We start from the raw sequence: 576716 nt of genomic DNA, 5'->3' as shown, positions 1-576716 counted from the left end.
AGGGACAGGAAGAATAATTTATAGGCTCTACATCTCTTTAATAAAGGAGGAGATTTTCAATATTTCAGCTATACTAGTGTTAATTAGAAATATATTGGTAGTGGAGAATTGAAACAGCTTTGTAGCTAACCAGTCAATGGAGGCATCATAGCATGAAATCACACTACAAGTCCAAAAATGTGTTTTCCTAACCATCCATTAAATCTTAATCGCAAGTTTTGCAAGCCATTAAAATTGTAGAGAAACTTTCCACTACAGCCAAGTGAACCGGGGGCAACACAGCTACTCCTGTTGGAGCAAAACATCTCAGAGAAGCAATCAGCTCAGAAATGTATATATGCTTCTCCCCCTTCTTCAAGCATATATACATTTTTGTGTTATTTCTATTTTAAGATGAATGTAATTCTTTTAAAAAATGTTGGACTAGCAGAGCCAGAAACAAAGCACAGAAATAATAAAATGCTGGTTTCAGCTTGCAGTTATATTAACCCCTGTCAACATGCCTTTGATCTGACTTGGAGTAACAACTTCTCTTACTGCAGTAACTCAATTTTCCAGCTTTCTTAAATCTCATCCTCACTTCTGAGATTACTGAAGTTACTTTAATGCATGCAAACGGACCAGAGTACTGTAAAAAGTCAGGGGGTGCCGATGTTCTGCTCTAAGGCCAATTCCCACTGCTCTCAAAGCAGAGAGAAGCGTTTTGGCCTTTGGATAAAAGTGCAGCCATGGACATACTGAGCAATATCTGCTTTTGCTTTTGGAGAGAACCAGCAGAGCTGAGCACTGCTAGTTTGCAAGTGGCGCTAGATGAGTCAGTCTCAGGGAATAAGTTTTTTGTTTTTAATAGACACCTAATGCCTATGTCTGGATGTGAGTGAGTGGCTGAATTTTTCCAAGTTCTGAACATCCTGCAGCTTCTGCAGTGCTGGGAGTCGAACTTTTTAGACACCCATTTTTGAAAGCCTTTCCCAAGGGACTACTTCACACCCACCTCCATCGCCTTCAGTTAGCAAAGTGTGAGAACCTGACACGTAAATGACAACAGAGCCAAGCTACGGCTGAAGTCGTTCCTTTAAATCACTGACATTTCTGGGACAGGGAAACTAAAAATGTCTGAACATTCAGAAGAAGAGCTTTTGTTTCATACACTAATAGTTCTCCTTATTCTGATTATGCAATTGTCATCATTTATTCTGATTTGCAGCCCAGCAGTTTGGGGTGCCAAGCAGACGCTAGGGATGGTGAGGCTCGCGATAGCTGCACTTTCCCCTGCTCCTAAAATAAAAAGGACTGTTCGGGGTGGTTGCAGCCCCAGCAGTGCTTGCCTCTCCAAGACCAAGCATTCATTTTTGGCGATGGCACGCTGGCAAGGCCACCAGCCTTTTGTTGGTGAGTACATCAGCGTAGAGAGGAAGCTAAGAACGGGACACGTGGGCAGCCCCCCTCTGGCAGCCGCCTCTGCTCCTTGGATGCAGCAGGCACAGGTCTTGCTGCAGCGATTCGTCTGAGTCGTCTGTCGCTGCATCCACGGCTGCACACGAAGAGGAGCTGACCTCTCTCTGAGGTTCAGCCCTTGTGATCCTGCAAAGTTAGCTGAAGAAGCAATATCTGTATTAAAATAAAAAGTGCAAACTCCAAATCACAGCTGTGAACATTTCTAGTCCAGCTGCGTATAAATGGACACGAGTTCCAAGACTTCCATGCCAAATGAGAATATTGAGGGAAATGCTTCTAGAAATATAATTTGCTTAGAAGAAAAGGAAAAAAAAAAACTCTCCCATGAATGTAATTTATGTTAGATTTTAAATCTTGCTTATGCTACAAGCATAACGAAATAGGTGGGAAAATTGTAATAGGAGATACTATTTTGGGGAGATAAGGCAAGGAGATATATTTACCTTCCCATAAAGGCCAATCATGAGGTTATAGGTGTTATGTGGGAATATTTTATCCCTCCTTTGCATTCATCCTAGAGATGCTAATCGGAGAAACTGTTCGTTCTCTTTACTTAAAGCTGGTCTCACTTTCTACTAACACTCTGCAGTTAACGGCCTGGACTTCTTGCTTAGCAGAGCCTCTCAGCTCCTCCTATTCCCTGTGCTGGACCCTGGGTGAGGAGCGGGATGGGAGCTCATGGCAAGCACCACACACCGTGGCCACTGAGCTGGTGTCCCTACACGAGCTGGACATGCTAATACTACCTTGCTTGTGAGCAGTGCAAGCTATAGACCCACCATACATGTGAAGGCAAGACTCTACGTTTCGGGAAGTCAGGCTGACCCACAACACAAACCCCCTGAGGTTACACAGGATCTTCTTACTGAGCACACTTTACTGTGGCTTTAACTTGAAACACATGGTTTAAAATAAGAGATAATTCAAAACTTCTGCCTTTGTCCCGTTCACTTTAACATGAGCGATGTGGAAACTAAAAATATTCCCAGATGTGCTTCCAGCCCAGAGTAACATCCGAGGAAGGCTAGACTGCGGGCACGGCTGGCTCAGCACAAGCTCTGCCTCCCATGGAGCCCCCCCAGGACCTCACACCTTTCCACCAGATGTGAAGCAGCTGCAGAAGCATCTCTGTGCTTTCATACAGCCCATTTAATCTTTAGTTTTTCATAACTGTTTCAGTGAGTATTAACTGAGGGAATTCCATTTGGGTGAACTTTGATCGTGTTCGGTGAATCAGCTGTTCACTGGGCATTGGATGCACCTTTTAGCCCGTGTTCGCAAGTACTGCTAGTAACTTAACACCTACTCCTGTTCCCAGTGAGTCTGGCAGGCAAAAAAAGTCCTGTAGACTTACTAGTAGTTTGGGATCCTTTTCAAAATGGATCAGAAATGCCGAGCTCAATCCATATGAGAGAGATGTAGTAGAAGCATGAAGATCTTAAGGCAGTACACATGTGATGCCACAAGTAGTAATAAATATAACTGAATTTAAATTGAAGAAGTCGTGATACTTCTTTCAGTAAACCACATCACATTATCACATGCACAACCAGCAGCTCTGAAGACCTGCAGAGAAAGATTTTATGAAGCCTGGGAGGCTGGGTAGGGAATTAGAGGCAGTAAAGGGAGTAGGATATGGCTTCTGGGTTAGGAGTCTGCAGGGAGGTAGAGAGCTCTGAAGCAAACTTTTATTTATATTACTGAAGCACGTAGCCCTTATTGCTGCATTTCGCAGGGTGAGGGTGCAGCTTGCAGACAAACTCCAGTGAATGCACATGAGAATAGTGGGGGGGAGTGTGTATATTTAGAAAGTGACCTGGAAAAACATAATTCATGGTTTCAGTTGTGCCGAGAGCACGCTGACCCACTGTGAGTGGCTGTCCTCTCTTCCTCAGTGCAGATCAAGTGCATGCCCGGCTGAGAGGGGCTGTTTGCAGGCCCATATAGTTGCACAATTCCCATTAAAAGTTCCCATAGAAAGACTTTCTACCAGCTTGGAAAACCACTTGAACATTCCTGTGACAAGAAGCTTTTCTTTGTGGGCATCATGTCATTTCATACCCATCACATGTTTTTACCCAAGCAGTACAAGCTACAGCCTCCTGCCTGGCTCCCAGCATCAGTCAGCACCTTGGCCATAGCAGAAGGGTGTCAAAGATGTGTCCCACTCCGGAGAGTGGTGCCAGCCTGCACCAGGCTGCTCCAGGAGGCTGCCAGGTGACACCATTTGATCAGCCAGTACCTAAGGAATGGAGTACGTTGAGATTACACACATGACGCTTTGTTTTCAAATGATGTTCAAAGATGCAAGATAACTGCATGCAATTATTCTGCCCAGGGAAAATGTTAAACAATTACTTCGAATACTGGAAACAGTTACTAAAGAATAAAAAAAGCACAAGAAGAAAAAATGGATAAGGAAATAAAAGAATCCTGCAGGATATGCCATTGAAAACTGGCCACTTTGAGCTACATCTTTGTCTTCCTCTTGCAAAAGGTGTCCGCTCTATTTTCAGGATAAGGGGAGTTAGGCAGCAGATACAGACCCAAGGGCTCCGATTCCCTTTTCTCTCTCTTCGCAAGTTGGATTATCCTGACCTATTTATCCTTTCCTTACGAGTGTTTGCTTCCTTATTCCCTCCTGTTGAGCACAAGAGCACTGCACAGTAATGGGCGATCAGATTCCTGCCCGGTAGAAATTCAGCTTTCCTTCAGACCTCCTATTTGACGTGCGTTCCTGTTTGCTTGGTTTTTCCTGTTGCAGCCTTTGGAAGGCCCTGTGCTAAACCTTCCAAATCAAACAGCTTGAGAAACAAGACACTTACCGTCATTTTAGCAGACTCAAAATATTATTTCTGGAAGCTTTGTTGACCATGGCAGTGTCTGGTGCATACATGCATACAAAGTATAGATGTTTCTAATTTGAAAAGTTTTTAGTTAACAGCAGTTAGCAGTGAAGGAAATTCAGAAGTTAGGATTAAGATCTGTATTTCAAGTTTAACGCACAGGTAGCTATATTGAAGTGAATGGGATCTGTGATAAAAAAAATCTATTGAATTTATACAGAATAAATCATGTCAGAAATCTGACTTGTGCTTGATGGAATTAGGGAAATTAATGGAAAAAAGGAATATGGTGGATGGGTTATCTTGATTTTGCAAAGCATGTGAACTAGTTGCATGAAATCTAAAATAAGATTACATCAGAATGGACTGGAAGATGCACAAATGGTTTGGAAAGAGATTAAAGAACTGTAACAAGGGTTAAGAAATAGGTTTCATGATAAAATGTCAGAATATGTGTGATGGGATAAGGAAAAATTACTGTTAGTATGACAACATTGCCAAAAAAACCCCGAGTGCTTTAAAAGTCTGGATTTTTTAGGATTTTAGGATCCTTTTTAAGGATCAAAATCTCAGGACGCACCTTTGAATCTTTAGGCTTAATACTCACATTTCAAATCTGATGCCAAGAGGGCTGGTGTTGAGAAAGAAATTGTAGGGACTTAAAACTTAATCAGAAAGTCAGTTTAAGTTCCTAGGTCACTTAGACACCTTTGCAAATATCTCATCTGCCTTGTGAAGAATTTTCACTGAGGAGCTAGAAAAAACGTTACTTGTGTATAGGAAGCGCTGAGATGGAAAAGACCATGCATATGCTTTGCAAATACTCTGACTGAAAAAACATGCAATGCTGATATGATAGTATAATAAGAACCAGAGAGATAAGAACATAGTTATTAAGAAAATGAAGCCTAGCCAGGAATAAATGTAAGCTATCTAAAGCAGACAAGATGAAAAATCTAAACCGCACACAGAGTTAAAAGAACTTGTGTGAGCTGGGGCCAGGCACGCAGCTACACACTGCCCAGCTCAGGATTTCAGTGTCTGAAAGGTGTTAACAAGCACGATGAAGTCCTGGAAAGAACAAACTAATTAAGAATTTGGAGAGATTGAATAAAAAATATGTAAAAGGAACCATAACCATTGCCAGAATCCGCTGAATATAAAGGCTCTCTGCATCCATCAGCTGACGGCCTAACCCAGTTTACACCTTCAAGGAACAAGCTCCCTTTATCCATTGCTCATTACTACTTTTTTGTCCAGGTTGCAAGTACTGCCATGATATCACTTGAGAAGTGTTTTAATGCTTTTGCTTGCATTTCTTGCCTATAACCAGAGCATTCAGAAAAAAACAAAATAGTAGAGGAGAAAAAACTTACTGAATTTTCCCAAAATTTTAGACAAGCTTGATTTGAGAGGAGTGCAAGGTTCTTGCTCTATTTTTATTTCAGTCAGAGACATCTGCTCATCCATAATTGTGATAGTGATGAAAACAGACAAGCACGACCTGTTGAACACAATTGCCCTTATAGTACTTTCCAGGTCCTGCAATTAATACTACGTCAAACAATGGTTTATTGGTGGAGGAGATGCAAACAGTACCTCCACAAGGTAGGTGACTGCCTACAGGGTGATTTGATTTACTGAACTGAGAGGATGATATCTGTCAAAACTTGTTCACCATTAGTGTGACTTCTACCTAGATCATCAGAAAAATGACCTATTTCAGACAAATAATGCCCCTAGGGTATAGATATAAAAATAAGGGCTATCATCCATGGGGCTAGAAGATAACCTAGGACCTCAGCAGTATTAGTGAGGAATATTCAGTTTTCAGAGAGGCAGCCTTGTGTTTCATCTTCATAACCGCACGAATTTGAGGAAAAGAGAGTGGAGACTTGCAGCGGGAGCAGAATAGAGGAAGAACATTTAATAAAAATAAACCTTGGGGAATATACTTACACTTGGAACTTCAGGATATGCTTATGCCACCAAACAGAGTGTGCCTGGACCATTCTCCAGTCCTTGATGCCCTCTGGAATGGCATGACCTCAGTCTATGCTCTTACCTCCAAACTAGAGTGGCTGCATCCAACCTGCCTCTTGGGAATGATCCCTGGACTATGCTGATTCCCCAGACATTAGAGAAAGATATTATCCAGGAATTATCTGAAGCAAAATAATCCTTTGATAATTTTTCAGATTATATCAAATGCAATTATCAGCAAGAAAGTTAAACTACACGAATTCCTCATATTTCTGTGCTAAAGCACTGCATGATTCCTTTATTCTTTCCAAGTCTTTGTAAATTTATTATAAGTCAAACAGTTCCTAACATTATTGAGAAAGACTTTCATATACAAATCACTGCTTCTACTACTAATATATAGGAGTTCAATAAATAAATTATCTATAGGATGATTCATATGAACCAAGCATCTGTAAATCTCACTCTTAATGACAATATTTATAACAAGATCTTATTAGTTTTATGCAGATATAGAGCTACAGACATATATATAGATATGATGGCAGCATTCACAAAAAGATAGAGAACCTAAGACTAATATTTTATAGATCCAAGGGACACATTAAAAAATCTTGGCTTATTTCTCAAACAGCTGTTAGCAAGAAGTACTTAATTTGTTGATTAAAAATTTGCCACTAATTACAACTGAAGCTTCCTACCCACCATGACTGAAATTGCAACCGATAATTAATTATCTGAATGTGAAAACAACTGCCATGGCCATTCTGGAACACAGAACAGTGCAATGCCACTATTGCTACATTTCCGCGGCTCGCCTTGGTGAAAAGGTGAATGACTCTGCTTCTTGGCAAATTCATTCCCATCTGGCAACCCACACAAGGCTCTTGATAACAGCAATTCCAATTACTGCTGCTATCTCCTCTGCCCAGGCACTCTCCTCATCTCCTGCAACCGCCTGGGCAACTAAGGAAGCTATTTAAAATATGTAATAGCACTAGCCACTTTTTAAGCAAAGGACAACATAAGAAAAAGTTATCTTCTTGCTCGGTTTAAAGAAATTGTGTATAGGTAATTCCTCTACTAATTTATTGCCTACTAAAGAAAAGGAGCACTCTTCAGGCTCCCACCAAGTGATAAGTGACAAGAGGCCACTCACAAGGACAGAAGTGACTGACAAATAGATATCAGGCAGTAATCAAAATATCACGTACTTCACACGTGATCTCATTCTCACCTATGAAGTCTGCCACATGGCCAGGGGGGTTTAGTAAGGGAGAAGACCCAACAACCAAATCTACTGCCAGCCTTTTACATGATATCAAAGATGGGAGGGTTGGGGGGAAAGCCTTGTAGGGGATAAAGAGAAATGGTCAAGAGGCATGGAAGCTGCTGTTATTCATGTTATTTATGACTGATTCTGTTTCTTTGAAGAAGAAGCAAGACAAATATGCACAAAAGAAAAGAGGAAAGAACGGCATCAAAGAGAGAAAACAACTCTCCACACTGAGTGCTTTCTCCTACTGGAGAAAGTCTCATGGCTGGAGAAAAGTAAGTCATGAACACAGCCTTGTCGCCCCTTATGAGCCCAGGCAAATTTGTGTCAGCATGGGGACACATAAGAAGACATTGTTTTTAACCACTGTCCTAATCATAAGGTTCACTGCAGTGTAATAAAAGAATTGAATAGGCCAGATACACCAAGCTGTTTTGAAGCAGACGCCAAAAGCAAAGAAAGAGGGAACACGTAAGGGAGGAGAGGGTAAGGGATAAAAAAGGTTTGGGGGTTGGATAGCAAAAGAAACTGGAATCTCGTTTGCAAAACTGTCTTGAAGATTTCCAAAACTGGTGACAGTCACCTCACTCCTTCTCTGGTTCAGGATCTTCTCTTAGACGGGCTCTAAGCAGGGAGAAGACACCCCATGACACGGTGGACCAAGCAGCCATGCAGGGAATTAACCCTCCTCTTGGAGTCCGTGGTCGGAGTTTCCTTTTGTTTGAGCCATTTGGTATCACCACGTCTATTCATTTCTGGCCCCTCACTCATGTTTATCAGACATGATTTCAGCATGGATTCCAAGTTCAGTGAAAGGGTCCTTCTTGTATGGATTAATTGGTTCTTACTTAACTTCTTCTGAAATGTCTAAATTTTTATTAAACGTGCAGAGTTACCTTGGACAAGTCAAGCAAGTGCAGGTCTCCAGCCAGCCAGTGCCCAAACTGGTACTCTCAAGAGAGCAGATGTTACCTGGAAATCTGCTTGAGGCTTAGATGATTGCTACTTAGCAAAGAAATATGATTATGGGGAACCACAAAATCTCACTTTTTATTTCTTTGTACCTGGATCAATGGCTTTTGCTTGTTCTTTTTTCTGGCCAGTTCTTTATTCTCTCTCTCTTCCTTTCCTCTGGCACCTGACAACCCTCCTGAAATCCAGAGGTAAGAAATTTGCTGGGTAAAAGGGATCATATAAAAGTTCAGCCTCTTTTATGATTTTTTTGGTTTTCACATGAGCTTACTAGATTGTCAGTGCTGACGAGAAAATAACTGTAGAGTGATTATTAAATAAACCTTAGCTCACACACTCTGAGATGGCACATTTATTACTGAGTACCTTATATTGCAGCGTAACTGGCCAGATGGGAACCATTTCTAAAAGTCCAGCTCTCAAGAGGCAAGTACGGGCCATAAGATGAGCCCTCTTACAAGCAGGGTCTTGTATGCCCCCCCAGAAATTACTTTTGGAGAAATGTCATTTCATCACTGAGTGGCTATTTTGCCCAGTGCTGCTCATTTTAATTGGCTGAAGCTATGACTTTAGTACTGCTACGGGAATTTTTGTTTTAAAAAGGCTTTGATGAGTCACCTGGTCGATTTACCACGAGTGGGAATTCACTGGAGGCCTCCTGAATGTGTAATGTCTTCCTAAACTCAGAGCTCAATTAAGCAACTAAAGAGTGATTTCCTAAAGGAGAGCTTAGGCACAGCTGGAAGGTAAGAAGCACCGTTTGGTAGGAAGTTTCAGCCCAGAAATTGTATTGCCGATCTGGAGTTTAACAGCGGTCTTGTTTTCTCAGGTGGGAGTCGTTTGTTTTTATATGCTAAAAACGAGAAGGAAGGAAGTTTCAACACAGCCGTCAGAGGTGAGACCCGCGGGCACCTCCTGCGGCCCAGGGCTGGGCACGCCGCTTCCTCTGCTGCGGCTCAACCACCATTTCAGATAACTCCCCTCGAAGATCCACCAAAATACTTGCCTGCCTCTATATCTCATTTCCTCAATTTCGAGCCTCTCGCTTTTCACTAGCCGCTGGCAAAGGACAAAACTAGTGTCACACCGAGTTAGATCTTCATTCACCGCCACCGACCACCTCCCGGCGCGGTGGCCGTGGCTCGCAGGCTCTCTGCTGCCGCGCACCGATCACCTGAGAGCCACCCGGCTGAGCTCCTGCTCTGTCGCAGGCCCGTTTGGGCACCTCGGAGCAGGGAAAATGAGGCGAAAAATGTTGTGGCCTCAGGAATAACAAACCTGGAGCCGTGGGAGAGCTCTCTCTTCTACTGAGCAAAATATTTTTTAAACGTTTTATTGTAAGCCTGGGATTTTGTCTTCTAAATTGACTTAATTATGGGTGTGGATGTCTATGTGAAAAGTTAAAAGAAAGCCAGATTTTAATCACAGTTTGAAACAGATATTTATGCAATATTCTCTCACCAGTGTTTGGAAGCTGCATGGAACTTGTTGGTCTACATGTAAAATGAACTTTATTTTCCTTTATATTTCATTCATTTCTGTTGCTTAGATGGAATCATACCATTTTTAAAAGGTACTGACTGCCATTATCTCCAAACAGGGCATAGAGAATTATTAGAATTAAAAGAAAAGAATTAGCAGTTGGTTTACTAGATTAGCAGAAAAATGACCTTGCAGCCGAGATCCAACCTTAGAAAGCAGTCCTTTCTCAGTTGAAAGGTAGGTGGAACATCAAAAGAGACAAAGACCAAGAATGAAAAAGCAATTAATCTTTGACAGTCAGCTTTCAGGAATAACTTATTCCCTGATATCACTACATTCTGCACACAGGTTGGTTTGTAAAAGATTCGGTATTATTATCATGCATTATCACTCTTGGAAAATGCTAAAATACAGGTTCACAAGGGCTGTAGAACAGGTGGCTGGTTCCATTTTGAAGAAGGGGATAGAGTAGCCACAGTACAAATCTTAGACTAAGGAATAACTTTGATTTCACTAACCTCACGGAAAAAACGCATTCCCACAGCGTTCGTTAGGTGTAATTGAAATGGAAACTAGTTAGAAAGAATGAAGATCCTGAAATAGCATGGGAGAATATGGGGGTTATTTTTACACTTCGGTGCACATGGAGTGCCCATTAATTTTAATAGGATCTTTGCACTGCAATTATTAATGGAAGAAAGTATCCCTTTGTATTATTTTATGGGACTCTGGCCATATTCAGTGACTTTGCAAAGGAAAGCTAAAAGTACCATTGGCTTACGTGGAATGAGAAAAAGCCAGAATGATGTCTCGTGTGGCTCTAGTAGAATAAGAGGCACCTGCAATTTAAACCACAGATAATTAAGAAGTGGGATTAGTGTAGAAGTTAGGTATGAGTAAGCCTCCAACAAGACATTGAACCTAGGGTGAGAGAAGCGCAAGGATGGGGACTCTGTAGCTGCAAGACATTGCGGAAAGGCCTAGCAGCTCCTCGAGATGCAGCAGGCTAATACATCAAAAGAGACCAGGCAGATACAGAAACACTTCAACTATTCAGACAACCATCAACCTAACTACCTGGTTGTGTTTGCTTGACTTTAAGGCTGCTGGAAACCTGTAGATGTTGGATGACTGGGTGCACCAAAACACTTCATTTTATGATGGATACTACATGGTAAAAAAACAGGTTTCTCTAAGGTCTTCAGGAAGTTCAGCAGGTCTCAGAAGGCCAGACTCCCCGCTCTTCTGAAGCTAGGAGCCACTCTCTGTTGTCACTTCGGGCACCTCTCTCACTCTACCTTTGTTACCTGCCCTGAATATTACTAATTCAGCTAATATCCCTGCAGCATCATAGTGCCATGGTCATGAACTAGGAGTTTATAGACTGCTACCTGCGAAAGACTGTCTTTAAAAGCCAAAGATATTAAACAAATATAGACAAGATAATATGAAACACAACAAGTGAGATGATTTTGGCTTTCAATTTCAATTCTCTTTCATACTAGTCATGAAACCTCAACACTTACATAATGTTAGAATCTTGTGTGACTTTATGGAGGTAATTTTCATTAAATTAAATGCTTACAAGCATCAGTTTCATCTTTCTTCATAACCTTCCTATAAAAAAAACCTAAAGAAACATAAAAAGTAAATTATTTTTAAAATCCTGCCCCTTTTATGCCTGTTAACATTTGCTTTTTTGATTCAGAGAGTGGAAGTTGAGATTTATTGAGTGACATCTGGTTAATTAAATGTCTATTTCCTATGGCGTGTTAAAGGAATCATAATGCAGAAAGTCAACATTGAGAGAGTAATTAAAGTGCACCTAAAGAGCAGAACTAACCTTGTAGTTCACTGTAATTAGAAACAAAATGGGAACAATATGTTTGGAGAATTACCTCCTTTATTAGGTTGCCATCGACAGAAACCTGTTTATGTATTTGAAATCTCATTTTGCACATCTCCATTTTGCTTTTGCCCATCTGTGCAACTTAATACCTCAGCATGGATGGCTCTTTCAGGAGTAAGCAGAGCTCATTTCTGTCTTCCAGATATACTAGTTTGGGGGCACTGGAATTATTTTGGAGAACAGGACCTCTTTGCAGGGCTTCAGTGTGTTTTCTTTGCCAGCAGTGGCTGCAGAAGTTTTGAGAAGTTATACTGCATCTCTGTTAGAAAGAAGAGAGCTGATCAGTGTAGGCGATCGGGCTTCGCCCCATTTAGTTGGCAGGCATGGAGGTTGCCATCCAACCCTTTCATGTGAGGCTTCGTCACTCGTCTGAGCCTCTCGCTCAGAGCACTGTCCCCGCTCCCCTCACCCCGCAGAAGGACGAGGAGCCCGGAACAGCAAAGAGGCTGCATCCTGGAGCCAAGCAGGGGACCTGGACCCTCCTTTTCAGTGCTACTGACCCTAGGGAATACAGCGCAAATCTGCAATCGAGATCCACCAAAGTACGAGGAGTGGCCAGAACAAGCAGAGCTGGTCCAGGCACTCCAAGCTGTAGACAGCTCGTAATGTGCAAGGAGTGACTGATAGTTAAATCAAGTTTCAAAACTATGTGTTTAGAGAACTACACTTCAAAATAGGAAAATATCATCTAAAAGCTGGAATCTATGAGCCAGCTTGCAAAAAAATTCAGTTTGGAAATACCATGAGCTTTTCTTTTCTTTCTTTCTTTTTTTTTTCTTTTTTTTTCTTTTTTTTTTTGGTCACTGAAAATAAATTTATTAAAGATGTTTACTTTTAGCCTTCTATTTAGGCTACCTAATGTCATAATTCTCTTTAGCTCATCACACTGGTTACAAGAGGAACAATTACAATGTGTAATATTATTATGTTAAGGAATGAAGAGCAGGAGCAAGTAAACATTTATACATACAAACTGCATTTTTATGCCAATGAGTGAAAAGAATTGTCTTTTATTTCTAAAGACATGATTACAACAGGAGGATACAAGGTAGATTTTACTTAGGCACTTAGTGTACAGCAACCGAGAAAAGTGACTGTGATGAGGATGGGCACAGGATTGCTGGCAAGAGCTCCCCTCTGCTGTGATACTGCTGGCATGACAACGATTGTAGAGTAGAAATACCCAGAGCATCAACTTCTGAGCCCTAAGCTGCATCTAGAAGCTAAGAAATGAGGCAAATACAAACCTCCCATTAACCACAACTCACTAATTCCAGAGACTACTTGATTAAAGGGAAACTTTCAAGCGGTGACCAGGCAACGTAGAGGCATTTTCCACATACCAGCTGATGCCACTGTGTTCATCTGTCTGCTCACTCCTGCAGGAGTCCAAAGCATTCAGATACCAATTTTTGCTTCTGGAGGATGTCCATGCCTTTCTCTTTGATCCCTTTTCAAAATGGTTCATTCCCTCTCCAAGGAGATTTTTAGAAGTCTTGGTGACAATTCCTCAGACACTCCCCACCCAGCTTCCTGAGTCAGCCTGCCTAGAACCTGAACAGGTCTGAAGAAAATGCTTTTTGATATAAAATAACACCAGTAATTTTATATTTCTAGCCTCAGATCGTTTTTTAGTGTTGGCTCTCTCCTTGATATGAACCATCTCAGGTTTTCCATGGTCTCTCTTTCCTACTGCAGATGTTTCCACACATGAGACACTCCTTATTCTTAACAACTATTACGGTCCAATTAGAAAAAACAATATTTTGTCTCAGAATAGAAGTGTCATGAGTTTGATCACAACTGACATTACAACTCGCAGGGGTCCATATGCAAAGGCTGTTATGGTCTCTTGCAGCTGTTGTGGCTCTTTTAGCCACACACACATTAACTTTTCCATTTTAATCTTGTGGAGCTCCTCTGTTTCCTTGATTTGGAGGCAATTGTTTTAGTAGTTCACCCTAAATCAAGCTCCAAATGGGCCCACACTGCTAGTTTCAAAGAGCTCTTTTAAATAAATTAGTCTTACAATAACTCTCTTTGTAAATCGTTAGCAGTTCCTTTTCAGGTAGAAGATAATATATGCAACACATTAGCACTTTTTACAAAACCTTTGTGTTTCTTTTTAAATTGAACAGAGCTTAGCATATGTTTAGCATTTCTCCAACTCTTGCATTCTAATAACTTATTTAGCACTCTATTACCATATTGTACATTACTTTTATATTACCTTTTTTTGCAATTTTTGGAAACAAAATTGCCATTCTGATCTTTTCTCATTTCTCAGAAATGTTTGCACTCTGCTAGGAATTTTTTCAAGTACACATTAAGTCTGATCCAAGTACCTCTTTTTCTTCTTTGGCAAGTATAAGAAAATATGCGTGAAACCAATAAGGTTTACTCTCTCTCTTTCATATCTTTCCAAGCATAACACATTTCCTCACCATTTCATGGCTCCTCACAAAACAAAGAGCTTATAGGTTTCTCTGGCCCTGAACCCTGTCCTGTCCCAGTGCTGCACTAGTCCTCATTTACTTGCCAAATTTTACGTCTTCTGCAAAGTTGTTAAGAGATGTGTACATGATATGAAAGATCTCAGGAGGCTCTTAACAATTCCTTCATATCTAATCTCTTTCAGAATATCACTCCCATCAACAGCACTGTGTATCTGCTCTTTTCCTCATCATAGCAATATGAAGAAACAGGAACCCAGTCACCAGGCCTAAGAATGTACAAATAGCTGAGGATGATCTTATGCAGTGTAAAACACAGTGAGCATCAGCAAGAGAGCTCAAAGGCAAAAGGAGTGTGGCAAAGTCCTTAGACACCTCAATTGTACTAATTCCTAAAGTAAAACAGTTCCAAATCTCTGGTCAGCTTGTGCTTCCATGACACAGGGATCTGAAGCAGCAGGAGAACTCAGAGGATTCCCCTGTGTACAGAGTGTTTCTCTGCACAGGGTGCAGCCACCACACAGAAGAGTCCCTGCCTGCTCTCACCAGCTTTCCCACCCCCAGAACATACATGGGCCAGAAAACAAGAGGAACATATATTAACGAGCTTTCAGGTCTGAAGGAAATTTGGTATAATATTCCAGTCTGACCTCTAGATGCCAGAGACAAGAGAAATTGGCCATGAGGTTTATTCAGCAAGCCATAACTTCTGGTTGAGCAGATGTTTAGGAAGATATATAGTCCCAGCTTAAAGACTCTGAATTGCAGAAAATCCACCACATAACTAAGGATGTTTGAATGATTAACTACATTGCCACACCTCATTTTTAGTCTGAAGGCATTTAGATGCTTCTACCCATTCCATGCCTTTGCCTGCTAAACTGGAGAGCTATAAGTCTTCTCAAGCAATGAGGACCCAAGTTACACTGTGCTGGGTGACCACAACATGCCATCACTATTGCTCCCTGGGTCATGACTTTCTTCAAATGCCCAGTGATGCTTGTAGTACATAAGTACTTCTCACTTCTTGCTTGTCTCATAGTCAAACAGATCTAGATTTCAAAGACATCAGATTAAGTCCTTAACCAGGAGAGTCCAGCACATCCTGGCTCAGTCTGTTTTCTCAGTCAGCCAGGAAGGCAGATTCACCACTGCCTCCTTTCTGATAAGAAGGAGGGAGAATTTTTATGGTCTAATGTAAATGTTTTCCCCTTTCCCCTCCTTGCTACCTGCCTACCTTAACCACTAGGCTAAAAGTCATAGCTGCTCACACCTGCTTCTTCCAAACTGTCCCTTGACTGCTGCATCTCCAGGTGCATGGTGGTCTAGATGCTACCAGAGATTGGAAAAGTGCTTTGCTCTGGATACCCAGGGACATGCTGATGAGAGCTTCTGCATGAAGATAGAGGTTAAGTGTTCCAGCATCACAAGTCTTCTTAAGCTCTTCAGCTGCTTTGATATTTTGCAAAAAATAGAGAGTGATCATGCCATAATTTTATCTGCTAAAGTAACACATGTGAGTTTTAAACAAAGTCCCAAATTAAGGGTGACTTAGGTGGCTTCAATTCCATAATATTCATGAGATGTTTTCAGCAATAGTATTTAGAATTTAGAACATTTAGAAGTATTTAGTATTTAGAACAGAACAAACATTTCCATTTCATTTAACTTCATGGTTATGTTTTCATTCAATACTAGGTACTGAAAACTAAACAAGAAGTTTTACAAGCTTGTGTTATTCTTATTTTTCTTTCCCTATGTTCTTTCTGTATCACTGAATGCAAGAGAATGCATGAATTCTAATTTTGCTTACTTTTTTCAGGTTCTGTGAATTTCTAAAAGCTTTCCTGTGCTTGAGTACTGTTTTTAAACAGTGTCAGAATAATGACTAATCCCAGCTTTAATTTTTTTCTTTGTTCCTCTAAAACATTGCATTGTAGAAATACTGAAAAGTTATGAAGTGAAAAAAAAAAGGAAACTAAAAAAGAGTAAGAAAATAGAGGAAAATCTCTCTGCATATAATTCATTTTATTGCATTAGATGAAAAAAATGTGTACCTGGAGCTGGGGATTGTGTAGGGTGAGATTGAGAGAAATAAAAATGAATTTGATTTTAAGAGATTTGGAGAAAATCATCACCTGGAAATCATTCACATGATAGAAACTATTCCAAAGTTGTTCAGAAAGTTATGTTTCCCTTTTTGAATGGGCTTCCAGTGCTCTAGGAGAGCCTCATCCCAATAGAAGGTATAATCAGAAAGAAATACTCTAAAGTCATCTTTCCGTTCTTAATTTTAATCTGGATTTGGGGAAAGGAAGTCCCACAAAAAGGAACAAACAAGTCAAAACAATATTGATTTGAATGAAATCTAGGGCCTGCCAGTCAGTAGCTGGAGCAAAATGGCTTTTTTTGTGTTTCATAGTAGAAGGGCAATTCCCTCTACATAGAGCACAAGGTGCAGCATTTCAGTCAATGACTCTTGGGTCAAGTCAGTAAACATCATTACACATCCTGCTGCAAAATTGAGAGTGTCTGCTCAGTACAACTGACAGATACTTGAGGAAGGAATTAATTAAATTGTGTTGATTTAAACCGAAGTGGAGGGAAAAAGTCATTGTAACGCTGTAAATAAAGGATGTGCTAGTTACAGAGTCACAGTGAGTCAGCTTTCCAGGAAGGGATTACTCGAATCAAGAGGTATTATGAAAGAAATACACTGCTCGGAGGATAACAATGAGTTAAACTGAAAACCCTTTAATGAGGAGAGTGAGCAGACTGCATGATAGATTGTTGCTCCAACGTAAGAGAGAATGAGCTAGAAGCAAAGCAAATAAATCCAGGAGGAGCTCGGTGTGTTTTGTATATTAAATACTTGCAAGCTGGAGCAGATCTTGTATGCTCTAAAAACCTTTTGTAACCTATGAAACACTTCCATTCAATACAATTTATCCTGAAAGATATCTATCCATATATGTATTGCCCATTGTAGTAGTCACAGAGCTAGATGGAAACCTTGATTTTCAGCACCGTGCATATAGAGATGGCATATGGTGGCAGCATCTTGCTTTATTTATTTGTAATTGTGGATACATGATTTGCACTCTGAGTTTAAGGAGCTGTATACCAGCAGGCTTCTCTGGCTAATCTCATGCCAGCAAAATTCCTACTGAATGCAGCTGTGGCCATGAGAAATCTGTACGGCTGGTCACCAGGAAAGGAGCGCCTCTTCCGCGTTCCTGGGGCCTTATGCATTGCCCCTTGCACTCAGTGACAGTCTTTCATTTAACTTCGGTGGACTCTGGATAACAAAGTACAATAAAAATGGTTTTATATTCACACCACCACGCACTAAGGGCAATAGTAATTAACACCAGTTGATAGGTTACTGTTTCTCACTAGACTATAAGCCTTTCTCTCTCAATCTCTCTCTCTCCCCCCTTCCTTCCCATTCTCAGAATATAGGAATATCGCTATAATTTATCTAAATCTAATTAAGTGAACAAATAAGTTAGTTAATTGATATATTTTAAGACCAGAAAGGAAGTTTGTGATTACATATTCTGTTCTTCATAATCTTGATTCCATAATATGGAATACGATCCAGTTATTTGGGGGTCAAAATTACCGACATCATGAGGCTACACCAGCACCTGTCTTCTAGAGGGACACATAGTTTTGATTAAAGACTTCAGGTCAGGGCAACGCACAGCACCAACAATGTCTCATGCCCGTGGCTCACTACAGCAAGTTAAAAACAAGCATCTTATTTACACTTGGAATTTGTGCTGATTCAGCTCCAGGCACTTGTGAAATCTTTCACTGCCAAAATGAAAGGATACCAAAACCCTTTCTCTCAGTGTACGTCATTTTGGAGGTGGCCTCCTAAATTAAAAGAACAAATTAAGACCTATTTCCTGAAGAATTAACACATACCAACTCTAAATTACTGAAGGGAAAAATTAGCACAAACATTACAATAGCTTGCAAGAACCCAAACCAGAATTCACTGCTGTGTCTTAAGGGGAAAAATCATTTCTTCTGCTATTTCATAAGTATGACTATTTGTTGAATATTAAAATATTTAGATGTTAAATTCCAGTTTCCTCCACGGGGCATTATACAGTAATATCTATGCAAAAGATGAAAACGAAAATAGATTTGCCAACACATCAGCATTCCAAGCCCTCATTAATGCCAAGACAAACAAAACACCGTGTTCCACCGTGTTTGTCTCTACATCGTCTGTCATTCGTACAGGCTGAATATAATGAGGCAGAACCTTAGAGCTTGAGGCAGGGGGGGAGGAAGTTCAGTTTTTATCTTTCATTTACAATGAATGAAATAAAAAAGCCCACATGAGGGTTAGAAAGTAAGAAAGGCCCTAGCAGACAGCCCTAGTCCTTGACAATGCCCCTAAAAAGGTCCTTCTTAAAAATACTCACCAGCACTTTCTGGTGCTTTCACTGCTCTTAGACCATCTCCTTACTATATGATGCTGCTCACCTTGGCGTCAGACCAAGAGACTATGGGCAGTATCGTGCCCAAAGGACACATCTGCACATGTTTGTGTAGGTGCTCCTGGGCTAGAAAAAAATCATTTGCCTCTGTTGGTGTCTTTCAACGCTTCCGAATGCATTGGTGCACTTCAGTGCATTCGTGTTTTCATCCACTGTATCCACGGGGGTATAGACCAAGGCCAGTGGAGAATCATGAACCAACGGTGAGATGCAGTCAGTGTGCATTGTAAGGGCACCAGAGACCTGCCAAACAGCTTTTTCTTTATGCAGTATCAGGATGTACAGCATTATTAGACAAAGATGCACACTATGCAATAGCCAGCACAGACTGCATTTCAAGGATGGGAATGCCCCTGCAGAGGATAGGCATCTTGGTTTTGCGCATGTAGAAGTAGCTATGCATTTTTCCTAGAAATTAAGCGGGTTTGGTTCTTTCAAGGACACAGAGTAATTATTAATTTTAGTCAATAATTTATTTTAATTAATTTAACCAATTACTATAATTACTTTGCTCGGTATAAGGAAGATAGAATAAGCATGTTTATAAAAAGAAGAACTCACCAGGCACTTCATTTCTCAAGTGTCTTAAGTATTTATGACCAATGGCAGGTGGAAAAAGTTAAAAAGCAATAACAATGTGTGCTTACATTATTTCAGGTTACTGTTTATGAGGAAGTTTCTGATGGAATGAGACAGGATTGGATGATAAAATATTCCAGAAACCTTCATTCTCACCTAAACTATATATTCTGCGAGGCTAGGCTTCTTGCCAAATAATCAATTCACTGCTGTTCTCATATTTTCCAAAGTAATTCCCAAAAGACATTTGTTATGACGAAGCACTCTGTTGGAAAGGTGTGACATTTTCCATTTATTTTGTGTTAGAATAACTACGCAAAGAAACAAAGGAAGTATGAAACATCACAAAAAATTGAGGAATTGGGTTTTTTGAGAAAAAAATGAACAACATAAGTTTCCATCTGCAAAAGCAACCAACTGAAGGGAACCGTTTGCAGAATGTTATGGTAATTCACAGTAAATTAGTTTTAAAATGTGTAATCAAATCATGTTTTCCTGCTTTGCAGGGATACATGGAGTACTTATATAAGTGAAATACCCTTTATTTATTGGATTCTTCATTGTGTTGTAAGAGTGAAAATTTTAATGCTGCCCCTTGATATCAGGAAAAAAGTAGAACAGAATAATTAGCCTTATAAAAATTTCAGGACACTAATAAATGCTTTGGAAAGTTTTATAATCTTTCTTTTCTTTCTTTACCAAGAGCTTGAGCACCTTTGCATCCTTCTCCTGTAGTTTCCCCTGTTTTTTCTCATCTAACCTACTTAAGAGATGGAATCTGTTTGAAATTTGAATGTCAAATGAAAGGTTCAGCAACATATTACCAGTTTTCAAAATATACGTGTGCTACCGAGGCATCCCCCCACGTGATGCCAGGCAGATGTGTATAAAACTGCCACCTCCGGCAGCAGCAGCAGCAAGGGAGGCTGAGGTCATTGGTCCTCATCAACTCCTAAAGAATAGAGAGTCACAGCCTCCAAACCATGCACCATCAAAAATGAAATAAAACCCAACTCCTTCACATTCCAGGTGTTTTCTAGGGTTTGTTGAAATAAGAAGTCTAAATTTCTCAAGGCATTGTCTTTCCCCGGGACCATTTTCTTTTCTGCCACATTAGTCTCCATGTACACAACACAACTTATGCTGGTTGAACTTGGCTTGACAAAACCTGGACTGCCTCTTGGATAGAAATTCCCTCTTTTTTTTTCTTTGCCCCTCCTACCCTGCTTGCTCAGAGTATTATCTCTGCTATTCATTGATTTTCTCTGATTCAGAAAATACACCTTCTGAAAGAGTATAGGCTAGGTAGGGAGGACTTCAGCCATTAAATCCTGCCAGGTCTACCGAATAAGTTAGTTGTGATCGTATTTTTCATATTCTCTTTATGCTGAATTGTTACAGTTAGAAAAATCCACCAGTAAAAGAGTTCTCACTAACAAATCTACTTATCAATCTGCATTCCCAATATTTTTGATAAAAGCCAAAAGAGTCTTACAGATGAGCATTAGCAGATCCTGATGGTTATTTTTAGTTTTTGCTGTTGTCCAAGGTTCAGTAGGGAAATGTTTGTGGTGTGTGGTAGATACTTCTGCTGCCTGCCTCTACCACAGTAGGAGTTGTGTGAATGCATCTCTCAATGGTCAGGAAAGGCTTAAACTTTGCTGGTCATCATTTTAGAAAGCATGAAGACATACCTATTTGTACTGATCCTTCCCCAGAGAAACACCCAGCAGAGACAGGCCCATGCTCCAGGTGATTTGCACACCGGTCGCCTTAGGCTGGGAGTGATTAAAGGAGTCTCTTTTCTCATTAAGTGCCCCTACAGCCATGGGCAGAAATGAGGAGGGAAGAGGGCGGCTTGTTGCTATTGCCAATAACAGCGGCGAGCAGAGAAAGCGAGGGTACAGGCAAGGAGTTTTACCACTCCACAGGGTTGACTCAACTCAGCCACCTAAGAATAGGAAATCACAAGGGAAAATATTAACTTGCGAGTGCCTCTTAGTTTAGCCAGTGCCTGAAAAGACAGCGAGCCTTGTGCTTGCAGCACCTTCGGGTGTTTAAGCTTTGGAGAAGAGAAGTTCTTAGATCTGGACGTACTCTTTGGACAGTGCTCCTTGGACAGCTTTCGCCAAAAAGGAGCCATTTGCACCACACAGCCCCTTCTCACAGAAGCCTCAGCAACCAGAAATAAATATAGTTAGTACAGAAAACAAACATCTGATTAGTATACTGAGGCCACTGAAATATTTAGGGCTATTTAGTACAAATTCTAGATGGCAATAATGCTGTCTGATAGTAAGGAAAAGCACCCTTGTTTAAAGTAAATTGTTTTTCCTTTTTTGAGCTCTAAAAGCGACATGATTCTGTGAAAACTTTGACTTGCTCTTAGGAAAAAATGGGTCATAACACATTTTATTTTTTCTGGAAACTCCAAATATAATTTCTTTTTCTTTTTCTCCATATGCTCCTCCATGGGATTAATGAACCTTAATGTGAACACGATCAGGCCCTTGGTTCAGTGTCTCAGTATCTGTATGGAAGGCTTGGTTATAATATTGGTTTGGGATGTGATAACGGAACTGAGACTAGCAGTTTAAGGCTAACTAGTTTACTGCAAAATTACAGAATAAGGGTAAAGGCAAGCAAATATTATCACAATTCCAGTCAAAACAAAAATGAACTTAGCTCTCCAATAATATCAAGCTAGCGTGAATATGTAAGCATGCAAGTACTTACAGAAGGACAGATACCAGGCAAACTTGCAGGAACCAGAGCATGGTTTTAGTGGGCAAGTGTCTCAGACCAGTCAGTGGGTTCAGTAAAGTCCAAATTTCCCATTCAGACTTGTCCCTTTTATTTGTTGAGTCTTGGAAGCACTATCCAGACCCATCTGCCCATCGTCATCTTGTTACAAGTTTTGGTGTGGTTTCCCCGTTTGGGGTTTTGCAGCTCTTTGTGCCTCCAGTCCTTTGTCACATTTTGGTTATCAGTGACTCACATATTTAGGTTTTTGCAGGGAAGTGCTTGACACCAGATTACAGCATGAGGCAATATTAGCCTAGAGTTGTGTTACAATATCCCTCTTGTAAAGTCAGGTAGAACTGACTCACTTTTAATATTCTGGTGCACAAGTTAAGTGATCACTTTGTTCAGTGACTTTTACATTGATACAGTTTGAGGTCAGAGATCCAATATAGCTTAAATCTGCAATTTTAAAATCTGTTTTTAATAGAATAAGAGCTCTTATTCCAGCCATTTAAGGCTACATCCATGAAAACTTGCCTCCCATAATTAGAATTTGTTCTCCAGGAACTTCAAACGTAACAGGCTGAGTCAAGCAAAGGGCAAATTGTGGTCTGTTTGGGATAAAGCTGAACACGAACTTGTTTATGGCAGGCTGCAGATGAATGCAATACAATATGACAAAACAACGATGCTGTCCTCACTTGGCAAGAACCAGACGACAAAGTTATTGCAGAGCTTGCGACAGTGGAGTTGGCCATATAATTCATTTTAATAAATTGTGTTATATTGGCTATTTAATCTGTGTAGACTGAGTCAGGACTCATCCTCATCCTCATTCTCATATCCTTCTAAGTCCCAAGAAAGGGCAGTAAAAAGCATTACCTACGTATGTATGCAGACACACACACATATACCTCCGGGCTTTGTAGACTCAGATAGCTGGAATGCCGCTGGCATAAGCGGATGCTTTCCCTCCCATCCTCCTACTTGCTCGGCATTCCAGCTTCCCGTCAAGTGCTACTTCGCTATCATTTATTTAAGTACGTAAACTATGTTTTGTATATAAATATATTTGGATGCCTTAATCCTTAGGATTCCAGCTCTCTCTCAACTGCTGCTTCCACTGCTAAATGCCCACAAATGCCTGTGTTCAAGGCTGTTGTTTGCTCAGGATCATCAATATCAAATATTCAGAACAACTTCTGGCTCAAACCAGGTATTCGTTAATATATAACCCTTGTGGGAATGTGCTAGTTAGCAACTGTACCCTGCCTTGGGGATCCTATTTCTCCATTCACAGATATAATTAAATGTGAGAAAAAAACATTCATTTTATTCTATTTTGGAAAAAAATGGGGAGAGGGAGGAAAAAGATTGGATGTGAGGCTTCCATCCAAGTCAAAAATTGAAAAAAATGCATCACTCATCACTTCACAACTTTTTTCCTTCTGATTAGGAAGCAGACATTTAAGATGAGCATATACACAAACTGAATTTGCCAGTTAACTGACTTCTGCCAGGAGAGTTGTAATACTTGAGAAATGAAAGCAAAAATACTATTATAATGAATGTGAGTTAGTAGCCCCCTTGCTAGAAGAGAGAACCCCTTTGGCAAACAGGGAGAAAGATGTTAGCTGTGAGAAAGATACGCACTTTAAATTGAGGAGAAGGAGGAATAGTAAATGCAGATGGAGGGATTAGAGTTTTGTGATGCTTCATATGAACCTAGTTTAAATACAGACTGCTGCTAGTACTCACTGTTTCTGGTGGTGTCTAGTTAAAATCTAAGCAGCTGAGATGAGCTTTGGCAGAAACACTGGAATTACTTGCCATGATTTCTCAGAGATAAACCTGTGACACTATATTTTGGAAGAAATAGAATAAGAAGAGATACGTTCAGACTTAATGCATTTTAAAAGCCCAGTATCATGTTGCATTTTTTCTTGAAATGCTCTAGCTGGATTTCTGGCAGCAGCAGAAGATAGGTAGGCATTTGTGTGTTTCCTAAGGAAGACAACTGCAAAAAAACTCCCTCAAGGAGAAGAAAAGCCTGGTCAAACACGTTAGCCTTAAGAGAGGGAAATTTGCTGCAAGAGAATATTGTAATCACAAGCCAAAAAGTGCTATTGATTAGGCAAAGTAACTTCTGTCAGTCATGAAACAAAATTTAGGTTAGTAAAAGCTTGTCACCGAGGGACTATCTTTGAGCACTGCTTGCTTGCTAGGCAGTACCTGCAGATGAGCGTAGGCATTTCCAGCCTGAGATCACCTCCCTTCACCATCCGCTCTTACACGTGCGGTGACGATAAAGGAGGGGGGAGCTGGGAGCCAAAGCACCAAGCTTAGACGGCAGATGCAAGAAGCCCTGCTCGCCCCGTCCTTCTTGGGTGGTTCCTGCCAACCGCTGCGGCGTCCCCTGCGTTGGCACGGGGCAGGCTCGTGCCACCTCCGCCGCGGGCACGGGGCACAAGCACATCTGTCTGCATGACATCGTTTTTAACTTTCTTTTGTTCAATAGAGTGGCTATTCAAAACAATGTTTTGTACCCCACTGAAAGCTCCAACGCTGCACTTGAGTTCCAGCTCGGTTTTCTGCTCAATTAGGTCTATTAAAGTCATCTTGACATTTGAGAAGTTAAAATGATTTAGAGAATATGTAAGTTTGAGCTCAGTGGATAAAAGAAGCTGTTTTTCTTTGTGAGTCTTATAGATTTGATACTAAAAAAAGGCAGTGTGTCCTACTCAACTGCTCCCCGTTACAATGCCAGATTCCCATCTGGCACTAGAAACTGGAACTGGCAATAGGCAGGAGCCCTGATTTGTGATGTGAAAGGCTAAATGATACTCAGAAATAACTGTCAATCCAGATAGAGATGGAACCATTTCAGTAAAATGAAGTCTAAGTAGCACATCTGAATAATTTATTGTGGCAGCATAATCTGCAGATTTCAGCTGTGATTACAATATAAGACTCTATTAAAGACTAAAAAATACAGAGAATAAAGCTCAGAATAAATCAGAACCATAAAGCCTCTGTTAGCAAGAGGAAAGGAAAGTCCTCAGAAGAAACCAGCTAGAGCTTCATGTTATAGAAGTCACTTCTGCAGGTGCCAGGAATTTGGTCTATGGAGCTGCATGATTGACTTGAAGCACCTAACTAGTGTCCTGCTTTTTTCAAATGATGCTGAATTTCTTGTGAAGCTAATGCAAATTGTGGGCATCAACATTTTTGAAAATCGGCCATTTAGGAATATAGTCTTCAATTTTGGTTCTCCAGAATTCGAGACATATTTATTGCTGCCAAAACACCTGGATACTTCTAAGGAAAGTCATGATCTCTACAAACTTTTTGTATATATATATATACCAGAGTAACAGAGTAAGTCCTACTCCTCACTTCTTGCTCTGAGAACTATTCTGTTACCAACATCAACTCAAGTTAGATACTAAATAAAATACAGAGAAGATCAGCTTTATAAATGCAACACAGTGGCTCCTTTTGTCTTTACCCCTTTTCCAGTAATGTGATACCAGAGTTCTGCATTTTTACCTCAGGAACTACTTTATGGGATAAGCCCTAATTTATCCTGGAATGCTTTTTTTAAGAATCGGACAGCTGTATACAGCTATTGTTTTTTTTTTTTCCTTAGGGTTTTGAAGGTACAACTGCTTTTAAACCCACCCCAAGAATATAACTTTGGAGAGTGCAGCTGTCTCTCGCCTCTCACACGATGGGATCTCAGTCAATGGCTGTGGCTTCTGGGCAGTTTATAATGGGTATAAATAAAGAAATCAGAGCTTGCTGCACAAGCTCTGAGAAGCATAACACAAAGGGAAAAATGAAAAAAGTAAGGGTGCAGATTAAAACCTGATGGATAGAAACGCAAGAGCGATGTTTGCACAGATGTCTCCCAGGGGAACCTGTCCTCAGTCTCTCCCTGTTAAGGCTGTGATGAATGACATGGAAAGAATAGAGACTGCATTTTAGATTCAACAAGAAGAGGATAGAAATTGCGCTTAAAATAAAGGCAAAACCTAAAAACGTGCTTTCCTCAGCAGAAAGTGATAACTAAATTAAATCTTCCACTGGGAAGAGCTCTCAGCAGAGGGAAGGGAGCTGTAAACAAAGTGGTTTCTTGTAATTGTATTTGTATCTTCTAGTTATTGCTAAAACTCCAAAGACTTCTGGAGAAGAGAAGAGAAAGAAACAGATCCCAATATAGAATAAGGCAGCTGTAAAACAACACAGGCAAATATAGGCACCACAATTCAAACCGCCTCACTGGATTTCTTAACTAGCTGTTTTCACCAAACATGTGAAGCTTTGGACAAAATGAAAAAGAATTTAAGAAAAGTATAACTCACATCAATAAAAACATCTGTGTATAAAATAATGCATACCAGTAAACAGTCAAGCTTCAGAATAATACCCTTCCTAATCTGGAAGTATGCTTTTCTACAATTTGTACTTCCTTTTTTTTTTAAAAAAAAAAAAAAAAAAACTCAGTGCTAATGTCAGTTGTCCTAATGTCCTAATTCCCTCATCCTGCCCTCCATGATGGCATAGCAAAGCTTTCTGTGTGGGCAGCTAGGGCAGAAGTAGCACTTTGTATTTTCCATATTTAAGAGCATGCCATGCTGCTGGCTTAGATCAGTGGTCCAGTCAGCCCAGTAGTCTGTCCAATGGTGGCAATAGAAGAGGCTATTTATGGGCACGCATGGGCCTCACCACATTCTCAGGCTGTCGTTATATTAGATCCCTGTCTATTCCTTTTAGTGTCTGTTTATATACTTGTTGGCCATAAATGTGGCTTATATAGTTGTTGGCCATAAATGTGTCTAATTCCTTGCTCAACCTGCTGACGCTGCCTCAACAAAGTCCAGCGGCAACATGTTCCAGGCATTTGCTACCTGTTTTCACAACGCTTTTTCTTATACCTTTTTTTGACTGCCCTGCTTGTTTCAGTCAATGCCTCTGTTTGGGGTATTTGATAACTAAAAATACCACCTATATACCACCTCTATGGCACTGCAAAGCTTGGGGAAATGTCCCTTCAGCCTTCTCCCCCACCCCAGACAGAGGTGAGAACTGCCCGGGATGTTTGATAGCTTAAAAAATACAGCCTGCATTAGTCAAATAGCATTTGGCAAATAGGCAGCGGTTACACGGCAGTGAGAGTCCTTGGGAAGCACAGCAGTTCCCTTTATGAAGTGGCATTTACCAACAAGAATTACCATACTTTTATCCTTGTGCTTAGGAAAAGAAAATAGCTGTGATAATAGCTAGCAAACCAAGTCGTTCTGACATACTTCATTGCACCAGTGACTGGGTGCTTTCGGGGGTTAGTTCCCTTGCCTTTCACTGCACAGAACATGTAAAACCTGCTCTAGTGCATAGCAGTTTGTAATTTGTCTATCAAAAAGATATTTATAGAGTACTAGTCACCCAAGCACTGAGGATCTAGCCCTACTGACGCATTAGGAGAAAGAGAATAAGTCTCATTACAACAGACTGATGAAGCATTTTTCTCTAGCAAAGGGCTTGGAGAAGCTGCTTTTATATAGCTTCCTTTGAAAAGCTAAAGGTTTTAGAAAAATATTGTGAAAGGAAAAGTTAAAGCAGAGATGCAGAAAAGGTGATTTCTGTAGAAAAGATAAAGAGGAGGATATCCTAAGCTGTATAATATTCTTTTTGAAGTAGAAAAGTAAATGAGCTTCAGAAAGCAAAAGAAAGGTTCTAATATGGTGAAAAGGTTACTTCATATTACTTCCGTTATTTCAGGACTATTTCAGACCGTTCCACCCCTGACCAAAGTACAAAGATCCCAAGCAACTTGGAATAAGCATACTTACTAAAAAATCGTCCTGATCAATGAAGACCATGTTTTCACTGGCAACACTGACTGCAAGGCAGACTATCCTACAACCATCACGCAGGAAAATGCTAAGGGAATTGAAAGCTAATTGGAAACACGAAGAATCTTAAGGCTTTTCCCTTTTAAAAGTGCCTTTTGCCTATTGTTCATTGGAACATTCATCTCCTTAGAGAGAGCTGGAAAAGACAGATGAGTGTTTCAAAGCATTCAGGACTGGAAAAACTCTGCTTTTATAGTTGTTATCTCCAGAATCAACAAGACAAGGGAAGAAATGGGTGGCTCAGTAACTTATGCCTTGATTTATGCCCCATAAAACACTGCTGCAGAGTTCAAATTGACATTAGCAAAAATGGCTCAAGAGGAGTGTACGTCTAACCCAGGCATGAGGTTAATGCTATACATCAGCTCAGCTAACACAGAGAACCATTACGTGCACGAAGGGCATGTGAGATCTGTTAGCTGGACAGCAAGGGCTGTGTCTACACAACAGTGTCTGTAACTGGGTGAGTTTAAGTCATGTCTTGGTATGGGATAAAGTTCTCCAACCTGCCAGCCCTGCTTTGCTTCTGGTTGCATGTCAAGCCCAAACAAGCCCCACGCAAACAGCTGGGGACATTGCAGGCAGCTCCCTTCCCTCTCCCAGCCTCCAAAGGAAGCTGCCGAGAAGTCTTCCTCGCGGCATTTAAAAACAAGTGAGATCCAATATGCATTTAATTAACCATAAATATATTTAAAATAACTAGTCCTTTAAAATTAAATTGTATTTGTGGCTGCAGAACACAAATCCTAATGCAGTTCAAGGGCACTTTAATGCACCGCTCATGAGAAAAAAGAAGATAAAGATAAATTCTTCTCCCCGAATTAGAAGATCCTTTTCCAGGAGGGAGGCCCTTGCTGCCGGCGTCCTCAGTGAGGGCTGCAGGTATCGGCAGACACTGAAACTCCAGGATTTGCTGCTGGCTGCTCTTCTTGGGGCTGGCAAGCTCCCACCACCGCCGAAGGCTGGCGCTGGTCAACGGCCGCTTATGAGCTCGATCCAATGCCAAGTCCTTCCAGAAGAGAACAAGCAAAAGGAATAGCGATTTAACAACTTGTATCTCAGCTATGTATAAATGCATTTTCATAGGCAGAGGTGGAGAGGGAAAAGCATTATCTACCCCAAGCACTTTTCTTCAGCTGAAAGTCGCAAAAGCCTAATACAAACAACAGAGGTATTAGACTTTCTTATAAAAAGGCTCCAAGAGTTTTTATAATAGCACATAATACTCAACCTAAATATAGGTTTAGTACTGGCTTTCCTACAAAAAGACAAGCACCACACAACTGAGATTTGATCTGAAAATTTTGAATATTTAAATGAGGTATTCAGAAGTTTCCTCCCCTGTGATCTTCCAATTTAGTTAAGAGAAAGCAAAAGAGCAATAGATATTATCCTGGACATTATCTTTGGTCAAACTACTTCCTATGATTTCTTATTTTTCCTTGCAAGGGTTTTACCAAAAAAAAAAAAAAAAACTTTAAAAAAAAAACCCACAAAAACGCTGCAAGCGCAGCGCTTGAAAAAATTTGGAAAGGATCAAGAAGAACAGCACTAATCCTAAGTTTAAAAGAAATGAGTTATGAGAACAAGTTGGAAAACTATGTTTGTAAGTAGGGATTTAATAGAAGTGACCAAAATCATAAATAACCAAGATAACAGAAGCTTCTTTTTTAGCTTCAGTCTTGGATTGGATAAGGGGAACACAAACGGAAGCTAAAGAAAAATAAATTGAAAGTAAGCATTAAAAAATCTCTTTTCATCTCTGATAGCAGTAAGCAGGTTAAATGACCTACTGCTCAAAGTTGTGATGTGATGACCTTGGGAATACCAAGCAAGGAGACTGGACTAGAGAGTATTGTGAAAATAAGCAAACTGCACTGAGTGAAACAGCTGTTACGTGTGGGTTCCCATGTGCCCTACTTTTTTAAATATTGCCACTTGTGGGCCAGGTTTAGCTCAGTTGGTTAGAGCGTGGTGACACTAACGCCAAGGTCACGTGTTCAGTCCCCGTACGGGCTATGCTGAGGGTTGGACTAGATGACCTCCAGAGGTCCCTTCCAACCTCACCATTCTATGATTCTATGAAATACCATCTATCAGTGCTTGTAAATCCACCATCCTGCACTGTGCTTTATCAAACTTGCAGAAATACAAGACATTTATTAGCTCAAGAAAGAGCTAAGCTTCTGCAAGACCTGAGTAAGTAACTTGACATTTAGGACTTGCCATCCAGGCACCGTTTTGATGAGTTTGGTGCGTGAGGAAGCAAATGCTGGCATATGAACATGTCACAAGTGTAATTATGTGTATGAACATGTCACAAGTGTAATTATGCTGAATGAACAGGAATCATAATCTAATGTGAACACTGCGAAATAAACCCATTTGTTATCTTCTATTACATTAGTGCTAAAAAGGAAGCTTTCTTCAGGCTGAAATCACTGTATGGCAAGCCCTTCTGCACCATCAGCCTTACATACAGGTCGGGAAAAAATCATCGTGCATGAGCGTGTATATCTGGCTCACGAGGAATCTCCCACAAGGCATATAAGGGGTAGGTCCTGCTGCAGGCATCGTTCACGCAGGTGTCCTGGAGAGCTCTTCTTTGTGGCAGCTATGAAGGACTGAACGCACCGCAGACTTTCTTTAGCCTTTCCACTTTCTCGCTTGCTGTATTGGTGTAAACTTGGGTCCGGTGAGCTGCTCTGGCTTATGAGCTCTGTGAGACACACAGAAAGGTCTGTTTGCAATCCTGTTAAACTGAGGGCTGAGCCACTGGTACAGAGCCCAGTAAAATCAGTGCCTTCCTCAGGTTAGGAATCAGATCTATTTCTCCAGCAAAGGTGTTTTTTTTTTGTTTTGTTTTTTTTTTTCCTCTCCTGTTACGTTGACAGTAATCCATGGCCTGGAATTTGAGAAGGACCAGAAGGATCTGAGTGACTGGGGAAGAAGTAGACCAGAACGGATTCAGAAATCCAGAAGTAAGGCCAGAGCTGAATTCCCATCTCCAGCACCCAAGCTGAGGTTACATGTTACAGCTCACCCACTCTGGTCTTTGAGCACAGAAGAGGCCCTTGATGCCACGAACGGGAGTCAACGTACACAAACATCTGGGAGAAGGAGATTCCCTGGTATGAAGGAACAGGAGTAGCATGCTGCAAATTATGAAGTGTTGTAAAAGGAGGCAAAAGCTAATCTTCATGCAGTCTGGTGTGACAGCTGTGGAAGATACTTCACACGTAAGTGGGAATGGAAAGTACATAGCTGAATCCTAATTATATGAATTCTCTCATTGCAATAGGGCTTTGGGTCATGGCTTCCTGAAAGATAATTCTACTTGCACAAGCTCCTATTTTCCATATATTCACACAGTTTGAAGTCTGGAATGATGGCAAAGGTCTTTAGCATATGAACATCGGGAATTACTAAAAATAGCATTAGTGAGTACTGACATGCCATAGCCATGGTTTAAAAGTCCGTGATGAAGAGTTTGTACATACATAAAAGAAACATTATTTATTTATTATTATTTATCTTAATAAAACTGAAAAGATTGCTTTTCTAATCTTTTTACCATCCACAAAACACCTTCTCCAGGTATGAATGAGAATTGTGTGACTAGGGGAAATATTTCTAGCAGTTATTCCACCAGCAAAGTCTCATTTGCCCTTCTCTTGCCTCCTGTCTCTCCAGCTCTGTCTAAGCATCTTGATGCCCTTCACAAATATTAGGCAAGTCACATTCCCTTATAAGTTATGTCCAGATGTTGCTGAAACTGAAATTTGAGAGCTCACATACAATAGAGGGATTAAAGTATGTCAATTATTTGATAGCATGCGTCCACATGAACCATGCTTCAAAACAGAAAGTGAAAAAATACTTCCTGAGTAGTAAAATGTGGCTGTTCTAATGCAATTCTTCAAGCACAGTAATGTTAAGTGTGGAAAGTTCTTAAGATCTGCCTGGTGTTTGCTTTGTTCAGGTGGGGGGAGGAGGTTGCATATGTCTTCTAGCGGAGATGATTTTACTGAAACTAGTTTCCTCTCTCTGGCATTACTGCAGTAGTACATAAAAACAGGTAGGAGGGTAAGTAGAAAATACAGGTGATGGTGGAGCAACTTAGGTTGTGGATGTTTGCAAATACAATCTAAGCTCTATTTTTTTTTTTTTTTTTTTTTTTTTTTACAGTGACCTTAACAAGGCTTGAAATACATTTAGTCAAGGACATCAGACTGACCTAGGAATAAGCAAGACTTTTAATGTAGGATTTAATCAGCCACCTCCCAAACAGAAGAAAGATTAGTACTTAGGTTTGTGGTTATTTTACAATTCTTTCTAATTGCATATTCAAAGATAATGCCTTTTTTAATAAACTTCTATCCACATCCTTGATTTAATTATGCAGATAACAGATGGGTGTGAGGCCGACACATTATTATTCCATTCATCCTTTGATGCTTTTCTAGAAGTGTCTTTATTTATGGTACTTTAATCATAGATGTGAAATTCAGGCCACACAGCATCAAAAAATGATAGGTCCACCTCAGTTTCTTGAAACAGTCTAGATATCGTCTAGTAAATTTTTTCTGCCTATAAAAACTTCATAAGACCCAGTTATTTAAAGTAACATGGACAGTCATTGCAGCTCCTGTCAAGCAGAGGTAAAGGTATCGAGACCAAGGTGCTGGCTCAGCACACGCTCAGGAGTCAGGCCCTTTGCGTGACTCCTCAGAGGGGAGTGACGATTTCGCGCTGCTCCTGCCTGTCCTCATCCACCTCTTGGAGCGGTGCGCGGAGCAGGGAAAGCGCTGGCCCACGGGCACGGCGCCGTGCAGGAGGGCAGCGCGGCTGGGCGACGTCGCCCTCGCTGGTCTGCCTTCCCCACCAGCTCACCCTGCTGACGCTGTGTTTAAAGGGGAGATCGGCTGGCAGAGGCAGGCGAGACTGTGGTCCACTCTGTGCCTATCCTGGTCCTCGGCTCTGCCGAGAAAGGCCTCCTGTCCTGGAGAGCTGACATCCTCCTATGTTACACAGGGAGACTTTTGCCTGAAGAATGATACACAAGCAGTCCTTGATACATTTACAATCCGTTGTTTTTCACAATTTTCTAAAGAAAGAATTATTGGTCTGTAAGTGCCAAATCCATTAGCATTGTTTTTATTTGGACCATTTTTTTTAGTGAGTATGTATGTGACATTTGTGACTCCCCTGGGGAGCAGCATTACAGACTCTGCAAGCTTATTGAAACCTTGCAGTAGCACAGCCAGGAAAACTGGCAGCTTTTCTGTATGTTGAATTCAATGGCTTGAGAAACACATCTTCTTCTGACATCTTTAAACTCTAGCAGTGAGTCAGCTCTGCTTTCTGTAAGGAGCAAGAGCGAGCAAGCCTCTCTCCAGCATCCTCCGGTGAAAACAGAGGTGAGGAAGTCACCCAGCTTCTTTCTTTGCTGTATTCAGCTTGCCTTTCAGTGCTCCACTGACTCCCAGATGCTCTGGTAAACTTGCCGTTCTTTGATTCCTGCTTCTGACTTTCAAAAGAGCTCGTCCGCCAAGGTGAGTAGGAGACACTGTAGCAAATTATGCACCGCTTAAGACTTGTAGGTTTTGCAAGTGTTAAAAAAAGAAACACTTTCTCCACAGAGGATAGAGAATGCATTACTGCATGCAAGCTATTTAAGAGAAAAGTAAACACATTTTACATTATGCTTTGACTGGTAAGACTTCCAAAAATACGCGTGTCCATGTTGACCATTTCCTGAATTGCCCTCACAGAAGCAATAGCCAAAGGCTTCTCTTTCAGTTGAATTTTGCATATGTGCAAATGTGTATTTCTGGAAGCTCAATCTTTAAACAGCCAATGGGCTAAAGGTACTTCTTGTTAGCCAAAAGAATATGTTACCGGACAGCCCTGCTCGCTCTGCGTCCGTGCCGGCTGCGCTCTGGTGCCCCTACGCAGTGGCTTGGCAGCTGCAGCCGCTTCCCATCAACCCCGATGGGTGCAGAGGGCACGTCCAGCCTTCGTCATTTCCCTCCCCTTTCATATTCGCCGAGCCGGTTTTCATCATCAAACGAGGCCGGAGCGGCTCGGACGTGCACTGCTTTGCCGTTGCACGGGCCGACTCGGTTTCAAATTCCCAATTGCTCGGGTGCCCTGCTCTCGGACACCCGGCGCTGGTGCACACGCTGGCTTTTCTCGACCCTGGATGCCTTGGGAATGCTTCTTGCTGTTCCTCTCCATGCCTAGGGCTGCAGACAGGCAGAAACTGGAGATCTGGACCGGATTCCTTCAGCACTTGCCATTAGACCGGCTCCAGAAGAGCAGGAGCCTAGATTTATTTCAAAAAAACGAGGCTTAGGAATGGGAGGGAAAGCAATGCTCTCCCTGATGCCCTCTTCACCCGCCCCCAAACCTATCCAGATTTCATTAAAACCTCTCCTCAAACAGCGGTGAAGAAGGTCTGTGTGTCCTAAGGGTCATCTGTGCCCTTAGCACTTTCATTACCTTTCATTACACTGAAACGGCAGCAGGAGTAAAACGAACACCAGGTCATACCAGCACTGTTCCACCTTTGGCAACCTGCATATTTTTAAATTACAAGTTTAAATAATAATATATCAAATATAACTCTTGAGAGATGCTTACTAAAGTTGTTTTAGTCCTCTGCATGAAAGTATTACAAACACTTTTCTCTGATGCCTTTTTTCTCTTTTTTCACTAAAAAATGAACAGTACCCATCTGGTTTATTTGCAGCAATAAAGAAATTATATATATATATAATTAACAGTGATTTAAATATAGAGGAGCATGGATACATGAAGGAAAATATTCCCATTACATGCCTATTTCTGTATTTCAGTGGGTGTTTAGGTTACGTTAGTCACATTACTTTAAAAAGAGATAGAACATATACAGAATTTTGTCAATTCTTTTGCAGTTATTTGACTTGTATAACTGTATATAATTATGCAGTTGGGGTAAATACACCCAGTATTTGCAATATGTAAATATCTGGCATAATGCTGTTCAGAAATGGTAAAACACCATGGCAGCATATACAGGCTAATTAACGCAATCAAAAAAATAGCATTTTATTCCATTTCATATATGCAATTTATATTTACTTATTGTAATAGAGCCTCACTATCACTTTTGCTGGCTTTCTTATATTCATGTTTGTGCTTCTTTCATGCCCGTCCACACCTTTTAAAAGTTTCACTGCTTATTCTTTTCTTCTATTATAAAGCAAGACCTCAGCAATTTGCAAGCATCTCTGACCTTATCTAACCGCACCTTCCTTCTCAGGAAGCATTTTCATTTTCCAAGAGTTTCCATTTATTTTCCAGTCACCTGCTTCGGTTTGTATCTCCCACACCAAAGGCCCTTTCCATCAAATCCAAAATTTCAGAAACTAGACTCAAGCCCTGCCTGACCTCTGTCCTCTTCTTACCTCTTAGACATGTTTTAGTTTTAACTTGGTTGTTATTAAGAAAAAAATCTGCAGAATTTGGGTGTTGGTGATTAGAAGCTAAAACATTGATTCAGTTTTCTCTCCTCTAGTTGCTGGAAGGCCTCAGAGTGCCCCATGTTACTCTTACCTAGCTTTTTCCCACGGAGTACTAAATCAGCCCTTGTTCTGAGCTAACCTCCGGCCCACCCTGTCCCTGTACACTCCTTTCGAGCCAAACATTGCAAAAAAGTTCACAGTTACATAAGACAGATCCTCTTCTTTTCCCATCGTGCAGCATAATAGAACGTTTTGAAGAACTAAAAGTTTAAAGTCCAAAACCAGCCTGCATTTCAAATTCACATTGGAAATGCGTCTTCTATTTTCAAGTTAAAAGAAGGCATTGCAAAGAGGGAATAAGGGACAGGCTAGGCACCATAGGAGCTGCCCTGACAGACGTAATCTTGGCAATACGCTTTGAGATATTTGAGTTATGAGGACTTAATTGGCTCTCTGGGCATTCACAGAGGTTAATTGATCACTTCTGCTCCACACCCTAATTAGGCCCATATCAGGGGACACACGCAGATGAAATACAGGGCACCAGGAGGACCCCGTCCCCTCTCTCACTGTCCTCCCAGAGGAGCACATGGTATCTCTGACACGAGATGGAAGACAGGCACTTACACACACATACAAAGAAACAGTAAAAACCTACAGTGAGAACCTAATTAACCATTGAACAGCTGCTAATGGGAATCATTTATTGAAAGATTTAAGGCTTGTTGTCATGAGCACAAAACGCTATTGCTGAGCCTTCGGAGATTGCTGGCGTTCCCAGGGATCTGGACTCACAAATCTCTAATTTGGGGTCTTCAGTTCTGCAAAATTTCAGGATTTAAATCGAAACAGTACTCTGCAATTAATGAGGAATTTTGTTGAGGGAACCCAACAAGGTTTTGCTTTGCAATAAAATTACGACGTGACCACATCACGTAACAGGCAGTTGCTTCTAAAGGGAACAGGATCACGTCTGCTCTGAGACTCAGAAAGGTGCTCTTTAACCTTTCAAACATATGGAGATAGTTAAGATTTATGTTTCCTTTTCTGTTTCTGCTGCACCTAGAGAATGCTGCACCTGCAGATTTTGACAAAGTAATATATGAACATGCTCAGTATTTTCCCAACTCAGAAGCCCCCGGGTTCCTTAAGGTATGGAGATACTCTTGGAAAGACAGCTTAGTCCAGCAAGCATGCACTAGGTACTTTTTGATTATATGCATTGTAAATGTAACTTTGTCAAGTACAACTCATCACTGGGAAGAGGTACATGACACAAGAAAGTAACTGTCATTTTAAAGCAGCTTCATATTGTAGCTATAGATTTCTAATGTACTTTTAATTACAGTGATTACAAGTGCTTATAAATTATCAGCCAAGTCTTTGGGAATATCACTCCTTTTACTTAGCTCTGCTTTAATTTATTGTTCCTAAATAGAACACAATTATCATTTACAGCCAGCTGCTCCTGAAACACACTAGAGAAAAAGGATTTGGTTCTGAAGCTCTTTCTCAATTGTTCTTTCTTTTTTTCACAAACAGAAAGATATGCGCTTTCCCTTTTTTTGCCAAGGGACAGACCAGTCCTGTGGATTCCATTAATCCCAAGACTGGTCCTCACAAGCTTTTGATTTGAGAAGACAATTTGGTGGGTGCTAAAATAGGGGCATTTTTTCCCATTTGTGTCTCCTAGGAAGGTACCTGGACACTGCAACTCACAATCCACCAGGCCTGACAACAGGCTGTCCTAGCTCAACCCGCTTAGAGGAATTTCTTGAATGTGAGGAGGAGGAATGAGATGATTTAAGTCTTTCTGGGCTGCTCCAGAAAGATTCTTGGAAAAGGATTAGCAGACACAACTGATTAGCAACTGGTATTTGCCTGAGAAGAGCAAACAAAGCTGGTGTAATGTTACTCCACCATCATCCGCTGGGGCTTGCAGAAGAGGGGCCCAGTTGTGAAATGGTTCCTCCCCAGCTACCCAGTGCCACTGCAGCAGTGGGGGGGAGGTGTCACAGTTCGTTGTGAACTGTCAAATATACAGGATCCCAAACTCGTTAGGTTAAAAAAATAAACAAAAATAAAAAAGGGGGTTAATCCCTTCTCTGTAGACTAGCCTAAATTGTTACTTCTCTAGTTACTTAATTCGCTAGTTCGTTAACTTGATAATTTATGCTTCCTCCTCCGCCACGATGCAGGCGGTTTCTGAACTGCCCTAAGAACACAAGACCTCAGCCGCGAGGCTGCTGGTGGACTTGCTTCAGAGGTGGTTTGGGAGGGCTGGTGTATTCACACCTTCCTGCTCGGGCGTTTGGCCTGCAGCATCCCTGTTGCTTGTTTTGGTCACTGGGCAAAGATTTACTGATTTCCAAAGAGTTTTGGTCCTGTCAGGTGTTAACAAGCAGTTATTTATAAATCTGCAAGGACGGCAGACCAGATTCTTTTTTGTCCTTGAGTATCTGGTTTAGGTCTTGCTCTTGCTTTAGCCTAACAGCACTGCTCCCAGCTTGCACGAGGCTTTAGCACGAGCTGCATGTTCATCCCAAAGCCTAAGCAGGAGTCACGTGAACAGTCCCGAGGGCCAGGCAGGGCTGGAAAACAGCAAGAGGGATGCGGGAAGTAGTGCCTTTGATGACCCAGGAAGCCTCTCCTGGCCTCACCTCCATCCGGACAACTGAACCAAGCCCTATTCATGGTGGGAGAGGGAGCACGCCTCCGTGCTCCAGACACAGAGAGACCCCTGCATTCATCCAGCCAAGCAGAAGCAGGTCCTGCAAAAAAGAGAAATGGAATTTAATGGAAATGGCAACATGTCAGAGAAAACAAGAAAGAAGTTATTTATTTGTATATGTTGTTAATGAGTCTTCGTATTTAATCAAAAAAGAGTCATTTAGGCTCTAATCCCTGTAAGAAGCAAAACTGAAGTTCAAGACACTCCTATCCACCATTTAGGTGGCACAGGAGCATCACGGCCTCACCTGGGCCAAGAGCTGGGCACAGCACAAATGGGCTGAGCATGGCAAGCCACAGCCAACAGGGCAATGCACACAGTGACATGAGCCTTGCATGGGCCACGGACCACCAGCAGCCAAGAGAGCACACTGGAAACTGCCAAAAAGGCAGTTTCTCTCCCAGAGACTATCCCTCTCTTGGTCTGCTAAATTAAATTGAGCTTTGAAGAGCCACATGGTTTGTATTCCTTCACCCCTACTCCTTGCCATTAGGTAAAGCATATGAAAAACCTTGTCAAACTTGGGATATTCATTAGAAAAGACCAATGAATATTTTATATTTATCCTATCAGTAATCCTAACAGGCAAAGCTACTGAAAAGTTCTTACCGCAATTTTAAATCAGCATAAAGGAGCAGAAAGATAGCTGAATTAACTGTAGATAAAATCTGATTTAGAGAAACAGGGCTATTGTACAAGGAACATAGGTTTCCAGCTCCCTCAGGGTAAAAAGCAATGCTCTTCATCAGGTCTTGTTGACACAAACAGGACTGGTGTGAGTGAAATAAGGACAGCATCAACAAATCAAGCTTAATGTAGCATTATCTGTTTCAGGGCTCTGTAAGAATGACAGATAGATAAACAGACAGCAGGACTGTGACAAGTATCTGCACTGCACTGGCTAAAGACATTTTTGGTAGAGAAAAGATAAAACAAACTAGCAAAATACTGGACTTGGACAATGGATTGAAGTCCGTCATTGCTTTTGGAGAGAACAATGTTGCTTCCTTTTGCTTCCAGTTGACATCGGTCAGCTAACCAACAGACACTTGATTGAATTTATTCCTATGTTTATCACGTACAAAACTGCTCAGATAACCCAAACGGACGTTATTAGCACAGCCTTAATGATTTGGCTCTGTGGTACGGAGAAGAGAGGAAGGTAGAAGGCATCATTTTCTCACAAAGTTTTCTTCCTCTGACCTGAAGTCATAAAATATAATCGTGCAATGGAAAGCTGGTTTGATTCCTTCCACTTCAGCCTCTAATGCTTCCCTTTTGCAAGTGGATATCTGAAGGAATAGCTAGCAAAGCTACCACAAAGAGAAAAACCTAACCATTTGAAAACAGTTTTTAGTCTGAGGTTCATACCTCTGAGCCTATGGCTCTGTGATCATTAGTGCTTATCAATATACTATCAGGTTACTCAGTAGTTCATATATGATCCAGGGCAGGCAGAAAACAGATGGTCATATTTCTGCTGAACAGCCTCCATGTTCAACATGGAATTTATCTTAGGTTTATGGAATCAGGAGCGCTTTATATCAGCTACAGAGGACAGCTGAAACCTAATCTTGTGTAAAGCTTCTCAGTGCAAAATTAGCCCGTCCAAGTTTTCTGGAACAAGTCTGAAACCACAGGGTAAGTTCATGCCATGTCAGCTCACTGCATCGCTTTGGATCTGATATCAGGAGGCCCAAAGCTGAACTTACTGTACCATCTAACCACAGCTTTAGATATGAAGTCCCAGTAAATTCCTTCATAATCTCCGAGAGTTTAATTCACTCATGCCTGCAGTGTTTTAGATGGAGCTTTGTCCATTAATTATAACCTGTTTATATCAACACCAGCCAAGGCTTAGTTTAAAGTTTATGAGGTTTCTGGTATATTAACAGTAGAACAAGCAAGGTTTCTGGTCTACGTTATGTATTATCGGTATTGTATACAGCGTTGTCGCATGTAACCTGCAGCAACACAGGGACTTCCTGGCATGGACAGACACACGAGACACGATGTCTCCTGCAACCTCACAGCGTGGTCCCCAAGCTGGACACACTGAGCTATGCTGCTCACCTTGAGGTCTTGACAGTTTTCCTAGTGGTTTCCTTGCCCGCGTGCTTAAATCCGCTGTTACCTGCGGCAGTGTGCTGATGCGAGGCCTTGGCCACAGGGAACCCACTGCACCAGAGCCTGAATCGCAACAGTTTATGCTTAATTACAAGGTTTTAGGTAAAGCTCATTCCTGCTTCAGTGGCCTTTCATGGACTTCTGCTTTCAGATTGGCAGAACGTATTTAAACTTTCCTTGGCCTTCGCATTATTGGCTGACGTAAGTTGGCCTGAGGGGTATATTTCATTATAGTTGTACACATACAGGGTGAAATTCAGTTAGCACAACACCTCAGAATCTCACGCATTTCACTATATCCCGTATTTGCTCATTTTGAAGGCAAAGAAGAGACATAAGCAATACCCAAAGCCCATGCCAGTGTGACTTTCATCACTCTTCCCACAGATGACCTAAGCTCTCCAGCAAGTATTTCACAATTCTATTTAATGAAGAACACAAGTTAGTTCCTTACATTTTGCATTACTGTGCTTGTTGGTTTCTTTCAGTAGGTTTTCCTTGCTCCAGAGAGAGAACAGAGATCAATAACACAAACCCAATATTAGAAACATCTTCAGAGCAGCCACAGCCGCAGGTGAGCTCCTCACCTATGGCATCCCCTCACAGCAGCACGCGGTGGCACCTGGGGCACAGCACCGCTGACCCACGGGATGTTGTGCACGGGCGATGGGAACATCAGTGCTCCCTACCTTGTTGAAATAACTGTATTCTTTGCAAATAATTTGGAAGAAGCCGTGGTGTATGATGATGTTCATGTGATTTACTTTCAGCTGTCGCTATCGTAAAGGTAGATTAAAACTATCCTCAGAGTTGAGAATAATATTTATTTTCATGTTGTAAGGCCTAAGAAGCTACAGCAGTTTGAAGATAAGCTAGATATTACTTTTTCATGAGCACTAGGCTTGTCTGGTAAACAAGCTAGAAGATAAAAATCTGTAGTCTGCTACATGCACATGAAGTTGTATGGGTCTCACCGAAAGCATTTTGACCAATAACATTCCTAGGGTTTTTGTCTTATGTTAAATGGCCAGGTATACTTAAAATTTTATAGGTTTAGTATCCAGCCCAACAAATCACTAAGACGAGACCTCTATACAGGCATCTCGCTGTCACCAAGATCAAGAGTATCACATTGCCAAGTAAACTCATTCATTAATGAGATGTGGAAATGGGTAAAATTTTGTTTCTCTCACCTTTTGGATCACAGCAGGAAAGACAGCATACAGGTCTGCAGCAGCTACCTAATGCCATGACAAAACCAGGTGCTGCAAGGTTATTTTTGAATCTCTCAAGTTTTCTGCAAGACATTGTCTTCTATCAACACCCTTCTTAAATCCTTAGCAGCATAAAATTTTGTTTGCAGCTTATTCAGCTCTACTTGCAATGCTCAAATAATCTGAGTTACTCCTAAGAACAATATCTCTGGTTAGTGAAAGAATATTGTCTGAAAAGCCATTTTCTAGAAACAGACACTAGAATTAGTGGGGGACTCAGAAAGAGAACAGGGTAATGACAGTAGCCACCTCAGTGAAGGAGAGGCCAGACCTCCTCTTCTCATCCCCTGTTAATTCAAAGAAGACAAGAACGATAGACAGGTTCAAAGAGACCTAAAGGCCACTGAAACAGTCTCAGAGAAGACTCAACTCTCAATAAAACTGCTATCCCAGTGGCAGCATCCAGTACCAGACTGGAGGAGTAAAGAGGGAAAGGCCTGGTTTATTTTAAGCTTTCATAAGGCAAGAGGAGAAACCTTTATACGACTGAATTCTGTATCGCCATTATATCCACCCACATCTGCAAGGAATGGGTATATTCATCTCAATTTACTGCATTTTTCTATCAGATACACAGAGGGTAGAGCAAATGGTGCTTTCTTTTCATAAATCACTAGCAACCCACTAGTATATTCAGAGGCTTCATATGTAGTGGGATGCATTCAATTTCCAAAATCTCTATTGCAGTTACAATAAAATTACAGGAAGAAAAGGCAGAATGGTCTGTATGCAAATAAATGTCTAGTAAAATTTGAAGTTTTAAAAACATATTTCTAAAACGCAGAGCAATAAACCCATGCTCACATTATCATCACCGCTCAGGCATTTAAAAATTTTCTAGACACATTTGCCACGCCTGTATCCTTCTCCTTTTTTCCTCAGTACAATCTCATTAAATGAGCAGCAGCATAACATTTCTAAGATGCATGCATAACACCAACAAAATATGTTACTCCAGATTCTCAGACTGTTATTCCTGAGGTATATATTGGCCGTCTTTGGTTTCTCATGTAGATTGTCAAAAGGCTGCAGAGGAAGACAACATACACAAAGGATCTTCCTGAGTTTGTGCACCTAAAATATAAAATTAGAAGGACACAATATAAAACATCCACAGCTACTGGAAGGCAGTGACAAGAACAGATAGAGGCTGAGGGAATCTTCCACTGTAGTCAACTGCTAAGAAGCAAGAGCAGGGAAAGGCGAGGAGGATGCTGTCATTGCTAACAGCTCACTCCTGGCCTCCCGCTGTCCAGAGACCTGCCAGGCTGAGGGATCTGGTGGACGTTGGCTCAGCTTTGAGCATGGGCTTGGGGTGAATGGCCTCCAAGGGTGCTTTCTGACTTACGTGATCCTGTACGTCTGCGAATGATCCCTAACCACATGTTTTGTTTTGTCTCCTTGGATTTCAGAGAGGAAGGGGTAGGAAGGAGCTGCCAGCTAAGCTTTGTGCCCTGGAACAGATTTGCAGATAGTTGGAGGCAGAGAGGATCCCCCAAATCCTGCCGGTGAATTTGGGCAGGATTGCTCTCTTCATCCGAGCCCAGAGTGCATTTTTCACATGGTCATGCTGCCCATTAGGACACGCTGCCCTGTGTTTCTGGCCAGTGGGATCCAGGACAGATACCTCTCCCAAAGGTCCTGGCTTGCACTGACACAAGAAGAACCTCGGGTGCAGAAGGGCAGCGTTCACCACTTTCTCTGCATTGATGCTAATGCTCACGTAGCTTCAAGGAGCCCTCGCTGGGAAAGGGGCTCGCTCTCTGCTGTCTTTTCCGCAATGGGTCTGGAGCCCCATGTGGGGCTCCCCACCTGCCCTGCAACCGCACGCCTGACATACCGTGCTTTCTAACAGGAGATCAGAAAGCCTCACAGGAGACAAATAATACTTTCATTTTACAAACAGCAGGCAGAGGCATAGGAAAACAGCAGTCACAGAGCAGACCCCAGTTCTCTTGACATCCAGTTCAAGGTTGTATCCGGCTGATGTTCTTCAGCAAACTACTGCTAATAGTCTACATGCCCAGCACTGCTGCACAGCCACCAACTCCTGAAATCCCAGATCGCGGGCAGAAAACAATCTGCACCCCAGAGATGCCCTCAAGCCTTAAACCGTGGAAGCTGAGCTCACAACTCACCTGCTGGGAATGCTGGGCTCAAAAGAAAACCTGCCAGCAATTTACTTGCAACACTTAATTTTGCCAGGAAATTCACAGTCAGCTTGGGATATTACTGAATATCTAATGATATTTAAGAATTTATATTACTAGCCTTGTATTTTTTTTAAAAAAAATGTTTCTTTAACTTCCGGAAAAATGACTGCTGCTGGGAAGAACATCGCCGTAACTGTCACAGAAAGGGACACGAAGACGAGGATTTGCCAGCAGATAGCTTTTGCAGATAGTTTCTATGGAGGAACAGGGAGAGGAGACAGGGCCATTTTAATTCTAGAAGCAATTTGATTGCTGAAGCTTGTCTTCATTTACATCTAAGTGGTTATTGCATCCTGCTTATGTCTGTTGTTTAAACCTTAGAGTCACAGACAGCCCACAGAGGGTCTTTATGCTTTTTAATCAAAGACTTCTGGAATATTTTCCTCATATTCTCAGCCACATACTTTAAGCTTCAGTGTTGCACATCAGTTCAGGAGACATATTCTCTACTGACTGGATTTTTTTGAGTGTTTTTACTGTATTTTTTCTTCAGCTTCTCAAGGAAATGGCACCAACCGGCTAACTTTCTCTTTAGAGGGTTCTGAAATCCTCCAAAGGGGTCCAAAAAAGAGGGAGTTTCTTTCCTTTTTGCACTATACAAACGTTACACATTTTCTTCAGACTTCTCCAGGGCAAAGGTCCCGAAACAAAGTTATTTTCCTTAACAGACTTATAAGGCTAATATCAGCGCTTCTGATGGAACAGCTCTCTGTGGAATTGCTTTATATAATCCCTGGGCCTTGAAAAGATACCTGCAATTACTCTGAACCTTTTGTGAAAACTTAGGAAGTTTTAGTGCATCACTGAGCAGTTAACATCTGTGATTTCCTACTGAGTTCTGAGGTTTAAATCAATTAGCAGTAATTGGGGCTGTTTACAGTGCACTCCCATGTGGAACAAGCATATGCTGGTATTTTAAACTAAATATTCAGGTTCCTGCATCAAGTGACCACACTTCAATTTTTAAAAAATGCTTCAACCCTATGCTGCACTGCTAACTTGATTATTAACTCTTGCTCTTAACAAAAGCCTTTTAAACCAAACTGAAATCATCAGGTTTGGAGAAATGAGTGATTTTCTGTTTTATTTTTATGTTCTCCATTTCTCAACATCTAACTGCTTATGCTGCACTAAAATTACATGAACCTGAATTAATTAAATGTAACAAAACACCTAATTCTGCATGGAGTGGTCTGTAAAATTTTCTCCTGCCTATTAAGGTAATAAACCTACCACATCAAATTGCTCGCAGTAGTGCTATATGCAGTTTTTGCAAGGGCTCAAAGCCGCTGATAACAGTAGTTAGCTGTGAGGGAATAAAGTAGAATTATACTGCACAATTTTAAATACATCTGCTGATCTTTCAGTATCGAGAAAGTACCAAGCAGAGTTATCTCAAAGTTTGCTGGGGCATTTTCCTGAGCACCTGGAAGCAAATTTCCCCATTGCTTCCCAGCCAGGGCACCAGGAGAGGAGTAGAAAGGTGTCAGCTCTCCAGACCTTCAAAGAATGAAAACTGGGCTGATTTCTCAGAGTTTGGAACTTTTCAGTGTCTTTAGGTAGATTTACCAGTGTTAGCACTTCTGAAAACAGTCTTCAGAGGTTAAACTGAAAGTAGGGGCCAACCAGCAGGAGATGCCTCAGCACCTGCAGGAGAAAGTGCTACTGTTCATCCCAGTTTAGTCAATGGGAAAGGTGAAACATTGAGAAGCAGTGGCATCAGCACGTTGAGAGAAACCTCATCTGCACGAGTGATACTTAGGAGCTCTTTCACCTCTACGCTAACAACAAAGCTAGACAGCTGCTGTGGATATAAAAATGACTATTGCATATTATAGCTGAAGCAGAAAAGATTAGTGCAAATTCTTATTTCCATTTTGTTATGTTGCCAAGGAAATCTATAGCAAACACAATCATTGCTGCAGAAAGCCAGGTCAGCCAGAGAAACGCTTTTAAAAAATGAAAGTTGAAGGGAGACACAATTATATTTTGTTCAGGTCAATAAGGACTTTCACTCAAGAGGATAATTATCGACTAGCAAACGCAAAGATGCAAATCCATCATTACTCCATAACGAACCGAGCCTGGAGCTAATTTAGCAGCTATAACCTGAGGACAACACGACCTGCTGTGCATTGCTCGCTACCTGCACATGCCTGGCTTTGCACCCAGGGCCTCCTCCGATAGTACTACAGTGGGACTGTGAGAGCCCTTTGAGTAGTTTCCCCAAGGTAAATTGGGATTATTGAGGGGCAGAGCAAGAACCGTCCCTCTCGGTGCTCCTCAGCCCCAAGGTCATATCTCTGGGCTGTCTCAGAGCTTGGGAGCAATCATTTATTTTGCCCTGAAGAATGGACCCGGCAGAAGCTGTTTTCAGTTCTGCCGGCACGTTGCAGCGCACGCTTGAGCACCGCTCGCCTAATTGCCTTGCTGTAACCCAATTCCAACAGGAGCCTCATTTACATCCTGTGACATTGCAAAGAGGCATGGACACCTACATCCCCATCCCCAATCTTTGATCTAGCCAATACAGCAAAGCAGAGGAAAATGAAGAATGCAGTCATCCAGAGGCTTGACTATGTACGTTTTTGTTTAGTTCAGGCAATCATTCCAAATTCTTTCTTCATGAATGTTATTACATTCCTGATTTTTCTTCTAAACCTAGCTAATCTCATACTCCTCTCTATGAGGTTTCTGGATGTAACAGAGGCGATGTAAACTTAGAAACTGACCTTTCCTAGATTTGTCACAGTGTCACCGTCAAGTTTTTTTCATTATGTTTTCCGTTTTTAAAACCAAAAATATCTCTTATTTGAGGAACTGAGTAATCTGCAATTATTAGGGTAACTACATACTGGGACGACTGATGTATTTGTTTTATCCTAGCATCTTAGCTAGTTCTCATGAATGAAGAAAAAATGTTCCAATCACCTCTAAATACATAATTTCATATTGAGGCTTCACTGTCTTATGTTAATATGGTGATATTGCAATGTTTTACAATAATTCCTGGAATGTTTATGCTCCATCAAACAACCCAGGGCACATATTAAAGAGCTGCAAGTGTATTCGGGAGACTAAAGGTGACAGAACCGATAATTACCTTGTTTCTCATTAAAGATGACTTAGTACTCCAGGGATCCATATTAGAATAAATATTGTATCGCCTGTTTATTAACCTTTGTTCTTTAAAATGGTAAATGAGTGCTAATAAAGCTATTGCTGCTGTGACTGGCTCGAGAACTGATGACGTTTCCCCAGCTCCTAATATGATTTGGAGTCACCTTACCAAAAATAAACTTGACTCTGTTATGCTCCAGACTGTCTGTATTTCCAACACGTACATTAAATCTAAATATACTTTCGATATCAAGTGATGTCTTACCATCTAGTAGGAATGAAACCTACTATATATCTCATGCATAGTTTAATACATATGAAGTTTAGGGACACAAGTGCAGAAATACGCAGAGTCCTTAAGTTTCCTTGGCCCATGTTTATTTTGGAGTGTGAGCTCTTTTTAATAAGAAATGCATCCAGACTTTGTTATACTGCATGGGAACTGTCATCTCTCTTGTTTCCAACAGTGGCCAGAACCAGCAACTTCAAAAGGAAGTTCCCAAAATCCTAAATTTGGCTGTTATGGAGCAACTTGTTTGTCTATCCCCAAACTAAATGTCCTGAAGCAGGAGAGTTTATATAACTGATAATAACTTCAATACCTGATAATTTTAGATCTGGCAATTTCCCCTAAATGCCAATGCTAATGAAGTATTATTGTTTTGACTGCAGAACCTCAAAGGAAACAGAACAAACAATGAAGAAATGGCATCAGCACCAATTTCGTAACAAAACAGGATTGTGCCATGACGAAGAATAGGCAGCTGGGGTCAAGAACAAAGCGAAATATCTCAGTGCTACCTTGTCATATTGGACATACTTGGTGGGAGTAAGTCCAGTAAGTGTAAGAAACAAGGTGACTGGAATCAAGACAACTAAACTCTCAGTGGCTCGGTCACCATCTTCAGAGTGAATTAACATGGTAACACTGATTGCCCTTATGCAAATTAATACTTTTTTAGGCTCTGTGACTGGATAGCAAAAAGATGTTCTTTCTTAAGTCTATTACAATCGTGTTTGCATAAAACTTGAAAATAAAACATTTTTTGCAGTCAAGGAAAAGTGAGAAAGATCAGACTTCATGTAAAGATTTCAAGACTGCCAAAGGGAGCTAGAGCCAAGCTCCAATCACCTACTATGGGTGCCTTTCATGGACACTGAAATTATTTTACTCATTGTCATCTAATAAGCCAAGACCATGGACTACAGACAGTAGACACTCAGAAACTCATTAAGTTTCTCAATGGTGCACGTGGGGATGGACAGATTATGGTTCCCAGATGTTCCTACTAATGAGGCTGGAGAACAGTCAGTTTTCAGTGACACTGAAAAAATCTCGGTTGAAAAATTCCAGTGTTTATATACCCTCTTTATTTCTTGCTGTAAAGAATTCCAGGAATGATGACAACCATTTTTGATAGGAACTGGAAGACATACCTGAAAGTCAGCTACACTGATTGCTTTGTTACCTTTTAACTTCTCTGCCTGATGGCCACACTGACAGGATTGACATGTTATTTAGTGGAGATTGGTAGCAAAATCTTCTTGAATAGACATTTGACATCTACCTTGCCTTGTTATGTTTCTCCTCCCAGAGCTGAGTCATTTTAGTAGCATTTACGGCAAGCAGAACCCACTGGAACACAGTCGCAGCTATCGGGTATCTGGCTCCATGCTCATAAGCTACACAGGGAGTTATGCCAGGGGCAGGGAACTTGCTGAAGTTCCCGAAAGTTATATGCATTATTGGGTTTGGGAGGAAACACTCAGCTTTCCTAGCTTACTTATTAACTGAAGATTATATGCAGCAAATCAAATGAAACAAAAGCGAATCAACCTTCCATCTGAAGACCAGCTTGAGAAACCCAATCAATTCCCTGCTTCTCTTAAACTGCAGAAACCCAGTCTCACTGCGCATGGCATGAGTTAACTATGATTTCAAATGGAAAAGCATGACAGCGTGAAATATGTGACAAGAGAAGAGAGTCCATGGCTCGCCTTTCCTAGATGAGCATCTTAACTACTGGGCTAAACAGTCTTTCTCGATCCCAGGGAAATATTATATCGTCCCATGAGATGTGGAGTGGGATTAACAGGTGGGATGGTGCGTGGTACGGCAGAGGCAGTCAACGCACTCCTGCTGCACAAGGAAGGAGCTCCTGCTCTTCAGCCCCTTTTCTCCCCTTCCAGGAGAAACTTAACCCAACGAAACCGAGGTGAACGGCTTGCGCTCGGTGAACACAACACTCTTCTGTGCAGTCAGCGAGCCATCGAGGCTGGCACGAAGGAGAGGGCCGGGCCACAGCGCCGGCACGGTAAAACACAGCTGAGCCAGTCTGTGCCTCCTGCCTCCCAGTAAGTGCCCTGTCCACCGGGCCAGTATGTGAAAGTGGGACTGATACCTCTCCACTCTTGTTGGAAAGGAAGCCTAAGGTTGCCCTCCCCCCGTTTTTTTTTGTTTTTAGCTTTTCAAGAAAGTGGTCAAATACCTACCTCCAGGAAAGGGCTCGGAGTTGTTAAGATGCAGGAATGTGTCTCCTACACGCTTCCTGCTTGCTCACTCAGGCGGCAGCCGGGGTTATTTCCCTGCTGAGGAGAGACCAGGGTCTCGCTGTGCAGCCCATGGGCTCCATAATCCCACTAAGCTGCTCCGCCAGTCCTGAATGCTGCAGTGTCTCATGTCCATCTGTCACGCTGGCTTTCAGCATGCCCTTAGCCTTAAAACAGTTGCCAAGGAGGGTTTCTTTTGCTTCAGAAAACAAAGAGAGGAATGCGAAAAGAACTGCGTAAATGCTTGTGGATGTGCATTACTACCTCCGTGCCTTTGCGGGCTTGCCTAAGAGATGGCAGCGATAATTTCCTTTGCTGGTTTCTGATATCCACGTGGCAGTATGACACTAACAGTGTTCTGACATGACTGCTGCTAAGCTACCTGTATTCCCAGCAAGCCAATAGCCATTCGTGAAGAGAGAAAGAAACAGAGAAAGAGAACTTCACTCATTGCACTGAGGTTTACTCTTCCAGAGAGGAATAAAAACCCAGCATGACTCAAGTGTACTGATGGCAAATTCCCTCAGGACCACTGAGAGTCAAGTACGTACCTCACTATCCTGCTAAAGATCCCACCCAGTGATTCCCAACCAAGGGAAGAGACAACTCCTTGCCTCTGGGATACCACCTCCCAGGTACCTATCAGGGCTGCAGCAGCCTTTAGCAAGGAAAATCTTGTTTTTTAACCACTTACTTTAACTCAAGCTGAGCTAAGGTAAAATTCAAATAGGAGTACCTATTTACAGCGTCCAAAATAGACAACACAGAAACAAAAGTGTTTTCAGGCTTAAGAAAGAAGATGACACTCAGTCTGCTTACAAGAGGAGGTGTAAAGGTTCTTTTTATTCAGTATCCCACTCATTTGCTGCAGATGCTCTCCTGACACACCAGGGCTTCTGTCCCCTGGCAGATCCTGTGTTTCCCATTGCTCTTGTCTGAGAAAACCTTTCCTCCATGGAGCACACCAACTTCCATAACTAATTTCCTTTTCAGGGCCTCTGAGATTTAATTTTTCCTTCTGAAACTTACCTTCTTTCTGTCTGAAACTTCCTTACTTCTGACTTACTCAGAAGATGATCTTGACACTTCTCCAGTTAAATTAAGAGAGTCTCACTTACCTGGAGAGGTGTATGTCACTTTGTCAGACCAGCTGTCAGCCCCTCTACTTCATTAGCCAACAAGCAGCTTCTTGCCTCAGTGCGGTTTCACCTGCTAGATCTCTCCTTTGGTGACTCAATTGCTTTCTTCGTGAAGGTGTCCCTGTGCATTGAAGTTTGTATCTGATATCAGTCAGAGCCCTTGTAAACACCCTTGGCACAAATATCCAACGCAACAAGTGAGCACAGCTCATTACTGTCCCCTGGATGAGGCAGTAATACCAGGCTGAAGACACTTGAAGGAGACAGAGCTGAAAACCTTTCTTCCAAGTACACCTTGAAACTATCACGAAGCATTGACCACCAAACAGCCCTTGGCACTTCTGACACATATTTTCCCAAAAAATGCCATATTTTCAACTCACATATTGACTCTGTGTGAAACAAAAGCCTGTACAAACAACAGTGGGAGGGAAAAGTCCAAGCCATTTTGCATGTACATTTAAATAAGGGTCAATCTTATTTTAAGACTCTGCTCTTGGGATGATCCGTTTCCTTTCAAGGCTTTTAACGTGCTCCTGGATGGGCTGACAAGTGACTGGCAGCGGAGCTGACAGTTCTATTAGCTGCAGAGCGGACCGGCCAACGCCGCCTTATGTCACCTCCGGATAATGAGCCGCGTTTCCGAATGCAACCCGGATTCCTGCAGGACAAGCTGCAATGTGACAGGTTGCTGGTAGATGAAACAACGCATTCTGAGGACTCGTTTTATATCCAGGGCCTTTACTAACGTGCCTGCTATATATAGTGCAAAGAAAGAAGGAAAAGTCATGTCGAACGGCCCTGGGCTCAGCCTCATGAGGACAGATTTCGGCTACCTGCAAAAGTCTTCCCAGAGAAGCCGCTGGGGAAGATGCTTTGGGTGCCATCATCATTCTGCCCCAGCAGCGCTCTGCCCTGACGTCTCTGCAACTCAGGTTGTGATTCCTCGCCTGTCCCTTCCCGCTTGCACCACCACTCGCCGGTCCAGCGCCAGTGGCTTTCTAAAAAGGGCTGGAAAGAAGGTAGTTATCTGGGTTCCTGCTCCCGGGTCTCGCCGTTCCCCGATTGCAAACCAAAAAGGTGAGTCGACAGCCGCGGGGAGGAGGAGCCCGGTGGTCTCCGTAAGCCTAGGAAAGCTGCAGGGACGGGGACATGTCTGCAAACTTAGGGACTAGCACAGCACGATAAAACGCACTCGTGTCACCGCCTCCGAGCCAGCTGCAATGTTTGACGGGACCTGGGAAGCTCTCTGGGAATTACCGCTGTTCAGCGCACTCAGCCCAACTTTGTTACTCCCCTATTAAACCGCACGACTGAATCATAGCAAGCTGTGCAAGCCTGGGCTGTTACTAGGGTTGCCTAAAACATCAGCGGTTCGTCTTTTGTGCTTCGTCTTGCTCCGCTGGCTCTTGTGGAAGCTTGTTTCTTCCAAGTTTTTCCAGGAAAACATTTAACTATTGAGCATTTGTTCCCTTGTGCTCTCCTTTCCTTTCCTCGTGCTTCACCTGCTACAAAACTTGTAAGTAAATAGGATTCAACAGAAGGGAAAGGAAGAGAAAGTGTGAAAGTGTGATTTATTGAGAGAAAGTGAAAAAATATCCAAGACAATGAACATTTTCCAAGAAATATTTAGGCCATTTTCTTTGAGGAAAAGATATTTTTCACAGAAAGCATTTAAACTCCCTTTATTAGGTCTCCACTATATGGCAGAAGCCAAGGAAACAAATCAAAGCCTTCTGTTAGGGAGCTTCAGCCCATATTCCTAATATCCCTGAGATTTTTTGCCGTATTCCTAATTTGAATCCTTATCGGGGCTTGAAGAAAGTGAAAATCTTTGTGGGATCCTTTGCATCCTTTCATATTACCTGCTGAAAATCTCTCTCCGCGCCCACTGTCTCCCCACAGTAACAGAATTCACAACACACTGCGAAAAAGTTATTTCCGTTGTTCAGTTTATAACTTCAGTCTGCAAAAGATGCAGAAGGGCCTCACTATGAAATGGTGAAAATAAACTTAACTGGGAAGCAGAAGGTGCTACTGGTTATCTTTCAACGATTCTCTTACTAGAGGTACTAAATACACTTCTCAAAAATACATTTATACGGAGACTACTGGAATTACTGTGCCTCTGCTGAAAAAGAAGAGGGGAAAAATTGCTCCTTGACATGAGAAAAGAGGCTATGAAAGATGATACATGGACTAAAAAGCAAAAGAAATTTCAGAAACTGCAAGACATTAAGGAGATGTATTGATTTAATTAGGCAGCACGACATCAGTCATCATGCGAAGCACAAGAGACATGCCCAGAAAAACTAGTGTTTGAAGGTCCCAGTCATACGTAACACATTTCTGATGCTACACAGATGTCCAGCTGTATAGATCCATTTTACTTAGACTTGGAAATAAGTCGCATACTACTGAGACTTCTAAGTAAGCAGCTTTTGAAAGATAATTGTGAAAAGCCCCCACCTGAACTAGACAGGGCTATGCATTGCAATTGGATCCACTTATCCCGTTGATCTGGAATTTCTGTATTTCCAGTGTTTAGTGGATTTAAATGTCAGAGGTAAATAATAAAGACTTATTCAAATTGCAGTATCTCCGACAAAGTTGGACTTGTTAAAGTTACAGAAATATAATTATAATTGTAAGTTCAGGCCTGCTAGTCTTTTTCCCCTACTACCTCTGCCTGTTCATTATTCAGAGAAGAACTTAAATAATGATGAGGCTCTGAAAGAATTCTCAACAGCAAAAAGCTTCTTCAGGGCTCATTTATCATTTCAGCTACATTGGGGTAAGTCTCAAGTAGCCTGATGAAGTGCACAGAGTTCCTGGGGATACATGCGAGCATAAAGGAGAGCATAATTTGGCCCTAAATTAGAAGCTCTCTGTCAGCTGGGGGTTTAGATATCCTACAGCATTTGATGCTGCTCCTCTGACTCTGAGTATTTTTGCCTCTAATTGGAATTTCCTTACTTTTAGTAGGCAATTATGCATTTTCAAAATTAAGCTTTTAATGTCATTTCCTTTTTCATTTTCTAATTTATAAAGTGCTTGTGAAAAGTGCTTTGCAAGTGTTTATATTTGTTCCAGGTTTCAAGCAGAGCATGGGGAGTTGTTATGTTTTCCTGCACATGTATTTCTTTAATTGAAATTTCTCTTTTAAAAAGGCATAATAGGGTCCACGTTTACTAATTTCCTCACCCACCTTCCCATTAGAGTTAGAAAGGTCTCCTTCCCCCACCAGCAACACACAGTTTCCACCCCCTTGTTCATCGGATGAACCGGGGAAGCTTGGAGCAACCCAAAACACGGGTCAGCAGGAAGGTGTCCAACACTAACACCCACGCGAGTGACAGTCAGTGCGATTCTGGACGTGGCTGCGGCAACGTCTGTTTGCACACGTTTTGGATGCCTCAGAGTTGAACGGTGATGTTGGAAATTAGAGCCTGCTCACAACTTTTTTAGTAAGCCTATTTTCCTCTACTATATTTAAACTTCCTCTGCAATTGGTGCACACGCGATTCAGCCTGAAGGATGCTTTCTGCTGCAGAGAAGGGGGGCAATTTACGTTGTTTTTGCTTCATTATATGCAGAACACAAAGAGCTTAAGTCTTAATATAGTTCTTCTATTTCTTCTCTCTCTTCATCCCCTCTACCCTTGCTTCCTACTTTTTAAAGTTTCCTTTGGAGTAATTTAAAAATGTATTTTTTTAAAGTTAGCACAGTACCGAAGAACCATTTCTAGCACAAAATGGCCCAAATAATTGGCCACTGCAGCTGGTGCCATTTTCTGAGGTTATAGGGAGATTGAAAGCTATGATGTTCCTACTGACCTAAGAAATGCAGTGCAACAGGTTGCGCAGACATAAAGGCAGATACATAAGGTTATCTAATATGTAAGGTTATTATATATGTAAGGTACCCTGACGTATGTAAGGGTATTTGCAAGTTCATTGCTAGCACAAAGGGAAAATCCCTGGAGGGTAGGCCAGTAGCTTTCTGGGGAGAATCATTCATCAGGGCAGTCATTAGGTTTCACTACACGGTTCAGCCTTCAGCTTTCCAGGTGTTTAATGCAATAATTTGTTTTAGGACTGCACTCTAGCTTTTGTTTCTTTTGCAGGGTAGTCAGGAGCAAGGGAACATCTGAAATTTTGCCTCATCCTACCTATACATACAGGTCCAATGTAATGGACAGGGCATTTTTTTTCCTGCCTCTGTTAAACCTTCCTGTATTAAATGTCCCTCAGCACAGATAATATAGCATTACTCAGATTATACTAGAATAGTTTATACTTAAGTAGTCATCTCGTACCCACACAGAAAGGGGTAACAAGGGTGGCCTTAAGGAAAGACAACACATCTCCTAGGTCTTTGGAGCTGCCTTGAAAAGAAGGGACACTACTGACAGTTTAGCTGGGCATCTGCAGTGCAGCGATGAGGTTGCACTTCATCCACTCAGGCAAAGGTGCCTCCTAGGATCCCTTGCAAAGATACAGTTGTCTCCTTGCACAAAGCAAGCATTAGATTTGGAGATGAGAGAGGTAAAATTATATCTTTAATGCTAATCCTTGCTCCTTTATCTGAAGCAGGAACTTCCAGCCCTATCATCAAACCAACATGTGTAACACACAACTCATTTAACCTTTTTTTTAAAAAAAAAAAAAAAAAAATACAGATGAATTACAATGAAACAAGCAGTGCACATTTTAAAGGGACTGGATACTATATTAATGTCAACTCTGTGAGAATATAAATAAACTGCTGCAGTTTAATAGAAAGCAGAATTTCCTACACTAGCATAAACTAATGGCTCATTGGCTAAAACAGATCTGCAGTCTCCATTTGCTGTAGAAACCCAGCTACTCTGCTGATCTCAAAGAAAGAACAACTGTAACTATAACAAACACCCTGGGATCTTGAAAAATATGGGAAGACGTCAGCTGCTGTTAAACAATGTAGAAATAATAGAGTAGTGAAATTAATAAATAAATACAAACAGGTTTAAGGCATCCTCTTTGGAAACACTATTCTACGGGTTAAAGATGTGAAGATTTAGCTTTTTACAGTTGTGGCATACAAGAAACCCATCCTCTCCCCTGTGTAAGTGCTTCAGTTCTCCTTCCTAGCTACATAAATCACAGGCAGGTAAATGCATTACAAGTTAAGAAAAGGAAATGATATGATCTCCTAGCAGATACTGGGAACAACAGTTTTCCACATATGTGCCAAAATGCCACGTAATTATTAGTAGGGGATAAAACACACTGCCTTTTACAAACAGTCTACAGCAAATTAGTATTTTGTCTATGAAATCCTTGAGTGCTTACCCAAAATATCACAATTTGCAACATGTTCCTCTTCCCAACATCTTTTCTAAGGCTGGCCAGTGCTTTTCTCCCTTTCTGTAACTGCAGATTTGAGACACAGCCAGAAACAGGTTTAGCTCCACAAAAAGAACAGGGTGCCGGAACCACGAGTGCCACCCACAAAGCCTGTGTGTGACCACTCTGGTGCTCCAACTTTTCCCAAGCTCCTGAAGTTCTTCAGATGAGCACACCTCGAGTCATAACTTTCATAGAGTCCAGTACCGCAGCATTTAAAGGAGCTACGAGAGTCACAAATTTAACATCTAGGAGGCCTGCTCCTTCTGTGCTCAAAGCATGCCTAAAACGCACCCACAGCTCCACAGGAAGCAGCTCCACAAGTAATTTAAATAACAAAAAGACAAAGTTGCTAAAGGAGTTGCTGGAACCTCTTTTTGTCTAATAGTGCAATGTTGCAGTGCTGTGGGGAGGTGACAGTTTCAACACCTTCCCCAACCTAAAACACCATGTCCACAGATCTTGCCTCAGGTGCCCAGACCAGCAAACTGCAGACAAAGCTGGGGAGGCAGGAAAGAGCCACAACGTCGCTCACCAGCCTTCCCGCGGAGGCTGCGCCGCGGTGCAGAGTCATGGGGAGAAGTGCAGGAGTCAGGGAGAAAATGGACAAAACAGACCCTGGCTCCGCAGCTCAGCTACTGGGGCATGTTCCAGCACAATAGCTGGGGTTTTTAAATAACATAAGTTCTCCAGCCAAGACCCTGGAAACCTGCTCATCGGATTTTCTTTTTTCACAGTCACAGGAACAGTAAAAGATTGCAAAAATTCAGGTAAGTTTATTTGAAAGCACTTCTTAGCCCAAAGATATCCATTACAGCAGGTAAAAGCCACAGTGCTGAGAGACGGGAAAGGTCTCAGGTCTAATACAATTTGACAGGGGTCAAGAGCTGACAGAGTCTGTAGATGCTTCTGATGTGTAACAGCTCCCTCAGGATAGTGGATACACCTGAAAGTGAGTGACCAACAGATAGGAAAACTGTGACCACCTTGTCCACATTTTATGATTACAAATCAGTTTTCTGTTGACAAGGCTCATTTTTCACAGCAGCGTCTTTGTCTCCAAGCCTTTGCCAAACAGTTATAACTTCATCAGCGCATTCGGGAATTCATTTAACAAAATTGCCTTTTGCAGAAGTGAGATAGTACCAAAGCAATGCAACTCTGAAAAACAACAACACAGAGGGAAGGAGAAAAGCTATATGGAAAAACTAGTGAAGATGGCCTTCAATTTTCTAATAAAACACCCCAGTGCATTGTTGCATGCCTATTATTTTCTTTATGAATGACTGTAAAATGAAATTACTAGTGTTGTGCAATGTGTACAACATCATTTCATTAGAAGGATAGAAAGGCAAATTGGGTTTTATTATCAACAGGCTCACTAGGAAGACTGCTCATACATGACCTTTAATCTTGAATTCTTCAAGAAATCAGATGAACAAGATATCACTATTTGAAGGAGCAAGCCCAGTCCCTGAAGCTATATAAGAGACTGTGTATAAACACACGTGAAGCTCAGAACTGCTTGATATTTTCTTCCAAATATTCAAAAGCCTTTTCATACATGCCATCAAAAACTTAAAACCACACTTAGGTTATGTGACAGAACACCATAAGGCAGAAAATACCAAAAGTAAATCTGCACGTTTTGTTTTGTGCATTGCCATGTAATCTTTAATTATAGGATCAAATAAAATAAATTCTAAAAGCCTGGGTTATTTTCCACAGGTTGTTGCATATATGTGGTGTTCCTGTGCATTTGTTATGTGTGCATTAGGGTAAAGTCCATGAAATGTGTTAATCTACAAAATACAGTTAATCAAAATTTCTGCAGTAATTCTACTCCTTTCATCCATTCTTCACTTTGTAAAGCCATACCACTGTCATTAAGCTGCCTGATGTTCAAACAACACTAGCTTGACATGAATTGTTACTTGAAACTGAATTTAAGCAGGTCAAAGCAGTTGGAGTTTGTGGTAGCAAGCAGAGGAACGCAGAATCTGTCACCCTGGTGGCAGACTAACCATCTTTTGGCTGGCCACTGTAGTCTGCATTTTAAAAATACTACTGGTGATAAGGCTAAGATTACACAATCCACACTCAATGGATAGTTTTTAACACAGTTTATTGACAAGAAAATTCCTTCAAGCCTAATTTGAATAAAATACGCCTGTCAGTGACCTAGTGTCTGCTCTCCATGCAGCTCTCTCTTGGAGTTGTAAAATCAAGTCCAAGATCCTGAATGTCTCTCTTCAAGATATCTGAAAACCTCGGCCCAGGACAGCCATCAGACTGTCCAAACTTCTAGAATAAAAGCTATGTTAAACCATTCTCTGCTTAGGCACAGTGCAGAGTTATCCCCCACGCATAAGGCTGACGCACTCAAGGGGAAAAGCTTTCCACAGTGGACAAGGCAATTATGGAAGGATCTCGCATGGGGCCGTTGGACCACGACAATCCCAAGCACCTTCTCCTCCAAGACACAGCTCCGTCACCTGCCTCTTCTAACAGACGCACCAAGCAGGGCGCCCAGCACCCCCACCACGTCACAGCACGCGGGCATTCGCACCTCTCCTCTGAGGAGGAAAGGCAGCAGCTCTATCACACTTGGCAGGTGGCACCTGGGCTGTGCAAGGTGCAAAGCTGCTCAGACACTAGAGCAGTGACAAATCCACACCACAGAAAATAACACTTCTGAAGAGATCACAGTTTAAAATAAAAATAATTTTAAAAAAGCTTACCTAGGACATAACGCATTACCATTAGCCTGGGATATATATAATATTACATTCGGGAAAACTAAAGCACAGATCAGTTAGTGGTCTGTCAAACGTCTCTCTGAAAGTGTATACGCTGAGGCAGGAAAAGTACAAATCTCCCTGGTCCTGCTTATCAGCACAAAGCTATCAAGGCTAACACAAGTTTCTGAGCTCAGGAAAAGCAATGCTTTTCTTGCTCCCACTATTCTGCTTTGGTCTCAGTTCATAAACAGGCTGTGTTTAATATTCACTGCTGAAGGGAGGGAACAAAACACTGTGTTTTTACACGAGCATTTGCAATGACATTCAATTTGCACCAAAGATTAAAATAATAATAAAAAAACCCTCCAGAATGCATTTTCTATGGACTAACGGATCAGCAACAGAGCTAGATAGTAACAAAATGTAATTTTTATCTAATAGTAGATAAAAAGAGGTAATGCACCAACACACATCTACAGCAGACAAGGGGACACTATTTAGAGTCAGTATTTACATTCCTGATCGGGAACCGCCAGTGGGGTGTCAAGGGGAGCTAGGGGACTGATCCTGGATGTAGATCAGGAAGGACCCTGGGATGGAGATCACAGCACTGAGATCTCAGCTCCCACTGAGGTCTTAGTTGAATTCGCAAAGTAAAAACTCTCAGTGGAACCCCAAAAGAGAATTAACTGCCCAGAGGGAACAGTAATTCCATCTACAAACCAACTCTGTTGAATATTTTCACTAGTGACTCTGGCTCATATAGAGGGCATATTTTTAGAATATTTGCTGATGCCACAGTCAGAAGCATCGTTAGTAAAGACAAAATCAGGAGAACTAGCAAAAGCAAAAAACTTACTAAGCACTAAACAACGCACTTACGAAATAATGATATTTCCTGCCAGAGAACGATGCTATTCTCTGGTTCTCCACAGCTGGAAGTGGAAGAAAAGCTGGGTTATTAGCTGTGAACTATCAGTGTAATGCAAATATGCAAAAAAAAGAGATGTAATCTCTGATGCAAGTGAGGTATTTCCAAGAGGAATAAGGAAGTATAAATGCCACTGTGCTGGAATCCACACCTTGTTCGCAGTTTGGTCACACCTGCACAAGGAAGATTCATTCAAACTGGGAGAGACGCAGAGTGTAGTAGAACACAAAGGCTATCCTTTGGGAAGAAACTATTAATAAAATGAACACTGAGAGGAGACAGGATTGCTCTCTAAATGCAGAATGAGGTTTAAGAACCTAGCAAGAAAACTAACTACTGACATTAAAGAAGGCTGTTGGCACAACAACAAATGGGTATAGATTAGCCAGCAATACAGTTAGACCAGAAATCAGAAGACTCCTATCAGAGAATAAGGCTCTGGATCAATCAGGTTTCCAGTAAGAACTGCAGGATGGAAAAAAAAAAAAAAAAAAAAAAAAAACATTAGGGTGGATCAGGATATGAAATGAGTCATATAAGATAAAATCGTATGAAAAAGCACCGGAAGTAACAGGATTCAAGTGATAGAAAATCTTTCTCGTCCTGAATTGTAATTCTTTCGAAAATAACTTAAAATGATATTCTATATTCCAAAAGAAAATGATTAATACAAATAACGTAACAATTGTCTAGTAGAATAAGATAAAAAAATCAGCTCTAAAATGTGAAATGATAAATAACAAAACAAATAGCTCATTTAAGGTCTTTCATACTAGCATTCTGGCAGCAAGTAGCTCTAACAGCAAATTGTGCTTTGGCTGGTTTCTACTTCAAGCAAATATGCTCTGAATTTGGTGAAGGCTAATAGGCTCTTGTGTAAATTGCGACTCTTGCTGAGCAAGTGTCAAATCTAGCAGAGGATGAAGGTACAGATGGTAACACATACCCTAGTAAAGCCACAGCTAATTTGAAATGTTCGTAAAATAAATCAGAATTATTATATAAAAGACGTTCTTTTGAGTTCATGTGAACACTGAAAAAGCCTGACAGGCTAGGAGATATGTTTTCATTTACAAAATTATGATGCCAATTCCAAAATCCCCATCCCACTAAGATGTTTCTTCAAGATGCCTCCAGCAATCTAAAACACTACTTTTACAAATAGGAAATAATGTCCTTGAGGCAAGCGGTTAATATATTTTCCCTGTATGCCTTTTGCAGAGTGCTCTCCTGCACTGCGCTCCCTGTACGCTGCTGGGCTCTCATGCCGTATTTACCTACCTAAGTGGAGAGCTGCCAGCCCCGTCACAGCTGTGTTTGCTGGACTGGAACAGACACTGTTTTGTGGGCACTGAAGATAAGAGGTTGCAAGAGTCAAGCCGCATTTGCGCATCTCAAACCCAAAATACGATTTTAATAATTACTGTGAATCAGCTAAAACATCAGCTCATATCTTCTTTGCAATAGCCACTTATTTAAAAGGCACTCTTAATTTAGTGCATTTTCATTTTGCTTCATGTGTTTGAGAATATTTGTTCCACCAATTTTACAAAACCCTTTTCTCCTCTTCAGCAACAAAGCATAAGCTGTAAATTGTCCCATACCACAATTTTCTTTCAAAGCTCAAACAAAGGACTGTTCTTGCTCTTCTCTTATTAGGTCCACATAAATCAAAGCCTGGTAAAGGGCAAGTCTGGTAATCTGAGAAAACAGCCTACACTAGCTACACAATTGAATCATTGCATGTCATGCTTCCTATTAGTCACAGATAAGAGCAAAACTTTTGACAAAGTTTGCAAAGAAGTTCGGAGAAGAGCCTTGATGCATTGCATCATGAATAATCTCAATTAGCCTAGCAATCCAAGGCTGTATCATGCAGCTGTTGATGGAGTACTGCCTGATTTTCTTTCTCTCTTTTTCTTGTTTTACAGCTAATGTCCTCCTACTGCATTCGTACTCATGACCTCTGCTGAGCCTTCGCATTACAATAGCACAATGATGGTTACAGCTATCCCCATGTCTTCCCAGACATAGTCTCAGGCCTTTCTCAGACATGTCCACCTACACTTCTATATGCATGTCCATTTAATTCTGCATTTGCAAGTGAGGATGAAAGGGAGAACTGAAGACAAGAGATTGCACCTCCCTCCTGTCCACGCTGCATGTCCTTGGCTGAGGTCAATTGGCAATAGCGCTGTTAAAGTCAGGACAGCCGTGGCAGTTTTATCTTACCTAAAAATCTGCCCTCAGTGTGTGTAACTCAGCCTGTGCTCACATGGGGACTTCCCTTACGGTTGCACTGCTGAGTAATGACCTTGTTACTGATAGGAAAACGATGACCTTTGTGGCATGGTCACAGTCACATGTTGGCATAGTCACATGTTGGCAAAAGGCAAGGTATCCAGCCAATTAATGTGTAATTAATTGGGGTAATTAATTAAGGGGTAATATTTGTTTCACCACTATTAGCTGGTGGAGCTGCCAATGATGGAAACGGAATCCATCTGCTGCTCAGTCTTCTTGTGTGCACTACAGAAAACTCAGCTAGTGCAGAGAAATAATAAAACGCTTTGAAATCTCCAAGAAGTCATTAAAAAAATATGAATTAAAACGGTATTTTGTATTTTAAACTAAACACAGTTTCTGCAGTTTGCAATGATAAATTGATATGCCTTTATGTCAGCCTTGCATCCAAGTGGAGAGAAGGCGCATCTGTCATTCAGGACGCAGTACACGGACCTGCACAACCCATGTGTGCATTACCCGACGGGACGGGAATAGCGCGTATGCCACCAGACACAATACGGCAGCGAGACCATACGATCACTGTCATGTTTGGAAGTGCATCATGTGAACACACTGAACCACAATACCCTGGGACCTGAACACAGCAATTGCTGTGGACAACAAGCAAAATGCCATGCTTAAGTGTCACAGTCGGATACGGGAGGACACACAGGCTGTTACTGAGTAATTAGCATGTGGACTGAGTAATCAGCATACAGTACAGTTCCTGATATTTTAGGAAAACTGCCCAATACTGCACAGTTTCTGTCTCAAGGCAATTTATTCTGCTCCAAAAGAATAAACCCAAGAAGCCTAGTGAAGACAGAGCTGTTCAATATTTCCATTAATTTCTCCATGTACAGATTTTGCAGTGCTTCTATGGCAAGTGATACAATGCTAGCAAGCAAACAGGTGGGAAAAAACCTAAAAGAATCAGGCAAATAAACTGATGCAGTACTTCAAATAGGTTACTGCCATTCTTAAGGGAATAAAAATGGCTAGGAGAGAAATGAAAGAATGCGAAGTATAAAATCAAAACATGAAAGTGGTATTTTGAAGGAACAAAACTGAAGGCAGCAAAATATAAAAATCTACTGAAACACATTTGCACTTAAACTCAGAAAGCTAAAGTGCAAAAATACCTATTTTAAATCTTAATTAAAGTAGCTCTTTATATCTAAAAGGCTGTCTACACAGAAAAGTGATACAGAGTTAAGCTAGCATTTGCACTTCAACTAATAGAATAGTATCAGTAGAGCTCTGTGCATCAATCCCTTATCAGTATTCAGTTTATCCTGAAGTACTCTGGAGAAGAATTTAAAATAAATTAGAAAAAGTCACTCTAATTTTGGAATTAAAATAACTGCATTGGGAGTTAATTTGCTATGCCAGTCTAACTATCCCTGTTAATTATAATGGTCAAACTTAAAAAAAAGTAACAAGCCCTACAGTAATACAATCACCCTACAGTCCATTAATGCCAGAAGCAATAATGTTGTCTGTCTTTGTTTATGGGGGGGCAGTTCTGGTCTGATAGATAGACATGTTTTGCACACCACACCAATAGCCATCTTTATAACTTGATGGCATATTAGAATTAAAGCTGACATTTTTAATATCTTCTTGTTGCCTTACACTATTTGGAAACTGCACATTAGGAAGGGATGCACATCTATCTCAGTTAATGTGAGCTGGGGACTTCTTAATGTCATTGCTGATTTATTATTATTACTTTAAGACTAACACTGTGCTTGGCGATACAGAAAGCAAAAATTAAGACTCCTTCTGACATGAAGAATGTAACAGGCAGCTTAAAAGGTACAGGTGAGTTGGGGGAAGCAGTAAGTGGGATAAATAATTTTCTAAAAACTACAGCTTCTACAGCAATGCCTATTTTAGTGCATACTTTTCCATTTGCAAGGAGATACCAAATTTGCCTATACAGTTCAAAACTAAACATGCTTCCTGCTACACACATATCCAAACATGGCATTTAAACTGTACAATGTGCCACTGTGGATGCTAAGAGAAGAGCACAGTAACTAACTGTACTTTGTACTCACACGACTTTTCATCAGTCATTCTCAAAATGCAGATTTCAACAAGCAAACATTGTGACGCTGCTCCACAGACAGAAATCGAGGCAGGGAGCAGTGAGAGACCACGTTCAAGGAAGGAGCTGTGAGCAGAATTCAAGAGTTTTGCTTAATCCTTGTTGTTTATGGGGTAGTCCATGGTTCACTGTGAAGACAGCCCTGGAAAAACGGCCAAGTTTCTCTTCTTACAAAATGGCTAGAAAGCAAGAAAATGTCAAATTACGTTGTCAAGATTCAAATCCACTACTGCCTCTGCAGGAAAGATCATGGTGCTCTGGGGAGCTTGGGGGCTGGGGAGAGCTAAGAAATGTCTTCAGAAACAGTTCTTCACTGAATAATTGCCTGTTAACTTTTTAAAAATATATATTCAAAAACATTCCTTTTTTTTTCCGAACATGGCCACAGAAACCTACTTTCAGATGGAAACACTTCTGAGGCATTTATATATTGCCATATGTGGACAGTTATTTTTCAGGTAATGTAAAAGTTAACAGAAATCCCAGGACAAGAACCAAGGAAAGGGAAACATGTTTTCCACAAAGCAACTTAAACTGTCCTGCCCCATGCTTGGACACAGACTGGCAACTGGGGCTACTGGTAATCTGGAAAAGGAAAAAGTGTCCCCAAGTGAGAGGACAGCTGGAACAGAGCATTTTATTCTTTTACCTTTGGGCAATCCACAACTTTCATTTCCAGTGCATTGAGTAAAAAAGAACAATGGAAAATTTTAAGGTTGTGCAGGCAGTATCCTGGAGAGCTTAGTGGTACAAGTGTACATGCTGCGCTTAGGGCTCTCTCAGCATTTGCTTCTCCAGACCTTTTTGAGCCAACCGCAACACTGACACGCTAGAAGTATGACACGATGTCACTATCTCCTCCGAGTGAGTAATACCCAGGCAGAATAGGTAGATTTGTGGTTTTAGTACTTCATCTCTGGAATAACCTTGCCCCCTATCCTTCCCTGAAAAACTCTGTACTGCTGGTGAAACAATTTAAGTATCTGTCTGTACTTGCCATCCTGAAACAACATACATTATTGCTACGGGCAGATTAACTCTTTATGGCCACCACATCAGATAAGGTAGCACACAACAGAGACTTAAACTGAAAAGCATAAATATTGTTTGACATAAGATTGTTCCATCAATGCAAAATCCACAGGGGTTATTTAAACAGGCTGGAAAAGATTTTGAAGTTGGATTATTTATTTGTGATATAAATGTTTTTCCTCTGCAAATTGCTCAATCATATTCTGGAAAACCAAAACTGTCACAGAAATTTAGCAAAATAAACACAGTAAACTGATTCGGAAAACATATTTTATTCATAAAACGACTAAACTCTGGTGCACAGACAAAATACCTTGGAGCTATATAATCTAGTTCCTGAACATAAAATTCAGAATATTTTTTTCTTCCTTGAATACTGAAAACTAAAATAACAACAGAAAAATAAGATGCCCAGGATGGGGCTGAGAGGCCTCAGCTACTTGCTGTTGGATACCTAACAGCTCACAGGTGCCCAGAACTTTGCAGGGTCAGTTCCTGCATTATAATGATTTCATCATCAAGTGAGTAAATGGCATGTTAAGTTTCCATGAAATTCAGAAATTTTGGAAGAATTCCTCTACCAAGAATATTCTCCTCAAAATCAGTTCCTTCCATGCAGCTGTCTTCCAGCAAGGTAGTATCTTTTTGTTTTAAGAGATTAAAGATGGACTTTGAAAAAGTCAGCCTAGTTATTCTTTTTTCTTTTTTTTTTTCTTTCTTTCTTTTTAGAAATCTTTTTCTATACAATTTGAGAACACAGGAATGCCACATTATCCGACATAGGTCAGAAAAACTAGTTTAGTACCTGGTTATGATGTGTCAGCATCAGTCGCTTACAGAAAACTACAGACAGCCTAAGCAGATACGGGACAATCTGCCTCCTACATGAGATCTCTGAATTCTGTCTATAAAGCTGATTTAATCCCTGAAACATCAGCTTTATTGAGCCTTCCAAAATCTAGCAGAAAAACTATTACAACAGTGGTCACTCTTGTTGAACTGTGTAAAATTTACAACTGCTGTTTGAACCCTTCCACTTGTATGATCTGTACAACACTACAGACTTGTGGAAGCATCACAAGGAGCATCTCTGAAAGTTTCACAGTGGGAGCAAGATCCATGTGCATGTAAAAACAGAGCTCAACTAAACAGTAACAAGTATTTTCCTTATGGCTCAAGCCATAGACTTTGTCAAGACAGAGCAGGACACAACAGAGGACAGTTCAGGGAACCGGTACTGACTTGTTGCAAGTATCTTCTATCTCCATCAGTTTCTGCCATCTCTCAGCCATCCTTCACATACAGACTCTTTTTTTGAAGTTCTATGAAAATAATTCCAAGGAATCTTGAAAACTTGATTCTCCAAATCATTATAAATTTCACCAAATTCTGTAAGAGCAGGAATACGGAAACTGTCTTCCTTCTCTCTCAAGAAGGGGAGAGACCTTGATGTGGAAACAACATACATGATATATATATATATATAATTTTAACAAAACCCAGATTTTTTTAATTTAAAAACTGGACCTTTAACTTTACCAGATCAAAAAAGTAAAGAGTTTGTTTTAGCATTCACAAAACAAAATATTTCAGAACCTTTCCCTATTACCAGTTGTTCATCTTCCTTCGGACACATAAATGACTATCACAGCACCGTCCTATAAATGCGTCCCATTGGGTACATAGATAATTCTATGTATTCATTTGGCAATGAAGGCATCCAAACTTTCAGTCATCCCAACTTTCTAACATGTCAGATAAGCCACTCTCAGAATGATGGCTAGGCATATAGTCTCTGTCTTGGGTTTTATAATTTTGAAACACATCGAGACATGAAGAATATCCCCTGCACCTCCAAATTTTGTTCTGTATCATCAGCAGATTCTTTTCTGGAAAGCACACCATTAGAAGGTAGCTGTACATTTTTGCTGAAGACGAATTTGAGAATAGTTTTCAACATATATATCTGGATTCTTCACATCTTCAAAAAGGCAACCTGTAAAAGGAAGCAAAAACAAAAACATAGTCTCAGCACTGCAGGTAAATCAAAGATATTTCATTCAATTCACTGAAAGTATGTATTAGAATGATCTTTTCACTTAAAGAAAAATAGGATAATATATTAATGCAAAGTTGTTCAGTACTGTACTGAAAGAGCAGACACTATATTTGAAATCAGTGATACTTTCCTACTACTTTTCTACCTAAAAATATCTTCTAAAAGCTCCCAAACTCCCTCTTTTTCATCATGCACTGCACTTACTGCTGAACTTAGTGAAGAGTAGAAGTTTCCATAGTTTAGATAAAAAGGATTTAAAAAACTCTCTGGTATGTACTCCTCTGTAGGAAATTCAAGTACATGCATTTTTTCTGCTTGCATGTCAAAAACCTTCTTCTCTCGCAGAATAACAAAGCACAAAGTGTTCATCTCGTCTATCTTAAAAAGCTATCTGACAGTATTCTGAAACTAGCTGAGATTAAATCTCCAACACATTCCCTGTTTTGCCCAAAGCATTAGCATGTTTGAACAATATTGTTCCTAGTTGCTATGACTGAAATCCTGATTCTAAAGTCAATGAAAAAGGGCCTTCGATTTTGAAGTGACCAGGAATCAATCCAAAACTTTTACCTTTATATAGGAAAATATCTTACCCAAGGCAAGCATGGGGGAGAAGAAATGAACAACTGCATGTGATTTAGAAGATAGCAAATGATCTACCTTCTTCTCTCCAGTGCTCTAAGTGGGCTCTTAGAATTAACAGTTATTTAGACAGAAGATAACCTATCAAATATAAAAAGCCTAAAGATTTTTGGTGTCCTAGCACATTTGTTCTTTGTCACAAGCATGCAGCACCTTCCCCTCCACGTTTTGTGTTTGTTTAGCCTTCTTCAGAACTGGCAGTGACCTAACTCAGGAAGATAAGTTAAATGACTGGAAACACGGTCATGTGCCAAGATTCTCATATGCCAAGGAGATTGCTTCAGATACTGAATTGAGAGTAAGTATTACACTTTGCTGATTACAAAGACAGAATAAAAGATGGACAGATATCACCACAGAAGGACAAAAAAAGACTAGCAGACTACTTTAATAGTATGCTGAAAATGGAATCTGTTTCTCTTTCCCCATAAAAATGCACAAGAAAAAAAGAAAAATGATACAAACACTTTTTTTTTTCTCTCTATGCTCTTTTTCAATTGCAATGGATCGACCAGTTAAGTGAAGATTCCAATTACTACCAATATCACTTTGGATTTTCACAGAAGACCCTCAGTCACCAGTCTACTTGATACTGTAATTAAAGAATGCATGAAGCACAATCAACTCTGCAGCACAGAGTGCAAAAAGGAGTAAAAATAAAATCTATTTCGGATTCTATGGCCAAAGAATGTTTAAGAGAGAGTTGTATGTTCCTTCAGAGGATGCAAAGAATTAAACAAGCCTAAAATATCTAAAAGATTTCTCAGGAAATTATTCATACAAAGAATCCACATCTAAACCTGAATACAAGGCATGAATGGGACATGACTATAGCAATTCTTGGCCAAAAGGGAAAACAATCAAGTCATCTCACTTGCTTAAGGTCTCCTTCCCTATTCTAATAATAACAGCAGTAACCTATTAGAAAGCTACAATGTTACTACTCAGAAGAGCTTGTACAGATAACACAGCTGAGATCTATGAAAGTTTCTGCATTTCTGAATCATTCTGTTCCTGTTCCAAACTGAAGCTAAAATTCTGAAATAAGATTTGCAAACAGAACACAAATTCCCAGAAATGTCTGTAGATTAAGCTGTCAGCAAGTAGCCAGCTGACCAGCCTTAGAATCTGCCTAGTTTCCCTTAAAAATCACACACTGACAAATTACGACTGTGTGTTTTGATTCAGCTTAATCAGCATTTTTGAACAGAAATTTTCTACATCAAAAACATTTCTGTCAGCTCAACCAAGGAGTTCTGTAAAGGCTAGAAACTACTTAAGGTGTAGGAAAATTAATCCACTAGGCCAAAGACTCCCACTGTCAAAGACATAAAATGAGAGAAAAACCGATAATGCTTGTCATCTTTCTCATGACTTATTCACTCATATGAATAAAGATAGACACATAATCAATAACAAATGCAAAACCTTATTTATGCAGAAGAGTCCTAAGTAGCACAGGCAAGGGCTGAAATCCTGGCCTCAATTAAGTAATATATTTGTGTGTGTGTGTGTGTGTGTGTGTGTGTGTGTGTGTGTGTTCATATTGACACTAACAGTGCCACAAATTTTTTTCTGCCTTGCAATACTAGGACTAAAGACAAAAAAAAAAAAAAAAAACAATAATCATTTCAATACACCAGGTTTGAAACTTTGGGCAGCTTTTGCTAGCCTAATGATGCTGGCTCCTTTGATACACATTTTTGTGGTATCATTAGAGCAAATATCATTATATTTGTTTAATTTGTCCATTTCCTATATGTTATAATGCATGAACCATGTTCTTTTGCCCCTTCAAGGGGTTTATTTGCAATGTTATGTTCCTCTGGACTGCTAGGCTCCCCTACTGCTCAATAAAATGAAAAACATCAAAAGGAATCACTTGTCAGTGTCTATACTTGTAATTTCTACCAATGTGAATGAAAAAAAGCACATTGAATCATCCCTGCAGTTGATATAGCAAAAAAAAATGACATGCGGAAACTATAAGCTGCTTAATGCAGCAGCTTCCCCTCCATAAAAGATGCAACACATAAAAGATGGTCTAAAACAAAAACAATCCAAACTAAGCTACTTACAAAGTTCCACCTTTATTCCAAGTTCAATATGAAGTATATAAAATACTTATCATAACTGTTATTCTAGATGCACTCATTATCTCTAAATGGCAAAATTACATTCCCTAGATTATACATCCTGTAACTGTGCACCAGCTTCAAAATTACAAGCCTAGTAAAGTCGGAGAGAGTAGTTCTCCCCCAATTCTCAAACTGTTCGATTCCTTTCCCTGCAAGATAGACAACTACTGGCATCTTCAAGGTCTAGTAACAACTCTTTCAGCAAAGTCCACAAATCCTGTATCTCAATGCTAGTGGAACACTTTGGAAGAAAAGTAAAATCCAGACAGCTATCAGATCTACAAACTAAGGCTTATCGCTAAATTCACAACAAATGTCAGCCCTCTAATCAGTTTACACAAGGATTTTTTTTATTGCTTTTAGCTCAGCACACTGTACCCTTTTTAAGTAATGTAAGATAGCTAATACTAATCCCTTGTTAAGAATTGCTTTTTGTACCCTGCCACACTTACTTATATTACAGGAGACATCGCTTTTCATTTTCTCTCACTTATTTCTGAAGATGATAATCTTATTCTATCTCAGAGTATCAAGTGCATCTCAGCACTCCCTCTTGTTAGTCTTCACAAGGCCAGAAGTTGCTAAGAACTCTGGAGAATGAATGAACAAAAAATCTACATTTTGAAGCCTTCTAAGTATTTCTATATATAGCACAGTCGAACACAAGAGACATATGAACAACATACCTCACAAACTCACTTTTTTGTGAATGATAAAATAGCAACAACAGCATAAAAATTATCAGAAACAAAGTTAAGAAATGCAGGGTATGTTCACCCCTAGATTCAGTTCCAGAATCTGTGCTCTCTTAGATTTCCCAGAAAAACATGAAAATGCAAAACATTAACTTGTTAAATACAACCCAGACTATATGGAAATGATACTGAAAATTAGGAAAAGCATCTAGATAGAGAATGTGTTTATGTCAGTGCCACAGGCCAGACCTCTGCAGCGCAACCGGGGTTCTCATATCTGGGCTACCTGTTGTTGCCGCATGCTGACCCCTTTGATCAGTTGTGCCTTTCCACCTGAGACCCGCTGTCTGCAACTACTTCTCTTTAGCAACACCCACATCACCAGAATGAAGGTGACAGAGCAGATGCCCTCAGTTTTGTTTCCTCAACGCTCTCTGCTGGAACCTAGCACTGAGGAAATGCAGCATGCAGATTTCACAGCTATGTGCATGTGTGTGTGTGTGTGTATATATATATATATATATATATATGCTTACATATATACACATACATATATATACCTCCAAATACTTCCCAAATGTGATTCATCCACTGAAATGGCAGAGTACTCAGCAAAAAATGCAGGACATATGCTTCTTGACCAATTTTTCTGGCATAAATTGTTGAAGCTTTTTTTTGATTAAAGTATTCAAGACAATTATATCAGGGTAGTTAGTGGCCATTCAATGTTAAGAAAAGATCGTGGCAGATCTTATCTACACATATAAATACCTGATCGGAGGGAGTAAAGAACACAGAGATTGACTCTTCTGTGTAGCAGGTGACAGTGGCCCAGCGACAGGACAAAAGGTAACAGTCACAAATTGAAACACAGGAAATTCTATTAAAGATAAGAAAACACCTCTTCACTGTGTGAGTGGTTACACACTGCAGTAGGTTGCCTAGAGAGGCTGTGGAGTCTCCATTCTTGGAGATATTTTAAACCCAATTGGATACAGTTCTGAACAACCTGTTCTAGCTGACCCTGCTCTGAGCAAGGTGGTTAGGCTAGGTGATCTCCACAGGTCCCTTCAAACCTCAATGACTCTGTGGCTCTGTGACAGCTTAAAAAAAATAAAAATAAGATAAAAATAAAATAAAAATAAAACAAACAGCAGCAGCATGCCAACAGAACTCTTTTTGCTATAAACTCCAGAAACAGAGACTGGCAATATTCCTTCCTAGATAGGCAGAAGGTAGTGATGGGGTTATAGGTTCAGCTTCTCTGAAACCTTCTAATAACCTTTTATGTTATAGTGTTTCATCAAGCTGTATCTCAAAGCATTTTCCTTCTTGATACAATAAAACTCTCACAGAAATCAGGGTAAAAGCATTCCACAGTGAGTTAAGCATCCCAGTCACAGAGTCAAAAAATACTGAAGAGTAACAGGTGAAAGAAAAAAGTTGTAATTTTAGAAATATTTAAAAAGCAATGGAGACCTAATGAACTACAGAGATAAAAGAAGGCTGTTCCAGATGGCAGAAAGTGCAAAATGGGAACACAATGTGAACAGGCAAAGCAGATGACTGGTGTAAAATTAGAAGAGGTGAGAACCAGCTACACAAGGTATTTTAAAGAACTACTATCTGCAAGTCCAGTGCACACAATCTGTTTTGTGGGGCCGACAACAGACAGAGCAAACGTAGCACTAGGAGAAAATTATCTTCTCAGCTAAGTAAAGGAAAAAAGGTTCTTTCAATCAGCTGCAAGAAACAGAGAAGTCAGATTCTTATTTCATCAAAACAGGAAAACAACCCGTATGTCAAAAGATGCATTCTTATGCTCTAACATAAACATGTAAATTACTCTTACATTTCTGTTCTCTTCAAGAGGAGACCAAGAGAACAATGCACAAACATTGCGTGTATCTCTAAAAGCTGAGGATGCACGATCTCTAATACCTATGCCTCTCCTAGTAGTTAAATACAGGTAGGTAGAAGCTACACAACAGTATTCAGTATTATAAGGGGAATTGTAGTTCTGTTTACTCCTGCATAATTATAAAGGAAATAATGGGTTAAAAGTCTAGAGTGGGTTATATATGCTTCAGTTTCAGCACAAACTAACAAACCTGTTAAACCTAAGACTGCTTCCTGAAATATGACTGCTCTGGTTTTGCTTTTCCATCGCACACTGCAGAACAAACTTCTGCCACCAGGCTCAAAACTGAGGCTTAAATATGTAAAATAAATTTTACAGTCTTCCTGTTCTTTGAACATTAGACCAATTTTTAAACACTATCACATACACTCACTACACTGTACACAGCTTATAACATTACATAGTAGAACGTAACTTATATCGCTATCTTAAATCATATCTAAAGCAAGCAGACAGTCTGCACATAAACAGATACCTATGCTTTAATCCTGTACATGCACTATTGTGAAATCAAGCATGCTTGAATCATCTTGTAGGGGAAACATTGATCATACACCTTTGAAGTCACAGTGTATAATCAGTGTCAAATACTGTATTCATTAGCTCTCATAACTAACAAACCATCAAGCAGTACCATGTGGAGCATGGGTACAGGAAATGAACAACCTTCTGAGGAAGAAGTGGCCAGCTGTGGGCATACTGCTTCCAGATCCAGCTGTGCTGCTAGAAGAATTTAACTTCACAGGTTCAACAGCATCTTCTCTGCTGCAAGTTACTGTTCCTCTCTCCCCACAAAAGGTCATTTCAAGCTTTCTACATAGTTTCTGGTGAAATCGGACAGGTATGCTAAACTCTGTGCTACTCTGATTGATTTATCCTAGAAAAAGAAAGGAGGGGAGGGCTCACACAAACAATTCTGCTGGCAGATCATAGCGGAGAGACTAACTGTTGGGGGCAACAATTAAAAGCTGGGAATAGCATATTCTTCCAGAATTGGAAGATACCATACACTCCAAGCCTCAGACCAAGGTCTAATTCAATACAGATTTGTATTACCACAAACACCACAGCTAGGGCTAAGTTTTATGGTTTTACTCTTAATAGCTACAACTAAAACAACAATTTGGGTGCTTGCAATTAGACTGCCATCAAGATGCCATAGGCATAGAATATACTCATTCCTTGAAACAAGAATCAGGGTGGTATAAACACATTTTTGTGAGGCTGCATGGAAAAAAGCTTATTTAATAACACACTGGTACAACTACAGCAATAAATGCACAAACATGCAGACAAGGACTTAATTCTACCTGATACATTTTCCACTGCTGTAAAATGAAGACAGATCAAGGAGCGAGAGGATCAAAGCATCTGCACCACGTCCAGGTCACAGCTCTATAAATATCCATTTTCTGATAAACTCTACTCAAACTTTAGTGTTCCCGTGCCTGCTAAGGAGGGACAGAAGGAGTCAACAGAATTTGCCTCCTGTGAGGCACACATGCGTTACTTGGTTCCTGCACCACCAGTTAACTTGTGGATCAGCAGCTCTTGGCCATATTGGCAACTGACTCTAATAACCACAGTAAAACTTTGAGATCACCTGCCCATTCACACTGCACAGTTTACATACTGGTTTTCACCTCAAAGGTAGGGACCAAGTCCACTAAGATGAGATGCACAAACACCTGTTCCAGAAAGATGTTTTGACAACAGTGTGAATGAATAGTAGCAAAACAGATCGCGTTAGGTGAGCAGAGACTTGAAAGAACATTAACTGTTATACTTGTGCTTGCCCTCACTGAATCCTCAGACCCACAAAAAGTAGCTCTCTCTGCCAGACTGAATGCTACCAAGCAGTTATTTACTATCACTATACCTCTGAAGCTGTTCCTGGGGAGTGAAAAGGCATTTGTAGATTCAATTTTCAGAGGAAGAGAGCATATTCAATACTAGAAGAATGACAGCAACACAGCAGCCAGGTATGCTCCTACCTTAGCAATATGGGATTTACTTGGCTCAAGACAGTCTCCTGGCAGTCTGCAAACTCCACAGCTGGACTTCAGCTGTAGAACCACCCTCCAATACACTGATGTTTTATTCTCTTTTTCCTATGTTCCAGGTTCTTGAGATAACAGCTGGAAATTATGACACTGCATTCCTGTTTCCTTTATGCTACACAGGTCATATAAGTAGACTTGGGTGCTCTAAAATCCCGATCCATGTCAATCAATCAGTCAATAAATGGTAGCCACTTATCGTAACCTATCAAAAAGTATTATTCCAGTTCCCCTTTCAGATAGGGAAAGTTCTCCAGCAAGCTTTAAATGTCATGCAGTGAGAACTCTGGCTTTTATTATGCACTATAACGTGAGAAAGCTTTTTATATAATTACTCTTCCTTGGCATTCCTGGATTAAGCAAACTGCAAAAGGACCTCTCTGTGCTCATAGGAGCAGAAGTTCACACTACTAGGCTGTACGTTTTAGATACTTACCTACAAACATAATTTCAAACAAAAATATCACTAGAGCAATAAGACTCCTTGCAAAAGTTCACTAAAACAGTATTACAGATTGACTGAATGGATACAGTCAGACAAACCAAGTTTCAAATATTAGGTCAAACAAGAGGCCACAAAGTCTAGAGTCAGCATAAAAGCATTCATGACTATTTCTATTATGCTTGAATTCCAGTGGAGATAGAAACTAAAATATTTCCAGTAAACTCTCAGAGCCAAACACGGCAGCACTACGCTGCACAGACCTATGTGGTCACAGTGATAATAAAGTTAACAGAAACAGAAGTTGTCGAGTACGTTATCCCAATGAGTTAAAACCTTGCAAATTAGATTGAGTAGTAAGGGAATGTGGAATGGCAGCTTTACAGTCTGACCCACTAACCCCTATCAGGCTCAGATTTGGGGGTGGAGGAGAGGTGTGATAGACTCTTACCACACTAGCTCCACTAGAGTTGAGGATAACCTTCTCACATGTATTTGCAAGAAATTTCTCATCTTCAAGAGAACCATTTTCAAGCAGCTCTAAGGTCTTTCTCATAAAAATGAAGCTGGGTTTGAAATGTGACACAGACAAACGAGAAAAAGGAAGAGAGTCCTCCAAAGTCCCAGGCTGTGTACATGCACTTCAGGCTATCTTTTTGCTAACGTAACAGTTGTATGCTGAAGCTTGCCCAAGCTTGAGAGGGAAACCTGTAACAGCTGCAAGGACCGGAGAAAACAAATCTCTGGACATTTTTATTTTGTATGAAGACAATCAATTGTTGTTAAATTAAGGAGTTCTTGATGTGGAAGAAGAAAGATGGGGGGAGGGGTATTCTCCTTGGGTTGGAAAATGCTGTTAGTCTTTTGTTTCTTTAAAGCCAGATACAAGAAGCCTCAAAACTTCATGGTTTTATTTTGTTTTTTGCCAAGTCTTACTCATTAGCTTATAAAAGCTTTCTTTCCACTGCAGACATTATTTCTCGTGGTACACATCATGAAGACTGGCACAGAAACAGCAGTGTTATTTATCTTTGTTAGAATGAAATACAGTTTCTCTCTTGAATGCAAACCACAGTGCAGGATGGAAACTGATACCAATGTTGCACTATAATTACTGATCTGAATCCAGCTGTGATATGAATTAGGATTTTCTAACTCAACACCAGATGATATTTAGTTTACACTCTGATAATGACCATGATGAACTTCAGCCTTAGTTACCCAGGCATTCTTAGCAGCACATATTCTTCTGCATTGAGTAGTTTTACACTGCTATAGATAAGGTATTTGTCTGAGCATGTATGGGCAGTTAAGAGACAGATGTTAACCTAAAACAAACAAGACACTGTAACTGCTAAGTAAATTTACAGTGTGTTAGCTATCCTATAGCAACTGTCTGCTCTCATCACATACTAAATACAAGAAAGCTCATCACCTCAAAGAAGTCGAGATAAACCATTTACCAAGTCAGAACACTATGCGCTTACTCCAGAGTATCAGATGAACTGCAAACCCACATGCTGCTTCTTGAGAACTTATTCATGTAGTCACATCCTAAAGCTAGAGATACATGAAGAGATTAAACCTTGGCAAGTCAAACTGGAGCTTATGATGTAACTCTTAAAAATGTCTGAGCTCCACCAAAAGGTGTTGCCCAAGGCTGAATCAGAGGACTGTGTTTGCTGTCCTTTCATAGACCTGCACTCCAACACACAGCTTAGCCATTTCACACTTTCAATTGAGCAGCTTGCTGCCACAGCATGATTTGCTCCAGGTCAATTTACTACAAGTCATTTCAATTTAAGGCTCTGTTGTGTTTTCTCAGCTCCAATATAACTAGATTTCTTTGCACTCTTGAGAATCTGTTTCAGCTGACCAATATCATCAATACCAAAGCATAGCCTTATTTCCCATAGAAAGGTGAATGGAGTGGCATACCGCTTCTCCTGTAGGATCCAGAAATTGCAGCCTTGACAGCATTTAAGCAATGGGGAAAAGAACAAACTATGAACAAGGCACTGCACATAGTCTTACCTCCCTAGAAAGCCTAAGTAAAGGGAACCATGGATACATTTTGGTGAGTATGGACCAAATAAGTGGTATCTACTCCTAGAGGGACTAAACAGGGTCAAAAAAGAGCCAGTACTATTTCTATATTACCAGTTAGAAAATAATACTTTTCATGATAGATATTCCATATAATTTGAAATCACTATTTTCTTGGTTAGAATGTTAGTATTGCTATACTTTGAATCTACTAATGTTATTTTTGCTTAGAAGGCATCAGTTAAAATACAACTTGTAAAACATAAACCAATACTAGCAATCTATGAGCTCTAAAAACATCTTCAGTGTCTCAGTCACACAGGTTAGGAACATGGCATTGTGACTGGTGCCTCTGAGAAAGCCAAAATAAACTTAATGGTGTATACACATCAGGCATGGAAGCAGTATCTTTGAAGCACCTGTCTCAAAAGTAAGCTGATAGGATATGTACGGTGCATGTCAAGTGTGACTGAGATCAGGTGTGCAATCAGAGGAAACCAGCACAGAACGAATTTATCTTTTTCCTGATGAAACATATGTTTACAGAGATGTGTGCTGTTCTGTTCACGTGCATGGTTATTGCTCTAAACTAGATGCCATTTGGTCCTATCCTCTGCACATCATTTATGGAGTCTCTTAACAAAATACAGTTATTGTATTGCAATCCCATTATGTCTTAAAGACAGTGAAGCAATCACAAATATGAAAGAGAAGCACCAGTTATAGTTCTTTCCTACACAACACAATGCTCTGCTGGATTCTAGGCTGCCTTGTTCTTCTTCCTTCCTCTCCTTGTTCTCTCCCTTTCAGCCCTGAAGTATTGTAACAAACTTGTCTAAAAAAAGGAACGTGACTTTCAAGTGCTGCATCATCCAAACCAGAGAAATGAATAAGACAGTGTTCTTTTTCCTGTTCAAATCTTTTACCATAAGCTAACATTTGCTCCTTTATTTCCTTATATTGAATCATTCATCCATTAACTCAGGTTCTCCCTTTCTCCTCCCAAACCTCCTATTCTTAAATCCTGCCCCTAATGTTCTTCTCATCACACCAATTCAGTCCTCTCCCCTAGACCCACATAATTAATGCTCCTGTGGTCAGGATCTACCTCCAACCTCTGCTATGGCTCATATACTGTACTAGCTACAGTAGCAAACTCAGTCCCCAGGCAGACTTGAGCATACTGTTTTTCTGATTCATTGGGAAAAGAGAGATCACTAAGAAAAATTATTTAATTATTTGCAACCAGTGCCAGCAGGTAAGACCTGCAAGACAGAATCACATTCAGATTCTGGCTGAAGAAACCTGTTTCTTGTTGGTGTTTCCTGTCTTTCTTTTCTCCCTGTGCCATCCCCCCATTCCATCTTAAGTAGCAGAAGAACAGCAAGCTAAGATGAAGATCATTTTGACTTTGCTGAGGAGAACAAGGAACTGAACTAGAAACATAGAAAGAAAGGAAGAGAAAGTAGGATCTCTTGCTAAAAATGAAGTGTAGACAAATATTCACACTAAATAAAACAGACATGTGAGCAGTGCAGTGCATTATCAAGGTACCATACAAGTATCAACTAAAAATTTGATCTGGATTTCCTCATGCTCTCCATAGCCATCAGTATATTTTGCAATACAGTTGTCTGCAAGACACAGTATTAGCAAGAGAGCAGAAATATAGGTCAATGCATTTTTGTATTTTAATTTAATGAAAATCTTTCTAATTCTCTTCACCCAACTTTAGTAACCTGTTAAGATTCTGCTTGAGGACACTGGTAAGAAAATCTTCTCATCTCTTACCAAGATGTTATAGAAAACCCAGAGGACAGGTAACATAGATGCAATAGGTAATGGAGTAGCAGCATCAGAGATAATCTGTTCTGTCTTCAAACTGTCACTAAGGAAAAGTTCTAATAAAAAGTGTTGTGGTAAAGTCCTTTAAAAATGAAGAGGTAACAAAGAAACAAGCAACTGCTTCTGGTTGAAAGAAGTTTGAGTTTGTTTCTGCTTTAGCCTTCAAAATATGTTTCATTTATGTCCAAAACAAAAGTTTGCCAAGAAACAAAAGCAAAATAATGGTCTATTATCTTCCTCTCTTGCAATATTTTAGCCTTAGTGATGACAAAGAAACCAGTACACAGAGGCAAACAGAGTTTGTAAGAATATCACCAGCAAATGCTACATGAACACATTTTGAGGTAACAATGAAACTGCTTACCACCTGCACAGCACAGGCACGGGGTGAGGAACGGCTGTCTAGGGGCACATCTGCTTCTGAATACCCCAAAACTAAACGCCACTTGAAAGACCATTTGAAACACCCAAAGAAGCAGGGAGGGAATAGATGCATTAGCAGAAAAAGATTCCCAGGGATGGATATAAATAAGTGGTTTCTTTTAATGAGAAGTGTTTGGTTGAGTACTCACGTTTACATGGAATGAATAAGGTCCAAATAGTAAATCTACTGTGAGTCAAGAGAAAGGTAAGAGCAAACTAAAGGACAATGTGACGCTGTTAGCAAATACTTTGACACCAGACAATTTGAGTAAGTGTCTTCACTGGATTATCTTTTGAAAACTTTCCAGAAAAAGCAAGAATGGAAAAAAATAACTGCTTAAATTCTCTCTTTGCTTCCTGGCAGTTAAAACTGGAATGAGAATATGCACCTCCCTGCAGAGGTATGAAGATTCATTAGTTTGTGTACATAAAGGGGTATATGAGCATCAAGTACTATTTTATTTTTAACACCTTATTGGGACTACTGCACTCCTACCCTAGAGCTCAGCTTTTGGCAAGAGATTAGGATAGAGTTAAGATGGGAACAGGTGTCTGGAAGATGATATGGTAGCAATAAAAGCACTAACCAAGAAGAAGAAGGAAAAAATAATTTAAATATGGCATTTATTTTTACCCTGTGAAATACAGAGAGAGATCCAACAGAAAATACAAAATCATTTGTCAATTAACTAAGACATAATTCAGGAAAACGTCTGTGCCCACTGTGATTGACTCACATAAAGTCTGAGCAGCATTGTCCCTTGGTCAAAGGTGAAAAGGGTAGACATTTCACTGTTTAACAATGGCTGGGTAATAAAACATTTTCAAAACCTCAAAATGGAGGTATTTTGGCCACTATCAGTGAGATACGGGCTACTAAACTATAGCAGGTATTTTTATAGTATGGATCTCTGGCCACTAAGACTCCCTACAGCCATTACTGGGCCAAAATGATTTCTCTTTCTAGCAGAGATCTAGCACACACCCTTTCCAGCTGCAGTCGAAAGAAAAGCTGAAACTATCCATTTCAAGGATCAAACTCAGGAAAACAGATGCTTTCTTAGCAAACAGAGGAGTTAATTGACATTGAAGCTTCATAATAAAATACAATATTCGTCTTCTTCAGAATATTTTTCCCTCAATAATGACTAAGAGTAAGATAATTAAAAATAAAAGCTTTCAAGTGTTTTTAAACAGCAGACTATGCCCAAACCTCAATGCCACATGTTAAACTTGTTTTAATTAAGATGTACTAATAATTTCATCCAGTAGTAAGAGCAAGTTAAGCAACGGTTCTAAAAAGGCGAAGACTTATGGTGGGAAGGTGTTGCAGCATTACGGTGTTTATTATTATTTTGTTTATTGCCAAACCCCAGGACTGTTTTTGTGAGACCAGAATATAACATATATGAAAAATACAACTGAATTGAGGAGATTTAGGCAAGCCTTTCTATGTCTGCAGCATGGGTCCGCAGCTGTGGGAACTCGCATGCTTACTGACTCTCAAGTCAGAACTTTGAATGCAAGTATCAGAAGAATTTAAAATGATTGCCTAGACTACATTAAATTCCCTTGTGTCTCTCACTATTAAAAAGCTTTCCAGTAGCCTGCAGAACAACTAATTGAAGAACCTAGTAATATAATTTCTGGATGCTAGATGTTTATGTTGCTGGTATTAAATGATTTGTGTATTTTAAGCAGGTTTAACTAATCATCTCTGACTTCAGTATGTTTAAGGTGCACCCTTTCCAGGTATTTTTTGTTAGTAGTCACCCATGAGAGAACAAGTCTATTTTATTAGCAAGACAGTAAGGAAGATTTTAAAATGACAGACGACGTGCACTCTCTCTTTGAAGTAAAAACCAAAAAAAACCAATTTCAACCTGAGACAAACTCACAAGTCCTTTTGATTCTAATGATTTTAGCAACAATAACAGTTATTCTAAGGCTGAACTTAGCCTTTTATCATCGATCTTGCAAATACATTTGAACAGCTCTTAACATCTCCATTTAACTTAACTGGCCATAGAAGCCAATTATTCATGTGGCGAAGTGCTTATGGCACACATATCTAGATTCATAAACGGGTTGTGAACTCCTATATCTGACAGGCATCACACAACTGTAAGTACTTACTCTTTATCAGGATAGAATTAGAGAATTTTGATGAATGCATGCTTTTGACACTGTCTCCCATAACATCCTCCTAGAGAAGCTCAGCAAGTGTGGGATAGATGAGGGGACAGGGAGGTGGATTGAGAACTCGCTGAAAGGAAGAGCTCGGAGGGTCGTCATCAGTGGTGTGGAGTCCAGTTGGAGGCCCATGGCTATTGGCGTCCCCCAGGGCTCAGGACTGGGTCACATCCTGTTCAAATTCTTCATCAATGACCTGGATGAGGGGACAGAGTGCCTCCTCAGCAAGTTTGATGATGATACGAAGCTGGGAGGAGTGGGTGACACACCTGAGGGCTGTGCTGCCATTCAGAGAGACCTGGATAGGCTGGAGAGTTGGGCGGAGAGGAACCTCATGAAGCACAACAAAGGCAAGTGCAGAGTCCTGCACCTTGGGAACAACCCCATGCACCCGTAAAGGCTGGGGGCTGACCTGTTGGAGAGCAGCTCTGCAGAGAAGGACCTGGGAGTGTTGGTGGATGACAGATTGACCATGAGCCAGCAGTGCACCCTTGTGGCCAAGAAGGTCAATGGTATCCTGGGGTGCATTAGGAGGAGTGTTGCCAGCAGGTCGAGGGAGGTGATCCTGCCCCTCTCCTCAGCCCTGCGGAGGCCTCATCGTGAGAACTGTGTCCAGTTCTGGGCCCCCCAGCACAAGAGAGACACGGAGCTACTGCAGAGAGGCCAGCATAGGGCTACGGAGACGATCAGAGGGCGGGAGCATCTGCCCTAGGAGGAACGGCTGCAAGAGCTGGGCCTCTTCAGCCTGGGGAAGAGAAGACTGAGGGGGGATCTTATCAATGTGTACAAGTGCCTGAAGGGAGGGTGTCAAGGGGACGGGGACAAATTCTTTTCAGTTGTCCCATGTGACAGGACAAGAGGCAATGGACAGAAATTGAACCACAGGAAGTTCCGCCTGACCATGAGGAGGAATTTCTTTCCTGTGAGAGTGACAGAGCACTGGCACAGGTTGCCCAGAGAGGTTGTGGAGTCTCCTTCTCTGGAGATATTCCAAGCCCGCCTGGATGCAACCCTGTCTAACGTGCTGTAGGTGACCCTGCTTGAGCAGGCGGGTTGGACTAGATGATCTCCAGAGGTCCCTTCCAACCTTACCGATTCTATGATTCTAGAATTAATGATCATTTCTGAAGCCTTTGGAAGAACTTGGACTGGCCTTCCAAAAGCAGGGATTGAAGCAAGGAATCTAAGGGATTTTAAGATGGAGCTGGATTAATTTATGGTATTTGACATGTCGTCTGCACTACCACGGGACTGAACTTGATAACACACAAGTACTGCATGGTCCTAACTGCAGACCACACTGATTACTGCAAGCCTCTGGAATAAAAACTGTTCATAAAATCTCAGACATCTGAGAGCAGAGAATTCAGTGCAGGGGGCATGCTAAAGATCATTTCGAAAAAGTCTTTTCATCAGGTGCATGTGCCAGCCTAATAACATAGCAGCAACAGGGGGAAATGGTAATGCTCTGGAAACAGAGGTAAGAACCTCTCCCTCTGCCACAGGGACAGCAGCTTCCGCTGTAGGGGCAGGACTGACTCTTTGTGACAAGGATCTTTTTAAGTGCCCTGACATGAATCAGAACATTCTGAGTCTCAGAACCCTGACATCCTTCCTCTCAATAAATCACTGCTATCCAAAAGAGGAAGAGAAATGTAAAGGGGAAGAAAAAAGCTTAGGCATTTTATAGGTCAAAAACAGAACTCTCACTTCAAGCAGAGCCGTTCTTCTGAGTCCAGTAAAGGTGATTAAGACGATTAAAGCACTGGAGAATCTCTCCTGCGAGGAAAGGCTGAGAGAGCTGAGACTGTTCAGCCTGGAAGAGAGAAGGCTGAGGGTGGATCTTATCAATGTCTCTAAGTATCTGAAGGGATAGTGGAAAGAGTATAGGGCCAGGCTGTTTTCAGTGGTGCCCAGCAATAGGATGAGAGGCAAACTGAAACACAGGAAGTTCCATCTCAACATTAGGACAAACTTCTTTACTGTGAGGGGTGACTGAGCACTGGAACAGGCTGCTCAGAGAGGTTGGGGAGTCTCTGCCCTTGAAGATATTCAAGTATCATCTAGATAGGGTCCCAGGCAACATGCTGTAGATGACCCTGCTTGAGCAGAGGGGTTGGACTAAATGATCTCTAAAGGTCATTTCCAACCTTAACCATTCTGTGAAACTTTCCCAAAGGAAATGTCAAAGACCACAAAGACTATAACAGCCTTTGCTGATGTACTTGGTCCCACACGACGCAATGAGCGTATGCTCTTGCAAACTTCCTCCCTTGCCCTACTGGCACAAGTGTTTGTACAGCTGCATAGTGAACTGGATCATGCACAAGAAGGGAAAGGGAGAGACAAAGTGACATGAGCAAGAGGCCAGGGGAGATGGAAGGGCTACATTAAACCAGATGAAATACTTTGCTGCTGAATGTAAAACTACTGCCCCAGGTATAACAGCAATGGAGCTAGTGTAATGCCATTAAAATACTCAAAATAAAGCTACAGGCTATGTCATGTGAATGAACACTGAATGGACATAGTATTAAAACATCTGAAAATACGCTCTGAAGCAGCACGCCCTGTAGATCACTTTTCATGTCATTCAGCCTTATCCCAGTAAGCCACTTAAGCAACATGGAAGGCAGCTTTCTCTTATGTCATATTCTGCTACTTTTGGACATTATTTTTCATGTTTGATTTATCTTGGAAAATATAGGCAAATCATCCCATCTGGACCCCTTGATCTCCAAATAATGCTGCCTGAAACACCTTCAGGTGTTTGCTCTCTCCAAAGATCTTCAGCAGTTCTAAACTGTGAGGAAGGGTTCACATATTTTGAGATGTGAAGTGTAAGACGATAGATATTTGCATACATTTATTCAGTATCATCAAAATGTCCCAATGTCCCCCTAAAACCTTCCAAGAGAGCATCTGGAAAGAGTGTTTGGAATTATCAAGTTGAGCACAAGTTTATATAGCACACACACTCTATTCTGCTATAACTCTTATTTGACTAATTCATTTCAAGTAAGAAAGCTCTGAAACAAGGGGTTGTGTGTCCAACATTTACCAGAACAGGTATTTACTGAGGCCTCTATCACACTGCAAGTAAAAAAGAAATTATTGTTAGTAATAGACATCTCTCTCCACCAACAAATTATGTTGCTCCTAAGCAACCTATTCTACTAATATTTGTCTTCCACAGTCTCTTCTTCCTGTCCAACTTTTGCCATGCTTTGATTTAAATTAGAAAATAATCTCCCTGGATCACGTACCACACTTCTAATTTTTCACCCAAGTGTTACGCACAACTTTTGTCTATAATAATAACAGATTGCCCAAGGACACACAATGAGTCATGGAAAGAGTCAGGATTTCCTGGCTCTTAATCCTATGATCAGACTAGGCCTCTCATATTACTGATTCTGGGGGGGCCAGAGGGAAGTGGAAGAGAAGAGACAGAAAGGAAAAAGAGAGATTTTTTTAGACAAGCAAATTCATAAAATAGACAACTAGAAGAAAAACATAAGCTCTTTCTCTTTGGTTTCAGATGACTGATGTCACAATAATAGCAAAAACTGCTGAAGAGGTAAACTCTGTTTATAAAAAATGTAACATAAAGAACAGAGGAAAGATATTAATGACCTGCAAAAGACAGACAGATTTAAGGTTTCTCAAAGCAGAAACAAAATAACCAGTTTGCTCAACAAGCCTGGAAACAGAGAAGAAAGATTCTTTTGGGAACCTTGCTCCTCTGCAACAAGTGAGGAGAGGAGAGCAGAATTAGCACTTGCCCATCCCAGAACCAGGGAAAAATGTGGGGTGTATTAACATACATGTAGGCCATAATCAACTGTCTCATGCCTCATTTGAACACACTTCAAAAATATCCTGTGTGTTGCACTAATCTATTTAACTTAGGAAGCCAGCTCCCCTAAGATCACCTATAATTAGCAAGAGATGAGGAACATTCAGGAGACAAATACAGATCATGCAGAGGTGATGCATCAGTAGCCTGAAAATAATTAATACACATCCTAATAATGCCACCTACTTCGAAGGACTGTGCAACAGTTTACAAGACCCATATTGTCACTAAGGAACAGCAACATCATTTTTCATCCCCACAAAAGTAGGTCACCTATCACATTCTGTAAAGGAATCCAAGCAAAAAACAAATGGATTTTGGGACAAGTTGTACTCCTTTATCACAGCAAAGCACAGTTCACATGTGGGCTTTTGCAGCACTCTGGCTAACTGGTCAAAATGAGACCCACTTCAAAACATACACACACACACAGGATATTCAGGGGCTGCTTGTCTCAGTGGGATGGGATAATAGGATTATATAGAGATTATTGCCTCAGGATGCAAAAAATTCAAAGTCCCTGCACGTTATTAGTACCTGCACTATAGCAGCAGCAAAAAGTCCTGATGTATTTAGGAGGAATATTTGTAATCTCAACTTCACCTGTTCTGAAGAAATCTAGTCCAACATTCGTTAGATATTACAGGTACAGTCAACCCTACCTTGGGAGTATGGAGATGGCCTTTTGGGCCATCCCTATTCACCCTATTTAAATGTTTAATCACAATAACAGCCATCACCATAACAGTAAACTATTTTAGCTGAGCATGAGAACCAAGTAAGCTGGGAGGTGGCTCTTTCCAGGTTTTCATAAAAGCACAGGCAACAAACAGGTCAGTACAACGTTATTCTGAATGTACTTCTATTGCACTCATTTTTAAAGTGAACCAACCCATTGAAAAAGACTGATCATTAGGCACCTTTCAAAAAAAAAAAAAAAAAAAAGTTCTGGTAGCTTTGTAAAACTTCCATATCAGATTTATTCCATTTTCAGTCATGCTTTATGCTTTTTTTTTTTTTTTTTTTTAGGCGTTTAGGTATGTTGCACATTTCACTTTCCCTCTTCAGTTAGCTCTCTAAGCTTCCTTTGATATATCGATTTCTGTTATTCATTTGAAAGATACTTTATTCAAGCAATAGACAGGAAATACTTCTAAGTTAAACATTATCTTGAAGCATTGGTCAACTTGTCTTCCCCCCCATCACACTCTCTTTTCTTTATATTACAGTATAGTATGAATCTGTCCTTAGGCTCATAATTCCCTGCAGTTCATATTATTCTTTTTAAGCTTTTTTTCCCTCCTCTTTTTTATATTGCTGTTTTTCTACCCATTAAATTCTTTCCAGTTTCAAATGAAAATAACAATTAGATTTTACTATTATGAGACAATGTCCCGTACTGACAAAAATCTTTTCAAAACAAAGCTAGTATGATTTCTTTTAACAGTAAGATTTTCAAGTTCAGTTTTTGTTTTTCTTCTCAAAAACATTAATGACCTCAAGGATAATCAATTTTCGATCTTCTTTCTTTCCAGTCTCTTTTTTTAATTTAATATAGCCAATTTTACCATCAAGGACAAGTATATATGAACAAATTATACACTGGAGCCATATCTCCCTTGAGGTATCATTATGGATTATTGAAGTACAATTATTAGCACTTTGGTCTGCTCTAAGACTTCCAAAATACTGTTTAGAATTCCTTCTTTAAAGCAAGGCCACTAAAAAATGTTATTAACATCTAATTTACCTGCATTATGCAAATGAACAAACGGAGCATATAACAAAATTCAGTGAATGAAAGAGTGTACATCATGCAGACGTGATTATCAAGAATGTAGCTAGAAACATACAGGACCCAAAGTTAAAAATACTAGCATGATCTTAAACAGTCTGAATGAAATAACTGGAAGCTGCTCAAAATTTTATCTGCTTTGTGAGATAAACATCAAGAACTGGTAAAGACTGAAAATCTGAAAAAAACTCCGCATGAAAAACTTTAATTCAAGTGCACTGAATTAGCGAAAAAAATGAAAGAAAAGTTCACCTCAAACTGTAAAAATAATCATACTCTCGGACTTGCCAAATTCTTTATAATTAGTTCACAAACACTCAAGTCAAATTTCAGGAACTTTATTTTGTCCACTAGTTGCAGAGAGGCACAACCACTGACAGTATACTTCCTAGTATACAGAAAATATACATATATTGTTAGTGCACAGAACACAAAACAATATAAAGGAAGGACACCATCTGGCTCTTCAGCTGATATATTCTATGACCAGGGTAAATAAACTGTAGCTCTTGAAATTATTGTCCTTACTGCCAGCGCAGTTGGGGTCGTATCAAAGCCAACTATTCTAAATCCCAGCAAATGATGCATTACTCTACAGTGTAACTTAACTGCAAAAAGACCAGCAGAATAAGATCTTTAAATATTTTGCAGGCATCTGTTATGTTGCTGTCTGAACATCAATTATGCTTTCAAAACATCTGTATGCAGGTTCTATACATTTGGGTGTATAAATAGATGCAAATGCATTTGATTTAAGGTGCACTCTCTCGCTCTTTTTTATTTATTTATGTTAAAAACTGGTATTAAAATGGCCTGTTACCATAGTATCAGAGCATCTGAAAGTCTTTAATGGCTCTACTCTAACAAAGGCCACGTGAGTTAGAGAAATGCTGTTACCCTCATTTTGAAGGCAAGGAACAGACTTACATGCCTCAAGTTTCAAGTTGCTTCTACACCATCCTGCTGTGCTAGAGTACTGCAGCGAAGTAATATTCAAAGTTGGCCCCAAACTAGATCTACATTAATTTTTTACTTAGACACTACTAAACCTTTCGCCTCAGCAAGACCACACCAGAAGCCTTTTCTTGAGAGATTATTTGAACGGATATTCACTGAACGTTTGTCACATTTCACTCATCTTGAATCCCGATCTTAAGCACCTGTACAAAAGCCAGTTCTGCTGCATAAACATATAAACTCAAAAGAGAGTAATTACACAGTGATCCCCAAACCCCATACAGCTCTAAGTAGGCCAAATTAAATGAGCAGGGTTGCTGGTATGTGCAAGGTTTACTTTAAAATATTAAAAGTAGGTAGGATCGGTCACATTACAAAGACCATTCATTTCCTTTTAATTGACTTTTTCAAAACAGGTTTTTAGCCTTTCAGTCTCAGAAATCATTCTAAATACCTTTCTTCGACATTACATATATTTTACACATAATCATAGATTTATGTTCACCATGTGTTATAAAACCAAGCCTAAATACAGAAAACAACATCTTGTATCTTTCCTTTTGTTTTTTCTTTCTGGTTGAACTTCTCTTCCCCATGATAAGACCCAAAGAAACCCTGCTTGAAAGACAGACAGACAGAAAGACAGACAGAAAGAAAAGCCTGGACCCTGAACACCAGGAGTGAAATTAAATTAGTTAACTGCTAGAAGCATGAAACATTAATGAAACACAACTAGAGAATTTTCCCCTTATGAGGAACATTAATTCAGTGCTAATTACATTCTTTTATTCAAGATCTATACTCACCCAAGCGTAAAATATTACACCATACCAGTAACTGCAGAGTGTAAGCAATACTATAGTATAAGCACCTATTTTCCCTCCCAGCAGAGAGAAGCCTTTAAATCACTTATACTGTTTGAAGTATTCAAAGAAATGATAAAAAAAAAAAAAAGAAAAAAGAAAAACCACCTCTATATGAAGCAGCAATGACAGCTATTAATCCATGTCTAACGAATAGCTATCAGAGACTAGCTCCAAGCATTTGCCTGCAAAGTTCACATTCAATAGTGTTAATGAAGAACTTTCAGAGAGCCTGCAATAATTACTTCTCTATAATATATCCAACTGGCTGCTTTATTCATTTGCAATCTAGTTCTGCACCACTGAAGCCAAAGAGAGTTCTGACATTAACTTCAACAGGTTCAGGTCCTTGCCTACAATGTTGAGCTGTCATCACAAACTCCTCAGGTACACTTCTATATTATGACACAAACTAATTAAAACAAAGCTGAAACTATTAAGAGATCATCTCTAATATTTTAAACTTACAAGCTGGGAAAAGGCTTGTAAATCTTCAGGTTGATCCTCTAAATATATTACCTGATTATCAAAATGACTCAATAATTGTTCGCTTGAATAAGAACACTATGTGATCTGAAGTATCAGCAATTCTTATTTAGATGATCAAAAATAGTCAATGACAAATTAGTTTTACATAAACACGGCAGTATGTAAAACTAATATAATGCATTAAATTCTTGGGACTTACAGCTTCTTCAAGATGATATTTTTGTTAAAAAGAATTTATGCATTGCTTTAGGAATTATTTTGGAAGATTTCATTAGGCACTCAACTATTTTGTGTTATCCACCCAACCATAGGCTGGCAAAGGAATATAATCCAGCAGCTGCATCTTCAGGTGCCAGCATTTGGATTTTAATAAAAGAGTATCAGTATTGTAGTAAAAGAGACAAATTTAACTTCTGCATTGCTCTCTATTAAGAATGCATGCTTTGCCTTGACAGGAAAGGTTGACTATGAAATGACTAGTTAATAAGTTTCACCAGGGTTTTTCAGCTCTGAGCTACCTTTAAAAATATGTAAATAACATCTCACTTCTGGTAGTTCATATTAACTAAATCACAGGAACACTGCAATTTCCATGTGGAATCAGAACTGTTTCATCTAAATCTGGTGTGGTTACAGCACTGGTAACCCCAGTGCCCTCAGAAGATGGTCTCCTCCCAGTTTCCTCACATAGGAGTGTCTTTAAAAACTACAGAACAAGATTCAACAGCTTATCCAAAATCAGTATTAGCATCAAGCCATCTAGCACTGCATTTTTCACTTGCATATCCCAAATTCCATTTCACTCAAAATCTTCTCAAATTTTGGTGTCAACAATATCCTGCTTCCTCCTAGAAGAGCAGCAGTAGATGGCTGGAGTAGTGGAGTATTTTTCCAGTTCCAGTTCTTCAATTCTAATTCTCCAAAAGCAACAGCAACTGAGTAGAAAAATAATTTATCTGAAATTCCTATTTACTTATAAGGGCAAATTTCAGCTCCTGAGGATTCATTAGCTATGCTGGCTATAACACGGAGTTAAATTTATTTGCTGTTGAATTTCTTGTTAAGGAATTCTAGGTCAAAACCTTCAAACTGAAAAAGTTCCTATTTTATTCACTAGTTTAAGTCCAGGCTTTAGAAACACACTATCTGAGAGGGCAAGAACAGGTAGAAAATAAGAATAGAGAAGGAGAGTAAAAAATTACAGAACAGAACACAGACGTTCTATAAGTAATATTTAGTCACATTATAAATATCACCTTAAAATAGCAAAAGCAGTCACTAATGGAATATATCCCCAGGACACCCATGAGGAACAGACATTTTTGATTAATTTAAATAGTCACTAGCTACTGCTCTATAAAAATACAGCTGAAAATGCATTTCCTTTCTGTGGAAGCAAAGAATACAACCTGAAGGAAGTTTTCTGTGTGCTCAGCAGATCTCACTTTTTTTCTTCCTTAATAAGAAGAAATGTAGTTGATTCTACATTGTTATAAAGGAGATAAACCAGCTGTTTTCTTCTCAGCCTCAGTTTTCTACCTACCCGAAGAGAGGCAAATACAATTAGATACCACAGCTGCCAAAAGACAGGGTATACCGGTAAAAAGGGATAAGCGAATTACAAGGTTGCCTGCTCATAAAGTTGTGATGTAGCCAAATCAGTACACCTTTAAAATGTTAGAGATCACAGATCATGATCTCTCTCATAAATCTCACTAGTAAACTTCAAGGAAACAAAAGTAAAATGGTACGTAACAGAAACAAGAAAGCGACATTGAAGCCTATCACTGCAGAAAACCTAAGCGTGCAACAAAGAGGAAAACAAGGCAGTCCTAGAGTTTCATGAGGTCTGAGAAGCTGGCAGGTGATGAATGGAATGCATTTTGTATGAAAACATCAAACAAAGAGTAAGCAGCAGGCTCCTTGGTGAGCTAAAAGAAAACAAAAATTTGTTAGCTAGTCATCCCAGATTATACAATGATAATCATTTTTTTATTAGGGCATCTAAATTTCAAAAAAAAAGAAAGAAAATGTGTCAAAGATTGGAGCACCACCAACAAGCAGTATGTCTATCTAAAACTGAATTATTCAGACAAATAGTTACTGATAAGAAGGACTAGACTCAATGGTTGGTGTTAGTAGTCACTGAAAGTAAGAATGACTGAATGGTACAATGTAAAAAACATGGTAGCCCCATCATTTTCTGGATCGTGTTTCGGAACACCACGCATTCTGGCAGAGCTCCTGACAGGGACTGAGCAGCAACACAGTCAATAGGACTGAGATAACATTTTCAGTTGTGCAGGTTCACAGACAAGGCTCTTTTTCATGCAGCCAAAGTGCTTAAAACTCATTTTTTCTTCTATTTTCTTTTTCAAATTCAAATTTACTACAAACAACAGAAGGTATATAGCTCCCTGATTTGTTTCATCAATTCGCAATGCCACAGCTCAAACAGATAACGGAGACTGGAAATTGGCATGTTAAAAAACTCCCTCTATACGTAGACTATAAACATATGCATTTTAAATTTCAGTTAGAAATAATATGGAATAATGCTTTTATATTTGTTTTCTGTAAGGCAGAATCACTTCCTATTTCACTTGCCAAGCAGCTAGGAGACATATAAAGAAGTATTAAGCAGAATATGCCTGGCAGAAGTCCAAGTAGCAATCACATTTTGCCTACCCAACATTCCCCGTGACTGCACTTGGCTATGGGTTCCTTAGGTTCCTGAAAGTTTTTCTATACACTATTAAACGGTTGCCAGGTTTCATCTCAAGGCATAACAGCTTTCCAACGAAAGCTAGACGGCCTCTGTATTTCAGGAGGCTGCGTTAGTACCTAGGTGCCTTTTTGTCCTTCTTTTTTCCTGTAGGAGTATTCCAAATGTTATTTTCAGAGCATTAAAATGCATTCGCTGAGATATCTTCTCACACAGCAATGTGTAGAACAACTTCCTTCAATTCAGAAGTTCCCATGATTTATATTAGGTGCAGTTAAAGCACAAAAATATTTCCACAACTGATCTTTTTTACTAGTTAGATGAATGAGCAATTTAAAGAGGATGGAAATTAAGATCTCGTAAACTTGTTCTCTTTGTGGTCTGTCAGAATTTTGCTGGTTTATGTCAATAGAAACAGCAGTAGTCTATTGAAAAAGTAGCTGGTCCGTCTTCTATCTTCCACTTCAGGTGTTTCCTGGCCCCTTCACAGATAGCAATCTGACCTCCTCTTCCTGCCCCCAATGTTTCTTCCCATTCTAGCTTTTCTCAACTCTAAACCTAGAAGTTTTCTTCCTTAACAAGTAAGAGCTTTCAAGCACTATCATTTGTCACCAGCCATCAACTGTGGATTACAGACCTATGATTTAAAGACACAGATTTAGAGCACAGTGCTGTCTTTACTGACACTGCAACAGAATGATGGACTTCTATTTCTGAGAGCGGGCAAATCATTTATTTCTCACTGGAGGCATTACTGAATTCTTCACCAAAAGATCCATTCCAGACTCATTTTCAGCTGACAATAAAAAGAAGAAAGCTTAACAACTCCTTCCTTTTCGTCCACCATGTACTTTATCATAGTCAAGTCATGGATTCAATTATTATGCTTTGGCTTTGTAGACTTCTGTATATTTCTCCATTTGTCTCCTTGAAGACATCATTACTGTTTCCAGCTCTTTAACACATAACACTCTTGAACTCCTCTGAGTGCCTTGGCAAGCTGCCTTGTTTGCTAATACAATATACTATGGTTGACTAGCATCCTCTTTTCAGGGTCCCTAAAAACTTCTGTAATCTGTGAAATATCATACCTATTTCAGCCCACACCGGCAATCTGATAAGGCTGAATCCATCTATTTTCAAAGCACCTGTAAACATATTAAGCAGTACATTTATAAAACTCTTTCCTTTAGATCTTTCTAGACTTCATGAGTAGCTTCAAAACTTTCACCAGATTCCTAAAGCAAGTAACAGCATGTTATGGTTTTCTGTAACAATATCCATTTACAAAGCACACATAATAATAATACAGAACTTTAAGGAAAATCTTCCATTACAGAATCATTGCTATCCAATGACTTAGTAATCTGTTCAAATTAACAACAGACTACCTAGCTCTATTCAGCTGATACCAGATTTCTGCACAATGGTGGCTAGCAGACTGGAACTTACTCCTCATGTAAGTCGTTCCATTAATTAGGAACTGGACAGAGCAAGGACTAACGTAGAGAAATTAAGGTTCAGGGAGGAAGCAGTCCAAAAGAGAAATAAACTACCTACTGACCATGTGGTACATGTAGTGTAATTTGGTTTGCATGATGCTAAACACTTCATCTGAGCAGAGCCTGTTTCTCATAGTCACAAACGTGACAACTTCAGTTAACAAACAGAAATGGATGTTCTTGAGGTGTACCAATCCTCTCATATGAAGCCTCTGCATCATGCATGCACTCAAGTACATAAAATATGGTTATCTGATTGGTCTCTTTCATCATAACACATTCATGGTAAATATTTTTTGGGAGTTTGTTGTCTGTTGATAAAGAATGCCAACTCTCAGTTTGTGTCTAATAGCACACTATGGACACAAGTACTAGATAACTAGGACATTACAAAAAACAGCTTCTTTTTCAGATTTCAGAATGACTTCGGAAAAGCAGAACTCTCACAATAGAAGCAAACAGGAAGTAAAATGAATAATATCAATCAGACATTTCATTCCTCATTAGTTCTGCTTTCACCCTTTCTGTGTGGTTGATAACATGGGCCATACCAGACTGTCTAAACTGGAGCTCTACAATCCATCTTACACTCATGTCTAAATGGTGAATGACATAGCTGAGCGTGTTTTCTAAGAAAACTACTGCAAAATGTATAACCAGGTGCTGAAGTTACACTTCATCCCCTATGTCCTTCTCCTCAGTATACAGGCAACTACTTAGTTCTTAAGAAATCCAAGCAGGTGTTTGCTGTCTGATTCTAGCTGAAGAGAACTGCATGCAAGTGGAGTTGATTCCTCAGGCAGGTCTTTCCTCTCAAGCAGCACAGGACTCTTTTTCTAGAGGGGGCCATTGCCTGTGTGCTACATGTACACTACTTCTCATTGGGAGCTCTTTTAAAAAAAAATAAAAACTGCTTATGTTTAATATATGCCTAAATTCCATCTCTTGGAATTCTTCTGTACTGAAGAACTGTCTTGGAAAAAAATGCAAATATTTTGCTCTTCTCAGAAACAGATGACAAATTTTGAATCTCAGTTTAGGATCTCTGCTGTCAAGGTCCTAGCTCTCCATCACTGAGCCCCAAAATAATCATTAAATATTTCAGTTTCAGATCAAGACCCTGAGAGCTAACCTTAAAACAAAACAAAACAAAAACAAAAAAGTACGATAGTCTCAGGAGCTCAAATACCATAGAATATTTTAGAGATGCTATTAGAAGATAGCTTACAGTAAGCACAGGGTAATATATTCTGAGATGCTTAAAAAACATCAACTTAATAAAGGACAATTAAGTAACATATGCAAGAAAAACAGGACTATAATCTCTTAATTGAACCTAGAAATTTCTTATCATTCTGCAAAGCTATATTCTAATTAAGTCTTTGAAACACTAATTCTTTTAGTATTGCTTGCTTTTGTCAGCACTTGCTCAATATCATTTTATCACTTCTTTTCTACTTATTCTGCAGGATTTTAATAGAGTTGTTATGACTTTTCCATAAATGCAAACAAGCACGAACAAAAAAACTCTGTATACACATACTGTAACTTCTTTTATCTTAAGGTCAATGAAATATTTGTGTGTATTTAAAAAAAAAATGCGTCTGCTTGCCAAGCACTGTATAAGCCTTGGGTCCTTATTCCGTATTTATGGAAAATTGTCTGAAGTCAAATTTAAAAACATTTCCACAAAATTGTCTAAAATTTCATAATAAAAAACATATTTGCAGATGTAATGCAAAAAGAAACATAAACATTTGGGAGAGGGCTGGGTCTTTTAGATGACTTCCATAGGAAAAGGTTATTTTTTTTAAGGCACTACAAAAGCATCCTAAGCAAAATTAAGCCATCCTGTGTCATCCTAGCAATCTATCAGAGTTGGTCAAAACCAGAAAAAGCCCTATAGCAGGCTTTTTTATCCTAAACTGCACTAATCAAAACACTATTAGTTTAGGAGAAATAGGAACAGCTGATAGACACTGATACTAACTATATGTTTTCCTTGCTGTAGTTTTCATTTTGCAAAACTGGTAAGTTAAGGGAAACAAAAATGACTGTATCCCAGTAGAGACTGCAATATATTTGCAGTCATTTCTCCATATTACCATCAATGTTCATTCAGAAATTTCAGAGACATAAACAGTCTGGGAGCTTCAGGGAAAAATAAATGAAAAAGCCTAAATGTCAAAGAAGCCCTAAGGAACTTAGAATTTCATCTGTTGTCTGTAAAATATTATGGAATATACATATCCAAATCCACTTCATCTTGTGGGAGAGCCTCAGTAACCAATTAATAGAAAGCTTAATTAAAAAAAAATGTGTAAAAAGAAAATAACAGATTTTACTACATAAATGAGTTTTCTTTCCTGTCTGGGATAGATATACTAGAGACACACAATGCTTTTGAAAGCCCATTCCTTCCCTCTCCATATTTTCATTTGTTATATCACTATTTCCCAAAACATTTTGAACAAGTATAGCTGTTTCTCACAGTGCTCCAAATACACAAGAATCTGGGTCCATGTCACTTCTGCAGTTCCAAATGCTCAGAAGGGAACAGAATGAACTGACCTGAGCAGATTTTTCTAAATTTTACTCAGTTGTTTGCTTCAGAAAGGACTGTCAGGAGACAAAGGTGCATCTGCAATTGTCCTCAATTCCTGAAACACATCTTAAGCTAACTTCATTTTGAAAATTTTTGTTTTTAAATAAGTCTCAGCACTGAAAAAGCACTCAATGTCAAGGCATGTTTCAAAGCTCAGACAGGGCGCGTGCCTGACAGAAAGCAGTATTTCTTTATTTTGGTTTTCACGAGTTTTTTGAATCTAACAGCATGCTACTCACTAGAGCCATTAAATAGTAATGAACATTGCTTCTATTAATTCTTATATTCTCTGAGCAACATACTTTTTTACATTTCTATATCTGTCTATTTTAGACAGTTTTCTGTACTTGATTACAAAACTTCAAATGATTGAGAACTTGATAGGTTGTACTATGGGAAAGTTTTTTTCTCCTTTTTTTGGAAGTAAATCAATGATGAATGAGTTTTCTTTTAGAGACATCTCTATGAATGTATAGCGTAACAACAGAAAGAGTATCTTTTTGCGTCATTGGCTACATTTCTCTTAACCAAAGTGGACAGTGTGCCTGTAACTCCCAGTGGCACTGGGAACCACCAAAAAATATGAAGAGCTATTTCAAAAAAAGTTTTGAAATTGCTCTGCAATTCTTAAAACACAATCTTCTTTCAATTTCATGCAATTGTAAAAGTAAAAATAAAAATATGACCTATTTAACTCTGAGGGCTACTGTTACAGTCTGTGGCCTTATGAATACAGGCTCAATATTAGGAGTAAAATGCCTAGATTCCCACAGTAACAGCACTGGGAGAGAAATGTGCTGAACAGCCCCATATATTATCATAAGAATTCAATTTATTCAATTCAATTCAAGACATTTTCTGTTCACTATGCCTGAATTCAGAGAAAGACAAGACAAGGTTAGCAAAACACAGCAGAGATTACTTGTCACTTTAAAGCATCTCCCCGTGTTAACTGTTCTGCATTGGAAGTTCTTAAGTATCAACATGTTTGCCCAGACTCTTCACTGAGAAGTAGCAACTGAACAGTTCAGCGATAAAGTACACGATAACTCAAGTGGGTGCTAGCTACAAGTGCTCACAAGTAGCACGAATAATATACAAAGTCAAGTCCAACCATTCCTAAAGCAAAGAACTGTCAGCTCATGTGGGAGGAGAGCCAAATAGATCAAGAGTCTAACAAGGTTACATCGCTTTCTGCAGAATATAATGGAGCTGAACAGAGAGGGGCAAAACAATGACGAGAGCAGAAACAATCTAGGACACTTCTAAACCTTTGAATTAATTCTAGGAGCCAGGTTCTCTCTCCTGTTTGACTTCTTTTTGCATTGCTCCAAGGATAAAAGTCAAGTGCCCCAGTCAATCCTATTCCCTTGATCCTAGACATTCTTAGTATGGGAGACAGACTACAAGTGTGGGAAGGTGGAAGTCCGGGCTGTAAATCCAGGCTCTCTAGTAAGCCTGGGAGCAGCCACCAGCCATCGAGAATTCTTCTAAACCATTTTGGTGCTTTGAGAGTTTCCAGGCTCAAGCTTGCCAAGATTTGTCTCTCTACAATCTACCAAAAGAATGCAAGTGTCTCTGCATAGCCACAACATGAGAGATGAGCCAAAGACCATCTACTATCTCGAATCAACAAACTGTTGTAACAAGGAAAGGAAGCTTAAGAGTTAGCTGCAGTGAGCTGCTGCCTCCTAAGCTCAACAGAGAACCAGGTTACACAGTCTGCTGCTGCTCCTCTCTTCCCAGGCAGACCCAGTGAAGTAAACTACACTGAAAAATTTTCACAGAGTCAAATCATAATGAAAAGTCATTTCAAATATTATGTTACTAAGCAGTAGCACACCGCTGGAAAATGAAACGTAGTTTATGTCTCAGCACAGATATGCAGTCTGTTAAGCTCCTTCCAGAGAGCATTTCTAGAGTACAAGGCAGAACAAAGTTTATTACTGAGATGATTAGTAACTAAGCATGTTTTATCTGCGTGCTTTTTACATCCCAAATATAATGCAGTGCATATGTATACCAGCTAAAAACATCGGGGGTCTTCAGCACTGCTGTATTCTAATATAATAGGGAGAGACTGTAAATACAGTCTGAAAAATGTAGGTGTATGGGTGAGATCATTTCTGTCTTTCTAATTATAAAAAATGGGATATTTTAAAGGTTTATTAATATGGTATCAGGAGCTAAGCTGTAACTTTCAGGTTACTACATACACATACAGTAGCATTTACACAACGCAATTTAAAATTCAGTATCAGAACATAAAAAATGTGCTGGGAACCAGTGTTCTATCTAGCCCCATATTATGTCTCCAGCAGTTAACAATTCAGGAAAGCACACAACTCTGGCCACTTTCTTCAATCTTTTCCCTTTGAACTCCTGCAGCATTTAGAATCACTTGTTCAACTGCAGAGACCCTGTCTTTCTGCTGAAGATGACTGCCACTCGAAACATTGGAGATGGACATGAGAGCAAACACTACAGATCTTTTCAGTTCAAATATAAGTATTATTTTAATGTAAATTTAATACATTTTCTATACTACTGCAGATATACCACAGGAGAAAACAAAACTAATTTTTGCCATTGAATCCTTTAAAACATATGCTGCCCTTTTATTACCCACTGTTTGACTCAAAATATATTTCAGTATTTTGGATGTAGAGATCCTGCCAACTTTTTCCAAGAAAAACAGAGAACTAGGACATATTATTCTAGTATTTGCTGTACAAAAGGTGAGTATCAGTACAAAGAAGCAAGCTGGAAAAAAAAAACCCCTCCCGATAAGGCTGATTGCATATTGTAAAGAATTGGTGAAAAGCTCAGGCAAATTTTGTTTCTACTTCATGGCTTTCCTTGTTTGCAAACTTAGATCTAAAGAAGGTACACAAGAATAAAAGTAAGTCATCCTCTAGGACAAACACTCATGATATAGACTGTCTGGTAAAGAGACTGGAAGTTGGAGCCAGGAGATTATGAAAACAGCCAATTTTTCACATGTGGTAAAATGCAATACTACTTTATCAGAGTGGGTTTCAGAAACTTGCCTTTTCAAAAACTGAAACTCTCTCTTGCTTGTTGCTCTGAAAGCACACTAACTAGGAGTCATCTTAAAATTATGAATAGCATCTTCAGCATTAAATCATTTTCTTAATCAAGATTATAACAACTGGACATTGTCACATCATCTACTTTGCCCTACAGACAGGAAATTTAAGATCTGATCAGGTCACTACTGGAAAACTTTCTCTGCAGTACTTCAATCCAGCAAAGCACTTCTACATTTGCTTTAAATTAAACCCTCAATGGTTCCACTGAACTTTGAGTTTTAAATTAGAGACCAGAATGAGAATTCAGAAAATATCGTTTCTTAAACCCTAATCAGCATTATTAGTTTTTTGCTATCCCACATAGATACATTTGAGAACCAAAATTAAAAACTCCAATTGAAAGTATTTTATAGAAACTTCAGGAAAAACAACACAACACAACTTTCTCTGGCTCCCAGGGGCAGAAGAAGGCATACATAATGAGTGCAGGTAGGCAAGGATAACATACACCAGGGCAAGCGCTAGCAGATTCCCCAGCAGTAGTTGACATCAGTATGACTCAAGTTAAAGCACTGGATTCAGAAAGGCTCCACAGACTCCAGCGGCCACCCCAAGGCTGAGATAACATTACCACTGACTTGTGCTTGTGCCAGGCCAAGCACTACACACATCTGAGATGATGGTTGATTTCCAAAAGCTGTCTCATGTTGAGCTATGAAGCTAACATGATCCAGGAGCACTGACAGTCATAAGGATTCTTACATGGGGAAAAAAAATTGCTATGGTATTTTCTGTTCTCTGAGGTAAAGAAGCTTCTTAAATTTATTGATTCATAGCTGCACAAGCTCACAGGCATTTATCACCTCCTATCCCTGTCCAGATAAGAATCAAAAGAAATCCCGACTGTTTAACTTCAGGCTCACTATATGCAGAAACAATACAAGATGTGTAGCCCCAGCTATCTAACCTATCACAAACAGAAGTAGAAAGATTTTACCACAGATTATTAGCAATGTAATGGACAACAAATACATTCTCCTACATTAGATAACCAAAACGTTCACTTCTTAATAAGAAACACATATTATTCAACTGTAAGAATAGCCAGTTTTAAACAATCTTTGAAACTTGTAATTTTGTGATCTCACTCTGACAGCATGATTTTATTGTCTACAAATGTATAAATATGATAACAATTCTTATCTTGGATACTAAAATTTTATTTTGAAGTGATTAATACTTTCAGTTTACTCCAGAGTTCACAGTACACAGATCCCCTGTTTTCAAGCTCAGAAGATACAAAGGAAGCAAACAGTGCAGTTGCATATTTATTTGCTAATATCTAGGAGTGTTTTCAGCATTTGTAAAACAGTGTAACTATTAAAATCAATTATTTGATTTTGGTTTATGATCATGGTGTTTTTGGCCTCAAATTCTACAATAAGATTATTTTTCACTAAACATTGCTTAGCAATATAAACTAAATATTCTCTTGCCTTAATTACAAATTGGGAGTATACACAAATATAAGGCAGTTTATTGTAAAAATTTCCTGCTATAAACTGTTTTAATGACACTCAATTCTACCACAATGACAATTCTCATATAGCTGTCAAAACAAACACAGATTTAGATATGTTTTCTGTCCAATATCTGACTGCTTTAGATTTGTATCAATACATAATTGGCAGACTAGGTAATCATGGGGGAGACAAAAGAATTATAGAAAGGCTGAGCTCCTATGTTTTACGATGATGAATTAGAGATGTCTCTATATTTTGTCTGTAAAAATCAAAAGTGTTCAGAAACATGATAAAAACTTCACAAAACAATTTAACATTATGCCTGTAACAGTGTTCTATTAGGAATTTTAGGAAGAACAGTTTCTGTGATTGGTGAGAACTTCAGCAGTAACTTGCAGTAAAATACTTTAGACAAATTATGAATATTTCACTTCTAATTTTACACATTGGCTTCTACGTTTAGTCCTATTCCTCACAAAGGCTTTCACCACTATGAATCTTTAGTTTTAGTTAAGCTGAGGATACATGTTTTTTTTGAAGACAAGGTTTTTTATAATAGTGCATTTCAATTGAGTTGAATGATTCTAGCTACTCAGCCTTAAGTTTAGAAATTTGAGGATATCTATTTAAACATAATTTAAATTAAACACTGATACTCTGTTTAAAAATCCAATGATACCTCCTGCCTTGGTCCAAATTAAACACAACTGAAATAAATCGAGCACTAAAAGAAATTCTCCATTGCTATATTTAATATAAAGGAGAGTCATGCAACTCTAAAAGATAAACCTTTACTTCAAAAGTATTTATGAGTATCCAGAGATCTCTCTTTTTCCTAGAAATAATATTTTTATACTGAAAAATCAGCAGTTCCTTACCTGGAAGGAGTTCATGCAACGAAGTGAAGGTGGCAGAGAGGTGGTACTCAAACCCAGTATTATCAGTAATTCCAAACATGTTTCTGATGGAAATGTTAAAGGATGAACTCCAATATCATTTTCCCATGCATCAGCAAGGCTGTAAATTAAAAAAAAAAGGTTCTCCTAACATGCATCTAAAACCTAAGTTCCAAATAAATATTAGAATGTGGTGTGGTTTGTGATAAGAGTCTCTTTGCATTTTCTCTGTAAAAGTCACTGATAAGTGTGTTTTGCTGAAAATAAAAGCTGTGTTTAGAGTACTTCATTCTTACCATGAATTTTACAAAAGGATGCATCATGTGACAGGAAAATTCAGTATACATCAGAACAATCCACTCATGTTTCTAATTCCAAGCTAGAATAATATTTCTAAACAAAATCTCAACTGCCACTGGCAATTTCCCATCAGATAGTGCTCAGCAAGATCATTTCAAATCATACGCAAGTTCCCCTTCCTATTGTTCATCAGACTGGTTTCTTTCAGAAAGAAACAGACTGGTAACAAGTCAGATTGATCAGTGCTCCAGATCTGTACCTTAGTAGCTAATATCCCATACTCCAGAGCAAGTTTCTCCGATCAGGGAGCATCACTTTGGAAGATAATAACAATGTTTACTACTCCTTCATGTCCAAGATTTGGAGGTTTCAATACATAATTTTGGCAACAGTTTTCATTTTTAAATTCCTCCAGCTCTTCTGGAAACATATTACTCAAACTGACTGAACTGCTGCTCTTGAACTCACCAGCTTGTTTTAATATCTCATTTACAAACAGCTGAATTTTTATAAGCATCTAAAAGAGTTTTCATCATTCACCATGATGAAAACTGAGCAAATATTCTCACAATATCTGAATGGTTCTCATTCTCTCAAGCCTACCAAACCCATTCATTCTCTACAAATTCCTGCTTATCTAGATATACGCTTGTATACATGCTTTTTGTGCATATCCTCCTACTATTAATTGTTCCTAGCCCCTTCTTAGATCTTCTAGAAGATGCTTTACTTAGTATAGTTTTCATATCTTTTTTCAAAGAGGGAATGTATTTTCACTTTCTTGCATCCATTTGTCTTAATTTGGTCTCCAGAATGTTAATTGGCTTTTTCTTCTCCTTTCTTTTCCTTTTTTAACCATTATTTCCCTCCTCTTTCCTTGTTTATCTGTGGATAAGCAGGAATGCAGGTCTGCTTCAATACACAGAAGAAAGCCCAATTATGCAAACGAAGAGGTACCTCCACCTCCTTAAAAAAGCAGCACTTTCTCTTATGTGAGTGCTTATATGGAGTGTTTTTCTAAATCCACAATAAAAGACAGAGGGAATTCTATCACTTCTTAATTTCCAAACATACCATGTCTTCCTCAGCTCCTACCACAGCAAGTAGGTTCATAGGACATAAGGAGCTTTGAACTGTTTAGAGGGAGGGAGGTGGAGGGAGATAGCTTCTGGCATTCTTAATAGCAGTACATCATATAAGGTCTCCACAGATAGCTGATACCATATCAAAGAATAGAGGTCAAAACCTGCTGTGCAATAACAGCCTTCATAATGTGTAAGATGTGATTAGAAATGATTTTTAAGACACTTATACTGACTCAGATGGAGCTGGAAAAGCTGCTTAAAGCTACCACACACAAAGTATCTGGTAGGACAAGAAGGTTAGCAGTTCAGAAGACATCCTGGAACATTTTAACTACTGAATGGTAAAAGCCCTCAGTTAAGTGCTAAATATTCTTTCTATATTAAAAAGTATAGGAAATTTAAAGAGAATAGCTAGATGGCTGAGGCCAAGAGAGGCTGTGCTGACTGGCCCAAAGAGCCTGTGAATGCTCCAGGGGAAAATATCTGGCTCTAGATGACAAGTGCTGAGCAGCCAGTGACAAAGAAATCGTGTTAAGTGTAATCCAGAATTGAATTTAATGTTTAATTATCTTTTCATAACCTGATTTCCACACTTAAAATTAGTAACTTACCTTTATTTGTCCCTTACTAGGTCTTTGTTCTATATTTTTGATAAGCTTATCTGGTGATACAAGTAAATTCAGGTGAAGCTATCAAAATCAGGGCTTTCCATTTTTCCCAGGACAGCAAGTCTAAAAAAGGCACTGTGCAGGCACTACCAAACACAGAAAGAGAGCTGGAGACTGTAGGTGATGTGCTAAGCTTCTGGTGCCTGGGGAGGTATTTCCACAGACCAACATCCTTCTGCAAAGAAACTTTTCAGGACTCTAGACAATATTCAAACATAACAAACATTACAACTTAGCACTTACTTAGAATCAGGATCCTGATTCTGTTATCACATTTTGACAGGAGGATCTATTGGAGCTTCCACCTCATTTTAAAGTCCAACTTTTACAACATTGACACTGCCCTAGGGCCTTTTTTGGTGGCTGTTGGTTTATTTTGCGGGAGGACTGTTTCCATAAAGACATCTAATCTAATTATACTGTAATCCTTGTTTATTAATGGCTTAGTTATGAGTATTTCTTGAAACAATTCCAGTGTATTCCTTTATAGCAAACAAATCATGTGTGTTCTAGCGCTTACTGGTCCAAGAACACTCATGTTCAGAATTGGTCTTTAAATCTTGTCATTTTGCAGCATTTAACACAAGTTTTCGTTGGCAGTTAGTGTTTTATTAGACCATACGCCTCTTTGTTCTTCTTCACTCCTCTTATTCTCAGGAGTATTAAAATACTTTTTTCTATAATCTTCATTGTAGAAGAAAAAAAAGTATCTCTGCCTCAAAAAAATATTAGTTTTAAATCTTATTTTTATGCAGTTTGTCTGTACTCTGTGTAAGGAAAGCTGTCTCCCTTCCAGTACAGGAGAGAGGACTGCTTATTTCTATTTACTGAAAGAGAAAGACAGATGCTCCTCAGGAGAGTGAGCACTCATGGAGGACAACTCAGCCCAGCAGCATGGTGCCTCCTCCTAGAACTGCCCCGTATGCCAACATTCAGATCTGGCTGAAGGCTCCTCAGCCATGTAAACAAAACTGCATTTTACTGTCCTGGTCTCAACAAAAAAAAAGAAAGAAAAAAAGAAAGAAAGAAAAAAGAAACAAAACCAAAAAAACCTCAAACTGACTTTAAGATATGGCAATTGTGGGAAAACACTTTTGCGAGGTCTGAGGAAGAAGACTGGAAAGAAACCAGCAGGACTGAGATGTGTGGGTGGCAACTTTGGATGCAGGCTGGACTTTGCGTGCATGTGCTCTCTTCCCCCGCTTCCTAATACTTCTACTCGCTTAGAATCACTGCTTCTAAGTTTCCCATAAGAGAAAACAGTGCAGGCCAAGCCTGCTGCTTTTCCAAGTAAAGGCAGGAGGTCAGAGTATTCCCAGAGAATAGAGCTTGCTACACTGGCTGACAGGAATATAGGAGAGGTAAGAAGACTTACTAGCTGGAGGAAAGTCAGGGTTAGCAGAGATGAAGGAGACAGAGCTCTGCTCCAGAAATAATTTAATCATAGTGACACATGTTATTTAGTGTTCTTCCTTCAAAAAACATTCAATTTTTCTACACTGCAAAGAAGCCTTGAGCTTCTGGGACTTCCAGACCAACACAAAAACTTTTTGAGCTACACAGATTCCCTAAATCATCATAGGTGAAAGACTACGCATCTACTTTGGACTGACTTTGTGACAGATAAAAGCACACCACTAAATATTGACCTTGACATCTTGACAGTGTTTGAAAGACATGTGAGTCAGGTTCAGAAATCAAACTTTAAAATAATAAGATGTAATAAAATATAATAAACCAGTCCAAGCTAAGAACAGGCTCTGAGTTAAGATAAGGGCATATCAAAGAGATTTTTTTCTCAGGACATTAAATTCACCTCTATAAACTGTCATAATTCAGGTAAGCCTTCCAGCAATCTCATCATTAGGAAAACTCTAATCACTCTGATCATTGTACCTGTTCGTTCATCCTTCCCAGTTTCTCCCTCGTTTCTTTATCCCCCTCCCATCCTAGAACTTTTGAACCAATTAGCCTATTTCAACCAAATTTTCTTAAGATCTCACATATGTTAGGCTTTTGGAAGTTCCATGTTTTCCTGAAAATGGATGTCTCAGTAGTGAGAGACATCTATATAGTTAACACAGAAAAAAAGATAGCTGATGGTGATCATAACTCATATTGGACAAACAAGCAATGTTTACATAAGACAGACTTGAAACAATATTAACATAAACTCAGTAACACGACATTTCCTCCTAGCAAAATCAGCTACTATAAACAGAGTAGCTTTACAGCCTTTATACTTCCTAATGAGTGAGCCAGATTGAGAGACTTGGTTGAGGAGGATCAGGTTAGAGATCATTTAGGCAATCCTGACATCCACAAATCCATGGGCCCTGATGGGATGCACCCAAGAGTGCTGAGGGAGCTTGTGGATGTTATTGCTAGGCCGCCCTCCATCATCTTGGAAAGGTCCTGGAGAACTGGAGAGCTGCCTGAGGACTGAAGTCTTCAAAAAGGGCAAGGAGGAGGACCCACGAAACTACAGGCTGGTCAGTCTCACCTCCATCCCTGCAAAGATGATGGAACAGCTCATTCTGGATGTCATCTCTGAGCATGTGGAGGAAAAGAGGGTGATCAGGAGTAGCCAGCATGGATTCACCAAGGGGAAATCCTGCTTAATCAATCTGACAGCCTTCTATGATGGAATGACTGGCTGGGGAGATGAGGGGAGAGCAGTGGACGTTGTGCACCTTGACTTCAGCAAGGCTTTTGACACTGTCTCCCATAACATCCTCCTAGAGAAGCTCAACAAGTGTGGGATAGATGAGGGGACAGGGAGGTGGATTGAGAACTCGCTGAAAGGAAGAGCTCGGAGGGTCGTCATCGGTGGCGCGGAGTCCAGTTGGAGGCCTGTGGCTAGTGGCGTCCCCCAGGGCTCAGGACTGGGTCATATCCTGTTCAACTTCTTCATCAACAACCTGGATGAGGGGACAGAGTGCCTCCTCAGCAAGTTGGCTGATGATACCAAGCTGGGAGGAGTGGCTGACACACCTGAGGGCTGTGCTGCCATTCAGAGAGACCTGGATAGGCTGGAAAGTTGGGCGGAGAGGAACCTCATGAAGCACAACAAAGGCAAGTGCAGAGTCCTGCACCTAGGGAGGAATAACCCCATGCACCCGTAAAGGCTGGGGGCTGACCTGTTGGAGAGCAGCTCTGCAGAGAAGGACCTGGCAGTGCTGGTGGATCACAAGTTGACCATGAGCCAGCAATATGCTCTTGTGGCCAAAAAGATCAATGGTCTCCTGGGGTGCATTAGGAAGAATGTCATCAGCAGGTCAAAGGAGGTGATCCCGGCCCTTTACGCAGTCCTGGGGAGGCCTCATCTGGAGTACTATGTCCAATTCTGGGCTCCCCAGGAAAAGAGAGACACGGAACTACCGGAGAGACTCCAGTGTACGGTTACAAAGATGATTAGGGATGGGAGCATCTGCCCTATGAGGAAAGGCTGCAAGAGCTTGGCCTGGTTAGCCTGGAGAAGAGAAGACTGATCTTATCAATGTCTACAAATACCTTAAGGGAGGGTGTCAAGAGGATGAGGCTGGACTCTTTCAGTGGTGCCCAGCAACAGGACAAGAGGCAACAGGCACAAACTGAAACACAGCAACTTCCGTCTGAATATAAGAGAAGACTTCTCTACTGTGAGAGTGACAGAGCACTGGAACAGCACTTGCCCAGAGAGGTCTCCTTTTCTGGAGATATTCAAAGCCCGCCCTCACGCAACCCTGTCTAACATGCTCTAGGTGACCCTGTTTGAGCAGGGGGGTTGGACTAGATGATCTCCAGAGGTCTCTTCAACCTCAAACATTCTGTGATTCTGTGATTATCCAGATGACACTAAAGACAAAACTGCTCAAAACCTGCAGTAAAGTAATTGATCACAGTGCTTTCAGTAAGCACATTCAATTCACTTTCAGAGAGTATTTCCTCTCCATTGCTCATTAAGGAACTGATCTATGCCCCCTGAACTGCTACAGTGCCTGCATAAGCCAGAGTATGATTTGAAAGTCCTGTCCTTTAAAGTAAGGTTTCAGATACCAAAATCACAGAGCATTTATTTCATAGTTCCTTGTCTCTACGTACGAGCATACAAGTGGAGTCACCCACCAGGTCGTGAAGCTCACCCATAATGCCCTAAATCTTCATGAAAAATACACATTCATGGCATGTCAGAGAAGCAACAGAACTCTAACTTTCAAAGCCAGGAAAAATCATAAGGATTCTTACAAGACTTTGAAAGACTGCAGTACACTTTTCACCAGATAGCATTTCTTTCAAAAGAAGCTGAGTTCTTGCCTCTTCTGCTAATGCCAAGGCCTTTTTTCTGTGATAATCATCCTCCACCATGGAGGAGATTCCCTTCAGAATACAACTGTCTCAGTAACAGACAAAACAATCTGCTTTTGAAGAGTGTCAGGTAAGCCATTTTTTTCCTTTCCAGAGCATCCTCATTACCACCTCTGATTTACCAGGCTACTTCTCTAAATACATTAACCTAGGACAGGCTAAGTAGATCAAAACCAGAAAAAGAAAAAGCTCTTATCTGGAGCACTTCTCAATGTTACTACCAAGACACTGCATTAATCTGTCTTCAGTAGCTACACCCTAAGTAAATGTGGTCTGCATTTAAGCTCCAAATCCTGTGAAACACTTGAAGGAAATTACTGAAAGTTAGCTATGGCTTCAGTGTTTTGTTGAATCAAGGCCTTGCTGACAAATCCAATATAAAAGCTGACAGAGGCTCAGCCCTGACTCTCAGAGTTCACTGAATGTTAAAGCAGCTCCTTCCACAAGCTACAGCTCTGATATAAATGACAGATGACTTTAATGAACCAAAGGACAAACTTGCTAAATTAAATAACTATTCTTAAAAATGATTTAATCTAAAAACAATTATAAATTACCGTAGATGATATGTCTATGTACTTAGTATGCCAGAAGGCTAAGTTATTTATACTTTTAAAATTTAATTATCCTTGCAGTGATCTGAAAATGACATAAAAATCAATGCAGTCATTAACTACTAAACTCTTGCCAAAATTCAAATAATATGGAATACTAAGAAGTTCAGTGCTTCCACGGCCTACACCAAATTCCTTTAGAAGAACTTTCTTTACAGAATCAAAACACTGCTCCTCTTCAGAAACAGTCACCTCTAGTCTTTCTCTAATACAGTTTATTATTCATTTTTTAATAGCTGGGAGTGTCAACTGATTTTTCAAACTAAATCTTTCCCTGGGATCTTAAGAAGTCGCATGGTATCCCAAGTTGCATGGTATCCCAAATCAACATGTATTATATCTTTCTTAAGATAAAATGAAGGGAGGAATGGAAATGTGACCCACTGGTGTCCTTTGAAGGAGATGAGCAAGAGTAGCAGAACATACCAAGGGAAGGAGGAAGCCAGATAGCCATAACCCAGGAACCCACATGGCGAGCTGCAATTTTTGATTTCGTGCAATTGACCACAGTGGCCAACAACAGAAACACTCTGGACGCTCGCCATAAGTATGAAACCCTAAGTTTTTTCAGGGAATCACTGTGGAGACAGGATGAAGAATGCTTGTGTATCTGTGAATTTAGTCTTAAATATTCTCTCCTGTAAAGCATTCTTACAAAGCTACTGATACATACATTTTCTATACACACGTGTGCAGATGCACATACACACATATGTATATACTCAACCATTATTATGGGTTTGTCTTTTCTCTGGGTAATACCTATTTCAAATTGAGCCACTGTGTATTTCTGGAGTTTGGTCAAAAACAAGTTATCTGGAAATCCATTATAGAAACAATTCAGCAGATTTGAAACATCTTATCCTAGAAAATGTGAGTCCTGCTTGAACTTTCAGTGTGTCACCATTTGAAAAGGACGAGTTATTTAACACTAATAAGAAAGGCTTATGATGAAAATTCAAATTTAACCTCACTAGAGTACCATCTGCTCATTGCCATATCTTTCAGAACAGCTTACCTAAAAAATATCAAATGTTCTTGTAACATTTCAAAGGGCCCTTTCAGTAAAATTATGCTGTTTACTCCAATGAGTGCTTCTGTGATTTAAAACGGACATTCTACATGTAATTTTCTCATTTCTAACTGGAAAATAAATCAAATATGCTAAAAGATACTGGATTGTTATGTTTGCATTAGATGATTGCAGATGAATCTCAACTACATTCATTTTCTTTTATTTCTGTATCTTAAATTATTTTACTACTTCTCAACACAGTGTAATTATTTTAAATTATTTAAGGGTAATCAGAGAAATTAAAGCTGCCTATCTCAGCCTGCAAAGCACAGCTCAAGTTTCTTCTCTCTGTCTCTCTCTCTTTTTTCCTTTTTTTAATTTCATGCCCACCAATATTTTTATTAGGCTCAATCTTCCTATATCTACTTAAATACAGCAATGCTGGGTTTGGTGCAGTTTTTCAAAAATTTTATTAGCACAAATAAGACCTGTGTTCAGACCACGGAATTCTTCTCCTTAAAGTGGAAAAGTGGAAAAACAGAAGACCAAACAATTGCATTAGTATATGGTGTCAACACAGATATGGTTGTTAACAAGTGGATTATTCCTCTGAAGCACAGAAAGCTATCTTCACCTACTGTAACTTCTTACATAGAAGTTTAATCATCTCCAGAAGCAACTTTGTTTTGGAGCATATAATTTCAGAGTAATGCTCAACATACTCCTTTGGACCAAAGATTTTCTGTTCTGCACTAACTGCTTTTCCACAATGCTTTCCCTCCTCCAGCTGGCTGCTATGCAATTTCAAAAGCACTGATTTAAGTTGTAAACTCCATCACTCATAAAATATTTTCATCCTACTGCAAAAGAGTCCCAATTGTACAGTATCAGCAGAAGACAAAGCAGAAATTCATCTGCAAGAATCACTGTAATAAAGGTTAAACATTACAGGGCTGGATTAGCAGGTGTTCAGCTTGGCTGTAACCTTTATGCTGACAATTCATAATACTTAAAATAAATGTATGGAAAGATAAACCAGGCAAGAACATGTAAGGCAGACTTACGTTCAACGGGCAACCCAGATGTATGGGACCATACAAATATACTATACTCAAAATTCACGACAATACTCAAAAACATGCACAGAAGACACTCCAGATGGCCAATGGGTATAGCTAAGACATTATCATCTTTATTTAGGTTCAGCACCAGGTAAGCAAAAATAGACAGTCACAGAACGAAAAAAAAAAAAAAGAGAGGAATTTTAATTTTGAGGGAATTGACCTTGGATATAAAATTCCAAGTCTGCTTGGTACTTCCTAGGGACATGCTCTGCCAGCAACACCAGTGTAAAAAAAGGTATTGCAGGCAGCTATATGCAGAGAGCCAACCCATAATAGTAACTGCATATAGGGAGGAAAATTTTCTTCATTTATCTGCAAAATCAGTATTTTGTGGCAAAACCAGAAGCTATAAAAGTAAAAAAAAATTAGAAAATTTTTGTTAGTTACCATGAAGCTCTGCTTTAGAGCATCTGACCTTGAGGAACATAAGTCTATAGAGAATTCTGAGCTCTCTCTAGGCTTGTGACACCCAAGTACAGGTAGACAAAACAGAAATCCTGGAAGACAGAATTCAACAGATTTACACTGTGTTTCCTTGAATCTACTTTTAAAAATTTCCTGTATCATTTTTGCTTAGCTGGGTGCAAAAGCAGAACTCACGCTTTGTTTTAATTCAAGTTCTCAAAGACACAAAATCACAGAATCTTAGCTCCTGCTGGGCACTGGCTGAAGTCTGTTGTCACTGCTCTTGAACATCCACACCATGCGAAACTGCTGGCACAGCTCTGAAGTTCAGAGCAATTGCAGACCTCTCAGCAGCAAAGCAATGTGTTCTCACTAAAGGAGAAGCAAATTACTGTGTGGACAATGTTTTAGAATGTGTTGTTTCAGTTTAATGGCTATGCTAAGGTTTTAAGCTGAAACTTTTGAACTACTTACTGCACCCTAGGCAGAAAGAATTCCAGTAATTGACGGGGAGAGGAAGGGGAGAGGAAGGGGAGAGGAAGGGGAGAGGAAGGGGAGAGGAAGGGGAGAGGAAGGGGAGAGGAAGGGGAGAGGAAGGGGAGAGGAAGGGGAGGAAAGAAGGAAAAAAAAGGGGGAAAAAAAGTAGGAGGAGAAAAGAAAAGAAAGAAAAGAAAGAAAAGAAAGAAAAGAAAGAAAAGAAAGAAAAGAAAGAAAAGAAAGAAAAGAAAGAAAAGAAAGAAAAAAAGAAAAAAAAGAAAAAAAAGAAAAAAAAGAAAAAAAAGAAAAAAAAGAAAAAAAAGAAAAAAAAGAAAAAAAAGAAAAAAAAGAAAAAAAAGAAAAAAAAGAAAAAAAAGAAAAAAAAGAAAAAAAAGAAAAAAAAGAAAAAAAGAAAAAAGAAAAAAAAGAAAAAAAGAAAAAAAAGAAAAAAAAGAAAAAAAAGAAAAAAAAGAAAAAAAGAAAAAAAAGAAAAAAAAGAAAAAAAAGAAAAAAAAGAAAAAAAAGAAAAAAAAGAAAAAAAAGAAAAAAAAGAAAGCAGAGTGCTGTAGCCAGAGGAACAGTTCATCACAGTGAACCAAATTCCTTAAAATACTTTTCTTCCTCTTTACCACCTCTTGATTCTTTCCTGGATACATCTTATTCTAAATTAGAACAGCTGGCTCTTTACTTCCCCTAATGTATAGCAATAACTGTAGACTATGCTTGGGATAGATGGAAAGGCCACAGAGCAGCATGCTATTGGCATATTGCTAAAATTCAGACTGGGGCCATGTTACGTACTCAACAAATATAAGCCACAACACCACTGATTTAAAAAACTTCCCTTCCCAATATGTATTAACACAGTACTCAAATTCTGAGGTTCCATCTTTTTTTTCTTCCTTCTTATACTTTAGGCATGTAGAAAATACAGGACATAGCTTTGGGTAAATGGGAGTAAGTCTCCTCAAACAGTACCTATTTCATGAAGGCTAGAAGGGTATATACTATGGCTGTTAAGAAGTACTGTGTAATAGCTATTCCATAGTAACTGCTGATGAGAATATTGTTACTTCGTGGTAAATGAAAAGTAATTCGAGATAGATCACTGTTGAAGGGGTCATGTAATTTTAGGGAACTAGTTCCACATGCTCATGGGGCTAATGAAGTCTGGTTTCCTATGGACTGACTGTCTTCCTCAATGGATTCTCTAAGGTCTTATAAAAGTTGTTTTCAGGCTATTTCTCAGCAGGGATATTAACAAGGTTGCCCTTCTCTATGTAGCCATCTGTTTCACAGAAGTTATGGTAAAAATATCATTGAGACTTTTTACTTTCTGCTAAGCTTAACTAAGTTTTTTCAATGTGTTTAAAGTTAGCAGTGGAAGAAGGAAGGTGTGGGTAACCAGCAAGGCAGAGAGTACCATCATACTGTATATTTTACCACCCAGAGAAATAATACAAATTTGCATTCTTCTTTTTTTTTCTTTTTTATAAAGAAAGCTAAAGAATGAATTTTTTTTTTTTTTTTTTTTAAGAATTTACGGAACCTTTTTAGATTCAGATGCTACGACAGTGTGTTTAAAATGATGCCACCACGGACAAACAAGCGCTACCTTGTTATTAGTGGAGCTCCCCCCCAGAAAACAAGAAAAAAACCCTCAGACAACAGCTCTGCTGGCTCCCCTCTACTTACCCTCACTGCATTGGGAATCCTGTTATGATATTTCCATAGATGCAGTAGGTCTCCTTCTATCTGTGTGTGCAGATCAATAGATCATCTCTCAGCCTCTCTAGGTATTATGATGCTAGGCAGAAGCCCCAAAGGAAACATATGCAACATTTCTCTGATCTCCCCTGGGCTATGTTTCCACCAAACTCTCAGAGAGGACTGATTTCATGGACTCTCCCTCCTTTTTCTCCTGAGGGTTAGAATCTCCAATCAAAATACAGCAGGAAGATTCAGGATCAACATGTTTACTGTTGTCGGCATGTCCTGAGCTTTGAATGCCAATAACACTATTCTCCTGAGGTGCTTTTGCTACTCTTCATGGAACTACAGCATTAATTTAAAAAACATCAAAAAGAGATAGTCTATTAATAGCAGAACATAAAACACAAGTGTTGAGTATCTTGTTACAAACACAAATGCCCCTTACCAAATCTTCCTGGTTTGGCACAAATGCTACTGTCAATATCTGAGAACTATTCTGCACTATGTAAAATGTGAAAGGTTGAAAAACTGGCAACAAAGTCTCAATTCATAATTCAAAATGGTGACAAGGCAGCTCAGACACAAAAGCTAAATTCTTTAACTGGTTTAGTATGAACAGCTCTAAAAACATCACAAGCAGTCTATCCAGACTCCATGAGGGGCAGAGAGGACCTGTCTCATTTGAACTAACATCTAATTCACTTCAGTTTTCTGATCAATTCTCAGATGAAAAAAATATTCAAGGAATATTCAAAGACTCATTTCAAAAGTTTAAAGTCAGGGACAATAAAGAAACTTTAGCTTTTAAAGAGGAATAAAAGTTCCCACAAAAATGAAAATGGGTCAGCTGACCAAACTGCACAGCTCCTACCAAAAGAATTTTATGAATAAACATATTTCAAAATAAATTACTATATGATATCAAAGACAAAGACAATAAGTACACATACCTTCTGGATCTCCCATAATGAATCCAAACATCAAGAATGCAAGCTCAAAAATTAATTCAAGTTATTTCATTTCTAGTTTCCACTGTGATTGACTGATTTTTCAATTTCATCTGTTGCAAGCCCTTCTTTGCTCACTGACTTCAGTGAAGTCAGTTCAAGAATATCTCAGTTCACTCACCCAAAACAAATACCAGATGATTTCCAAGCTGGTAAATCTTATTAAAATATTTACAGAATATCAGCAACAAAACTGTTACATGTGCCTACTTTCAACATGTATTACTGATAGAATCTCAAATCTCACAGATGCTGCAGGGGAAAAGAATTCAATTCAAGAGATCAAATAAAATTGTTCAAGGCTTCATCAGATTTACAGATTGTCTTTACCATGGTTCTTAAAAAGTAGAATTTTGTATTCAGACTAAATCACTCTACATTAAGCAAGATTAACACAATTATGTTGAAATACAATGTTTCCATTACTTATCACGATGGAAAAGGGGATGGGAGAGATTAAGCACTCCTGTTGCTGCTATACAATGGAAAGATAGATGCTCATGCTGCTTAAAGGTTAGCAGGATTAGTTTAATAAATAATCTGAAACATCTATGCTTAAATATCCCATTTTTTGCAGCAGTGACACTGAATAGTCTGTGAAGGGAATATCTGCCCATTTTACAGGCTTCAGGCTTATATAAATGTAAGTGTAAATATTTACATAAATGTAAGCTTCAGGCTTGCATTTTTCTTCAATGCTTTTTGGGGTTGTACAGCTAACTTACCTGCAGGTTGCCCTGCGGACTAACCCTGTAAATGAATTTAACTTTTTTCAAAAGAAGTTCATTGTACACCTTTCCAGAACTAGTTATAAGAAAACCTTGATAAATGAGGTCCTTTGGAGGGAAGACAAAGTGTACTTTCCCAGTCACAGCTCTCAATAAGGTTTCTGCCACTTGCCATACAAAATCTACCTTTTCTTGAAAAGATACACCCTTAAGGAATCACAGCAAACAAACAGCATTAAGAATTTTTCTTGTGCTAGATAAAGTCTGAGATTCTAGAATGTCCTATATAATGAGATCTGGAAATGTCTGCAGAAGTGGTGAGCTCACTTTCAAGAGACTGCAGCATCAATTTCTCTTGATGCTTCAGTAACCCCTCTGAATGATCTACAGAATGGAATTCATGTATTAGCTCGGAAATGATGGCAGAGTAGTAGTCAGTTTTACAGACTTTTGGTAGACAGAGTAAGTCTTAATCAAGACTTAATTCAAAACAGCAAACATTGAGAATGAAAATGGTAGAAAGTTTCCCAAAGGAGGACTGAATGAAATAGTGCGGGAATTTATCAATGTATAACTCTTGAAACAAGCAGTGCCTAATTCCTTGAAGGAGAGAGGGTGTATTTAAGTTTAGAGTACAGACTTTCTACATACATAGATTGCCCAGTTTTTCCCAAAAGGAGGGGGAAAAAATGTAATCTTTTGTAACTTTTTACCAGTCACACTATGGCTTCTTGTAGATGCTTTCCCTAAAAACTCTAAACGCAGGTTTTATAATTTAATTGAATAATTTTATTTTAGACCAGATTTGTCATTTCCAAGCCTTCAGAAATTCTTTCATTTCCTGATTGCTGAAAGAAAACAAGAGGGAGTTGAATATATAGTATCCCGGTAAAATACATTCCATTTAATTCTCCTTCTATAGTTTCCCAGAAGTCAGTAGGAGGATGCTAAAATGAGGTCCCAACAGAAGTATGCATGAGCAAAAGTTACCTATAAAAGAGCAGAGAGTGTGATAAGATGCAAGGAGTATCAGAATCTCAGTGCTGAAGAACAAGGTTAGAAAATCATATTAATTGTACAGGAGAATTAATCCTTCTGGTAGGGAATGAGGCAGGCTACTTGTGACAGTGAAACAAAAAGCAGAAGATGAAAGAAGTTTCCTTCTAAAAATGGTAACAGTTTTCCACTGCTGGTTCCTAACAGAGTGAAATGGTCTTAACACTCAAGAGGTGCTGTCACCACATTTTTCTTTTTATACTAATTGTTAATAACATTAACCTTGACTTTGGGGGTAACAGAAAACAGAGGAAAGAATCTTCATACTTTTCTCCATTATTTCAGTTCTGCTTTTATCAAATTCTCTTCCTTTTTAAAGTGCACTGTACTGTCTGAAGAGAGGATTACTTCGCATGGTTAAACATAGAAAAGTTTTTGTCTTTAATAAGGGCTTAGATAAATAATCCCAAATCCCAGTGGGTCTTGTTAAAGCAACATCATAAAATTTTTACACTTCCTTCTGAGTGTGGAAAAAAAAAATGTCTACATATCAGCCTGAGCTCACGCTGACTAATGTGGCCTTAGGGAAGTGACTGTTGAAATTCATGCGTATAACCATTAGAAATGGATTTATAGATCCAATTATGATAAATCATTGCAGAGGTTTATTAATTAAGGATTGTAAAGAAGAAAAGAAATAGTACTTAAAGCTGAAAACAGAAAACATTTAAACACTACAAAGCTGATAATGTGTTGGTTCTGTGCATTGTGAGTACCCTGGGAAGTATTCACACCACACAGTTTTAGATACCCAATGACCTGATTGATGAGCAGGGATGGAATAGATGATGGAGACAGAGCCCCTCTACCGTCATCCATGCCTGGATTCAGAACTGCTCATCACTCATTTCCTAAACTGCCACAGGTGACAGTGCAATGTCTTAAAGCAATTCAAAACTACTAGCAATTCCGTTCAATTACATACTCTGAATTGCAGCAGTTGAGGAGTTGACTGGAAGGTGGCTCAGCTGTCTGTGCTGCCAAGACAGGGCAAGCAGCTGGGACAGTAACCTCAGGCGCCAAACCAAGCTAAGGCTGTGACTGAAAAGAAGAGTTGGCTTAAGTGAGACAATCTGCCTAAATTCCTTATCTATCCAGTGAAGGGGGAGGAGCAGAGAGGTGGTACATCCTATGGGCAGGCAGCAAACCCTGTAAGCAATGTGGTATCTCTTTACAGTGACATGTTACCAGTAGTTATACTAGTTGCACTGCAATTTCCAGAAAGGACTTTAGGCACAAAGCAGGAGACTGTGGCACTAGGTGCTATAAAGAAAATACAGCCCCTAACCCCCAGGGCACACACAGCTGAGCTATCACTTATGAGGGCAGAGCTGCACTTAAATAAGTTATCCTCAGTCAAGTCCAAGTGCTGGCTTCAGTCATGCACCCCTGTTGAATCCTCTAGGCAAATGGTATCAGCTGAATTCGTGTTAGATGTCAGTATCTTCCCAGCAGGTCTCTCAATCCGCTCCCTCCCCCTGCTCATCACCAGCACTGTCAGGTCAACCAGCAGCTTGAACACCAGCCACCAGCACCAGAGGGAAGGAGTCTTTAAAACCCTGTCCTAATGCTCCTGAAAGTGGTGTGCATTCAGGGCCCTAGACTAGCAACAGATAGTAAAACTTATTTCCTCAGAATAATCAACCAGGTAAGCTGCAAAGGAAAAAAAAATCAAAAAAAAAAAAAAAAAAATCAAATTAAATCGAAGTTGAATGAACTGATGTTCTGTGTGACCAATGGTGGCCTTCCTCTTGGCCTGTGGCTGAAACCCCGAATTTCCATGGCCACACCATTAGAGGACTTGTCTTGATGTTCCCATTCATACTAACTGTGCCACATGAAGATCTGCATATTCTCCATAAACCTTAATTCCCTTTTTAAGGTCTATTATACCAAGCATGAGCCCATTTCTGAAGTTGAAATGTGTTTTCAGAACCATATAAAGATGATAATGTTTTCAGGCCTCTAACTTTTAAACCTTTGGGTAAAACTAAATCATTTCCACAGTGCAGTTGATACTCAACACAGAAGTATGCACAAATACCAGACACTCTAGAACATTATGCCTGAATCCAAAGGGAAATGTTACTCCGCTGTACAAATAAAAGCTGTAACCACAGTCCACAAAAAAGTCTCAGCTTGCTACTCTGAAGTCAGTTGATGCCTTTTTTTTTTTTTTTTTTTTTATGTACTGGCTTTAAATTAGAAGGAAATTCAGTATTTCACAATTTAATTACAAGAACCTGGAACAAAGTAAGGAATACCACAAATCACAAAATCAACTGATCCTGGGAATTCGTAAACAACAAATACTCATTCAATCAAACTACTGCCAAACAAAAGCCCAAATACTAAAGCTTTTACACAAAGCCATATTTTCCTTCCCATTGACACTATATTTTTTCTAGAATAGTTTCTTTTTGCCACCATTTTCCTTATTCACTTATGTAGTTGTGAAAAAATTTGTACAGAGGTCCACCCCACAAATGTAGTACAGAACATCGGCATTAAAATATTAGGTGCAGCTAGCTACAAGTCTGATTTAAAGACTATCCGGATCTTAAAAAGATAAATAAAAACAGCAGCCAAGCACTCAACTTTCTTTCCTAAAAATTATCTTAAAGTTTATTTAAAACTGCACAGTAACATTTTTAATATTGGTCACAAGTGCCAAAACACACAATTTTATTAACATCCCATAGTCAATTTTGAAAACTCATAGCATCCTAATTGCAAATGTGGAAAGAACGGCTTCCTCTAGCTCCTTTTCTCCTTTTTCTTAGCCAGAATGTGATGCATCAGGCTTCCTCCATGCATGGAATATACCTCCATGAACAATCCTTCTGTTCTCCACAAAACTTAATGTAGTTAAAAAAATAATAATAATAATAATAATCCCTATCCTCAGAGCTAATTCTCAAGCTTTCCTTTTCAACTATCTTGACACAATCAGATCAGCAAATACAGATACTTAGTTTAGTATCTGTAGTTTTTTTTTTTTTTTTTTAGTTTTTTTTAGTTTTTGTGTGTGTGTGTGTGTGTGTGTGTGTGATTTCTTCTTAGAATTTTATGGATCAAGAAGGAAAATTCAATCTTAGCTTGAACACATGAGGAACAAAAAAAGGACATGTACAACAGGGCAGCCGAGTCCTGGGCATGAGCAAAAGGAGCACTGGCACAAAACAGAAAAAAGAAGGGGATTTAAAAGGAAGATTAAATCTGTGTTTAGATAGGTTTAGTCAATGTTAATCCAGAAGGTGATGCTACAAACAGACCAAAACATGGCTTTGATTAAAGTAAGTGAAGTAGGCATGGGAAGACTGATCCACAGGCACCAGCACAGTGAAAACAGAAGCCTTTGAGTTGGTAAGATCATTCAAAGAGGAGATGCAACAGCAGAAAGTAAAGCAGTTACAAAGTAGTAGGAATCCTTCGTAAAATAAGTTGATTAGAATAGACTTTAGATATTGGAAAACACATCAGAGGTAGAGAAACAATGCCACACCTGACAATTATTAAATTGTTGCATAAAGCCTGAACAAGAGCGCAGTGCCAATGTGGCTTTCTGGGCATACACAGACAGACTTATCGTTCCAAAGAGCTTCCAGAGAGCAAGCAAGACATGGCAGAGATGAAGTGGGAAGCCTTTCAGCAACTCAGTGACAGAGCTGGAAAACTCAACTAGAAGGCATCTCCTGGCCAGAAGCTCATTTCCCTGCTAGAACAGGAATTGTGGCAAACCATTCCCTTTACAATTTATCATGCTTCATTTTAAACACAACTACATTTCTTGACAATACTATTCCTATTGGAAGACTGTGCAGGAACCTTAATGCTCTGACACTGGAAACCTTCCAATTGCCAGTCTAAACTTCTTCATAAACAACTGTATCTGTATGTTCTCTCCAATTTTTCCTGAAGACAATTAAGATCTACAGTTATCTAGTATCCAATACTACACTATGCTCTTGAAGCAATTTGCCATGTTAGAGTCGCATCATATGTACTAATCTGGATAACCACGTTGAATTCAATGGTCCTACTCATAAAGGAAGCTGCAGAGGTGCTAAAAATGTCTTTAGAATTGCTATGTTGGGGGGCAAAAATTGCTTTACAATAGCTGATACATTCTTGCACAAGTCAGTGACAGTTTCAATGGTTACAGAAAAACAAAATAGTTTTCTATGAAACAATCTCTAATCATAAAACTTCTCCATACCAAAGTTTGCATTTTTTTATCATCATATGTTCAAAAAACTAGAGATCTTAATAATGTTAATGAAATGCAGCCACTTCTGTTTGAAATACATCAGCTGAACAGCAGTTCACAGCACTAACATGCAGACAGCTGAAAAGAGACAGTAGAGAATACCTATGGGCAGATTTTCAAGTATTATTACAACCAAAGTTGGCTCTTGGTAACGATACTAGATTCAAAATACATTGAATCCTTAAATATCTGAAGGTTATTCACATACCAACATTAATTCCAGTTGATCAAAACTATGCTGGATTTTTTTCTTTTTTTTTTTTTTAATAATTAAAAAATAACTTTCTGGAGGAAGTTTAAAATCTAGAAAAAAAATAAGGGTAAAAGATATTTAGAAATGCTTCCAGATGTCTTCTCTGTAGGCAATACTATTGTTCCCATCAAAAAACATCAACTCCACTTGTGAACAAAAAGTCCATATTGCTCAGCCATAGTGCTTCAGAGAGAGCCAGAATAGTTGGGAAGCCTGCTAATAAGGGAAAAGGAGTACTTACGAAAGTGAAACTACAAGGCCTGACATATCTTAAGGACATTTGCATACTGAAATAAAAGAACTCTGGAGGGTCCAGGAAAATTAACTCTTATGGGAGAAAGAAAAATTGTGCTTAGTTTAAAACCCAACTTCTAAGCAGCCCTGCTACCAATACTATGCTGCAGCCTTGATCAATATCGATTCAGCTGAAAAGCCCCAATTACAGCACTGGAGTCATGGCCAGCCAGGTAAAATAAATGCCTGCAGTCATTTCTCTGAAGACTGATAGTCTGATCAGAGACTACAGTCTTGCTTTCCTCAGAAAAGCCAGCAGGGCCTCAGGAGCACTCAAGTAATATCTGTATTCCAAAGCATGTATATTTGAAATTCCTGCCTCCAGGACTATGGAGAATTCCGTAACAATAGAATCTGTTCAGTTCCACTGTGAAAAAAAGAGAAAAAAAAAATGAAAGCTTAACAGGTATTCTGGGATTGCAAAGACTCTGGAAAGAACGAGTGGAGATGTTAAACATCCAAAGTGGAGATGAACATCCAAAGGTTGGTTTCTAAGTACTCCTGCTTTGAGCAGTTATTTGAATATAATAATAATAATAATAACTGAAATTCTGCAGTAGTTTTACTCCTTGGAACAGCACCTTCCACCTTCCAAGTCAGATCTCCTCCTCTTCTGTCTCAAACATTCATGTTCACAAAAACATCCATTACTATGCCTATTACTCATTCAAACTATTTCATTTATAGCTTAAGGCCAGTATTCAGAAGACTTGGTATGTGAATTGCTTGTTTCCCAAAAGACTTGGAATAAATATGCTTGAAAAATACCAATGCCTGATTTTCTTCTTTAAGATGTCCTTCAATCTTCTAGGGGAAATCAAAGATTTGTTTATCCTTGATGGTACAGCATTCAAAATAAGCAAACAGTAATGTTCTATTGTTACAACACAGAAATTCAGAAAACAAACGGAAATACCCCAAACAGTTTCAAAAATTAGTCTCCCTCAGACTCAAACCATGTGTTCCCAGTTTGCTTTTGTCTTACTGATATAAAAAGTATTACAAGTAAAATTAGCACCCTTAATCATTTTGTTAATCTAAGTACTGTTAGTTTATGTTGCCTGTCATGGAAAAATACAATAGAAACACAAATGCCAATTAATTTAAAACAGATTAAGATTACAAAATTCTACAAATCAAGATTTGAGGTGCAAGCACTTCTTGTCAGTAATCTGCCTAAGAGGCTTTTGTAAGTTTTAATTTTTCACTCTTGGCTCATTATAGTTGACTCATTATGTATTTTCTGCTTGCTCAAATGGATCCTGTCATTTGAAAGGCATTATAGGAGTTGAATATTTACAATTGCCAAATGAACCAAAGAGTCTTTATAATTCTGTAAGAAACAGACTGTAAGTATTTAAGTGAAAAGCTACTACGATTTGGCTTACAATCATAAAATTATGTTCTATGGATCACCACTATCACATTTAGGCTATCCAGCTCTCAAAAAAGCAGTGCTTAAGAAAAGCAAAATGAACGTAATACAGACACATGCAGATCTTACAGTAGGAATTGCATGTAGGTGACAGTGCTGTCCTTCCTCAGAAGTACTCCCCAGTTTACTCCACAGGCGTAAATTTAACTCCTAAATATAATCAGCAAGAGCAGAGCACTGCATGCTGTAGTACCAGTTTAAAGTTTAGGACCCCCATGTTCATTTTGCCTGTATGAACGCAGAACTGTTTTTCACTAAATCACCCAATACTGCATCTAGAGGGAACTCACTGAAAGAGCAGGAGATCAGTTTAAAACAGGTTAAAAAAAATAGTAGTTCTTAGTAGTTCTTTACAGCAATAGTGAACTTCTGGAACTTGCTGTTACAAGAGATTGTGGAGGCAAGCAGTACCAGTAAGGACAAAAGTGGTTATTCAAATAGATGGTCAACAGACGCATTAACAGATACTAAAGGAAACAGAATAGTTTGTACCCTCTAACATCATTATTAGAGCAACTAGAGAAGCTGGCCAGTACAAGAGAGAGATGAGGCTCACATGCTTCCCTAAATAACACTTCCTGATGTTGGACTGAAAATACTGGGCTGGATGGAACAGTGGTCTGGCCCAGTTTGGCATTTCTTCTGTTTTCAAGCTATTTTGGCAGTGGAATTAACTACCTGACAATGCAGTTGTTTCAGACTATGAATTGTTTCAGATAATGTTGCTTTTAATTCACAATTTTTTCGCATTTGATTTCTCACTGTAAACTATGATACTCCCAAAAGAGCTACAGCAGTATTAACTAAAGAGACAGGAGAAGTAGTAAAATTGTGCTTACCTGAATTTGTGCTTCACAAATAATTATCAAAAATTACAATAAAAATAATACCCAAGCCTGAACTGTGTTTTTGTTCTGCCATATTACAGAATCACAAAGTCTGCTTCAAAAGCATATTAAATGTGACAGGAAATCTCAATAACATATTTATTTTTTCTAATAAAATTAGGACATATGTAGTAACTCAGCAATATCGTTATCAGTTAGTTTCCTATTTTTACATTACCGGTTACTACATATATGTTATTTTACACTTCCAATGAACAGTGCAGCAATAGTGCAGTATAAGATGAGTAGTGACACATACACATTTTTTATTCTACACAATCAGAAAAGCAGACTATGGGTCAGATTTTTAAAAAACGGTTAAGCAAATTAGGATTGCAGATCTGCTTTTAACAAAGCAGCCAGAACCCTCCCTCCTTTGACTTTAATACTAAATTTCAAAGGAGGACTTCATTTGAGCAAAACCATCCACTTAAGTAACAAGTCCAACTGGAATTAAAAAATGGTTAGCCTGCTTTAAACAAAAATCCAAGAGATCTCTTTTGGTAGACACAGGCTTTATTCCAACATTTCTCCCTACCTCAGTTAGTGCTTCCAATACTACTTATATTTAGAAAGATTAGAACATGAACAGCTCTGAAGAGTTAGAAAGATGCATCATACCTGTGTTGAGAAATAGTAACGACAATCTTTAGTAATTACCACAAAAGGATGTTCCATGTGACAGGTCTACTTTCAATAAAAAGTAGAGCTGAAACGTCCCCCCTGAAAGGTATACTTGGAAACTGTATACATCTTCACCCAGTGATGGGGAATGATGGTACCAGGACATTCTGAAGAACAAATCTCAAGCTAAAAATGATAGTTCTCAGTTGGAGCTTTCATCTGTTCCTCCAAAGTTCAGCCCAAGCATTCAACATTCAGGCGGCCCATAGCTTCCTGAATGTCTTCCCCCCCGACATCCCAAATCTGGCCTCTGACTGGCTTTAGAGTGCTTCTCTGAACAAGCTTTGCTTGGCTGTTCAGTTAGCTCTTTTAAGGCAATTCATCTCATCTGTGGTATCAGTTCTCTCCTGTACTCACCTAGGCAAAAGAATGCAAGAAGGGAGCAGAAAAAAAGTGATCTGAAATAAAAAGATCCTTTGTACTTCATTTACAATCATATCTACTCAGTTAATCATCCTAGATACAGCACAACAAGCTTCTAGTATTAAACAGACTACAGAAGACTAAACCAATGGTCACTCCTAAGGCAATCAGCTCTTGATCTGCCTGCTCCTACGTATTTTCTGCAGACAAGAGTTACTGAAGCACTAGGAAAGAGCAGTTTATTTCAGACATACAAGAATCAATGAAATACTGTTTCACTGAACACATTTCAGACTGAATTAGCACAAAATTTGGAGCTTTTATGAGATGACTTACTGTACAGTCACATACAGAATGAAAGCCATTCTTGGGACAAATAAAAAACTTAACATCCTGGAATCCATCAGTTACACAGCTTCATAAGCAGCTCAGTATACATAGACCCTGATGTAATCGTAAAACTGTAACAAAGGCATTGCACTCACAAATTTCAGGTTTTCAGCCACAAACTCAATTTCCTAGCTTATTCTGTCTCTTTAAAGCTAATAAAAAACACACAAATTCTGGAAGTCACTTTTCAACTCTCAAGTGATAAGCAGCAAATTCTTAAATAGGAGATGGCTTCTGCAAAAGCCGCAAACCCCTTAGAGAGACTCTAGAGAAACAGAAAAAGATGAGAAAGAAAGAGTTATCAATGATTTTTTTAACAACAAAACTTTGCCCAACACATTGCTATAAAAGGAAAGGTATAATTTCTTCTCATGTACCCTCGCAAATCACTTTCTGAGGTTGAGTTGTGGTTGAAATGCCATGCAACTTTATTTTCTTCATGCATTTTTACAGCATTTTACAACAATTATCACTTCAGCAATATTTAAAATTATTACTTTAATTACTTTAACGGGCTTCAAGAATCCCAAGATCTTGAGACCAGAGCAGAAGTCTGGAGCAAGGAAGACTTACCCTCAGTGGAGGAGGATCAGTTTAAGGAACTTAAAAAAAAAAAAAAAAAACGGACATACACAAATCCATGGGTCCTGATGGGAGGCACCCATAAGTGCTGAGAGAGCTGGCTAGTATCACTGCAAAGTCATTCTCGATTATCTTTGAAAGCTCACAGTGATCATTAGAGGTTCCTAAGGACTGGAAGAAAGCAAATGCTAACTTTGTCTTCAAGAAAGGCAAGAAGGGGGATCTGGGGAATTACAGGCAGGTCAGCCTCACCTTGATCCCTGGGGAGGTGATGCAGCAACTAATCCTAGATACCATTTCCAGACACGTGAAGGAGAAGCAGCTGGTAAGTAGTCGGTATAGATTTATGAAGGAGAACTCACGCTTAACCAACCCGAGAGCTTTCTACAACGAGACAGTTGGCTTGGTGAACGCAGGGAGAGCAGTGCATGTTATTTATCTTGACTTTAGTAAGGCTTTTGACACCATCTCCCATTACACACATAAATAAGCTGATGAAGTAAGTAAGGGTAGATAACCGGACAGCTAAGCAGATTTTAAACCGGCCAAATTGTCTGCTTAGAGGGTTGTGATCAGCAGTGCAAACTCTATCTGGAGGCCAGTCACTAGTGGCGTACCCCAGGGGTCAATAATGTGGCCAATACTGTTTAACATCCTCGTTAACAACCTGGATGATGGGACCAAACGCACCCTCTGTAAGGTTGCCAACAATACAGAACTGTGAGGAGTGGTTAATACATCAGATAGGATGATGCCATTCAGGGGACCTTTACAGGCTGCAGAAAAGGGCAGAGAGGAACATCATGAAGTCAGAGGGAAATAAAAAGTCCTGGAGAGGAATAACTCCAGGCATCAATACAGGCTGGGGGCCAACTAGCTGGAGAACGGCTTTGCAGAGAAGGACCTAGGAGTCCTGGTACGCAACAGGTTGAGCAAGTATCAGCAATACGCCCTCAGGGCAAAGAATGTTAACATCACCCTGAGCTGCATTAGACAGAGCATTGCCAGCAGGTCAAGGGAGATGATCCTTCTCCTCTGTCTATTCAGCACTAGTGAGGCCACATCTGGAGTTCTGTGTCCAATTCTGGGCTCCTCAGTGCAAGAAAGACAGGGACGTACCTAAGGTCTGACAAAAGGACACAAAAACAATTAAAGGATTGGCGCATCTGATGTATGAGCAGAGGCTAAGAGTTGGGACAGTCTAGTCTGAAAAGAGAAGGCTCAGGCGATACTTGATCTGTGTTTATAAATATCTAAAGGGAGGGTGTACAGAAGATGGAGCCAGACTCCTCTCAGTGGGGCCCAGTGACAGGACAAGAGGCAAGGGCACAAATCAAAATACAGAAAACTCTACTTAAATGTAAGAAAAGTTTCTTCACTGTGAGGTTGGTCAAACACTGGAACAGGTTGCCAGAGGGGCTGTGCAAGTCTCCATCCTTGGAGACTTCAAACTGCCTGGACACAGCTATGAGCAACCTGCTTTAGCTGACCCCTCTTGAGCAAGCGGTCAGACCAGATGATCTCCAGAGGTCCATTCCAACCTCAACTATTAAGTTTTTCTGTGATGAATATCTCAATAACACGGGAGAATAAAATGCATGAGGCATCCTTCCCTAATAGGACTTAACTGCATTCATTACTAATACTCTTTCCAGAGCTGACAAGAAGAAATGATAGCACACTGTTCCTCTGTGTATAAATTCAATGGATTTCTTCTAAAATGGCTGTTCATAAAGCTCCCACAGGGGATGGAAGTCAGACCTACCCAAAACTCCTGCTATCACATACATGATACATGTGTAAGTGCTTCTAGCCCTGTTTTAACAGTCAGAGGAGTGAGATACAAAAGCTGTATCAATACACTGCTTAAAAAGCGATCCTCAGGAAGATCAGAAGAAAACAGCTCTGCAAGGACAAAAGCCCAGAGCTACATCAAAAAGAGCATATCTAGATATACCTAATCATATCTTAACATCATGATGCTTCATTAGCTACTGAAAGTTCTTGAGCAACATGGTCAAACATATCAACAACAACATATCCAGAGCATAGTTCTAAGTCCATACCAAAGTAAACAGTAAATATACAGAAAGAGGCTCTGCGCAACATGTTCTTAATTCTGTTCTCTTTGATATCTCAGTCAATATACTGGGTAATGAAGTAAAAGATGAGTCTTTCATTCACAGATAGCATGAAGCTGGGAAGAGCAATCAGTACGCCACACATCATGGCAATGACTAATCCGGAGATAAGATCTGAACAAAATTATGATGTAATTTGGCAGGGACAACTGCAAGGTGCAAGAATCACTAACTGCACAAAAATGAAAAGGAAAGCAGCTTATTAGACTGCCATCTACAGGAACGGATCTGATGGTTGTAAGAGATAACAAATTTAACATGAATCAACATTATCTTCCTGTTGTTAAAAAGGCTGGCACTGCCCAAGAAATAATCTCCTTTTTGGCAATGTTCAGACTAACTCAGAGCAGTTTCTTCTGCAACAGTCTTTGGATTCTGTCCATCCTCAACCAGCTATCACTCTACTTGAGTTAATTATCATTGTGTCTGGTATCACTCAGCAGCCAGCTATGAACTAGGAACACTCATCCTACTTAGGTGTTTGTCTTACTTGCTTTTTAACATACAGACTGATACTGAATGTAAGGTCCAGTGAAAGCTAAGCTAATGATTTATGGGAAGGAAGAGGGAAAAGTTCTGTCACCCACTGAAGCCAGGTGTTGTTCATAAGAGATAATTCCTGGTTTATGAAAACAAAACAAACAAGCAAACAAGTTTCCATATCCGAGGGAGTGAAATAAGCATCATGTTAATTAAGAGCAATGACCAATTGTGTTCTGAATAAAGAAGGCATAAAATATGGTTTGGGGTTCAAGAAAGTAAATCTCTCCTGACTTCCCGTAAGTCTTTAAAATGAAGCTTCCATGTATAACACCTGCTATGCTGGTTTTTATACAAGAGGGATTCAAGGACATCCCAAGGAATCTGAACCTAAGGGTTTCCTCAAAAAGAGGGTGCCTGAAGGTGAGTTATTAGAGAATTCCAGGTAGGGAACTCTCTCAAGCAGAAGCCAGGCGAGAGTTTCACAAAGCCTGAGACCTCAACTGCTACCATGAAAGTATTTATCCCAGAGTAAGCAGACTTACAGTTATGTAATAGACCAAGTCTTTCACTTCCTCATCCACATGTTTTATAAACATTCACGACTTCTTATATTTTGGATGTTACAAATAAATAATTTTATTTCTATTTTATCTTAATCTGTCTTAACCTAGGACCTAGCTATCCAGTACAGGTTTCACTGTGTCCACAGGTAGGATGGCTGTTTCCCTTATCTTTCAGATCTGATCCTGGCACTGCAGGAATTAGACAGGACCAAAGCACATTATAGTAGCTTGCAACAACTGAAAAAGCTCTCTGGCATGCAAATGCAATACTAGATAGTAGAGTACATGCATGTCCCTTGTGGCTATTAGGATCTACATCACAAGTGAACCTTTTGCTAACTCCTGCCTACACAGATATCCCTGCTTAATCTCCCACTAACAGGGAACAGAATGATGTTCTGGCCCCTAGAAACAGAAGAGGGTCTTTGAATCCTTCAGTCTCTCATGGCATGTGTGTTTGCAGAAACAATTATTATTGGAATGTGGGCAGCTAAAATATATTTGGAATCTGTACTATTCAAGAAATTGAATATTTTGTACAGAATTATTGAAATAAATAACATGAGACCTAAATGCAAACACATTGCATTAAATAGCTTACACTACTTTTGATTTTTTTTTCCTATGTATGTATTACTGTTCAGTACAGAAAGGCTTCAGTCTTACTGCACATATTCATGCACTACTTCAGGCCAGTTGGTAAATGAGTTAGTGGAAACAGACCCAGCTAAAGTCCTTTTTTATTGCACTTTCTAAGAAAGAGCAGGAGAACAATCCTTAAGCAACCACAACTTCAGTTTCGGAATTTTATAAAGAAAAGAATATGAGGTCATATATCAACAAAGATCAAACACTGTTCTCCTGCCCTAATAACATATATGCATAAGGGTTTTTCTAGATACTGTGAACAGACTAAACATATGCTCGTCATATTAGTTAAACAAGTAAGAGGAGGAATTTTGAATATCTTTGCTCTTCTATCTCAAAGTCCAAAATTGTATGTTTATTTCTGTAAGAGCACAATTGGGTGCTATGATTGTTTCACAGAAAGAAGATTAATAACAGCAGTAGAAAGTTGCCTGACAGAAGAATAACCAATCATTCCTCTGTTTCAACACTGAGCAAGTGAGTTCAATGGGTATCCTTGTTTTTGAATTCACCTAACCTCTGATATACATGACTGAAGTGAAAAATCTCCCTTCAATATGTATTTTGGATGATTATTTATTTTTATATTTCTGTTTTCATCAAGTATCACAAAAGCAACTCACCAGACAAAAAGGATTAATGAAATCTACAGGCACTAAGTCAATATTGTGCAAATAAAAATATACTGCAGCTAATGCCTGTGAATCAGTGCCATTCAATTCCGAACTTTTATCCAATCTGCAGTTAACTGTTCTTTTCAGTTCATGTTACAGGGACTGTAACAGTAGTTTTGATCATACTGTCTAATTTAGATATACTTGTGCACTATACTTAAATTTAATTTAACTACTGAAGTTGACTGGATCCAACAAAAGGATCCAATTTTTATTCCTTCATGCACTGGTTGTGTCACTGCGCACTAGTCACATCATCCTGCACTCCCTAAAACACTTTAAGATACCACATATATGAAATGTGCTACAGCCCAAAACGGTAGTTCCAGCTTCCTGCTCCTCCAGCAGGTAATCTTACATATAAGACTGAATCAGTATATTTCATAACAACATGCATACAGACTTGTATGGACATCTACAATTTTATTCTGTCTTTTAAAATACTTAAATGGAACAATTGTGACAAAAAAATGTCATTTATGTACAGGGAACCTGAAGTCTTCAGGCTTAGCTAAGAAAAACAAGAAAAAAAGTAACAATACAGGAACAGGAAAATATAAGGAAGGGAGTAGTTTGGCCAAGATTTTATTCTTTTGGTCTGGTTTACAAAGATTAGTATGCTTGTCATCAGACTGTGTCTCCAGACTACTCAGACCAGTTCTCCAGAGTTCAATTAAAGCTATGAGAAGAACATCAGTAAAAAAAAATGCAACATTGTACTTAAGTAATGAACAGCTCAGAAAGAAAGCAAGCAAGAAGATAGAGGCTCAGAGACATTCAGGTCTTATTTTCCTATATGGATTGTGCTGTTTAAATTTTTTATATAAAGAAATTAGAAAAAGCCTTTTTGTCTGAGTTTTTTGGCTGGCTGTTCTTTTTTTTTTTTTTTTTTTTTTTTTTGGGGGGGGGGGGGAGGGCTTGCAGAAACCAAATGTTTCCTTTATGAGGGCTTAAGCAGAATGAGAGAGCGCCACAAAAAACCTTCTACGGTATTCAACTCAACCCCCTTCCTTGCCTCTTCCCCCTTCCCTCAGAGCCTCAATTATTTTTGAAATAATGCAACCACTGGGCTGAAAGCAAGTTACAGGTGCACACAGAGGCTAATTTGGTAATTCAATGAACCTCCGTCTGCATCACATCTAAAACACACCCTCTTAGGGGAGACCCTTGTATTACTGCTATGGTATTATTCATATTCTTCTGCTAGGCTAAATGAAGTATCTTTTAACAGTGACATTTTAGATGTACTGTCCAGGTATACAGAGATGCTGCACCACGATCCTTCCAGCTTCTGTCAACACAGCCAGAAAAAGCACCATGCTCTAGAAGTGTACAGCTAGTTAGTATGTGCAGGGGAAAAAAGAAAAAAAGGGAGCACATTACTTTCCTATATAAGTGAAGACAGTTCCTACTTCTATCATTTACCTAAGTTATCTACGTGCGTGCCAGAATAACTCACCTACATTTTAATATTACTAGGCAAAAACATAACCATCAGATTCTCTCCAACTATAACAGAAACTAAACCACTACTTTTCTGACTTTTTGGTTAAAAAAAATGTAATTTCAAATAGATATACCTCTAGGATCAATGGACTGCCCCAGACAACATTAAAGCAATATTTTTGATCTGGACAGCAAAAAGAAACAAAGTTCAGAATCCGAGATCAGAAAAGGCAATACTCACTCCTTATTCCTGCTTTTAAGGCATGGCTGGTAAAGAACCTTGACAGCATTCCAAGTTCCCACTGGTCCAGAATCAGGTCTCAAAGTATCTCCAAACAGTGTAAAAACACTGTGGGAGGACGAACTTTCTAAGGATTCCACCAGCAGTGTGTCAGAATTTAAAAGCCATACCTATAAATGAAGAAATCATTTCTATTACTGAAGATAACATCAGTTTCAGTTTGTTTGGTTACTCTGATCCTAAACCTGATGTACTAAAAACAGCTGATACTAAAGCCACACCCACAGTGAAGTTTCTTTATATTTATTTGTACATCACAAAGCGTGAATTGACATTTTACTTTCACTATTATTCAGCACAGTTTGCATAGGCTCTACTGAGAAAAATGGGTTAATACAATAAACTGATGCCTGATCTATCACAATCATTATTAAGGTCATTACTTCCATGAAGCTGCCTCTTCTTGTGGCAGCAACAAATTCTCTTTGATAATAACAAAACAAACAAACAAACAAACAAACAAAAAACAGCCCTGAGTTTTGTTTCAGCACCAAATGGATGATTTTTCTGATTTGGGGTTTGGGGGTTTTTTTCCTCTTAGGAATGACTCAAGCAGATGGTGTTGAACAACTGAGTGCTAAAGACAGAAAGTGAATTGAAAGACTGCCCACTGGAAGAGCCAAAAACTAGAGGGTTTTAAGAAGAAGAGAGTTGAGACTGGACAGAGCCAAGACATGCAAGAAAAACAGATGGCAACTACTGTAGTCTAAAGTAAAGATGGGATTTACAAAAGGCTATAACAGAGCCTTACTTGAAGATACATCTAATTCAAATTTGGTAATCGGTTTGGTATTCTTTAGCATTAACCACTCCCACCATTTTTTTTGAGAAACTTGAACATTTTGCATCACATTATTGATCTCGCTTAGTCTTTGTGTGCTTATGTATCAGCATCCAAACTGAATTCAGGGCTTTCATGCTAAGCACTATTAAAAAAACCAAAACAAACAAACAAAAAAAAACAACAAAACAATTAGGGCTTTCCCTTACACACAGCCTAAAGGAGTGAAGTGATCTCAGTTACCAATGGAAATGAATTTCACAAGTCCTCAGCCTGTATGAAATGTTTATATCTGAAATATTTATCACAGAGAATAGAACTTAGGCAGTTCTGCTCATTAGAAACTAATCTTGCTTCTTATGACCTAATAAGCTCTAAGTAAAACAAGTTACACGACAATACAAAGCAAACCTGTAAGACCCCTGTGAAGTGAGCAAATCACTGCTAACAGGAGCCACAATTTACATCATGTCAGTTGAATGCGACAGTCACAGCTAATCAAGGCCCATGGCTCAGAACATTGTAGTGAGAGCTCTATAAAGGAATAATGAGATGTATGGATAAAGATGTCTTGGGAGAGGATGAGAAAGAGGAGAATTGCTCCAGCATATGCACATAAATGATAACAAGAACTGTACTACAGTAGCTTAGCAAGCTGCTGTTCATCAGTTCTGTTCTGGTAATTGACAGTGCATAATTATAGCCTCGACTGCAAAATATTCTGCATTAGCTTGGACCACTGCACATGGTGCTTTAACCTGAGTGTTGAAGAAATGCTGGAGAAAATGGAGAGAAAAAGAAGTGATCAATGCACACATGCCACTACCACTAAGCTTAGCTTTAACTAAAGAGAGTTCCTTACCTTTGCAAATACTAACACTCCCCATCAATTGCTCTTTGAAGGGGTCTCCTAAAATGTTTTTCAGAAGGTGCATATCCTTCAAACTACTCTAGGGAACAATGCAGTAGTACCTGTCTATTGCTTTCAGAAGTCTTTTGTAGTCTGCATTAGAGAAAGCAACTAATCCATTTCATTTACAAAGGGATCCATTTGAAAAGTGCTTCCATCACAAGTGTTGATCTGTGAATTCTGACAATAGCACTAAACCTCTTGGTCAGAGCACATCTTTGTCTATGTTCAAAAAATATCTGTTAATAATTTAGCACAATATGCATAGAAATAATTTAGCACAATATGCATAGAAATAATTTAGCACAATATGCATAGAAAGCAATCACTTTTAGGGGGGAAGAGACACTTGGTTATGAGAAAATTTGCATCTATTTTAGAACTATCAGATTCTGAAATAAATCTGTTTCTTTAGGCAGTATTTTCTGTTTTTTTTCCTCCTGTATGAATTATTTTTGGATCTTACTTTTTTTCTGGATGAATAATCATACACTAAGTCTCTAATTCAATGCATTTTGATATGTTATTTCTGGCTAATATAGTTTCAAATTTAAATCTATGCTTTAAACCATTTTGTTGACAACATACAACCTTTCCTTCCTCTCTACTACTTTGTACAGCAGAAGCTGTACTACCACCTTCCTTTGATGTTAACTCCAGTAAGGAAAGAACCTCTACAGAAGCTCATACATAAAGTTTAGAACTTATGCACTGTGCAGATTGTTGACCTAACATGAGAGCATCAGAAAAAGGTTTGGTGTTTATTTATTTATTTATTTTTAAAGAAAACACCAGCCTGTCAATACGCTCCAAGGATGCCACTAAAGGGAAACTCTGCAGCAAGCCTCAGCTCCAATTCATCTATTTGGATCAATTCCCACTAAAGGTAAGATCTACAGTCTGTGGATTAGTTCCCTCAAATCTCAACCTGTGTCTCCAGCATCACTTTGTGGACGATTAGGCATCAATTCAAATTTAACATGGCTTTAAAAAAGCCCTTGCTCTTTCTCATTAGTTCTTTCTCAGTTACTGCAGACATTACCATTACTTTTGTCATCACACAGGCTAGTAACATAATCTTCATTTTTTGTTACAGCTTCTGGTCTCACACTCAGATTGTACATATAAGATGTGGTCTTCCTTATCCTTTGCAAAATATAATTCTCAACAAGGTGCCCATCATGTCAGATCTTGATTGCTGCAACATCCCCTTCTCCAATCTTGACAAATACAAGCTTGTTCTGCTCATGCCCTCAAAAACATGGTTGAAGGATCAGTATCAACTGACAGCAAAGAGAGAAAGCAAGTGACACTTCTTTTAGAGAATGTAAACAGGGCAGAGAAAAAGTCATATCATTTTTCTGAGTCACAAAGACCTTTCTTTACTATGTCTTTAAAAAAATCCATAGCAAGTATATAGCTTTCAGAAATATATTTATCAACCAACTAAAGTAACCAAATGATAATCTCTGCAGATAAAGTAACTGGGAAATGTTCAGTGATATGTGCAGAGGAAATCAATAACATGAGCAAATGCAACACTTAAAAATTAAAAAGACTTGTGAAAGACTTTAACCTTCATTATGGAGTACACAGACAAAGCTCTGTGCATTCAGATCTCTAAGTATAAATACTGTGAACCAGAATTTTTGGCTCATCGTCAAAACAAGTGGTACAGCTGGTCCATGATGCATCAGTGATGACACCACTTGTCTAACTTCGCTATGTACTCACAGCCTCAAGCAGATAAGTTCTTTTTTATATACATATATATATATATATATATATATATATACATACACACACTGTTTAGCGACCTGCAATCATTAATATAAGCAATGCTTACATCACACTTGTGTCCACAGGACCTCCGAGACCTAAGACTTAACCCACTACCCCCAAACCCCTGTTGGTGTTTATTCAGTTCCTAGAATCTCATCCTGCACATAACTAAGGGCTTGCTGATGTTAAACAAAATATCGTTGCTGTTACAATAAAAATTAGTAATATTTCATTAATAAAAAGGAAGGGATGCCAATTAAAACCAGAAGCAAGTAAGCCCCTATGTTAATTTAGTCCATTCCAGAGATTAACTCATTGGCAAAAACGCAACAAAGAACTAAGAGTAATGGTAATCTGCTACATAAGGTGATTCTTTTGTTAGAAAATGAACCAATTCATTCTATACAAACTGTTGGACTTCAGTATCAGAATAATAGTTAGCTTGAAAGCATACAAGCTACAAGGGAAAACCACCACAATTTTCAATTACTTCAACTAGATTAGATATAACAGTGACTACGGGATGACTCATGAGACCTTATTTTGCCATTGCAGAAGATTTATTTCTCAGTAATTGCGTAAGTGCTATCCTGGCACTAAAATTTATTTAGTGGCAACAGGTATACACTCAGCATCTGGGTGTTTGATAATTATAGAACTTGTACAGTATTTAGACAATCTGAATAAACTGTTTTATATCTCACTAGAATACATCTACAAGTTTATCTGGGGGAGATAGCTACAGTCAGTTTATGAACAAGGAGATGTCGAAATACAAACTGTAAAATTCCATGTTCCATGTGTATATTTGGTCCATGAATAAAGTAAAATATACCTAGCTATACTAAGTGCTTAATGCTAAAATAATTCCAGAAGCAAATTCCAAAATAAAATTTCTATTCACCTTAAAAGTTTGAAAAATTCAGCAGCCATTATTTATGTATAAAGTTTAACCAAGTTTAACAGCATTAGAACATTAAGAATAATTGGCAATTTTGTTTTTGTTTGCACATCATTTTGCAGTGCAATGTATTGACTCTTATTAGCAAACTCCGCTGACTTAGGACAATATTTAAGACAACACAATTTGATGGACTTTAGTGATTACAGATAGGCAGCACTCAAACAAGAAGTACTGACCTATATTATACAAGCCAAAATCTTAATGTTTCAGTATTATCAGAGTAGAAAACACTGCTGTTTCTGTGCTGCTTATGGCACTTATGTAGTAATTTCATTACTGTATAAATAGAAAAGACTTCTGCATGTATGTCTACTTAAAAGACTTTAGATTATTAATTTTTTTATCTATACAATCAGACATAACATAAATAATATGTTTTAGGAGTTGGGATTAATAGGTTACATTTCTTCAAGATAAAAGCTTACCAAAACATAGACTTTTCCATCATCTCCTTTTATGCTGAACCTAAACGTGCTTTTAGCAGAGGAAAATTCCACAAGACATTGAGCTATCATGCTCTGTACAAACTGAGATCTGTTGAAGAATAAACCACATATTATATGTTTTGGTAACAACTACATGGGCAAAGTCATCCACACTAATCAAGCGTAAGTATCTGAGCAACACCATATTGTCAATTCTGTCATATACTACAATCATTTTTACAGAGATAAGAGGTTTTTTTCTCTGACCCCAAACCAAAACATTTCCCTTTCCTGCAACAGAACTCTGAATACATTAGCAGTCTAAACTGCCCCAAATCCCTTATTTTGATCAACACCAAATGTCAAATGTGGAAAAAAACAGCTTTTCCCTGTTGTATTTTATGTATATGAACACAGCAAGGTTCAGAACAATGGCACATATCTCAAATACAGCTTGCAAAAGGAATGAACTGTAACTAACGCATAGCACAGTACACAAGATAGCTGGAAAAATTGTAGTGGAGGAGCCTACGAGGAAGGGTGTCCTGCTGGACCTTATCCTTACCAACAGAGAGACACCGGTTAGAGATGTGAAGGTTGGGGGCAGCCTTGGCTGCAGTGACCATGAGATGGTGGAGGTCAGGATCCTGCAGGAAAGAAGTAAGGCAACAAGCAGGATTGCAACCCTGGACTTCAGCAGAGCAGACTTTGGGCTCTTCAGAGACCTACTTGGAGGAATCTCATGGGTTAACGCCCTACAAGGAAGGGGGGGTCCAGGACAGCTGGCTTGTATTCAAACATCACTTCCTCCAAGCTCAAGAGCAGTGCATCCCAATGCGAAAGAAGTCCAGCAAAGGGGGCAGGAGACATGCATGGGTGAGCAAGGAGCTCCTGGCAAAACTCAGACAGAAGAAGAAAGTACACAGAATGTGGAAGAGGGGACAGGCTGCTTGGGAGAATTATAGGAATGCAGTCAGAGTATGTAGAGATGCGGCGAGGAAGCAGCAAGAGGAGGACTCGGGAAAATGTGGGCCCGCTACTGAATGGGGCGAGGGCCCTGCTGACAAGGGATACAGAGGAGGCAGAGTTACTGAATGCCTTCTTTGCTTCAGTCTTCACTGCTAAGGGCAACCCTCAGGAATCCCATAGCCTGGATGTGAGGGAGAAGGTCTGGAGAAGGGAAGACTTTCCTTTGGTTGAGAAGGAAAGGATCAGAGACCTTCTGGGGAGGCAAGACATCCACAAATCCACGGGCCCGGATGGGATGCATCCACAGGTACAGAAGGGAGCTGGCGGATGTTGTTGCTAGGCTGCTCTCCATCATCTTGGAAAGGTCCTGGAGAACTGGAGAGCTGACTGAGGACTGGAAGAAAGCCAATGTCACTCCAGTCTTCAAAAAGGGCAAGGAGGACGACCCACAAAACTACAGGCTGGTCAGCCTCACCTCCATCCCTGCAAAGATGATGGAACAGCTCATTCTGGATGTCACCTCTGAGCATGTGGAGGAAAAGAAGGTGATCAGGAGTAGCCAGCATGGATTCACCAAGGGGAAATCCTGCTTAACCAACCTGACAGCCTTCTATGATGGAATGACTGGCTGGGGAGATGAGGGGAGAGCAGTGGACATTGTGAACCTTGACTTCAGCAAGGCTTTTGACACTGTCTCCCATAACATCTTCCTAGAGAAGCTCAACAAGTGTGGGATAGATGAGGGGACAGGGAGATTGAGAACTGGCTGAAAGGAAGAGCTCAGAGGGTTGTCATCAATGGTGTGGAGTCTGGTTGGAGGCCTATGGATAGTGACATCACCCAGGGCTCAGGACTGGCTCCCATCCTGTTCAACTTCTTCATCAGTGACCTGGATGAGGGGACAGAGTGCCTCCACAGCAAGTTTGTGGGTGATACCAAGCTGGGAGGAGTGGCTGACACACCTGAGGGCTGTGCTGCCATTTAGAGAGACCTGGATAGGCTGGAGAGCTGGGCAGAGAGGAACCTCAAGAGGTTCAATAAGGGCAAGTGTAGAGTCCTGCACCTAGGGAGAAATAACCCTAGGCACCAGTACAAGCTGGGGGCTGACCTGTTGGAGAACAGCTCTGCAGAGAAGGACCTGGCAGTGCTGGTGGATAACAGATTGACCATGAGCCAGCAATGCACCCTTGTGGTCAGGAAGGTCAATGGTATCCTGGGGTGCATTGGGAAGACTGTTGCCAGCAGGTTGAGGGAGGTGATCCTGCCCCTCTCCTCAGCCCTGCGGAGGCCTCATCTTGAGAATTGTGTCCAGTTCTGGGCTCCCCAGGAAAAGAGAGACATGGAGCTCCTGGAGAGAGTCCAGCATAGGGCTACAAAGATGATCAGAGGACTGGAGTACCTGCCCTAGGAGGATCGGCTGCAAGAGCTGGGCCTCTTTAGCCTTGAGGAAGAGAAGACTGAAGGGGGATCTTATCAATGTGTACGAGTACCTGAAGAGAGGGTGTCAGGGGTACAGGGACAAACTCTTTTCAGTTGTCCCGTGTGACAGGACAAGAGGCAATGGGCAGAAATTGAATCACAGGAAGTTCCGCCTGAACATGAGGGGGAATTTCTTCCCTGTGAGAGTGATGGAGCCCTGGCACAGGTTGCCCAGAGAAGCTGTGGAGTCTCCTCTGGAGATATTCCAAGCCCGCCTGGATGCAACCCTGTCTAACATGGTCTAGGTGACCCAGCTTGAGCATGGGGTTGAACTAGATGATTTCCAGAGGTCCCTTCCAACCTTACCCACTGTGTGATTCTGTGAAAAAATTGTTCTAGCTTAGTCACAACTTCAAACTAGATTACTTCAGAATTAAAAAATCAACTTTCAAGTAAAGCTAGAAACTTTTAATTAGTAGTGTAACCTTCCAATTGCACAATTAGTCACCAGACATGATTTAAATAACTCAAAATAAATGTTTTTGGTTTATTGTCTGAATACTGTGAATCTTTGTGTCTAGTGATTCGTAATCCGCATCCACATTATATTCACAAACACAAGTAAAATTGTACGAGTGAATTCAGACTACACTTGCACTCATAATTACATTCATAATTCTGTGATAACTACATAAAACATAATAGTCTTTGTTATTATACTTAATTATTCAAAAAAATGATTTTTATTGTACTCCTAGAATCCCTCTGAAATCTAAGCCTGAATCCTTTGTTTTGGTTTGGTTTTTTTACCTTGATATCGTGCTGAAATTTTCCTCAGATGGTCGAATAATCACTTCAGTAACATAATACTTAGTGGTCTCTAAAATGACATAGACATTAGATTTTTAAAACAGAGCAAGAGAACAGACTTAAAAAAAAGAGTACACTAAGTCACCATACCAATTAAACTTTTGTTTAGCATGCAGTTAAAGAGACGCAGCAGATGGTTAGAGTTTCTGTTTTGGTTTGTGGCAAGAGATCCTGGACAACTGACAACAGAAAGCATTCGTTGTCAGAAGAAAACTGCTCTGAGCTACTTACATGATCATCAATTTGTCATTTGTATTGATCCTTGTTTAACGCTAGGAACAATCGTCTTGAAACAAAATAAGCAAGATCCAAAACACTCAGATTGAAACATTTCATGTATTAAAATGTTTGCTGGTGCCAATTAACTCTTGTCCATTTGTGTTATTGTCAAGTCAAACTTGAAAGATGAATTGAAAGAACTTTCCTAGAGGACTGAAATCAGCATAGTTTACATAAGTATTTTTGTATCCTCTGCTGCTCAGTGATTCTGCAGTGAATCACAAGAGACAGCTTTAATAACAGCACACACAGAGGACTAATTTTCCTCTTTGCTCAGAGCAAAAGGGAACTTCTCCAAAAACTGCACTAACTCAACACTAATATACAAAGCATACATTACAAGTTTCAATGTAAATGTTCCCAAAAAGCTCTAGTAAGATGGCCTTTAAAAACTAAGTTTAAGTGCTTGAGTTCAGAATTTAATCCCTATCAATAAATTCAAGTCAAAGATGATCATACTGAAGCTCTGGGTCTATGCTACATATACAGCCTAACTAGAAAACAAGCAGAACAGGTTAAGTATATAGAATAATAAATTAATTCCATGAAGCCTTAACTAATGGAAAGATTAATTAATTTCATAAATTTTAAGGGTTGAAGGGATCATCTCATCTCATCTCTGTACACACACAAACTAGATGAAAGTAAGTTTTTCAGAAAACATCTAATACTGTTCTAAAGATTCCAAAGGTCCAGCAAACCCTTCCCCTCTCCAGGCAAATATTTCACTTTTTAATTATCCTCACTGCCAGGACATTATGTTTCATCTTAAATTTTAATTTTAGTCTGCTCCATGCTGTGCCTAGTCCCCAGGAGAAACAAGGAAAAGCAGCAGCTAGTTCACTCATGCTAGCTCTCCAGCTGTTACCTTAAGGAATAAGTGGTGCTGCTGCAAGGGCATCCGGAATTGAGGAGATGAATTGCTTGCAGAGGGATAGAAGGTGAAATTTCACACACACACACACACAAAAGAAAAGAAAAAAAAAGAGTGCTAGTATATGAAGATAGAGTTGAGGAATGTATAACCTACAAGAGAATTCCCAGAACCAAACCTGGCCTCCATAGCTACACCACCCCGATCCAGTGTCATCTTTCAGGCACCGATATTTTTGCTCATAAAAAACTACCAAAGCATTACAGCAAGTCTGCTCACTAGTCTTTTTTTCAGAAATGGTTCTGTCAAAACTCACACCACACATTTCCAGTTTGTGTCTGTTCTTTGAACTGTCTCTAATGGTCCCACACTAGTCATGAAATATGGTCAAAAGACCTGTACATGCTACCTAACTTTAGCTGTGCACAGGGTTCAGATCAAATCCCTGCTTCTATGCAGTATTTCCCTTTTTCCATATCCAGAGATCACATCAACTGCTCTTGCTATAACTGTGTGAAAGCTTACATTAAGGCATGTATTGCAAAGTTCTTTTCTAGCTACTGCCTTCCAAACACCTTATAAGAACTTTCAAAGGTCTTACCTTAAATCTTAAAAAAAAAAAAAAAAAAAAAAAAAAAAAAAAAAAAAAAAAAAAAAAAAAAAAAAAAAAAAAAAAAAAAAAAAAAAGGTCTGTATTGTTCAAACCCTTTTGCAGGACCATCAGAATCTTCTGTAACTGTATTCTGCCTCCTTATGGTTTATTTCTTAAACAGGTTTTGAATTTTCTGCAAGGATTTTGTATTCTCCAGATCTCTGAACTGAACTAGACCTCACACTGATGCAGCGGAGTAGAGGGAAAATGAAAGCAAGAACTCTGGTAATAAGCCTTAGCACTAGTACTAATCTGTTAATAACTGCATTTTAAAAACCATCAGACTCGTCTGATTCAGTATGACAGCTTCAGATTCAGTATGACAGCTTTTAAATTAATAATCTCAATCTCATCATTGCATTATAATGAGAGATAAGTTCTCTCATCAATAGGAGATGCTTCCTTGACAAGGCTTACTTTACAAGAAAACAGGCTGGTTGCTATTAATTGTATCTTTAGCCTCCAGTTCTTTGCTGATTAAGTCCTGTTTTAACCTGTTTAACCTTTCCATTATTCTGCTGGACTGACACCAAGCCAAACTACCTGTAATTTCTCAGATCACCTTTTACTGGAATTTCTAATAAACTGGAATGATGCTGTTGGATTTTCAAAGCTTTGGAAACAGCCAAACATGCCCCGAGAAACAAGGACGAAGAAAGTTCCTGCAGTAAAGTCACTTCAGTTCTGACAGTGCAAACAACAACCTCATCCATTCCAGAAGGGAATGAGACAAATACACAAATATCAGCTCTATATCTTACTCATAAATTACTTTCCTATAGAGTATTTTACCATCAGTGTTCAGTGGCTCAGGCAGTCAAGTCTAGTTTGGTTTGTATATCCCATACCTGATGATACTGTCTCTCCGAGCATTGTCTTGCAGCGCTTGCAAATTACTCTGGTATTTTCCTTTGATTTCTGTAGGACAGAGAAATGTCATTTAAATGTCGCTCAGCTACTCTGAACAAGAAATGTACAATTTTAACACAGTCTCCAGAGTATATATTGAACTTTGTACTTTATTCTGTTCTTTTTATGTTTACATATACAAAGATTTGCATTGAGTGTTTAAGCCCTCTACACTTCCGACTGCTTGCAAGTTTCACACTAGTTTTCAAATCTGGCAATATATACTGACCATGCAGCACAACCTGTAATAGGTAAGAGAATCTCAAAAATTTTATCTCGGTGATAAAATTACAGAAGAAAATCAGTTTTGATAAGGGCAAAATGATACACATAAGAAACATACCTAAGTATACAAATTATTACTACACTGTAGTGTAACTGCTATCACTCAAAGAAGAGTTAAGTCATAGTGGACAGGTTTTAAAAATACCAGATCAGTAGAGAAGATAAAAGGTTCATAAAGTATTTAGAACTATTAGCAAAGGGCTAAGGAACACAACATACTGCAACACTTCACAAAGACATCGTGGTTCATTTCTTGAAAAACCCCCACTCCCTCCATCCAAGCAGAAACAGAAAAAGCTATAGACAAATAATAAGAATAAATAAAGCGCTAACAGTTTCCTTATGTGGAAAAACTAAACATAAAAGGAAAAAAAATGAAATACAGAAAATTGAGTATCAGTGAGATGCACAAAATGACAAATGTTAAGAAAAATCTGAACAGAAAACAATTATTTACTCTCACAACTCACGCAATCAAACTATTAATTTGGTTTTAACAAAAAAAAAGCAGAATGTTTTCACACAATGCATAGCATAGTTTGGTACTCGCTGCAGGAAAATACTGCTCAAGGGGCGGGAGGAAAATGTTCACTAAAGACTCTAAACACAGTTCGTTCAAGAAGTCTCTACACTGGCAGAAACATCACAAAATGGTTGAGGTTGGAAGGGACCTCTGGAGATCATCTAGTCCAACCCCCCTGCTCAAGCTGGGTCACCTAGAGCATGTTAGACAGAGTTGCATGAGGGCGGGGTTTGAATATCCCCAGAGAAGGATACACAACCTCTCCCGGGCAACCTGTTCCAGTGCTCTGTCACTCTCACAGGAAACCTTATATTCAGGTAGAACTTCCCGTGTTTCACTCAATGCATGCCTTACTCCTATGGGCCATCCTAGGAGTACCCATTACTGCCCATTGAAAAAGGTTTAATTTGAGGCTGGATGAACTGTGATCTGACCTAACAAAGTGTATTAATTCCAATATTCAAATTTAAATTAAGTATTAGCATAAAGATATAAGCAAGCACAACCCTTACTTTAATCTAAAATATAACTGCAGAACTATACAATTATTATACATGAGATTGTTAACCTGGATGTAGCACATTACAGCTAATGTAGCTACATTACAGGTGTAGCTCTGGTCTGGAAGCAGTATGTGTACACAAATGCAATGATGCTCCAAGTTAGTAAAGTTTTCTGGAGCTGAAAATCCTGGAAATGCAATGAGTAGATACCTAAATTAGATCTCTATTTGTGATCTTTGCATAGTCAGCTTTAAAACTGTTCATTGGGATACAGTGCATAAAGTTACCTGCATGTAGTTAAAAAATATTGATAGATTTGGTAAAATCAAAGCAAGTCATGATCAAATCATAATGCAACACATGCCTAGAAAAATAATATCTAAATTTAGCATAAATTAAACTTGTTTGGGAGAGGAATTTTTTTTTGCATTTACCTTTTTCTGTAACCTTTGTGAAAGATGGCCACTGTTCCCACTGATTCCAACTGGAGTGAATATACATGTGCTCCTCAGGGAGCACAGTCTTTGTTCATCTCAGCCATCACAATCCTCAGTATTAAATTTTAAAATGCGTGATGGGAAACAATTACATGTGACTGATGTGCAGAACACAAAATGGTGTCCTGTTGCCTGCCACACTACTGAGGGAAAAAAAAAAAGAAAAGAAAAGCTATTTAAAAGACTTTTCTGAGCTACATGAAGTAAACACAATAGTCTCGATGAAAGAGTATAGCCAAGTCAAATATACAGGTTTGGCCAATTTTTTCAGTTATTCTATGGAGAAGTCCAAGTACTTACTGCCATGATAGAGGAATGGTAAACAAGGGAGACAGATGAGTCATACACACAAGTCCAGATCACTAGGTAATGTATGCTTAGTCTAACTGCATGCACAAAAATATAGTCAGATGCCAGATCATATATTCAGGAACAAAAAAACAGCCAGTGATGACAAAATAAAGGAATATATTGTGGAAGACAGGGAAAGCGAAAAGAATTGAGATGTTGGTAGCTAACCAAACTGTAGTTGCTAATAAGATCCTGTAGAATGAAAGGCAAATTCAATCTCTGAATGCACAAACTACTAAATAGTAGGCAAGGAAAACGGAGAATAAGACTTTTGCATCCAGAATCAGAGAGATGATTACTGCAAAACTGTATCTTTAAAGGACATTAAAAATTTGGAAAAAGTTTGGAAAATGGCTAAAAAATAGCATTGAGAAAATATTCCTTAGAGAAGAAAAGTGAGACAGAATTGCCATTCTTAATTTTTTAATCTAATAAGATGACAACAAAGATTCTTTCTTAAGCTATCAAAAAGTGATGTAGTAATATCGAATTGATGAATTCTGGGATGAATCAAACTCTGCCTGAAAGATAGACACATTTTTAAGAGTCAGAATGAACTGAAACAGCTTACCAAGAAACTTGATAAAGTTTCCATCATTTGAAGTATTAAATCAATACTGGATATATTTCTAAAAGACATGTTAGCTTAAACAGCATGATGGATTTGATGCTGGAAATACCTAACAAAGTTCTCTGATCTGTACCATGCAAGTAATAAAATGAATGCAAAGGAGCAGTATAGCTCAAAAAAAAAAAAAAAAAAAAAAAAAAAAAAAAAAAACAAACAACAAAACACCACACTAAGTGACCTAGGTGGAATCTCAACCTACGACCAGGAAGTCCTGACTCTAGGCTCCTTCTCTCAAGTTATAAAGACTGTGATGGTATCTTTCGCCTTCTTCACAAACAAGGAATCATCAACTAAAAGCTCCAGGGAGGGCCCAGAGCCTCTTCTGAAGCTTCAGAGAACGGACAAACTAAGTTGGAAGTCCAGCCCCCTTGTTTTGGGGATAAGGGCACAGACAAAAACATCTGTTCCAAGTATACATGGGTATCTTGTCTCCCAGCTCCCACTCTGCTACTCCCAAAGACATATACAGTAAAACTACTTGCTTAATGTGAAGTGCAAGGATATGGAGACTGGTCTTTGTGATGCTCAATATTTGAGATTGGTACAAATGCTGCACAATACAAATATACAGGACCTCTTTGAAAGCTACTACTTGAATGTTCTTTTCTGACTACAATTACAGGTGCTAGCTGAGAATCATGTAGTATGGTACCTGAAAACCACTGCAAACTCATTGTATCATGCTTCAACAAAGAAGATTATTTTTTTAGCTATACTAATTAAATCAATTTATCTATTTAACAGCTGCTGGCAATCTACAGATGGAAGTTGATCACCAACCTAATATTCTTCTGTTTCTACTCTTAAAGATCCTTGATATGGTGTCAGGGAAAATACTTTCCCCAAGAGATATTATTAGGACTGCAAGACCATGTGACATTTAAAAACTACGTTACATTGGAAGACTAACAGATGTGAGAAATGTTTGCAGTGGAAGGATGCTGCCTAGGTCCCACAGGAGGTTGGAAAATATTGTTTAAGCATCTCTCATACATTCCTTATTCTATTTTGGTCATAGGCAAACACTTTCCAAAGAGCTGTGACACAATTAAGAATGAACTTACATACTGAGGCAGATCGCAAGAATATCCTCTAAAATGAGAACATTTATGCCAATAGCAATCTGTCTTGTCTGTAACTTTTTATTACTCTCATACTACAGAAGAATCTTCCCTTTCAGTACAAGGTTCCCCCCTGCCATTAGTCCAGTTTCTGCTTGATTCTACCGTTTTGCTCATTTGCTTGGCAATTGAGTGATGCTGAAAATACGCAAAAACAGAAACTAGAATTCAGTGCAACCGTGAAAGATGCCGAAAAAAAGGATTTGACACAAACCTCAAACAGGAAAGAAATCTCAACTCCAAGGCAAGTTTTAGGAAACAAACATGAAAATTCATCATTCTGAACAACTTCTGTGGGCCTCTCACAGAGAATAGCCTCCTCTCTCATTCAAAAATTCAACTGTTATCCTGGCCTGATCCACATCTCCATAACATCTTTTTACCAAGTTTCTACCTCAAAAACAACCCTTCTCTGACAAACACTCTCTTTGATTGATTTACAAGTATGCTGGATAAACTGCTCCCCTCTCCTTGTACTGCAGTATGAATGTACCTCTTCCCATCTTTGTTCCCACTGTTCTATGATCTCTTCTGAGACTATGGAGATGTGAGACAATTCAGTTTTGGTACCAGTGCAAAAAACACTGTCCTCTCGAAAACTCAGTGGCTTCTGTTTAGCCTCTTTATTACGAAGACTTAGAAGAAACACCTTCAGATGTCATAATTAATCCAGATTAATTAATCCCACACTGATACTGCTTTGGAATATCTATTCTTCTTTTTCTCTCCCCACGTTCTGCTTTTCAAAGAACAATGGAACAGGAAACCAAAGACACCACAGCTGCAAGACTTGCAGCTATACACATTAGGACAGAACTGTTCCCCAAACAGATAAACCCCTGGTATGAACCACACAACCAGCAGCTGAAATGCTACAACCCTCGTCATTCAGTTTGGGATAATAAAAATGATCAACAATGATAAATTGCAGCAGTAGACAAAAATCAGGAACCTCTGGTGTTACTTGCCATCAGATTAAAAGTTTTGTGTTGGAAATCTGTGCATGACAAGTTATCATTTGTTACAGACATATATGTCTAAGATAGCAATTGTTCCCACAATTACTGAAGGACTTCAGCAAATAGGTTTTATACTGGTACTGGAAGAAAAGATAGTACCTGCAGGCCCAACTTTTGACAGCACAAATATAGACAAAAAGCACATTAACAGAAAATGCTTTATAGAAATGCAAGATTTGGTAAACTAAGATCAGTCCCTGGACCTTCTTTTGGTGGAAAACAAAAAGATTGTTGTCCAGATTTTTGTACCTGTGTTAGATTTCCAAGAAGGAAGAGCAGCGCACTTTCTCTCCTCTTGAGTTTTATCCCACCACCTATCAGTATCTCTACAACCACGTATTTCCCCTGTGCAGTAATAACAAACTCTGATGTTTCCAGGCTGAAAGACAGCCATCCTCCTAGAACTCTTCAGGAAAGACAACATGAAAAGTTTACAACCTGGGGTGCCAGGTCCCTCTCATCAGGAAGAGAGCAGTCAAACTGCTTACTCATCTCCTTTGTTTTATTCTAAGAGTTTAGGAGAGACACAATTGAACCTATATCACATTCTGATTTTTACGACTTTTTCTAAAGCTGAAAAGAGGAAAAGGAGAAAAAAAATCCACTGATTCTTTTGATTGTACTTATAGTTACATATCCAGTCATACTTTGAAATGAAACAGCACTGTTACTCCAGTTTCCCTTGTTCTTGGTTCCATTATCCTTTGACAAACACCTAACCCATTACAGTTACTATTTTAATTAACACTGTCCTTCATCAGGATTTTGGGTGGAGGAAACATCTGTTTTTAGAACTGTATGATTAAATGATTTCTAATTCTGTTTATAGGGAGAGGTTGTTCTTCCATAGGTAGGTCAGCATCAAGACCATGGTGCATTCTTTAGAAAAAATAAATCATAGTTTAGAATATTTTCTGGCTTCTACGCTACTGAAGACAGATATTGTCAGCAATTCCATATGACCTTTAAAACACCTCTGTAATACATGTAAATTAAATAAGCCAGTGACAAAGAAATGTTTTACATGAGGAAAAAAATCCAAATATATTTGCTTAAGAATTGTTAAAACAAAACACTTTACCGAGGTGGAGCCGCTCTGAGAAGTATGATGTCCAGTCTCTGAAGAGCACAAGGGAGACCCTGGCACATGTAACTCATTTCCTGAATTCAAGAGAAAAAAAGTGTCTCCAAGAAAACAGTCGTCTTTCTGAGGGTGCAACGTGCTTTTGATAAAGGGGTTAGGATGGCAACACCATTCATCAACTAAAGCACTCCAGCTTTCACTTGGTAGAGGAAGAACTCTGAGAAATTTCCTATAAGGAAAGAGAAAAAAATATTTAAATATATCACATGCTTTTCTAAGACACTAACAGAGGGCCTAGACTCCTTACAAGAGATTAAAAAAAAAAAAGGATACAGAGACACACACACACATATACACATACACATACATATGCACAAATGTAGCATTTTCTCTAAAGGAAGTGCTTGACTCTTTTCAGTCAAAAGCTGACTGAATGTCAACTTTCTTTGATTTAATTCTGACAAAGAAATGGCAGAGTGTTTCCTGCCAAGACTGTGATGAAGCATTTCCCAAGGGTGAATCTCCACCGATTATACAGCAGAACTTGGCATAACCACCCCATGAAGTGAATCACATGATAAAAATAAAACAGATTGACTCAGCCGTGAAAAGCAGAACAATGAAGCATTTGCAATTATTATTACTACTACTTGTAAAGTTTGCCTGCACCAAAAAGGTTTGTACGAACAAAAACAACAGAAACACGAACAGACTGCTGCCACTGCAAGGGAGAATGTCTTTTGAAGTCCGTCAAAATAAGATGATCAGACTTTGAAACAAAGTTAAATCCTGGCAAAAATACTACAGTACAGCTTCATTAAAAAACAAAACAAAAAAAAATACATACACACAACATTTGTTAATGAAATCTCAATTTAGATTCAAATTCAACTTTCAAAAGTCACATACAAAACCTCCCAAATCCCTTACTCCTATATGGAGTAAGGAAGCTGCTGTGGGAAATACCACACTTCACCATCTGTTTTTTTTTAGAAAAAAAAAACAACAAAAACAAGCACACAAAAAAAACCTTAACTTTGGTTACCACAGTGGGCTTTTTTTTTTTTTTTTTTTTTTTTTTTTTTTTTTTAATAAGCCAGGGGCTTGGAACTTTGGAACTGCTCGTTTAGATTTTAAAATACACTCTGGAAGCTAAAATATATACATATGGCTACATAACGAACAGAGTTTGTATTTATAATAAATCAATGGTCAGTACTTACCTGCCTGGAGTTCCTGTAACCATTCTGTGGTTCCAGGATCTTGTCCACATTCTTAGGTCTGTTTTAATGTATTTTCTAAAAAGCTACCGTCCTAAGAAGAATTTCTGCACCTTTACCAAAACAATAAACAAGGGCCTTAACTGTGCGCAATCCTCACATAATTTTCTAGACAAACTGATCATTAGAGTGTTGCTATCTCTCTACTCTCTTCCTAGTTTCCTTGAATTTTCCTATTGTTCCCTATTGTCCCCCTTCTGCTACTGCCTGAAACCTTTATATACAGTTTCTTGGTTACACACCTTATTTAAAGCTTACAAATGCAACCTTGCTTATGCTGCTACTTTGCAAATAATCACAAAACCTAGCCAGCAGCTAGACACTCTGCATTTCTTGCAGTTCACAGATGATTTTCTAAAAATGATAGCTCTGTACACTGTAGTTTCTTTTGTATTGTTGGGTGAAAATAAAATATTTTACAAAAACTTCCGTCTTTCTAGAGCCACTATACATTTTGAACTGTGCTTGCCCCATCTGCAGGTGAAAGTTGGAAGCAGTTAAAAATAACTGGTCTTCTCAACCAGCTTTTGTTACTAATAAGACCACCTCTTGGCACTACCTATTATTGTCTTCACTCTCTGCAGACTTACAGGTTCTCTGAGAAATTAGCACAATTCTGCTATGGTAGACCCTTAATTCTGGCATTGGTCTATAGACTGATTATTCTTCACAACTTTGTACAATTAGTTCCAATGTCTGGACTCAAACTGAAAAACAAGTCCCTTCCCATGCGCTGCTCTTAACATTACAGCAACAGAAAGCTGTTATTGTTTGGTAATATTTTTAAGTGTTACATACAGAACAACAACAACAAAAAGACAGTGATTATCTTAAGCTGAAGGCCAATAATGTCCAGTTTCTTTATGTTACCCTTCCTTTACCTTCAGAGCCTAGAGTACCTCTTTTGATTGCAGCAACATCTTGAATTTTTGCAGAACAAAGCAGTTGCTGCTTCCAAGTGGAATTTCCTAAATAGGCTCCTACATCTAAGCTATGCAGAAAACACTTTTAAATAGATAACCCTTTTTGCTCCATGAGAGAAAAGCAGGAAGAAAAAGAATCCAGCTGGATTCCTTTAGCAGTAGTCTTATTTATTTATTACTAGAACATGAAAAGCTTGGCCTGATAGGAATTATCACGTTTGACACTATTTCTGCATCGAAAGTGTAATTAGAAGAATTCCTCTGCAATCAGTTTTTCAACAGAACACTTGTGTAGTAACAAATCTGGAGTTTTGGACTGATGAAGAGGGTTACTTCTTAATAGTCAATTCATGAAAATTAATTTTTGACATTCAACCCTCCAAGAATTCTTCATGACAAAAATAAAGCCTTAAAGAAATATCTGATGTATAAGCTACCCCTAGGCAGCGTAACTGAAAAGAGTAAAAGAAAGTATCGCAAGTTCTTTGCAGCACTTAAATCATGAAGAGGAGGGAGGAGAAAAAAAAAAGCACAACAGCTTCTCTAGTGTGGATAATGTGGATGAAGCAGACAAGCATAATTCTAACTGCTTAAGAGCTATCAATGTCATGGAAGGAAACAGACTAAACCACTGAATCTCAGAAAACATATTAAGAATCACAGGGGAAAAAAAAATCATCTAGTCCATTTCCCTGCCCCAAGACAGGACCACTTACACTTAAACCATTCCTGATGTATTTCCCTAATCTATTCTTAAAAACCTGCAATGGTAGAGATTCCAGAGTCTTCCTAGGCATCTTCTAACAGTAAAACAAGTATCAGAATAATGCTGTTTTCTTTTTTAAGAAAATTCTTCTTGCTTGGATAGAAGACCATTATCACCATCTTTGTAACAACTTCTTACATACTGGAAGACTTTTATGTCTCCTCCACACCAGCTTCTTTTAAGTAAATTCCACTTGTTTCAGTCTTTACCTCAAAGGTATCATTTTCTAGCTCTTAGATTGTTCTTATAGACCCTCTGCAAGTAATTCACACTTTAGTAAGTCTTCCTCACACATTATACAACTTCCCTTCTATCCCATCACCTATGCTGTCACTAGCATAATCCCTATCTCTAAGGTCCTACCTGTGGACCAACATAACAATACTGTTGTCTCGAAAAAGTACTGACTATGCCACTGTCTTTCTTTTGAAAATACCAGTGATGGAATGGAAGGTGTTGGACACACTGGCAGCTACATTCTTCTATCTTTATCTCACCCAGTATTTTTTTCATGATAACACCCAAGGGGTTCAGAGATTCCCTGAAAGGAGAAATGCCAAGTAGAGAGCCACTAACATGCTTTCTCTTTCCTTACATGTAAATTCCAACTGTGCCATGCTGTGGACTACAGAACCAAAAGATGAAGCCTCTGTACACATGAATTTGGCGCATTGAAGTTTAGGAAAATGCCTGCTCAGAAAAATGTAAAGCCAAAGGGCCCAATATCTTTAGAAAGCAAATGTTATTTACTAGTATCAGAAATTTCATTTTTCTATAAATGTACCAAAATAAAACAGGAGTTACTGCAAGACATCTTGATGACATATTTCATAAAAGAGAGCTAGTAACCCATCATTCATATATGTTCAAGTGAGCCATAACTCTAAAAACTACACTACATTGGTATTACCATTTTAAGTATTAAGAGTGATGCAGATCATAAAATGCTGCAAGTGTATTTCTAAAAACTTGTACATATCTAGCTGAAGTGGTCAAAACAGTTCACCACAAGAGCTAGGAAATGTAGCAGTTTTGTATTAAAATTCTCATGCAATCTGTAAACTTAGTGAGGAACAGAGATAACGCTGAGTCACAGAGTTAAGATACAGCTCCTGTTCTTCCTATATCCAGTACCCACGAACTGTCCAGAAGTTGGCTTTGCTTAAGAGATAAAAGGTAGATTTTGCCAACACCCCCTTTCTGACCAGCCACTCTGTGTCTACAGTATGCTGACTGAGCAGAAATTATGTGCAACTGAGCAGACTTGAGAAGGATCTCTGAACTACAGAGGAGGAAAGTTAGGCTCAATTTTTCAGTTTTACTCCCTTCAACATAACAAAGATTATGTTAAAGATACTAATGGACTATGAGTCTTTTTAAAATCATAAAACCCCAAAATGTCCAATTTGAACATTTGCAGTATTTCCTGTCCAGCTTTTTGTTTATACAGCAAAAAAAGAAGCTAATACGATGAGCACAAAGAGCTGCTGTATTAATGAAAGCCAAGACTGCAAGGTAGAAATGAGCAAAAGAAACGTCATCTTGATTTTACACATGGGAAACCCAGCCACAAAAGGAAATGCCTCTCTCACTGCAGAGGCAGGAAAAAAAATCTAGATTTCCCAACTTCCACAGCAAGGTTCTAACCACTATACCAAACTCTTTGTAAGCTACTTCTACTTTCCAGCTGGAATGACATCAAGGGTAAATGAATAAATACCGAAAAACTGTTTCAAGTAGTTTTGATTTTAGCCATCTGTGTTCTTCAGAAGTGTTCTCATCTATTATTTTTAAAATAAATGTTTTAGCTGTCTAAGCACACAAAATATCATGAAGAGCAATGACTATGGCATTTATTGTTATATACACAAGACACTGCAATACTTACCCTTCTTTTATTATGTCACCACAGGACTGACAGTAAAAGACGTAACTCTTCTGGGGTTTCAGGCTTTCACTCAAAGCAGAAATCAATTCTACAGAGAGAAGAGGACATATTAAACTTTGCAGTTGTGCAAAGTTTTCTCCCATTTGTACATAAATACCCTTTCAAATACCTCAAACCAAAAAAGGCAAGACTCTAACAAACAAAGCAAAATGACAAGATTTTAAACACAGCCTTAATTTATTTACTTATAGAAACAAGCAGCTACATTCAGGAAAAACTTGCCACTTCCATCTCAGATGCAGCACTGCTGAATAGGAATGGTATATGTGAATAATTACTTTAATACTGTAAATTCTCTCAATTGAAGTGGCTACTGAAATCATCACAAGACTGCCTAAACTAAAATTCAGTACTAGTCTTTTGTAATTATAGTTCTGCTAATGAGCATCTCTGCACCATTATGGTATATCCCAATATAGAACATCAAATAGATGGGAAGGAGTGTGGGGAGAAAAAGAGCACTAGTCTTCTAATCTTAAATTTTCAGCCAGGTAGGCTAAGCAGCCACTGTGGTGCCACTCGAGGAAAAGAAAGCAAACAATACCCTCTACAGGCCATCAAAGTAAAAACAGTCTCACAAAAGCTAGTTAAAGACAACTTTTCTCAATTAAAAAAAAAAGGAAATGGAGAAACCTCTGCAAAACATTGATAAAAAATCTGGTGGAAGAAAAACAGAACTGTCAGCCTAGCTCTAAATATAAGCAGATTTGGTACTGTCCACTCTCTGAAACATAATAGCATATTCTCAGCATAAGCTTTCAGAATTTAAGATTTAGGTTGCACTCACAAATGAAAAGTACTTTAAAAGATTCCAGAATATAAAAGACAACTAGTTCTCCATACTTATATAAAATATTTAAGGTTAATATAAAAGGCTATCCAATGTTAAGGGTATATCAAACATGAAACAGGAGGGGGAAAAATTTGAAGTCCTGTAGAAAAGCACGAGAGAGCATCTAAAGCAGTTCTGAAACTCCTACACAGAACACTTTTATTCAGCAATAGCATTTCCCTTTTATGTCATTCTTTCAGCTTTGCTTGCTAAACCAGCCAAGCACTGAATTTGATTAGGAGCAGCATGAATCAGCTCCTGCTTAAATTTTCAACTCAAAGCTAAAGAGAGCCTTTTAGCAAAAGAATATCTAATGCACACCACGAACTCCATCTAGTTTTTCTTTTTCACTGTAGAATGTAAATTTTGAAGTCTCCTTTACCCCATACTGATGCTGACTGTCCTAACCAAAGTAGCCTTCCTTAAGTAACAGACTAGACTTTCTTTGCCTCAAAGGAGTCTACTAGATAGCGTTAAAACAAAACGCAGCACCAGCCCTGATTCAGCCTTACTCGTGTCCGAGCCCACCTGCACCTGCAGCCTCAGGTGCAGCCCATCGCCAGGAAGGCACCGCAGCCCGCGGCAGGAGGATGGGGCAACCCGGACCTCAGCCGGGAGCGTCACTGCCACGCAGGCCTCTCTGCTACGCACTTCTAGCGAGGCCGATGTTATTGAGATATCCACCGGCAAACTCCTGAGATTTACTTCCCTAGAAACAGAAAAACAGAGATTTACTTCTGAGAGGAACTGTCACTATGAGTTGTTATTTCATACATATAGCATGGGCCTAGTCATACAGGCCAAAATCACCAGAATAACTTTAGCTTTAAGATACATATTTAGCTCTAGGATACATAAGCTGTATTGCGGCTCATGCAGCACTGTGTTGTGCAAAGGAATACAGAAATTACAGATTTAAAAGAAATACAAACACATCATTCCCAGTACACCATTACTGGGGTCCAGATTTATGTACATATATACAGCAGAGATCACTTACTCCCTCAATGCAGCAACTCACTCAAATGTTTACGAGAGCAGGAGTTGATGCATTTTAAGGGAAGGGGGGGGGGGGAAGGTAGCGTACTGCTAGGCAGAGCTTCAAACCACTACGTTCCCAAACGGCCCGAGGTAAACGCACGTGGGGAAGAGGAAAAGGCAAAATGTGCAGGTGGCCGGGCCAGGGCCCCGCCGCGGGGAACAGCCCCCAGCGACTCAGGCTGCTCCGCGCCGCAGAAGAGCGAGCGATACGCAGGTATCGTATGGCCTGTTTTCCCCCCAATCTTGGAGGGGGAGGGGAGGAGTAAGAGGGGGCGCCGCCCGGCCCCGGCAGTACCGGATAACCAGCAGGGCGCTCCGCGTCCCCCGCCGGATCTCCAGCAGCGCCGCCGCCATGCCGCGGCGCTCAACGCCCCCAACGGCCGGCGCGCGCGCGCGGGGCAACGCCCCCAACGGCCGGCGCGCGCGCCGCGCAGGCGCGGCCGCCCTCCACAGCGCCGCCTGAGGGGAGCTGTGCGCTAGCGGCCGTCACCGCCGCCCGGCTTTGCTGGCGGCAGCGCCCTCGCCGTGCGTGGGAATCGGGGGGGGGGGGGGGGGGGTGTCTGGAGCGAGGAGAGAAGCGTCCGGTTTCGTAAGAGAGCACTGAAGAAGCAGATGGTACAAATTCAGATTTTTGTAGAAAAAACATGGCAGAAAACAGCCAGCTAGATTCTCAGCTGCGTAGTTTTCTCTTTAATTGTGCACAAGTTTATTCACATACTGTAAAATGCACACTATATTCCAAGTGTCTTTATTACACCTTGCAGTAGTTGTTGGGGCAGAAGGGTTTTGTTTTTTAAAAAGAAACAAAAATACTTAGTCTACATAATGGCTTTCATTTCCAACTACTTCGCCAAGCGATGTACATATCATAGGTTAATTTGTTCTGAGTGAGCAGATCACATATTAAATGCCATTAAAACACACCTGACTATTCTTAGGAGAACCTGCTCCCAGTATTTGCAAAATCAGGGCTTGAGGCCTTTTTGCTAAGACTTACACAAGAGTGCAAAGCTTTTAATGTCCTTTTTACTGCTTTCTGTTTGTATTTTCAAACTTTTCTCCAAAATGAAGAGGACTTTCCACTAAATATATAATGAAGAAGGAGATTCTCAAAAGATCCAGGGATCCCTTCCCAAGCTTCAAAATCACCTCTGTGTGCATTCACAAAATCATTTGTGCGTTCATAAAACTGAGGGTCACAAAATCAAATCTGTTTAAACACATATAAAGCTGCAGAGAATTTACGAGACCGCATCCCCTGATGCACCAGGGAATCTGTTAGTGTAATTCAATGACAAGACGTTGCCGGTCTGCTCATAGGCAGCTCACGATTACTGGAAAGGTCGCAACTGATTTATAAATATTAGAGACTTTCACTTGGCAACTACCTCAAAGCCTGAAAGATTTCTTATACATGCTGACTGCACATACTTTGGTTAGCATTTACTTAAGCCATTTATAATCAGAATTAATATTTGCTGTTATAAAGCAATGCTTTATATTAAATCGGCTTAAATCTGAGAACTGGAACGATGACTTTGAAGCTAACGGATTGCAACCTAAGAACTGCACTCCTGATCCTGAAAAGCTGGTAAACTGCAAAGGAAAACGCTCTTGCAGTGAAAAATTCCTTGCAGGGTTGTCTGTGAGGGCTCCATACACGGATCTTTCTGCGTGTGCATATCCATATATGTGTGTATATAGCTTGTTTTTATTATCAACACATATGTGTGTACTTTTCCCACCTGCAGCTTTAAGACCACGGTGAGGTTTAAGACCACAGTGAGACTTCAGTGAGGTTTAGGATCCCTCATGGAAACTCAAAAGCCACAAATACAGCACCACCAGCCCCTTGGGGCAACGTGCAGTTAGAAACCGGACAAACGCCAGTGTATCCAGAAACACAGCGCTTCGCACGTGGCAGCTCTGAGGCCTCAACCACCTCGAGCCACCCGCGAATTCCTCGTTCACGCCGCCCAAACCAGGCCGCAGCCAGCGCGCCCGCCCCGCGCCCCCCACCCCGCTCCCGCGCCGCTCCGCCGCACCTGGTGCAGCCGCGAGCCGCCAGGGGGCGCCGCGGCGCCGCGCGGGCAGGGCGGGGAGGCGCCGCGGCGGCGGCGGCGGCGGCGGCGCGGTGCATGCCGGGAGCTGTCAGGGGCGCCGGCGGCGGCGGGGCTCTTCCGGCGCCGGTCGCTCAGGTAACGCCGTGCGCCCCGGCCGCTCCGGCGCGGGGCCTCGCCGCGGCCCCTTCCCGCCGCCGCGGCCCCCGCCTCGCCCGGGCGGTGCTGGGAACGGGGCACCGTGGCCCGGCCGAGGTGCCGCTGCGCTGCCCGAGTGGGCCCGGGCACCGCCGCTGGGGGCGAGGGGAGCGAGGGCCGGGCCGGGCCGGGCGGTGCAGGCCGGGGTGCGGGTGGGCTTGGCGGCTGCGCAGCCCCTCTCGCCGCCGGGGAGCCGGCCGCGGCGCTGCTGCCCGGCCCTGCTGGGGGTCGGGGGCGGCTTCCGCAGGGGGCCTTTTCCAGGCGGGAGCAGGCTGGGTGTCAGGCTGGCAGAGCTCTCCCGCTCTGACCTTGAGCGTGTGCGGGCTGCGCGCCGCTTTTTGGCCAAATGCCTGCCTGCCTGGCCCTGCTTTTTGGGTGGTTGTGTGCGATGTATGGGAGGGTTTGTGGGGTGGACGGTTGCCTCCACTTTGTGTAGCGCAGGGTTAAATTTCATCTGTTGATGGTTGGTTACTCTTAAATCTTGTGATGCCCACTTGAAAAATGTAAGTGTATTGGTGTTAAATGCTTTCTGAAATATTTCCATACTTGTAATAAATTGATTGGGCTTTACTGATTATTATCTCCTTAAATACCTTAAAATATACTGAATATGAGGTGCAGTCTTTGAAGAGCTTGTTCTAGAGGACTCTGTAGCCCTTGAATTTTCATCGCTGACTTATTAGCATGAGCCCTTGCACACCTGCATTTTCTTTCTCTATGCAGTAATTCTTAGTGAATGCGTTATGTCTGTCAGATTAACTGGTAGCATGATACCTGATTTCCAGCTATGTGAGTGCAAAGTAATGGAAGACTCTATTTAAATAGGAATGTGCTTTGATATTTGGAGGTAATATGGGGCTTAACATTAGGTTGAATGCCATAGGTTTTAATTTTATTGCCAAATCTTAGTCTGTTTCTCTCTATGTTAAATAATTGTATTAGTCTGTCTGTCACATTTTTTTTAAGTATTGGTAAGCTTTCACAAAGCGAACAAATTAAGTTGTCCCTTTTATGTAAGTTTAATAATAGTGAGATGCCTAAATATTGTGATTATATGGATATTGTGATTATCCAAAGGGTATTTTTAATACCCTGGGATGGGTAAATATTCACCTTACTTTCAAAACTGAGAAGATGTCAACAGCATAGTTCCTATTTTTGTTTTAATTCAAATGAGAATAGGTGCTTTTGGAAACTAAATAGCCTGGAAGTGAGAGGTGGGGGAGAAGAGATTATATTCCTAAATCATACTTTGTGTCTTACTCTCCAAGTTTGCTGGTAGCATTAGTGACAGTAGATGTTTAAACAGCATCTTGCAAAGCCTAGAAGTTACTGTATGCTTTTCAGTGGTGCTGAAGCTGTGCTTTATAATACATAATTATGTTTATAGGTTAGACTGTGTTTACACTAATAGTTCTTTTCTTGTGTAAAAATACTGGCATGCTACACTGACCACCGGAAACACTGAGCACATGCACAACAAACTAAATTTAATAGAATGCAGTCTGTCTGGTGTAAGTGGGCTCAGACCATAGTCCTTTGCTATTGTACTCCATCCAGATAGGGAGAGGACACTTCTATATGTTCATTTCTAACTTAGCTGTCTTGGCCAAAGTTACTGCTGTAGGTCTGCCTGTAGTTTTCCTGTCTTCCTGCTTAGCCAGGCTATCTGGCTATATTTTTTTTTTTTTTTTTGGGGGGGGGTAACTGGTTGAACCATGTTAATAGTAAATATGGCATGCATAAAAGAAGTCCAAAAAAGGTTAAGAAGTAAGTTATTATAAACTGTTTTAAAAATGATTGAGAAAAACAGGAGATTATGAGGAGACAGGATGAATTAATATTAACTAAAGCATCTAAGGGAAAAATAGAACTAACTTATTTGTATTCATGTAAATTGTCTTTCAGATTAGTAATCATCTTCTGACTTGTATTTGAAAAGCAGTAAATAAAAAAGAGTAAGAGGCATGTGTTTCCCTATAAGAGCTTTGGGAAAGGGAGAAGAAATGGTGCAGGACCAATCATTTTCCCCTCTCGCTCAGTGACAGGAACCAGAAATGAGAAGACCCGAGCTATCCAGTAAATTATTTCACTCATTAACACAATGCTATTTTTATTATTTTTATTTTAATTCATTTATAAATAATCTATTAATTCCTTGTCCATGATATATGTTTCATTATTGTAGAGATTTCAGAATATCTTCATGGTTGACAGGACACAACTGTGGAAATACTGATGGATTATTCTCTTAGTAATGTCTTTCCCTTTAAACAGGGAAGATGTGTCAAACTGATACGTTTCACATACGTGAAATCAAATACATTGCAAAATACAGCAACAATTTGGATGTGTAGATGTACCCATGGCAAATGACGTTATTTCAGAATTAAAGTCACAATGAAATTGGTAAAATGAATTGGTGATATCTCAGGACTTCAGGGCATGTAAAAAAGGAAGCCGGACAAGCTGTTGCCCAGGTATTTGGGTAACCCACTAATACAATGTTTTGTGAACACTGAAACAGTGTTGTCGACTGTTATCAGCATTGTTTGGAGACAGAGTGTTGAATTCATCTGAAGTTATGTATTATTAAAATGATGAGTGTGGAAAAATAAAAGGTTCTTCTAAATCTTTCATTTTAAAATTACTATGAGCCAGGAATAAATGAATAAATTATCAAGCCACCAGATTTTTGATGTTAGTAGACTGTGGAGTGTATCACAGTATTTAAAAAGCTATCACCATGTGAACTCAGGCTGTTACCCCGGAAGCAAGGGTGCCTTTCTGTACATGACAATAATGTAAATATAATGGAAGGCAATGAAACTCATGTAGCCCTTTCTTGTTTACAAAGCAGAAATGCACCAGGAAGTAGACTGATTCTCCTTTAAACAAAGCGTAGTACAAATCTAGGGTTAAACATTGTCATACTGGTTTGAGCTTTTTTGTTGATACAATTGTTGTGATTTGGATTTTTGACTGTATTACTATATTAAATTGATTTACTAATTTACTACCACGAAAAAGTAAGCAACAAAGAGCAGCTCAAGATAAGTCCCAGTAAATGCTTGAAGAACATCAAGAGAAGAGGAGGGCTGGCTAGCTAAAAAGGAATTCTCTTCAGAGAGCGTAGATAGAGTGACCATTTGAAGGAATTAAGCTGAAATATTGTAAAAATAGCAATTTAGTAGAGGACAGCTGTCTTTGTACTGTGCTCAGGCTCCTGCAGAGAAGGTAGCTGTTTGAAAGCATTGAGGTTACTCGACAGAGAGTACAGTAGCCCAAAAGCTTGGTCTGTGTGTGTAAGAACTGGGCAGTTTCTTCGTGGGACAGAAGAAGCCCAAAGCTTACCATGGGGAGGGAGGTAAGGGAGCCACAGCGAGGCTGCGCTTGCATCCAGCCAGGTGTAAACTTAAGTTGTTTCAGCCTTACTGAGGTTCATTTTGGTTCACAGAACAATATATACTATATACAATGTTCTGCTAAAGGAACTTGAGTAAGAATTTGATGTGGCTGTGTGAACTGAAGTGAAATGAAGTACAAGGGGGAAAACCCAGTGCAAAAATGTCAAAACAGTGCAGGTTAAATTCTGGTGTTTGTTTTATTTTTATTTCCTTCAAATGTGTAATTGAGTAAAAAGACAATAGTGACCAGTTCTAGATCTAGGTTGAAATATTGGTTGCTTCAAACACAATGCCCATACTGTGGTCAACAGAGCAGAGAGGAGGGAAAGCATTTGTAAGAGGGCATTGAAGGATAAACACAGACTTGAGCAAGCATTTTTTCATTTTTCTCCGGGCTGTGTTATTCTGACTTGAAGATTGCCATCTGTTTTCTTAGTAAGACATGGCAGATATTTTTCATAATTTGATATAATAAATGTTGACATTTGAAGTTTTATTAATTTTATATCTAAAATGAATGATGGCAAAGTTTTAATAACTATACATGGATAACTCAAAACAAAATCATTTGTTAGCAGAAATGAGAAAAATAGGAAAATACTACTTTGAAAAGAAAATTACTTTCAGTTAGCGGTTGACCTGAGTCATAATGAAGAAGATACAAGCCATCATCTTTAATTTACTGAGCTGTAGATTGAGTTCTGGCAAACCTGAACATTTGATCTTGGTCTCAAGAAGAAGATGATATTTTTAAAGTAAAAACTTTAGCATAAGTAGAATGCTACCATTTTGTAGCATAAGAGGACTTAACTCTAGAAGAGATAACACCTGTTAGAGTGTGCGCGCTTTGTCACTTGAATTTGTCGTATGCTACTGCAGTGCTTTCATTGGCAAAGATGTATTTAGTTTGCCTAATTCCTTTTTTTTTTTTTTTTTTTTTTTTTTTTTGTTAGAGATGGTTAAAAATACTGATTTGGCATTGGATGAATGAGTGTTTTGGCAGAGAAAAATATTTAATTACTTTGTTACAGCAGTGCTTAAATGTCTCTATAAGTGAACAAAGCTGCTTTTTTTTTTCTGATACAGTGCTACAAATAAGGCTGTCTGAGAAACATGCAGAAACAGCGCACAAAGGGCAGAAGGAATCTGTACTATTGTTTTAGAGGATCTAGAATCAAAAGCAATTTTTCAGTTTAGTTTATTAAACTATTTCTTAGTTCACCTATGATATATTGAAAAGCTGTAATAAAGTACAAATGTGTAGCAGGATTTAAAAGTCATTCTAAACTCTATTTTAAAAAGGCAATTAGAAGAGACTCTTCACCGCTGGTGAGGGTGAGAAGTTTTTGGTCACTTACTTTTCCCCTCAAGTAAAGACAGATTTGATACTTTTTCACTTATAGATTATTATGTTCTAAAGCAAATACATTCACTTGCAGATTCTTAAATAATTACTTTAATTATTATTAATTAACAAATTAATCAATTTACTTTCTTAATCTATGAATACAGAAGTTGATTATTGAGAAGGTTTGCAGTATGTTTCTTGTGAGTTTTTAAGCTAGTTACTTATTATTCATGAACACTCATCTGTTGCAAGTCAAACTCTGGACTCCTATAAAATAGCGTTAGCACGAAGAACATTTTATATGCTTATGTAGTTCCACCTGTGTCCCAAACAGCAATTCTGCCTGGTGACAGACTGAGTCTTTACTCCGGTCATCTTTCTCATATTGACTTCTCGTATACCCCAAGAATCTGAAAGTTTACTTTGTTTCTGTTTATCATCAATTTATTTTTAATATAATATGCTAATAAATAAATAATAAAACGTTTTATAGGTGTTAAAGCCAGGAGGGAGTGCATCCTCGCAGGTGTCTAATATAACCTTTTTAGGTTTTCCTCTCAATTCTTGTTTGAATGAGAACCAATTTCTCAGAAAACATCTCATTGATTTAAAAGTTGCCAGTATAGATAATGTGCAGATTGTTGTACTGACTGAATTTGAATTCAAACTTCCAACTTTTTCTTTTCCTTTTAGTGGGAAAAATTTAAGAAAATGCTCCCATTTATATATTTTGACTGGTTAGAAAAGTGCACTATGAAGTGATTAAAAACAATATTAAATCTTACTAGGAAATGCTTTATACTACTCCAGGACACTGATGAGATAAGGTCTAATTACAGTTAAATACATAGTTTCTTTGTCGGTTCATTTGGGGAATATATCTTTTTGCGTTTTCCATTATTGTGAATAGCTATTAACCAAAATAACAAGCTCAAAATATTCTTATTCTTCAGAAATCATTAGAGATGCTGCTTTTAACAATTCTGAGTGTGGAAAAAACTCTGTAGAAAGTCATTTTATAAATTGAGTAATTAGCTGTAATTGGAAAATCCACATCTTTGTTGATAGAATATATGTACTCCCGACATTTGATTTTTATCTTAAGAGACCAAGCTGGGATCTGTGGTATTTATTTTGCTGTTCATGCTCTTAAATGTTTCTGAGAGGAAGCAAAATATAATGAATTGCAAGGCTTCTGTTTTCCATGTATTCAAATCTGTGTTTATATTATGTGTACTAAATGAAAATATGTTCTGCAATTACCAGCTTGGTGTGTGGGCACTGTATGAAACTTAAGTAGTTCAGTACTGCAGTTTTTTCATCTGCTTTTTGATTATCTGTTAGTCCTCTTCCTCTGTGTCCCATGGTCATGCTTTGATCAGTAAATAAATTTAGAAATAAACCTTGAAATATCACAAAGCTGAAGTTCTGAGGAATTCATAGGGAGCAAGTATCTGAGCCAAGGTTGTTAGGAGAGTTAGGACAAATCACGAGAACTCTTAAAGTGAAATAATGCAAGCAAAATTGTGCTCCACAGCGATGAGCCCCTTGACCTGTACCAGAAAGCAACCTTTCCAGTATTACAAATTGGTGTGAGGCAGCCAAATGTAACAATTCACTGAGAATTTAGGAATAGAATGGAAGTCATATAACCTGGTGAATAACTTGAGGTAAAAGCTAGGTGAAAGCTACGTATATTTCTTCTCAATCTAATTTCTTTTGCTTCAGTCAAAATCATTTAGAGCCGCTTAAGCAGGTCAATAGTTGGTATTGAAGTGAAACATAGGGCTGGAATTTGGAAAGGATGAACATTGGCCATAGAAAATGTAGCTGTGAAAGGATCATCTTAACAGGATTCAGAGGAAAGTCAAAATCGCTTTGGTGGTGAGGGGAATTGGAGGCTGCTCTGTGAACACATGACACCAGACCTGCAGCGAAAGGAGATCCACAGTCCCAGATAACTCTAGTTTTCTCATCAAAGTCATACTCAGAGACTCTACAGGCACGATATATCCAAAACTGCTGTGTATCTACTTTTGATCCCCTGGAGAAGATGAAGTAGAAGGTAGTAAGCATCAAGACCTATTTCAGCAATTACTTGTGATTTGAATGTGGATTTATGAAATAGTTTAAGGTTTATTGCATTTCTTAGGTAGTATAAATACTCCTCATTGATGATGGGTCTCCCTTTATCCCCCATTCCCTTTTTGTCATCCATAAAAAGAGACAAGGTCATCTAGAAGGGTGCTGATTGCCCATATCCTACCTCTCCATAAGATTGGCTTCTCATCTGAGAAGTTTGCCTCTTCCTTGTCATAAGATAGGCCAAAAGCGGGGAAAAACAACAAAAACAAAGAATGCCACTCTTCATCCTTCTGCTTTAAAAGAGAAATGACCCTAAAACGTTTCATGGAAAGTTGTCCCTGATACTAAGTGGTGATTGCAGAATGACAAGAAAAAACATTTATCCTCTTGGTTGTTTTGTGGTACAACAGAAACCGTTTTTAGTGCTTTTGGGCTATACATTTTATTCATCTGATTTTCAAAGTAGTCCATGAAACAATAAGGCAGGATGTGATATTTATAAGGAGATAAATAATATTAAACTTTAACATTGTATTGAGGTGTCAGTGCTGCAATACTGAATATTGTTAAATCTGCAATTTCATTCAAAAATAAGAGAACAGAAAAATAGCTATAAGAATATATGATAGAAATGAAAGAAGATTTGTTACATTTTGATGCAATATCTTCAGACTAACCAAAATGAAAACCTGGAAGGACAAGTATATTTTTGTGCATGAGAGCAAATAAAAATGACAATACCTGTAGCTTTCAGGATAGAAATGGTGCCAGGTTTATAAACAATTATTTGTATATAAGATTTACATAATATTTCTTCCACTTCCTTGGCCTGTTATGGCTACTGATATGACTTGGAAGATATGCTGTTTAATATAGAGACTCTTCATTGTGAAGAAAAATGCAAGAGATTCATTCTCTCTATATAACCTCACGTTATATAAAAATGATAATTGTTTTGAGAAAAATATGAGAGCACAGAGTAGTAAGAAAACATAGAATGTGTTTTTCTTCTCTGCACAAAACTTAATAACAATTAAATTAACTAATAATGTGGATTGTGTTCAGGTGTGAATGACTTTCACCTACAGAGTGATAGTGTAAAAAAGAGTAATAAGACGAGCAATAATGTGGATAAAGGAAAATTGCTTTCTGAGCAACAGAATAAAGAATGTCAGAAAGATTTCATAGTATTTTTAATAAACTGTAAACATAACCATCAGTAAATATAATCAATTACAGGAATAGAGTAACTTCATTACTTTTAGTTGGTGGGCAATAGACTTGTCTAAAAACATAGGTTATTCAAATTCGGGGGAGGAGTTTGCTTTAAGTTGGAAGAGAATACTCTGATCTGTTAGTAGGTCCTAAAAAACTACCTGTTTAACTCTGTATTTCTACTACTTTTTTCTAATGTTTAATAACCCTCGATCAGTCCAAATTGTTAGCTTTCAGATTTTTTTAAGCATTTGAAGAAGACAGAACTGTATTCTTAACCCAGCCATAGGTGGTCCTGTTGCAGTTATGCTTTAGCTGAATAAAAAAGGATGCTGATGCTTTCTTCACTCAAAAAGAATTATCCAATGTGTCAAGTTCTTATTCCATCCTTTGTGTCTGCAAAAATGAGAATTGTGCTGCTTTTGTGTGTTGGTCCTTTCTTCTTTTCTAGTGTTAGTATTTTATTTTACTTTTGGAGATCTGTTGTGCAGCTGTCTATTTGAGAAATCTATTGGTGCCCTATAGCTTCTTAAAGCAAAACCGATCTCATTCTGGCCTTAATCTAAAGCAAAAATGGTTATTATGACATGAAACTGCATGAAATAAACTTTTTACTTAACACTGATATATAAGCTCTTTATTCCACTGGGATATAACGAAATATATTGATTTGGCACTCTAAATATTCTTTTAACGAATACTTTCTATTTCTGTTCTGCCTTGAAGACGGTCTGTCATTTTGAGTCTGCCATCAGGATTACAGGTGCAAAAGATCTGTAATTTTGGCCTTTTATTAATTCCCACTGTCTTGGGTCTTTTTTTTTCTCTCTCATTTTTTAAAATGAGTATATGCTTATTTTCTTGTTTTTCTTCTCTGTGCCTTTCTTTTCTACTCTGAAAAAACAGAACAAGAGCAGTATAAGGAGCAAGATGGTAGCGTGGAGGATAAGGAAATGAATAATGAGAAACTTTGGTTGTTCTGTGGGACAGAAGATAAATATGACGAAGGCAGAAAAGAGCGGGCCTGTCTGGTACCTTACAGGCCCTGTTAGTCTGATAGCAGAGCTGGGCGCTGCAGCCTTTGGAGTTCTTGAAAGGTCCATGGTGAGCAGGGTCCCAGAGGCCCTTCACCGCTACCTGCTGTAGCCCTGTGGTCTCTCTGGCTGAAGCACCTCTTTTTTTTTTTTTTTTTTTTAATTCTACCAGTAGTGAAAACATGACAATTGGCAGCATTAGAGCTGAGTTGTATCACTTCATCTTCAGAAGCACCTGCTAATTGAAGGAATAAAAGGAGCAAAAATCTGCTAGCTCACTTTATCTGATACATTTGACCAGATTATTTAAAGCCTGGTTTACTGCTGTCTTTATTTGGATAGTAATGAGATGTTGAGTACAGCTTTCTTCCCTTTTAACTCTTACAGTGCACTAGCACTAAAAAGTGCTAGTGTTTTAGCACTACTAAAACAGTGCTAGTAGTGGTGATGATGGTTGGCTTTGGGGTTGATCTAAGAACGCAGCAAAGAGTTGGCCTTCAGGCAGCCAAAAATACCGGGTAACCAGTCCTAGGGCTTTGCGATGTTTCATCAGTGATAACTTCTGATGATAACTGCAGGTGAAGTTTGTATATAGCAGCTTCATAGCCATTTGGGGTAGAACTCTTTCAAGGGATGGATGGATACAATATAAATTAAGTAAACATAAAGACCTTTACATGCCATATAAAGCATTTACAATTGATGATGCATGATAGAAGGCAAAAAAGTGTTCATGTTTTCTGATGCGTCTTACAAACTGGAGTGTATTTGTTGTCTGCAATAATACAAGTTGAATTTTTAGTCTTTTCTGACTAGTCGAGAAACATTTAAATTTATTCCTTAGCATAGTTTGAAGATAAGTGTCTTTAATTCACCAACTATAAAACCACAAGAGCTGGGAATGTCACTTTCTATCTCTGTTAATTTTTCTGCTTTATTATTTCATAGACTGTTTTATCATATTGCTTCTCACTGGCAATAGGTGCCAATGAGGCATGTTCTCCAGTCGTTATAGAAGGTCTCGTTTAAGCTGCTGTGTTATAGTGTGATATTTATTTATCATGCCTAGTAGGCAGTCTGAGCACAGTTTCTCTATCGTTACACCTGTGGTTTGGTTTGGCTTGGTTGCTTCATCCTGCAATAGTGCACACAATTTTCTTCCCATTTTTCTTTATTGAAGACAGAAGACAACAGCATTTGTTGACCCCAGTTAAAGGGGTATAAAAGCTTCTGTTACAGTGGAGTTTCCCAATATGGGCTGTAATTATTTGGGATCGAAGTAGCATTAAAAACATTTCTTTAAAATGAGGGTTAAATTTCATGAAATAAATACTGTATGCCCTAAAAACCTATGAAGTCATGTTTCTGGAACTAGAATATCTTAATTACTTGGTGTAGACCACTATGGGATGAAAACACAGAATGAATTTCAAAAGCCTCTGATTACAGAGCACTATTAAACTTATACTTCTGTTATGTGTGGATAATATTATAGTATTTTTTTAAAAAGCAGACTTGTATTGCTGAATAGGAACACCAAGTCTTGTAAAAGCAAGTGTTGAGGCCTGAAGGTACTGATGAATACTCTGCAGCTGTCTTGTGTGTGTCCTTTTCTCCTTTCTTTCACCTGGAAGTGATTCAAAAAGATTGATCCCTTATTTTTCAGAAATGTTCGTTTGTGGACAGATAGGTTGTTTTGGTGATGACCTATAGGGGAAAAAGAAAACAAACAAAAACCTTCTAGCTGGATTTGTGTTTACTGATTTTTGTAGTGTGTTAGCTGTTGTATGTTAAGATAACTTCAGACTTACAGCGAGTAGAATAATCCAAGTTGGGAGGGGAGTATGTGTATGGTGGCTTTCCAACGTTTTTTACAGGACTTGATTATAAATACAGTCTCTTGGACATGTATTTAATATTTGTGTGCAATACAAATGCTTCTGTATAAGGTTTGCTGTAAATAGCCTGATTTTTAGTTTGATGTTTCTGTATTGCCCTTCATGAGGAAAATGTCTTGCCCTTTTATGAATTTGTTGTAATAATACACTTTCAGTACCTTTTTTTTTCTTCTTTTTTGAACAGGTAATGATTGTACATGAATAGCAAGCTAGTCTCTAGTGGGGACTCTGTGGGAGGATGAACACGGAGGAGCTGGAGCTACTGAGTGATTCCAAATATAGAAACTATGTAGCAGCAGTTGACAAAGCACTGAAGAACTTTGAATATTCCAGCGAATGGGCAGATTTAATATCGGCACTGGGAAAGCTAAACAAGGTATGCCTTTTGGGTGCTTTTGAAAAAAAAATCAGGAATTGGGAACATCACATTTAAAAACTGGAGTGCTGGTGTAATAATACAGAAACATGAAGTTCTAGCAGTCTAATATAGTTGGAAAGATAGTAGCAGTTTGAGCCATATGTCGGGTCTCTACAGGGAACTGAAAAATCAGAAAGAATGTCTTAAGCTTCCAGGAGAGCCCGTCGTAATCATAAGGGGGAAAAATTCTTTTAATTTTTAGTACAATTAAAAAAAAAGTTGCATTTTCTTCCAATTATTAACATTTACTTTTAATCTCGTTGTTTTAAAATATTCTTTTTTGAGATAATATGAAAAGAGGGAATCCGTATAAATGTTGGCAAGATTTTTAATGAAGCATGGATTATGCAGTGAGGCTCAAAACATTTGTTGACCAAATAATTTTAACATCCTGATTAATGTTACCAGAAAATAGATGAAATGTGTAATATCATTATGATCTTTAACAGCATTTTACAAATATAGATCCTGATATCCGTAAGAATCCTGTTCTCATCAGTTCTGTTTGTTTCTAGGAATCTCTAGTCAGGGTCATAATTTTATTTGCATTCAGATATTTTACCAGGGGGAAGCTCTACAGAAAGTGGCACAGAAAATGACAGGGCTGAAGCATTTGCATTTGCCATTTAAACTTGGTGGAAAATCCAGAGTGATGGTATTGTTGCCAGTGTTTCTGGGACAGTTTCTTTGTATAAACTGCCAGATTCTTTTTTTTTTTTCCTTTGACTGTGACAATTCTTACAGCATGTATTTATAAAGAAAAGAATGCATTATTAAGAAATAAAAACCTAAAGGTATAAATGCAATTCAGTGTTCCAGTTCTGAAGCATTTATGCAGTTTCAGACAGTTTTGTATGCTGTCTAGCAGTTTCTTAAGCTGCAGACGTGTTGTGTTAGGGAAAACTTTAAGTTCTCTGTGAGCTACTGGCTATTCATTTTAGCAACTGGAGATGGTAATATTTGTCCTGACTAAGCGTAGCGTGATTATGGCATAAAAGTACTAATAAAATGACAAACTGTTAAGTGAGAACCCCATTGCAAGTGCAGTTTTTAAATACCTTGGCAATTCCAGCTGTGTCAGGTGTACAAGTGAGAGGCATTGCAAACAAAAAGCTCCACAGTACACTTTAAAACTTTTTGTTGTGCTGTCTTTGTGACTTAGGTGTATGTTGCAACTTAGTAACCACATTTGGGAACACACTTATTCATTTAATATTTAACTCATTTGTGTTGTTTTTCTTAATGTGATTTTTTTTTTTCATTTTTTAACCAGGTACTACAAAACAATGCAAAGTACCAGGTAGTACCCAAAAAGCTGACCATAGGCAAGCGCTTGGCACAATGCCTGCATCCAGCTTTGCCGGGTGGAGTTCATCGGAAGGCACTTGAAACATATGAGATCATCTTCAAAATCATTGGGCCCAAGCGTCTGGCAAAAGATCTTTTTCTATACAGGTACAAGTAGTTTAAAAAACTCCATTCCAAATACATAGTTGGGGTGCTTTTGGGTTTCTGCCTTTTATAGTAATAATATTGCTTAGTTATACTGCAAGAATTGAGTGTTTTCTTTCCCTCGTGTTCCTCACTCTTGTATAATACTCTTCCTCTGAATATTGTATATCAGAAGATATGCAGACCACCAAACTTGTCTTAGAACAAATTGTTTATTGCTAAGAAACATGGAATTTATTATTTCTTCACTGAAATAGTTTTGTGCATGAATGCACAGTAATTGTACTGCTAACACTTACTTCAATATATTTGCATTACATTTTTCTGTTGTGATTTAAGTGTTATTCAAAAAGAGTTTGAGTATCATTTATCTCAAGAAACTTTCTCTTCCAAGCAATCTAAGCAACATAATAAAAAGCTTAAACATATGTTTGACTGGAAAGGTGGGCAAGTGCAATTTTTTTTTCTCTCTGTTAGTCTTTGGAATTGTTGGTCATGAAAAGGAAGGATAACCTAGAGAAGAAAGTATAGTGAAAATATTTTGATTCCTAAACCTCTAATAGGTTGCTAGATGAGTGGGGGAGGGGAATATGTTAGGCTAATGTACAAGACATAGAGGGATGTTTGTGTGTAGATTTTTACATATATGTATGTACACATGCAGACACACATACAGTTGCATATTGTTCATAATCTTTACTTAGATTAACATTTTGTCAGTTTAAGAAATAGTAGAATAAAACAGAATTCTCATCAGGTAGCTAAGGCTCATATTAATGCCTGGAAACAAACTGTATACCTTAACTTTAGCTATTCTACCTTGTATTGGCGAAACATTTGCAGTTAAATCCTTGGGAGTTTTTTCTTCCAGTTCATGTTTTTTGAGTATGCTTTAAAAGATTCTGTGAACTCATAGCTCAAGTTTTTTGCTTGTGTACCATTCAGTAGCTGCAGTATCTGGTTAACAAAAAGTTTGATCATAGTGAAAAATGCTACCTTGTGTAATATTACTGTAGGCATTGTTGTACATGATTGGGAGAAGACTAAGACATTCACCTAATGGCATTATCAAAGATTCCAGATTTTTAGTAAAGGCGGAATGAACATTTTCTAAACATCAGATCTTGAAGCATGAGTGGTAGCCTTACAAAGAAAGACTGTGGGGTAGTGTCTTAGTTATTGAACAAAAAGGCTTTTTTTCCACAGAGAAACGACTTAACAATGGCAACACAGTTTTTCTTCTGGATAGCTAAAAGAAAAAAATAATTTTTACTAATGCTTGAAAAGACTTTTTGGTGACTTGGATAACACCATATTAACAAAGTTTTATTTATTTATTTATTTTAATAATGGATATGTAGGTATATAGTTTAAGAACCTTGTTTCAAACTTACCTTTTTACTGTTCATGCATCTTCTCTGTGTGTCAGGAGTCTTCTAAGATGAGTCTTCAGTGAAAACAGCAGTTGTGTTCACATATCCTTGATTATTGATGCTATTTGTAAGAATTTATACTATTCAGTAGCAAAAGCAAAAATGTTTTTAGTATCTGGAACAGGTTGCCCGGAGAGGTTGTGGAGTCTCCTTCTCTGGAGATCTTCAAGGCCCACCTGGATGCAACCCTGTCTACCATGCTGTAGGTGCCCCTGCTGAGCAGGGAGGTTGGACTAGATGATCTCCAGAGGTCCCTTCCAACCTCACTGATTCTATGATCTAGGAAATCTTTACTTAGCGGATCACATTTGTAACTTTCATGAGTTTGCACTTAGTTTCATAGTAACCTCCAAAACATACTTCTGAGGCTTTTAATATTTTAAATGGTCCACAATAAACAATAAGTTTATTGCTGGGTTGAAAATATGTTTTCAGATAGAATTTCTGAAGTAGGTAGATACTTTGTTGCGCTTGGTTATAGAACATGGTGGTATGTGTCAATGTAAAATTCTAAGATATAATTCTGCTATTTTATAACTATGCTAAACATGTCTGTTAGTCGTTTATGATATAATTGAAACTATCTACCATGAGCAGCTTCCTAAAGAAAAAGTACACTTTATTGTTCACAGTTCTGGGCTATTTCCACTCCTTGCCAATGCTGCTATGTCTGTCAAGCCAACATTATTGAGTCTGTATGAGATTTATTATCTCCCTTTGGGGAAAACATTGAAACCAGGTCTGCAAGGACTGTTAACTGGGATACTGCCTGGTTTAGAGGAGGGATCAGAGTATTATGAAAGGTAAGAATAGATGTGTTTGTAAGTAAATATGACTGATTTTTTTTTTTGTTGCAACTTTTCATTAAACATTTTTGTGGATTTTTTTTTTCTTAAAGATGCATGGTATTCAATTGCATTTAGTCATGTTAATTGCAACTGAATGTTGTGATGGAAGATTTCTAACATTAATTATAATAAATTAACTATTAATTATTCCTAACATTCAAAGAGAATTGAAATTATGTAGACCAAAGACTGTGTTTATGATATAGATTCAGATATGTAATATGTCAGGAATCTGCTTGTTTCTCATCGGTGGGTATCCTGCTAAATGTTTGTGATGTTAGTCCTGATCTAAATAGATAAACAGATAATAAAAAATAGATATCTCTGTTGAATTCAAGATACACAAATCAGGGTTCCATCATTAAGATTTATTAACTAAAATATCTAAGCTATCATTAACCCACCTATGTAAGAGCCAGATAGCAATAATCTACCTAGCCTTGGTATCTTGACACATAAAAGAATGAAATTAGCTTTGAGTTTTTGGAGCTGTTTATGCACTTATATATCCTTGGTATTTCTTGATATTCCAAACTTTGAAAGTTAGATTTTTCACAACTGGTCTAAGCAATTTGATTCTCTCTCTCCCCATTTCTGTGTAGGTACATATACATACTGTAGCTGGCATGCCTACAACAGTGGACAAGCACTACTGCCTTGCTGTGTGCTTTCCATCCCTTCTCAAAAGCTGCTCAGGTTGCCTTCATGGGTTCGCTATAGTGTGCGGAGGTGCTGCCACATGAGTGTGGAGAAATTACAGTAGTGGTCAGACCATTGTCGTGCTACTGTTATGCCCTGCTATTGCCAGAAGTGCTCAGTGTAAAGAATGAGAAGCTGCCAGGCTGTCTGCTTCATTCTTTTCTTCAGTAGCAATGCTTCCAGGCTGTCTCTCTGCAACCTCTGTCTGCAGCAAAAGTTGACTTTCAGTAGCAGATGAGAAACTGTGCCTTGAACTGTGCTGAACATATAAGCAGAAGCTGTGGACAGGCAGAAGCATTTTGTGAGGCAGATTGGCCCACAGGATTGCTAGCTGGATCAGTTTGTTCAGGCTGCATTATAGTTTGGTATATAATCAGGACTTCTCTTAGCCTCTCAAAAGAAAGAGTCCTTTCTGTAATTTTTATTTTTAAGGTATTGGGAAGAGAGACTGTTTACAGTGCACAAACTAATTCAGTTGACTTGATTTTATTCTGCAGAACGAATACGCTGTTGGAGAAGGTTGCCTCGGCTGTGGATCAGTCGGCGTTCTACAGTGCTCTCTGGGGTAGTCTTCTCACCAGCCCTGCAGTTCGATTGCCTGGAATCACTTATGTCCTCTCCCATTTAAACAGGAAGCTTTCAATGGAAGATCAACTCTATATAATTGGCAGTGACATTGAATTAATGGTAATGTTTTAATGAAACAGTGAAGAGACATTGATGTTAGACTTACTTATGTAATTGCATAGTTCTAAGGGCTTTTAGATGTCTTCTGTATCTACCAATGTAGCCTTTGAAGAAATAGAAATACACATTGATTTATCATAACTCCAGTTAAACTGATACTTCTGTGCATGGTGAAAGTGTTGTAAAACTGAGCTAATGTTTCAGAACTACTTGGGTTTTGAATGAAATTTGCCCTCCATTTGACACACTTCAGTTAAAAATAGTTGAGTTTTATTGTACTTTTTGAAAAATATACAGTGAATTATTTTGTCTTTTAAATTAAATATATCCATTCATGTTATGAAGAGGTAAAAGCTTATGCTTGAGTAGCTCAGTCAGGGAAACGTTGATTTTAGTTTCCTTGCTGATGAAATAATTTAAATTTTCTTATTTTATCTTGTTCCATTATATAAAATTTAAAAACAACTTTGACTTCCTACACATCACTGTATTTGTAAGCAAATGTTCCTATTTTGTGAACATTTCAATTATAGCTACCAACTTAAAATAATACAGCAAATAAATCTTTTTGTGCCTGCTCTTACTTCAGGTGGAAGCAGTAAGTACATCAGTGCAAGATTCTAGTGTGTTAGTACAGAGGAGCACTTTGGACCTTATCCTTTTTTGTTTTCCTTTCCACATGAGTCAGGTAGGTTGCTAATATAAAAATACTAATTTGAAAACTCCTACATGTATTCCATTTCTTTTTAGTATTCTAGTATATCTTCTAGTATTTAGTCAGTCTTTGGTCATGTTTTTCTCCAAGTTTGAATAGAGCCATCTGTTAAGTTTCTCTCATAGGTCTGGCTATTCTCAGGTCATAACCTTTGCACATGTGCTTTTAACTTGATATTTCTGTATACACAGAACTAGTATAAAATGTGATGTTTAGGCAATATGTAAACTTTTAATTTGCTCTGATCTGATTAGAAAACAAATGATCTGTTCATATGCAAGTCCACACTTCTCAGTGTTCAAAAAACAGTGAAAGTTAATTCTCTTAGTAGAACGTAAATGATTCAGAGCATTAGAGAATTTTAAATGATCAGTGGTTTTGGGTGAGTAGTCAGCCACAGTCATAGTGGAAGCCAGACCTACAGATTCTAAGTCACTTTTCTCCTACTCCTGGAGGAAAATTATATACATACATTGTGATTCTCACATTTGTTAGAAATTATGGAAAAAATGGATTTTCCTGTAAAAAGAACTGTTGCTTTTGGGGTGGTTTGTTCACATCTAGCAGTAAGTATAGAGTTATTTGAAGTGTCTATTCAGGTGTTAAGATGCTGAAATTTTTGTTCTTTTTTTTGAGTATTAACACTTACACAAATCTTTAAATAAATTTCATCTGTTACTGTTTTAAAGTTTTTTCATCTGATTTTTTTTTAATTGCATTTTAATTGAATTTTCTTCCAAGGCTTCTGCTTAATAACAAAATGAAATACTTTCTAACAGAAATTAACTGTTAATTGAGTTAAGCATTTTTGCTGTTCATAAAGGAAACACACAATTGCAACATATCTGTTCCCAGTAATAAATGTGTTCTGGTTTCCTAAGAGCAAGATTATGTACCCTTGAACTATTCTGATTTTGGAAATGTTGGAACATTAAATTAACTACTACTTTTAGTGTACATTAAGCTGTTAGCATAAAATAAGAATTACTTTTTGTAGTTAAGTAATATCCCTAATTTCTTCAGGCAACACGTCCAGACATGATCAGAATTTTGTCAGCAGCCCTTCATGTAGTACTGCGCAGAGATATGTCACTCAACAGAAGGCTTTATGCATGGCTTCTAGGTAAGCCTGTTTTTGATGCTTTGGTCATTTGATGCTTTGGAAGACTTCTAAATTTATTGGCAGTGTTTTGCCATAATATGGGGAAAAGTTCTTGGAAAAATGAAATGCTTGATTTTTTTTTGTTTTTCTCTCATCATAAGGAAAAGAAAAATTGCCTACCTCTCTCTCTCTCTCTCTCTCTCTCTCTCTCTCTCTGGACATAACCAATTAAGAATGTCATGCTGGAACTTCTTCCTGTTATACAAATTATTTTTTCATTTTTCAATGACAGCGAGTATGGGCCACAGTGAAGGGTGGAGCCTGTTGCACGAGGCCTGCACAAACAGTCTTTGAAAGGCAATCTCTGTCTCTCTAGAAGTTAAAAATGGAAAATGCAGAGAAAAAGTGTTATAGAGTATAAATGACATTTGGAGCGTAATAGGACAGAAAGATTGAAAGTAAAACACTGTTGAAATATGTTGATACTGTATTGATGAAGGTTTGACTATGCAGGCCTTAAGTTTCAGTAAATATTTGTATGGTTGAATTAACAAATCTGTATTTGTGTGGTTGAATTAACAAATTAACAAACCTCAATCACTTTTTATGGCCCTCATGTTGTTAAAATGTTACTTAACCCCCTTTCTGGGGTGAAAAATGGATCTATGATAGGACACACTCTTGCTATTCTGCCATTTGGCTAGAAGTAAAATGTTTTAGAAGTAAAATAAAATACTCATTTAGTCTTTTATATTCGAACAGCTTCTACTCAGAAGGGAGTAGTAGAGAATAAAAGCTATTTAGAAGACTAAGTATCTACATAAATGATATGAGTAGTAATAGTTACTACTATTTTGGGGTGTGTGGGTTTTTTTTTTTTTTTTTTTTTTTTTAAGCTATGAAATCTGTGATTGTAGTCTGGTGGTCTGTTACTCTTCTGAATAACTTCCAGCCATGTCTGAGAGAGAAGGAGAGAGAAGTCAGAACCTCAGACATGGGAGTTCCTAACAGTGTTATAAAAGCACAAAGTGGTGTTTCTGTACTTGAGGGGAAGATTGTTTTAAGTTCAGCTATTATGTGTTTTGTTTGGCCTCCCAGCTCTCCAGCAAATACGTGTGCTTCTCGGGCGATCCAGAACCCTTTCCAGCAGGCATTGTCTCTTACCCAGCAGATAGTTAAAATATCAGAGGCAGGTAGCTGTGGGTGATGCGGGAGAGAGGAAGTGAGGAGAAGTCAGGGGATGTGAAAGAACAGAAAATACCGAGGGAGGGATAAAGTCAGTAACAATGTTTTAGATGAGAGAATTGGAGTTGTTGCTGTAGAAGTTGCAGGAATTTGATGAATAAATATGGAAAAAAAGATCAGGCTTGTTTAGTTATGCTGTTCTTGGAATTATATGGGAAGTTGTTTTTAAAACTGCATATTAAACTCACCTTACTTCTTACCAAATGAATATAATTCGTAAAATGGCTAAAAAAATCAACTTCAGCTAAAATCTTTCATGCCTTTATTGTTGTTCAATACATTGAATTGTAAATTACTTCATAGAATCACAGAATGGTTGAGGTTGGAAGGGACCTCTGGAGATCATCTAGTCCAGTACCTAGAGCATGTTAGGCAGGATCACATCCAGCAGGGTTTTGAATATCTCCAGAGAAGGAGACTCCACAACCTCTCTGGGCAACCTGTGCCAGTCCCCTGTCACAGGAAAGAAGATTTCCTCATATTCAAATGAAACTGCCTGTGTTTCAGTTTGTGTCCATTGCCTCTTGTCCTGTCACATGGCACAGTCCAGCCCCATCTTCTTGACAAGGGGTCTATAAATACCCTTAAGGCCGTTATACACATTGATAAGATCCCCTCTCAGTCTTCTCTTCCCCAGGCTGAAGAGGCCCAGCTCTCGCAGCCGTTCCTTGCAAGAGAGATGTTACAGTCCTCTAATCATTCTTCTTAGCCCTGTGCTGGACTCTCTCCAGTAGCTCCACGTCTCTCTTGTGCTGGGGAGCCCAGAACTGGACACAGTACTCGAGATGAGGCCTCCCCAGGGCTCAGTAGAGGGGCAGGATCGCCTCCCTTGACCTGCTGATGGCACTCTTCTAATGCACCCCAGGATACCATTGGCTTTCTTGGCCACAGGGGCACATTGCTGTCTCATAATTAACTTGTCCACCAGGACCCCAGGTCCTTCTCTGCTTATTTATCTTTTAAAGAAATACATTGGCATGCACTGTTGTGTTGCATACCTACATTTTTCAAATTAAGGCTATAATTTTCAGATTAAACATTACACTAAGATTTCATCTCAATATCTTTGCGAGTTTACATATATCTTTTACTGTCATTGAAACAGATATTTTATGTGATTAAAATATCATGTCACTTTTTTTAATTTCAGAAGCTTCTTTTACAGCTATTTTATGAGCATAGTCTCCACTTAAAGATAATGGAATTTCAGGAAGTAGTTTCACAGTGATTAATCCTGTTCCTATTTTGTGAAAAACTAATGCCTCTATTTTCTACTTAATTGGTCAGACCTTCTGGCTGTGTGTGTATGTTTATATATGTGTGTGTGTGTGTGTGCTCTGCTTTTACATTACTAGGATATTCTACTCTTAAATATCAAATATGGGAGAGTTAGTTATGTTGTAAGACTCTGACGTCTGATTTTATGTACAGTATTATTTAATTCTAGTGTTAACTATTCCTTCTTACCATTTTATAGTTGGGAACAGTCTTACTAAAATTATGTAGACAAAAAAAATAACACTACATCTGTTTGAATCCAAGTTAGCTTTTAACTGTTGTTAACAATGGTTGTTTTAAGTTGTAGCTAAATGGCCTGCATCTTCTCAGGTTTTCCTTCCATTTTTGTCACTTCAGGATAGAAAGTATGAAAAACACTTTGTTGGAACTATGTAGTAGTGTGACTAGCTTCTTGTTTTTCTAAGCTTTTCTAGAGTAAAAATTTTACTTGCTAAAAGAAAAGATACAAACAAAACAAAGGTCCATCTCCTTCATATAATTTTGAATAATAGACATGCTTCTTGAGGAACATGAGCACTTACTAAGCGACTGATATTCTTTCTGCTGAAGTGTTTTATGTTAGTAGTGTCAGTGCATTTTTCTGGTAATCATCTATATACATTTAAAAGACTGAACTTTTATGTTCTCATTTATACAAAAATATTGAACTTTTTTTGTGGAACATAGTTCTTTGAAGATACTCTAGGACTGTGTATTTCATACAGTGTTTTTGAAGACATTTCTTTTACAGAAAAGAATCTGGTTAGTAGTGTTGCATAAAAACTAAGCTATCTAATTCTATGTGCAAACTGCTTGCATGAAAATGATATCAGTTAGTTTCCTGTATTAAACTCTATAAAATCATCTTTCTCTTGCCAACATTACTTGGACTTCAACTTGGTAAGTTATCAGTGCTAGTGCGTTGATTTATGGTTTAAAGAAATTGGCAAATAAATCTATTAAGAGATTAATATTTATATGCCTTGTCTTTTGTTTGCTTGAAGGTTTTGATAACAATGGTGCCCTTATAGGACCTAGAAGTACAAGGCACAGCAATCCTGAGGAGCATGCCACTTACTATTTCAACACATTTTCTAAGGAAATGTTAGTGCAGGTAACTCAACAATGTTTTATTCTAGCATGTATCTTCATAAATAATATTGATCAAAGTTGCTTTTTCTTTATCTTTTAACTTGCAATTTTAATGTGACTATGTAATTTTTATCTTCTTGTGGTATTTGTCCTACTCTTCTAGTACTTTCTCAATGAGTCCAGCACACTGAAGGCTGTTCTTTCGCAAAACAGACTTGGAGAGGTTCTCTTCTATTTCTCTAGATAAGGAAAACTCCCTTGTGTCTTGGGAATCAAAAAACTTTGATTAGATAGCCTACCTAGAAGGCTTCAGTAAGAAAGGTCTTCCTCACCTCTGGGCAACGGGGAGGTCCTTTCTGCTGTCCATTACCTGGCATGGATAGTAGAGCAAATTGACTCTCATACTCTTTGACCCTTAACATAAAGACTTGCTAAGTGTGCTGGGATCACATAACCTCAAGAACTATGCTTCTTTCCTTATTATAGTGATTAAATTATACAGTTGTCTTTCAAGATGCTGTAAGCCTGATCTTGAAATCAGGAAGATATTTTCCCATAAAGGCAAACTGTTGAAAGTAGGAATTCCATAGTATAGCTGACACAAGAATATTTAGCCATCGCAATTTAAAGCGGATGTCCAGCATAGAGCTAGCACTTTCAGTTTTGTCTGCAGTTAATGAGATCTGATACTTTACTGATAAAGAAGAGAAACCAGAATTCCTTGTAAACCATGGAATTTCTTGGCACTGTCACTCACCGTTCTCTTTTCACCCTTCTTCCTCCTCCAAGGATGCTGGTTCACATGTTATCTAAGCTTAAAGACTTTAATAACATATAGCTTTGTGTATACCTCCTATACAAAAGATAGTGAGCTTTTAGTGTCCTCTAGAAATTTGTTAGTAAGTTGTGCTTTTCCTTTTAAATACAATCGTTTTTGTGTTTTAATGCCACTGAAGCCTTTCTGTCTGACAGAACTGTTAATAGTGCAGAGCTAATATCATCTATTTGCTTTCTTGTAGCAGGCACTATTGCTGCAGTAGAATAGAGGGCACTCATTTTTAACAATAGGAGGATTATTCTTATTCCTTGCTTTAAAGTGTTGTAAGGGCATTACAAGCATAGGTTTGCTCTGCTATAAATTACATACGCTTTCTAAAGCCATTTACTGTCTTTCGAAAGACTTCAAAGGTATTGCCCCTTTCTGCTTTTTTTCCCCTCTAACAGTCTCCTTATATGGAGTTATTTTGTGTGTTATTTTTCTCCCCTTTATCTTATTATATACTGAAAATTCTTCCATTCCAAAGGCATATTCAACTGTAGAAGGCGTTTCTGCCAGGATACTGTCTGATAATACCTTCTTCAAAGGAGATAACAAGGTCAAACCTGTTTTCCTGCCTCATTCCCTTGGTCTCCTCTTTCCCTTCTTTGTCCTCCTCTTTTTAGAAGCTGTGAAATAAATGAACTAGCTTCAACTCAGCAATGCATGCAGCAGACACAAAAATAAGCAGAATCTGTGACAGTTTAGTTTCTTTTTCTTTTTTTAATTCTGCAGCTAGTTTCCTTAACTAGCTGCAGTGTAGGAACTCAATTTTCCAGTTTATTTTAAAACTAGCATTGCTAAGTCTTCTATTCAGCTCAGCCAAAGCAGTTGTATGCCACATAGGTAGGTATATCCTGCATGGACAAATTATTGTTTCTTTAGCTCTTAATTTCTGTGTGTCTTACCTTCTCAAACAATTTCTTCATCACTTATCATGTCTTTTTTTATTCTCAAAAAATTTTGAGTTGGTATCTATTTACAGTATGTTACTGTGCATTCTCTACTTCCTTATGAAATTAGTATAATCAAGTTAGTATTTCTGTGGAACAGAATTTGATTCAAAAACAAAGTTGAGAGACTACTTAGGTATGGAGAAAATGATCTCCTATGCCTTAATAATATTCCCTTATATGCAGCCTTTTTTGTGTCTTTCTTTCAAAAACTGTTTTCTGGTTTTGTTTTTGTTTTCTTGATATGCTTTTGCTCTCTTTAGGCTATGGTTGGAATATTACAAGTTAATGGACAAGGAGAAGAAAATACATTAATGCAAGACTTGAAGCCTTTTCGAATTCTAATCAGTTTACTGGATAAGCCTGAACTAGGTACTTTTCATATTACTTTTCCAAGTCTTCACTTCATTTTACATGATTTTGTTGACAGAATTTTTTATTGTACAGATTGAAAAATCTGTATTAATGACAGTCTTAGTATTGGCAGGTTAGCTAGATTTCTAGATCTTCCAAGCTAATGATTTAATATTGTCATTAGCTTTACCTTCAACCAAATGCAACTTCTTATACTTGCAACACAGGCAACCTGAAGTTAAAGTCATAGGGAGAAGTAACTGCCTGTTGTAAGAAATTCCATTTGGATCTTTCACACTTCTTTAATGGACTTTAACTGCTGTAAATTTCAAAAATTGCTTTTGGGAATAATTTGAATATTCTCATTCATTGAATATACACATAGAGTTGAGAAATATTAACAACAAAATAATTACTTTTTTCAGAAGAATTTATTATTAACAAAGCAAATGTATTTTTGTTTTGATTTTCTTTTTAATTTTCCATTCCCTGTTTTTGAAGTATTTAGATTTAATTTTCAATAGATAAGTGCAAAGGACTATGGGACAGAAGTAGATGATTAAGGATTTTTAATCCTATTTACCTTTAATAGCTACTTACCTTTTTCTTTGGAATAACAAAGCTTCAGGATTACCAGAAATATCAAAATCATTTCCTAAGCCTGTCCTACAGTTTGAGGGAGAATAATAAAAGGATAAAACTGCAAGAATTTTAAGACTATGATTTGGGAAGTAAGTGATTTGCAAAGTGGAGTACAGCGATCAAAATTTTTGACAAGAACTTGACTTCCCAATAATTTGTGATTTCTGGGGGTCACATTTTCAGTCTCAATATCAAATCAAGATTTCATTAAGCAAGCAGATCTTTGAGGGTTCTTCTGGCAAATTGAGATGGAAGAAGGTAATAGGGATTTTACTTAAGCCAAGAACAGTACTCCAACTGAAGGCAGTTCTATGAGGCTAGGAAAAGCACTAGAAAGCAAAAGATATTTTAAGCAGAATCACATTGAACTCATTTCAAAGCAAGCTTTTTCTCCTTAAAATTTAGAATTTGCTCTAATCTGAAGGGGAGGGCACTATTTTCAAAGAGTGTCCTGCAAAGTTTGTCCGGCATTAAAGAACACTCACCTCAATTTAATGAGAATAAAGATGCTCAAAATATTTTACGTTGTAGTTTTTCATTTAAATATTTGAGTAAATTTTCTGTATGGTAATATCATGGGCTAGCTTTTGTGGCTGGATATTTGAAACTGGTCAATTGAAAATTCCATTTCATCAGGAAGCTATGTAGTCATGTTTACATGTTACAGAGCTGAGCCCCTTCCCATGAAGAGGAAGGGTATATTGGCTTGCACATGGATTAAATTAATGTGGCTACCTACTACCTAGATTTCGAATGGGATGTGTTTGTATCCAGTGTATCCAGGCATCATTGTACACATAAGGGCAAAGAAGCTTGTGCTTCAGTGTACTCTCAGTTTTACAATTACTCTGGAATGCAAGCAAAAAAAAAAAAAAAAAAAAAAAGAAAAAGAAAAAAAAGAAAAAAAGCTTCTGTAACTGAATAGTTTATTCATGGAGTTGAACAAAAGGAATTTTATCGTTTCAGGAACCAAAACCAGCTAATGATTTGGTTAGTGTTTAGATACGGACTTCTGCAGGGCCATAACACACAAGATTGTCATTGCTGGTATTTCTCTTTAGGCCCTGCCATCCTAGAGGATGTATTGATTGAAGTGTTTCGAACATTATACACACAGTGCAAAGCAGAACTGGAGCTTCAGGCAGAACCTTCTTTCAACAAAGACCACACACAGCTAAGCAGGTGGATAATGAGTATAATGTATTTTGTAAAAATAAGAAGTAAAATAGATAATTTTTTTTTTAAATGCACAAAGTATGCTGTATCTAAGCCACAACTGTGAAGCCTATGGGACTGTGACCATGGTTTTAAATGATGCAGGTTCCACTGATGTTAATTACAACCTTGCATTTGATGCAAAGGTCTGAAGGGCTATGCCTTTAATTTTTAAAAAATTTAGCATACTTTTTACTCTTTCCCCACAGCAGAAATGTTCAGCTGGTGCAGCTGAAGTCTGCATCTCAGTAGTATAGATCAGTTGTGGCATTCTTTACAACTCTGTCCTTAAAAAAAAAAAAAAAAAAAGGAATGCTACAGGACAGCATTAAAAGGGGAACGAAAAGAGCATTAAAGATTTGTGCTGAGTATCTTAAAACACAGGGAGAAGAAGGAAGTGCAAAGGGAGGAAAAATAAGGAATGTAAGAATGATCATGGGAAAACAGATCTAATAAAAATATGTGGTAAAAAGACAAACAATAAAGGGAAGATAGACAGGAAACCTGGCAACTGTGCAGAAACATTGGTATGTGGAGCCTGCATACTGAGCAGTAGAGCAGCAGCTACCAGAGAGATGAAGGGGAGATGATTCATCAGTGTCAAGTAGCTGTGGGTAAATTCAGGGTGATGTGTGGTTACATAACTCAGAAACAAAGTGTAACAATATAACATGTTCTTTTTATTTTCTTTTAGCAAACTGAGAGAAAATAAGAGAACAGCGGAACTGATTAAAACTGCCAATCTTCTCTTTAATTCTTTTGAGCCTTATTATATGTGGGATTATATTGCTCGTTGGTTTGAAGAATGTTGCAGGTAGGTTTTAACACTTAATTGCTGTATGTAAAATTGAAGTTAGCTTTTGTTCTATAAACTTTTTTTTAAAGAAATTAGTCTGATCTGATCGTTCTGGCTATAAGTCTTTTAATTCCCCATCTCTTTAATTTTGACCCTTTGGTTATTAGTCAAGTATGATTAGTGGTCGTAGCGTCATGATTACTCACAAAATCAGTGTGTGGGTGAAAACGAGCCGCCTGCTGAAGGGAAGACTCCAGAGTGACCTCAAAGCTTGTTTGTCTTGTTCTCTTTGCCCCATGCATGATTATTCCTTGTGTACCTACCCAACTGGTCCTCTTCACCAAGAGTCAGCTGTGGAGTATGTTGTCTCTTGTCCTGTTCTTTCAGGGAAGAAGTGGGGGAGGCCTGTAAGGGTTAAGGGAGGGAATGTAGTACGTAAAGGAGAACTAGAAATAATAAAGGGAGGGAGTTGAGGTCCGAGACACCCACAAGAGAGCAGAGGTGGTTGTGGTGGCAGTGAATATATGATGCAGAAATTTCAAATTAAATCAGTAATAAATGAAGCTTTTGTCTTTGCTTTAGAGAACAGCTAAATAATATATAAAGATATTTGGGCAGTAGGCTGACTATGAGCCGACACTGTTGTCGTCATTAATAAGCCAAACGATGTCCTGAGCTACATTAGAGGGAATATGGGCCACAGGTGAAGGGAAGTTTTTCCCTTCACTTGGTGTTACTAAGGCCGCATGTGGAATATAGTGTCCTGCTTGGGCATGCCAATTAAGGAAGAGTGTAGAGAAACTGAAGAGGCTCCAGTAAAGGCCAGAGGCCTAGGATACATGACCTAGAAGGAGCAGTTAAGAGAGCTGAGCTTATTCTGGTCTGACAAAGAGAAGACTAAGCAAGGGAAGGACTTTCATAGCACCCTGATTTCTTGAAGGACGTTCACAAAGGTCATGGAGAAACAAGGGGCAGCAAGGAGCAGTGATTAGGGAGGTTCAGACTGGACTTTCTGAAAAGCTTTGCTAGGAGGACAGTGCAGCACTCGAGCAGATTACCCAGAAAGGCTGTGAAACCTCCTTCAAAGTTTCCAGGACACCACTAGACAAAACTGCAGCTGACCTTATCTAGTGTTTTCAATAGTCCTGCTCAGTGTGGGAGAGTAGATGAACACCCTTCCAACTAACACTTCTATGATTTGTTTATGTTTTGGACCAACTCTGAATTCCAAAAATAAAGCAGTCTGTGACCAACTAACAAGGAAGTGAAAATTTGTCTATAAATAATTGGATGTTACTGTGAGCATAGATACCTGGTTGCCTTATTAGTAAACAAATGTACTTCTGGAATATGAGAATGTTTATCTACATAAGCTACTGTACTATATAAGTTGTTTCCTTCTTGAATAGGATATGCCTTTAAGTGAAAACTTACCTAATCATTTTTAAACTATGAATTTATAAATTATCTTTACAGCATCTAGTCTGATTGCCATATCAGAGTTGCTACTTTTTCACAACAGATTCTGATATCCATCTGAATTTGTCTTAGGCTTTTTGTTATCCTTTTTCCCTACTGAAAATTTAAAAAAAGAATTTCTTTTACCTGGTATTTTTCCCCATTTAAGTATCATTCACTGCAGCTGAGCCTTCTCTCAAAATTATTTTTGATGAACAGCTCAGCAAGTTTAATTTGAGTCTTTCTTTGTGAGGTATTACAGTTGAGCAAATGTATGAGTAATTTATGAAATAGATCTTCCTGAGTAGCAGCGCAGAATTCTAAAAAGAACTTAAGTGTTACATCACTTACACAGATGGGCCATTTCACTGAACTGTAAATAGGCTACTGGTTTTAGGAGAAAATGTGTCTGTTCTTAGAAAGGTACAGTAATTTGATGGGCTGTCAGTTAAGTAGAGTGCTTTTTTTTTTTTTTTTTTTTTTAATTTAGATTCCTAACAGGATACAGTTTGCACATCTTAAAAAAAATACTTGATAAATACTTTTAAATTGTTTTCTCCACATTTAGTAGGCAACAGTGCTAGTCATTCTTTAGTCAACACTGTCTTCCATCATATAATCAGTACATATGGTCTTGCTGTCGCTGTTTCAGGCTTGGTTTCTGCATTGCTTTTACTGTTTCAAGTAAATCCGCCCTGGAGATATATGTTCATGAGTTCTTCCAGAACAGCGAGAAAGGATTAGTATAATTAACTCTTGTTGAAAATGTGACAGGTACCTCTCCTCTCCCAACCACATACGCACAATGTGGAGAAAGAAAAATACTGTTTCTTTGTTCATATTTTTTGTTTTCAAAGTCTTCAGATAACAGCATGATTTCAGACTGTGTTTGCATTCCTCCTAAATTCACACAGCAGTGTAACTCCCCAGATTTTGAATTCTTGTCAGTATTAAAACAGTGGAGTCAATTGATGCTGAAGGAGGACATTTAGAAGAGCTTGTTTTGTTTTCATCTTGCTCAGCTTTAAAGCTTCATGGGCCTTTTATTTTGTTTTTCTTTGTCTCAGATGCTTAATGCTTTGGCTTTAGATCTCCTCCAAATGACTGTGCTTCCATTAAAATTATCCCTTTGGTGCCTGTGCTAATTCTAGAAGATACTGCTGTATATTGTGGAGTCACAAACACAATTTTCTGTAGCCTGATGTTGCTTATGTTATGAGTGAATATTATTGTATGGTAAAAGGTGTTACTGATGGCATGCCTTCAGAAGAAGGAGCAATGGGGCCAAATAAAACGCTTTAAAGTAAAAGGAGAGACCATTTATTTGTGTATAAGGATCAACTCTGATACGTGTAGCTTTGCATTAACTTACAGAAACATGGTGAGTGTAGAACAAACAAGCAAAGTTTTGAAACCCTATTTGAATTTTGCAGGAGGACATTACATGCCAGACTTCAAACTGGACCTGGAGGTGGTAGTGAGCAATCTGAGTTACCCCTGACAAATTTCTGCTTGTTAGTGGATTTTTTATTGGATATAGTTTCTTTGGTAAGAATTTCTTTACTCATTGCTTATACTGGAATCCTGTATATTGATAGTCTACAGAAATACTGTATCTGCTTTATTAAATTTTGTTCTCAAAAAGATATTGCCGTAAATTGGTAGGCGCAGGCACCTTTAGAAGAAGCATTGTTTTCATTGATAATTTTCAATAGACTGTTTGGATATAAACAGAAAAGTTTTTTATGATGTATTTACCTGATTTTTTTTTAATTTATCTTAATTTTTTTCCTCTAAAACCTATATTGTATTACAAGCATAGGCTTTTGTAGTTCTATATGCTAGTTTAGATGTGCAGCTTTCTTTTAAGGCTTTTTTAAATGTCATAGTAAATGCATCTTCTTTTTCTACTGGCATTGCTTAATATAGCAAAGACTGTTGGAACTGTTTTTTCTATACCTATCTTTCCTCAATTCTTTGCTTTCTCATTTCAAAGCCTACTAGAAGTATGAGAGTGCTGTGTCAGGTATGGTTATCAGCCTGTTTTCCCTTTAGTTATTAATGATTTTTTTTAATTATTTATTCTTAAGTTTGTATGTTAAGATTATTAAAATAATACTGGAGTAGCAGTCTTTAGCCTTATTGTTGCATTTTGTAATGTGTTTGTACTGTAATGAACAAGATTAAAAATTCTGAGAGAAGCTAGATACATTTTTATTTGTTGATTACACAGTGAAAAAGTTCCTCTTAACTATATGATTCCATAAAATTTTGGAAATAAAGCATGCAGTTCTTATTATCAGATTTGGGGATTTTTGTTTTCCTTTTTTCTATTTTTCCAATGTTTAGAATACAGTTAAGGAAAAGATGGTTACTACTGTTATAAAAAAAATAACTTTTAGGGTGGAATTTGCATTATAATTCATGAGCTTTACTGTTTCTTTATTAGGAGACTTATATTGAAATACAAACAGAACATTTGCCTCAGCTGTTGCTCAGAATGATTTCTGCGTTGACAAGTCATCTTCATACATTGCACTTGTCTGAGCTTACTGATTCTCTCAGACTTTGCTCCAAGATCCTTAGTAAGGTTCAACCTCCGTTACTGTCTGCGGGTACAGATGGTATCCTGCAGCTTCCTAGTGGACACAGCAGCTCTATCAAAGAATGGGAAAATAAAAAGGCAAGTGGTTATATCTCACAGCATCTTGGAAAAATACATTTTGTGTGTGATAGATTTGTTCTGTGGGAAAAAAAAAGTGGGCTTTCTGAATCAGTGTTGGACCACCAAGTCTTTCGTTAGATTTAGTTCAACTTACCCATCAGGACTCCTAGGTTCTTTATGCAGAGCTGCTCAGTCTGTACTGTTGCATAGGGATATTCTGTTCCAGATGCTGGATTTTATCCTTTTTGAACTTCATAAGGTTCCTTTTGGCCCATTTCTCCAGCTTGTCAAAATTGCTGTGTTTGGCAGCCTCACCTTCTACTGTATTGATTGTTCTCCCCAGTTTGGTGTCATCAGCAAACTTGCTGAAGATGCATTTAGTCTAGTTGTCTAGGGTGCTGATGAAGATGTTAAACAAGTAGCAGCCCCAGTATGTACCCCTGGCAAATGCCACTTGGCATTGACAGCAAGTGGCTGTCAGTGGGACATTCTGCTTTTGTCTGTGGCTTTTGATAGAAGGTAAAGTGAAATTAAGTCCCTCACATCTGGTATCTTGTATGTCATATTTTGTAAGATTTTTTTGCCTTGCCAAGCTGCTTTTTGGTACGCCTTAACATAGGAGACAGCAAAAGTTTTCTCAAACCAATTTTATTTCAGAGTCTTTCTACATCTCTGTTAAAGCAAGATGTAATGCACTATATATAATGATGACAATATTGGTTTTATTTAGTTATGAAAAAATTATTCAGATTTTCCTCTGGGAGAGGGAGACATGGATTACACTCAAACTCTGTGCTGAGGACTTGTATACGATGTTTGCCAGCAAGACAGAACTTACAGATCCTGTTCATAGTGGCAAATGTTGCCAGAGGTCTGTGATATGGCTAATTAAGAAGTATGTAGGGATGCTATTACCTCTATCTACTTAGTATATAGGGATGCTATTTACTTGCTTCCCCCTAATCCTTGCATTTCTGCCTAAGTTGCCTCCTTGTTCACCTCATGTTCTCACTGGCAAACAGAGACTGTACTATCAGTTACCAACAGGACTCTTAAGAGGTTAGAAAGGGGCAGAAAGCCTCTGTGGATTTATTTTGAGTAGATCAAATGGATCAAATATGTGTGTATTCTGACCTGATGTAAACTTGATGCAGATAATGCATCACAAAAACCATGATTGCTGGAACAACCCTTCCTTCTTGTTTACAGAAAATGTCTTTTGTTTGTTCTAGTTGCAAATCATTAGTATTTTAAAAATAAAGTTTATTTCTTGTTCTATAATTATAACCTTTTATCTGAAAGAAATCCCCAACTTCCATATCTTGGGGTTGGAAAGAGGCTAGTTACTTAATGTTATGCTATACATGTAAGAATAACTAAAATTTCATTCAAATATAAATTGTGTTGTGCAGTAATGAGAATAAATTTTATTAGTTTATTAATATAAGTATAGCTTATTAGTATAAGCAAGTATTAGCTTATTAGTATGACTTTATTAGTATAACTGTGGAGATGAGAAATTTTTTTTTAGCTTGTGAAATAATTTATTCTTCATTTACAGCTCTACAATTCACCTCTTTTTATAAGATATTTTGACAATTGTAATATTGAAAGACAATGATCCTGTCGTCTTATAGTTACATATCACTTTGAGCTGTGGTTCTTTTATCTCATATTTAGACAGGTTTTAGGTTAAAATTAAATTAATCACTAGTGTGATTGTTTACTTGTGCAGTAGAATCTTTAAAACTGTGATCGGGGAAGTGTGTACATCTACTCTTTCAGGTCGTCCCATTCTTCTTTCCTGAAATCTCCTTCACCCAGAGGCATCTTGCACTTCTTTATGACTGCAGTAGTTTTCCAATCAATGGACTGGAAGTCTTTTCCTTTGTAGAAAGAAGAACATGCCAAAATTAAAAGTACTAAATCTAAAATCTTCCTAGCTAAAATGACCACAAACCAACATAGTTTAGTGTTCTTCTTACTGCTGGAAGTGAGGACTTTTTTTATTTTTTATTTATGAGCACTATGATGGTTATCCTGGGTATTTGCACTTTGGGATTCTTTACGTATTATTGCTTTTAACTTTTTATTCATATCATAGTCATATCTTTTTTTTTAACTAAAGTATTTTGTTTGATAATTTGTATAGATAGATAGTTGGCTTGGTCGGGGTTCTTTAAGAGTGATTTAAGCTGTTACTGAAAGAGCTCCTTAAGAAAAAAATACCAAGCATTATTTTGTATAAAATATATTTATATGAATAGATATAAATTAAATCTTGAATAAAAATTTAGAACTCCTGTTGCATTCAAGCTGGCCAGCAAATAAATAATTTCTTACTAAACCCATTTTGAAGAACCACTGAACTTTTGTCTCGATTAGGTGCCCTCAATTTCGCTTGACAATCCTAATGATGTATTTGAAGACGGTGAAAATCCTCCAAGCAGTCGGTCATCAGAAAGTGGCTTCACTGAGTTTGTACAATACCAGGCGGATACATCTGATGATATTGATAGAGCATTGAATGAAGGTCATGGTGCACCCAGCATCCCTATTATTGGTAGCACATCCTCAGAGACTGAGACAGCGTCAACCGTGGGATCCGAGGAAACCGTTGTACAGCTTCCTTCCCTAATGACACAGGGGACAGCAACTCGAAGTGGGAAGACAATCCAAAAGACTGCAATGCAGTGCTGTTTGGAGTATGTCCAACAGTTTTTAACCAGATTTATCAACTTGTATATCATTCAGAGTAATTCCTTGTCTCAGCCATTAGGGACAGAGCTTCCAGTGGACCCCACTGGAGAGCAAGGGCAGACCACAAAATGGGATAGAGAATCACAAGGAGATGCTAAGGTGAAGAAAACAAACAAGAAGAAAACACCAAAAGAATACCTTCCTGCCTTTATTGCTGCTTGTCAGCTGTATCTTGAATGTTCGAGCTTTCCTGTTTACATTGCTGAGGGAAACCGTACTTCAGAATTACATGCTGGGAAACCTGAAGTTGGTATGTGGCACTCTTCTTTGTTCTTTGCTTTTAAAATATTTTCTTTCAAAAATATTTAAAATAACAGTAGTCAGTAATGTTGTTGCTTGTTATTCCTCTCAAACATATGTTTCCTTCTGTATTAATTGGTTTGCTTTTTTGGACTGAACTGTTTCTTAATAGATTTTAAGAACATTGCTGATTTTGCATGGAATTTGACACTAACCAATTTTGAGGTGAAAAATATAAATTATACTGAAGTCTGAGAGTGGAATCTAGATTTTCAGATGTTGCTCCTTGCTATATAGATGCAGGAATGTTTTCTTATGTCACAAAAAAATATTGTCAGCTTTGCCATATATATATATATATATATATATATATATGTTTAATAGTTACAAGCTGACATCAAATACGGTTTTAGCTTTATTTTAGCAATTTTGGATTGATTTGCACATTGATTACTTTGTGGAATGTATGGAAGTTATAAGCTTCTGTTGAATGAAATTCACACCAGCTAAGAATTTCAAAAGTTTGTTTGCTTCTGTTAAAAGTTAAAGCAATTATTTCCTTAAGAAACAACTGATGCAAACAATTCTTCTGGCTATGATTGTATCAGAAAAACAAACAAAAAATAGAGGTTTTATGAAGTGTGTATGTATGTGTTCTCAGGTAAGTGTCCTAATTGCAGTCCCACTTCTGGTCTGTGGCTTGAGAGTGATTGCCTTAAGATGGTATTATGGTGGAGGTACTAGACACATACAAGGAATTGTAATTACAATAACTTTGGCTAATCTCAGAGTCTTCTGTGGCTTTATTTTCCTTGAAAACTTGGAATTTGTTTTTATCCATAACTTTCAAAATGCCACTGCTTGGAGAGATGATAATTTTTTGTCATTCAATAACAAATGCATTGATTTAACAGATGACTGCTTCTTCTGTTCTTATAATATTTTAACTATATTATGTATGTCTTCATTACACAAGCAGGAGTAGAGTGTCTTTGACTTTGTGAGATCCAGATATGTCAAATATTTATATGCCAGTTAAAGGCAGCTTGGTGATAGTTGTGTATTAACTAAGGGTATTGCTTTCCTAAACTCTGCATTCTGTTAACCATTTTCTTGGGCTTGCTATGGGGCTCTCTGACAAAGTTGCATCATGACTTTCAGATTTCCATTTATTAAATAGGTATGCTACCTTTTGCAAAAGATCTGGCATAGAATATTTCTGCTTTTTCCATGATATGACCCTGAAAAATACATCATTTTCAAACACTAACAGCCTGCAAATGAGAGAGTCATGGCTGACGGTAGAGAGGTTTAAAAAGTCAACTGTTTGCTTATTATTATTCTGTGGGTATAACTCTTTCTATCATTGCTGCCTTCTAAAATTTAAAGCAGGAAGCCTGTAGAGCTTGAGTAGTAGTGGTGTCTCCCAGGAAGGCAATCATTCTAGGAATCGTGTTCACTTTGTTAAATGACTTGGTTTTGTGTTGCTCATTCACCACCTGAACTTCTCCATTTGTGATGTTGCATTTGCAGTCTGTGAAAGAGTGTAACTTTGGGGAATGAGCATAGGGTATAGGCGGTTGAAATCAGCTGGGCGGCTTTTATTTCAGACCCAGGTGTCTGGTGTACAGACTGGCAGGACAGCCCAGCGTAGCAATGGGAATGGGCCTGGCCACGCTGTCCAGGGAGTCCTGCTTCTCCTAACTGCCCCAAATGGGATAGCAAGTGGAGGGTAGGAGATGGTAGTTGCCCTAATTCACACGGCAGCCTCTTCTTCATCTACTGATACATTTTTCTACTGCGGAGGAGGCTGGTTTTATTGAAGGGCTCCTGACTGTGTTGTGTTTTTTGATGTTTTTTTCTTGGTGATATAACACTTGCCTTTAATTGATGATGAGAGTCATTGATCTGTTTATAGAAATGAGTCCAGTTATTCTGATACTGGTAGAACATAGTTGTACATAAACTTAGCTGTATGCTTAATTTCTGAAGAAAATGCCTGCTATTTTTAATTGAAGAAATTAAAAAGGGAATTGAGTCACACTCAGGAGAATGTTTATAGCTATAAACTCTAGGACATTAAATTGGAATTGTGTTAGATATATTTAGGTTCTAAATTATATTGCAAAATTATTGTGTATGTAAATTATAAATTTGCGTCTTCCTCCTTTTGATTCTAAATATATGCTGTATTTATGCATATTAAGTGACACTTTCATTTGTGTCTCATTATGGAGTCATTTACTTATTTTAGTAATGCAATCCATAGTCCTTTCATGATAGCATTAAAATAAAAGGGTGCATTATGCATGTGACGCACAAAGGGTGATTTGACTGTCAACTGCGGAGAGTCCTGAATTGGACCCTTGTATGGTAGTAAGTGAGGGGACAGTAAGAAGGGGAAAGTAACAGCCTACTGTGAAAGCGGAATGTTATCTAGTAGGGATAATTTTCTCGCCAAAACCATCAATTGCTGCAGATGCTTTTACTCATCTTGTATGTTTCAAGCAAATCAAAAATATTTTTGTCAGTTAACACTTTATTTACATATATAAGATACTGCAGAGTTATTTTAGGACAAACTGCAGTGTTAAGACTTGTTTGCTCTTCAAGAATTTCCTGAAGGAAAGAAACAAATAAAGGAATGTGCAGTTTACTAAATGTGTAGTTTTGTCTAAAAAATGAATTGAGTGAAAATGAGTTTAATAGAATCAGAAAAGTTGGAAGGGACCTCTGGAGATCATCTAGTCCAACCCGCCTGCTCAAGCAGGGTCACCTACATCACGTTAGACAGGGTTGCATCCAGGCAGACTTTGAAGAGCTCCAGAGAAGGAGACTCCACAACCTCTCTGGGCAACCTGTGCGAGTGCTCTGTCACTCTCACAGGGAAGAAATTCCCCCCCACGCTCAGGCGGAACTTCCTGTGCTTCAATTTGTCCATTGCCTCTTGTCCTGTCAGATGGAGCAACTGAAAAGAGTTTGTCCCCGTCCCCTTGACACCCTCCCTTTAGCTACTTATACACATTGATAAGATCCCCCCTCAGTCTTCTCTTCCCCAGGCTAAAGAGGCCCAGCTCTTGCAGCCTTTCCTCCTAGGGTAGATGCCCCAGCACTCTGATCATCTTCGTAACCACATGCTGGCTTCTCTCCCGTAGCGCCATGTCTCTCTTGTAATGGGGAGCCCAGAACTGGACACAGCACTCGAGATGAGGCCTCCCCAGGGCTGCGTAGAGGAGCAGGATCACCTCCCTCAAGCTGCTGGCAACAGTCTTCCCAATGCACCCCAGGATACCATTGACCTTCCTGACCACAAGGGTGCATTGCTGGCTCATGGTCAATCTGTCATCCACCAGCACTCCCAGATCTTTCTCTGCAGAGCTGCTCTCCAGCAGGTCAGCCCCAGCCTGTTCTGGTGCCTACGGTTATTTTTCCCTAGGTGCAGGACTCTGCACTTGCCCTTGTTGAACCTCTTGAGGTTCCTCTCCACTCAGCTCTCCAGCCTTTCCAGGTCTCTCTGAATGGCAGCACAGCCCTCAGGTGTGTCACCCACTCCTCCCTGCTTCGTATCATCTGCAGACTTGCTGAGGAAGCATTCTGTCTCTTCGTCCAGGTCATTGATGAAGAAGTTGAACAGGATGTGACCCAGTCCTGAGCCCTGGGAGACGCCACTAGCCACAGGCCTCCAGCTAGACTCCACACCACTGATGATGGCCCTCTGAACTCTTCCTTTCAGCCAGTTCTCAATCCACCTCCTTGTCCCCTCATCTATCCCACACTTGTTGAGCTTCTCTAGGAAGATGTTATGGGAGACAGTGTCAAAAGCCTTGCTGAAGTCAAGGTGCACAACATCCGCTGCTCTCCCCTCATCTCCCCAGCCAGTCATTGCATCATAGAAGGCTGTCAGGTTGGTTAAGCAGGATTTCCCCTTGGTGAATCCATGCTGGCTACTCCTGATCACCTTCTTTTCCTCCACATGCTCAGAGGTGACATCCAGAATGAGCTGTTCCATCATCTTTGCAGGGATGGAGGTGAGGCTGACCAGCCTGTAGTTTTGTGGGTCCTCCTCCTTGCCCTTTTTGAAGACTGGAGTGACATTGGCTTTCTTCCAGTCCTCAGTCAGCTCTCCAGTTCTCCAGGACCTTTCCAAGATGATGGAGAGTGGCCTGGCAACAACATCTGCCAGCTCCCTTCTGTACCTGTGGATGCATCCCATCCGGGCCCGTGGATTTGTGGATGTCTAGACTGCCCAGAAGGTCTCTGATCCTTTCCTTCTCAACCAGAGGAAAGTCTTCCCTTCTCCAGACCTTCTCCCTCACATCTAGGCTATGGGATTCCTGAGGGTTGCCCTTAGCAGTGAAGACTGAAGCAAAGAAGGCATTCAGTAACTCTGCCTCCTCTGTATCCCTTGTCAGCAGGGCCCTCGCCCCGTTCAGTAGTGGGCCCACATTTTCCTGAGTCCTCCTCTTGCTGCTGATGTATTTGAAGAAGCCCTTCCTGTTGTCCTTGACATTCCTTGCCAGACTCAATTCCGGCTGGGCCTTAGCCTTCCTCGCCGCATCTCTACATACTCTGACTGCATTCCTATAATTCTCCCAAGCAGCCTGTCCCCTCTTCCACATTCTGTGTACTTTCTTCTTCTGTCTGAATTTCGCCAGGAGCTCCTTGCTCACCCATGCAGGTCTCCTGCCCCCTTTGCTGGACTTCTTTCGCATTGGGATGCACTGCTCTTGAGCTTGGAGGAAGTGATGTTTGAATACAAGCCAGCTGTCCTGGACCCCCCCTTCCTTGTAGGGCGTTAACCCATGAGATTCCTCCAAGTAGGTCTCTGAAGAGCCCAAAGTCTGCTCTGCTGAAGTCCAGGGTTGCAATCCTGCTTGTTGCCTTACTTCTTTCCTGCAGGATCCTGACCTCCACCATCTCATGGTCACTGCAGCCAAGGCTGCCCCCAACCTTCACATCTCTAACCGGTGTCTCTCTGTTTGTAAGGATAAGGTCCAGCAGGACACCCTTCCTCGTAGGCTTCTCCACCACTTGTGACAAGAAGTTATCATCAATGCATTGCAGGAGCCTCCTGGGCTGCTTCTGCCTTGCTGTGTAGTCCCTCTAGCAGATGTCAGGGTGTTTGAAGTCCCCCGTGAGAACCAGGGCCTATGATCATGAGGCTACTTCCAGCTGTCTATAGAAGGCCTCATCAACTTTTTCTTCCTGGTTAGATGGCAAGTTGAATGACAATGAGTTGAGAATGAAAATGAAACCAAGAAAAATGAGTTCAATTGATTTTCATGGATGTAATTCCATAAAATGTATTTTTTCTCTTTCTTGTTTAAGTTTTGATATTTGCTTTTAGTTACTAAATATTTAAGGGATATAGTATTATATTCTTAAGTATATTATTCTAAAGGTAAAGATAAAAAGATACATCAGTATTTCTCTCCTGCATACATTTTTCTACACACACAGTGAGAGGGTTGAAGTATGAAAAGTAAAGAGCAATCATGGATGTGATTTTGAGATATAAGAAGAAAAATGAATAACATTTAAAACCATTGTTAAATGAAAATATTTTGTATTTACTTATTTATTTTTATTTCAGACTGTGAACAAGTGCAACCTCCACTGTGGCTTCAGACGTTAATGAATGCTTGCAAACAAGCAAGCGATTTCAGCATTCAAGGTGTTACTATTTCCCTTGTGATGGACTTGGTTGGATTGACTCAATCTGTTGCTCTTGTCACTGGAGAAAATCTGAACAGTGTGGAAACTGCTCAGCCTCTTAGCCCTAACCAGGGAAGAGTGGCTGTGGTCATTAGACCTCCCCTTACCCAAGGCAACCTGAGATACATGGCTGAAAAGACAGATTTCTTCAAGGTACTGTGCATTATGCATACTCATTAATATTTTCTTTAGATTATTTTTTCTGGCTGGTGAAGACTGACAGTCTTTGCCATTTTCTTGTTCTTGATATGGCAAGTCAAACAACTTTGCTGAGTGTTTTGACAACAGTTGTAGTCCAGGTTAGGCTCTAAATGAAAATATGTAATCAGCTTTCCAACTGTGAAGTGTTTACTGTTTGCTCAAGTGAAAACACTTGATTGGTTCAAGATTTTGAGAATATAAATGAAAACTGATTGAATAGCATCACTAACATCTGGCGGTAGCAAAGGTTTGAAACTGAGCTGTACAAAATATACATATTGTATAATACATAATCTGACAAACTACTCTTTCTGCATTTGTAATTTACATAAGAAATAATCTCTGAGAGGACTGGCCACAGAGCATATTAGGTAGTTAATTATAGTCTACTGGAAGGCTTCCTTCTGTTTCTAGAGATGACTGAGTTCTGGCTCTTAGCAGGAATGATTTATGTCGTGAGTTAATGCAGTGTTTTAAACAGTTGCTTACATTCATATAAATAGAAAAGAACAGTTTTGTAGATAGCTTGTTAGTCATACGGTATCATCAGATGGAGTGTCTTCCATCACTGCAAGTATCTCAAAATAGTTTAGAGGAGGACAAAAAACCAAAATATGATACTCATTCAGTTGTCTTTTTTGCAACATTTATTTTCATGTACAAAGCATATAGCTTTAACTCTCTGGGACCAGTTGGGTGATGGAACTCCTCAGCATCATCAGAAGAGTGTGGAGCTCTTCTATCAGCTACACAACCTTGTTCCATCTTCTAGCATTTGCGAAGATGTTATTAGTCAGCAGCTGACTCACAGAGACAAGGTAAGTTGTTCTCATGGTTACTAAAAGACAAGTTAAATGTATGCTTTCTTTTAGAGAAACATGTTTGGAAAAAGGACATGGTGCTTCACTGGAGGGCATAAATAACTCCAGTATTTTTTAAATGTTGCCTTTTATTTATATGACTGTTTCAAACATTAAAAATACTTGCCTTTTATGCAGAATGTCAGATTTGTCCACCCTCTGGCATTACCACTCTTTCCTGTGTTCCTACTCACAAGAACACCTAATCTTATCTCTGTAATTGATTCCTGTTTTCATGACATCTTGGTGTTTCACAAATATTGATTCCTTTTTCCTCATTCTGCTTCTCTGGAGAACAGGGAATAATTTGTACAAAGGAACATTATCAATAAAGATAAAGTCTTAATCAAAGCATGTAAAAAAGGCCTGGTAATGGTAGGAATTGGACCTAGATTTTCTGGATTCCAGCTCTTCTTTCACTGTGCAGCTTCTTCGGATTTAAGCATTTATTTTGCTTTATCCTAACCAACTGTAGTCCAGCCTTCCTAGGTGCACCCTCCTATTTCATCTAATTCTTGCATCTTGTCAAATTATTTATCTTAATATAGCATCTATGCCCTTCAGCTTTCTTTCCTCCATGGAACTTGGAGTAAAAACTAAGTTTTGTCATTACCACACCTGAGTCTTTTTTTTTTTTTTTTTTTTTTTTTTTTTTGATAGTGATGTTGGGTATTTTCTCTCTGAAGACAGTCATCAGTGGCACTCTTTATCTTTCTATTCTTTTGGGTCTCTCTATTCTTTTCCTCTGACATCAGTTGTCTTTACTGCCTTTGTTATTGTGCAACCACCTCTTTTACAGGTCTGTTTTTGGTTTCTTTCGCTTGCCTTGAGGAACATCCTTCTGAGTCTGCTGCATTTGATGTTACTGGTTTGCTGCTTCTGCCTTAATTTCTTTTTTCTCTGAGAGTGAATTTGTTTTCTTTGTCTTTCTGACCATTCATACATTATCTTGTTCTTTTTGTAACAGCTAATGTAAATATCAGACCAAAGAGCCACTTGTAATTAATAAGGTTTTACTTTATTTGCAGATCCCAAGAGCTATGCTTGATATTTCTGAGCTCCATCCTCTGCAACTTCTCTCAGTTAACTATTTCTCACTGGAGTGTTTCTGTAACAGTTTTTTTTCCTTCAAGTTGTCAGTTAAGAGGCTCCTGTACAATTCTTCCCAATTTCATGTGGCTCATTTTTTCTCTAGTTATTTGTCTTTGTCAGAAATGATCAAAATTTAAATCTCATATGCTTGCCACATCTAGAGGACAACTAATAAACTGCTCTACAGTAATTGCTAGATTTCTTTGCATCTGCATCTTTGTGGAAGTACTCTTGCTTTATCTGCTATAACTGACATGACAGCTGGGTTGCAAGTTTTCTGCACGTTCATTTTGAGTATGTTGCTGAAGCTACTCTTTTCTTGAAGGTCTTTTTTTCCATCTCTATCTCCTGTAAAAGCTGTGGACCATGATCAGAGAAGAACCTTTTGAATGATCTGAGAGCTGCTTCTCTGCCTGATAATATAATATTATCTGTCTGATAATAGTATTTGGTTTCTCGTTAGTACTTTGTAATTTGTCCTAACTCCTGTTATGGTACCACAGATCAAGATATTTGCTCATGATTTCACATGGTGTGTTTTTCCTCTCCCTTACTGCTGCACAAAGGACTCCTATATCACTGCTGGCTTTTTTTCGGAAGTGATCTTGGCTATCCTACTGAATACCTCTCCTTTGCCCTCATTTAGGTAGTGCAAGTACAGTAGTATTTTTCAAAATCTTTTGAAGCTACAAGATACTCAGGTTGATGACAAGCAAGGTCTATTTTATGTCTGTGATATGTCTACACTTTCCTACTAGATAAAGGGAGCTTTTCAGCATTCAGCAGCACAGACTGTTTTATGTAGGAGACTTTTCTCTTATCAAAAGAAATGCTCTACTTACCTATATATAAAGCACATGCTTAGCTCTTACACTGGTTAATAGGTGTTCCACTTATATTCACTGGTGCTCCATTTATTCTAAAAATTTGTTTCAGATAGAGGCAATCAGTTTGACATTTGAGTAGCGGCTTTTGTAGTGCCTTAAATTTTAGATGTACAAACTGTCTTCACAGCCCCTATGGAGTGGATGATATGAAGTTAGTTGTTTACAAGTGTTGGCAATTCATGCTTGAGTGATTTCACAAGCAGTTATCTTTTCTGCCTTTCTGCCAGAGATTAACAAGGTCAGCTGAACTGAATGTGAGTCTGCTTTTCAATCACTGCAGTTCACAGCTTGACATATTGATAATACTGCTGCTGATTTGGCATATTACGCTGGTCTGTGAACTACTGTGTCCAAAGAGGTGGCACACACTCATTTCTGCCAACCTTGCTGTGACTAATTCCTTAAATCTTCACAGCATGGATTGCAAAGGCTCACATGAAGTCTTCTCCACTTGTTTGAGGATTGTTTATTTTATCTCTCTAATCAGCAGATGCTACTGAATTATTTTGTGTAACCATGTATGTATTTGGCAGCAGTTTTTTCCTGTGATAAGCATATTTTTTTCTAAATATACTTTCTGTTTATTTTTCTTTGCAGAATGCTGCTGTTTCTCTAGTTTTTAGTCTGAGTCTATTATCTGTCTAGTGTTCTTTTTATAATTTGCATTTTTTTTTGTAGCTTTGACTTAAAATTTGCATTGTATTAGCGGCTACAGAACTTAAGCTGTATGTTGTCAGTGAAGTCTGGAAGTGTGGCAGATTCTCAGAGATACTAATAGTTTGTTATCGGGGTTCTTTTTGATTAAAGATAAAAATACCTACTGTTTACTTCCTATAAGCACACATTTTAAAAGAAACAAACAAAACCTGCATCTTCTCTTTGTCTCCCTGCTTATCTAGTAATTTAGTTTAAGCCTTCATTGTATTTGAAACTAATTTTACTTCATGTTTATTTGGTGTAGCTATCCTGATTTCTGTGCTTTCTTTGTTCAGTCCTACAGCTGCTTAGTGACTTCCTTGTTTCTTGGATAAAACTGTTGTTTACAGATATACCCGTATATTCCTATCATAGTATGGTATTTGTTATTGTTTTCAGCCTTGCTGGAATAACTCTTTGATAGCCACAGTGAACTGATAAAGGCATAAATTCTTAAAGCTATCTTTAGAATTAAATATTTTGCATATTATTAGCAATAAGCATGTATTTGTTACAAAACAAGCTGTAGTACTGGAGCAAAAATTAGCATCTTATCGATGAACTCCATCTATGCATTATCTAGCTGGAGAATCCTTACCTCTCTCTCTCTCTCTCTCTCTCTCTCTCTCTCTCTCTCTCTCTCTCTCTCTCTCTCTCTCTTCTCTCTCTCTCTCTCTCTCTCCCTCACCAATCTACTTTCATTCCCTTACTTCCTTGTATACTGTGTTTTGATACTGTCCCATGACTCCAGACGCTACCGCTTGGCTGTTTATATCTAAATATTTCTCTGATAGTCATCCTTCTCTCTACCTCTGTATCCTTGAGTTTTCCTCTTCAACAGCTTTCATGTTTCCTCGTGATCACTGTTCATGATGTCTTCAAAAGCTTTGATACTGATTATGTTAAAGTCACTGAAAGCAGAGCTGTACAATTGGCAAGAGTAAAATGAGTATCGTTCAAGCTATGGCATTATCTTTTCATGCCAAATTTGGAAACTGAGGGAGGAAAGATCAAGCTGGAAGGGAGGATTCTTTTCATGTTACTAAAATTGTTTGTAAAAAGCTATTGTTGTCTGTTAGTGTTTTTCAATATTAAAAGATAAGACCAGAACGCTTAGTCAAATACGTGATTTATAACAACTTCATGATATCTTGTAAGCTTCTGTATACCTCTTTTTTTTTTCCAGTACTTATGAGAGACTAGTGATATTCTGTTAGATCTAACATATAATTTGATCCACAGAAAGTAAGAATGGAAGCTCACGCAAAGTTTGCAGTGCTGTGGCATCTCACTCGTGACCTTCATATTAACAAGTCGTCTTCCTTTGGCCGTACCTTTGACAGGTTGGTGATTGCAGCCATGACTCAGATGAAATAATTTTGCTTCAAAATTTTAACTACATTACACTGACAGCATAGAATATTTAGAATTTAGAAAATCTCTGTGTAAACATGAGAGCCAGAAAGGAGGGGAAGAAGCGAATCTGAGTGTTAGACAAATTTATTTTCATGATGGTGATGTTGTCAGTTGTGGATTTTTCTGACAGCTATAAAATGTAGGGCAGGAAAGATCACCGGATACATTGAGCAGCAGTGCAATTAAAATATTTTTGTATATTGAGTATAGTATCTGGGTTGTTGCTGTGACTTGCTAAAAACAAAAGCAAGAGAGAGAAATCAACACAGAATTGCATTATATAAAAACAGAAAGTAAGGCTAGAGCTAAGAGAATTTAAGAAAACTCTACAAGTAAGCACTAAGACATAAAAACATACAGATTATACAAAATAATTTTTATGTGAAATGTCACCTACTGACAAGCAGCAGAGGACTTCTATTTTGCTTTCTGGTGTTAGGCCATCCTCTTAGAAAAAGTTGGATGTTCCAGACCCTGAACTAGCGTCATCATCCTTAGCTAGCAGATATGTCCTAGGAAGATGTTCTTTTAAATTTCCTCGTGTATACATAGCTGTGGGAGGCAGGGTAAAATGGTTATCATGTCTTTGACTTGCTGCTGTCACTCATGGAAATGATCATAATTCTATGTGTACAGCTAAGAGCTTATTATGAGCACATACCACTATAGGACATAAAATGGAAAAATTTAGAGTCCTATATGTATATTGTTTTCTCCCCAAATTTGAAAAAGATTCAAAAGGCTAAAACTGTAAAAAAGAAGAAAATAATGAGAGTCGAAAGAGTTTAATCTTCAAATACATTTCTCCACCCAGTTCTCCAAGATAAGATCTTTGAATAAGGTATCTCTTATTTTCCATGCAACTGCATGAATTGTCTTTATAAGTTTGTCTTTTTGTAGTACTCTAGTAGTCAAAGACAACTTGTTATACTAGTAGCTGTACAAATATTTTAACTGGTTATACTACTAGTACAGCTATCTTAACTGACGTTGTTACTAGCTCTTCCTGGTCATTTCTTCATTAAGCTGGACTAAAATATAAAATTTTGGCCTACAAATTTTAGATTCCAAATAAAATATTGTTTTATACATGGGAAACACTGGTGTATTTCCCAACATACTGAATTTATCATGTATCAGATTAAAATGGAATTACACCGGGTGTAGTATAAATATGTGCTAAATTCATTCTTCTTTCTGTTCTAGATCTTTATTTATTATGCTAGACAGTCTTAACAGCTTAGATGGTTCTACATGGTCAGTGGGACAAGCCTGGCTTAATCAAGTCCTTCAAAGACATGATATTGCAAGGGTTCTTGAACCTTTGCTCCTACTGCTTCTCCATCCAAAAACTCAGCGAGTTTCTGTTCAGCGAGTACAGGCTGAATGTTACTGGACTAAATCTCCCTGTCACCCTGAAGAAGAAAATGAAAAGCACTTTATGCAGAAATTTAGCTGTGCAGATGGTATGTACACTAGAGGACCTTAGGAAGTTTCTTATTTAATTTTGCTTATTTATTAATTACAAGTAACATTAAAATGTAGTAGAAATTTTTGATTCTAATTCTCCTAAGAAATTTCTGTAGTAACTACTGCTTATATGTACACCTGTTTATGCATACTTTTTTTTTTTTTTTTTTTTTTTTTTTTTTTTTTTTTTTTTTTGTCTAATTCAAGCCAGTAGGCTTGGTACCAAGTCCACCCATTATATCTAACCAAAGATACTCCAGTATCTTTGAAGTTTCATTGCTTCTAAATGAAGAAAATATACTCTACAATAAATATTTGAGTATTATTATGTCTTATTCACTTCAGTGGAATTAATGCATATGTCTTAAAGTTTCACCCAGAGCTGAAATATTTTTTTTTGAATTAGAAACACAATGATGTGAGGCTGACATACTCAGCTGACATACTGATATAGTTTGAAGGTGTAACATGTCTAGTGTAATTTTAGTAACATACTGTTTACTAATTTTTTTGAAAACACACACACATAAGCCTGCATAAGATTTCATGTGTGTGAATTATGCTGTTTTGCTAAAGTCTACTACTAAAATAATCTTGCTTTGATTAAGTGAACATGTGTGGTTTGCATATTAACGTTTTTTTTCCTGTTTGGAGTGAAAAGAAGCTAAGTACTGTACCTTCATCTTAGTCGACATATTAAAAATTCTTTAAATTCTTATTTTTAATTCTGAATATTACATATATGATTTACTGTTTTTCTCTTTAAGCGTTTTCTCATGTGCCTTTAAGCCAAGGACAACTTATACCTAAAGAGAGCAATGAAAAACAACTTGCTATGGACGAAATGGAGAACTTCAGCCTGACTGTCAACCCTTTGAGTGACAGGCTTTCCTTATTAAGTACCAGCAGTGAGACTATTCCAATGGTTGCATCTGATTTTGACCTTCCCGACCATCAAGTTGAAACATTGCAGAGTTCTGACTCTGGCTGTTCTCAGTCATCTGTTGGAGACAACGTCAGTTACGAGGTAGAGACAGAAAGCCTGAGTGCTCAGGATAGCTCTCAGACTCTGAGAGAGGACTCCCCTGATGAAATTGTGCAACAAGTGGTTACAGATCTAATATGCAAAGTTGTAAGTGGTCTTGGAGAAGAGACTGAATTAGGTGGACATAATCTGCACTCTGAGGATACTTCATGCAAATTCAGTCCGTTAGATAACTCTGAAGAGGTGACTAAAAGTGAAGATCAAAATATTCAGAGTAGCCAGAGTAGTTTGCTTAGTAATGACAGCTCCCAGTTATTATCAGCATCAACTGAGACTGGACTTGAGAGCTTACGAGATGAAATTTCAAGAAATAACTCTTCACCCTGTATTGCTGCAAGTCAGCAGTCTCTCTCTGATCTCACTTTTACTTCCATGGAATCAAAGTCTAGAAAGCGAAGCCACAGTAGTATTCAGTTCAGCTTCAAAGGAAAGCCACCTGAAAAAATGTCAGAAAAAGAAACAATTGTTAAAGAGTCTGTTAAGCAACCAGGTGCAAAACCTAAAGTGAAAATAGCCAAAAAGAAAGATGAAGAGAAGAAGAAAGCCCAAACAGAAAAGCTTAAGCAAACCAATGTCTTCTTTAGTGATGGTCTTGATTTAGAAAATTGGTACAGCTGTGGAGAAGGAGAGATTTCAGAAATAGAGAGTGATGTGGGGTCTCCAGGAATGCGAAGATCTCCCAACTTTAATATCCATCCATTGTATCAGCATGTGCTGCTCTATCTCCAGCTGTATGACTCTTCAAGGACACTGTATGCTTTTTCTGCAATTAAAGCAATTCTGAAAACAAATCCTTCAGCTTTTGTAAGTGCCATCTCTACCACCAGTGTCAACAATGCATACACTCCCCAGCTCTCATTGCTCCAGAATCTTCTAGCCAGACATCGAATATCTGTTATGGGCAAAGATTTCTATAGTCACATCCCAGTTGATTCAAATCATAACTTTCGGAGTTCTATGTATATAGAAATTCTTATCTCCTTGTGTTTGTATTATATGCGGAGCCACTATCCAACTCATGTTAAAGTAACCTCACAGGATCTAATAGGAAACCGTAATATGCAAATGATGAGTATAGAAATTTTGACGCTTCTTTTTGCTGAGTTGGCAAAAGTCATAGAAAGCTCTGCAAAGGGCTTTCCTAGTTTTATTTCGGACATGTTATCCAAGTGCAAGGTTCAGAAAGTGATCCTTCATTGTCTGCTATCTTCTATCTTTAGTGCACAGAAATGGCACAGTGAAAAGATAGCTGGAAAAAACATAGTGGCTGTAGAAGAAGGTTTCTCTGAAGACAGCCTTATAAACTTCTCTGAAGATGAATTTGATAATGGCAGTACGCTGCAGTCACAGCTTCTAAAAGTACTCCAGCGGCTGATTGTCTTGGAACACAGAGTAATGACTGTGCCTGAGGAAAATGAAACAGGCTTTGAATTTGTCGTAACGGACTTGGAGCACATTGGTCCTCAGCAGCCGATGACTTCCCTTCAGTATTTACACTCCCAGCCAATAACCTGTCAAGGCATGTTTCTCTGCGCGGTGATAAGAGCTCTGCATCAACACTGTGCCTGTAAAATGCATCCCCAGTGGATAGGCCTTATAACTTCTACTTTGCCTTACATGGGAAAAGTTCTTCAAAGGGTGGTTGTTTCGGTGACTCTTCAGCTTTGCAGGAATTTGGATAATTTAATTCAGCAGTATAAATATGAAACGGGATTATCTGATAATAGGTATGTGTATGTGGAGATAATTTTTTCAAAGAAATTTTATTCTATTGAATTAATTTGCCATCAGATGAACTACTTAAAAAATGAATCTTTTATTTTAGGCCTCTCTGGATGGCATCAGTCACTCCACCAGATATGATTCTCACTTTATTGGAAGGTATCACAACAATAATTCATTATTGCCTCCTAGATCCATCTACACAATATCATCAGGTAAGTCTGTCTGGGCATCTGAAAGATTCCTATACAGCACCCATCAAATTAAGGCATGTAATTGTGATAACAGTGTTTGTATGTAGGTACTTGGAGGCTTGTGTGGAAAAATACTAAATATGACTATCTTGGCTATAAATCTGTTTTTCATTGCTAATATACACAAATCAATTAAACAGAAGAACATTTTTCTAAAAATTAGATCTTTGAAAGAATATTCTTACACCTTTTTTTGTTTAGTTACCTTGTCAAGGAGCAAAAGTAGGAATTAATTAACTTTCAGACCTCTGAGATGCAAACTTTTAGAGATGGCTTCGTTTGTGGGACTTTACAGACTGATGCCTTTATTTTCTGGCTGCATTATCTAATCCATAATTTTCTGGCTGGTGGCTGATACACTAGAGGGCTGTGTTGCCATTCAGAAAGACCTGAACTGCAGAGTAGGGCAAAGAGAAACCTCATAAGGTTCAACAAGAGCAAGTGCAGGGTCCTGCACCTAGGGAAGAATAACCGTAGGCACCAGTACAAGCTGGGGGCTGACCTGCTGGAGAGCAGCTCTGCAGAGAAGGACCTGGGAGTGCTGGTGGACAACCATGAGCCATCAGTGCACCCTTGTGGCCAAGAAGGCCAATGGCCTCCCGGGATGCATTAGGAAGAGTGTTGGCAGCAGGTTGGGGGAGGTGATTCTGGCCCTCTACTCAGCCCTGGGGAGGCCTCATCTCGAGTACTGTGTCCAGTTCTGGGCTCCCCACTACAAGAGAGACATGGAGCTACTGCAGAGAGGCCAGCATGTGGCTACGAAGATGATTAGGGGACTGGACCATCTCTCTCATGAGGAACAGCTGCGAAAGCTGGGCCTCTTCAGCCTGGGGAAGAGAAGACTGAGGGGGGATCTTGTCAATGTGTATAAGTAGCTGAAGGGAGGGTGTCAAGGGCTGGACTCTTTTCAGTGCTGCCCAGTGACAGGACAAGAGGCAATGGGCAGAAACTGAAGCACAGGAAGTTCCGCCTGAGCGTGAGGGGGAATTTCTTCCCTGTGAGAGTGACGGAGCCCTGGCACAGGTTGCCCAGAGAGGTTGTGGAGTCTCCTTCTCTGGAGATCTTCAAGGCCCGCCTGGATGCAACCCTGTCTAACATGATGTAGGTGACCCTGCTTGAGCAGGGAGGTTGGACTAGATGATCTCCAGAGGTCCCTTCCAACCTCAACCATTCTGTGATTATTCATCTTGCAGTATGTCAAAATATTCTTTCTGTAGCTTCTGTATATTCACAATTTGTCTTTTTGTTCCTCTGATTCTATGAAATGGTATTTTTGTATCTGATACTCTGAGCATAGTCTATGTCAGGAATTTGGCCCAGATTCTGAAAAAAAATATTTGTCCTGCTACTTTTTCTTTTTTTTTTTTTTTTTTTTTGTTCTGATTTTGTTCATGTTTCCCTTTGTTTTCCATTCATTTAGAAATGACCCAAAAGTGTTTACTCTCTGTGCAAGTAAATAAATTTGCATAAAGTATTAGTTTCCCCTCAAATTCTGAAATAATTGAATTTTGCAAAGGTATTGGTAAATGATATAAAATTGATCACTATAGACATGAGGCTTCACATGTTCAGAATACATTCCATACTGTATGATTGTGAGTCAAAAGATTAATTATTATTATTTAATAGACTAAAAATTGCATATACTCTTATTATTAAAAATATTTTTAATAAGTCTTAAAGTTGCAGACTTTGTCCATTAAATTTCAATTAATACTGTTTTACTACTGCTGGAGATGTTTAATGCTTTTCCTCCCCTTCTCCTTTGAAATACACTAGCTTTTGGTTAATGTAGATCAGAAACACTTGATTGAAGCACGCAGTGGGATCTTATCTATCTTGCATATGATCATGTCTTCTGTGACTCTGCTATGGAACATCCTTCACCTTGCAGATTCTTCAGAGAAAACAACTGCTGCTGCTGCTTCCATTACCACTATTAATCTCGGATCGACAAAGGTCAGATTGTCAGGGATTATGTTAAGTTGTTCATGAGTACCTTTGTCAAACTAAATTCATCTACATTCTCTTAAGTGTGAGTTGTGTTTTAATACCTTTGTCTCCATCTATAACCATCTCCCCTAGAAACAAGGCTTTATGAACAAGCATTGAATCCGCTTTTAAATTTAAGTGTCTCAGCTGACAACAACGTGTCTCCCCTGGCAGCTTTCTACAAAGGAAATCACGTCCATCCTGAAGAACAGTTGAAGCCATTTAAGACTGCCCTTTTATATCTCAAAGGATATAAAATATTCATGTAAAATCTTATCAAAACAGAGCTCTACTTTTAAAACAGCTTGTACTCGGACATTTGTGAACTAATTTTTTATTCATTCAATTCTTGTACAGCAGTGTCATTATACACACGGAAATGTCATAGCAGGTTGTAACTGTAAAGAAGAGAAGCTGAGAAGGGGACAAGTAGGCGGCCTCTGAGAACTCTGCCTAGTCCTTTTATTGAAAACAGTTCAAACTTGTAGTACTTTGCATTCTTAAGTAAGAAATTACATTTAAATTTAAAGTATTTTAAAATATGATTTCCTCATAGTTAATTTGAATATATCAGATACTGCTTTGTGATGATGTTACAAACTTTTCAACCTTTGTCATTCAAACTGAAGAAGTAATAGAAAACTCTTTTTGTTGTTTTTGCACAGACTAATTCATGGTCATACTCGTGCTGCCAGGAAGGCTTTCCACTCACTGATGGGAAGTCTGTACTAGTGGATGGCCTATAAACATTATACTTCTGTGAAAATAAGATAAGCTTTTGTGCTCTGATCAGCATTAACTCTTTTGTAAATCCCAGATTTTTTTTTATTTTGCTTGAATTCACATTATTCAAAAGGATATTTAACATATGCCATATATGAAAAAATTCTGGTTGAATTCGGCTAGTCAGCTATTAGAACAGGGTTTTTGCTTTTTCACCTTATGCCTTTTTTGTACTGCTTTTATAGCTGCCTCAGAACTGGTTGTTGTGGTAAAAAACACATGGAGTTGTATAGAATTGTGTACCTTATATATGAGTGAGCTTTTTAAGCTTCAGTCCAACTGGGCTGCTTTGGCAACCGTTCTCTTGGCAGGTATATAAAAGGCAGAGTCAAGCTCAAGGATCCTATTTAGCAGTTTCCTGCAAGCTTAGAGAATTCCTACTGAAATACCTCAGATCAGATCAAAGCAGAAATGGCTTTCAGAAAATAGACAGGAAATAGATTTTTTCTTCTCTCTCTCTCCCTCTGGTTTTTCTGTCATAGAAAACAGGGCTAGAAGTCGTCTCAGGAAATATATGTTGTTTTTTCTGACCAAGTGCACCTTAAGTGCACTTTTAACATGCTTAAGAAACATATTATTGAGAGTTTCAACAATGAAAATTTCAGTCTTCCAGAGCAGCTTTTTGTACAACTTTCTTCCTACTTCTTAATCTTTATCTCACTTGCTATAAATTAAGCTCTCCACTGTTTGTAGTGGACATGAACATAATCTTCCTTTGTTCTTTGTAATTACTTCATACACATTTGAAAACTGTTATAACCCCACTATTTTCTCTAAACTATACAAATTAAATTCTATCCCTTATAAGTCATATTTTCTGTATCAGTAATTTTTCTTCTCTTTTTTATAGTTTGGGTTCTCTCAACTTGTGTACATTTCTTGAAGTAAGGTGTCCAAAACTGGACATGCTACATGGTATCCTCTTTCAGGGGAAATAATATTTAATGTCTTGCATGCAGCAGAGCTATTTATGGATGCTTTTTTCCTTTCCTTGTTGTTCTTGACTCAGTAAGTTTGTGATCCATTATAATCTCAAGATCTACTTTTTTTTTTCCCAGCAGCACTGCTATCTAAATAGTTATTCATCCTGAATTGCTAAAGTGGTTTATTTCTACCTTTGCATGCAAAGCCCGAGGACATTTTCCCAGTTTGTCAGGTCACTTTGAATTTTATACCTTTCTATATCAGCTGCTTTCCATTTCATTAACATTTGCAAATTTAAAAAGTGTATATTCTCTTCCATTGTTTTAGTCACTAATATAATGATTAAAGAGTACCAGATGTAGTGTAGAGCTTTATGAATGCACTCAGTGCATACTTACATTTTGACAAAAAAAATAGTGACAGTTGCCATTTGAGCATGGCATTTTGAACATAATGTTCTGCTTATTTAAAGGCATATATGTTCTGCTTCCATATTTCAGAATTTGAGGCAGCAGATTCTTGAACTGTTGGGCCCAATTTCAATGAATCATGGTGTTCACTTCATGGCTGCTATTGCATTTGTATGGAATGAAAGGAGGCAAAATAAAAATACTTCTAGGACAAAGGTATGTGTATACTACCATGGTCACTTTGAAGAGAGGTAGTACCTTCAAGTGATTTGAAAGTATTAAGGATAATGTCAGTGGTTCCAGTGAAAAATGCATGTTATGGAATATGGAAAATATTTCTATAAATTGTATTTCTTAATTAGCAAGTATATTGTCAGGAAGCTACCAATTGAATTTAGAACTGGGTTATCTTCCTGAATTCTTCAGGAACAGAGTAAAAAACTCCAAGCCCCCGGATGAACTATTAATTACTGGCATTTTAGCTGAAGTGGTGTGTCTCCTATTGTGACTGTGATTAAAAAAAAAATGCTTTCTTTAAAACCTGGTCTTCCTGTTCTGTACCTGTCTGGAATCTAGGGCAGTATGGATGCAATCTGTCACCAAGTTTGCTATGCAGTACAGTAAGATAATAATGATAATTTATGAACAGGCTTAAGGGTATGGATGTATACTATACCCCTTCATAAATAGAATATATGAGCACTTTTGCTCCTATATGAATACTTTTTCACTATTGGCATAACCTCTTAAAAGCATACTTTTTTTTGAGTGAATTATTTGGTTCAGTGTATTCATACTCAAATACCTGAATGTATTCACTATCCTTTTTAATCACCTAAATTTGCAGAAGTACAGAGCACTTGCAGCCCTTTTGTTTTTGAAGCCATGATTGTAAATTTAAGTGACCCCTTGGCATGTATATTTTGTTACAGGCTTTACTTATGTAATTATCTCACACAATGCAGGCAAATGTATGTTCTTCACCTCACCACCTCACCTCACCTACCCAATCACTATGCAGCTTTTTAAGACTGTACTGTAAGTTCAGTGATGACTATCAGGAGCTCTTGACTCCCATCATACCCTAGATGGAAATGATTTCTATAAATTTATCTGACATATCAAATATAGCATGTCCTATTTGAAGACAGTATGAATATTTTGTTAACAGAAAAATCTATTCTTGTGGGAAGGAATGTATTTCCAAATTAGAACCCAGATAGATTATAGTGGTCCAGCCTAAACCAATGCTTCCAACATTGTGTTTCATATTTCCAGGCTTTTGCATGCTTAGTTGCTTGATTGTTCATTGACTGTTTTTATTGCAGTATTCTGTATTAACTTGAAAACTACCACAAAAGTAGTTGAAGACAGAGTATTTTCTTGGAGGAAACTTTTAGAGTTTTTTACTGTGACACTCAGGAATTGTCAGAACACTGTTGTTCACTTGGGAAAAGTCTTCTCATTAAGAGCTTTCTTAAAAGCATCACTCACAATAAAGGCAACTTCATAGGATTCACTTTATTGTCTATAGTTAGCTCGTCTGGCAGGCAGTTCAGATCTGCAACCCAAGTGACCCATGTAGTAGCAGATCTTTTTTGTTTTACTTGATAAGAACTGTGTGAGGCAGACTGTCTTAATTTTAGTGCAGGCATTGTCTGTGATGAAAATCTATGACATACATTTGATGCTTTTAGGTTATTCCTGCAGCTGGTGAAGAACAACTTCTACTGGTAGAGCTAGTTCGCTCTATCAGCGTAATGAGAACTGAGACTGTTATACAAACAGTGAAGGAAGTGTTGAAGCAGCCTCCAGCCATAGCAAAGGACAAGGTATGAAAATTGTAAATGCACTATTCATTTATTTAATAGCTTTTTACAGAAGCTTAGACATTAAATGATGTGGATACTTCATTCACAAATTCAAACAATTCATGCTACCATTCACTACAATCTGAAGATTTTGAATATATAGTGGATGGATGAACCTTTGGCAGGGAAATAAAAAGAAGTCATACCTGCCTAAGTTACTGCTATTTATTAAAAAACTCCAGAATCTTATGTACTGTTTCTGTAAAAGATCATGTTGCATAGGGATACGATATTTACATGAGGGAAACAAACGTGTAGCGTGGAGTCAGGTTGACTTTTTAAAGGTGAGAAAGGGAGGTGGGAAAAGGAGGAAAGAGCAAAAGAAAAAAAAACTTTATATAAAGATGCTTGAATGGGAATTCGTAAGATACTGTTAATGAAATAAGTTGTCTTCAGTCACTGCTGTAACATTTCAGCATTGTCATTTTTGCAGTGACAAACAACAACAAAAAAAGTTAATTGCGTCTTTCTAATTGCACAAATTTCATATCTTCTTCCTAGAAGCATCTTTCACTGGAAGTTTGCATGTTGCAGTTTTTCTATGCCTATACTCAGAGGTAAGACAAGAAGTTGGATTTTATTTTTGTCATAAGAAGCGGATGGATGATCTGGTTGTTTTTATCTTTTATAATCCATAGGATAAAAAATTCCCTGTTAATCTAAAGTTTAAAAAAAAAAAAAAAAAAAAAAAAGAATGGTTTTGAACCGTAGGTATTATAATGAAGAAAGGTATTTTAAGATTTCCGCAGTTCTGCATCACCTTTCTTTCCCTACCTAAAAATCCTGCAGGAAATCTGCCCCTGAGCCACCGAAAGCTGAATTTAATTATACTGTAGCTCACTGGTATGACTCCAACCACTGGCTGAAAAGCATATCTTTTGAGTGCACTGTTCTGCCTTCTGCCTTTTCTAGAGTCTGTATACTACAAGCTTGATGTAGCCACCTAGTATTAAATCAGTTATTAAACAAGCTATATATGAATGTTGATTCACAATATCAGACTGGAGAACTGTGAAGTTTAAATTAAAAAAAAAAAAAAAAAAAAGGACACCTGAGAGATAAGATCCTGTTTTCATTGCTGTCATTACTTTCTCTTTTAGGATTCCGGTGACCAGCTTAGTAGATAGTTGGGCATCACTACTGCTTCTACTAAAGGACTCTATCCAGGTTGGTCTTCCAGCCCCAGGACAATTCCTCATACTTGGGTAAGCACTTGATACTTGTGATTTCTAAGGAAGTTCAATTATAAGTGTGTGAAATCATATGGAAGTGTTGGTCTTTCCAAATCATTAACTAAGAATAGAGAGGAATCCCTATTTCTTAGTCTGTCAAATTAGTTTTTTCTCTGAGGAATGGTTATATGTATTAAACTGTATACTGTAATATGATAAAAGCCAAGATTTTTATTACATTACTGATTATTTGAGCTGTTCAGACTCTTTAAACAGTAGATTTAAGCTTCTGGTTTTACTTAGCAAATAACTCCAATTACTGTTTGTTAAGTGTATATTTATAGCCTACTGAAAAAGATTAGGTTAATCCCCAGCATGTAAACTGCTTGTGGAATGTTAGAAATAAAATGTTGAATATGGTTTTCTGTATAAAGCATCAAGGCACCATTTTCTGGAATTTAATTTTGCTAAAAAATTGACCTTAAAGATATTTTTGTGTGTTCTAGTAAAACATGTACTTCATAAACTATTCTGGTTAAGAACACTTGGAAAATATTCTATTCTGGTTAAGAAACTTGGAAACATGTATTCTAGAATGTTAGTAAATTAAAGAGAAATAACTGAAGATTTCGTAAATAAGTGTTATACCTGTAAATTTCTTCAGAGTTGTTCTGAGTTTTGTTATAAGAATAAAACCTGTCTACTTGATTATTTTTGCAGTGTTCTTAATGAATTTATTATGAAAAATCCAAGTCTGGAGAATAAGAAAGATCAGAGAGATCTTCAGGTAAAACAAAACAAATTATATATGTATTTTTATATATATATATATTATATATATATATATACACACACACAGACACACACACACACACACATATATATATGCTTTGAAAATATTGAACAATAAATGCCTCATTTGAGGGAATCATGTGAATGACAATAGTGTATCCGAATGATTTTCCCTGGAAAAATGTTTCTAAGCAATTGATAACTGCTAAACAAATTTTTAAAATGTTTATTGTTTTGAAATTGACTGTTTTATTTAGTGTAGTTCCCTAAAGAAATGAGACCTCTGTGCTCTCCCTGTTTTGCCACCCCAAAAACTGTTGGTGAATTTTGAGCAAAATTTGAAAGACATCCTAAATGTTCCTACATGCTTTTGAAAATTGGCAATTAGGTAGAAAAAGGAGAAATTACTGCCCCCATTAAGGGAAAGAACAGATGAAATTCCCCTTTATCTTTCTCAAGAAGAAGCAGCTGGATAGCTACTAGCCAGGCACTGCCAGTTTTCCAGCCAATCACCTTGGGAAGTGAGAGAGAGCTGTAGGGAGAATATTGTGGAGAGCTAATGAATGGGCTGTATTAGAGAAATGGTCACAGGGCAAAAGTCCTGTAGGGTTAGAAAGCAACCTTTGTTAACCATGCTGTCCATGAAACAGTGTGGGTTTTTTGATGTTTAGATTAATATTTCTTTTCCTCTATTAAAAAAGAACTTATATATATCCTGTTCTTATTTAGCATTCTAGTCTCTGCAGTGATTTCTCCAAGCAGAAACTTCGCCTGTTTTATGTCACTATTTTTGATTGCCAGACTTTTCTGTTTTATGTTGTTGGGCTTCCTTACTTCTCTCTTTTTTTTTTTTTTCTTGGAATAATTGTTTAAAAAATTCTAATGGGGGCCCAAAAGCAGATTGGGCAACACCATTAGTTTTTTCATAAGAAGTCTGTTGGCTTCAGAAACATATCATTCTGTACAATTCATTCTGTTGCTGTCATATAATCTTGGTTATATGATACTACTTCATTTTTTGATATGAGGTAAGATGGGAATTTGCTGAAACATGATTTTTTTTTAACAAATATTGAAGATTTAAATGCTTAAAACTGAAGAAGGAGGTACATTGGAGCACCATGATAACATAGAACATTTTTCACTGCTGGCAGTTTTATATTCTGCACTAGAGGTTTAATTAAAGATATATGGGGATTTAGGGATGTACTCTGATTTAAATGAGAGTTAAGTACTTATATTTTGCATGAATCAGACTTAGGTGATTATAATTTGTAACATATTTGTTTAGGATGAAACATCAATTTTGTGAACTTTTCAGTATATATGCTTGCCATATACAAAGAGTTGATGGCACCTCTCATCAGTAGAAATCATACTGCAAAATGGTGCAATTTCTGTTACTTAAGTCTTGAGTGTAAATTCCTGATGTCTGTAAATGCTGAGCTGAAAGTTTTAGGTAGAGTTATTTATTCTCCACCCATGGGCATTAGAGAGACAGAGGAACCTTAAGGGAGTACAATTCATTTTGCTTTTCATAGAAGAGGATAAATTGTACTTTGGAAATTGCTGTCTCTCTGCACTGACTGCAGATACAAGCTAAATTAGATGTCTTATTTAGCTTTATTTTAAAAGCTGGTAAAAGCTGGTAAACCAGTAAAGATCTGATGAATCTATGTATATAATCTATGTATATGATATGATGTGCAAGTTGAATTAGTTTTTTTTTTTTTTTTTTTTTTCCCAAGTAGCTCAGGATTAAGAAAAAACAATTGAGATTCCCAGGGATGTAAATGTCAATGGAAACAAAAATGTGTTTCACATATGAGGTGATATTATAATGCCTTGTTGAAAAACATGACAGAGCCCTGCTTGAATTAAGCAGTCATGTTCATACACAGAATATAACTTCCTTACTCTTCTCCAAATACTAAAGGTGCCTGTACAGTAAATCTTAGATTTTTTTTAAATATATATTTTATTATATATTTTGGTGCATATTTTTAACAAGAAGCTTGTTGCCACAACCAGATGCACATTTATAACTGGATTAGATATATTTGGTAGAAAGGACTTCTGCAAAAAAAAAAAAAATAGTCTGTTTTTTCGTAGAAAGATACACTAAATATCTACAAATTTTTATTTTGTTGAATTAGAACCTTTTTGAATGAATTAGAATATTTTTACGTATCATTTATGTACTTTGAAATGAGTCTTTGGTATCTTCTGTTTAGTATATTTGTAATTTGATTTTATCTATGGAAAAATCTCACATTATCTTCTGGGGAGTTTTTCATCACTGATAATATTGAACAGAAGTGATTAAAAAAAAAGAATAATGAATTGTTCTATCCTATATAAACTTCCAACAAAAACTGTGTCAGGACAATGAACGTAGCCGTCTGCACAAAGTTCGTAAAAGGTTTAGTTGTTGTTTTTCCACCAGGATGTGACACACAAGATAGTGGATGCCATTGGGGCGATTGCTGGTTCTTCCTTGGAACAGACTACTTGGCTAAGACGAAACTTGGAGGTTAAGCCTTCCCCCAAGATTATGGTTGATGGAAACAACTTGGAATCTGATGTTGAAGGTGGTTTTGTTTTCATCTTTTATTTTAAATAAAACATTGTAATTCATTTAATTATCAGACCAAAATTAACAAAGCTTTAACTTAAATATGTATACGTATATATGTATATATAAAAGTGAAAATACTAGTTTAGTATTTTATATGTTAAATATTTATAAAAATGCTTCCATCTGGGCCTCTTCAGCCTGGGGAAGAGAAGACTGAGAGGGGATCTTATCAATGTGTATAAGTACCTGATGGGAGGGTGTCAAGGGGACGGGGACAAACTCTTTTGAGTTGTCCCATGTGACAGGACAAGAGGCAATGGGCAGAAACTGAAGCACAGGAAGTTCTGCCTGAGCGTGAGGGGGAATTTCTTCCCTGCGAGAGTGACGGAGCCCTGGCACAGGTTGCCCAGAGAGGTTGTGGAGTCTCCTTCTCTGGAGATCTTCAAGGCCCGCCTGGATGCAACCCTGTCTAACATGCTCTAGGTGACGGTGCTGAGCAGTGAGGTTGGACTAGATGATCTCCAGAGGTCCCTTCCAACCTCACTGATTCTGTGATTCTATGATTCTATGTTCAGGTATTGGTATCTTATGCAGTATATCTGACAGAGTCTGTGCAGCTTCAAAATACACGCTATTAAAATATGCTTGTAAAGTAAATAATGGCTTAAGAAAATTAATTTCAGACTTTTTTTTTTTGTTTAGATATGTTGTCTCCAGCAATGGAAACTTCAAACATAACTCCATCAGTCTATAGTGTCCATGCATTAACCTTACTTTCTGAGGTAAATGTCTCCTCAGCTGTACTAAATACTGATTTTTAATAATCTTTTATAATTGCAAAAAGCTTTGGGCTGGATGTTTGAGGAAAGATATTTGACTTGAAACATTGATGTGAAAAGATAGAGGTTCCTGTCATATAACAATGTATAGAACGAAACAGTTTAAAAAGATTTGGCGAGATGGATGCAAAGTAGGTTGTGCCTTTTCAGATGTATAGTATAGAGGATGTTTTTGGTGACAAACTTTGTGCTGTTTGTGGTATGTGTTATTTTCTGCTGATCATCACAGTCAGTCTTCGGTGTGGGTTTTTTTTTTTTTTTAGCTTATTCTGTAGAATGCTTTGACCAAGAGTTTATACTTTTGTGTTTTTACCTAAGTTCCCTTTAAAAATGAAGGTATGTTTTATGTTTATACTTTGGATTTTATATAGTACCTGGAATTTGACTGCGTCCATTGTGAACTTGAACATTCAGTGCAAAACACTATACAAAAAAAATTGCTTGTGGTAAGCATAAAGTAGCTTGGGAGTGAGCGAAAACGTTTTTTCCTCACTTTTTATAGGTTTTGGCTCATCTCTTGGATATGGTTTTCTACAGCGATGAAAAAGAGAGAGTTATTCCTTTGCTTGTAAATATTATGCACTATGTTGTTCCCTACCTCCGTAATCACAGGTATCTTTACAATTTATTCAATTTATGTAGATCTTTATAGTTGATTGAAATTTGGTGTATCTAACACTTCAGTTGAATCAGATAGGATAGGGATTGAATTATCTATTGAAACCTTCTTATAAAGCAACTGTTTAAAATTACCTTATGTTGACTTTATTTTGTTTAGTGCTCACAATGCATCCAGCTATCGAGCCTGTGTTCAGTTATTAAGCAGTCTTAGTGGGTATCAGTATACAAGGAGAGCATGGAAAAAGGAAGCATTTGATCTCTTCATGGATTCCAGTTTCTTCCAAATGGATGCTTCTTGTGTTAACCAGTAAGACTTTTCTTCTTGCTTGTGTTGGTGGCTGTTATGAGTTTTATGTATGTATACTCTTACACGTGAAGATATGTAATATGGAGCAAAATTTCCCAAGATATCTCTCTGTTGAGAGAAGAAAGGAGGGGTGTTTTGTATTTTAAATTACTGCACAAAGAATATTATATACACTTTTGTGTGTGTGTGTGTGTACATATATATATATATATATATATATATATAGTATACACCACACCTAATATTAATTTCTATGTACAAGTACATTTTTCAACTTCAGATCTATTTTAAAAATATATATTTTTAATAAGATGAACAAAATTCCTAAGCATTGCATAGGTACAAATCAGTCAAACTGTACTGATGAAATGATACCTATATAACAAAGAGATTAGGTAAGAAGTTTTAGCAAATTAAAGATAGTTTAGTTAAAAGAGCAGAAAGTCTCCTATAAGGATTTCTTCCTTTTCTAATTTGTGTACAATCTTCCTCTTTTAGTTGGAGAACTATTATGGATAATTTGATGACACATGACAAAACCACATTCAGAGATTTGATGAGTAAGTATTATTGATGTAGTGGTAACTTTTCTCCAAGGGAAACATAAAAAACAGAAAATGAAGATCTTAAACTTTTGTTCAACTCTGGATAATTCAGACAGAATGGATATGGTTTTTTTTTTTCAACTATTTTTTTTCTTGAGATTCATAAGTAAAATCATTTGAAGTGAGGGAATTTGAGACCATCCTGGCCCACAGGGATTTTTGTTTATACAACAGATTTTATTAACCAGAGGGTTTTTTTTTTTTTTTTTTTTTTTTTTTTTTTTAGATCTTTGACACTAACTCTGCTTAAGGAAAAATTGATTCTGCACAACCAAAGCTTCTGACCATCTGTGCATGCAAACTATATTTAAAACAAACAAACAAAAAGCCAGAGGGATTGTGCATATCTAAGAACTTTCTTTCAATATATATTTTTAAATCAATGTGGTTACAAATACAAATGGCAAGGGTATTTTCTTAGTGGATGTTTTTGAATTGCATTAATCCAACAAAAGTAAGAATTATTTATGCCTGAAGGTGAAACGGAAGAGAAATTTGAAGTTCCTCTCAGCGCTACTCATTTTCTCTTTCAGCACGAGTGGCCGTGGCTCAGAGCAGTTCCCTCAATCTCTTTGCTAATCGGGAGGCAGAGCTGGAGCAGCGTGCTCTGCTCCTGAAGAGACTGGCCTTCGCGATCTTCAGTAGTGAAATAGACCAGTACCAGAAATACCTTCCAGACATACAAGGTCGGTAAAAATGTGTCCCTTAATGGAATTCTTTCTCTTGAAACTGATTGTGGCTGAGGAATATTTTTATGACAAAGTTCTAGTGTTACGTGCCATCTGAGAGAGAAATTTCTGGATAACAACAGGTAAATCTGTCCTCTGAAATATTTGTGTGATTCAATTTCCATAACTGAATGCCAAGTTTCTGCTGATTTTAGTGGGAACATTTTGAATCTTAAATGGTTGCAAAATACCTGGATTTCCCAATTTCCAGTTGACATTTAGCTAGATTGTATCACTGATTTGTCATTTTGTACCTTGATCGGTGTTCTTGGGTGCTTTTTGACATAATAGGTACTTATATCTTCAGTGTTGAAATGGGGATAAATACAAAGGCTGACCTTGAAGAGGTTTTTAAATTCTTCTTACAATTTCTGCTCCTCTGTTTGTCTGTCCTAATTATCACTGAAGCACATCTCTTCCAGCTGACTCATTTCATTAAGTGATTGGGAATGAGATATGTTTGTTTCTTTCTTTTTTCTAAGATGCAGATGGTTAGGGCACTTTCTTCTAAGTGTATTGTCTCTTGGTGTTACCAAGATGGATGCTTTGGTCTCTTCCTTCATATAGAAGGTCAATTGCATTATCTTTCTTGTTTCATTTGTTGTAGGATTTATTCTTTGAGGTTCTTTTCCCAGTCAGTCAGTAGCTGAGTTTACAGTGTTCAAGATACCAGTTGGTTTTACTGGTCTGAACTGTGAAGTGCATGTGCTGGTTTGAATGAAAAATTGCTTTATATATCTGCCTCTGCGTTGAATGCTTAGTGATGGTTATGATTAACTAAGAGGATATTATCCCTGTGTGATATGCCATGTGATGCAGCCTTTCATATGCTGTGATGATGCAGCCTTTTAATAATATTAATGTTGGGTATGTGAGCTGTTATCATATTTTGAAATCTGCTAACATCCGCTTTCTGAAATGGAGTGAAATTCTCCATAAGATAAGGAAAACTCTCAGATGCAATATTTTATTAATATAGAGAACTTTGATCAAAATGTGTATTTGTTTTGTTTTGAGATTTTTGTTTTTGTTCATTGCTTAGTGAAAGTGGTTGTTTTGTGTGTTGACAGAATCAATAAACTGTAGCAAAGTACTGAAATATTAGCATGACAGATATTAAAGAAAAAAGTTTTGAGGATAAATGAAGGGAAAGAGAAGATCCTAGTTGGAATTATTTTGAACTGAGGAATTGTTGTTCACTTTTTTCTTTCAGAAAGGCTGGTAGAAAGTCTTCGTTTGCCACAGGTGCCCACTCTTCATTCCCAAGTGTTCCTGTTTTTCAGAGTATTGCTTTTAAGAATGTCTCCACAGCACCTTACCTCACTTTGGCCTACTATGATCACTGAACTGGTGAGTTGACATTAGTATTCCTGACTTGGAAGACTTTTGCAAATTTGAGACACAACTGCTGAATGCTTTTAAGAAAAACTGTTACTGATACAAAATTGGTTATAGATGCACTGTTTATGATTAAATGTACAGTGGACACAGTTTAAATTGAATGCTGATGTATTTTCAGTCCTGGTGTCTTTTTTTTTTCTTTTTTTTTTTTTTTTTAAACGATAGAAAAATTGTTGACTTACGCTGTTTAATCTATTCGGGTGTCTCCTGAATTGAGTTTGCATTTTGCCACAGTGTTCCCTACTTATTCCTACTTACCAATTCAATAGGGTCTACTTACCAATTCAATAGGGTACATGTACCCTTCCAGCTATTTGTGCTCCCTCACTGTTCTTGTTCACTTTCTCCTGTTGCTGCTTTCCTGGTTATTTAGCCCTCCTCCTCCAGCAATGAGGATGAGAACCTGCATAAAGAGGGAGACAGACTCCATGTTGCATTGGCAATTGGTCGTAATTCCCGCCACACTGTTGCTGAAATTTAGTAGTTAGATGTATAAAAGGCCCGATACCTGGCTTTGTTTTTAATTCTTAGGTCACTCTGTCGTAGCAAGACATGATAACACCTGTTTTCAGAACTGCTACATATGGAGTGTCTGGGGTTGGCTCTTTGCAACCATCTGGGTTTCAGTTGTGGTGTTGCTTTGGGAATGAGTATGGAGGGGAATGGCTGGTTCATCTTGTAGTCCGTTTAGCCTGTTAGCCAAGTAATTCCTAAGGGACTGGTTAACCTAAAATGCCAAGTAGAATCATTGCTGTGATTTTTTTATTATTATTTTATCTGCTGGAGGCTAAGTTAGGCCTTTGTTAACCATTAATCTAAGCAACAGAAGGAATGAAGCTACATAAAATATTTTAAAAACTGGCAATAGGCTTATTTAAACTTGAGCCTGTCAATGGCATAAATATTAGGAATCCCATTCTACTAAGATCTGCTCAGAGCTGAGAGCAGCATGGCACCCTGATTCTTCTGCTGTCTGCTGGCACTGATGCAAGTTACAGCAGTCTAGGAACTACTTTCAGTGGACAAGACTTTGTCATCTCCAGGGGCTCACGCTTGAACTTGACTGTTCCTTTATATTATTAGTTATCTAGTTTCCTTTTAGTGTTAGTGTTCTTTGGGTCCTCTTTCTGGGTAGTGGAAGGGATTGGCCTGTGAGAGCTTTTCTGGCCATCAAATAGCCAGCTTATGTGGCCCCTGCACTACTTGAGCTATATGTATGAGTTGAAGGAGTTCCAGGGTGTCAGGGACCATTCGTAGTTCAGTGAGTTGTTTCATCATCCATGAATGGAAAAAGCTCCAAAAAGCAGTTCTTCTAAGGCTTATTCCTCAGACTTTCCTACAGAATTTTACATCACAGTATGTAAAAAAATGGTATTAAAATACAGCATTTGATTTTTCAGGTACAAGTGTTTCTGTTGATGGAACAGGAGCTAACTGCGGATGAAGACATTTCCAGGTAAACTTAAACTGAATTTCCTGCCTGTTTAACTTGATAATGATCTGCAATCTTCTGACATGCTGATGGACAGCTGAATTATTTTTAAAATAGTTTGTCTTCAAAAAATTTTCAAGTTCAAAATAAAAGGAGAAGCAGAGTATTCCAGTCTGACCAAGGACATACTGTTCAGATTATTCTTCTTGAAAGGCAAAACAAACAAACAAAAAAAAATACTACTATCACCTTACTCAAAATCATGCAATAGAGGTACATTATTTTCTACAGTCCTAGTCTTGCTGACTAAAATGATACTACTTTTGTAACTAAAATGTGTGTAGTATGACCTTACAGCTTTTTTGTATCATATGAATATTTTAATAAGGTTGACGGAGTATTTACAAAAAAAATCTAATAAAAATTTTATTTCTTCCAGTGTTATAAAGGCATGAGGATGAGTTAAGGTTTTTTCTAGTTTCATTATCTGTTTCCGTCCCATCCACTCTTTACACAGTATGATTCAATTTCAGTCAATTCTAACAGAAGAAGCAGATTTTGCAAAAGAATGAGGAGTTGGATGCCCAAGTTCTGTCTGTCATTTTTACTTAGTTTCTCTTTATTCTTTTGGAGATTCTTTCCCTAAGATACAGTAAAATCCCCGTGACTTGCAAGGTAGGACTTGCTCTTAATTTTGATGGCTGATGGGGATCAGATGCAGCGTAATGCATTTAAACATAAACTGCAAGCATAGCAAAGATCTGCAATGTTCTATTTTGATTTATGGAATCAGATTTAAACTAGTTAATAAAGAGTTTTATGTTTATAAAGGCAAATGCAGAAAGAGGATCTTCCCAAAACAGCAGAAAGCCATTATGACTCACCTGCCCTCTATACTTTATTTTAGAACTTCTGGCCCATCTGTTGCTGGTCTGGAGACAACATACACAGGGGGCAATGGTTTCTCCACATCCTACAATAGCCAGAGATGGTTGAACCTGTACCTGTCTGCTTGCAAATTTCTGGATTTGGCCCTAGCATTACCATCTGAAAACCTTCCTCAATTTCAGATGTAAGTAAAAGAGGCTATAATTTAGGTTTTGGGATGCTTAACTGTTTTTTGGTAAAACTCTAGTGTTTAAAATCTTTGTTTTCCTTTCTCTTTCTGGCTTTCATCCCAAAGTAGCCCACAAGGTATTCCCTCCCTGTGTCAATGCAGTCCCCAGAGCAAATGATGCTAGGCTGCAGATGAGTTTTAAGCTGTTTTTGTTCAGCATGTGACTGGAGGTTCTCCACAGTTGTGAGCTAATCAGGAATAGTAATGATTTATTTTATTTTTAATGAATTTAGTTGCAGTAATGTCCAGGAACCCAAAATACACCCATGTATCTCAATGACTAAAGCATCAGATCAGAAGACTGTATAATCTCAATATGACTTCACTTAAAATATTCCTGCCTTATTTGACTGGAAGACGTGTCAACAAACCTGCTTGTGAAGGAGGCATAGATTATTCTTGGTCAGTAGTTGTTTCTGTCTGCAAGCTATTTTCCCTCAGCAGTCCTGTTCTGTTGCAAAAAATCAATGCAAAGCAACTGGCTTTGCATTTACTGGAGACCCCAGAAACAAGAGGCAGCACAGGACAGAACAACATATCTCATCTCTTCTGTTACATTGCACAGTAGTGACCAGCTAAGCGCTACTGCCCTGGCACAGATCTGTAGACGTTTGGTCAACTCTAATTTTCCTGTTACTCAGAAGATTCTCATGTAGGGAGGAGAGAGTTTGCACACACTGTGTCAGTTCGTGCCCTGTAGTACTCTGAAGTGCAAAACTAATCTTGAATGTTTTTTGATTTGGGGAGTTCATTCGCAATTCTCATTGAATTTTCCATGCTGTTCTGCTTCTCATTATTAGCCAAATTGGTTTTATTAAAATATTTCTCCATAGTCATTAGTGTGTATTTCTGCAAAGACTGTAGTCATGCGGAATCACTCTCTCTTTTTATGATGTTCTCACCGCAGCTTGGACTGAATCATTAAGGAAAGAAACTTTGATTCCCTTTATAGTGTATGATGCAACTAACCAATCTTTACAGTGTAGCGAGGGGAAGCAGAGGGGAAAGGTCCATCTGAGCCTACTGGCACTTGAATAGATAAAATAAATGAGCTTCTGTTATCAACAGAGTATATTGAGAACATTTGATGTGTTATAGTAAACACTGCACTTGTGCAGCAAAATGTTTTAGATAACTTGCATGTTTTACAATTCAGAACTACTTTCAGTTCCCTTGTACACAATAGAGATGTGAATGCTGCTACTTTTAGCTTCTCTGCCCCTTCTTGCTTTTGGTATACTTTAATATTTTAAGAAATTATAAAGGAGAAAGCAAATGCTCCTTTTTTCAACCATGTTATCTCTTCCTTTTCAGAATATGGCTTTCCTATTCTATCTTGACAAGGTTTCTTTTTCTTATTTCTTTAAAATTTAGTTCAACTACCTCATCCTGTCATACTCTTAGATCTAGCAGAAAAGTGTGCATGTTCAGTAAGGATAATGTCTGCTTATGCTATCTTGTGGCAGGTATCGTTGGGCTTTTATTCCAGAAGCATCAGATGATTCGGGCTTGGAGGTACGAAGACAGGGCACTCATCAAAGAGAATTTAAACCATATGTGGTACGTCTAGCAAAACTGCTGCGAAAAAGAGCGAAGGTTTGTCACTTTCTTCCAGTTTCCCTTTGCACTGAAAACTTTTGCGTTCAGTAACTTGCAGCACTTTTTTGTTTGTGTTTGGTTTTGTTTTGATGGAAAATGGAAAGGAGGTTATCTAGAGTGGGAGATTTCCACTGGAGCAGCCTCAGGTCAGCACTGGGCAAAAAACATACGCAGGTATGAAGAAGATGACTCTGCTCAGTGGCTTTGGAGTATCCAATTAAAAAACACTTATTTGAGTAAAGAGTAGAATGTACCTCAAAGTCTAATACATTTTGATGCAAAAATCATTTTCAGATGGTCAGATTTCAAATCATTTATGTAGCTACTAGTATAATTATCTTTTGGGGTAGAAAAACATTTTTGTTCCTATTAACCTCATTAAATTATTTAGAAAACAGTGTTGCCTTTCCATAAATGAGAGAACCACAGAATCCCAAGAGTTTTGAAACTGTGCAGAGCCAGGGAGGGCTGTTTCCTGCCCTGAGGCAGTGGGAATGAAAGGGAGAAGCAGGGAGCAGTAGAAACAGTTCTGGTGGGAAATGGGCTGTATAATTTGTAAACTAGGAGTGGAATTAGAGGCCTCATTATGTTGGTATGTGAGATATTGTAAAAACCCTTGTTTGGTTAGGGGTGGAGGCCTGATGAGCTGATGAAAGCTGACCAAACCCTGTCCCAGAGAGCACTTTTCTGCTGCCATAAAGAAAGAAAAATGAAAAGGGATACTTTGCTGCTCCTTCTGCGAGGACAGACTCTTCCAGGCAGGCACTTTGGCTCACTGGCAAAGGCTGCCTGGCTGGGCCAGGGAAAGAGGGACTCAGTCATATGGGAGAAATGTTTTCGTTAGATTAAAAAAAAAACACTACTGACATGCAAGTGGTACATAAAGTTTAGTGATAACTTAGCTGCAGATGGACCTAAACTAGTTAGCAAAGGCTTGCAGCTTTAGGGAATAAAACAAGTATTTGATGCATATCTACAGTTTTCATGTTACTGTCTTTGAAAATAAGATGAAAATGTTCTTCTCCTAACAACATGTAAAAGGAGTAACAAGTTTTAACAGGCTGCTAATCAGATGTAGCCTCTGACCCTGATGCTTTCTGTTGTGTTCTATACCTGTTAGAAAGTTATCACATTCCAAATAATGTCTCTGCATCAATTATAAAATATACATGCTGGTAAGTACTATATGCTGAGGTATAGGCGTGAAGGGAGGGTTTCCACAATATGCTTCAGGGAGATACAAAACTTCCAGAATTTCTGAAACCCTGTAGTCAAGGCAGCAGTTGCACGTTTTGAACCAAAACTGGGGATATGAGGATGAGATAAAAATGAGGTAATGAATACTGGTGTCCAGGCCATTTCCTTTTTGTGCAGAGGAGAATACTGTTGTATGTAGCTGTGTGCTTCTCTTAGAAAATACTATTTCTGAGCAAAATGTTTCAGTTGACCTTAATTGTACTTCAGGACACTCTGACTGTGACTAATACTCAGACACGCACAGTATGGTATTTGTTCTCTGAAAGAAATGTGCTTTAAACTTCCTTTGACACTGCTGGCAATAAACAGAAGAACAAACTGTCAGTGCTATTATTGTCTAATAGTGTCTTGGCCCCACTAGCTCCAGTGTGATGATTCTGGATAATGGATTCTTTGGGATGGATGATTTTTTTGCTGAAAAAATAGCACCCAACAAACTAACTGCACAGCCTTCATGGCAAAGTATTATTTTGATATATGAAATGCAGTCTGAAAGTTCTCCTCTTTCCTTCCACAGGACAAACAGGAGGACTTTAAGACGATGGTTTTGGAGGGATTGGAGATGGCCAAGCATCAGGTGAGGGTGGCCTTTGATGCTTGAGTTTTGAAATGAACTTACCATAATACCATCACCTTGCAGCCCTGGTAGTATCTAGCCTTCAGTGAGAAGTGACAGAGAGATGAGTCTTTTTAGGACAAAGTTGAGAGATTGTGAAGTGAAATAATCACAGGTTCCCATATTTTTAACTTAGTTTCCTACATCAAATAGATTACCAAAAAATAGTTCAAAAGGACTATCACCGTAAATTATTCTAGAATTATAACAAATTTTGCCACACACAATCCCTAATGTGGTCTCTGTTAAATTACCTGTTTAAGTATCTGACAGATCAGTTGTGTTTTCTAAGCTACTGCTGTGAGGAAATGGCTTGGATGGATTTGTATTTCATTGCTCACTTAGAGTGAGAGAATTGGTATTGGTACACAGACACCATCTAGCTGGCTTCTTGGTAGCACTAACACTTGGTGTATGCTGCCACTACTCTGTGTTCATCACTGGGTTATACAAAGTGGTGGAATGAGAATCAGTACTATAAATTCTTTCTTCTGTGAATCCAGTCCAAAGTGAGTTAATTTTGAAAGTTTTAAAGGAGAAAGTTTTAAAATTAAAAACCTTTTTTAAAGTAGGCATCAACTCTTTCTATCATGGAATGCAGTGTTTGTATTGTTCCAGTTTATTAGGTAGCCTTTTGTTTCTTGGAACTTTGTAGGGAATAAATGGTACAACTAGAATAGTCATCTCCCATGATGGGGAGCCAAACAGAACCAAAATAAAATACTAATCTAATCACTTTTTATGAAACAGATATCATGAGGGCTCCCGAATTGGAAAAGACAGTTTCTTTCACTTAAAGGGCAAAATGGTTTTTGTAAAAAAAAAAAAAGTGATTCCCTGAATAAACCTCTTTGCTCAAAGGCTGCACAGTCAAAAACCTTTCCTTTACACTCTCCTCCCATTGGTATTTTTTTCTTTCCGTTCATTCTCTTTTCCTTAAAACACCTGCTCTGCCTGCAACCACAGCCATGCAGTGTGGGGGATTCTCGGGAGCTCTCCTTGGCCCCTTCCCCAGCAGATGCATTGCAGGAGCAGTGGCGGGAGGCGCTGCACAGAGGCAGAGCAGGATGTGGCTCTCACTGGTGCTTCCCTTTTCTCTTTCCTCCTGGAATAAAAAAAAAACAGTATTGTTGGACCTCTACTTCATGGCATTTAACTCTCCTATACTAACCTAACATCAATCATAGTCCAAACAAGGAGTTTCTAGTTTAATGTTATCTTATTTTGTAGATTTGAATATGATTTTTGAGTTAAAAAAGGAAATAAAAAGTTGACTGTCGTGTAAGCAGCAGGGTATTAGTGCTCGGATGTTTTAGCGTACAGATATTTAAGTTAACTCTAAATATGGTTATACGAGCATACTGACAGACTCCCTGTAAGCACTCCCTCGTATGTGACTGCTGCCTTCACTGGTGGGGTTCCAGAAATCTCTCCCTTGAAATTCCCCCCATAGGTGGGAGGTGTGTAACCAAGGCTTGGAGGGAACCCATGATGACTACTTGAACTGCTTTCCTTTGTGAAAACCAATGTCTGCTCAGAGCCTTCGTGGGCGTTAATAGCCATGTCTTCGTCCTTCTGAAAACTCAACACTCTAGTTCAAAGTGAAGATATTCAGTCTCTATTCTAACTTCTTTTAGGTTTTATTTATCAGCACTGATGCTGGCAGTAGGGCGAAACATGAATGTTGCTATCAAAAATTGGCCTGCTTTAGAAAGCAACTTAGCCAGCACACGACTTTTCCAAGCAGCTGCAGTGCTGGGAGTAACATCAACTTTGGCTGTGTCTGCATTAGCCAGTGGGACGTGGCAGCAGGAGCAGCTGTGTCGAGCAGCACAGCAGTGCCAGGGCCTGACACATGCTGCGAGGCCTGGCTTGCTTTGGGCCAGCGCCAGGCTGAGGCGGCGGACTGCAGCATCTGCTGGCAGCTGGGCACAGCTTTCACTTTAGTCCAGCCTGTGTCATCCTGGCCACTGCCACCACACAACAAAGCATGGCAGGGGACAGGAGCAGGAGCTCTGCTGCAAAAGCTGTTTTCTAGTAGGTGCACGTTTTGTTAAGACTATTCTATGGACTATGGAAAAATACCTGCTGGGCATTACGGTCTGTTTTGTTTGTACCTGTACTTTTTATGTTCTGTCCTGTATTGTTTCATGTTTCTCTCTATTTACAGAAAAACCCAGAGGAGGAGAGCTCAGGGAAAATGTTAAGCTGGGAACCCGGTCACTTACTTCTAACCATCTACACTGTTCGCAGCATTGAGCAGCTTTTACCTTTCTTTAATGTACTGAGCCAAGTTTTTAACAGCAAAGTCACAAGCAGATGTGCTAGACACTCAGGGAGCCCTGTCCTTTACCCCAACTCTTTTCCCAATAAGGACATAAAAATGGAGAATCTCAAGACATTCTCCAGCAAAGCAAGGCAAAAAATTGAAGAGATGGTTGAGAAGGATTTTCTTGAAGGTGTCATAAAAACATGAGCTAAAATGGTACCATTCATCTTATATGTAACTATTTAAATGAAATACTGTATCTTTCCAAGTTGTATAGTATTCTTTTCTTACTTTGTATGTAATGAAATACTTACTTAATGTTGTATTTAATTTAAATATTTGTAAATAAGAGAAGAGTTCTGGATGTGGCCTGAATCAAGTTTAAATATTGGTGGCTCATATTGATTATGGTGCCTACTATTTACAGTACACTTGTTTTTGTTGTCTTGAGGTCTGTCTAAAAAAAAAAAAAAACTAAACAATACAAGGTGCACATTTTTTTTTTTCAATTTGTTTCCAGTTTATTTTTGTTGTCTGGGTTTTTTTGACTTACCGGAACTTACTTACACTTATTTGGCAATCTGGAAAATGCCATCATACCAGGAATTAATATAGAACTAAAATGAAAAAAAAAAAAACCTTTGCCAGAGGTAGATAGCCACAACTGAAACGTATGGATTTGTAATACGTATATATTTAAAATATTACAGCCTATTAGGCCAGCTCCTTCAAACTGGTGGGGAGGGGGGTATCACAAACTTGTCTCTGTCCCCCTCCATCTTAAAAACTGAGAAATGCTTTAATAGCATTGTCATGATTTCATGTATACATTTCACATACATAATTTCATAAAAACAATTTTTCTAATGAAGACATTGCAATAATATGCTGTTTGTTTTCAAATGGTGTTTTTTACTATAGTGTTCTCTGTGAACTAACCTATATTGCCGCTGAGTGATGATGATGTTTGCCCATAGGGGATGGCGTTGCTGTGGCAATACTGAAAGTGATGTTTCTGCAGTAGTAAAGCTGTGTTAAGCTACTGTAAGCACAGTTGCAACAGAGCTAGAGTTATGCACAGCTACTGCAAGTGTACTGCAGGCAGTACACTTGATAGCAGCAAGGCCTTAAGCATCAATGGAGCCTCTGCACTAGCCCAAACCCTAATCTGGGGTGGCTAATCTCCCTTGTAATGCGCTGTTAGGGGAAGGGTTAATAATAACCAGATTATTGCTAGTAGAAAAGATGAGTCTTCATGCTTAGAAGACTGGAGTTGTAGCCTCCCTTCTGGACAGGAACAGGCCACTGTCTGTCAAGAAGTGACACTCAAGGCACACATTTGCTTGCATCTAGCTCCATTCAACTTCAGAAGTTAGGTAAATGAGGAGGGGGAAGACCCAAGAGCAAGAGCATATTATTAAGTGGTAAGTTACCAACAAGGTAAGAAATAATAGGGAGAAAAATATTGTGCTCAGTCCTGATTAATCCCTTTTACAATCAGTCAAGAATGGTTTGATATGTACACACTAACAAATGGTAAAGTAATATTGAATAAGTCAAGTTAGGAATTTTAACTGCAGTTATATCTGTTGTTATACAGGCTCGGGTGGTGTTCCTACTCCGCCAGCAAGATGGTAAACAGCCAGGCTTACTTCATGGGCAAGGGCATCAGCATTCTCCTACAAGATATTTAAAAAGTTAGTTACATTTTGTTGCAAATACCTTCACAAATATAAATTTAGATGATATATGCAGTAGTAAGGCAAGAGCTTTCTTGTTAATGCATGTGTTCCCTATCTTGCTCTGTCGTCTTCAGGTATCTTCTGCCAGTGTCTTGCTGGCTAGAAGAAGGGGATAGTACAGTGTGACATGGGAAGAGCAGAACCACTGATTTTGGTGACAGCTTTAAGCTTACATATGGACTAACTCTTAATTCCAGACAAAGTTTATTTTTGATTCTGCCCTTAAGAAATCATGCAGTTACTGACTGCCTCAGTAACTTGCTTTCTTTTTTTTAAATCTTGAGTACTCAGAAGGTTGACTGTCTTTTCAAAATCCTTCAGTGTCAGATATGCCTTTATAAATAAGGCATATATATACAATATAAATAAATATAAAAAACTTTTACAGGCAAACATTAAAAATAGGATTTTGTTTATAAAATCCTAAGAGATTTTTTTGTGATCACTAACTTTAAGTAACTTTTTTCCAAATTTAGGAATGGTTACATTTGATTAAACAACTAATATATCAACATACTTCTCCCGCCTACATCCAATGCTAATCAGAAAAATTGCAGAACTTAACCACATTCCCCCTTATAGACCTGCTGTTCAGTTCTGACCTGTTTGTCTGCTTCAGCATATATTCTAACTGTATCTTCTGTTCCTGATGGACGGACAAATGCTCGTGACGACTTGTACTTCTTCACAAGGGCATCAATTTGCTCTTGTAGCCCTGGAGGTGTAACCACACGCCTTTCTGCATCTGTTGTGCCAATAACTTGCCGGTCTGCAACCTACAACATCAGAAATAGATTTAACTTACTGCTGTGCTATAGCTGTACAATGAGAGCAGAAGAAAACAACAGATGAGACAGACTGAACTGCTTCAGTTTTTGATGCACTGCATTATCTTGAGCAAGACCTCAGCTTGAGAGCTGCCTGCTTAACTCAAAAGATTTTGGGATCCTTAAGACTCCTGCAAAGCTACTGCTCATCATGTATTAAGCAAGTCTTGATAGGATTCAGCCACTTAATCTGGAACGAGGGTCAGCTCTGGGACCGGGGGGCTCAACTGCCAGGCTGACCATGCCTCCTTGGTTAGCCTCCAAACTTCTCCCAGTAGATCAGAATGCTTACATGCTTTGCTCTGGTTAATTTAGACCCAAGAGTTTCCCTACTGTGTCCTTAAATCTAACAGAATGCTACCACATGGCAGTCTCTCTCCTCAGACCTGCAGGTCTTTTGAATATTGGCAAATACAAGGAAAAAAACATGACAGCTTGAGTACTTAATTTATATTTAATTTGTAAGAAGTTGAATATCAAGAAAAATTCATCCAGCTTAGGAGTTAGGGGCCTCTGAAAAATAGAATAGTAGAGTTCAGACTTTAGCTAGAACAAAGAGACTTGAACCTATGTCAGTCAAACTAATACTCTGATCCTTTTAAACACAGGCAAAAGTGAAATGTAAGCACTTATATTTTTTCTCCATAGGAGTTTGTTTATCCATCTAGTGTGCATCTTCAAGAAACACATCCCAGTTGCAGGTCTGAAAGAAAAGTTGCAGCAATGCTGCAATCCTCTCCCTAGCATTTAGAGTTCTTCTCAGCCCACCAGGTTTTGAGACTATCAGAAAAAAAACCTTCCAATTTTTGTTTTCCATACCAAAAGGCACCTGCTGAGTTACAGAGTTCTGCGTCCCTGTTGTGGGCTTGAAGTCCTAATCATTCAATCTGCTTGTTCCTTTGTGTGAAAAGCATAAGTAAATTTAAGAAAATGTTTCAGAGGCAATGTTAACAAACCCCCTCATCACCAGAGAGAATGTGAGACAGAAGGTATCTATGAACAATAGCACTACTGTATATAACCACTGATGTTAATTTGCACTCACTGTAAATTCAAAATAACAAGCCACTTTCCCATCTCAATTTTTGTTAGGGCTTTTCCATTTAAAACACAGTTGTTATTTCATCATATGTTTGTCACATTTTTTTTACTCCAAGTGAAATTCCAATCTTTTCTCTTTGCATTGTGCAGCTTATTCCAATGGGGCCTCTTAAGCCCAAAAATAAAGTGGGTTTTTTTGTGGGTTTTTTTTTTTTTTTTGAAGACCAACAAACAGACCAGGAGAAAGAGGAGGGAGCAAGGGAGAGGGAGGGAGGGCTGTACGACACTGCCGTAACCTGAGCCAGCACCAAGTACTGACATGCACTAACCTGAACTGTGAGTAGCCGATTTGGAAGGTCGGAGTAGATGGCATCCCACTGTTGCACAGTAAGACCTTTCAAAGCCAGGATTGCTTCAATAACCAGCATGTCTGAGATAGCATCGCCAACTGTCTATTAATGGGGGCAGAGAGGAGAAATAAAATGGTGAAATCAACAGTGAAGAAATGTAGGCATGATCTCATCAGTAAGTTTCCACCTGAAGAGAGTGAAAATGAAGCCAGGCTGACTTGCTGCAGGCAGGGGGTTGTTCTCACTACAATACAGCAGAAGAGTCACATAACTGTTAGAACAAACAGCATAATTGTACAGTTCTGCCAAGGCAAGTGCTAGTCATCACCTTTTCTGATAAGGACCAGCACATCATCTTTGTTCAGGGGTCAGGCTGCTTGAAGCTGACCTGTGACATTTGATTTGGCACTACTCCTGAGGAATAATGTCTGTGCTAACACAGGGATTCCCACGCCGTGTGGACATGGCCACTGGAATATCTCCCCTCCTTCCTTCACAAAGGATAGTGAAAAGCATTAGTGGAAAGATTACTTTTTACTGAACTAAGTCACATATTATCACTATTTTAATGCCATCCAATTTCCTCTTTTATTTGTTCTGAACCCAAAAGGCTATACCAGATAAAGGTATTCTACATTCATTCATGTAGAAAGCATCTTTCTCAATAAAACTGGCACTGATGTGCCCTTTTTCCTCTTTCCCTTTCATTGCTTCCTACTCCAGTGGTCCCTGGCAGCAGCCTCACAGGTTCTACTAAACAGGGTTAGCCCATGCCTGTCAACATACTTCTCTCAGCTTTTACCTGATTAATCAGGTCAATCATGTTTTCAAGCATCTTTGCTGCTTCTCTTCTTTCATCATCTTTTTCCTCTTTTGCCAGTTGTCTTATTTTAGTTTCAGCAGCTTTACTAAATACTACCTAGAACAAAAAGGTCAGAGCTTGTCATCATCAACACATATCAAGAACTGAGACACATGCAACAATGAGGAGGAAAAAAAAAAACAAAAAACAAACACCACTCTGGGTAATTTGATTATATTTTTGTACATGTTGACTGCAATTCTTGCATGTTACACACACATACTTACTGTGCCATGTCCGTTTGCCTCAAAGTACACACCAACATCAAACTCCTGGGCCTTGTGATGTAGGTGTTTCACTCCTGTTTTGACACAGTGAACAGGTATCTACAACCCAAAGATATACACAGAAAATACACAATCAGTCACAGGTGGCTGGTAACTGCAGGTGAGGTAACAATTAAAAAACACAGTAATTCAGAAAGTGCCAGGAACTTAGCAACCCAAGTGGACAGTTACTAACCAATCTGCGTTTCACAACTACTGATTTCCCAGAGCTCAAATTATCCACTGCTTCTGCAGCTTGGATTTAAAAGAGGTTTTTCATTTCTTCAAATGGACATAAAGGCTGATTTAAAAAACAAAATAAATAAACAAAAACACACAGATGCACATACACACGCACTCCATGAAAACTCCCACTTATTCAATGGTTTCAGGGAACATAACAGTTTTCTAACCAAATTGAAATACCTCAGCTCAGTTTTTGCCAACAGCCAACCACATTTCAATAGCAAACAACATTCAGCCTGTTGCAAAAATGAAGTCTCAATGTATCAAAGAGCCTTTACTGACTCACTTCTTTGCAAAGCCCTAAACTTCTGCAATTCCAGAAGTAACAGAGAATTTTGTTTAACTTTTGCCTATTTTTTTTTAATCAGTAAAATCTGGCTAGAACTTTTTGAACTTTGCTCCTATGGGTCTCCTTTACCACCAAGAATTTAGTAACTAGTACAGATTTGAAAGAATCAATAATATAATTGGACTCAATTGGACTCCTAGTAATTGCACTGTAACAGCATTTATTAAAAAATGAAACACTCTTTACACTAAACAGCATTTGCAGAAAACTACCAGGAAGAGACTGGAATATACCTTAATTGTTTCCTCAAGAAAGCGTGTTGAACTCCCATTGGCATATGCTGTCTGTACCACTGCCATCTTTAAAGTCTGTTCCACCTGAACAAACCAAGAAGTGTGCTTTACTGTCTGACACACACAGAGGAGTGGGATACATAGAAAAATAAATCAGAATTATTCAGTGGTGTGTAAGACCAAACTACATTCTCCTACAGGCACAAAGTCCTGGGCATCAGAGGAAGGTACTAGCTCATAGACCAAACACTTATATATTTAGGATAACAAATTCCATCTACATGTTTGTATATCACATTTTTAGTGGCTGGCTTGAAGCAGCTCTCCATCCAGTCACCTTCTTAGGCTCTCCTCACCATTCTTCAGATTCAGCAAGCTCAGTGCATTGACTAGACACATGGAGCCATATTCATACATAGGGCCATATTCAAAAGCAACAAATTTGAAGCTTCTAGAACAAAGCAAGCAGAGGCTGGTGGTAAGCACATTCTCATTGGCCAGCATTTTCATCACTGTGTAAGAAACAAACCACTATCACAGAAACCAGAACCTGTATAACTTATTTAGGTTTAGTCTTACAGACACCAACAACATCTAGGAAGGCTTCTGAAAAAGAAAGGCTTTTTTCTATATCCCTGGAAGGGGGAGAGGGTGGTATGCTGCAAATAATTAGTTATAGAAGACGCCATGACAACATATAAACTACAGGATCATCACAAACAAGTTCTCAGACGAATGAATTGTTCCATGTTCATAAAGCTTCACAGAAAAGCTGAGTTAAGAACTTAAGTACTTAATGAAAGGTACCAAAACAAAGGAAATGGTATAACACTACACTGTACATGAAAACTGGAAAAAGTTCTCTTTCACTAAGAAAAGCTTCAAGGTTAAGATTTCACTGCTCAGATTTTTATTTAGAGCATGGAAGTTACTCCTTTATAAAAGCAACATTTTTGGCATACCAGTGAGGAACAGAAATGATCTCTTTCTAAACTTCAGGTTCACTTTAGTCAGATCTGAAAAGATCATATATACAGAAACACAGAGCTTCTCTAGAGTATGTTACACTTTGCCAAATTAAAATATCAACATTCATTTCATATGCTAAAGTTACCTTGACAAGAAGTTCTTTAAGGAATATACTAATTAAAGTAGCTATTTTATCTCCATCGATTAGGTGAAAATGGTCAGTTGGGTCCTTATAGTAATAAACAATTCTATCTCCATCTCCATCAAGTGAGCAGCATCTCTCATTAGGCTTCATGTCTAGCCCTAGTGCACAATTAATAAATGCAAATTAGAGACAGAAAAAGATACAAAATGTTTAATTCCAGTGTGGACCACATGCAGAAATTAGTTCTGTGCAGACGCATACAAAAGTAACGCTCAAAAGGCAAGACATCGCCTTGAGTGAAACAACAAGGAGGCTGTACAGAATGGCAAATGCAAAATACATACTCATTTCAAAAAAAATACAGTGAACTCAAAAATGCAAGTTCTCTGAAGCTTTGTTGTGCTACACCTTCTCATGAGGTGTATATGAAAATCAATCCCAGAACTACAGCATGTAGTAACATCTTAGTAAACTTTGGACAGAAATGCTGAACATCGGTTATGGCAGGAGAACAAAATCGTGAAAGAAAAACATCCACACCCCTCATAGTCACCATTGAGTTAACTGCAGGAGCCACATCACCTGTGGATGGCAGCCAATTGCCTTTCTCCACAATAGGGCAGAGCAAGTGGATGTTTGCACAGGGAGTCTGAGGCAGCAACTTGCTGACTTTAGCCCTTCCCTGCAGCACCTCTGAGCACAGGCTGCAGCTTCGGGCACGCCTCTGGGCACAGAGCAACAATCACCTGCATTTCCTGACAAGTGGTAAATCCACTGTATGCTCCTGGTGTCATCTCATCATCCATCTCACCCTCCAAAATACATGTCAATTAAGCATTTTTCTCTTGCATCAAGAACTTTTTCTTCAAAATATATTTTAGGCCTGTTTTAATTTTAACCCATTCCCACCTGCTAGCCTGTGCCTCCCATTTGCTTTTCACGCACAAGACTCGCTCTCTTAACAGACAAGCATGCATACCCACATCAGTGACATCATCATCAAAGTGGCAAGACATGGCAAAAAAATTCTACCATCACCACAATCTCCACTGTACAACAACCATCATCACAGTATCTCAGAGCTGTACAAAACATATACAAGTGGATCTGCTGATTATAATATAAACACCTCATGTTTAGTTTACTTGATATTTAATGTATGCAACCATGTATATAATGTGTGAGCCAGAACCTGCCTCAAAACGTCTTCTAGTACTATTCAAAACTGCTTCACACTAACACGGAAACAACTAGGAAGCAGTCACCATCTGACACAGCGGTGCCACACAAAAATGATCTGGTCTTTTCTTAAGGTAAATTTTGCTTTTCTCCAAAGTTGTGGCCAAGATTGTTCCTCGTGTTAACCTCACAGTTCCTTTCTCAGAAACTGTGCAGCTGACTACCTCCTGGGCTGATCTGAGAGGCCTTCAGGAACTCATCATGGAGTACCGAAGGATATACTTCACCCTGCAGCTGCTTGTTGGAGAAGCATGTTTTAGCACACAGCCAGGAGACAGGAAAAGGAAAACTGGGTAATGCCCACACTGCTGACATCTTCTGTCCTTCAGAGCATAGAAAATGCCCCAATATTTCCCTCTTCCTTCTCCTGCACATCCACAATGATACAGTTCAAATGCAATTAGGGAGGTATGGCTAACACGTCCTACTGCCTATGAGATATTCAAGCTGAAATGTGAGTTAATGACAATTACAAGTTTCAAGAGGTTAAGACTCACAATTTTAAATTTGGATTTTAAATTGGGAGCTGTCACCATACTTCAGAGAAGTCAGCTGATTTATTTCAGTGACTGATTATGAAACCATATTTTCTTTTCAGAACACAACCCTGTGCAGAAATGAGAAAGGAGTCTTCTGTCACTCCTCCTTCAAACCAGAATCTAGATACAATACATGAGCATCCATTCCCAGCAGGGATTGCCACTGTGCCATTTCTTTTTCAGCATTTTTCCAGTAAGCAAGCAGCATGGCAAAAGAGAAATGCAACTGTAGCTTGGTGTTCAACTTTAGCTAACAGTTACAGGGGGCATGCAGTTGTCCTAACAGAGAACCCAGTTTAGTAATGATCTAGTACTCAAACTAGCTCACTCTTCCAGTTCGGGGATTTTATTTTATGCATTTTCCAGGAATATGGTTCAAGTCATTTTTTCACTGACTTCTGTAAATTAGTCCGTTTGCTGGTACAAGGGTGCTATTTATCCCAGCTGTTCCTCAGGAGCCTGAAAAAGTGCATGCAAGGCCAGCCCAAAACTTAAATGTTTCTTGATAATACAAAGAGGTAAAAATTAGTTAGTCCTTGCCAATCTTTGGGCTCTGCCAAGAGCATTCAGACCAGACTGTCAAATATATTTCAGCCAGTTAGAGACACACTGTAGTCCTCCAAACAATGTAGACTAACATATTAGTCTATATATATATTTTTCTTTCTAAGGTTCTGCCAAAAACAGTTGTAGGATTCTCTTTTTCCATTTTGCAAGCAGAACCACTCATATAATCACTTAGTAAGACATCAGGGAATTCACCTAATCTGACAATGTTGTGCCATTGCTACACCCCGTACTTTCAGATCTGAAGAGGAGGTTAAAGATACAGAATTACTGACTACATACCCCTAGGTGGTTTCTGACGAACTTTTACATAATCTGCACCACATAAGTGATTGAGCTTCTCCTTGGTTCCATCATTATATAGGTGAATTAGTACTTCCTTTGGAAAGTAGCATGTCATCTCCATTAGTTTCTGGGCTCCTATTCCATTGGCACAATCAACCTTCAGATGCCTCTGACTATCTCCAGAGCTGGGAAAATTAGCCTAAGGGAAGAAGGCGGAAAGCGAACATATATTCTAGTGAAACCATAAATTCGCTCACCACACCTACAGACATGCTGAATTCAAAACTTTAGACCTGTTTTAGGCTAACAAACTGATAATAAACATTTTGTACATTTGCACAAAAACAACAATTAACAGTATTCACCTGTTTGATCAGTTCTACAAAAGCTTTGGATAGTTTCTGGTAATAACCTTCCAGCGTTGCTCTCCCATACTGTCCTTGGGTGTTTTGACAGCAGACCATGTAATGTAGTTGTGGTGTTGTCACCAGACCATAATCTAACACATAATAAAAGGCACAATATTCAGAAATATAGTTCTAAATTCATTCTTCCTTAGGGTCTTATAATATTTGCTACTCTACAGCAAACAGAAAAATGCAGCACAAGAAACCATATTAAAATTTTCAAGCTCTGTTATGGAAAGTACCACCACCCTGCATTAAACAATATAACTACTCTGAAAAAAAGACTGTTAAAAGCAAAACCAGAAATGGTATCTGGGCTACTGTGTTAGATCTACATAAGTAATTCATGTTTACACAAAAATATAAAATCAAACTGGAACTGAAAGCTCAACATACCATGGTATTGTCCACCTAGAATGGAGATACCATCTATTACTGACTGGGAAAGTTTCTTGCTGCTTGGTCTAGAAAAAAAAGAAAACACTTTATGGACTTTGGAAGGAAGTACATGTGGAGGATGACTGTCTTTATACTGTAGGGTCCTACTAAAAGAAAAGCTGAAAAACACTGCCTCAGAGAACTGCGAAGACAAGTAAACTTCTAAACACATTGATGTGACACCCACCCCCACCCACCCCCAAAAAAACTCCACTCGAGTATCTAGTTCAGAAGGCAGGCCAAAAGTTTTCATAATTATCAGGGAAGCTACTGTAGTAAGAACACTGGGAAAAAATGTTTTTATTGAAAAGAACATTTTCAGACTTGAATAATTACTTTAACAGGTACCAGACTAGGTGTAAAAATGTTCAATCTGGTTGTGGAGAGCTAAAATCCAATAACACCATGAACAAAACCCTGGCACCTCAATAAAAGCAACATGTATCTACAGTATTTTGCAATTACCTGGTGTCTCTACCAATAAAAACCAAAGCATCTTTGTGCAGGTTCACTGCTTCCTTTTGACAGATTTCAGTCATTACTTTCTGTAATTCTTGTTCCTCTGCATTTGCTAGCTGTGTAGCATATTCCTCCCACAAAGGATGCAACATTTCACCATGAGGATCGATCAGCTTTACACCATTATCTTCCTTAGAAGAAAACAGAATAAAATGTACTAAGCCTAAGACATGGACACTAAACTAAGTCTCTTTGAAGACAATCAAAACATATGGATTAACTAATTTCTTCAAACTTAGAGCACTTCTGGGAAGAAATGGCTTAGCTACCAAACCTGCATCAAACCCAAACAAGTAATGGGATCAGCGTATTAAGTCACCCGCCCCTCTCGTTATCATTTTGCTATGGAATTTATTTGACATTAAAATGAAATAATGGGAGATCCCATAACCTGTAATATCCCAACAGCAGCAGAAGCCTTATTGTCTTATTTTAACCACAATTTTTTTTTTTTTAATTAACAGATTTTGATAAAAGGTTCACCTTAAGGGTGCTTTTAGCTTGCCAACCTTACAAAAATCCCTACACTGCAGTGTTTACTTTTCCAAATGAGATAAAACGGCAGTACTGTATAGAAAGAAAAGCAACTTCAAAAATGCAAGCAATAGTATTTGCAGGGAGCAGTCTGCACACATGCCCGCACAAAGTGTATGAGCTTGCAAGATCTGGTCTCTGGGTACTTTCTGTTCCTACTGTTATGAAGAGCTTTGGCTCCACCAGACTGATCACAACTACTTCCTTATTTAAAATAATAAAGGTTGCTCTTACTTCAGGATTGTGAGATGCGGTGACCATGACGCCAATGGTGGAGCCGGTGGCTCTGGACCTGAGGACGGCCAGCAAGCCCATGCGGAACATGACATGATCGAGCCGCTCTGCCTTGGTGCGAAACCCGGCGGTGCCGTACTGAAGAGCGAGCCCAGCAGGCTTAGGGTGTAACGCGGAGGAGTTTTTAATCGCTGCGAAATCCATCTCTGAGAAGTGAAGGAGTACAGCTGCCAGGGAGCGGAGCGCCGCCAACGCAGCGCGTTTTGTGGTTACTTCACTGGGAAGCCCGCGGGTCTCTCAGCCCAGGGTCAGCGCAAACGCCGCTCATACCCCTCCAACGGACCGCGCCGCGATCCGGCCCGCGCGACCCTAACGGCCCCCTCCGCCCCGCCCCGCGCGCGCGGCCAGCGCGCACGCGCAGCCGCCACGTGGCGCGCGGCGCCAACCGCCAAAGCGGCGCCGTGGGGCGGGGCGAGCTCGGCGCCCGCCCGTCCCAACGGCCCGCGCGCGGCGGGGGCGGGGGGAGCTGCTGCGTCCGGCGGCGTTGCGGCAGGGACGCCTGCCGGTCTACGGAGAAATCAGGGCAATGTGTATGTGAGTATACGTGTGTGTGTGTGTGTGTGTGTACATATATATATATATATATATATGTACACACACACACACACACGCATATACATATGTATGTATGTATATAAATGCTTGGGATCGGCAGGACTGCCCACAACTCGGCATTATTTCTGCCCTTGGGCGCCAGCCGTGGCCAGGTGAGCATTAACGCTGGCTTTTCCTCCGCAAACGGCGCCTGCTGGGGTAAATGCCAGAGGGAGCCAGCCGTTACACTTGCGGGCTACGACGTAAGTAGCCTGTTGCTCCCCTCGAGGTGTGTGTTTGGGGGGAAAGGATGTATCGGACCTAACCTGGACTCTCCCCATCGCAGTCTTGCTTCATTTGAAGGGAGGCCGTGCTCCCTGCAGCGCAGCAGCCCCCGCAGCCCAGCACGTACCGGGCAGCGTTTGTTAAGGCTGCTGTCCTTGCTATCGCACGGTGATCAAACCATCGCCCTCCTCCTTTTGAATAAAAAAGCTCTAGCATTCATGACTGTAGAAGAGAAAAAGCCTTGGTATATGACTGAAGTGAAAATACTGTGCCAGAGTTTTACAACAGCCTGAAAGTAACTCCTGGCTGTTAACAACAGTGCTGGTTTTAACAGGGCTGCTGACTGACAGCACTGTTAAGAATCTCACAGTCCCGGGGAGTTCGGGGGCTTTAGACGTTTCCTAAGTAAGAGCCTGTCAGGAGGAGCTCCGCAACCTTTTACCGGCCGCTGAGGGGGGAACGCCGTCGGCGCTCCCGGGACGTCGCCGAGCGCGCATGCGCGGGGCGCGCCCCTCCCCGGCGTGACGTGGGGCTGCTGCCAGCGGCTGCTCTGTGGGAGCTGAGCGGACGGAGGTGGCGGCGCTGGCGCCGCTTCGCCGCCTCGCTGACCGCCCGCCGTGGAGAGGCGGCAGGGCAGGAGGAAGCGCCACCGCTCCGCGCCGGTTGGCGGCAGCCCTCTCGGGTGGCAGTCGGAGCCGTTGCCGGCCAGGTGAGGCTGCCGCGCGTGCCTTCGCAGGGCGCCCTGCCCTGCCTGCCAGGCATGCGCCCCGCCGAGGCACAGGCGCCGCCTCTAAGGGGCGGAATATTGTAGCGTTTTGCACTCAGGCGTGTTTTAATGCAAACTCTCTCCTAAAAAAAATCCGGGGTACTCTGCTGAGGCCGACTTACTCGCTAATACGGTGTGGTGCTTTGGCTGTTAAACCTTGCTGTGACTTAAAACGTGGGGTTTGACTCCAGGCTTCTCGTTCCAGGTGTGTATGGAGGGCAGTGTAATGGCTGCTACAATAAAAGAATGTCTGGAGCTCCAGCTCCTGGAAGTGGAAATGCTCTTTTCAATGTTTCCTAAAAAAGGTGAAATAAATCTGTGTGATGAGGATGCTGTGCCTGGCGTGCAGCGCTATCTGAGAAACTCTGAGGAAGCTCTGCCCCGGCAGCTTGAGTATTTGGTTGCTATCGATCTGGGGGAGTCAAAGGTGAGAACTAAAATTTAGATGTGTTCACGTGTATTGTCTTATTTACTGCTAGTGCAGATGCTTAAAAAACAAGATTTTTCACTCAACCCTACTCTAGAAAAGAAAAAAAAAAAGTATTTTCTATTTACCATTTCAAAAGCTAAGAGTAACATAAACATCTGCTGTATTTTAATTACTTATTTGAGTCTTAACTTTGGGCAAGAAAGGCTAATAGAATTGCTTCTAAGAATAGATAAGTGATGTCAGCTGTACACACACACAACATTCGCAAGAGCTTAGCTAGAGTTTTGTCCATATGAGGGTTGTTAGTTTACTGGCTTATAAAGAGTTGTGTATTGTAAATGTGAAGCTTTCTTTGTGTAAATGCATATGTTGCACTTCATACTAATAAACCACTAATAAAACCATCTTAATCTTTCTCTCCTCTGCCCTTTGCCATGCATACTTTCATTGATTTGTACTTGAAAAGAAGACTAATGTAAAAATAGTCAAAAACAGTGGAACACTGTTAAGAGTCCCATGAACATTAAAATCAGCCAAGGAACTGGGAAACAATATTTACTGTAGAATCATAGAATGGTAAGGTTGGAAGGGACCTCTGGAGATCATCTAGTCCAACCCTCAAATGCGTAGGCCGTACAAAGATTGAACCTGCAACCTTGGTATTAGCAGCACCACACACTAACCCACTGTGCTAAACCTAACCCCAGGAATGAGTTCCATTATCTTATCTTAGTTGTCATGCCTGTCCTCTTTTTTCAATAAGTGATGTAAGTACTTGCACAGAAAACAGCCATTAGAGCAAGTCTGGATATAAAATAGTACAGTGACTGAAAGTTGAAAGTAGACAGACTCAAACTAGAAGTAGATATGGTTTTCCTAGAAATAGCTGTAATTAAACATTGGAAGAAATCACAAGGTAAAAAGAGGTAAATACTGTTCTTTGGAAACTTAGCTACAAGATTAGGTATCCATCTAAAATGTACCCAGCCTTTTCAGAGAAGTTCAGTGAGCTGTATGTTGAGGGCTCATATTGTAAGATTTTTTTTTCCCCATGACAGATTCTTAAGAAACTTGGGAAAATGGTTAGTCACTTCATAGTTCGCTTCTCTCTGCAGGACTAATCATATGTTTGTATAATTTAGTGGAAGTCCCATAATGGTAAATAAGAGCCTCAGGCACTGAGGACACGTGAATCCTTTCCTGTTCTTCATACTGCAGGTAGAGTTTGGTTTCCGGAGAATTGCAGTGTTCCATTTTAAGACACTATAGGAATAATAAAGAGAAATGCAACAGCCCATGCAGGATCTAGTAGGAGATCAGGCTAGATAACTGAGAGGTTTCCATTTCCTCAAGTGCACTTAGGATCAGAATGATTTTACCCCATGTAATTCTGAGAGCACTTCCTCTGTGAGGGTGACTCCTTTTTTCAAATAATAACAATACACAATATGTACAGTCATAAACATTTTTTCCATCTAACTGTTGTCCCTGATTTCCCTCCTGGTATAGATGGTCATCCAGCGACTGTGATGAGTTGCTGATCATTGATCATACATGAATTTGGTAAGGGGCAAGATTCTCAAAAGCCACTTGTTCCTTTACTCTGACAGCCTTGTAATTTACCTTTGAAGCAACACTGAGTGCAGCATATAAAGCGTGCAGTAGAAATATCCCTAGAGAATATCTATCCAACTTCTGTCAAGTGACATCATTATCTCAGGAAATACAGCAGAAGGGATCAGCCTTGATAACATTAGAGATGTTGGGAAAGTCTCAGCAAGGTGCCACAAAAGAAGAGGAACAGGCAAAAGAATAGCTTCTTCAGGCGAAAGGAAAACAAGAAATTATTCCAGGCTTTAGGATATGGCAATCTATCTTAATTATATTATATATTAAGAAACTAGCATGTCTTTCAATAACTGCAGAATTCATTTTCTTTTTTTTTTGTGTGTGTGTGTGTATTCTGTTTTTAAGGCTAAAGTAGAATTGCAGGTACTGCTGCCTCACATGTATCCTCATGTAGCTCCTCAACTTTTTGCAAGATCAGATGCACTGAACAGACAGCAACAGTTGCAGCTCAACACTCACCTCACTTCTCACATCAGCTCTTTGGATTCAGGTGAACTGTGTATATGTGCAGCTGTCCAATGGGTGAAGGAAAACAGCCTGCCTTATTTGCAAAACAGTAAGATCACTTCTGAAGGTGCTTCAAAAGAAGAAGTATTTAAAGGAACATTTCATCGCATGTGGATCTATAGCCATCATATATATAGGCAGGAATTGAGAAGAAAGATTTTTGATTGTGCAAAGAAGTTAAATCTGACAGGCTTCTGCCTAACAGGAAAACCTGGTGTGATCTGTGTGGAGGGGATCAGAGAAAACTGTGAAGAGTTCTGGCATATTATTAGTTATCCCAGCTGGAAGCACATTTCATGCAAGCATGTGGAGAGTATAGAAACTGAGGGGAACGTTGATAGTCTTCGTCTCTTTCACACCTTTCAAGACCTACAGTTTGAGGCACATGGTGATTATGGCCTGAGGAATGACTATCACATGGATCTGGGCCAGTTCCTAGAATTCCTGAAACAACATCAAAGTGGACATATTTTTCAGATTTTATTTGGTGTTGAAGGCAAACCTTCAGACAAATAAGAGAAACTGTGAAAGGAGTTATAATTTTGAACAGCAGGTAACGAAGCAAACATTGAAATACTGTGCCTTACAGCTACTGTGAAAAGGGAAAATGTTTAACAGACAAGAAGGACAGTTCAAGGAGTTAATCTTTGCTTCTGTTCTGAATTGTTGCATGTATCTGAGAAGTATTTGCTTATTTTCTGAGATTCTAAAATCAGCATTCATCACGCTGAACCACATCTCAAAGTGGTTCCAACATGATAAAAATCCAACAGTGCAGCATGCTGAATTATACAGTTCTGCCTCATCATCTGTACTATGCTGTATGATACTAAACTGAGGTGCAGGCCTGTAATTAACAACTTACTTACACATAGAATTACAGAAGACTGAAGTAGATGTTATAACAGATCGATATAGTTTCCAATAAAAAAGCATATCCTGCTCAAAGAAATCTTACTGCTATATTCATGACTTACTTCATGCAATGTTTAGTACGGCTTTACAAAGCATGTGCTCTCACTTCATTCAGTGAAATGCAAAGCCTGTACCAAACCACAATATCAAGCTTTGTTTTTAAATAAAAGAGTGGGGAAAAAAAATTCCCACATTACCCTGTCATTTGAATGCTTTGGGTAGTACCCATACAATTATATTGCCATTAGTGACCATTATTTTCCAACTATTCTTCCTAACATCTCATTATGGTCTGGTTACGTTAAGAGTAATTTTTCAGCTGCTCAGCTCATGACATTTCATATGTATTTTGCTAGGCCAAGCAGCTTGGAAATGAAAGCATGTAAGAGGAGGTGTAATAAACAAAAGTTTAATGTCATCTCTTTTCCTTATATAGTAAATAAAAATGCATACAACTCAACCAGTCTCTCCTATGTCAGGTTAGTACTGAGAGAGAATTTTCCATGAACTTGTTAGAGAAATATTAATGCTTCAGTAGGTAGCTCTTTCCTTCTGGGCAGTGTACTGTGTTCAGATAGTGAATCTCAGTTAGAACTTCCAATTTATAATGGATCATTATAAATCATATTTCAAGATCATCAATATAATACACAAATGATGAGTGCTACTGAAAAGTCCAAGTAGCTGTGCCTTAAAGAATCACGAGCTTGCTGCTTTTGTTGCCTTCCACTTTGTCACTGGAGCACAATAATATGAAAATTGGTATGGAGCTGAAAAACAGACTTACCTGGTGAGCTGTAGAAGTTAGGGTTGTTCTAATCTAAAGGACTATTTGGACAGCAAATATTTAAAGACTATAGAATTAGTAACATATTTTATTTCAAATAAAATACAACAAAATGTTTTAATACTTTTTTTTCATAATATTAATATACTGAAATACAGGTGATGACAAAATTTCAGGTTGTTCAGAATGATGGTATACATTACTGTGGTAAGTATGAATATTGTTTACATGGCCATAATTTTGGCCAATATTATAAAAACCACAGTAAGACAAAAAAGTGTTGACAGTTTCCCATTATGTAATGAGGGAAAGGTATCTCTTCTTTGTGGGGTCAGTCTGTAGCCATGGCAGAACTGAGAGGCTGGACAAATAAAATTCTATTTTGTTTTTGTAGAGATACTGCTGAAGTATGATAATTAAAAAAAAAAGTGCAACTGCACTTTGTTTCCAGAACTGTACATTATACTTTTCATGGAGTGATAATTCTGTGGATTTTTTAGAACATCAGGTGACATGTCAGTGTGCCAGTGCACATTCCACATGATGCAAGTTTTATAGCCCTAATAAAATATTTTACTTTCAGTCTTGGTGAGAAGTAGCAAAACAGTTTTAGCAACAGGCCTTACCCATGAGACTTACAGCAGTCGGGAACGTGAAAGGCAACACCAACACAAAAGGCGAGAAAGGCTGCATAGAAGGGTATTCAGCTCAGAGGCAGAGCTGGCTGAAGCTTTATTCTGAGCAAAAGCTTTGTTGTTTGTACCCTTTTCCTGAAATGGGAAATGACTGATGACACAGTTTAGTTAGCTGATTCTAAGGAAGACCATGAGTCCATGATTTTTAATTCTGGATATGCTAATCATGAGTCATGAGTAGTTCCCCTGAATGCTTTAGTTGTGCTTTGCAGAGGAAATAAAATTTGTACCAGGATAAGGGAAACTGCCGGTTACAAAGTTTCATAACTGGTTGACAAATTAGAAGGGGTAAGAAAAGTACAAAGATACCTTAAGATGGAATTTAGTGTGTAGAAAAACATAACATTCAAAATTAGCAATGAAATTAAAAAACTAAGGTAGGAATAATAGAATAGAAAGAAATAAAATAGACAGAAATAGAATAGTATAAAATGGAATACTTAAAGAAATAATTGAGCTAAATAGATAATCTACATCCAGATAGCAGTAAGAGAGAAATGTTCAGTAAAAATCAAAGCTTTAATAGAATGTGTTTGATCCCTCCATAATGATGGGACTCTTTTCCCCGTAATTATTCAGCAGGCCTTGGCTGAGTGATTTGGAAGTTTGTTACATAGAATAATACTTTGATCACATACAATGTGTGTTTAAAAATATATTAGCTTGAAATATTCAAAGATTTCTATGCTGTTTATAAAAACAGTAAATGTACAAGGTTTAATACATAAAAGGCCTACTAAACAGATGGCTGATGTTTGTAATAAAATACTTGGAATACTTAAAAAAGAAGCCGCCTTTTTTTGTCAAGAATATGAAGTCCAAGTACTTTATGAAATATAAGCTAAACAACTGCTGAATATCAAAACAGCAGTTATCCTGCAGAGGGAATGAAATCTTCAAGCATTTACATGATACCAGTTTAGCTATTAAAATTAAAAATGTAAAATTATAATGATCTAATTATACATGAACAAAAGGCTCTACAGGTTTAGTTCTCACTATAAAATTTTTGGAATTATGCACCACAAGAGAGATAAATAAGGCTTTTCTTTGGAGGAAAGATATCCTAAACTTGTATTCTTTAAAGTTTTTTTGTTTGGTTGGTTGGTTTTTTTAATAATGATTGGACAATTTATGCAAATTACATTGTGACCTTTAATAGTTTAAACAGCGCTCATATGTATTTCTTAGATTATTTTCCATTGTAGTATTTGTCTGCTTAAGCTTAGTATTGTTCTCACTGATGTTTGTGACAAAACTGAACTTAAGTACAACCACATATTTTGATTACAAAGATCTATAAGACTTTAGTGTAGGATATGTGAGGATATAAAATAACCAAAAATGAACAACATAAATTCACTTCTCAGATTAATTTTTATTTTCTCATGTATAATTAATGACTTCTTAACCTGAGTTTCTAATGAAATATTACAATTTAGAAGAAGTTTCTGCATCTTAAAAAAACTATTCTTAGGTTTACTAGGCAGAAATGCTCTCAATATTTTAATGCTTTTAACTGCTGCTAGCTTGTTCATTCCCAATTAAATATTTACTGTTTGTACTTTCATGGCTTCTTCAGGCCAGGTATACGAGTCAGCCACAAAGCTGTTATAATCGGTGCTGTAAATCTGAGAGCGGATGAAGGCTTCCAGGTCTTCGGGCTGAGGATAGGAGGAGGCAGTATTATTCCTATAAGCTTCTTCTGCAACCTGGAAAGACACATTAAATTTCTAATCAGTGCTGATAAACTCTTTCAGTACATTTAACACAATTTAAGTAGGAATTAGTTTAAAATCAGTATAAAATCTCACCTTCTCTAATGCTGGCAGAGGATTCACCTAAATTTACACTGAATCTGGGCTAGTATATAGTGAATAAGATTAGGAAGAGGATGATGTTTGCATCCATTTAAGTTAGTCTTACTCATGCTACTTCTGAACTCTTACAAGATTATCTGTCTTTATTGTTACAAATACAGTGACTTGTTCAGTGTTCCTCCTCATCCAGTAATATCTTAGTTTTTATTGTGCAGCAGTGGTTAAAATATTCCACACACCCCAAGCACTAGGAGATACAATTTCTGCTGTTCTGTCATCAGGTTACCCAAATTTACTATCTTCAAAGCACGGTAAGGAAAATGTGATTTTTTTAGAGCTTCTGTGCTCCCTGTATATGAGAGAAGCTTATTAATATTTGCCATAGGTAAACTCACAAGAAAAAAAATGGTCCTACATAGTAAACAGGTTTGATTCCTGAGATGGTTGGAGGGAAAAAATACAGTGTGTGTGTGTGCGCGCGCGCGCATGTGTGTGGGGGTTTGCTTATTTGCTTGCTTTTTTCTCAATTAGGTCATATCTAAGTGAATCAATCATCGTATCACAAGTACAGCTAAAATAAAATGAAATTTTGAAGGACTTGGAGCCCACTCAGCACATCAAGGCAGCCTCTCATGCCTGAAGAACACCTACTTGAAAAGTACATAACTTTTGACTGGACATTCACCTATAAAACAATGTTTGATGCCCTGTTTTGAAGCAACAGCAATCTTTGACAAGATCTGCTTCAACAGCAAGTCTTTGAAATAAAGAAAGATGATCTTATTTGGGCTCTCCTCAGCCCTCACTTGAAAATAATTGTTTTAGCTTGGTGAGAAGCTAAGACCTCAAATGGAAGAGTCACTATATTTAGACTTCCTTTCTAGGATTAATCTGAAGCCCAACCTGATTTGCCTGGGAAGCATGTAAGGTGTTTTACTGTGTAAGAGTTCATCATCAGGTCTGTGCACATAATTATCACAGCTGAATGAGTTCTGAATTTATACCCCTGATTTGGTATTCCAAAAAATTTTCAAAGTATTCCTCCCCTTGAAAGAGCATAGACCACCACTAATGCTCTTGGGCTGTATAAGCCATAATTGGTATTTGCAGGAAGAAAGTTTCAATAGAGATCAGACAGAAAAAGAATTACTTCGTAACATTTTCCCTTTGTGTATTATACGTACACACACACAAATAACCTTGTCGGAGTCAACAGAGGTAGAGCTTCTGTTGCTGTCTTTCTGCCAAACACAGGTGGTTTGATTTAGCCTGAGGAATCCAGGTAATATTTTGATTTCTACAGAATAGAGTTATTACTTGTGCAAAAAAACTTTACCTGAAATAAGTTGTTTTTTTTTTAATATACAGAACAAATACAAATATTTTAATATACAGAACAGCTAAGGGAACTTTTTCATGCATGAGGGTTCTCCACTGTGCTTTCAAAAGAATTTCAATAAGTGGCATTATTTATATTCAGATGACTGAGAAGAGAGAAATCCAAGAATTACAGCCAAAAAAAAAAAAATCCTAGGAGATGAACAAATTAAGCCCATACAAATGCCAAAAAGACCACTGGAATGAGGGAGGACCTAGAGTTTTTTATTTTAAAGATTTTTTTTAATCTTAATTTTTTTTTAATTATTTAAAAATTTTAAAACATTATTTTAAAGCTTCCTCTTCTTACTAGAGTAGCCAAGTTTCTTGGGGGAAATTGTAGGTTTAGGTCAGTTACTTAAAATCTATCCACATAAATTCTGTATTTGCCAGTAAAAAGGGAAAAAAAAGAAAAAAAAGCTGTAGACAGAAAAGCATCCCCTGCAGTTAGTTTTCTGATAGGCCTGAACAAAATGAAGCAGTGTCAGGACGAACAGTGTCACTCATCCTCTTGACAACTGATAATCATGGAGGGACAAAACCTGCAAGCTTTCGTGACTGAGCTTGGGCACCAACTGGCCTAATGTCCCTAACCGGCAGGTAGTGCAGTGCAGGCTCTAGAGACATCATTCCACTTTAACATTGGTAAATAAGCAGTGAATCTGCTATACTTCCATTTCTTTCCTTCTTGCACTTGGAATAAATTTGGAGTTTTATCTATGAACTTGAATTTAATTTAGAAACTACTACTTGGCCAAGATTGATGTGAAACAACTTCAACATGTATGAAGACACATTAGTTCATCAAAGGAAATGTTAAATTATACAGAGAGCCTAAGAAGAAAAAAAGTCACAGAAGATAGGGGTGACTTACCTTCACAGCAATTTTCAGTGACACATCCTGAATAGTGACTAAAGGAGGGTACAGACGACCTTCTGCTAAATTCTCCTCTGAAACCTGCTGAGCTATTACCTAGAGATAAAGCAGATATGTTTAACTTCAAATGCCAACACAGCTGTAGCTTTACGAGTGATCTAGTCTTAACAAGGAAAGAAATGATTCCTCTTTGGCAAATTCTGCAGATACTGCTTAATCCACCTAGGCAGCATTTGTTAACAACCAACCTTACTACTAGGAACGTCTACAAAAGAGCTAGAAATTTAGAGAGTGCAAAATGCCATTTTCTCATTCAGATGACAAGATTATTTTGCTCTGATTGTATTAAATGTTTATTCATTTATATGCTTGTAGATGGGAGAGGAGAGAAAGGAACATTTTGTTAAGCATTTCCACTTAAGAGGAAATTCCCGAAGGAACAGGGTCTTGAATTAGTCCATGATACACTTAAGCTGGCAAGTGCTTCAGTATGAGATATAAATTGAGGAATCCCTCCAGCTGTCAATCTTAGTTTTAAAAATACTTTTAAAATTAAAGAAACACCTGTTATTCTGACACTTGTTAAGTCAGCCTATGCAGAGAATACTGCATAGTTTTTCAGTTCAAAAGTGCAAAACACTTTAGAAAAAATTACCAGTGGCTGGGCAGGCTTGTTGTACATCTAGCTCACAAATCTAACCTGTATGGGATCATAAAAATATGATGAACAACCACAGAACAAAGTTAAGTAAAAGCTGTTGATTCTCTAAAAATATTATCCAGCATCTTCTGAAGTCCTACAGATCACTGCAGTCAAATGTAGAAATAGAAAGTCTAATGCTGAATTCTGGCTTGTTGGAACAACAAACACATACCACTTAAAGGCAGCAACGGGTCCATCATCTCAGCCCTACCAGATAACTGAAGAAATTGTTTTGTCTTGGCTTGATTTTCCACCAGACTGACTAATGGAAACAAGGAAGGATTCAGAAGTTCCGATTCACATCTTCTGAAGCGAACATCTCCTGCATGGCCTGAATCTTTTTAGTAAGACTGAAAATGTTTGGTAATTATCTCTAGCAAAGAACAGGTCAGGAAAACACTACAAGCTGGAGAAGCTGTTTGTTCATGTTTCCTTGGTCACCTAAGAAATCCTTTATTACCCTGCGGTGTGAGGGAGTTCTCAGCAGAGTGAGGAGAGACACTGCATGCACATTTTGCTGTGGATTTACTTCATCAGCCTCATCTATTACTAGAGCAGACACTATTTAAGAACCAAAGGGTCATGGAGCTGCCTTTAGGTCTAATGATATACTTGTTATCGTTAGCTAGTATTTATGCTTGTCATTTTGGGATTTGAAATGGAAAATAGTATTTCGGGATAATCCTGATGGGCATTTGATGAGCCTGATAATCAGTTGGCTTCAGCCTGTTAACCTGTCTTCTACTTTGTAATCTCTCTGTTGGACTTGAAGGTTTCATTTTTTTAATTGCCTGTCTCTTTATGTTCTAGGGAGCTACTAGTTATAATCAAATCTAAGTATCTCATAAACTTATTAAGCACAAAATTCATATATTAAACACAGACTGGCTTTATATAGTTTTTAAGTTACTTCCACTATAATTATCTACTATAGTTCTCAGAACAAAATATTAAAAAAGTATTTTTAAGAAAGTTTTGCATCAGTAGAATCCAGAAGTACATTTCCATATGCTGCTTTGGGACAGAAAGGAAATTACTCTGCAGAGGAGGTCACTTGCCCTTTGAACAGTCAGAAACCTCTAACTCACAGTAAAAGGAGGTTCTTTACCCAAAGCAACTGCTCTTGCTTCTTAAATCTGTTACATTTTATAAACAGCTTCCATTGCATATTTAGTACATACTTACTGGGTACTTAGGATACTTAGTATCCTAAACTCCAGGACTATGCCTAATGACTGTATCCTTAGGTTCAGCATCATCCAAAAGGAAATGTGTCCCTTTCCTCTCCCAACACCATGCCACACTGTAAACCAAGGTACATTATGTAGGGACACTTCTGATCCATACTAAAGAGTGATGTAGATGCACCCTTCATGTTCCCGTGAGGAAAAATGTGAGAGCACTTAGATGCATCTTTGCATTAGATCACAGACAACAAAAGGTTAGAGCCAAAGCACTGACTAGTCCAAAAGTGATGAGATAACGCTGCGTGATGTGATCTGTAAGGTTATTCTATAGATAGAAGGCAAATGCTGATCTGGATAATGTTTGGTGGAGCTGTGCATGACCAATGAGAGGTTCTGAAAACATGAGAAGTCCTGGAACTTGCTACAATTCCTGTTGTATGCAGAAAACAAGACCTTGGGTGCGTTGCTTGTAAATAACCACTAGTACTGCCTCAAAAGAAATGCCTGACTATCAAGAATTTGTCCTCCTTGCAGAAGGTGGCAAAAAGTTTGAATGAAGAGAGCTAACACTATGGTAACTCCAGTTCAAAGAGAAATCTTGCTCTCTTCTGCAATTTACTCAGCAAACTGGTAGCTGTAGTAAGTAGTAAGTTCCTCCATTCAAAGAGAAAGTGTTAACAAGGGCAACAAGACATTATATCCAAGATATAATGCTTAAAGGGAAATTACTTGCTTACATTTTAATTTGATATTGAGAAATACAGCAGTCACAAAAAAAAAAAAAAAAAAAAAAAAAAAACAGTAGAGGGAGCTAAGACAACATAAGATCTCCTAGTTTTTGCTTTTTCCCATGAACAACAACTAGGTTATTTAACAATGGTACGCAGCCCTTTGATGAAATCAAACAGGATTTGCAATTGAATGTGTAAAAAGGAGCTTGCAACAGTGAATTTTGCTGTTAACAGTTTAACAGAGTTCTGTAGGAAACATGAAATCTGAAGAAATCAATAAAAAGTTGCTGTTAATGTAATGCAGCGCTGAAAAAAGGTAGGGAGTAGAATACTTCTGTTTTGTGATGGAGATGGTACAAAGCAAGTCAGATAACATTTGAGCAAGACTACTCAAACTGCAAGCAGTTGCAAATTTAGGCTATATAGATGTCATAACTATTTGTTCTGAAAAACTCCAATAAAAGCATTTAAAATTGCAAAAGCACAAACAGAAAGAAACATTTTCAAAGCGAATGATACATTTTTCAGGTGTTCTCTGAAAAATGTTCTTGCAGAACATCAGTCACTGGTAGAGGAAAAAAAAGATGGATCAATGTTGGAATTATTAAGAATAAGAGAGGTCAATACAGAAAGTTTAATTATGACACTGTATAAAACTGTAATGTATCATCACTTCGAATAGTGTGCATTTTTGCTCCACCTCAGTCAAACAAAAAAAGAATAAAATCAGAAATGGTATAAAGAGTAAAAAAGATGATGGGGAGGTTTTTGTACAAGAAGATTTACTAAATAGACTAGGGAAAGGACATGAAAAAGAGAAGACTGAAAGAAGGTCCAAAAGACAAATGAAGGTGAATATTTCTCATAACAATATCGGAAACCCAAATTATCAGCAGGAAATCACAAAAGGAATTAAGTGTTTTTTAGTCCAGAACTCATAGTTAAATTGTGACATTAATTGCCCATGGTCGTTCAATGGCTTAAAAAGCCATTAGGCTCATTTATGAAAGAGAAATCCACACAGGGATAGAAGTTCCAGCTCAGGAAGTCCTTAAAGCACAGGCTGCCAGAACCTGGGACGCCACCGCAACAGAAGCATCGGTCTATCCTTTCCCCTCCCTTGTCCTCTTTCCCTTAGCTTCTGCTACTAATTACATTCACAGAAGGATACTGGACTGCTTGGATCTTGAGTCTGACCCACTATGGCCATTTTCATGTTTTAAAGTAGAATTATTTGAAGCTTTTAATAAAGAAATGAGCTTATTCTATGATCTAAATGAACAGCAGCCAAGACTGGGCAGATGGTATAAAACAAGTAGGGGCATCTTGGCTTTTTCAGGACATACATACTTTCCATAATGAAAGGATTTAATGGGATTATCTCTGGACTAACGTAACTGCAGCTCACACTTGCCAAGAATATTTCATTAGTTCATAATTCTCTGGCCTTTTTGTTGTGTTTGATAGGACTCTGAAGAATAGGTAATGTCCCTTGTCATCACAGAGAAATTGCTTGCAATTAAGAGGTATTACAGCTTAGTACCTTAGATTTATCAACCAAAATCAAAGTTACATTCTATTTTACTTGGCATGAAGAAAAGAACACCTGAAAGCAGAATCTGTATACTTACAATAAGCTAACTGTGACTTTTATCAGATTTAATTTGAGAGGTGGCAGAGCGAGAATTCAGGAGATGCAGGCAAACAGCCTGAGCTGCTTATTTTTTATACTTGTATTTTTCAGATATGTTACCATTACAAAATGAGAAGGTCCCTTTATCTAACAAGCATATTTTTGGTGTTTTAAGTTTTGTAGCCTCTTGGGCACTTCCATTTCAGATGGAGAATACAGACAACTTTTCTAAGAACTATGTAAAATTACCTTCTTTTTACCTTCCCATTAAAAAATCCAGAAAACAAGAAAAGCAGTTTTGCCTTTGCTTTGTACTGTAATTTCAGCTAAGGGCATAAGCTTTCCTGGCTTTCACATTCTTGATACCTTTTCTAGCAAAGACTTCTTTGAAATCGATCAGTTTTCTGCTTGCTCATAATGGACCTTAGCTCACTCAAGATCCGGACACATGACTGACAACCTCTAACAGAGTTAGGGGAGACTACTTGTGAATGCGCTGAACGCCAGAAGTATTGTGAAGAGCTGTCCATTGACTTTGGAGCGAACAGAAAATCTCCATGCAAGAAAAAAAGTGTCAAACTTATTAGGGACTTTCATGCTTCAGATGAAATTTATGTAGCAAAATTTTTACTGAAAAAGAAAAGGCAGGAGAGAACCTCTATCTTGAGAGAATTTAGACACTTCTCTAAGATTTCTGATACCATTTTACTTCTCTGAGAGTTAAGCATCTTCGTTCACAATGGATTTTTGCTGACTTTGCATACTGCCATTTAAAAAATACTTTGATCGCCATATGTCACCTTTCATCCATCCATAAGCATCCCACAGCATTTTATATATAGGGCCCATTTCACTCAAACCAAAATGAAGCAACTTCTAGAACAAAATAAGACAACTGTTTAACACAGCAGTTCAGCCCAGTAAGTGAAGAACACCATATCCAACTGAAATTACAGGGGAAGATTTAGAACAGCAGGATATAATTACCCAAAGACTTACGAGATGGATCGTTGCCCTCTGAAGATGGTTAAAGCCAGTGGAGACAGTCTGGGCTTTTTACTAATTTTACAGATGGAAATTGCGAATGTCCTTCTTATAGAGGGCAAGCTGCCAGCAAACTTTTTTAAAGGTATCACAGCACACACCTTAAAAAAACTCTTAGAAATCCAGCTGGGGTAGTATGCAAGTGCCTGCCCTTTAAGAAAGCTTCATATCACATATACTGTCAGTCGTAAGATCATAGAATTAAAATTGCCTCAGAGTGATAGTAAAAGACCACTTTCTTCCCTTGTATCCCTCAAGAGGACACAAGGAGCAGGAGTCCTTGAATGCAATATTCATTAGAGAAAGCTGGAAGAGTTGAGTCAGGTATTCTCACTTTTGTTATCTTCTTTGAGCTTTCCATAGTGGCTGATACTTTCACTTGGTTTTAGGCTTCCTCTCTATGCTACCTACACTACCCATGTATTCTCAGGCACACTCATCGAGCTGCCTTGACGATTAGGACACTGCACTCTTGTGAAGCTTTGTGGATTGTAAATTGGTACAAGTTGTACTGGGGAGAAATCACCAGTGAAGTGAATGTAAGTTAATTAGAGTTAACTCAGTATACTGAAGCTAATCACCCTCATTGCCATCTCCCTTAAAAAGGCAAAAAGAATCCAGTTTTTAATGACCTTGCATGGGCACAGTCAAACCACCTCACACTGCTTAGGGCTTTCCAATGAGATCCACTGACGGTGCTGAACATGGGCCACCTCTGAGTGGGATGAGCTTGGGAATGTGGTGCTGAGAGCCGAGCAACAAGCAGCTGGAGCAGAGGTAACCCCTTCTGCTGTGGCTAGCTGAGTCCAGAGAGGCTCATTACCTTGATCTCAGTTTGAGCCAGAGGCAAAGGGAGAGGAACTGCAGGGCAGGGCAGGAGTGGGAAGGAGCAGGTCAGGAGGACAGAGTGGTAAGGGTGCAATGAGATGACAGCAGAAGGGAAGCAAAGATGTTGCACTCAGAAAAGCACAGATTATTACAATTTTCTTAAGTGATAAAAGGCCATAGAAAGATTGATTTATTGTTTTGGTGGATTTTTTTTTTAGCATTCAGTTTTAACCGAAGTTATTAATTTATTTTGCTTGAATATGGGATTCTGAACAATAAAGCCCACATTCTTCTCCAACAGGTGTTGAAGATATAATCCTGTGCACATGTGATGTCCTACTGGAAGGGGGCGGGTGTCAGATTCTGAAAAACCTCTGGAAGTGAGTGGTGAATGACTCCCCCAGACCAAATGTGCTTGCTTTCTGCTCACATCTCTGCCCACTGAGTAAGGATAAAGGAGGAGAAAGGAGGACAGAGCAAAGCTGGATAACATCAGAACACAGATCATGAAAAATTGCATTGAGAAAGAAAAGAATAGGAAATAAAATGGGAAGAATAGCATGGTAATTATATTAAATTGTGGTGCAAGGAACCACAGAGTAATACAGCACTTTTACCAGCTGTTAGCAAGGGAGGTCCACAAGAAACATGATGCTAACGCCCCTACTCAAAAATACCAAAAAGTTTAAAGAAATCCAAATAATATTTGTAAGCAAAACATGCACAAATGTTACCCCAAAGCTACCAACATCCGGATATAGTTTCTTTCAGTCCAGAATTAAATTTATATGCACATGTACACACACTGTATGCATCTGCATGTACCTGTCTCTATGCAGTACTGAAATCTTCCTTTCTCTTCTCTCCATTCCAGCAGAAGGTGATGTTTATATCATGTCATTTCAACCAAGTATTAACTATTTAAAAATAACTTGTTCAAAATAGAATTCTGAACATTCTATTCACAAATAAATAAATAGAATAGAAAATAGAATAGAAAAAATATACTTTGCAAATAAAACACTTAAACAGAGAAAACAATATTTTTTCCAATTTAAAAATGTTTGGCTAATTCTGTTTAATTATTACCAAGTTACTAAATTAAGGAATTTAAATAAATTTTAATACAGTACCTCAGCAGTTGTGAGGAACACCTCCTCACCAATATGTCTCAGTCCACATGAAACAACGCCAAGGGCAACTCCTGGGAACACATAGGAATTGTTGCCCTGTCCAGGATATAGAGTTTGTCCACTTGGAAGAGTGACGGGATCAAAAGGACTTCCACTGGCAAAAATGCCACGTCCCTAAATGGTAACAGTAGAGCAAAACAAAGGATGTTATTTGAGAGAAGTTGTTGAAATATTTTGTACACCCTTTTAAATATCTACCACTGGGGAAGCCGGGTTACATCTATTTATTTAATCACTTTTCTGAGAGGCTGTTAGAGCTATCTGACTGAACATATGTCAAGAGGAATTACTTGCCTTAACCAGGTAAGGTAGACACTAGTACAGCTGAAAAGAGAGAAAAGTGAAAGCCAGCATCAATTACTCATTTTGTACTCCCACACCAGAAAAACAGTACATAGGAAGAAGATATACAGAAAATACCAAAAATCGTAAAACTCAAAGTGGACAATACTGCTGCGATAACGACGCGCGATGCTATTGGAATTTTTCCCAGTGCAGTGGGAGATCTTCCACAAAAACGGTGCCAGCGCCACTGGTGTTGCCTGTTACGTTCGGATGAAGGGTCAGGGGATTTCTGAGGGGCTGCGAGGCAGGGGTCTCTGCCCCTCACCAGCTCCCCTCTCCAAGCCCCTGCACCCACTCTGCAGCTCAACACAATGCCGGAGGGGCAAGCTCTGTCCCTGGGACATCACCCCCTGGGGCGACCTGTAGCATAAGCTGGTAAGAGGACCAACTCTGTCCAGACCTTTTGGCTACATGTAACACATGGAGCAGGGCCAGGGCACTATCTCAGGCACTGGTGTGTGATCATCCCATACTGATAAACTGTCAGCACGCTCCTAGCAGATTTCTGTGTAGTGCCAACTAGCACAGTTTCTGATAGTGTCCAGGCACCATGCACAGACTGGTCCCAACAGACCATAAGGAAGCGCCAACCTGTTTTGGGGAGTTTCAGGGTTTAACAGTATGGATACAGTATCACTTGTGCTAAGGAAGGGCCAGGAAGGTGACTAGGTTGAAATATAAGAAAATACTTTTTTACTGTGAGGGTGACTGAACACTGGAGCAGGTTGCCCAAAGAAGTTGTGGAGTCTCCACCTTTGGAGATATTCATAACCAGACTGGACAGGGTTCTGGGCAACCAACTCCAGCTGAGCCTGCTGCAGCTGACCAAGGATCTCCTGAGGTCCCTTCAAACCCTAACTATTCTGCGATTCTGTGACCAGAGAACAAACTCTAACTCATTTTACATTGTTGTTCACATGGGGTCCCTAAATCTGTTCCCAGGACCCAAATACTCATGCAGCTCCACGCTGGCACTGTACTGGGGAGCAGGTGCAGCCCTACAGGCCAGAGCCTGGAAAAGCAAGTGCAGGTGGCTTCCAGGCATTCTCCTGCCCCTCTGCTGATGGGGAGAGGCCAGGCAGGGCCAGCTTTGGCACTGGCACCAGACAGTTGGGGAGGAGGGATGGGTTTGGGGCGGCCCAGAAATGGAGACAAGGCTCATGTTGCTGATAGCTTAACATTAGCAATATTAGGTCTGGTATCATTCAGTAGCACGCACACTTAGCGGTGTGATACTATCAGGGTGCTGAGAGACAGCACACAGCAGGGTTGTCAGTAAGTTTCAAGTCTGATGAATCTCACTTTTCACTTCAGGGTTGAGAAACACCCTGATCTGAACGGAGGCCAACACAACCCAGTGCCACTTAACAGTGACAGAAGCTGCAAGTGATTGCAAGCGATTCATCTGCAGCACGACCACTCATATTTTCTCTAGTTCATTTCTGACATCTAGGGAGAGGGAAGTAATTTCTAAACCAGAAAATGCAATTTTGGAATAATAAGATAAGTGACTTTTCAGAGGCCCAAAGGTCCTGAGCTTTTTATTTGCTGAGGAGGGAGTACCCTACAATTTAAGCAGTAAATTTAGCTGGGGAAGCTCATGAGAAGCCAGTCTCTCTCTATGCAAACACTGCTAAAGTGATAAATGTTGCCGTTAAAGACTTAAGAAGTGCTTTGTATCAGAAATATCTATGCCTATTTTAGGGAACTGAAAATGTGCATTTTAAATACACAACTGTTCCTATTCAGCTCTTCAAAGGGAATTCTGTTTAGTTTGGTGTCAGGCAGTACTATCATGGCCTGCTTATTATATACTTTGGTGACACATCAAATACTGCAGTGTATCTTTTGCTCCATTTACCAGATGTAGTATCTCATTATAACCAACCCTTTATGGAGTCCACTTCCCTGATTCTTGCATTGCACTATAATTGTGTACTTCTCAGTGGGGAATGGGCATGCTAAATTTGTCTTCTAAACACTGTGAAACTTCCATACTAACTGCCCTGTACTTGACAAAGACATCCACACGAATCCACTGTAAAACATATATAGTCAACTACTCGTATAGAGCAAACTCTAGACTGAATTGCAAGAGAATGTGCTTATTGGCACTTACCTGTATAATTACGAAACACTTCAAATAAGCAAATACAGTTCACTTAATTTGCACCCATGTTTCAGTAACAGAAATCTTTTTAAAAGGGGTCAATCATTACCCCTATTCTTAATAATTATTTTAAAGATTGTATTTCCCATACTGAGGCATGTTCTTATCCTACACAGTATTTATAAAATCCCTAAGGAAAAGCATGCCACTGTGTATTTTTATTACACAGAATGGTACAACTCAAAAATAGCCTTAAGGCTTTAATAATTGACAATTACTGATGCCTCAGTTACAATAAAGAACGGCAAATCTTGACTTACATCCTACAAAAGCTATTAAAAATTTTATGAGGGTTCAGGCATGTATTGACTTCAGTGAAACTGTGTCTTGATAGAATTACAAAATCCTGCTATTTAACTCATTTTTATACATATGCAGAAACATGATTACTATTTGCTATTCCAATCTTCATCTTTATCCCATATTAAATTTAGTTTACAATTTGCAATAAGCACTACATATACTGAACAGATGTTAAACTTTGGTTACCTCTGTATACTTGTAGCACTGCTCAGCAGTACACTCTGCTTTGCTGGTAGGATTGCTGAGAGCAAAAATAATAGGACGTTTGTTGAAAGCAGCCATATCCTGAAGAATTTGTTTGGTAAAAGCACCACCAATTGCAGCAACTCCTAAACAAGAAAAACACACATTTAACAAGCAAACAAATGCAATTTGTTCAAGGTAACTCATGCAGGTCACTTTTAAAAGAACCAGGTTTCTTCTGTTGCATACGTCCCCATCTAAAATGTAGTTCAACTTCTTTTCCAACAGTGTTAAAAAAAAACAAAAAAAAAAAAAAACAAAAAACGTTCTGCAAGAAAGATTTTGCTTCTTCAGGTGCTATAAATTAATGTTTTTTCATGTGCGTAACCTGCAGATTGTCTGTAAAAATAACCCCTGTGATTCAGCAATAGTGCATGTTATGACCTGCAACTAACACAGGGAAACCTTACTCGAGAGCCACTTCTTGAAGTTCTGTCTCCCCAGTTTCCACAGGCCTCCTTCCACAGCACATCTGACCAGCATCCTTCCTGCCTCAGCTTTTAATTTTGTATGACTTAATGGAAGATGTTATTTTCAAGTAGCAGGACTTCTAAAGCAGTGTGGATTACATGCATGCAATATGGTAACTAGTTAATTCATAAAATACTTTGTAAATGTGTAACAGTGAAGTACCATGTCATGTTCTTTCAAAAAGACCATCTTGCTACTACTATAAACTGAGCCCAGCACCCTCGGATTCCTCATGCACAAATTCGCACAAGGTCTACACAAAACTGATGGGTACCAACCAAAATGTAATTAGGCCGGAGGCCTGCAGAGAGGCCAAGTGTCGATATTCTGCAGCAGTCGGTGACCTTGGGACCAGCAGTGGTGCAGCCTGTTCTCCAGGAGAAAATGCAGGGACCTTAGCCCTGTGGTACCAGCAAGCACGAGAAGCTTCTGATGACACTGGCTCTTGCAACTCCAGCAGCAACAGTGACACTTAGGTGTCGTCCCTGGCAAAGGCAGAACCTCTACACCTCCGCGCAGTTTAGCAAATTTCTCACTCCACTTTTTTCAGGCCCCTTCTATAAAATAGGTATATATCATCCCACTCCCAGATAAATCCAATACGAGTAGATAAGTGCAATCCTGTCCCCTAAAGTCTCATACAATAGATTGGACCATTTCTCTCAAATGCAGTGTACTAGGTTTCAATTTTTCCTGATGTGAGGAGAAGAAAATGAAAAAAAGTCTGTCTTCCACAGCTCACTATCACTATCATCTCCAGCCACAATTGATGAATAATCCCAGAGAGATGTTCTGAGGTTGAGAGGCTTCCCTGAGAGCAACAATCTTTCTGAATAAACCCCATCCCACCAGAGATTAAAAAGGATGCTTTTCCATTCTCCATATTGTCCATGCTTATAAATGCTTTGCACAGGGATTAAATGCCAGTCTTGCAGAATGACTGCATCTAACTCAGGCTGGATGCTGCTGCTGCTTCAGTGTAGAGATATAGCCAGTACCACAGCTCCAACCTCAGATGCTCCACTAACCGCAAGGGGGCTTCCTGTTTTTGAGATGACAAATAAATCCACATCTTTGCCTAGCCTACAGGAGTTGGGAATCCAAGGATCCGGTCTTACTCCCCACACATTTAGAGAAGAACAGATAAATGCAAGGTTCTTTATTCCCAAGGGAGCCCCTCTCACTCGGCTCATTAAAAGGTGGCCTCCTCTTGCTCAGAGTCCCTGGTGCCTGAAACTCTCCTCTCTTCCTCACAGTGGATGTTGGGCTTCAACAGCAGGAAAAAGAGCTGTTCTTCCCTCTCTGGGAGAGCAGGAACAGACTCAAACCCTACTGAGAGCGGAAAGCCTGGAGCCCAGGTGTCTCTTGGGTCAGTTCTCAAACCTGCTGTCACTTGCACGCGAATGAGCATCTCAGCACAGCTTTACACGTGCTTAGTGCTCAGGTGCCTCATTCTAATTTGGAGGTTGTTTAATGTGAGCATTCACATTAAATCAGAAGCAATTTAGAAAAGTGATACGGTTCTCCATTAGATGCCTAAACCAACCTGGATTATTCCACCTGCGAAATGAATGCTTTGGAGTGAAAGCACTGTTCCATACCTGGACAGTCACTGCCTGCCAGTTGCTTAATAGGATTCACTACGTGCTTAGTGTTTTCTAAAATAACAAAGGTAAACTCTGTTTGGAGGAACTTGATCTTGCGTTCAGACAAAGCCACATCCCCATTTTTTTCAGAGAATAAGGTCACTGCTTTAAAATAAAAGAAATTACCTATTAGCACAGAGGGTTTTATGTCTCTAACGATATCTTCTAGAATTTTCATTTCATCATGTTCATGGGCAAAACGTTTTTTCTCAGATGTTAGTGAGGCACGCCCCTGAGTGAGGGAATAAGAAAAGTATTTGTTATAAGCATATTGGAACCATAATATCCTGGGATAATCAGTTACCAAGTATCTGGTTTAACATGTCGTACTTCATTTAACTTCTATCAACAAATGCCATATCAGTAAAAGTTACATCGCACAAAGCTACCATTTTTAGGACAGCTTAGGACAAATCTACTTTGCTAAGAAGTAGGTAAATCAAATTCATTCATTTAAAACTTGCAAAAGGTCTAGAACACAACTGTAATAACTGCATGAAAAAAAAATGTGTCTTCTTTGAAGCATTCTTAAAGTTGCCATACTTGTCGACATTTGGTCAAGTTTTTAAAGTTACTAGTGATAAAGTATAAATATATTCATATAACACACCACAGAAGCACTAGGTGGAAGGGAATTTCATAACTATTATCAAAAGAAATGTACTATTCTTGTATCTTTTTCACTTTTTTGCTAGTGTAAAAGTATAGAGACTAAAATAGACATCATGTGGCTCCCTACACTTCACATTTAATTCTTTCGTACTTAAGGATGAAGTAAACTAATTCTGACGTCCTGTTTATCGTTTCTGCACTATCCAAATTGGCTTACTGTGCAACAAGTTTCAACCTGATCAATACCAGCAAACTTCCAGCTGCCGCGGGTTCAGGCACGTTGCAGTGCAACGCGCTGCAGGCGGACAAGAGCCTCGACACTCCGATCTGCGTTCGGTCTGCAAGCAAGAGCTGAGCTGCGGGGAAGGCGGGTGGCAGAGAAGTGACCTTTGTGAAAGTGATGCCAGTTGATCAAATACGTTCAACATCCCTGTACAGAGGTATCCGAATATTTCAGCAGAACGGATTAAAATGGGTACACCACCGAGACTCACATTATCCTCATGCCTTAGAAAACCTCGTTCAAAAGTAGGCACTTCCAGTGATGCAGCGATGTGCTGCGGTGCAAATCATGTCACCAAACCCCTCTGCTGCTCCTCAGGCAGCAACCCCAAGAGCTGGCAAACAGAATATTTTGGTTTGGGGCCTTTTTCTTTTCTTTTTTTTCTTTTCTTTTCTTTTTTTTTCTTTTTTTCTTTTTTTTTTTTTTTTTAATCTTCGACTGCAAGAAAAGTTTCCAGAGGGCACCACAGGCAGCCATGTAGGTCTGGTACGTGGTCAGGACTCGCTGAGCTGCTCTGTCTCACAGGATGGCAGCTCCTCATGACTCACCCCTGCCTACAAGGAGTTTCCATAGGCTTCGCTTCCTCTAGAGATTTATTACGTGACCAAAGTGCAGAGATTTCAAATTAGGAGGGTTATTTCACCATGCACTTATGTGGATCTTAAGTGTTCTCTCACAGCTATTGCCACAGAAGTACTCTGACACAAGCACCTGGTTTCCTTCAGGGGTAAAATGTAAAATCCTCAGCCTCCGGAGGATGCCTCAACACTACCAATTTGTGGCACGTTCAGGCTGGAATCATGCCACTGTCAACACGACTTTGAAGACTGCTGTTTTCCAGTACTTCAGCAGATGGCACCACAGTCTACACACACATCTTGGATGCATCTCGGTTTAAAACAGGAATTTCCCTTAATATATTCGGGGGGGGAGGAATGAAGTTTTATTTGGTTTGGGGTTTTTTTTTTTAGTCACCAAAGGACAAATGCATTTGTTATTTTCAAACCAAAAGCTGGCAGCTAGAAACACTTGAAGATATTATAATAAAAACCACTTGCCCTTGCTAGAATTGGCCGGTTTGCTGAAACGGGCACGACGGTGGAGCCGGCCCCGGAGGAAGCTTTCGCATGGCTGCGGTGGAGACCTCGCTCCCCGCCTGCCTGAGTTGCCCGTTGGTGTCTCAATAGCCACCCAGGCAGAAAGCAGGCTGGACGTGAGCCGCGACAGCCCTTCAGGAGCCACCGGCTACAGAAACTAGTGAAGTAAGTTGTGCTAGGCAGATGGGTCAGCTTGAGCTCAGGTTCACTTCTTCCCTCTCTTAATATCACACAGGGCACTCTACCATTCTTAAAAAAAAATAAATAAAAAAAAATAAAGCTTTTTTCTTCATTCCAGCTTTGGTCTGAATTAGCTTGATCCCATTAGTCAGAATGAATCACGTCTCCAAGTAAATATTTTTCTAGTATATTAACTAAGAATGAAATATTCAGTTCTGTGGCTTAACAAAAATAACAACAGTTATATACATACAGATTTTTGCTTGGAAAACGACTGTAAAAGAAATCCTATAGTCTGGAGAAATTTTTTACTTTTTTAAATAGACTACTAAAAAAAATGATTTTAATCATTAATTCCGTGGTCCTAAAGGAGCTACATAAAACCCCCTTAAAACTGTGACTGAGATTTCAAGATCAGCTGACTGATTTGGTTATACAACTCCAAAAATTTAGAGGACAGCATTTTAGACAGTATTTTTTTCTCCTCAAGCTGGCAAACTTTTAAGTTCTGGTTTCCACAAAACAGAGATGCCATGGTAAGAGCCCTGCAAGCTGCCTTCAGCGCCCTGCCAGCCGGGGAAGAAGGAAGAGCTCAGCTCTGCGTGTGCTTAACCTCAAATGAGGGGGTTCCCGGTCCATCTAGTAAAAGCTCCCAAATGTCCTCCTCTCAAAGGTTATAGCCAAAATGAGAATTCACCAAGGTTTTATCAGTCACCACAGAAAAGAGGACAGATGGAGCCAGAACTCCAGGGTCTCAGTCCTGAATTGCTAAATTTCCCATATTCTCTCCTCCTGACACCAGAGAGATGTAACAGTGGGGGAGCTCTCAGTGTAGCATGTCTCTAACTAAAAAGATTTTCTAGTAGCATAGGATTGATCTTAAGACATTTGCTTTTCCAGCCCTGGCTTAGCTTGCTTTTGTACTCTGGTTATCTGCTGCTAGAAATGAGCTGTAGAGGATCATCCTAAAGCAACATAAATCCGGAGCTGCTCTGCTCTGCACTGCGTGTGTCTTCAGGACTCTAACACACTGACATGGCGTAAAGCTCATCGACACTTCCCTTCTTCTTCTAATGTGAAAAGGTAAAATTTAAAATATACTGAAGAAGAATTCTAATAATCCTTGTGTCCTGAGTATGTAGCACTGAGTCTTTTATGTGCAAACACCATCTTCAGTCACATTTGTAGCTGTCTTCTAAGTCCACTGTCTTGCTCTTTTAGCATTATTAAAACATTCACTCCTTCAGGAAAAGGGTTTGGAAAAACAGTGATCGGAAGATGCATCCCTTTCAGTATGCCAAGCCTAATGCATTCTCACTGTTCTGGGGAAGCACTTCAGTGCCCCCCACACAGCAGGGGAGTTTTTTCTTTCAGAAGTTCCTATCAGAGGATGTTATTCCTCTGTTCAAACAGCAATACGAAGATTCACCTAGGTCAGACCGCACTTGTCTTAAGTTGTCTTAACAGTATGATGTGATGCACAACAAGCAGCGTCCCTGCATCAGGTAGCACTCCCAAAACCCAAGCAGAAAGTCTTTTCCCTTTGAAATCAACAGATGAACTAACAGACTCTCACTCTCATACCTGTACAGCTACTCAGATGGAAGAACAAAACCATTCAGTAGAAGGAAGGCAAAGCTGGAAAAAGAGGTTATATACCCTTCCTACTCTAACTTTCCAATGTATTTTTTCAGGTCTGACAACTGCATTTGTGCTTGATGGACTCACTCTTCAGACTTGACAACAGCATGCCAAAGTTTCTGGTTTATTTTTTTTTTAAAAAGGGCAATATTTCATTGTATAATTTTTCTCATAACCATGCATTTTCATATCATTTTCTTAACTTTCACAGAATAGGCAATTTGCTAGATGTTTGAAAAAAAAAGACCAGTTAAAATACTAGGAAGGCAACCATAGCATCTTTAGTGATACTAGGGCTGCCTAGATAGCAAACTACAGAATGTACCTTCACAAGAATGTTGAAGGCAAAAAGTATCAAAAAAATTAATAAAATTTAAGTTTTCAAAGACAATGAAAATGTCACATATGACTTATCGGAGGGTAAAAAAAAAACATCTCCAGCATGGTATCATTTTGTACCAAGAAACCTACTGGAGATTTTGAATCTGAACAAAAGAGAACAAAGCAACCTGAAAACAGATATGTTGCTACATTAGTAGCCACAGTGGTATCTCAGATGTAAAGTAATATGAGCTAAATTCTTTATTAGCACATGAGTTACAATGTGGACTGTGTTAAGTCAGCAGATGAAGCACGGCGATACAGAGACAAAAGCAGCATTCTCCGATGGTGACATTATGCATGAAAGATCTTGGCAGTTCTGAAACATCTATACTCCCTAATGGATAAGAAAGGGTCACATTAATACCAAGACATAGATACTCAGATGCCAGGACATTTCAATTCAAGGGGCAAAAGTAGTGCAGGACTCAGTAGTTAATAGTTTTATGAAAAATTGTGCTTCTGATTTGAACTGATAACAGTTTTTAGATATTTCATTGACGATAAAGTGCGTAACACAGGAAAGAAATACTAGGATCAGGCTTTAAGTAAATGTACACCACAATTTCCACAGAAACTTATAGCATCATATTACAGAACCAAGTTGAAGGTCGGATAACAAAACAAAACTGACCCATCAATAAAACCCCAAGAAAACTCATAGAAAACAGCTGTAAAAACAGGAGTCCAGACTGCACAGCAGACCTCTATACAAGACATTAGAAAATAGGTGGCAGATCTTATAAATACTACAATTGGAAGTCAAAAGGCCTGGCCAGCGTGAGCTGGTTGCCCTGGGGTTGTGGCAGGTGCCCGTGCTGACCTGAGAGCACGGCCACAGGGCCATGGCTGGAGGCTCTCCAGGAGTAGCTCTTGCCACCACCTCGGAAGCATCTAATGCCTGCGCTGTCCTACATCAGACATAGCACTGGCGCTTGGCCCATCTCAGAACCACGGGGGCACAAATCTATTTATATAAATGTTTGCCTTCATTCAACTATGTCAACCGCGGCTTATTTAAACAAGAGACCAGAGATCAGTACTCAGATAAATTCATAAATACACCCAAGGTTCTTAAATACTGAAGAGATGAGAACCGCAAAAAATAAGAGCACTGTGGACCAAAGGCAAAGCAGTTCATTAGTAAGGAGGGTACTTCCAACTGCAAGTGTTTTTACTTTATTTGTTTCCTATGCGCTCCTTACTGCAGAGTTAAAAGCAACACAAACCGAAAAATAGAGTTGTCAAAGCATCACACAAAAAGGAAGAAAAAACACATGCAGGTAAAAGTCACGGAAGAACTGTTGTTGGAAAAACTCTGTGTTGGGAGATAATCTCTACAGGGCTGCCTTTTTATTTATTTTATTTATTTATTTATTTATTTATTGCTGCTCGCAAATCCATGGTCTAAAGGCATTGGTAAACTTCTGGGAGGACTGGAGGCAGCGGCTGGAGGCCCGACTGAGAGTTGAGGGATGCTTCTGGGTGCTCCCCAAGGAGCACCAACGGGAAGGGACAAGCCTGGCTCTGAGACACGCAGACAGCGTGCCGGAAGGACTGCCAGGCTGCCTTCTACAGCTTATGAGAAGTCACAAAATGTTAAAAAGAACAGGTGAAGAAATGAACTCACACGTTACTGAAGCCAAAGGGCTTGCAGGTGACAGGCACTCTTGTTCAGGAATTAAAAACCAAAAGCTAAAACCAAACCAAACCCTCCAGGCCCCCATAGCAGGGTCCTAATTCCCAGTCTTTCACTCAACACATGTATCTAAGGGTGAAGAGAGCAGATTCAGACCATATAAATGGACATGGGAACTTGGACACAGAGTTAATAAATATTTTGCTGCCAATTGTGTGAAAAAAACATAACATTTTGAGCAGATAATGTCATAATGATCAGTAGTAAAACATAAGATTTAGGTAATGTTTTTCCAGTGTCAACTTAAAAACACATTATTAGAAGATTATGGTTGTTATAGTTAAGTCCTGTCATGTGTTTAAAATACACTTCCCATGTATATAAGCAAACACAGATAACAAGCAGGAAAAAGTTTATAAATACAACTATTTCAACAAGATAAGATCGGAAAAACAGGGGAAGTTATGAAGCCACAGAACAGCAGGAACAAAATGGAGCAAAATGATCATTTATTTCAATAACAGAAAATGATACACCACTCAAATTAGGTCACCATCTCATCAGCACATCTAATGTATGTTGTGTCCAAGAGGAAGGAGTTACATGTTAACCGAATGAATTTAAAACCCAACTTTTGGCTGTGTCACTTTTAGAGAGGACAGCAGGGATGTGACCTGCCAATACCACACCAGTCACCTTTTTGCCCTATCCCATCATACCTGTCAACCGTTTTCTATACTATTCTTCCAGTCTAAGTAACACCATAAGCATTCAAAGACAGAGTATTTCTCTCTGCAAACTTTATATTTAATATAGAGCAAGATAAATGCAAGATGATACTGCACAGGATTAATTCAAGACCAGACACAGGATTAACTGACAAGCAAAAGAAAGGATTGCTTCACTGGCAAGGAACTTTGATGACTCTGAGATAGCCAAGACAACCTTTGCTAAGATAAAATGGAGGCTTTGGGCTCAAAAAGCCACAGACAGTTGCAGCTGGCCATAACCAACCTCACCAAGGTCAAAAGTAAAGAGTCAAAATAACTGACATCATTTTGACGTTGGAATAACGTGACATTAAGCAGTATATAAAGATTAAAACCCTTTATCAAATCAGTACCTAGAATGAAATCCAAGCATTATTTTAAAAGTGGTAATTCCTAAAATGGATTGGGAGCATATAAACACATTCAGCAACAATAAGGCAGCCAGGGTGGGATTCAGTTTGGCACTAAGATACCGGATACCGTGAGCAATATAAGCTTCTTCGTGCATTATAGAAGAGCTCTGTTGGCTGTAATGGGAGCACCCACATGCACATGACACTGACATTCTGGTATCATCTCAAATGTCCTCTCCGCTCTTCATAATTCTCTAAGCAAAGCCTGAACCTTGTATCCAACTTTGACCAGACTACGGACTTGAATCAGGGTCGTGTCCAAGGCCAGGTAATTGGTTAGGAGCAACTTTTCCAGATCAGACTGCCAGAGGACTTCCAGTGGGGGGAGGAGGAAGAGGAAGGTAGTTCACATTCCCATGAAAACATTTTAGAAAATAACATACAGGATTATCTGGGAATCTCCAATCTAACTAATCAGGACCATAAGAACTGGTAACCTCTTGCTGTCCAGTGCTCCTCCTGTTACAAAATTTCATACTCTGAGGCCTAAAACTATCTGACCTCAACTGGTATTTTTATTCAGTTTGGGTTTCACCCAAATGGTATTAAGTCTTACAGGGGAGAAGATCACACATCTAATGGATGTTTAAACACAAGGTATTTGATTAGACAAAGTAATGATTGTGCTGTGTTAGCAAACCTGGAGTACAAAGCCATCAGAAGTAACATTGTCCCAATTTGAAATACTCCTCAAAATTAAGCACGTAGGAATCCCATTAGAGTCTAAGAGTTTATGTGGTATACAAAAATCTTACATTTTCTTGCAGCTTCTGGGTAAACTTCACCAAGGATAAGCAAACTGACAGTCAAGGAACACTGTCGTCAGCTTACCATCCATCATCGGGGGACCAGGGGGTCTACTGAGCCTCTTTAAATATCAAAATGCTTTATTATTTGCATGATGTCTCTGAGCAGTTCAAGAGCTATCTTGCCCATCACCTTACCCTATTCTTGATAACTGCTGTTTAAAAAAACAAGGTTTTGCAATATATTACTAGAGTATGCCAACAATGGTAGAAGCTCGTTTCTCATTTTTTGGCAGGGTCAGCCTCTACTAATGAACATCCTAATACTGTTTCTCACTTTTTGCCTTGTCAGCTACTTGATACAAAGGAGTTTACTGTCTTTGGAGTCCATGGGTGAAGATCTGGCTACTAATATAGCTGCACATCACAATGACAGCTTTAAAAGAAGACACAAAAAGCATTCACCACACAGGGCACATTTAAGTATACTTGTGTGATTAACAGAAAAAATGCTAACAGTGGCAGCATGGGAAAGAGGAGGAATGTGGGAGACCTTAACCATTAGTGTATTCATACAGTCAAATGCATTCCTCAAGCAGTTCCTATGACAAAATTCAGAGTTAAAAACAGTCCCAACTGCTTACACACAGTTTCCAAGTATACAAGACTGCAAAAGCAAATTAAAAAGTGTAATTTAATCAAACATTAAAACTTCAGTGCAAAGGCACTGGTATACCTAAATAGATATTTCAAGAGGGGTGATATCTACTTCAAAGAGTAAATTCATATTGTTCAAGTGACAAAATTCTAATACTATTATGATCTGCATCTCTTCCCCATCCTGTTTGGGAAAAATGTAGTTTCAAAAGGTGTATAAAGCATAACGAACAGATTTTTAAAAAACTCTTAAATATAAACAACATTGTAAGGCCTACAGAACACAGAATTAAACTATAGACAGTGCAGTAAACATAATCTTCATCACAAGCCCTTTCACCACAACATAGCAGAAAAACTGGTCATCAAACTCAGTTTAATGAAGAAAAATGATTCCCAGGGCAAAAAAACCCTCCATTCCCCCCAGAAAATGAAAACACAGCTGCACTTGAAAAATTTAAAAGCCACAAAGGAAAAATCTGCCATAAAAGCCTGATAAGTGACTTCGTGGCAGCTTTGGGAGGGAGGGAGGGAGGGAGAAACTGCTCACGCTCAGGTCAACAGTGCTCCAAGGTCATTTTTCTTTCGTTCGCACTGGTTGAAAAACTATGTAGAGTAAATGAAAGGAGAAACAATGGTTAAATCTGTAAACATGCATTGCAACATTATTGATCAAAGAACAAAAGGGAATTAAAATGTTGTAAAAACTGGTTTATTTGGACAGAGGAATTGCTGCGTAGGAGTTGCAGAGATTCCATTTTTTCTCAGCCTGCCAAAGCAATAGATCCAAATATTTCTAGGACTGGAAGGATCTCCACACCTCAACTAAAACTGTTTTATCAGGTAGCTTTTGACAGGGCAAATTTTAATGGACTCTCATTGCCTGGGTTTCCTTTGATACACCTCCTTAGTAGCAAGAAATAAAAGCCAGGTTAGTTTATCCAAGAAAACTTTAACAGGGGAGCGAGGCTTTGGTTTGATGAATCTTTTCTTTGCAATGGAAAGACTTCTAATAAGAGAATTCTTCCTATCGTCCAGTTTTCTCTCAAATCTTATTCCTTGTGCTTATCTCATTTCTAAGAGTTTGTAACATCATGCCACTCTTGTAGCACATTCCCATGATCACCCAAACCCAAGTAATTTCTTAAGTACACCTACAAATGGCGTTGCCTCTCAGACAGGCTGGGGAAAGTAACCAGAGGTCCAGGAACAGTTTAACTATTTACATGTTGTAAGTATGACTTTCCAGCAGATATATTTCAAACTTCAAGAGGCTTAAGCTATACTTTTCTCTTTTTTTTTTTTTTTTGATTTTTTTTTGAACATTTACTACAGAAGAAAACCAAGAGAAGACTTACAAAGCCCTAGACCAAAGACTAGCTTCCTTATGTCCAGCTCTGGCCACACAGTGAAATATTACTACCTTCTCACTGCAGCTGGCTCTTCTGAAGGTCATGCAGTGCCATAAGCTGCAGGAGGACATGCCCACACATCTTCATGTGCCTCCGGGTGGCCAGACTTGGCGACTCGTGCTGCTAGATCTCCCAGGATAACCAGGCACAACTTGCAATGTACACTCAAGGCTCTGACTGTTCATGCCAACATCTGGACACAAATTTGCCAGCAAGCCAAGCTGTGGTCAACACTGATCTATCTCAGGCAGCTGTTATGTCTGGCCATCACTAACAGTTCACAAACACACTCCAGGCAGGACATGAATTTCACTGGACTGCTTTTTGGACAAAATACAAAAGAAAATCCCACCAAGAAGAATCTGCAACTGAACAGAAAGGAATTGCAGACTGTGGGAGACACTGATTGCTTTTGGCCCTGGACAACAGAAATACTTGAGCATGCCAAAGCTCAAAGGTGGTGAGGAAAGGATACAGTCACTGAAGCCACCACAGATTTCGAAACTGTACAAGAGAATGAGTTGCTGTGTACCAATAGCAACAACTTGCTTTCTCAGCTCGCTAGCAAATTAGCAGCAGCAGCAAGAGGTGTCAAATAAGCAGCCAGAGGAAATGAGTATTGGGGAAGAAAGGCTGCTCAACCACCTTAGCAGGCAGACATGCAACTGAGACCTGTTTTACAGCTTTAGAGCTGTTAAGTTCCTATACTTCCATCCTCCACGTCATTTGGTTTCTTTAACACCACCAGAAAGTGATTTTAATCCAATTATATTATTTTACAGTCATTTACCCAGTCTCTAAGGTGGAGGAAATTGTGTAACAAATCATTCTTTTCTGTCAACCTCTAGATTTCATCAACCGCTGAAGATACACAGGCCTTTGCTCATCCATGTTTGGACCCAAAGCACTTTGAGGTTGTTAGATGAAAAGCAAAATGCATTAAAAACATTCATTTAAAAACAACAAGGGGGGGGGGAAACGTGTATCTTACTTAAGTAGCAACTAGCAGCATTCTTCTGCACCTGATCAGACTATTTTTGTGCTCTCTGGCAAGGGATGTCCCCTTTATGACATCTCCCACCTCAGCGTCCATGATCTTACTACTTTCCCTGTAACAGCGGGAGTGAACAGTGCTGTGATGCAGTTTAATAAACCAACACAGATGACCTTGGAGGTTACACAGAATGCAATCAGCTCCTGACGCAAGGGTACACGAATTACAAAATATCCTAAATACTAGAAAGCTAAAGAAGAACATGGCACATGAGTCAGCCTAAGCCTTTCTTCACCAACAGAGGCGAGCAGAAACAATATCAACAAAATGCTAGGTAAAAATCCAAAGCCGACTGGGCTCTCATGCATTTCTTTCAAGTAGCTCACAAACTATTAAATGCATAACCACCTTTTAAAACACACCAGTTTCTTTATTTTGGCACTTGGAATACATATGTTTCTTTGTTTTGGCACATGGAAGGAATGAGGTAAGGGTGACTGATTAAGTCTCTCAGCAGCTTCAAATTCTGACCCGTGTTGATAGCACTGCAGACCACAGCATCTGCAACATGAGCTGTGTCACTGTTCATAGAAGCTATTTGATGCAATATATCTCTGTTCTCACAGAAGGATGACATTTTTGCAACACCAGGAAAATATTCTTTTCAAAAATATTCTTATTCCCTTTGAAAAACACCCTTGAATGTTATCCTAATAGCATATATACATCTTTACCCAAGACTGTGCTAACAAACAACAGTTATATTTACAGGGGACATACAAAATCCACAGGTTGAACATTTCTTTCCTTACGTATTTTTTAAATAAACTGTTAAAAAAAATCTCTTTATACGATCATCCCTAATAAAAATGGTGCAGGAACTCCCAGTATAATCGTGCTCCCACTGAAATAACTTTCAGTCTTTGATCTAATGCACTTAGAAAAGCAAAGCAGCTTGCTACATCAAGAGATAGAATTGCATTAATATAAGCAAACAAAAAATATGTTCTTGCCCCTGTATACAGTCTGCAAATAACTATCATAATATGTAGAGAAATGAGAAAATTGTATTACCTTTACTACTAATCCCTTGGAGTCAACCATCCATATCCTTTTGATAGCCACATCTTTAGATACCCCTTCTTTCTCCATAGCCATAACAATGAGGTTTGCTATCCCTAGTGCAGCCTGAAGGAAAAAAAAAAAAGAGAGAGAGAAGAAAAGTAACCTACAAAACTCAAAAATGAAAGCAATCTCCTCCTCATTGGATTCATTTACCCATTATTTTATACAAGTTTCTTAACTTTATTTAAAAATAAAACTAATTATTTTTTCATAAAGTAAATACTAGGGAACAAGAACTACCATTTAGTAGTTAAAAGCCAGAGAGAAATAACACATCCTAAGACGGCACGTATAATACAGACAGCATAAGAAACAAACTCTAACATAAATTGTTAAAATTAACACTTATTCTACATAATCATGTGAGAATAAGATAAGTATTTTTCTCCTTTGAAATTTAATTTTGTTCATCAGATTTTTTGGCAATTTAAACCAAAGGAAACTGCGCTCTGCATCCCAGAAAGTAAAAAACAGTCCTAAAATAAGTCTTGCTCTCAATCTTTCTTTAAAATATCCATCAAGGGCATAAGTGTCCTTTTACCTACTATTCATATGTTTTGTAACTCTAGATTGATTTGGCTGTGCTCCTGGTGAAAGCAGGGACAAGAAAAAATTCACTTACCAATATTTTGCTGAAATATGTATCATTCCTACCAGATTTTATAATATTTCAGCAAACAGATCGTGTCATACATGCATAGATTGAAAAACAGGCAACAGAGTGAGCCAACAGAGTACTGAGCAATTCTGATTCCTAATTCAATATAAATATTTACGAGTTGCTTCTGATTCTTGCTATTCATTATTCAGTTTCCCTGAAAATAAAATGAAATTCCCCCTTTCCTGCCTAACAGTTAAGAAATACATAGTTTTATTCAGCATAAGCTCCCATGACAGGGATGATACCTACCATTACCTCTTTGCAGTAACAAGTATATTGCCAATGTTAACAGAAAAAAAAAATATTAGACTACGGATTCATCTCTGTTGAACATGGAGAAAAACCAGGGAAACAAATTTCAGAGCAATGGACAGTCTTGATGTGAAAAGCTTTGACACATGCCAGACATGGATGCAGGTCTTTCTGCTGACTACAGACCTGATCTCAGTAGTATCATGTATAGAATCAAATTTAAAAAATCAGGACTACACAAAGCTAGGGCAGCATAGTGTACCCAGAAGGGGGCTTGGTGACCACGAACTTTTTCAGAAGCCCGCGGAGGGGAGCAGACCACATACAATAGGTAAAAGTTAATGGTACTGTAGATAGGTGTGACCTTCACTTCTATGAAGTTTAGAAACAGTAGCTCACAGTAACTTAGGTAATTTTGTACTGCAACAATGATATCAAAAATCATGTGCATAAAAATCTTCAGAAATGGAAGATCCTGAGAACTTGATCTTGAGAACTTGATCTTCAGGATACTGAAAAATTCTAGTAGTGATGAGAAATCAAAGGGGAACATCATCTTATTAAGTAACAACACAGACATTTGTAAGAATATTTTACTTAATCACTCTCTGGTGACCCAATATGTTTCTTCATCTTACCAAAAATGTTTGTGTGATTGTTTATATTGAGACTAGTTTGATCATTTACAGTTGAAAAGATTTGAAGTTTTAAAAAGAGAACAGACCTCCTCAAAATGTCTTCTGAAAAATATAAGCCTTGAGCAGATGATCTAGATTTTTTCCTAAGTTTACATTTGAATTAAGAACTAACTTTCAGCAGTTAATGATCATTGTACCACTTAATCTTCTTGTGAATGGGATACATACAGCTTGATTAAATATTAATAAAAGCTCAGGAAGTGTGGGTTAGACGAGTGGACAGGGAGGTGGTTTGAGAACTGGCTGAAAGGAAGAGCTCAGAGGGTTGTCATCATTGGTGTGGAGTCTAGTTGGAGGCCTGTGGCTAGTGGCATCTCCCAGGGCTCAGGACTGGGTCCCATCCTGTTCAACTTCTTCATCAACGACCTGGACGAAGGGACGGAGTGCCTCCTCAGCAAGTTTGCCAATGATCCCAAGCTGGGAGGAGTGGCTGACACACCTGAGGGCTGTGCTGCCATTCAGAGAGACCTGGACAGGCTGGAGAGTTGGGTGGAGAGGAACCTCCTGAGGTTCAACAAGGGCAAGTGCAGAGTCCTGCACCTACGGAAAAATAACCCCATGCACCAGTAGAAGCTTGGGGCTGACCTGCTGGAGAGCAGCTCTGCAGAGAAAGACCTGGCAGTGCTGGTGGATGACAAATTGACCATGAGCCAGCAATGTGCCCTTGTGGCCAAGAAGGTCAATGGTCTCCTGGGGTGCATTGGGAAGACTGTTGCCAGCAGGTCAAGGGAGGTGATCCTGCCCCCCTACGCAGCCCTGGGGAGGCCTCATCTCAAATCCTGTGTCCAGTTCTGGGCTCCCCACTACAACAGAGACATGGAGCTACTGGAGAGAGGCCAGCATAGGGCTACAAAGATGATCAGAGGGCTGGAGCATCTCCCCTATGAGGAAAGGCTGTGAGAGCTGGGCCTCTTCAGCCTGGGGAAGAGAAGACTGAGGGGGGATCTTATCAGTGTGTAGAAGTACTTGAAGGGAGGGTGTCAAGGGGACGGGGATAAGCTCTTTTCAGTTGTCCCATGTGACAGGACAAGAGGCAATGGGCAGAAATTGAAGCACAGGAAGTTCTGCCTGACCGTGAGGGGGAATTTCTTCCCTGTGAGAGTGACGGAGCCCTGGCACAGGTTGCCCAGAGAGCTTGTGGAGTCTCCTTCTCTGGAGATCTTCAAGGCCCGCCTGGATGCAACCCTGTCTACCATGGTCTAGGTGCCTCTGCTGAGCAGTGAGGTTGGACTAGATGATCTCCAGAGGTCCCTTCCAACCTTACTGATTCTATGATTCTATGAAAAGTCTTCTTGGGAAATTTTTTCCTTAAGTATAAAACACATACCTCTCCAGCTCCCTGAAATAACACTGTGTGATCCGATAACTTGTTCTTAGTGATACGCAGAGCTGCAAGAAGACCTGCAACAGCTACAGATGCAGTTCCTGAAATAAAGAATGAGTATCTTTGATTAGTCTTGAAATAATTAAAAAGCATTAGTTTAAAAGCATTAAATAATTTCATAATTTCACCAATAATTGTATCTTTAGCTAAAAGATACAAACACTTAGGCTAATAAAGAAACATTTGTTTCAACTAGAGTTTGCTTTACTTTGTTTTTTATGAAAAAATGTAAGTGGGAATACCTTCAGAGTAACATTAAATAAAATATGATTGATTGATTAATTCTATATGCACTGGCATAATGGCCAGTGCAATCAAACTATTACAAGTATTCAAGATAAGGTCTTTTGCAGAAGGAAAAAATGGGACAGCCCAGATAGATAGCAGTATTTTGAAGGACTCCAGGTATTGAAAACTAAGAATGGGCTTATTCTCCAAATAGATATCTGCACTGATCCTACTGAAGGTGACTGACAGCTCTTGGGAGCTCTTGAGAAAGCAAAATCTTGTAAGATCATAAATAAACAAATAAACACACAGTAGAATAGAGTAACAGTTTCAAAGAGAGGATCCACCATTTCTAGGAACCCCACATAAAACTTCATGTTAGAAAAGATACTACAGCTGTTAGAGCACAGAAGTCAGCCTTTAAGAAAGAAAACTAAAAAGCTACACATGATGAAATGTGTAACTGATCCTCAGTGCAGATGCAAATCCAAGCATGGATGAAATAGGAGAAAGGAAAAGGCAAATTCCAACACAAAAACTTGTTTTATTTTGGTTTCTTAGCATCTAAAACACTAGAAGTACCTTTTAAATTATCTTTGAGTTACTCCACAGGGGAAAAGCTTACATTTAGTTTTACGATTTAGCTTGCAGAGGTCGATCTTCTGCATATTAAGACCACAAAGAATGAGGTATCTGTCTGTCTTTGAATGGAAAGAATTTGGCTCTAATCATGAAAAAATCTTAGTAATAAAAAGTAGGGCAGTAAAGAGCCCTCAAGGAGTCATCTAACCCAAACTTGTGCATAAATGCAGAATCATCCATATCTTATTTCTGACAGATCGTTGTCTAACTCGTTCCTAGTATCTTGTTTAGAGTACTCCTGTGAGTACTCCTCCTCAGGCAACCTATTCCATTCTGTCTTTTTTTACTTGAAGACTACAGGTGTCCCAACCCCCTCTTCTTAAGTGCAGCAATTCCAACTCTTCCATGCCTTCAGAAGGTTGTGTTTTCCTAAAGCAATTACCATTAATTTCTCTCTTCCAGACTTTATTCACTCATTTCATCTTCTTTGAATTCATAGAATTCAAAGAATGGTAAGGTTGGAACAGCACCCACATCCATACACAACACTGCAGCTGAATCCTTACCACTGTTGAGCCCAGCTGTCACCTTCTGTCATGCTGAAGAAAGTTGTACTTAGTCCTAGCACCTGATAGCTGGCTGTTCAACCCAACTGTTCCTTCTTCCTGACAAAGCCTATTGGAAGAGCGAAGACCTTTCTTCCTGGACACCAACTTCAGGTAACAGGTTTACATTTTTCATAGATTATCATTGCTACTAAAGTCCAGGCACAGTGTGGGCAAAAACCCCTAAATTCCTTGTTCCTGCAAGGAATTTGGATCCATTAAATCCTGAAAAAACACCTGAGAAAGTGCTAGAGCTATCAGCAAGTTTACAGAACCTATAAAGGTGTCCTGTATCTGGAGGGGGTGTGGTAGTGAGGCAGACGATGCCAGCCTAAGTATTTTGCTATGTGTGTCTTCTTAGAAGAGATTCTGAAAAACTGATTTCATCAGTAGTGAAAAGAGGTATCAGCCACTGATGAAAAAGAACTGAAAGGGAAAAAATGGGTTTCAACAGTCCTTGAAGATTTAGGATGCCCACCTGATTCAGAGAGAGCTGATCTGCAGGGGGTGAACAAGGGCCCTGAAGTTTCCCTCTTACAAAGTTCTGGGAATGAGAACCAAATCCTTCCCTCCTTAGGCAGTGACAGCATTGACTAACTCAAGGATACCAAAGGTGATGCTATATATGACTTTGAGAAGCCAGAGATAGCTTACAAGGAAGAGATCTGCTGGATCTAGGACTCTGAGTGCCTCAGCACTAACTGAAATTGTCTATAAGTCAACTAGTTGCTTTTGAGGTGAAAAACCATACTGTTACTGATTTTTTCTTCAGAAAAAGTGTGAAATAGATAACCCTCAATGATGCACATTTGCTATTTACAGGCCAGCTTTTCCACAAGCCAAATAAATTTTAAAAGTCAGGTAGCAGTAACCTCTATATTGTGCTCAAAGAGACATTTAAAATAGACATTTATATTGCAGGCACACAGAGTACATGAGCTTCAAATACTTACAGCTAAGGAACTGAAAGAATACAAGTATTAAGAAATGCGTACTGGTTTGAACCCAGACCCTCTTTATACTCTTGGCACACAGAAATACACAAAGTAAAAGTACACTCTTAATATACTGACATCACTGACTAAAGCTGTCCCAGCCTCCTGAGGATCAGATGCTCAGCTATCAGAAATCCACACAGACAGAGAAAAAAATACGTAGAGAAGAGTCATCCAAATCCTTTAGAAGATACTGCTTTATGTATCGTCTCTTTAAAAGCAATCAACGAGGAGCTAATTTAGTGTGTCTGCAGAAAACTTTAGCAATTCTGTATCTTCTGTTATTTTTAGAAAATTGACAAGTATAAGCTTCTAGCAATAAAACTGGTCTGAAGAGCAGGGCTTCTGCATCCCCATGCCTCCAGGCTACAGAGAATCTGCTGTGGCAGAGGCACTTTTTTTTTTTTTTTTTTTAATTATAACTAGAGAGAACTGGAATCTAATTAGAGTTAAGCGAGCTGATTCTTAGGATTAGACCCCATTTATTAAAGTTCTTTAAACTTCCTTGTATTTCTCTGCAAAACAGAAAGGCACTGTAGAAAGAAACATTAAGCCAAAGCTAGAAGCAAGAAGCCTGACAACTTTCAGACTAAAGATTGTTAAAAATATGCACTCATAACCAAGTTAATAAACCCAGTGAAACTTGTGGGCACCCAGCACCTCACAGCAAATGCACAACATAAACGAGCATACATTGACAATCTGATTTTTGTAACGGATTTTGTTTGCTAAAGATAAATACAACAATCTAATCAAACTGGAGCTTGGAAGCCATGAGAAAGTAAGCGTACTCCTTAAAAGTTGCTTAAGAATATAGCAATCGCACTGTGGAAAAGATATTACGCATGTTTCCAGTCATTATATGCACACACCGCTGTTTTAAAATACATGAGACACATGTATTTTCTACAAATCTAAAGCTCATTAAGATTCTTAAACATGCCTCAAGTGACTCTACAAAATCATCTGCTTAAAATACATCAACTGGGTGTTGAAAGTTGGGTTTGCATAAGTTGCTTATACACAGGATCTTCTGAGTTTGATAAACGATTATGTTCTTTAATACAACGTAACCTTTTGTAAAATTTAAGAATATATTTTAAAGATAGAAAGACCCTCACGGATTCAATTTTTAAAGTAGATCTATCTGAACAGTTCAAAAGCAAGTGACACAAGGACTAAAAAAAAAGAGTTTGTTACATGCTTTTGATTAAGAGTTTTCCCTTCCATCATCGGAAATAGAGGACACCTTGTTCTTAGCCCACTTAATGTTTAGACCATACAAAGTTGTCATTTTTGCTCTTTTTATTACTTCCTCGGAGAGCTGAGATCATTTACTCTCTTCTCCCACATTTCCAAAAAAAAATGGTTCCTCTGAGACATGGCTTCAGGAACAACGACACCACAATATCCAAGGAGTTAGCTTCTTCCTTTCCCAGATGAAATTAAGTCTTCCTCTGGCAAGTGCCAAATCGGCAATGGCCAAAAATGAAGAAATAAAGAAGTCAGACTGTGTTCTAAATTTCCCTTGGTACTCTACCAAACAACCCTCGTAACCTTCAGCAAAATCCCATCTTTTGGATGCCAAGTGCTTTCTTCTATTTGATGTTACCCAGCTGTGTTTGGAGGAGAGGAAGAGGAAGCCTGCATAACATCTTATTCCTCAGACCACCGATCCGGTCTCCTGAAAAAGAAAGCTGCCTCAGAAAGCAGCATTTTAAGGCCATTTCCAGCCTCTGAAGCCCGTTCTGTCCGCCAGGAGCCTGTCAGGGCACCCTGCCATCATCAGAGGAGATCCTGGGAGCTGTGTAAGCTGCCCTGCAAGCTGCTTGCTGGTGGCAGGGATATCCAAAGTTACGTGTACAAAGACTTGAATGTGGTTCTACAGCTGTGAAAATGAATCACTGAATTTATCATGAATGGGAACGCTGGGGTACTACGTATCTTCAGGACCTGAAGACAACTAGCATGGTACTGCTGCTAAGCCTATTAGCTGGCCAAATGTCCTCTCATTATGCATTAACATTTGTGAAACCTATAACTGTATCTGCTACTTTTACAAATTCTATTACCATACAGTCTTGCATTTTAAGGAGAAAGGAAAGAGAAATGAAAAGTGAATAAAACCACTACAGTAAACGTCAGTACGGTTTGCACTGATTGTCTGCATGCAACATGTGCTGTGGTTCCTGCATCTTCTTTAAGAAGTGGATCCACAGTTAAGGTTATGATAGGCATACATGAAGGCTTTAAGTATTGCATTTCTTATGAACCATGGTTTGTACAGAACTGCTCTGAAAATGCTATTTTAGAAGTACCTCTGTTTTTTTCAGCCATTTGACTCTAAAAGCATAATCATCCAGTTTTATGTGAGCACTGAGTTTGCTATCGCTGTTTGCTGCTGGCAGCGACTGTCATCACTCCTGTCAGCAGTTTGCCTGATTTGTGCTTCACGAAAGGGGGGAAAGCCATCGGCGTGAATAGCAGATCTGTTTAACCGGAACTGCTCTCGCTAATGGCATGACCTTAAATTTCACTGTGAATACTGCCTCAAGTTTTTGAAAAGCATCAAAATGCAATCCACACTGAGGTGCCACAGACTGACTGGTTCTCACGAACATTACAAAGCAGAAACTGCTTTTTCTGCTGTCACCGCGATGTGAAGGAGGGGACCAACCTTCTCTCCCTCTCCCCTAGAGCACAGGTTAAACCTAGTGTGTGTAAAATGAAATAAATGTCCAATGATACTATTTTGAAAACTGATTCTATTTTCCTTCCCCAAAACCTGGAAGAATAACCACAACAAGTTTAACAGAGGAGGAGATTTTTCTAAAGAAGTGTAAGCTGCTGTGAAAACAAACACTAGTTTCCTAGGATCAGCGGTTTCCTAGGAAGGTTGAAGCCTTTTCCAAAGTCTTGGAAAAAAAAAAAGATCTTAGATGTGAAATTTCAAAGAGCACTATTCATTATCAAGTCTTTGTATTCTGTCTAAGTTTCTTTAGCCTTACTTGTTGCTAGAAACAGCACAGCTGAGCATGAATATGTCACAGGAAATCCTAGAGACGGAGGCCTTTTTTTTGGGTTGGCCTGTTAAGCTCTCCGGAGCACAGCGTCTTCCTTTAGCAGATAGGGCAATTAAAGAAGGAGGATGGGAAAAAGCCCCAAAACACAAAGTGCAGAGAATTTTTACTGAAGTTTTTTAAATTTAGATGAGCAAGAAATGCTTTATGGCTCTGAAATATTTGTCCATTATTTAAAGTTTTAAAAAAAAAAAAAAAAAGAAAAAAAAAAGAAAAAAAAAAAGAACTAACCTGGAATCAAATATTAGTATTTGCTTTATGTCATATTCCCTCCATCACCTTAAAAAGCCATTAAACAAAAAGATGGCAAAAATCTTTGCAGCATATCCTCAAATCTGAGCTCTTCTGGATTAAAAGATTAGGAAGCAGTAAAAGAAGAATTTGTGTTTTTTAATTCACAACTTAAATCATATCTTAATGTTGCCATTCTTCCAAGTAATTATGCATTGAGTACTAGGTGAGAATAAAGATTGTATCTGAATTGTGTCATTTAAAATCTAGCGAGGTAAATCTGTGGGTGGCTCACATGGAAACTGCATGCAGAAATTGCATCCCTACTCTCTTAAGAGGTGCTTTCAAGGCCTGTGCACAACACAGAGCCAGTGCAACCAAATACCAGCGCGCTGTTTTGGCCTTTTCCCCTGCCTCCTTGCAGTTTTGGGGCACCCGGTAGCGCCTGCGCCCCGGTCTCAGAGCCGAGGGCAAGGCGGGTGGCAGCCGGGCGCTCCGGAAGAGCAGAAGGACGCTCTTTCAAGAGACGGGACCTCCTGCTCCTTGGCGTAAACTGCCTTTTCGAAGCTTCGCACACGCAGAGCTAAACGCAGTGTCCCGGGAGGCAGCCGCGGCGCGCAGACAAAAGAGGAGGAAAGTTTCCAGCGAAGGAGAAATTGAGCCTTCTTTAAAGATTGACCCTTTGGTGTATTTGCACAGAGCTATGCTTTAGCATGTCGTAGATTTTACACTTTATTAGGGTTTGCAACTGCTATATTTTATGAAGCGCATATAAATGGAAACTCAGCTGCAGTGAGATAGACGGCAGAACTGATTTCTTGATTTCTGCTGAATTTGTTTGCCCCAGATGGAGGCTTTCTCAGGCCAGGACAACCCTCCCAGCGTGATTAATACTGGCAAAGCATTCTCTGTCCCTTAGGGCTGCTACAGTTAGCATTTGGCAGTCCAAATGCAAATTCACTGCATAACAAAAGCTATCACTGAACAGAAATTTATCCTTGACAGAAAAAAATGGAACAGGAGAATGCACGGAGAAGCGTACCAAAGTGTTCCACAGAAGTTATAAAAGCTCCAGTGGGGTATTTACCTGAAAGCATACACATTTTCCTGCAAATTTACCACTGAATAATGCCATTGGACAGGTGCTATCACGTGCACGCTTACAGTAAGAAAAATATTCTTCAGGTAACCCTAGAGAAAATATCTTAATTGGATTTTTTTTTTTTTTTTTTAGTTAAAAAATGAAAGTCTGTTTCATCTGGAAGTGTATTTCACTTCATGTTATAAAAGAGGCTTTCTATAGTCTACATTTAGTAGCAGAGTTTGAGATATATGATCTCAGTATAGGAGCTACTATATATCATTTAATATTGCTTTTCCCAAATTCTTGGTCAGAGAAGGAACTGGAAAAAAACTTCCATAATCTAAAGAAAAAAACCCACTATTTTCAAACTGATTTCAAGAACTAGAATTTCCAGACAACATTTGTAACATTTCCAATGTTAAAAGGAATTAAATGCTAAAAAGTTTTTGATAGGGAAATTCTGATTTCTAAGAACTGCACTGATTTAAAATTAACATGGTCAGAACGATTTTCAGCTAGAGTCTTCCTGATTATTCAAATGGTACAGTCTGCTAAACATTTAGCATATATTTTAAACCAAAGCACGTATGTAAGATGGAATAATAATCCTAAATTGCATGTGCTCACCATTTTTTTTTAAGGTCTGTTTCTTTAATAAAATTTTGCTGCAATTAAACGGCACAGCTGTTAAAAACAAATGACATCTAAAGTCATGACAGATACTGAAGTTATTTACATGGAGAGATTGCACTGTTTTGGAATTATTTTTGTTGGCATTGTAACACAGGTTCTGTGCCCATAACGGGGGAAAGCATTGCATCTGTGGGCACAGTGTAACAGAGCTATAACGCTAAAATAAAAACTTGCAGAATTACACTGTGTATAGAAACATATTAAATATATTGGCTTATACCACAAAAGTTTGTCATTTTCCATTGAGACAATTTTAAAGTACTAATGGGGGAAAATCAAAACAATTAGCTGGAACAACTGGCCTGGCCAGAGGCAGCAAGGCTAGAGAAAGTTTTGCCACTATTTCATATTTAGCCACGTCAGCAACGCCTAAAAAAACCTACCGCGTGCTAAGTGTTTAGAGACCCATGTAAACTAAGTGCATGGTTACGGAGATGTGGAAACTTGCCTTAAGCCACTGACGGTGCCTGAGCAGCACAAGCTGCTTCAACAGCCACACCAAAACCAAACTGGGGGTGGAAAGGCGCCACCGTGACACCCTGCTCTGCCATCTCCCAAGGAGCAGAGATGTCCCGAGCAAATCCCGGCCAGGAGCCGGGTGAACAGCTGCCAGCCTGCGACAACGGCGCGAGCAGAACCACAGGCGCCGAGGCTGCCTCCGAGCGTGTATCGCTGTGCGTCCCCTGCTAAGGTACCAGGCGAATGCAGTAAGGACTTCAGACGCTGCAATTCCAGATGTGCATCTAGGACTTCATCTCTAACCTCTCCTAAGAGCTCTGTGCAACATCAAGGTAGGAGCCCTGCACAGGGGATGCAACAGGTTCGTTTCTCCAACTTCCCAAACCATGGACTCCAACCCCATCTCCCCCCAGGAGGCCGATAAAGCAGGGAATATCTCCCTCTTACTAAACAGCTCTGTTTCACAACACAATTCCTGATTCATTTTCTGGAGCTGCTCCATGCCAAGGCAGGATTTTCAGAGGTGAAAAACACATGTCGCTTCTTTTAAAAAAAATCCCAATACTGTCCTTGCAGCCTCTCACCCTAAATACTTTGAAGACAAAGAAAGTTTATTAACATAATTTAATCCAGGCATTTCTAAATGTACGAGAGCTTGGCATTACAATATTAATATTTTTTCTAGATAGGAAATTACCACCAAAAACAATGTGATTTTGGAAAATGCTGTCTAATAGTTAGAGAGAGACAGACAAAGGCATTTATTTTGAATCCAAGGCCTCCACTGATTTGCACTTCCAAAAATCATATTCTCTATGTTCCAGAGAAAAAAGCTGAAGCAAACTGATTTGTGGTTAGAATAAAAAAAAGCAAGAATACAAGAAAAAAAAGTGAATATTTTCTCCTTAAAGCAATATTACTGCTAAGTGTAATTCTAGAAAGTCATTTCAAAACTATAAACATCTAAAAATTCTCATAATCACAGAGAGGGAAAAAAGGTACCACTCTCATCCAAAAACCATAATGCTTTTCAGACTGATAAAATAGAGTCATTTGAATATTCAAATACAGGTTTATAGAATCATAGAATCACAGAATCAGTAAGGTTGGAAGGGACCTCTGGAGATCATCTAGTCCAACCTCCCCACTCAGCAGGGTCACCTAGAGCATGGTAGACAGGGTTGCACCCAGGTGGGCCTTGAAGATCTCCAGAGAAGGAGACTCCACAACCTCTCTGGGCAACCTGGGCCAGTGCTCCGTCACTCTCACAGGGAAGAAATTCCCCCTCACGGTCAGGCAGAACTTCCTGTGCTTCAATTTCTGCCCATTGCCTCTTGTCCTGTCACACAGGACAACTGAAAAGAGTTTGTCCTCGTCCCCTTGACACCCTCCCTTAACGTACTTATACACATTGATAAGATGTGTATCTTACCCCCCTCAGTCTTTTTCCCAGGCTGAAGAGGCCCAGCTCTCGCAGCCTTTCCTTATAGGGCAGATGCTCCAGCCCTCTGATCATCTTCGTAGCCCTCCGGTGGCCTCTCTTCAGTAGCTCCATGTCTCTCTTGTAGTGGGGAGCCCAGAATTGGAAACAGTACTTGAGATGAGGCCTCCTCAGGGCTGAGTAGAGGGCTTTTTCTGAAAACGATGCTCATGTGGGAAACTTTATAGAAGAATGCTCACGTGGGAAGCTTTACAGAAGTTGCTCAGAATCCCATTTTCCCTTGTTCTGAATTCTTTGAGTGCAGAAATGGGCTATAGAGAAAGTTACAGCTCTCTTTCCAAAGTCAAGGGTGTGGCCCCTGCTGGAGACAAAAACTGTTGCAGAAATTGTCAAATATATCTACAGGTTACCCTTCATGGACGATCTCCAGTGATTTTACACTATCAATGCTTTGGTGGATACTTTCTCTCCAAATGCTCTGCAATGGCATCAATAGGGGCATGCAGACACCCTGCAAATAGTCGGAGCCAACAGGAGGCGACTGGAATTGTCCAAGTTATTGCTTGCAATAGTTTTTTTGTCAGGTCAGTTCCTCAGCTTGCCATATAATTTTTATATTTATAGTGTGTGGCAGGAGTCAGAATTGTAAATTAGAGGGTTTTTTTAGTTTTGGAGTACTTAAAGTTTTCCAATGCATCCCTACAATATATAGGAATCATTTGTCTGAATATCCTGTGAGAATGAAAAAAGCCTCAAGCCCTTCTGTAAAACTTATTAAAAAGTCAAACTTCTTGCTATCCTTGAAGCAGTTTTGGGCTGTCAAATATTTGGACCAAGAGGATCGATGTTTAAATTCCCACGTGAGCATTATTTTCAGAAGATAGTGGCACAGCAGGCACAACATTGTGTTTGTTTGCTTCCATTGGTCTGAAGCTGCTTGTCAGGTTTACTGCCCCTGGGACAGAAAATACAACTTGCATGCTGAGAAGGCCACTCTTTCAAGTATCCTTGAAAAATCACTCCATTTCTAGAAATACAGAATCTCTAAGGATTGCTAAAGAAGTTAGGCCCATATATTCTCATTAATACTGTCAGGCTATGAGTAGTGATCCTTAAAGACCTTTAGGCTTTATAAACCTGGAACAGAAAGAAGGAGGAAACATCACTGGACCTTTTTTGACCAGTTATTTTTCCATTGCCGTGTATTAGGAGAGATGATGTCCTACAAAAAGATGCCAAGGGTGTTTATGTGGTTATGATGACAAATGGCAGAGATCAGAGCAGGCTGAGCGTCTGCTTCAGCCGAGATCACCTGAAAGTCCCAGACATCATTTATGAAAATATCAAAAGATCCACTAACACAAATCAGGCTGCAGAAACTGAATAAATTGTGGCTGCATTTTTAAGGAAGTAGTGGCTACAAAAGGCATCTGGAGTCACTGAAGACTTTCTTAGCTTAGTGAAGCAATATTTGGTATACTTTTGCTGGAAAAGCCTCACTTCTGTTTATTTAAAACTATAATCTAGTTGACCATCTCTCTGATTTGAAGTGTGGACCTCTGTCCTGTAAGGATAGAGAATTCCCTTTAGGAGATGGGTCTCCAAACAGCTAAAGAAATTTCCAGGCGCTGCTTGGTCTGCTATATTTGTATTGAACCGCTGTAGCCAGGGCTACCCACGAACCCTGCAGCATAACAAGCATCATGCCTGTTGCAGAGAGAAATGACATTTTATGATTAGTTTATTCCCCATCCGGGAGTTTGTCCTTCCTAATTTGTTTCAGATGCAAGAGCAAAACTCAGCCAGGCTCGCAACAGAAATGGAGTTCATGTAGCTCACAAAATCCCTAACGTTGCAAAGACAAGGGCTATTTGTATCCATGAGCCTGCCCGGGTCCCTGAAAGGCAGCAGTAACCCAGCTCTCAAGTGTGACTCACAAATGACTTTTGAAAAACCCAAGTCCTTAATGCCTGGCTTGGAAGGTCTCTATAAGTTATTAGAAATGAAGGCAGTTAGACTGTCATATACGATATCGTCAGTGTGGAGGGTCTCCACCACCTATTAAAACACGCAGGGGCAAGAAGCAGCTGAGCACAAGGGCCTTGGTCCCCCTTCCCAGGTCTCCTGACCCTACCTCCTTGCAAGCAAGCAAGGCAGCGTCCACATTGCCCTACAGAAGTTACTTCCCAGTACTCTCTTTCTGTAAAAAATATGGAAGTAAGGCAGCCCAAAGAGTAGCATCAGCTGTTTCCATCCTGTTCATCTCTTTCTTTCTTTCTTAGGAGCAAAGGGACACAGTGTCCATCTACACTATGCCCTAAGGACATCCCCCTCGCTTGCAGACCCAAATTCCTCAAAGCCATTGCAGAGCACAAGGCGCACTTTTCCTCCTGCTGCTGATTTTCCTCTTCCTGATCTCTTTGGTATGCCAGCGGCCACAAACTTCAGATGGGAAAGCAGAGTCAAGGGGTAATTTCCCTCTAAAATTAAATGCAGCTCTGAGACTTCAACAGAAATTAGAAGGATATTTGACTGAGTTGTCAGTTTAAGAACTGAACCAAAGTTTGACATTTATAAAGAAATCTCTGAAGCATGGAGAAAGAGCAGAGCAGTTGCCACTGTAGCATCAAAGAAAACTGAGGGAATTATGGTCCAGGCTTGAAATCAGACATTTGCTCAAAGATCTGAAGTTATAATTTATATGAGAAAATCATTCACACCCTTTGGTAGGGCAACTGAGACTCATTTTTCTGGCTTGTAAGCATCACTATAGAAGAAAAAGAACGTGTTACCTTGGATGTCATCATTGAAAGTGCAATACTTGTTACGGTACTTATTCAGAAGGCGGAATGCATTAGCATTAGCAAAATCCTCGAACTGAATGAGGCAGTTCATGCCATACCTAGAAGGACAAGAAACTGTATGTTTATATTAAAAATAATACATAGCTGTACACCAAAAACTTATTAACCTTTGCAGCCACTCCTGAATAAAAGTGTAATATGACTTATACATAGAGTTATATATTTCTTTTACATTCTGTATCTTTATAGTCATAAAAAAATCACTAGAAGGGATAATTAGGCTACTAATAAGCCTTACTGTGTTCTAAGTTAAGAATATAAGATCAGGAAAAAGGCCTTCACCAATTTGCAGACACCTCAATGGACCTTTTCACTGAGCAATCAGCTAATGAGCAAAAAAACTTTGATTCATGTGGAAGGTAATGAAAAGTAACACCGTCAGAACGTGGATTTTATTTTAAAGTCATTGTGCAGGTCAGCAGCATGACATCACTCATAATAACCTGCTCGACCCTTCTTCTTACCACAAAAAAAAAGCATTTAGCAGAAACACAGTAAATCTAGACAAGTGATAAAAATGTGTGTACAAATTAAAGGAAGGGGAAAACAGCTATAAATTTCAATTGTGCTCAAATTGGTTAACATATACTAAACCTTTGGGTGTATACAGAAACTAGTTTTCTAAGTTTGTTACATCTACTCTTTGACTGGACTCACAAAATCCATTTTCTAAAGCTAATGCTAAATGTTTCTTAAGTAATATGCTTAGAATCAATGTTATCATCTGTTTCAGTGCTATTAATTCACCTTGCTAATGAAATAATTCAAGATAACATGTACTATGATACTTTGAATTTTTTTGTAAATACTGTATTTTGAAAATACAAGGTGCAGTTGCATCAGATGAACCATTTGTATCATCTAGCTGATACGATTATCAAAGTCAGTTCAATAGCCCGGGGAAGGAACTCTTGATTAAGCCTGTGCTAACAGTCTCAAAATTAATGCCAGTCATTAAATATCTTGAAAACAATTTGCTAATTTACATGCACCAGTAGCGACCACAGGATCAAAAGAGAATTAAAAGACCACAGAATTAAAAGAGATACTTGCTTATGAAAGTTTTCTCTGAGCGATTACTTGCCCGGTTTAATGTACCTGCTGCCAACTGATGCTCCACAGCTACTGCAGGCAACGGCACTTACAGGGCCCGGTTGCCTGGGCCCCACTGCACATCAAGGCTGTGCTACCAGGGAGCCAACAGCAGGACTTCTCCAGTAGAGTTAGGTGCCGACGTTGACTTCAGCAGGCATTAGGCACCTCATATACATTTAGATCATCTAAGTCAGAAACACAGCAGTGTTTTTTTTTTAAAAAAAATGTATGGAAACTCCAGACTCCTTGGCACTAGACTCTTAATTCCTCCTTTCCTAGTATATCAGTATCTAACAAAAAATGGACCTGATGTACTAATAAGATTACTTCTAAAAGGAGAGTTAATTATAAGCAATTTAATATTCCTACTATGCATCCTCAAGTCCTTAGGAGCTTCTCGTAATAATGTTTTCTCTGGATTTCTTGCTCAACCTGCCCATATGGCATTTTAAAACACTCACTTAAAAATCACAGACATTTCTAGACAAAACTATGTAAAGATTGACTTCAAGCTCAGGGCACATCAGCAACAGAAAACAGTATAATTGGAATACTCTCAATCTCATGTAGAAAAAAATCAGCCTCCTAAAGTTGAAAATTTAGGGTCGGTACTAAAACCGCCTTCATGTTTGAATCTGGAAATACCCATCTAAAGCCTATTCCATCCTGAATTAACATTACAAGAAAAGTTACTAAAAAAGTGTTTTAAACTTCAAGTGAATGTAATGATAAGTTGTATAGACTAAAAACTCATGATTCTAACTAAAAAAAAAAAAATTTGCATGAGTGTTGCTATAAAAACTTACTACCTAAAGCGACTAATAGGACAAGATCTCAAAAGCACATGCCCTGTTTGTGCTAAATGACTTTATCTGTTAAGAGTACAAATCCAACAGACATAGTCAAGTAGTTTCTGTTTCATCCAGAAAAGCAATACACGTGTAGTGGGCAATTCACTATAAATACTCAACTGTGATGTTCAAATAGTTTTCCTTTAAACCATACATACTTTTGGCAAGCCATGTTAAGCAAAGCCATCAATATTAAAAAAAAGAAAGCACAAAAAAATCCTGTGACTAAATTAATTTCCATGGAAATCACATATTTACAGCCTTATTAAAATTATCCCAAACTATTGGGATTCCACTGGCAGGAATGGTAATCCCTGCCAAAAATAAATACATCTTCAGGTTTTATGGAAAAATCTGGACTTCTTCAGCAGTGTAATGACAGAGAACTGCTTAAAAGAGAATTTGGCTGGTCAGTAATTCAGTACAGTAAATCACAACTGAGCTCAAACGGGAAAAGAAATTGGAGCTACTTTTCAATAATTAATTTTGATTTCTAACTTGATTTACTATCTGACTTGAATTTCTGTGATTCCACAAGGATCCAGGAGTTGACAGTTGGATAATAATTTGAAACTAATGAGATCAACACTCTGGAATTGTGGAACTTGGTTAGAAGAGTTTTTCTGATGTCATTAAGCCAATGTCTGTTACTTTATTTTACTGTATATAATATTCCATTCCCTCATCTGCACCCTTGATTTTTCTCCGTTTTCTTATCCCATCACTTGTGTAGTCACCTATCAAAACTTCTTGTGAATTCTGTTAAATCAATGTCCTTGTGGAAAGCCTTCATTCTATACTGGGCACATCATTCAAACTAATTTTCTGAGCAAAATACTGTGGCTGGTTTATTTAATTAAAATGTAAAAAAACACAGACAATCTAATTTTCTGTCTCTGAGATTTTGGTACTACAGCAGAAAAACTGCTAAGCAACAGTTTTAGGTCTCTCCCCTCAGAAAAAGTCTAATTAAGTTCAGTCACTGGTTACCCATGATATTCTCAGCTGCACCCATTACTCAAAAACATTTATTTATAGGTGAGGTAACACAATCCCCACGTAGTAATGAATTGGCTATAGAAGTGCCACACTTTGTTCTGCAAGCACTGAACACACCAAATCAGCCATGGATTTCTTCACCCTCTCTCCACTACACACTCTCTCAGGTCCATTCTTCGGTCACTTCCACATCTTATCATCACAGTCACTTCAAACAGAAACTTGCATCAAAACCTAAAATGATATTTAGAACAACAACTCATATCCACTTTCTCTTCTGCATCACTTTGAAATAACCTTCTACTCTCAGAGTTCTAAATGATGATTTTGGTTTGTGATTTCTCCATAATAATATAAATAAATATTTATAATTAAAGATTATAAAGATTGCTGGGTTCTATAAATAATAATATAAATAAATAATATAAATAATATAAAAAAGGGTAACTGTTTGAATTAATCCTCATGAAAACAGAAGTTTTCCTCTCTTTTTGCACCTCACACTGTCTTGTCATCACAAGTTTTTGGTTTGGAAATCTACCTCTTCATAGGCCGATATGGTCAACAAAACATTACTGGATGAAGTAGCAGTCTATCACTTTGTTGTTGGCCCATGTGAAGTCATCAAATCCTGTTGTGCCTTTTGAAGCACTGGAGCTCCAGTAACTATGGGCCACTGTAATATTATAATCCGTATTATCTTTCAAGCATCATGGAAAGCAGAAAGCATACAACTTTTCAAGATGTGACAATCTTAACATCTCTATACAGACCTGGTACAGATTCACTGCATTCAATTTCCTCTAATGACATAGAGTGACTCAAGGTCCAGAAGCAAGTAACTGAGATTTGCTACAAATGGTATCATCAGTTTTAAAACAACATTAAATGATGGTGGCTGACTGTTATATGGTATATGTTAAGGCAGAAAGCCCGCAGCTGAGCACCAGCTGCTCCAGGCAGGACAAGAAATAGATCACAAAAGAACATGAGGACAAGATACTCCACACAAGATACCCATCTGCTCTCAGCGGTGTGCAGCTCCTCTCAGATGGAGGGCTGGCAGTATGTTTACCCTGCTACATAAGGTCTACAGTACTTCCACCTCCAAAAATGGATTGTGCTGCAGAGAGGATGCGCATCTCCCTGCAAGCATCCATCTTGCACTTCACTAGATACAGCCTTCTACTGCTGGAGGCGACCTATATTCTCCTCTCAAAGTTCAATCAATTAACATGGTATGGACAATTCAGAGTACTCAAGTTTAACCAAACAATTAGCATGATTACATTCAAATCCAGTTACCAGCAAAACTGACACAGTACACCACTGCACTGCACCTTCTATCACTCCAAAGAGTTATTGCTGTTCTCGGAGGGGTAAAAAAGTTCACTCTTTTCCTTCTTGACAGATTTAACTGCTACTGATTCAAAATGCCATGTAGAGTAATCTCATTTTCATTCTTAAAAGTCAGTTCTCAGTAACTTCTTGCTCTCTGGATATTGGCAGAGATCAGGGCTTCAGGTCCTCTTTTTTTCCTCCTAGCTTAAAACCTGCAGTTGATTCCATAGATAATATGAGACTATTGTGCTGAACTTAACCTAAGATGTTGATAAGGGCACAGGAACCAACGACACAACAGGCAGGGACAATCATAGCTTAGCACCACACATGCAGCTGTCAAGGCTGCATTCTTGACCCAGTTTTAGTGTGGCATGTCATACTAGTTCTTAAGAAAAGGCTGAGTATTACTCAGAGATCAAGAGCAGTAATACAGTCTTCATTGGTCTTCCCCACGTTGCTCTCTTCAGGGAGTCAGCACAACATCTGGAATTTGTACTTGAATGCACTGAGACAAAATCTGCTTCATTTGGTTTCATATCTGTTGGACCAGGCTCAAATTTCACAGTCTACCAAAAACAGAGTCACAGGAGCAAGCAGACATTTTATATGGTAACAGTGCTGCAAACATGAGTCACATTCAACATATTTCACCTTATCACTTGCCCAAAACAGGGACAACATTTCCATTGCTATCACGTACTTCTGACTTAGGGATATATAGGGGATAACTGGGGAAATGGAGAAACATAGCTAACACACGTTCATATTGAAAGGTGGTAAAAATAAACCGAAGGGACAACCTACCTAGCAGCCATTAACTGTCTTAACAAGAGCATTTGAAGAAATGAAGGATCTACCTCCAGACTACCAATACGCAGAAAACAAATGCAAAGCAGGAACACATTCTCCCCAGTGGCAACCATAACAAATGCCCTACTGAATTCTTCTGGTGAATTTGTAACTATTTTCTTGCTCTGGAACAGACTTTTCTGAGAGCAATATCTTGGCTTCAGTATCATGGAAAGATTGCTGGGTTCTATCTAGCAGGCATGAGTTCTGTAGTCGTGAATTCCTCTCTTCTGCTTGTTTTGCATTTCTGTCCCTGTGGTAGCTGATGAAACATGAACAGTCCCTAGAAAGCGATAATCTAGATCACTACTCTGCCTGGTAAGTGACCCACATCTTTTTGTGTACTTGGATCATAGCCTCTTGCTGAAAGTCACACAAGAATTCTGAATCCGAACCAAACTGGACAGAATTTCAAAGCCATCTTTCCTTTCTCTGTTGTTTCTCTGTTGTGGACAAAAAATGTGGACTAGAGTGATAGCAAACATGCAACTTTATATTTGCTATCAAGTATGGAAGGCAAACACCGGACAATGGATTAAAAAGAACCAGCTCACCAGAATAATGTGTGGTTGCCAGAAAAAAACTGTTTCTAATACTACTCCTGATTCATTACATACTTTCTCTAAGTCTTAGCAGTATTCATTTAGTCTGCTCAATTTATAAAAAAATGTATATTCATCTGTGACAACATTAATCTTTCAAATAATTCTACAGGTAGCATCCTTATGTAAAAAAAAAAAAAATGGAGAAGTGTGTCCACAGTTCCATAACCATACCAAGTATATAATGCTAGCATTTTGGCAACCATGTGCTCTTAAGAACCTCAAACAGGGAATATCCTAAAGAATCCAATGGGAGCTATAAAGGTTTGGGCATCATCTTGAATTCAAACCATATGATCAGTAAAATCCATGCTGACTTTCACAGCTAAGGAATTTTTCTGGAAATATACTTGGATCATTTGTTGTTACTGCCAGCCATTGTTTTGGAAACCTTCCTAAAGGAACAAGTGGTTGCATTTTAGGCTGTAGAGTTTCCAAAATCCTATTTGACTATTTTCTTTGTTCGTGTGGGCTTGGAGCTGAAAAGCTTTCAAAACATCAGAAGTGGCTGCTGACACTCATTCCTAAGAAGGAGCAAAACCAAAATGATAGCAACACTGGAATTCTCTCCCTTCCCTCATGCGTCAGTCAGCCACGCTGCCAGCCAGAGCAATTTATAGTGCACCAGGACAGTGTGGAAATCAGCTCATTTCTCTCCACTCCGTGCACTTTAAGTTTGCTAGTTTCATTACATCTCACTGCTCAAAATAGATTTAAAGCGTGATGGTCACTACTATTATCTCCTCTTCATGCCAAGGCTTTCAAGAAAAGATACCTTCCCACTTTCCCTCCTGACAGCTGTTACGACCTGCATACCTTCTCTTCCTGCTCTCCCTCAGAATACCTTTAACTTTGTTTTGTACGGAAAGTAAACTCCTGCAGTCAGATCATGAATGCATCCTAGCACATCTGCTCCCAGTACAATTTTAATTTCTTGGTTAATTTCAACCAAATATGACAGAGGGGAATAGAGATTTCCCCGATGATCACTACCTATTTGTCTGGTGAAAAAAGGTGGCCAAGTTGAGCAACAGTCAAGCCAGCACTGCATTCGCTCTCTAACAGATGTTACTACTCATGCCGCCTGGGTAACAGCCTGATGTGCCACAGCTGCACCAGACTGAAATCTGGTCAGGGTACAGTCAGCTCCAGCCAGTGCTACGACAAAAGCCCCCTTCCCAGAAGAGATATCATTAAATCACAGATAATTTTCTTTCTCTGCCCTGAATCAGAACAGAAAGTCAGAGACATCACATTCTTTATAGGAAGAGACTTTCAAAAGAACTTAATCCGTCAGCATCTCAGCTTGCCACATGAAAGGCTCTATTTAAACTTAAATTCTTTCCTGCAGGCAGCCATTGTTTTAATTTTCTCTAGAGAAAGCCTTTTCTTTGTTAGAAGTATTTTTCACAGCAATTTTCTGTTTCCAAACCAGTCCCTGCCCTGATGATCTCAATACATCTCTAAACCAGGAGCAGAGATAGGAAGATAAGACAGCAGCATTTAGCACCTGCCCTAGTACTTACAGCAGCAGACCCTTGCTTCGTTCACGTCTTCCTTAAAAAAACATAATTCTCAAAAGTCTTTCTTTAAATTACCAGTCAGACAAATACATACTAATGGCACAATAGCAGCACTGCAATTCTAAAGTGTGCAATTCTAAAAGGTATCCTAAATTCCAAACATGCAATTCTGAAATACAGGCATCAAATGATGTCAAAGTTGTTATTTTGTAGCGCAACAGCAATGCTAGAGCGTCTGTGGTGCAAGTCTGGTGTCCAATCCTGCTTTGTGCTGGTGCTCCAACACCTCTCTGCTCACACTTCCCTCCCCAGAACAGGTTTGCTTCTTCATTGCCACAGCCTTGCTAACTTGGAGGTAGTGAGGAGAAAGGGCTGGAGACTGTTCAAAATCTCTCTCTCTCTCTCTCTTTTTTTTTTAACCTCCTCCAAAAGCACTGTTACTTTTATGGACTTTGTGGGTCTTGGAAAGAGCAAAGTGGAAGAACAGAGTGGCGCTGAAAAGGCAGGTTTTGTGTTTGGTGGTCCTAGAAGTCGTCACACATAAGCAGACAAGCAAAAAACATCCTCTCTCTGCAGTCAGGCACCATTTACACAAAGGGTTTCTCTTATGCAAAAGGGGGAGTTAAATATAAGATTTTTGTGGTGCAGGAGCATAAACAATTAATGGTAGGAAAAGTCCATTTTTTACCTTAATTTTTCATACATTTGGCGGCATCACACTTTGTATCACAGGGCTAAGTACTACTTGCTCTTTAAACTGAAGACACAGAATTGCATCCTACTGAAACATTAAGTTGAAAGCACTTCTAAAGTTTAACAGAAACAGTATTTCCCAAAGAATTACTCTCCCTCTTCCTCAAGGTTCCCATACTAAAATTAGTACTCTTGCTGCAGGGTCAAGATAGATCCTGTTCAGTGGGAGAACTATGGCAAAGGTATGTTACAATGTTTAGAGTGCATCAAAATAAAAATAAATAGATATTTTTGGTTGATGCTCAGTCTAAATTTGCATACATTTTTAAAGTGCTATTTATATTGTCACTCACTAGAGAACTTGATTAGAGCAGGTTCTTCTACTTCAATAGATGATTAAGTTAACTATCAGCTATCTCAGAGAGACACGAAGGCTGTAAAATAATTAATGATAAATTACTATTGATGGAAATGCATTTTATTTCTTACAGTAGCAAAAAACTTTCATATTTTATTTTGGATTTATATATTTGTCCTAAAGTACTTCATATAACACTGTGTTAAGAACTGGGCTTGATGATAACCTTGACTTTTCCAGTGCATTTGTGTCAAGTCTTGTAGCAGAAACATTAAGACTGGTATAAATGAAGTACAAATGGAAAGCTATGTGAAAGCGCCAGAAACAACTGCAAAATGAGGGTTAAAAGAATGGCAAGCACTGATAACGAAGGACACAGCTTACCGCCGTGACTTCGAGGAATTTCACAGCAAGAGCAGCAGACCTGAGCGCTGGTTAGACTGTGGCACAGCCCCTCGACAGCAGGACCCTGCACTTTGACAACGGGACGACAGCAACAAGGTCCCGGCACATCGTATACACCTGTCCTTATCCTTATCCTTATCCCAGCCGGAACACAGCCCTAAGAAATTCAAACCGAGGACACCCAGACAAACGGGCAGCTGATTTGCCTAATAGCTATGCAGGCTGACGTAAGCAAAATCCTGAGGCAAAAGGATCAAGCCAGAGTAGCTGTTGGTTCTTAAACACATAAAAGAGCTGTCTAAAACAAGCTTGTCATCGCTACTCACAAGGAAGCTGGGAAACACGCGGAGGCCACGAGAGCGAGCGCCCCTTCGGCCTCTGGGCTGCACCACGTGCTCCCGGCCAGACTCCTTGTACACGTACCTGCTACGGCTTGTGAGCATGCGAGTGTGAGGCTAGGACCAGGTAAAATCAACTTGTTTAGAGATTTTGTTACATAAAACCACCTTTTCTTTTCCCCCACAAATCTTGCACTGCATGTTGTCAGATTCCTATGTGTGGACGTCATGAAGTTGCCCACCCTGCACTGCAAAAACGATTCAAGTCTCCCAGGCAGCGAGGTACCTGCATGACACAGTACTGCGGTACAGAATAATGTGAGTTATACAAAGAATTCTCACTCATGAGATTTCATTAAAGTCAGACAAGAGCCAAAACTCTCACACTCAGTTCTTGACACAAACATCAGAACTAGCTGATTAGCTCATAGGCATGAAAAACCATATTAGATATAAACTTCCACAAATGCAGAGGTATGCATGCTTGCCCCCCCCCCCAAAAAAAAAAAAAACTATACTGTAAATTTTATTTTTCTCTTAAAAAAAGAGTTCCATATGGATATGCAATATGCAGCTAATCAAACTGCAGTGCTGTTTTCTCGTGAATGCGTACTGGCTCCCCAGTTACCTGATACTGACCCCACCTAAGTCAAAAGTAAAACTCTGGCAGCCTGAGAATGCAATTCTATCTCTCTTCGTTATTCTACTTCTTTTTTTTTTCAGAGTTACCACTTCAGCTGCTTTAACTGTGACTGCAACCAAAGAACAATCTCAAATTACCTTCAGTTTTAGATTTATTTAAGAGAGATGAGTGCAGATTTGAGACAGATGATCTCAGATTTTTTCTTTTCAGTCCCTCTAGCTCTTGTTTAGAGACTTGGCAATGCAACTCTTTTGGCAGAGGGAGGGTAGGGTACTGAACAGATGGACTGGTCAAGTGTCTGAGTAGACTAAATCAGAAAAACAGGGAACCAAGAAAAACCCCGTCTCATCTGGAAACAGCAAGCAGCTTCATTCCTTGTGACTCTTTAGCTGTTACTAAAGGTGTGTGTCAAGCCCTGTCTTCTCAAAATATGGAGAGGTCCTTGGTACGCCCATCAGCTTTTGAAATGTAACAACTAGATTCAATTAAATGGCTTCACACTAAACCAAAAAGAAATTGCTGCTATCAAAAAAGGAGTATTATAAAATACTTTACAATGTATCGTCCTATCCAGCTTAAACCATTTGAATCTGCCTTCAAATGGGTGTTTCCTGGTCACTTAAAGACCGGAATCTCCAAATGCTTGTTAAGAATTCAATGATTAATATTGGCTATCCCAGATTTTCAGGAATTTTATTTTGCCCCCAAAACATCAGAAAACCTCAGTTCTGAGACTTCCCCCATGCGGGGGCATGCCAACACACTTCAAAAATAAAATAATTTCAGATGTCCTAAATATTGACAGGAATTATCAAAAAGGAGCAAGCACAGTAGCACTTGAACAGTGGTCAGCAATAACATAGAAATGTCACAGAGAAGTCCTCCATAGATCTCCCAAGACGAAAGATGCTATATTATAAACAACATCATTAATAATCACTGTGATTAATGGAACCATATATTCCAAGAAGCCTGGCTGGATTCCTAAATCTGGCCAAGCAATTTTTCTCTGGGCAGGCTCTCAAGCTTCTGTATTAAAATGAGAGCTGCACTTGGAAAACATAAGGATTCTCATTTAGTTGCACAAATCATATTTGCATTCTCTGCATGTATTTAAGGTGGTGTTTTGAAACTTAGCCCATAAGTTATATCATATTTTCTAGAATAAACTTTTATATATTCATTGTCTGGATAGTAGTTTTCCCCACCTTCCAAAAAGAAGCAGGGGAAAGTTTGGGGGAAAGAAGAAAGCACTACAGCAACAAAAATAGAAATGGATCTTTGGCTGATAATTTCAGACCAAATTTTTTCATAATAATTTTTCAATTTTGCTTATATATGTGGGTCTAATAACACTTTAAAATATGTCTTCAATAAAAGCTGATTTATTAAGGTACTTAAACATACGAGAATTCCAACTTGGGTCCAAAGGATTATTCTTCTGCTTTAAGTTGTGTATATGGTTTGATACCTTACTGAATTAAGCCTGAGGGATTTATAGCAACTGCATTAAGCCTTTTTGGAAAAGATACTGTATCCTTTGTCAAATCCTAAGGATTTCTAAGTAGCTTCAGCCATTTAAAACAAGATATTTGCACTTATTTATATTTTTTATTATATTTGCATGAGTTTTCAGATATTTTCTCTAGTAGAAAAAATGCAATTGGATATCACAATTAGTATGAAGCCTGTGGCAGCACATCTGCTCTTTCCATTTGCTACTTAAGGAATAACAAACAGATGGAAATCCTGCTTCCACTACTGAGAGCTTTTCACCTTGACTGTTAAAATCCAAAACGTAACGACTTCTTGGAAATGTCAAAGAGGAGTTTATAGTAGGAATTCTTAAAGTATTTCAAATTGATTAAATACATTGGCATTTGCATACTGTTTGATCATTTCTGAAGCACTCCATCCCTTCCCTAAACACTGCATTGTATTTCTAAGGCATCAGAATATCCCATTTACAGTCAATACAAATTAGACTTCAAAAAAGATGCATACTGGAGGTTAGATCAGAGAAATGGTGTGTGTAGAATTTATTGTTTGACCTGAGGAACTATGAATATTACCACTGAATACTATAGGACCGCAGACCAGATGGGGTAAGAAGGGACCTCTGGACATCCAAACCCCTGCTCAAGCTGAGTCAACTACCGCAGGTTGCCCAGGACCATGTCCTGTAGGATTTTGAGTGTTTCCAAGATGAGACTCTACAACCTCTCTCGGCCAACTGTTCCAGAGCACACTAACTCTCACAGTAAAAAAATATTTTCTTACATTTAAATAGAATTGCCTGTGTTTCAGTTTGCACCCATGGCGTCTTGTCCTGCCACTGGGCACCACTGAGAAGAGCCCAGCCCCATTCTCTTGACAACCTTCTTTCAGATATTTATAAACCTTGATCAGATGTACCCTGAGCCTTCTCTACTCCAGGCTAACTAGTCCCAGCTCTCTGAACATCTCCTTATATGACAGATGCTCCAGTCCCTTGAGTCATCTTTGTGGCCCTTTGCTGGACTTGCTTCAGCAGGTCTACGTCTTTCATGTACTGGAGAGCCTGCACTCCAGATGTAGTCCCAGAATACAGAAAATAAAATCTAACTAGCTTGATAGGAATGTGTAGGGCATTAGTATGTGAGCTAATGCATAGATCTACTTCTTGTCCAATTAGGTAAGATAAATTAAAATAAATAAATAATAACAAATAATAAATAAAGTAGATCTAGGCAAGCCATACTATAAATATGAAAAAATATCTTTATTATATACAAACCAGTAACTCCATTATGCTTAGACTTCATGTTGGTCTTTATGCAGCACCACTAAAAGAGGAAAAAAATGTTTTTTTTCTTTCATATACAGAGAAGAACCTTTCGTCTTTTAGAACAGCCAGAACAATTACATTTCTAAAGCACACTTCTTTCATAAAGATTGAATAATGTTGACTTCCATGGCTTTCTATGTGCCACGCTAACAGTGAGGTGTTGAGTACTTTTAAATCTCAAAGACAACTGAACTTGGAGGTACCTGACACATAATTGGTTTGGATCTTAGGAACATACTTAGTTTTTCCATAGTGGTTCTACAGTAAACTTAGCATGCTTTGCTGCACTTCCACTGTAATCTCAATTATGTATGAAACCGCTAACTAGAAACTCCTGTATTTCACAATGGAGCTACTATTCCATTGTGTTGAAAAGATTCACCTTTACTACATTTATTTCAAGATCAATTTCTATGGAGGACTGCTAGACTCTGACAAAATCCTGGCACTTCAGGAAGGAAATTTCAAGAGCCATTTGGGACTTCACACCCTCATGACACTTAACGGTAAAGAAACTGGTTTGGTCTTTAAGTCTCTCCCCATATTTCCCCGAGACTAAGGGAAAGTAGACTGCAACAGAGTGTTTTTGTAGGTTTTACAATTATTTATTTTATTTTCAAGTTTCTATATTTGAAAATATGAAAACTTCTGGTCTACCCAATCACACTAGAGATTTTTTCCACAGTTCTCACAGTTTTATAGTTTATCATCATTTACCTATGTGAAAACTATTCCACACTTCTAATCAGATAGCATGGGACATTCGTTAAGTCTATCATTATTCTCCTCAAGCATTTTCTGGAGGAGAGGGAAGAGTATAATGGAAACTCATATCAAGCATCCAGGAAAGAGATTTCTGAGCACTTCAGCAACCACTGAATTCTGTAATATGCCCCACCAGCTGTTGATAGTCAATATATTATAGCAACTTGTCTCAGTACGCAGGTGTTTGAAGCCTGGGGAAGCACGGAAGCACAAAGAGCTCAAAGCTAATCTGGAATCTGTTCACCAGAACCACTACTGCAGACTCATGAAAAGAGATGCAGGCATATAAACAGGTGGTACAGGCATGAGATGTGATCTAAAGTTACATTGTAGTAGAAGACAGACAAGTATTGAAAGGAAATGTCACATCTCATCTTAAGCACACTGCAGGAGAATCTCATCTTATGCCTGAGGTGTACAGGACAGTCTTAGGAACTGTAGAACAAACGTCCTTGCAATCCAGGGTAACATAAAGCAGGAGAAAACAGCAGCAGCATCTTCAGGTAAAAATTATGGTTAGACACAGACTTCTGTATTTTGGACAGAAATATGACAAGCTGGGTCTCTTGCAACACAGGTCCCTTCCCAAGGCAGTCTCCAGGACCTCAGCTTGAATCCATCAAGCTTAGAGGAGATGCTGAATGTCCAAATCTTACGAAACTGGCAAAATCTCTGTGTCTATGGTTTATTAGCTTCCCCAGAATGCAGGCCAGATACAGTGTCAAAGACTGGGAACACAGGATTTATGGCTTCCTAAGAAAATCAGTAAGCTGCACATCCTGGAGAGCACTAAACCTTAGAGGTTTTCTGGTACTAAAAGGAGAGGGAATACGACCTATTTCAGGAAACTCTTTTCAGTTCCACTTTGACTTAGAGGAGAAAGAAAGAAGCATTGATCTTTTGGTAAGTTGGTATCAAGATTGTTTGTGGTTTTATGCCCAGTACTGCATTAAAAAAAAAAAAAAAAAAAAAAAAAAGATAAAATCTAAACATGCCCTGAGTGATTGTGATTTTTAGCCTCCTCTTAATCATGCTGTGATGATGTGATTTCTGCCACCACCCTAGTCAGAGATATTTCACATATGAAGAAATAACCCTGGTACTTACAAGGTTGCCTATAGTCAATCTCACTGTCTTAAGGGATGGAATTACTCTAGAAAACAGTAGATGTGGTAGTAATTTTCACAGCTCTTCTGTAGTCTTGCCAGATCTAAGTCCAAAGGACATCAAACCTTCAATTTTCCTTTTGACTCTTTTCCAAGAACACCACCTACATGGGCTCTAGGATGTTTTGCTGAAATACATCTTAAACATTTGATCTTTTTTCCATTCTGCTCTGCTTGCATTCTCAAGATTATTCAGACAATTAAACTATAGGACAAAATCTCTCCTCCTCATTCCATAAAATTTAAATATCATGGTAAGAGAAGTACATGAGCAGCTAGAGGAAAGGAGATGATGAGGAAGGAGAAGAAAGAGTAAGCAGCTTTTACACTTCTAGTGAGCCCTATTGAAATTCATGCTTGGCCACAACATTAAGTATTTTATCAATAACTTGGCAAAAATGTCATTACTAATAAAGTTTACACTTTATTAGTGTAATATATTATGACACAGTACCTTCATTTGTTATAAATTATGAAATTGATTTTCTCTCGTAATCTGGACAAAGACAGAAATATATTTACTACAATTTGGTCAAATGTAAATTCATAAAGCAGGGAACAAAAGTAAAGAACTCTGTTATGGAAATATGTATTTCAAAGAAAGTTATAGGTGATAGTATGACATTGATCAGCAAATATCATGGCCAAAGTCACTAAAGACTGTACAGGCAGGGGAATCTCAAACAGGGATAGAGTAATCTTACCTTTATATTCTGTATACTACAAACAAACAGTGCTATAGTTCTTTGACTGTGACTGATGTCTGTAACTTCAGAAAGTTGTTCAAAAATGAGAGAGCTGAGCAGAGAGAAACCTCCTGAGGTTCAACAAGGGCAAGTGCAGAGTCCTGCACCTAGGGAAAAGTAACCCTAGGCACCAGTACAAGCTGGGGGCTGACCTGCTGGAGAGCAGCTCTGCAGAGAAAGACCTGGCAGTGCTGGTGGATGACAAATTGACCATGAGCCAGCAATGTGCCCTTGTGGCCAAGAAGGCCAATGGTCTCCTGGGGTGCATTGGGAAGACTGTTGCCAGCAGGTCAAGGGAGGTGATCCTGCCCCCCTACGCAGCCCTGGGGAGGCCCTGTCTCAAGTACTGTGTCCAGTTCTGGGCTCCCCAGTACAAGGGAGACATGGAGCTACTGGAGAGAGGCCAGCGTAGGGCTACAAAGATGATCAGAGGGCTGGAGCATCTGCCCTAGGAGGAACGGCTGCGAGAGCTGGGCCTCTTTAGCCTGGGGAAGAGAAGACTGAGGGGGGATCTTATCAATGTGTGTAAGTGCCTGAAGGGAGGGTGTCAAGGGGACAGAGACAAACTCTTTTCAGTTGCCCCGTGTGACAGGACAAGAGGCAATGGGCAGAAACTGAACCACAGGAAGTTCTGCCTGACCGTGAGGGGGAATTTCTTCCCTGTGAGAGTGACAGAGCACTGGCACAGGTTGCCCAGAGAGCTTGTGGAGTCTCCTTCTCTGGAGATCTTCAAGGCCTGCCTGGATGCGACCTTGTCTAACATGCTCTAGGTGACCCTGCTGAGCAGGGGAGTTTGACTAGATGATCTCTAGAGGTCCCTTCCAACCTTACCCATTCTGTGATTCTGTGTATGAGAGTGGGCCACAGAAGATCTCTGAAAGTTACTATAGGACTGGAAAACAAATCTCATACTGAAGGACTTACAGAACCCAACGGGTGACCTGATTCTGCTGCAAGGGTAGCCACGTGAAGAACAACTTGTGATCAGCTCAAGTTAAGTGCCCTATTTTATGCAGAAGGTCAGATCAGTTTACAAAGATTTGTTCTGGTTTATAAACTTGTAGTACACTGAACATGGCTAGAAGAATGCTTGAATAACATACAATAAATCTCACATTTGTTTCTAAGAATGCAATTATATGTACACGGTGTTTTAAGGAACGGTTGAAAGGACTTGCAAAAGGTAGGCTTAGAAGTGAAAACAAAAATTGTGTTGTAGAAGTAAAAGAGGATGGCATTCCACATGAAAGATAAAAGAAAAATTCTTTTTAAAAGTATGTGAAAAAATATGCTGTGGAGGATAACTGATGCAGAGATTAGCTGGAGGCAGAAGTAAAGTTGTGAAGAACCATGACAGGATGAGCAATTGTTTTGATGTAGTAAAGCAGTGCAAAGTCAATGAGGAGATTTATAAAACGAGGAAGCATTAACAAAGTGCAGTAAAGGAAGACAAGTTTGGCAGCAGCATTACGACAGACTGGAAGGAAACCAGGTGTGTGTTGAGAAGGCCAGAAATTATTGCAATCCAAGAGGGAGATTATTCAAGTGTGAAAGTATGTTTTTAAATCTTTTCTGATGAAAAACAAGCATAGAGAAGAACTGCCTTCAGGGAAAGATTTCAGAAATACACAGCCTAGTAAGATGGAGAGCACAGTTTGCAGCAGCTAGATGTTGTTTCATTAGCTTTGCTAGTGCAAAATCATTTTCCAAGACAGCACTATCAGAGTACTGGGTGACTTGGTAGACACTAAACAGCAGTAACAGTAACTAACACTACTGGTGCAAATCATGCAGAAGATAGCCCAAACCAGAAAAAAAGCTCCATAAAGACACATATAGATGGGTTCAATCCAACTCTTCAGTTCCTAGGAATGGAGATCTGCCTTTCCATTGACAACATCCTTCCTTGTTTTTGTCCTTCTTTGAGAAGGTATACAAGACAGTGAGAAACTAGATTATAGCATCCATACCATAGCTTGTAGTAAGAGGATCAGAGATCCTCTAAGAATAAATGCATCAGATATTCTTGGGTCATGCCAGAAGATCACCATTCTGTATAACAAAAACCTTTTCAAATCTGCTTTTCCAATCTGCAATCCAAGCAACAAATTCCTATTTAATGTGCTGACATTAGCATGCTGACACCAGCATGATAAAATAAATTAGTTATCTTTTAAAAGATAACACTGACAAATTAATCGAAGCTCAGGAAGGTTTCATAGGCTCTACACAGTTGCCTTTGAAAAAATTCTCCTTTACTCATGATGATTGGCTTGAGCAGTTCTCTCTCAACTATAAAGCATTTTGCAGTTCTCTAGCATATGTGGTTGTCTGAGCAATTACACAAACATTACAAAACCAGGCTGCAACTGCTTGGTTGCTCTCTGATTTCACAGGTTTTGGAAGACTCTAGTTATTCCGGACAAGGAAATTGAGTTCACAGAAAAAAGATTCTTAGTCCAATGACCAAGGAAAACGAGTTCAGAGGCATGTAACAAATTTTAAAACAAACTTTGTACTGACAACATTCAATATTACATGTTTAAAGGAAGAGAAAGATCCAAAATGGAAAGAATACTTTTTCAAAGTGCTTAAGTAATTAACTATTTTGAAAATACTACTCAGAATTTAAGGGAACCTCACATTTTATTGCCATCAACCAAACTCATTTTTCTATGACTTTATTATAGTGGTTTATATGCATCACAATATTAAAAACTTCACACAAAGACTAAATCCTCAAAGTCTAAGAAAAGCCTTTTCATGACTTTCTGATACTACAAAAGTTGCAACTGCTGTTAATATTTATCTGAAGTCAAGATTGTATATATTAATTTCCAAATTGTCCCTAATTGGATTTATTCTTGGGAAAAACTGAAGGAATGTTTATAAACTTTGCCATAAAAGTGGAATACTTGAGTTCAATTAAATGGTATATTTATAACAGTAATGTTTTTTCCAGAAGTCATCATAAGAAATAACAGCCTCTCTCGCTATTGCAGAAACAGAAGCTTTCTGAAATCCCTAGAGAGAAAGTGAAAGAATGAACATTGTATTTTATACTGAAAACTGGCAACACTTTCAGCTGATCTACTCTGGACATATTATCACAGTCTGTGTTAGTGGCTATGGTAGTGTTTTATCATCACAAATTTAACATTCTTAAAAACTGCCTTTGAAGCAAGTTCAAAGTTTTCAGTCCAGATTGTCTTACTGGTTAGTTTATATTCAAGTATTTATTAACAATGAGTGGGAAAAGGGTTAATTGGACACTAAATTAAACTCCCAGAAGTGGTCTAATTCCATTTTAACATCTTAAACAGGTGGTTAGAAATTTTAAATGGCTCCTCCTTGCAGCCTCTTCAAATATGCAAGATCCTGAGGATCAGACGTGTGATCTCACAAGAGTAACATACAGAATTATCGCTCTTATAATTAGAGACCAGGTAAGAAAAGAAAGTCGTTACACACCCCTCAGATCTGTTTGTAATCCTGTGCTAAGCCCAATGCTGTGCTTTTCACAGGATTATTTAGGCCTTTGTTAGGGAACCACAGACGTCTAGCAGGTGTTCTGCCAATTTCTGGTACAGGCTGAAGTAACTAAGTATCGATATTTAACACATTATTTTAGATTATAGAGACATCACACCAATGGGATGCTGAGGGGTTTTTTCTGATTTTATTTCAGGCTGTCCAGAAACTAATGATATATTTACACTGGAATCCTTGGGTATGATTGTTGTATTCATACTTTAAGGGATATAAATGTGCTTCAAATTAGCTTGCTTAAGTACCAGCTGCGTATACTGTGAAACTAGGATGTACCAAATAGTTGAAAAGAATTTTTTTCTTCTTCCTATATTTTCCTTTTTATGTATAACTCCTCTTCACTTTTTCCTTAGATTTCTGAAAAATAATCTAACAAAAAAGCTTTATACATAATTTAGTGGATACAGTAAATTGGATTTTCAGAGATGAGCTGTTGAAATTTCTACTGGATTCAAATCTTTCTGAAACTAGCCCTAGACCACACCTTTTTGGAAGGATGGAGGGGGAGTCATGAAGGGAAGAAATTCATATCAGTCCCTGATTCCCTTATTTTGATGTTTAAAACAAAAAAACCTCTCTGTTACTTGTACTTACTGGTAAATTCTGTGACTAATCTTTCAAAGTTACTAACATACATGTATTCCCAAGATTTCAGAGAATTGCATTGCTTTAGTAAGTATGTTCAGGATATGCTGTTAAAAAAACACTTCTCAGTTACTTCAGTAATTTTAAGTCCACTGTCCATGATTTACTGATCAGTGATCCATCCTTTGTCTTTTAAGAGTAAATATATTTAAAATGCCTTTTCAATAGCGAACAATCTCACTTTTGTACTCTACTGTTCTGGTAAATATTAAAATGTATACATATGCATAGTTACAACCAATTGGTCAACATGTGGTAATACTTGGAGTACTCCGGCCTTATATGCAAGGCATCTGTTGAGATTGGTCATACAGGTCTTTCTTAAAAATAGTTCAAGTATGCCAGTTACAACTTACCCTTTTTTAAGGTTACTCACTTACAAAACTATAGAGACTGCTAAGGGCACCTTAAACCCCAAAAAGCGGTATCTTAAATCACAGATGAAATTAAATAATTTTGCTTGCATAGATGAACAGTTCCTCTCACCTCAAACCAGCCAGAAACTTAACTTTTGAGGTAAGGAAAAAGCATTTAACAGCTTTTTGCAGAAAGTACATGCAGATGTGGGAAAAAACAGCAGAGTAAGACGCTTAGTCTTCCACCAAGGAGACACATAGCCCTTCTTAGTCAAGCACCACTACTGCACAGCTCTGATTTGTTCTGTGACTGAATAACCCCATAACCCAGGAATGCAATCTCTCTCCAGCCTCTCTTCTAAGCTGCAGCAGAATTTATGTAGGGCTTATTCTGCACTAGAACTGCCTTTGCAGGAGAGAGTTAACTTGAAAATGTAGTAAAATACCAAGATAACTACATGAACTAATGCTTCATGCACAACAGAGAAGTAATTCTTGAATTTATACATTCTACTCCTATGCAGTGCCTACACCACATAATCGAAGCCATAATAAAGAATAGCAAAGTTAAAGTAATTTTTTCTTCTTTAGTAAAACTCAGTAATTGCCTTTTTGAGAATAAACAAATTCAGCCTGAGCTTCCTTAGCCTGACAACTATTATACAGGATAAAGCAGGACATTTGAATTGTCCATTTATTTCTTATTACTGTGAGTTTTATGAAAAGAAGTCTGATAATGTGTTCATGTTTATTAGATTACATAGCCCAAAGAAGTGGCTAGTTCTGCTTATTCTATAACATAAATTTGATCCATTTCTTCCAGCTACCTGTCTGAAAGCTGCTTTCTGAGTCAGTCACTGAAAACGCACAACCTTTTTAAAGGCTATCAAACCTTTACATGTTGGTAATAGCAAGCACAGACCACCCCACATTAGCAGCGCATGACCCAGAAGCCTGATACTGCTAGTACCAGAGTAAGCCTGCCCCCCTACGCCAGCTGCAACGGTAACATGGCATAACTTTCCAAGTTCATATTTTTGCAGAAACACAGGAAGGAAGTAGATGGAAGATGCTTCAATCTTCTTCCTTCCAGTCACGCACAGAAGCAAATACAAAGATGCACTTTAATGTTCTGGAAAGAAATATTTAAATGGAAGAAGTCTAAGAGTGAGCATGAGTTAATGGTGTTAAGCAGACTTCCAACCTGCACAGTATGAGCCTGGTGTCTAAACACTCACTTGAAAAATTCACTGTGGCATTTGAGGTGGCCCCATCACTCCCTAGTTGCAGTTCAAGTAGCGTGTATGATCCAAAACATACCAAATATCATCAGAATTATGCTTCCAAGCACTGTTCCTCATGTGAAGCCTGTCATGAAAGGAAGTTTGACCTGGACTCCCCGATGAAAAATTACTTATTGATAATTTTTTTCTTACAAGACAGACTTTGGAGTTTGACATCTGTGTCTCTCTTTGGTCCCTACATCTTCAAATTCCATACCTCTGTAAGTATAAAGAGAGAGACCTTAAAATTGGTTTTATTTTTATTTGCTGGTAGGATTTATTAGTTAGAAATATAAGAAAGGGTGACAGATACATCACAAGATAGATGCACACTGGCAAGATCATCTATACATTAAAATAAAAAAGTAAATAGTAAATGTCTCTACTACCTGTCATAAAATGCAATGAAGTCTACAAACTATTCCAGAACCATATACCACATTTAATCACATGCTCAAGTAATGTAGAAGACAACGAAGAGACCACTGTTCTATTTCAACAAGCTACAGAAGAAGAGGTTGACTAGGGAATATTTGAGAATGACAACAGAGAATAGAATAAATATTACACTTTTAAATCAAATATTTGAGTGTCTCCATTGCAACGTTCCATTTAATAGACTAAAAGAGAAACTCATAAAGCAGTAATGGGAATGTCAGACTGTCCATCTTCCTTGTTATTATAGAGTATCATATGTTTCAATATTTTATTTTCATAAACTGTAGTGGTCAGAGAAAGTTACAATTTACGTGATTTTTATTAATCAAAAGGGTAAACTGCAAAATGCACCTTTCAGAAGCTTTGGGAAAGCTGCCATCTGACCCTAGCGCATTAGTGAAAGCACCACCAGCAAACAGTGAGATTGCTTTCAGCAGGGGATTACATTGTTATTTAATATCCTATTTCAGAATTCTGAAGGAAACTCCCACAGAATATAGGAAATTTTCCTCTTACATAGAAGCTTAAGCCATTTTTTTTAACCTGTCTCTGAGTTCTTATAGGCAATGATAAACTGAACTTCAGCCAAACATTAAGATCAGGTGGTGCACTGAGATTAGTATGTAAACTTCCCACAGTTTGATAATGCTAGCACAAGAGAGTCTTCCCTCACTCTACTTCTCTCACCTATATGACTTAAGGAGCTAAATCACCTGGATATGCCATGAGCTACTGAAATCCATTTTTTCTTGAATTTATTTCAGTTTCTCTTCCAAATACCTAAAAGGCATTGACACTGGGGTGCATTTTTGGTCAGGAAAAACATATCCATTAAACTGCTTACCTCCCCCCACTTCCCTAAAGAAGGCCAGGAAAGACACAATAACTGTAGCTGTCTGCAAAGTCTCTTCCCTAGAGATGGGATTAATGAGTTCTTGGAAATGATTAAAGTCTACTATATAAGAAAAGCATCTAGCAACGATCTGGTAAAAGAGTTGTAACACCATGAGATTCCACTCAAGATCTCCAATACTATTATTTTTAACTGAAAAACTAGGACTGCAGCCAATTTTATACTTCTGGAATTATTATTGCTGTATAAATATATATTCAAATGTATATATCTTAGAATTTCTACATTTCCAGGCATTCAGCTTAGACAGACAGTGCTTCAAATTTTGACAAAATTCAGCTAATAATCAAGTCCCCACTCATCTCCAAATGTTTAAAGTATCAATGTATGTGAAATAGTTTCAGTTTCTCTCCCTTTGTTTAAGCTATTAAAAAAGGTATTGTTAGAAAGATTTTGTAAATTCAGAAATATTATATAAAGTTCTGGAACAAGAAGTACAGTAAGAAGAGGCTGCCTTTAGAGAATCCTGCACAAGGCTCCCGGAAGGAGAACTTTGGGAAGATGGACATTGCTATGGAAATAGCAATACCATTCAAACTGAGCGAAGAGAGCTTGGCTCATGCATGCAAAATCAGTGCACAGTGACCAGCAAATATAAATTCTTGCATAACATAAAGCCTAACAGTCACCACATAGAGAAACACTATTACCATCACCTCTGGAAGTCCATTTGTCAACTTCCAGATGTTGTTTCTTATTCTTCCACAATCAACACAGGTTAGAAGCATCAGGCAAGCCAACACGCCCCAACCCGCTGTGCCCAGAGCCGGGCTCTTAAATGCATATCTCAGTAGGTAAACATTTCAGAAGTTTGGCTTGAGTTTCTAGCAAAACTTCTAGAGGATTTCTGGAGTCATTCTCCCTCATGCCGTGACTGGAGCTCCAAAGACAGCTCCTCCCTGTAAGGAAGAGTGACACCCTGGGTTTTACAGTGGTACTACACTGTGCTAACTCCTTAGCTCTCCCCTTTCAACTCTAGTTCAAGAAAATCTCTACGACTTTTTTTTTTTTTTTTTTTTTTTGTACTTTATAGACCTTCTCAATAGAGAAGTGTTTTACAGACCTTCTCAAAGTGTTTTTAAGCTGCTGGAATCTCATATTTTTCCCGAGATGCTTGCAGTGTTTGTTTGAACTTGATTAACAGCAATGCAGTAAGTGTTGCTGTAGCGAATCACCCTATCTTTACAACGTACAGGCTACACCAAAACTGTCTGGATCACATTGCTGTCTGACAAAACTGTACATAATCCACTTCAATTTTTCAAATGGCAGCACTAGAAACAAATTCACATTTACAGTGAGAATAACAACTCACAGTATTGCATCACAGGAACTGAAAAATATGTACTTCAACAAAGGCAAAGCTCATGTAATGTATTTCTGTTCGGGTCAAGCAACAGCCTGTAAAGAGAAAGAAGCACAGGAGGGCAGAAGTAAGTCTTTATAAAATTTAATGTTTAGCCGGATCCCTTTGAACACATTAACACTGACTGTCGTTGCTTGACCAGAGCAAACCCAACTGGGAAAAACCTAGCAACTTGTGAGAAAGGAGGCTGCATCACAGGCATTAAGACCAGATGGCTGTTAGACAGAACAGGTGAGATCTATCACTGGAAAGGAGTAGCTAAACAGAGGAAAAGAGAAAAAAAAGGCATGTGGAACAAACCTGACTTACCTAAATACATTCACATCTATTTACAGCATACTTCACTGATAATGACCATATGCTTTTGACCATAATTCTATGTTAGTGCATCCATGCTCAAGTATTATTATAAATTAGCTACAGAAATGCTCCCAAGATTTTCACAGTTTATTTATGTTTAGGATGAGATTATTTTACTAAAATCGCTTTTAAACAACATACAACAGATTTGGACTTGTAAAATTAATAGTAGTGTAGAGCATTCCTTGGGATAGCAGGATACGTGGCGAAAGTCCTATGTCAGTATTCACCACATAATCTTTTTTTGGATATTTTGCAGTGTTTAAATCATAAACAGATGTTTGTGGAAAGAAGCTCTGTCTCCTCTTTCTTACATACAATGCATTAATCACTCTAAAAGAAGACTATAAAGATAATATTTTGCTGAGTCCTTAGTACTTAGCAAGGCTACTAAATTCTTCATTTACATCCCTTTGGTACAAAGCCTAAGAAACAAAATTTGAGATGATTCAGTGTCTATAAGACTATTTAAATATTTATACTCTAAGGGCTGACAAAGCAATCAATGATGCTGGAGATGAGCAGAAAGAAGGCAGAACCTCTGCCTTCAAGGTCTAAGGGTCTAAAGAAATGAACCCATCCTATGCCTTTCCTGAAACTGCAATAGGCAAGCAAATTAGCTTGAGAACAAATTAACACAGTTTAGTTACATTATCACATTAATTTACCTTTAATGAGGACAGTGATAAAAACAAAATAGTAAAGAAGCTGAAAAGCAGTAGCTGTTGTTTATCCCCTGTTTAGCCCTTACTAAGCAACTGGAGTATTTTAGGCATTATAGTAGAAGAGAGGCAGAAAAAGAATATGAATTCTGATGAGACAACTGCTGAATTTCTGCATATGAAAAATGTAAGAAAAAAGTATAGGTATATTTAATTATAAAGGTGATACCTTGTGTGATCAGTGGTAAGAGCAGATGCCAGTACTACAAGGAAGTTACTAGGCTAGGTAGGTAGACAGATTCTAAGGTATCAGGTACCTAAGGTACCTGAGAAATACAAGATAAAACATTACACTGACACAGAAGTGGACTTCATCAGAGTTGTCAGTCTAAATAGCTTTCTAGCAATAGCAAGACTAGTGGAAGAAATGAAGAAGTAGCTACATAGCATTTCAGTTGATATATTCTGAGACAGGTCCTGGACACCTGCTGAGATCCTACAGTGGACAAAGGGAAATAGCCCAGGACTAAAAGGAAAGATCTGTGAACATAAAGTACTCTCTAGGCCAGTGACAGAGCAGTAGCCTATAGCCTTAGACTCTGGGATTAAATTTCCAGACTTCCTTATGAGTACTGCAGATCAACAGGCTCTTAGGTACTCAGTTCTCCATCTGTGAAGGGGTTATATTGTTCTGCCTCTGCTGGTTTTGTGAGAATGAAATAGACTGTAAGAAGCTTGAAATTTAGTGCCACAGTATACAAAGGAAGGCTACAGACACTGAAGACAAAGTCTTGAAGATATTTATAGAGACAGATGACAGTTGTACCGCTAAGGTAGACTTGAAGTGACAAAGTTATAAAACAGAAAGCAAAACATAGATGCAAAAAGGCCAATTAAATCAAAAACAGTAAAAATACAATTGCAGCAAAAGCCTTACAATTTTTCTAAAGAAAAGATCACTAGAGATTTTACTAATATCTATAGTTGATGCTACAAGGCAAACTTGTGCTGCAGGGCACATCACAGTCCTGGTCCCTAAATATATTCACTGTGACTTCAGCCCATCATGAACCATGTTGGGATGTGATCTTAGTGTGTGTTGTCCCCAACTTGAGACTTAATTTCTGCTGGAAACCTAGGCCCTGGGAAGACTGGGACCTGGGCTGTGCTCCAACAGAGCCAGGCAAGAAAGTGAGGTTGTGGGACACACCACAGCGACATTGGTGATACGGTATCAGTCCAACCAGGAAAAACAAGACAGAGACAGCAGAAGACAGGAGATCATGAATGAATGAAGTAATTAAGACACAAAAGCAACATTTCTGGAAATACAGTTCAGACCACTATGAAAGAGAGAACAGTCACAACACAGAAAGATTGGAAATAATTATGGGTAAGAACAAAAATGTGTAAGAGAACAGGTAGAAGTAGGATTGAATAAACCTCTTCTGAGAGAAGTGGGCAGCGAAGGAGGAAGTGGAGATGGAACTTATGGCAGTCAATGAAAAAAATGCAGCAGCTTTGTGTCTTCTATAATAAATATTTTTTCCTTGAAGAAGCAAGAGTTGGACTTGACTCTCTTAGAGATTGTCTCTTAGAATGATTCAACAGCTTCCAAGTGATTCCCATAACTCAAGAAAAGGAGTGAAATAGAAGGATTTGACTGATTGTTAATAAAAACTAAAGCTTTAGAGTCCTATTGGATAAAATTTAAGAAAAAAAAGTAAACCAAAAGCTATGTAGTTTAATTATTGTTCATTCTTGCCTTTTAAGTTTTATCTATAGAACTGGGCATGTGTTTAAACATCTTCCAATTTTGACAATATATTTATCACCTTCCTTAGTTTACATCAGCTCAGCTAAATTATATACCTGAAATCCCTTTAAAACACCCACATAAAAAGAATTTTCAATGACATAAATACTAAGGCACAGCACATTTCTTTGAACCCCACCCTCATAAGCTACACTGCTATACTAATTAGCCAAAAAAAGTAACTTGGGTGGGTTTTTCTTACTTTTTCTATTATACTAGGGTTTCTAATGAAGAAAGAAGGCAAAATGACAAAAATGAATGGTAACAATCAAAAGCATCTATGCATTACAGTATCACAACACTTACTGAAGCTGAAACTAGTTCAGTGGTTTTCTTTGGAGCAAAGACTATGTTCACTGTCAAGAATCTATTTTGTCATATGTTCTATGAAGTGATTATTTGACATTGCCTCTGCTCTTTAAGCTAAATCGGCTGCCAACAAGCCTCAACTGAAAAAACACTATAGCCCCAGTAACCTTTTCAACTGTTTAAGTACATATTAACTCCTTCTTCTCAATGATCTGACCTCCTTCTCCCAAACATACAAAGTAGGAAAAACCTCGTTTTACCACCAGCTTATAAAACACAATTATGTTGTGTAAATAGCTGATTCCCATGAAATCTCCATTTCTTACTGTCAAGTTTTCACTACAACAAGCTTGTATACCAATAACCACAAGTAAAGAACTCCACTCTTCTGATACTTTGCAACAGAGTAAATGCCCAAAGAAGTAGAACGATGCGTTCAACACTCTGTGGAAGAACAGGGTTTCCAGCAACACTGACTATTTGCAGAAGACATCCTGAATCTAATGAAAGTACATTGAGATTGCTTCTAAAGAATGTATGATTACTTACAAAGTCACTGTAACAGGACTGTTGTTGAATATAATTTCAGAACAAAGTATGCCAATTTCTTTTTGCGCATTATGGTGGAAAAAAGTGTCTTTAGGAAGTCTCCACAGAAGTTAAAATAAGGTATTCTGGCAATCTGTGTAAACTCAAAAAGATTTTAGGTAAACCACTCATTTGTATGCTTTAATGTTGCTACTGTTCATGAACAAAATTCAGTTTGTCACCATCATGTTTAAGATATTTTTGAAAATAAAACAAGTAAACAATACCACAACAGAATTTGATTTTGATCAAATTTACCTTTTCAAATTTCCTATATTAAATTTACTAAAGTTTGTGTTTTACTATTAAGGAAAAAAATATGAACAATTGTTAAGACCTACAAGTACCCTGTGATACTTATTTATTAAAGATGAACATTGGATTCAGATCTATTGAATTTGCCCCAACTCTCTAAATAAAAGGACTTGAGAATCTGCTGTTCTCTGCAACTGAATGTTTGAAATCTGTAAACAGCCCAACCTAAATTTCTTATTTTTTTATAATCGACTTCAGTGCAAAGGCAGGTCTTCCTTAAAAAAACATCTACCCCACACTCCCTGTCAATTACTACCACCACCAACAAAAATCATGTACCTCCCCCTTCCCACTGCCTTGCAGCTCAGCTCTCATCTGTGCATCCCAGACCCGCATCAGAGTGTACCTGCCTGCACCGCTCGGACAAGGTGGCACCTTGGACAAAAGCAAAGCGGCGTGCGTGCTCTTCTGTCCAGGGAGCGATGCACAGGAGCCGTCTGTATCTGCTAATGCAATCAAACAGCGTGGCTGAGCCGTGATTAATTCAGGTGGCAAAGCTTGTTGAAAACGCACGACGGATTCTGTACACTATCAGCTCCGTTTGGCATTTTTTTGAAACAAGTCACTCAAATGTCCTTAGGATGGAGGCCTACAGCATTTGAGGGCTGCTGCTATGTGTAGGGGAGGATACCTTACAACCGAATCTCCCATCAAGACTGTATCCAGTATTCTTCACATATATTGTTTCCAAAGTGGCCAGATTAGGACAATCAGCATATGCCGGCACTTCAGCTAAGAGCAACGTCTGAGCAGCTGGTTCCCATTCTGAGATCTTATTTGGAAAATATACCAAACCAGCTGCACTCAGTTCTCCTACTCTGAAAATACTGCTCTTTAAAAATACTTTCCACACATAATTTACAGCTTCTGTAGTTTTCTGGTTAAGAAAAAAAAAGAAAAAAAAAAGCTGTGTAGTCTGGCTTAAGCAGAAAAAGCCTTTTCTTAAATAAATTTAGAATCATTAACAAATTTGATAGAGCACTCCTTTCTATTGACTTTCTTAAATTAGCTAGTACAAATATGAAGGATCAATGATTCACTAGAATCATTGCATTCACATGGCTGGAGAACTGAAATATTAGAGAAATCAAACACATGCTCAGATCATAATCAAATTTTCAAAAGAAAAAAAAAACAATCAAAGCATTTTTAGTAAAAACTCAATACTGTATAAAGATCTTTAAATGTCTGGACCTTCACATCCAGACAAAAAATGGACTTCATAAGGTTTTCAGATGTCTCCATGCCTGACAAATGCAAAACCTCTTGTAAGACAGGCTTTTTATTCTATGCCTACTGAAAAAAGTAAAGTGAAAAAACATTAATTTCAAAGTTGCAAGGCCAAAATATATGTAAACAAGTGGACTTAAAAATACTGATAAATTTGAAGAATCTCACGGTTTGTTAAAGCACATGAGATCTGAAATTACTGTGAGAATTCTAGTATTTCAGACTGACACCAGAAGTGTTTTGTCTCCTTAAACATGGAACTACAAATCCGGCTGACAACTAGGAAAAAATAAGCTGATTAAACGTTTTTTAAACTTGCATGCAACTTAAAATTAACACAAGTTAAATTATATGCGGCAGCCAGTGGCTTATTTTAAGTACATTTTTCTTGCATTTTTGTCAATATGCTTTCAGATTTGCAGACTCTTTTTCTGATATTAATTACTGTTAATACAAGATTTCACCTCATATAATAGAAAAGAGTAAGCGTGCTCTCACGCACATGCTTTGTAAGAGAAAAGAACTCTTGTGCCTGTTTTCTAGATCAGAGATCTACTCTGAGCAAGAGCAATGATTCAAAATATTCAGTATATTAAGGTCTTTAAAAAAAGGAAAACAAAACAAGTAATTGACTTACAACAGTAAGAATTAATCACAAGTCAACTATACTAAAATGAATTTTATAGTGTAGTTTAACTAAATATTTCTAGAAAGAATAGCTTCTTTAAAGAAGCCTTAATTTTTCTCTTTCATACTACTGGTTTAGCTATTTTTTTAACTCCATTCTTACTGAAATCTGCATAGTTCATTTTTAGCAAATCCTGACAGCAATCTCTTTCCAGTAGCCATTTAGGCTTGCTACAGACCAGCAAGTAGATGAGTGATTAACTTTGCTATTAAAACCCACCAATTCTGAAATAAAGTTAGCCAATAAAGTGATATTCCTCTTGATGTTTCCGAAGTACAATGTTTGAAACAGGTAACTTTCTGGTTTTGTACTAAGTTAAACCCCATTTCTACAAGGAGAAGTATCAAAGTAACGCTATGCCAGAAATAAAGCTGCAAAGAATTTCCCTCCACTGGAGTCAATGCAAGGATAGCAGTAGATATTCTTCCCCGATTATTCAAACCCTAGCGAAAGCCTAAAAGAGTAAAGCACTAAGAGAAAAGATCTCCAAGTCACTACACCTCAGTCTATTTTTCAAATATGCATTGCCTGGATTTTTCTCTTATACACTCGAGAGTTATGCAAAGATGACCTATCTGTTGATTATACCTGGTTGTGGGGATGCAATCAGCAACCCTGTAATTCCAGTAATCCAGTTATTGAAATAAATTCACATTAAAATTACAAAAAACTTTTATTAAACCAACCCATTCGCTAAACAGATGACATGATATATTCACGCTTTGTTAGCACTGGCTCCACTGTGGGCGTCAATGAAGTGTCAGTTTACTGCACTTACATATGGTAGTGGGTCTGATGTGTCATATTTCATTTTTCAGCCATTTCCAGGTTAATATTTTTTACAGTACTGTATCAACAGCAGTGACTGTTAATGCAGAAATAAGATGTGCATCTGGAAATTCCAAGAAATGCCAAAAATATTGCAGATATCAAATACTGTCTCCTAACCTACAGTGTAAAAAAGACAATGAATCAGTAAAATACCTAAATTTCACTATCTTGCAACTCAAAGCAGCACTCCTGAGCTCCTTTCACTTAAGCAAGCTCTCAGTATGCCTTACTGGTTTGAAAGTGGTATAGAGAGACTGCAGAATTATAAGGGAAGAGGTAGTGCTAAGCATTCAAAATAAGTCAAGTGCAAAATCTACGTACATGTGAGAAGGTATCGTGGACTCTCCATTTGGGCAATACAGTCTGGCGAGCAGAGCCTGCGTTATTGCCAGGTGTAAGCAATTAGTGACCACTTTAGAATAAGTCACAATAATGTATATTTCTGTTCTCGGTACATTTTCTAAACAAAAAAGAGAAAGTGGATAATATCCCAGATTGTATGAAAATTAGATTTTTTCATCTCAGTTATTAATTAATATTAAACATCTCATTTTATCATTTTTCAGAATTTGTTCTGAATCAAGATCAAATGAACAGATGATGCCAGTCATCTCCAGTAACTTCTCTCCATCGCAGACATACATTTTTACCAAGTAACCTGTCAGGTCCATGAATTATTAAATTTTTAGCTTAATCCAGGCATGTAAGTTAATAGAGTGATTTATTAATAACAGGAAATAAAAAATCAGTTTTATTGCTAAATCAACAAGTGGCAAAAGGAGTTATTATCATCCAAACAACATACTATGTTAGCAATGTTTATTAATGATATACTATCTGCAGAAAGCTGGGAACCTGCACAGTTCCAGTTGCAAACATAAAACAAGGGAATTAGTCCTATGAAACACAATAATTACATCACTCCAGACAACAAATCACACTTGGCTGTTCTACCCTACCAAATTCATGGGCAAGCTCTTAGATGCTCTAAATCTGCTTAAATCATGCACCCTCCTCTCCTGAGCAGTGGATCAGTTGTAGTTAACTAAAAAGCAGTGGGCCCCACCAGTCCCTGGGTCTGTAACTATGGCTCCGCTACGCCTTTGCTATTCTCTATATTGCACATATCCCTTTTTCCTCCAACATTTTGTATTCTGTAGTTCACGTTTCAGCTGAGAAATGCTGTTTCCTTTAAAAAAAGAACCAACTTAGCTACCAACATCAATATTTTGCCTTATAGAAACTGCATTGCCTGAAATATTTTTCTATCCTGAAGCAGAATGGAAAAAAAAAGCATATTTGCAATCTCAGGAGTTTGGTCAGGGCTACAATACCCAAATTTTCTTCTTATCTCTGTGATTCTTACTGTGTGACAGTAACATGCAGGTTTAATTCTAAAAGTCATATTTGAGCAAGAGAACAGGAATTTAAGACTACTAACTCTGTCTGCCATTTATTAGGAACCGTGGATAGAAGCAGCTGTAGTTCAGGAGGATGCTTTGAATAAAACAGGGCAGTGCTTCTGTCTGGCCACATTAAAGGAGCACAGAGGCAGCTCTGTGATATCTAATGCTATCAGTCAGACTGACAGCGAATGGAAGTTCTTCTGAGAGTTGACATTTGGACAGAAATAATTCTTAACTTTTAATAGAAGGGGGATAGAGATAGCATAAGAGAAACAGATATCATATCTCATTCTGATGTGAATTTCAGCCAAAATGTGATATTTCACTTTACTGTGGTATGCAGTGGGGGGGAGGGGGAACCACTTTTGACAGCCTGGAAAACTACTATACTTCTGTAGCAACATTATAAACCTTGCAAAAACACTATACTCACACAAATAATTCAAATAAATCAACATTCACTCCATTTACAATACAGTTGCACCAGTTAACCTCTGCTGAGCATCCTCCCCACCATTTGTTGGTGCTATAAAAAACAAAATAAAGTAACCAAGATGACCCAGGCCTTCTCCATTTTAAAAGTCTCTTCTTAAAATAGTTCAGGAAAGAAAAGCCTGAGAACAGTGTGTTCCTCACTTGTTGGGTTTCTGCTGACTGAAGCACACCTAGGAGATAGGGGAGCATTATTACAGCTATAGATACACACAATTCCGAGCTCAAAATCAGGTTTGGCAAAAGAGAAGTAATAAAAACAATAAAAATATTCCCCCACTCCGTGCTGTCCCACAAAAACAGAACAATACCCTTCTTCCTTAGTACCATGTTTGAGTATGTCATTATTTTTCATTTTCTTTAAGGGTTTATATTTTTTCAAGACTTCTCTGCTGGTTTTTGCTAAGAACTTCTCCAAGGTCTCACATTACAGGCACTAATAGGACTCTTTCTACAAATAAACTTGATGTGATTAGAGTCAGTCTATTCTGCTATGATTTAACTGCACTGACAGATTCACTTTTCCATAAGCCATTTACTGTTCTGAAAAGTTTATATAAAAGCATGTATTTGTACTGTTTCCAGCAATCAGACATAATTTAACTTGGCCTGAGGTGCTGCTTTTTCCTCTTCCTAGATATAGCAAGTTTTCAAATGAATCACCAAATGCATATGCAGAAGTCTTCAAATTTGTCAAAAGTTACCAATCACAAAATCCCTGCAAAGATTATATATCAGATGCACAGTTGCCAGCATAACTTGGAGGTTCCTCCTCATGCACTGCCCACTTTGGAAAGTGAGGTTCTAGGGAAAGATGTCATGAAAGAAGAGGTAACATAACATGAAAACACGAATGGGCTAAGATTTATATTTTCTTTTCTGTAGTCGATTTTACAAAGTGAATGGTATTCATTAGCATAGTTCTAATATAATTTAATTGTTTTTTAAAGGCAAAAAAAAATGAATCTAATACTTGGAACTGCAAATCTCCCCAACCTCCCACTTCCAAGGGCTTGAAACTCGGGCATTCGGCAGCGCAGCGCAGGCTCGTACCATCTGAGCAACTAACTGGACTATCTGTCAGCAGAGAATCACATTACAAGAGATCCAGAAAGACTTTCTAATTGCATTACAGGAGATTCAGATTCACTATCCACGCCCAGTGAAAAACATGCTGCAACACAGCTTTCATTCCCACTTTGCCATGGCGTGGCCTTTAAGAAAACAAAACGGCTACTATGGCCTTTTCTGCCTCAAAGCAGGCAGCACATCCCGCTACCCAATCTTATCTGACACATTCCCAGCAATATCCTCTGCTGCTGATGTTTTGACTGTCACCTAACCCCAGACTCTGGAATATTTATTTATATTTATTTATTACAGCTCTGGCAAGCTGTCAACATTTTTGAGAGCATGCAAGAGAAAGGAAATGATGAATCAGAACGGTTTCTATCTCTGCAAAAGCTGAGTGTGGCTTCACATGACAAAGTGAAGTTTTTCCCCCCACGCTTCCCTTGCCAAGGACATTGATGGAGCAGGACTCTGAGCTTCTGCACAGAATATTAGTACACTGAGAAACAGCAAATGCTTCTTCTGTGACAAGAGAGACTGTCTTATTTTTAGCAGACATGTCGTTGTTGACTATCTATAGCCAACAAAAGTTTTAATGAAGCTGAGGCTCATCGTGTTAAGCTGTAGAACTGACAGGCCCAGATATGGAATAGAAAAAAAAAGCTACAGAGGAAGATGGACAGAAAACCTCAATTGCAATAGTCAGTCAAACACCACTTGCTGTCTGTTTTCAGGTTACAGTTAAACGATGCATAACCGAGTTTTAAGAAAAAACTGAAGGTAGATAATCTACTATCATGAGTGAAATGTTTTCACAATTTTAAACCTGGAAAAAAGAAGAGGCACAGAAGTTTATAGTTGAATTTCACATTTGACAAAGCAGGACACAAACAGATAAAACAGTGCATGTATTTAAACGGACTTTTTAAAGAAAGAAGGAAACAGAATTCCGATTTCCCACAGTAGAAGGTCAAACAGAGTGGGCTGGTTGTCCAGGAGTGCCAGACAACCACCACGCTGCAATTCGATCCGAAAAATTTTACCACCAAGTAAATTTGCAGAATAGGGAAAAAGAAAGAGGATATAAACACCAAAATCATAAAAAGAAAGATGGTTTGTCTATGTTTTTCTTTCTGTGATGTTTATAATATATCCATAGTGGGGTTGAATTTATTAACCTGCTCGCCTTTACCTGAAGGGATATATGGATGGGCTAGAAGCAGACAACTGCTATCTGATCCTTCTTCCTCCATCTCAGAGTTCCCAAGATTTGGCAACAGAATGAGCAGCAAATGTGCACAAGGCTATCTCTTCTCAAAAAATGTAGTATAGCAAAGTTACTTCTATTTTCCCCCTATACAGACAGACATGGATGACTCCAAGCAGTGTATCCCACCAAGCATAACTGCCTGGGGAAGGGTTCAAGCATCCTTAGCAGACTTCCTAGAAGCGGCATCATCTGCTGAAAATTTAAATGTTGCAAACGGTACTGGTTACAAGTGATCATAATTGATCATAAAAACTGAAAACTTTCCTCAGGACAAGCATCGAAGCCACCTGAACTAGGATAAAATGAACTCTGACTTAACATTGTTTGACTTTTCCTCTTCCGTAAGACCCTCCATTATCCAAAGCAACAGTGTCTGTTTCAAAACAGCAACATTTTTGAGTTTGTGGTCTTTTTTAACAGGCAAACAGCCTAACGACCCTCTCAAATTGCTTGTATACTGACAAGGTACAACTAAGTCCACCAAGGATTCTGGGTGCGCAAGGATGTCTGAACCCTGGAGCCAAGTAGCTCCAGGAGGAACACAATCACATCAGTGACTGGAAATGAAACTTCTCCTATGGTACTGTGGGAGGGAACTGAGGGTAGGTTCAAAGAGGAATTGTAACTGCAGCAAAGGCAGTATCTGGGGTTCTGCCTAAGGATCCAAATTTCTCCTATCCAGTTATCCACAGTGATCTCCACTAGGAGGGTAATCTTGACTGAAAAGTGAAAGGAACTGATAGCCATAGGCTTGAAAAATTTGGCTCAAAGATCTAAGGAACTTAAGTCCCATCGAGGAACAGAATCTCTGAAAGGAAAGATCTTCATTGAGTCTGCCATATGAGGGAGTTCAGCAGCATTTCTTTCTGCACTTTCCCTGACAGCTCTTGCATATCACTTCTAACTGGAAAAATATGGGAAAACATTGGCATAATATATGTCTTAGTCTTGCAGCACCACAGTGCAAAAGAGGACAGAGGCACCAATGCTCTTGTATTCAGTCTCTGGCTGAACTTCTTGTCAGAACTATTGAGTGCTCCAACCATCTCCTTAATGATGCACAGCTATAATCACCTTTCATGTGGATTTCCTGCCAGTATGTCTTCTTGCCAAAAGTAAGGGCTGTTTCAAATTAATTTATTCACAAAACAAATCATATTCTAATCTAGTCACCTAAATGAAAACACCTATTAAAATACTGAGGTATTTTAAGATTTATCTATCAACAATATAAAAGTTGTTTTCAAGGTAGCATAAAACTTACTTACCATAAATTATTTTTTTAAAGTAACACACGATGTGAAATGTAACTCATGCTACCATCTGTGAATAATGTAATCAGGCAAACGAGAAGTAATGACTACATCGTGGTTAATTTAATACAGAACATGCTGAATTACAATTGGCAGCAGCTTGGTTTATAGCTCACAAACATAAGAAAAGTACAGCAAAAAGAGAGGGGAAGGATTTATTCAAAATATAATTACAAAATGGAACGTAAATGCTAGATGATACTACTTTTCAAGGGTCCACAACTATTATTTGCATCTTGAAGTGAAATTGAAAACTATCACTATCACACACACAAAAAGATAATTATTTCAGTGATACGAGGTTGCTTTTGCGCATCAAAAATACACAGGTTTTAGCTTATAACAAAATAATAATTTTGCCCAACTCTTTGAGGCTGGGGAGGTGGGAAAGGAAATAATCTATCAGAACTACAACAGATTACTTTGCATTTCCTTCAAGTTTCCTGTCTGCTGACAGACCAGAGGTACAAATCACTATCATCCCTCCAACATACTTGTGCACATTACTCTCCCCAGTGCACAATGGCTTCCAATGGCAAAGGTCTGCAGTGGAAAGACAGTTGCGAGGATGCCGTTCTTCTCTACTCTGACCTTTCTCGAAGGCGTTCAAGGCAGGGATATCTTTACCAGATTTGTGAAAAGGAAATCTCTCTCAAAATATGAAAAAAATTTCCCAAGTCTTTAAATTACTTTTTGCATCAGACAAAAAAAGCTAAGTCCTATGTATTAGAAAGGTGCTTTTGTCCTCTCCCTTCATTTCTTGATTAAATCTACATGCTACCTATTTTTCTCTCAGTTGTTTCCACAGCTCCTTCACTGCTTTATCTGAATATCTCTCAGCCATTGATACATTTTCCTTTGCATCACCCCAGGGAAGTAGGGAAGAAACAGAAACTGGAATAAAATGATTAACCATTATTTCCTATGGTCATACAGGAAATCTTGGTGGATCAACCCCAGCTACCAAAGTCTTGTTTAGCAATCCTTCCTCTTAGAATTTCCTCTTTAAACACAGCTATTTAGGAAAAACTTGTCATTTGGAAAAGTTTACTTCTCCCTATGAAATGGTTTATGATCCACTTCATCATAGGGCTGAATGTACCATTTCTGAGCAAGTTTTTCAATTTTAAGTTCTTTAATGATTAAGATAATGTCCCATTTCTTCTTGTGTTGTAAAACATTCCTTCCATCTAAAAGATTTCTGTTCTCCAAAATGAGATCTACCAACACAAAAGCCAGAAACACCCAGTATGTCCAGAGAAATTACAGTACATGCCCACAGAGAGGGCAGCTGCTGGCGTAAGTAATAAATGAATAAACAGAAAAAATACATACATAGGTAAGTAAATAAAAGCTGTTCACTGAATTTATGCCAACAAAAATCCAGATGCTTTCCATATACTTCTGCCTTTCTACATCTGGGAAAAATCACATTGTAGACATTTCATTCTGCAACGACAGTACATTAGATACCGTACCAAAATCTTTCAGGAATGGACATTTTCAATTTTTTAAAAATTCTCACTCTTTCATAAATAATTTGCTTCTATAAGAAGAGCTTGTGGGGAGTGAATGGAAAGGGAGGCTGAGAAGTAGATAGTATTGCAGTTGGTGAAATTAAACCTTCATACGACACGCATTTTTTTTCTTTATTTCTCAGCTCTCATTTACTGACCCAATTTAAAACTCTTCCCATACAAGATACTTGCTATAATTTTCATCAATCTCTTCACAAAGGAGAAAAAAATAAAGTTCCTTTTCTTAATATAAAATAATAGCTTAAATGTTAATTGACTAGTTTAAACAACTAACATATACATAATTTGCATATACTAATTTACTAATGTACATATGCCCAATGCTAAACAAAGCTCAGAAAACTGAGCTTTTCAAGAATTTTAGTCTAAAAGGCAAACATCAATGCTGCTAATTCACATACTACATGCCTCATAACATTTCTACTGCAGCAGCTTCAACCATTTCTATTCTTCTAACAGAACTACTGTTTTTGCGATTACTGTTTGATCTAACAGAAACGATCAACATTCAGTTGTCTGTATAAAAGAGAAAAAGGCAGAGCATTACGGTTTCTCAAAGATAAAAAGAATCCTCACACAGGATTTTAAGAGTCTTCATATGCCAAAACAGTAAAGTGCCAAAGGCCTTAATTAACATATTTAACAGATTCAAAATCTTTCCACAGGTTTTTTCTTTACCAAATAGCAGAGTTAAGAGCCTTTGAGGATGGTTTTCCACTGAAGATAAGTTTGTTTCTCAGATTGTTTCACAAGTCTAATTTGTGTTATTTACTTACATATCATTTTTGTACTGTAAATGCGTTGAAATACCTTTCTCAGCCTGATTCCTATGGAAGCATTCAAAATCTCTTTAATCTGAGGCCAAGGTAGAACATAAATGCTGCTGCTGCTTGAATAGTTTCTTCTATCAGAATCTCGCATTGCAATAAAAATTAGCAGTAGCACAAGCAGTTCTTCTAGCCTTAGGAACTTATTACTTCAAGCAAAATGTTAAAGACATCTAACAGTACTGCCTAGTTATCAGCCTTAACAAGATTCTCCTTACCCATCACTGAAAGCTAACCTTGCAGATCTCTGGTTGTAGAAACCCGCCATACCCCGTTGACATACCCATACCACCTTTTTAAGAGTGCAACAAGCTGCAGTAAATACTTGGAACATCAGTAATTTCTGTCACTGTTCTAAGCTATTAAAGTAGAGTGGAAAAAAAGTTGTTCAGCTGGACTGAACTGATCAGCTGGAAATTCTAGTTATGGATGGAAGTTGCAAGGACAGGTAAAGCCAGGATTCTTGTGCCTTCCACAGCTAGAGCTGCTGCCAGATACAGTTACTGTTAGAGCAAAAGGAGACAACTCTAAGTTGTACTGGTCTGGCCTGACCTGACAGCCCTCAGGACCTCTCATTTTCTGAACTTCAGTTTATCTTAGTGAATTGGGTCACACGTACTATTTACATAGATTGGCCACTTCCTACATATTCCATTGCTCTTCAATTTGCTAAAAAAGAACAGCATACTCCACGTTTAATGCATTTTCAAAATAGTTCTAGCTGTGCTTTTCTGTACAAAATACAGCATAAAATGCAATGTAGACCCTGCGTAATTTAATAAAAATGTAAATATATTTCTTAGCTGAGGGGTCAGTATAATTACATTTGACTATATATGTAAGTCCTCTATCACACTTCTAGACAAGTAGCTATATGATTGCATAGCTATATTGCTTTGATTATTTTTTGTATCACATCTACGATTTATCAGAGCAACAAAAGCAAGATGAAGCAAAATGAACTACTTACTAGTAGCCTTACTCTTATTTTTTATAAATTAAAAGAGCACCCTTTAATCAATTTCAAGTCCAAAACGACAGTAGCTACTATAAAATTACTATTGTACACAGGCTAACTTATCAATACTTTTTTTTTCTTGTTGGTATAACTATTGACAGTCAAAAAATAAGGAAAATGGAATATATCATTCTTCATCCGAAAACTCCTTGAATTGGACAAGCCTGGGAACTGGAGGTTATTTCACAAATCTGCGTTTTGAAATTTACAGACAAACAAAATGATACTTATGTCTAGGAAGATGCCTTGGAAGCCACTGAAAAGCATGTATGAAGTGCACTGTGCTGTATGGCTGGCTACTCCCACCTGTTCTCAAGCAACGCTGCTAAAACTTGGTTCTCACTTTCACTAGCACTTGGTTTCCTTAGAGAAGTACAAGGGAGAAAAAGATATAAAATAGAGATTCAGCATATTTCTCCAATTTCTTCAGTCTTTTCTCTTGAAAGTACTTGTTAACACCTGAAAGCTTGTCTTTAAATTTGCTTATTAAAAATACACAATGATCTTGTGCTTCGTGATGTTTGTGGTTATGTGTATCTTGGAAATGACTGAAAATAAAATCACATTTGATAAATAAACCACAGATCTCAAAACACTACATAGATTTCCCCAGGACCTTCCCTCATACTCTGAACTGATTAGGCAATGCTAAATAAGAAAGTTGCTTCTGGAGTACACCGGCAATAATTAACAGTAAGCAGAGCTAACCTAAAATGCAATACAGCAAACATATCTAAGAGTAGTAGTGAGGGAAATAGTCCTCTGACACAGCCAGAGAAGGATAAGAAATGTGAGAGGAGGAAACATAGAAACTTTCAAAAGGTAAAGATGACTAGTATTTAACCAAAATACACAATTACCTAGAATCACAATGGCTAGCAAGAGAAAACAATACACAGTCAAGCAAATCACAGCCTGCATCTCCAACAGTCAGACCCACCCCACCAGACTTGGTAGGAAGGACCTAGTCTGCCTGTGGTAAGTTGAATACAAACTTCAAGAACATATGAAATTACTGAATAAATGGACTTGACTTTCTCCTAGGTATATCACTTTTCTCTACATCTTATCAGAGAGTATCATAAATAATATAGTTGTCACACTACAAGCAAAAGAATACACAAGTCAGCCACATAAAATTTGTATTTTAAGTGCTCCACTTGAAACATAAAATAAATGACACCACTGTAGACCATGACAATTTAACTGAGAACAAAGATATCTTTGAGAAGGTCAAGCAAACACTAATCGCTAAAAATTGCTCAAAATTATAGAGTTTTACAGATGTTTAAGAAAAAAGGGCAAGTCAACCAGATCTTCAAACATTATTGAAATAAACTTCTGCTTGACACTGATGATTTTCTTCAGCACAAAGAACCACATGTTTTTTTTAAAGAAAGGATGAGAAAGGGAATACATTAAGTTAGTAATTCTAAAAACTTGGTCCACAGAGCAACTTCAAATGCTCCATACCTTCTAGTAGGCAGATGAGCATTTATCGACTTTATCTGAAAGAGAATACTAAAATGAATAACAAACACATTACAGGACAGAGACAAATCAGCAACGTTCACTGGAAGAGTAGAGTAACATGTGGAGGAATCCATGCTTCAGGCAGATATGTTAACATCATGTCCTTGCCCAGTTTTCTTCCGCACAGGAACCAGGGCAGGAAGAAGGAGGCTTGGGCACATTCAGGTGAAGTTCCAACATGGAAGCAAAACACATATTGGGGGGCACAAACCAAGATCAAGGAGCTGGAAACTATTTCCATGCTCCACAGCACAGTCCTGGCTTTAAAGTTTAATATATATGTAGATAATGCATTCTGCTAAGGATCTAGGGACTTGGCCAATTTAACTATACTCACTGAATGCAGGGCTAGAACTCCAGATGTGAGAAGTACTACTTTATGCATCATGTTCTGATTATAAATCTAACTACTTTCTGTAGAGAAAAAAAAGGAATCAACAGAAACAGCTGATTTAGTACAGGTCTATACCATGACAGTTAAAACCAAAGCATTGGAAACTTCATCCTATTTTTTTGTGGTTTTGTTTTGTTTTTTAAAGAGAAGGGGAGTCTCTCCAACCTGAATGCAATCCTAATATCTGTGGAAAGAGAAGATGAGCACTGAACTGCAGACAGGCACTAGAAACAATATCTGCCAAGTATGATAGGTGCTTTCAGACTGCTGACATCTCGTACATGGAGTCAGGGAGATAGAAAAAAAACACATAGACACTGTGGTAAGAATATACGCATTGCCATCACACTCATGAAGCAGAAATTTGTGATCATGTGGGGTGGAGCATGGTGACAACTTCGCATTCTCCTCATAGTAAATCTGTACCTGAGTAAGACATGAAAACCATGATAAACTAAGAGATCCAAAATACTTCTGAATCTATTTAGTACTATGTAAGATTCGAGGGGAAAAACATGCAAGAGCCACAAGAATCTCAGTTTGAGACTAGAAGCATGGTTCACTCTGGTGCATATAAACAAACACGTCTGAAAATACTGTGTGACAAATGACAGTTTAAAACAGAATTGAAAGCATAGAGAATTACTAAGCAAATGCCTAACAAACAAGTTAGACAAATACCTAACCATCTAAGTCTTGAAAAAATAGTTCGAAAAACTAGCTCACTCATCTCAATATGAGTTTTATTGCAAACGTGTAGTGGATTCATAAAACTGCAATATCTAAGGCGCATAGTTGAGACAGTTGATTAACTTACAAAATACTGAGTTCAAATTAAAAAAAGGTTAGAAATCTGACAACTCTGATCTCATCACTCTTTTCCTTTCATAAGCTATTGGAATTTCTTTCTGCGAAGATGGAATTTCACAGTGGAATCCACCAACATACAGCACAAATGTACCACATACCTTGAAGACACAGCTTCCATGAACTCATCAAGAAGATCATCATAGGCCTGACCTCGGACTCTCTTGTGTCTCAGACCAATATACAAAGGATCTTTCAGCAATGCCTGTTAAAAGAAAAGGTTTGAACTATTACATGAACAAGCTACACTAGTACATTCTAAACTAAGAAGAAGAGGGTACAGTGTTTGAGGATTACCTAAGCATAGGAAGGCATCCATTTATCCACCTCTAAATAAAGATTGAAGAGAAGCAACCAAGAGATTAAAGAAACACACTTTTGTATTAAGGGAAATGGATACCCTTGTATCAAAGGAAATGTATAGTTTCCAAGTGAAGAAGTAAAATGTAGGAAGGCATGTTTCAAAAGTATCTTTTAAAGCTTTAGTTAGTACTTTCCTCTTTCTCCTTTACATCCTAATGGTGCTCTGACACTTAAAAACTCCTTTATTTTCTTCACATTTATCCTCAAGTTTCATAAATCTCTCCCAAAGAGAAATTTTCATTTTTCTTCCTTCAAATTTATGATGCAAACCTTCCTCTAGGTCCACACTCACACCAGAACTGTATTCATTCTATGTCTTCACTCTTGTAAAGTCAGGATTTTGGCCTGATTTTTTACCAAAATATAGCTTATAAACTTAATAAATGTGTTCAAAGTGTTTCACAAATTATTTTGACAATTCACTACAGCTATAACAATTCTCTACCTCAATACTTTCACTGGCTCTCCCAGGAACCCTCAAACAAAAACACCTTTCGGGATTATCTTTTATAGCACAGATCTCTCAAAATTCGTAAGATCACTTCTCTCTTGTGCCTAACGTACAGTCATTCCACGTATTTCCATACAGTTTGGAGAATCGGACAGGAACATGACTAAGTATTTTCCATCTGAAAACAACAATTTGGGGAGCCAACATCACTGAGGAAATTTGTATACCAGTATCAATTAGGAAAACATCGTAAGGAAAAAATACAGACCATCTCTCATTCCAGAATAGAGTCTTCTATCTGGAAGAGGAATCAGGCTAAGAATCTGAAATCCACTCTCTGTATTTTAGAAAAGTCCCCAAATTTTCTTTACAGGTGTTCTACATTGTAGAACTGAATGATCTTTCAGGTCACAAGCCACAGCTGAAGACTGATTTGAATCACTAAGAAACTTGAAACTTTGCAGGTATTCTATATCCTAATGCAGGCTACTGTGCCAGCCTGTAAAGAAATTTGTTTCTTCCTTCCTCTTCTCCTTTCAACAAAAAATGAAAGACACCAGGTTAGAATGTTAAAAAATCCAACACAAAAATTTAGCATGATTAGAAGCTGATTTTTCTCAAGTTATTGCTAAATACATCACCACTTCAAAACAAAATATTTCTAATATATTATTTATAAACATTCAGAAGATACTTACTGTTTGTTCAACTGTTTGAACTGGAGAACAAAGTTTAAAACTAAAATTAATTTGTTAAAAAGGATGCAGTCACTACGTTGTAGTTATTTTGTCCCTTCCTTTCCCCAATCCTACATAGCACTTATGTTTAAGGACCATATTATTTGGATGACATTTTACATCTATATTCACTTTATTCTATGTATTGTAGCAGTAAAATCAGAATCAGAATCATATACCTATTCCAGGAACTGCAGGAAAAACTAACAAGAGCTGGATGTCAGATACATTCTAAAGTCATGCTGTCTTTTGCATGTTTTTTTTTTACAGTCATTTCCAATTTTGTAGTGAAGAACTATCTCTAGAGTAATATTTTATTTCCATTTTGAGTTTGCCCAGTTATTTAAAACGAACTTAGGAAAATTGGAAAAATAAAGGGCAATTTTACTTCTCTGGGAAATAAATTCACATGAATTGCAAATTAGCTGCTCAGTGGTGTGAAATCTGAAGTCTGGAAGCCCCGTGGGAGCTGCATGGTGCTTCCCAACAGGCTGAACAAGCAAGGCTGGAAAGCCGAGCTGCCAGGAGCAAGAGCCACCCCGTCACACACCTTTGGCAGCACATGTGCTGGGGAATGCAGAAACAGTGAGGAAAATCCTACTGCCAACAGCTTTCCTTTTTGGTAATCTTACGCTACTTTGTTTCCCATGAGAGCATACTGGACTGGACAGTCCAATTCAGCATTAAGTAATTTATCCCCTCTCCAGCTCCCATAACTCTTCTTCCCCTGTCTCTAACAGGCAAACTGACATTTTAGGAGACTTCTGTAGGATTTGCCTTAAACAATCAATTTCTGTTCTCATTTTGTAAAATAATGCCCAAAATGAAAAAAGTCTGTAGTCCTATTTTTTAAATTGTTAGGCCATGTTTCAAAAATGCTTCATAGCCAGACTAAGCCATGTTGATTCCATCAAAAAGCCAGCTTCAGCTTGGCCATAATTCTGCAAAAGTTCAAGAGAAATACGTGTTCCTATTAATAAAAGTGCTAAATAAGCAACAAGATTGCCTTCAAACATAGGCTCTTTCACTTCTTTTGCCACTTTTACATCAGTGCTTAATAGCTATGACCACTTTAAATCTGTAGCCAATTCTACAATTTGGAACTCTAAATCAGTTGTTCTTCTAAGACCAATGCACAAATTTATTCACATATCTTTGATACAGAAACTTAATCTGGAATATTTCAATCACAATTAACTCAATCTTTCTGGGGTTTGTTTAAGCTTCTAGCCTGGGAAGACTCACCAGCATGGACAATTAAGTCAGAAATACGTCTCTGATGAAAAGCTTGGCCAGCCACACCAAGGGTTCGAAATTCCTTTACAGCTCAGTGCATTCTATTTCACAAACGTTACAGATCGACAAGAAATAACCCAGAAGTTCCTTTATAGTCCTGTTTGGAACAAATTATGAAGAAACCCAGGGTGGAGACAAAAGAATTAAACATTCAACAAGTGAAAAGAACAGTGGTCATTTCTAAACTGTGAGGGGCAAACCATTGTGGAACTTCTCTTTTTCAAAAAGGCACTGAAGAATGAATAAGCTGCTTAAGCGCATTATCCTGTTATTCAGGTCAACACCATGCAAACTAGATCCATGGCTGTTTTTTTTTCTTTTTCTTTTTTAGAGTGTTCACACATCTTAAGAGATTAACATTTACTATTGACTATTTCATGGTTTTCAAAACAATTACTGAAAAGAAAGTTCTATACTACAATCAGGTATGTCAAGCTCACATGATGATTGGGTATTTTTCCTCAATGACTTGTGCTTCTTTTGTTCCCTTGCTTGTTGTCAAAGCTTAAACTTTGTTTTGTTCTTTTGGAAATGGAATCTCCTTCAAAACATAACACTGCTTTTTTTTGTTGTGTTTCCTATGCATATTAAATAATATTGAAAAAGCTGATGCATGTTCCATGTTAGACACACTTGTATAGATTAAAAAAAAAAAGTTATAAAATATATTTGGCCTTAGCAATGCAGCACATTCAAGCTTTAATGGAAGAAAAGGGGTTACAAGAATAAAGGGCTTAATAGAGGTTCTGGTACTGGAGATCATATAGATCTACTTAGAATTAACTGTGTAAAATAACAAACAGTTCTTTGAAGCACCACCTGAATGTATTAAAACCGTAATGACCTTTGGGGTTTTAAGAAAAAAGCAAGTCGTTTAGACTATCTTGCTATAGCACACTTATAGTAAAGAGATCAGCAAGCCATCAAAGCTCAAGCACGGCTTGAGCTGTGCACCTGGCTCTAATTTATCTGCAAAACTAGTGAGAAACAGAAAACTGCATACTTATGTGCTTCATCAGTAGAGAACAAACATGCTGAAATATCATCTATTCTCAAATTTGGCACCCAGGAGTTTCTTTGGAATAGATACATATTTTAGTGAACAGCTTCATGGAAATCTGGAGGTGAAGGACCAAGAATTGCATGACGTTGAGCCCTTCTACTCACGAGGACATCAGCAGAGAGGGCCCAGGACCTCCCAATGCCACCTGCAAAGGGCCTGGTGTGCGGTCATGCTGCAGAGTAGCAGCTCCCCTCGTGCCATTAAAAACTTCAAAGACCTCCAGTTCTGCAATGCAAAATGATTTGCATCAGAGCCACAGCTATAAAAATCAAGGAGAATTGCAATTGGATGGCACATCAGAAGTTTTGGGACAACGACGTGCCACATCCTAGAAATGAAAAACATTCCACAGTTTGATTGGTCTAACAGGGCACATAGTCACGAAGAAAAAAAGGTGAACTACTGCTGTCTTTACAATATTAGCATTTTCTTATGTGTAAATGCTTTCTGTAGATTCCACCTCATCTAAGTTTGCACAGATGGGGGAAGGGCAAAGTGGAATTTTGTTCTCCAGAAAAATCTGACATTTCAACTTTGGGGGGATTCCAGAAGACTAAAATTTTCCTGTATGTGAAACTTTTTCCAATAAAGCAGTTACCTAGTCAAAAACACAATCTACATTTTGGGTTTAACTTCAGCTTCTATCAAAATTAATCAATCTACATTCATCTATATTTCTGGTTTGCAAACATTAACATGCTGAATCACAATTTTCTGTCCTGTAAGAATTGCTTAGACCTGCAAAGTGATTTTTATGGCACTAGGAAAAATGAGTGAGATTTCAATTCATATTAGACTAGGAAGCCTTTTCTTTTGACATAAGCTTGAGAATTCAAAATTTGTTTTCTTTTTCTTTTCATTATGCTGGCCCTGTTACACACTTATTGATCGCAGAAGAGATGAAGGCCCTTCAGATCTAAAGACCAGACCTTTGTCAACACATCTGCAAACAGTGAGGGGCCACCTCCACAAGGAAGAAGGGGCCTTATCCTCTGTTTTGCCCCAAAAGCAGGAAACTACATCTTTGGAAGGCTCAGCTAACACATTCTCCAGACGTGCCCAATACAGCCCAATACAGAGACCAGCCTACACAGCAGTTTTGCAACTGTTTGCACCTCCCTCTTCAGTTTCCAGATTCCCATATAGAAAATGTTGCAAAAGATCCCAAAGAATTGGTATCATCTTGGTTTATTTTAGGTACAAATAAAGGAGGGAAAAAAAAACACATGGGAAATGAGTTATAAAGTTGAGCCCAACTGTGTAAGTACTAAAATTGTCAAACAAAAGTGGCTGCTGTTCTATCCTGCCAGTATGAGGCACAGATGTTATGTATACAGATGATGATTATACTATATTAAATATTCTTCCATCTGTAGCCCTAAAAGCATCACTGAAAACTGTCCATTGTCTCTTCAGACAAAATTCTAGACCTGTACTAGTCAGGAATTTGAAAGATACTATGTTCATAACGTTCCTTTGGCATCAATCTTAAATGTAGGTCTTGAGGGGAACAATTTCTGTGGAAAATATAGATACTAAAGAATATTATGCATATTTGGCACAGTTTGAAATATAAATCTTTATTAATACTCTGATAAAACAATATCCTTATGTAATACAAAGGGAGAAGTAACAGTATTTCAAATGATCTTTTTAAAATGATTTAAGATAGTGATATGAGATATGGAGAATGTATTCTTTTCCATATGTGCCTAATCATCCTAACATATGGTTTTGTACAGCTACAATAGACTTTTTTAGATGTGTCTCCTAAAAGACAAGCTTGACTTTTTCAGTCCAACTTGTTCTTTCCTTCCATAAGGTAGCATATCTCCCAAGTTGACCTTTGTGTCTCTTGCTCGCCTTCTGTTTAGGGAGCTCACTAATTTCTTAATCTGAAGGGGAATTCACAGTTACAACTTTGCACAAACACTTACTCCCATTGCTTATAATATAAAGTTATTTCCCACACACTCAGACAGCTTTTCCCAGAAGAAAAACTGTCAATCTCAGTGAACCTTAATTAAAAAAAAAAAAAAAAATCACTAAAATGGCTGGAAAGAATGCTTCATGGAGGAATCTGGTAACACACTATGAGATGACCACAACGTGCCCCTAAGCAAGAGGCCATACAGAACGGGACGGTGCCAAGAACATTCTGTGGCCTGTTTCCGGCCAGCATATGTGGCACAGAAGAAAGGGCTCAGTGTCCTCGGGCTGCCGGCAGCCGGGCCCGCTGGGTGGGGAGCAGGCTCCATCCCTCCCGCCTGCCTGCCCAGCCCGGGCTGGGAGTCTCCCTCCTTCCCCTGCAACGCAGCGTCGGCTGTAGAGAAGGCTCTCCCAGGAGGTCAGACTCATCCCGCTGCGCGCACACGCACATAAAGCTCAGGATCACTCAGCCCGGTAACAGCAACATTTGTAAACGTACACAAAATATATACACATGAAATAGCACAATTTATATAATTAGCTGTTGATGAGGGAGCAGGAAGTGCAAGACCCGCTGAGAAAAAGCTGCTGCAGCAAGAGGTAAAATGTACCTGATTTTTTAAGGGGCTGCTGTGGTATCGGCTCTCAATTTCAAGTCACACAAAATGTTGGTATTTTTGTCCAAGAGTCAGTTCTTGGAATCAAGTGATCTGAGAAAAGCTCAAACTGGCGGTATGAAGAGGATCATGGTGTTGCCTTCTGGTTTGCGTGTGTTAGGAATATCTGAGTCACTATCTCAGCTTACCTCCAAAATACTGGAAACTATAAAATACTTTTTAGAAAGCAAAAAATTTATCTCACAATTTTTAGGTCTAACTCAAGATTTCTGAGCACTTGAAACTTTCAATACTGGTTAGAGCCAGGTGTCAATGAACATTGTACTTGCCAAAGGAAAGTCTCTTCCAGACTGACTTCTCCCTTCCCACCAACTTGGAATTCACAGTGACATTTGAATGTCTGCATTGGTTCTAAAATTATAGGTAACGCACAGCACAACTACACTAAATGTGTGTCACGCCATACTTTATACAGAGTATTAAAACGTGGAGGTTTTTTGGTTTTTGTTTGCAAAGGCAATGAGAGGAATGATATCTTTTTCAAAACAATAAAGTTTTGTTTCACCTGTTCACATTTCTGGGACACTGTATAGAGATCACAGATGGGAAAGCATTTTCATCAAATCTCCACTGATATTAATTTTCTTTTTGCAGTAAGTTTAATAGAAGAATCTAGCAAAAACTGCCCTGTGCACCTTGTTCTTTATGGCAGTTTCCAATTAGGAAAGACCTGGGAGTACAGCTGGACATACTTCAGACTACGGCTTCGCTAGACAACAAAGAAAGTAAAAAAACAATAGTCTTTCCCCAGAATTTAAATATCATATGAACTTCTTCTGGTAAAACACCTTACATTAACTATTAACCTTTATTATACTTTTAACTTCTAGATACTATTAAAAGCAAATACCATAAAATTGCCATCACTGAATCTGCGATACAAGTTGTGCTTTGTTCTTAAGGAGAAAAGCATATGTCTTCTTCAGGACTGGATTAGACATTATTTATGAAAGTACTGTAATTGAAAAAGATATCCTTTTAGAAGCTGGTAAGTCAGTCTGTCAATTTTATGTGCCAGAAAAACGCAAAACTTAAGAGGGCCCTCAAGGAGATACATGTAAGACTATGCCAACATCTTTTAACTGAATGTTATCTTCAAAACTCTAAAATTTATAAAATTGTTACTATGCTTTGTTGATCTTTACATGGCATTTACTTGATTAGCACTAAGATTCGTTTCCTAGTACCATGTCTGTGCACCACAGCTATCCAAATGCTTCAGAACCCTTCCTTAAATGTACATTTAATTTCTACACCAAACAGTAGCTATGCCAAACAGGTCATTACTAAGGCATTTGACTGCAAGGAGGAAAGGAGAGAAGAAAAATTTTCAGTCTTACCATTTCCTTAATTTGTACAAAACAGAAAGTCAAGAATGATCCATACACTGTGTGCCTTGTGCCAATTTGAAATAATGGCGTGCTTTGTACAAACAGGACACTGGCGCTATCAGTAGTTTCAGAGCCAACTTTATTACTGGGATGAACGTTAAGAGGACACAAGCAATATATTTACAGTAATACGCTTCAATGATCATTTTCATTTGCTCTTTACTGCAAAACTCTCATAAAGTGCTGAAATTGCATCTCCCAAAAGATGAGTGAAAGTTTCGTAGGAATAACCCAAAACCTCTTTTTTTTTAATTTATCCTTATTTGTTGTTTGAAGGAGCTTAGAGAAATTTTACTAAATTTTACCAGAACTTTTCTAAACCACCTCACTCCTCACTACCACCTCTTATTTTCTCTACAGAAAGAAATATGTGACTGCATACAAATAATCAAGTTACAAGTATTATTTTAATGTCTATTTCTTGGTTGTGCTGAACAGCTGAACACGCTCCACACTATAGCTTTGCTAGACAACAAGGAAGTAAGAAACAATGGTCTTTCCCCCAAAACTAAAATTTTTAATCTAAAAAAACTTTTCATTTTCAGTTCCTCAGTTTTACAATTACCTTTTTAAAGAGCTTTATAAAGAAATAAAAGTACCCCCTCCCCTCATTTCTCATGTAACGACAGAAAGTCAAGAGTGGCTGAAGCACAGACTTAGGAGGCCCTTAGGAGTAACTAATCTGGAACTCTGAACTAACCATGAAAAAATCCATTCTGTGCAATTTTGCTAAGTCCTAAATAGTGAAGTTTTCCACAAAGAGACTTCAGACAACAGCCTGCTCCTCCCCTACCAACTTTTGTGTCTTGGAGACAACAGATCAGCCCCATTTAATATTGTTCTTTAACAATTTAATAATGCCTCTCCATTTTAAGAGGTTACAAGTTGGTTTGTACCAAAATAGCATCAAAACAACATCTAAAGTAGAACTGCTGCATTAATTCAAGCTAAGAGTCTTCCTATGACAAGCCTCCAAAATGATCTAGCAGCATTAGTAAGGAGATCAGAGAGGCCTATTGCATTGGTTATCTTAGGAAAAATAAATAATCAGCAAGATAAATACACTGCATTATGTTTAATAGTCTTGGAGACCTCTCCTAATGTTAATATCTGTATGCAGAAATAGGGGTGATGCCAATTCCACAAATGCCTGTAATCTGAGTTTGAATTTGGAACATGCTCAGAACTGTGGTCTCAGAGCACCATTTCATCAGACGCAATTTTAGGATGTATAATTCTTTTATACAGTCAAACTGAAAACAAATGGTTGTCTGCATGCCAGTGGCATTTCTTGAAAAACTTAATCATTTGTCTACTGAGAAAATAGACCTGAAGAATTCAACGCTGTTTAGGACTTTTGCAGAGTATTGCCACATGCAATCATTAATATTTTAATCTGCAAATAATAGGCAGAATGGACTAAGTCTGAAAGTGTCTTGTATTCTATTCATATAATTATCAGACCACATAACAAGAAATCTCCTAAAAACAGTCATTCACTTTCCATAAAAGCTTTTATTGCATCCCAGAAAAGGCTCAGACTAAATTAAGCTCAGCAGAACTGACCTTGAATAGGCCCCGTATCTTTAATAACTATCATTTCTTCTCCACAAGCTCCAGAAACTGGCTAAAATCTGAATTTGCATGTCCTGTGACACACCAAGAAGCATTTAACAATACCCACAATGCTACAATTCAAAATACATATGATAGATAACAGCAATGAGCAATAGAAATATAGAAATATTTTACCACAACCAAGAGAGAATCAAAACTCATAGTCTACTACTCTGAAAAACGAGCAGGAAGAGGCAAATATCCACCCCAAAATGCTGAAAGAACTAGTACATGCACTTGTGGGTCCAGCAGTATGGGCTTATAATAAATCACAAAAGGCAATTCCAACAATAGTATTTATGAAGAGCCAAAAGACTACCTATATTTATGAAACAGAAAATAAGTGATCTGAAGAACTACTGGCTTATGAACAAGTCTAGCCTCAGTGACACTTTTTAGACATAGAAATTGGAGATATTTTCCTTTTACTTTTTCCTTCAAAGTGTATCCACCTTAATAAATTACCTTCTTAGCTTAAACAAGAGAGTTATGGCAAGAGACAGCTGCTTGAGGTCATTCAATCACTTTGAATAAATCAAACTTTCCTGCACTGTTTTTAAAAAGCAACAAATTCGCATCACTCCTTTCATTTTCATCCACTTATATTTCCACATTTCTTTTTGTTTTCAAGACAGGCAGCTGAAATACTTAAATACAAAGAGTTACCTCCAGTTTTCTAAACTAGGAGAAAAAGTTTAAAAAAATTTTTTTTACATCAGAGAAGAGCAGAGACTTGTCCTTTCATAAGAGGACATCAGTGAAGTTTTGCTATTAGATAATAATATTCAAAAGAATACCATCTTAATAATTTTACTTCATTTTCTAGATGATAACATAAACTTGAAAGAAATAGCCTTAAAGAGTTCACTCATTTTTAAAACTCTATTAATCAATAAAAAGGATTTTGCTAATATTGTATCATTTTTCATAGTGATAGTACACAAGGTGCATCCTGAGTACCTTCCTCCTGTGTTTAAAGCTTAACTTCCAGTCTCTCCTTAAAAACTGCATCACATCAGTTAATTAAACAGAATTTTAATGTATCAGTAGATACAGTCTTTATAAAACTATAAAAATCTAAAAAAGATAAAAATGTGATTTCATGTTATCAGTGCATCTGGTTTCCAAACCAATAGTTCTAATATTTTTGGTTTTTTTTCCATTCACATGGAACTATAAATATCCATGACTAGTTGGGACCTCTTCTTCTCAGATCTATTAAACATACAACTAATTGTGTCATTCACTTCCACAAACTATTCCCATGTGGTCCTCCACCAAAATTTCTTTGACCCTGCCATCATTTCCTGTGCTGACACTCAGTCATTTTCTCTACTAGAGCCAAAGCAGTTGGGCCTCTTGCTGCAGAAATGAGTCACACCAGTTATGCTCCTTTGACTGACTCTGGTGATTATTAACCAAGCCTGGGGATATTCTTTCAGCGCTGGCATCTCAGCTGTTGACGAGGTATCTGTCCTAAAACCTGGGAAAAAAGGGGAAAATGGTTCTTGTGCACAAAGTGGCTCTCCTAGTGCACGGGCCAGCTTTCGTCAGAGCACCCGTTCACTCCACCAGTGACACATTCTGTCCCAGACAGGAGGCATGTTTCCATGGAGGCACAAATAATGTCTCTTATCCTACATTTTGTAATAATAAGTATATTTGTGGCTCATTCCCTCTCTTGTCTTCTGCATTGCCTGTCAAACTGCTGAAGAGGCAGAGAGCTAGCAGCTACTATTTCAGAAAGAATGGAAGCCAACCCAAACAAAGACCATTTATTGCTGTCTTCTAAATACGATGGATTGCAAAGGTCTGATGTATCTTGAATTAAAGCCTGCCATCAGTTTGGTCTATGGATATTTATGCATACTATCCAAAACAAGCTTTTCAAGGTATTCATTTTTGCCCTCTTTTATATGTCCCTTTCTTTGGAAAGTGAAGTAAAAAGAAATGAAACAGACTGACAGAATTCCTGGTAATATCCCATACAGCTCATTATTTTTAATATGAAATGAAACTGAGATTTAAATCCAGTGTCACCATTTATATTCTGTCTGCTGAAGTCCTCCCCTGCTAAACTTCTTCTCTGGTCCTATAAAGTCATTCCAAATAGCCTGTTTGGTAAATATGCCAATTTGCAATACCATCTGGCTTCATCATGTTTTCCATGGTCTAACAAAATAGAGTATGTCACAAGAGAAATATTCATAAATAGCTTATTTCATAAAAATAAATAGAAGCCTCAGAAAAAGAATACCATATATCCCTAGCCAAAATGGCAACATTTAAGGGATGACAATAGATCAAAAGTAGCAGACAATTGCTGAGATCTTCTCACACACTAAATAGAAGAATGATATTCCTCAAAGATACAAAGATTTGTTCAGTAAGAGGTTGACATATGTCCAAAAACAAGTTTTAATCTCTGTAAAACCCTTCTGAGAAACACAACAGCATGTTCAATGTAGAGAGAGAAAAATGAAATGCAGACCAAGGAGGAGATTGATGTTCTCTAACTTAAGAACCTATGCTGGCTATTTCAACATCTAAGCTAGTCCAAGCTCCTTTTTATAAACCATGGACAAAACTAGGTAGTTTTAAGGTACAAGGTAGTTTTAAGGTACAATTCATCTGACTAATTAGAGGCAGCTACTCTGCAAGAACAAGTGTCTATTCCTCTTCATAAAATTAGCCTAGGATGATAAACCCAGGTTCAGATGGATCTTGAACTTTAAGTCTCTTTTTCAGTCATTAGATGCTCACTGATTCTGGCGATGAAGCCTCAAATTCTCAAGACTTACCTTTTAAACCCAAGATCATAAGTGTCTGTTCCGTGGAATCTTAGATACGGGAAAGAAAAAAAGAAAACAGGCAAAAATACTACACTTATGTGGCTTTATTAGAGAAGTCTAGTTTAGGCACCAGTAGCCAGCATGGGAAGGCTGCCTGGTTACAAGCAGACTAACTGCAAATACTGCTCTCCTTTTTTTTTTTTTTTTTTATTTTTTTTTAATGAAAATATAAGAGGACTTCAAATAGAGGCAATATAGTGAATGGTAGAGATTAGTCTGGGCTCTGAAATAAACAATTATACATTAATATTTTAAACAACATATACATTAAAAAGAGATAAACTTGAAAATCTCCTTTTATCTGGATAATTCTATTAAAACAATTGGATGGGTTTTAAACATTGCAACATTATTTTGTTGTATGACAACAACAGTAAACCCTGGTAACTATCATCATCAAGATTTTGTGCTGTCGCTATTTTTTTTTATTTAGAAAAGGACAGTAAGTATTTTGCTACTGAAATAAAATGTATTTTATGTATTAAGACACTTTCAACCCCATATCAAGACAAAAGGAGACAAGCATTACAGTAGTAACGATATAAATAATATCTTTCAAATTTATTTTTAAAAAGCCCACAAATACTCAACTAAACAAAAAAGTCAGTGTACGTATGACGAAATAGAGAAAAATATTTAAAGAAATGTTTTAAACCCAAGCCTATTTATGCTCAAGTGTTATCAGTAAATCTGCCGATACCCATAGTGACTGAGTTCTGCCTAAAGAAACATGAGAAAAGTATCTAAATGAAAACAAGGGAAGTAATGTAATACATTCCTCTGGAAATATCATATCAAAGAATAACACATGATCATCTACATCGGTAAGTAAGTCAAAACAGTTAACAGCTCTAAATATGGTGAGGAAATGCTGTTCCCCTTTGTACAGAATTATTTCATAAAAGGAGTGGCAATGTTTTGTATTTTAGCTCTTTTAATACACAATCAGCAGAATGCATGCATTAAGAAGCACAAATCATTTATATAAAGAGTTTTCTATAGGATGATGGATTAAAAGGCATAATATAATTAAGGAAATATATAACTAGGCAGAAAGTATAGCAGAAATTAAATCAAGCTGAATTGTAGAACACTATGGGCAAAATAGAAGACAAAACCAAAGATTTTTCAAAAGGTAGTCTTTTAAAGACTGAAATACACTGAAAACTTCAGTATCTTGGGAAAATCCTGACTCTCTGGGTTCCTTCCTGGGAATGCTACCGAGTCAGCTCAATGACACGCTGCAGTCACTCAAGGCAAGGTTCATTTTTCAGTCACCTAGGCCACAGAGGGTTAAAAATCTTCCTGACTAAAGCTGTTCATAGCTTTGAGGATATATTTGGAAATTTATTTTGAGTATTCAGGAAAAAAACTTTTGTTTTTCTTATATTTTTAATTGTGGAAGTGAATTCTGAATTATAGCAGACGTTCACTATTAAGCACAATGAATGTAATTGTGCAAAATATGCACTCAATACACAATCAGAAAATTCATCTCTGGTTTCTTTCAACAAAATCTCTTTGTATGTTACTGGATGTATTTTTAAGGCTAACAGATATCTTTGACTGATAAAATCGTTTTCCTTAGCCTTCCCTCAAAGTCGAGAGCTCCAGCTCAGCAGGACTCCCAGGTCTTATGGCTCAGGGAAAAAAGCCAAGAGTGAAGATTGAGATATTTTCCTTTCGTAAGACTAAGGAAAGCAACTGGTCAGCTAACAAGCTTTTGCAGGGGGGATTAGTTTTTTTTTTGTTTGTTTTTTTTTTTTTTGTTTTGTTTTGTTTTGTTTCTTTGCAATTAATATGTGTTACTCTCCATGAGCATTGATGCATCTTGTAGCCAGCGTGTTGCACACATCATATTGGATACGTTTGCAGTAAAAAGACAGTCTGTGAAAACTGAGTAGAGCTCCCAGAATATATCTGGGCACAAAGTAAAGAAACATATGAAGGAAAAAGAAACAGACAAAAGTCAGATGCAGACTGACACATTTTAATAAGATTAAAATAGGAAATGTGGTTTCCAAATAAAACACAGTATTCTAAAATATGAAATAGTTTGTGCAAAAAAACTATGTATGCAGTGACAATTTACCATATCTGTAGAAGACATGGCCCTGTGAAAACATGGAATTTTCTAACATCCAGGATATATTAACTCTATGTATGATTTAATGGACACATCTGTCTTAACATGAAACACTTCCACATAAATGAATATAAAGTCCAAATATCCATGTATGGTTAGACTGAGATGGGAACAACTAGCATTTACTACAACTATTGAAGTTAAAAAAAAAAAAAAAAAAAAAAAAGAAATGTAACAGAATTCAGTATTATTTCTGTTCTCCTCTCATCATGTTGTAGACAGTAAGGCATTCAAGAAATACTGAATATACTGGGAAGCAATATAATAGAACCAAATATGAATAGGAGTTTTGACTGAGAAGTTAATCAGAGAGGTCTCTGGAAATTCTTATTGTTCTTATTCTTTATTCGTAGTAGTAATAAGCTCTTTATTAGAATAAACTGGTTAGATATATAGAAATTCAAGGCTTATTACCCCCACAAAATTCAGAAAAATTACACTTTAAAAAAAAAAAACTTCTTCCTTATCTGTATTCTAAATAAAGTCACAAAAACTCAATCCATATAAGAAAACACAGAATGAAAATTCTAAGATGCTACAGGATAAGAACTTACATAAGTATTCATTTAACAGTATCTACCACCACCATTATGGCGAGAATTTCAATATTAACCAATACCTTATTATATGTGTACATATGAATTAACCAATTCAGTAATAGTCAACAAAATGCCATCACACAGCTCTACTCATCCACTGAAAATGAGGGAATATCCTGAAATTCTGATGGAGATATGTGCAGGGTTTTTTTCTTACTCAAGTTGACAAAAAAAAATGTATTTCGAAACATTAAAATTCCAAATAAAACCTGAGGTAAAACTGTAACCAGTGTTAAATGCCATCAATTGTGAAATGTTTTCATACTTCCACTCAACCAGTATTGTAATCTATTTGTAAGGCTCCATGCCAGTGTGCATAGCCCATGGTATCTCACCAGCTCAGCAAGAAGGAAGCTACAAGGCTTCTTAGGAACACAGCAGCTAAAAAGTCTGATCTACAGAGAAAAAAAAAGTGAGCCATGAGACACCTAAAAAAGTTTTAGAATCAAGTTTGGTATTTAAATGATAATCCTACCACTAAATAAAGTAAAAACCCAAAATGGTCTATCAGAATTTATTGCTGTTTTCAGAATTCCCTATACACGTGAATGCTTTGAGAACATGCAGATTGTGCTCAAGTTCATAGTGGTTTGTAACAGAAGGACAAAAAAACACCTTTAACTTAATAAAAAATAAAAAAATAAAGCCTATTATATCCTGTGAAGTAATTATATCCTGTCCAAAGCAAACAGAAAGCTATTCATGATATGAGAATACTGATGAGATTGAAAACACAGTGATAAACTATGGCTTACAATGGACAACACTAAATTTTTAATACACTTGAAGAAAATATAAAGAAAATTATACGTAAAAAAGCTTGAAGAAGATCTGAGGACCATTGGTATTTACAAATGATACGCTTTCAATGTACAAACAGACGAAAAACTAGTATCTAGCTAAAACTATACTGTAATTTAACTAAAAATTCCACTCCAGTGAATATTTAGAGTTAATACACATGCATTCCTTCAGTTTTTCATGAATTACCTTTCCAGTATGTATACTATAAGGCTGCACGATTAACTATGTCCTTCGCTGAATATGCCTCCTAAAAATTATTAACAAGTGCCTGGGGCATTTCTGACAGCAACTGAACTCTTAAGTTAAAGAATGGATACTTCATGATATATAGTAAATACTTTTCTTCACTATTTTACACTTATTTAAAAAGAACTACATCTCTAATAGCATGTGTAAAGACCTCTATAAGCTATGTTCTAGTTCAGATAATATTTTAAAATTTTGATCAGTATTTTCTCCCAAGAGGACGGCAACCTTGTGAAGTTACTGATTTAGATATACACCATGAGACCACAACATATATCTTTCCTTCTTGATTTATTTCAAGTTGCATTTAAAGAAGTCTTACTTAAAATAATTGCTTGTCTGTGGATTCAGAAAGATTTCATTTACTCTTCCTCATCTGTTTTATTACTTTCAATGTGCTTTACTGACAAACCAACCTGGCTATATTACAAGGCTCTGAAGTTGAGACTGAAGAGACTAACATAAAATAATATTTTTGGATAAAAAAAAAAGCAAGCTGTAACTTAGTTAAAAGACTGTTTGAGCTCTACGTGTGTCAATAACAAACCAGCAGAAAATATATTGAGATGGTAAATCTAGAAGTTCTTGACACTTCTGAGTTAAAAAACTTAAGCAAAATAACTTTCAAAACTTTAAAGTCGTGATTGTTTCTGAACATACTATATTGTAATTATACATTACAGGAATATTAAAGAGCAAGAAAGGAAAAGCTCTCAAAAAACCTACAAAAAAGATCAGCTGTCAAGTAGTAGTGATCAACTCAAGCAAATCATTCAAAGGTCCTGGCAATCACGGGGGAAATGGGTCTGGTACCAACCATCCTTCCCCAAAATTTTCTTTAGATTCTCAAGTGTAATATGGATGTTCACAGTTTCGAGCATCCCTGTTCTACAAATGAAGCATGTTTACGAGTGATGGGCGATGTCATATTTATTTTATGTGGAACTATTTAAGTGGAATCTCTGTAACATGCTGGAAAGAGAAATAGTCTGCACTGAAACAGACAGGCTCCATATGTTAGTGTGTTGTTCCCTTTTAAGTTTCCTGTCACTGTTGATCACAACTCCTTAACTGTGGTAGGCTTCTCCTCCACTAAAATCACAGTTAGAAGGACAAGTTCAGAACCACCAGTAACATCCAACGTCCCTTCCTGCATTTTGAGGAAATGCCAGATACGCCCATATCTTGCCTCTTTTCCCCTCCACTGACTATAAAATCTAGACTTGAAAAGGTTCCTTTTGCTCCTTATTTTTCCCCTCCCTTTAGCTGTTAGACAGTTACACGTCTAATTATACTCTGCATCTTTTCCACAATACCAAAATACCCCCCGTTTAGAAAACGATGCATCTATAAACACAGATTGCATTTGCCTGTTCCCCACTCAACTGCACCCACAATGTATCACTTCAAACACCTGAATAGATTTAAAAGGAGACTACTAATTCTTGCAAATTAAAAAATATTTGCTGCTTGCGCACAATGGGCTAGACAACACTATAATTCAGAGGTGACTTTCCTTTTCAGTACTTCTGAAAGCTGAACAGAAAAGGGAAACAAGAAAAAAGGAAGTGCCAAAATGACTCATGAAATTGACCCTAGGAAAAGTCACATCCTACCGCAATATTTTCTGGCCAATTGGAAGGGAGGAAAGGGGAGGAAAGAGGAATATTCATGTATTTTCTCATTTGTTAAAGTGCTGGCAGCATACTAGCAGGGAAGGATCTAGCAGCAAGATCCAAGGCGAAAAAAAGACTCCATTTGTAAAACAGCACTAAATTTGTGAAAGACAGTGCAAAAAAAAAAAAAAAATAATAAAAAAAATATCAGAATAGCATGGATAGCAGCTGAACCACAAGAAAACCCCACAGAAGATTGACTCCCCAAAAGTTTAACAAATTTTAACATCAAGGTTTAGCATCATTGGGCCATAGCATTACCTCGGAGCACCCTGCCTAGACTTTGTGTTTGGACAGTGTCTTGTGGAAATCAGTCCATCTTAGTTAACCGGGTTAATTTGACAGGTGACATTTTAACATAGCTAAATGACAAGCTTATCTCACACAATGATATTTGTATTTCAGAAATGGGAAGACACTGGAGAGCATAAAGTAGAAATGAAATTCCCACATACGTACCAGCTACAAAACTAGCTCCTTTCTATATGACAGGAGCAATTTCTATATGCAGAATTCAGGCAATACTATTATTATTTTACAGTGAAACTATCACTGAAGTGTTGTTCTAGTTCAACAACCATAACTCAATGGTAAAGCAAAAGGAGTATCACCTTTTTAAATTGTTAACTTTTCTAAAATAGAACTGCTAAACAAATAACAGTCTGAAAATGCAACCGATTTACATATGAATGCCAACTGTGGCTATCTTTTCGTGAGAAATCCCTACAGCTGTACACAATGTACACGATTTGTTTGATATGTTTACATATTTTCTTTGATAAGTAACCGAGATTAAAAACCACAGTGCTTCCCTATATTCAGCTTTTTTCTGCCCAAGTTTCTGTTCTGGCTGGGACACAAATTATGAAAGTAGGTTTGTCTCTATGTTTTATCAACAGTTTCCATTTCCATATTCATAAATAGATTTTCCTGCAAGAACATGAATCTTGAAAAGCTGGCCCTATCTGTTATGACATTTGGCAGTAACTCGTAGAGATGCAGAAAGTTACCTATAGAACAAAGTTGAAGAATCGGGCTTGAATTTGCCTCTCAGCTTCTCTGGGTTCAGCCTCCTGACAGCGATGCCTGTCGTTCCTCCAGAAGCCCGACCCGCCAGCCCGCTAATGCTCACTGACCTACTGAGGGCAGCTGCGAGAACTGCCACATTCCTGCATTTAAATATTTGTTAGCATGTTCAGGAAAAAATATTCCAATGCAAAAATGCAGGAAAACGTTCAGAAGAGAAAGTAACAGCTCATAGTTTCTTAAAGTCCCTGAAATGGGGCAGATGCAGGAGCAGCAGCTGCCTACTGTTTCTCTTTCATACATAGAGAGTTTAATGTTTAAATTTGCAGTAGTATGACTAAAGGAATGCCTTCAGATATACATTTGCAAACAGTGAATTGACATTTGGGATTAATCCATACATTAACAGCATATATATGTGACCAGCCAGCTATTTCTTTTGCTGCATCTGTCTGCTGCGAGAGAAAGTCTGTCTCCAGGCGCTTTGAAGCTAGCGAGGAAGCAACGTCAGTGGCTTTGGACACCTGCGCCAGCCTGAGCACCTATGGTCCTGCTACCCCAGTAGAAAGCTGATTCCAGGACACTGAGATGCCTTCTGCTGCAAAAAAATTCCTATGCAGAAAGTTCTTACAACGTCAGCTTTCTCGACTTCTGTGCGTTGAGAAAGTGACCTCCTCCCACTTAAAATAGCGGATGCTTTCTACCTAAACTGAAGTTTAGGTTGAATGGTTTGTTCAGATAATAATACAAAATTAGTCTTTGAAGAGCTCCCATGACTGGCTATTGCCTGGTATTACACACGCAATCAGACCAACGAGCACAGGATTGCTGTCAACCCATAACTTTTATATCATTTCTTATGCAAGATACTCACCAAAAAAGAAAAGCTTTCTGATTTCTCAGCTAATTCTGATTTTATGATCAGAAGAAACCCTTTCACCACTAATTTGACTTCTATGTAACACAAGCTGTCAGTCTTGAATCAGAATTCCTCCTGATTAATTGAGCTGAAAAAAAACCTCTGAAATATAGTAACACTGCAACTATTTTATTATTCCTCATACAGATACATATCTTACGTAGTGTTGTAACTATTTAACACAAGCCTAGTTCATTTTTTGTTGGTCTAATTTTTTAAAAATGAATAGTATGATTTCAAATCTTTTCTTAATAAGTCCATGCTAATCAGTAATAGCTATTTTACCCTCAGTTTTGATCAGTCAAACCTTTTGTGACAACTAGCCATTCCAATATTTTACCCAAGCTTTATGTCAAACTACAGCAACCAGGGCTTATTTAAAATAAAAAGCCTGTTATTTTAATAAGGTTTTATTAATTAAATGTTTATTTAAAATTTACAGCACTGAGATCATGTGTTTCAGGTAGGTCTGCATTAATCAATCTAATTAATAATTTCTTGTACTTTGACAACATTCTTCTGTTTTTCTCTAATCACTTTCTTTAACCGTTGCAAGGAGATTAACATACAGTTCAACACCATATGAACATCCAGAATCTAGAACTTAAGTCACCTCAGGATTTCCAACAATAACTTTGCATCATTGCTGAGATCAGCCCATGAGTGCACTTTGTTTGGACTGAAATCCCACCTGAGAAGGAAGCCCTTTCCATAGACCCAACAAATACACAGCTATTGGGTAAGCCATAGTTTTTACTGAGATTTTCATCATCTGAAATACTTCATATAATTATCTAGTAATTCTCCATATAATGTTTTATATATATAATAATGTTTTAAATGCTTTGGATAAAAATAGTTAAGATTACTTGCCTACAATTTGTCTATGACTTACAAAACAGGCATATTATTTTTGGAAGTGGCCAGCACCTCTCCTTTTGGACACTCACTCATTCCAGCATTGATTATATTGAGTAATTTACTAGTTCAGTCGCGTAAGTCTTTCCACTAGGTCAATTTTTACTCATTAAGGAACCAAATTCCATTTCTCTTGCTTATTATCTAGACAATTGTATTAAAATGCTTTATTTGTTTCTCTACTCATTCCTTGGCTTTATGAGCAACAGATAATACCACAACTAAAAATACCTTTGCTAAAACTAACAGCATTGAAGCATTTAATACTTGCCAGAAATTGTGTGAATAGCTGCTCAGAGTTTTTGTTTCAGACTCTGAACATAACAAAGCAATACAGGATGAGAATTTGTGAAGTTTTTCCTGCAATCTGCTTTACAGTAAGATTTAATCATTCTGGAGAATTTGCAAGTTGTGCACAACATTATAGCTGCCAAAACACATATTTTAAAACTGATTTTAAAGCAGTCATTGAGGCCCTCACAGAAAGGGAAAAGGAACTAATCTAAATGGAAAACATCTGCACATTTCAAAAAATATGTTTAGCAAAATTATTGCATGTGCTCATGTTATGAGAGTGATTTCTATTGTGTCTTAATATGAAAAACCCCTGCCTGAACAAGAAAATATAGCATTAAAATAGTCATTTGTCAAAATGTTTAGGTTTTAGTTTAAGGAATTGCAGTGCAAAATTCCACAGCAGCTTGACCTAATATAACCAGCTTTGCCAGCAAAAAAAAAAAGTGACCAGGTTTTAGCCATTTCAGTTCTTTGAAGTGGCTCACCACCTGCTCTCACAAGCACAAGTACAAGGCAGGCAGCAGGAATGTGCTGCTGGAGAAGAGGGAGGGTGGGAGAGGGGAGAAGAAAAGGGAGCTAGTGCCCCACTATCCATAACAAACTCACTACAGCTGCCAGAGAACTACTCCCAAGCTTCACTTAAACACAGAATATTAGTAGACACATTGCAGTCTGTCCAGTCAAGTGGTACAGCAATAGAGCCCAACCCATTAATAACATAATTCAGAGATCTCATTCCCAGTTACAGCTCCCCTAGGATAAATGCTTAAATATATGAGGACTCAATTCCCACTGTAAAAAGCAAATGAACCATCTACTTGTTCACGTGCAGTTCAGCACGACCCTGAAAGTGCAACTGTGCTGTCTCTGGAGCAGACCACAACGCAGCTGTGATTCAGAGCCTTGATTTCTCACATGCTCTTGATTTCACCTCACCCCTGCAAAAACCCAAATGAACATAAACAGCACTGATCCTTACACTATTATAATTTCTTGTATCTGCTACAACAGAGGAAAAAAAAAAAAAAAAAAAAAAAACACACTCTTTACTGAGCCCCCTACTCATTCAAACTTAAGTTTAAGGTCTCTTGTACCAGAAAGTTTACCTGGGACTTTTAGGCTGTAGGCTGTGTGCGAACATCTGAGCTCAATAAACTCTTGGCCAGGAATGAAAAGCAGGCCAAGGGCAGCAGTTCTTTCCAGCACCTCTAACCACAATATTGTCTGGGGACACATGGAGCCTCTAATAATACTGTACGATTAAATTGAAGTTGTTCATCATATTGTTCTAAAATAAGAAATCATATTAAGAAGTGAAATAACAAACGGCATCTGAATGATATGAAGGTGAATGTCAAAGAGCATCACCAACCCCTAGCTTACATGTTTTTTTTAAGTATCTTGTAATAGATGCCACACTTCCAACTCCTTCATCTTCAGCTTATTGTTTATTCACAAGGACAGTGCCATGACAGATGAGATTCAGGTACATGAATGACTTTTTTGGTATATATATTTCTATACAGCTGATATATTGAAAGAAAACAATACCCCATGAAAAATAACACTGATACTGAAATTGGGGCATAGAAGCAAAAATCAAAGACTACTACAATATCAGAAGTGCTTGATGCAATTAACTGCTTTGAAGCATTCAGCAATAGATGAAATAAGTGGTCCAGCAGCACAAACCAGGAATAAAAACATTCTAGGGCTGATGATGTGTGTGTCTGCGTGTGTGTGTCTGACAGTGCTCTGTGCTGCAGCGCTCAGTCACGTTTCACAAGGAAGTCTGTCTGCTTTCAGAAGGGGATTTTGGGGGGACAGAGAGGGAGAGTGGCAGACTATTTCTGAGTTTATTAGTGCTTTCATGATGTACTGTCTAGATTATCCCACTGGGGCAGGGCTGGAAATGCACTCTCCCAGCTCAACAATCTGGAAGTCCCAGTAAATTTGATGGTACAGGAGTACTTTATTTAGCTTTGATGATTTTTTTTTTATTTGGCTCTGATACATTTATGTGGTATCACACAAATTTTAATGTTTGTACCATTTTTAGTCTAGCATTTGTTTACTAATCATGATAATGTTACTCACGGTATTTTGTTTGTGGATAACATCATTCAGTCTCACGAATTCAAGTTTTCTTTCAGAAAAAAAAAAAAAAAAAAGCAAGGGCCAAGTAGTTCTTAACTAGTAATCCCATGAGCCCTGGAAATAAAGCCATTTTTCAATGACTAGCTCTCTTTAAATTCTGTTTCATACAAATGGGAAGCCAAGTTATACAGGATAAGGTCGACTTACTTCAAGCACTAGGAATTCATTTTGGGAAAATTCATAGCATGACAGTGCTTTCTACAGCTGAAGTCAATATTCAGCTGAAGTACATAGATGTGCATTCCCAGCACAGATCAGGCTACAGCTTCAAATTCTTCCTCAAAAATGAGGCATAGAAATCACATCCGAAATCACTGCAGAAGAACTCTATAGCAGAAATAGCGAAGTAATGCTGCAATTATACTTTTCACTTTAATATCCCTCTTTTTTCTGAAATGCATTACCAGATTCTAACATTCACGATATATGCAGCACATTTTCCACAGACAACAGTTTCCTTAACTACTCGAGGCTTACAAAGCATGTCTACACTGTGCACTATGATGCGAATATTTATACTGTGTATTGGGTAAGACTTTTCCCACAAGACTTATGTATTTCCACTTAACCAAAGGCAGTACCGTAACAAAGGAAAACAACTTTTAAAAATCTAACTTTTATAGAGAGTTATCTTAAAACAGTTAATATCCACTACACCTCAGAAAAGCATTTACCTCATTATCTGTTCCCACATCCAACATCACTGGTAGACACTCCTGAGGTTTTACTCCTCCGCATGCTGTATAAAGTGCAAGTTTACCAACTGGGATGCCCATTCCATAACAGCCAAGGTCTCCAAGACCCAGAATACGTTCTCCATCTGTCACCACAATAGCCTAGAGAAAGAAATAAAAGCACTGTAAAAATTATTTCTTTGCTAAGATGCTACTTATATGTACTAAACATTTTATCTTCTTACCATCCTTCTTTATTTTTAAAACTGTAATGGGTACAAATTGATTGATAATAGAAAAAAGGCCCTAAATTGCTTTATTACAGTTCACTGTGTTTTTGTTTCTCTATTTTAGACCCTTGCTTCACTGTTAATGGGAACCCGATGTAGAACTTTTAAGAATACACAAGAGAGGTATTTAGTATTACATTACAAGGGAACTGGCATTGTTCCCTCTTACATTTTCTGTCAACAGTATTAAAACAGAATAGGAAGGGAAAGGCAAGTTGCCTGCTTTCTGCCTAACAAAGAACAACCCTGGACTCCTGGGTTTTGCCTTAACTGTTTTGAACAGAACCAGAGGCCCCTATTACTGCTGGCCTTTGACAGGGCTGTCTGCAGCCACTTGGTCCTTGCCCTTCTAAAATATGTATTTCTTCTTCCTTTGAGCAAATAACATACTTCACTAGAGGACTCCATCATATTTACACATATGAGGAAGTATGTGTAACACAAGCGTGCAGTAAAACCCACAAAACTGTCTGCACTAAAAAAAAGATTCTTCTAAGAAATGGGCAGGAAAAGCAACTGTTCTAGCTTCAGGCAAACTGTCAAACTCTTAACATTTCCACCAACAACAAAGCATGTAGTGCCACTGAAATGTTTTTGTAAAAAGAGCACAAAGTATACCTACTCTAGTAAAGAAAAGACCTGGACAATATTCAGAGAGCAAGTGAAACACCTGCATTCCCTAATAGTAAGCTGCCAAGTTCCATGAAAAGATGTCCTCAGACTGAAATACTGTACAACACATTCAAAATGCAATAAAGATCAAGTATGATCAGAATCTGAAAATTAACCCTATGGCCTAGGAGAAGCTGTTAAAAAGTTTACAATGGCTACTGCCAACAACCACCTTTTTCACATACAGAAAACTTTTCTGTACTTGGTGGAATGGTTGAGGGACAGTTAAGTCTGTATTTACGTCAAAATTCCATATAATAATTAGATATGGATTGCTTAAAAAAGAACTGCGCACCATAAGCACAACCTCTAAATTCCAATTAATTCTAAACTTCAAGATCCTAATTAATGAAATTAGCTAAAACAAGATCATATTGTGGAAGAAATAAAATTTCAGTAAAAGCCCTCTTCCTGATTTTGACCTGCAGATTTCAAACCGTTTTTATGAAGACAGGTAAACTCACTATTCTTATACAGCATCTGTACACCTCTATCACTAGTACCATACTCTGTGTATTTGATGCTAACCAAGACCCCAACTCTTATTCACTGATGTGGTGTCCAAGATACTTAACAGCACACAGCCCAGTACTGCTCTGCACCAGCTGGCTGCAGCATGCATCTGCCAGCACGCTCCTCTGTCTTTACTCAGTGGCAGAATGACACTGCTGGCTACATTATATAGCCTCTCCATTCCAGTAGTAGAAGGGAAAGAGGGATGTTATGCTTTGCTTTGCTTTTCTCCTTTGCCCTTTCCTGCTCTCCTCCTGCACAGCCAAATGCCCGAGGAGAAAAGAGGTCCCATAACAAGGGAGCGCATGGGCTGCAGGCAGGCAGCGGGTTGTGCTGAGCAGAGGCACGCGCCAGACTGCTGGCACCAGGCTGTCCTGCCACCCTGTCACCAGTGCCATCTCCCACGAGCCCATTCTGTCCAGTGTGACATTATAGCCTCTTGACAGGCTGGAGAGTAATGCATATAAATATGTGACAAATATATATTTTTATATATATTATATAATATATATAGATTATATACATATATATATATAAATATACAGAACAGAAAAAGAAAATCCTTATTTACAGCAACGATTATTTCTCAAACACAACTGCTTGTCTGGATTACGTTGGTCAGCAATGTGGCATCTACCTTCAAGGCTCAGTGTGGCAACCATCTGATAATACAATAATTTCTTTGTCACGGTCTGTGAGAAGCAGCTTTGGTTGCAAATTTAATATTTTGTGAGAGAGCGCATTAAGTAATGTATTTGGAATACTATTAATCCAAAGGCAGCAAAAATATTCAGGTTGTTTTAGGCTGTATAATATTCAGCGTAGTTGGACAATTAATCAGTAACACAGTAAAGGATGCCAATAGCACAACAAAGGTTTAAAAGCTGTAGCTGCATCAAAATTGTTTCTATTAAAAATAAGCTAAGAAATCACTGAAATTAAAAGCTCAGCAAAATAGTCAACTTAATCCAAACCAGTGTCAACTTTGTCACGCAAATTAAACTGAATTTACCTTGATGATACTCTCTGGCCAGGACTTGAGCATTATAGCAATGTGTCCTCGATCATGGATAGTGATAAAAAGTCCTCTGGGAAAAAAAAAAAAAAAAAAAAAAAGACCCATGCTTTTCATATAAAAAGACTATTACACATTTCCATATAAATTATTTAAATAATAAATTAACACTAAGTAAATATTTCCAAAGTGCATAGATTCGATTCAATAATAAGTGCTCAATTTTGCAAGAAAGAGTAAATTACAGATCTGCATGTCACAGAAGTCAGAGAAAGTGTAACTTGGTAAAGCTTCATTGAGCAATAAGAACTTACAAGAGACATTTCTGAAAATAACTAAGTTCAATTTCAAAGCTCACTGAGCACTTGAAACTATAGGGCCAAATGTGTTAGAACTATCAAAATACATTTAATTTTATCAAATGTAATGGTTAATTCTCCCTGATCAGAAAACATGTGCTAATCTTATAACACTGATTAATAATACCTATACAGTGCTAAAGTTTATACATAGGAATAGGCCAAAGTTTTAATCTATTAATCAGAACTGAAATACTTCATATATTATCATTAAATAAAAAAATTGAAGAGCATTCAATATGTATTTAGTAAACAGTTTGCCTATTTAATTAGACTCTCCTTTTGACATGTAGAAAAGTGGAAGTTATCCTTTCTATATAAAAATCCCTTTGGTTTCAAAGTATAGAGTATATTGTACAGTGCTAAGCATACTGAATTTTTCCTTAGAAAGGTATTTGTAAATTGGTCCACTAATACATAGAGTTTAAAGCAAAATGGCACAAAAATCTGATTCCCATTTATTTTTACATGTTTACAGAAACAAAAATCAATGTAATATCTTATCCTCCTCATCAGCCTTCTATTCTTCATTTATTATACTTGACATACACAAATATATACCCAGGTCCACTTATATTTAATTTATTGCTGTATCTCATCTACATTTCTCATTTGAAACAGTGGAAAAAATTCTCCCACTAAAGTCAGTCTCTTAAAAAAAAAAAAAAAACACTTAAGAAGTGCATGCCAAAGATGACTTCTTTTAAGTGAACTTTGCACTAGTAGTTAAAAGGAGTTGCTCTCTGGAATCATTCCAAATCATTTCATACACCTATGATGGAATGAGTGGAGATACTGCAATAGACTTAGATTATTTTTCTATATTTTTCTCTAATTTTTACTTTATAATTTTTACTTAGAATCTCCACTCATCCCACCATATTCATGGCAGTCGGTGCAGGTCCATGTGGGTCAGTCCTAAGGAAAATTAATGACTCAAGGAAACACTTGCCAGATAGGACTGTAAGTATTCCAAGACAAGCAAAAATTTCCTGCATCACTAAAAAGTGTACTAGTCAAGATATCAAAATGAGTCCAAAAACTATATCAATTCATAAACATAAAATGCATTTAACATGTGACTGTCTTCTTTCCCTCTTTGATATACAATGTCAAAACATACAATTGAAATTGCTTACTCTTTCGGAAAAAAAGACAGACTCGTCTGTTGCAATCAACCAAAATATTTCTTACTCTTAAAGCTAGTGATTAAGAAGCAAAAAATCCAACCTGAAGCAGTTAACTAAAGCATGATAAAGACTGTCACGTTCAAAAAGAAACATACGTGCATACTATATAAAGGTTAAAAAAAAAGAGCAGCCATTTGTGGTTAGATATTTTTTAGTTGTTTAAATTTCATTTTATGCCTTTCCTCCCAGTACTGGGAATCCTATCCCTCACCCCTGGGTACAGCCTAGCTCCCTTTAGTGGAAAATGCTGCTTCCTTTCTCCATGCTCAAAATGGATGCACCAGCCTCAACAATTATCTCTCTCAGCTGTCTCTTACTAAGTAGTGCCCATCAGTAAAAGATTTCCACCATTCCAATGACAAAATACAGAGTTTGGGTTAATATTTACAGCATTTATTAGAAGTTCTGGTATTTACAGACTGCAAGCTTTTCTAACTGCAACTCGGTAACTCGAAAAAGAAGACCCCAAGCAGTGAAATACTGTAAATATGCAATCAGAAAAAATGTAAATGCTTCCTTTCTGATGGATTGCAAATTTTTTTTACAACGCTGTATAGACTAATCACATAAATCACAAATACATCTTATCAAAATGCTAGCCTCAGAGATAGCTGATCTGGAGAGATGAGCATGTTAAAGAAAATGGAAAGTTTAAGAGAAGAGTTATATAGAGGTATCACCCTTGTCTTTCTCTCCGCCCTCCCATTGACACTGACCTACTAGATTAGTGTTAAATGAAGCAAGATTTTGTATTGATTTTCTAAAGAGCTGGAGTCCAGCCCAGTGTGGTTAAGTGACCTCTTTCTTGCAAACTAGAGAGAAAGGTCTCCATGGAATAAATTCCACTGCACAGGAAAATAAATGCAGCATGGCTGCTCAAGAAAGAATTTTGTTAGAACATTTGTAAGGATCTTTGAATAAGTATTCAGAGCTTATTTCAAAAATCTGTCCAAGCAGGATCACATTCAAATAACAATGAAAAAGAGAGGTTAAAGTGTAAACAGAGTCATGTCTAAAGCATTTCATTCTCTTTCTTCCACCCTCCCTCCATTCTTTCTATACATTAGTAACACATTTCTGGAAACATTGTCCTGACTGACAAGATGCTCCTAGTTTTAAGGGTCCAATTTCCTAATCATTTATTTATTTTTTATCTGGATCTGTTTTCCTCATCTTTCACTTCTTTCATTAAAATACCTCTTCCCTTTAATGTTTTATCTGCAAGAAGCTACATTGTCTTGTGACCCTCAAAAACATCAGGTTTACCATGGTGTAAGCCACAAGAATATTCAACCTTACCTGCTAGAATTGAAAGTGCTGACAGCTATATCTAGCAACAGCCACTTAAAGGTAGTACTATGCATTTTTCTCATCCATGAGATCATGCTACGTCCAGAAAAAGCACCAGCTGCCCATAGCTAAATTCTTTTATAACTGCAATAGTCTGACACAAACCGACAAAGTACCCAACTTTTTTCAAGCTTCTGTCCAAAAAAAGTTTACCTGCAAATGACTAACATCATGGGATACACTTAACACCATTAATATTTAATGCTTCATCTTATATACCAGCATAGATTTTTTTTAATTAAAGCACCACAATCTCATTGAAAAACAACATTAAATAATTTTTAAAAGGACATTAATCTTACTTAGTCCCAGTAAAAGAAATCATCTCCAGAAAAAAAATTGCCCTAAACAAGTAGTCAAAACCCAAGAGCTCACTTAAAACACTAAATAAAACTGTATTTAAATGAAATGCCATCATGACATGATTTTTATCTTCATTAGGACCACTGTGAAGAGGGTACAAGTTCAAGTGTCAGACCTTAGAAGGTCACGAGTTTGGGTGCATGAACAGTTCCCCGTATGCTTTATTTGCATTCAGGTTTAGGAAGATCTCTTCTCCATCCAGTCATCTGAAAGCGTTATCTTGTCACACACTTATTTACACAAAAAACATAACTGTTTTACAAGTTGTACATTTTTCACTCAAACTTTACAAGCAAAAATTAAAAAGCAGGCGCTGCAGGTCTTTGCTTGCAGTCACTATGTTGTAAAACCAGAGATCTACACCATGGAATCTGGTGGACCTAAGAAGGAGTGGATGTATTTTGGGCCACTGACTTCAGTATACTGTGTAAGATTTTTAACAGTTATGTCGAGGTCATTCTATATCACATAATTTGTCTCTGTTTTATTAGAAAAAAGTAAACAGAATTAAATGGAGTTTTTGTTTATCATGCTTAAAGGAAATAATGTTTCACTAGCAACTTATTTGCCTATTTTCTATTAAAACACAATTTAGAAAAATATGTCACAGAAATAGCATAATCCTTTCTTTCACCCTCTTATAATAACAGGAGGTACTTTAACATGTCTCAGAAAATACCAAGCATTTTTCAGTGAAAAAAGTTCAAACTTTTCTCACAACCCTGCATATTCAAAACCAGTATTTGAATTATGAACTGTATACAGAATTATAAGAGGTGACTTAACTTCTCCATGCAGCCTAAATCAACAAGCTTAAAAATAATAATAATAATAATAAAAATCTTAGGCAGAGGCTTCAGTTTACTTCTGAGTCTGCACTTTCCCAAACTCTTGCACTTTGCAAGAAAGAGGCAAGCTACTCCCCTAGTTCCTTTGCTGAAATCCATTCATATTTGTATCAAAATTATACAAATGCAGCAATATAATACAAATACCGTACTAGAAACTAAGCATACCTATATCCACACAGAAAAATGGCATGCATTTTTTTCATTAAGTAGTAATAACCCTTCTGATCATAACTATTCAATAGGCCTTCTGTCATCATATCAAACTTTTAATTGCATCTTACCACACTAGGTTTCTTTCTTTAAGTGACACTCATTCCACACAGGTCACTAGACCTGTAAGGCCCAATACTACCGAAGGGCTGATTTAAGGAATGAAGCTGAAGGAATTACAACCACTACTGACTCGCATCCTAAATTCAGCAGTATTAAATAAACCTGGGCATGAAAAGTTTCTAAACATCACATACTCGAGCCATATTTAAATACAGATATTTGTAAGAAGCAAAGACTAAATCAAAAGACAACATCAAAAATTGGAACAGCAGCATTGCTAACACCTTTTAAAATTTAGAGTTGTTTAAGCATAAGACATAATTCAGAAGACAGATATGTAGTAACAGTACATGAAAGACAGTGGAATATAAAATTTTAACAATCTGAGAAAAACATAACAGTTTATAACTATTACATGTTATTTAATGCTTGTTCCCTAAATGACTCATTATATATAGTTACTTTAAGAAGAAATTAGCTTCAAGTATTCTGGAAGACTGATGATAACATCTGCCAACTCTGGTTAGTTAATCTTAAAAGAATAACAGATGCCTTTTCTGTAAATTTTTACAGTGACTCAAAAGACCTATTTGGCATAGGAGTGTAGGGAGAGAATTAAAATAGAAAAAAAAATATACATAGTACATATAGCTGGTCATAATCACTGTAAAGAAGAAATGCTGATGTGGTGGGTCTGAACATTCAGTCTTCAGATACAGCAGCAAATCAGCATTTAGTCTCATTTCAAGGCTCTGTTTTGAAAACACTATTTCCTGACACTATTTACCCACTGTTGGCAGCCTGTGTAGCACTCTTGCAAGTGCCTGTGTCTGTCAAAGCTACTTATGAATCCCTGTTAGTACATGGACTGTTTTAAAAGTTACTACAGTTAAAAGTAACACCTACATAGCAGAGACTATAGTTCATGCACCTACTTAATGTTACAGTCTGTATTTATTTACCAAGTAAAAAAATATAGACTTGAAGAGCAGAAAAATGATGAAAGTAACCTGAAGGACTACAGCTGTTAGTCAGTCATTGGAAAGTATGAGCTCAAGTGAAAAAGGGGCTCAGAAAAGAAAGCATCATTGGGGAGGGGAGTGAAAGGCACAAAGCTGTAGAAATGCAATGATTTAGATGTTGTGGCATTCTTAAGCATAGATGTTACAACATTATTTAAATATATAGTAAGTCAACTGGGGTAGGTAGCTACTTAATATTATAATTTTTTCTTCATTTATCATTGCCTCAGCAAGCATTAGCACTCCAGCTGCTGAGCATCTAAGAACAAAAGTAAATACAATATCCATGCTATGCTCAGGCCTTCCCAAGCGATCCCACGGCTCTGCCTGGTCTCTTTGATGACAGACACTGTGTGCTTCAGAGAAGCCCCAAGCAGGCAGTACTGCAGCTAGAAGAGCTGGCCCAAACAGGCCCGCGGGTTACATGTACTTTCCAGTGGACTCCCTTTGCCCACCAGCCATGCTGTCATTCACTTCATGTTTCCTTTCCAGTGATTTCAGTTGGAAAAATTTCTCAACCCAGCTGGATTGAAACTTGGGAATCCATCAGAAAGATACGCATTTTCAAATATATCTAGGGCTGCCAAGAGACCTTACTTCAGGTCTCAGCTCACCCCTTGTCAACCCCAGGAGAGAACAGGGAAGTAGGCAACCACCAGCAGCTACTCAAACATTAAATACTTGCCACCATGGCAAAACTCTACCAGCTCCACTCCATCTCTAGGCAGGGGAAAGATCACGCAGATCATTGATCCATCTACCCTTCGCTGTACGAATTGGGCTTGAGAGCTTGCACACAGCATGTATTTTACATATGTACATAAATAGAAGGTAAACAAGAAAAGGAAAAGAGAAAAAAGCTGCACATAGGATACTGTCCTGCTGCTTTTCTCCAGCATGTCTGGACTCTCCCAGCCCTCTGAGAGCATAGTTCTTACTAGCAAAGCATATAATCTCTACATTGCTGCTTCAAGTGCACAAAGACTTGCAAAAGGTACTCTTTTTGCTTGAAACACATTGCCTTTACTTTTTCCAAATGCCAATTGGATAAATTCAGGCTCCATGACTGTGCATGACTGTACATACAGCCTAGATGTATGTACAATAAAAATCAACACAATGAAGTAATTCCTCAGCTGCTCTCACTCAACACAATAAATGTTTTATTGCAAAAATAAACTGAGTAAAACATTACAAGCCTTACACAGAAATATTTCTAAAATAAACATCTTATGTGGTAGTTAGAGCAGTTAGTTTCTTTTGCTATATAACTCAAAAATCTCTGCTTAACTTTGGAAACCATAATGTGAATTGCAAACTACGTCAGATAAAAATTAAGAATTCTTTACTGTAAAAGCAACATTTAATGGATTTGTCATGTGCAGGCTTTTTGCATCAATTTAAAAGAAACCTCACTATTGTATACCTAGATAAGAGCACAGTTAGTGCCTCTCCTCCTTTATGGAAGCAAATCTCATATTATGCTTTAAATATTCAGATTGTAATGAAATATTCTTTTTGTATAGCAAGAGATCAGATAAAACTTAAGATATATCTCCTTTATATTATTTCTTGAAAACTGAATTTTCTCATTTAAATATATTCCTAAGATACCATTCATCTAGACAATCAGTTTTTAATGTATCTGTTGCTTAATCACAGTGACATAACTGCAAACCGGACCTGTTTGAAAAGGAAAAGGCAGACTGTGAGAAATACCGTTTTTAAGAGTCAGAGCTGTTCTGCTCCAGAAGCTACTTAAATTCTTCTGACAGCTGCTCAATAAATAACTTAATTACTCACACTCTAATAGACACAAACAGAACTATCTGAAGATTATGAATGAGAGAATAGTTTACCAGAGCTGGACACATTCATTTTTAAGATAAAAAATAACCTACTGTTCTGCTTGAATAGCTTTCATGTTTGCTTTATTTTATGCTGTTATTAACTGCATTGAGAACAAACAACATCAGCCATGTATCTACCAGGAATCTTGCTATGCTAATGATGGGTTTTTTTGAAAAAAAAAACTTAAATGTTACTTTAAAAGTGTGAAATCAACAAGTGAGGTCACTAGCCTTCTGTTTACTTCAATGATTTGTGCTGCCCCAGCTCACTGGAACATGGAAGATTTCCAGCATTTTAGACAATAGTCTCATTTAAATCAGTTTTCATTGACCTTTAAATTACCATCATTTGTTCTCGATAACCACTAAAAAGGACAAAATGAAGCCTTATTAAAAAGGCTTCTTTTAGAGCATATTCTACTCAATTTCCATTTTACTAAAGAAATCACTCTGAAAACAGACCAAAAAAATAAATGGGAGTTGGTATGACACTATCTTCCATTCGTAAACCTGACCTTAGCAACTGAAAAGTAACCATGGAAGCAGCTACATTTGTGTCACAACACTAAAACAGTACTCGATGCAACGAGCTCCCACGCTAAGGGGTAAAACAGTAAAAAGGAAGGCAGATTAACGTAGAAGGTATACAGGTTAAAACTGCAATATAGGACTGCCAACAAGCTCAGAGCAGAGGGGTTTTACTTGTGCTTGAGCTGTCTGCGTAGTGCAGTCCGTAACACCTGTGGGACATGTTCAGGTGGCACACAGAAAACTAGGAAACTAGTAGAATTCTACAGGAATTCTAGTAGACTGTAAAGGATTATTTTATAAAAATGATACAGCTACTATGCTGTTTAAAAATGTGAACCAGAGGTTTCAAGAACTGCAAATTTGTAAATAACAGTATTTTTTTTTACTATACAACAATTATAAAAAATTGGCCAGATATGAATCATGAATTGTTACAGATCTACATATTTGGAAGAATGAAACACAAAATACCAGCTCTGGGTGATGCAAGCTGAAAAGCTACCGAAATATAGCAGCAGTGTAGTAGCTCTGCTGCCATACACACATGCATCCTAACTCACAACAACACTCAGCAAAGTTATTTTGCCTTGTCTTTATACAAGGTAAAAATTTGGCACCCAATTTGTATTTCCTCTACTTTCTGGTAAGAAGTGTAAGCAATAAAAAGAAAATACCTGTTCTAGTGCAGCTTACTGTTCCTACGATTTTTTGGACTCTGCTCTGCTCTAGCATACACACAGGTTTATTCCTGCTTTCAGTGGAAACTGTATTATCAGATAGATATTAAAAATAGGTTGTCTCGTATTTCAGCACATAAAGGCAGACATAAGAGTCTAAGGAAGCGTAGATATTAACTTATCACTTGCACATTTTAAGATAAAATGGTTAATCTTAGCACAAAGCAAAATCAGCTTTCACGTAATTGCTTTGAGTAAGAGAAGTAACATCAAATGCAATAACATATTTATAGGAAAAATATTTTCTCTTTGTCAATTCAGAGTGCACCATATGCAGTCATACTCAGTACTGAAGTTTCCTGACACCTTTTTTAATATCCTTACAAAGTGGACATTTTCTTCCCTATAAATTTTTACCACAAATAGAACTGAATACAGTAATAGTATGAGTATTGTATCTTTCAATTACTAAAATAGTAAGTATTAAAAATAATGCAATGTGAACTGAAAAGTAAACAATTCAGTCTCAGTTATTTCACAGAAACAGCATTCAAAGCATTTTCTGCCTTAAAGTTTAACTTTTAGCATTTGGTAACATATCAGTTTCAGTCTTCCCATTCAGATAAAAAAAAAAAAAAAAAAAGACGGGTTTGAGTTTCGTTGCCTGCTACAGCATGTAGCCTTTTCCTCAGGATCTCACAGTGAATCGGGAGTTTCTTAGAGAATCATTTGAGGGAAAAGCATCAAGTCTTGCTAATGCAAAATGATCTGTATGATTGAATTCTCATATGTTCCACCGTTCCCACATTTGTTGCGGTGATTATTATTATTGGCTTACCTACGTGTGCCTCAGCTCACATTGGACAAGGTAATGGCAAACCTGCAGGAAAGGTAACTCCCAAGAGGGAGCAGCAGCAGGGGGCAAGGAAGATTATCTGAACCGAGTTTCAAAAACCAGCTGGTTCTGAAAGCAATTGTTATTTTACACAGCTGATTCCATCAAAAAAACAACCCGAACTGCCTGCAGTGACGCTCAGGCTGTGGGATCAGGTGCCAGGAATAGAATGGAAAGGTACCAGCAAAGTCATCACATTTCGCCTCCCCTTCTGCCCCTCTCTAGCCTATGGCTTGCAACCAGATCCCCAGGGAGCTCTCCGGGCTCGGCTCAGCTTCCTTGGAGCACAACCACTGAGTGGCTCAGGAGCTATAAAGTACAGCAAAATGGGGTTTTGAGAAGAGAGAATTCCCTTTGCCTGTGATTTCACTCTGTTGCCCATCCCTGGGGAGTGCGAGTACAGCACACCAGTGTATTCTGGTCCACTTTGAATGGTGTTCAGGGCATATGCATTCCCACACACACTCCCCGCACATATTTTTGGTCGTATGTTCACACTATCCTTTTCTTGATCACAAGAAAATACTAATTTTCAGTTTATCAGGATAAATGATGGAAATTCGTGCAAGACCTATAGCAGTAACCTTTTATAAAGCCAGTTGCACAAAGGGAGAGCATTTGAAAGCAAATTCATTGTTATAAAGAGGTGACAAATACAATTTTCAGTTACAAACTGTGTTGCATTGAATATAAGTAACTTCTCTCTGTTTTAATTAGTAATGTTGAGAGAATAGGTATAGTTTACTTCTGATACTAGAGGAAATTTGTCCACTTTTTTAAATGGCATCTAAAGGTACATTTTCAAATTATATTGTTAAATGTTCACTAACTACCAACACTGTATAAAGACCTACTTGCTTATAAAATATAGTTGATATAATGAGACAATGTTTCTGCAATAGTAGTTCCACAATTTGGCAACTGCATAAATTGAGACCACAAACTCCATAGTAGCAACAGCATGACAATCATAGAATCAGTAAGGTTGGAAGGGACCTCTGGAGATCATCTAGTCCAACCTCCCTACTCAGCAGGCTCATCTAGAGCATGGTAGACAGGGTTGCATCCAGGCGGGCCTTGAAGATCTCCAGAGAAGGAGACTCCACCACCTCTCTGGGCAACCTGTGCCAGTGCTCCATCACTCTCACAGGGAAGAAATTCCCCCTCACGGTCAGGTGGAACTTCCTGTGGCTCAGTTTGTGCCCATTGCTTCTGTCCTGTCACACGGGACAACTGAAAAGAGTTTGTCCCCGTCCCCTTGACACCCTCCCTTCAGGTACTTGTACACATTGATAAGATCCCCCCTCAGTCTTCTCTTCCCCAGGCTGAAGAGGCCCAGCTCTCGCAGCCGTTCCTCACAGGGCAGGTGCTCCAGCCCTCTGATCATCTTTGTAGCCCTATACTGGCCTCTCTCCAGTAGCTCCATGCCTGTCTTGTCCTGGGGAGCCCACAACTGTACTCGAGATGAGGCCTCCCCAGGGCTGAGTAGAGGGGCAGGATCACCTCCCTCGACCTGCTGGCAACACTCTTCCTAACGCAGCCCAGGAGACCATTGGCCTTCTTGGCCACAAGGGCACATTGCTGGTTCACGGTCAGTTTGCAGTCATTGACCTGAGTCTTGAATATGTCCGATCCCATACTCTCACGCACTTTTCAGTCAGCAGTCTAGATTCTTACCTCTGACTTTGAGAGACTATAAACTATTCAATCTCTGCATAGGTTGAATTTTTAAAATCCAGCATTTTTACAGTTTTGAGGAGGCTGACTAGTTCTTCGAAGTTTTCAGATAATGCTTGTCTAAGTATTTTGGCTCCAATTCCCATTTTGCAACCTGATAAATAACAAAGTTATGTCCTGCAGTTTTGGCTTTGTCCAATTTCTACCAATCGAGACTAGTTATTTTCAGCAATCATAGCAGAGTTCAAATACAAATACAGAAATATAAACACAGAAATACAAATTTGCATACTCTTGATTATAATCAAGAGTATGCAAATATAAAAAATTCTTAAAGATAACCACAATTTCCAGCCAAATATGACATGTTAATTTGCAAACAAATATAGCTTTTGAAATATCACTAATAACATAAATGTCAGTTCTAATGCAGTTTACATAGTCTGCTTCCATCTTTATTGTATAATGCACAACGTTATGACATTTATTGGCCTAGAATAAATTTACTCATTAGTTCAGACCGACTCTTCCAAGTTTGAGATGCTCCGCATATATGAAGAATCTTAAAAGCTTGTTTTGCTTCTTTATGGAACAATATTCTACTAGTCAGAAACTGATTCGAGAATTACTGCTGCTTGGTGTCTAACAACTTACGTTTTAATCTCATTCCAGGTAAAGAAAAAAAGTCTATGAGAAAATATGGCACTGAATTGAAATTCAGGCCGCAATGTTTTTGTAAGTTTTTGCTTTCTTACTGATATTTTTATGCCTCACTCCTCAATTTAGAAAAAACCCTCAGAGCTGGCCAGTTAGCCCCTATTAGGTGAACAAGCAGCAGGTGCTTAGTTAGTAGCATGACACATGAAAAAAAATGATCAAGCAAATAAATGACCATAAATATCAGATTATATTATAAAGTGCAACCTAGAGTACACATCTGGGTTTCAGGAAATCAACCGAAGTTGACAGAAATTGCTACTGGATAAATAAATTTGAAACTAAGGTTTCTATGACTGTGAACATTCTTCTAAAAATTGCCAAGTATTTTTCCCTGTGGCAATTTTTTCCAGGCTTCTCAACTGACAACCTGAATATCAAAGAATATTCATTCAAGAAGTATTAAAATGGATCTCTTGAAAAATATTCTATTACACTTATGCATGAAGATTTATTCTGTCATTCTGCCCTCATGACCAACAAATCAGGTTTTGATAGCCCCGAGGAAATACAAGAAGCCTTAACAGCAGATGGGGAATTTCAGGCCTGAGTTAGTGCTTTAAAGTAACACTAAGTTTCTCTGCTAACAAGTAATCCTATCACAGAACTGACTTCTCAGGTTAGCAACTTTTTTTTCCACAGGAGTAGATTATTGTTTATAAATGTACACGCAAGAGATTTAAAAAAATCACTGTCTAGCAACAATGTGACTGGCTTTGCACCAAATTTAGATTATGAATCATTGTATTATTGTCACTATGAGAAGTTAGTCCTTACAAACTTTTAAAAATGGTATGTTATTTAAATTTGCCTTTTGTCATTATTTTAGGGTTTGGTGGAGATCATTGAATGATTTGATATCATCACTATTTGAAAAGCTTTTTATGAAACTTAAAAAATGATGTAGCTTTAACAATAATTTTTATTTAGGCTACTGAGTGTATATTTATACACATCCAAAAAAATCTATTTTAAAAGTATTCAACATAAGAACAATCAAAATGTTAAAATCCTTTACTATCACTTTTTGTCTACTGAAGTATTATGTTATTAAATAAACTCTTTTTTTCTCATTTCTTATAACAGTCTCAAAACCTGCTTGGTAGTCTATTTTACTGTAAGAAATAAAATGAAAAGAAACTCCAACTTGTCTAATGACCAGCAGGACACCTAGCATGTCTATCCTGTTTTATTTCTTTACAAAATCAAAGGCTGAATCATAGCCCTGATGAATATACAGACAACCTACTTCCTAATCAAGCTAATCAACAGCTCAGTAGAAACTACCCAAAGGCCAATTTCTGCCAAAGCTACATCTCCATTTCAGTTAAAACTATACCCCAGACTAGACAGCAGTCTGGTGGTGAGGGCATTGGTCGGGAGCGTAAGCCTCGAGCTCAGTCAAGTTGATGTTCGGAGTCGCATCTCATTCCAAGTGAGTCTTGGACTCCTGGCCAATCTGTTTCTCCATAATTTCTTTCTGCCTAACCCAGGGATCCAGAACAGAATGAACTTCCCTGAACAACATTGTGCAGGAAACATTTCAACTTCTGTATTCCCAATTTTCAAAGAATTGTCTTCCCCAGAGGTTACAGACCAGTTCTACTTGGAGCTCCCAGAGTCCAACAGGAATACGCCCCACCACTTCCCAATTAACGCCAGTTGACTTGTGTTTTAAAATTGCTGCTAGCAATCTCATACAAAAAGTAATCTACATTCTCTGCATAGAGCACACTGTACTACAGGTAGAGTTAAACTTGAGACAGTAGATTAAAAACCAAACTGTGGATCCAAACATTAAAATGATCCTATGCATTTTCTTCTACTAATGCCAAATTTAATAAACACCACATGCCACAGTCAAGTAATCCATGTAATACTCAGCAACAAAGTCAAAACAATTTCCAACTTCATTTTTTAAATATACTGCCCTTCAACTACTGTAGAAACTTTATCTTCTTTTATTAAACTGAAACAAGGCCAAAGCCAAGCTTAAACCTAGATACCATAAAATCAGCTAAATCAATGAATACAATCCTTATTAAAATGTTTTAATCCTCATTAAAGACTCAATAAATACATATGAAGCTCAGTACAGGAAACACTGAAAAATAAGTTAGTCTTGAAAAATAACAATTTAGTTTCCAACCATATTTGTAACATTTTCATGGAAAACTCCAATTGATTTTGACTGAAATGCTCATCATCAAAAAGAGTATAGTAACTAAAATCTCCTAGGTTAGAATCTTAGCTGAAATATGAATTAAGCACAGAACTTAAGCTAAAATATGTTTTATTTTAGAAAATTCAATGGCATTCTGGAAGAACTGATCAAAATACAGATAAATTTTGTTTTAATTTCAGCAATGTTGTGGTAGCCTGCCTTTGGCATAAGAAGGGTTCAGTCCTACATCCATTACACAGCCAGCTTTTATTGTTTCCTTTCAGCTTCTCCATTTTAACCAATTTGTTACAATTACAACAACTGCAGTGATTTCTGTCATTCTACCCCCACATTTTCTATTATCAAAAATACCAGCAAGACCATAAAACGCAACCAACCTGACCAGCACTATTTGTTCTCTAATTTCTTTTTATCCAGTGTTAACAAAGTTCCACCAACCCCTCCCTGAAATACATTCAAGGATAAAACAGAAAGAAATTTTTAACAAGAAAAAAACCAGGAACAGCATATTTATATTGTTTATATAATGTGTATTTTAATTATATGGGATCAAAACTATTTAAGAATAAATTAGTCCTTTTCTAACTCAACTAGAAATTATCAGAAACCTTTATGTAAAATTTCAGGGGAAAAAAATTGAATGGAATTCCAAGGTAACATTTTTAGCATTAAACATTTGGAATATATCTGGCTCATTGTCAATAAAAATTAACCTCATACGTTAGAGGAAAATTCTTTTATGCTTTCCTTTTTATATAATTACTTCATGACCACAGATAATGTTCTTCATTTCATAAGGTTAGAATCAACAATTTGGAAAAAATGCAGCAAACAATTATATCAGCTGACAGAAACAGCAAATATTATTACAAGCCTTTATTATAAGCCTACATAAAACAACAAAAGGCAAAAACAACAGAGGATATGGAATGAACTTAGTGAGGAATCAGTCAAGGCAGACTTAGTGGTTGAGGAGGGTATGCAAAAAGCGTCATCTAGCAGTCACAGGAAAAGTCTTTCTGAAAGTACTATTTATGAACTTCCTACTGTTCAAGGGACTTGGAGGCTCAAGTCCAATGTCAAGAAGAAGTACGGCAAGCCCAAGCCCATTGCCTCAAAGCCTACTGGGCATATGCTTACATATCTTTCAAAGACAGACTTTGTCCTCACTGCAAGCTTAGATGCAATGTACCAATCACACATCAAATGACTTAAATTTCAAACATCATCAAAAAGAATTGCATTTCATGTCCTTCACAGCATGTGCACTGTAGTATTTTTACATTCTATGTCAAGTGGCAAACTGAATATAGAAGCAGGTACTACATTGCCTATAGCAAACTGCTCTGAAACAGAAACAAGGCAGATTTTATATCTTTGTATTAATGCTATTTATTTAAGAATTACACCCCCCCCATGCTCGTATTCTAGTTAGTTGTGAATTAAGCATTAATTAATGGAACAGCAAGAAAACAGTGTTTTGTGTTTTTAGAAGCACATATGTACACATGGATCTCCTCTGAATGGCAAAGGAAAACAAAGGCATACTGCTGCCTAGAACTGGCAGCATGAACAGCCTGCAACAAATCTGAGCATTCACACATGCTTAAGTTAAATTTAAAAACCAACAGTAGGAAAAAAGGTAAATAAAACAAAACATTCTCTAACGTAAGAATGTTGTAACACGGTGAACTTCTACTACAAATGAACATATGTTGCTCTGAATCTGCAAGCAATGTAAGCTTTTATCTCAGCAGCAGTACGCTGTTCCCCTTAGATGGAACGCTCCCCCACCAAAACGTCCAAAATAGTAGTTAGGCTTCCTTAACTCAAAATATACTATGATAAAGCTTTTGAGAACTAAATTCAGTAAAATTGGTATTTTCCTTGTTAAGATCTGAACAGAAGTTCAAATTAAACTTTACTGTTTTGGGAAGAAAAAGGTAAAAATGAGAACTGGCTTTGGTTCATCTTTGTGTAAAAATGCATAGGTTCTCACTCAGCAGAACCTAAAGCTTGCTTTCCACTGTCAGTACATGCTTTTCTGGAGTCCAGCTGTTGTTTCTGTCAGTTGTTTTACACCTTCCCTATCAATGTCTACTTCTGACTTCATTAAGATCAATTTTAGCCGGCACTTATTTTTCTTGCTAGAATTACTTGCTTTGTTTAGTTTCTATGCATTCTTACTGTTTTGTCTTTTTGACCTATGCTCCCAGCTGTCTCTCAGCAGCTTATTGTGGGCTGGCAAAAGCCTTCTAAAAATTCAGGAAAAAAGGAAGACATCAAAGAGTAACATGGTTATACCTTTGTACAACTGTTAATTATCAATATGAAAATAAAACTTGCCTAAGTAACATCACCATTTTTAAAAAGCATTGATATGTTCATAGTTTATTTGTTGAAGAGGATAAGGCCTACCTTTTTATGTGATGCTGGCACTAAAGAGAAAAGAGTAGTCAGAATAAAGACATTTAACTTGGGATCATGTCCTGTCTTCTGCACGCAGATCTACAAGATGACTGTTTTACCAAATCAAGTGAGAAGAGGCTAATAAGCACTACATTAATAAACATCACACAAGCTGTCCTTTCCATACAGTGAAAAACATCAGTTAGAAAACGTTTTTCAGAGTACTCTTTCAATAAGACACTTAGTGGGGAAGATGATCATCATACGCCAAAATCAACAGAAGTGTAGTTCTCATTGGCTCAGAGCACAGATGCCATTGAAAAGATCAATTTGAGTCCTCCTGATTTGTGGAGGACCGAGAGCTTTCCCTTGGCTCTAATTCTGCACATGAGATGGTGGAAAGATGTAAAAATCAACAATGCAAACCAAAGGAGGACAAGGATCCTCTGAACATTAAAATATCCAGGATGGTGTGAACAAGCGGAGAAGGAAAAAGACAGACAGGCATGGCCAATACTCTAGTTCTGGCATTACACTAGTGGGTAAAAATGTAAAGGTAGCATAACTTCCAGGGCCCAGCTGAGTTCTCTGGGCTCTTATGACAGTCTTCAATAGGCTCTAATGACAGCTCCTGCACCGAAACCTCCAAGGATGGCTTTGTAGAATAGCCCTGAGGCTTGCTAACAGTCTTTCTCATAAGACTATGCTCAGAGGCGAAAGAAAATGATCAAACATTGGCTGCTGCCAAACATTTTTAGAAAGTCATATTTGGTGTAGGGATGGCCTCATTTCCTCCGGCTCACAGCCCAGATGTACTCCCTTCAGAAAGAGTAACGCACCGTAAAGAGGTATGAGCTTAGGTCTGGAAGCCAGAAATTCCAGACTTGTGATGTGTTTTAGGACAAAGCTTCTTTTACGACCATGAAGAGAAGGCCCTAGAAGATCACCTGCAAAAGGAAAATCATGCATACAGCCACTGAGAGTAGGAAGAAGCTAATACAATACATAATCCTCAAACTCAGGCTAGACTAAATACAAGAATAGCTCAAAGCATATCTTCTTTCCAATATTGCAGTAAATAATGCTTACAGGCAAGCACTTAAGTGCATACAAACAAAACCCTCCACAAGAAGAACATACTTCATAATGCTAGATTAGGACTATATATGCTCTGCTTTGCATACTTTAATCATTCCTGATTTTATGTTAAGGTGCAAATTTAATAAAAAGAGAAAAATTCTAGCTATGGCCAAATGGTGAAACAAACTACTGCCAAATATCACCAAAAGCCATGAATTTAACACAGTTCAAAAGAGACTAGATAAGTACATAAAAATAGAACCTAAAGAATATCCTAATTTTTCGAAATCAAAATTTAACTTTTTTCATACATCTGTTCCCTGGACTTAGAAATTGGCTTAACATTTACATAGCACAGCAAGACCAAAATGAGGCCAACTGACATCTTCTATACAAGACTCTCACACCTTCCTTTGCAGCAACACTGGCTGCTGACAGATTGAGCTAAATACACCTTGGGCACAAGCCAGCATAGTGTGTTTCTAGAAGACAGTCTAGGAGAACAGAGGAATTTAATATTCTCACAACTTGCCAATTCTCTTTTTTCAACTTTTCAGAGCAAGGCAGAATAGTTACGCTATGAAACCCACTAGCCTTACTTTTGAGCTGAGGAAGCAGTATGCTACACTTTAGCTTGATGAAGGTAACAGAGTAGAACAGAATCATGCCAAAGAGTAGAATTACAGAGTGTGATTAAATGTCACGGTACTTCAATTTAATGAAAAGACTATAAAAAACAAGATGAAAAGTTGTCTGGAGAGTGTCAACAGTTGTCATCTTCATAAAAGAGAAAAGTAAGAATCTGACATACCAAAATCTGTTTCAAAAGTGCTTTGTGAGGGGGAGGCAAATATCATTATCACTGGACATCTGAAGCCAATAAGAAAAAGACTGTCTAAAATTGGAAGAAATTCTACAGTCATGTTAATTCGCTGTCATAACACTTGCCACCTGAGCCATATTAAATAAATTATTTTTATTAAAATGTTAAATACAATTTATACTACAGCCTGTTGAAGACTGGAACTCCAATGTTATTTTCAAATAGAGATTCTGCTTTATTTTTTACCTTTATTGCAATTTCAATTTCAGAGACTGCCCTAAAGATCCAGCAATTACAAAAGATCAGGAAAAAAACTCAGATTTTTTTATTTCACTTCCAGAAGAAAATTCTGCATTAAATTTTCAGAGAAAATACTATTAACTATTCCATCAGAAAACAATCAGATTAATGTCAGCTCTAAAAAAAACTGTTCTCCTTGGAAAATAACTCCTAGATGCCCTGAAATACCTAAAGAGGACAGTCACGCTGGTCATGCTGACAAATTAGGTCAAATAAATCCAGACCTTTTGGTCTCAATGAGGAAGATAACACATATCTCTGTGTAGAACAGTCATTCATAAATAAGTACCAGGAACTGAACTTTTTGGCTTTTGTAATCCAGGAATGCTTGACAAGTTTTTGGCCTCCTAGAAACCAAATCTGGTTTCCAAAGAGACTTGGATGTCAGTCATCCAGTAGAACTAAGAAAAGGAAAATAGCAGTCTCCAGCAAAAACTTCATTAAAAGCACACCAGAAATTCTTCAATGTACTGCAAGAATCAACCTTCTGCTGGCAAACAGACTACAACTTTTGCCTCTAAGTTCTAAATGTATCTAAGTTTTGTCACAGAAACAAATATTTCTTTTCCTTATAAAAAGTTTCCTGATAAAAAAGTTATACTATCTTGCAGCTGACAGCCTCAATGTGTGGTGAACATTACTATATCAACCAAAATCAGCTCATACCTGCAGTGCTTGTATTCAGTACAGTTCATTTGATTCATCAGTAAATGTAAATGCCCACCATTCCCTTAGAAATACAAGTAAAGAATTCGTTTTCAAATTGGTATGCTCTGAGTTAGACATGCATTTCTCTAAAGTGTCAACCTTGTACAAAATCAGCACTTACAAACTGGTTATTTTACATGCAAAGTTGACTTTAGGTATTTTGCTATGGCATCTGAAAAGGTGGTGTTAAAGAACACCAATAATATTTGATGTGTTCTTCAAAAATATTAAAAGATCTAAAGCAATTAAATGTTTAAAATACTTTAAAAAAAGCCAATTCAAAAATGTAATCTTGCTTAGCCTCAGGGAGAATAAAAGACCTCCAGCTTTGCTATTTCAAGAGTCATTTGTGAGTAATGAAAATACAAAAAAAGACGAAGTTGGAAGAATTATTATTACAGATGGAAACTTCTGCAAGAACACTTTACTGAACAAGCACTTTGAAGTTAGTGAAGATCTGGTTCTGCATGTTAAAAAAAATCTCTTAAAGCTAAGGCTGACATACTTCTGCCTTTTAAAATACTATATCCAACTCCTCAAGATGAAGCCTTAATTTCAATTCAGAAGCTTTTAGGAAGGTTCCTGGCCAGCTTGACAACATATGACAGCATCAGTAAGTTATTTTAGAGGCACTTTAGTATGTCTGTGGTGGCAGTAGTTACCAGAGCTTGCTTTCTGATATTCTGTTCAAAATGGCTTTTCCTTGAAGGAATGGGAATATGTAAATTGTCACCTAACATTTTAACAACATCCAAAGCCTTCAGCATAGCAACACTTGGCAATTTTTCCTCCTTTCTTTGAATGCTGAGTTTACACAAGAACCTTAAACTCCTGGGTATTTCAGGAGTTTTACACACTATGTAAAAAGTTGATTTTGGATTCTTAGAGAAAATTTCCATCAAACTTTTCCATATTTATCCTTTTTGGATGAATAAAGAAACTGAAAGAAGAGTTGTATTTAAAAAATCCATTTATAGAAATAGATTGTTTCTTGGCAAGTCAGCAGAAGTTGTCATACGTACAAGTTAATAATTTTTTACTTTAATGATTTTTTGTTTTGAAAGTCTTCATCAAAAAGTTACCTAATAGAGATTCTGAGGTAATGTTCATGACAGAGCGATCACTGTGATAAAACTATGACTACTACATTTCCAGCACAAGTCTTTGAAACTTTTGTCTCCATCTTTTTTTAAATGACTGGATACGTATACACACAATCACAGCAGTAGAGTGTGGGGCTTCCTTACACAGATCCAAATTCCTCCTTGATCTACTGTTGGAGTAGCTTCTTTCCTACCTCATCCTCCTCAATTAGTTGTAAGGAAGACCAGAGAGACCAGTCTTCTAAATTATGTTTCTATAATTATGTGGTCTGTAGGTGCACGTCACACAGATGTGCTATCAACTGTATATTATATATTACTAGATTATAAAATCCTTATTTATTAAACTGATGAATTTTAAGCTGAATATTCACAATGAGCATGATGCAGCTTGAGTTGACAGTGCTAATTTAACAAGTAAATGACAATTATCCAAATGAGTGTTGAACCAGTGAGTCAATTATTTTGCAGCTGGTTGACTTGAGAAATGTTGCTTAATCACACAGTTGGCTAAACAGCCAGGAATGTTCATTCTATAATTGCAAAATATTGCTTCAGGACAAAACACATTTAGTCTTAGACACAGTATCATTCTATAATTATAAGTACATCATAGCTCTATATAGTCTAAAAACATGTAAGGGAGACATAAAAGTCATATGACCGCATTTAATGATCCAATTAGATAACTCTTTTTTTTTAACTTTAAATTAGTTTTCATTAATTCCTTGCCTGAAGACATTATTTGTGAACCAAGGGCTTCAAACTCATTTCATAACATACAGAAATCTAACTGAATACAAAAAATACCTTAAAGATTTAATTTGGATATTAAAACACTTTCCTGCAACTTTCAGTGTCATAAATATGAAATATGATGTGCAACAATTGGTAATTTTTAATTTATTTACCTATAGAGGCAAGTCTGTTTCTAACAGTATCTCTGACTTTGAAATATCAAACATTTTCTGAGCTGTTGGAAGGGACAGCAATAAAAATAGCATCAAATTGAGAGATATTTTGAGAAAGAAAAACATTCATTTGCTAGTAGAGACAATATTTTGATATTAGTCTGCATAAAGTCTGCATAAAACATACACAATTCTTACACATGAGCTATCTAGAAATAAGATTGCACAGTTTTACTGAATTGTAACTAAGAGACTACAAGACTGTATACATTGGATTAAAATTAGCATCTTTTACTCCTTCTCCAGGCTAACCAAAATATTTATTTTTCTTCTGTCTTTTCTTTATGCTTAAAAATAATGGGAGATGTATACATACTATCTCACCAGATTTTTCTCTTTTGAGCTAAAGGAAAGAAAAAGCATGCAAAAAAGAGCTGCAAGAAAAGACCTAGCTAGATTTAAGTTATCACTTTGAAGTACTGTAAGGATGTCGTACACTAACTTCATTCACTTCTCTGTTATTCAAAGGCTTTACTGAAAGCACACAGTCTGCATGCAATGTGGCAAAGAAGGCCAACAGCTTCCTTAACTGTGGTAGGAAGAGCACAGCCAGCAGGTCCAGGAAAGTAATCCTTCCCCCTGTTCAACACTTGTAAGACCATCTCTGGAGTACCACTGCCAGGTTTGGGCTCTGCTCAGCGAGAAGAATGTGGCCCTGCAGGAGCGAGTCCCATGGAGGGCCACCACGCTACTCAGGGCTGGTGCATGAGGAGAAGCTGAGGGAGCTGCCTTTGCTCACCTGGAGAAGGCTCAGGGGATCTGTCTGCTGACTACAATTACCTGATTTCAGGTTACAGAAAAGATGGAACTAAACAGTTCTGGGAGAGGCACAATGATAGGACAAGAGGTAATGGACACAGGTTAGGACATGGAAAATTCCAATCAGACATTAAAAAATCTTTCTTTTCTTTTTCCTCTCCTCATGAGGGTGGTTAAAAACTGGAACAGGTTGCCCAGAGAGGTGAATTCACCATCCCTGAAGGTGTTCAAGACTCAGCTGGACACAAGGCCGAGCAATCTGCTCTGATTAGACTGTTTTGAGCAAGGAGTTGGACTAGATGATGTCTGGAGGACAGTTTCAACCTCAATTATGATTCTATTTCTACCCCTTAAAATAGCTGCTCATGATATATGACCACTTCATCTGTAAAAAGCCCTGCCATAGAGATATTCCAGAATAGGGAGGACATCCTTTTGTATTATTTTTACAACTTTGCATATTTTTAAAAACAATTAACTTACCATTCCTTAGGCAAAAGAGTAGACTATCCCTGTTCTAATTCTCAAACTGAGACTCTGTTTCTGCAAAGTAGCACGAGTTCAGCCCACAAAGGGCTGTTTATGAGGGATGAGAGTATATAATGCTTAATACTAAATTAATCACACTAATGTAATTTCAAACCATCTGAAATTCAAGACTTTGCATAGCTGCTTTTGTAATAATTTATAAAAGGTTTTTATAAGAAAACTCAGATCTTTGTTGCTCACAGAACACAGTGGAAGTTCACAAAGTTCAGGTATCTTTTAAGTAGTAATGAACCCATCAAAGGTGGTACTTTTTTTTTTCTTTTTTTTTGCAAATACTGCAGTCACCTAATTGGTTTGGGTGAGACAAGCATAAGAGACAGCAGGTAGTGAGACAGCTTGCAAGTAATAGTAGAGAATTTTCAGGAGAGTAATAAACATCAAACTTGGCAGATGATTTTTTAGTTTAAGAAAAAAACATGTTTATGAAATCCTTAGTAGGCAGAAAAAGATTATAGTTCGTTTTCAGACATCTTTATTTACGTAAGTCATTAAAATATTTATCTGAAAACAACGAGAAAAATGAGCAGGACTAGAAGTAAAATAGACTTTAGTAAATATCTCACACATATCCCAAGTCAGTCATGTATGTAAAGCACATAAGTAGCCAGGGAAGCAACAGCTGAATATAGCCAAAGCTGATTTCAGTAAGTCTGAGAAACATCATTCATTCGTTAGTAACTCCACCGCAACAAAAAGAACTCTGTCAAATATCAAATAAAAGAATGTCTTGTAAAGTTATGTATTTTTTAAGTTAAAATGTAAGTGAGACAAATTGCCTTTAATTTGCTTATTTTCACTTTGCAAATGAACTTTTCTTCGGAGAGAAAAAAAATCAGACTACATTCTAATATTGATAAATATAGTCACACTTTTAACAACATACAAGTGTAAGGAATCTCACAGAGCACTTGTATCCTTCTCTTTCCTTGTGTATCATCACTATTAGCATTTAGAATAACTAAATATACCATCAGAATGGAAGTTCATTAGCCATGTGCCAGTCTAATAAGTTGTGTGTTTTGAGGTTTAATTTTGTTTTTTGTTTTTAAGTAGAACAGAAGAAAATCCACAGGAACATAGAAACTTAGTAAAATGTTACATATAATACGGTATGTCATATAAACTGTTAGTTTTTATTGCAGTCATTTTCTGAGTTGGGAAGACTCAGCTTACTATACTAAAGACTACACAATACATGTATTATTCCTACTGTGCATGGCCTTTGACTTTCAAAGTTTTTTGTCATATTTGAAATTAAAGGGAAAAGGAGAAATAAACTTTTTGTGACATACATAGGCTATGCAGAAAAATCCACAAAGCTTTACAATCTTAGTCAATTCTCACTGCAAAACAGGCTAGAGAGTAGCCTAGTTGCATAGCAGAGAATTTAAAGTGCTTTTATCCTAGTATATTTTTGTTAACTATATCTTTTGTATAATTTGTTTCAACTAAATTAGATATAATCATAAATTTTAAAGTGATAGACTGATCTGAAGTAGGATTTTAGTATTAATAGCAAAAGGCGTAAGATATAGGCGATCAATCTAAGTATTCTGCAGCCAAAAATTCTACCAAAAGGGAAAAATAAGAAAAACAGTAGGAAGTTTGAAATATATCCTCCTCCTGCTCCTGAAAAAATCCGTTCTTTTTCTGTGCCGTAACTGTGCTTATTGTCAGACTGAAGAACGGAGTTCAAGAGTTTGGAAATCTCTGAAGGGGCTGATGGGCTGTTTTCATTGATGTTGCAATGTGTCTCACCAGTTTGCAGACTGATACACAGCAGACTTGTTGCCTTTTTTATTTCTTCCCCTGAATAAACTGGTAATGGGTCTGGGTAGAAACTGAAAAATACAATATTTTTCTCCATGTACCAACATGGACAGAGGTGCTTCTCATGCAATAACCTATACAGCAATGGATACTAAAACAAAGAGCAATGAGATCAGCTTAACTGCAGAAACAAATTAAACGCTTAATTTACAGACACATCTAGCACTTCCTTGGAGACCTGTAAAATCACCACGGTGATAATACCGATGTAAAAAAAGGAAATCACTTCTCTTGCTAGGGGAGGCACCTAAAAGCCACCAGTTGTTAAACAGGTTTAAGTAGGCATTCTTGAGGCCTTTTTGAACTTTTTAATGCATATAGGAGTGGGAATTCTTGTTTTCTGTACTAGGCCAGAAGGCCCTGACTCATCGTGGTCACAAGGCCAAAATGATTTTACATTAACAACAGCCATAAGTCTTCTCCCCCAGATGCCTCCTGCTGAAGAAATAGTGAGTAGTCATTTGTTCCTTTCAAACTTGCCAGCTTCTTATTTTTGATCAATGCCTTGAATGTAAAAAAACCCCTATTTCTGTAAACAGAGCTTGGCACATACAGCTCATTTCTCCCTTTCTTTGCCAGAAAGCATACAAAATGCTTCCAAGCATTGTTCTGTTTTGCTTTTGGAGTGAAAACACAGCACCCTTCACCATCTCCAAACCTCAAAAACTGTTTCTGACTGAAGCAAAGATATTCTCTTTGCTATACAGACTGTCAGTCCCCACCCCCAAAGTCTGAGTGCTTTCACTGGTATACACGAGATTCTCAAATAGCAACCACTATAAATCCCAAACTCTGTGTGTTGACCTTGAAGCAGCAGACAGAAGTTACATGTATCCCTTTTTCATACTACTTCCTCATCACTCTACAAATACAGATACTGTATATAGAATAAAAGCGTTCCAGTAACCTACGAAATAACAGATTATTAAGCAGTGAGACAGCAAGTGTTCCTGATTGCTCATTTTTAAGATGTCTCCACATACATACATAATGTGTAATGTAACATCCTTAGCTGCAGTTGTTACATGACCTTGCTATACAAGTCACAGAGTATTATGTTCCTGTATGTGCTACATGTGTGCATATATATATGCACATATATATAATATCTCTAAAATGTATACAGGTAAAAGTCAATACTCTTTAGGTTGCTATGATAAATTTACGTTAAGGATCCATCCTTCTGTGCAGCTAGAATTCCAAGAAAGTCAAATTCAATTACTGAGATTATAAATTTATCCATGTCTTAATATAACTAAAACAACCACTTACCTTCTTAATGCAATGCAAATTACTGTTTAATGTACACTGAAAGTGTAGTTTCAATTATCTCAATTATTCCAGTTTTGGCTTACATTCAACTATGTTAGAAACCCCCCTGCAGAAATCTGCCAAGAGGAAAAAAGATACAATTGCATTTACTTACATACCTTGGCCTCCGAAATGTTAAACCATACTGTTGGCAAGCCAGTCCCACAGTGGGAGTGTATACAATAGGCATGAACCTTTCAATGTCAGAAGTCAGCACTTTATAGAAAAGCTTTTCATTTCGATCCTGAAGACTCATTAGTAGAATATATCTGTAAAGAATTATATGCAATTAGACAGGCATTAAGTGAACATATAAAGCCAATTTGAATATAAAAAGATGTTAGATTATTACTTAAAGCTATGTTTGTTCAAGAACAGCCTCTTTCTTATCTAGAGTATTTAAATTCCTCTCCTTAACATGTTAATGTTTCAGACATAAAGGATAACAAATCGGCCAAGACAGACAGAAGTTGAAACCATCACAAAGCTGACATACTCTGCATGCCCAGGAAGCTGATCTCTCTCAGGTATAAAATGCTATGCTGCAATGGAATGATGCTTGGTCTGTCAGAATCTAAGACATACATACCAATTGTTCCATTTGAAATAGTATAGTTACTAAATTAAAGACAAACAGATTTACTCTCTTGCCCAAAAAATCCAAACGAGAAATGTTAGCTCTTTCTACTTTTGCCTCAATAGAAATTTCTCCCGAACCCAGGAAAACACTGCTTTAGGACTAACATTTCAAATACAAGGCGCACATGTGTGCCTTTTGACTCTGAGCTCTGTGTTTTTAATGGACTCTGCAATACTTTATCTCTTAACATAAAAAGAATGGATAGCATTTGAAGAAGTTTTATGCTTATTTGGAAATAAAAACAATGCAAAAAGAATAAGAGAGTGGAGAAAGCTCTTGCTTAGTTTGATCTACTCTTGCCTATCATCACTCTAATGTTGAATAAATACTCTACTACTCCAAAATCCAAACTAGGATGCCAAAGAATAATTTCAATGCTGAAGATAACATCCTCAAATAATAGAAGTCTACAAATCTAATGACTTTAAGCTATACTCATTTATACCAGCTAGGAATCTGGTCACTATATTCTCTTGAGCATTTAAGATTTGAGAATCTGACCTCACCTAGTAAGGTCAATATTACAATTTTCAATAGATTGCCCATTACATATATTCAAAAATTTTTCAATGCTCATCATTTTATTACATAAGCATTCAGGAAATTTATAGGACACATTCATTCCCCAGACCAGGAGGTTTGTGTGTTTAAATATTATTCATGTGAATTTTCCTTCAGTACACTGATGCATCATATGCAGTGACACTAGTAGGTCTTTCCCTTCATACACAGTGAAAATCAGAAAGATCCAGATGAGAAAGGTAATATATTATATATATATAAGCTGTATATGTTTTTGATACTTTTGAAATAACTAACCTTTTGCACAATTTCCCCTACCTTATCTCCTTTGAGAAGGTGAAAGTAATGGAAATCAGAAAGTTACTTCAACACCATACTTAGAACTGAAGGCCAAGATGTTTTAAATTATTGTTAAACTAGCTCTCAGGTAAAAATGCTAATTAATATTTCAAAATTCCAATTAGCATTTTATCAAGGAAAAAATATAGTAAGGTAACTATCAAAGAAAAGTTTAGCAAACCTGGATTAGTTTTGTTAAAGCTTAGTTTTCTATATCCTAAATGACTTATCTATTCTTTGCTCATCAGCTATACAAACATCCAACAAGCCCTGTAAGAAAGGCTAGGACAGCAAGTTTGGCAATTGGTGACTGCAATGGGGAATCAGAAGTGAGAGACAGAACAGAGAAAGATTTGGAAACCAGGGCTGAACAAGCACTCTAAATACCATCATCATGAGACATCCTGACTCACCTCCCATCATGTACATAACTGTTATGTTCTCCAAGGTTAAATTATATCCTGCACTTTTAGTTCTCAATTACAAATATGTTTCCTAAATTCTTCTTTTACATTATTACATTTCCCTAGTATCCTCTAACTTCCTCAGTATTTTATCACGATATAGTATGTCTTTCAATGTTCTTTTGGTTTTGGAGCATTTTTCTGAGAAAATTATCCCAATATTTACCTTGAAATACAAGCTTATTCCCATATAATTGTGAATACAGTTGAATACATACATTTTGTTTCCAGAGGAGCATGAAAATGACTGGTAGAGAATATCATCCATATTCTGGTCTGCTCTGCCTTAGAGACTGCAGGAATTTATACAACCAGATAACTGAGTACATTTCTAAACAGTTTTTTAATTTTAGCGCTTTTATATTAAAATTAGATGATGCTATTAAAAACTTTACAGTACATTTTCATCATCTCATCTTACTACTCAGAGCAATTCTGGCTCTTTAATGCTATAAAGAATCTTCTACAGCAGGAATTAAAAGTTTAACAAAAGGCTTCTTCAAGGCTCCAACTTCAAAAACTACTTGCTAAAACTCTCTGTTTTGTTTTTACTAGCTTGTAGCACAAAGTTAGGCATTTATTTTCTTGTCTATATTTACAATCCCACTTCTATACTCAAGACAGGCTAAAACAATTGCAAAGATAACAACACCGTAATACCTGCAATCATGTTTTCAAATATTATGCGCTTGCCTATATTCAAATCAGCAAAGAAATGTAATTACAAGGTGAAAAATATTTCTTGAGAAATCTAATTTTGATCAGAAGGTTAATTTTTTGTGCTAGATATAAAACATCTTTCTTTTTTGGTCCACAGTATTTCATTCAAATCTTGGCTAGGAGAATCCTTCTCAAAAAATTTCTTAAGAGGAAAACCAAAAATGCTTCTTCCTCAACACAGAGTTGGTTATAATGCACTAGACAACAACTATGCATCCTTTCGCAACATCTAAGTGATCTGCAGAACTAAAACCATGAAGTCACTTTCAGCATGGTGTTTTAAAAAAAGACATATTTTAAATATAGTAGTTCATGGAATCTTTTACTGAAGCCCTCATCTAATTGAAAACATAGTGAAAACTTGCAATAAAACACTGAGAACAATCATTTGTGCTATAAAAAGGGAGAAAATTATTCTCTATCCTCAGACAAGGAGTCTTGAATGAAGATTTGAGGGAAAAGTTTCAAAAGAGGTAAACCAAAAACTGGCAAGTGAGACAGTGGGGATTGGCAAGCATTCAAATTTCAGTAGGTCACTTTTCTGCCTTCTGTTTAGTTCACCTAAGAATTTTTAATGCTAATCTGCTATTATAAAGTAGTAATAAAAGCATGTAAGTGAAATATCATCTAAATCCCCCAAGAAAACTGATGTGGCTATCAGAAATTTACTGGTAATTTCTTGTGGTTACTGGTCCTTACTACCACTGGCATGCACTTCACAAGGCAAAACAGATTAAAAACAAAGTTGTCATAGGGGCAAATAATGTAAACTCAGAGGACACACTATTATTTTGCACACCAGTGTGAGACATTTACCTCTTATTTTCAATCAACAGTGTCTATACAGAAGTATGCTACTTAACACAGAGAACTTGAAGAAGAATAACACAACTTTCTCAGGAAAAGTGATCTGACGGCACGCTCTTAATGGTCACATATCCAGTAAAACATTTTTACCAACTTGACTCTTTGGAGCAAAAAAAAACGAAGTAAGTAGTATGTCTGTGTCAGGCACAAATATTTCAGTGTCAACACAGAAGAAAAAGACAATTAGGAACATAAGGGGGAAAAAAGATCAAATTACTTGCAGAATTCACTGTAGACTTTCCAAATTATGTTAAAGAGTAGAACTATTTTCTGTTATTGGCTTCCTTCTTTTTGCCAAGCATATCAGGCAATATATTTGCTGCCATATCACCTTTGGTTCGCATATGAGCTATTGGCATTTTAGAGCACAGCAATTCTATGCTGTAAGACAGCAAAGGAGTTTCAGCCATGCCAAAACATGTAATGCCATGGTACTATCAGCATTATTTTATGAATTTGCACATACCCTTTCCAATCAAAACCAAGACAACAATCCTGTCAGTGTATGATACTGTCTTACACAGCATTAATGTTTCATCAGACACAGCCCTTCTATCTAAGGCATTTCAATAGTTTCCCCCTCTGCAACTTCTAAATGCCTGTACTTAAATCTTTTGCAAAGCACTTGGACAAAAAATCATGGAGCAAAACAACTCATGGAAATGGCACCAGAGTCAAGTTTCCATTTGGTTTTGTCCCCTTCCATTCACATCTGCCAAACACACAGACATACACCCACTATCAAATCAAAGCATCAAGAAGAAAATAGAGCTTTCCTTTATTTCTTTCCAATCATTGCTCCGATGGGAGGAAAGGATATGCCAGAGGCATACTGGAAGAAATGTTTTATTTTTAGAATTAGTGTATTTACATACAGCAGAAGGCAATAACAGCATGCTCTTACGTAAGATTGTCCTTAAGCACATTCCTATATAGTATACAATGTGATTTTCTTTCAAGTTCCAATTAAAATAATGAATCTCTTCTGACCTTTTCCACTGTGAGAGGATTCAAGGAGTAACTGAGGCAGGATCAGAGTCACTATTCCCTTTAAAATGTTTTGAAAAGGGTATAGAAGGCCAGAGTTCACATACTGCCTTGAAGGACAGTATTTTTTAATTCAAAAAATAACTCCGAGCTCAAACGCATGTAATAGACATATTCTTAGAGCAGGATCTCTATTGACATACTCCAATAAAATTTTCAGACGCTTATAAATACAGATGCAAATCACATTTGGCATGCACAAGTATTTGCACACTCAATTCACAAAAGTATTTATATCTCTGAAAATTGGATCAAGATGTCACAGCTGCTAATCTTTGAAGGAAGCATCTTCTGCAGGCAAACAAGTTTTTGAATCAGTGATTTTAAATGAACATCTACACATGTAAAAAAATTATTTTGCTAAAAGCTGGGGAAAATAGCACAGAAATATAATGCCCCACTAATGTAAAAGGAAAATAATTTTTTGTTAAACAAAGCATAGCATGATGATGTGAACAGTCAACTTAGGCCTGCAAGACATTCATATAGAATACAAATACGATTTCTCAATGGAACAACTTAAATGATGTGGGACTTGTAGATTTATTTAATATTACGTACTTAAGAATCAACTTGTTTAAATTTACATCAATCCAAGATTACCCGTGCATACTTACTTATCAGCTGCAATACATGCGTGTTATAAAATCATAGAATAGCTGAATTTGGAAGGCACCTCTGGAGACTGTTTAGTCCAATACCCTGCTCAAAGTAAAGTTAACTAGAACAGGCTGCCCAGCATCATGTCCAGTCAAGTTTTGAATTTCTCCAGGGATGAAGACTCCCTAACCTCTTTAGACAACCTGTTCCAGAGCTCACCCGCCATTACTCTAAAGAGGTGTTTTCTTATAATTAAATGGAATTTCCTGCTTTCCAGTTTATGCCTACTGCTTCTTGTCCTGCCTCTGGGCACCACTGAGAATAGTCTGGCCCCATCTTCTTTAATCACACATTAGGTACTCCTACACACTGACCAGATTCCCTCTCAGTCTTCTCTTCTTTAGACTGAGCAGTCCCAGCCCCCTCAGCCTCCCATCATATGAGAGATGCTCCAGTCCCTTAATCATCTGTGTAGCCCTTTGCTCGACTTGCTCCAGCAGGTCCATGTCTCTCTTGTACTGAACACAGACCCAGCATCCAGGTGTGGCCTCACTAGTGCTCAGTAGAGGGGAAGGATCACCTCCCTCCACCTGCTGGCAATCCTGTCCCTAATGCAGCCCAGTTTGCTGCTGTCTTGGCCACGAGGGTGTATTGCTGGGCCCAGGTTCAACTTGTTGACCACCTGGCCTCCTAGGGCCTTTTCTGCAAAGCTGCTCTGCAGCACCTACCATGTGCTGGCATGTGGGGTTACTCCTCCTCAGGGGCCAGACTCGGCGGAACTTCATGAGGTTCATCTCTGACAATTTCTTCAGCCTGTCAAGGTCCCTCTGATTGGCAGCACAAGCCTCTGGTGTATCAGTTTTATATCATCTGTGAACTTGCTGAAGAAGTACTGTGTGCCATCATCCAAGCAATTAATGAAGATACTAAATAGTACTAGCCCTAATATTGACCCTTTGGTACACCACTAATTACTGGCCTCCAGCTGAACTGCCTGCTGCTGATCACCAACCCTTGGGGTCCAGCAGTTCTGCCAGTAGTCAATCCACCTCACTGTCGCTGTTCACATACAAAAATGTTTAACATAAATACCTATTTTAAAGCCACCTTTCAGTAGGAAGTGCTGAGGTGACATCCAAATGTTAAATTTATTGTTATTTCAGGATTGCCCACTTATGAAAATTTATTGTGAAAATTTTAGTCTATAAAGTCACAGCCCTCGCAGTGATAGAAATTCCTGCTTTCATAGAGTCCCAAAGCACGTGCCTCTAATGCCATTCCTTAATTTTTTTACCCAGTCCTGCTGCCTTGATCTCAACAAGAGCTGAACTCCAACTTATTCCTAACACCTTTTCATGACAGCCTCCTCAACTCAAAAGCATTTCACAACTTCTGCAGCTGTTTTCTTGATCTCTTTCCTTGTGTACTCCCCTCTACATCTCCAGTGCCCAGGGAAAGGATGGATCACCCTTCTCCCTATGTCTATGTCCACTCCTTCCCAGGGTTTGTCCCGTCCCATAGGCTTACACTGTTTATAATCACTTTTTCCTCCTTACTCATCCTACTTCTCATCTCAGCTACCACTAGCTGCTAAGTTACCCATGTTTCACACCAGCAACAATATGCCTCTATTCCTTCTAAATCCAGACCCAAAAGCACCACTCTTCTGCACTAACTCTTGAAGACCGCTGCGTGTATTGCTGCAGGCAGTGAAAACCTGAACTAAATCAGGCCCAGGTCCAGGCACAGCCATTCAATAATCTGTACTATTACACGATTTCGACCCACACTAACTACCACTCACCTAGGCTATGCCTGGGTACAATTCATATCACAGGCCAAAGAATGAATCCAGCTGACAATTTATACGACCACTCAACTGTGGGAGAGAAAGGGAGAAGAGAAGAGAAGAGGTGGGACACAGGGCTAAGAGATATGCAGAAAAGCCACGCTGATCCAAGCCACATGACACCTGCCGGCTTCAAAGCCAGATAACAACTCCCAACCCCAACTGTCTACTAGCACAAATGTAGCCACAGTTTGTGCAGCCTGTAAAGGGAATAAGGAAAAAGAATCAGATACAAATACCTGGATCAAAAATCATGTTTGAGGAAAACACTACTGCCACATGCCTCAGTAAAACTAGATAACAAATATAGCTTTTCAGTTTTGGGGAGGAGATTAACTAGGACATTCTTTTTTAAGTTATTTTGACCAGTGATCAGATTAGCAAGAGAAAAATAACTTTTAAGACAGTCGTAAGTTATTTCTATGAACTAAAGACTGACTAGTTTTCTCAGCTAAAGAATTTTATTAAAATCCTATGAACAACAAATTTGTACTTCAAATGTACACAGCACAGTATACCCTTTATACTAAAAACAGCTTATTTGGAAGCTGCTGCCTAATACTCCATCCAGGTGGGATGTAATCTTTTAAGGTTTGTCCTTTTCTGTTAAGGATGGCTGATGACAGTAATAGGAAAGAAGTCTTTCTTAGCTAATTCTTAGGAAAATAGGAACTGCAAAACTAGACTCATTGGTGGGATTAAACACAGACTGTAAATTTAATGGATTACGAAACAGAGACAAAAAAAATGTATTTTTCTTAGACAAATGGCTTCTGAAAAATCTTTTAATTTATATTTATTTGTAAATATAGCTATTTGTATTTGTGTATTATTAACATATATTATATGTGAAATAAGTGTTCTTTTTAAAAAGTGTTTCTTCCCTCCTTCACCCCCAAGTTGGGTATATCTTTCTTTTCTATCTATTAACATAATAAAACAAGTTTTCTGCAAAGTATTCAAACAATACTGAGAGTCAATTATTTTTATTTAATGACTCCCACTTCAGTCAAAAATTCAGCATACCTCATTTTCCTATAGTTTAAATGGCATAGCATTCAAAATTTTCTGTCATTTAAAAGTGATAGGATTCTTTTCCGTTCTTGCAGGAATTTTCCATTTTGGCAGAGTTATTTAAATACCCAACATTTTTGGCTGAAAAGCAAAGAATTAAGATTTGGGAATACCGTTACTCTCCTCTTAAATTCCACATACTGTAACCTTCAATCTCTGTCACTCTGAGAAGCTCAAGTGTTTTTCTCCCGTGACCAAGCTAGGTGCAACAGTTCTTTGCTAGTTAAGATGCAACAGAAAGAAATGGGACAAGAGTACAAAAGGCTTTTTTTTTTTTTTTTTTTTTTTTGCTTTGAACTTACAGGTGAATAGAAAATACAGCATTCAAGCGAACACAAACAATTTAAACAGTCTTAGTCTTAAATGTGTTGTCATGTGAAACAATGATCTGTCATCATGAACGAACCACTTCAAGACAAAATTAAAGAGGAGATGAGGACAGAAGGATAGAGAAAGTTTCCTACTAGGATAAAGTAGTCGAAGCAGGTGTCTTGCTGAAAGATTATGCCTTCAACATGCAGGAAGTTAGACTAAAACTTCTAGCCTCAAGAGTTACTTCTCTGTGATAACTGATACTGATCTCTAAAAAGAGGACTGTTCATCTAGAAAAGATACTCTGAGCTCTCTGCTTACACTGAAGGCTATATTCACAATATTCTGCTTCTATTAAAAAAAAAAGAAACTTAAATTAAAAAAAAAACGTGGCATCATCAGATAGATACCGAAAAGCCATTTATAATAAAGGAATATATAAGTAACCAGACAGCACACAATATAGAAAAACAAGACAACAGGAACAAGCCTAAAGGAAAACTCTTCCTTTCAGTGGCTTATCTAGCACTTAGAAATAGAATCATGCTACAGGACAGCAAAATATTTCGAATTCCTTTAAATTAAAAGCCCCCTTAAACTTTTTTCCTTAAAAAATGTGTATTGTGTTTACAACACTTTATTATTTTATATATTTCTTATAATTTATATATAATTTATACGTATCTATGCATATAAGGCATTATTAACCTGTTAGTTTCATAACAGTTCATTTGCTTCCATCAAGCCTTCTACCATTTAGTTACTGCAAAAAATATATATATATATTCATGTAAACAGCATTGGAATATTACAATTTAAAATTAAGAGTTGAATTTTGTAAGAAAGCATTCTAGAAAAGCCAAGAACCAAGACGTGTGTTATATATTTAGCCCAATGTTTCCCAACATTCAATTACCACAGCTTAATAAAAGAATGAAAATCTCATTTAAACTACCACCAAGGGGTGGGGGGAAAAGAAGTGACTCATGATTTGATAAGTAAGATAAATTTTCATAGCAGTATTTTACCTTTCTAGGTCAGATGTCAGCCTTTCAAAATTCTGAAGAACAGTGAAAACTTGGACATCTTGACTGAGAATGCAAGGTGGTAATAATCCATGGATATTTAATTGCTGCCTCTCCTCCAAGGTAAAAGCCATGTCCTGCAAAAAAAGTTATGGTATTACTTTGAGAACATTTTGCAGCAAAATAAAGCACAGGTAAAGCCAGTATTAAAAATTATTTCATATTAAACAAAATTAACAATTATGCAATGATTTGGGGGAAAGTTTTTATTAAGTTATACAAGAACTGCATCTATCCCAGCACAGAATGAGTTAAGATCTTCCAACATTGCAATATGATTCCCTGCAAAGTTAACGAAGATACAATTGAAGAGGATAGCAGCAGCCTGTGGGCTCTGAAAGACCATATTCATTCTACAGGTTTCAAAAACAACTTATTTGTTTGACTGTCTTCTAAACACAGAGCACCGAAAATGTTCATTTAGATCATAAACATTATACTTCTAATATTTGGAAGTATTTCAAGATCTTGGTAATCTCAGTCGTTCACATGAATTTTAATTAAATACACTAGTGCAGTGAGGTCAGCTCTACCTTTTTACAAAGGGCCTAAACCAGCACCTAGTGAAGTCAATCAACAGAAACATGGCCATAGTGCATTCAAGGCAAACTCAGGCTCAAGTTTGCTTTGTTTTGCAAATTCATCTTTAGATATGCTAAGAAACATCTTTGTACAGACTCACTGGATTCTTTTAGCATCCAGAAAAGAGACGTAAGAGTATTTACTACATTCTGTGGATGGTCATAAAACACTTGACTGAACACTGTTAATTTAACTTGCTGACTGGTAGAGACCATCAAATAGCTGTTTTTTAATGAGGTCTGTCCATCTTCAGAAGTTCTTCAAGCTATCAGAGAAAACAGTGTACTGCTTTCTCAGAAGAGAAAATAGCAGAAGAGTTTCTTCCATGCATGACCTATCAAATTTACACAAACTTAATATTATGTTTACATTCCAGAATCAGTATTGACAGTTCTGGAAGCAGCTTGAGGTCTCTGTTAGGTTACATCAAAAATGTCTATAATTTAGTATCTCTGTAATATGCTTATCATCTCACTTAAAAATATTCAAAAGTTCATACTCGTGCTTATCATCTCACTTAAAAATATTCAAAAGTTAATGTACCACAGGTTAAACAGCATTTATTAAAACACACACACACACATATCACTGCTGCTTAAAAAAAAAAAAAAAAAAAAAAAAGAGAGAGAGAGAGAGAGAGAGAGAGAGAGAGAGAATCCCATCACACTATCTGCAATAAAATACCATTAACAACGATGGTACCCTTAACTGAAATGATGAGCCAAGGAAAAATAAAATAAAATTTCATAATAAACTGTTTACCAACACCAAATAAAGATCAGTCTATTGAAGATGTTATTTGTATAAAGAAACAGAGTGAAACCAAGTTTCATAAAGGTCAGTAATTGTCTGCTATTTTTTCCATGCATACAGCATTTTCAGAAGTGCACACAAACCCTCTTTTTTCTTGACCTTGCATGTATTTTCAGTGAACCTAAATGTCAGGAGTATCTTTAACTCCCATTATATTTTGAAAGACTATGAAGCAAGAGTCAATGCTCCCCAATAGTCTATTCAAAGCTGATTGCTCAATCTCCAATAGATTTTTTGGGGGGGGGGGCTAAAATCAAACAAATATAAGCTGTGTGCAGTTGCACATACACACACACACACAATTCAGCACCGATTCCAAATGACTGGAATTTAGAGAGCTGCATATACAAGAAGATCTAATAGCATTGGAAATATAGCAGCAATACAACTATTCCCTTCATCTCCCTTTTGCCCATTTCTCTTAGTCAAATTTTCTGCAATAACATTTTTTAGAAGCCTATGTTTTCCTTCACTTTAGGAATAAGATACAGGCTTTAATTATTACTACAGGATTTGCCCTTTTACTGGAAAATATGCGTTTTTTAAAAAAGAACCACATGAAAGTTAATACATTTGCCAAGTGCCTTTTTTAGAAAGAATTTTGTCTTGGAGTAGAATATTTTCCACATGTTGCTACAGTTCCTACAGTAAGTGTTAATTTCTTTTGGGCAGTACTACAAAAATACAACTGCCATATATAACTAGTATACTACACATGGTTTTAAAAATTCTTTACTTATATACTCTTTTCTTCGGCACAGAAATTTTTATTAATTTTTCAAATTTAAAAGATAGAACATTAGTTCCTTTTTTCTCTCTTGTACCATACTGAACATAAGAAAAGACCTATCATTGAAACATACTGTACAATGATTTAATAAAAAAAGGAAATTCATTTTAATGCAATAGATGTATGCTATTCCATCTGCTTATAATAGGAAAAGCTAGACTATAAGTTTTGTGGTTTAAGTCACAGATTTCTCATGATACCTTTTCATATTCTGTTTCCTACCTCAGGATTTTTTTATTTTATTAATATTTTGTTTAATATTCGAAGTGTTGTTTCGCAGTTGTCCAGCAGAGAGTGCTCTAAGTTCAGCTTGATTTACATGCTCCATTATCTGCCTAAGAGCCGATTTTGTGCACACCTGGATGGGACAGATACCTAAAGTGTACCTCAACTACAATAAAAGATACAGACACTTTTATTTTGCATTCCATATTACAAATAAGTTGTCCAAGAAGAACAGCAGCGTAACAAACTAAAAGACTTTGTTATTATTACTTATTTTAAGCTTTGCTTAATTTGTGTTTTCTTCACTGATTATTCCTTCAAAAGATAACATAGACATCATAGAGATTAGACAAGTTGTTATTAAGTCTCCCAAACAAGTATTTGTAGGCCTTCAAGGGTTTTGTTTTATATGCTTCTTCTCATGTGCTGGTTTTGGTAAAACTGTAAGTCACTCTTCAACCACCTCATTACCTTCCTTTCTCAAAATCTTTTGGTGGAAGTGTTTTCTTTTCCTTTTTATACAACTCCCTACTCCTCTGGTCACTTGTACGGAAAGCTCACTGAGTCTAGTCTTCTCTTTTTCATTTTCAGGAAGTTCAATTCATTGCAAATATATTTAACTCTGAATTCATCTCTCCATTTGTAACAATGTGAAGTTACATACTCATAGCAGTGATATGTACTCTACACATTTTATTAGTATTCTTTCAATATTTGTCTTTACCAGTTTATCAACTCAACTTTTAGCTACAATTTGGCATCTGCACAGCCTCTAATCTCTCTCCCCCAAAGCCTCCATTACAAGCTTGTTTTAATGCAATTACACATACATCAATCCTCTCGTTCAGCTGCGTTACTGAAGAGTCATAGAACAGAATAAACAGCACAACATCATTTTGTACAAAATAGTTTTTTTGCACTGGCTTTAACTGAGTCCTGAAGCAGTGCTTAGAAAGACAGAAAATACATTTAAAATATTTTCAGAGCTGTCTCAGTCTCAGATCATAGCCAAAGAGACAAGTCTTCTCTGTTAATAAAAATTAGATTGCATTGACAAACTTTTTGTTCAGATGGGGTATTTTGAGATCAAGCTCATCGTATTACTAAGACTGTATAAAATTACAGTGCACAAAACTAATGTGTATATGCTGTCCATGCAGTAAATGAGATTCAGCATCACAAAAGGGTAGCCAGACCCATCTCCAAGTAACATTCATTGCAGGGATCCTCCTTCCATTTCTTTGAAGATTTTACCCTCTTTTGTTCTAATAGACCAAGATTTCCATTTCTAGGAAATCTAGGCCTCCTGTCAAAAGGAGAAATGAGTCAAAGGCACCATCTTTCTTCTGGGAAAAAAGCCTGTTTCCATCTGTAGGTATGTCTAGCTTGGCAGCATGCAAGGGGATGCCCTCTTAGAATAAGAAACCACGTTCACTTCCAAGGCCCTCAGACTCAGTGACTCTTTTCTCAGCTCCTGATAGGAGAAGACCAAGCCCAGTAACACTTCAAACCATCCCTGGGACTCAGGAGACAATCACTATCACAACATTCAAACTCAAGTACCAGCATAAATATTTGAGCAGAATATCTAAGCATGGTGGGGAGAAAGAAAGGAAAAGGAAGGTATAAAGGTGTAGCAAGGAAGTATATCTAGAAGTACCATTTAGTCTACAAGAAAAAAAATGTCTATCTTAAGCCATTACAGCTTTCCTCTCTGTATTGCTGATTTAAGACAAATACTAGTGGAGAAAAACCACAGACTGACATATTTTGGGGACAACAGATAAGCAGATTCATCACTGTCTTAAGACCATCAAAATGTGAAAACCCTTCTCATTAAATAACTCATTATGAAGATTAAGTCATAAAATCACAGTGAACTACTTTTAATAATATCTTGAAAGAACCACCCACCCGAATCTGAGGGATTGGATATTCGCAACATCTGCTGCTGTGGCTGAAAGGAGGATAGCTGGCTCTCGGCCACCTCTGGAAGCCTCCTTCTGGAACAGTTGCTAACTCTGAATGGTGTACAAGAGGCAGGGAAATGCTCTGGCAGGCAAAGCTCAGGGAAAATCCCACAGCTGCGTGAAATACAACTCTGATGAAGATTTTAATCAATTCTTTGAACAAATAATCTTACAGAATTCTGCAATTTCATATCCTTTAAAAAATGGAAAAGAAAACAAGACAAATGTTTTGGCTGAAACACCAAAAACATTCTCCAGTTGTTGGAAAACAGCTCAGGATTTCCCAGGTTGCGGCATCATTATTAGGTTCCAATTCCACACATCCCTGAGTGGTCACACCATCTTATGCACAAGATTGTTTCCATGAGAAATTCAACAGAACTGCCTCAAATTAATAGGTAGATGCAGCTGTTAGGAAAACATGAACTTTGGTATATACAACCGTTTACAAGCAAATCTGTTGTTGATGAACCTTTTGTCTTTAGTAATTTTGGCTTCTTGTACTATTCCAGTATTGACAGTGAAGAATCCAAGTCAAAACCAAAAAACAATTTTCATTACCTTAAGGAAAACTTGTTATGCTGAAAAAACAATAGAATGTATAGCCCTGCTAGGTATAAGCTCCACGAAAACATCTTCAAGCATATAAAACATCATTTTTAATAAAAAAAAAAGCATAACAGCAACTTTTTACACATTCAAACAAGGTTTTATTAAAAACCCTATATGAATTTTCAAATGATTTTAAACTACATTTAAGAGTGCAATGATAAATCCATTCTATGAAAAATAAACATGGTTCATGGCAACATATTTGGGTTGGATCACTACGTATGGCAAGAGATGTTACTGCTAGTTCTCTTTTCCATTCTTGCCAGGACTGGTACCAAGAATTACAAGTACAGGCAACTATTACACAGACACCTCATGCAACACCTCTTTTCTAGACAGTACTTCAGACTGGTCGCAAAGTACCCCTGTAGATAAGAGAAAACCATCTTTTTAATGCTGCAAGCCCACAGTTTTCTGTCATCAAAGATCATCTCTGGGGCTTTAGGAAAAAATAGTCCCTACAAACGATCAAATGACATTAACTTTGAGACCTATGTTTATTTTTAGGAATGATTTATTGTAAAAAATGTATGCAAAATAAGGGCTTGAACAGAAGAATCCAGTTTGATAAAGAAAATTCAGAATGATTCAAATTTGGAGAATACATGTAATCCTTTTAAATGGTACTCATGACGACAAGAAATACAGTTGCAAGATGATGAGAGGGATGGATATGATAACCAGCAGAGAAGCACTTTGAAAATGTGCAGCATGAAGTCAAGAGATAAATACTGATCATGACAATATAAATGTTCAGTTGCAACCCTCTGACAACCCACACAGATTAGCTCAATGAATTTTCAGAAGTAAAGATTTGTAACCATTTGTAATGCATACAATATCTAAACTAGCATTGGACTCCAAGTAGGAAAGTCACTAATGAAACAAAACTACTATTTTTCAAAAAAGTGCATCTACCTTCACTTAGCTCAGATCTCAATTTGTGCATTTAGTCTGGCAGGCTGGTTAGCTCTGGATTATGCATTTTGGATTAAGATTTGAAAAACAGTATATAAATCAGCTGTTAATACTCCATTAACTTATTTGGCAGATTAACTGTGGTTTTGTTAGTCCCTACACAGTACCTAGCACAAAGGTGCCTTGGTTAAGATCTCTAAATTGAGATCCCTAAGCACAGCTTCCTACATACCAGTAAAAACATCAGTGAAGGCTGCTACTGAGAGTCTACACCGGAGTTTCAAAAGCCAGCCATATGCAGGCAATGGTTTCAGCTGGAAGGGAGAAGGAGAAAGCAATAAAAGAAGGGCTAGCAGAGCTTGAACAGCAGAATCCAATTTGCATAAAGCATTTGCACTCTTTCTGATGAGCACTTGGTGCACAGGCATGCATCAGTATTTGTGATATTGTAAGATTGCTGAAGGTAAATGAAAAGAACAATACTACAGCTGATGGACAGAGCACTGTGCATACAAAAAAGAAGAAACTGTCCTAGTTTCAGCTATAAAATGCCAGAGGGTCCTGGTTTTGTTTTGTGCAGTTTTTAAATGCAGCTTTTTAACCAATAACTAAGTTAAAGAACTATATTCTGACATAGAGCATTTAGAATTGCATAGTTGTTTTTCATAACAGTCATAATACCTCTGCTGTATTTTTAACCAATAACTAAGTTAAAGAACTATATTCTGACATAGAGCATTTAGAATTGCATAGTTGTTTTTCATAACGGTCATAATACCTCTGCTGTAGCATATTGCATGTACAATTTCTTCAAGCTTTAGGGAAAGCTGAGAGATCTGAAGTATATTTACAGTCCAATTCTATATTAGTATGATTTTCAAAACACAAACTTAAAAAGAAAACAAATGAAGTCACAAGGGAAACTGAAACCAAAGTCACAAATAGCTTCCAACAAATAATGCATGGATAAATACAGCAGCTAATAAACACACTAAAGACCTTATGACTCAAAACAAATGCAGATGGCCAGGAGGAGATCAGACTTCTCTTGGCAAATTCCTCATGGGAACGTGTGGGCAACTTGGCAGCCCTGCAGTGAGCTGGTAATGGTGATTGCATACAAGCATGACTCAGGCCAGCACATTAGAAGCAACACATCTTGGCATTTTCATTCTTCCTTTAATCTACTGTAAACAATTATCTGAAAGCAAGCTAGAAAAAATATTTTAAGAAAGTTATTGCATATTTTTGTTTCATTTATACATACACACAATCAAATTCTATCAAGTTGCATAAAATCTCACCTTAAATTTGTGATGATCGTATTACACAAACAGCAGTTAATAATAAACTGAAGTCATAAAGATGATAATATATAAAAATATGTAGCATGCTGAGACATAACATAGGATGGGACTGAGTCTGGAGTAAGATACTAAGTTGAGGTGTTTATATGCAAGCTAAACTCCTCTCATAGTTAATGGATATATAGTCTTTATACAAAAAAGAAAAAAGTCTACAGAATGATCTAATACAGCACAGAGCACAAAGCTTGCAGGTGGTAATCCAAACTGTTCCCTGTCTATATTGACTGTATTGACTATAAACTGAATTCAGGTGCACACACCTAAGCATTAAGAGACCCAAAGGTACTGGAGAAATTAATATGGCGTTCCTTGATACAGCAACGGTATCAGCTGTAGTCAGCTATACAGGAGATAAAGACTATGGATAAAGGAACAGTTACGAGAAAACACAAAACACAAGGACTCAGAAAAGAAAAGTAAGTGCCAAGAGGTAGTGTGTAAAGTCTCCCAAGAACTGGTAAGGTCCAGGAACCAGTTGTATGGATGAGTCTACAAGAATGATACTCAGGACATAAAGAATCGTCAAATCTGTACAAGGCCACCTACACACGCTCGCATCAACAAGCTGTGTAACCTGGGCTGCATCCAAAAAGGCGGTGGCTGCTACAAGCAGACAAGACTAACAAGATCGCAAAATTGATCCTGAGAGGGAACAGCCGAGGGCACCGCTTGAATAGGAGCCTGCTATTAACAGTAACAGCTGGGTTCTACTAGTAACAACAGCTTAATTAATAAAAGTTATTCTAAGAAACATTCGCTGTGACTGCGTCTCTCTCAAGTCAATCCACTATCAGGAAAATTTACAACAGTGTAGACAGAGCTGCATCAGCTTTCTTGGTTGCTGCTGGCAGACAAGACCAAACACAGCAGTGTGAGACTCAGTTCAGACTGTAGATCCAAAGAAGCTGAATAAATATTCAGATTTTTTTTTTTTTTTTTGTCCCTGGCTAGTTCTAAGCCACTTCTACTAGTTTAGTGCTTCCTTAGGTCTATCTATCCTCAGAGATGGATCAATGCCTACTTGGGAAAGCTCTGGATATTGGAACCAATACAGAAGGAGACAACAGCAGTTCATAACATTGCTTTTAAACTCGCTATGTTCTTATGACAGATGCCAATTATCACCACAGTTTACCTATACTATAGATTAAAAACACTGGTTGCAGTCTACTTTGAACCAGGGACTCTAATCCCCTAGTTGAATCAATAGTACCATAATCAATCTTGTTAATTACTACCTTACTAATACAGCATTTCTTCTACAGATGAATCAATATATTGTTGTATATTTAGATGTATAATTTAGAGTAACTAGAATTAAAATTTAACATATTTTAATGATTTTTCTTTTAATAAAGACCTCACTAATTTTACTAGACCATATCTGAACTTCTTATTCTACTTAAGAAGTGAAGTCATTTGTATTGTAGATGCTGTGATGCAGAACTGGTATAGCTACGGTGAGGACACCTGCAGCACTATCAGGGGAGTAACTAACAAGGAATCTCTATTTCTAAAGGGAATTTAGACAAGCATAATATCAGCTGACATCTGACATATTGCCAACCATAATGATTCCAAATGAAAATGACAAGTAAAAGTTCTCTAAATGTAATTATTTATAAATATAGTACAGTACAGACTCCAAGTATGCAGTCTCCAATATGCAATATTTACATTTGCAAAATAATATATTATTTGAGATTAGGTCAAGATTTCCATGTAGGTAGAAGAGGAATTTCAGTGAGTGCCAAAAATTCCATCTGTTTAAAATATCTACTTATCCAAATACAGGTTAGTAATCCATGAAATCCTGCAGGGATTTGATAAACCCGATATGCTTAGCAGATTTTACTGTTGCCTTTCAGAGACTAACATGATTGCCAGCTACTGTATTCTGTGCTTCTGGCCGATTAAGCAACACATTTCTCTTCACCAGCATGAGAAGTAATACAAATACATATTTTAAATACTATAACATACTATTGCTTAGTGGAAAGCAGAAGATAGTCATAATACCATGGACTTTCTCCTCCAGTACTACAATGGCAAAAAAGATGAGATCTAAAGAAAGAAAAAATGGTCTAAAATATGTAGCACAAAAGGAAGGGAATAAAAAGAAATAGCAGATGGCACACTTTTGCAGAACTACTGCAAAGCAGGTGCAGACTTGCAGGTTTGTTCAGTCAACAGTTCCAAAAAGAGAAGGTTTTCACACAGATTAGCATATTTTAAACTTGTATTTTTAAAGCATCCTCCAGATTATGGCAACTCCAGAGAATTCACTTCTTGTCTCTCATGAGCACTTCTTGTCTCTCATGAGCAAGCTATTAAGTGCCTATTTGCTTTGCAGTTACTGACAAAATAGAAGTCTGAATTCTATGTTTTCTTCTTCCCTCGTTTCATTCTAGGTGGAGCCTTCTCCTTGAAACTTCCCACCACTGCTATTATTAGCATGGTACTAAAGCAGGAAAATTAGTGCATTACAAGGGCTCCTTCCATACTTAAAACAACAATTTTGACAACAACAGCGTCTCCCTATTTGATTGATAGGGTGAGAGGAAATTGGCCAGTCTGAACAGCTAAGAAGATTTGACCTGAGAATTGGGCCATTGAAATGTGTTGACAGTAATGAGATAGATTATATTACCAATGTTTTGCATACTGCTTTGCTGTATCTATGTTATGTGCCTACTCTGTATCAGTCATCTGGGCATTCTCTCCAGGCTACAGAGAAAGACTTTCAGGATAGACTCATGTGCCTCTATAAGGTAGCTCCTTCTCTTTTTTGAGCTATGAATTAATGTAATTAATGGTTTTAAACAAAATGTTTCAATGAGATGAATACTATGCATGATCATAAATCAGTAAGGATTTCTATTACCACAGTTCATCATCCATAAGTCTTTTGAATTCTATGGTCCTGTGTAGGACCTTGTAGCCTTTGCTTTAGAAGAGAATAGCTAGGGGTTTCAGCTGTAGTTCTGTACAAGTGTCACAGTAAGAATTAACAGAAACCTTAAGAATTAAATTAAACCTTATTTTCTTTGATGTAATATGAAGAGTTTTTAAGCTTGAAAATTCTGTATTTGGTAGCATTGATTTTCAGTAAGCCAAATTCTAACCAGGCTTCAACCAGTTTTTAAACAGGCACCATATGCCAGTTTCTTACTGTGGCATACAGTACAACAAAGTATCTCACCAACACCTGCTATGTGTTTCCTGGTCAAACCGGAATTCAGATGCACAGATGGAAACAAAAGAATTACTCAAAAGTAATCGCTCCATGCCTTTGACAGAAACATATTTTTAATGAGGCAACTCTGTCCAGTATTTGTTTTCCTCACTTGACTTTTCAGCTCCTGAATTAGCATCAAAATCCACCAAAATAATGTGGTTCCATGAGCCGGGCTCAAGAAAAATATACTAACTGCTACAGAAATACAGCACAGTCATACTCTTCATATTTACCTTTGACTAGGATTAAGGTGCAATTCATTTCCTGAGCAGTAGAAAAAGGAGGACCTCTGACCAGGAGCAACAGGACTTGTTGTCTGCTCTCCAGACCTCCCCAATCCTCTGTGTCTGAGCAAAGAAGCTACACAAGCAGCACCCCTCTCCTCCCAGCTCTACAGATGGGACTGGGATAAACAGCTGAGCAGAGCAGAGGTGGCGCAGAGTAAGGATGAGTTTGGCAGAGCAACACAGATAGTATGGGTATAAACCATAAATAATATCAATATAATAATATTATACATGTATAACATTATATATACATACGTTATATCATAATAGTAATATACTATAAAACATAATTATTTAAGAATTACTACTCCACTTTCATGAGATACTGCCTATTTCCACTCATTTTACCTGGTTCCTAACAGACCTACTGGAGAGAGTTCAGCACAGGGCTACAAAGATGATCAGAGGGCTGGAGCACCAGCCCTATGAGGAACGGCTGCGAGAGCTGGGCCTCTTCAGCCTGGGGAAGAGAAGACTGAGGGGGGATCTTATCAATGTGTACAAGTACCTGAAGGGAGGGTGTCAAGGGGACGGGGACAAACTCTTTTCAGTTGCCCCGTGTGACAGGACAGAAGCAATGGGCAGAAATTGAAGCACAGGAAGTTCCGCCTAACCGTGAGGGGGAATTTCTTCCCTGTGAGAGTGACGGAGCACTGGCCCAGGTTGCCCAGAGAGCTTGTGGAGTCTCCTTCTCTGGAGATCTTCAAGACTCGCCTGGATGCAACCCTGTCTAACATGCTCTAGGTGACCCTGCTGAGCAGTGAGGTTGGACTAGATGATCTCCAGAGGTCCCTTCCATCCTTACTGATTCTATGATTCTAAATTGAAGCTAACTGGTCTTTCTGTTCTCAGACTGGAAATCAAAGATGATTACACATTTTGCTCTTTAATAACACAATATCATATATAAGAGTTAGACTATCTTACAGTTTACACACATTATGTATTAATAAAGAAGAGATGTCAGACTTTGCAATAGATCATTCAGGCTAAGCAACCTTCTGCTCCTCGCCTTCCTCTTCTATGTGTTGTTTGTTTTAGGAGGTAGCTCCATTCCAACATTATCAAAAAAAAAAAAAAAAAAAAAAAAAAAAATCTGGCCATGGTAAGATCTGCCCACAGAGATTTACATTTTGGGGTGGAAGTCAGTTTGAGCTTCTTGTCTAAATGTAGGTGTCTGCATATACGTATCTACACTCCACCTTCAGTTAATGGGTTATTGACTCACTGACTAGATCTCTTTCCAGAAAATCAGCTGACCAGCCCCTCGGTGTCTGCTATTAGTCACTTTGACCATATAGGAGTTCAGATAGCTAGAATAAATGCAGGCATGTACATCTTAATGCAGACATTAAACATCTTAATCTCAGATATGTCTCACCCTTTACTCTACAAAACTTTTGCCTGTTACATAATATAGTAGAGCTGTAAAGTCTTAGATATCCAATCAAAAGATGCCTTTATATCTGTTCAAAGTTCATTGAGCATTCAGGGAATTGCTGCCTGAATTTTTCCACTTAAAACAAGAAATGCAAGACAAATAAGCACAGCAAGTAAGAGATATCTAGCTTTATCCACTCTGATTTTTGCAAGGACTTACATACATTCTTATGTGTACATAAGCAAGTACTTCCTATAAAGGTTAATGCAACTGTTCATGTGACTGTATTTTAAGTTCTGAAGAACAAGATTCACTCCTTGCTTATAAATTTTGTATTTGGTCACTTTTGCGTGCATTCTAAGAATACTGAAACTAAAGTATTATCTATCTTTCCAAAAGTATCTTCTTCCTCAGGTAGACTCATTTCTAATCTCCAGTGTGGAAAGCTTTGGCTTGTAGTGAATCTTATTTAAAGATCAATTTAAGTTTTGGCATTCATTTAAGCTTTAAAAAATGCTTTAATTTAGTCTCCTTTATGATGCATTTTTTTTATTGAGAAGTTAATAAAAAAGTAAGACAAAGCAGATCCTACACAGTGACTCAAAACAACCATTAATACTTCCAAGCATGGAAGTATTTAATAAAACTTTATCAGTGAGAAAGCTTTCACTGCCTCTGGCCAAATACACACTATTCTTGATGTTTCAGATCATTTTGGTTAGCCCAGATCATATTGGTTAGCCAAATGGGTTATCCCATTTCAGAAGTCTTTCCCTAGTGAAGGAGGTCATAGTCAAGTCACCCTGACTTCCTTCTGGCTACATTATTTAGACTGAGCTTTACCGGCTTGAAAAAGCAATGATTCTAGATCTCTGCTTAACCTTTTCAAGAAAATACAGGCAACAGAAGACCTCTATGTTCCAGTAATGTCCTCTCTGGTGCTCAGCATAGAAATATCCCTACTTGTATCCAGTATTCTATCTCCAAAAATAGTAACTGCTTCCTTTGCCATCACCACAAAATGGAGTTCTTACACATGATCCCCTGAATTTCTGTGTTCCCTTCAGCTTTCAGATGTATGGCTTACATTTAGCTATAAAGCAAAGCACAAGTCAAGCAAGTACAACACACCATACAATCCAGATGACTCAGTTATGCTGTCATTTTGTTACAGACCTAAGTTTTCAGAGGTTACAAGAACAAGCCAGTATTTCTGGCATTTTTCTTCCACATAACTGATGAAGATATTAAGGGTTAGATTCAGCTCCCAGATTCAGATGCCCAAAAGTAAGATCATCTGTAGATGATCTAGATATCTAAGTTCCCATTGCAGTCAATGGAAAACTGGGACAATAAAAATCAGTCGGGCCTAAAGATTATGATTTACCTTACATTCAGGTATAGACATCTAGGGCACAACACCACGTTTGAGATGCCCTAGTATCCTGTCTGGATACCATCACTCCATAAAAGCACAGATCCTATGTCATGTTACACACAGACTTCTAAAATACCTTGAAGGATCTAAAGTAACATGATAATCTACAATGTGACTATCTATGGTCCTTTACATACACCAAGGTTTAGGTGTCTTCATTTATGATCAGAATTACAGCCAACATTATTGCTGGTCAATAACTGATCCAAGACTCAATTTAAGAACCTTCCCCATATCCCCATGTATAGCTAAGTAAAGTTTCACAGTTTCTATTCAAATAAATTGATTTTTGCAGTAAAAATATTGTGTAGTGCCAATGCACGTTTTACTTCTATTACCAATATATATATTTTGTAACCTGCATTTCTATAAAAGTCTCATCAAACCGGTATCCAGATTCTTACAGAAGATGTTCTCTATATAATCCAGATGACTTATTTACTAGTACATGTACTGAATAGGAATGAACTGGGTAAAACATAAACTTTTTTTCACTACAATTTCCTTCATGTGAAGCATTAAACATTGGCAAAATCCTCGAGATAGGGAAAAGAGAAGAGATTTTTTTTTTCTTCTGGACAAATTTAGGCTTTGCAATTCATGAACAGAAATGGCAGGCTCCAGTAATATGTATGTAGAAAGCTAATATCAAACACCACAAACTAATAAAATTTATGTACAAATGATTTATTGTATAAGCCTCAGCATAATATCAACTATCCTAAAAATATAACTAGCATGTAAGCAAGCAGTACAGTCTTGCAGACCAGCGAAAGAGCTCACAGGTAACCAAAGTCTCCTAAGATCTAAAAGGATCATTGACAGCACATACGTATTTCCCTTACTGTCAATGCGTATTTGTCAGTCCTGGGAAGCTGACAAGATACAAATGGGAGTATGCAGTTCCAGACCTTTCCTTGATACTGTAACACACCAATCTTTTGTTTCCCCGTTCATTGTCCCTAGAAAGCTGCCATTCTGAAGAACAAGATTTTCCTCTCTCCTTCCCAGGCCTCCCTCAACTGGAAGGACTTTGTATTGCATTGCACCTGTGAAGAGAGGAACAAAGCTTGCCGCAATTAACACACAGTAATGAGAGACGTGTATGATGATACACTGAATGATCTTGGAAAGAATGTATGTGTAGATATGTGCAGTATGCAACTATAGTATTAAACAATTTTATTAAATTAACACAGTTATCTTTTACTATACTTGACATCTTAAGTCAAAGCAACCATTCAGGTCTTCGTATCTACAGAACAAACTCTAGGCTTACAACCTAACCAGTTATTCTTGGACCAGCATTAGGCAGCCATTAATTTCTCTCTTCTTAAATGTAGTATCACATAAGCAATAACTGCAAACATGAAATTGCACTTTCTTCATTAGTAAGTAGAAATGTTAGAAATTTTAATTGGCTTATACAAAAAGAATGAGAAAATATGATGAAAGATGATATTAACAAGTCATTATATCCTACTCTCTGATAAGCTATGCTAAAAAGGTTTATATTACCTAAATTCTCTTTAGATTTCCATGGTCATAACTTTTATTTTCCAGACTACATCATCTGAACTATTGAAGAATATATAAAAGAAATCTATGTAGATATAAATTGTGAACGTGTTTATCATGTTTAAAGCAAAGAAACTCTAAACCTTGCAGTAACTCTTCACAAAATATTTAATCCTTGGGAGCTTTATGAAGTTTTGGGGTCTGTCTTACTATTTTTTTCCTTTACAAAGTGGAATATAGTGTAAATATAGAAGCAGATAGCCAATCTACTCAAGAACGCAAATTCTAAGGGAAGAAAAAAAAGAAAACCCTTCAGATAATGGATCCACCCCTAATGCCTCTGAAAATGTGTATTATGAAGGGCCTGAAGGATTCTTACCATGCATAAATCAAAGCATTCACTAATGAAACAATCTTGTTACGAAACAAGAAATTCTTTGCTATATATACACATATAGCCAAGGTAAAATGCAAAGGTTTTGTTATATTTATTTGCTTAAGCAGTTGACGCCACATTTTCATGCTCCACTGACAATTATACCAAAAATAAGTGAAAATAGTATGCTGACTCAATGGTTTTCTTTTCTTTACATACACTGTCAGTTATAGTAGCCATGTAATAATGAAGCATTACCCATTTTTCAGCTTGAATACAGCTATTAAAACATATATTTGTTGGATATAATAGGTTTCTTTATTATGCGTTTGAACATGTACTAGTGAAACAACAGTGTACATGGAACTTATTATAGTTTTGTTTCATGGCAGGGTTAGGTTTTCCCTTTTAAATTCTCAAACATTGAGGGCAGTCAGTTACAGGAGCCATCCTCATTGCTAGAATCACAAGCAAAGACTACCTCAGTATCAGACAATAGCAAGTAAGTGCAAGAAGAGTGCACATAAATCTATCATACAGTTCATATTTATACAGTTAATATTTGTACAACTTCCTCTAAACAGTAAGCTAATTTGAATTTTGCTAGGCTGAATATTGATTTTTGCTAGATTTGATTAGTCTATAGTTAACACAGAAGAGGAAAAAAAAATCATGGACCAGATTTACTAAGGCAAACTCTTAGAATGTAAAGTCAACAGGAAAAAAAGGATATAGTGAACCAGAATCTTAATATGAGTGCCGATTTTATCACTTAAAGCTACCATTTAGCCAGTTACGGAGACAAAGAAAAGTTCTGGAACAAGCTACCAGAGTATGGAAAAAGTCAGTTGATCAAAGGAAGGCTTCTACTTATGACAGAATAATTCCATTTGAAACAGGTATATCTAATGGATTCATACAGCTCTGCTTTTGCCAAAATACAAGCTGTTTTATCTGCTTTGTTCAGTGTAGCTGCATGAAAGAGATCAAACTGAAAAAAAATCATGGAAAAACTCTCATAAAGTTGAGAATATAGCTACTCTTTTTATTTGAATGCTCTCCAAAAGAGATAGACCCATCAAAAGCAAATAATATATTACAGAAAAGTGAATATTACGGAAATAAAATCTGAAAGGGAGTTAAGGAATCCAGCCAATATATATCCACCTCAATTTGTTATCAGACAAACAAGATTTCTGGCTGCAAGAAAATTTGTGAAGGTTATAAAATGCGAAGAATCCCCACAGATAGGCCTGATCCATTTCACTTTGCTACTTATTTCAAAGCAAATCGAGGATTTGCTTGTCCTTTTTCTATCTGTGCCACCCACAGGAAATCAAGTTAAAAAAAAACAAAAAACAAAAAAACAAAAAAAGCAAAACACTGAAAAAAATAACATAAATGATCTTAAGAAAAGCATTTCCTGATGCTGACATTGAATTACATATCCCAACATTAAACACTGAACATAGGCATATTTGACTGACAGCATTGTACCCTGCACACACGCAAGAGGAAGCAGTTCTGAGATAAACTATGGAAACACACTCAGGGCAAGCTAATAAGCTCAGGCTTGACCAAACAAAAGTTTCTGTAATGAAGAAAAAATATGTGTGAGACACATCTAAGAAAATATCCCTAGCAGGTTTTTAGGTCTTACTTGAGATCCCTAAACCAAGCTTAGGATATCCATTCGCAGCATTTTTCAGGCAACAATGAGAGATTTCTCAGGCTGAGAAAGATGATGGATCACGAATTTTCATTGGTTTCATATCAGTTAACTGTAAGTCTGTCTACTTCAACAACCCCGCAGTAACTTGAATCATACCAGGAACACCAAAATTACATCAACGTCAAGCAAAACTTGACATAAAATACTGTAGAGGAACAAACTCAGAAAGACACTTATGTTCTATTTGTTTTTTTTTTTTCATATTATAAATAAGTAGACTAACCTTATTTTATTAGTTCCTGTGGTTCAAATAGCATATTCTCATTACTCTGAGAAGATGGAAACACGCAAAGAAGTCCACAAAAAAGAGGTGAAGTAATCTTTTGGGTGAAGTAATGGGAATCTTCCAGAACACTATGGGTATTTTCTAGAGAGGGTAGTCTGGCTCTTAATCTTCAGAAGGGGTTGGCCTCAGAGAAGTTTCTGGTATCGTACAGAAGCAGCAACGTTAAGCCTCTCAGCATAGCAATGGAATCCTTACAGGAAGGGATTTCGGCCATCAGTGTTGGCACTCAAAACACCGCCATATGTCTAAGCTATGATATGCAAAGTTTTCCAACTGCAGTTTATTTTTCTAGTAGAAAATGTGATTTACATAGATTGAATTTTAGGATCTGCTTGCAAAATTCATGAGAAAAACTGGTTTCTTTATGGTAAAAACACACTTCTCCAGGGAAGCAAACTTCAATACTGCAAAGTCACTAGCCTTTCTGGGGACACGGATCCACTTCAGCTGTGTCTGTTTTCCTCTGACAGGAGCCAAGAGAAGATCCAGGAAAGAAAAAAAAAAAAAGGTAGAAAAGATACAATATGGATGTGTTAGAAGCTGCCAAAAGAGCACTGCAAAAAAGCAGCAACACAGAAAGAGTTCAGAACTAAGAAGAAATTATGTGATTCAAAGCAATGGAAGTGGAAAAGTTAAGCAGATGATTTAAGCAAGTGAAAAAGTAACAAGATTTATTTTCTAGGGATACTGAGTGAAAGAAAGCTCAAAGGTAGGAGTCATGAACAACGTGGGCAAGTCCAGCCTGTGTATAGAAACACTAAGATCAGGGAACAGGCAAGAATACAAATGCAAAGACTTAATAAAATGAGCTCAGAAGAATGTAAGAATGAAAAATGCATGCTGTGAATAAGCGTGCAAAAAGAGCTGTCGAGCTGCTGCATCCTGTTTCATATGGAACATACACACGAAGCAAGGCACCATAGTTTGCAGTTTGCTCCTAATTATACTCCGAAGAAAAACTTAAATCACACCGGAGCAGGCAGCTTCTCCTTTCCTAGACAAGGGTAGGCAGCCTCAGCAGTGGAGGAGATGGGCACTGCATGGAGAGTGAGGCAGGACTCTCCAGTAGCAATGAAAAACTACAGCCTGGTGGATAAGCAGTTATATTGGTTACACTTAGCTACAGGCATTCATTGAAACTGAAAATGAACTTGGCCATGGCCAAGTCACTTGCCCGCTCCCCACCACCCTCACCCTGCAATGGTCTAAGCCTTAAATTCACCAATATCAGCATCCTCAAATATTTTTTCATGTATCTTGACATATATATGCACCCTTCTCACGCTCACTTTCAGTCACAAGGTACTGAAACAACAGTGTAATGATTCCTCTTCTACTGGCACCATAGAGCAGAGCTACTGACTCCAGGCCCCCAAATGCAGCATCTGCAATGTTAAATCACTTACTGAACTCTCTGAAAAGATACCTCAGCAATTCTTGTGGGTCGTACTATCCCGCTGAAAGTTCAGCACAATGAACCTTGAATCTTTTTTGGCTTTCAGACAAAAACTTAGGGAGAATACGAGGGTGTCTTAATCAAAAGAGATACTCGGAACATGTCATCCTTGGGCCAAAGCCTCTCCCAGCTTAACACATTTTAAAGCTGGAATTTTTAAGTTACTCCATTGAATCAGAGCTATTTAAGAGTCCACTGCAAAATGTTATCATCTATTGGCTTAGACAAGTCTATTAGTATTATTATTCTGGGGGAAAAAAAGAAAATAACAACTCTATTAGATATACTCTAATCTCTCCCACATGTGGGAGAGGGAGCTGCACAGCATTTAGGGGATTCTGACCTTGCATATTCCCAAGTAGGATACAAGTTGTGAAGGGTATATATGCAACTCCAGTAAACATGGCTAACTAGAAAATTCCAGATTTGCAGGCATGGAATCCACACCTTTATCCTGTTACGTACACAGATCTATTCTTGATGAAATAGATAATTACATAGTTCATAGACATATGTAATTTGCCAAACAAAACATCTTTATTACAAACAAGAAAGGAAAAACCAATTTTTTAGACTGCAAAGTAATTATGTCCTGAATGTTTTGCTTGGCTTATTACCTGTGGTATCTAGTGTCTGTCATGTTTTACATAGATCAGCTACATTCAAGATGTGGTAGTTAAAAGTAGGTCATCAAAACCTTTTTTCCTGGGTTGGCATAGTTCTTTCCTTCCTCTCCCTATTTTCATTCCCAGTTGATCTTGTATTCATAACTGTGTCACATTTGAATGCCTTTTCACTCTTTGCTATCAGTTAGGCTATTAAGGAAATCTATTTAGAATTAAAGAACAACCTACCTTTTTCTAAGAGAAATTCTGCATTATAGGAACTTCACAATCTTTCAAAAACAAGCCTATTGTTTATTTGTTCCAGCTGAACACTACATGAAAAAAACAGAGCACTGGTAAATGTCCAACAATAAGACTCCAAAGATTTCAGCACACTTCCTAACCCATTAAAGCAAAACATTTGCCTAGACAATCAAGTACGGTCTCACAAATTCTTCTTCAGATAAATACATAACTGGTACTATAAAAGCCAATTTATGGCCACCATTTGCTTATTTGGTTAGAAAAGTGATGCTTATTTCATTCCTGCTTTTTGCTTTCCACCAGCTTCGTAAAAATCTGTATTAATTTTAGATGTATTATTTGAGGTTCAGCTTTTTTTTAAGAAATGGTTTGGTCTATCGCATAAACAGTGTTGCAGTCACCTTGGAAAAAAATCTGCTTTCTAGATTATAAAAGACCCAGTCCCTGCCTACTTCCTCGCCGCCCCAAACAATCAAGTAGTGGATTCTGAGATGTGAGACTGATCTGCTTAGTTTAGCAATATATGATAGATAAATATCACTGGAGAAGGAGCAGGTCTAGACTGGTTTCTGTTGTTTGGGTTTTGTTCTTTTTCCTTCTAGAGCGAGGAAACTGCCGAAATAAATCCTGAGCTTTCTTCAGAATTGGATGCCAAAAAGCCCACTTGCCAATATAAGAGACTTTTAATTGGTCAGCAGTTCAGATGCCTTATATACGCCTAGTCCTACAGGCATAAATATTAACTCAAGAATAATTGGGATATATTCTTCACCTAATTGTGTATGTACATGGCAGGCCTAACTGTGTATATATATGGCATTCCAGCTAAATCAGAAATGAAAAGAGAGAAGTTGTCTTTAAGCAGATAATTTAGAATACTATACTCTCATGTATAAAAGCAGCAAGCACATATCTAGCAGTCTAAATAATCTTAGCTGCTTAGTCAGTTTTGATAGCTTCCTAGAAGTCAGATTTAACTAGTTTTAAATATGAAGACATTTGACCATTTTTTTAAAAAAAAAAATGATTGGAAAAAGTTAACTAGCTATTATTTTAAAAGAATAAAATTTTACAATCCAGCTAGCCATAAACCCAAACCACTATTAAATGCTTATAGTTTATGATAACCATGAAGGAAAAAGAATCGTGCAGATTGGAAAGGACTTTGGAGGTGCCCTGGTCCAACCCCCTGCTCAGAGCAGGTCCAGCTTGGTCAGGCTGCTCAGGGCCATATCCAGCTGGGTCTTGAGTCTCTCCAAGGATGGAGATTCCACACGTCTCCAGGCAGCGTGCCACAGTGCTTGGCCATTCTTGTGATAACGTTTGTTTTCTTCTTACCCATTTGGAATTTCCCATGTTTTAACTTCTGTCCCTTGTCTCTTAGCCTATCACCATGGACATTCATCTTGTCTACATCCTGCAGGTGGGTGCTTGTAGACAGTAGTAAGGTTCTCCTAGGTCTTCTCTCTGTTGTTGCCCTATCTATATTGTTCCATGGGATTATTCCACGTGAAATGCAGGAAACTTCATTTGCCTTTGTTAAACTTTGTCAGACCATTTTTCCAGTCTTTCTAGGTCAGTCTGAATAGTGGCCTGTCCTCTAGCACATAGTCCTCAGGCTTGTGAGAGTACACTTTCAACCATGATGCAGCTCATTAATAAAGATGCTAAAATGTTCAGCATATTACATTTTAATCACAAACATTCAGAAATTTAATGAAAAATAGTTTTGTGCCACTTCCCACTGGAATGGAAAGCTTGAATTTTATATATTAGAAAAAGTGCCTCTAAACATTGTTCCTATGTCTCCTCTCCCACAGTTTGAAGTCAGGACAAGCCACATTTAAGTTATGCCCCTGTGATACAATGTGAGAATTGGACCCAAGATCATCCCCTGGTATAACCATTTTTCAATTGGGAGCCCTGTAAAACTGCTGTGGTTTACATTTTCTATGACTAGGAGATATGATTACCAGTTCTTCTCCATCCCACAATGAAATCAGATTCAGACTAGTTGTAATTTTATCAAATAACAAAATTATTATAGTCCATCTTAGAGTGCAGTCTCTTGATTCTGCTCTCCTTTTTGTTTTGGATATTGAAGGTTCTTTTAGTCTCTTGAAATCTATGTAGTCCCCCCAACCTAGATTTTTACTCTATCCCCTTTCTCATTTATTATTAGAGTAAAATAAAACATCCATTTTCTCTTTGTAGGCACTTCCAATTTTGATGACACTTATTTTCTCTCCTTCTCTTCCCTGGCTTTGGTCTGCCCCTTCCTTTCTATCTCTAGTCCCGTGTGGTCCTTGAGAGACCTTCTAGATCCTGGGTTTCTTTTTCCTCTAAATACAGGTTTTTAGAAAGGGAAAAGATCAGTTGGCAACAATTCTTCAAAAAGGCAGACAAATGAAAAAGATGTAGAAATATTTGTTCAAAGGCAGTTGGGAGTAATTATTTTTACATTTTCATTTTAGAGAATGCATAAGAGGTCCTAAAAAATGCTTCCTCTTCCATTTGCATAATTTTCTGGGCAGAATCTAACAGCTCATTTGTTTCTCTGCTCAAGGAGCAAGTACTCATTGTAAAAAATTGCTAATATACTACTGGCAACTTATCTGGTTTTACTTGAATTGAACATGCTCATTTTATGATAATTTTTTATAGTAGCATCTGCTGGTGTTCCATGGGAAACTTTTAGACAAGATTATGAAAGGTGGGAAGATTAATACAACCTCATTTTCTCTAAATAACAATCTCATTTTATCCATGGTATAATGTGAATGACTAATGGTTTAAAGATAGTCATCTCTGTTTCTAAGTTAGATCACAGAAATATTTATAGTACCAACATGATTTTTTTGTTTCAACATAGTACAGATAATCAGAGACAGACAGATATTTTTTCCTATTATTTCTAGTATGTTTACTCAGCTACACTATTTGACAATTTAAAAACAAAATCTAATAGTCCAATCTTTCCAAGAAACACATTTTCAAGGGAATTTCAATTCTCATTCTGAGATATTTGTTAGTAAAATAACCCAGAGAAGCCAGTGGATATTGTAGCAGATTTTAATTACACTATAAGAGTCAGCAAAAATATAAATATTCTGTTGTTAAACAGCTGGATTTTCCCAGCTCAACAATTCCCTACAGTGCATTTGTCAATTAATTAGTATGAATAAATTTCTATAGTAAACTACAGAAATGAATTCTAGAGGGGATGATTTTCACTGGCATATAGATATACAGAAAAGTAATTCGGAACTAAGAAATTCTCATTTTTTAAAAAAACATGCAACATAGAAAGTAAGAACTGGGGGATAGTGGGGAGAACCCTCTCTCTCATACTGTGTTTAAGCTTGAGCTTGCAAATACAAAGATCTAGAAGGCCTCTATGCATTCTCTGAAAAACAATCACTAGCAAGTGCCAAACAAACAGCTCATCCGACCCAGGACCAGTCCACATTGAAGTAACACAGACAGTCATGATAGCCTGGATCACGCAAAGGAAGTCACAAATTCTAGCCAAATAGTTACACAGGCAATGACCCTGACACAGTTGCCAGCAGAGGAACGCTTCTGTCAGAGTACTGCATGTGGTCTAAGACAGCAGCTTCCAAAAAAAAAAAAAAAGAAAGAAAGAAAAAGAAAGAAAGAAAATTCCATCTCTAGTTAAATTATTTTGGTCAGTGTACCTCATTTATGTTGAGCAGTGCATATATGCAGTTCTTTAAAAATACACACACTGAAAACTGTTTCAGTTTTCAGTCCGATCATTCATTTCCAAAAATTTTGTACCACATGGAATGGAAACTAATATACAACCCTGGTTATATAGCACCACAACTAATCATAGAATCATAGAATCAGTAAGGTTGGAAGGGACCTTTGGAGATCATCTAGTCAAACCCCCCTGCTCAGCAGAGTCACCTAGAGCATGTTAGACAGGGCTGCGTCCAGGCGGGCCTTGAAGATCTCCACAGAAGGAGACTCCACAAGCTCTCTGGGCAACCTGGGCCAGTGCTCCGTCACTCTCACAGGGAAGAAATTCCCCCTCACGCTCAGGCGGAACTTCCTGTGGCTCAGTTTGTGCCCACTGCCTCTTGTCCTGTCACATGGGACAACTGAAAAGAGTTTGTCCCCGTCCCCTTGACACCCTCCCTTCAGGTACTTGTACACATTGAGAAGATCCCCCCTCAGTCTTCTCTTCCCCAGGCTGAACAGGCCCAGCTCTCGCAGCCTTTCCTCATAGGGCAGATGCTCTAGCCCTCTGATCATCTTTGTAGCCCTGTGCTGAACTCTCTCCAGGAGCTCCATGCCTGTCTTGTACTGGGGAGCCCAGAACTGGACACAGCACTCGAGACAAGGCCTCCCCAGGGCTAAGTAGAGGGGCAGGATCACCTCCCTTTACCTCTGGCAACCTTCTTCCCAATGCACCCCAGGAGACCATTGGCCTTCCTGGTCACAAGCGCACATTGCTGGCTCATGGTCAGTCTGTCATCCACCAGCACTGCCAGGTCTTTCTCTGCAGAGCTGCTCTCCAACAGGTCAGCCCCCAGCTTATACTGGTGCCTAGGGTTATTTTTCCCTAGGTGCAGGACCCTGCACTTGCCCTTGTTGAACCTCAGGAGGTTCCTCTCCACCCAACTCTCCAGCCTGTCCAGGTCTCTCTGAATGGCAGCACAGCCCTCAGGTGTGTCAGCCACTCCTCCCAGCTTGGGATCATTGGCAAACTTGCTGAGGAGGCACTCTGTCCCCTCATCCAGGTCATTGATGAAGAAGTTGAACAGGATGGGACCCAGTTCTGAGCCCTGGGGGACGCCAATAGCCACAGGCCTCCAGCTAGACTCCGTGCCACCGATGACAACCCTCTGAGCTCTTCCTTTCAGCCAGTTCTCAAACCACCTCACTGTCCACTCATCTAGCCCACACTTCGTGAGCTTATCTAGGAGGATGCTATGGGAGACAGTGTCAAAAGCCTTGCTCAAGTCAAGATATACAACGTCCACGCCTCTCCCTTCATCTCCCCAGCCAGTCACTCCACCACAGAAGGCTGTCAGGTTGGTTAAGCAGGATTTCCCCTTGGTGAATCCATGCTGGCTACTCCTGATCACCTTCTTTTCCTCCACATGCTCAGAGATGACATCCAGAATGAGCTGTTCCATCACCTTTTTACTTAAAGTGTTCTGTTTTCATCCTTACTGAGTGATAGCAGATAGCAAGATCATACAAGTCTTTTCTGAAGTGGAGATGTGGAAAAGGACAAGGGGAAGAATTATCAGTCAGAAACTTTCCAAGCAGAACATATTTACAAAAACTGTTACTGTTCCTTGAGTAAGGTGAGTCTTCCATGCGCCTCACCAACTTGCTCTTGGAGAAATACAAGAGAAAACAAAACTACTCATTCAACATGAAAACTTTCTGGGATCATCTCAGATTGCGACACCCCAGGAATGCTGAAGTACGCTATTTGGTTTATGCCTTGGTTTTTACATCCACCTCAAAAACCCTATCCAGACTTCCTTTGTACTCTTCAAGTTAACCTTTTTAATTTTGTAAAGGATTAGTGTCTAGCCAGAAAGATTCACAAAAACAATTTTCTGTGTTATACCCATGTACAGTTCTTCTAACGCTATAAATGTTTCTTCCTATGTACATACACGTTAGTGAACCATAATAAAAATCAGGAGATACATTACTGATGTTAATGAGTAAAAAATACTCAGTACTAAATGTTCTTTTCAATATTTTCTAGGAGAACTTATGGAAAAGCTGTCCTGTGGACATTCTCATAAGCTATCAGGAGAAACTGTACCTTACAAACTGGTTCTTTACTCTTTATTTTCACACACTGCTACAATAAGCTTTAAAGAACTCTCTATTAATTTTTTTATAGGTTTTGTGCCTTAAACACATAGAGGGGGAAAAAATACATAAAGGGGAGGAACTGAAAAATTCTTCCAAAGCCAGGGGAGTTAGGGCATTTAAATGCTGCATCTGTCTGCTGGCACAAACTGCAAAAATAATAGCACCCTGCATAGTGGTGCAGCAACAGGTAATGTTGGGAGAATCTGCCCCTCACGAGCTTTCGTTCAGGATGCAGTTGCTTGCATCCTAAGCAGCACCAAGCAATAGCAAGGGAGACTTTATAATACTACTAGCTTCCTAGCATAAAGGCAGTCAGCTAAATTATTTTTTTTTAATTCTTCATATAACATAGCACTTAATTTAAACGTGACACAGCCGTAGCCACAGGACAGTAGTAACAGCCATAGAAATTTCAGCATTGAACTTTGTGCCTGTGTCACTCACTCCATAAAAAGCACTTTTGTTTTTTTCCTTACAAGTATGACTGGAGTAAACACACAGAAACACACTGACCTGAGAATTATCCACCCAAAGCGATTAGATAAGAACCAAGGAAAGGAAGCTAAAAATATGCTTGCTAGGGGTTTAATACACGTTACACACAAGAAAAAAACATGGCCAGGGAGGAAACAGAAAAGAACTGCAAACTCTGCTTTTCTTGAAGCTGAAAAATATAGGGGAGGGTCTGCCGGCACCACCGATCTCTAAAGTAGTCCTGATCCATATAACCATGCATTGAACTGCACTTAATTTTTAAAACATTTGGTAGACCAAGTGCTGGAGAATTATTTTCAACAGTCAAGACTGAGTGCAAAATCTTTTCCTGGCTATTAAAAACTAGACCCTGTCCTCAATGCATGCACATGTACAGTAAGCACTGCTCCCAACCAACTGAAAAAGTATTCCCTAACCTATTTCTATTTATAAAGGAAAAAGATAAAAGGCACAAAAGCATGTTGCACATAGGTTGGTCTACATATCATTTTTTTATATTCTTTCACTATTATATTCTGTAACAAACACATTTCTACTTCAATGTACATTTGAATGGGCAGGGAAATAATACATGCCTTTCAGTACATACCTAAACTCACTAATGTTATTTATTTAGAGGGTAAGTTCTCTCATTTCTTTGTTAAAAGAGTGTGGAAGTAGAACGGTTAATGCCCATGCAAGTACAACAGTTAACGCCTCAGCTCTCAGAGAACAAAGTGCTCATTACTTGCATATAATTTGCACATCTGGGTAAGTGCATTACTTCAATTAAGATGAAAGAGACTGGAGTGGAAACTACGCTATTCTAACATGAGCACAGGGTATTGCAAGTGCTCTGCTTTTCCCATCAAAAGAATGCAGAAGAGAAAAATGTCACATCCTTCTGTATGGTGTACTTGTTGTATTGTCACTGACATGTTAACATAAGCAAATATAATATGATTAAATTATTCTGAATTATGCAGTCAAAGAATTACAAAAGACTCAGAAGAACTGCAAACTGAAACAGCATATAATTCCAAGAAGAGAAATAGCTGTAGATGTTGGCTTTCTCCCTATAAAGAGGTTCCTGCTCAGTGTACACTCTGACTTACAAAGATGTTTTTTGGTATTTCTACTCTGTTACCATCAATTAAGTCAAGTGCAGCCCTAATTTATCACCTTTATCGTTAGCCAAGCTTTATGATTTCTGTAGTCATCCTTACCTCTTGCAAGTTCCCTGTATAATATTATCAAGAAACTTGTATATAATAGAATTTAAGAGTTTGACAGTTGTGTGCATTGTGCTATTTGTACATAAGACACTTCCTCCTCCTCCTGTTGTTTGCATGCAGAGAATACAAATCATTAGCTGAATAACAAATGGAAATCTTTGACTGTTGTATATTCTGACAATAGTAAAAGGACAGCAGGCTTACAAACTGTCCTTGTCACACTGTAGATGAGCAGTAACAGTGAACCAGAACCACCTGTTCCTTACGCCAAATGTCAAAGCCTGGAAAAGTCTTATGCCCATTTCCTGACAGTCAGTTGCCTCAACTGGGGAAAAATCTTATCCCCAAGGATCATTTTTATTTAGTGTTCCTTCTGGAAATATCTTGGTGTTGCTACAACTAATTCCCACTCACAGTTCTCTGACTTTCCCATAATGTAATTCAGAGTGCACGTTTTTGTTGATGTGTTGTCAGCTGTCTTTACACTGATACTAAAGGAGAATCAAACAAGAACCTACTACATTTTCCTACGTGCAATTAGCTACCATATTTTTTGCTCCAACTAATAGCTACCATGCAAATGTAACAGAAAAAAAAAATGAAGCATATTGCCTTTGACTATGGTTAAAGAGTAATTTTATTACTACTTTGTGAGGAGAGCTTTAAATTCAGAACATTGAAGGAGGCACTTAAGTGCAAAAGCAGTGGACAGGGTAGAGAGCAAAAGCTGCAGGCTGACAGGAACAAAACAGACTTCAGGAATGATAAAACAAGGCCAAAAAGGCCTGCCTCAAATGCATAAGGGTGGCATTGTGGTAGGAGTTTGTTAAAGATCTCCTAATTAGGATGAGAAAGTGAAATACTTGAGAAAGTTCTTACAGGGGACTTTAATCTCCTTGATCTCTGCTGGAAAGGCAAAATGGCAAGATGCAAAAAAATCCAGAAAATTACTAGAGAGTGTCAGGGATAACATGTTGATACTGGATGGGCCAACCAGGGGCTATCAAGAATAAAGAGCCAGACTCTCCGCTGCAGTACACGGCAGGAGAACTAAAGACAATATGGACAATATGGACTAAAGACAAGATGAAACATGAGAAGCTCTGACTGGATATAAAGAACTTTTTCCCCATGAGCATGGTGAGGCACCCTAACAGGATGCCAGAGAGGTTGTGCAGTCTCTATCCTTTGAGGCTTTCAAGACCTGACTGGACACAGTCTCGAGCAACCTGATCTGATCTCAGAGTTACCCCTGCTTTGAGCAGCAGGTTGACCTAGAGACCTCCTGAGGTCCCTTCCAACCTGAATCATCCTATGGTTCCATGACAGTATTCCACTCACTCCCAGCAACAATATTACGAGCTTCTTCAATTAAGTAGTTGTCAGAGAGCATTCTTTTTCACAGTTTAAGGAAAAAAAAATATAATTTCCAGACACATACAGGTTTTAGCATCACAGCCACTGTAAATAAAGAACTTCATGTTGAGGAATGTCAGGTACTCTCATTTCAAATGGTTGGTATGATTATTGCTGATGTTACTCTTTGAGTCAGGCAGGAAGAAGTAGTAAATATACATTTGAGACAGTTTCACACATTGCTGTATGCCAGCTGAATCTGGGCCAAAGCATTTGAAAAGCTTATTGAGACAGGCCAATTGCTGTGTAATTAACACACACAAAAACTGTTCCGCAAATTAAACAGGCTTTGACAGAACTTACTAGACAGATGAAATATTAGAACACAGATTAAAATGGGTAGTTTTAGTCATGGAAAAAGCTTATAAAAATAATTTGAGCACTTTGTAAGTTCCTTGACATAGAAAACTAAAGGAGGAGAGGTAATTTTGTTTAGAAGGTATTCTTTTATAAGCCAGGACATGAGGTTGTGATTACTTAGAACACTGCAACCTCACATGCCAGATCTGACAAAACCACTCAACCATTACCTTCATTTTCCTTTAATTGCTCATTTCAAGGCACAGAGTAGAACAGCAACATATATAATCCACACAGGATGAGGTTTTCTTCACAGTATTACTCAAAAAATGTTTCTAGCCTGAACAGGTTCTACTCATCCAAACACGTATTTGGTGTTGCAAACCGAAATTCTTTTGCCTATAGCAACAGGTATTGCCAAGAAAAAAACAGCCAAGAGAGGTAGCAAAATTAGTGTTCAAGTCACACATCCCATTCAGTCCAACATGAATTTCTCACCCACAGCATCAAAAAGCATTATTAATGAGATTTGCTGTAAATGGTAGATTCACAGAAGTCAGGGCAAATTCACAGTAAGAGATCCAACTTTGGTTTTCTACAGCTGTATGGGTAAATACTGCACTATTGCTCTGTCCTGCACATAACAGCTTGATCTATATAAAGTCCTGAAGTGTAAGTAAAAGGCCTATACAAGGTAAAAGGTGCTTGCAGGCAAGTGCTGCATTTACTTGTAGTATCTAAAAGGCTATTTCTATGCATTTAAGTAAATAAATGCATAAAAATGTTTTCAGGGCCACAGAATACTTATCATTATATACTTGGAGAATTGCACTGCTGGCAGTCTGGAGCACAACCAGACAAGCATTACCTTTCTGTAGCTACTTAAGTATTTTTAGGATTAGCTTCACAGATATTAATTCATCATGTAGGCTTTCTGCTCACTGTTGAAATCCCATAGTAGAAAACAAGAACGTACTTTGAAATAATAGGTTATTACAAAATATAGGGGTATTTAGATAAAATTCAATATTTTGATATGGGAAACTATTGATATTTGCTAATACTTAGACCTTAAGTTATCTTTTACAGAATAATGTATTATGCTGGATTTACTCTGTTTTTGATATGGGAAACTATTGATATTTGCTAATACTTAGACCTTAAGTTATCTTTTACAGAATAATGTATTATGCTGGATTTACTCTGTATGAAGCATAATTTCTAAGAATGACATAAAAATTCATATTAAAAGGAAGATGCTGTATGCAGCGCTTTCTGTTAGAGGACATAAAATAGGCTAAAAAATGCATATATTAGGAAACAAAAATTTAAAAAAAGACCTCTCTGAGAGCAACAGCCACTTCCCACTACGCAAAGTACAGCCAGAGTTCATTCAGCCTTTAGAAATAATAGTGCATTTTTTTTTTTAACAGAATCAACACCAGAATCCTAATGTGGAAAAACAAATTTATTTCAGATTTGTACCACCTATGCCTATTCAATATCTAGCAAAGTTAGATAAAGACTCACAGATAGCTAAATATTCACTTAGAAAGTCTGCTCTCATTCACATAATCAGATGAATTTAGGTCCCACAGTCATGAATTCAAGTTTCTTGAAGAAATGAATGTTCACAGAATTAAAAAGTATTGAGGTGAAGGCTGAAATATCTTTTCCTACGCATAATGTATTGATCTCTCCTTCCTTCCTTAGGTATTCAGCTAATAAATAGCAAAGACTTTCTCACGTCTTCTCCCTAGTCAGCAGGGAGGGATGTAACTTTTATTAGCACTGCCCAGGAACAGAAGGCTTAGCAAAGGCAGCCAAGGGTCAGCTACCACTTCATCTAATTGGAACTAATCTTTACATGCCACAGGCTGGCCTGAAGCCAGGAGCAGGTTTAGCTAAACAGATGGATGATCTCTTCCTACCTACTCAGATCTTCCTTTCCTCTCTCAGCATTCAGCGCTGACCACGACTGCAGTCCTATCTAAAGGATTTCCATGGCTCAGGAAACCACGTGTGCAGGAGACTGCACAAGATCCTCTAATCAGTTTCTATGAAGAAATACAGAAGTAGCTAGGAGGACAGTGATTTAGTGCATCAGCACCATGCAGATTAAATACAGGTCTATGTAGATGTGACTTTAGAAGTAATTGCAGCCTGCTGAGGATTACTGCAGAAATCAGAAAACAATTTCCTCTATCAAGAAAAAATATCATAAGTATAAACTAGTGTATAGTAGTGCAAAGAAAAAAAACATTATCTAAGAAGCTAGTAAATTTTGTAACAAATTTAGGCTTTCTTTGCTTTAAATAGAAGGTTATTTGAACTCCTTCAACATCAGTTAATTTTAGATATTTTAGGATTCATTGCATTTGTGAAAACTTAACTAAAATGGTTTGCACAGCCAAGAATAAAAACAAAGGTAATAAAAATGTACAATATATTTAACCATAATTCATTAGCAAATAAGATAAGAAAGCATGACATTTTCAAGTGCTGTTCAAGGATGGGATAAGAAAAGATTTTTGCTACAATCGTGTAAAAAGATAAAAACAGAAAAGCAATGGAACTCACTGGAAGATGATGACTGAAATACAAGCTCATCTCACAATATCAGGTACTTTATACTGATTTTTCATGCTTGCTGCTTCAAAGGAGAACACTGAATTGCTAAGATTAAATAATTACCACAAGTACATGACCTAGTTTCTAGTCCAGCATACAATATATTATTTTGTCTCCCTTGCAGTAGATCCCTCTAAAAAAGAGAAAAATATATGTGCTCGTTCTCATTATACAGATTTCAAGTTTGTTATTGTATGACAGAGAAAGCTTCAATCAGATGTTTAAAGATGTAGAAATACACTCAAAAAAAAATTAAAGGGTGAAGCAATGCTAGTCGCATCCTCTGTTTATGCTGCTATATGGAACATTACGATGACTAAACTGTACTCTCCTATGTCCATCTATTCTTCTTACCTGTATTCTATCTGCTACATCTTTATGGCAAAATAATATTTAGGGGACTCAGTAATTACAGTATCAGAAGTTATTCCTTGAGACAAACTATACACAAGTTGAGAAGTTTTAAGAAATACTGTTAGTTTGAAGGGTGTGTTCCTTTATGGTAGAGCCTAAGAATTACCCTAAACATCAAAAAGAAGCACTCAGTTTTTATTTCCCATTTTGAGTTGGTCTGTAACTTTTACTCCAAGAAGCAGGAGAGCATAGTACTTGAAGCAGCATTTGTCTCCAGCCTGGCAGAAGAGCAGAGGCTCCCATTTCCCGCAGCCTCCTGACGTGGAACGCTTTTGTTCTCCTGGCAGGCGCAGGGCCAGTGGCTGCAAGGCAAAGTCAGACTGGTTATGTTTCCACAGATGAGATGCAAAATGAGATGTTCTCTTTATCCAAAGCCCAGATAAAGTGTTCCTTTCAATCTATTGTTGAGCATATGTGGTGAAAGCCACATTTAAAGCAGAAACAAAACAGTACAGTGACTAAGATAAACTGACTTTTCAGATATGTGTTTACCTAGACTCACTGAATTTATTTGTTCTCATCTACAATCAGTGTTTATAGTTCTCCCATTGCAGAGGAAAGTTCTAGATCCAAGAAAGAACTTGTACACTCTATACAAAGTAAAAAATGTTTCAGAATTACCAAGCTATTTTGAGGGTCATGGCTTATTTCTTTATTTGACCCCTGAATGACCTAAAAAATCATAGAATCATAGAATCAGTAAGGTTGGAAGGGACCTCTGGAGATCCCTTCCTCCAGACTATATCTGGATCATCTAGTCCAACCTCCCTGCTCAGCAGGGGCACCTAGAGCATGGTAGACAGGGTTGCATCCAGGCGGGCCTTGAAGATCTCCAGAGAAGGAGACTCCACAACCTCTCTGGGCAACCTGTGCCAGTGCTATAGCTGACCATCCCAAATGCCCTATTACATTGAGCAAGAAGAGGGCTTTATCCAGCCAGAGAGAATATGCAATGCAATTGAGAAGCCCAGTCCTTGAATTTAGCATGTAATCTTAAGAAAAAGCAACTACTCCAAAAAAAAAAAAAAAAAAAAAGACAGACCTGCTTTTGCTGTCCTAAGACCATATGAATTGGTCATTTTAAAGAAGAAACATAGCTGGTATGTCTTCACATGTAAAACTGTTAAAAAAATGCATTACCCTAAGTGTGTTGTAACACATATCTTAGGTATGGAGATAGAACACTATGGTCCATTGGCTTCATGAGCAGGTGTTTGTTACACAGGACTTGAGTAAATTTTATCGCAGACCTTCTGTGAATACACTGCACAGAGGCAAGGTTTTGAAGCGTTGTAGTGAACTACACCTCCTTCACACTGTCTGAAAGTTTTAGATGAAGTCTGTAAAATGGCATCTATGTTAAGCAGCCTGCAAAAAGGACTCCAATGGGACAAAGGTGGAAAAGGGGCATCAGTAAGCTATGGAGAGTTCCTTTGATAGTAGCTCTGCAAAACATACTTTGATAGCAGGAACTCAAAACAACCCAGAAACAGTTGTGTGTTGAAATCAGAAAGAAGACTTTCCCATTTGGGCTCAGGACATGAACAAGGTAAGAAATCCAGAGAAACTCTGAGAGCAAAGATTTCAAGCATTCATCTAATACGCACAACCTAAGGGGGAGAAAAAAAAAGTCTGGGCAGAGAAAGGAATAAACTGCTGCCAAACCTCACTCCTGCAGAAGGCTTAATGCCTGAAGCCCAGGTATCTTTGCAGAAGGCTGTTCCCAAAGCACTGCTCCTTTAAAATCAAGGGCATGTGATCAACTTTTAACACCAACGTATGCCTATGCAACACTAAAGCTGGGTACCCCTAATGTCGTTAAAGAATGACTCCAACTGCTGCTGAAGCACAAAATCAAGAGCTTAAAAGATATTTATAACTTCAGTTTGCCTATGAACAGCAGCAGATAAATATAACTTCTTACAGTCAACACCTTGAAATACAGAAAGGATTTTACTCCGTGTATCTATCATGGGCCAATTTTTGAATATGCCAGCATTAGGGGTTTGATATTTGTGTATTTGAAAGGATCTTAAAATTTTTTTTCAGCTATTGAATTACTTTTCTACATTACATAAATAAACTCAGTTGTAATTTGTCACACCTTTAATAACGTCATAAAGAGCCTACAAAATCTCAGAGAGTACTTTTTTTTAAGACAAGCCATTTTTATAACCAAATGCTGAAAGTGAATGCAATCAGCAAGCATTTCTTTGGCATTTGAACATTTTAAATGTTTAAAAGACATCAAAATTTATTCAAAGTATATATATTAATGCTCCAAAGACATCACAGAAAAAAGTAGGAAAAAAACTAAAATTTAATTCAGTGACAGAACAGATCTATCTAACAGTCATTAGCCCTCATACTTTGCGGTATACTTCCAAAATATTTTGGGGGGAGGGAGGAGGTAGAAAAATAGACTCAAAAACTACAAAACATAAGAGAATGGTTGCAATTTGTGGTAAAGATTCTAAAAGGTAAATTAATATCTGGCTTTTGTCACAGTGTAGAAAAGAAACTCAACAAGTCAGCCACAGACTATTAGTGAAAACTTCATAATATGTGTCATAGTCACCACTAGGTACAAACACCCAGTACAATTTTAAGGTAAAGATTCTTTTTCTTGCAATGTTCTAAAGTCATTACTGGAAGACAAATTTTGGCTTTTTAGAAAACAGAATGACATCTCCCATACCACATATTTTTTCTTCTCCTGAAAAGCAGTGATTCTGTATAATTACATTTCCACCTCAAAAGAAAATTTAAAAGTGTATCACTTATGAGGGCAGAATGTAGAAAGCTAAACTGTGATTATCTCATCTGACCTTGACACCAAAATCATTTAATGATTCCTAACATTTATTCCATTCCGACAATAAAATAGGTGGATCTTGAATACACACTCAACTCTGAAGACAGAGTTTACTTAAAATGAAGTTACACTGAACTAAAGGTGTTTGTCAACTGTCGGATCTCTTGTAGGGATATTCATTTTATGAATACAGGAGAAAAAGAGGCAAAATAATGACTTTAACTTTAATATTAACTTAATTGTTAAAGAAACAGTGCTGCAAAGCCAGAAATATATAACTGCTGACATCTGAACAATAAGGCAAGTAAAACTTAAGCCTAAACATGCAATGATAAAATGCATTGCTGCTATATGCCATATTATAATTGAAAAGCAAAAGAGCAATGAATTTGTGTTCTGAACTTTTATACTAGATGAGTATGTCCTGGCTTATTCCACATCTTTGGCTAAAAGACCCAAGTATTCAAATCATATGAGAACTATTGCAGTTTTTTCAGTTCTACATGAGGTGTTCTTTATGCCTATACAAAGTGTCGATTGTGCACTGCCTCTGCTTCCTCTACATTGTAAACAATCTCCAGTCCTGCACAGAGTATTGCATTTCACACAGGAATAGGTGCCAACAGTATACAAGTAAACTACAGATATCAATTCCACCAGAAAGTATACAATGCTTGCAAGAAGTGTCTCCAGGGTCGCCTCCTTCTTAGTCAGGATTTCGACTTCCTGAATTATGCAACGAATTCTATCAGCAAAGCTTAAACTTTGATAAGACCAAAACTTGCTGTACTCTACACACACAACAGTTTTCTGTTAATTCCTAACACTTCCTAAGTACACTAAGAAATACGCATAAAGTATAAAGTAATTCTAATACAAAATTAATTTGGAGATCTATTTTAATAGAAACATGCCTAGGCATTTTTTAATCTGAAATTATCCAAAGATTTGGACTATTTAAAGCCAGCTTAATTACTCATTCAAAAAATAAGACACGATAATATTATTCATTTTAGATAAAATGAGACTATAGTTTTCCTAATCTCAGGAAGTCCAGAGTAGTCAACAACATTAAACTTGCACCACCGAATTAATATTTCAAATTTTACTTTTAAATGGGCAACTAGGAATTAGGTCTTCAATGTCTGTGGAGTTTAACAGAGTTCAAACACTACATCTGACAAAGAGGGTTTATATAAGGATTAAAGCACTAGTGATACTATGCTGGTTTTGCAGCAGTTTCCCTTCTTGCATCCCTCCACCATTATTTTAGTCTGAATCTATACTAGTAAAAACAACATCAGACTCAGGTCCTCAGTCATTCGCAGATACCACCCTACACGGATTTATCCTCCTCCTAAAAGCTATGAACTTAGTGATTATGGTCCAACCTAGATTTCAGATGGCTGCATAGGAAGGTAGTTCGGGCTCCTACAAGTGCCTTGACTGTACATAATCCTGACTAGCTCTTAAGGCAGTCTTAAGATTCAACCTAGATAGCTGTATGTCACAAAATCATGAAAACTAGTCAGCATGATATTCCAACATTTAACAATTACATGACAATTTTCTTGCCTCTCTGAAAAAGCATCATTATTTTTCTATTGGCTCTGAAAAACAAATTAAATTATTTCTAAAATGTAAATTTGTGGGCTTTCAGTATGCTTGATATAACAACCATTTAGTTTTCAATTGAAGGTGCAATGCTATTTATAAAATTGGCATTGAGGGGGACAAAGTGGAAGGCACAGAAAAGTTACTGACGTAAAATGATTCAGTCAAGGCTAGATAGAGTCAATATGGACAAAAATGATTCAGCTGTATTTTGACACATTTTTAAACTCTTAGATGGTTTCTCATGCATTGCTTGACCTTCTCCATAATTTAATTTTTTAAAAAACACAAGACATTTGATAATTATTAAGAATAGGAAACCTGCAATAGATATCACATCTTAATACACTGATTGGATAAGGCAAATTTCTCATATCTGCAGGTCCTACCAGGAAGCACTGTTGCTGCCATTCCCAATAAACAGCACGGAAGAATATTCTAGCATCAACCCAAACTCACTCTGTCGCTTAAGAACCACTGACTAGAAAGGTTCAGCATCATTAAATAAACAGCATATCGTTGCTTTGAATTCCTATGTCAGGTAAAACACTGGATGCAACAAAGGCTTAGCCCAGTCTCTAACAAATACAACACTTTGTCTGGCTATTTCTCTCTGATCTTTAGGAATTTCATTTCAAGGCCCATCTATGATACCACCCAATTTTGCAGACAATCAGCTAGTATTTCAAGTTCACCTGCAGCTTTGCTGTACAAGAGTTTGGCTGTGATACATTACAGACTGCTAATCCTACAACTTTTTATACCCTTCTTTTCTATGCCTGAGTTGGCTCCTGGACACTGTGTTTAGCTGGGCAATGAAGAAAATTACTATAGGACCTTTCCAAGTTATGGACATGGCCTGCACTGCCCTGACACAAAATAAAGAGAAAGCCCTCCATGAAAGAGGACATTCAACAAAACAAGCAAGCATCCCTCAGCTCAACAACCATGGCCTGCTGCTGCCAAACTGCATTATGTTTTTTTTAATCATGGCAAAGGAGAGCGTCAGAAAAACTTACAGGAAACAAAAAGGCCTCGATGCAGGCAGAGCTGTGGGAGGGCAGCTGTAGTGTTGCACACCAACGTGGCACCTCACCAACCATGCGCACACATGGGCTAGCCTACCCTAAAGTCTATTCTAATATTATACATCTAGTCTAATAAATCAGACAGCACTCAAAATCTAGCCTGGACACTAGGATGCAACTGCCCACACATTTTTGGCCCATGCCAGGTACCATGGTCCCAGCTGGTTTTCAAGAAGAGTTTTGGAGTCTGAAAAAGGTCTGTTCACACAAGCACAAGGCACAAGCTGAGAGAGGCTCCTAGCAGAGGTGGGAGCCGTGTTGTGCCACATGACTGCGGAGGTCAGGACACTCCGGGGACAGCCAGCTCGCCCTGGTGGGCACGCAGCCTGTATGCCCGTTTTTACATAATAAGCTAGCTCTGTGGATGTTAGCAGGGTATGTTCCCAAAACTGGCACCTTTCTTTTGAATCTTTTGTATCCACAAAACTCCCTGCTGAGGACAGACAGACACACACATTTGGCACCAGTAAGATGGAGCCTTGCAAAGGCAACCTCAGTAGCTTGACTGAAAAAGTCTTCATAAAATAATTTTATAAGCAAGTATCTCTCACAAAAGATCATGTGCGTATACAAGTGTGATCAAATACCGCACTATTGATGAAAGTTCATGGAGCAGAGTTAATTTATATGCACTTACAATCTAATTAATTGATGTCTGAAACACCTCAGTACCAGCGTGCTATCATAGCAATAATAGAGAGAAAAATACACACATCTCTTGAAATTCAGTTCCATATAATAGAGCCTTGTAATAAGGCATGTGAGCATATCCCTGGGTCAGGAGCTCACTGGTGCATGTCTCAACGGGAGAGATTTACTCAGTGCAGAATGAAGACAACTATGAATACATTGGATGGACGTCTATTATTCAAGTTGACACTTAACAGCTTTCAGTTCCTTCCTGACCTTGTAATTGTGCAGAGGGAACATAAGTGGGCTTCTTCTTCTTTTTTTTTTAAAAAAAATAAATAAAATAAAAACACCTCATCCAGCATTACAACTCAACAAAATAAAATAAAATAAAGCACTAGAAGTCTGAGTACATACTAAATGTTCAACTCCTGTTACTGTTCACCAAACAATTTCTTAGTTCCTTGTTCCAGGTACAGAGGAGTGAACAGATTATCATTACACAGGCATACAACATCACCAATAATCTTATTTCTGCCTTCTCCCTTCTCTCTTCTTTTGACACTACTCTGCCAAACACAGTGGCCCACCAAGCACCCACCATACATTTGCTTCAGACAGGGAAGCCCAAAAGACACTTTCGAAGAGCTCTGCTGATCTGCAGGGAGCATAAACCACACTTATGGATGAAATCTCAGAATCACCTTTTCCAGCAAATGCCTCTTCCGACACTTCTTTGAAGCAACTGCTTCATTATAAAATTATCTAATATAAACCAGAGAATTCTACAAGAAATACCTAATTGAAGGGTATTAAGGTCCTGTTTTGGATCTTCATCAATAATGTATTTAGCACAATAGCAGTAGATCACTCCCATTTAGATCTGTAATCAAAAATATTAATATCTGCAAATGATAATATTCTTAAGAATAGTGGCCTGTATCCTAAAACTTCTAAAGTTTGTGTGGAACATTCACCTATTAAGTCAAAGTATTAGTCAAATAATTTCAACAGTTTAAATTCAGCAAAAGTATATATTCCCTATGTACGGGGACAAAAAAAAAGACAATAGAGACCTACCTGTGGAACCATAAACCTATTCAGAGTTTCCCTCACCTTTGGAATATGATATCCAGATCAACTGATCCCAATCTACTGGGAAGCACAAAGCGTTCTAGAGTGTGAAGTTCATATACGAACATGTATTAAATAAATCCCAGAAGCGTTAACCTCTGAACAAATTCAGAAGTCTGATTTTTTTTTTTTTTTTTTAAGGAATGCAAATCAGTCTTTCTGGGTCTAGATTTATTGTTCATTTGTTGTCATCTGAGAAGCCACATTTTTTTTTGTTTTCATTAGGCACAGGCTAACTTTGCTGACAACTTTTCAAATCAGTACAAGGAGCAATGAGACCTTCAATGTGAAATCCCTGCAACAGTTAATACAGCCCTGTGTTACAGTAACCACAAGCAAGTTATGCACTAGCTACTTAATTTACTTCAGAACTACTAAGCAAACAAAGAAGGAAAGGGTAAAGTGTGACAAAGCAAAGACTGCACATGCACCAGTGCTGAACAAGCAAATATATTTTAAAACATATTTGAACTAGCAATACACCCTGGATCAGCAAATATATTTTAACTTGGAATCAGAGGTTAGTAGTAAGCATTACTATCACATGCATTTTGCTTCTTCCTTCCTTTGGAGAGAGAAGCAGGGCAGGAGGAAAGCTGGTGCCTGCTACAGCCATAACTTCTTCCTTTTAAAAATGACAGCTCACTACGAATGGCTGATACAGCAGAACTGAATGCATAAAGTTAAAAATGCAAAATAAGAACTTATGTACTGAAATGTGCTTTCTGCAGAAAAAACAAATGCGCTTTTCTATTTTACCTAGACAGAAGCAAAATTTCTCAGCAAGCTCTTACCCTGCTTGCTATCAGCATTCATCAATAAAATCAAAGAGCCTAGTTCTGTGCCATCACAGGATCCCTATAAATCTGAGTGTAGAAAAGCACATTTAATCCACTTAAAAACATCCCATTTGCGTGGAACTCTGTGCTAAAATTAATGTGCTTATTCAAGTAGTATTTATAACTAGTGAGCACAGGATTCCTTGACCTAAAGAAAAAAGGTCAAGTTTATCTGTTTGCTTTCAATTACTGACGTTCACAAGAACAAGTAAACAACTGAAAAGTGTTCCTAATCCTTGAAACAGCTTCACAGTAAAACAACTTTCAGTTCCTTGTGAAAATTCATATTGGTTTTCAGTTGCTAGCATTTTATTTGTATATAACTTGCTATATAACTTCTCCTTTACTTTATTTGCTTTTTATTCAAGTCACAGAACTTTGTTCCCAACATGCTGTCTCAGCATTTGTTCTCATAACTGCAAGCAAAGAACGAGGCCAACAGGAAGCAGAGAATATGATACTAACTACAGTATTTCACCTACTTGGTCAGGAACAAAATTATTAGGGAGCAATGAACAGTACAAGCTGTATACATAGCATACAACAGGATGGTAAAATAGTCTGATTAAAATACTTTTTGGTTTTCTCAAGAGACTTTTTTCTTATTAATATATTATTCCCTCTATCATAGGCATGTTATGTTTCCCCTTTTGAAACACTTTCTTAGATATTTGTTGCCAACTTGCATTCCCACAGTGGCTGCTTTTCACTACCAGTCTACAAAACACTTACTGTAGGTTTCTAATTATGAGTAATTTCTAAGTCACCTGGCACATATTACCCCCAGAGCTCTTTCCTCTGCAACCCTTTGCCTGCATTTTGCCTGACCTACAGACAACAAAATTGTAGCTAGAATGACCAATAAAGCCCCTGTCTCTATTCAGTTTATTTGATGCCAAGAAGAATTCATATAAGTCAGGGAGCAGATTCCTGTGCAAACAGGCAGGAGCCGCTACATAGAGCTTCACGAAAAGCTTTTGCTGTATTACAAAAACTGACTATCAGGATGAAATATATGTGCTCAAACAGGTATTAAGAAGCTTTTGGGAGCATACCATCTCTACCCTCCTTGCTCCTTTTTGTATTGATCTATGTGCCACTACTAAGATGTTTCCTAACTCTTTGTACCCTTACATCCACCAACTCCTTACCTTCCTTTGGTACTATCTATCTCCCTTTCTCCTCCAAAGAACAGCCAGGCTCTGTCCAGCTCAGCTGTTTGGACTCTTTCACCTTCCAGCAGAGACTTCCTACAGCAGAAGACATGGTGGAAAAAAGCATTTCAGATGCCAGCAGAGTTTCTGCCATATTATTTTCAGTCCTCAAGTTCATCTAGGGGAACTGCACCTCCAACCATGGCTGGCTCCTTGCTCTAGCAGATAAGCCTCATCTCCCTCAGTGAGTGGTGCTGCAGCTGCTTTGAGAGCCCTCTGCTTTCAGCTCCATTCAACTCACTACAACAAAAGGACCGACAAGTTAGGGGACAAGGAAGCACCCTACTCAGGCCAACCAGCCGCTACTTACACAGAGCTCACTCCTCACCAAGCCCAAAACACAAAACAGGCTATGGAAGGGCTTTCCTTTGGCCACTGTTAAAGACAGAATGCTGTAAAGAAGAGCATAAGGACAGGGTGCGTTTGCAGTTTTGCTTCCTCAAAACATCTTCCCAATATGCAGTTTGCAAAATTTTGTGTCATCCTCTCCTCAGATGTTGAGAATTTGAGAAGTTTCGGAAGTTGAAAAAGGGAAAACTGGCCCTGGCCTATCCCACCCCCACTCCATAGAAACACTCCCCATTTCCCAAAGCAGAGAGGCTGTATCTTGTCTTCAGCAAGTCATTCTGTTCAGGATGGGAAGGACCTCCTAACTCAGGTAAGACAGACACCACATGACATCTCTGCTCAATGACTTTTAGTGTTATACTATAAGAGTAAAATGGCAGCAATAGAAAGTTCTCTTATTTGCATGCATAACAAGGTGCATATGCAAAACAAACATGACTTATATTAAGATACATGGGAAAAAGCTCAGAATTTCTTTTTAAAGACCCTTAGTACATAGTCTAAATAACAGCTCTCATACAGAAATAGTCGTGCATCAGAATTCCTACCCTACATCTCACAAAATTCAGTTTCCCCTAACTGCAGTAAGATTGGGAGGTGAAAGATGAACAGAAAAGAAAGATGTATTAATCACATATGATTTGAGATCCAGAAGAATTTTATCTGCAGAGAAATCAGATTTCAAGAAGTATGTTATTGCAAAACATTCCTTATAAGTAAGTTAAAAGGCATTATTTAGGAAGAATACACTGATACATCATAACACCTTCACCCTATGATATCCACTGGTAAGCCATCACTGAGTTCACACCATTGCCCCAAAACCAAATGCGTTTTAAGTTAGCTGCAGTTCTGTCAGTCTACAGCCTATGGCCATAATTGCTAAAAAGCAGAAGACTATGATATGAATTAAATTCACATCTGAAGAACCCCTTATTTTAGGCTGCCATTCCATGCAACAATAAATCATGTTTTAGAGATTCTAATAATAGATCAAAAATGGAAAACTCATGCAATGCAAAGGACAGAATCGATACAAGTTCACTCCAGAAGACAAGACTGGACTTGATTTAGCTTTTTGGGCTACCATAAATACTGCATCATTCACTCTTGTGAGGGACAGGAAAATAACGTATACTTATCCCTATCAAGATCAGAATTGTTATGTTAGTGATCTGATGAAGATAAGAACTGATATTAACTAACAGGGAAACATTACTGTTAAAAAATGAAACATTGTGAAGAACAAAGGGACCAGAAGAAAAAAGGAGGTAGAAGACAGAGTGATCAGCAACTACACCAAAGAAATTCCCCAGCTTTTACCTTTACTTTCACATAGAGCTGATCATCTTCCAATCTAAAACACATTATCATGCCTACTAGCATATAACATAAATTAATCCCTTCCCATGTTATAAATAATTTCCAGAAAACCCTTCTTACAAGCTAATACAGATACTTTTAATATGCTATTTTCTTCTCAAAAGATCTATTCATAACTAAGGGAAAAGAAACACAAGAGCACTGACCAGGGCAGAAAACCCAGGCAAAGTTCAGACACTGATCAAGAAGTGAGAATATTAGCAAAGGAAAGGGAAAATATTCTACCACTCAGTGTTCGATACAGAAATGGATTTATTCAGAGGAGCTTCTAAAATGTGCCTTTTTATCCTAAGGAGCTTTTTTCTCTTTTATCCAGCAAGTAGAGAGAAACCTCATAGGACGCTTTTGATTCTTTCACTAAGGACTGTTTTTTCTGATGCCTTTTACAGCTTTACCAATAAACATCAGTCATAAGACCTTTTCTATATGTCACCCACACCAATCACAAGATATATTGTTATACTTTCCTCAAACTGGATTTTAATGAAGCAACTTACTGTACATAGAACAAAACATATCTGTATTTCACAAGCATTCTCTTCCCATTGTCTGAGATTCACAAGCAAAACAGGAAGTAAACACTTCTGCTTAGCTCAGATAAAGACTTAGCCTGAATTAAAAAAAAAAAAAAAAAAAAAAAAGTTTTTTCTTCTTTCCTTTTTAGTGAATTAGTACATAGATTCTGCATAACCTGAAAAGAAGGGGGGGGGGATTTGCATCTCAATAATTGCCGAATAAACTGCTTGTTCTCTCAGCCTGGAATTGATTAGTCTGGGAAAGTTCACTACAAGCTTGCGTCGCTCTTTCACTCATCCTGAGGTGCCAACTGGCCACTGTCAGAAATAAAATTCTGGAATAAATGGAGATTTGGTCTGTTCCACTATGATTATTGTACAGTAAGCTCTGTAGCAAGTCTGTGGATTCACAGCCAACAGCTAACATCACTGAAGAGTAAATATTAAGTTGAGGATCCACTAAGATCTGAGGGCATCGCATACAGGAGCTAGTAAGGATAAAACATCAATGCCAGCATGGGAAATGAATTAGGAGGAAGAAAGAAGAGGGACCAACAGTTTGCAAGCATGCTACATTTAGCGATGATGACAGTGAACAGTCAGAGCAAAGTAACCACTTGTAAAGCAAGTGGTGGGAGGGAGGAGAGAACCCTACAGCCCTTAGATGAAATTGGACCAGTTCTTGTTTCCTGTTTGCTGAATTACTCTGCAAGAATATGAAAGTCATGTGGAAGAAAAGCACTTTCCCAATGGCAAAGTTCCTCAATTAGGGAAGTATTTGGATTTGACAATTAATAAAGACTAGTTGAAGAGTTTCATACTGAAGTATGTGTTTGCCTATCTTCACAGCAACATTTTGAAAACAAGCAGCTTATAGGAAACTATGATTTGTTTAAATAATACAAAAAGTTTAAAAGTTAAAGATGAGATGCAAGTTTAATTTTAAATATCTGTGATCTGTATGTTTTACAATAGCAAATTCATATATTCAATAAAACAAAGACTTAAGTTGAATAGAATGAATTGTTTTTACATTTCTGTGACTGAACAAATGAAAGAGCATACAACTTATAGCCAAAGTTTCTTATGCAATCTATTTCAACTAAAAGAAGTGAAGCTGTGGTTTGTTTGGTTTTATAATTCCTATTTACATTGTGTTTATTCGCCCAACAAAAAACAAGACAACTACCAAGAAGGTTCTAAAGACATCTGTAAACACTAGAGACCTAAGAAATCTCAGATGATCAATTGAATCATGATTATTGTCAAGAGATGTGGACACACATCCTCAAGTAATTACTCCCTGTGTTCAGATCCACTGTTCCACCAAGCAGTTTGCCCCAGCTCAGCAGTTACCCTGTAAAAGCAGCAATGCTTTCGTATCTATGCAAGATGCCCAAAAAGAAACAAAAGAGATGGTTTTTAGTAAGCTTCCTCTCAGTGAAGTTTGCACATGTTTGTGTATTACTCACAAAGTGAAACAGAAAAGACCTAAGAGCTACACTGCCTATGGCTTCAACACACCTCAGTGGTTAACATGTTCCTTCTTGTCTGGAAATTTTGCCCAGGTAGAATGCAAGGGAAAGGTGGAAAAGAGGAAATTCAGCCACTTGCCCCAACATTCACTCAGCCATTTCCCTCACCTCTCACCAGCCATTACAGCTGAGCATAACAAAGCAGTAGGTACACTCGGTGTGTAAAAATCCAGCTTTAATAATTGTGGATGGATAGGTATCAAAAAAAAGCTCCTTATTTCTTCTTACATCTGTCCTTAAAGAGGGCCAAGTATAACCTTTTCCCTGTACAATTTTTCTGTAAACTTGTCTGAACTGAACAAATAATATATTGAAGGAAAACATGAAGGAAATAGGAAAGAAATAATATACAGAAGATATATTATTTGAGGGTGCAAACATCAAACTTCCATATATTGCATGCCTATTTCAGCTTTTTCTGCTTGACAGGTCAGTTGTCTTAGCCTAAGAGTCCCCGAGATTACCTTCTGTAACATTCAGTTTTGAATTGTAAAAGTTTTCTGTAAGCAAAATTTAGTGCGGGTAATTTATACTGCAAAGGGGAAAGATTAAAAGCATCAGACAAGAATCAGGTATGTAGTAAGACACGTGATTTGGCTTATTTTTCTACAAGTCACAGCTAGACACCACTACTTGGTACTTGCGTATACTTGGCAAAAGTTAACTATATGTAAGACTATTAGAACTGGCACAATATCTAGAACAAAATGCTGATACCAAGCAATTCTACCTCTTACAGAGGGCCTGTGAGATAGCAGAAAGTTCTGGCCGTTCTTCAGTACTGTAAATAATCCCTGTACCTTAAAATCATTAAAGGAAATACTCTGTCTACCTAAAATTGAGTTCCTTACAATCTGATGTCTGCTTAACAGACTTAGCAATAGCAAGCGAACTGGGAATACCAGCTCCCATGCATGCACATCACAATTTATCAAACTGGCAACTGGTCAGTTCTCCGCATTTTTCATTTTATTTCCCTCATAGATACTGCAGGGTGTTATACATCCAGTTTCACCAAAAACAACCAGTCTCAGTCAACAAACCAGTGTTAAGTTTTCTTCACTGAGCCTTCCCACATCATGCAAAACTTTGCTGGGTAGATATGGCTGGTAATGAACAATTGCTTTTTCCTGCTTCTCTACTGTACAGTACAAATCTTCATTCACAGCTGAAGTGGGTAGGAGAGGGAAGAGTAAAGCCAAGAAATCAAACAAGAGCTTTCCTCTTTAACATCTAAACTCCAACTACACTGCTCAGGGGCAAGACATATGATGCTTGAGGGAAAAAGGTAGCAATGAGCTTGTTCTGCCTCTGACTGCTCTTTAGACAAGACATTTTAGAATATGGCCTACTTTACTTCTTAAAACAAGTTTTTTTTCTTGGTTAGCTTTCCTTGGTTATTCTGAATCAGACTTTTTTCCATGAATACTGCAATTGCTTAAGAAGAATACCAAATGAAAAAGCCTCTCACAGCTTTCCTCTTGGACTCCAGTTTTCATTTCACCTGACCTCAAGAGACCTCAGGCTCCACAGACTCAGACATATGACAGCTTCTGAGCAAACTTTGTATTCAAGCACCAAGACTAACAAAAGCACTATTCATCTAACTAATACATGGATGTTTTAATGATGAATCAACCTATCCAGTAAAAATACAGCAATACCTTCTGTCAATTTACACAACTTGGCAATAAGCAAAACGATTACATCCACATTTTAATGCAGAGGTACAAATCAGAGCATAGATAAAAGTTAACCATTAAAAACCACATGGGGCTAGAAGAACTCAGCCCAGGCTTCATACGCCAGGTGTGGTTTGTCGTAACACCACGTCTACCTTTGACTACATGGTCTTTCCTCTTGGCAGCACACCCAGGGCTGGCTGTGCCAGCAGAGCGCTTTACTATCTGAACTCTGCAGTTGTATCAGAGCTGTGCAAACACTTACTCACTCCTTTTTTTTCTTCTTTTTAGACAGATTAATTTAACATGCTTAGAAAGTCTTATCATGTTTAATCAGCGTTCTGAAGCGAACTGGATGAGAAGGTTTCGCTGTGCTGCGGCAGCTATTCGAGGCACTGCTGCGGCGGGGGGGGGACACCGGAGCGGAGCTTCACAGCTCGCGGCGGACGGGCGGCGACGAAAGCCCTCTCCGAGCCGCCGGGGGCCAGGGCAGCCCCCGCCGGCGGCGGTGCGGCCGGCACCCGCGAGCAAGGGCAAGCAAAGAGGGAAGGCACCGGGAAAACAAGGACGCGGGAGCGGGGGGAATCGCGCATCGGCCTAGGAACTTCGCAGGCTGCTGCTGCTTCGCCCTTTCTCGGGGAGGGAGAGGGAAAGGGGAGGCTGCGCCCGCTCCCCGCGGCCCGGCCCAGCCCCGGCGCGGGGGCTGCTCGCGCGGCGGAGGCAGGAGGTACCGGGCTCGGCGGCGCGGCCGGGAGGCAGCGTTAGGCGGGTGGGCTGCGGAGGGGAGGGGAGCGGAGGGGAGGGGGCTCCTTGCGTGCCTGCCTCCCCCCGCCCCTACCTTGTTGAGGCGGGGGTCGCGCAGCACCTCGTAGCCCCTCTTCATGGTGAGCTGCAGCGGCGCGCCGCCCTCGCGGCTCGCTGCCTTCCCTGCCTGCATGGCGCGGCGCGGCGCGGCGACGCTCACTGCCGTCAGGTGGCCGCGGCAGCGGAGGCAACGCGGCGGCGGCTCCTCCCGCTGAGGTGACCGCCCGGCGGGGTGGGATGATCCTGCCGGCAGGGAGGGGGCAGAGCCGCCGCCACGCCGGGGGTCACCGGCGCCGCTGAGTCATGGGCGGCCCCGCAGCGAGGCCGGAGGGGGCGGCGCGCAGGTGCGCGCGGCGTGGGGGTGGGGGGAGGGCGTGGGGACGCTGCGCCGCCCGGGGCGGCCGTTAACGGCCTGTCCGCGGCCGTTACGGCCTGGGCGCCGCCGGGCGCCTCCGCCTCTCTGGAGCAGCCGAGCCGCTTTTGCCGTGCGAGGCCTGAGCCGGGGGCTGAGTGCTGCGGCTCGGCGCTGGCGTGGGGCTGAGTCACTCTCCGCTTTTACCGGGATTTCATCAGTTCCCTCCCCTCCCCCCCGATTTCCCTCTCCTGTGTGTCAGGTAGAAACGAGCCCGATGATCTGCTCAGGGCAGAATGCGCCCTTTTTATACTTAAGTTTGTGCAGGCTTTGTGTTATGCTGACTACAGAACTGCTTCATTCTGAAATGCCTAAATTATTTAAAAGTATTTTGATGCTGCTCTTGGCCATGCAAGCCCGGTCCAGTGCTCCCAGGTGGGACCCTGGCTCAGCCAAAGGCAGGACTGGAGCTGCGCTTTCTCATAAAGGTGAAATTTTGCTTAACCCACTGTATGAAGCAGTGGGAAAGCCCGAGCGTTTCTGAAGGAGCACTGTTGTTAAATGCCAGGCAGCAGCAGCTAACACATCAGAATTTTGCAGCTGCTTTAAATTTATCTCTTTACATGTAATCCGCCGGTCTTGTATTTATTTCCACTTCTTCATGTTTTATAAAAGCTTCTTCAGAATCTGGCCTTTCTTGAATTTGTTGTTTAGTAGCTTGAAAAAGTTCATTCGGGGTTAATTAAAAGAGGAAAGTTGGAAGGGTTTCAACTATATTCCTAGAAACTTGATTAGCGAGTCAGTAGAAATTCAGTAAATAAACTTCTCCCTCTCTCCACCAATTTAGAAAGTATTAGGAAAAGCAATATTAAGGAGAACTTTTGAACAAAATTCTGACCAGTCAGGAGCCTGCATCTCAGTAATCATTCAAGTGTCCTTAGATTTGTCTAGGATAGCTGAATATCCATCTACGCAAGTCCTGAATTTTTCCTTAAATAGGGGATAGGGGATATCAGCATTTCAGGCTTTCCATGGTTAAAGTAAAAAAGAAAAAGCACCCTAGAAGCATCACCTTTTTTTCCTTTGTGGGTTATGTTTAAATTATTCTGACAGAACGATAATCTAAGTGCTGTTCTTACGTCCGAGAAAGAGCAATGTGTATTGATGTAATTTTTATCTTAGTGTTGCAACACTCTCTCTATAAAACCTCTCTGATTTGTGCCAAAAATCACAGAAATCACCATGAATAGTTGTTGTGAGGTCAGCCAAGTAAATTCTCAGATTCTGAGCCCTGTTAAGGACATGTCCTGACTCACCTTACTCCTGTTACTAAAAATATTAGTTGAAACAGCTAATTCAGGTAAAGTCAATTTGGAGATTATTTTTATGGAATCAGGCTAAAGAAACAGTTTACTATAATATTTTCCATACGAAAGAGGACCAATTTACTCCTCCTCATCTTCCCAAAATAGAGCTTAGATTTGTTATGTTCGAACACTAATAAAAATCAAAATCATAACTACCTGTTATGATAAATGTGTAAAATGTAAAAATGTCTCTGCTTTGGGCCTAGACCTTGACAGCTCAAACCCCAATAAAAAAACAAATAAAAAGCCCTTTGAAAGTGGCAGAATTATTTTGTTATGGCTGCATATGCGAGACAACTGTTTTTGCAAATATGTTAGCCTGCATTCAGGTAAATGAGTAGTGAGCATCTTAACATTGTCAAAGTGTTTCTGACAGAAAATCCAGTGGGTGGTTTTGCTCTGCCTATATGCCCTTCTGGCAGGCATTGAATCCTGTTTCTCAAGCAGCTTTTGCATGAAGCACTTTTAAGACCCCCTACTCAAGAATTTTCTTATGTGTCTGTACTGAAGGCTTCCTCCTGCCCCCTCAATGTTTACAGTTAAATGAATTCATTTAAAATTTTACTAGTAACTTTTTTTCTGTTTCAAAATCTCTCCAAATTTTTTATGAATATATGAAAAGCTCTACTTGAAACAGTCCTAGAAAAGGAAGACTAGACGGAGCTCATCTAGTTTGCCTTTGGTTCTCAAAGGAGATCATCAAGTCTTCAACCATTCCTGCTGGCAGTTCTCAACTAAGTTTAACCTACTGTTAAAATGCTCCAATAAATGAGACTTCACAGACTGCTTTGGCAGCCTAAGGGGAAGGAGAAATAAGGAAAAAAAAAAAAAAAAAAAAAAAAAAAAGGTCTTCCAGTTGCTGAAAAAGTTATTTAAGATGACTGATTTGGTTTAAATAGTAAGAGTATATCTTGGGAAATGTCCCTGTGTCAGTGTGTGACTGATCAAGGGATTTGGGCCCTGTCAAGCCATCGTTTGAACCACTACAGAGTCTGGGGTCCCAGTCTCCTGCAATCCTGCCATGGCACTGGTGAGAGGTTAGTAACCAGGGCTTCCAGGTTAGAGGAGGAGAAATCTAAATCCAGGTGTAAACAGCCCATTACCACCTTTTTTTTTTCAGGATGGTGTTGCTTGTATTTCATGTCTGACTTGCCCATGTCGAGATCTGTACTCTATCTGTTACCAACTGATGTGAGAATACAAACAAGAAGTTTCTTCCTCTTTGTAGCAAACTGACATTTTTAAAGACTGCCCTCCACAAGTGCCATTGTGTCTTCTCTTAACAACAACCTCTCAATATTTCAGTCTCTTCTCAAAAACCACGTTTTCTACTTCTGACTGTCCTTATCATGCTTCTAAAGTGCTGTCAGATGCTCCACACAGGTCACAGTACTCCAGCTGAGACCACAGCAGCCCTGAATCAACCGAGAGCTTTACTTCACGTGTTTTACCAATGACAATTCTGTTTGTTCTTCTCAGTACAGTGTTTGCTTTTTTTGCAATAGTTCAACACTGTTAATTCATGGTGAGTTTGTGATCTGATATAACTTCACATTCTTTCCTGCAGAAATGTACTCTGAATGAGTTGGCAATATCAAGTCAAATTTGGCAGAAGTACAAGATTAGCTTTTAAAAAAGCAGAATTGCTTAATGATTTAAAAATAGAAATGAAGCATCTTTAAAGTTTGCATTACGTAAACATTTTACACTAGCATTAGTAAGCCAAATCTAGTAACAAATCTAACAGTCCTGTGCTTGGTAATTTGAATGTAAAATTGATTTTTTAATCATTCTGAAGAAGATTTTTGGTTGGTTAACCTGAACGAGAAACAAAAGCGGAACAGGCCCAGGCCCCCATTTCAGCCCAGCCTGGGGCTGTTAGTTGCTGCCCCACAATGCCGCACTGGTGCCAGCGCCAGCACTGCCCCTTCCCAGTCTTGGCCCCCCTGGACCTCACCCTGGCCCCACAGTCATGCCCAATGCCCCCAAGGCCTGGGGCTGCCCCGGCTGCCCCCAGGGCCTGCTCCCTCAGGGTGGGGAAGGGCTCTGGTGCCAGCAGGAGGCCCAGTGGACAATGGTCCAGCCCCAGGGAGCTGCTGGCCTTGCAGCGCCCCAGCATGATGGAGGGCTACAGAGAGGGCCAAACTCAGCTCTTCTCACGGGTGTGGAATGAAATGACAGGAGGCAGCGGTTGCAAGGTGCAAATGGAGAACATCCAGTTGAGTATAAAGAAAATATTTTTCACCAGAAGGGTGGGTAAGCACTGGGACAGGTTTCTTAGAGAGGCTGTGGCATTTCAGCCCTAGAGATTTCCAAAATTTGGCTGGACAAGGCCCTGAGCAACATAATTTAAAGTTAGACTTGCTTTGAACAGGAGGTTGGATCAGATGACCTGCAGATGTCCTTCCCAGCCTAAATTTTCCTATGATTCTATGAGTACTGCAATGCTAAGAATGACAAATTTGTTGAACATATAGGCATATCTACAACAATTTCATGATAGCCACAAAAGGCTTTGCCTTCTCATGAATTCACTAAGTTGCTGTGATCTTGCTGCTCTGTTTTTGGCCCAACCAGCACTACTTTATGGCTCTTTTTCTACTTAGAGTTTGGCCTGTGGGATTTTTACCCAGAAGAACTGTCTTGTGCACCTTAACTTTACCACTTTTTTTCCAAGAACTTTATCCTAGATACCTTAAATCTAAATAAACAGTTTAATTTCCTACAACTGGGGATAAATACCTTAAGAAGACCCCACAATTTTGGAATCTGATACTGCATTCATGGGAATACTAGAATTATTTCAGTATAATATGATATATACATAAAACATATAAAAATATAATAAAACAGTACAAGTAAAAATGTCTGCTGCAACTTCTATTGGATGGCATTGATTGGGTGGCTGACTCAGCCAACACATTTTGTTGGATGTATCGAATCACTGTAAGGGAATTCCTACTTAAAAATAACAACATCCAACACATCTCAAAGTACTGAAAAGTAGGGAGACATTTAAACATGGAAAGACAAGTGGAAATATTGCATGGCCATACAGCTATGATTGAAAAACTCAGTTTAAACGAGTTCTTTTGTTCTACAAATTATGCTTGTGGAAGAATGAGAACTGAATTCTCCCACAGCCCACTGTTAATCTTCTGACTTGCAGGCAGGCAAGCAGGCAGACATACAGACACACACACCACCACCACCTCCCCTCAAGGGTGGCATATATGTCCTCAGATGAAATTCTGGCCCATTTTACAGGTTCAAGGAGATCGAATAATGCCCCTAAAATAAACATCCACACTTTTTTCAGTATTTGTCCAAATAGTGCAGAATTCCCTAAGAATTATTCTATTTCTTCAAAAAACAAAGAAATGTATTTTTGATGCAGAAGCCTGACTATTGATGCCTTTAGTCACCATTTAATCTCACAACAATAGTTCTAATAAGAGCAGTAATAGGTTTGGAAACCTCTTATAAAACGCTTCTCTTTTGATCACACAGTTACCATATAGTTATTTAAATGACCTGCGTAAAGAAGTGGAAAAGTGTGTCCCTTCTCTTCAAACTTTACAAAGAAGTTTGAAGCAAATCTTTTTTGAAATATCCTTTTCAATTTAATTTCCTGAATTGCCTGGAGATCGGGAATGTAAAATATTTCTACATTATTAAACCCTCTTATCTGAAAGATGTGAAATCTTGTTAGTGCTATCTTTTCATCAGTAATGCAAGCACCTTCATTTTAAACTATACATACTTTTAGAAATCTAGGAGTATTCACATAGTTCCAACTCAGATATTTTAGAGATAATGTGAAAGAATGTTTCAGATTACTAGAATTAAAATTTTTTAGACTTGTTTTGTTAAATGTCCTGGAACAAATGTATCTTGGCTTCATTTTAGTTGCGCTAACAATGAATTTGGAGCTGAGGGTTGCTCTGTGCCAAAATGAAATTGCTGTGACTTTATAGTATGATTTGTATCTTAGTAATGGGAGTTCACTATGTCTTGCTAGGAATAATAGGATTTTAGAAGAAGACCCCAAACAGCATTTTTACTTAAATTACTGTATCAGATGTATGTTCCAGCAATAAGAGTGGTCTATGAGTCTCCATCCATTGTTTATAAAAATGTGGTGAATTCTTTTAGTTCTCCCAATTGTAGACATAATGCCAAATAACTTCAACACCTTTAGGATAGTTTTGGAATAGTATTAGTGAGTGTGTTTCCATTGTTTACTTTCATTTGCACAATGATTACATCTGGCACAGTAATTTTAATGGTTGAGTAACTGGCATAGCATACTCAAAATTTCTTTTATTTTAACTACTTACTCTCCTATATAGAAACAGATGATTTGGAGAGCCTGTTAAAGCTTTTTCTTTTCCACTTGTGCTAATTACCTTAAATATTTTGGAGATTTTCCCACAAAGTCCATTTTGTTTTCTAGATCATTAGCAATGTTAAAAACAAACCTTCTCACAAATATGTTGGCATAAGCTCAAGCACAGTTCCTAGCTCATCAGAAACCCTTCCTTATGCAAGGAAAATTGTGTGGGGACCATTACATGCAGTTCACTTGCCCCAAAGCCCTGGGGGTTTAGCACATGAGCTTCCAGCAGTGCTTTAGTTTTTTCATATACAAAGCATGTAGACAAGACCAATTGAAAGTTTAAATCAGTTAAATCAGCAGGGATGAAGAATGATGCGTAAGTTTCTGATGTAATGAATTACTGCTTCCAATTCAAAGAACGGCACTCTGCTTTAACAGGAATCTGTAGACTAGGTACAAGGAAATCATGGACATCACTGTCTATGATGCCTGATTTGTTAATATCTGTGAAATGCTTAGACTGCTTCAGAATGAGTAGAAATGATCAGGAAAAATATTCTTTATACTCTTACCAAGCTTAGCACCTAAAAAGAAAACATTTGAGTAAGGGTTCAAGAGTAGTCCTGACAGGTGATACTTTTTCGTTCATACTTTTTTAGAGTGAAAAGAGTAGCATTTCTGTCAAAAATCGTATCATTCTCAACCTTAGTTCACTCAGTGACCAGTAGCAGTCAACAACTCGTGAATTTATTCACTGATGAACCTACTCACCTTGTCTTCCAAAGAGGCACTGCATACAGTTTTACCGAGGCCCTCAGAGGTATAGATGCTATAGCTTTTATGAAATGTGTTATACATACCCTAATTTCTTAATATGCAGGCAACAGACTTCTGACAAAGAGGTGTCCATCTGACTCCTACACAGAATAACAATAACCTGGCACGCCAAAAATCCAACACGATGCAGTGTTTCTAAGATAATATTTCTAAAACCAGCTAACTCAGTCATTTCATCTATGGACATTATTTTCCAAGCAACATTATGCTATGCTCTTTTACAATTTATTAATGCTATTGCTGCTAAAACTTAATTTGTAACTTTTTTTTTTTTTTTTGGCCAGGCCAAAGAAAGAAATAAGAGAATTTGTTTAAGCAGCAATTTTTCTGATTTAAAGTAGTCATGCACAAGATATTTCATCATTAATGTGGATTTTCAGTTACAGGACAATGGTAACAAGATTTCAGAAATAATGCAGTGTTGTTGCCTGTGTGTAGCAATTAGTTAGTGGCCTAGTTCAGATGAGAGTTTCAGTGTTTTATAAAATGTCTAAAGAATAGCTGTCCCAGTTAACATGATTAACTGGGCAGAACAGTTGAAGGGCAGCATTTGTTTATTTTGGGAAAAAGTTCTGAAAAAATAAATGAAATTTGCTATAAACCAGCTGTAGGGAGAAGTGAGAGTGCATGGGAAATTCTAGATAGAGTACATGGAGTGGACTGACAGTAACATCACTATGCAGCATCATCTTACCTGGCAGATAATCAAATGTCTTAGTGAAGTTTGTCAGTTCTTTTTTATTTGTACGAGTAAGAAGAGGTTTCCTGAAGAAAAACATTGCTAAAAACATGTATAGGATTGTTATTGTAAAAAAAATAGCCCTAAAACTTTCTAATCCTAGTCAGGGAGAACAATATGTCTTAATAAAGCTACTATCACAACTTGTTACTCTGTCCTACCATTACTAGTTGTAGAGTTCTGATAAATCTGTAGGGAATGTTCACACCATGAATTTCCCATGTGTTATTACCCCAAACCTCTATAATCTCCTTTAAAAAACAGTGTTATTTCCAGCAAATTCCACCCCTGTGGAAGCTGTGGGGTCTATGCTGCAACATCCAACAGAAGCCAGGCACTGCTGGGGGAAGGAGAACAGCAGCAGCACTGCTGAAACCAAATCCCTTTACAACTGCGCTTTGAGCTCTCGCTCTGTTATATGCCACCACTAAAGAATCATGCCATCTCCCACCACTCTGCATTGCCTGAATGCAGGCACAGAAAGCATCTTTTTATAGTTAGCTGCCTAGGCTCAGCCTATCGAGGACTATAGCGTGTATCCAGCTATTAGCTTGGCATAGGTGTAGGGCTGAGTGTGCCACAATCATGTGGACAACATTAACCACAGTGATTGATACACCAATCGGTCTGTTGGAAGTACAATCTTGCATCTAGTTGGTCTCATGTGGAAGTGTAAAAATAACAGAATTTGTCAGACTAACAGGCCATCTATCACAATATCCTGTTTTTAAGGGCAATGGGTAGTGGTTGTTCTGAGAAAGATTATAAGCAGCAGCATTTCTTGGCATTCTCTCCCAGTTCATAGCAATAAATTGCAGGGACCAGGGACTTCCTGAGCCAGAATTAACAATCAGATCATCATATTTAAAGCTATGGATTTCATCTGATTCCTTTCTGAATCCCTTATGCTTTGGCTTGTATAATATCTTGGTAAGACATGTTTCATAACTGATAATGTATTGTTTGAAAATATATGATGTTGTGTATTTTCGGCTTTTGCCTGATAATTTTGTTGGATGAACCCTACTTTTGGATCATGAGGAGCAATGAATAATCATTACCTATTTATACTCTTCACAAAAATCAAAATTTTGAGAACTGCATTATCTCCCACTGCAGTAATTTCTAAACTGAAATAGTTTGTTTAAATCTTTGTGTTATACTTCAGTTCACCCTTTAAACCTTTTTTAGTTTTTTGCTAAAACTCTCTGGAAATGAAGTGACCTCTAATGCATGCAGTATCCAAGATGCAAGTATACTTTGACTGTATACAATATCGCAGTAATAGTCTATGTTTTGTTTTCAGTTTCTTTGTCTAAGTAGTTTCTAAAGCTCTACTCACTTTTTTTACAGCGGGGCTGTGATAGTGCCCCTAAAATTCTGTGCCAGTTTTCAGAGAATTATCTACAATGGCTCTGTGGCCTCTTTCCTAAGTGTTAGAGTCACTCATCATGTATGTGTAATTAAAACTATTGCGATCAAATTTCATTTGCCCTTCATTACCCACTCCTGTGGTATTGTGAGGTCTTTTGAAATTGCATCTCACTCAACCTCCCTCCTGTAGCTGGTGAATATGCAGTCAACTTTTCTTTTCTTTCTTTCTTTCTTTTTTCTTTTTTCTTTTTTCTTTTCTTTTTTTTTTTTTTTTTTTTTTTTTTTTTTTTTTTTTTGCCAAGCTCTCTGGTATCAGGGCATAGTTTTGTGAGTCAGAATAGACCTGCTCAGCATCCTGACATCATGCATCTTTTCTGTAGTTCTCGGATCACTTCTCATGAACCTGCTCTAATGATGAACAAAAGCTGCACTATTTGTGGTAACTGAACTATTGGTACAATTATTATCATTATTCCCCATGAAATGTGAGCTCCTCATTCTCTGAAAGCAAGAAATCACTGTATTTCTAATGCCCACGATCTTCTGTCAACCCACACAAACCTCCGTTGCAGCAGCTGTTCTGATGGTTGATTGACCAACACCAATCTGGATTGCAGAAGACATACAGCAGTTGCACTTCAGAGCAGCTGTACTTCAGAGCACAGTGCCAACTTACTTCTATAGTAATCAGCTGCTCTGACACTTATGAATCAACTGGTAATTTTAAATCAGCATAATGCTCTGATCCTACTGTATTATGCTCATTCTCCTGTACTGGAGGCACTATGGGCAGTTATAAACTCATCATGTCTATCCAGCCTATGAATTAATAGTTATCATTTGCAAATCTTTTATGTTGATAATTCCTTCTGAAAGGCCATTCATGGTCTCACCAGGTGCTTCTTCCACCATAAATACGTAAGCAGGAATAGCTCACAAGAGAGTTTACTGGTTTACACTCTACCAGAAACTTGAGAGAATTAAATAGTAAACTGAACATAAGGCAAACTGACAAATACTTAAAAATACATCTGCATCAAGGTGTAGGAAGAACAAAGGAGTTCTTGCATTGCACACCACTCCTAAAGCAATTCCAGTTAGTTTAGCATGATAAATGAGGGCTATGCTCCTTGAAATCATGGCACAGCTGAGATGCCATGGCAGGACATGGATATGTAAGATTTAGTGTGAACCTGTCTTGGTAAAGTAGACTCCAGGTGGGTGTGCACATATGGAAATAAAAAAGGAATATAGGTAGCACTATTAACATATGTTTAAGAGAAATGTAATTATCTCCTATCACATGAAATAGTTCTTTATTGTACAGTGACAGATCTTAGCTCCCAAAACAGATATCCAGAGTGTTTCAAATCATATCCCTCCCTCTTTGTTTCTCTTTGTCACGAGAATATCCATTAATAAAGAATTTCATTACTTCCAGTGCAGAAGTGCCAGAATTTAATTTTTTTTCACTGCATGATTCAGACAGAAGGTTAGCTAGTGAAATTTTGGGTGGATTGGCAAGGAGGCTTGCAGATAGCAGGAGGTCATGGTCCATACTGTACATCCAAGAAACAGATATCTGAGTAAGCAGCATGTTTCTCTGTAATTCTTATTCTTGTAATTGAGCATTCCTGATAGACATACAGTTATTCACACTGAGTCAAAGACAATACTCTGTGCATGTAAAAATCCAGATCTGAAAAGATCCAAAAGAATTTTTTGTTCTAAGAATTACCTATGTGGGACATACAGTAAGTCCGAACTTGGGGCTTTTAAAAAAATTTTCAGCTAAAATGTAGGAAGGTAATTTCCCTCATATCATAAAATATTGATTTTATCTTCTCTTTAAACAGTTTCTCATATAAAGAAGTCAAATGGTATAAGGTGGTTGCTGTCGGGCCAGACCATTTTATATTAAATTTTGGCCTTAAGAACATCTTATGGTTGGGTCAGGAACAGAAGCTTTCAGAAACTTAATCTGCCTGTCATCAGAGCACTATTGTAATTAATATGTTATACTGTGACAATACAGAGATGCAGTGAGTGCATGTCTGAGTAACACATAGCCTTTGTAAAACATTCAATCTCTAAACTATTTTACAAAGACCAAGTCTTCATGTCATCTGCATATTATTACTTCCATATTGCAAGACATCATACCAAGTAAAGAAAGTGTCACTGTGCAAAGCTCTGAACATCCTGAATTTCTTGATTTACAAAATGAGCCTATGGCCCTCCTAGAAGCTGTTTAGCCACTGAACCTTTAAATGACTTAGCAGCTTTCATAGGGAATATTTCAGTGACCATTCATTATTTATGTTACTGTGGCATCTAAAACCCTGATCTGGAGTCAGGGATGTATTGTGCTAGTATACACTAAAAGTCATAGTCCCTGCCCCACAGTTTTCAAACTGAGGTCGCAATCCGGCCAACATTTGGGTGAGTACTGTATTTTTACATGTTTGAGAATTTCCCATTTAACTTTCACTGGGAAAAATTTACAGAAAGACCACACCTGCTGAGCTTCAGCATTCTGGCAAGCCCAGCAGAGAGGCGTAGTGGGAATTCACAGGGAAGAGAGGTTGCCTGGATGTAAGAAGGGTGTGAACCTTCCAAGCTCCCAGGGTATGCGCAAGTTTATATTTGGATAACCTAACAGCTATGCGTATAAATTGTCGGGGAAAATTAATGAATGGTGCATGTGCGGTATATCAAACATCTTCGTGTCTCAACCAATATTTTCACATGCACCAAAGTGCACATTCCTTACTGAGGGCTATATACAATGAACTACATTTGAAGTTTAAAAAGTGAAATAATTTGAGAGTATATGAATGCAGAAAGCAGTAACTCACTTTTTAATATCTGTGAAGCACTTTGTGTGTTCAGTTATGGCTTTTGAAAGAAAGTAGACGATTTCTGATTTAGAAACAATCATAAGACATTTCATACTAGAATTTAATTTTGAAGTTTAAAAGGAATAAAATGGAAGTGCTGTTTCAGTCCTGGCTCTGCTTTCTCAGTCATTTCCCTTGGCCACTTTTTTTTTCACAGAACCTATTGCAATGTGTTTTTAAGCAGCTATGAGATGTTTTATATATGGAATACACTATGAAATAAGTGTCTTTATCTTGTCTGATGCATTCCACTCTGCAACTGAGTCTCATGTTTCTTCTTTTTTAATTCTTTCCAACTGCTTCGTATTAATGTCTTCATAGTAGCTTTAGCCTACTACGTATTATTTATGTCCTGAAACTGTTAGTTTTCTTAATCAGACTGAATGCTTTGTCAGCTTTACAAGGGACTCTCAATCCTCCCCTTTCCCTTCCCACCCCAAACTCCTTAATAGTCTAGGACAGCTCTATCATGTCATTTGAGGTAAAGGAACAGCACATCTCATAAGTTTAGCTTCTGAATCTTCACACTTAAACCTATAGGCAGTATTTGTACCAACGTATAGCATGATGACCTTCCCTTTTGCTTCCTAAAAATTTGTTTGATATCTCAAAATAATTTCTATTGAATGGGCTGGTGATCTAGATTTCAGGATACCATAGCTTTAATCTAGGATACAGTGAGATTTATTTAAAAGACTCTGCATGAATTAAAGACTTTCAATCTGCCTTTATATTCAGCCACTTTATTCCTGCCGACTGGATCACCTATAGAAACAGCCTGCGCATTTCTGACAACGGTGAGCCTCTCCTGGAAAGGCTGCCTCGCTGTGAGCTCTGTCCTGCCAGGTGCTGAAAACTCAGGCCCTCGGTCAGCAAAGTCCTTATAGATGCTGGACTAAGATCAATGTTTAGCAGTTTTCGGGACAAAGCTTTACTCCATGAAGGATCATTCTTTCTGCCAGAGTATGGGTCCCAAATTAAGGAGTTTGTCCATCCTTCCCGCTTTGTTTAGCTGGCAGGAAGAGACTATTATGCGAAACCAGCGGACTATAAAGTTAGCTCAGTTTACAATATCCCATCTGCTTTGCTCTGCAATGATGCTGAGGTTATAATAAGCGCTGCATAGGTGTCTAAAAGCCACATTGATAATTAAAATAAAAATAATAGTTAAAATAATTAACAGTACAGAAACCACATTTTAACTTCAATGCTATTCATCAAGCAATAATAAATTACTGCAGACTGGACTGTTCCTCACATGTGTCACCACAAGGGGATTTGGCCTAGTGCACTAAAAACATACCTAATAATTCCTAAGTTATTTCTGAATTAAGACCACAGAAGCATGTACACAGCACAGAAAAACAAATGAAAGATTTGATTCACCTCTGTGGTTACTAGAGTAACAATAGAAAGCAAACCTCTTCTTCGAAGACAGCATAACTTTTCTGCAGTTAGGACTTGCAGAGCAGCTTGAACAGTGAACCGTGAGAAGAAGAGAACAACAAACAATTTCAAATGTGCAAACTGGCAATTTCAAATGTGCAAACTTTCCTTGTAAGTGGAGCAATACAGGCTTTACACAGCAACACTCTATAGAAGCTTAAGAGTCAAACTTGACTTTCAAGCGTACTTGCATTACGTCTGCTGAAGACCATGCGCGCTTATGATGTATTGGCTAAAACTGGCCCAAAGTTGCTGTGATTCTGGAAACTCTATCTTGACGTACTGGAAGTGCTGAAGATGTGCTCTGTTACACTTAAGGAAAGGAGAACTTCACAGTGCCACTGTGTGGTACTCGGGAAGACAAGCTTTTCAGAAAAGGAACAGATTTTGATCATTTAATGCAAAGCCTGAGGTTCAGAGAGAAAAAAGAACCTCTATCTTTGCTCTCTTCTGCCCTGGAGTCACGATCTCTGTATCCTTTCCTAAGGAGCACCTGAAAACCTCAGTTTTCACTGCAGCACCCACTACATTACTCTTGTAGCTGCCAAAAGATTAATTCATCCTCCCCAGCCATGCAGTCTTGTAAATTGTGGCCTGCAGAACCAGCCACTGTTGCCCCTTCCCACAAGGGAAGGAATGAACATTGCGCCCTTTTGGTAATCTCTAGAAGTGATCTGCCTCTATAAGCATTCACTTACGGCACAGGTATATACTCATATAATAAAGACAGACCAAAAGCAGTGGATGCACTAAAATTAGTAAGTATAGCCATGATTTGCCATGCAGCAGTGGGGGCATAAGTAGCGTCTACAGCACTGCTGTGCTGCCAAAGCTGTTTGTGGGGCTATGCAGTAAACTGGATCAGCACCTGAAAGGGGTTAAATTGAATAAAACATTTATTTTTAGATAGAAGAGTAGTTTGTAGTTCAGGCCCTGAAAATAAACTGAGCTTCTGCCACAGAATCTACCTGAGGCCGTGAGCAGTCATTCATCTCCTTTCTGCCCCAGTTCTTTACCTGAAAAGCCCTCATTGTATACAATGTGTTGCAAGGATGCATTTCTAAAGTTTGTAAGGTACTAGAGCGAGGAAAGCCAGCCAGGCAAGAGAAGGTATAATGAAAAGTAAAATCCATTCAAAAACATTCAAGTTTGTAATGCATAACATAGTGCTGCACAGGGGTTTGTTTCTTAGGAAGCAATATCTCAGCTGGTTGCAAATGTTAATATTTACCAGCTGTTCTGGGGAGATGGCATTTTTCTCCTAACTAACTAATTTCAGTTTTCAGCTCAATCCTCCAGTAATGTCTTACATTTTTCCAGTAAAATATGTTGTTAACAAGCCCTAATTTGCTTGCACCCAATAACAAATGAAGTCTCTGGTAATGCCACATTTACTATTTGTTTTCCTGTAAGTGCCTGGGTAGGGTCAGGCCTGCTGAGTATTTGGAAAAGCTTTCTCTATGGTAGCCCTAGGAGCTGCGTGTGGAGATGCTGGTAGTCCTGACGGGTAACATTTTCCTATGTGAAACTTCCAGTTCTGTAACCATATTTGCACACATTGGCTCATTTATCTTCTCTAGCTTTTAAAGTGAGACAACTTAGAGATGTAAAGTTTGGTTTTGGTTATCCAATTGGATGATAAGGCACAGTGCTAATAAGAAGACATTTTTCAAGTGTAATCTTAGGGCGTGTGACAAGAAAGCATTTGTAATGTTATTCTGACAATTTGTAGACATTTGAAATCCTGTTGTTGTTCCTGTTTCTCTAGTTATATGATTTGATTAATGTCTAACAGAGCTTTTAAGATTCCATTTGACTGAGGACAAATGAATTTACAGCTAGCAAAAAAAAAATAAAAACAAAACAAAAACAAAGGCTTTAAGAAACCTATCAAGTTCATTTATTTGACAAATGAGTGTAAAGCTACTTAGGAAAACTTAATGTAGCAACACCTGGATCGTAATATATTTAGTAGAAGCAATGAGAATGTAACTAGTGTAAGAATTGTGAAAACAGTGCCAGGAGGTATAGCTAAGATGTTGCTTGCTAGGAATGCAGAAGCACCAGCTTCCAGCTCGCTCCACAGCAATGCAGGATCCCTCCTGGGACTCACCTAGATGCGACAGGCAGCGCTCGGAGGAACCGGCAGGTAGGTAAGGTATAGCGATACACTGTACTTTGGAGCAGTGGCATGAGTTTGTGTTATTCAGCCTGGGTACTGGAGTGTCTTGTACAAGGGGATTTTTGTAATTCATTTGTGTAACAACAGCAGCCAAAACCCTTAGCCACGTTTGAGGCTTATTTTGGACAAAAAGAGCAAAACGTAAGATACAGTTCCTGCCTTGATGTAGAAGGCCTTTTGTTCAGCAAAATGCTCAAGCATCTCACTTTCTGCACAAACCAAAGTTAGACAAAAGGGAAGCAGAGCAGCAGAAATGAGGTGAGTTGCAGAGGTGCCAACACTGAAGCTGAGAGGAGAATTTAGAAAACTCCCTCTTCAAGAGCGCTATAAACTCTTTCCTACATCCAATGCCTGCCTCAGCTCCTCAACAAAAGCATAAGCTACACACACATACAGTGAATAGGCTGTTATATACTTAATTTCTCAACATTTTTATTTGAACACACAAAGTATTTGATCAAAGAAGAAAGTCACAAAGAAAAGATCTGTTTGGGAAAACACATTTTTTTCATATTCTAAAACTTAAACATTATTCTTTGTGTTTTCCCCTTAAACATGAAACAAAATTTATCTCTAGAATAATAGAGAACTGTCATTCTCACAGTTTTATGTCAGAGTCTACAAAGTTGAAAAAAATTAATTAGGAAGTTAGATGGAGATTTTCTGTAGTACAAGTGAAAATTGAAGCCATAAGCGTTAATCCCATAACAATTATTGCATTGTGACTTTATATAGGGATTAGATTAAGGAATTAATTGATGCTTTATGACTGAGGGTTGCAAGTACCACACTTTTAATATTTTACATTTTAATATCAGTAATATTACAGCAATGTTGACATCTTGTTTTTTAAAACACTACACTTCCTTAATTTGTTTATATTGGCAATATTTGTCATTTTGCAGCTGTCTATGAAACACCTAGTGGTGATTGATTTAAACCACGTGCTGAGTGTTTCAGTTTGATAATGATACTGCTTTATCAACAGCATAATGTGCATCACTGCAAATTTAAGAACTCTATTCTGAAGAGTCTCTTAGTCTGACTATGCAGATTTCATCTATATCTATAGTCTGTAGATATTAGTTAGCTTAGGCTGTTGAGTTCCAGTGTTACAAAGTGTTCATGTATTCCATATCTATTATATACTTCACCTAGATATTAAATGATATTCCCTTTTCCCTATCTCCATGCCATGCAGTTTGTGTTTTATCAACTTTGGCAATCCTAAGCATTTTAGTTAAACTTCTAGCTTTGAAGTAATTGCTTGGCTGCTGACCACACTGAAGTAGGAAGACAGAAAATAACCCACAAAGCCCACAATATTGGATCTTTTCTTGCTCCCATTAAGGAGAAAATAACTTTATCATTAACTTCTTCAGTAGAGGAGTTGTTCCCCCTATATCTAGAATTTTTTTGAGTACTCTCTTAGCAGATGGGAAAGACATGCAGATTATAAGAAAGGCAGGAGAGATTAGTCTTCTTCCGGACAAATAAACAAACCCTGATTTTTCCACGCAGGCACTTTCTGCACTGCTGTTGGTCTCATTCAGTGAGGCTCTCCGCAAACATAGGTCTGAATCTGAGATTCTCTTTGCAGGCATCAAGGCTTAATGACTTTGTTTATTATGACTCCCTAAAGGAGGTAGCACTTCCCTTTTCAGTCCTTGACTTTAGTAGGACATGTGCTTAGAAGCATCTCTTTCATTAAAAGAGCTATGCACAGTTTAGACTGTACCTAGAGATTGGCCCAGATAACTTCCCCTGAGGTATGTTTATTTATTTATTTATATTTCCCTAATCTTTCCTATATAGTTCTCCCCATCAATAAAGATGAAATGATAGAGAGTAATTTACAATCAAAAGGTACATCAACAAAAGCAGACATGTACTGAACTGGGAGGCCAAAGTCCTAAACTGTAGTGAGACCCACCCTCCCACATCCAGCTTTCCTCTAAGCTGGCTAAAGCTGTCCATTAAATTACTTGCAGGGCACAGGGTGTCTTCTGCCTTCTCCCAGAACTATGCCTTTCTGCCCCTGGGGATACTCAGGGATGTTTGGGAACCTGCACCAAGCCATTCCTCCACTGAAATCCTCCAAGTCTACTCTGACCTACAGTTTTGGGTTTCCTAAAATAGTAGATACTGTTTTGAACTGTGCTAAGTACTCACCATCCAGATAATAGCCTGGTGGTTACAGTTTCCCTATAAAAGGCCTCATTCTGGATTTAAAAAAACATATATGATGAATGATGGCTTTTTTTGAGCTACATCTTCAAGAGTCATAGGACCTCATCAGGATATGTGGCCTTCTGCGGCAAAATGATGCACCCTCTCCTTCAAGCATGCCCAGAGCTGGTCTTTTTATGCAGCTTGTCCCATTTCTGAGAAAACTCACTGAAATCATCTGTCTTAGTTCTTATGTCTCTATCGAGTGAAGTACTTTTATATCTAAAATCTATATATGTCAGTAGACATCTTCTACTTTAAGGAGAACTCTGCTCTCTGTCTCTCTTTTGCTGCCAGTAGAAGTCACTCCAGGAAGAAAAACTAAAACAGTGGCTACTAGCACTGTGGTGCTACTACGCTGTGGTGATACTTCCCAGGATACTCTCCTGAGTGAATTCCAGCTCAGGAGCTAAGTGAGCTTTTGCATTTAACAGCTCGTGACAGATTTTTCTTCCATGAATTTATCCAAACCACTTCTGATTCCTCTGAACTTTTAGCACCTGCAACATTACATGGTGAGAAGATTCACAGTTTAACTACGTATGCATGTAAAAGTACTTCCTTTTGTTTATTTTGAGCCTCTCACCAGCTAGCTTCATGTGATGCCTTTCCTCTGGGAAAGACATCATTCCTATATAGTTCATTTATAGACATCATTCCTATATAGCTCATTCTCTTTTCCCTATCTCTATGCCATGCAGGATTTTAAAAACCTTTATCTTTTTCTTCTAGAGCAACTGTTTTCTAGATTGACTTTTCCGTTTTTTTCATATGGAACCATTTGATACTTTGCATCCTCTTTCTTGCCATTCTCTTGTTTTATTATATCATTTCTGAGATGGATGACAAGAACTACATATGGTATTCAAGATGTGGGCACATCTTAGACTTATTTTATTTTATTGTACTGCTTTCCACCTTTGCTCTATTCTTTCCTAATAACACCTAACATTCTATCTATTTTGACAGCTGCTTAGCACTGAGGTGACATTTTCATAGAAGTATCTAATTAAATTGCAAGATTTCAATCCAGAAGGGTAATAGTCAACTGAGGCCCATCATTGTATGTAAAAAGCCAAAACTGTTCTGTGCTATACGTATCACTTCAGAGTAATTTCTGCTGGATTTTATCCACCGTTTTATTAGCTGTACACTGAGTGAGTATCACTTGCATCACACTTGTTATAGGCTTTGCAGCTCTTCATAGCAGCCTCATCTTTACTTCATTGACTAACTTAGTGTCACCTACAAATAATGTCTCATTTGTTTCTAATGCCCATTCTTGCCTGTAGCTTACATTGGAAGGGTTTTAAAGAAAAGGCATCCTGCTCATGGAAGGAAAGTGTTCCCCTTTCCCTTCCAAGCTGGCCTTGGGCTGCTCTTACAAAAGGAAGGTCCTGGGGAAGCTCAGAGGAGCACTTAGCTATCACTGGTAACCTTTCCCATTTCGTCCATAGGTAATCAGATTTCTTCTCAGGTCAGAGAGACCTGAGATATGTCAGTCTCCAGACAGCATCTCTACAAGCTAAATTGCCAGGAAAGTTTATAATCCAACTTCAGGGAAATGCCCTGAAAAACACAAAAAGTTATTTTTGCAGATGCCCCCAGCTGAGAATGAAGAATGCAACATTCAGAGTATATAAGCAAAAAGCTAAAAGCAAAGGCAGCGTTTAAACATGCTCTCAGTGATTTGAATGGGAGTTTGGCTGTTCTCTTTGATGAATGACCAAATGCAATGGCTAACCCTGGGAACAGCACCCTCTCACATCCCGGCACCAAGGTGCTGGCCTGCTCTCTCGCTCTGCAGGCGCTCAGGTTCCCCAGCTCCCTGCTCCCCGCTGCAGCAGCCCTTGCCCCTTCTGGCATGGCAGGAATGCTGACCTTGTACACGGAAACTAATTCCACGCTCCTTTTCCTTCGTTATCCATACAGCTCGGCAGCCTCTATCCCAAAACAACAGGGCAAAGATTTCCAAGTCCTCTTTCTTCTGGGGAGAAGGGACAAGGGGGGACTTCCTACCTCTTCCTCTCAAGCAGGCCTGCTTACGGGCTTTAGCCGCTACTAATCCCATCCACATTCTCAAGCACAGGATTCCCAGACTCATTACTTTTCTCTGCCTCCCTTGTGCTGGGCTGTGCCGCATTCAGTCCTTGATCCAGTATCTAATTTCACCATCCACAGTTTTTCTTGGCAAACCTGAAAAGGGTCTTAATTTGCTGATGTATTTTGTCTGCTTAATTACTGTACTATTATTTTTTCCTATCATTGACAACTCTACTAGAATTTCTGTAGCTTTTAGCAGAATTATAGTTACTAAGTTCATTAAAATACAAGTTGTTGAAACATTTGGGAAATGGTATTCAGCTTTAGGCCTTAATTATGAAAGTGTTTTCATATAATTTCAGAACATTTACTATTATGTGAGAAACAGCTTGACAGCCTGATACAGTAAGAATAGGAGAGTATTCCAACTTCAGATTAAAACCAATGCTGTTTTCATTTGAAACTTGAAAATTCAAGTACATTTTTCAAAGTAAATACTTACCACAGAGATAGCAAAAGCAACAGTTATTGTGTAAAACACTTGTACAGTTAAAGCAGCTCATGAAACTGTCTATATATATTCATATTGTGCCTTGCTCTCATCTATGACATAGGTATTGATACAGCACAAAGATCTGATAGTTTATTTGTAAACACAGTCAAGTCTTGGCTTCTTTTGGTGAAATGGCAAAAAGAAGAGTCTTTCCTCCTCATAATCAATTGTACTGTAGGAAGAATTACAGGTAGAATATATTACAGATTTCTGTATTTAATCCTGATCACACTAATTTCTGTAAGAATGCATCAAGCATATGCGACGTTTATGCAGATTTTCTGCATTCTCTAAAATCAGAAGACTGCATATGCCTATAAACTAAAGATTGCTATTTGATTTTCTCTTTTTAGCAGCTGGATGTTATGACATCTCTGAAGTTTATACAGACCTTTCACAGTTCATAGCATAACATCTTCAAAAGTTACAGTATCATGGGAAGTTCTACTTTTGTTTTTCTTTTGTGCATAGGATTATCTTGTACTGGAATTCCAGAACAGTGTGAAACAGAAAGATGCAAATGTAATGCAAAACAATATGAGAAACGTTTAAAAAAAAAAAAAAAAGGAAAGAAAGAAATCTTGCCATTTCTGCTCAACCAGAAAATACGAAAGCTCAAAATGGCCCTGCAATGAATTTGGATGCACAGTTTGATAAGGAGTAAAACAGGCAGCGCAGAACACTGATATTTCAGTTTTACCTGTAATTAATGGAGGGGAGAAAGGAATTTGTGTCTTAAGTAGTGGAATTTTTCTCCTCTCAATCAGCTCTTTTTTACTAGTAATAGAAATGTAAAATGTTGACATGGGAAAGCAGAACAATAATCTTCAAATTTATTATGGGAGATTTATTCTCAAGATACAATCTCTGCTACATATTTGGAAAAAAGATAGAAGGACCTGCATCCATAAAAGGCAAAATTCCTGGAGAGAGAGATTCTATTTTATGTAAAGATCTTGGGTAAAGTTTCCATTTACAGAAATGGGTTAAAGTATCCTAAAATCAAATGAAGCAGATAACAGGAGGACAAAACTGAGCTTTTGGATTATAATCCAAAAATCTTTGGACTTTTAATCCTTTAATCAGAGATACACAGTCACTTCCCCATCACAACTATCTCAAACTATTAGCTATCTAACCAATGACTATCACCTTGCTGCTTTGTTCTCTTTTAATCTAGCAGAAATATTTATTCTTTATGAATCTTTTAATTCTAACATTTTTATATAATTTCAAGAAAATGAGAGTCCAGAATTATCCTTAATTTATTCATACCCTTGATTCAGCAAAAAATCTGTCTATGCCCCTTCTCCTTCTTATCAGTGGGAGACATTTGTATTAAAGCAGTTCATGATTAAGTGCACTGTTGAAATGAGGCCATACTGAGAATTGGATTCACCTCATCTAAATTTAGCCACCTAAAAGTTTGGCATCTATGAAGAGTATTCAGAAAATGTAACTTTAGCCATTCAGACTAATCTTTTCTAGGCTCCCTCTATGGTTTCTGACAGATTCAGAGCCAAAAAGCCTAATGTAATTGCTCTGCCCCGAAGCCTTAGAAAACCTTGGTTAATACCTCTCCTCCGTGCCATATGCCTTTCTGTCTTTCCCTGTCTCTCTGCTAGTCATACAGTTTCCTTTGATAGCCACCAGAGAGAGAAAAGGGGCTATCACCTTACCCTCCAACGGCTGGGAGTAGACAGAACTGCAGAATATTGTGAGTTTTCAGCCTGAGTCACTTTCCTCCTCCAATGATAAATACAATTTCTGGAGAAAATACAGAGAAAGTTGATTAAATTTACTGAAAGATTTGGAGAGTCTTTGCAGCAATTCAGGATGAAGAGAGCTCAGGCATACGGAAAGTTTGTGTCAGAGGTATTGACAGTCTTGATGTAGCTTGTGAATATATCTCTCAGATTTTCAGTCTTTCGGTCTCTCAGTTTTCTCAAGTTTTCTATCAAAATTGAACTCCTGGGATTCTACTGAAAAAAAAAGGGGGCTTGCAATACTGGATTCTTGTTTTACCAGAAATACAGAAGCAAATGGACGTATCAGGTTAAGGTTAATGGTCAGTTTGTACTGAAGCAGTTGACTGAAAACAATCACTAAAACATACAGTAATACCAGTGAGGAGTCTTATATTGGTACTCTTTACTCCCACACCCTCATACTGATGTATTAAAATGGTATAAAAACAGTATTAACAAAATGAGAAATCTGTTGTTAATTTTTAAATGAAGCCTACTGCACATAATTAGTTTTATTACATTCATTTTCAAGACATTATGAAACTATTGGCTCAGTTATTTTAATGTTTTTTATGGAAGCTGTGATTTATGATACACTGTAGCTATGTAAGTTCTGTAAGCTCTTATTTTTTGATGCTTAAACTATTATGAGTTCAATCCCTGTGCAATTTCATTTCTAAAGCATGCACTGGAAAACTGACAGTTATGATAGCAACAGGCTGGGAGAGGAATAACTCAAATGAGATTTTTTTCCTTGGCATATACTTTAATGATTTTATATTATTATAGTGATTATATTGATAAAATGCAAAAACAGACTTTTGCTATTAGTTTATTGTTTTTAATTGAGTATAAACCATACTGTACAGAGATAAGTGAGGCTCCCTCAGTTTTCATGCCCGGTGCTGTGATAGTGGCTTTGTTCAGTTTATTTCCACTGTGTTTAGAGAACGTAAGATGTTTTTGGGTGAATGGCAAGACATGATGAGGCTTGCAGATATTTTTGTGAGCTTGTGAAGGCCCAAACCAGATATTAATGCCCAAAGTAGATCCTATAGCTATCAACCAGTAACTGAAGGCAGGAGGCCTTTTTCTGCAAAGGCAGCCTAGACTCCCTGCTTCTTTTTTCTCCCCATGTTCAGAGACCAGATGATTGCAGTAGTGAATGTCCCAGGTAAGTCACCCCGAATGCAACTTCTTATAGCTACTTTCTATCTCCATGAGAAGTGACTGTCTCAAGAGCTCTCCAGCTGGCCTCTCAAATGCGATGCTCCCCATAAATAAGGGCCTCTTGATCAATCAGCAATGTATGAAACATATAAATTTTTCAGGCTCATCATATAAAACACTTGAGAAAGACAAAGAAGTACCTTTTCTTACGCAGAATTGAAAGCGTAACGTGCTCCATTGCAGGCTCACAGTCCTGTAAGATGCAGCAGAAGGATTACAAAACTGTAACACCCAAAGTTTATTTTTCCTTTTCCTCTCCCCCTCCAACCCATTTTTTATCTAGGTTTGTATTTGATAGAAAGTTATTTCATTATGAAGACCAGTAAAACATGTAAGTATTTTTAAAAATCTGCCTTAATAATGTCAATGGCTCTTCTGTTGAATCAACAAGTACTTTATTTGTTAAGGAAAGTACAATCAATCAGAGCTGCTACTGCAAAAACAGATGTATTATTTACTGAAACATCTATTCTGTGATAACTCGGTCAACTTACATGAAGCATATAAAGGAAAATAAAAACAATATTTAATACAAAGGTGTGATTTAAGAAGTAATTGTGTAATAGCACTGAGTCTGTAATTTAAGGAACTACTGTGCTTTGCAAGACTAGCTAAATTGATTTTACCACTTTTGGTAGTATCTGTTGCTAGCACCTAAAATCAACATAGAAATGACCTCTATCAACTACTTCAATTGCACTGCAATGTGTAAGACATTTTAGATAGAAATGAGGGAACAGGAAGGGTTTGATTTGATTTTTTTTTTTTTTTTTTTTTTTTTGATCATCTGATTCAGGGTTAATAATAGATCATTGTTTTTTCCTTTTACTTCTCTGATTTGGTTGCCTCCATTCTTAGTTTGGCGATCTGGCCAAATGATGACACAACCATATAGCATTTTTAATCTACTGAACTACTGATTCAATATCACTTTAAACTTGGTTTTCTAAAAAATCTTAATTTCTAAGGAGAATATTGAAATTTCTAGTGATATTGTCAGTTTAGTAAGGTTTGCTTATTACAAAGTAGCAGAATTTGCTTTTTGCAAATATTAACAAAACTGGATTATTCTTTGGATAGCAGAATGGGCTTTAATAACAAAAAATAAGTGAATTAGCTGAGAAAAGTTTGACCCGCTCCACAGATTAAAACCTTTATCCAAAAGTATTTTATTATTTTAGTAGCTCATGGCAGTAATTTATTATTTTCTTCTCTTTTTACAGTTATATGTTGGAAGTGAAAAAGAATCATTTATTGAAGCGAAGTAGGAGCATTTCATTAAAAAAAGCATTTCATCTCAAAAAGACCCATTTCTGGAATCAATAAATTAAGACTAACTGGTTGTAATTCTGTACATTTTACTAGAAAGAGCTGAGTCAGTGGAACTGAATCAAGTGTTTCTAATTCTTTCTGTCAAATGAAAGAAAAAAACCAAAAAATTAAGTAAATACTATACTTTGGGGATATACAGGAATACCGTAATATTTTATTAATAAAAATCATTCAGGAAAATATTACTTGAATATTTTAGAGTGAAGATAATAATGCTACTAAGCAGGAATGCAATTTGCTGAAATCAACAAAGTATGCCTGTGCTAAAGTATGCTAGAATAATTAAAAGACATTGCATTTGCCCATTGGTCTTATCTTATTCCCTTTGGATTGTATTCTCTGAGCTTCAGATTTTAACTTGACTCACATTCACGTAGTAAGAGACAATTGCTAACAAATGCTGTTGAATAAACTTTGCCTTCTGAAGCCCAGTGAATAACCTGGATGAGTAGTGTACTTCCCTAGGGGAATTCTCCTGTGGAGAAGGTGGTGTGACCTCCACTCTGTTTGCATACATAATTGTGTCTGTAGTAGACTCTGCTTGTACACACGATCTGAAAATATTTAGAGGGCTGTTATCTGGAAAATCGACCCATTACATTTGTTTCTTTAGTTTCACATCACTGCTGTTAGTAAACGAGTAATGTATTTCTGTGCCACGGGAAATGGAAATGAATGGGATGGTTTGATTAAATTGAGCTCTTAATGTTCTTACAGATAGCATATGCATGCATTATTTGGGTTTATTTGCAAATGTACACATTATATGTATTAACTGTGCAATGCTCCATTTATACAGATAGGTCGGCCGACGTGGACAATGGTTTTCCTGTTCTAGGCCTATGTAACCATATTGCTTGGGGAGTTTGAATAAATTACTGAATGAACTTCAACGGGGATTAAACATATTTACAGAAGGGAGATGCTGCTGCCTGCCATATCCCTGTTCAGATTTAGCAGGTTCCAGGTAGCAAAGCAAACATATTAGTCCTAAGTCAGATGCATCCAACCTTGGAAAATGTGGGCATCTGGCAGTCTCTGGTCATGTGCTAAGCCCAAGTCAAGCCAACCAGCCCGAGTCTTTCCTTTTTTAATTTCTCCCCTGTGATTTGACAGATCTTGCGGGAAAAGTGCAAAGGAGTTGACACTCAAACTGCTCCGTAGCTTCACTTGGCTGCTCTGGGGTTTGTATGACCCATCACAGGCTGCAGTAAATGCTGTAGGGCCTTCCAGGACTGAGAAAGAGGGAAATAAAATTGAACAAGGCATTACAAACAAACAGGGAGAGGAGCTCATTGACATGGGACCCTCACCTTCTGGAAGAGTTTTACCGTGTTGGAGAAGACTCCCTTTCGTTTATGCCGTTGTTAGCAAACGGGAAGCCTTTCTCCTGGCGAGGTGCTTGTTTAACTTGGAAGGCTGGTGGCATTTTGTTCTGCTGTAAGCCTGTAAATTAGGCATATAGTCTTCAGCATTTATTTGCCAAAATAAATCAAAGGGCCGGGCATTTCCAGGTACTCTTGGCGTTCTGAAGTCCTTTCTCCAACCTATGAGGCTGCAGCCAGCGACTTCCAGCCGCCCCTCAGGGCTAACTGACAGAGGGCAAGGAGGTGCAAAGCTGATACACAGTAAATACATTACATTTTTGAAAAGCTGACATTAGAGGTATTTGAAATTCAAAATAATGTATCAAAGTCAGTTTTGAACATGTAAAAATGAAAAAAAAAACACTCTCTGGAACAGCAAAGGTATTTTTTTATGTTCTTAGATAAAATACATGAAGTAGAATGTTTAAACAGGACTGCACCTAGGCTGTAGCTTGAATGCCAATTTTCTACTGAAGACATATTTTTAGAGGCAGTTCATAAATTGCTAAAATCAAAAATTTCAAGTGGAAATGCAGAGTGTTTGCTGCAACAGAGTGCTATCAGTATATTATGACTAAAACAGAATAGCTTACTGACATAAGCAGAGTAACTGCACCTATTTAAATCTTTTCCAAAAAAACACTATTGTGGCAACAGAAACAGTGTATGTACACACATCTGCACTTCATCCCATGCTGCAAAAATTGGTTTATTATTTTTAATAATTTATGATTACTCTTGCTTATAGGATCTCCATCATGAACCAGGCCTGACACATATCATACATGGGATATGGACGGAAAAGAGTCTACAGAGAGATAGTAAAATGGTAAGGGCCAGGGTGCTTCAGCCCACTGACAGCCTGTGATGACCGTTCTGGAGGTGTCGCAGGATGGGAGGGCAGGGGAAGCACGACGGTGCTCGCTCGGCCGCAGCACGGCGGGAAGCCCCCGGCTGTCGCTGCAGGCGGGAGGCAGCACCGCAGCCATCATCAGCGCCTCGGCGCGAGCGAAGCGCCGAGGCACAAGCCACCGACGAAGACAAATAGCTCCTGCTTACTGAGCTGGAGAAGGAGCATCCCGTGAGCGGCTGGTTCCACAGCTTCTGGTAAGAAAATCTAAACGTGTGCAAACGTTTGCCGAAAATGAGGTGAGGTCTGTACAAACACGAGAGCCAGACAAACCCCACCTCAGGGAGTTTTGAGTAAACACACTGTTAATAAGGATTTGGTAACTGAGTCATGTGCAATTGTTCGTTTAAAAATCTTGGCTGAGTGGAGGTATGCGGATGGGTGATAATTCTTAAGATGAGTATCAATTTTCCATTACAAGTTGTGGCTATAATTTTCCATTTATTTAAACTTGCATGAAATTCATACTGAAGTCAATCACCTCGCATCTGTTTTGCTTTAATATAGTCAAAGTATGCAAGGAGACTGCAGTTAATGAGGAGCCAAAAACTTTAATGGGTAGAGGAAGAGAATCTGTGTGGTTATTAAATCTCCACAACCACTTTTCTCCCTCGAGACCTGACACAACAGCCTGTGAAGTGAACAAAAGGCCTTCCGCTATCTCACATGGGCTTGAGCTTTGGCTCTCACCGTTTATTACTTGCACCAGCAGGCAGACCAAACGTATCAACTGGGATGAATCTTATACTGGTAAGAGAGAATCGAGCTGTGCAAGATCCCACCAAAGATGGTTTCCGTGGTATGTTTAATTCAAAATGGCATTCGCAATGAAAAGCGTGGGTGCACTGGAATACTAAAGATACCAGTATACTACTGGCGATTTGATGTGGTATAGATAACACCTCTGAAAGCACTAGCCTGACGTAGACTCAGTGCCCTGCTCTGCACTGCTTGCATTGCACGATTCACTGAGTGCTACAGCTCGACAGCTTTACTAGAGAGCTTTGGGGTAGGAAAGAATAGAAGCAGAACTTTCTCTCCCAAAACTTCAGGTCAGGTCATGGTTAACTCAGCTCGTTTTTCTAACTTGCCTCCAGACTTACTCCAGAATTTACAGTTTTCCCAAACAGCATCTGAATGGGACAACAGTCACAGGCTTTCTAACTTCGATCTCCTTTTTTTCTAGGGGAATTAACATATTCTGCCAGTTCTTTGCATACTACAGGAAAAAAAAAATGTGTGCTGTAACTTGCTCCTTTTGTCTCTGCCTTGTCACAGTAATACGCCTTTGAGAGAGGCACCAGTAAGCTGCTTTGTGACCGCAAAGGGTTGTACCTTGCCTGAACCAAGGGAGCGTAACAAGTGACAGGGAAAGCGCATGGGTTGCTGGAGAGTCTTAGGACACATCTTGACTAAGGAAAAGGTCAGATTTAGGTCAGATTAGGCTTTTCAAAAGCACGCTAAACCAGCCCGCAGCAGCTATTCACGTTTATTCGTGGGTTCCTTGGAGGACACTTCTGCCTGCAACCTCTTGAGAATGACACTAGACCTTCAGAAATCCTTAGGGCAATAGCACAGACAGACTGACAGACAGGATATGGGCTTCTGTGCAAATACTCTCGCACAAGTGGATATTGAGAAGGTACAAAGGAGAGTGATTAGCAGTAAGCATTTCTGCATTCCCTTTTCTTGTTGAACTCTTCGCTGGGTTGTTAGCATGTGGAAATGATTCCAACAGCAAGCTGAAAACCTACAAACAGCTCGAAAACTATGAGAAATATGTAGAGATTTTTGAGCCAAAAAGGATAGTTATGAGCATTTGCTTGAATCTCCTGCATAGTGGCGCCCACAAAAAAAGATCCCCTATTATTCCAGCTGCAGCTGTACTTCCCCTCACTCAACAGCACGGCTGAACCCTGGATCACTCACCTCTGTCTAATGCAGCGGAGGTCAGCGAGCATCTAGGAACCGAACAAACAGGAGAAAGCTATGTGGGGCAGCGAAAGAAAAGATGTGCTGCTACATTAAAAATGTGTCCTAAATGGTTTTTGGCCCTCGTTTGGCCCTTGCCAGCTTCAGAGACCCAGAGCTAACGTCTCCTCAACACCTTCTGGAAAACAACAGGGCATACGTGGCAACCCCAGGGCTGCATTCCCCATGGCTTTTGCCTAGTCTGCAGATGATAATTATGACTCTGAGAGGTATAAAATGTCCATGCTCACTTCAGTGGAATATTAAGTTTGAAGTCTAAAGTGAAACCTTATAAATTTCAACATTACAACCTATTAAACTGTTAATAATTTTAGCAGAAACATTCAGCTCTTTGGGAGATATGAATGGAATTTTAAAATGGCATCACCAGATTTCCTTCAAATCTTAGTTCATAACGTTTATTACGAATAAACAAAAAGATTTTGCCTTCTGATGCGATGCTGTTCTGCAGTGTGGTTAAGTAAATGGTTCCTTTAAGGTATGCCTTTTCTCTCAGGTTTGTATTCAGTTTATAAATCAAGCAGCTGTAGCTGAGAAATTAATCTTGTACTCTCCTGGGCATGTTGGTGATGGTGGTAAATGGTGTATGGTCACCTTCAGTTAACACTGGCCTCACATAAATAAAGACAGTATTTCTTACTACCCATGGATTTAGGCCAACATCTCCATTTCTTTTTGAGCTCTTGAAAATGCAATTTCTGCAACTGCTCCTTCTGACTGTACTTCTAAAAGAGATTGCTTCAGACTCCTCTTTGGAAGTACCTCTTTGGCAGCAGCATGGACGTTCCCAGTGTCACATTATCTCAGGTAGCAGATGTTGCTGTTAAGTCCTCGGATTTCTCAAGCTCTTTTTAAGATGTGCATTTCATTCATGCTGACCCTCTGCTAGTTCGAGTAGTGAGATTAGGAATCCCATACTCCTCTGTTGTGTCCATCACACTGACGGTAGCTAAGATCTTATTTTATCTAATATGTCAACATCACTCTCTTAACGTTCCCTTGAGTATGCTGTTTCCATTATAGGAATTTAGAGGCTTGGGTTGAGAAGAAATGTTCAGCTTTAGCCAGGCAAAATCAGGCTTTTTCCAGAGTCTCTGGTCATGTACTTCTACTCTTTTCCCCTCGTATCAAAATGTCATTTATGCATATCCTAGAACTCTCCATACCATCCACCATTCAGTGTATTTTCCAGTAAAACTGTTAAGCACCCTGAGAATGTCAGAGGAAAGTGTTCCTCTCAAAGTAGTATGCTCACAAAAAATTTTTTTTCCCTTTAGAGTACCTGCCTGCAACCTGCCAGCACATCATGTGTACAAAAATATTTGCCATCTGACATATCTCCAGAAATACTTCTGCTTGTGGAAATTTTCCTTGAGGAAAGAATTTATATAATTTCCAGGATGCAAAATATCAGGTAAGATTTTGAGTTTTTGCCTTTTTTTTAGCAATGATGGGTGAACAAGCCATTCTGCTTTTCTACTAAATATATGAATCTCAGAACAACGAGCCTGTCCAGCTGCCTTCTTAGCCTCTTTTGGGGGGGGGGGGGGGAATGAAAAGTCCAAAAGACAGGAATTATGTTGGCTGGGCTCTTAATTCACTTCCATTCTTATAGAGCCTCTCTCCTATAGGTAGTATCCTTATACGTTTCCACGTTTATTTTTGTTTGCTGCCTCCCTAAAGAGAGCATTCTCCTGGTCTGACCCCAAGCTTAACAACTTTTAACTCAGAAATGGGAGCTTCTTTTCTTTGTACTATTACAAAGTATTTTCTTCTAGCCTGTTATTTACCCCAAAATCTAGGTCATAGACACATATTTTGAAAGTCAGGTCACAACCAGATGCCCTGAGTTTCCCATCCCCCCCCCCCCCCCTTTTTTTCATCTCTGAGTTCTTGTGTTGACTATTTTGCAGTCATTGCTAATTCTGGCAACGTTTCTGGCACCATGCCCCCTTGCACACCTACACCCAATTTAAAATCAGTAAGTACCTCACCAGGCTGCACTGGGACAGTCCATTGTTCTGTGCACAGTTCTGCTGAGCTGGTGTGCTGCCGCCGTCCTCTTTATCCTCACTGTGTGCACTGTTAGAAAATGATGCAATTTATTACAGTTCTTGCATCTTTTCCAAGTTGTCAAATCCAGGGTCTCTAACAGAGGTCTGCTTCATTCAGGGTTTTAGTCTAACCGGTCAGCATTGTGTCACAGCATCCTCCAAACAGCACAATAACCAACTCCAACTGGTCCACATAACAAAAGGGCTTCTGTGGCAACAAACTGCCACCGAAGAGACACTACCATGGAGACCGTTCTTGATTTTCTAAGAAAGATCTATTGTATTTCACATCCCTTTGTTCTGAAAGCAGTAGGAATTATTTCACATCCATTCATCATGAACCAATGAGGTATCCCAAGAACAGTGTTTGGGGAAAAGAAAATAGTCTTCTTGGGACAAGAGAAGGAGAAAGGAAGTGAAATACATATGATATCAGCTGGGCTAGAAAAGTACCCAGATCTGGCTTGAGAATTAAAGTGTGAAGGAAAGGTAATTACCTGCACTGCCCACATCATCACCAGTTTTGGCATGAAGTACATGTGTGGAAGATAAGGGATTGAATGAAAGGAAACTGAAACTCACTCACTTCCTAATCACAGCACTGAAGCACTGACCTTTTAATTTGATTATAGGTGTTTGCATTCTTTCTACAATCTATGCACTTTTAAACATTTTCCTGAACTGTACCTGCCTATTTTCTGTTCCCATAATTCATATACGAAAGAATATTTTGTGGGTCATCGTATCTGCCCGCTGAGACATAACACGCTACATAGAATACAGTTCTGAGACTGCGGGCAAGGCATTTTCTTGCTTTGATCGAGCATCTCTCCACAGTAAGAGCAGAACGTGTTCATCCAGTGCTGGAAGGCCAGATTACATTCCAGGAGCACTGCCCAGCCAGTACTTCCACACTCTGCATATGGTGCCCAAATGGAAAATCGAGGCTCTAGCTCAAATTTCTAAAGGTGAAAAATCTAGCAGAATCTTATTTGGAAACCTTCTGTAGCTCATTTGGTGGATTATCTACTTAGTGAGCTAAGAATATTATAGATCTGTGAATTCACTCAAATCCAAGGTACAAACCTGATGGTAAAAACTTGCTTTACTCTATTTTCTTTTTGATATGTAGGAAGAATTTTGATAGAAAGTCAATAGATTCTTGATGTTAGTGCAGCTTTGCTTTTATTTTTACTCTAACTTTATTTTTTTAGGTATCAGTCTTTCAAAGCTCACTTCCAAGTGAGTATCTTCCAGTTGATACATGATGTTATACTTATTTTTGGAACATGTAAAAATACCAAAAGGGCTTCTAATCTTCTAATGAGATAAAATTACTTCTCAAGGATAAAATTAGGATACTGGAAGCATTCCAACAACAATTATTTTTTTACAGCCCTACCATGTATGTTATACAGTGTGTTTCTTAAATCTCAGTATTCTGAAATATATACTCTTTATACCTTTTACAAACTATGGTTATTTTGAGATAATTTTTTTATGTGATTGATTTTTTTCCCTAAATATGGTCTCTAAATTTTTACTAAGAACTATTCAAAATGTATAATCTTATTATTACCGGAATTAAAATATTAGCAGGAGTATGAAATAGAATTAATGAACCCTGCTTATACATTAAAAAATATATAAATATGTGTTATGCTCATAAATGTGTTCTAATTTTTCTGAAACAATTATAGACTTTCCATTTATCTTGTGAGCTCTCACTGAGCAGCATCTGGGAACATGTAGGAGTGTGAAAGCAGGAGTCAAATCTATTACTATTAGCCAGTCTTTCAAGTTAAAAAAATAAAAAAACCAAAAAAACCCATAAAATAACATACCACAGATTCTGAAAGCAGGAGGGAGTGGACTGATACAGCGGAAACACACTGGGCCCATCACATCGAATTCAATAAACAGAAACAAATCTCTGCTCACCTTTTTTTCTCTGAAAGATAGGAGACAAAAGATAGGAGTAAGGCATCAATTCTCGCAGGTGGTAAGTAACCTTCTCTTGGGTCTTGCACTATTCAACATATCAATAACTGATCTGGAAAAGGAATGAGTAATTAGATCACCAAGTATGTTGAGTGTACTAACTTATTCAGGGTAATAAAGACAAGAGTCAACTTTGAAGACCTGCAGAAAAAATTTATGGAAAAGGGGTGACTAGGCAATAAAATGGCAGATTAAATTCAATGTAGATAAATCTAAAGTGATCCAAAGTGATCCACATGGGGAAAAGAAATCCTTATTTCACATATGAAAAGACAGGTTCTGATCCGGTCATTACTTCTCAGGAGAGAAAGTGTTGGAGTTATGGAAATGGTTTCATGAAAACATCAGCTTGGTACTCAACAGCTGTCAAAAAAAAAATCAAAACGAATACTTTAAACATTAGGAAATCAACAGAGAACATAACACCTTTATGCTGCCACAGAAATCCGTGTTTTGTTTGCATCTTGAATATGGTGATGGAATCATAGAAATATTGGTTGAGAGGGACCTCTGCAGGTCATCTAGTCCAGCCTTCTGCTTGAAGCAGGACTACTGCCAATGCCGGATCAAGTCAGCTGTAGCTTTGTCTAGCCAAGTGTTGCAACCACCAGGGCCGCTGATTCCACGACCTCTCTGGGCAATCTTTTCCAGCGCTGCACGACCCTTTCGGTGAAGAGGTTTTTCCTGATGTGCAATCCAACCCTCCCAAGCTGCAGTTGCTGTTGCCCAGAGCAGCTGCCCAATGCAAGTGGCTGCTGTTCTTTGTTTACCATTTGTCACTACCAAGAAGACTTTGGCCCCATCATCTTTTTGGCACTATTCTGGTCTGGACTGAAAAACGGACATCTTTATGTGTTTCATGTAAAGCACACCCACCTTAGAGTCCTTCAGTGTGGGAAAGAGGCAGGGCACATGAAGGAGAGCTACACATCTGCAAGTGGCATGTAAAGGTCGTCTCTTCTGATAAAAAACTAATTGGCATCAGGAAACTAGCTGTCGCCAGGTTGAAAATACACAAAAGGAGGCAGGTTTTTGCACATCATGTTTGTTGACCTGTGGAACTTGTCACCACAGCAGGTTGTAGATGCTAAAGGTTTACACAATTTTAATGGAAGATGGACAAGTGCCTGACAGAGAAATCCACTGAAGGTTCCTAAATGTGTAGAAACTACATCTGCCTCAGGAAATCTCTGAACTGGAAATCATCGTTGGCAGGGAAAGCACTCAAGGGGACTATCACATTACATTGCCCTCTGCTAATGTCCTTTCATAGGCCTCTATCTTTGGCCACTGTTAGAGAGAGGATATCGAGGTAGCAAAACCTTTGGTCTGACACAGTACAGAAACTCTTATCTTCTAGAAATTACTTATAAAATCTCTCCAGTTACATTGTTTTTCATCTTGGCTATTAGACTGGGAATACTTCAGCTCATTTTTTTTCAGGTAAATAATAATTACTATACTTTGGTTTTGAGTTGTACCTATCAATGTTGTACATATTGGTAACAAGAAGAAAGAAAACTGCAGAAAATTTCACTTTTTGAAGAAACCAAATTGAATATTTGAAATGAAGCTGTAGGGTGCAGTTGCTGGCCTTATTCCAGACCTATTTATATCCTTTGCTTCCACTAAATTTCAGAAGTTAAGTCTTAGAAAGGAAGGATATTCTTATGGTCAAGACAACTAAGTATCACTCTGGAAATCTCAGTTTGATCTCTAGCAATGCCACAGATTTCCTGCCATTTTTGGCAAGTCAGTGGCCTCCACCTAGCACTAGTCAAGGTTTTGGCAGATGAGCTCATGAAAACCCATAAGGTTAAGCAAAAGTCCTTCGGGAAGGTGCTTTCTGGGTGGTTTATCTATGTCGCAGTGGAGCTTCTAGCGTGGGGTCCCCTGGGGACGGGACCCCGGGCAAGGGGACATGGGGTGCCAACTGGGGCTCCCTCCAGCAGGCCCTTGTGCCCGGGCGCTGGCACCTGCAGCCTGCAGACCACCCGCCCGAGGAGGTCTCTCTTTTGGGAGGGGGCGAAGGAAGCCAAACCAACCCCCGAGCTCCGCGGCGTTTCCTCCCCCCCGCCTATGGCTGAGCAGGCTGAGGAAAGTCTCCACTTCCGAGCGCCTCACCCCCGGGGTGAGGCGAGGGGGGTCTGCGCCGCGGAAGGAGAGGGCAGCACGGGGCGGCCCGAGGGAGCGGGACGAGGCTCTGCGAGGCGAGAAGCGGCGCGGCCGGGCGCCCCCGGCGGCGGCGGCGGCGGCGGCGGCGGCGGCCCAGCCCGCCCGGCGGTGCGCCCTTCCCCGCGGCGCCGCGCCTCCCCGCCGGCCCGCGCTCCGCCGCGGCGGCTCCCCCTCGGCCCTCCCCCTCTCCCGCCGCCTTCCTCCTCCCTTGCTCTCCCTCTCCCTTCCCCCCCGCCTGGGAAGACCTGGCCGCTCCCCCTCCGCCGCCCGCAGTAGCCGCTGGGGCGCGGCGGCGGCGGGCAGCGCCGAGGGGCCGGAGCGGCGCCCGGCCGGAGCGCGGGGCTCGCTCAGCGCGCCGAGCTGCGGGGGGCGAGGGGCGACGGGGGGCATCCTGCGAGCCGCCGCCGTGGCCGCTTTTCCCACCTCTCACCCTGCAGGTACCAGGTAGGAGACGCTTTGCAGCGGCGGCAGCGGCGGGGCGCCGGCGGCCGCTGCGGGCGGGGAGCAGCGCCGCGGCCGAGGGGCGTCGGGGCGGAGGGTGCGGGCGGGGAGAGGGGCCGCTCGGGCCCTGCCTGCCACAGGGCAGCCCGGCGGTAATGCCCATCGAGTGATTTTTCTTTTTTTTTTTCCCTGTTGATGTGACAGCTTTGACAGGGCGATGCACTTCTTTCCACCCCGATCGCTTCCAAATGCCGTGGCTGAGGGGTGCCGGTACCTGGCGGCTGGCAGCTGAGGGATTTTATACCAAATCCTCTGCGTTGCCTGTTTAGTCTGATGGGTGTGTTTTGGATGGGACTAAAAGGTGACACGTCTCTCTGCTCCCTTCGTAGCTTGTTTCACAAGGTAACGAACGGGGCGGAGGAAAGGGGCGTTTTGCTCAGGCTTTCGGGGTTCCGCCTCTGCGCAGCGCCAGCAGGGTCTGCTGCGGGCAGGAGGCGAGGAGCCTTTCCGCGCTTCAAAACAGCCTCGCCTCTAATTCTGATTCATCCCCGCAGCATTTGCGCTACCATTCCTGCTCTCCTTTGGAGCTGACACTAATTGTATCCAGATCCGTCGCTGCTGGGAGCAGATTTATCTGGGAATCGCCAAAAGCTGCGCCAAGGCATTTAATTCTTCGCAGCCTCGGGAGAAGGGGAACTCGCTGGGCTCAGAAAGGGAAAAGCAGAGCCTGCCCGTTTGAAAGCGGTGTCCGGAGGATGGCTGAGGAGCGGTAGAAAGTTACGCTCTTCCCCTCCCGATTCTAGGCTTCTTCCATGAAATAAAAAAAAGGGGGGGAGAAATAATAATAATAATAATAATAAACTTTACTGTGTTAATCCGAAGCGAAGGGCAGAAGCGGAGGCGGCCGAGAGGACACACGGCCAAGCCCCCCGGGCCGGCGCTGCGGATCCCCGCGGAGGCGGCCCCGGCCCCGGCCCGCCCGGCCCCGACGGGGGAGCCGGTCCGGGGCTGCCGCCGCCGCCCCCTCGCCGGCCCTGCCGCGGGGTCCCCTGCGCGAAGGCGGCGGCAGCCGGGACGGGCTCGTCGGGGCGGGGGGGGGGGAACCGGCGGCTGCGGCGCCCCGCGGCGGCCCCGTCGGGTCGGGCCGCGCCCCCCGGCGGCGGCCGCGCTCCGCCGAAGGAGCCCCGTGCCTGGGGAGAGCCCGCGTCCTCCTCGCCGTTCATTCCTTTTTATTTTCATTTTTTTCTGTCCCCCTCCCCTCCAGCTGAAATGAGCCGCATCTGTGATTCCCGAAAGCCGCGCAAGCTTTTTTGCTTTTTTGCCCCCCCCTTTTTTCTTTCCTTACGCCCACCACGGTAGCTTGAATTTGGTAAGAGCCAGGAGCCGCTGGGTATTTTTTTTTTTTTTTTTTGGTAAGTCGGAGTGGAGGACAAAGTACGTGCAGGGATATACGGAGCAAGCACCTCCGCGGGAGGGAAGGGGGCAGTGGAGGATCAGGTTAGGACAACTTCCAGGGAGTTGGAGGTTTGCAAAATTTGTTCTCTGTTTTGCTTTGTTAGCATATAACTGTTAATTCCAGCTTTCAGGTCTTCTCAGAAATAAGACCAAAAGTAATTAAGGAGCTGGTTAGCACAGTAGCTGCTCATTGTAGTCTGAAAAAAATGCACTTAAAATTATTTAGATATAGTTTTAATGTGCTGACCTTCCTACAAGAAGCAAAGCAAAACCCAGAATAGAGGCTGCACTGAACGGTCTGGGTGCCAGGTAGTTGGACATCACTTTCCTTCTGTCTGAGCTAGGATTTCTGGCAAGGAAATTCACCCCTGGGTAGCCTGAAGAGACACATATTCTCAGGCTGCTTGGCTCCAAGCCTTTCCCTGAACATTTGAGATACAGGTGCACTCTGCTAGAGCAGGATATCCTGGCAAGATAGGACGTGGGGTGTATTTAGTCCTGTGAATGCAGAAAGGTTTGTGATGTTGGAAGCAAGGAGTGAGAAGAGCTGAAAAGGCTTTTTTTGCGTATATGCATGTGCATGGCAGCTGGAATGCCACCTGAAAAGAGACCTCATGGTTGTCAGGTGTGTTTGGAAACTGGAGGGAGAATTTGGGAATTTTCGGGGGGCCAGGGACCTCTCGCTTTCACTTCCTCTTGTTTCCAGCTTCTTTTGTCTTCCCTGAAGCAATTCTTCCTACCACAAAGGCAGAGCTAACTCCAAGCTTCTAATCACTGTCAGCCAACCCAAAATTTGTGTGGGAAAGGAGCAGAGAAAAAAGGAGGACAGAGCAACTTGGGGTTTGGAGGAAGAGTAGAGAAATGGTAGCGTGGCAGAAAGGGTGAGTACGATTTTGAGGGTCTGTTCTTGCTTCCAGCCTGTGCCCTTTCCTGGGACCTTTCTCCTTCTTCTGGATTACAAGGCTGTATTCTCCTTGCCTGCAAAAGTGTCTTTGCAGCTCTCTACACATTTAAATCCCCATCCTCAGATAAGAGGAACTCCCTTGCCAGCTGCCTGTCCTGGGCCATAGGAGCTGCTAATTGCCTGTGCTTGAAGCTGGCCTTGCTTAATCAGCAGAGTTCAGGTTAGTAAGCAGGAGCGAGTTTAAGTGTGTTTGGCTGTTAATGATGGTAATGCCTACCAGCACCCCTGGTCCGCTTTGGAATGGGAATTACCAATTTCATCAAGTTCCTTGCCTTGGACTTCTTCCAGGTCTCATGTAGTCCAGTTAATTTATGGGAAACAACAACTGGTTCATTATAAATGATGAAAATGTTGGCTTCCAGAACTACCCTTATAAGAAATGAGCACTTGAGTATAATATTTCAAACAGGAGGCTCCAACGCATCTTTTGAAGATTTTATTTAAGGAGCGGCTGCAGGGAGCCACAGTACTCCACCCATTTGGTTGCAGCAAGTTGCTATATAAAGGAAAGTTGGTTATGAGTCTAGCTGAGAGGACTTCAGCCATCTCGGTGGAATGAGATCAACCCGGGCCCCTCTATGAATTTCTATATGAAGTTAGAGAATTAACTTGCCTTAGCACTCACAAAATTCAGCTGCAGAAAAATATCGAATATCCAAATGGTGAAGGAGGACTTAGAAAAGAAGGAGCATTCTAGGAAAAAAAAAAAAAAAAAAAAAAAAAAAAAACTAGAAAAAGTATTCTCAAGCCTGACTCAAGAACTGGGATTCTTAATAGCTTGTATGTCTTCAGCAGTTATCCTAGGACAAAACAATTTAAATCCAGCTTTTCCACATTAATACCACATTATTAATCATCAAAGCATACTAGTCTGTGCCAAGCTAAAAATTAAGAAGAGGAGATGCTTTCTTACACATGTAGTTAAGCAGGATGCTGTGGATACAAAATTTTATACGTATGTTCAAGGAGCACTGGGCAACTTTGTGGAGGAGAAGTCCATTGAGATTTACTCTCTCTATAGAAACTACCTCTGACTTACAGTCCAAGAAGTGCAAATGGTTGTAAACTAAGAGATTATTGCAGCAAGAGAGGGGATAGTCGTATATCATGGCCCTGTTCTAGTGCTCTACCCTAGGCATCCAGCTTGGACAGGATTTTAGCCTAGGTTGTCTTTTGGTCAGGCCAGGAAAGCTATTCCTATTTTCTCAACATAGTATTTCTTTATTTTTGACATCCCAGCACTTATCCAAAAACATGGAAAGTGATTACTTCAAACTTACTACTAATTAAGCAATAACCAAAATAACACTTTGAAATTAACTTTATATAGAAAAGTTAATGTTTAATATATGCATTTTAATATAGCAGTAACTTAGACCCAGTGGTCTAGACTGGCCAATTGGTATGTCGCAGCAAAATCTGGCTTCTGGGATGACTCTGCTTTGCTTTCAAAACCTACAAATATCTTTTAGTATGACTGCATACACCCAAGAACTTAGGCCTGTGAGTCACTCTAATCTCCAGATGTCTTACAAAAGTCCATATATCTTCTAAAAAACTTGTCATCTGGCCAAAAATTTCAAATGGGAGGGATAGCCCAGTTCTGAATGAGAGAGAACCCAGTCAGAGGTGCAGAAACAGTGAGGTACAGGTGTGTTACTGGAAAGCCGGTGATCATGTCCGTAGAAATGAGGGGAAAAATCAAAACCCTGGGTGGAGCCTGGGTGCTGAACAGCCCAGCTCTAGTTTGGGTGGCCACACTGTGATTGCACTGGAGCTTTTCTTCTCCAAACCTTAGGCATATTCTTAGAGCTGAACGGAGAAATACAGAAGACAAATGTTAGGTAGAATAAATTATAATTCTTTACGCTCCTGTATACCTATTTACAGTCATCTCCCAGGAAACAGAAGTAAAAAAAAAATGGTGTAACTTGCATATTAATAGCCTGGAACAAACTGTGCAGTAAAGTAGAACCTGGGTAGCCTTATGGTTCGTTTTCGCGGAGCCTCTTCTTTCTCTCTTTTATGGCTAGACTTAAGGATCAGTTTACCCCTGTACATACTTACGCATAAAGCAGTTAAAGAGAAGTGAAGGGGTGAAAGTGTTCATTAATCCAAACTTACTCTGTATCTGTAATATTAAGGTGGGAGTCCTCTCACCTCATATAACCATGAAGAAAACGGATGTCTAGTCTTAGCTAATCGCCTGTGCTGCCTCTGTACTTGGAGCACAGTGGTACAGAAGGAGGCTCCATCCCTTCAAAGCAACATCCTCGGCAGCAACATCTGAATTGTTTTTCTGAATCTCTCTCTTGAATCATTGTAGAGGAGCCACAAATCAGGCTAAGACAGAACCCTAACTTTGAGATGTCTTAAGGTAGGTGAAAATAATCCTGTGCAGGACCTTCTGCACTTTCAAAGCTGGGTAGATGAGCCTGCATTGAGCTCTGTACTAACATTCCTAGACATTTTCCAGAACTTGAGTTAGCTACTTTGAAGCCATGATGGGTGTCCTCATAGGATGTTGTAAAATGTGTTTTACCTATATCCTAGTACAGCTGGGGGTCGACGCTGGTGTTTCACCCCAGCTAAGGTAAAAATTGCCAAAAATGCCGCAAACACAAAATCACCAGTCTAAATTTGGTGTCAAAAGCAACAACTTGTGTCTGAACCATAGTGCTAAGTTAGCTGAAAAGTGATAGCTGTTGCTTTTCTAACTTAGTCTAGAGCTTAGTCTAAATGGTGCAGAAAATTACAGGAGTTGGTCCATTGCGGACCCTCTAAAGTGATCTTATCACTTATTTTTTGCATGTTACATACATACTGCTCTTTTTCATGCTGTGCCTTTAGCTAGCCTGAACCAGGCTATTTCACTGCCTGGCGATACTCATATTATTCTAAACAAAACACAAGAAACGCAAAGCAGTTATCTTTACCCTGATTTACTCTGCCATTTCAGTATAAACCAGAAACCTTAACCACATACATATCCTTGAATTGCCTGGATTTTAAAGTTTAATTATAGGCCATTTCTTCCTACACTACTGAGGTTTCTGTGTAATTGGAATAAGGGATGTGAGACTGAAGCTCAGCTTTCCCAGTCGCAGCAATCAGAAGCTGGTTAATGCTGCTGACTTCACTGCTGCCAAAGGAGGAAACTGGTCTTTTCAGTAACGTTGTGAGCTGAGAATCAAGAGTTGTGAGGTCATTTTCTGACTCTGCCACAGGCTTCTAAATCTCACATTCTTTCTCTGTGTTTCTCAGCTGCAGATCAGAATAATACTGCATTTTTTTTGTCTTGCCTATTTAAAGTGTTAGCTCCTTGTGTGGTGCATCACCCCATCTAGGTGGGGCTCTCCGCATGTGGCCACAGCCCATAGACAGCACGGTTTCTGCAGCCTTTGTGGGATCCCAGAGGGGACGAAGCATGCGATGATTCACCAGACTTGTCCCTCCTGCTTGGCTAGGCGTTCCTGCGTGTAGATAAGCAGGACACTCCTCTAGACCAACCACCTTCTACTTTTCTCACTCTTGTGTCCCATCTGACCACAGCCTTTGAGGGCATCTGACATCCTGAGAGTGTTTGGTAGCCACAGCACATAGGGAGATACAACAGCAGATGAAGGCACGTAATATGGCACCGGTCACCTTATTTAGGTGTCCAAATTGCTCCCCTTGTCACTCCCAGACAATATAACCTTTGAAAGAGAAAGGAGATCTTTCAGAGTTGGTTCCAGGGGAGAGCAATCTTCAAAGTACCATTTTCCATAGTTGGCAGATTCAACGATCTCAGCTGGATGGGTCATGCAAAACCACTGGTGGCTTTTAGGTCACTTAAAGCATCTGCTTTTTGGCCATTATGTCAAAGGATGTGATCAGCCTGATTTCCTAAGGGAATGAATCTAAGAGGCTTAGTCAGTTTGACCATCTTTGTTGTCACCCCATCTTTTGAATAGGATTTTTGAATATAATGGTCATTTTAAACTATGTCCTACCTACAACCAGTAGTTAGGAAAAGAAGCAGAAGTTAAAAAGGTAATTGCATTACCATGGGATAAATAAAAATAAGGGACTGTGCAGAGTGGAAGGACTCAGACTACTGCCCCCATTGAGGGAAAAGTAGGTAATATTCAGCTGTTGCCAGGTTCCAGTAGGCAACACAACGTGGACGCTGGCTGACTGGTCTGCACCCATCTTTTTGGAGACTGGTAGAAGTGCCAAAGGCAACACAAAAATATTTGACATATTTCTGAGTTTCAGCCAGAATTCTGTTCCACCAACGTTAGTGTTAATATTGCATGCTTATACTTCTAAGATACTAAGATAATTACGTATATTTCAAATGCATAATTTTAAATCTCTCTTTCTTGTTTTAGAAAAAAATAGACAAAATGGAGCACACGTTATTGCTACTCATATTTTTTGTACCTATGTTGGGTCTTGCTAATGGAACAGAAACTGAACAAGATTTTACTTGGCACTTAAAGAAAGTTCCCCAGATTGTGAGTGAAAGAACTTTCTCCCTTGACAGCCCTAAATTTGAAGCAAATACCAAATTAGAGCTGAACAGTGTATGTGGAATTGAATGTCAGAGAAAACTGCCAGTGCCAAGCTTGTCTGACTTGAAAGATGTCCTGTCCTATGAGACTGTTTTTGAAAACGGCACACGGACCCTGACTGAAGTGAATGTCCTTGGACTAGTGCTTGATCCAGCTGAAAACATGACTACACGAACGTCTTCAAGAAAGAAGAGGCAGATATATGGAACAGACAGTAGGTTCAGCATCTATGACAAGCGGTTTATGACCAGCTTCCCATTCAACACAGCTGTGAAGATCTCCACCGGTTGTAGTGGCATTCTCGTTTCCCCCAAGCACGTGCTCACAGCTGCTCATTGCCTGCATGATGGCAAGGATTATGTTAAAGGCAGCAAAAAGCTGCGGGTGGGATTGATGAAGACAAAATCTAAAGGTAATGGCAGGAAACGCAAAGGTGCTAAAAGAAGTAGGAGAGAAGCTTCTGAGACACACAATGATCCTGAAGTTGCCACTGAACCAAGACGCCGCTCCAAGGGTGGTGGGAGAAAGCAGAGGAGATCGGGGAGGAAGCAGGGCACCTCAGATGGTGTGCCCACCTTCCAGTGGACCAGGGTGAAGAGTACCCACATCCCAAGAGGCTGGTTTAAGGGTGTCTCTGGGGATATTGCCCTGGATTATGATTATGCTGTTCTTGAGCTCAAGCGTCCCCACAAAAGGAAATACATGGAGCTGGGAATCAGCCCAACAATCAAAATGATGCCTGGGAGCATGATCCACTTCTCAGGTTTTGACAATGACCGCTCGGGGCAGCTGGTCTATCGGTTTTGTAGTATTTCAGATGAATCCAATGATCTCTTTTATCAGTATTGTGATGCTGAGCCTGGCTCCACCGGATCTGGAGTCTATCTCCGTCTTAAGGAGCCAAACAAAAAGAAGTGGAAACGCAAGATCATTGCTGTTTACTCAGGCCATCAGTGGGTGGATATCAATGGTGAACAGCAGGATTATAATGTAGCAGTCAGAATTACTCCTCTCAAATATGCCCAGATTTGCTTCTGGATACATGGGAATGATGAGAATTGCACACGAGGCTGAAGCTAACTCCCTGAGCACCCGTATTACAGTAGAGTGAAAATGTGTTGCAGCAGTTACAGAGAGATCATTATTCCGTGTCAGGCTGGTTTTGAACTCAAAGCCCGCAAATAATATTTTCATGACTTGAGTAATGTTGAATTGTTGGGGAATGGGTAGAATTTTCAAATGAATTATTTTTAATTCTAATCAATCCTAGATATGCACTTAAAATCCCAAACTGTATTTATGTTTGCAAATGTGATAAATTCTATATAATTCACGTTAGAAAAAAATGACTACCCCATCTTTTTTTTTCCAACAGAAGAATTGAAACTTCTCAAACTGATATTATTAAACAATTATTAAGCAACACATTTTTCCAATGGATTTGATTTTCTCAGGGTTCTGTTCCAATTCTTCATATGCAAGTTGTGCATACATCTCTTTACTGTATGTGCAGAATGATCCAGGGAACTGGAGGAGGGCAAGAAATGCCAACAAATTATGTCGGCATTCTCTAAAAACCACAGCTCCATGCTGAGATACAGCAATCTAGGTCATGTTTGTTGCTTTGGAAAGCTTCCTCTTCTGGTTGCTGTAGGAATGCTTCCGTGGAAATACCAAATTTCTGTAGCTGACAACTAGACCTAAAAACCAAATTTCTCTTCATTGTTTACCAAAATAGCATCGAGAAATTAATGAACATAAAAGTTTCCATGTTTGGAAGAAGGAGAAACATCAGAATACAATTTAATGGCTTTAAAACTTGTTTGAGAAGCTACAAAAATCTTGGGAATATTAAACGTACACATTTTCTTCCTAATTAATATCTGGAGATCTGTAGGTTTAGTTTCTAGCCAAACATTTTGAAGTGGCCGTTTGACAATCATCTAGAGCTTTACATCAAAGCCGCAGATGCTAGATTTTTTGGGTGCTAACCATTTTTACAGGTTTTTAAAAGTACTTTTATAAGAATTCAGCTTCACAGGTAGAATACTATGTACTAGACTGGGAGATGGAAAGCAATAGTTTGGTTTATCTGTACACAGTTTTACAAAGTGGTGGGTACTTCTAAGTGTATCAGACTCCACCAACAGGAGTTGCAGGGATAAACTGAAAAATTCTCCCAACTAAATTATATTATACCACCTTCTGATGGTAGACTATCCTGTAAATTATAACATATCTTGGTAGGTAGGAGCAATAGATATCAAATAACGTGGTTCAATACTTTTGCTGAAACACACTTACTGGAAAGAAAGAAAGCTTGACTTTTACACATTTTTATACATGCATCACTTTTTTTAATTGTTTGTTCTTGACTGCTACACAAGTTTTTGTATCTTGTATTTTATATCAAGATTTTGAAGCACACAAGATGGTTATGGTGCTATGTTAATCTAATAACATAAAATGATACAGTGCATTTCTGATCATACGCATTGGGATTCATTACTGATAAGGTTATTCACCGTTCCAATATTTAATGTTTTGATCATAGGTTCATACTGACTGAAATCCATTTTCTTCGTGTGCAGAGGAAAAAGATATAACATTTTTAAAATATTATTGGTTTGTTGGTATCTATAAAATATGCTTGTAATATATTTTGATGACATAAGGTCATTTTTCATATCGCATTATTCTGTAGCTGATTGAAGGTATAAAACCTGGCTCTTTTAATGTGCAGGTGACTTTTTTGTCATTGTATTGCCAAAGCATGAGAATTTAAGACTTGTTTTCATGTCATAACTCTTGCAATATTTCATTAATTGGAAGAGATCTCACTTCAAAAGATTTTTTTTTAATTTCAGCTTTTTTCAGGCTTCTGGTTTTTACTCATGATTGTTTGCAGAAAACTAATAATAATTTCTGAAGTTTAGATATTAATTTGTCTAAGATAGATTTCAAGGTTAATTAATTTTTGTCGTTGCTAACATTCTATTAAGACATATAAATTCATTGGCAATAATTTTAAATCACCTCGGCTGAGTATTTAATACTCTTGCTCTATGGAACGGGCCTACAGTACTCTTTAGCATGCTCTATAATGTTTTTCTTAAGTAAGTGCCTTTTTCCATACTTACTGTAACAAATACGGTACCACATTCTTAATCAGTATAGGTCAGCATAGGTCTATAGGTTTTTTTTTTTTTTTTAATATAGTTACTCTTGCTGTTGATCTGGGTCCAAAGTTGATCAAGATGAGGTGACTTAGTAAACGCCTAGTTTTGGTGAGTCTCACTTTGGGCTCTTCATTAGGAGAAGCAGCAGAGCCCATTTCTTTATTAGTCTGGGAACTGAGGACAAGGTAGGAATGAAAAATATGGACAGCGCCTGACAGGTGTCTTTTCGTAATGATAATTTGCCATAAATACCTCGAGAGATTAAAGATGGCCAGAGCAACAGGAAAAATTCACCCAAACCCTCCGTCGCCAGGCGAGTGCGGCCGAGGGCTAACGCGCAAGCCCGTGCGAGGGCGGTCGGCCGGCCGCTGCGTGGGGCAAGGAAGAGCAGGCAGAAGACAGGGATGGACAAGATGCTGCTGCCTGTGCTGCGCAGCCGCCCGCCCGCCCGGCGCTCGTCAAATCTGCCTCGTTTAGCATCACAGAGAAGGAGCCGCTTCCTGTAGGGATGGTTACGGCTTCAAGCGCTTCCTAGATGGGTCGTAAATCAACTATTTTCACACCCGCGTGCACAACCCCAAAGGGCTGAGGCTCCGCACAAAGCTTTTGGCACCAGCAAGCGAGACAGGAATTTCCGAGCTGTGATAACCTCAGATTGCCTTAAAACAACTGCAGCCGGTACCGACTGCTGCAGGCAGAGCCGTGGGGAGAGGGCTTCTTCGGAAGGGGCTCAGGCTTCGAGGCCGCGTTCCCGGCACGGGCAGGGACAGAGCCCTTGCGGCGCTTCCGGAAAGGATTTTGTCCCGCTGTCGAGTGCCGGGCTGTGCATCATTTGTTTTCACGCTAACGCTTTTTTCCATGAGAGCTGCCACGGTAGAGCTGGTGCTCCTGGCACGAGCTACAAACGAGCGCAAAGAAATCCATGCTCTGCTAAGGGGCTTTTGGCAATTTGTAGGGTTAAAAAAAATATTCCCAGGCCAAAGATAAACCTCAGATGTGGATTTTCTTTTTTTTTTTTTTTTAGCATCCTGGGGCAGCTTCTACAAAAAAATTGGCGCATGTGTTTCGTTTGGGGCTCTGAGAAGTGTAGCGGAAGACCAGGGGATTACCGCTGATGTGGAAAAGCAAGCCCAAGACTGTACTATCTTAACAGAGGCAAAGCAATGCTAGGCAGCAAAATGATTTCGGTCTTACGAGGTATAGAGTACCTGAGGCTTTAGAAAAGTGCTTAAAGAAACTCCTTCACTCAGTTTATAGTTTACTACACAAACATTGCACCGATTTATGAGTGTGCGTGGAGGGTGAGTCAGCCCAGAGCTTGGGCTTGAGTAGTAAAATAATCCAGCTACATGTGGAGGAGAAGAGCAGCTGGGGAGGTCCTCCTGGTCTGCTGCTAAGGGACCAACCAGCAGCTACTCCAGAAAGAGCAAAACAGGTCGCTAGTAGGAAGGAACAGGCGGAAGGAGCCGGCAGCGCAGGAGGGCTGGAGGAAGTGCGGGAAGGACAGGACGAACCGACGGCGAGGTGGTGGAGGGGCTGACCGTGAGAGAGCGTAGCAAGCTGGCAACAGCCTAAGAGGAGGAATTAAAATGTCAAAAAAGAAAAAAAAAAATCAGTTGGGTGAGCAGACCTGCTTCTGCTGTTGAACGTGAGGCTTCCCAGCACCCCGTGAAGGGCTGGGAGAGGGGCCGCGCTGGTGGCTTTCTCTGAGCGCATACTGAGTGAAGGGGATGTCTCTCCTTTGGAGGGTTTTGCAAACTTGGCATTTTAGTGGGAGTCCCGGAAGGGCTGTTCCCTATCCGGGAGGGGAAAGAGGGGAGAAAAAAAAAAAAAAAAAAAAAAAAAAAAAAAAAAAAAAAAAGAAGCAACCCTGAACTTGAAGTTTTTAAATGCTGGTTCCAGTGTTTTGCATGTACCTGCAAATTGTAGCCAATAAAAGTTTTCAAATACTTTCAATTTTTGCTTGGTGTGTTTGTAGAAATTTAGGCAACTACTTTGAACTTTAAAACATGGAATGTTGCAAATCCTTTGGTCTACAAATTCCTGGATCTATAGATAACGAATGAAAAAAAAATACTGTTAAATTGAAAGCCTAAAATTGGAGCGCAACGCCTACTGATTTGGAAGTATATGAGCCCCATAGCTTTTTATCTGTAACAGCCATCTTCTCCCAAAGAGAGATGGTGGTTTAGGCTGAAAACAGCTCACAAAGTTGCTTTTATGACTGTTTGGGTTAAGTTTTTAAAGAGCCACAGCAAATATAGCCTGGAAAAAAAAAAACATAGCATTTTAACAGCACAGAATGACAGCTCATTTAAGAACAGAAATGTGAACCTTTGCGCCACTAAGATATTACACCATGTCCACTGTTTTCTTCAAGATAATACTTTGCAAGCAGATCTAATGAGTTTTTTAAAAAAGGGGGGGGATTCAGCAAGGAAATGACTTGCAGAATATGAAATGACTTGCAGAATATCCCACGACTTACTAACGTCCTACCAAGTGGTCAGACCTGCTGCCACGTGGGGGTGTGTGTGTGTGTGGGGGGGGGAGGGTCTGATCTCAAAGCAGACAAAAGTGCCAAATTTTTATTTAAATAAAACTCAGGGCAAATCTTTTGCAAGATATGCATGTATAAAAGCAACGCAGCCTTTACAGAAGCGAGGCCAGCGGACTCTTGCGCACCCTCTCCGTGCCGTCGGCGCAGGCAGTCCAGATGCGGCGAGTGCCAGGGCTGGAAGAACTGTGACTTGCTTTGCTCCCTCCCACCTCGTCCCTACAGGGGCAGTGATTTATTCTGCTATATCAAACACTTTCTGCCTAGCATGGATTTGGGCGGAAACAGTCATCTTCACTGGTAGACAACAAGCAGAGGCTTCCAGGGACACGGCACCTGACACTTGCGTTTTCCTTTATTTTTTCCTTTCATCCTTTTTTCTTCTTAAGTAAGTAAGTTCCCCTCCAGCTTTCCCATGTTCCTAGTGTATTAGTCTCTCCAGAAACAATTTTGTTATATGCATCCAGGGAGGGAACATAAAGTCATTTTAAATAACGGTGGCTCGAAACCGTAACTCTGTTTTGGAGCATACTGGAGCTTTGCAAGCCCCAGTAATCAGACCAATACCGTGTCTTATTCGCTTCTCATTTACAATGGTGAACTCCAGAGGGAAATTTGACCCACCGCATAGTAAATGTGTTTTAGAGTGTTAGGTACCAGTCATTCATAATCTATAAACAGGTTTCTTTTCACTTCTTCCTAAAAGAAGAAAAAAAAATTAAAAAAAAAGGTCTTTAGGAAGCCATAGTCTAAAAGAAGAGTAGCCGTCCTGGTGGCGTCACATTGGAGAAGATGCCTTATTGCCTGCAAACTGCCTTAGCCGATTAAAACCGTGATCAAATATTGCTGCTTTTGACTTAAGTACCCAAGTGCTTCTCTTCTTGCGTTTGGGTTTTTTCATTGCCACCCAGGAACAGACACAATTCGGCAGCTGGGCAAGAGCCAGCGCAAGAGTCACCTCGTTTCTGTCCGTCCCATGCAACCGATGTCCGCCGCTGAAACAGGAAAAAAAACGGAGCTGGCCCTCACTGGGTTTTTATTTCTTTAAACTGCAGAGAATAACCTGTACGGGTAAATCTGCTAATTCCACTCTTTCAATATTTTCGCTCGCACCCCAGTTCAGGGTTTCGTCTCGTTTTCCAGCTGACGCCCGCACAGGGAAACCAGGCAGGCGAGGCGCAAGGTGCTTTCCGCCGCGCCGGCAGCCCTGTGGTTGGAAGGGGCGAGGAAGCCGTCGGGTACGTCGTGTCGTGCAGCTCTCCCTCCCTGCTTCGTTAGCGCCTCTAGCCAGCGCTTCCACCTCAGCCAGCCCTCCCTTATTTTAATGAGCAAGGTGGAGGCAAGACCGAACGCGCCAAGAGCCTGCCAAGCCCAAACTGGCCCTCGTGTGCGTGTCTCAAACCACATCAGTCTCGGCCTGGCGCACACAACCCAAATTACACAGTTCTGCGATAGGCGGGTACAGCCTCGTGCTTCCCTTCCGCCGCCCACAACGAAGGCTTTTTTAATTATTTTTACTGTTTTTTGTTGTATTTAGCAAATGTATGTATAAAAATACTTGCCTTGAAGCTTAAGAAAAAGCTGCATTTCTAGCTCTAGAGGCCAACTCCTTCCTCGTGATTTTAAAGCAAACTTTTAATGTGTATTTTCCTAAGTTTGGCAATATCACTGTGGAACCAAGTATATCCTGGTAAAAATACAATAAATATACAACTCAAAGATACAAGACTGGGGGGAAAAGGTAATTTATGAAGCAGATCATTGCTAATATAATTGCAAGATTTACAGTCATTCTTAAAAGCAGACTTGAAATGATTTTTTTCCCCTATATGTTTTAACTGTGTGTATCCAAAGATGTGTGTGTGTGTGCCTCCTCGCTCACCTCTCCAATCACCTTCCAGAGACCTGACACTGTTTCTTTTTTTTTGTATTTCCGGTTGGCACCTGAGCAGGGCTCCAGCAGGTGGGAGAAACATGGAGGAGCTTGAAGATCCTGCAGTCCAAGGAATGAGGGAGGATGGGCAGACCCATCTCCTGCAGGACCACCTTGAACTGCAGTCTTCGCCAGACGATGAATTCCCGTAGACAACTCCTCATCCCCACAGAGACCAAACCAGCAGAGAAGACCCTTTGGTGAGGAGACATTCATTCCCCAAGCTCTCTCTCCTCCCCAAACTTCTTCCCTTGCTCAGACTTACTAATGGGCTGAGTCTTGTTACTGTCACAAGGAGCCAGTAATGCCCAATATTGAAATTCTTTAAGCTGACAAATTTCTTCTTTTTGTTTTTTTTCCTTCCCCCTTTTTTTCTTCCCTATTCTGTTTTTCTTTTTCCCCCAAACAGCTTCACAATATACATAAAGATAGACCAAAGGACACTTGCTTAAACAGCAGTTCCTCAGGAGAGAGGAGCACAGGCTGACCATGGACCAACAGCGCAGTTGTGCTGGGAAAAATGCAGATGCCACACTTGGATCTATAAATGGGAACTAAGGTCATAAGCTATGAGGAATGCAGGTGTCATTTTGTGTGTGCCTGGTTTTGGATGCTGCACTTGAAGGGAGGTGAGGAGCAGTTGAAGAGAGTGCACGGAATAACAAGAGTGATCAGACATCTAGAAAACTTGACTATCAAGGAAAGGTTTAACAAACAAAGACTGCTTGGCATAAGGCAGAAGAATGATGATGGTAACTGTCTTCAAATACCATCTTTGCTGAAAAAAAAAAAAAGAAAAAGGAAGGAAGCATGCCCATGGATAGAAGAAATGACAGTTCAAGGTGCAGCAATGAAGAATCAGGTGACAAGAACAGGAGCTTTCTCAAGGTGAAGGTGGTGACGCTGCGGAGCTGCGTTTGGAAGTGCTGGAGTGTCATGATTGAGGCAGGTCTTCAAGAAAAATCTGTTGGCAATCTGTTTTTGCTTTGGCTCAAGGGAACAGAGTAGATAGATCTTACATTTCCATGATTTCTATCTTATGATCTGGCCCAGCGCTTTTACCTGGAAGCTTCATGTTCTCTGCATGCAGGATCTTTGCAGCAGAGCTGCATCAAATTGCATTGCTTGTTTTTTTGTAGCAGAAAGCCAACTTTTAAGTGAAATAACCCACAAATACAAAAGTTCTGTGTAACCATGCACTAAACTGTTTTGGTCAAGAGAAAAATACTGTGTTTCACAAAATGGCCTGTCCCAAGACAGCATAGATTGAATCAGCTTAGCTTTCAGTTTGGCTAGAGGAAAATGATTTCATTCTAGTCACATCTCTCCATCTCTGACAGATCTACCAAAATACCACACTTACCAGTTAAAGTCTCCAGCTCCTGTTTAGTTCAGTCTTAAATAACAAAGCCTGCCTGGCAAGCTGACCTGCCCAAGCAGAACACTGTTCTGGAATCTCTCCAGCTATTTTAAAAGGTCATTAAATGAGAGAAGAACGTCCACTGCAGGCTCTTCATGAAACTGTGCTGAACTATAATGCAAAAGGTTCACACACCTAAGACTACCTACTTCATTTTAAAATTTCCAGACTGATCCCTTGCAGTACTATGTTGTTGTAAGGGCTTTCCTTAAAATTTAAGTTAGGGCTACTCCTATGTAGGTCCCCAAAGGAGCAAAGGCACAGCAAATACAACACAGCAAGGGAAATCCCTCATGTCAAACCTGCAAAAAGCCCAACGTGTTGCTGGAACGCATTCTGGTGAATCGCTATGACCTCCAGTGCCTGCAATTTATGATACGTTAGCAAATTCTTTGAGGTACTTTTAAAAACTGTTAGAAGCATAAACAACCCAAATCCAGCCCTCAACAGTTGTTGGCAATAAAAACAAGTTGTCTGAAAAATCTGCAAGCCAGACTAAATTGATAGAGTAGGATCAGGGTCAATCTTGACGATCAATCATGAAGGCAAGTGTCTGAAGAAGCAAAATAGTCTAAGAGATACAAAAACTGCTATGTTACAATAAGCATTAATCATCTTGGACAAAAATATTCCATCCTGGAATGACAAAATAGCGTTAATACTTTAACAGATTGCATTTGACTATACTGATTACAGATGTGCAAGACAACCCAAAAGCTAACGTTACATCTTACTAACCAAGAAAACAGTCTGGAAAGGTATGCTTTAAAAGTCCCAGAAAATAATTACCTCACTTAAGACTGACATGTAGGAGGAGAAATAACTTTACTTAATAATGCTTTAAAATAAGCAGTGTGCTGTGTATCACAGACCCACATGCACACATTACTTTTCTAATTGCTATTTATAATCCTAAACAATAGCCAAGCACTTACATAGACAAAGTAAAAATCTGCTTACTGTTGCAGAAATGTAATTTCTTTACATTATTTTGAAAGAGAACAGTATTTTTTCTACGGTCTCCTTGCTAATAATTGGGAATCAGCTCTATCTCTAATCCTCGTGAGGACTGCGGCAAATGCATATGTGATCTCACCCGCATATTCTGGATTTTAAAACAAAGGGGAATTTTAGCAAAGATGGAGTAATTGATTATTAGTTGAATAACTAGCTTAATTGAACTTCAGATAAACTTAGGAGGATGCTTAAAAACAGCCCATGCACACAAACAGGACTGCTGCTGGGTGATACGTATGCAACTGGAGTTAGCGGAGCTCTTGTTTCAATTAAAAATTGGCTACAATAACTTGAACTCAGCCCTGCCTCGCTCCCTGTCTGGGACCGGAGCATGCTCTAGACAGCAGCACGTTTGAGCCATCCTTCAAGCATCTCAGCAGGTCAAATACTTTAAAAAGAGAGGCAGACTTCCAGCACAACCTGCCTTGGAGCCAAGAGCTCCGTAAGCAGATTTTGCATGGCCAGATCTTCAAGGAAGTACAGCGGTAAGATAAGCAGCTTGCTTTTCACGGCTAGCGTTTTTGAAGCGAGAGCAGGAAAGCGTCTCAGTTGTGCTGCTGCAAAGCTCACGAGAAGGAACGCAGCCGGAGCTGCGACGCCGGTGACACGAGACCCAGGCAACGCGGCCAAGCTGCCACCGGCCGGCTGCCCCCAGTCTTTTAGCAGCACGGCTCACGTCCTGCAACGCACAGGACTGAGCAAAGCCTGCCCTGTGTGTCCATCCCTCCGCAGCAGGCTTGAAAGCAAACAGATACGAAATATTGTAATGGTGGGGTGGAGGTGTGCTGGGAACAGGAGGTTTTAGCACGCTGCTGAAAACTCATGTTCCTCCCAGCACAAGGAGAGAAGAACATTCAAAGGCATTAACCCACAGAAAAACTAGGCAGCTACAACTCCTAAACATTAGATTCACCTATAAAAGCGGCAACACTGAAAGCTCGGAGGGGAAGAAGTCTTGCAAGCAAAAAAGATAGCTTGTGTCAAGGTTCAGAAAAGATCAGTAGATCCAAAACAGCTCTAACACCTGGGCCAGTATTTGTGTAGTGTAGCATGACTTCATTCATATAATATGCTACTCTTAATATTACTAATTTTCACCATTTTTAGCCAAAAATAATAGCCTTGCTAATCTACAAAACTTGATCTTTCCATCCTTAAAAAGAAGTGATCTATTCTGCTCCTTCATTTTTCAAAATAAACCCAAGTTTTCAGGGGCTTGAAACTGCTCTTTAGGTCACCCAGAGACAGTGTGGGATTACTCCAATGAGGTCATACAGAATAATCACTAAAAACTTCCCCAGAACAGATTGATTGGGTACAATTATAGATATGTTACATACAAAAAGTTGAGTCTTCAAGACTAACCACAGAATTCAGCTTTTTCTACACTTGAGTATTTCAGAAGTCCAAGTTATTCATGTATAAACACACCAAGACACACAGTACAAATTACTACTTCTTTTAAAGCCTGGTAGCTGCTTGCACCCGCACCTTGTTCTTGCCTAACGGATTGCATTTTGTGCATATCTTAAGTTGCACGGCTGCTGCAGCGGCTCCTTCCCCAGCTCCCAAGCCCGGAGCTGCAGAGCCGCCCGCCCGTGGGGCCACCCTGTACCCTCACCCCTCAGTCACCTGCCCCCTCCATCTCTTATAAGCAATCTGCAGCCCAAAGATCACACAACCTGGCCCCCTCATTTCGGACTGAAAGTACAGACAAGGAATATGAGAGGGAGCAAGATGATATTCCTGAGAGATCAGGGGAGGCCTGAGCCAACTACAGGGAAGCTCCCTCTCTTCTTGCTTTCAGAGTTTCCTAAAAACCACTCCAACCCTACGCAGAGATCCTTATCAGCCTCTGCAGTCATTTCACAGCTCATCAACAAATCTGTCTCCAACCACCAATCTCACTCTAAGGCTGACTCATCTTTCCACCCCTTCCAAGACCATTTTTCCTTGCATCTTTGCCTCTAAAAGGGGAGTTCACCATAGAGAACGTCCTCTGCTTAACACGTACCTTGAATGTATCTGCGGTTGCTCAGTGGTATGCAGTTTCAGCTTCCAGTAGAGTGGGTTAGTGTTTTGGAGAAACCTCTGAAAAAGCCTGAAACAGCCATCTTTCACGGACTGAGATAAACTGAGCGATCTCTTTTGTCCAATATGACTAGAAGGCAGCTGTATTTTAGAAATGTGCCAGGTTTCCCTTCAGTGACCGCACTGAGAACGCTTGGAAGTAGGTGCTTCAGGCTGTTGCTGTGTGGTAGACATTCATCATACCCATCACTGCTTCTCCTACACAGCCACAGAAGAGGTTTACTCTACCTACTCCTGGCAGCGGATGTTTTCCCCAGCACCCCATTTCTTCATTCTTTTCTATTTCTGCTGCTTCTACTCCATCACATTTGGTAACTTTTAACAAAAATAACTATTCTTACACCTATAATAGCATCTAAAGATGCCTTCTGCAACAGAACAAGCTTTAGACTTTTGCTATCCACATGATTTACACAGTTTACTTAAGTAGAAAGGAAGAGGAGGGGATGCTTTAGGAGCCTGAAATCAGGAGTAGAGAAAAACAGCAGTGCTGGCTACTTTAAAATATGTATAACCCACTCTCAATTCCATCTCAAAAATTCTTAATTAGTCTCCTCATTAACACTTAGTGTCTGCCATGTCCTATATTGCTCACAGCACTATCAATACACAATACATGGGAAAAGGGGTTTTCTTTTAATAAAATTGCTGATAGTTCATGTTCTGGAAGAGACGGGCCAATAACTCAATGTATTATCTTTGTGTCACTGACACTTTCTACCACAGGAAGTTTTCATTTGCTTTTTCTAGGCTTTAAGAGTTTGTAGCTCTGCACTGCCATTGCTGGAACCTGCTTTTCATGAAGAATGAACTGCCTGAGCAGACAGCTCTTATTTTGGTGGGAGGGTTGCAGAAGGAAGATCGGGAACAAAGATTCACACCAAAAAGGCAAAGCTGTGTCAGCTATGACTACTGGCCATTTCATGAATGCTGTTATTTACCAGTAGTACCTCATATTACCAAATCTTCAACTGCATTTGAAAAGCAAACTAGTTTTCCTTTTCAACCAAGTAAAATGACTGATGAATTAATGGAGAAGAGAAGATACACTGTTAACCTCCAAAATTCAAAAGATGAATCAGATCCGAAGAAAAACAAAGTTTTCCCTTTTGTTCAAGCCTCTGCAGTAAACTGAGTTGATGTTCTCCAGCTCTTTGCTACCCCCTAAGGCTCAGCTGCAAGATGCTCATGTGATGCCAGCTTCAAAGAAACTGCAGCAAAGCAGAGCAGTATGAACTCTGAAAAGGTTGGATCGGCTGGTTGAGACCTATCTTCCCCATGTGAAAAAGCATTTGGGAAGGAGAAACTCACTTTCTCCCACAGACGGGAGCCCTCACCTCCCTCCCTTGCTTTTTCCTATAGCTTATACTGAGAAGTGTTTAGCCATAGTAAGATGCAGATGCATTCATACTTGAATGACGCAACTCAGAGGATAACAAGAACATGTTCTAATCTACATGCCAAGAGACAACTACTTGTTTTCCTTGCAAACCAGATTTTATAACTCTTTTTCTGATGGAAGGAACAAGAGTCATTTTTGTTTAGCCTTATACATCATACAGAGGAAATGTGCTGTTTTTACTTACCATGGTGCAAAAGCACCTTGCTCTTCCACCAAATTTGCTTTCTGTCCAAGCTTTCATTTCCTCACAACATATCAAACGCCATACACACTACACACTCGCACAAAACTGCGTGCCACGAGACCCTACAAGCCTGACAAGAACGACAGCTTTCCTCTTCTACAACCAGGGGTTGCAGACCTCAAAGCAGATACAGAAAGGCAACTGCTGCATGGGGAGAAGCGTACCTGGCAAAGAGAAAGATCTCATCACTGCGTTTTTTTTCTCTTGAAACATGTAACACTGTGTCCTGCATAAAACACTGAAGTTTGTTGCAGCAAGCATCTATTGGCTAAGTGCTTTAGTTCTGCATCATCTTAATTAGAACAAAACACTAGTGAATTGATCTGACTGCACTCTTGGTTATGATCGTCTTCTGAAAATGCTCCTGATAGTAACTTTGAGTGAGAAAGCATGTAAAAGGGGGTAAGTTTAGTGCTCCCTGCATTCATTTAACATAGTACAAAAGAAAGAAGAACAAAAAAAGGATCGACTAAACAGATGCTGAGAACACTGTGAGCCTTTCTGGATGTGCTTTTAAGAACTTGATCAGGTCTTAGAGCCCTTGAATAGCGAGAAACAAAACCAGAGAAATCTGCTGAGAAAATGTCGGCTTAGCCTTAGCCCAAAACAGCCTGGCTCAACAGGGTACTCACCCCAAGGTTAAATGTGCATAAAATCAACTTTTCAAAGGCCAAACTTGATAGATTCAAAATATCATTGTAGCAGCAAATAAAAAAAACAAAACAACACAAAACAACCAACCTCACTACCACCACCAAACCGCTCTTAAGCGATGGCACTCTCCTACTGGTTCAGTTCAAAATTCAGAGCTGATTAGAGAGAGCAATCCAGTTTCAGTACTTTGTAGTTTATGCAGTGCTTCAAAGCAGCCCTTGGTGTGCATCACTGCTTCATCACTTCACTTTTAAGATACCAAGAAAGTCTTCTGCAGTCACCTAGCATCAGAAAGACTTTAAAGTAGCTAAACTATAGGAAACATTTTCTCCTTTCTTCATGCTGCCATAAAATGTAATTCCTATAGGAACTTAGCTGTCCTAGCTCTCAATAAAAATCCCTAAGAGGAAGGAAATCAGGATGAGTACTGTAAGCTCTTTCACAACTATAATTAATCCAGTACTACTCTAGTTTAAGCAGTAGCTTTAATAAGACCTTATGAAGCATTATAGGCCACACTAGAGAATTCTCCTCTCATTCTCTCTACTTCACTTGCTCATGGCTTTGTACTTCGTTGGACTTTGCATAATTCTTTCCTGCACTTCTCAAAGACCAGCAAAAAAAGGTGGCAGCAGACTCAGCAACCTTAGTGTTAGGACCTATGCACTCCCCAGCTCTTGCAGAGTGCGTTACTGTACTCAACATCTGAATGATCATGAAACCAGCAACAAGACATTTACTTTCATCAAGGTGTTTATTGCATCTCAGAGGGCACACATGCACTGGGGTTTTTGTTTTTTGTTTTTTTGAACTGAAATACAAAGAAGAGCCATTTTGAAATTAGCTTTTTATAGAACTTTCCCATTACAGTGTATGTTATCCCCACAGCAAATTCAGATACAACCACTTTTAATGGTACCATACATTGATTAAATAGTTAATTTGAAAGACTTGAGGTGAACATCTTTCCAACCCAATATGCTTTTACAGAGAACTGCCAAGCCACTTGTAACACTGATCAACAGTGACCTCATTTAAGAGTCAAGATCTTAAGCCAAGCCATCAGCAGAAACAGTATGAGAACAAACTAAAAATTAAAGAAACACATTATGTACAGTAAAGGGCATGGTTCTCTGGATCAGAATTAAATCTAATCACCAATTGTACAAAAGCTACTCACAGCGCATTTGAGGAAATGGATAAAACACTAGTCTAAGGCATACACAGGTAAGCACTAAATTAAGAGATGTACATAAGAACTAAACAGAGATGAATAACACCACTTGTAATGTTTTGACTACAGATATACCAAAGAGTGCTCTCATGTTTGAAATCCCTTAATGCCAGCACAACTATGGTTGCTTTTTTCAACTACATGGAGAGAAACTGACCCTTTACTTATTTTCAGTGCATTTAGCAAGAATTGATAAATATGCCAATTAAAAAAAAAACTTTAAATAATTAAAATATATTTTAAAATAAAGCCAGCAATAAATATGGTATTCTTTCAGATATGATTTTTCATTCTTGGTAAATCATTGAAAAGTATGTTATGGAAGTTTACCTTTATATTACTTTAAATTATCTTAACATATACAGTGCCACAAAAATAAAACATTTTTTCACGACAATTGAAATTCCTGTGATTGGAAAAAAAAGTGTATTCCACACAATTTCATAAGTGTTTTCCTTACTATCTGGTCTTATCACACTATATTTTGTAATAGATAAAGGAGAAATTGAGTCTTAGGGAAGTTTTAGGTGTCCTTGAAAAGTTATATACATTGAAACCTTCAAAAAACACAGACATCGCTCCAAATGGCTCACCAAACAACAGCTGCATAATCTTCCCCCATGGGATAGGTTCAGAAAAGCACTAGAAGGCATCAGAAACATACATCCATTGTTTAAATTGTAAAACACAAATAACCCAAGTACACAAATTTAGAGAGAGTAGGGATAACAGCTAAGGTAGTACACATTCCTAATGTTCACTTTCACAGCTGTGCTACACGTTTCGGGAGTAAGAGAAAGTCTGAATAAGCGCTGGGTTTGGTACTGGTGGCTCACTTTGAAACGCTGAGCATCAATTTGTAGGCTCCAAACTCACATTTTTATTATCCAGTCAGAAAAACTGCAGCTGTGAAAACAGAAAAACATTACTTGAAAACCAAAATATCCAATCAGATAAAACTTCTCCTAGAAGAAGGAGAGGAATCAAATATTCTCTCCATTGTAGACCTCAAAGCAGTTATGAATCACTACTGAAGCAGCAGTCTTCGCAGATAGTTATGATTCTGCCTGCCATGAATCCAAGCTGAAAGCAGTGAGTTCAGCAATGAAGTGCACCTCCACTCCTGGAAAGCTCCACAAAGCCCTAGGTACAGTTCCCTCCTTCACTGAGATCTGGAAGAGGGAAAATGGAACTGGGTGGTGTCTACTAAGATTAGCTTGATCTCATCCACTGCTGCTAACTCTAGTGTAGAGGAAACTTAGAACAAATCCTAATTTTAAGCTACAGAAAGGGGACTTCCAAAGCAGCTCTTAAGGATATACGATTATTGTCCTCTCCTTACCTGGCAAGTTATTCTAGTCTTAGTTTTGAATGTCTATCTTTTTTTCTGCATTTTTTTTTTTTAATTTGCGGACATGTTCAATCTAACATTTCTGCCTAGCCCTCCTCAAGCTTTTCTCCAAACCCTCATGGTAACACTTCTGCCTCTTCCCTGCCCTCTCCTTACATACTACAGTACCCCTTTTTTGATTCTCCTCCATTTTTCATTTTATCTAGTCCTTCCCTGCTCTTTCTTGTTGTTCTTGCATGGCATTGCTCAGCAGCATTCATGCCTCAGCATTCAGAAAAGCAGTGTCTTGAAAACTGTAAGGTTGGGGAGGACATGAGGCTGGAAGCAGTAAGAGATACAGGCAACCTTCCCTTGATGCTGAGGATATGTCAGTTTTTCTCTTTTAACCTCTCCCTGCTCCATACACCCATCATACAACACCTGTTTCCACACACACACAGAAGACTAGATTAATGTTTATGATCTATCACAATCTAAAGAAAGTTCTCATGAACAATATACAGCTACTCGGAACAAGACAGAACATAGCTTTTCAGTATGTTTTTTTCCCCCCAGCATTTGTAATCTATTATGATCCTACTTGCTTCAAGATTAGTTTTGGGGAAAGAAAACATACAAACAAGAACCCTTGTATTGAACACGACAAACCTGAAGATAACTTTTCTAGTCAGTCACTTCAGCCAAAAAGTTGCTAAAGTCAAACTTTCAGGTTAAAACAAAATGGTAGATAGGCAATTCAGCTTTCTGTTCAAGGCTCCACATTAGTAGTACATGTTTCTACCCATCCCTGAAGCTACAAATTCACTTTAAAATATATATTTAACATTTAATCTACTAGACTCACCAATATCTGTGTGCCAGATACATACTACAGTGCAACATGCTTAGCCAGGCAGTCACAGAATACCTTATTGTTTACAAGAAATCCTTGATGTTAAGATCCGCTAATGGGTCCTTTGTTGGAGGTTTCTTGGGACTCTGAGTAGCAGGAGTTGGGCTTGGAGAAAGCTAACAGACGCCAGCCAGGAAGGCAGAAAAAAGAAAGCAGACAAGGATATACAAGCATTAGGTAAGTGTAGCAGGTACACAGGCAAGTGCATTGCAAGCAAAGTTGTGAATTGTCTATTAAGTTTAGCGTGTTGCCATTTTGCTCAAGCATTGCCTAAATTCCATCCCTACTACAGAATTCACAATGTTTGGCTGATATAATGGACAAGGATTCAGACACTGAGTATTCTAGTTAGTGTAGCTTTAAATCACTCTCTCCTTGTGAGACAGAAAGATGTTAGAATCATCAACCCAGAAAGAAGTTAAGCAATTGTTATATGCTAAATATCACAGTTAAAAACAAGCAAGTGCCTGCTGCAGAGTACATCTGAGAATCCCTGCCATTGGCAATTAAATGCAAATTGTTCTATACTAGTAGTGAGAAAGAAAAAAAAAATTGTACTGTAGACTTGACTATTAAACTTCATTCCATCTTGTTTAGGTACAAAAAAAAAAAAAAAAAGAAAAAAGAAAAAAGAAAAGAAAGAAAGAAAGAAAGAAATCAAATAATAAGTAGAAAGTGGCTGTTTTTCAAGTTCCATGCAACTCCTTTCACTATGGACCCAAATATGTTTTCCCTTTCCTGACCTTATCCTCCCCTCACTCAGGGCACTAGAGATCTCATGCTCTTTTAGGTATTTCATATGTAGCCCTAGCACCTTGATGACTACCCCCCTTCTCCAAGAAAAAAATTATTTCTTTGTGTCTTCCATAATCCTGTTCTTGATACTCTCTGAAATGAAAAGCCTATTTAAGGTGTTAGGAAAAGTAAAATCATCTGTCTACATATGTATCTACATATGAAATGCAGAGCTCTAACACCTACAACCCAACTACTTACTCAAAAAATTTCAAGTCCTTGATACTTGTACAAAGCAAACCCAAAGACACTTAAATGAGAGTGTGTTTCCTTATCTAAAGGGTATAGTTGACTACAGAGTTTGTCCATCTGACCTAATGTTTGCAAAAATGGGAAGCAGATTGGTTTTGAGTGTTAAAAAAATAGATTTAAGAGCCATGGCATCAGCTTCTGTCTCTCATTATTTCAAAGTCAAGAAGGACTTCTGACTAGCGCAGAAGCAAGATACACTATAGGCAAGCATTCTCTGCCCCTCCCTCCAGAGAAATTTTCTATGCCTTTCCTATTCAATGCTATAATAAAATAATAGCTAGTTTCCTGGTTATTAGCTTGTTGTGTAATGACCATGGTGATCAAATAGTCACCACAACCTGCTCTTGAAGATTAGCCTAAATTGCATTTTTTATTTTTTTTAAAATCCATTTAGTGCAATTGTCCTTAATCAGGTGCCAAGTTGAGCATTAGAGGCAGGAATGCTCAGATACCCCTTGAAGTCTGCTGTGATTGTACTCTTCATTACAGCAACATGGTAGGAAGGCAGTTGTGCTGAGTTGCATGATATGGACCAGACAGCAGACAGACAGTAGTCTAAGTGGCATAAGCAATGTGCTAATACTAAAGAAGTTTACTACTTTGTGTCGGTAGCTGGAGACCACTCTGCAGTCCTTTACCATTTTCTACTTCTTGAATGGCAATGATCTTTACAGACTAATTTGTTCTGCTTTGAAGCATCACTACATGCAAACCTGCAGAAAAATATCCAGAGTTAACTTCTATGTAAGCTAAGTCTGCCTTAGGCAGAATTGCTGCTAAGCAATGACTTCCTCATGTAATGAACAGGGAACTCATTGTGTATAGCAACTATTACAGGATTCTTATGCACAGAAATTTATGCTAAATATTCTACATCTGCCAACTTACAGAACCAAACCTGAGTTTTTAATTATCATGCTAGTTCTTTAGAAACAGGCTTGATTTAGCAAACTTTCTGTTTTAAGTAGCCAAAATTGTGTCTCCTTTGGTTCTACAAATGTGATTGTCACAAAGTCAGACTATGTGAATGTACTTTATATACATGAAAAATGAAGCTGTGCCATCTATCTACCACTTACAGAAGAACACAGTGATTGAAAATTAAGACTAATGTGTATTTGCTTTCCTCCACATTAGGTATGCTAGAAGAAATAAATTTCACTTGGCAGAATTTGAAACGGCACATTACAGTGAGAAACGTATCTTAAAAGTAGTTAGATGTGAGAGACTTTTCAAACCTACTCTTTCACTGGTCTCATATAAGGGAATTGAAAAAAATTCAAGGTGTTTGATGTGACCTGCTGGAGGTCAGGCAGAGAATGTCACTGAAACACTGTAAAGTTCTCACTCAGTTTGTCACCAAAATCAAAAGCACTTCAACATACTGCCTCTTCACTTGACTGTCATCTTCCTTGGTCACAGCTGGTACCATAAGAAATCTCACTTGCAGATCTACAACTAGAATCAAACTGAGATATTGAATACAAAAGCCACTTTCTAGGGAAACAGAGAGTAGTAAAACATGCATCTAACAGTAACACTCACCTGTACACCTGGGCCAGCGGCAGCTCCGAATGGTGGCCTCATCATAGGCTGCCCATACATAACTGGCTGCTGGGGCATCATGGGTACACCTGCTCCTGCTGGGGGCTGCAAATTAAAAATAATATGAGTAGATTTCCAGATGAAGAAGGGAAAGCAGTGTAAGAAAGATAACTCACCATCCCAAATGCTGCTCCTGGCTGTGGAACAGGTGGAGTACCTCCTGTGGCAGGAACAGCACTTGCTGGAGGCACAGTTCCTGTCTAAAATAAAATGCAAGAATTTCTATAACATCAAATATTTGGAAACCACAAGGTGTCGCTAACAGTCTCAAGCTGTTCTAGAAAGTAGCACTGTTATGTAGTATGTAATACCTAACCTCAAACCCACAATGCTACTGCACAATGAGTTGAATGACTGCTGAACAACTGTTTTGACCAATGTTTAGTTTATTTTGTCATAAGAAAGCTAGGGTAACAGACTCAGTTGTCTTCAGGAATGGAGTCCATTTGCAGAAAAATGAAAAACTCAAAATGAGAGCAAAAATATTTTCTTCCTCCTTCTGTAGCACAGTATAACAGAGCCCACTGACCTTATAACTGATAGCAAATATGCTAGTGCGCTTATAGTATTGTATTTTACTAAGAGCTATAGAATTATGCCTAGCTTAAGCAGAGTGTAAAGTTAAATAAGAGAAATAATTGCTATAGTAATTAGTTTCAGATAGAAATTATTATTTTTATGCAGTCACATTCATTTAACTGTACCTCGCTCACACACTTAAGCCACAGTTACAATCACTACGTGCTTTAGTCAAAGAGAGTTAAGCTCATTTTAACTTCTTACACAATGGCTTCTCATTCAAGTAACATATTGCAGACAAGAAAAATGATTTTCCACTAAGATGCAGGAAGAGAGAACAGATAAAAACAGGGCCTCTTTGAACATGGCCACCCCACTTATCTAGTAGGACTTATACATCATGTCTTTTGGGTCTCTTGTCTGTCATTTCCCATGCAGAGTCTTCCTATGGGCTTGAAAGCACTGAAGTCTCTCTCTTTCACGGAATTATATTCAACGCAAATAGTATTTAAACTGTAATAGCTCTAAAGAGAGGCAGGAAGCACTCAAGAAAATAATCCTAATACCATTTAGAAATCCTTAAGAACCTCATTGTTGCTATTGTGTGTCCTAAATAAGTATACTGGTACAATTCTCAAGGTATTGCAGAAGTTGTAAGGTCTTGCCTGAGCCTTAAGCTCCTTACTGTTTACCTGGGGTCAGTTATATCCCATCCATGCTCGGTGAATAGTTACAGTATTTTTCAGTTCAAAGCAGAAGTGCACCTCTGGAGGTATGCAGCATGACTAGAGTCCACTTCTGTAAACTTCGTATTTAGCACCCTTGTTTGGTCCTTGCTTCCAAGCCAAAATAGGCCATTTTTTTCAGATTCATGCAACTAATCAAGATAGCCTGTTTGAGATTTAGTGGACAGTATGCACCCTACAGATTCTGACCAATTATTATCAAACTCTTTACCGGTCAAAGCTTAACAGGTAGTATTTTCATTTGTTCCCATATTAAAACTAACATCTGGACACTCAGATATGGAAAACAAGAAATGGAAAGACTTGACTTAGTGACATCAGAAGAGCATTCTAAACTAATCTGACTGCAGCCAAATGAGAAAGTCTTAGTTCTAAATTCAGTTAGGCAGATGCCAAAAAGAACGGCCCCATGAACTGAATCTGCTTTTGCTTCAAGATACTAGAGTCACTTGAGGAGACAGGATCTCACAAAATTTTGCTCTGCTTTTAATCAAGAAGGTAGGTGAGAAGGGTGAAGATGAAGGGAAGAAGTGACCAAAGCTTAAGTGTCTCAGATTCAGACTTCAGCAGTGATGGGAAGAAAGGCTTCATTGCAATCTCTGTATTTGATTTTCCCTGTGGTCTACTATTCTCTGGTTTCAAAAAGACCTAAGTACATGGATTTATAGGCAAAACATAGTATCCATGCTTCATGAAATGCTATCCCTCTACCCAGCTTTCCAGAAAGGCCAGTCACTCAGATGGTAAAACCACTACCAAACTGAATCAGTGTTAGAGAAGTTAGAAAATCTGCATAGTAAAAGTCCCCAGATTCTTCACATTGAAGCAGAACAGTGATATTCTGAAGCCATTGTTTTCAAACTTATAGCACAGAAATGGTTAATCATTATATACTGTCACATTCAATCCACTGCCTGAGAGTGCCGCCGGACATATTTGTGAAAACAGCCATACTAGGTAGTTTCTAGCTAGTTTTAAGCCAGCTTTAACAACTGCAAAGCAGGTGAGGCGCTGTTAGTATCTTCATGTTTAGTAAGTAAGTATAATAAGGGATCAAAAAATTCACTTACATAGTACAGTACTGCCCAACCTTTCTATTAAGAAAAAAAAGTTGACATTACAACTAATACATTCAATAAAGTAAAAAGTTCAGTGAATTTTTGAATCTACCATAAAATTAAGAAATAAGCTGGACCATGCTTAAAGTTATATTAATGTTCAGTTCTGGTAGTAGGAAACTGAGGGTCTGCTCCCTCTTGATAGTCTCCCTCCCTTCTGTTTGCAACCCCTCACCCCCACCCAGCTTTTATTTATTTACTTTTTAAACAAAGACCTTGCTACTTTTATGAGGTATGAGCTTTCTTCATATTAATATTGCAGCTTACCCATGATCAGTTTTTTCTTGTGCCAAATTTATATTTTAAGCTCAATTGAACTCCCGTCTTTCCCCCAGTCAGGGCCTTCTGAGGTCTTTTATAGGGCAACCTTAACCTTTCCATAAGACTGTTTTGCTGGGCTAAACAAACAACACTTTTCTAAGCTAACACCCAATCATCTCAATAGTCCAAATACTGTGTGCTCTTTTGATCTACTGTGTTTAGAAAAGGTTGAATGAGGAATAAACCTGAAAAATGTTTTCTCTCACCCCAGTACTTCAGCTTCATAAAATTACCCTTCTTTCTGGGCAGTCTACCCGGACCTAATCAAGATCTATACTGCTAGCTACATAATTTTCTTTTTTAATATCTACTGATAGTAAGTACACATGTAGAGTCGTATCTTGACATGTAGGTTACTGTATTTTTGTTGACCTGAACTCAGTGATTTAGTTATGCCAGCTCTAGATCTGGTGTTAAAAATTTGACTTGAAACAATCACATTATTTATACTCATATAAATAATAATTAGTAAATAATTATATATAATACCATTTATAAAAGATCTTAATAATTATTTATACTCATATAAATAATCACATTATTTATACTTTATAAGCAAACTCATTAGCAGAAACGGACACAGTAACAAGTATGTCTATGCTTGCATGGTCTCAGAAAACAGTAAGGTTTCAATACCAGTCTGGATGAAGTACCTACCAATGGACCACTTGGGACACCACCAGTTGACCACGTTGCAGGTGCTACTTTTGGCTGCCAGTTGGCTCCTCCTGTTAATTTTTTCTCTCCAGCGTTCCACTGAAGGTCTCCCCTAATAGAGGGCATCAGAGATAGAGCTGTTCTTTACATATCTTCACAGTGAAAAGGAAGACCAATTACAATGAACATTAACATTAAGCATTAAGTTACATTAGTTTATGGTATATACAGTTTAAGTTATTAACAGAAAGATGTATTTTTAGTATCACTCAGTTTCAAGGGTTGTTAGCTGTAGACACCACTACACTCTACACCGAAGTCAGTTATATGGTCATGGCCTTTGTGGTGAGAATAAAGGAGAAGGGTTGCTTAGCATTGACTGAAGGCAATATATTATTGCATATACCCTTGCAAAGTAGAAAGGACTGCTACAGCCTATTCTACTGGGACCAGGCAGTAGAGCTGCCTGCTAGAAGTCTTTGAATGCACACTTCATTGCTGGAAATCTTGTTCAGACAGCTGAAGGAGGAAAGCATTCAGTCTGAAAAAAGTTCACACATACAAGAGAAACAAATCAGTCACAGAATAAAAAGAGTGTTTCCAAGTCACGTTTTGCTAGAGGTGCTCTATTGTGAGTAAGCTATGGAGACTGTAGAAAGGTAAATTTTGGAGATAAACTTCATGAAGTGTTTACATATATCCCTCCTATTACCTCCACAGACACACAACACATTTTGAAGTGCACACTTCATAAACAGGTCTTGTACACAGAGGAGGACTCCGTGCTGAAGTAAGCAATCAGATTAAGAAGATACATTCAAAAAGGAATAGAATATTATAAATACTAAAAAAAAATTTTTTTATTGCATGGAATGAACTTTTCTATTTTAAAAGTATTCCAATACCTACACGATAAGCACATAAAAAGCCATAAAAAGATAAACTGAACTATTACTATTAGCCTAGTTAACTCAGGAGAGCTATGCAATATCATCTGGACTATTATTTCCTTTTATGTTGTCTGGGAACCAACCTTCCAAAATGATGGCAGTGATTTACAGAAATGTAAGACTTAGGTTAAAGCTGGCAAATTTAAAAGCTGTGTCAGGAAGAACACACCTTCATTATTCTTTTTCTAGAATTTTTCTGAATCTGTTTTTTTTGGGGGGGAAAAAGTGTACTGGCACTTGTCCAATTAATTGATTCTTTTAAACACTGATGGATATATAAGATGATAAAGCTGCTGCTGCTAAGATGACAAAAGTTGAAAATCCTTAAAAAAAAAAAAAAAAAAAAAAAAACACAAAACAAAAAACAAAGCTACACCTACTTCTTTGAAGTGGTACCAGAAATTCCAAGATCTGAAAAAAAGAAGAAAAAAGGGGAAAAGGGGAGTCATGTTTAGTAAATTAAAGCATATCAAAGTAATAGCTCATATTTCATTGTTTATATATAATAGTAAAATAAAAGTTTTCATCATCTTTATTTAGATAGCTTCAAGGCATTGGCTCTATACCTTCTTTAGGACAAACTTTTCAGGAACCTGGTGATTATCTCATACTTGCGAAAGCCATTTTTTTTCCTCCACAAGAAAACCAAGGTGCAAAATGCTAAGTTATTTAAGAGCATCAATAACCATTTATCCCAAGTGACAATACTAGTTTTTCTGTTCTTCCTCTTCCAGGCTGAAATTAAGTTATTTTAAACATACAGATAAACCTGAAAGTTACCTTAAAATTCTGCACTCTTTTACGTAATCTATAATGCATGGACACTTTTAAGTAGTTTCCTTAATTATTCTCTGGAAAAAGTTTTAAGCAATACTCTTCTCATGCAATCAGTATAAATCCTGCAAGCCGAGAATTGCTAAGTTCCACTATTATTTTCACCTCCAAATTTGGATATATCAACTGTCTTGCAGAAGCGGTTTCAAGCGATAAGCATTAGAATCTTCTTTACTTCTACACATGGTAGTTTTTCCCCAACAGAAGAGTGTGTATCTTAATGATCAGTTATACATTTGCTGTGTTTTACTTACTTACAGTAACATAAAAAGCATTCTACTCACACAGCCTTCCAAAGTACAACTTCAATATTATTATATCTTAGCCTAGGCAGTCCTTCGTGAACATTAGGTTTGTACAGCAGCTGGTGCTACTGATCTGTAATTATAGTTATAAAGACTCTAGCACTCTTCCTGCTACAGGTAAGAGGCTGTTTCTTTTATTGTTTTTTTTTTTTTTTTTTTTTTTTTTTTTTTTTTTTAGCATTTCAAGACAATTTTTGGCAAGGCCACTATCCAGGAGAAGATCTGTTTCTTGGCTGCTGTGTACAACTCATTCCATTGCTACTCTATTCTTACTAAACAAAAAGTCAGTTGTCTGTCTCCACTAGTTTTATTTCTGTTTAGCGATAAATTCTACTGTGATACCAGACACTTTGGACAATTTTTAGCACACCATCCTTTTATAACACAGGGGCGGATCCATTAGTGAATCTGACTAGCCTCTGAATGTACCTGGCATATCCATATGTTATAAGTCGTACTTACAAATAGATCCCATTAATATTCTCAGATTCTGGCACAAAGGACAAGTTAGGACCTTAGAATGCAGGCTATCTGAATCAGGCCTTATTCCTGCCCAAAGCTTCCCTGATCTCCACATGAAAACAGGAGGGTACCAAAAGAAGAAAGCTAAAGTGGACAAGTATTTGGCCCCACAAACAAATAATGTAGTTGTACAACATGCCACTTAAAACAAAAACTTGTCACTTACTGCCTACTAAGTTTGCAAGAGATGAATCAAGATCACTTCCAAGGCCTTTGCTTGCTGCTGAAGGTGTGACTGTTGGTGTGGCCGAAGGTACTATAGACTGACCAGAAGGAACCATAGTTGGCATAAGAAGATCACCTAAGCCATCAAATACTGGAAGGGAAAGAAGTGGTTTAGAATAGCAGCTGTGGTAAAGAAAAGCTCTACTGGCCACTTTGCTGCTATTCGCAAATACCGCACAGACAATCACGACTAAAGTCTTACCAAAACACAGTTTGACATTAAAAGTAATGCCAACAAGGGCATGCATATCATTTTACTAGACAATGAATATACAGTAATCCTGAAAAAACTATACGGATGAGAACTAATATGATGGGCATGCCTAAAAACAGTTTAATTGAAGAGTTGAATCTACGTAGATAAAGCACTATTTCCACATGTCACTATTTTTCTTAAAGCCATCTTTACAGAGATGTCAGATGCACACATTTGTCAGGAGATATTCATTTAAAGGCTTTTAAAATGAACATCTTGCAGCAAACACCAGTCAGAGTTATGTGGCAAAAACAGTCTTACACATTGATAACTTATGGCAATAAGAACAGTCTCAAGATGTTACTATTCATTTGCAAGCAGCAGGAAGTTGGGAAGCCTACTAACATCTTAAGACATCAGAAGGAACTAGAACCATCCACACTGACAGATCTAGTCTCTTTAGTCCAGTCATTTATCTCAGAAGTTCATTGTTTAGATCAGTTGAAGTCGAATTGCCTGGTAGGTCTCATTCCAGCACTGATCTGTATTTGAGGTACATGCTAAAGTTAGGTCAACAGGAAAGGGTAACATGTGCACTGGCAAGCAACTAAATAACCAAACAGCAGTACTACTTTGACTTTCTTTTTTTTTTTTTTTTTTCCCTGTACAGTTGCAGAACTCACCAATTTTAAGTTTGTAGCAAGGACCCAGCATGGAAAGTATAGAATGGAAGAGATACAGACAAAATGATAGCAGTGATGAAAGTTTAAGCTTATAGACAGGCAAAGAACACTACCTCGGTCTCAGTTTCGTGTATCTTCAGATGCCATGCAAGCTCAAGAACAGCTTCGGCAGCAACAGCAAGACGACTTAGCTACATACTGGATTTACAGAACAGTGGTTTCTTTGAGTAATGCAGTCAAGCACATGCAAGGATGATGTCCACACTATTTCAGTTTCCACTGACATGATAGAATAAAAAATGGGTACAGAGAGCTCCTGGGCATACACCAGCCTAAACACAATCTTGAGCTCTTCCAACAGAGAAGAAACAGGGAAATCACTTATCTTTTGTATTTAGAGCCCAAATGTGATGTCATTAACTCATCTAAAAAATAACACATACTAGGAAACTCACAGGAAAAAAAACCTTTGGCTCACCTGATGCATCAAATGAACTTCCAGTCGTTGGAGTTGTTGTTCCAAAAGCTGCATCAAAGTTAGGCTGTAGTAAGTTGGTTTGAGCTGGAGTGACTGGGGATGGTGATGGAGAGGGAGCAATAAAGGAACCTCCAAAGCCTTGAAAAGGTCACATAAGAGAGGTGTGGACATTAGAGTCTGTCTTGATGGGTTGTGTTAAAAAAAAAATAAAATAAATAAGGCAACATGATAGAGAAGCTGCTTGCTTTAAAGACCATTTTAAAGAGCTCAGTACTACAATGCACTTTAAAAACCAAAAATCAATGTTTGGTTTTTAATAATACCATGTTTATCATCTAGATATCTGCAGCTCTCTGCAGAGGCAGATCAACAGTTGAAAGTACAATTCTTCCAGTACTGCATACTATAGTTTCAGGCGAGTAAATTCATATGTTGAACATAACAATAAGAATTAGTTTGGAACAAAGGGAAATAGAAGACTAGCTTGAAAAAGCCTATGATGACAGTTTTATGGATGCAACTAACTAAAAATTCCAATTAAGAAGTTATTGTTTTACCAGTTTAGTTTAGCCTCTCTCACCATCTTAATGTACCCTGGTCCTCCAGGCCAAGATGTCATCACGTACTGCTTGCCCCCACCCTTCCACAGTTAGATTGACAGTATATAAAAGTATAAACAATCCCTAATAACAGCGATTCTCTAACCTAAAAGCAACTCATTCTCATCCTATTCTTAAAATCCCTCCCTCACCTGCTATAAAACTTGATCTCCCTTGTAATTTAACCTTGTTATTTATATTAGATTCTGGAAACCATTTAAATTGGAAATTGTGTAAAGACTATCAAAAAGAAATCAGATACATGACACCTTCTCAGTTCTCTTTAGTCTGAAAGCCAGTCCTCTTGTTCAATCTCTTCTTGACAGTGATGACTAAGACTGCTACACATTTTCAGTGTCTTACCCTTGTTTTTCCCAGATGGTCTAGTCTCCTGGCATTACAAGGCTCAGATCTGAGGCCACCATGTCAACTGTATGCAAATACAGCAGCAATATCACTCTGCACATCTTGCAGGCTGTAACTTCTTTTTTCCCCCTTTATCAAAAAGTTTATTTTGCCACAACTCATTGAAAATGAGACTTTGCCATGCCAGCATCCTACCACTACCCTAAGATTCTTTGTGGAGAATTTGCGGCCTTAGCATTCTACTTTCTGTATTTAACAGCTAGTTATTGCTGCCTAAGCGTAGAAGCTTACACTTTTCCCTGTTTGAAATTCCTCCTTCAGACCTTTGTCTCTGATTTGTAGCAACATTTTAAATTCTAGTTTTATCCAACATTAATACAGTTCTTTTCACATGGGGGACACCTGGATATTGAAGTACGCTACTCAGTGATAAAGTTGAAATAAAGTACCAAATACAACACCTATTTAGAATCATAGAATCAGTAAGGTTGGAAGGGACCTCTGGAGATCACCTAGTCCTACCTCCCTACTCAGCAGGGTCACCTAGAGCATGTTAGACAGGGTTGCATCCAGGCGGGCCTTGAATATCTCCAGAGAAGGAGACTCCACAACCTCTCTGGGCAACCTGTGCCAGTGCTCCGTCACTCTCACAGGGAAGAAATTCCCCCTCACGCTCAGGCAGAACTTCCTGTGCTTCAGTTTGTGCCCATTGCCTCTTGTCCTGTCACACGGGGCAACTGAAAAGAGTTTGTCCCCGTCCCCTTGACACCCTCCCTTCAGGTACTTATACACGTTGATAAGATCCCCCCTCAGTCTTCTCTTCCCCAGGCTGAAGAGGCCCAGCTCTCGCAGCCTTTCCTCATAGGGCAGATGCTCCAGCCCTCTGATCATCTTCGTAGCCCTACGCTGGACTCTCTCCAGTAGCGCCATGTCTCTTTGTACTGGGGAGCCCACAACTGGACACAGGACTCGAGATGAGGCCTCATCAGGGCTAAGTAGAGGGGCAGGATCACTTCCCTCGACCTGCTGGCAACACTCTTCCTAATGCAGCCCAAAAGACCATTAGCCTTCTTGACCACAAGGGCACATTGCTGGCTCATGGTCAACCTGTGATCCACCAAAACTCCCAGATCTTTCTCCACTGAGCTGTTTTTCCAATAGGTCAGCCCCCAGCTTCTACTGGTGCTCAGGGTTATTCCTCCCTAGGTACAAGACCCTGCACTTGCCCTTGTTGAACCTCTTGAGGTTCCTCTCCGCCCAGCTCTCCAGCCTGTCCAGGTCTCTCTGAATGGCAGCACAGCCCTCAGGTGTGTCAGCCACTCCTCCCAGCTTCATATCATCAGTAAACTTGCCGAGGAGGCACTCTGTCCCCTCATCCAGGTCACTGATGAAGAAGTTGAACAGGATTGGACCCAATACTGAGCCCTGGGGGACACCACTAGCCACAGGCCTCCAACTAGACTCCACGCCACTGATAATGACCTTACTAGCTTTTCCTTTCAGCCAGTTCTCAATCCATCTCCCTGTCCCCTCGTCTAACCCACACTTCCTGAGCTTCTCTAGGAGGATGTTATGGGAGACAGTGTCAAAAGCCTTGCTGAAGTCAAGGTGCACAACGTCCACTGCTCTCCCCTCATCTACCCAGCCAGTCATTCCATCACAGAAGGCTATCAGATTGGTTAAGCAGGATTTCCCCTTGGTGAATCCATGCTGGCTACTCCTGATCACCCATTATCTAATTATATTAAGCTCTTATCACCACTTTATCTCTTTAGTAGGATAGTTTGAGCAACTCATGTTTGAGCAGCCAACTAATTCCTGTCTTCCTTTCTTTCATTCATCTTTCCTCAGCTTTTTTTTCAAACCAAAATCCTCAGCAGAGAGATTAGAGTTGTGTGCTTTCATTGGAACCTGGGCACTATGCCAGCAACTTGCTGTACCATCAGAATAGGGGCTTTAGCTGCAGAATGCCTCACCTATATTAACAAATAAATTGGTCCAAGACATACCTCGAAAAGTGCAGCAAACCCAACTAACCCAGCTACAATTGCCACATTGTGGGCAGTGACTGAGAACACTTAGATCATAACTTAAACTGGTCCCTTTAGGTGACACTGACCAATTGCACTGCCTGGAGCCAGGGAATAAGGAACAGGGAGAAACAGAGGAGCCTGTTTTCCTGCATATTCAACTGAAGAACATTCCAAAAGCCTGCATGAGCTTCCTCATGCTTATCAGAGCCACCTCAGGGTTCTGGCATCAAGAAAATCCTGTTACCCAAACCTTATTCTGTAGCAAGCCACATGATCACAGCTGCTTAATCAGAATGTGGACAAACATACTAGGACCAGAGAGCAGTCATCAGCTCTCCAAGGCATGTTCCTGAAGTGAGCGGGAAAGACTAGTAAGTCATTGAATAACTTAGATGGATGGAAACTCTGGAGATCATGCAGTCAACCTCCCTGTCCACAACAGGTCTAATTGTTACAGGACTTGTCTCATCTTGGACACCTCCAAGGATAGAGGTTCCACAATCTGTCCGAGCAACCCATTCTAGTATTTGTCCATTCTCATGGTTAAAAGAAGGACTGGGACAAGTCTGACCTCTCCTTGCCCACAGAGCTAGTCACTTCAACCCAGAAAGTAATCAAATTGTTCAGGCATGATTTGTCATTGGTAAATTCATGTTGGGTGTTCAATGACCTTCTTGTCCTTTCTATCTTTATAAATGGCTTCATTTATAAATCCTGAAAGTTCCTACAAATGGCTTTATGAAGAACTTGCTCAGGGACATAAGTGAGGCTGGCCAGCCTGCAGTTACCCGAAACCTTCTTACTTGCTTTTCTCAGAAGATGGGCATGATGTTTGCCTTTTTCTAGTCATCAGAAACATTCCTGATTGCCAGGACCTTTTGAAGAAGATAGAGTTGCCTCACAATGACATCAGCCAGCTCCCTCAGCACCTCTGGATGCATCCCAACTAGTCCCATGGATTTGTGTATGTCTAAGTGGGTTAAGTGATCCCTAACTCTACCTTCCTGTACTGTGGGTACTGTTTCATTTCCTCAAACTCTCCTAGCTAGTGAGGCTCAGGGATCTTGGAGGCCTGAGGATAGGCCTTAGTAGTGAAAACTGAGGCAAAAAGGCACTGTGTACCTTGGCTTTTTCCATGACCTTTGTCACTAGTTCCCCATACGCTGAGCCCATATTCTCCTTAGTCTTCCTTTTACTGCCAATGTACTTTTGGAAACCTTTCCTGTGCTGTTCAGCTCCCTCGCTAGTTTCAACTCCAGCTGAGCTTTCCTGACTCCATTCCTACATGGGCAGGCAATGTCTTTGTAGTCCCAAGTAGCCCATCTCTGTTTCCACCTCCCATACACTTCCTTTCTGTGTTTGTGTTCAGTTAGGATTTCCATGTTTGTTCAGGCTGGTCTTCTGCCACACTTGTTCAACTTTCTGTACGTTGGAATGAACTGTTCTTCCTGGAGAAAGCTGTCCTTGAAGATCAGCCAGATCTCTCAGACCCCTCTGCTTTCCAAGGCAGTTTCCCATAGGGTCCTGCCAAGCAGGTCTCTGAACAAACCAAATCTGCTCTTCTTCAGTTTATAACCTCCTTGTCTGCAAGTAGCAGTTCTAACAGAACATCTGCCTTAGCTGCTCTGCTGATCCCCTGCATCAAGAAATTACCTCCAATACATTCCAGAAAGTTCCTAGATTACTTACAGCTGGCTGTATCGCCCTTCTAACTGATACTGTGCTAGTCACCAATGAGTGCCAAAGCCTGTGATAGTGAGGCTTTCTTCAGCTGCCTAAAAAAGGCTTCTTCTAATTCCTCTTCTTGATCAGGTGGTTAGTAGTGGACAGCTACTACATCACCAGTGCTGCTCTGTCCTCTGATCTTTAGCATATGTCCTCTCTTGCTTCATCATCTCTCCCAAGGGAAAGCTCCATGTATTCCACTACCTGCAAAATAGTGCTAATCTCCAGAGAATCAAATCAGAAGTGAGATGACAAAACATGGTGATAATAAAGGCAGCTGACTCCAGCAAATCCTAAAGCACCAGAACTACCACTGAAAGATCCTATTCTGTTAGAGGCATTCAATTTTCCAAGCCAGAATGAGGACCTTAGCAGCAGCAGATGACATGATTATCAATTTATAAGATTCTGTTTCAAAAGTTATGTAAGCTTTTATAAAACCTTACAAAGTCTCCGTCTTTCCAGCCACAGGAGAGAATCCTCCACAACTTCAATAAAGTTTTTGCATCAGGATTCGTCTTAAGGCCATAGGTTTTGTACACTGTAACAGCAACATCAGGCACAGAAGCCACGAAAATGCTTTAAGAGATTAAATTCTTACTCATCTAATACTTGCACAAGACCCAGAGCGAGTATGCAGAAACAGCAGCAACTAAATTCATGAGATGTGTTGTCTGTACATCCCCAACTGCCTGCTTTTGAGGTTCCTTGTACTTATACATTAGAGTAAGGTTTCCTGTAAGAACACCCAATTAGAGTACATACTGGGATATGCACGCATGCAATCAAATACAGAGATCTAGAAGGGGAAAAGAACTAAAGACTATCATATTTATCAGCATAATTCTATTCTTGTCTACTGAGAGGCTTAGAGGCATATGAAAAAATCCTACAACATTTTAAGTGAGCCAAGAATAGTTTAGCTACTTATTTCACAGCAGTGCATTTAGGACAACAATGCCTAGTAAGTATACTTGTAATATTATGCATATAAACACTTAGAATGACTAAACATTCATTAACCATGAAGGACAAGCCTTCAGCCACCATACGAAATCTGGATAATCTTAAATTTAAATTTGAATTATACTGCAGGCTATACATCTGCCATTATCTAGGGTGAACAAATGCTTAGCAATATGCTGTGCTGTTTACAGACTCTGTGCCTGCCAAATAGAGATTCAAACCTAGTCATAGCCATTTTAAATGCATACAAGCAAAAAAATCTATTCACTCTGACAAGCAGGTTTGCTGGAGATTTTAGACTTATGACATCATTTTTTGCAACTTAGGTTTTAACTTAATATGACTCAAAGCACACTGATGAAGTTTAAGCCACCTGCAATATAATTCTTACTACAGCTTAATTGCAGTTACAGATCAGGACAGAAAACATTTTATATTCTGATTTTCGCATAAACTGGATTAGCTTCTTGACAAGATCTCTGCACTCAGTTCCCTAATAACACTCACAACCACAAAGGGTAGCAGCCAGTATTTTCTTTGCAAAGTTACTGGTATGGTGCTTCAGAACCTAGTGATTAAAGCTTGATCTCCATCCTAAAGCTATCCATAGACTGTTTAACCAATGCACAGAATTACAGAAGCACTGTTAAGACAAAAGAAGGACTTCTAATTTAAGATCCAGAAACAGTCTCTACTAAAATTTAGCATACATTTACAAATTTTATCCTACTTTAAGTAGCTGGCTTGCTGGTATTCAGACAGATTCAGAACAGACATATAAATTATTCTCTAGAACACTTGTACTTTCTTGTAGCATGAACAGGAAACACCAAAAGATAGACCAGGTACCAGCAAAATTGTTCTCTTCTGAGATGGTTTCTGAATGTAAGCACCATTTGAAGCAACTCATAAATCCTGAGATGTCTCACTTCAGTTATGTGTTTCTCACGCGATGGAGGATCTCTCAGGAGCTTATGGAAGGCAAAACATACACTTCTGATACAGTGTAAGTTGGCACGAGAGACTTTTGGACATACAGGCAGCAAATGAGGCCATAGTCCATCCCAGCTGGAAAAGTTAATAGTTGCATGAAGGGCAGACTTCTACTCCAGCCCAGAATTAAAACCACAAAGGTATGATATTAAGCCTTCTATCATCTTCTAGCTTGTGAAAGACAACCTATGGACAAATTCACCTTCTGGAAACATGGGAAAGAATTACCTAGTCTCTTCTCAAATCAGGAATGGTCTAGTTTTCTTTAAACCTGAGGAAGACATGCTGGGGTCTTGTTCTCTACAAATTTCAATTTGGGGCAGGGAAGAGTCACTACTGTTTAGCAAAATCACTATAGCCACTAAAGTATGTGGTGTGGCAGAAAGTTCAGAGAATGGCAAAAACAGAATTCAACTGAAGCTGCTCCAGCTGTAGGATGCAGACTAGAATTATACGAATATTCAGCCTTCAAAATAATTAAGACAGTTTGATGCCACATTCAGCGCTAGCAGGGGTGTCATCCTACCCAGTATAAGAAGAGAGGTTATATCACTTCAGCGCCTTGTGCTCAAAACTCTCTCTCTCCTCTCATCCCATTCTCCTTGGCTAAATGCAAGACAGTTGCTAATTCACTCATTCAAACTTCTAACAGGTAAGTGTGTAACCTGCCTCAATTAAATCAACCAAGAAACAAAGATGAGTTATCAGTGGGGAATAAACAGCACAACCTGGAATACTCTCTTGCTTAAGTACTGCTGCAATCAGTCACAGAAACTTCATCTGAATACCCTCATTCAGTACACTATAGAAAAATAAGGCACATGTAGGAGGTAGGAAAATGAAAAACATGCAATAAAGATTATTTAGGAAGCTAGTCTGTACACTTAATACAATGCTTCCATTATCAATAGCCATAAAGTCTAAAAATTAAGGAAGCTTCTGAACAATATTTTATTCCACTGCAAAAGTCTACTTATATCCAAGGAACACACAGGATTTCACAAAGACTATTTCTTAGATTTCTCACATAAATGGCAAGTTAAAAAAAAAGAAAAAGAAAGAAAAGTTCTTTATTACCAGCCAGTAGGTCTGCAGAAGCTGAGGAACTAGAAGCAGCCTGGGTTGCGGGCTGGGGTTCAGAAGCACTACTTCCAAAAGCATCTAAAGGGAATTCCAGAAGGCAGCAAGAAAAGGTGAAGAGTTCAAGACTAAATATACCCATTCATCACTTTTATTTTAAACAAAAGATGGCAATAGGATAGCCATTTCATTTGTCAGACGGAAAAAATAAAAGTACTTGGCAGAGCAGTACCACAGACACAAAGCTCAGGGGGAAAGGAGGAGAGGCATCACACCAGCACATCAAAGAAATCTGTTTTTCTATAAGCAAGTGCAACATGGAAGAGGATGATATCAATACCAATCAGTGAGGCTTGCAAGTCCTCTTAGTTGGGCCTCTTCTCAGAAAGTCCATACAAAAAACATGGTTTTAGGCTAGAGAGTTAAAGCTCTTTGGAGATGAAAGCACTAAATAAAAGGCTGGAGTAATTCCAGCCAGAACTTACAGACTCACATTAAGTCTTTTTAGAAGGATATTTCACTAAGGTTTGAAAATTCACTACTTTAAGTAACATTCCTGTTCTACAACACTGCTAGAGTTGGCTGTGCCCATCCAAATTTTTACCATGACAAATCTGAAAGAAATCTTATAATGCAGATATCCAATTTCAGAAAAGTCACCCTGAAAACTTCAGCTTCTTAGAGAAACAAAACTAAGAGAAACCAATATGAACATGGAGAGTTGCAAAGGTGGAGGGGGGGAAAGGGAAAGCACATAACACACTTTCATTAGACCTCTGAGGTGAAGAGTCACACATGCACTGACTAAAGATAGAATGGCAAATGTAATGGCAAAAGAATGGCAACACTGACAGCTTATTTGCAGTTCATTATTTGTTGTGCAATATGAAGAACCAGATGAGTTAGTATTAGCTGCAATGCTGCACAGAAAAGCCGTAAGAAGGAGAATCTGCAGCTTTAGCAAAGCGCAAAGGTAATTGAAATGAAGTGATTCAGCTCTGAAGTGGTGAGGAAAGAAAAATACCCACCACCAAATAGGTCAATCACACCTGAAGAATCCACCTTTGCTGGAGAGGCAGTGGGTAGAGGAGAGGGGGTTGCAAATGCATCCACTGCAGTAAGCACAGGATAAACAATATTTAGTATCAGCAAGGCAATAATGATAGCTAAATATTTCAAAACCACATGGGTGCATCAGTTAGAACTACAGGATCAGTAAATTCCGGTAACAGTCTTCAGAACTGCAAACAGAAAGTGCTACTTCTCTCATACAGCAACTGAAAACCACAGTACTTTTCAAAAGCCATTCTTGTTTAATAATTTCCTTATGTTTAGAGAAGGATTTGCTCTCTTAACATACACATCACTTAGCTTCAGTGTCAGCCACTTCATGGTTCACATCTTCAGCAACTGCTGATCTTGTGACTAAAGTATCAACAACCCCCCAACTTGGTGTTTCAGCTTAAAGATGCAAGCTGGTGATAAGTCTTATTTTTACTCTTGACAGAAAACCTGGAAGCCTGTAGGATGTCCTGTGAAAAGAAGCACTCACCAGATAAGAGATCAGCAGTGAGAGAACTCTCAGGCACAGGAGAAGCTCCATGTGGTGGTGATGAAAAAGCATCTTCCAGAAATGAAAAAAAGTCAAGGAGAAATCAGTATCATTCAAGTCAGTTAACACAATAACAAAGCATCAAAGCAGCAGAGTATATGAAAATTGCTGTCTTTACCTGTACCAAACAGATCTATGCTAGGTGTAGCATCTGGTTTAGGAGCTGCAGGTACATCAGGAACAGACTCAAATAAATCTAAGACCAAGAACATACATGTCTTTAACTCATTTTTGAAAAACAGGACTGAAAGCAGAACTTCCAGCTTTTGCATATCACATTTGGAGTTAACAGGCTTTCTCATTTGAAAGTCCAGAACACAGCATGCATATGAAAATGATTTATTTTGTATTCCTGACAGATCAATTCACCAGAATCAAAGAGTTAAAAACAAAATTACCACCAAAGATATCTAGAGCAGGAGGAGCGGAGGTGGTGGTGGGAGCAGAAGTGGTGGCAGTAGTTGTGGTGGCAGTAGCTGTAGTAGCAGTAGCAGCAGCAGCAACAGCAGCAGCTGGAGAAGGAGTAGTTGCAGGAGCTGGAGTGGCTGCGCTAGTTGTAGGGGTAACTACAGGAACAGCAGACTCTGTTGGCTTCATAGCAAAGAGGTCCAGCTCAGGAGCAGCCTCTGCACTACCTTCGGATGGGGCAAAGGGGTCTTGTAAAAAGGAGAGGGGAAATATATGTGTATGCATATTTAGGATCATTAAAGGAGGAAGTTAACAAAGCAACTACAAGCACTGCACATACTGCAAATACACACACACACACAAATGAGGTTGGTCTAACATCTAGCCTACTTATCTAGACGCATTACTTATGTTTTTCCAAAATAAAGATGATCTGAAAGGTTGAAGAGTCTAGATATTGAAGGGCAGACAAGGCCAAAAAAAAGATAAGAGACATGATGAAAGAATATCCAGTTTAACAGATTACTGCTTACAAAACTCAGCACTGCCAGAATCATTTATTAGCACTACTGTATAAGCATAGTTAGTGGGACTCAGAAACTGGCAGTTTTGTTAAACATGCTCTTCAGTCTAAAGTTTGTTTTGACCAATTGCGAACATTATTAAGAAAATTTCAGAAAAACACACTGCCATGTAGTTTAACAAAAAACAGCAAAACAAGAGACCATCTAATGACTTAAAACCCACCATTTCCTGAACATGCATCAAGAGCTGCTGCTACAGGGGTTGGGGTAGCTGGTGCTGCTGCCCCTTCAGTTGCTGCAGGGGCTTCCCCAGGAGAAGCTGCAAAGGCATCTTGGGTGCAGTTTAAGAACAGAAATTAAAAGGAAAAAGGATAAAGAGAAGAAAAATATAGTAAAAGAACCAAGTTAAATTGCACAGGTAGGTTCCCTTATACAACATGAATGTTGTTACTCTGACCGCAAGACAAGTCATGCAGCACATAGGCTTTGTCTCCCCCAATCCCACACAAGCATTTTCAAATAGGATTTGAAGATGGAGCTTTTGGGGCTGCCAGTAGAAATTTCAGTAAACATAAACAAAAAAAAAAAAAAAAGAAAAAAAAAGCATTATTCTGATTGTATAAGGGTTCACAGCAACATGCTCATATACTACCCAAAATCAACTAATGAAGGAATAAAGGACAGAGGTATGGCATTAAGTTGGTGTTAATAAGGATATTAAATTTGCATGCTCAAAGCCCGCAATACATGTATGATTAATCAATAACTGTGAGTTTACTCGCACAGCGCTTTGCAAACTTAAGCGCCGTTATGAATAACAAATCAGTTATATTAGCAGAGATCTATTCTGATTATTTCTAGCATTTAAGCCACACAATATCTGAGAAACAGAACTTACTAGTATCTTAACAGTACTCCAGTAGGATCTTTCCGAAGGCAGAAAGTCTAATGCATAAGTATTGTTACTCAGCTTGCTTTTGACAGATCAAGGACATTGACCTAAACTATTGGTCAGCCATAACTAGTTTATCTCTATTTCTTTGAGAATCATCATCAAGGCCAACCAATCCAGCCAATTCAGATAAGGTAACTGTAATTAATTCTTGGGTTTTGTTTGGCTGGCTTTTGGTTTCCTCTTCGTAAGTGAGATATTTGAATTGCAAGCTCTGAACTTTTACGGCATTATTCCTAGACTTAAACCACCATCTGTAGCTCTTAATTCCATGAAATAGTCCTAATGGACAGTACCATCTGGACTAATCTTCATAAGCAAGCATTTTCTTCACAAAGAAATTGTGCAATCAAAATGTCATGGTTTAAGACATTCATAAGGCATTTTTCTATTACTTCAAAGATAGCAAGTTCAAAAATTTCTGTAGGGGGGAATGATGCAATTGCACTATCAAACTAGCATAGGAAAAAAGCTTAGCATGCTTTAATTTGGGTCTCAATTTTAAAATGAAAATGACCATTTTAAAACAAGTTTGTGCCAGTTAATCTAAAAAGCTCAAAAAGACATGCATCTAAACTTCATGCATCTCTTCAGAAGAGATGGAAGCTGATTATTCTTGTCCAATAGAATTAAAATGAGTTAAAAGCAAAAGAAAAGGCCTGCTAATAAGCCATTTCAAATATAATTCTATTTTTTTTTCATGTAATAGAGTTAAATAACCAAACTGGATGGCAGTTGTCCAAGTAAAATATCATAAACAGTCAAAAGTCACTGTATTGTATGCATACCAGGTACTGACATACCACTTAGAAGAAACTGGACTGAACAGAGAATTGGACTGAAGAGTTGTGAATTCAAATACACAATGCATGGAGTAATGTGTATTACTTTTTGCTTGACAGGGCTAGCCTTCATATGGAAAGCCACTCTGTGTTCTTTCAAAAAAAAAAAAAAAAAAAAAAAAAAAGAAACATTTCCATCCACATATGCCTATAGGTTAGTATAGGTGGTGTAACAGCTAAATTAATAATGGAATTTAAAAGAAAAACACCATGATCTGTACAGAAAAATATCATGAGGAGTTTAAGAAACTCTATGAGCTTAGAGACAGACCTGCCTCAATAGCTCACTCTCTAAAGCACAGTTCACACCAAGGGTTTAGGTAAGTCCTTCCTGAAACTTGCCACAGAGCTAATGCTTAAGACTTCCACAGCCTTTCAAAGGATCTGCTGTCCCTGCACTGACTTCAACTAAAATCTAGCATCACATGCAGAAATGAAAACAACTGTGTACTGCCTATTTCATTAGTCAAAAAAACTAGACTGCTTATTTTCCTTTTTGTTCTGCAAAACTGCTGAATAACTCTACATCTGTATATTCAGCATTGCAAAAGATCTTTTCCCTTTAAAGCAGTTACTGAATTTACTTAATTTATGCCACTTTCCTACACTTGTGCATCTTACGCTTCAAAAATGAATCTAACTTTTTGCTTCAAGAATAAAGTAGTACATGCTCTTTGGTTCAGTTTATCGTCAGACTGGGAGGCAACTTAGAGAAATACTGCTAAAACCTTTGCAAGTTCATACTACATGGAACATCTGTTAGGAGTGATTGGTACGTATTATGCACTGCATATCACTTAAGTTGTTAAATTGTTAAATGAAAAACAGATCTTACTGAAATGATATGTAAAGAGGGGCACCTCTAAGTTCCGAAGTACTGAAATAGTGCTTCTGTGTGTCTTGTCTTCAGCAAAATAAATGCCATTGAAAAGTGATTTGTTTAGTTTCATAAATTCAGGCTTTTTATTTGATGCCATGGCATCAATGTGCTAAAGTATTTTGCTCACACATGATGATACAGCTGAAATACAATCATTTAATGTAATTTATTGTATTACAAATATGTGAAACTTTACGTAAAGTCATGAGTATAGGAAAAAAATCATAGAACTAAAATGTGCAGGAAAAAATATTTTTGGTTTCTGTATTTTTTAAGTCACTCTACATTTTTTTTTTTTTTGACCTGAGTGAACACTAAATATTCCACTAGGCTCAGTGCCAGCAAACAATCATAAAAAAGAAAAGAGATTTCTTCTTTGCTTTTAAATTAGCGCTAGTTTGTCTTTCACTATTGGCACAGTAACAGCATGTTCCAGCTTAAAACAGACATTCATTAGTTCTGAAGTGACAAAACAGTCTTGATAACTTTGCCTTTAGTTTTGTTAAAGGTATAACTAAACCATAGTTCTGCTGCCTACTTACGATTCATGTCATCTCAATGTCTAATAACTGACATTTGCACAGTATCTGTCATTTCTTGTTACTCACACTGTTTATGTTATAAACATATTACTGGTAAGAACACATCCAAAAATACTATGTTCAAGTTCTACTATTGAGATACAAGTCATTTCCAGATATTTTACCTTTCTTCTACCTTTAGATTTCTCCCTCTCAGGACTGATTCCAGTTGCACTTTGGAAACATACTCCCATTTCTCTTAGAAAGAAGATAAGGAATTTCTCAGCTTGGACCAGTTAACTGAAAACTTGCTCATTAGCCAGACTGAATCCTTTAAAAAGCTATGCTGGATCAACCCTGAATTTCTCACCTGCTTTCCAAGTCTGTATTAGACAAGGATGTAATGCAGAACTGCTGTTCCTCCTAAAGACTCTACAAGTCCGGTTATCGGAAGCATAAAGACTCCCATCAGTTAAAGGACCAGGGACATAGCGCAAGAGAATACTAAGTAACACCCACTGCTGCAGTCTCCTCTTTTGCTGCTTTCATTTACTTGTCTGTCTTTTCCCTGCAGCTTTCAGCCTCCTTTCCCTACCCTGCCACCCCTTGCAGGCTTTTTTCATTCTTTCTCTTTAGATGACTCCTCTTGTTCCTTCCCATACTACACCTAACCACCAAAAATCCATGCACAGCAACTAAGAACTGACAAGCAGCAAAAAGTGAAAGCAAACCTGAAGACCCTTATTAAGATAAGGGCCGGTATGCCTAGCACTACAGAGGCTAGATAGCCACAGTGTCTGCCCAAAACGTACCACCTCTTGCACTGCATGTGCACCATAAACTCTGAAGGAACAAGGAACATCAGCATAAGCAGTAGTGACAGATGTGTCACACATCTGTATGGCAGAGGGGGCTTCAGAAGAAAGAAAGAAAACCAAGAAACCCCCAAGACTAGAAGATGGAAGTTCAGTACAGACTCCAGCATTTAAAAAGAGGCGGACCTGTGGGTGTCTAGAAGGCATTATGTCACTACCACATCACACACATTACCGAGTGTGTTCAGAGATTCTTCTTCTCGAGAACCAGAGATTTTCAGTCTAGTAATTAGATGCTATTGTAAATAATAAAACCTTGACTTTTCCTGTAGTGTTCCAGAAAGATTCAGTACTCACCTAATAGGCAACCCACTACAGACTTACAGTATTCAAACAACAAAAAACAATTCTCTTTAAATTAAGACATCTAGTCACTGAAGTTTGGGTACCTTACTGCAGAGGTAAACTGTCTTTACACATTGGCAGATGAAGGCAACTCAGTTCCTAATAATGATTTCGTAAGTGTCACTAAATAGTCTAAAGAGCAGTTAAATCATCAAATGCTAAAAGCATCCAGCTCTTCGCCACTTTATAAACACAGCAGGTAGAGACAGTATCTTGTAGTAGCCATTTTTGCAGTCCCAAGGTAAGTGGAAGAACTACCAAAAATTGAACATCTTACTGTTGTAGGACTAGAAGAATAGACAAGGAATTTTTCTAATCCACTTCAAAATTTACAGTAGTTCCCAGTCATCAGACTGCAATTTAATTTTTAAAAGGTTATATATCTATGCTAAGTTAATAATGCAATTTAAAAGTCTTATAATAAAAATTGTCTCACCTTCCAAAGTCTACACACTGGAAGTTTCACATGCTATGCAGTTGAGCAGATGCTAAAGAGCACAGGCCTCACTCAGTAACATGCCTCAACTTCTATTACACAGGCTTCTGATAACGACCCACATAAGACTTCCTAGTGGAAGGAAGTCCCAGCTTCTCAAGATACCACTTTTTAACTAGTCAGAACTGCTGCCCAAGTAGTAAACAACTTTAAATTGCTTCTCAACTGCCTCAATCTGTGGCACTTGGTCTAGTATACCTCTTTATACAAGGAGGGATTAAGTAGCAGTGTAGCAGTCCTACTCCCTTCTTACGGCTTCTCAGCAATTTCACTAGGGATATCTCAAAGGTCAGTCCTGAACACAGGCTCTAGCTGGGAAATTTCAGGCTTTAGGAAACACCTTTGTAGCCAAACTGTGCATGTATTAGACTTCTCCTGTACTTCTGTCCTTAGAAGCAAGAGATAGCAAGCACATCCATACAGAGAACATACAGCAAAGTTCTGGAACTAAATTTTGACAGCAAGCAAATTATTACTAAATCTTGACATCCACTGTCACGCTGGGAGTAAGCTTCAGAGACAACTAGGAAAATGGAGTAGTCAGATAATCTTAAATCCAAAGTAAAATACGTTAGTTTGTAAATCAGAAGGTCTGCCCATCAAGCTGGGTTGTATCATGTTGAAAAGACACAGAGGCATTTCTGACTTGCTGTTGCGAAGTCTTATACTCCAATAGAGTGAGAAGAAAGCTGGCAACAGACAGAGAAGACTTTATTCTTACCCAAGGGTTTAGCAACTAGCATTAGAGAGGGAAAGAGCATATATAAGAAAAGTTATAAAACAATGATGCCTATACATTAGCTGCATATTTGGCATCCAATACAAGTTCACTGTAACTCTAATTTACTGTTAGAAATTCTGCAGAATGTAGAATCCTGAAATACTGTAATTTCAGCTGGCTCAATACCAAATTTCAAGTAAAGAGCCAACAAAACATAACACAGCTCTGTGACAGAAACATGACATTTAAGAGGCAAGAAGCTGCCAGGCCCATCCTCTCCAGTGCAGTAACTAGCAAAGCACAACTTCTTTTCCCCAGAAATTCCAGTATAGCATATAGTCATTAAATAATACAGAAAGAATACCTGCTTGATGAAGTGTGGACCTGAAAACTAATTTTCTTAGTTAGCTGTTTATCATAATGTACCTCAGTCTGAAGTGCACACAGTTTTCCATTTCCTATAGTTGGACATATGCAGAGGTAAATGCTGTACACACGGAGAAGCCTATTAGCTAATAATACAGCAAACAAAAAGCTAATTGGTTAGTTTACACTTCCTGCTCCATATAGTATCCAACATCCAGGTGTCTCTGGCTGAGCAAGTAAAACTAGATGCCTTATCACAACAGTGGATTTCAATATTGCTTCATCAACTGTACGAACTGAATTAAATTACTGCAACAACCAAACTAACCTCCAAAGAGATCCACTTCAGCAGTGGCAGCAGTAATAGTTGTAGTTGTAGCAGCAGCTGAAGTAGTTGCAGTATCTGTAGTTGCAGCAGTAGTTGCACTAGGCTCTGGAGCAAATGGATCTGAAATCTGTGGCTCAGAGGTAACACCGGAAAGTGCAGCCAGATTATCTATATGCAACCATATAACGAAGATCAAACAGGAAAAGTAAGGGGAAGAGGGAGAGAGACCACTAACACTCAACTCCAAGAATATTAATACTTAACAAGGAGTCTGAACTTTCAACAGTCTTAGAAATTAAAAATATTACTCACCCTCTCCCAAGAGGTCTAGTGATTGTCCATTAAAATGACAGCAGTATAAAAGAAACAGAGCAATTAGTAGAACAGCCAGGTAGAAGGTGTTCATTAGCCATACATTAATTCTGTAAGCGACACATCTAGATTAAACAGAATTTCTGCACTTAATTTTCCAATAGTCAGACAGTTATTGCCACATAACAAAGCTCATGCTCTTTAATAACTCTAGTCAAATCAGAACCAGTGCACGTCTTATGTATTTGATCTCTGATCAGCAAGTTATTCAAACATTGGTAGTATTTGTCACTTCTATTTCATACAGCTGGACTTCATTCCCATTTTTAAATTACAATACAGGTGACCAAGTAGTAGACTAAGTGTCAACAGGAAGGTCTCCTACCTTTCACTACCCTACGGTAATGTCAAGAACCATTCATTTGGAACACTCAGTGCAACAGCATATTAGTTCTCATTTTTCCCTCTCCCTGAACTTGCATTTGTCTTAGCAATGCGGGTGTTCCACCAGAAGCAGACGGACTACTTTAAGATTTACAAATAGCTAACAGTCACCCTGAAGTACACTGAAAATTATAAATTTAAGTCTATGAGTCTAACTACATGAAGATTCAAGATTTTCATAAAGTGAATGTTTACATGAGAACAGCAAGCCTCAGTGAAACCCAGTTCTCACACATAGATACAGCAAACAGAAGTTATTGAGATTAATACAAATCAGCGAGCAATTACTCAAGATTGTATTATGCTATTAGCAGAATGTATGCAGAGAACAAAGCAAATTTCAAGATAATTCTGTTTAGTTACAAGTATTTACAAGTATTTTATTTTTAGACCAAAGTAAGAAAGCAGTCAAAGTTATCATTAAAGTCAGTAAAAGTAGTCAGAAGCTTACTGTTTTGCCAAAACTGAGTTGTTGTGATCCACATATCACTCCTAAAACCCTTCCCGAAACTGGCACTAAAGCCACTGTACTCTAGCAGACAGCAGCTTTCAAATACAGTGTTAGAGTACTTTAGGATACAATTCACAGCATCCCTACTGCCCTAAATATTTTCTGCAAGACAAGTAGTTTGCAGTTTTTGTATTTGAGATAACTGCATTGATTAAAAAAAATCTGAAAAAAGAAACAGTTCCTCTTTGAGAGGTTTCCCTATATGTGTGATGGAATAAGCACAGTGTGCAAAAGGTACAAACTATGTTAACACTTGCTATGAAGTCTATGAGTTATTGACAACTTAAGCAGGCTGGCACCATTCCAACTTCAGTTCATTAGTCAGCTGTTGTCAGGAGCCAAAGAGCATCCTTAATGGTAGGCTTCACTACAAGTTGATGCCTTCCGAGATCAGTCAGATGGAGCTCAAAGATAAAGGAAGTTTTTGCCTGTCTCTCTAATGTATTTACTAAACTATTAAATCAACATAATTATTATTGTCATCTCTGAGGAAGCCATCACTATATTTTAGGCTCTGTAGAGTTTCATTAGACTGAAAGAAGTGCTCAGATTCTTCCTCTAAAGCACATGGCCTTCTCTTGACTGAAGAGTTGCTTTGCTCTCATGGAAGACAGGATTCTGAGGTATTGAATACTTTAGGTTGTAGATCATGATCAAATTCTTTTAACCATTGTATACCTGCACTCTGATTCACATCCATAACTAATCCATCTTTATGAACTGCTTTTGAGATGACAGAAGTATGCTAGGCTGCAGTACTACAAGCACCTCTTTCCAGATTGTCCTTGCTGTATCACAGTATTATTTCAGGCTCACAAGAACTTGCACCTTGTACCTTAGGTGTATTTCAAAGATCAGCAGTCCATTCAGAATGACAGAATATATAGCTGTACTGTTTTATCTGATACTCAGAATCTAGCACATACAAACACGAATGATTTTTGCTGAAGAGTGTTGAAAGTGGTCTAAGTTGCATTCCAACCTTGCATTACCCTCTGTGAGAGTGTGCACGTGCCCCAGCAGGGAATATTCACCCTACAATAAAATGCAAATCAGTACAGTGCTATAGGGAGGAAGGGGGACACACATGCTACCAACAGGTATCACCTTCAATTTCATTGCATTTCAACCCCTATATAAGCCTGCGGCAGCACAGCGGTTTATATTAAACGCTTGAATATTTCTAGAACTATTAACGTAACTAAGGTAAAAACCCTTTAAAGGCTGTAAAAAACTGAACAAACTAAGCAGTTTGTATGTTTTATACTGCGGTGAAAGTAGTCTGAGCACAACAACTATGTATTTACTGACCAGTAGCTCGATGTTGCTCCTAGATTCATTGTTCATCTAATAGGGTTATGGGTTCATCTGATCTACACTGAGCAGCAAGTTCATAGTCTAGACGTTTTACTACAGTTCAGTATCTAGGAAGCAAAATGCTTTGAGCAAATGTTCATAAATTTGTCTTTATTTTCCACATTAGTTAAAAAGGTACCAAAAAAATATATGCAGGTATTTTAATAATTGATTCCTAGGAGAGCTGTACTTGAGACTCACTGCATGAGCTCAGGTAAGTCAAAATACCATTCTGAAAGAGCATAATAGTGTTATTAAAAATGCAGCACTCTGGTATTACTGCATTACTGCACACCAGGTGGAAGTCTCTCAGCTAGACCGAAAATACACAACTGCTGGCAAACTTCTACCTTTTATTAGCTTATCCTTAGATGAATTATTGTTTCCAGTTATGTTATAGATCACAATACAGTTACCGTTAATATGGGAAAGACTAAAATCAATGTTTTTTTGCATAGTAATACTAAAGAAAGAATACTAACAGTAAATCCATGTTCAAAGGCACACCACAAGGTAGTGCATTATAAAAATTCAAAACAATTTACCTTCATGTTTGAGTGTTAGAGGATGCAGACTTTGACCTACTGTATTTTTTGCAATACTACAGCTTAATTTGCCTGCCAAATGCTTACGTATTCACCTTACAGTATGCTGCAGGCAACTTTTTACCCTACTTTGATTTTTTACTTTTAACATAGAAGTGTAGCTTTTTCTCAAGCTCATTTTCTCTAGCTCATTTGCTAGACAATTTATGTATATAGAATCTACATGGCCTGTATATACAGCTTAAACCACAAAACATCCAGTATACTATCCAGAATATACAGTATATGTCAGAATATACCAAATCCACACTGCCAGTGAGACTGAGAAAGCAGTATCATTCATTAGTGACAGCATGTCAGATTCCTCAAGTTTGTGTGTGACATTTAAACTGCGAATTGATGCTGCACCCTAAAGTATCTGAGATTTACATTCTCATAGCTACACTGAACTGGAGCAATCCTTCCAGCTTCCTCTTACTTCCATTTCTTTCCCACAAATTCTGACATGAACTTGCTGTGCACAAGAGCAGTTTTGCAGATGAGGAAGAAGCTTGAGTAGTAGGGAGCCACTGTTACATATTCTCACAGAAGTCCAGGATGAAAGGGAAGTTGACATCTTCAGTCCAAACTGCTGCTTGAAGAACAGCTAGTGCCACCATTTAGCAGGTCAGCCACAGCTCTGTCTAGTCTAGTCTTGAAAAAATCTCCAGAGATGGAGATTCCACTAGCTCACATGTGACCTGTTCCAGTGCTACATTACCCTCTAAGTGAAATAATTCTTCCTAATATCCAATAAACCTCCAAAGCTGTAATGTGTGGCTGCTATCCTCATTATACCAACTGTCATTACCAAGAAAAGTTTGACTATGATTTTTTTTTTTTTTTTTTTTTTTTTTTAAGTTCTCTTCAAGTTCCCCTTAACTTTTACTTTGCTGGACTGCAGAAGCCCAGCTCCCTCAACCTCTCCTCACAGGCAAGTGCTCTAGATCCCTGAAAACTTGGTAGCCCTCTGCCCTTTTCTGTTTCTCAGAAGTTCCTCTTGAACAGGACAGCCCAGAACTGGATACACTATTCCAGATGTAGCCTCACCTGCACCAACTAAAAGGGGAAAAACAGCTTGTCTTGATATTCTGGCTATATTCTTCCTAACCTAGCCCAGCGTATGGTTTCCCTTACTTATGATGCACTCGCTGTTGATTCATTCCACTTGGCATTCTCAGCGCCCTCCAGGTCACCTTCAGGTAGCCATTCATCAGTTATAGCTTTGTACTGCTAAATGCATGGTGTCATTCTGACCCAGGTGTAAAACTCTGGGCTTCAACAGGTTTCTGTTAGTCTAGCCCTTGAGTTTAGTCAGGTCTTCCTTGATTGAAACTAACATTTGCCTATCAATCACTCCTAATTTAGCATCATCTATAGGATTTGCTAAGAGTGCATTCTTTCTTACCCACTAGGATGAAAGTGAAGATCTCAAAAAATGCACTCTAATGGTACCAGAGGTCCTCTGTACATAAGCGCACTTTGACTGGATGTCAAACCTTTCATGACCATTTTGAGACCAGGTGGTCAGCCAGTTTTCAACCAATTTTTTTTTACTCCCTGTCTGCTGGACTATAATATATATTAAGAACTTACTTAATGAGACAAGAAAGCTTAGAGGACCCAGAAAGAGAATGACTTGAGGATGGTTTTATGCAAAAGGTTCCATGGTACCTATAACAATATACAATTTAAAATGACTACCAGCTTCATCCTGCAGATTTAGTTTAAATAATAGAACTTCACGCAGACTGCAAGGTTTTCTCATTACTAGATGAAAGGTGAATGGAAGTTTCAGCATTTTTACAACAAAGCCATAACAGTTCTCAATTCATACATGCCTAATACTGTTTGGCAATTACTGAACAGGAGGAGGGAAAGAAAAGGAAGATTCTGATGCAGTAACATTCATCATACCTGGACTCCTGTCAGCAGCAAAGCTGACAAATTTGAAGCTTACTAAGTTAACAAAATGTTACTCTGAAAGATAAGACTGAACAATGCTTGATGAGGTGGTGACAACTCTGGCCAAAGGAAAAGATTTAGCTGCCCTTTTTCATTATGGAGTAAGAGGGACAGGCACGTTACACAGTGATTTTAAAAAGTTTTCAGTAATTCAAAAGAATACACATATAACATCTCTTCTAGAACATGTAAATTACAATGACAATCAATATTTTAAGATGTTAATGGTATGAGCAACTACTTAAAAAAAAAAGAAGAAGAAAAAAAGTTAGCTGAGGAGCCCGAGTCCTTCCAGACGTCTCAGAAAACTTTATGTTCCAATACTTGAGAAGGAGGAAGCAGGACAACAATGTATCTACCTGCTGCTAAAGCAAAATTACACAGAAAGGTCAAACAGGATGCAATCAAAATTGCAAAATAATTAGTTGTAGGCACCCTAGGAGAGATGACTCTTTGGCCCTGTTTTCTGGATAAGAAAAGTTTGGTTAATAAAACTGATGCTTCTGCAAGAAAACTCAATTCAACTGTCTAAACACAGACATGCAAAACTCTGTCTATTTTAGAGCAGTAGTTATTCTTTCACAATGCTGAACAACAGAGCAGTTGAGAGACAATGTCATCTTTAATGAATTAAAACTAAGAACAGAAATAAAGGATGCAGAAGTCACTTGCATCCAGTATTAGGATTCAGTAAAGGAGTCATCATGACTCAGTGTAGCACTCCTGCCACAAGAGGACTGACGAGTTCATTAAGCTGTCACACAAGTGAAGCTCTTTTGAATTACAAAGTTCACTGTGGTGAACTTACACCACAGTGGGTTTACTACTATGTAAGCTAAGTAATTGTTTAGTGGTGTAATTTCTCTTCTCACAAACTTGCCAACATTGAACGGTAGTCCTCTCTAGATCACTAACAGCCAATGTTGTCTCAAACAACTAACTCAGTTCAGTGTATAGTGTACGCTGCCTGGTTCACAGCCTGTTGGACTTTGTAAGAGAATTACTGATCCCTCCCCTCCAGATCTGTCTGCTTTGCTTTATGAATGGGAGAGCTGATGTCTGCTCAAAGCCTGTCACACACCTGGCCAAAAAGCACGTAAAACAATTCTAGTTGTACTTCCCCATCTGTTTAAAGACGCCTACCCTACCTGTTCACCTTCAGCCATCCTCTTCCCACTCACTTTCAACTACATAATCCTGCTCCCCCCAGCTTTGCAGTCTGGCCTTCAGAAGCAGCTTATATGATTATGCATATCTCTAGGAAAAGGAGTAGTCTTGTGCTGCAAAGGAATGTCTGACTGTCAGATCAGCAGAATCCAGGGAGTGAGCTGGTAACATCCTGCGCTAGTACAGGAAGTGCCAGGTTTCAGTTCAGCCAGCCTGGCAAGGAGAAGGATTGCAAGAAGATATGCTGGCAGTGAATTTCTTTACCTCCCCATGAAGTTGCTCCAGCAGGGGCTGCTGGAGCCGCTTGCCCAGTGGATGCAAAATCTGGCTGAAGATCCAGAAGATCACTAGACGGTTTGGAAGAACTGCCAAGGAAAGGAAAAAAAATCTTAACCCTGGAGTCATTTGTTCATTTCATCAACTGAAAAAAATAAAATCTCACTTTTTCAGGCCTTCATACTAGAAGGATGACCATTAACACCTGCACTGCAATCAATGCCAAGAAATACATTACACCTCAGGAGGAGACTTGAACTTATTTCTGTTACTGGGTATTGACAGTAATAAATCTGAGATACTAAACTGCAACAATCCTGAAAACAAAAACAGACAAACTCCCCATGCCACCCCCAAACTGCAGGTGATTCCTAAGAACATAGGAAATAACTGCTGTCACTGAAAACAGCTCCATGCTACTTGAATACTTCATTGAATCATACCGGAAGGCCAGAAACATGCATTTGCCAGGCAATAAATAGGCATTACGTAAAGGAGAGTTGGTAAAACTTTGATTACTTAAACCAACCAGATACTGGCTTAGGAGCCAGTGAACAAAGTCTTTTTCATCTGGGACATTTAAATAGTAAACAATTAATCTTGAGGTTGTTCCTTCAAAGAACTTCATGTGACATGCCAAAGAGCTTAATCCAAATTAGTCAAGTCTTACATTTTTGGTTCAAGTTTAGAGATTTTACATGTCTAGAGTTCTTCAGTTCAGGAATTATCATAATGAAGAACAGTGGTTTCTTCAGTTTTCAAGTTGAAAGTAAAGTTTAGAATTTCTGATTGGTCAAACTTAAATGTTTGCTTCTTATTTTAACCATCTAAGTTCATCATGTTTTTCTGTGCTTCATTAACTAATCTGAACAGCAAAAAAAAAAAAAAAAAAAAAAAAAATCAGAGAGAGCACAGTGCAGGCCAACAAAGATTAATTTGGCTTTGCTTTTACACATTACTTCAATCTCCTTGACTGTAAGTTTATGTTGGGAACAGCACAACTTTGACACTTCTTGACGCTGAAAGTAAATCAGAGTAGCCACAGAATTTTCTTTTTTTTTGACTAGAGCTCATTAGTGATCTAGACTTACAAGTCTATGTAACCCACTCAATATTGACGTACGCTACTGGTAAAGTAAGTAAAATCTTGTAGGCAAATTTTCTGTTACAACTGTGACCTTGGCATCTGCATCAGACTCATATTTGCTGTCTAACTTACCTAACTGGAGCAGCTGTAGATGAAGTTGCAAAAAGATCAACTGGAGGAGAGGTATCAATGCTTTTTGCCGGAGTAGCATTAGGAGATGTAACAGTTGTGGCCGGAGAAGACTGGAGAAATATTTTAAGCATACATTCAATATACCATTATTTCTTCATAAACAACCAGTGCACTGATTTATTTATTTTTAACCTCAGTTTTGATATCAGGTGTTCTCAATGTGAGCTATTCTCCCATTCTAGAGAATTTAAGGACAATTGTCTAAGTTTTCAAAGGGCTAGCAAGTCACAAGCTGTGAACATTTGGTTCCTTTGCTAGAAGTCAGAAAGAATATGTTGTATTGTCATGGGATATTGATGACTGACTCAGTGTCTAAGCAACAAACTCAGAAGTGAAGCTCGTGATCTGGTTGCCTTACCTACCTTTTAAAATCCCAACTAGGACACAAAACAGTTCCTATGTATCAAAAGCATCTTCAGTAAACTCCAAGAAAATGGAGCTTTTCAGCTTCTCCCTACTCTTAGTTTTGATACTATCCTGGAGATGGGAGAAATGAAATATTTTTGTGGTTTTGTTTCTATATCTGTAAGATCGCTCATTTTGTCCATGGGATAAAATAGTTATTTGCTAGTTCACAGCAGCATCTTAGTATATTGATTGTAGCACTGGTGGGAGAAGAGAAATGTTCAGAAACTAAGCGTACACATAAAACTTCATCCTGAAGAGGGTTTAAGAACCAACTTTTACCACTGCTAGTGGCTGAGTCCTTGTGAAAATATAAAAGACAGCTCAGTCTATGATTTTTCTCGATTACCTCTTCCAATTCTGGAGATTAGGTATATCTTAAGTATGACAGGGTCGGACACCAGGGACACTAAAATGCAATTCTTCTGTGCTCTCGAGAATCTAGTTACTTTGAAGAGTCTCAATTTAATTCTAAAAGACACTACTAGCTTTGTTACATCATCTCATACACACCAGAGAAATGCTTTTCTTGATGAACAAAAACAAGAGTCCTATATTTAGCATTACTTACCATTCTGACCTCTCTGAAGAAGGAAAGACAAATCGGAAATATTTTCCTCTTAGTTCTGCTACTGCCATCCCACCATCAAAACTCTGACTGGAGAGGATATAAGTTGTCTAGACTCTCTTCGAGCATTTACTACAGCCTGAGACTTGCTTGATGCAAACTCTCCATGTAAATTGGAGAGCAGTGGGTTATTCAGGGCTATAAGAACACTGGCTGAATCAAAAGGTAGGCTTCTCACAAACTGCAACAGTGTTGGACAAGAATTGTTGTGCTCCCCCCCACACACACACCTTCAAACCAAGGGTGGTTTGCAAGTAACATAAGAACTTTCAGTAAAATCAAGTACTGAACCACCCAGTTCAGAAGTTTTCATTTAGTTTCTCCTGCATAGCACTTGTCACTAGGCACCAAATGCATTGGTACAAGCAGTCACAGCCTGTCAGATTAGCAAGGAGCTTTCATGAGGCCACTATGAAAATGTTAAAAGATGCACTTTGTCATTTAGGTCCCAGACAGAAGTCTACAAAGCAGATTAGCAGAAGGAAATTTAACTCTTTATGCCCTTAAGATGTTCAGACGCCTGTCACCTGAACAAGAGTAAGTTAGCACAGCAATAGCCAGTACTTACCTTGCTTAGAGGAGATGGCGCCCCAGATCTAGAAAAAAAGAGTTTGTGATAAGTACACTTTGGGAACTGTTTCCAGTCATCAAAACTCATGCAAAAATGAGAAAAAAAAAAAACTAAGCATGACAGTTTTCTGAAGATCTCTACAATTCCATGCCCTCTCTCATTTCCTGAAAATTATTGCTTCAAAGCTTAAATAAATTTTTCAAGTTAGTTGATACCAAGGCTTATTATGCCTTTTAAATAAGCTCTATGAATGCAGCAAAGGCAGAAATGCCTACCAAAGTTTCACAATAAGGCCTACAGGAGCCAGCAGGAATGAGTTATTGGAGTAAGATGTAGCCAGGCTGTATAAATTCTGTGACAGTAGCAGCATAAAACTGATATGGAAGCAGTTAATTTAATACAAGACTGCTGGGATGCATCAGACAATTTTCAAAGTGCATTGCTCTTTGAAGTCAGGTTACTTCAAAATAATGAGATTTAAAAGCATGGAAACAGTTAGTTGTAAAGTCCAAGCTAAAAAGTCATTCATACGCAAAAAAAGTCATACTAACACAAAACTGCAGAGCCTTAATTGTAAGTTAGGATGTACACCTCAGAGCATTTGTTTGCTTTCATTACTGTGAGGTATGAAAATACTGCTACATGCTTTTACAGCTACTTTGACTTAAGAGAGGAAAACTTACAATGGCAATGAATATGGAAAGAGAAGGTGAAATTAAAACTTCATGAGTATTGAACTAAGGTCTGTCCTATAGGTTCATTCAATTACATAAATCTTGGAAACTCTACTACTGATTAGAAGAGCTGGAGTCAAGATAGAAATGACTAAAAATAACTCAATAGCTATATACAAAAGCAAATAATAATTTAGGTGTAGTTTAATGAAGATATCTATTCTAATTGTTGAAGTCAACTAAAAAAGCCATAATCATGTTTGCATGCAAGTGATACATAAACATCTGTACTTACCCCTCACTAGATTATAAGGAAAGCAACAGCAAAAGAAAAAAAAAGAAAAAGAAAAAAAAACAATTTTAGCTTAATCTTTCCTAGAAATAGCCAAGTATCTAGCAAGAGGATATAAAGTCATTAGAAAACAACTCAATTTTGAAAATAAAAGATTCCGCAGCAGAAAAAAAACCCTGTTCCTTCCAGGAGAGTTTGTTAAGCCACAGTTAATTTTATTTCATTATGGAAAGCATCTAGATGTTTGTTTCCATTTCCCCCACTGCTTTTGGTGAGCATGACATTAAGACAATTCTGAAAAGGTAAGGAAAAGTCTAATCTTACCACAAATTCCTTTCCATGTAAGCAGCAAAAGCAGGTTGGGGGGAGATAAACCTAAATGATTGCTAGTCTCAGACTACATTTTGCCTTGAGATACGTTTTCATGACATATACTTACCTGTTGCCAGGTTTTTTTCCTTCCAGTGAGTTTAGATGTTGCTCAAGGGTCTCCATAAGACTGCTAGGAGCCTTGAAACAAAGACCAGAGATACAGTTCTAAACACATTACACTACACCAGTAATTTTAGAGATCCAGCACAAACTTCCCTGAAATGCATGCTCATGCTGTTGCTTTGTTTACAACACTGTGAAAACAGCAGATTTCCATGCTAGAAATATCCAGGCAAAGAGAATTTTTGAAGGATAATATTAAAGTGCTCAAATTTGCAGAGAGAAAATATTTAAATCTCCTGAACAGAGCCTGAAGCCTAAAGCTAAGATATGCTCATCATACTTCGGGTCAGTGCTAAAACATTGACAACAGCACAGGCATCCATCGGGTTAATTAACAGTTATAGGTTCAAGATCACCTATTCAGTTTTGCTTTTAGCCAAATCTCCAGTGTCATTTACAGCCAAAGGGTTCTATAATATTTGCAGTCTAAACAAAACAAATTGTCTCTCTAACCCTTGCAAAAGCTGCTACCTTAGTTTCAGGACTCTCAACAGCACTGAATCTAACAGCTATTGTTCTTTCTCAATATTAAACTAGGCATAGGTTATTGAGCCCAGCAACTAGAGTAACTCAAAAGTCAGAAAAAAATATTATTTGGGGGATTCAGAAAAATTAAGCTTTTTCAAGTCTCACTGATCTTTGGTTTTATTTTAAGCAACCTTTCTGTGGTCAGGCAGTATCCCCAGGCATGCATTTGCTGTTACAATGACAGTTAAGAAAAGTAGCAAATATAAATGACAGCATCTTTAACAATCCCAGTATAAAAACAGTGTCCAGATAAGTAGAATTCTGTAAGAACAAGTAAATAGGAAACCCATGAGAGCCACAGTAGCAAATAATAATAAATTTTTTTTATCAGGATTACCAGTTCATCAGTGATACAATCTTTAAAAGGGGAATTTTTTCCATAAACATTGTCTTTAATTTCAGGATATTCACATGCAGCGAAGACATCAGTCTGCCATGACTGAAAGTGGAATTCCCACTGCCCATATGTACACACACCGAAAACTCCAGTTACGTGACTATGTTGGATGCCACTGCCAATGCACAGCTAAGTATCCTTAGTGTATGGTGTACACATACTAATTTTGACATTAAAACTGAGCAATAAAGTAACTCAACACATGTAGAAATTCAAAAGCTCCTAAATTTCTTAACTGACAAATTGGGCTCTCCAGCAGCAAGAAAATAAAATGACCAAAGGCTCTCATTCACTGAAGCACAGACTCAGACTTCTACCTATCCTGAAAGGCTGTATCAAAAGAAGCAAGCTGTGCCTACTTAAGTGTGTACATAGAAAGCTATGTTTCAAAACTTTCACTGTTTCCTCTTTGCGACTACAGTTCTATACTTCTTAACCAACTTTCCAATATACTATTCAGTTTTTTTAAAAGCCAGCAAGCAAGTATGAAACTCATCCAATAAACAGAATTTGTAGAAGCAGCTCTAGAAAATTTCTACTTGAATACAATACTTCATAAATTAAATACTGCATGCAATTTGCAACTCTGAATATAATTTAATTTCTTCTAGATACTGCTTCACAGCTAGCTTAATCTTTTGGTCAACATGATGGTGTAAACTTAGATATGGGTTCCTCACTAGCTATCTGGGCAAAAATTGCTATACTTCAAGAATTGCTTATTAATAATGAGCCAAGCTCTCCAACAGCCAAGAAGCCACCACAGCTTCCAAAGCCTTGCAGTCAAACCAGAAAGACCAAAGATGGACTGTTACCAACTTCTATTTCAGCTCCACAACTACTTTTTTTGGATCTACAGAGTATGCGTACACACCAAATATCAACACAACTAAAGTTTCTTGTGGAATGCTATTGCCTATTTCAATTACTTGCTTTAGGCATTAAGGAATATCATCAGTGTTTCAGTTTTATTAGCTGAAATTACTATCATATAATAACTATATATGATATATTAGCAGGAAAAAACTCAGCTTTATTGGTGGAAATTGTTTTATTATTCAGCTTTTATTTATTTCACTAAAATACACTGCCTAAGTCTTCGACACAAGCTATGGTAAATCAGAGATCAGTCTTAGGCAAGTGATTTCCAAATAGACTCTGGGAGAATACACCTATGAGGGACTACTTGAGATTTAGTTTTGATATCAAATGCAGTTGTGGCAGTCGTATCAAAGCCAATGCCTCCCTTATTATAAAGCAGCATAGTAGAGTAGCAGCCAGCATCCTCAGAAGAGCTTGCTCCAGCAAATCAAGAGTACATGAGATACATGGTACAGATAGCCCAGATTGGGAGCTCTTGGCTAAAGTGTTGGTTCAAGAGGTGAAACACAGACCCTCATGTAGCAGTCTTGTTAAAAAAAGTAAGAGAGCCCATTATGTAAAGAATTAGCAGAATGCACTACTTTAGCTATTTAAGAATTATTTGGTATTTCATATACTACTACTCCAAGTACTCTAAGCTTTCCACAACTGAGACAGACTGACAGAGGCTTTGTAACCCTGTAGCATCTGAAATCCATAAGGATTGAAGCCCACCACCTTCTCATCATGTTAGGGCATCAGATTTTTTAACTGGCTTTTTAACCAAGAGAAGTACTCTTCTGATGTTATTTTAAACCAGGCTTCCAAGAGGTTTTACAAAAACTACCATTCACAGGCTACTAACACTTAGGATTTACAACTGTTAAGCAGTCTTCAATTCCAGTTTTATTGTCATTGAAACTGTCACGAGTGCAAACTCTTCAGAACAGACTTCCTTCTCCAAGTAAATACCTTTTTCATATTAAATACAAAGTGAGACGCTCAAATCAATTTGCAATTGTTACTGAAAATGGACCAGAGCAGAATTTAAGCAACTATGGCATTAATGAATCTTGATGTGATGTTAAAGTTTTGATACATAATGACAGATGTTCGGCAATCAAACCATGACTTCTGTATTTAAACTTCAAGTTCACTGTAGCTAAGTCAACACAGTAGTGCTATCTACCACTACTCTGAGTTTAATCTCTGGACAAAGATATTGTCAGCATGGGATCATGTGGCAAGTTACAAGTTTTATGCAGTGTGTTGTCAAAGACAAACTTGTCCTATAAGTTGTGAAAATCTGCCTTTTAGCAAAAAAAGGGCAAGACAGTTCATTTTTCAACTACATGTTGGAAGCCATCAAAAAAAAAAAAAAAGAAATTATTCTACTAGTTTTCAGAAAAAAAAATCCTTTATAGACTTTTTTTTTCTTCTTTGCAAGTTGAGAGGGCTTTAAGGCATTAGGCAGTGCCTATCAACATTTAGATTCCTGGTGTACGTTTTGATTACTGAACTTTTAATTATTACATTGATTTAAAGAGACCATAGACAGGCTTACCTGCGTAAGATCAGGGATATCGCCTTTGTCAATTCCAACTTGCTGTGGATTTAAAAGAGGTTGTAAAACATGAGCGTGCTATTTCCACTGCAGCAGGCATTAAGTTTGACTAGAACTGTGGAATGCTCTTCAACCTACAATGCAGTTTGTCTTTAAAATTATTTTTAAAGGAGGAAAAAAGAAAAAAGAACCCCCCCCCCCCCAAAGTTAGCATGCACAGATGCCCATCTTTCTCAAAGCCATTCCATTACTTTCAACAACTTGCAGCAGTCTTTTTTCAGGTTCTCCTCCTCCCTGGTAAAATTCATATTCCCTACTGTAAAATAGGCAGGGTTTTCTGGTCATGAACTACTGTCTCAGGGGGTAGCATTAGTGGACTGGAATAGAAGTACTACCCAGATGCCTGACTGTCTTAGTGAACTAATTTCTTAATTCAGCAATGCGCAATTTCTAGAAGAGACTGCTGAAAAAAGCTAAAGCTCAAGTCACTTGTTTTTTCTGCCCTTCTCTCCTATCATTTCAACTACAGCCAGATGAGGTGTCAGTCTGTCAACTTTAATTAGTTGTCCTGTTCCTTAACTGTTGGCACTTAGTAGTATTCATTGGTCTAACTTTTGCAGAAGAGCAAACTCCACATTTAGTCATTCTGAAGAACAACCAAAATAATCCTGAATCCCCTGTACTGTAAAGCTGACCTATAGGTGTCTGAATTCTCAAATATCTTTAAGTCTCCAAGTTATTACTCCCTCAAGTCCAATATTCACATCAGACATTATATGCCATTCAGAAGTCTACTAGTTTCCTTCAAGTAAGCAGGTAAACTACCAAAGGCATAAACTTGGTATCTAGCTCATTGCTGCTGCCCTTGATAATGAAGCAGGAAATATGGCAATAAGTTCATCTCGTGCCCAGGAGCCAAACACCTCAAGTGACAGCCCATCAAAACAATTAAACATACAATATTTGCATCACACACATAAGAGGATGCTAAAACGATCAAAACTGGTAAAATTTCACATTGCCGGTAAGAGCTCGTAGCTGGCTGCAAAGACTTAAGAAGGGGACTTAAAATTGTAATGTTTTTGTTCATAATTGCTGTATTTTCCTCTAATGCTCAACCTGGCCCCAGAGGAATACATTTATTACAGCACTTCCAAAAAACACTGTTGTGGTTGAATTCCTGTCATCCGTTAAATTACCAGGAAAGTTGAGGTTGGCTGCACAGTGCTGTGTTGAAGGTCTAAGCAGAACTTACTAGTCCAAGATGTGCTGAATAAGCAGATCTATACTGCCTCACATTTACACACAGCGAGTCAGATGCTTGACAAGTTAAATTAATACTTTATAGCAATGCTAAAAAAAAATTGACATAAGCTTAAATGCCAGATTCCAGAAGGCTGGAAGTCACTTACCTCTGCAACTTTAAGAAACTCTGATACTCTTGTCATTCGAGTAAGAAATCGTTTGTAGATTTCAAGAGCATCTTTACACTGTCCCTTTTTCATTTCAAAAAATTTCTCTAGAGAAATAATTTGGCAAATTTCAGTTAAGGAATCTTACATACGTATGTGTGCATTTATCACAATTCTAGTTTTCAGGAAAATCATAGTTCAAGAATACTGCGCTCCATTAACATTCTTCTGCTTGGACTTTTTCTAGTGGCCTTCCTAGTCATTAGTAGAAATTAGGAGTTTGGCCCGCTGAGAAGCTAAATAATTATATAGACTAGAAAAATGCACGAAAAGCAGTCATAGCATTACATGTGATGTGAACTACATTTTTAAAGATAAATGGTAAGCAGATGAAGTATCTATTAACCTTGAAATTAAAAGTAATTAAGGATATTTAAATGCATTTATATATTTCTTCCCCCAAGTTGTCCTCACACTAAGGAGCAGTACTTTTCCCACTTTAGTAGCTTTCTAAGATTGGTTAGGAACCTCATTAGTACCTGCAAAGGAAGACTGTCATATACTTCAACCTGAACTTATACTTGAAGTAGCTGTAAGCACTGAAGTTTCAATCCAATTGTTATGCCCAACACATTTGTACCTATTCAATAAATCTTCCAATCCTACAGTTCAGCCAAAATACATGGGAGTTATGTTTATAACACTTCACCATGAGGGGTTGTAATGCACCCCTCCCCCCCCCCCCCCAAAAAAAAAAAAAAAAAAAAAAAAAGCCTGCGTTTTACCACTCAGGAACTTAATTTTGCCTGTATTCAGTCTTTACAACTTCCCAGATTCTTCCCATTCTTGTGGCAGCCACAGTTTTCAGCCAGTCATGCTAGCCAAGGAACTTGAGTTTCCACCTATCTTTATTGACCTGCTGAAGTGCTCTAAAGTTTTAACAGGTGAAGCCAAACTTCTACAAGATGATTTATGTCAAACCTTGAAATGCTTTTTGTAGTTTAAGACAATCCTGCTTTTCAAATTCCTAACAAAGCCTTCTGCTTAAGGTGTGTTATGCTTTTGATCACTCCTAGTTTTCTGAACTTCAAAACATACTTAGAGCCTTGTATATAAACCTTGTAGTCTGAAGGCAGATACATTTTAGGTCAGAATCCAGCCATTGTAATCATTCTTTCAGATAAACTAGGAAGGCTACTCAGGATGATGTTACTTAATAAGAGGCTACTACAAAGCACGTAGAACAGAAAGAGGAACTTGGATATTTTGGATGAGCAATCAAATAGCAAAAGCTGTTTTGCTAACCTCGCAAGACATATTATGCAAACTCACACAGCACTGTATTTTTTTCCCCCCTGCAAGCACAGACAGGCTCAGTGCCTTGCAGTAGGTTTTTTAACAATTTTATAAACATATGCCAATTCAGCCTCAGATAAGGACTAATTTAAAAGATTATGACTGTGGCTTAGAGTTTTCCCTAACTTTTCACTTCCTAACACGGCAGTCAAAAACAATATATTAAGTTTTAACGGAAAGATAAAAAAAAAAAAGGGTATATTCGAAACTTGTTTTTCACTTGCTTGTGTATGTGAACTACAGACACCGGGCTACTTACCTAGTAAGTTAATAACCCCATCATTGTAGCAAGCAAAAAGTTTGATAAGATCTTTAAATAGAAGCATGAATGCAGCATTTATGACACCATTTGTCAGTTCATTTGGATGAACCTACAAATAAAATACCAATTATTTAGAACAGCTTTACTGAATGCAATCAGAAGTTTTAGCTTGCGGTAGGAATATGCTACTGTTATAGATGGAATCAAGCACTGAATGCAAGTTTTTGTGGAGAAATCAAAAACATGCAGCTTCTGTTTCTGTTAGCAGATCAAGGGGCACTTTTTCACCACTTCAAAACAAAACACTACAGGGCAGGAGTAATTCCATCATAAGTAAATGTCTTCGCCTTAACTCCTTCACCTATCATACCAAGGTGGAAGGCAGAGAAGCTGTTAACAAAGCTTTAAGGAAACAAGTCTGAACAAAGCCTCAGCAGTCTACTATGAAATACAGTTGAGTTAATGAAGTCAAGACCTTCCAGTTCTCATACCAACTAGAGCAGAAAGTAAGTGCTGGTTTATTAAAAAACAGAAGAAGGATCTTTTCAGAGACTACTATCACAATTTATAAGTTGTTTAAGTAAGAAAAAAAAAAAGTAGGGAGACCCCATATTTCTAAGGCTTTCCTCTGAAAGTTGTAGTGGGCGCTCTCCTCCCAGTAGGAAACCGTGTTCTTCCATCCACACAGAACACCAAAGAACATCTCAATTAATTCCTTCAAGGACCTCTTTGCAATGTTCCACACTACCTCCTAAACCAATTCACTCCTGGTTTGGTCCTTAATTTGAAGTGTATAAATAATCTCTCTGACATTAATGAGATGCATACATTCTATATTATCCTCTATACATTTATATTTCTATGAATAGCCTAGATTGAAGTTTTCAGTCCATTCAGTTTGCAATTAAAAAGCCAGATGATGTCTCTGGGGAAGCAAAACAATGTACATATGGTATTTTAATGGTTCCTTCCCTGCTAAGAACTTCGCACCAAAAAAAAAAAAAAAAAGAGAGAGAGAGTGGGGAATGGGAGGCAGAGGGGAGGGAATTCTGGGAATTCTTCTGCCTCCTCATTTTGCTTTCCTTTTCCCCCAGTGATGCAAAAAATGAAAACTCCAAGCTCAGAGTCAGAATTCCCCAATTATGTTTCTGTATCCTCCTTATAAAAAAACTTGCATCTAAGCATTTTGTACATATAAGTAAATGCAATCTTTCACCTTACCCTACCTCAGTGGGATATCAAAAAGGTTGTGGGTTTTTTTGCCCTCCCAACTTAATTGGATGATCAGTAAAGCATTATCTACAAGAAGGTGAAACATTAATTTCAACACAGCATTTAAGTAACTGCTTAGTGTTCATGCTTTGTTCGTTGGGAGAGCTTCAATACGTACATCAAATTCAAGTAGTGCATCAATTTGTTCCTGTAGTATTGGCATGCTCTTCAGTAGCTTTTCTGGAGCCATTGTTCTCATTACACCATCAGCTCTGTAACAGGAAACAGATTACAAGCCATGGTGTTCTTCTGCCTACCTACAACAGATTTGTTGCCTGATCACAGGCTTAAAGCTGCTGTAACTGATTTAAAATATCTGAAGCACTGTCCAAATCTCCTTCTTCCCATAGCACCACAGGAGCTGGCATGGTAAATACTTCATCCAACCTCCCCAACAGCAGGCAAAGAAGGGCTCTCTGTGTTAGAGTAATCAACACAAGAGACTGATCTCTTTGCAGACAAAAGATATCAAGATGTTTAACATCTTGACAAGAAATAGAAGAAACAGTTAGTGACCTTTAATCTTTATACTTAAAGTTTGTGCATAAGGATTACAAGGGTATAACTAATCACAAGTCATTGCTAAGAGTACTTTTTAGTCACATGTTTATAGTCACTGAAGACAAACTCGATCAGTTTTCTCCAGCAATTGCCACTGCATATGCCTGTCAATCCAGTGACAACATCAGTAAGTGCAATCTTTGTTATGAGCTTCTTACCCTAGAATACTTTTCTGAGTATTCTTGGATACTGATTAATTGTCTTACTCTTCATAGGACTTTCATTGACTTTGACCTGCCTTGATGAGTCTTGAACTACCGCTCCAACTTGGACCATGCAACAGTCACAGATGTGTAATATTCCTTACATGCATCTCACATATCTTATAGCAATCACCATGTATGCCTGGTTTTGTGTCTGAATAACAAACTTTCGCATCTGTTATGAGTTGCCCCATTCTGGCCACTAACAAGTATAGTATCTCTTCTTGGGGAACGCGAACTACCATTCATATTTATTTTGTGCTACACTATGAGGCAGCACTTTTTTCTGAGAACCGGAAATACCATACCTAGTAAGGCTTTACATGAGACATGAATCAAAGGATTTTCAGCAACCCAAACATATGTTTTTGGAACATGAAGTGCTTGAAACCACTAGGTGAAAAAGAGAATTTAAGATGCTAAGACTACAGAGGTCTGCTGGACCAAAGTCGGTCTAACATATCGATTCAACTAGATATTATCCTCCCTTTGAAAACTTCTTAATGATTCATATTTCAGATAGCTTAAAGAGATAAATATTCTGGTCCCCCCCTATTACTGGAAGGGCATTTTGAAAATACAACTTAAAGGGACTCCAGTTACACAGCTAGGCCAGGTCCTATTTGTCTAGCATTTTGAGTCTGTAGGAGCAGGAGGAAAACCCAGCAGTGATGTCTGTGTCAATAGCTCAGAATGCAAAGCCACAGAATACACTGAAGTCATCAGAACAAACCCATATGTGGACTCATTCTTATTAGAAGGAATACCTTTAGTATGCTGTAAATTAGACTGCACCCTCACTGGGTGCTAAACCACTTGCTGTGTAGTTAATGCTTCAACAGAGAGAATCTAAAAATACAGAGGTCCCAATTACAGGAGTTAAGAGGCCAGAAAACATATTCTGACAAATACCAACATACTGCTCTGCGCTGAGTCTTCTGGGGGACTGTTGCGGGTTTCTTTTTCTTTTCTTGTTTTTTTTGTTTTTAACTCAACCCTTACGGAAAGCAAAAATACTAAATTATAGCCTTATTCTCTTAAGTTTATAACCGTTTGCTGTGCTGCCTCACAAGAACTCCAGCTGTCCTCTTGATTGTCTTCGTAAATTAGTCATAACAGATCTAAACTGTGTGCTGTGTTAGGTATTTATCCGGAAATACGAAGTATCATGCAGTCTAGCTGCAAATTGTGATAAAAATAGGGAAACACTGTGACATCCATAGGCAACTTGGTATAGAAGAAATTCACTTTTAAACTAAAGGCATAATCTTGATAATAGCTAGCCCTTTGATATGGGAACAGCCCACTAATCTGCTGAAAAAAAAACCCAAAACATAGTGTAATTAATTCATCTCTTAGAATTTGAGTGAGGACCACCCTCTCTTCCTCTCCCTTCCCGCCCCCCATAAAGAAGATTACCTTTTAAGAATAGTCATTTATTACCTTTTCATGCTGGATTAACTATGTTCCTTATAAATCTGATCTACTGTTGACTTGATCTTCTACGTAATCAAATGCTAGAACTTAGCGTTTCCTTCAGGACACTATAAAGTCGCTAACTTCATTAGCTAGCTCCTGGTGTCATGTGTGCCTCCTCCTTCCACTCTCCTCTTGTTTTATTACTTCAGAGGAACAGCTTTACTCCACAGACCTCTTCCTTCTAGAATTTTTTGTTCCTCTTCTTATAGAAAGTGTCTGGAGACTAGTGAAACATCCCAAATAGATTCAGAGTGTTTTCCTTCCCTAATTCTAAATGCAGTCTCTCTGCAGCACAATTTAATAAGTCAGATATAATACATAGCACTAAAAGCTCTCAATTCTGCAAGGCCTATTATTTTAATCAGGTGGTAGCCAATATTTGCTCTAGTACCCATAATCTTTCTTCTTCCCCATGTGCAATTCTTAACCAATTACAAATATTTAGGAAACAATCATTCTGGTTTTCAGTGTAGCTAAATAAAGAACTTCAGAGTAAAGTCATTAAGACACTAAAATTAAATTTAATGCCATAAGCAAGATTTTACAGGTCAGGAAATCCTATTGGTTTACGTACGTAAACTTTGCTTACCCTTTCTTCACTCTCGCAAAGTCAAATGCCATTTGTCTGTAGGAAAATGCTTTTTCATTCAAGTATCTACTGTAACGTCTTATAAAGGTAGACATGTCATAACCTGCAAAAAACAGTTACATGATTTACATTAATTGTTATGCTTGTTTGGAGGTTCTTTAACAAAGGATAACATACAGTCAATATACGCCAGGGCTGTGAGATCTCTATTACATTACAAAACTCCGCACACAGAACGGGCTTGACAAATCATCTTCCAGCTTCTAAAGAAAAAGCAGTACTGCTGCATCAGAACAATCTACAACAGCATTCCACTTCAAACAAATTAATCCTATGCACTAACAGCGGGTTTCTTGTGGAAACCTACTAATGGCTTCTACACAGGTATATGGTGACATACTTGATGGTCAAATCAGTTACATCTTGGTTAATGCAAGAAATGCCCATTTAACAATTTACACTTAGCTGATACCTGGCTTGCAGGACAGACTGTTTTCACCTTAAACACTCCCAATACTTTAGGTCATTCTCTCCAACTCTTACATGGATCCTCAAAATCCCCCCGACTAGGTTTACTGGAACAAAGAAATGATTGTATTGCTAGAGACTATTGTCTTCTATGAACTGTTATATCAGAAATCTTTAAGGCTTGAAACATTGTATAAGCAGGCTCAAACTGCAGCTTATTTCATGGCTATAAAACTTCTAAACACCAGCATTATGAGGGTCTATTCTTCAGGTATTTCTTTCACAGTTTCTTCTCCTAAATCTAAGTTACAGTATTGCGTGCAAAAAGCAACCAATTCTCCTCTTCAGTATGGGTCTCTTGTTGTTATCTTCATTAAAATTCCTCTCTCAGTTGTATTTTTCCTTAATATCTCTGAATATTAAGCATCTCTGCCAACTCAAGCTTACCACTACAGTTTCTGACACCTCATCATCTATGACACTCTGATGTATTATCTATTAAATAACAATTTAAGTTTTAAAAAGTGGCAAAAAAACCACCAAAGCATGTATTTAACAAATTTCACAGTTGTCAAATACCACTATCTTTGAACGTACACAGCACAATAAATGCAGGTTTAATATCTGCTTGGTTTTATTCCTTTACTGTATTTCTAAGAGATGCTTAAGTCTCCTAGGTGTTATGTGTCCTTAAGAGATGGATTAACATGGCATTGCTTTGATCTTGCCCATCACTGTAGCATTCATGCATTTTGCAGTGGATGAATATTCTCAAACAGCTGCAGGATTAGAAGTTTTCTTTCTTCTCTGCCACCATGAAACAAGCTACTACGAAACAAGCTTCCCCTTCATTAAGGGAAGCATCACGGAAATTTGTGAGTAATTTCAGAGTCAGACTGCATGCTTTAGAGAAAAAACAAGTCAAGCCCTCAAGTCCCTTGTCCCTTGCTCCACCTCCAAATTCAGTAGCCAAATCAAAACCAGCTAATTCTTTGGTTGTCTTTTTGTTTTTTCAAATTAAGTACTTAAGGACAATTCTAAAAAAGAATACAGTGTTTCAAAGTAACCAGATTACCATTTAAGACTGAATAAAAGCGGAAAAAACAAATGGAAAGTTGTCCATTTCATCCTTAACTCTGTAATAAAAAGCTAAACTGATAGCTGACTTGGCCCTGATTTCAATCAGCACCTTCCAAGGGAGTTGCAAAGTGTCAGCTTTTGAGTGAAAACTTGGCAGGAACTGAGAAACACTGTTTTGAAACTGTCCAAGAGTTCCCATTTCACTTTAGCTTCTGTATTTATTGAGTACTTATAAAAATGTGTTACTGACTCCTTTTCACACAATTTACATTTTTTTGCTCCTCTATTCATAAGAATCAATGCAAATTAGCAATAGTATTTCATTTAGAATCTTGTTAAGATAACAGATATGAGTAGGCCTACCATGAGATCCGCTTTTGTCCAGAAAATTGCTGAGGTTGAACAGTGTGTTTCTAGATGCCAGGTACTGAATGAATCTCTGCAACACAAAGTTATTTTCTTATCAGAGGCTGTATCTGCAGACTTTGTACCCTCCTAGCAGGAAGTTTAGAAGTCTAACTCAAGCATACAGACACAAAAATTCAGATTTTTGTCTTAGCCTCTTACAGCTTCCTCAAAACCATTTTCAGCTGTTCATATGCATTATGTTTAGCCTGAACCTCTACTAAGTATCCTATTGTATACATAAAAATAGATTCTGTGCAAAGTACTACATAAATTGCTGAACAAGCAGTAAGAATAGCTAACTCTAGAAGAGATTTAAAGAAGCACAAGATTTATCTCTTTGCAAAGCAGCATATCCATATTGGTCCCGTACTTTTCCTTTCAGCAGCCCTCAGTTTCAGCCAAGCTCATGGCCCATTTCAATAATGGGTAGATCCTGTATCAAGTACTAGGACTAAAAGGCCAAAACAATTAAGGAAAACAAGTCAGAAAGCTGACTGAAAACTTGGAACAGAACATTTAGTCAGGAGTAATAATTTACGCTGTGATATCAGAGAAATTAATTGCACGAAAACATCTGGTACGTTGCCAGGGAGGAATTGTTTCATTGTCATACTAAAGCTTTTCAGGTGTGCTTTTTATTTTACACACACACCAGTTTGTTTAAATTAATAAAAAGCAATGGCTAGGGAAACATAACGGAAAAGACAGCGAGTTGAATTTACAAGACTAGGAAAATTTTAATGCTAATTCAGAAAGGACAGCTATTTGGATGTCAGTACCTATATGCTAGAACAACAATTTTGACTCTCATTAATCTTAAGTCTTTAAGGCCACAAAAGGCTAGTAAAAGGCTATTAATTGAAAAGGCTCTTAATACCAGAATCAGTCACCATGGACATAGAAGGCAAAGACAGAGATAGAGAATGAAGGATGTTAAAAGCAGTGTCAGAGTTGCATGCTTTTTTTTTTTTTTTTTTTTTTTTTTAAAAAAAAGTTCTCCCTAGATTTTGTCACTCACTGACAGAAGTTCCAGGTAGTCTTTCATCCTGCATAGCTCTATTTTCAGATGGTGAATAAGTTCTGTCTAAGTACTGAAATAGGTTGCTGCTTGCTCCTATACTACAGATACGTAAATGAAGAAACAGATAATCAGCACTCCTCTAACTTAAATTATGTTGGTAAAGGTAAGTTTGGAAGACTGTTTCTCATCAGCAATCATTGTCAGCCTTTGTTGTCAGGTCCTTCTGGTTCGGAGAGGTGCCTCTGCGCTGCTAAGTTTTTCAGCTTTGAGTTTGTTCATTTTCAATATAGTCCCATGAAAAAGTTGATTACACTTACCTCATTGCCATGAACCATTAGATGATGTGTGGTAACTAAGGCTTTGAATACAACCACCCAGCTACTATTTGTTGCTCGCTCAAAAAGTGTATCAGCCATCTGAGGAATATTCACATTTGTTTCATTAGTTGCTTGGATCAAGTCTATAAGAAAGATAGAAGGAAGCTGTTAGGTACTACAAGTAAGACAAAGAAGTTTACAGCATGGCTAAGCTCTCTGCCTACTAGTCTGCAGACCACAAATACATCAAATAGAAAGCTCAGTGCTTAAGTTCTGCATTTAAAAAAACTCTTTGTAGTTATATGAGTACATGCTAACAAAACATTAGTTTGTCTCTTGCCCAACAGTACTGACTTTCTAACAGTTCTAGCATAAGCTATATCCCAGCCTCTTTCTGTCTTCATCCCAAATGCTGTTAGGGTATGTTATACCACATGAATTTACAGCTACTGAATTTTCAAGCTGAGCGTGACAGTTTCCTTTCTCTAGGTTAGACTAATAAGCATTACTGAATTCTTCATTTATAGATAATACTTCAAGCACATGGAACACAGCTACATCAGCAAAAGTACCACCAGAAATAAATACGTTAGTCATCTCACAGGCTAGAATTTCATTAACATGCTGCAGCACATCTTCTCAGGTCTCTGCAGGTCTAGACAGCAGTAGAATGCTCTTGGGCATGCAAGACCACTTTAACATTGAGAAACAAGGTAAAGACAGACATTAGTTTATACTGAAGAGTCCTTTGCCAACAACTGTACTTTGTTCAGAAAGAATAAAAGATTAGACTGTTTTCAGAGAAAGGGAATGAAAAGAAAATATGGTTTTGTATTCTGTACGTTTAGAAACTGCAGACTTGCACAGGAAAGTACCTGAAATGAAAGGTAAGTACTTAATCATCAGCAGAACAGCAGCAAATTTTCTACTAGCTTCTTTCACACATCTACTGTAAGACCTTCAACTTACCACAACACCTATTTCCTATAAACACTAGATATCTGGAAGTAGCTTGCTACAAACTACTACGTACTTTTCAGACACAACTGAAAACTGCATACTGCAGCTGTACGACTAAACCCATTTTAGTGCCAGACAGCACCACCAAGTCTTCAGGAGAAGACTTCATGCAACATGAACAGTGCAGAATGCAAACCTAATTGCAGAGCTGAGGTTTCAACTTTGAAGATCCATGTAGAAAATGTTAAAAATTAAGACGTTTAACTAGAAAAGTAATCTGTATTTCTGTTACAAATGAAAACACTCATCTTTACTTTCCCTGAGATGGCAGTAACAACTGTTAATTACCTTTCATACATTTTCTCACCCTCTCCCAAAACTAGAAAGGTTCATCCCACTACTCAAATCATCCAGCGATGACAGACACTCTACAGTAGGAGCAGACATGCTATTCTGTGACTGATCCTTATACAACCTAAAATACTTGTGCCTGCTGCAAATACTCTATAGCATTTCAGTTCACTTGGTTAGGAATGTCATCACTTTACACACATGCTTTCCCTCCCTAGCACAACACTACACAGTAAAGGCCATTAATGCTACTAAGAGAGCAGAATGCCAAAATCCGAGTTGCTGTGAAGCTATTGAATCTTGCAGGGAAGGCAAAGTCCAGAGACCTGTCCAACTCAACAGACTGATAAGTCAGCCTAGCTATTGCCAACTACCTTGTATATTCAGATATTGACCATACCAAAGATGTCCACAAGTTTAGTAAATGTTCTTGAAGCGACAACAAATGATTTTTTTACTTCTGTCAAAAAGGCTCATTTAAGATACAAGAAATCTATAGCTTAGAGACAGAAGCCTATACTTCTAACTACTATACTGCCTATATATCTGAACTGTAACACCTATATTTAAAATAGTCTTTCACATGAGCATAAGACCTGCAAGCTGCCTTCAGGGTCCCCTCAGTGGAATGATTTTCTGCAGCAAGACAGAAAACAAAGAAAATGTATGACGTGTTCACAGCTACAGAGAAATAAATTACGATTTTAAGGTGTTTAATTTGGGGAGTTTTGTGGAATACATTGTCTGATATACCTAGGTAACATTATAACATCAGTAATGCTGCTCTTGAAAGGAGAAGTTCAGCAATTCAAGTACTACAGTTTTAAAGACATGCCACTGAATGACAGCAGCTCTGCAGAGAAAGATCTGGAGGTCCTCGTGGACTGCAGGTTGACCATGACCCAGCAATTTGCCCTTGTGGCCAAGAAGGCCAATGGTATCCTGGGGAGCATTAAGAAAAGCATTGCCAGCAGGTTGAGAGAGGTGATCCTCCCCTTCTACTCAGCCCTGGTGAAGATACATCTGGAGTACTGTGTCCAATTCTGGGCTCCCTAATACTAGAGAGACACGGAGCTACTGGAACGAGTCCAGCAAAGAGCTACCAAGATGCTTAAGGGGTTGGAGCATCTCATAGATAGTGGAAAGGCCAAGAGAGCTGGGACTCCTCAGTGTGGAGAAGAGACGGTGGGAGCTTATGAATCTGTATAAGTATCTGAATGGAGGGTGTAAAGAGGATGGGGCCAGACTCTTCTCAGTGTTGCCTAGCGATAGGACAAGAGACAACAGACATGAACTGAAACACCAGAAGTTCCATCTGAACATGAGGAAAAACTTTACTGGGAGGGCGACTGAGCATTGGAACAGGCTGCCCAGAGAGGTCAGAGAGTCTCCACCCTTGGAGATATTCAAAATCCATCTGGTAGCAATCCTGGAAAACATGCTCTAGGTGACCCTGCTTGAGCAGAGGGGTTAAACTAGATGATCTTCAGCAGTCCCTTCTAACCTCAACTATTCTGTGATTCTGACTCAAGCTCACAGAGCCTATAATCATTATCCTTCATCTTTTTGTAAAGACAGGCTAATACATTTTTTTTTAATTCTGTGATGCTGATTAATGCTTTATAGAAGAGTGCAGTTAGTAAAAGACAGAAGCAAGTCACAAGTGGCTTGCTCACCGTCTACCTCATTCTGAAAGTTTATTTCAGACTACAGCATTTATGCTTATAACAAGGAAACATTGAACAAATTTTCTGTCCTGAGTTTCAGTACTTCTGTTCATTATGGAAGAAGGGTGGTATAAATTGCATACTTTATTTACAGATGTGAGATAATGAAGCCCCAGAAAAGTCCACCCACAGCAGTGCTGGCAATGGAGGCTAGAATGTACTATTCATATATGCTACTCAAGCACTGTTTCTAAAATCACTCACGTTATTTCTGCTTCCCCTCCAAATTGCTGGAGGGTGCAGTACCGCAGTCTGCAGCTATAAATGTTTTAGGACATGAGCAATTTTAGTATGCTGAGCAGGGAGGCATGATTAAATTTAAATCTGGTACTTTCAGTAAGCGGGGAAAAAAAAAATGCAACCACACAAAGTATCTTGCTCATCTTCAGAGGAAAAAAAATGGGTTTAATTATTACATGACTGATTCCTTTTCAGTCATATTAGACTTAAGGAATTTAAGCTTCCCAGGCTTCTTTCCCCAATACCTTGAAGTCCCAGGTCAGGTTAACAATTGTCAGTGTCTGGAACAATCGACAAATGTAGCCAACTTCATTGAACTTTGAGCAGCAGTTTGTTAGGTGGCTAAGAGGAATTTTAGGATAGAGTTGATAGAACTACCTTGCCTTCACTGTGGTAGGGAAAAATGGGTCTGGAAAAAAAATCCTATTTCCCTCCAGCATATATGTAGGCTAAACATTAAGATACACAATTACATTTTCATAATACATAGATTCAGACATTTACTGGCAGAGCATAAACTTAGTTTTCAAAACAGACAACAAAGTTCAGACTCTTCTAAGCAAGCCTCAGGTGGACTTGTTAATATGAAGTAGATAATATTAAGAACTACCGTATGAAGAGTAGTCCATCACAAGCTGTAATAAAATAGTCTTTAGAGTTGATTTGGTTTAGGGTACACAATAGCAGGATGAACAAAGATTGAAGATATATTTCTGCTGTAGTAGGCAACCATATTCAGTACACTGACAGGTAACTCCAAACCCAGAAACTGACTTCAAAGTCCAGGCAGAGTAAGAAACCGGGAATTTTGTAGCAATAGCAGCAAGTTTTCATTGCTACTTTCCTACAAGCACAATAGATGGAAAATGAAGACCTACCCTTCATTTTAGTTTTTGTATACTGTATGACTGAATTATAATCATCAAATTGCAGTGTATGATTTTCCTATTTCTTCTCTTTGCATCTCATTGGCTGCTATTTTGAACTTACTCAGTGTAAAGATCCTTGTTTAAACTATACATTTAATTTGGGCTTGAATGTATGTTTTCTAGTTAAGTTTTCAGATGCAAATCAAGGCACATATACAAAAGAAATAAATGGATGTCTGTTCTTGAACACTAACTTAAATTTAAATATCTGGCCTTTAAACTCCCTGACTAGCCAACTTTTTGACCGAGTCTTACAATATCCACAATTTATTCAGCAAAGAGAAGTAAGGCTAGAATATGATTAACTTCCTCACTAGCAACAAGACAAATCTGCCAATTTGAAAAAGAGTACAATGAAAAAAAGACAGAAGAAAGTTAGTACATGTTACCTCTTTATGACCTTTCAGAGAGATCATTAAAAGGTGTGACTAATTTTGGCGTTCAATTGTAAAGCTGATAAGGAAAGGGGTGGAGGGAAGACAAAAAAAAAAAACAATGTTCAACTGTCTTCAGAACTTCAGACTTTTTCAGTCTCATTAAAAACTACTTCTCAATTTTCAAAATTTTATAGTAGAATCTCTCATTCAAAAAAAAAGAACTTTTCTTATTCTTTTATCTTTTCAGTCTGTACTTTGGAACTGAGGTTGTTGGGTTTTTTTAAAAAAACCTCAATTCTTCAATATAATAGTTATTCAGAGTTTTCACTTCAGTATGTAGAGAAACTGAAGCAGAGTAAAAGAATTCTCTGTTCAGAGGGATATTTGTGCCAACTGTACAGCACTGTCAGTCCAGGTTGAATTAACATTCAAACTGCCTCAACATTTGAGTTGTCTCATACATTCAATCCTTAAGCTTCACCGATTTTCTCTGAGAGTAAACTCCTTACAGACCTTCATAACTATTACAATGAATGGTACAGTAATCTTAGCATGTAATTTTTTCTTGCTTATAAGTATTTGAATAAAATATTGAACCTACTGGAAAGGAAATGCAGGATTTGTTCCGAATCTGGGTAGGTTAAGAATGGAAAGAAGTGGCTTAAAGTAAGGGTTTAAGAGCCTCAACCAAATAAGTTAATTGGACAAATAACAGGTGAAGTCTTCCTTTGCAAGAAGTGAGAGTCAGATCAGGAAGCTATTGCACTATTATTCTAGCCAATGCAAGATGTGAACATCCAGTTTGACAGAAGACTGAGCAGAACTGTATGGGAAAGCAGAACAAAGTTATCTGTCTCTGCCTCTACAGTACCTGTTCATGAGAACATTAAATGATTTAATGTTGTCAGCTTGACTATCATGCAGCTTGAGAAAAGACAGTCTGGAATTTAACCGCGGGTTAAAGTTTAGCTTCGCCTCTGCTTCCTCTGGTTTGCCTGATCTCCACTAAACATATACCATAATCTGGCTTGTAATAATCTCCCTAGGCACAACAGCAACCCTTACTGTCTCCTCCTTCCTCCCCAAAAGTCTACCTCATGAGGTACTACATCTCATCTTGACCCTATCAAGGCTGCCTTTCTCAGCATCCATCATCTTCCAGATATTCCCTACGCACTTTCAAGCTCGTACCAACTCCACAAAACTAAATAAAATCTTCCACAAAGCACATGCTCTCTGGGAACTATGAAGACCTTCCCTCTAATGCAACTATACTCATTCTACTGATGATAAAAATACCCAGGGAAACTGCTACCTGCTCTCTCCAGCCTTACCTCATAGACATCCTTCTTCCTCAACAGATCTCAGACTCTTTAGTCAGAAGAACTTCACTGCACATCCTGAAATTTGAGTGCTCATGGCAGTCAGATACTGAACACACAGTTGCAGCCTATACCAAGACAACCTTTGTTTACAATTTCTTCCTCTCTGTGAACACATAGGATTAAGAGTTTTTCATAACAAGAAAGAAAAGTTTTTTTCACTATCATGCACCACCTGAAGGGGCGGAGGAGAAAGAGGGCAATACTTTTAGAATGGCAGGAGACTTCTGTTGGAACGCTTATTTCTCAAATTGAGAGTTTAATTAGTCTTAGAATCATCTTGCTCTCACGCTACTCCTTTTTAAAGGCAGCAGAGCACGACCTTTTGAATCAACAGATACCCATTTTGAAAATAAAGCTGAAAAATCCACTTCCCACAAATACTGTTGCATCTTATTTCAACTCACTTTGATGTTCTGCACCCTTCCTTCTCTCCTATACCAAAGGAAGATACTTAGCTTTTAAGTCATCTCCAAAACCAACTTAGCTCATTAACAGTATTAAGTCAGTTCAGTTAGATTCTGGTCCTTGATGATTTATATATACATAGTTTTTCCTCATGAAAGTTTCAGTTGATGCTCTCTTGAAAAGAGGAAAATAAAAGATAACTGTCAGTCTTCCATTGGATCAGAAAGGGTACAATCAAGGCAGCTGTTTCTTTAAATGTTAATAAAGGTGAAAAGTGGGATTATACAGTGTTAAAAAATTTTTACCATAAGCAGTTCCCTGAAGCCCCATGAATGAGTACCTTTTACTTAAAAGTTCCCAAAACTTAGCCTCACTGACTCTGAGGAAAATATACTGCCTTTAATGTTTACATGTGAGCTCCCTCCTTGAAGGTAATATAACTGAAAAAAGACATTCAGTCCAGCTGCAGAAGCTCACGTTTAAGTAGCAGTCATTGATGTACTCAGTATTGTCTTCAAGACTGCTAATTCATTAGCGATGAATATATTCTATGAACGAAGTCGGAGACCTTACTGACACCCAAGATCCAACTACTTAGAAAGATAAAAGCATCAGTTTTACTCAGGAATTAAATATCTGCAAAAATAGAGAGTGTCACCCAGAACACGGGTCAGAGGTAAGCTCTGCAGTACAAATGTACTAAGGAGAGCAGCTTTTTAGTTTCACATACATGAAGTCAGAACACCAAGCAAACGGAAGGCGGCCCACAGCCAAAGAATACTGTTCATTTTCTTCCTCATAACAGCTTTTTCAGATGGCTTTACTGTGGGAAAAGCCTTAGTTATTAAGTGTGGAATCTTCTTCCCTGACCACAGAAATAAGCTCAGTCTTGAGCATAATTTTTACAGAATTTACTTATTTTGAATACCAAAGAATTTCTCTCAAGCAAGAATGCAGATTCAGCAAAGGAGGTGAAAGAAGAGAAATTCCTGCTCTGATGTTCCCCTCCTCACTTTCAGAGTCCCCACTCCAGACCTTCTTTCCATTCAAATCCCGTTGCACAACAATGTCAACAGCTATGTGTACTTTTCTGCTCAAAGGCATGAATCAAGCAGTTTTACTTACACTGCTATGAAACATCAAGTAATTCTGGAGCCTGAAGTGCCACTTTTATATTTTACCAGTTTGCAACACCAATTCAGTAACAAATCACCTTTTTACTAGACTTCTTGGACACCTCTCAACAGTTTAAGAAATACAAAACACCACTTACATTTGGTGGACACTGAGTGACAGTGATAAAGTTACAATATAAAAGCAGTTGCCTTGGAGAAATGCAATTACCCATCCTATTTTAATACGGCATCTTAAACTCCAGCCACAGTATGGGAAGAAGGGCATGGAAGAAATCTTACCATGAGAAGCAAAAAGCTTTGTGTTAAGCATTTGACCAATAACTTTTTTTTTAATAGAAAAATAAATTTTCTCCAAAAGGGCAAATCTCAAACTTTATTCTGCAAGTTCTTTCATCAGTTCAAACCTGGAACCCTTAATCAGAATACTTATTAATTTAGAGAAGAAATACAAAGCCATCTTCTGGTTTGGGTAGTTTTTCTTACGCCTTTTTAAGAGAGCTGCAACCATCAGTCATCTTCAAGTCTTCAAAGCATTTTTTAGATCTGCCCTGAAGTGTCAAATTGTTCTCTTTCTTTAGCTACAAAATTAGAGCTACAGTTCTGTTGATCTCTGTACTACATTCTATATAAACTTTGCTCTTGCTGTATACAACAGAAACAAGTATAAAGGGGGTTCAAATGTTGTAAGATTATCACTCACAAGGATAAAAGCCAACACGTTCTAGTTAATTGACTACAGTAAGTGGATACTAGGATTCCAGCTGTGGCTTGTGATTATCTTGCCATAATAATGGAGCAACCCCTAATATTATCTATTAGTTGTATTAACTCATAATTCTTACCATTTAGCTGTTTACTGCAGTATCAATAACAAGTATCTACTGCAGCTGTTCCTGAGAACAGCACTGCTTCCCTAAGTAAGGATGTCATTGTTTGCCACAGCAGCATGCAATAATTTACAGTAATCTCTGAACTAGAGTATTTTCTAATTAACTTTTACATTTTCTGTTGAGCTTATACCCCAACTACATCTGGCAAAAGTGGTAATTGAGGCATAGTACAAAAGCTATCCAAGCTGCCATGCTGTTGTTGTTTTTATTCTGAGAATGAGCCCTGTTTAGTGCTTTCCACCCCCACAATGCTCTGCTTTCCTGAAAAAAGTGTTTGCTTTAATAAACCTGTGGAAGTGAAGGTCTTCCACCAGACCATCAACTCTAAAACAGCTGTTAGTAATCCACTACAAAACTGAGCTAGACATATAACGGATGCAGCTTGATGTTTTAGCCACATTACTTAGCTGTTTTACATTGTGAATATATAAAACCCTGGGGGGGGAGGGAGCCGGGGCGGGGGGAGGACAGCATGCAAGCATCTTCAGTGATATGTCAATTAGCTGAGGTGTGCACACTAGAAACAGGTCAGCTGTTGAGTATATGGTCTCAGTGAGCGACAGATCTAGCTTTCAATATCTAAACAACAAACCATATTTGTGCTACTGCCTCAGCAGGATTCTTTTAAGAGTCTGACTATTTTGTCAGTAGATGTCATGGGAAGAGGTACGGTCAGCCTGCAAAATAACCAGACAAGTTGAGAGAATATGTTTACAAGTCCCCAAAAGTTCAAAATGGACTGAAATTCTCAACTGCAAATGAAAATGTCAAAGACTACACAGACAGTCCTGTTGAAAATATGAGCACACCTATAGGAAAAAGGATGCCAAGGGTAATGCAAACCTGTCCTAGTGGACACCATAAGAGTACGACATTCTACTTGACATACTACTCTAGAAAGAGTCACACTGAAGCAGTTCCAATCAGTCAGCAAGCACTTTATAATATTGATGTAATGGTTTCACTCCATTTTGTCTCATATCTGTAACTCTTTGCAGAGTTCCTAACGCCAGAATATGGTCTCAGGTGTGAATGTTGTGTGTTAAAACAAGTTTTACCAAACCGACTGATATCCTTCAGGGTAGAAGGAGCTTTATTCTCTCTTTGCTCAAACCAAATACAGCAGGATGAAACTAAACATGTAGTTCCTTGATGTTAATTCCCTTACGCTGCACCTGAAGTTAAGCAAGAACTCTTTGCTTCTGCCACACAGCTGTCTGAGAAACAAACGTCAGCTACCAGTAGTCTTTACTACTCAACAAGAGCCCACAGCCTTTCATATAGTGCAGATTTTTTAACACTACAAAACATTCTGCTAACAAACTTAACGGAACATCTGCCTGAGAGCTGGGAGATACTGTTAGGACTACTAAAATTTTAGAAAGTGACAATAATTCGCTATCTCACAGTTCCAAACCACCCACTGCATCCAGAAGATGCTTTTACCGCTTGCAGTGCAAGTCTCATTTCAAGCTATTAATGAGCAGCAAGATGTGAATCTATCTTACTGGCTTACATTCAGTCAGCAAAAATTATGCGGAGTCAGATCTCTACCCTGGAATACCAGGAAATGGCAGTTATGCTAAGCATATTTTTACAGCTTCCTGAAAAACAAAAGGAAGTTCTTTAAGCTCCCCTACACATACAGTACACCTACAAAATACAGTAACCTTTGTTAACACTCTTGCCGTTCACAAACAGCAGAACCATTCAAAGTCTAAATAAAGCTTAGCAAAACCAGAAAGAATCTACATAGTTTAGTTTGGAATGAAGGACTGCATCAAAAAGTCACAGGCATGGCTCACATGAGAAAATAGTGTTCTAACATTTCATTTCTGGCATTTAAAACACTCATTATAAATCGTGCATATTTTCAAACTGCTCACACACTAGATGTGCTGACTTCCGCTGGCTTGCAGTCCCTTAGATGAATGCACATTCTCCCATAATTAGGCTTAAATGAAGACATAAAAGTTGGAGTAAGAGCTATAAGCACCAAACTGTACCTTGAATTCAAAAGTCATGTAACAAAATCCAAACCCAAGCCTTCATTTGAGAAGGCTGGGTTTTAAAACTCCAAGGTTGCTAAAGAACTGATGCAATGATATATTAAAGCTTGTGTCTATATTCAACCTCTAATGAGAAACAACAGCCTCTAGAGTCAGGAAAAGAGCCAGCTGGCTTCCCCTCTTCATACAAGTCCTTCCCTTTCTGAAATGAGAGGTGAAAAAAAAGAAAGAAGAGTCCTTTTAAAACCCCACAGTCAGTTTTAACTCCCACTTAAGTGCATATATCTGGGATCTTCGATTATATGCGAAGACGTATGTTTTAGCTGATGGAGTCCTGCTTTGTAGCAAGATAACAGATCACTGCCTTATTTTAGGGCTCCCCTCCTGCTTCATACTTCTGGATGCCCAAAAGTTTAAGATGTGGGTGACAAGTTGGTATGTTTTATTCATGTTTTGAGCAGTTGCACCTTCCTCTCATTTCTGTGGAGTAGAACCATTTTAGAACATTCTGTAAACTATGCCAGAGCAACTAAGCCTGCCAGACTCTGCAGGCTAACAGCTGACCATCTGCTATGGAAGCAGCCATTGCCGTTGTGTCATCCATGCCTGTGCCAAGCTAAGACTCAGGTTGAAATGATCAAGTATCCTGTCTGTCGTCATTCCACAGTCTTGTTCCACCTCTTCAGGATAGCAAAGTTTAAGACGCTTTCTTGTAAAAGCCTGTTTTGGGTCCCTTCAATATACAGAACAGTCCTAGCTGAAGTGGACACCAGACTTTCTAAATCTAGCCTAACCAATGTCTCAGTCATAATCCTAGTCACCTAATACATAGAAATAACTTGCAAGTAGTGCTTTCTTCCTCATTCCTTCTTTGAGAAGGAAAAGCCATCTTTGCAAAGTACATACCTTTGCTGTTTTGTTAGAGCTGCATGACCCAACCACAGCACTGGGAGCTCCTGCCAAGTTGCTTTCCACCTGCAATAGTTCCACTTAGTCAACTCCTTCCTTGGTCTTAAATCATTCTCACTAGTCAGACCCAAGCTCTAGGCATTTCTGGTCAGTAGTTTGTGGTTCTCAATGTATATACATTAGAAGCAAGCTGCATTTTCTTCATGGCCATCAAACATGAGCATGCCTATGTATTCCTATCACTCCTCTGCAAGATGTTTTGAGTTTTATCAATAGCATGAAAAAAGACAGACTCTTTATGAAAGGCAACTGATGCTTTGTCTCAGCGCAACAGGCCAGAGTACAGATTACACAAATACACAACACTAACACAACACAGGCACAACATCAGGACTTTTCAGTGTTCAGTTCCTTTCATTAAACTAAATTAATACACAGATAGAATCTAAAATGAAGAATGACATCACTTTAACCCTGACAGAGAGGAGAAATAGAAGGGTATTTAGACTTGGTTAGTCTGGAAGTCAGTGGCAACATACTGTGTTACCAATTGCCACACTGCGCCTGTGAATAAACTGTGAACCTCAGCTGCCCAATGGATGCTACCATTTACCAGCAGCACAGAAAATATACTGTTCTAATATTCCACCTGCATCCAAGGAGACATGGTCAGATCTTTCAAGGTTAATGTCCAATACTATTTGCGGCTCTAGTCCAGACTGCTGATATATTCCCTCTCCTAGTGGATTACAACTCAACTGCTTCAGCAATTATGTCTCACAATCTAAAGGGATGAACTTGTGAGTACTAGCAGCTTACTGGCAACTAGCTATATTTGTCAAGTAAGTCTGAGTCCACCCTTGGAAAACTTTGGTTGTATTGTTTTTCACAGTGTTTCCATGCAGCTTTGCTGAAATAAGCAAGATCAAAAAAGCAAGATTAAAATTATTAAAAATTGGTTTAGAGTCTATCATGAGGCTTGCAAAACTACAGAAAAAGCAGGCATAATATATGAAATGACGAGCTATCCCCTGCCAAATATTTTGATTACTTTCTATCAATTGCCGACATCTGTTTTATTTAGGTTTTGCTTAACCCATCAAGCTCTCATCCAAGCCAAATTTTGGCCAATGGAGAAGCTAAGCAACCATGCCAAGTCTTACGGGGTGGGAAATGCTAATGCCAACATACCAATGGTGCTTCACATTAAAATCTTATTGCTACTTCCAAACAGTGGAACAAGGCTACTGCAGCAAATGCTGTACTGCATATCGGTGCCTGCAAAGCTGCTAGGAAGGCTTCTTGTATCATGCTGTTTAGTTTGAGTTCAGAGTTCAACATGGTGCTAGATTACTCACTCTTACAGAACACTAGAAGTCTTGTGCTAAGATTCTTACTCTGATTGGCTTACTATTGCTTGCTTTTTAGTTTTCATGGTATTTAAAACCAATCCTTCCAATCTAGGCATAATATTGTTCCCATTCTGCCTGCCACACACTCGAAGTCCAGACTATCAAGTTTCATCAAACACTTGTTGGTGATGCTACTTTTTTGTCTAAGGTATACATGCACACGCAACAACTCGAGCTCTTTCATCATTACCCACACTCTGATCTATTCCTTGAAAAGAAGCTCCAAAAAGGAACAGCACATATTAAGATGTTGATACTGCCTGGCAAAATTGAGCGATCTGTAGACTACAGTAAGACTAAGGGAAGGACAATGTCCTTCCTTCCACTCCCTAATAGACCAGAGCCAGCCTTCCACCAAGCTATGCATCTGCAGCTGACTAAAGGAGGTTCCCTTCTGGGGGTGAGGTTTTTGTTTGTTTTTGAGGGAAGGGGGGGAGAGGGCAGGGCTAGGTAGGAACAACACTTTTGCTGTTGTCAAATACCTTGAAAATAGGCCAAAAAACAAAAAACAAAACAAAACAAAAAAAAAAAACAACTAAATTTAGGTGTGCCTCTTGTATATTACTATTTTGTCAGAAGTGAAGAGTAGCCTGGTGGCAAGTACTCTTTTTCACTTAAGAGCTCCATCTCAATTTGAAGAATATTCTTGGAAGAGAAATTCTTTAGACTGCCAGTGGGCCTCAAGATAGCAGAGGACTCCAAGAGGGAAAGATATTACATGCTGCTGCGGATTTCTCCAATCAATAAGATTGGACCACCAAGGTCAAAAAGCATCAAAAGTGTTGTATGCCCTTCACAGTTATTGTGACAGCCATCTACTTTTAAGCACTTCAGAGAATCCTGCATAGGCAGGCACACAGAAGAACTGACCTACCACACTAACAGAGTACTTTCTTGAAGGCCTTACAGAAGTCCTCACTAATGGGCCAGACCCAGGTAAAGTACACAGCGGAGATGTAGGTGTCAAGCCAGAGAATCAGAGCCATAGAGCAAATTGAACCAGAGGAAACCAAACTGCAGATCTTTGAAGATGTTCAGTTGCTGCTGCCTGGGGTGCAAGCGAGTAACACTGAGACTGTGATAAGACCACACAATTCCTAAGTAGGACTGATCAAAACTATGGATGGGTCACCCCATTAATATTCTGCTCTTCCAGAGGGCGAAAAAAATATCTGTTTTTTATTCTCTCAATTTGGCCAGAACAACAACAGCAAAATGCAAGACTATTTATGTAAAGCAAAAGTAGCCAAGTGTGAAGCTGACCATGCTCAAGAGCCCTTAAAGAAAGCAGAAAAGACATGGCTACTCCATTATCAAGGTCCATGAAAGGAAGCGAGTACTGCAGAAAAACCTAACTTGTCTCCGCATTTGTGATTCATACAGCCAGCAGAACATTTTTAATGGAAAGACCCTAATGACTATTAGAAGTAGACTAAGAACATACATTTCCAATCAAGGAAAAGCTGAGGGGGGAAGGCAGGACTGATCAATCTAGTTTCATCAAGTTGCACTTTTTAGGTGACAGAACAGTAGCAAGTTTAACAAGACACTAACCACTCACTGTGTTTATCCTCCTTTTCCTTACAAAGCATACCTTAAGTACACGTAAACACAGACTGGTTTAGATGTACAAGATCAAGTGACTCTCCCAAATTTCAGCCTTTCAATCCTAACATGGATTCTAACTTCTCCTGACTTTCAAACATATTTTTTAAAAAATATTACTTGGCCAAGTAGTGCTCTTCCACCATTACCCACATGCTGAGCTATTAGTCTCAGTTTAATTAAAAGGGCGTCCTTCTGCTCATATTACACATGCCTTGAAAGTAGCGCTTAAATAGGGCAGGGTGGGAATTGAGAGTTATCCCACTGAAATACTCAAGATCAACTAATCCAAAAGGTTTTCTTATTAGCTCCCCTTACCCATGACAGACATTTTATACTCCCATTTGGAGTCCTGCGCACTCCCAAATGAAGCAAGTTTCCAATAATATTTTAGGAAATGATGTGGGGGAAGTCCACAGAAACAAAGAACTACTCAACATGAAGACTGATGGCAACTCCTTACACAAAAAAAGATGTGCTGATTCATTAGTAAATAGAACAGGAAAAGAAAAAAGATAATCACTTGTTTGGATTTTTCTTTTTTCTTTTGAGGTGCAAGATGAGATTCATTCTGGTGACAATGAGGAGTTATCAATTTAGACTATACCTGAGCTGTGACAAGAAAAAAGAAATCAAATTACAACTAATCTTCAATAACTTTTGAACGGTCTGTTGCCTTGTACATGGAAATTGTGACAAATTACTACAGCACAAGACACACCAAGACAGGCAAAAGTAGTTTCATTAGTAAAAAAATTAGAGATTGAGTTCTGGGCAACTTTTTTGAAGATATTTCCACAGCCATGAAGACAAAGTACGGCTTGGACTGCACAGCAATGCAGTACTTAGTATTTCTGCATTACTCCAGCTGGAAAAAGGACATGAGTGCCAACAGACTTGGAACATTCTCCAAATCACTTCAATAGCAAAAAACCCTCAAATGTGTACTTTGGAATTTAACAGTACCAGTCACTGAGACTCTGTGACTCCAGATAGCGCCACTGGCTCCTACCCTTCCCAACAGCCAGAGACAGAACTAGGCCCTAGTACCTTTATCTGTATTGAGCCTGGGAAATAAAGCTTAACCCATTGCTTTGGTCAACATGCCCTTCTGATTCAACACTAGAGACCACGGTAACTCAAATATATTCAGCCATTCCTACAATTCGCAGGACCAAGGCAAAACACTGCAAGGACAAGTGTCTGCATCAGCAAAATACTGGCACTAGTGCTGCATTTCAGTTCCCAGCATGAATTAAACTATATATATTTCCTCTTAGAGCCTTTGTTTGTCAGCTGTATCTCAGTATGCAGATTTAGACTTCAGACAGAAACGTGCTACTACAACTACTTATAGATACACAGGGCATCTCCAAAGTCACAGAAAATTGACTCCTGATCTTCAGCTACTGCTTCCACATTTCATGAAAACTTCACAGCTTTCAATAAGGCTTCTGGAAGGGCCTTCTACCTAACATGAATTATTTTGAAAATATAAGCAGGCTTTGCATGGTCTTTTTATAGTCAGCACTCCAGAACTTCCTCCTGCCGCACAGTAGCTCACTTGACAAAGTAAGTCAAGGAATAAAACCAGCCATTTTGAGCATTTTCAGCAACAGGAACTTCTGTTACAACCAACTGCAAATTGAACAACCTCACTGATTTACAATTCACTCTAAATGAAAGACTGATGATCTATTTCTGAGTTAGCTCCTTTATAAAAAACAGTGCTCTGTTCAAATCTACTTATTTCTCTCATGCAACCTCTATTTTGACATCTGAAAGCCTTCCTTCCTTTCCCTGAAAGCTTTGCCCTGTTGATACAATCAGAATCACTAGCATTCAAGGCTGGAAGATGACTTTTACTTGCTCACACATTTAAACCCTCAGTGAAGTCTTAATACGTCTTTCAGAACAATTCTAAGAATAAATCTTCTATGCTATGCACTAGGATTGCCTTCCCAGCTGGATCACCACAGGTCAAATATCTTTAACATAACCCATATATATCTCCCTTACTCATTCTGCAGTGGCCTTTTCACTGCACAAAAATGAAGTTGCTAATCTCCATTTCTCCATGTAAAGGCTTTCCTTACATGCCCAATCACACTATAATTTGTGTAATACAACACAGCCGAAGGAGATGAACCCATCTCATTGCAGTAACTTTAAAACAATATACCATACTTTTCTTAAAATGAAGAAACTATCGTAGGGATAACAACAGTTGGCAAGTCTGAAAGTGTCAGAGCTCTAATGTGTTAACTGCAACAGCTCAGCCCAAAACATTACAGTCATCTGGTAATTACAGTCCTTCTCCCCACAGAGACTAGGGAACTCATTTAACATCCTGTGGCATTAACTTCCAGTATTTGCTGGAAATTCACTAGTATGAGAGCTGGAATTCAGAAAAATAGTAAGTCATACTAACGAGTATATGAAAGCAACCTAATCATGCTTAAGGACCTCTCCTTTATATAAGAAGTCTGGTGCAGCACACAGCGACCACAGCAAAGGACATCCACTACTCTGCATCCATAATAAAGACTGCACTCATAAGTCATGCAAGGAAAGAAAAAAAAAAAAAAAAAAGGTAAATACTTAGCAGACCAGTTTCTGTTCATAAAAGGCTCTTAATTCTCTTGTTTTCTCCCTCATACACATGCACGTGTCAAATCATGCTTTGACTGCTCAGAGAAAGTTACTCTATTTAATTAGTGCTCACTAAAAAATTAACTTGTTGCCTATCATCTTTCTATAACCCTCCAGAACTAGTATCTTCTGCAGAAAACATATGAGGACAGACTCATTTGTGTCTCATCCTCACCAGCTGGACACACTGATATGAGTTAAATACATTCAACAATATTTCTCCATTTTACTCACAAAACCCAGCTGCCAACCAGGGCACCATGAGAAGACAGGCTATATGACATGACACTCTGCCACTAAGACACTAATTAAAATTATGATGTTCCTTACAGGATGCAGAACCACCACATCATTATGTTTTGAGTCTGACATAAATAGCCTTTAAATGTAGTGCTCCATTTACTATTTCACATTCTTCCCATTTGTCTATTACAGAGCATAATAGCTTAACACTAGTACTTGGTCCCTCACATCATTTTTTCTCCTCTTCTCTTTGTAAAGTATTGTTCCAACCACCTCATATCATCTTCTCAGGTACCACCTGAAGTTTTAATCATTTAAATCCTTTGCAACTCAACTCAAAACTTAAGTCATATGAAAGTTTTACCTTTCAGTCCTTTCACCACATGTTCAAATAATGTTTATCCAATTTCAAACACAGGCAGCCATGTGACTCAAAGATGTACCTTCACATCAAGCAGTACTTCTTGCATGCACCAATACTGCTCTTTCAGAGGATGAACTTCTAACTTTAGTCTCTCATTACAATACAGATGATCCATTTTAATTCTTGTTCACAAATAGGATACAACAGGAATTGCTTAACAATTGATAGTTCTGAGGAGCTGTCTCAAGTTTAAAAACCTAGGTCTAATGCATACCTATGCAACTTAGCTCAGGTGCTATTTTTTTTTATATGTGAATTTGTCTATTTTTCACATTTTATCCACAATTTTGAATATGCCGTATCTCCTCCCACTGACAAGATCATTCTGTCCTTAATGATAAAGATATGTGATATCACAACAGTCAGCCTGTTTAAACAAAAATTTAACCCAACTAAGTCTTCAGGCAACGCTACTTACATTAGCATCTCTTAGACAAGCATCTCAAACAGATTTAAATATACTGGAAGACTGGATGTCATATTCCACTTTAAGTAACCTGTGGGTTACATAGGCTAGTAACCTATGAAGTTACTAGCACTGAAATCTGGAATTATTTTCTAGAAGTAATACAAACTGTTTTTAAGAATTACATCTTCATTAGAATTATACTTGCATGCAACTGCACCACTTTTACTTAATAACAGACAGCAGCCAAGAGACTGCTTGGTGTAAGACCCTCTTTAAAGTGTTTTTGGCCATGTGTCAGAAATTTTAGAATAAAAATACGGAAGGTACCAAGAGTGGAGTGGACTGAAAAGTGGTAAGTATAACTGTCAAGACAAAACATTACCAGCTCATGATATTTTCATAAACATTGTGACCTCAAGCTTCTTTCATGCATTAACTAATTGATGCAAGTCCAGAACGGACTTAAGATCTCTGAGACCAAGCCATCAGCCACCTTCAAAAAAAAAAAAAAAAAAAAAAAAAAAAAAATGATACAAACCACCAGACAGATCATGAAGTTGCTCTTAGACCTCTGGGACCTCAACAGCAGCCCTTAAACCCTCCAGAGGCTGATCCAGCTACAGCCCCACAATTATCCCAGTCCCTTACCACTTAAGGGTACCATTCTCTAAACCTCTTCCCAAGTCTGTTGTGGAGGCGGCCACGCTCCTGTCAGTACTTGGCCAGCTCATGGCACAGCATCCGTGCCTCTGCCTAGCATAATCACGACTGAGGTAGGCAGCGACAAGCGCATGTCCATTTTGCCCTGTGGCCTCCTCGTTTCAGAGCCTCTGCTCTGCAAGGCACACTCTGCACTGCCTTCCTACACAGGAAACAAGGGGTCAAGAGGGAAAAAAAATGGCTGCAAGAGCTGTATTATGCAATAAGAGAAGAAATGCAATAACTCATCCTCTCTCAGAGATTTCTCATTTATGATTTGCCCGCTGGATTACAGCAAACACCACGGCCAGAACGCTTCAATCCACGCTACACAGCCCTGCAGGCAGCCTCCCTAGCCCCCGGTCTTTGCTGCCGACACAGCAAGCGATGCTTACAGTCCAGGTGCTTCTTCTTGGGCCCCATCACTTCATGCGTGGTAGCTTTGCAGACGGCTCTGGCTACAGCCGATCCCGTAACGCTGTACTGAGCAGCTGCGATGCGATCTGTCAGCGTCTGACCCGACATCTTCGCCTACCCGTCACGGCTGCCTGCTCTTCTGCATCGGCGGGAGACACAGGAGGGGAAGGGGGTGTCGGGGGCTGAGCGCCGCGGGCAGGGAGGCAGGAGCGGGGCGCGCACACGCCCCCCACGCGCGGCCCGCCGCTCCCCACGGCGCCGACCTCCCCCCTCCCCCGCTCCGTTGTGTAAGCCTTTGCCTCGCCAGGCGATTCCGGAGAAGCTGCCCGAGGTATTCGAGACACCGCAGGAAAAAGCGGAGAGGAGAAAAAAATAAATAAAATGAAATAAAAATAAATTAAACAAGCGCATCAGCACACGAATAACGCAGGAAGCCCGCGGGGGGAGGGTGGAGGGGGGGCAATGGCCGTCGCCGCCGCCCCCGGCTCCGTGGGGGCCTGCGGCCGCGCAGGGGGCCGGCACCGCCGCCGCGGAGGGGGCCCGAGGGGCGCCGCGCCCCCGCCCCCGTACCCGTCGCCGGGCAGGGGGGCGCCGCCGCAGCCGCCGCCCGCCCCGCCGGCGGCTCATCGCCATGTTCTGCCCGGCCGGGGCCGCTCCCCGCCGCCGCCGCCGCCCCCCGGCCCCGGGGGCGCCTCGGCAGGGTGAAGCGAGCGGCGGCAGCAGACCTGTCAGCGCGTCCTTCCTTCCTTCCTTCCTTCCGTCCCTCCCGTCCTTCTTCTCCTGCCGCCGCCGCTCCCGGGGAGGGCACAGTCTCCGCCCGCCGCCCCGGCCCGCTGGCGAGGCGCCCCCGCCGCGGTAGCCCCAGGTGCGGGGCAGGCTGCCCCCTCCCGCCGCAGCCGCCGCGGATGCGCTGGGGCGTCCGCGCCCGAGAGCCGCCGCTATTTCCAGCCGGCGGCTTAATCCTGCCCGCAGCCTAATCCCCGCGCTACTGCCGCAGCCAGCGCCGCCCCCTCCCCCGGTGCAGAGGGCGGAACGGCCTGGCCCGGCCCTGCCCGGCCCAGCGCGGCCCGGCCCTGCCCGGCCCTGCCGCCGCCCCCCGCAGGTTGGTGCCCGCC

The 576716-nt window shown here is 38.7% G+C and overlaps 7 protein-coding genes across 14 annotated transcripts; 3 read left to right on the top strand and 4 right to left on the bottom strand.

Annotated features, from left to right (window-relative positions):
- Positions 1-65543: 65543 nt before the first annotated feature.
- UBE3D (ubiquitin protein ligase E3D) lies at positions 65544-155994 on the bottom strand. Of its 4 annotated transcripts, none has more exons than XM_062572809.1 (10): positions 155905-155994; positions 155081-155277; positions 153677-153764; positions 148817-149048; positions 142745-142814; positions 140032-140101; positions 136834-136942; positions 131912-132081; positions 102001-102139; positions 65544-67283 (listed from the first exon to the last, which is right to left on the bottom strand). In XM_062572809.1, exons 1-10 carry the CDS (start codon positions 155961-155963, stop codon positions 67263-67265), a joined length of 1155 nt encoding a protein of 384 aa, XP_062428793.1. In that variant the 5' UTR covers positions 155964-155994; the 3' UTR covers positions 65544-67262. The 4 variants fall into 4 exon arrangements, with proteins under 4 accessions (XP_062428793.1, XP_062428790.1, XP_062428791.1 ...); XM_062572806.1 differs by lacking the exons at positions 65544-67283; positions 102001-102139 and adding exons at positions 116383-116491; positions 117483-117598 and having other exon boundaries at positions 155905-155978; XM_062572807.1 differs by lacking the exons at positions 65544-67283; positions 102001-102139 and adding an exon at positions 119200-119415 and having other exon boundaries at positions 155905-155978.
- Positions 155995-169068: 13074 nt separating this feature from the next.
- On the top strand, positions 169069-231111 carry DOP1A (DOP1 leucine zipper like protein A). 2 transcript variants are annotated; one of them, XM_062572804.1, is made up of 38 exons: positions 169069-169230; positions 170546-170727; positions 172790-172960; positions 174202-174391; positions 174981-175079; positions 176130-176229; positions 179736-179845; positions 181857-181965; positions 183651-183771; positions 184499-184618; positions 187492-187606; positions 188055-188084; positions 188508-188741; positions 191109-191733; positions 197317-197591; positions 198305-198457; positions 202417-202517; positions 203797-204056; positions 204828-206832; positions 206931-207042; positions 208861-209040; positions 211281-211406; positions 212888-213022; positions 213563-213618; positions 214162-214266; positions 214954-215020; positions 217472-217616; positions 218306-218385; positions 218945-219054; positions 219221-219370; positions 219869-219930; positions 220509-220661; positions 221917-222053; positions 223505-223560; positions 224444-224608; positions 226120-226249; positions 228027-228086; positions 230296-231111. In XM_062572804.1, exons 1-38 carry the CDS (start codon positions 169093-169095, stop codon positions 230599-230601), a joined length of 7473 nt encoding a protein of 2490 aa, XP_062428788.1. In that variant the 5' UTR covers positions 169069-169092; the 3' UTR covers positions 230602-231111. The 2 variants fall into 2 exon arrangements, with proteins under 2 accessions (XP_062428788.1, XP_062428789.1); XM_062572805.1 differs by lacking the exon at positions 228027-228086.
- On the bottom strand, positions 231071-242556 carry PGM3 (phosphoglucomutase 3). The gene is made up of 12 exons (XM_062572803.1): positions 242187-242556; positions 241365-241549; positions 240858-240925; positions 240420-240553; positions 240052-240253; positions 237425-237582; positions 236311-236394; positions 235444-235542; positions 235157-235273; positions 234334-234456; positions 232739-232912; positions 231071-232073 (listed from the first exon to the last, which is right to left on the bottom strand). The coding sequence occupies exons 1-12, from the start codon at positions 242388-242390 to the stop codon at positions 231987-231989; spliced, it is 1635 nt and encodes a 544-aa protein (XP_062428787.1). The 5' UTR covers positions 242391-242556; the 3' UTR covers positions 231071-231986.
- Positions 242557-242729: 173 nt separating this feature from the next.
- RWDD2A (RWD domain containing 2A) lies at positions 242730-247349 on the top strand. 2 transcript variants are annotated; one of them, XM_062571050.1, is made up of 3 exons: positions 242730-242776; positions 244037-244258; positions 246236-247349. In XM_062571050.1, exons 2-3 carry the CDS (start codon positions 244043-244045, stop codon positions 246911-246913), a joined length of 894 nt encoding a protein of 297 aa, XP_062427034.1. In that variant the 5' UTR covers positions 242730-242776; positions 244037-244042; the 3' UTR covers positions 246914-247349. The 2 variants fall into 2 exon arrangements, with proteins under 2 accessions (XP_062427034.1, XP_062427033.1); XM_062571049.1 differs by lacking the exon at positions 242730-242776 and adding an exon at positions 243640-243774.
- Positions 247350-250185: 2836 nt separating this feature from the next.
- Positions 250186-444522, bottom strand: ME1 (malic enzyme 1). Its single transcript, XM_062571048.1, has 14 exons — positions 444319-444522; positions 396428-396561; positions 387085-387234; positions 361180-361255; positions 358693-358854; positions 334956-335059; positions 292501-292610; positions 280254-280351; positions 277265-277378; positions 265492-265597; positions 263192-263334; positions 260128-260301; positions 252866-252964; positions 250186-250506 (listed from the first exon to the last, which is right to left on the bottom strand). The coding sequence occupies exons 1-14, from the start codon at positions 444415-444417 to the stop codon at positions 250339-250341; spliced, it is 1737 nt and encodes a 578-aa protein (XP_062427032.1). The 5' UTR covers positions 444418-444522; the 3' UTR covers positions 250186-250338.
- Positions 444523-479834: 35312 nt separating this feature from the next.
- PRSS35 (serine protease 35) lies at positions 479835-492008 on the top strand. Of its 3 annotated transcripts, none has more exons than XM_062572801.1 (2): positions 479835-479898; positions 486691-492008. In XM_062572801.1, the coding sequence occupies exon 2, from the start codon at positions 486706-486708 to the stop codon at positions 487945-487947; it is 1242 nt and encodes a 413-aa protein (XP_062428785.1). In that variant the 5' UTR covers positions 479835-479898; positions 486691-486705; the 3' UTR covers positions 487948-492008. The 3 variants fall into 3 exon arrangements, 2 of the variants coding, with proteins under 2 accessions (XP_062428785.1, XP_062428784.1); XM_062572800.1 differs by lacking the exon at positions 479835-479898 and adding an exon at positions 480159-480297; XR_009958020.1 differs by lacking the exons at positions 479835-479898; positions 486691-492008 and adding exons at positions 480218-480297; positions 480450-480623.
- A 10909-nt stretch (positions 492009-502917) lies between these two features.
- On the bottom strand, positions 502918-575709 carry SNAP91 (synaptosome associated protein 91). The gene is made up of 29 exons (XM_062571047.1): positions 575580-575709; positions 556423-556565; positions 555040-555115; positions 553129-553231; positions 550415-550508; positions 549022-549133; positions 547407-547513; positions 545995-546036; positions 542589-542659; positions 542153-542158; positions 541181-541208; positions 539520-539629; positions 538289-538389; positions 531998-532012; positions 531686-531853; positions 525583-525690; positions 524826-525083; positions 524546-524623; positions 524368-524439; positions 523844-523927; positions 522813-522896; positions 515054-515191; positions 513638-513787; positions 512191-512221; positions 510861-510972; positions 507616-507699; positions 507440-507544; positions 504863-504963; positions 502918-503510 (listed from the first exon to the last, which is right to left on the bottom strand). The coding sequence occupies exons 1-28, from the start codon at positions 575707-575709 to the stop codon at positions 504871-504873; spliced, it is 2703 nt and encodes a 900-aa protein (XP_062427031.1). The 3' UTR covers positions 502918-503510; positions 504863-504870.
- Positions 575710-576716: the final 1007 nt, after the last annotated feature.

Source organism: Rhea pennata, chromosome 3 (genome assembly GCF_028389875.1).
Source record: "Rhea pennata isolate bPtePen1 chromosome 3, bPtePen1.pri, whole genome shotgun sequence".
In the NCBI taxonomy this organism is placed as follows: Eukaryota; Metazoa; Chordata; class Aves; order Rheiformes; family Rheidae; genus Rhea; species Rhea pennata.
Note: the sequence above shows the minus strand (reverse complement) of the source record. Positions and strands in the feature narration are given on the sequence as shown.

Coding starts and splice junctions, on each gene's coding strand:
- UBE3D (XM_062572806.1), bottom strand. CDS start 155,963: ATGGCGGCGGCGCTGCTGGAGATCCGGCGGGGGACGCGGAGCGCCCTG. Junction 153,765..155,080: donor GCAGGTGGGCTCGGACACGA/GTAAGGCTGAAT, acceptor TTCTCTCTGTAG/AATTGATTTCTGCTTTGAGT. Junction 142,815..148,816: donor CTCAGAGCGGCTCCACCTCG/GTAAAGTGTTTT, acceptor TCTGTCCTACAG/AAATCAAAGGAAAATACCAG.
- DOP1A (XM_062572804.1), top strand. CDS start 169,093: ATGAACACGGAGGAGCTGGAGCTACTGAGTGATTCCAAATATAGAAAC. Junction 183,772..184,498: donor GACCACACACAGCTAAGCAG/GTGGATAATGAG, acceptor ATTTTCTTTTAG/CAAACTGAGAGAAAATAAGA. Junction 188,742..191,108: donor AAGAATGGGAAAATAAAAAG/GCAAGTGGTTAT, acceptor TGTCTCGATTAG/GTGCCCTCAATTTCGCTTGA.
- PGM3 (XM_062572803.1), bottom strand. CDS start 242,390: ATGGATTTCGCAGCGATTAAAAACTCCTCCGCGTTACACCCTAAGCCT. Junction 241,550..242,186: donor CCGCATCTCACAATCCTGAA/GTAAGAGCAACC, acceptor TTTTCTTCTAAG/GAAGATAATGGTGTAAAGCT. Junction 240,926..241,364: donor TTTATTGGTAGAGACACCAG/GTAATTGCAAAA, acceptor TTTTTTTTCTAG/ACCAAGCAGCAAGAAACTTT.
- RWDD2A (XM_062571050.1), top strand. CDS start 244,043: ATGGAGGGCAGTGTAATGGCTGCTACAATAAAAGAATGTCTGGAGCTC. Junction 244,259..246,235: donor TCGATCTGGGGGAGTCAAAG/GTGAGAACTAAA, acceptor TCTGTTTTTAAG/GCTAAAGTAGAATTGCAGGT.
- ME1 (XM_062571048.1), bottom strand. CDS start 444,417: ATGCAGGCAGGGAAGGCAGCGAGCCGCGAGGGCGGCGCGCCGCTGCAG. Junction 335,060..358,692: donor ATGTGGGAACAGATAATGAG/GTAAATGCTTTT, acceptor TTCTTTTAACAG/GCATTGCTGAAAGATCCTTT. Junction 252,965..260,127: donor TGTTCCTCACAACTGCTGAG/GTACTGTATTAA, acceptor CTTTATCTCTAG/GTAATAGCTCAGCAGGTTTC.
- PRSS35 (XM_062572800.1), top strand. CDS start 480,229: ATGGGTGTGTTTTGGATGGGACTAAAAGGTGACACGTCTCTCTGCTCC. Junction 480,298..486,690: donor TTCGTAGCTTGTTTCACAAG/GTAACGAACGGG, acceptor TTCTTGTTTTAG/AAAAAAATAGACAAAATGGA.
- SNAP91 (XM_062571047.1), bottom strand. CDS start 575,709: ATGTCGGGTCAGACGCTGACAGATCGCATCGCAGCTGCTCAGTACAGC. Junction 523,928..524,367: donor CACTGCTGATCTCTTATCTG/GTGAGTGCTTCT, acceptor TGCTTACTGCAG/TGGATGCATTTGCAACCCCC. Junction 510,973..512,190: donor TCTGGTACCACTTCAAAGAA/GTAGGTGTAGCT, acceptor GCCCTCTATTAG/GGGAGACCTTCAGTGGAACG.